Consider the following 576,716-nt stretch of genomic DNA (forward strand, 5'->3'; position numbering starts at 1 on the left):
AACACAAAAACTTCCAGTTGTCGAATGTATAGGAATTGGTATTCACGAATTGGGCGAAAAAGAAGCACTCTCAATTATCTCTTAATTAATTCTGTTTAGATGTTTGTTTTGAAATCTGGATTTTATTTCATCCGTCAAATCATAACAACTAGTTGAGCTTACGAAAATAATGAAATTAATTTAGTCTGAAAGATACCGATTTGGAGATACCCAGAAGTAAACTAACCTTGTCACTTCATGGGAGGTTACTATTTAGTTCAATATAGTTTAATTTTTTCTTTTACTTTCATTTATATTTTTTGTTTTAAATTATATAAAAACAGTAACTCGCTACTAATTTTAAGTTTATTAGACAAATTATACAGGTATTTTTGGTGCGTCAACGCAAGGCTATAGTTATCTGTGGCCATCTAGGCGAAGTTTTTATTACTATTTTTTTATATCCTACATTTTATTAAATCAATGATTAATATGTTCTTAATAACAAAAAAAAAAAAGTTTAAAATACAAAAATTAATTATTAGTGCTAAAAACAAATTTAAATAAGATGTACATACATTTAAAAAAAATAAGGACCTCATTGCCGAGCAGTTAAGGCCAAGACCGCATTAATAAGATGATTTGTAGTACCCATTTCCTGTCTAAGCTTTGGATTTTATTTCATCTGTCAAATGAAACAATGTTCGGTTAGCTCTCTGCTTCCATTACATATAGTCGGTATCGGTAGTGGACGTAAAGCCTGCTAAGAAAAAAGGCATTAATTTTTTTTTTATATTAATAAATAATATATAACAATTACAATAATAATCAATGCAAACATGATATTCATAATGCAATATGTTATGTTGCATGTCATACTATAATTAGAATAAACTTCAAGAGGTAAGAGATTAGCTCACTATTTACTGGTTAGTGTCTTGTTTCGAGTTCAGCTTGCCCTTAGACTTTAACTTAGTGAGGAGCCTCTTACATCCTTAGATGAAACAAGAGACCACCGTCCGGAGGCAGGCAACACGCTGTAAAAGGTTCCTGGCACCAATGACGTCCGGAATTATAAAAATATAGTGCACATACAAACTACTACTCTCAAACATTTATTTAAATGTTTCGGTCAAATTTAATTCTTATCAATTTAGAAAGATCCCTCCTCACATAACAACCCTTGATCTTATTTTTGGAAAAAATGTCAAGTAAAAGAAGATTCATGTGTTTGAAATCATTATTCAAAGTTGAAAAAAAATCACATGAACCATTTTTGAGAAAATCCTAAAAAACTTAAAAATCGATTCATTAAAAAGATACTTTCGGTTGACTAATATCGACCTAAACCGTGTTGAAATATCCTCTGTTGGCACCTAAGCTAAATACTAATTTTGAAGTTTCTGCTTTATGTCTGGTTACATGTACTCATCTATTATTAGTAAAGACACAATCTCAAGAGATCTCAAAACAGATATGAAAACAAAAAATCTAAAATCTGCTCGATCACAATACTCTTCACTTACTGTGGTAGGGAAATTGAAAATAAATAAATAACTCAATCCATGCATATTATTAAAGATAACAAGTGTTTCAAATACCTATTATTCATAAATATCACTAATTAAGCAGGTACTCCTTCGCGATGCACTCACGTGGACTATCTTCTCCAAAAGAAGCTACAAGCTTCAACAATGTGCAGCCTCAAATTAGTTGGTTTGTACACATCTGATTACAAGGACAGTAGGATGAGACTATAATATGCAACGTGTGCAGTTGCTGTTTGTAAGGACGTGTCCTGTTAGGATTGGGTTAGTCAGTAGATTTTGTTTCTGTCTTAAGCAGACCTTGCAATTATTTTTTTAAAAATAAGACTCTCTTTTTGGGAGCTTGGCAGTGAAAGTTTTCAGTTTTCATTGTTTCTCCTTTTTAGTTCTTGAAAGTCCCGTTGCTGAAAGTTGCTGCTCCTTCTGCATCAGCTACACATCCAAAGACCAATTTGTAAAAATATTTTCTTGAACTCAGATACCTCAAAACGGAAATTTCCAATGAAAATTCGAAGTATCCAATCTGCGCGTTCAGTACATCTTCTCTTTTTAGAGTATGCGGAAGTAAAATATACAATAAAATAAAAGATTAATAGATAATACAAAAATTATCAAAGGTGAAATGTGTAAAAATATGTGATGAAGATAAAAAAATTATACATATATAATAATATAAAACAAGTTATTAAATAAGTTACTAAAGTAGAATCATGAGAATTAAAAATTTATCAGGTGATAGAGAATGGAGTCAGGGAACAAATGTTGAACATGCATTCGAAATGAATACTCCTTAACAAAAACTTACAGTTTAAAATGTTAAGTATAAGGGTTGATTAAACGCCAAAATGTACACAAATCAGCAAGTACCCATCATTTCATTTATACTTCATTGATATGATTTAAGTAATTTTACTGCATTAACTTTTCCTTCACATTTTTAGAATTTATTAGATGTCACAGACCCTTATGCTGGCCATTTTCATCTACAAAATATTTGTTCTAGACTGTAGATTGTAATATCTATTTATCTATAATAATCAAACTATTAATTACAGGTTAAAAAGAAAAAAAAAATTAGGGTAAAGATTTCAAAAACTTTTTTAAAAAAAAGTTTACACCAACATACATTAAAGATTTCATTTTATTTATTTTTATTTTTAAATAAAAATCGTCGTTTTAAGTTCATTCTTCGATTAAAGTAATTGTTATTTTATGAAGTAGTCAAACGTTCATAATAATAGGTAATAATTATCTGGCTTTATCGCAAATAATATAGTTTTCTTCAATTACATTCTCAAGCTAGATATTCTTCCCACAATGTTGTATATATGTAATATAAAATAAATAAGATTTGCATATTTTTAGGACAGCTAATTATTCCAGTATTTTACTATAAGTAAAATTAGGGGGACTAAATTAAATTACAATTGAGAAATGAATAATTATTGTTGAATAATCTACTTGTTATTAAGTGTGTGTTATTTGTGCTCACGAATATTTCGGTAAGACGAATTCAAGACTGAAATATTGTTTTAAATCCTTCGTGATTCAAATTTAAACAGTGGCTGACTCTGACTTTGTCTTTTTCTACTTTAACATGCATGTATATGTGACTACTCAGAATAATTCAGAACTCATTTTATCATAATTATAACAAAAAAATATTATGAATGAACTGGCCAGCATAAGGGTCTGTGACATCTAATAAATTCTAAAAATGTGAAGGAAAAGTTAATGCAGTAAAATTACTTAAATCATATCAATGAAGTATAAATGAAATGATGGGTACTTGCTGATTTGTGTACATTTTGGCGTTTAATCAACCCTTATACTTAACATTTTAAACTGTAAGTTTTTGTTAAGGAGATTTTTGTACCTTTTGGATAGATTTTTCTTTTTGTCTATTTTGCAAAGTTACATATCTGCTTTACAGATTTTTTTAAAATTTGGTATAAGCAATTCTATCATTATAACCTGATAAGGCGTTAAGTCGGAACCGTAACTACTGTAGAGATCTTTTAAAGAACGATTATAATTGCGGTCCCCAAACCATCCTCAATAACAATTTTTTTGAGAAAGCGTTTTGAATAAAATAGGAAGGTATTTGTACGTAAATAGCAAAATTAAACTGCGATTTCAGTAATTCCTTTTAAGAGGAGCAAGAAAAATAAACTGCGATTACTGGACTTCTCCCTAAAAGGCAAAGATTTTGAATCGAACGACAATTCATTGATGTAAATCGGATCACTCATTGATAATTTTAACGATTGCAGTACTTCCTGTTGGTAGGCGTAAGAGCATGATGGCACTTCACAGCCACGTAGAGGAGCTTTAATCACTTCTTTGTGCTAAATTTTATCAAAATCGGACTAAGCTTTATAGAAATATTGGTAATAATAGTTTTAGAAAGGGCCTTATTTGGGTAGGGCAAACTCCCCTCCTTATGAGGCATGGCGTCGAGACTTTTAAAGTTCAAATCTGTACAAAATTTTGATTCGAATGACACTTTATTCAAGAAAATCGGTTCACGTCTCGATAATTTGAAAGATTGCTATACTTCCCCTTAACAAGTGTAAGAGCTGATCGCCGCTTTAATGTTACGTAGGGGAGCCCTAACCCTATCATCCTACCAAATTTTATCAAAATCGGGCCAAGATTTACAGAGAAATTAGAAATAATAATTTTGGAGGAGGCCTTACATAAAGGGGGCTAACTCCTCTCCCATTCGATGTACAGCGTCGAGACCCCCAAAAGGCACATCTACAAAAAATTCCGAATCGAATGACACCTCATTCATGAAAATCGGTTCACGCGTTTAGGCGGTACGCGGTTTACAAAAAAGGTAACAACAACAACAACAACAACAACAACAACAACAAGAAGAACAACAACAATTTTTGAAAAAGCCGTTTTTGCTCATTTTCGGCAACTTTTTTCTCGAAATCTATTAGATCTATGTTGTTGCAAAAAAATTTCAGTTATAAAGGAGGGTTTGTCCTATAATTTAAAGAAAATTTGGGAATTTTATCTTTTATAGAAAAAGAGAAAAAAATTGTCAAAGTTGGGTGTTTTTCAACGTTACGCTTTTTCCTGCAGTTTTTGATGATCAACCCTTATACAACTGTCCTACCGGACAGTTTTAATTAATTAAAATTATGCTAACAAACTTCTGATCCTGATTATAACCGGACCAAGTAAAACAACTTGCAAAAAACTTAGATCTAAATTTTTTTTTGCTACTTCGAATTACAATATAAACGACAACATGAATAATCTATTGCTGAAATTTGGTCATGATCAGTTAACGGATGATTTAAGTATAATTGTTACTTTTTAATTTACCTGCGCTTTCATGTGGAGATGGTTCAACTTTAATTGTTAGGTACCTCAGTCTATAGCCTGTCTGACAGCCTGCTCGATCTAGGGGATAACCTACGAACCATCCAGACTGGGCCAAATAAACAATATTCAATATATGTATTAAATGAAGCTCGTGAAACTTCAGATTATTAATTAAAAGCAATCCCTTAAAGTTCAAAGCACTTTGATAACTTGATTATGACTGAACCCTGATAATGAATGGAATCATGTTACGGGAAGGTTAGCAGAAGTTGCTCATTTACAATACAGTTTAAATTTGGTACCGGCGCTTTGTATCTCACAGCCTTTTGTAATAACTTCTCTAAGTAATGTTAATGTTAGGATAAACTAAACTAATAAATAGGAATCATGTCTAGCTTAAATTATTTTTTTCTAAGTAATTTTTAAATTTTAATACGATAAAATATTGATGAATTTTTTTTTTATATGTACTAAGTGAAACGTATAGTCATATATTGAATTCATGACTATGTAAAACATTTAAAGATTTTTCTTTATGTTTTAATATTTTGGTTTTTTATGAAAGACATTTTTTAAAGTTTTTCAGTAGCGAAACTGAATTTTATAACGAAACCTGAGATTGAAGCGGGTATTCGTTACCCACCTTACCAGTCGGTTGAGTGTAAGTGGCTAATGGAGTTCGATAGAAGTAAGTAAATGTGGACTCTACTTGTAAAACAGCGCGGAACGCAAGTCATGATTATGTTCATTTACATAAACATGCCATTCGGACAATTTTGATTACAAGTTTCTTGAGTTTAAATATCAAACATTATGAGGAATTCTAACGGATTTTCTAAAGGGCTGGTAACCGTAAGTTTGAATTTTTAAGAAGGATTCTATTGTAACCTGTTTCGTATTTATGTTTTTCAAAGGTGTTGTTTTCAAGATTCTTTATTTCTCTGATACACTTTAAAAAATTATGAACGTTTTGTTTGTACTTATAGGGCTTGATGAATATTAGCAGCTTCGATAGAATGTCGCCGGTTGACATGCACCAGACTACACCTGGTACACCACCTCAACACCAACAAAAGCCCATAGATTCTGTGTTTGATACGTCGGACAAAATGTTAGAAAAATTTATCCAGCAAGATGGAATGTTTCCTCAGCTAATTGATAAAATGCGCATTACTTGTGAAAGTTAGTATTTTGATTCTTACATTGATAAAATCGTAACTTTGTTGGTATTCTAAAATAAATTTTGCTCATTGAAGGTTCTTATTATGATCAGGTGGTGGAACTGCTAGTGGCTTGGATGACTCGGATTACCCATGTCCTACTGATCTACCATCTTTTATGAATATCATTCAGTTGAAGATTATGAACAAAATACCAATACCGCCAGAAATACTGGATCAATGTGGCAGTATCCTTTAAGTTGTCAGTATTTGGTTCTTAAATGAGTTGTGTGAAGTAATGGTGATCATTGCTTTAGAAAATATTGGTTACTGCTGTATCCGGACAATATTTTATTCAGGTGGCATAAATAAATATTGAATGGTGGAATTCTTTAAAACAGGGGTAATTTTACTTTACAGTTAAAGTGAAGTAGTTTTTGGATCGTTCTTAACCATTGTTTCAATTATAAATATCGGAGTGACCTACCGGCAGAACATCTCTGACGTTTTGGTAATCAAAAATAAGTATCTGCAGATGTGTATATGCTAAGTGTAATTTCTTATTTTTGAGATCTCTTATAGAAGTCATCTGTTATTTTTAGTTTAAAATGTTTATATTTTTTAGTTTATTTGGGGAGATTTGTCACTCTTGTTGAAGTGGTAGGTGCCACTAAAATTCTTCTGTGCGCACAACATTCAGTGCTTGATTTTCTTTCTTTTTTAAAGAAAGTTTTTAGGAATACCAGCATTCTAAATAGTGGTGAATTTGCCGTGAGAAGGTCCGATAAAGCCAATTATTTATCGTACGGTTAACTGTTAAATACCAATCTTGGAGTAAGAGTTGTTTCACAATGTATTGTACACAATGTGTCAATAAAAATTCGATTAGAAGTTTATTTAAATGATCAATTTTTTTCTGGTGATGATTTGTGAAGTTACAATTACAACTCATGGCGGTAGCAAAGGCTAACTAGCACCAACTGCTCGGAATTTATTGTGTAGTTTCCTCCAACATTTGGGTTTCTGAATTGTATTTGGGATGCCAAAAACAGTAGGGCCATGTTATACAAATGTAGGCGAGTTAAGCCTTTTCTTAGAACTTGCTTTTAGTTTCAGGAATCCTAAACATTACCATTACATGTTATTCAGAGTAATATTGGGGAAAATACTATTATATATATTTTCTTCTGATAGAGTTCTACCCCTAAACTACCTTAAGTGCGCTTCAGATTAAGAGTACACCCCTAGTAACTTATTTCCGATTTTACCCTCTTAACTTTAAATTTGTAGATATGATTGCTGAAGTGGAAATGGGATTATTTACAGCTATAAACAGAGCTTGGTTAGCGTTTAATAGTGACATCTACATGTGGAATTATGAAACTGGGTGAATAATATTTTTTTAAGTTCATGATGTAGTTTTTACACTTTCATTTCCTTTTGCTTTTCTAATTTAACTTATCATTCTTTCAGAGGTGACATTGCCTATTTTGACAGTCTAAACGATACGATATCTGCTGTTGGTATGGTCACACCGAAGCGCGATGTGTTTCAACCTTGTATACAACAGTTACTTGTGTTGGCCACAATTAAGGAAGTAGTAGTATTTGGAGTTTCCGTTGTAGAAACACCTGATTGTTAGTATTTTGTTATACTTTTTCCATATTCTAAAAAATACAAATGTTCCAATTGTTTGCTAACATTTCCACACTCAGAAACAAAAACATTATTTACTTGCATTTGTACAGTCCAGACTTGCTATTAATAAGTTGATGAATTTACAGTGAAGGTAGGAGGTGAGTTGCAGTTGACGAATGATATTATTTATTCTATCCCGTGTGAAAATGTCACGTTTACCACCATTAAAGGGACAGCCAGCGGTAGAATATTTTTAGGAGGAAGTGATGGAAATTTGTATGAACTCGTATATCAGGTATCTATTGTATATACATAATGATCATTTCTTTAATCGAGTTACATATTCCCATAGAATATTTTAAAGTTGTTGACGTAATATGTGCTCGACGTAATTTATGCACACCTAAAGCTTTGTATTGCAATATCCCGCGCTGCAAATGATGTGCCTTGTATCATTTTATTAGGAAACCACTAAATAACCGCTTAGAATCACATTCTGATTTCTAACGAACCAACGAGCATGTATCCACTGCTGATTTTATCAAACCACCAAACGCCCATTTGCAACTAGTAGTTACATGGCTTTAAATAAATGTACCAAGTCATGTCATACTTAAGCGGTATTTTACTTAATAGTGTAGTGTATGGGAATGATTACAGAAACAGGCAAGCTGGTGGGGCCGCAGATGTAAATTAATGGATCGATCTCGGGGAGTATTGTCGTATTTGATGATGCCGTTCTTCTTTTCTGATGATCCTGTGACTTCAATAGCCGTGGATCCTTCCAGACATATATTGTACGTTCTGCTGAATAGTGGGGGAATCGACGTATACGATCTCGGGGCTAAAGGAGACAGTGTGCACAGGATTGCTTCATTATCACACAATTTGATTTTGCACAGCTGTCTGAACATAGTCAGGTAATTGTTTCCCTTTTCCACTGTGCAATTTTTAAATAAATGATTTCTTATTACAATCTTTAAAATCTATTCCAGAACAGTTCAACACTCACGTATTTTCGACACGTCAGACTTTGCCAAAGTGGTGGCCTTGTGCCCTCTGGAGGAATGTGATTCTGCTCATTTCGGAGTTGTAGGTGTAACAGAAACTGGAGTTAGACTGTATTTCTCGACAGGAAGCCCGCCACCGCACAGACCTTCCTGTTTACAACTGTTACACGTTAGATTCCCGCCTGGTTATTCACCAACATCCTTGGTATTCAAACAGGATAAACTCACCAAAGTGATTCATAAATCTGGTAAATAAATATTTATTTATAATTGTGCTCGTTATAGTGTGTTTTATTATTTTAGTCCCGAAAAATAAGGTTTCATCATAATATATTTTTGAAAACACGCGAGTACTAAACGTATTAAATTTTTTATTTCCTTTTTTCTTTGTCTTTATTTATTTATTCTATTTTTTCTTCATTGGTCCATCTGGAGGCTTCAGTTTGGAGGTATCAGTAATTTTTGTTCGAGGTAGCATGTTCTGTTGTGATTGGTTTCAGTATTACCACATCACCAGGGACTAGAATTTATCAAGTTTTTAAAGCTATTTCACTCCTGCACTGATCAACAAAGTAGAAGTTTTTTTTTAATACATAAAAATATCGCTGTTCCATTTTTCATGGAAATTGCTTTATGTTTCCGAATTTTCTGCAGGCAAATTCTATTGACTATTCATAAAAACGATAACAATAAAAAAAATTTCTCCAAATTTTGTTTCAATATCAAGTTACATTTCAAAAAGTGCGTCTGTCGGACACAAATTGTGGGAACGCTACTTTCACATGACTTACAGCGTGGAAAGTACAATCTTTTATCTTTTATTCAATACAAGTAAAAAATAACATTTATTTTTTCTTACTATTGGGAAGAATGCATCTTTAACACTGATTATTTTTAGTTGCCGTCTGAATTTGAAATTTACAAATTGATGTCAGTAAATTGCTTTAATAATTAAATTTAATTGATTTTTTTTTTCTACTTGCGGTATAGACTTTGCTTAAACAAATAGGAGAAATCAATATTATCCCTGATTAAAATTGATGACTAAAAAATTAAAGACTTTGATTATAAAAAGAGTTTTGGGATTGCAAAATAGAGGTAATTTGTCCTTATTACTCTCCACAAACTTGACATACTTCACAAACGTTTTACAGGATCCTTTATTATGGCTACAACGAATCGTGAAAATTGTCAAGACAAAATTTGGTGTATATCAAGCGATGCATATCCTGTGAAACCTTGTGTATTCATGGAGGATGCCCAGTGTCATCTGATCACGTCTCCAGTTATCAGTATTGGTGAGTGTATTTCGTTATTGAAGGCATTTTATTATTATTATTTTAAAGATTAATGTTTTATAGGCGCTCTAGTTAGAGGCGAGTGCCGCAAAACTAAAATGTAGTGTGATACTGGGCTCGATTCCCGGACTAGGTCTTGTTTTTTATTTATAGGTAATAAAGAGAAATAATGTTTTAAAAGAAATTTATAGTAAAATATGTTTTCACGACCTAATTTAGTAGTAGGTCGAACAGTTCGCCTGAAAAATAAGCGTTATTACTTCTACTTTTTAATATTTTGTTTTTAGGCGAATTGAATACAAATTCTCGGATCTGTGATAATGCGCTTCTGACCGAAAATGGACTTGTGGGAGGTCAATTGCTGGTCTATCAACAAAACTATCCTCCTGATAAATTTGTCATATTGACTCACCAGGTCAGTCAGTATTCCACTATATCTCATCGTATGTGTATAAAATTTACATAGAGGGCGTTTACAAATTCAACGTCTCCGCTTTGTGTGTTCTTTATATATAAATATGTATATATACCTTTAAGATACGGGACGAGTAACTCGCCCAAATATATTTGCTGTTCAACCCTCGGGAAGGCAAACTATCATAACTGCACTACCATAACCGTGTTCTCATTCAATTGTTGGTCGTACTCTTTTTGCTACGGCTTTAAAAGAGAACTGCTAATTCCAAATTAAGAAAATAATAAAATAACCAATTATCAATAATTTAGACATTTATTACGTACAATTACTCAATAAATTGAAACAAATTTTTGTTCTGTTTTTCAAAACAATGCAATCAAAAAGGTTTGCTGTATTATTCCTCTGAAAGGTAGATCAAGTCGCTCTCTTTCTAAGATACAAAAAGTTCTTACTTTTTACCTTACCCACCCATTTTTTCCATATTAATAGTACTAAGATATAAAAAGACAGCAGGATTTGTGCCATTAAAATAAAACAAATCCTGTGATTACTTTCATCAAATGTATAAAATGCTCTATATAGAAAGGATACTATAGTGGGATTTTGGTTTTTGTGTTGTATTATACTTGTAATATACACTATAGTATATTAATATATTATAATTGATATATAAATGTACTATTACTAATCAGATTATTACGGAATTCTAGTCATTTAATGACAAAACTCTTTTCTCCATATAGAAGTAAAATAGAAACCAAAACGGACGAGTAGTTTACAAGATATTTGAAGTTTAAGTTTTCATAGTTTTAAACTAAACCAAACTTTAACGCTCAATATCTCTCTTCCTACCAATCAGATGATTACCATATTTTACTCAATTATACACAATACTAGTCTACATATACTAGTAAAATAGAAAACAAAACAGACGAGTAGTTTAGGAGATATTTGAAGTTTAAGTTTTCATAGTTTTAAACTACACGAAACTTTAACGCTCAATATCTCTCTTCCTACTAATCAGATGATTACCATTATTTGCTCAATTATTCACAATACTAGTCTACATATACGAGTAAAATAGAAACCAAAACGAACGAGTAGTTTACGAGATATTTGAAGTTTAAGTTTTCATAGTTTTAAACTAAACCAAAGTTTAAAGCTCAATATCCCTTTTCCTACTAATCAGATGACTACCATATTTTGCTCAATTATTCACAATACTAGTCTACATATACGAGTAAAATAGAAACCAAAATGGACGAGTAGTTTACGAGATATTTGAAGTTAAAGTTTTCATAGTTTTAAACTAATATCTCTTTTTCTACTAATCAGATGATTACCATATTTTACTCAATTATACACAATACAAGTCTACATTTACTAGTAAAATAGAAACGAAAACGGACGAGTAGTTTACAAGATATTTGAAGTTAAAGTTTTCATAGTTTGAAACTAAACCAAACTTTAACACTCAATATCTCTCTTCCTACTAAACAGATGATTACCATATTTTGCTCAATTATACACAATACTAGTCTACATATACTAGTAAAATAGAAACGAAAACAGACGATTAGTTTACGAGATATTTGAAGTTAAAGTTTTCATAGTTTTAAACTAAACCAAATTTTAACGCTCAATATCTCTCTTCCTACTAATCAGATGATTACCATATTTTACTCAATTATACACAATACTAGTCTACATATACTAGTAAAATAGAAACCAAAACGAACGAGTAGTTTACGAGATATTTGAAGATAAAGTTTTCATAGTTTTAAACTAAACCAATCTTTATCGCACAATATCTCTCTTCCTACCAATTAGATGATTACGATATTTTACTCAATTATACACAATACTAGTCTACATATACTAGTAAAATAGAAACGAAAACAGACGATTAGTTTACGAGATATTTGAAGTTAAAGTTTTCATAGTTTTAGACTAAACCAAATTTTAACGCTCAATATCTCTCTTCCTACCAATCAGATGATTACCATATTTTACTCAATTATACACAATACTAGTCTACATATACTAGTAAAATAGAAACCAAAACGAACGAGTAGTTTACGAGATATTTGAAGATAAAGTTTTCATAGTTTTAAACTAAACCAATCTTTATCGCACAATATCTCTCTTCCTACCAATCAGATGATTACGATATTTTACTCAATTATACACAATACTAGTCTACATATACTAGTAAAATAGAAACGAAAACGGGCGAGTAGTTTACGAGATATTTGAATTAAAAATTTTCATAGTTTTAAACTAAACCAAACATTTACGCTCAATATTTCTCTTCCTACTTATCAGATGATTACGATATTTTACTCAATTATACACAATACTAGTCTACATACACTAGTGAAATAGAAACCAAAATGGACGAGTAGTTTACGAGATATTTGAAGTTATTGTTTTCATAGTTTTAAACTAATATCTCTTTTTCTACTAATCAGATGATTACCATATTTTACTCAATTATACACAATACTAGTCTACATTTAATAGTAAAATAGAAACGAAAACGGACGAGTAGTTTACAAGATATTTGAAGTTAAAGTTTTCATAGTTTGAAACTAAACCAAACTTTAACACTCAATATCTCTCTTCCTACTAAACAGATGATTACCATATTTTGCTCAATTATACACAATACTAGTCTACATATACTAGTAAAATAGAAACGAAAACAGACGATTAGTTTACGAGATATTTGAAGTTAAAGTTTTCATAGTTTTAAACTAAACCAAATTTTAACGCTCAATATCTCTCTTCCTACGAATCAGATGATTACCATATTTTACTCAATTATACACAATACTAGTCTACATATACTAGTGAATTAGAAACAAAACGGACGATTAGTTTACGAGATAATTGAAGTTAAAGTTTTCATAGTTTTAAACTAAACCAAACTTTAACGCTCAATATCTCTCTACCTACCAATCAGATAATTACGATATTTTACTCAATTATACACAATACTAGTCTACATATACTAGTGAATTAGAAACAAAACGGACGATTAGTTTACGAGATAATTGAAGTTAAAGTTTTCATAGTTTTAAACTAAACCAAATTTTAACGCTCAATATCTCTCTTCCTACTAATCAGATGATTACCATATTTTACTCAATTATACACAATACTAGTCCACATATACTAGTAAAATAGAAACCAAAACGGACGAGTAGTTTACGAGATATTTGAAGTTTAAGTTTTCATAGTTCTAAACTAAACCAAAGTTTAAAGCTCAATATCTCTTTTCCTACTAATCAGATGATTACCATATTTTACTCAATTATACACAACAGTAGTCTACATATACGAGTAAAATAGAAACCAAAATGGACGAGTAGTTTACGAGATATTTGAAGTTAATGTTTTCATAGTTTTAAACTAATATCTCTTTTTCTACTAATCAGATGATTACCATATTATACTCAATTATACACAATACTAGTCTACATATACTAGTAAAATAGAAACGAAAACGAACGAGTAGTTTACGAGATATTTGAAGATAAAGTTTTCATAGTTTTAAACTAAACCAATCTTTATCGCACAATATCTCTCTTCCTACCAATCAGATGATTTCGATATTTTACTCAATTATACACAATACTATTCTGCATATACTAGTGAATTAAAAACAAAACGGACGATTAGTTTACGAGATAATTGAAGTTAAAGTTTTCATAGTTTTAAACTAAACCAAACTTTAACGCTCAATATCTCTCTTCCTATTAATCAGATAATTACCATATTTTACTCAATTATACACAATACTAGTCTACATATACTAGTGAATTAGAAACAAAACGGACGATTAGTTTACGAGATAATTGAAGTTAAAGTTTTCATAGTTTTAAACTAAACCAAATTTTAACGCTCAACATCTCTCTTTCTACTAATCAGATGATTACCATATTTTACTCAATTATACACAATACTAGTCTACATATACTAGTAAAATAGAAACCAAAACGAACGAGTAGTTTACGAGATATTTGAAGATAAAGTTTTCATAGTTTTAAACTAAACCAATCTTTATCGCACAATATCTCTCTTCCTACCAATCAGATGATTACGATATTTTACTCAATTATACACAATACTAGTCTACATATACTAGTAAAATAGAAACGAAAACGAACGAGTAGTTTACGAGATATTTGAAGTTAAAGTTTTCATAGTTTTAAACTAAACCAAACTTTAACGCTCAGTATCTCTCTTCCTACTAAGCAGATGATTACGATATTTTACTCAATTATACACAATACTAGTCTACTTATACTAGTAAAATAGAAACCAAAACGAACGAGTAGTTTTCGAGATATTTAAAGTTAAACTTTTAATAGTCTTAAACTAAACCAAACTTTAATGCTCAATATCTCACTTTCTACTAATCAGATAATTACCATATTTTACTCAATTATACACAATACTAGTCTACATATACTAGTAAAATAGAAACCAAAACTAACGAGTAGTTTACTAGATATTTGAAGATAAAGTTTTCATAGTTTTAAACTAAACGAATCTTTATCACACAATATCTCTCTTCCTACTAGTCAGATAATTACCATATTTTACTCAATTATACACAATACTAGTCTACATATACTAGTAAAATAGAAATCAAAACGGAGAGTAATTTACGAGATATTTGATGTTAAAGTTTTCATAGTATTAAACTAATATCACTTTTTCTACTAATCAGATGATTACCATATTTTACTCAATTATACACAATAGTAGTCTACATATACGAGTAAAATAGAAACCAAAATGGACGATTAGTTTACGAGATAATTGAAGTTAAAGTTTTCATAGTTTTAAACTAATATCTCTTTTTCTACTAATCAGATGATTACCATATTTTACTCAATTATACACAATACTAGTCTACATTTACTAGTAAAATAGAAACGAAAACGGACGAGTAGTTTACAAGATATTTGAAGTTAAAGTTTTCATAGTTTGAAACTAAACCAAACTTTAACAATCAATATCTCTCTTCCTACTAAACAGATCATTACCATATTTTGCTCAATTATACACAATACTAGTCTACATATACTAGTAAAATAGAAACGAAAACAGACGATTAGTTTACGAGATATTTGAAGTTAAAGTTTTCATAGTTTTAAACTAAACCAAATTTTAACGCTCAATATCTCTCTTCCTACTAATCAGATGATTACCATATTATACTCAATTATACACAATACTAGTCTGCATATACTAGTAAAATAGAAACGAAAACAGACGATTAGTTTACGAGATATTTGAAGTTAAAGTTTTCATAGTTTTAAACTAAACCAAATTTTAACGCTCAATATCTCTCTTCCTACGAATCAGATAATTACGATATTTTACTCAATTATACACAATACTAGTCCACATATACTAGTAAAATAGAAACCAAAACGGACGAGTAGTTTACGAGATATTTGAAGTTTAAGTTTTCATAGTTCTAAACTAAACCAAAGTTTAAAGCTCAATATCTCTTTTCCTACTAATCAGATGATTACCATATTTTACTCAATTTTACACAACAGTAGTATACATATACGAGTAAAATAGAAACCAAAATGGACGAGTAGTTTACGAGATATTTGAAGTTAATGTTTTCATAGTTTTAAACTAATATCTCTTTTTCTACTAATCAGATGATTACCATATTATACTCAATTATACACAATACTAGTCTACATATACTAGTAAAATAGAAACGAAAACGAACGAGTAGTTTACGAGATATTTGAAGATAAAGTTTTCATAGTTTTAAACTAAACCAATCTTTATCGCACAATATCTCTCTTCCTACCAATCAGATGATTTCGATATTTTACTCAATTATACACAATACTATTCTGCATATACTAGTGAATTAAAAACAAAACGGACGATTAGTTTACGAGATAATTGAAGTTAAAGTTTTCATAGTTTTAAACTAAACCAAACTTTAACGCTCAATATCTCTCTTCCTATTAATCAGATAATTACCATATTTTACTCAATTATACACAATACTAGTCTACATATACTAGTGAATTAGAAAGAAAACGGACGATTAGTTTACGAGATAATTGAAGTTAAAGTTTTCATAGTTTTAAACTAAACCAAATTTTAACACTCAATATCTCTCTTTCTACTAATCAGATGATTACCATATTTTACTCAATTATACACAATACTAGTCTACATATACTAGTAAAATAGAAACCAAAACGAACGAGTAGTTTACGAGATATTTGAAGATAAAGTTTTCATAGTTTTAAACTAAACCAATCTTTATCGCACAATATCTCTCTTCCTACCAATCAGATGATTACGATATTTTACTCAATTATACACAATACTAGTCTACATATACTAGTAAAATAGAAACGAAAACGAACGAGTAGTTTACGAGATATTTGAAGTTAAAGTTTTCATAGTTTTAAACTAAACCAAACTTTAACGCTCAGTATCTCTCTTCCTACTAAGCAGATGATTACGATATTTTACTCAATTATACACAATACTAGTCTTCTTATACTAGTAAAATAGAAACCAAAACGAACGAGTAGTTTTCGAGATATTTAAAGTTAAAGTTTTAATAGTCTTAAACTAAACCAAACTTTAATGCTCAATATCTCACTTTCTACTAATCAGATAATTACCATATTTTACTCAATTATACACAATACTAGTCTACATATACTAGTAAAATAGAAACCAAAACTAACGAGTAGTTTACTAGATATTTGAAGATAAAGTTTTCATAGTTTTAAACTAAACGAATCTTTATCACACAATATCTCTCTTCCTACTAGTCAGATAATTACCATATTTTACTCAATTATACACAATACTAGTCTACATATACTAGTAAAATAGAAATCAAAACGGAGAGTAATTTACGAGATATTTGATGTTAAAGTTTTCATAGTATTAAACTAATATCACTTTTTCTACTAATCAGATGATTACCATATTTTACTCAATTATACACAATAGTAGTCTACATATACGAGTAAAATAGAAACCAAAATGGACGATTAGTTTACGAGATAATTGAAGTTAAAGTTTTCATAGTTTTAAACTAATATCTCTTTTTCTACTAATCAGATGATTACCATATTTTACTCAATTATACACAATACTAGTCTACATTTACTAGTAAAATAGAAACGAAAACGGACGAGTAGTTTACAAGATATTTGAAGTTAAAGTTTTCATAGTTTTAAACTAAACCAATCTTTATCGCACAATATCTCTCTTCCTACCAATCAGATGATTTCGATATTTTACTCAATTATACACAATACTATTCTGCATATACTAGTGAATTAAAAACAAAACGGACGATTAGTTTACGAGATAATTGAAGTTAAAGTTTTCATAGTTTTAAACTAAACCAAACTTTAACGCTCAATATCTCTCTTCCTATTAATCAGATAATTACCATATTTTACTCAATTATACACAATACTAGTCTACATATACTAGTGAATTAGAAACAAAACGGACGATTAGTTTACGAGATAATTGAAGTTAAAGTTTTCATAGTTTTAAACTAAACCAAATTTTAACGCTCAATATCTCTCTTTCTACTAATCAGATGATTACCATATTTTACTCAATTATACACAATACTAGTCTACATATACTAGTAAAATAGAAACCAAAACGAACGAGTAGTTTACGAGATATTTGAAGATAAAGTTTTCATAGTTTTAAACTAAACCAATCTTTATCGCACAATATCTCTCTTCCTACCAATCAGATGATTACGATATTTTGCTCAATTATACACAATACTAGTCTACATATACTAGTAAAATAGAAACGAAAACGATCGAGTAGTTTACGAGATATTTGAAGTTAAAGTTTTCATAGTTTTAAACTAAACCAAACTTTAACGCTCAGTATCTCTCTTCCTACTAAGCAGATGATTACGATATTTTACTCAATTATACACAATACTAGTCTACTTATACTAGTAAAATAGAAACCAAAACGAACGAGTAGTTTTCGAGATATTTAAAGTTAAAGTTTTAATAGTCTTAAACTAAACCAAACTTTAATGCTCAATATCTCACTTTCTACTAATCAGATAATTACCATATTTTACTCAATTATACACAATACTAGTCTACATATACTAGTAAAATAGAAACCAAAACTAACGAGTAGTTTACTAGATATTTGAAGATAAAGTTTTCATAGTTTTAAACTAAACGAATCTTTATCACACAATATCTCTCTTCCTACTAGTCAGATAATTACCATATTTTACTCAATTATACACAATACTAGTCTACATATACTAGTAAAATAGAAATCAAAACGGAGAGTAATTTACGAGATATTTGATGTTAAAGTTTTCATAGTATTAAACTAATATCACTTTTTCTACTAATCAGATGATTACCATATTTTACTCAATTATACACAATAGTAGTCTACATATACGAGTAAAATAGAAACCAAAATGGACGATTAGTTTACGAGATAATTGAAGTTAAAGTTTTCATAGTTTTAAACTAATATCTCTTTTTCTACTAATCAGTTGATTACCATATTTTACTCAATTATACACAATACTAGTCTACATTTACTAGTAAAATAGAAACGAAAACGGACGAGTAGTTTACAAGATATTTGAAGTTAAAGTTTTCATAGTTTGAAACTAAACCAAACTTTAACACTCAATATCTCTCTTCCTACTAAACAGATGATTACCATATTTTGCTCAATTATACACAATACTAGTCTACATATACTAGTAAAATAGAAACGAATACAGACGATTAGTTTACAAGATATTTGAAGTTAAAGTTTTCATAGTTTGAAACTAAACCAAACATTTACGCTCAATATTTCTCTTCCTACTTATCAGATGATTACGATATTTTACTCAATTATACACAATACTAGTCTACATACACTAGTGAAATAGAAACCAAAATGGACGAGTAGTTTACGAGATATTTGAAGTTATTGTTTTCATAGTTTTAAACTAAACCAATCTTTATCGCACAATATCTCTCTTCCTACCAATCAGATGATTTCGATATTTTACTCAATTATACACAATACTATTCTGCATATACTAGTGAATTAAAAACAAAACGGACGATTAGTTTACGAGATAATTGAAGTTAAAGTTTTCATAGTTTTAAACTAAACCAAACTTTAACGCTCAATATCTCTCTACCTACCAATCAGATAATTACGATATTTTACTCAATTATACACAATACTAGTCCACATATACTAGTAAAATAGAAACCAAAACGGACGAGTAGTTTACGAGATATTTGAAGTTTAAGTTTTCATAGTTCTAAACTAAACCAAAGTTTAAAGCTCAATATCTCTTTTCCTACTAATCAGATGATTACCATATTTTACTCAATTATACACAACAGTAGTATACATATACGAGTAAAATAGAAACCAAAATGGACGAGTAGTTTACGAGATATTTGAAGTTAAGGTTTTCATAGTTTTAAACTAATATCTCTTTTTCTTTTAATCAGATGATTACCATATTATACTCAATTATACACAATACTAGTCTGCATATACTAGTAAAATAGAAACGAAAACGAACGAGTAGTTTACGAGATATTTGAAGATAAATTTTCATAGTTTTTAACTAAACCAATCTTTATCGCACAATATCTCTCTTCCTACCAATCAGATGATTTCGATATTTTACTCAATTATACACAATACTATTCTGCATATACTAGTGAATTAAAAACAAAACGGACGATTAGTTTACGAGATAATTGAAGTTAAAGTTTTCATAGTTTTAAACTAAACCAAACTTTAACGCTCAATATCTCTCTTCCTATTAATCAGATAATTACCATATTTTACTCAATTATACACAATACTAGTCTACATATACTAGTGAATTAGAAACAAAACGGACGATTAGTTTACGAGATAATTGAAGTTAAAGTTTTCATAGTTTTAAACTAAACCAAATTTTAACGCTCAATATCTCTCTTTCTACTAATCAGATGATTACCATATTTTACTCAATTATACACAATACTAGTCTACATATACTAGTAAAATAGAAACCAAAACGAACGAGTAGTTTACGAGATATTTGAAGATAAAGTTTTCATAGTTTTAAACTAAACCAATCTTTATCGCACAATATCTCTCTTCCTACCAATCAGATGATTACGATATTTTGCTCAATTATACACAATACTAGTCTACATATACTAGTAAAATAGAAACGAAAACGAACGAGTAGTTTACGAGATATTTGAAGTTAAAGTTTTCATAGTTTTAAACTAAACCAAACTTTAACGCTCAGTATCTCTCTTCCTACTAAGCAGATGATTACGATATTTTACTCAATTATACACAATACTAGTCTACTTATACTAGTAAAATAGAAACCAAAACGAACGAGTAGTTTTCGAGATATTTAAAGTTAAAGTTTTAATAGTCTTAAACTAAACCAAACTTTAATGCTCAATATCTCACTTTCTACTAATCAGATAATTACCATATTTTACTCAATTATACACAATACTAGTCTACATATACTAGTAAAATAGAAACCAAAACTAACGAGTAGTTTACTAGATATTTGAAGATAAAGTATTCATAGTTTTAAACTAAACGAATCTTTATCACACAATTTCTCTCTTCCTACTAGTCAGATAATTACCATATTTTACTCAATTATACACAATACTAGTCTACATATACTAGTAAAATAGAAATCAAAACGGAGAGTAATTTACGAGATATTTGATGTTAAAGTTTTCATAGTATTAAACTAATATCACTTTTTCTACTAATCAGATGATTACCATATTTTACTCAATTATACACAATAGTAGTCTACATATACGAGTAAAATAGAAACCAAAATGGACGATTAGTTTACGAGATAATTGAAGTTAAAGTTTTCATAGTTTTAAACTAATATCTCTTTTTCTACTAATCAGATGATTACCATATTTTACTCAATTATACACAATACTAGTCTACATTTACTAGTAAAATAGAAACGAAAACGGACGAGTAGTTTACAAGATATTTGAAGTTAAAGTTTTCATAGTTTGAAACTAAACCAAACTTTAACACTCAATATCTCTCTTCCTACTAAACAGATGATTACCATATTTTGCTCAATTATACACAATACTAGTCTACATATACTAGTAAAATAGAAACGAATACAGACGATTAGTTTACGAGATATTTGAAGTTAAAGTTTTCATAGTTTTAAACTAAACCAAATTTTAACGCTCAATATCTCTCTTCCTACTAATCAGATGATTACCATATTATACTCAATTATACACAATACTAGTCTACATATACTAGTAAAATAGAAACGAAAACGAACGAGTAGTTTACGAGATATTTGAAGATAAAGTTTTCATAGTTTTAAACTAAACCAATCTTTATCGCACAATATCTCTCTTCCTACCAATCAGATGATTACGATATTTTGCTCAATTATACACAATACTAGTCTACATATACTAGTAAAATAGAAACGAAAACGAACGAGTAGTTTACGAGATATTTGAAGTTAAAGTTTTCATAGTTTTAAACTAAACCAAACTTTAACGCTCAGTATCTCTCTTCCTACTAAGCAGATGATTACGATATTTTACTCAATTATACACAATACTAGTCTACTTATACTAGTAAAATAGAAACCAAAACGAACGAGTAGTTTTCGAGATATTTAAACTTAAAGTTTTAATAGTCTTAAACTAAACCAAACTTTAATGCTCAATATCTCACTTTCTACTAATCAGATAATTACCATATTTTACTCAATTATACACAATACTAGTCTACATATACTAGTAAAATAGAAACCAAAACTAACGAGTAGTTTACTAGATATTTGAAGATAAAGTTTTCATAGTTTTAAACTAAACGAATCTTTATCACACAATATCTCTCTTCCTACTAGTCAGATAATTACCATATTTTACTCAATTATACACAATACTAGTCTACATATACTAGTAAAATAGAAATCAAAACGGAGAGTAATTTACGAGATATTTGATGTTAAAGTTTTCATAGTATTAAACTAATATCACTTTTTCTACTAATCAGATGATTACCATATTTTACTCAATTATACACAATAGTAGTCTACATATACGAGTAAAATAGAAACCAAAATGGACGATTAGTTTACGAGATAATTGAAGTTAAAGTTTTCATAGTTTTAAACTAATATCTCTTTTTCTACTAATCAGATGATTACCATATTTTACTCAATTATACACAATACTAGTCTACATTTACTAGTAAAATAGAAACGAAAACGGACGAGTAGTTTACAAGATATTTGAAGTTAAAGTTTTCATAGTTTGAAACTAAACCAAACTTTAACACTCAATATCTCTCTTCCTACTAAACAGATGATTACCATATTTTGCTCAATTATACACAATACTAGTCTACATATACTAGTAAAATAGAAACGAATACAGACGATTAGTTTACGAGATATTTGAAGTTAAAGTTTTCATAGTTTTAAACTAAACCAATCTAAAATTGAGGTAATGCAAAGTGAAATTAAATCACTAAAGGAGGATAATTCTGAATTAAGAAAAACTAATAAACGGCTGATTGGTGAAATAAGAATGCTGGAGAGAGAGGTCAGTCGGAAGAATTTAGTACTTTTTGGTTTAGATGTAGACACTGATGACAAGAATATTGCCTTACAGGAAATTTTAAAAATATTTAATACTAAACTGGAAGTTACTTGTTCAGAAAATGATATAACATTTATACGTACGCTTGGTAACAAGCCTAACAAACCACCTTTTTTGATTCGGTTCGAATCAGAGAAAAAGAGAAATGAAATCTTTTATAAGAGATTGAATTTAAAAGGAGAACATTTGTTTATTTCTGAAGATTATTCAAAAATAATTAGGGAAGAGAGAAGCGTTCTTTATAAGTTTTATAAACAGGGAAGAGAAGAGGGAAAGAACATCAAAATGGGCTACAATTATATTGTTCTAAATGGGAAAAGATTATACTACGATGATATATTAAGTTCTAATCGCACACCTACTTCTTCAAAGAAGAAGCAGACTCCAAGAAGAAGGAAAATGGTGAGAAAAAGAAGCAGTGATAAAGAAGCAGGGGAAACATCCCAGACTGATGATTCCAACCGTCCTTCCACACCAATACTTTCCCAACTTGACCAGTGGTTGGGTACGGTGAAGACTCAGAAGAAACAAAAAACTTCCAATAGGCCTGCTGTCTCGGAATAGCAACTAGAGGAACTTCCGGCAAAAGAAGACTTTCGGCGACATCTGGCTCATCCTCAAAACTTCTCTTGTAGAAACTCTGATTCAGCTCAAACCAAGTCTAAAAGTAAAGGTATTAATTGTAATTGTGTGTTTTGGAATATTGGAGGGTTTAAGAAATTGTACGACTTAGATTCAGAAACTATAGATTTTCTTACTCGCAACGAGATTATTTGTTTCTCTGAAACCTTTATTAGTCATGATAGTTTAGTTGTACCAAATTGGCTTAATAATTACATATACTTTATGAGGAAAGCTGTTAAAATTAATATAAGGGGTAGAGCTAGTGGTGGCCTGATTACCTTTATAAAGAAAGATTACTTTCAACAGGTAACAATGTTATATGCTAATGATTTGGGTCTGTTTATTAGAGTTAGCACTGAAGTATTTTCTATTACAATAGGCAATATTTACTGGAAACCAGACTTGGAATCCGACGATTGTATAAAACATTTAGAGGAAGCTATAGCATGTATTAGAAGTTCTAAAAGTAGTGATTCTATAATTTTAGGAGGGGACTGGAATGCTAGAATAGGGCAACTTAATCAACATTCTGATGAATTATTTGAAGGTAGTAACCTTAAGGGATACAGAGATTCATTAGATACTGTGTGTAATGTTAGAGGCAGAAAATTGGTAGAATGCATGGAAAACGAAGGGCTATTTGTTTTGAATGGTAGAACTAGGAGTGATTGCCCGGCTCAGTATACCGATAATATTTATAGTGGCTCTAGTATTGTTGATACATTATGGGTCTCACCTTGTCTTATTAATCACATCAGTGATATGGAAATAGTTGCCCTGCCAGAATTATCTACCCACCTTCCTGTACTACTGCATTTAAAAAATATTGCTGGCTTGTCTGCGTCAAGTGATGAAAATATTGGTCCACTCTTAGGGGAGAAAATCTACCTAAATATGAATGAAGTAAATGTGACTAAATACTTATTCCTACTCTCACAATGTCGCCATATTTATTTTAACTCATCTGATACTAATAGTTTATACATGAATCTATTACAATGTTTTAAGTCATGCGCTTTGGAAGCAAATTTAATTAAAATCAGGAAAAATCCTGTAAAAAAAACTATTAAAGATAAAGTGTGGTACAATGGGGAGTGTAAGTCTGCAAAAAAGCTCGTTAGGAATTCACATCGACAATTAAAATTGAACAATTATTCTGAAGAATATTATTTAGAGTTTATTAAAAGTAGAAAACATTATAAAAAAACTATTGAAAAGGTTAAAGAGTCTTATTTTTCATGTTTACTAAATGTTCTTGCTAAAGTGAGGGATTCCAAACAATTTTGGTCTGCGGTAAAAAAAATTAAAAAGTTCAATTTTCAAGAGAGCTCACTTAGTATTGCAAGGTTTGTAGAGTACTATAATAATTTTTATACCCCAAAAGTTTTGATCTGTGAATTTAGCTTTAATATTATTAATTCATATCTAGATAGTGATATATCACTGGAGGAGCTGCAAACTGTTATCGGAAACTGCAAGCTAGGAAAAGCTCCTGGGTCAGATGGTTTATCGTATGAGTTTTATAAGTTGATGCCACCGGAGTGGGAACATTATCTTTTAAACCTCTTCAACTGTATTCTTCATTCAGAAATAATTCCTGAAAAATGGACAGAAATCTTGATGTTTCATCTATTCAAAAAAGGAGATAAAAAAGATCCGAGCTGTTACAGGGGTATAGCCTTAATAAATACCATCATGAAGTTATTCACTTCTATTTTGGCCACACGCATAATGAACTGGGCAAATCAAAATTGTATCATACCAGAAGAGCAAAATGGATTCAGGCCTGGTAGAGGGTGTGTGGATAATCTGTTTATTCTCACTTCTGCTATCGGTATAGGCTTGAGGCTCAAGAGACGCATAGTATACGCGGCCTTTATAGATTTTCAAAAGGCATTTGACTCTCTAGATTACGTGAAACTTTGGCCAAAATTAAATAATTTGGGGTTGAGCTCAAAAATAATAAAAATTTTAATGAATGTTTATGATAAAGCCCATATTATATTGAAAGATGAAACAACCAATTTCACTATTAACGTCACTCAAGGAGTGCTGCAGGGTGATTCATTGAGCCCGCTTTTATTCTCACTATTTGTAAGTGATCTGGTTTCTTTTTTTAAAGAGCACGGCAGTTTGGGTATCGGTCTGAGTGGAGATCTTGATCTGGTGGCTCTCCTCTATGCGGACGATTTAGTTCTTGTAGATGACAGTTGGACAGGCATGAATAATAAATTACAATTATTATCTGATTACTGCAATTCTAATTCTTTAGTTGTTAATATTGCCAAAACTAATATCGTCCCGTTCAGGAGAGGCGGTAGACTGAGGACCAATAGAGCATTCTATTTTAATAATTCTAAAATCAGTACTGTAAAAAGCGTGAATTACTTAGGCGTCAGGTTCTCATCTTCAGGTGTATTCTCCTTGGCCGCTGGGGAATTTGTAAGGAAAGCAAAACTAGCCTCGTTTAAAGTTAAAGAAATTCTTGTATCCTCTAAATCTGACGCTTGGGAGACTAAATGTGAGCTTTACAGAGCGATGGCCAGTTCAGTCTTACTATATTCTTCAGAGATATGGGCCCCTTTATATACCGATAAAATAGAATCCGTTCCGTTGCAATATTTTAAATCAATTTTCAATTGGCCTCTTCATACTCCTAACTATATTGTGCGCCTGGAAACAGGATGTTTTCATGTCGAGGTGGAGGTTCTTAAAAGAATGATTAGCTGGTGGGCGAAGATTTTAAATATGAGTAATGAGCGACTCCCTAGAATATGTTTGGAAAAGTTAAAGTACTTGGATAAACTCTGCAACAATGACATAAGATTCAACTGGTTTTCGCAATTAAAAAATAAACTATTTACAATTGGTGCTAACTATGTTCTTAATATTTCAGACCCTAATTTAGTCCATCGCGAAATTTCAAACATAGTTGAAAAAATTAGAAACCACAAGGTATCCATAGATATAAATTCTGTTATGAATTCAAATTTCAGTCCATCCTACAGAAAAATAAGCAATTTAGGATTTGGAGAGCCTTATCTAAAATTTAGAACTAATATTTCAAAACAAAAAGTAATTAGCCAGATAAGAGTCGCCAAATTTAATTTCTGCAGACTGCTCATTAAAGGAAAGCTCTATATATTTGATGGTGAACAACGTTGCAACCTTTGTGACGAACGCTCGCCGGATGATATTCGTCATTTCTTGCTCTCTTGTGCCCCACTCGCCATTATTAGAAATAGATTCCTCACTAGCTACATAGATAGTAATGTAAGTTTGGATGAAAATGTTTCTAATTTACTGTTTATTGATAATGCGGACAAAATGGATAATGTTTATTTTTTTGTAATGTCAGGCCTATCTATTAAATTCTAAATTTTTAATAAAAAAAATTTTTTGTATTATCATTTTATTTTTTATTTTTACATAAGCAGAATGTCAATTGAATTTTATTATTTTAATTGAAATTTGAAAAAGATAAATTTATTACTATTATTATTATTATTACTATTATTATTTTACTTTGTTTTAAAGAGCATATAATATATTTTATTATATTATAAATTTATATATATATATATATATTTTATTTTTATTTTGTATTTATTTTTCAAGAAATGTATTCTGTTTTGTCACTCAACTCCATTTGTATGAGGAATTCCTCAAAACAAAATAAATAAATTATTATATTATATTATTATTATATTATTTATTTTTAAGAAGAAAATTATAATATATGTTGGAGGAGCTAATGACCACTACAGTCAATGCGCTCAAAAAAAAATAAAATAAAAAGAAATAAAATTAATAAATAAATGTAACTAAACCAATCTTTATCGCACAATATCTCTCTTCCTACCAATCAGATGATTTCGATATTTTACTCAATTATACACAATACTATTCTGCATATACTAGTGAATTAAAAACAAAACGGACGATTAGTTTACGAGATAATTGAAGTTAAAGTTTTCATAGTTTTAAACTAAACCAAACTTTAACGCTCAATATCTCTCTTCCTATTAATCAGATAATTACCATATTTTACTCAATTATACACAATACTAGTCTACATATACTAGTGAATTAGAAACAAAACGGACGATTAGTTTACGAGATAATTGAAGTTAATGTTTTCATAGTTTTAAACTAAACCAAATTTTAACGCTCAATATCTCTCTTTCTACTAATCAGATGATTACCATATTTTACTCAATTATACACAATACTAGTCTACATATACTAGTAAAATAGAAACGAAAACGAACGAGTAGTTTACGAGATATTTGAAGTTAAAGTTTTCATAGTTTTAAACTAAACCAAACTTTAACGCTCAGTATCTCTCTTCCTACTAAGCAGATGATTACGATATTTTACTCAATTATACACAATACTAGTCTACTTGTACTAGTAAAATAGAAACCAAAACGAACGAGTAGTTTTCGAGATATTTAAAGTTAAAGTTTTAATAGTCTTAAACTAAACCAAACTTTAATGCTCAATATCTCACTTTCTACTAATCAGATAATTACCATATTTTACTCAATTATACACAATACTAGTCTACATATACTAGTAAAATAGAAACCAAAACTAACGAGTAGTTTACTAGATATTTGAAGATAAAGTTTTCATAGTTTTAAACTAAACGAATCTTTATCACACAATATCTCTCTTCCTACTAGTCAGATAATTACCATATTTTACTCAATTATACACAATACTAGTCTACATATACTAGTAAAATAGAAATCAAAACGGAGAGTAATTTACGAGATATTTGATGTTAAAGTTTTCATAGTATTAAACTAATATCACTTTTTCTACTAATCAGATGATTACCATATTTTACTCAATTATACACAATAGTAGTCTACATATACGAGTAAAATAGAAACCAAAATGGACGATTAGTTTACGAGATAATTGAAGTTAAAGTTTTCATAGTTTTAAACTAATATCTCTTTTTCTACTAATCAGATGATTACCATATTTTACTCAATTATACACAATACTAGTCTACATTTACTAGTAAAATAGAAACGAAAACGGACGAGTAGTTTACAAGATATTTGAAGTTAAAGTTTTCATAGTTTGAAACTAAACCAAACTTTAACACTCAATATCTCTCTTCCTACTAAACAGATGATTACCATATTTTACTCAATTATACACAATACTAGTCTACATATACTAGTAAAATAGAAACCAAAACGAACGAGTAGTTTACGAGATATTTGAAGATAAAGTTTTCATAGTATTAAACTAAACCAATCTTTATCGCACAATATCTCTCTTCCTACCAATCAGATGATTACGATATTTTACTCAATTATACACAATACTAGTCTACATATACTAGTAAAATAGAAACGAAAACGAACGAGTAGTTTACGAGATATTTGAAGTTAAAGTTTTCATAGTTTTAAACTAAACCAAACATTAACGCTCAGTATCTCTCTTCCTACTAAGCAGATGATTACGATATTTTACTCAATTATACACAATACTAGTCTACTTATGCTAGTAAAATAGAAACCAAAACGAACGAGTAGTTTTCGAGATATTTAATGTTAAAGTTTTCATAGTTTTAAACTAAACGAACCTTTATCACACAATATCTCTCTTCCTACTAGTCAGATAATTACCATATTTTACTCAATTATACACAATACTAGTCTACATATACTAGTAAAATAGAAATCAAAACGGAGAGTAATTTACGAGATATTTGAAGTTAAAGTTTTCATAGTATTAAACTAATATCACTTTTTCTACTAATCAGATGATTACCATATTTTACTCAATTATATACAATACTAGTCTACATATACTAGTAAAAAAGAAACCAAAACGGACGAGTAGTTTACAAGATATTTGAAGTTTAAGTTTTCATAGTTTTAAACTAAACCAAACTTTAACGCTCAATATCTCTCTTCCTACCTATCAGATGATTACCATATTTTACTCAATTATACACAATACTAGTCTACATATACTAGTAAAATAGAAAACAAAACAGACGAGTAGTTTAGGAGATATTTGAAGTTTAAGTTTTCATAGTTTTAAACTAAACCAAAGTTTAAAGCTCAATATCTCTTTTCCTACTAATCAGATGATTACCATATTTTACTTAATTATACACAATAGTAGTCTACATATACGAGTAAAATAGAAACCAAAATGGACGATTAGTTTACGAGATAATTGAAGTTAAAGTTTTCATAGTTTTAAACTAATATCTCTTTTTCTACTAATCAGATGATTACCATATTTTACTCAATTATACACAATACTAGTCTACATTTACTAGTAAAATAGAAACGAAAACGGACGAGTAGTTTACAAGATATTTGAAGTTAAAGTTTTCATAGTTTGAAACTAAACCAAACTTTAACACTCAATACTCTCTTCCTACTAAACAGATGATTACCATATTTTGCTCAATTATACACAACACTAGTCTACATATACTAGTAAAATAGAAACGAAAACAGACGATTAGTTTACGAGATATTTGAAGTTAAAGTTTTCATAGTTTTAAACTAAACCAAATTTTAACGCTCAATATCTCTCTTCCTACGAATCAGATGATTACCATATTTTACTCAATTATACACAATACTAGTCTACATATACTAGTAAAATAGAAACCAAAACGAACGAGTAGTTTATGAGATATTTGAAGATAAAGTTTTCATAGTTTTAAACTAAACCAATCTTTATCGCACAATATCTCTCTTCCTACCAATCAGATGATTACGATATTTTACTCAATTATACACAATACTAGTCTACATATACTAGTAAAATAGAAACGAAAACGGGCGAGTAGTTTACGAGATATTTGAATTAAAAATTTTCATAGTTTTAAACTAAACCAAACTTTTACGCTCAATATTTCTCTTCCTACTTATCAGATGATTACGATATTTTACTCAATTATACACAATACAAGTCTACATACACTAGTGAAAAAGAAACCAAAATGGACGAGTAGTTTACGAGATATTTGAAGTTAATGTTTTCATAGTTTTAATCTAAACCAAACTTTATAGCTCAATACCTATCTTCCTATTAATCAGATAATTACCATAGTATACTCAATTATACACAATACTAGTCTACATATACTAGTAAAATAGAAACGAAAACGGGCGAGTAGTTTACGAGATATTTGAATTAAAAATTTTTATAGTTTTAAACTAAACCAAACTTTTACGCTCAATATCTCTCTTCCTACCAATCAGATGATTATGATATTTTACTCAATTATACACAATACTAGTCTACATATACTAGTAAAATAGAAACGAAAACAGACGAGTAGTTTACGAGATATTTGAAGTTAATGTTTTCATAGTTTTAATCTAAACCAAACTTTATAGCTCAATACCTATCTTCCTATTAATCAGATAATTACCATATTATACTCAATTATACACAATACTAGTCTACATATACTAGTAAAATAGAAACGAAAACGAACGAGTAGTTTACGAGATATTTGAAGATAAAGTTTTCATAGTTTTCAACTAAACCAAACTTTATCGCACAATATCTCTCTTCCTACCAATTAGATGATTACGATATTTTACTCAATTATACACAATACTAGTCTACATATACTAGTAAAATAGAAACGAAAACGAACGAGTAGTTTACGAGATATTTGAAGTTAAAATTTTCATAGTTTTAAACTAAACCAAACTTTAACGCTCAGTATCTCTCTTCCTACTAAGCAGATGATTACCATATTTTACTCAATTATACACAATACTAGTCTACTTATACTAGTAAAATAGAAACCAAAACGAACGAGTAGTTTTCGAGATATTTAAAGTTAAAGTTTTCATAGTCTTAAACTAAACCAAACTTTAATGCTCAATATCTCACTTTCTACTAATCAGATAATTACCATATTTTACTCAATTATACACAATACTAGTCTACATATACTAGTAAAATAGAAACCAAAACTAACGAGTAGTTTACTAGATATTTGAAGATAAAGTTTTCATAGTTTTAAACTAAACGAATCTTTATCACACAATATCTCTCTTCCTACTAGTCAGATAATTACCATATTTTACTCAATTATACACAATAATAGTCTACATATACTAGTAAAATAGAAATCAAAACGGAGAGTAATTTACGAGATATTTGATGTTAAAGTTTTCATAGTATTAAACTAATATCACTTTTTCTACTAATCAGATGATTACCATATTTTACTCAATTATACACAATAGTAGTCTACATATACGAGTAAAATAGAAACCAAAATGGACGATTAGTTTACGAGATAATTGAAGTTAAAGTTTTCATAGTTTTAAACTAATATCTCTTTTTCTACTAATCAGATGATTACCATATTTTACTCAATTATACACAATACTAGTCTACATTTACTAGTAAAATAGAAACGAAAACGGACGAGTAGTTTACAAGATATTTGAAGTTAAAGTTTTCATAGTTTGAAACTAAACCAAACTTTAACACTCAATATCTCTCTTCCTACTAAACAGATGATTACCATATTTTACTCAATTATACACAATACTAGTCTACATATACTAGTAAAATAGAAACCAAAACGAACGAGTAGTTTACGAGATATTTGAAGATAAAGTTTTCATAGTATTAAACTAAACCAATCTTTATCGCACAATATCTCTCTTCCTACCAATCAGATGATTACGATATTTTACTCAATTATACACAATACTAGTCTACATATACTAGTAAAATAGAAACGAAAACGAACGAGTAGTTTACGAGATATTTGAAGTTAAAGTTTTCATAGTTTTAAACTAAACCAAACATTAACGCTCAGTATCTCTCTTCCTACTAAGCAGATGATTACGATATTTTACTCAATTATACACAATACTAGTCTACTTATGCTAGTAAAATAGAAACCAAAACGAACGAGTAGTTTTCGAGATATTTAATGTTAAAGTTTTCATAGTTTTAAACTAAACGAACCTTTATCACACAATATCTCTCTTCCTACTAGTCAGATAATTACCATATTTTACTCAATTATACACAATACTAGTCTACATATACTAGTAAAATAGAAATCAAAACGGAGAGTAATTTACGAGATATTTGAAGTTAAAGTTTTCATAGTATTAAACTAATATCACTTTTTCTACTAATCAGATGATTACCATATTTTACTCAATTATATACAATACTAGTCTACATATACTAGTAAAAAAGAAACCAAAACGGACGAGTAGTTTACAAGATATTTGAAGTTTAAGTTTTCATAGTTTTAAACTAAACCAAACTTTAACGCTCAATATCTCTCTTCCTACCTATCAGATGATTACCATATTTTACTCAATTATACACAATACTAGTCTACATATACTAGTAAAATAGAAAACAAAACAGACGAGTAGTTTAGGAGATATTTGAAGTTTAAGTTTTCATAGTTTTAAACTAAACCAAAGTTTAAAGCTCAATATCTCTTTTCCTACTAATCAGATGATTACCATATTTTACTTAATTATACACAATAGTAGTCTACATATACGAGTAAAATAGAAACCAAAATGGACGATTAGTTTACGAGATAATTGAAGTTAAAGTTTTCATAGTTTTAAACTAATATCTCTTTTTCTACTAATCAGATGATTACCATATTTTACTCAATTATACACAATACTAGTCTACATTTACTAGTAAAATAGAAACGAAAACGGACGAGTAGTTTACAAGATATTTGAAGTTAAAGTTTTCATAGTTTGAAACTAAACCAAACTTTAACACTCAATACTCTCTTCCTACTAAACAGATGATTACCATATTTTGCTCAATTATACACAACACTAGTCTACATATACTAGTAAAATAGAAACGAAAACAGACGATTAGTTTACGAGATATTTGAAGTTAAAGTTTTCATAGTTTTAAACTAAACCAAATTTTAACGCTCAATATCTCTCTTCCTACGAATCAGATGATTACCATATTTTACTCAATTATACACAATACTAGTCTACATATACTAGTAAAATAGAAACCAAAACGAACGAGTAGTTTATGAGATATTTGAAGATAAAGTTTTCATAGTTTTAAACTAAACCAATCTTTATCGCACAATATCTCTCTTCCTACCAATCAGATGATTACGATATTTTACTCAATTATACACAATACTAGTCTACATATACTAGTAAAATAGAAACGAAAACGGGCGAGTAGTTTACGAGATATTTGAATTAAAAATTTTCATAGTTTTAAACTAAACCAAACTTTTACGCTCAATATTTCTCTTCCTACTTATCAGATGATTACGATATTTTACTCAATTATACACAATACAAGTCTACATACACTAGTGAAAAAGAAACCAAAATGGACGAGTAGTTTACGAGATATTTGAAGTTAATGTTTTCATAGTTTTAATCTAAACCAAACTTTATAGCTCAATACCTATCTTCCTATTAATCAGATAATTACCATAGTATACTCAATTATACACAATACTAGTCTACATATACTAGTAAAATAGAAACGAAAACGGGCGAGTAGTTTACGAGATATTTGAATTAAAAATTTTTATAGTTTTAAACTAAACCAAACTTTTACGCTCAATATCTCTCTTCCTACCAATCAGATGATTATGATATTTTACTCAATTATACACAATACTAGTCTACATATACTAGTAAAATAGAAACGAAAACAGACGAGTAGTTTACGAGATATTTGAAGTTAATGTTTTCATAGTTTTAATCTAAACCAAACTTTATAGCTCAATACCTATCTTCCTATTAATCAGATAATTACCATATTATACTCAATTATACACAATACTAGTCTACATATACTAGTAAAATAGAAACGAAAACGAACGAGTAGTTTACGAGATATTTGAAGATAAAGTTTTCATAGTTTTCAACTAAACCAAACTTTATCGCACAATATCTCTCTTCCTACCAATTAGATGATTACGATATTTTACTCAATTATACACAATACTAGTCTACATATACTAGTAAAATAGAAACGAAAACGAACGAGTAGTTTACGAGATATTTGAAGTTAAAATTTTCATAGTTTTAAACTAAACCAAACTTTAACGCTCAGTATCTCTCTTCCTACTAAGCAGATGATTACCATATTTTACTCAATTATACACAATACTAGTCTACTTATACTAGTAAAATAGAAACCAAAACGAACGAGTAGTTTTCGAGATATTTAAAGTTAAAGTTTTCATAGTCTTAAACTAAACCAAACTTTAATGCTCAATATCTCACTTTCTACTAATCAGATAATTACCATATTTTACTCAATTATACACAATACTAGTCTACATATACTAGTAAAATAGAAACCAAAACTAACGAGTAGTTTACTAGATATTTGAAGATAAAGTTTTCATAGTTTTAAACTAAACGAACCTTTATCACACAATATCTCTCTTCCTACTAGTCAGATAATTACCATATTTTGCTCAATTATACACAGTGGTAGTCTACATATACTAGTAAAATATAAACCAAAACGGAGGAGTAGTTTGTTAGATATTTGAAGTTTAAGTTTTCATAGTTTTAAACTAAACCAAAGTTTAAAGCTCAATATCTCTTTTCCTACTAATCAGATGATTACCATATTTTACTTAATTATACACAATAGTAGTCTACATATACGAGTAAAATAGAAACCAAAATGGACGATTAGTTTACGAGATAATTGAAGTTAAAGTTTTCATAGTTTTAAACTAATATCTCTTTTTCTACTAATCAGATGATTACCATATTTTACTCAATTATACACAATACTAGTCTACATTTACTAGTAAAATAGAAACGAAAACGGACGAGTAGTTTACAAGATATTTGAAGTTAAAGTTTTCATAGTTTGAAACTAAACCAAACTTTAACACTCAATACTCTCTTCCTACTAAACAGATGATTACCATATTTTGCTCAATTATACACAACACTAGTCTACATATACTAGTAAAATAGAAACGAAAACAGACGATTAGTTTACGAGATATTTGAAGTTAAAGTTTTCATAGTTTTAAACTAAACCAAATTTTAACGCTCAATATCTCTCTTCCTACGAATCAGATGATTACCATATTTTACTCAATTATACACAATACTAGTCTACATATACTAGTAAAATAGAAACCAAAACGAACGAGTAGTTTATGAGATATTTGAAGATAAAGTTTTCATAGTTTTAAACTAAACCAATCTTTATCGCACAATATCTCTCTTCCTACCAATCAGATGATTACGATATTTTACTCAATTATACACAATACTAGTCTACATATACTAGTAAAATAGAAACGAAAACGGGCGAGTAGTTTACGAGATATTTGAATTAAAAATTTTCATAGTTTTAAACTAAACCAAACTTTTACGCTCAATATTTCTCTTCCTACTTATCAGATGATTACGATATTTTACTCAATTATACACAATACAAGTCTACATACACTAGTGAAAAAGAAACCAAAATGGACGAGTAGTTTACGAGATATTTGAAGTTAATGTTTTCATAGTTTTAATCTAAACCAAACTTTATAGCTCAATACCTATCTTCCTATTAATCAGATAATTACCATAGTATACTCAATTATACACAATACTAGTCTACATATACTAGTAAAATAGAAACGAAAACGGGCGAGTAGTTTACGAGATATTTGAAGTTAATGTTTTCATAGTTTTAATCTAAACCAAACTTTATAGCTCAATACCTATCTTCCTATTAATCAGATAATTACCATATTATACTCAATTATACACAATACTAGTCTACATATACTAGTAAAATAGAAACGAAAACGAACGAGTAGTTTACGAGATATTTGAAGATAAAGTTTTCATAGTTTTCAACTAAACCAAACTTTATCGCACAATATCTCTCTTCCTACCAATTAGATGATTACGATATTTTACTCAATTATACACAATACTAGTCTACATATACTAGTAAAATAGAAACGAAAACGAACGAGTAGTTTACGAGATATTTGAAGTTAAAATTTTCATAGTTTTAAACTAAACCAAACTTTAACGCTCAGTATCTCTCTTCCTACTAAGCAGATGATTACCATATTTTACTCAATTATACACAATACTAGTCTACTTATACTAGTAAAATAGAAACCAAAACGAACGAGTAGTTTTCGAGATATTTAAAGTTAAAGTTTTCATAGTCTTAAACTAAACCAAACTTTAATGCTCAATATCTCACTTTCTACTAATCAGATAATTACCATATTTTACTCAATTATACACAATACTAGTCTACATATACTAGTAAAATAGAAACCAAAACGGAGGAGTAGTTTGTTAGATATTTGAAGTTTAATTTTTCATAGTTTTAAACTAATCCAAACTTTAACGCTCAATATCTCTCTTCCTACTAATCAGAAGTTAACCATATTTTACTCAATTATACACAATACTAGTCTACATATACTAGTAAAATAAAAACCAAAACGGAGGAGTAGTTTACGAGATATTTGAAGTCACAATTTTCATAGTTTTAAACTAAAGCAAACATTAAAGCTCTATATCCCTTTTCCTACTAATCAGATAATTATCGTATTTTATTCAATTATACACAGTGGTAGTCTACATATACTAGTAAAATAGAAACGAAAACGAACGAGTAGTTTACGAGAAATTTGAAGATAAAGTTTTTATAGTTTTAAACTAAACCAATCTTTATCGCACAATATCTCTCTTTCTACCAATCAGATGATTACGATATTTTACTCAATTATACACAATACTAGTCTACATATACTAGTGAATTAGAAACAAAACGGACGATTAATTTACGAGATAATTGAAGTTAAAGTTTTCATAGTTTTAAACTAAACCAAACTTTATCGCACAATATCTCTCTTCCTACCAATCAGATGATTACGATATTTTACTCAATTTTACACAATACTAGTCTACATATACTAGTAAAATAGAAACGAAAACGAACGAGTAGTTTTCGAGAGATTTAAAGTTAAAGTTTTCATAGTCTTAAACTAAACCAAACTTTAATGCTCAATATCTCACTTTCTACTAATCAGATAATTACCATATTTTACTCAATTATACACAATACTAGTCTACATATACTAGTAAAATAGAAACCAAAACTAACGAGTAGTTTACTAGATATTTCAAGATAAAGTTTTCATAGTTTTAAACTAAACGAATCTTTATCACACAATATCTCCCTTCCTACTAGTCAGATAATTACCATATTTTACTCAATTATACACAGTGGTAGTCTACATATACTAGTATAAACCAAAACGGACGAGTAGTTTGTTAGATATTTGAAGTTTAATTTTTCATAGTTTTAAACTAATCCAAACTTTAACGCTCAATATCTCTCTTCCTACTAATCAGAAGATAACCATATTTTACTCAATTATACACAATACTAGTCTACATATACTAGTAAAATAGAAATCAAAACGGAGAGTAATTTACGAGATATTTGAAGTTAAAGTTTTCATAGTTTTAAACTAAACCAAACTTTATCGCTCAATATCTCTCTTCCTACTAATCAGATGATTACCATATTTTACTAAATTATACAAAATACTAGTCTACATATACTAGTAAAATAGAAACCAAAACGAACGAGTAGTTTACGAGATATTTGAAGTTAATGTTTTCATAGTTTTAAACTGAACCAAAGTTTATCGCTCAATATCTCTCTTCTTACTAATCAGATGATTACGATATTTTACTCAATTATACACAATACTAGTCTACATATACTAGTAAAATAGAAACCAAAACGAACCAGTAGTTTACGAGATATTTGAAGTTAAAGTTTTCATAGTTTTAAACTAAACCAAAGTTTATCACTCAATATCTCTCTTCTTACTAATCAGATGATTACGATATTTTACTCAATTATACACAATACTAGTCTACATATACTAGTAAAATAGAAACCAAAACGAACGAGTAGTTTACGAGATATTTGAAGTTAAAGTTTTCATAGTTTTAAACTAAACCAAACTTTATCGCTCAATATCTTTCTTCTTACTAATCAGATGATTACCATATTTTACTCATTTATACACAATACTAGTCTACATATATTAGTAAAATAGAAACCAAAACGAACGAGTAGTTTACGAGATATTTGAAGTTAAAGTTTTCATAGTTTCAAACTAAACTAAACTTTATCGCTCAATATCTCTCTTCTTACTAATCAAATGATTATCATATTTTACTCAATTATACACAATACTAGTCTACATATACTAGTAAAATAGAAACCAAAACGAACGAGTAGTTTACGAGATATTTGAAGTTAAAGTTTTCATAGTTTTAAACTAAAGCAAACTTTATTGCTCAATATCTCTCTTCTTACTAATCAGATGATTACCATATTTTACTCAATTATACACAATACTAGTCTACATATACTAGTAAAATAGAAACGAAAACGAACGAGTAGTTTACGAGATATTTGAAGATAAAGTTTTCATAGTTTTAAACTAAACCAATCTTTATCGCACAATATCTCTCTTCCTACCAATCAGATGATTACGATATTTTACTCAATTATACACAATACTAGTCTACATATACTAGTGAATTAGAAACAAAACGGACGATTAGTTTACGAGATAATTGATGTTAAAGTTTTCATAGTTTTAAACTAAACGAACCTTTATCACACAATATCTCTCTTCCTACTAGTCAGATAATTACCATATTTTGCTCAATTATACACAGTGGTAGTCTACATATACTAGTAAAATATAAACCAAAACGGAGGAGTAGTTTGTTAGATATTTGAAGTTTAATTTTTCATAGTTTTAAACTAATCCAAACTTTAACGCTCAATATCTCTCTTCCTACTAATCAGAAGTTAACCATATTTTACTCAATTATACACAATACTAGTCTACATATACTAGTAAAATAAAAACCAAAACGGAGGAGTAGTTTACGAGATATTTGAAGTCACAATTTTCATAGTTTTAAACTAAAGCAAACATTAAAGCTCAATATCCCTTTTCCTACTAATCAGATAATTACCATATTTTATTCAATTATACATAGTGGTAGTCTACATATACTAGTAAAATATAAACCAAAACGGACGAGTAGTTTGTGAGATATTTGATGTTTAAGTTTTCATAGCTTTAAACTAAACCAAACCTTAACGCTCAATATCTCTCTTCCTACTAATCAGATAATTACCATTTGTTACTCAATTATGCACAGTAGTAGTCTACATATACTAGTAAAATAGAAACGAAAACAGACGAGTAGTTTACGAGATATTTGAAGTTAATGTTTTCATAGTTTTAATCTAAACCAAACTTTATAGCTCAATACCTATCTTCCTACTAAGCAGATGATTACGATATTTTACTCAATTATACACAATACTAGTCTACTTATACTAGTAAAATAGAAACCAAAACGAACGAGTAGTTTTCGAGAGATTTAAAGTTAAAGTTTTCATAGTCTTAAACTAAACCAAACTTTAATGCTCAATATCTCACTTTCTACTAATCAGATAATTACCATATTTTACTCAATTATACACAATACTAGTCTACATATACTAGTAAAATAGAAACCAAAACTAACGAGTAGTTTACTAGATATTTGAAGATAAAGTTTTCATAGTTTTAAACTAAACGAATCTTTATCACACAATATCTCTCTTCCTACTAGTCAGATAATTACCATATTTTACTCAATTATACACAGTGGTAGTCTACATATACTAGTATAAACCAAAACGGACGAGTAGTTTGTTAGATATTTGAAGTTTAATTTTTCATAGTTTTAAACTAATCCAAACTTTAACGCTCAATATCTCTCTTCCTACTAATCAGAAGATAACCATGTTTTACTCAATTATACACAATACTAGTCTACATATACTAGTAAAATAGAAATCAAAACGGAGAGTAATTTACGAGATATTTGAAGTTAAAGTTTTCATAGTATTAAACTAATATCACTTTTTCTACTAATCAGATGATTACCATATTTTACTCAATTATACACAATACTAGTCTACATATATTAGTAAAATAGAAACCAAAACGAACGAGTAGTTTACGAGATATTTGAAGTTAAAGTTTTCATAGTTTTAAACTAAACCAAACTTTATCGCTCAATATCTCTCTTCTTACTAATCAGATGATTATCATATTTTACTCAATTATACACAATACTAGTCTACATATACTAGTAAAATAGAAACCAAAACGAACGAGTAGTTTACGAGATATTTGAAGTTAAAGTTTTCATAGTTTTAAACTAAAGCAAACTTTATTGCTCAATATCTCTCTTCTTACTAATCAGATGATTACCATATTTTACTCAATTATACACAATACTAGTCTACATATACTAGTAAAATAGAAATCAAAACGGAGAGTAATTTACGAGATATTTGAAGTTAAAGTTTTCATAGTTTTAAACTAAACCAAACTTTATCGCTCAATATCTCTCTTCCTACTAATCAGATGATTACCATATTTTACTAAATTATACAAAATACTAGTCTACATATACTAGTAAAATAGAAACCAAAACGAACGAGTAGTTTACGAGATATTTGAAGTTAAAATTTTCATAGTTTTAAACTGAACCAAAGTTTATCGCTCAATATCTCTCTTCTTACTAATCAGATGATTACGATATTTTACTCAATTATACACAATACTAGTCTACATATACTAGTAAAATAGAAACCAAAACGAACGAGTAGTTTACGAGATATTTGAAGTTAAAGTTTTCATAGTTTTAAACTAAACTAAAGTTTATCGCTCAATATCTCTCTTCTTACTAATCAGATGATTACGATATTTTACTCAATTATACACAATACTAGTCTACATATACTAGTAAAATAGAATCCAAAACGAACGAGTAGTTTACGAGATATTTGAAGTTAAAGTTTTCATAGTTTTAAACTAAACCAAACTTTATCGCTCAATATCTTTCTTCTTACTAATCAGATGATTACCATATTTTACTCATTTATACACAATACTAGTCTACATATATTAGTAAAATAGAAACCAAAACGAACGAGTAGTTTACGAGATATTTGAAGTTAAAGTTTTCATAGTTTTAAACTAAACCAAACTTTATCGCTCAATATCTCTCTTCTTACTAATCAGATGATTATCATATTTCACTCAATTATACACAATACTAGTCTACATATACTAGTAAAATAGAAACCAAAACGAACGAGTAGTTTACGAGATATTTGAAGTTAAAGTTTTCATAGTTTTAAACTAAAGCAAACTTTATTGCTCAATATCTCTCTTCTTACTAATCAGATGATTACCATATTTTACTCAATTATACACAATACTAGTCTACATATACTAGTAAAATAGAAACAAAAACGAACGAGTAGTTTACGAGATATTTGAAGATAAAGTTTTCATAGTTTTAAACTAAACCAATCTTTATCGCACAATATCTCTCTTCCTACCAATCAGATGATTACGATATTTTGCTCAATTATACACAATACTAGTCTACATATACTAGTGAATTAGAAACAAAACGGACGATTAGTTTACGAGATAATTGATGTTAAAGTTTTCATAGTTTTAAACTAACCCAAACTTTATCGCACAATATCTCTCTTCCTACCAATTAGATGATTACGATATTTTACTCAATTATACACAATACTAGTCTACATATACTAGTAAAATAGAAACGAAAACGAACGAGTAGTTTACGAGATATTTGAAGTTAAAATTTTCATAGTTTTAAACTAAACCAAACTTTAACGCTCAGTATCTCTCTTCCTACTAAGCAGATGATTACCATATTTTACTCAATTATACACAATACTAGTCTACTTATACTAGTAAAATAGAAACCAAAACGAACGAGTAGTTTTCGAGATATTTAAAGTTAAAGTTTTCATAGTCTTAAACTAAACCAAACTTTAATGCTCAATATCTCACTTTCTACTAATCAGATAATTACCATATTTTACTCAATTATACACAATACTAGTCTACATATACTAGTAAAATAGAAACCAAAACTAACGAGTAGTTTACTAGATATTTGAAGATAAAGTTTTCATAGTTTTAAACTAAACGAACCTTTATCACACAATATCTCTCTTCCTACTAGTCAGATAATTACCATATTTTGCTCAATTATACACAGTGGTAGTCTACATATACTAGTAAAATATAAACCAAAACAGAGGAGTAGTTTGTTAGATATTTGAAGTTTAATTTTTCATAGTTTTAAACTAATCCAAACTTTAACGCTCAATATCTCTCTTCCTACTAATCAGAAGTTAACCATATTTTACTCAATTATACACAATACTAGTCTACATATACTAGTAAAATAAAAACCAAAACGGAGGAGTAGTTTACGAGATATTTGAAGTCACAATTTTCATAGTTTTAAACTAAAGCAAACATTAAAGCTCAATATCCCTTTTCCTACTAATCAGATAATTACCATATTTTATTCAATTATACACAGTGGTAGTCTACATATACTAGTAAAATATAAACCAAAACGGACGAGTAGTTTGTGAGATATTTGATGTTTAAGTTTTCATAGCTTTAAACTAAACCAAACCTTAACGCTCAATATCTCTCTTCCTACTAATCAGATAATTACCATTTGTTACTCAATTATGCACAGTAGTAGTCTACATATACTAGTAAAATAGAAACGAAAACAGACGAGTAGTTTACGAGATATTTGAAGTTAATGTTTTCATAGTTTTAATCTAAACCAAACTTTATAGCTCAATACCTATCTTCCTATTAATCAGATAATTACCATACTATACTCAATTATACACAATGCTAGTCTACATATACTAGTAAAATAGAAACGAAAACGAACGAGTAGTTTACGAGAAATTTGAAGATAAAGTTTTTATAGTTTTAAACTAAACCAATCTTTATCGCACAATATCTCTCTTTCTACCAATCAGATGATTACGATATTTTACTCAATTATACACAATACTAGTCTACATATACTAGTGAATTAGAAACAAAACGGACGATTAATTTACGAGATAATTGAAGTTAAAGTTTTCATAGTTTTAAACTAAACCAAACTTTATCGCACAATATCTCTCTTCCTACCAATCAGATGATTACGATATTTTACTCAATTTTACACAATACTAGTCTACATATACTAGTAAAATAGAAACGAAAACGAACGAGTAGTTTACGAGAGATTTAAAGTTAAAGTTTTCATAGTCTTAAACTAAACCAAACTTTAATGCTCAATATCTCACTTTCTACTAATCAGATAATTACCATATTTTACTCAATTATACACAATACTAGTCTACATATACTAGTAAAATAGAAACCAAAACTAACGAGTAGTTTACTAGATATTTGAAGATAAAGTTTTCATAGTTTTAAACTAAACGAATCTTTATCACACAATATCTCTCTTCCTACTAGTCAGATAATTACCATATTTTACTCAATTATACACAATACTAGTCTACATATACTAGTAAAATAGAAACCAAAACGAACGAGTAGTTTACGAGATATTTGAAGTTAAAGTTTTCATAGTTTTAAACTAAAGCAAACTTTATTGCTCAATATCTCTCTTCTTACTAATCAGATGATTACCATATTTTACTCAATTATACACAATACTAGTCTACATATACTAGTGAATTAGCAACAAAACGGACGATTAGTTTACGAGATAATTGATGTTAAAGTTTTCATAGTTTTAAACTAACCCAAACTTTATCGCACAATATCTCTCTTCCTACCAATTAGATGATTACGATATTTTACTCAATTATACACAATACTAGTCTACATATACTAGTAAAATAGAAACGAAAAGGAACGAGTAGTTCACGAGATATTTGAAGTTAAAATTTTCATAGTTTTAAACTAAACCAAACTTTAACGCTCAGTATCTCTCTTCCTACTAAGCAGATGATTACCATATTTTACTCAATTATACACAATACTAGTCTACTTATACTAGTAAAATAGAAACCAAAACGAACGAGTAGTTTTCGAGATATTTAAAGTTAAAGTTTTCATAGTCTTAAACTAAACCAAACTTTAATGCTCAATATCTCACTTTCTACTAATCAGATAATTACCATATTTTACTCAATTATACACAATACTAGTCTACATATACTAGTAAAATATAAACCAATACGGAGGAGTAGTTTGTTAGATATTTGAAGTTTAATTTTTCATAGTTTTAAACTAATCCAAACTTTAACGCTCAATATCTCTCTTCCTACTAATCAGAAGTTAACCATATTTTACTCAATTATACTCATTACTAGTCTACATATACTAGTAAAATAAAAACCAAAACGGAGGAGTAGTTTACGAGTTATTTAAAGTCACAATTTTCATAGTTTTAAACTAAAGCAAACATTAAAGCTCAATATCCCTTTTCCTACTAATCAGATAATTACCATATTTTATTCAATTATACACAGTGGTAGTCTACATATACTAGTAAAATATAAACCAAAACGGACGAGTAGTTTGTGAGATATTTGATGTTTAAGTTTTCATAGCTTTAAACTAAACCAAACCTTAACGCTCAATATCTCTCTTCCTACTAATCAGATAATTACCATTTGTTACTCAATTATGCACAGTAGTAGTCTACATATACTAGTAAAATAGAAACGAAAACAGACGAGTAGTTTACGAGATATTTGAAGTTAATGTTTTCATAGTTTTAATCTAAACCAAACTTTATAGCTCAATACCTATCTTCCTATTAATCAGATAATTACCATATTATACTCAATTATACACAATGCTAGTCTACATATACTAGTAAAATAGAAACGAAAACGAACGAGTAGTTTACGAGAAATTTGAAGATAAAGTTTTTATAGTTTTAAACTAAACCAATCTTTATCGCACAATATCTCTCTTTCTACCAATCAGATGATTACGATATTTTACTGAATTATACACAATACTAGTCTACATATACTAGTGAATTAGAAACAAAACGGACGATTAATTTACGAGATAATTGAAGTTAAAGTTTTCATAGTTTTAAACTAAACCAAACTTTATCGCACAATATCTCTCTTCCTTCCAATCAGATGATTACGATATTTTACTCAATTTTACACAATACTAGTCTACATATACTAGTAAAATAGAAACGAAAACGAACGAGTAGTTTACGAGATATTTGAAGTTAAAGTTTTCATAGTTTTAAACTAAACCAAACTTTAACGCTCAGTATCTCTCTTCCTACTAAGCAGATGATTACGATATTTTACACAATTATACACAATACTAGTCTACTTATACTAGTAAAATAGAAACCAAAACGAACGAGTAGTTTTCGAGAGATTTAAAGTTAAAGTTTTCATAATCTTAAACTAAACCAAACTTTGATGCTCAATATCTCACTTTCTACTAATCAGATAATTACCATATTTTACTCAATTATACACAATACTAGTCTACATATACTAGTAAAATAGAAACCAAAACTAACGAGTAGTTTACTAGATATTTGAAGATAAAGTTTTCATAGTTTTAAACTAAACGAATCTTTATCACACAATATCTCTCTTCCTACTAGTCAGATAATTACCATATTTTACTCAATTATACACAGTGGTAGTCTACATATACTAGTATAAACCAAAACGGACGAGTAGTTTGTTAGATATTTGAAGTTTAATTTTTCATAGTTTTAAACTAATCCAAACTTTAACGCTCAATATCTCTCTTCCTACTAATCAGAAGATAACCATATTTTACTCAATTATACACAATACTAGTCTACATATACTAGTAAAATAGAAATCAAAACGGAGAGTAATTTACGAGATATTTGAAGTTAAAGTTTTCATAGTATTAAACTAATATCACTTTTTCTACTAATCAGATGATTACCATATTTTACTCAATTATATACAATACTAGTCTACATATACTAGTAAAATAAAAACCAAAACGGAGGAGTAGTTTACGAGATATTGGAAGTCACAATTTTCATAGTTTTAAACTAAAACAAACATTAAAGCTCAATATCCCTTTTCGTACTAATCAGATAATTACCATATTTTATTCAATTATACACAGTGGTAGTCTACATATACTAGTAAAATATAAACCAAAACGGACGAGTAGTTTGTGAGATATTTGAAGTTTAAGTTTTCATAGCTTTAAACTAAACCAAACCTTAACGCTCAATATCTCTCTTCCTGCTAATCAGATGAATACGATATTTTACTCCATTATACACAATACTAGTCTACTTATACGAGTAAAATAGGAACCAAAACGGACGAGTAATTTATGAGATATTTCAAGTTAAAATTTTCATAGTTTTAAACTAAACCAAACTTTATCGCTCAATATCTCTCTTCCTACTAATCAGATGATTACCATATTTTACTCAATTATACAAAATACTAGTCTACATATACTAGTAAAATAGAAACCAAAACGAACGAGTAGTTTACGAGATATTTGAAGTTAAAGTTTTCATAGTTTTAAACTGAACCAAAGTTTATCGCTCAATATCTCTCTTCTTACTAATCAGATGATTACGATATTTTACTCAATTATACACAATACTAGTCTACATATACTAGTAAAATAGAAACCAAAACGAACGAGTAGTTTACGAGATATTTGAAGTAAAAGTTTTCATAGTTTTAAACTAAACCAAACTTTATCGCTCAATATCTTTCTTCTTACTAATCAGATGATTACCATATTTTACTCATTTATACACAATACTAGTCTACATATATTAGTAAAATAGAAACCAAAACGAACGAGTAGTTTACGAGATATTTGAAGATAAAGTTTTCATAGTTTTAAACTAAACCAATCTTTATCGCACAATATCTCTCTTCCTACCAATCAGATGATTACGATATTTTACTCAATTATACACAATACTAGTCTACATATACTAGTGAATTAGAAACAAAACGGACTATTAGTTTACGAGATAATTGATGTTAAAGTTTTCATAGTTTTAAACTAACCCAAACTTTATCGCACAATATCTCTCTTCCTACCAATTAGATGATTACGATATTTTACTCAATTATACACAATACTAGTCTACATATACTAGTAAAATAGAAACGAAAACGAACGAGTAGTTTACGAGATATTTGAAGTTAAAATTTTCATAGTTTTAAACTAAACCAAACTTTAACGCTCAGTATCTCTCTTCCTACTAAGCAGATGATTACCATATTTTACTCAATTATACACAATACTAGTCTACTTATACTAGTAAAATAGAAACCAAAACGAACGAGTAGTTTTCGAGATATTTAAAGTTAAAGTTTTCATAGTCTTAAACTAAACCAAACTTTAATGCTCAATATCTCACTTTCTACTAATCAGATAATTACCATATTTTACTCAATTATACACAATACTAGTCTACATATACTAGTAAAATAGAAACCAAAACTAACGAGTAGTTTACTAGATATTTGAAGATAAAGTTTTCATAGTTTTAAACTAAACGAACCTTTATCACACAATATCTCTCTTCCTACTAGTCAGATAATTACCATATTTTGCTCAATTATACACAGTGGTAGTCTACATATACTAGTAAAATATAAACCAAAACGGAGGAGTAGTTTGTTAGATATTTGAAGTTTAATTTTTCATAGTTTTAAACTAATCCAAACTTTAACGCTCAATATCTCTCTTCCTACTAATCAGAAGTTAACCATATTTTTCTCAATTATACACAATACTAGTCTACATATACTAGTAAAATAAAAACCAAAACGGAGGAGTAGTTTACGAGATATTTGAAGTCACAATTTTCATAGTTTTAAACTAAAGTAAACATTAAAGCTCAATATCCCTTTTCCTACTAATCAGATAATTACCATATTTTATTCAATTATACACAGTGGTAGTCTACATATACTAGTAAAATATAAACCAAAACGGACGAGTAGTTTGTGAGATATTTGATGTTTAAGTTTTCATAGCTTTAAACTAAACCAAACCTTAACGCTCAATATCTCTCTTCCTACTAATCAGATAATTACCATTTGTTACTCAATTATGCACAGTAGTAGTCTACATATACTAGTAAAATAGAAACGAAAACAGACGAGTAGTTTACGAGATATTTGAAGTTAATGTTTTCATAGTTTTAATCTAAACCAAACTTTATAGCTCAATACCTATCTTCCTATTAATCAGATAATTACCATATTATACTCAATTATACACAATGCTAGTCTACATATACTAGTAAAATAGAAACGAAAACGAACGAGTAGTTTACGAGAAATTTGAAGATAAAGTTTTTATAGTTTTAAACTAAACCAATCTTTATCGCACAATATCTCTCTTTCTACCAATCAGATGATTACGATATTTTACTCAATTATACACAATACTAGTCTACATATACTAGTGAATTAGAAACAAAACGGACGATTAATTTACGAGATAATTGAAGTTAAAGTTTTCATAGTTTTAAACTAAACCAAACTTTATCGCACAATATCTCTCTTCCTACCAATCAGATGATTACGATATTTTACTCAATTTTACACAATACTAGTGTACATATACTAGTAAAATAGAAACGAAAACGAACGAGTAGTTTACGAGATATTTGAAGTTAAAGTTTTCATAGTTTTAAACTAAACCAAACTTTAACGCTCAGTATCTCTCTTCCTACTAAGCAGATGATTACGATATTTTACTCAATTATACACAATACTAGTCTACTTATACTAGTAAAATAGAAACCAAAACGAACGAGTAGTTTTCGAGAGATTTAAAGTTAAAGTTTTCATAGTCTTAAACTAAACCAAACTTTAATGCTCAATATCTCACTTTCTACTAATCAGATAATTACCATATTTTACTCAATTATACACAATACTAGTCTACATATACTAGTAAAATAGAAACTAAAACTAACGAGTAGTTTACTAGATATTTGAAGATAATGTTTTCATAGTTTTAAACTAAACGAATCTTTATCACACAATATCTCTCTTCCTACTAGTCAGATAATTACCATATTTTACTCAATTATACACAGTGGTAGTCTACATATACTAGTATAAACCAAAACGGACGAGTAGTTTGTTAGATATTTGAAGTTTAATTTTTCATAGTTTTAAACTAATCCAAACTTTAACGCTCAATATCTCTCTTCCTACTAATCAGAAGATAACCATATTTTTCTCAATTATACACAATACTAGTCTACATATACTAGTAAAATAGAAATCAAAACGGAGAGTAATTTACGAGATATTTGAAGTTAAAGTTTTCATAGTATTAAACTAATATCACTTTTTCTACTAATCAGTTGATTACCATATTTTACTCAATTATATACAATACTAGTCTACATATACTAGTAAAATAAAAACCAAAACGGAGGAGTAGTTTACGAGATATTGGAAGTCACAATTTTCATAGCTTTAAACTAAACCAAACCTTAACGCTCAATATCTCTCTTCCTGCTAATCAGATGAATACGATATTTTACTCCATTATACACAATACTAGTCTACTTATACGAGTAAAATAGGAACCAAAACGGACGAGTAATTTATGAGATATTTCAAGTTAAAATTTTCATAGTTTTAAACTAAACCAAACTTTATCGCTCAATATCTCTCTTCCTACTAATCAGATGATTACCATATTTTACTCAATTATACAAAATACTAGTCTACATATACTAGTAAAATAGAAACCAAAACGAACGAGTAGTTTACGAGATATTTGAAGTTAAAGTTTTCATAGTTTTAAACTGAACCAAAGTTTATCGCTCAATATCTCTCTTCTTACTAATCAGATGATTACGATATTTTACTCAATTATACAAAATACTAGTCTACATATACTAGTAAAATAGAAACCAAAACGAACGAGTAGTTTACGAGATATTTGAAGTTAAAGTTTTCATAGTTTTAAACTGAACCAAAGTTTATCGCTCAATATCTCTCTTCTTACTAATCAGATGATTACGATATTTTACTCAATTATACACAATACTAGTCTACATATACTAGTAAAATAGAAACCAAAACGAACGAGTAGTTAACAAGAGATATTTGAAGTTAAAGTTTTCATAGTTTTAAACTAAACCAAAGTTTATCGCTCAATATCTCTCTTCTTACTAATCAGATGATTACGATATTTTACTCAATTATACACAATACTAGTCTACATATACTAGTAAAATAGAAACCAAAACGAACGAGTAGTTTACGAGATATTTGAAGTTAAAGTTTTCATAGTTTTAAACTAAACCAAACTTTATCGCTCAATATCTCTCTTCTTACTAATCAGATGATTATCATATTTTACTCAATTATACACAATACTAGTCTACATATACTAGTAAAATAGAAACCAAAACGAACGAGTAGTTTACGAGATATTTGAAGTTAAAGTTTTCATAGTTTTAAACTAAAGCAAACTTTATTGCTCAATATCTCTCTTCTTACTAATCAGATGATTACCATATTTTACTCAATTATACACAATACTAGTCTACATATACTAGTAAAATAGAAACGAAAACGAACGAGTAGTTTACGAGATATTTGAAGATAAAGTTTTCATAGTTTTAAACTAAACCAATCTTTATCGCACAATATCTCCCTTCCTACCAATCAGATGATTACGATATTTTACTCAATTATACACAATACTAGTCTACATATACTAGTGAATTAGAAACAAAACGGACGATTAGTTTACGAGATAATTGATGTTAAAGTTTTCATAGTTTTAAACTAAACCAAAGTTGATCGCTCAATATCTCTCTTCTTAGTAATCAGATGATTACGATATTTTACTCAATTATACACAATACTAGTCTACATATACTAGTAAAATAGAAACCAAAACGAACGAGTAGTTTACGAGATATTTGAAGTAAAAGTTTTCATAGTTTTAAACTAAACCAAACTTTATCGCTCAATATCTTTCTTCTTACTAATCAGATGATTACCATATTTTACTCATTTATACACAATACTAGTCTACATATATTAGTAAAATAGAAACCAAAACGAACGAGTAGTTTACGAGATATTTGAAGTTAAAGTTTTCATAGTTTTAAACTAAACCAAACTTTATCGCTCAATATCTCTCTTCTTACTAATCAGATGATTATCATATTTTACTCAATTATACACAATACTAGTCTACATATACTAGTAAAATAGAAACCAAAACGAACGAGTAGTTTACGAGATATTTGAAGTTAAAGTTTTCATAGTTTTAAACTAAAGCAAACTTTATTGCTCAATATCTCTCTTCTTACTAATCAGATGATTACCATATTTTACTCAATTATACACAATACTAGTCTACATATACTAGTAAAATAGAAACGAAAACGAATGAGTAGTTTACGAGATATTTGAAGATAAAGTTTTCATAGTTTTAAACTAAACCAATCTTTATCGCACAATATCTCTCTTCCTACCAATCAGATGATTACGATATTTTACTCAATTATACACAATACTAGTCTACATATACTAGTGAATTAGAAACAAAACGGACGATTAGTTTACGAGATAATTGATGTTAAAGTTTTCATAGTTTTAAACTAACCCAAACTTTATCGCACAATATCTCTCTTCCTACCAATTAGATGATTACGATATTTTACTCAATTATACACAATACTAGTCTACATATACTAGTAAAATAGAAACGAAAACGAACGAGTAGTTTACGAGATATTTGAAGTTAAAATTTTCATAGTTTTAAACTAAACCAAACTTTAACGCTCAGTATCTCTCTTCCTACTAAGCAGATGATTACCATATTTTACTCAATTATACACAATACTAGTCTACTTATACTAGTAAAATAGAAACCAAAACGAACGAGTAGTTTTCGAGATATTTAAAGTTAAAGTTTTCATAGTCTTAAACTAAACCAAACTTTAATGCTCAATATCTCACTTTCTACTAATCAGATAATTACCATATTTTACTCAATTATACACAATACTAGTCTACATATACTAGTAAAATAGAAACCAAAACGAACGAGTAGTTTACGAGATATTTGAAGTTAAAGTTTTCATAGTTTTAAACTAAACCAAACTTTATCGCTCAATATCTTTCTTCTTACTAATCAGATGATTACCATATTTTACTCATTTATACACAATACTAGTCTACATATATTAGTAAAATAGAAACCAAAACGAACGAGTAGTTTACGAGATATTTGAAGTTAAAGTTTTCATAGTTTTAAACTAAACCAAACTTTATCGCTCAATATCTCTCTTCTTACTAATCAGATGATTATCATATTTTACTCAATTATACACAATACTAGTCTACATATACTAGTAAAATAGAAACCAAAACGAACGAGTAGTTTACGAGATATTTGAAGTTAAAGTTTTCATAGTTTTAAACTAAAGCAAACTTTATTGCTCAATATCTCTCTTCTTACTAATCAGATGATTACCATATTTTACTCAATTATACACAATACTAGTCTACATATACTAGTAAAATAGAAACGAAAACGAACGAGTAGTTTACGAGATATTTGAAGATAAAGTTTTCATAGTTTTAAACTAAACCAATCTTTATCGCACAATATCTCTCTTCCTACCAATCAGATGATTACGATATTTTACTCAATTATACACAATACTAGTCTACATATACTAGTGAATTAGAAACAAAACGGACGATTAGTTTACGAGATAATTGATGTTAAAGTTTTCATAGTTTTAAACTAACCCAAACTTTATCGCACAATATCTCTCTTCCTACCAATTAGATGATTACGATATTTTACTCAATTATACACAATACTAGTCTACATATACTAGTAAAATAGAAGCGAAAACGAACGAGTAGTTTACGAGATATTTGAAGTTAAAATTTTCATAGTTTTAAACTAAACCAAACTTTAACGCTCAGTATCTCTCTTCCTACTAAGCAGATGATTACCATATTTTACTCAATTATACACAATACTAGTCTACTTATACTAGTAAAATAGAAACCAAAACGAACGAGTAGTTTTCGAGATATTTAAAGTTAAAGTTTTCATAGTCTTAAACTAAACCAAACTTTAATGCTCAATATCTCACTTTCTACTAATCAGATAATTACCATATTTTACTCAATTATACACAATACTAGTCTACATATACTAGTAAAATAGAAACCAAAACTAACGAGTAGTTTACTAGATATTTGAAGATAAAGTTTTCATAGTTTTAAACTAAACGAACCTTTATCACACAATATCTCTCTTCCTACTAGTCAGATAATTACCATATTTTGCTCAATTATACACAGTGGTAGTCTACATATACTAGTAAAATATAAACCAAAACGGAGGAGTAGTTTGTTAGATATTTGAAGTTTAATTTTTCATAGTTTTAAACTAATCCAAACTTTAACGCTCAATATCTCTCTTCCTACTAATCAGAAGTTAACCATATTTTTCTCAATTATACACAATACTAGTCTACATATACTAGTAAAATAAAAACCAAAACGGAGGAGTAGTTTACGAGATATTTGAAGTCACAATTTTCATAGTTTTAAACTAAAGCAAACATTAAAGCTCAATATCCCTTTTCCTACTAATCAGATAATTACCATATTTTATTCAATTATACACAGTGGTAGTCTACATATACTAGTAAAATATAAACCAAAACGGACGAGTAGTTTGTGAGATATTTGATGTTTAAGTTTTCATAGCTTTAAACTAAACCAAACCTTAACGCTCAATATCTCTCTTCCTATTAATCAGATAATTACCATTTGTTACTCAATTATGCACAGTAGTAGTCTACATATACTAGTAAAATAGAAACGAAAACAGACGAGTAGTTTACGAGATATTTGAAGTTAATGTTTTCATAGTTTTAATCTAAACCAAACTTTATAGCTCAATACCTATCTTCCTATTAATCAGATAATTACCATATTATACTCAATTATACACAATGCTAGTCTACATATACTAGTAAAATAGAAACGAAACGAACGAGTAGTTTACGAGAAATTTGAAGATAAAGTTTTTATAGTTTTAAACTAAACCAATCTTTATCGCACAATATCTCTCTTTCTACCAATCAGATGATTACGATATTTTACTCAATTATACACAATACTAGTCTACATATACTAGTAAAATAGAAACCAAAACGAACGAGTAGTTTTCGAGAGATTTAAAGTTAAAGTTTTCATAGTCTTAAACTAAACCAAACTTTAATGCTCAATATCTCACTTTCTACTAATCAGATAATTACCATATTTTACTCAATTATACACAATACTAGTCTACATATACTAGTAAAATAGAAACCAAAACTAACGAGTAGTTTACTAGATATTTGAAGATAAAGTTTTCATAGTTTTAAACTAAACGAATCTTTATCACACAATATCTCTCTTCCTACTAGTCAGATAATTACCATATTTTACCCAATTATACACAGTGGTAGTCTACATATACTAGTATAAACCAAAACGGACGAGTAGTTTGTTAGATATTTGAAGTTTTATTTTTCATAGTTTTAAACTAATCCAAACTTTAACGCTCAATATCTCTCTTCCTACTAATCAGAAGATAACCATATTTTTCTCAATTATACACAATACTAGTCTACATATACTAGTAAAATAGAAATCAAAACGGAGAGTAATTTACGAGATATTTGAAGTTAAAGTTTTCATAGTAATGAACTAATATCACTTTTTCTACTAATCAGATGATTACCATATTTTACTCAATTATATACAATACTAGTCTACATATACTAGTAAAATAAAAACCAAAACGGAGGAGTAGTTTACGAGATATTGGAAGTCACAATTTTCATAGTTTTAAACTAAACCAAACATTAAAGCTCAATATCCCTTTTCGTTCTAATCAGATAATTACCATATTTTATTCAATTATACACAGTGGTAGTCTACATATACTAGTAAAATATAAACCAAAACGGACGAGTAGTTTGTGAGATATTTGAAGTTTAAGTTTTCATAGCTTTAAACTAAACCAAACCTTAACGCTCAATATCTCTCTTCCTGCTAATCAGATGAATACGATATTTTACTCCATTATACACAATACTAGTCTACTTATACGAGTAAAATAGGAACCAAAACGGACGAGTAATTTATGAGATATTTCAAGTTAAAATTTTCATAGTTTTAAACTAAACCAAACTTTATCGCTCAATATCTCTCTTCCTACTAATCAGATGATTACGATATTTTACTCAATTATACACAATACTAGTCTACATATACTAGTAAAATAGAAACCAAAACGAACGAGTAGTTTACGAGATATTTGAAGTTAAAGTTTTCATAGTTTTAAACTAAACCAAAGTTTATCGCTCAATATCTCTCTTCTTACTAATCAGATGATTACGATATTTTACTCAATTATACACAATACTAGTCTACATATACTAGTAAAATAGAAACCAAAACGAACGAGTAGTTTACGAGATATTTGAAGTTAAAGTTTTCATAGTTTTAAACTAAACCAAACTTTATCGCTCAATATCTTTCTTCTTACTAATCAGATGATTACCATATTTTACTCATTTATACACAATACTAGTCTACATATATTAGTAAAATAGAAACCAAAACGAACGAGTAGTTTACGAGATATTTGAAGTTAAAGTTTTCATAGTTTTAAACTAAACCAAACTTTATCGCTCAATATCTCTCTTCTTACTAATCAGATGATTATCATATTTTACTCAATTATACACAATACTAGTCTACATATACTAGTAAAATAGAAACCAAAACGAACGAGTAGTTTACGAGATATTTGAAGTTAAAGTTTTCATAGTTTTAAACTAAAGCAAACTTTATTGCTCAATATCTCTCTTCTTACTAATCAGATGATTACCATATTTTACTCAATTATACCCAATACTAGTCTACATATACTAGTAAAATAGAAACCAAAACGAACGAGTAGTTTACTAGATATTTGAAGTTTAATTTTTCATAGTTTTAAACTAATCCAAACTTTAACGCTCAATATCTCTCTTCCTACTAATCAGAAGATAACCATATTTTTCTCAATTATACACAATACTAGTCTACATATACTAGTAAAATAGAAATCAAAACGGAGAGTAATTTACGAGATATTTGAAGTTAAAGTTTTCATAGTATTAAACTAATATCACTTTTTCTACTAATCAGATGATTACCATATTTTACTCAATTATATACAATACTAGTCTACATATACTAGTAAAATAAAAACCAAAACGGAGGAGTAGTTTACGAGATATTGGAAGTCACAATTTTCATAGTTTTAAACTAAACCAAACATTAAAGCTCAATATCCCTTTTCGTACTAATCAGATAATTACCATATTTTATTCAATTATACACAGTGGTAGTCTACATATACTAGTAAAATATAAACCAATACGGACGAGTAGTTTGTGAGATATTTGAAGTTTAAGTTTTCATAGCTTTAAACTAAACCAAACCTTAACGCTCAATATCTCTCTTCCTGCTAATCAGATGAATACGATATTTTACTCCATTATACACAATACTAGTCTACTTATACGAGTAAAATAGGAACCAAAGCGGACGAGTAATTTATGAGATATTTCAAGTTAAAATTTTCATAGTTTTAAACTAAACCAAACTTTATCGCTCAATATCTCTCTTCCTACTAATCAGATGATTACCATATTTTACTCAATTATACAAAATACTAGTCTACATATACTAGTAAAATAGAAACCAAAACGAACGAGTAGTTTACGAGATATTTGAAGTTAAAGTTTTCATAGTTTTAAACTGAACCAAAGTTTATCGCTCAATATGTCTCTTCTTACTAATGAGATGATTACGATATTTTACCCAATTATACACAATACTAGTCTACATATACTAGTAAAATAGAAACCAAAACGAACGAGTAGTTTACGAGATATTTGAAGTTAAAGTTTTCATAGTTTTAAACTAAACCAAAGTTTCTCGCTCTATATCTCTCTTCTTACTAATCAGATGATTACGATATTTTACTCAATTATACACAATACTAGTCTACATATACTAGTAAAATAGAAACCAAAACGAACGAGTAGTTTACGAGATATTTGAAGTTAAAGTTTTCATAGTTTTAAACTAAAGCAAACTTTATTGCTCAATATCTTTCTTCTTACTAATCAGATGATTACCATATTTTACTCATTTATACAAAATACTAGTCTACATATATTAGTAAAATAGAAACCAAAACGAACGAGTAGTTTACGAGATATTTGAAGTTAAAGTTTTCATAGTTTTAAACTAAACCAAACTTTATCGCTCAATATCTCTCTTCTTACTAATCAGATGATTATCATATTTTACTCAATTATACACAATACTAGTCTACATATACTAGTAAAATAGAAACCAAAACGAACGAGTAGTTTACGAGATATTTGAAGTTAAAGTTTTCATAGTTTTAAACTAAAGCAAACTTTATTGCTCAATATCTCTCTTCTTACTAATCAGATGATTACCATATTTTACTCAATTATACACAATACTAGTCTACATATACTAGTAAAATAGAAACCAAAACGAACGAGTAGTTTACTAGATATTTGAAGTTAAAGTTTTCATAGTTTTAAACTAAACCAAACTTTAACGCTCAGTATCTCTCTTCCTACTAGAGGAGATATTTGAAGTTTAAAAATTTATATTATTCCATTTATTCTTGAATTAATACTATAATTTTTTTTTTTTAAATTACGTTTTAGGGAGTGGAAATATACGAAAAATTACGACCAGTGGATATTTTGTCAGAGATGATGAGAGACCGCATTGGTCCCGACTGTGAGGACATTAAGAAGTACTTTGCGGACCATGGGACGGATCAAGCTTGTGCAATGGCTTTAATACTTGCCTGTAACAGTGCAACCAATACTCAGGTATAATCAGTACTTTGTAATACTAGATTGATTACACAGATATTTAGCATTGTTATAATATAATAGCATGTAATAAACTCTTTTTTCTTCTTATCATAAGGGGTTTTCTGAACTCCAGAGAATTCTAAACTAAACATATTGAAAAAGTTAAAAATGAAAGGATATCGTATAAGAATACTATTTTGAATGCTCCTTTTCCCTAAATGTTTGTAAAATTTTTGAAGTTTGGCTGATTGCTTGGCACTTTTAAAGAAAAATATTAAAAACTGCGTATTAGTTTCTTTAGAATAGGGGACAGTTATCAAATTGTATTTTTTATGAAGAAGTTTGGATTTTTATTTCTTATTTTCTTTTGTTGAGAAATATGTTGGCGTAATTAAATCAATAATGTGATGAAGGTGGTTTTTTTCCTCGATCAGATGGTGGAATGGGCGACAAGAGCATTCTTTCTGTATGGAGGGGATCCACGACATACAATTCAACATTTGCCTCAACAAAGTTTGTTGCAATACTCATTACCTCAGGGTAAGCCGCCTTCTTTTTATTCTAACCAACGCAAAGTATAAATGGTGAAAAATTAATGAAAATGTAATATGTTGCATTGGTCACTAATAAGATATTTTGAAAGAAAAAGTTTATTTGTTTTTACTTATACATGAAATTGATTAGATTAGCGCAAGACTTTACTGTCGGGTGATGGACAGAGTTGTAGATCACTGTGGAGGCTGGCAGGGCATTGAAAAAAGCTCCGGGCGCCTACAACCTCAACTATTGATTCGATTTAAATCATATAAAAAAATTAAAAAAAAAAAGGATAAAATGCAGAAATTAGAGCAAGGGGCAAGCAAGGTTCATGTGCCCCAGGACTCTTACTATGTCCACTCCTTTAATATTCTCCCAGAAAACATTTTTGTTCATTATATTTTCTGATCCCCATGTGCCAGAGGTCTCAAATTAAAAACTAGCGCAAAGATGAAAGAGATCATTTCCTCTCTTCCTATGACAATCCGCACTGGCGCTGAAGTAGGAATATCTTGGCTTTAGGGCGTGAAAGTAATAGTTTCTCTTAAAGTAATCGATGTTCTTCTAAATTTAGGTTACACAAAACCTATCTATACTTGAATTTAAATTCAGGAGGATGGACATTAATGATTCTAGAATGGTATTCAAAATTTAACTCTTTTGTGAGTCATTTAAAATCAAACGCGGCAGATAATCTGATTAAGGAAAACTAGATCAGGCTACATTTCTTACTTGATTACTTACTTATATCAGCTTTTCCTTTCTCTTAAGGGTTACCGTTAAGATCAAGGCACTCCTCCTCTTCTCCTGTACGTACCAGTCCCCGTTAGCCCAACCGAAACCCACTATCTTCTCCACGATTTCATTCACACACGTATGTCATGGTCTTCCTCTCTTTCTTCTCTCCGGTGGCACCTAGTAGGCCAATCTTATTTGGCAACCTAGTAGGTGTCATCCTCTTTATGTGACCGTAACAACTCAATTTCTTGTTTACTTTATTTCCTGTAATGTCCTCTCTTACTTCCATCAATTCTTTTATTCTTTCATTTCTTATCTTATCCATCTTTCTCAGAGATTTTCAAAAATTCATCTTCATCCTCTCCTTATTTTTTGTGGAGACGATCCACGCAGCAGGAAGACCAGGATTCAGAAGGTAATGACGTATGGATTCTATTCCTAAGGTTCCGCGGTTAACAGAGGTTGATTGTGCCGAACGGAAAGTAAAATAGTAAATTATCTTTGAATTGATGATCTCTAGAATAAATCAATAACATTAGCTGCTACAGACTTTCATAATAAGCAGACTTACAAAACAATACATTTTTTTTTTTTGTATTTAGGTTTCAAACCAGGCACGATGAGCACACCACTTGGTGATAAAAACCTATTAAGTCCAATAACTCGCCAAGTGGAGGCGTTCACTATAGAAATGTCTTCCAAACATAACGGTTTATACCTCTATCTTGCTAGAATTGTTAGACAGATTTGGTTGAAGAAGTTAGTAATAAAAACTGTGCTAGAAGATGGCATTCAATATGTAAGTAAAGTTCTGTTCATATCAATTTTCTGTTGCTTTAATTTAAATTCAAGAGTGGCATAAAACAAAAAAGCGTAGATAGAGCGGAATGAGAAGTAACTGTTTTTGTTTGCAGTATGTAAGTTCTGTCAGTGTGAAGCAACTGACGGAGAAGACTGCTCAGCTGTACGGACTGAAGGCCTTCCTGGACAAGAACACTGCTCAGAGTGGCCCATCAGAGATCCAGAGGTAATCACTGACATGATTTTATTATTTAGCTTTATTTTAAATATCTCACGTTATTTCTCATTTATTGTCAGACTTGCTTTTATTAATAAGAAACCTTTTTTTTTTGTTTTTAAGAGTAATGAGTGAACGTGTCAATGTACTTTACATATTCTATTTAATTTATGTGCCAACGATAGGTATTGGATTAGATTAACTAACGTTAAAACAGAGAATTTAATAAATATGACATAATTGGGAAATTATTCAGACCGAATTCTTCATAATTCTTATCTTTACTAACTTAAATTTCTTATTTCGGTGTCTCACTCATTAGCCCTGATGATCGCATTTTTTAAATAATTATATTGCCAGAATACAATGATTGATGATCTCTAGAATTCTAATACTAATTCTAGAATACTAATTCTCTATCAGTATGAAAAGTCCACTAACCATGTGTCCTCCAAAACAAACAACAAATAAATTATGTGATTAATTTTTGTATCAAGTCTATAAGACTGTCGGACATTTTGATATCTGAAAAATAATAAAAAAAATCTTTCAATTTTACATTTACTTTTCAGTGTCTGCTTCGCGTTTCATTTCACAGTTGTTTTATTTAGGTAGTTTTAGGCCGCAGAAGAATATTCTTAATTTAGAAAGTTTAATTTATTTGTAATTTACTTTTTTCCTTTTTTTTTGTAATCGCGGCCCCATCTCTCTGCGAAAGGTGTGTGTAATATATTTGTAATCGCGGCCCCATCTCTCTGCGAAAGGTGTGTGTAATATATTTGTAATCGCGGCCCCATCTCTCTGCGAAAGGTGTGTGTAATATATTTGTAATCGCGGCCCCATCTCTCTGCGAAAGGTGTGTGTAATATATTTGTAATCGCGGCCCCATCTCTCTGCGAAATGTGTGTGTAATATATTTGTAATCGCGGCCCCATCTCTCTGCGAAAGGTGTGTGTAATATATTTGCTGGTGACAAAGAAGAGGTAAACCATTAATTGTGAAATATTGGAAATTTTTATGACAAACCCATTAAGAGTTAATAGTGTTTAAATTAATGAAATGGGCGTTCTGTTTTCTATTTAGCTGTGAAAGTCTAGAAGGCATTCTTTTTAAGGACCCTCTTAGCAATTTAGCTCCTATTGGTTTCTATATTGTAATTAATGTTCCTAACCAGTTATCAAGATAGGGAGATGACCCTCAGTTCTCCTACGGGAATGCGTGCTCGAATCCAGGAAGCACTCAGTCAGGAGAAGGCATCGCTGGACGGTCTGAAGTTATTAGTGGATCATACAGTACAAGTACTCGGTCTGTGGAAGATATTATCAGATCACCAATTGCATATACTGACAATCGATCTTAGCAAGGTAATCATTTAATGTGACGCCGCTAAATTTGATATTATTTATTTTTGTAAAAATGATGAGTTATTGTTTTGACAGGAACAAAAAGAACAGCTGGAGGTGTTTACGTTCAGAGAGCTGATTTTGATTGGTCGGGAGTTGTGCAGTGTTCTCATTTCTCGATTAATTAACCTGTTAGTAAGATTAAATCCATTCAGTTAATGTTCATGGGATCATTGGTTAAAACTTTGACCTCGTTTTCAGTTATTTGGATGACGAAGCGAGTGTGGATTCTATTAGCGCTCGACTGAGAGAGGTCTGTCCCTCCCTGTACAGATCGGAAGATGCTGCCTGCTCCAAAGTAAAGAAATGAACTTATCATTAGTTTTACCTAAGTCTGGCTTTTATTATTATTTTTAGTCTTTTACTAGCTGAAATTAATTTATTTTACTAGATGTATGATTTGGCTTTAATAATTTTAATGCATTCAAAGCAATTCTTTGTCTTTTTTTTTTTTTTTGCGTTTATTGTGCTACAATCAGCGCGTTAGCTCTATAAGTAACAATGATTCAATGGAGTAATAAATGATAAGTAACGAGTGGAGAAGTTACCCAGTGGTAACACTCCCTAATATTTGGATGGTTAGTCACTCTCTTCACTTGGGAGGAGATCACGAGGCCACTGTCTTTTAAGACGTCTTGTCGGGTTGTCAGGAAGAGTTCTAGAAGAAAGATTTTTAGCTAGAGGATTTATATGAGATTGCAGGTTGAAGTGGAGTTTTCTGTATCTTGTTTTAGCAACTTGTGTGACAAAAGGAATGTTAAGGTCAGTGTGTATAGTCAGGTTTGAAACATAAAAAGGAGCGTGAACAATAGTTCGAAGTATTTTAGATTGTAGAGATTGAATCCTTTGGAGATTGGAGCGTTTGGTTGAACCCCACAGCTCTATTCCATACGCCCAGATGGGTTTCAAAATAGAAGTATAAATCAGTCTTTTGTTGTCCAGAGAGAGTTTTGATCTGTCGTCTAAGAGTCTTTTAAGTAGTCGATAGCGTCTGTTCAGTTCTGTTCTTTTAAGTCTAGTGTGGGGGTTCCAAGAAAGTCGTCGGTCTAAGTAAAGCCCAAGGTAGCGGGCAACGTTTACTATTGGTAGAGGTGTTAGGTTATAGATGATTGGAGGAAGAGTAATGCGCCGAAGAGTGAAGGTAATGTTTTGCGACTTAGTTTCATTAAGCTTTATAGCCCATTTCTTGAACCATTGCTCTAAAGAGGAGAGATGAGATTGCAGATTTCTGTGAGCAAGAACAGGATCATGATTAGTGGACAGTAAGGCGGTGTCATCTGCGTATGTGAGAAGTGTAGTGTTAGGATCTGTTGGTATGTCTGAAGTGTAAATGGAGTAGAGAATAGGACCCAGAATGCTGCCCTGTGGAACTCCAGCGTCGATATGTTTTAGTGGGGAGAAAGAAGATCCTATTTGCACTCGGAAGTATCTGTCGGACAAGTAAGATTTTATGATTAAATAAAACGTGGCAGGTAAAATATTTTTAAGCTTCCACAAGAGGCCAGTGTGCCATACTCTATCGAAGGCCTGCTGTACATCAAGGAAAACCCCTGAACAACAACCTTTCTTTTCAAGAGAGGATGCAATTATGTCCACTACTCGATGACATTGCTGAATAGTAGAGTGGTTACGTCGAAATCCAAACTGATGATCTGGGATCACTTTAGAGTTTTCGAGGATAGGAAGGATTTGTTTAAGAAGAAGTTTTTCGAAAATTTTTCCTAGTACTGGTAATAAACTAATTGGACGGTAAGACGAAGGATGTTGATGAGGTTTTTTAGGTTTTGGGATAGGACGGATTATGGAGTACTTCCACAAGACAGGGAAGTAGGTTGTTCGGAGAATTGCGTTGTATATGGAAGTCAGAAATACCACGGCTTTTTTGGGAAGATTGCAGAGAATGGTTGGAGTAATGAGATCAAATCCAGGCGCTTTCTTACGTGAAAGATGATTTATGACGTACTGAACCTCAGAAGGTGAAAATGGTTTGGGTGGGAGAGAGAGAGGGAGAGGTGTGTCCAGATCTTGTAAGAGAGATTGTTGGAATTGAGAGTCGATTATGTCAGAATGTGGAGTGAATGCATTTAAAAAATGAGAAGAAAAGAGAGCAGCTTTATCACCATCGGAAGTAGCTCATGATCCATCGCTACGTCGAAGTGGGGAGGGTACTGGTTTGTATCGGAGGATTCTTTTTGAAGCGGTCCAGAGAGATTTGTCTTCGGTAGTCAGTGATAGTATATAGTTTTCAAAACGTTCATTTTTTAAGAGCTGTAGTTCAGTCCTGAGTAGATGGGTAAGTTTGTTAAAGATTTGTTTGTCTGAGGGATAGCGGGAGCGCTGCCATACGGCTCGTGCTCGTCTCTTATCTGTGATGAGTTGTCTTATGTATAGTGGTAAATTAGTAGTGTGATTATGTTGTTTTCTGGTATGTGATGCAGATTGATAAATGGAGTTTTGTATTGATGTTGTGAAGTGTTGTACAGAGTTGTCTATGTCTTCACTTGTTTTAAGTACAGTTTGTAGATTTAATGACTCCTGTAATATAGATTGAAATTTCTTCCAGTCGACCGGGCCACATATCAGAGATGGTTTAGGAGTACTAAGAAAAGGATTTATATTAAGAGTAATCAGTACGGGGCTGTGATCTGAGGAAGGTTCAGTTAGAGTGGAGATTTCATAGTATTGAGACATCCGATAAGTGACAAAAATATCCAGGATATCAGGGAGCTTAGATAGAGATGTAGGCCAGTACGTAGGATGATTCGGTGATATTACGCTGTAATTTTGGGCGTGAAGAACATTTAGTAGAGTATGGCCACGTGGATTTATAGTGCGGCATCCCCATTGTTGGTGCTTGGCGTTGTAGTCTCCACCGGACAGAAATCTGGGACCAAGAGTTTTGAAAAATGAAACAAACTGTTGTTGAGATATGGATTTGTTTGGAGGGCAATAGACAGCTGCGAGATTAAAGTTATGAGGATGTGCGGATATGGAGATACTGCATGATTGGAGATAGTCAGTAGATGTTGGAGGAAGGTTATGATGTGAGAGAGTATTGCGAATTAGGATTGCCGCACCACCGTGAGCTGTGTCATCGGGATGTCCTGTATGTTTTATAGTCAGTAATGTAAAAGTTTGATCTACTGGTAAAGTGGGTTTCAGTAAGTAAAGCTATGTCGATACGTTTGTCGTGTAAGAAAGCGTCAAGTTCGTCTCTGTGGGAGTTCAACCCATTGGCGTTCCAAAGTAGGATAGTTAAGGATTGTTGAGTAGGAGAGGTCAAGGGTTGAGACGAGGAAGTAGTTGACTAACTAAAGTGTTTAGAAGATTAACGAGTGGAGTGAGGAGGGATTCGAACCTTTGGAAAAATGAATTGAGAACTGTCGTTAGGTCGGGTTGTGTAGATGGAGGTTGAGGAGGAAGAGGTGAGTACGGAGAATAAGACCTCGTGATCTCCGAATAAGAGAGCCCTCTGGTAGCTGGTTGGTTGAAGGGCTACTGCAATGGTTGCGATTGCTGCTGTAGGTGTGACTGCTGTTGCGATTGAGGTCGATTCTGTTGTTGCTGAGGTCGTTGGCGCGCTGTTTGCGGGAGAGCCGGGAAATCCTTGAAAGCAGACGTTTGAGGAGGCTGAGGGTGATTGCCTCTAGAGGGTAGGTGACCTCGGGCAATTTCTCTTTCCCGACGAACTCTTTGAAGTTCTTTGTGAACTTCACAGCCTCGGAAGGCAGATGAGTGTGATCCTGAGCATAAGGCGCATGTGGGAGGTGTATCAGGAGATTTGCTGCAGTTTTCCCATAGATGAGGACCAGCGCATTTAACGCATCTCGGGGCTACGTGACAGTAAGCCCTCGTGTGTCCGTATTGTTGACATCTCTTGCACTGCGCTATTTCTTTGGTTTTGTAGGGTTCTTCTACCTTTATTATTGTGTTGAGTAGTCCAGTGACGTTGAATATATTTTTGTTGTGGGTATCTGGCTCTAAGTCAACGTAAAATAGGGGTAGCGGATTTTTGTGGACAGGGTGTCGAATGTTTATGACATTTCTCACGTTGAACCCTATTTGTTGCAATTCTTCTTTTATGTTCTCTGGAGGAACTGTGTAGTACAGATGTCTCAGAACTACTCTGAATGCCTTATCTTTCTTGAGCTGATAAGTGTGGTATTCAATGTTTTGATCGTTCAGATAGTGGACAACTTTCCTGTAGGCCTCAATAGTATGGGTAGTTACCAGTATATTGTCCAAACGAGACTTGCATGAATAATTATTGGCTCCTATTAAGTTTTTCAGATGGTCATTCAGCATCATAAAATTATTGATTTTGTACACGTGTATAGGGGGTGGCTTATTATCATTGGTGGATGGATCGCTAACCTCTTGCAAGACGCTAAATTTGTTGTGGGTGGCAAAATCGGATACATACTGTACATTTTGTAAGAGTTGTTGCTGCTGCTGTTGAGGAAATGAAATCTGTTGTTGGGAGGTTGACTGAGACAATACGCCTCTCTGACGAGTTAGTGGCGGCGAGGAGACCGGAACAGTCTTCTTGCTTTGTTTCTTTAGTTTTCCTTTCCCAGGTGAGAGCTTGGCCATCTCTGAAGAGCGTTTTGGTTTGTTCACTGAGGAGGTAGTAGATTCGTCCCCCGAGGTAAAAACTCCCCCCATATCGGTGTCACTTAGAGCCATTGTCTAAGCTGGCCGAATATGGGATTTCTACACTTTATTTTATTGTTTATTTTATTAAGAAAAAACTGTATAATTACCTAACCTTTTCTAAAGTCTCACTTCTCACTTCACTGAACTAATTGTTTGCAAATATCAAGACTTAAGTTAATTATAACGAAGAATAAAGTCTCTTTTTAAGTTTATTGAAAAGAAGGAAAGAGAAGAGAAGTCAGAGGAAAGAAAAGAAAAGTCAAGTAAAGTTAATGGAAGAAGTCAATTGGCAATAACACTAATAAACTAAATATATATACACCGAATTAATAAAATATAGTTAACAAATGTTTTAGAACACAAAATTTGCACTAAAAAGCAATCAAAATTACTTTAATTAAGTATTTAACGAGGAGCAAAAATATTCGCGTATATTCACTATTTTAGCACCCAGCTGATTTTTCCCTTTGTCTTTTAAAATTTAAATGCTACCTTGAAATAAATGTAAAAATAGGATTTGGATTAGAAGTAAATAATATGTCAAATATTTTAAGAGTTTTGATAGGTTATTGCTCAAAAACAAAATGGGCCAGTTTGATGTGATATTTAAATTTTGAAAATTGACATTTTGACTCTTTCTAATGTTGCCATCTCTTAAGATAATAGTCACAGATGTTAGCATCCTCTCTCTTTTGGTTGTTTAATATTCTTTCAGTTAGTGTTATTTGCTCCAGCCATTACTTACTTCTTGGAAGGTATGGTCATTTCCATGAGGTAAAAAGTCGTGAATCATAAAAAAAGTATAAAATGGCCGGAAACTGTTGAGAATCAGAATATGGCTTATTTGAATTTTATTTTAACGAGTTTCGCACATTCATTGATATTTATATCCTATATATAAATTGCTTCCTATAATTTATTTATTTTTCATCTTGGCATTTGATACCCACAGGTGAATGAGATTCTGTTGAAGGCTAAAGATGATAAGGATGAAGAGCAGAAGATGCTGCAGTTACGGCAAGCGGTTAAGGTATATTAGTAAAATATGTCTTTCAAACACTGTGCCCACTTCTTGCATTGTTCACTAGCGAATCTATCGCTATTTTTTATTTTGAAAAAACAAAAATTGATTTTGAAAGGAGAAATAGCAAAAAAAAGGAAAATGTAGAATTTAAAAATAAATTAAAAAAAAGTAATAACGCCCTTGAGGCATTTCAAAAGTAATAAAGCTGGACTCCTCCAAAGTTTCGCCATCTATTTTTTGCCTCCCAGAACAAGTTTAAGATGAGATTTGATAGTCTCCCATTATCAAAAAAACCTTTAAAAAAAGTTATGTGAAGTCGTATGAATCTGAAAAATTTGTCTTGTTTTAAGTGTAGTTTTTAAGTTGAAATATTTTGGAGTCTGTTCGAAATTAGTTATACAGTCGACTCTCGATAAATCGAAATCCAAGGGACTACAAGAAAAATTCGAATTATCAAGAAGGGGAAAAAAAATTCGAATTATTAAGAGTTTTTAGTATGTGTATGTACATACGAGTACGTATATTGAAAATACGTATGAGCTTACCTAAGTTTTAGACATATCAAGTAAAAAAGTAAAAATAATGAAAACGACAAAAAAGAACAAAAAAATTACATATGTATTAACATTTCAATAAATAATAATATACATATGTACCTAATTAAAAAAATGAAGAACAGTTTTTTGTTTCAATGTGGCTTGACTTAGTAAAGTGACTTAGAATTGTAGAAAGCGTTGATGGTGGAATATTGAAAGTTTTGGCGATATCTTCTTTTTTTCGAACCACTTTTCACGGCCGCGATAATTTTTTGTTTTTGTCGGACACTAAGAAAGAGAATTGGAAAGTTAAACTTGACAGGAAAGGAGGGAAACATTACGCAGGAAATGAACATTATGTGGAAAATGAGAAGTAAACATTACTAGGGAAAATTCGAGTTATAAAGAGGGGAAGAGGCCTCGTTCGAATTATAGAGCCTTCTCTCCCCCTGTTGTTAAGAAAAGGATTTCGAGTTATCGAGCGTATCTAAATACACTGAATTTTTTCGATTTACCGAAGTTAACAGCTGTAGAGTTCGAATTATCGAAAAATTCGAATTATCGAGAGTCGACTGTATCTTGTTATTTGACTACGCCAGGTCAGTTTCTATATGGCTTGAATAGACGCTGCTATCTGAGTACCACAGGAAAGAAGCTCTTTCTAACCGCTAAGAAGTGCATCCTGTCTAGCTTGCAGACTGTGGGTTCATTCTTGTGACATTATGAAACATTACTAGCAGCTTCAGCTACCATTTAAACATCGCTATAAATCATTTACTTTCAAACCCTAGTTTCTCTAATGGTCTTTTTGCACTAAACTGATTTGTGCGTTCTTGATTGCATCTTCATTTGTTTCGGTATGTGCTAATAGATGAGCTGCAAGAAGTGGGTACATTGAAGTTTTGAAACTAGTTCAATGCATTTATTGAACGCGGTCACATACCTAATCGACGATTATATACTATGTTTATATTAATGTAAAAATACAGAACCTTGCTCTTGTTGCAGATGTGCAAAGAAGTATCGCCAAATATAAATTTAAGTTCAGTATGTAAGCAGTTAACTTGTTGTAAATATTATGAAGGAGTATTAGAAATATGCCAAGATTTTGCCAACAAACTTGATCCCCAGAATCTCGCCCAGAATTTCCTTGACCATGGCCAGCCATTAGACGATACAGCTGGCAACACTGCCTATCACACTAGGTCAGTACTGTACCTCGCCTTCAACTCTCTTTCTTTGCCAGATAGACGAAACACTTCTAGGGACTGCACTTGACGAATATTACTTTTTCCCATAATATTCATAATTTAGTGGTTCATTGTGAAGAAAAAAAACTCGTAGAGGAGTTATGAATAATTTTTTAACTAATTAGTATACTGGTGCCCTCTTCAAATTGCCCAATCAATGTTCAGTTTTTACAGCTGAATTAGTAGCTATTTTGGAAGCGCTTAAATATGCACACTCAATGCTATATTCAGAGGTTATAATTGTCTCTGACTGCAAAAGCGCCTTATATAAACTAAAAGCAATCAAAATGCATAAAAAGTATAATCACATAATTATAAATATACTAAAGAAATTACTAGAACTAAAAAATGATAATAAAATAGTAAGGTTGGTGTGGAGTAGGGCCCATTGCGGAATAGAGGGCAATGAAAGGGTAGATATACTGGCGAAACAAGCTGCAGTGAACGGTACGTTGCTATCGGTGTCTTTGCCATATAGTGATTTTAAAGCCTGCATTAGAAAGAAGATAAATGAAAAGTGGCAGAGGATTTATTCAGAATCACCGAAAGGGAAATTCTATAAATCTTTGGTTCCAAAAGTAGGTCGTAAACCCTGGTTCAGTGATGGAGCGTGCTCCAAGCAGTATGTCACCATTATTAATAGACTGCGCAGCGATCATTGCGTATGTAAAAAATATCTCCATAGGATAGGTAAAGAGGCATCCCCTCTTTGTACAATCTGTGACAGCCTGGAAGACATGGAGCACATTGTTATGGCGTGCTCCAAATATACAAACCAAAGAGATCTGTTTTTTAAAAATTTAAAAAATCTATTGCCGGGTGATATAACTTACCCTGAAATTCTAAAAAACAGGAAAGCCTATGAGGAATTGGTTCACTTCATAAACGTAATTGAAGCCTCCCTAGATAAAGATTAAGAACTTTATTACAGAAGACTCTGGCTAATAGTGAAAACTGATGCCATGAAAAAAAAAAAAAAAAAAAAAAAAAAAAAAAAAAAAAAAAAAAAACTAATTAGTATTTGTCTGTTTTGTTAGTTCATCATTTGCTCTTTAGAAACGATAAGGCAAATTATCCATGTATTCTTCTTTGGTGACTGAATACAACTATACTACTTTTCTGTATATTTAATTTTGTTACATACTTGGGGCGAGGGAAGAAATACTTTTCATTACAAAAAATATTCTTTTATTTGTATGTTTTGAATTAAAAAAGAAAAGAAAAGGCTTCATTCAGTTAGATTTAATTCATTAATTAGACAGGTAAGATTAAAACCGTTAAAGCAGTAATTAGTTTTACAGAATAATCAAGTTACCCGCTGTTTGCTTAAAAATCACCTTATCACATTTCAAGTAGAGTTTATTAAACTACTTGTTATTGCAGTAAACTAACTGACCTCTAAACCTGGAGAAGGTAAAGTTGCAAATTAGTGCTGCTAGAGTAGTTATCTACCTGGTAAAGACTATAAAATCTGCAATACCATGTTCCTACGCATGCTGCTGTTTAGCTCTTGAATGTTATTATTGCTAGCGAATATACTAAAAACTCTTTATTGTTTACAATTTCAGATTAAGCGCCTACAGAGAAGTGAGTGGCATGCTGGATGAACTGTATCACCAGTGTGGAGGCTCCTTCGCCAACATGAATACTTCTTTTTCTTTTGTTGATACTTCTACCGTTAGCATCCAGCCTCCACAGCCCGCCTTGAGCAATATAGTAAGCATCCTTACCTCCCTACCTTCTCTTTTGTTTGCATCGTCTTATGACGCAGGTTTTGGCACATGTGTCCAACTGTCCGTGAGATAACATATTTTTCTTTACAAGTAAGAAGAATTTCATTTAACTTAGTACGAATTTTCCGTACCTAACGGCTCTCAAAGGGCTTATATCCGGTGAAAACTAGAAATCTATGTGAATTCAAAATCTCCTGTCCAAGGAATCTAATGTGAGACACTGAAATACGGAATTAATGAAAAATATGCTCCAGTTTTCTCAGTAATTTGATTTCTTAAGGAAAAATTATTATTATCAATGGTTATTATCAGTAAAATTTATATAACTTTATTTCAGCTGGAATCGGTATTGGTCAAGTGTTTGGCACTTGAAGACGAAACATGCCACATGGTTGTGTATGAGTGGCTTAGCGCACATAACTTGCACACCTGTCTGGTGACGCTGGGTCGCCCCTCTGTGGAGAAGTTCCTGTGCCGACCAGGGGCGGAGAGTCCTGCAAGTCTAGATCTGCTGTGGCAGTACCACCAGCGGGCTGGCCAGCACGCACACGCAGCCCAGATCCTCTACAAGCTGGCCACCACTCCCAGGTCGGCATGCACCCGCCCGCATTATCTTCTTTAATAAAAGACTTAATAAAGCTTCATTTCTGAACAATTTTTTAATTTTTTTGTTAATATAAGGGATTCAGTGAAACTTCATCAAAGAATATCATACCTTGGCAAGGCTGTGATGTGCATGCGTAGTAATGGAGTTGGCTGTGCACCGCACTTAGGAGTGTTTCTTCACGAACTGGAGGATTTGGTACAAGTTGCCAGAGTTCAAAAGAAGGTTAGGAGATTCACTCACTTTATTTTTTATTTTGTAAGAGTTAATTTACAAATTGTTTGGTGGGAATGTCACAAAAAAAAAAGAAAAAAGTTTCATCTTCTTTCTAGTATTCAGTTTAATTTGCCTGCGTCCTAGTTTTATTAAATATCCTAAGTTATTAAATTGAGAATTGTAGTAAAAGTAAATCGTATGAGAAATTCCCATAATTTTTTGGGACATTTTCTTCGGCTTCCAATTGTTTTTCAATTAGCAATAAATGGCTAGGAAGGAATATTACATATATTCTTGGGATGCAAGTATTGACTGCAGTTTTTTTTACTTCTTTCTTAGAATTCTACATCATACTCTTGCATCCCTATTATTTAGCCCAAGCTAAAGCTTATTTAGGAGTTCCTGAGAAAACTCCGTCATAATTTTAACCTACCACGCAATGAAAACTCTTTTCACCATTTTAAATTTCTATAATGATTACCTTATATGAAAACGTTACTTATTATTAACGATACTCCGGGAAAATTGGTTAAATGAACCTTATTTCTCTGGATTTAATCTACGATAGGATGTACTATTGTGATGTTTCTAGGTTTTGGATAAAATATCAGCAATACCTAACGAAAGGGCTGAAGAGATGTGCAGGAAATTGAATTCAAATCTTATATCTCTTACCGAGGTAAGTTATTTTTTCAAGTTGTGCTTTCGTATATGTAAATTTAAGAGACCTGAAATCGAATAAGTCTAATCTAAACTAGTTTTTTCGAAGTATTCTCTTTCAGCCTGCTCTAAAATGCTTAATTTTAAATCATTTAAAAGTAATAGAGAGATGCTAAATAATATAGATTAAAATATACCTCTTTGTTTATTGTTATTATAATTTCTTTCAATATAAATTAGACAGCTCAAGCATTTTTATAGATGACGTTTTCATTGTTTTCTATCAAAAAGTAGATTTTTCGTATTTCCTTGAAGAATTTCGCTTTATATACGTTAAAGAGAAAACGAAAAGAATTTTGGCATAGTAATTAAAACAAATCATGCATTTAGAGATTAAGTGGTATTTTTAACTTTAACCGCTAATAATTAAAATTTAAAAAATGTATCAATATCTGATGTACCTACTGGTTGCTGGTTAATTAAACTTATATTTTGTATGTTGGCGGTGAGGGTGTGTGTTTATTTAGAAAAAGAAAACTTAAATGAATAAAAGGGGGGCATAAAACAGTAATTAGAAGGGTTATGCAGTTTTCATCTTCAATTATTAAATTTAGTTAAATGATGAGCCCTTATTCAGATTATTTTTTTCATTTTGGGGGCGATTGCTCTTATGCATCCGCACCGTTGGGAAGTCGTTAGTAAAATTTATGGTCTAATGACTAACATTAGGTACCTAACTTGGTAGTAGGTCGTAAAGTACGCCAGATAAAATAGGCATTTCTGTACTTTACTTTAACAATAGGTAGCATCAAAGCCCTCTGAAGAGCTCCAACTCCAGGACGTGATGAAAATCTCAAGCTTGAAGCGCCTTATTAATTAACCAGATTTTCAATGCTTACAGGAAACATTTATATTAAACATTTAGACTTGAACACTTATTCAGTTGTGTATAATGATCTGGACTTCATTTTGTGTTCCAAAAAACAGCTGTACGAAGATTTTGCTGAGCCACTAAGATTGTCCGAATGTATTCTGGTCATATTGGATTGTGCAGGACATGATGACAAGATATTAATCAGCTCAGTATGGGACAATATCCTTGCAGAAGGTAACCGTTTTAAAACCTATCGCTAGCTATTATCCTTTATATCTTACAAATATATTTAAATGTTCATAACAGTCAACGATATACTTATTTTTTGTTTTCTAGAGCTGGCACAAAGCTCGCATAAGTCCAACGAAGATCAAATGGCTGTCATTATTTCTAAAGTAAGAGATCTAGGAAGACAGTTTACAATCAACTCACCTTGTTTTCCAGTTGGTATGTATTATGTACAAGTTTTCTGTTGGTGAAACGTTTGGCTCCTGAAAATAAATAATTTGTTTGTGTCCGTGACAGCCTATTTGGTGATGCAGTTGGAAGTATTGAGCTGTGAATTGGAGGTGGTCAAGTCTCATGTACACAAGTTGATGGTGGATCTAGGGGTCAGCGTTCTCACACTCTTAGATATTTACGATCAGTAAGCTTTTCTTTTCTTTTTTTTTCACTAAACTTTTTAAGTGCGTTGTTACTTTCAGTTGCTTATAGTGAATCAGAGCATCATTCTATTCCATCAGAGTAAAACTGAAAAACGCAATCAGATGCGAATGTTGATTAATTTTAAAACCAAATTCACTTGGAGCTTATTGATTTCCTCGTACTACCCACGAGTTAGACCACCAGCCAGATTAGACTTGTGGTTGTGGTGAAGCGCTCTGGGGCAGTCGAACTCTCTAGCAAGAATTGATTTCCTATTTGTAATCCTATATATAAAGTGAAGCGTAAAACCAAATTCACTTGGAGCTTATTGATTTCCTCGTACTACCCACGAGTTAGACCACCAGCCAGATTAGACTTGTGGTTGTGGTGAAGCGCTCTGGGGCAGTCGAACTCTCTAGCAAGAATTGATTTCCTATTTGTAATCCTATATATAAAGTGAAGCGTAAAACCGAATTCACTTGGAGCTTATTGATTTCCTCGTACTACCCACGAGTTAGACCACCAGCCAGATTAGACTTGTGGTTGTGGTGAAGCGCTCTGGGGCAGTCGAACTCTCTAGCAAGAATTGATTTCCTATTTGTAATCCTATATATAAAGTGAAGCGTAAAACCAAATTCACTTGGAGCTTATTGATTTCCTCGTACTACCCACGAGTTAGACCACCAGCCAGATTAGACTTGTGGTTGTGGTGAAGCGCTCTGGGGCAGTCGAACTCTCTAGCAAGAATTGATTTCCTATTTGTAATCCTATATATAAAGTGAAGCGTAAAACCAAATTCACTTGGAGCTTATTGATTTCCTCGTACTACCCACGAGTTAGACCACCAGCCAGATTAGACTTGTGGTTGTGGTGAAGCGCTCTGGGGCAGTCGAACTCTCTAGCAAGAATTGATTTCCTATTTGTAATCCTATATATAAAGTGAAGCGTAAAACAAACAAGTGTCAACGAACCAAAACTGATCACAATCAAGACTTTAGCCCTTCTACCTTTCTTCCGTTTGTTAGAGTGAATTAGTCATATTTTCTGGAATTTAGCGCCAACGCTAGACATGCTAAATCTAAGAAAACTTTAATGGAATGACTGAGACTTTAAGGCGTCTGCAACCTCTCCTTGCGGTGTCCCCTAAGGTACTAACGTTTTTTACTGACTTGGCAGGGCTTGTGAACTTCCTCAGAAATAGTTTTCTGACGTTGAGGAGGAAACATCTCTAAGAAGGGTAGGATAATTCAGACACTAGGGAGTGGTTATCCTAGTCTTCTGGCTCCCGTCTCTTCCTGGGGCTTACTAGTTGTAAGTATAGAATTGAATATTTTCCTTGAGAACCTCAGGGAGGATGTTTCCTAATCTCCTGGAGAACCTGTTTCTTTCATTCTTTTCTTAAATCATTTGGAGGGAGCGATGAGAAAATAGTGTGGGTACTAGGAGTGATTATCCCTTACTACTTATTTTTGGGCATACCTAGGCTTTTCTGGTTATCCTGTAATGTTTGAAGGCAGTATACCTTACCTAGAAACACCTTTGTCTTCAGATAATTTAGGGTGGTATTTAATTTAAAATACTAATTTGGAGGCAATGGAGGAGTAGAGATGAGTTTGCACAATTCATCCTCCGCTCATAGAAGTAACATAATATTCAACCTTCATCCTATCTACATACCAACAACTTGTTTGTTAACACTGCTGACCAACAGTTACTCGTCTAGAGGCCGCTTTAAAAGCATTATTTTTTTGGCGCAGCTTTTATTTGTTGGTTGGTTATCTGAGAGAAGTAAATTTTTCACAGGATGTTCACTGCCAACAATCGCTGTTGGATGGCAAAGGGAAATGAATTACATTTGATTCAAGTTGTAGCTAATTTTGCAGATTCCTTTACTGAAAATAAAGATTTAGTACCAGTTATTGAAAGGTAGGAACCATTTGCTATTTATTCAATGAAGTTACAGTCCTGCTTTTATTATTATTATTATTGTTATTATTATTTTACCACAATTGCAGGAGAGCGGTTGCTACACAAATGCAGGATTTAATTACAAACTGTTTGAGCACTCTGTACAGTAAACCTAACTGTGCCCAATTGATATCTTATTTAAAAACTTTACAAGCTAAACTAATGAATATATTATAGTACACATATGTATGTTTTTTGAATTTCAATTTTAATAAATAAAAGCTCGAAACATCAATAAGATTTAAAGGTGGATCCACCAGAAGTGTTCTCATCATATTGAGTAATTAATTCTGTAATTTAGATGTTTTTTAATAGATGTAATTGTTAATAAATTATGTTATTATAATATTTGTTTCTTTCATTGCCCTTTACATTAATTTTAATGGGATTCTCTCAGAGCTGGGCAGTAACGCATTATTTAACAGTTCATTTTATTACCATACACATAATGCTTTGAAGTCTACTACTTTCTGTTCAAATTCTAAGTTTTAAGAATATTAAATTACGTAAATTTTGATAAGAGAAGAAAGTCTTGAGTGAACCAGTTTTTTTCCCCCCCACCGGACAGTGAGCTTTAAGAAACCCCTAAGAAGAGAGATGTAATGGGACAGCAGCTGAATTCAATCCCCTGATCTCCGCGGCGGAATCCAGGATTTAAAGAATTATTAGTTATTTTGAAATGATTGCTACATTTCATTTATTTATTTTTTTAATAAATCCATTAAAATTGATTTGCAGCACTTATTTTGAATGCTACTTAAGACCATACAAACAAATAATTGGAAAATTATCATACGATTATTATAACTGTATCAGGAAGTCTAATCCAGGGTAAAAACGAAAAACTACTATCTTTTAATTCACAGAAAACAGCGTTAAAAAAAAAAAATGTACCTTAAGTATAATTATATAAGTTTATCTGGAATTATAAAAGTCCAGATCTGCTGAAATTATGTAGTTTTAACAGTTGAATTTAATTTCTCAGCAGTTTGGTTGTGAGGTATTTGAAATTAGGCAAGTTAAAATCGAATTGAATTTGCTGCTGTTTCTGTTTCCTTAGTTTATTGTAGGTAGCAGCACTTATCAAACTAATGTTTAATCCATTTACTTTATATATGGGTCTTGAGGTATTAGGACATTGAGGCTTATCGTTTTAAAAAATATTTTATTTTTCTTTCAAAAAAGGCAAGCTCAATTAATAAGTATATTTTTCGAATGTAAAATTCGACTTGGCAACATGGCCATAAGTTGGCCGATGATTAAACTAAGTTCTAGTTTAGTGAAAGGTGGAGGGGATGGGTCAGAGTAGCATGGCGTCTGGTGAGTTTTGTTGTTTTCGTGAATACCCTTTTGAAATTCCAATTTTCTGTTTTAAAAGCGCACTGCGATGCTTGTTTCAGACTTGTTCACAAAATTCAACTGCACATACTGTCTAGACGATATTGTGGGACTTCGAGTTAAATGCGTGGAGTGTACGGATTTTGACCTGTGTTTGCAGGTAAATTGCGCCTGTGCATTACACTTTTTAGCGGGACTTTTCAAATTTTTAAGAGTTTGATGTTTCGTGTACTAGCGATTAATAGTGTTTTTAGATTTGCTATAATTATTATTATTTTCTTAATAGAATGCACTAATATTTTCAGTTTTTAAAAATGCCCGTTCAGAAATAAAATTTCGCAATGAATTTTAAGATGTATCTAAATTCTAATAATTTTATCTTACTTTTATCTACTTATGTCTGATAGAAATTTTTTTAATGATTATTCAGTGCTTTTCTGCTGGAGCTGAAATAGGACCGCATAAAAATGACCATTCATACCAGTTTGTGGTAAGCTCAGAAACGTTCCATTTTTGTATCTGAATAATTTATTAAAGTATGAAGTTCATATTTCTTGGTTGCAAAGGACTCGGGAGCTGTTGATATTATCAGAAGCAAAAGTAAGTGGTCCGCGAAGGAAGAATTGCTCCTTCTTAATGGGATTGAACAGTACGGATTTGGCAACTGGGAAAATATCAGTCAGCACATTAAAACTAGAACTGCAGATGGTAGGTGCTTATTATTTGTACATTTATTTTTGCTAATAACCAAGTCTAAACGAACATCTTGGCTCCTCATGAGCGCTTGAGGCACTGAGTTTTATCATTAAATGTTATAAAAAGTTCAAAATCATTTCCTGCGATTGTAATATTAATGATCAAATTTGTTTTGCGTATTCTTAAGAGGCGCTTCGAATGAATTAAGCTGCATGAAAGTAAGTTCTGAGCTGTACCAATTTTTGTCTTCTAAAAGTTCCTTTTTGTAGCCTTGTATTAGGAAGAATTCTCGACCATTGTAATGGATTTCTTATCTCTCAGTTAGACCTTATCGAACAGGCTCTTTGTGTTTTACAGAAGCAAGAGATGAATATATGTCTAGATACGTGGACGGAAGTATAGGACGGGCAACATGGCCAGAGGCTTATGAAAAACGGGCTAAGCTGGCAGATCTAATTAAAGATGAACTTCCATCTTCAACAGCCATCACTCACACAGTGCCACCCATAGACATTCATCCTGGAGACTCCAGTCAGTTAGGGTACATGCCTCATAGAGATGATTTTGATTGTGTAAGTGGTATTTATATATTAATCGCATGTAATTAGCAAAGAGGAACTTTGACTTTAGTTTAAAATTGAATCAGTCGTTCCAGAAACCCGATTTTAAAAATAACAGTTTTTTAGAATACCAAAACCACATTCCAGTAACATTTTTCCAAATTTATTAATTTTTGTTCATGAGTGTATTCTATAGTAATTGGAAAAAAAAAAATAGCCTGTTTAATATTTTTGTCGTCACTTGTACATTGATGACAACGTCAAGGAATATTTGCTCACCGACCCCTGGTCATCTTGCTGAATTAATAATCGCCTATTTCATACAGATCATCTGGATCTGCCACTGGAGGGGATCTGGTGTTAGAGAATCTAGTTATTTGTAAGGATATAGTGTGCTGCCGTTAATGAGTGAGTACAGATTGCAGATTGCTAATTTAAGTAGCACATCCAACTTTTTGTGTAGTGGAAAAGTCGCCCGTTTGAAGGCAGGCATATCTTCAATATGGAAACTCGGTGCAAGAAAGTGCAGTTAACATTTAGAAAAAAAATTGACTGGTTCATACATGGGAAACTTTTCGTATTATTTCTGTTGTGTTTTTCAGCAGAGGAACTATTTAGTGCAAATACTATTTTGTTTAATTGGTTTTTATCTAGGAGTATGCCAACGAAGCAGAAACCTTGGTATCATCGCTGAACATCAGCAGTACGGATGATGACGAAATGGACACTGGTATGTATGAAAAAAATTGTCTTTCCTTAAAAATTTTGAACCTTGCGTCATTTCACAGATTTGTGTGGATGTAGGATAAAAAGTCAGTGTTTGTGTGTGTGGTTTGTTATAAACTATAACATTTTACTTTTCCTTACTGCTGTAGTACAGCTAAGATCACATGGCTTACAAATTGAAAAATTATGAACAGTCTAAACTGTTAAATACATCACTAATCATAACATCATAGTAAGTTGTGCAGAGTAAATGTTCTTATGAATAGTAGGGAGTACACTAATAGGAAATTTTTGTATTTTGTAACATTTCTCCGAAAATATATTTTCCGAGTTTAATCAATGCAGGATCTTGTAGAACGCATTCATTATCCCCAAAAGTGCTGAGCCTACAGCTATGGGGCTCTAATTATTATAAAGTTCACCTTTGAATTAATTTGGACAGTAGTAAGTAAAAGTCATGTGAATCGAAAATGTACCAAGTTATAAAAGTTGATGATGTTTGTATTGGCATGCTTGATGTAGCACTGAAGCTGGCCCAAGTGGATATGTACATAGAGAAACTTCGGGAGCGGGCTAGAAGAAAAAGGGTCTGTAGAGATTATCAACTGGTATCGCAGTTCTTTGCAGCACGTCGAGATCGTCCCCGGCATAGGCATTATAGCAATGGAGAACAGTAAGTGTTCTTTTGTTTATCTCCTTCAAACATAAAATGTAAATTTCTAATTTCTTGTTTTGTTCGCTTCAAAAGGACATTAATCTACAGATTAAGCACTGCTTAAAGCAAGTATATGTAATTTACATTAATTTATTTTAGAGACACTGAAGACAAGTTGCGTTGTCTGTGCCAATTTCAAACCGCCCAAGAACATGCATGCCTAGTTAAAAACGTTCAAAGGCAAAGAGATTTGGAGCGAAGATTAAGTGAACTGATGCGATATAGAAAGAACGGTCTGACCAGAATGGAAGAATTGCCACATTTTGAACAGGAAGCCAAGTCGTCTGTAAGATATCAGTATATGTGTTCATATTTTCTTTCCCATTAATATTGTACTTCAAATTTGTAGCTACGATGCAACATTGTATTAATGTTATAGAAAATTATTGTTATAGTTTAGGTTTATGGAAAATGTGATAGGATCAAGCAATGCTGGATAGTAAGGTTAACTTTTATCTTAAAAAGCACGCATTATTCATATACAACGGAAGTAAACGGAGGTGGCGATTGCCCTCACTTCTACCTTTCCGAAATCACCAACTAAAAGCGTCAAGATGCATAGCTTCACATCTTTTCATTTTCTTTTTATATTATTGCAGTTCTGGTAGTAGAATATAATTTGTTTTTCTTATCTGGTTGGTGGACGCTTGTACCTGGATCTGAGTCGTCCACTTCTCCAGTTCTCTGTAAGTAATTCATAATTACAGGTGATTTTCCGCCGAATTAGCAATCTGTAAAATATTTGCAGATCGTTACCGTTTTTGTTTCCGTTTGCAGATTTATATCTCCTCTATGAATTATCAGCTCTTTTCCCTCTTTCACCACATTTTTTATTCTCAAGCTCTCTTTTTCCCGTTCCATTTACCACCCGCTATAAACCATTTGGGTTATTGCAAGTGGATTCATCTTTACTCAAGCACTCTTTTTTTCCGTTTCCCAAGATTTGTATCAGTATACTGTATTTGTAGGAGCGTACATGTTGATGAGAGTGGCCAGCCCATGAAGGAACAGCACATCATATTTAATAATTCATGATGAGATAACTTCAAATTAATCAATTTTGCACGTTAGCTGACTTTTATAGTAGGTCCGACACTTTGTTCTTATATCCTGCAGATAGCTTTCTAGCCAACTTGTAGAATTTAATCTAATCTATACCTATTGATTCTTTTAATTCTCTCTAGTGTAAGTTCATGTAAGCCGCAATAGTGCTCTTTACTTCTTACTTCAGTAATTCCCGTAATACTTTACCGAGAAGACTGCAATTTCGAAGTCCTTGCTGTTTAGTGACCTTATACACCAAGTAGTTACTCGTGATTTTGAACGACTCGTCGTGACTTTAGAAAGCATTATTTGTCTGGAAGTTTTAATGCTCCATCAAGAACTTTAGACTCAGGTTTTTTGTGTTTCAAAAAATTATTCAAAGTTATATGAGACAAAAATTGTAGGTCGCTTATACTTCTTACGTTTATTGCTCAATTTATCGTTTATCGTTGCGCAGTCCTGAAAAGATTATTGTATAAGTAAATAAGTACGGGGTGCTATGCCACCTTAGTTACCTGGTCAAGTTGAAACGCCATTCGTATAGTAGGAATAAAACAATTCAGTGAGTGGAGCGAAATTGAGACAGAAAAATAAGAAGAATGTGAGTTAAAAGGTAGGTCATTAAGTGATTCAGAAATAAACCTCAGATCTGGCAATTGAAATTTTGTAAAATAAAGTTTTTTAAATTATTTTTTAGTTGGCACGGAGGGTGCAGCTCTGGGACATTAGGAGTCCCTAAAAATGGCTTAATTGGAAGAGGAGATAAAGCGTCAACGATTGCCACAATACTTTTCTTCCGAGTTTAAAGTTTCAGCTTTTTATTTTCATGTTTAGAATTTCCTAATTCGCTTGAAGGCTCGAATTGTGTCTTTTCTTTCTTGCTTTTTCTCTGTGCGGATCCCTCCAATACGTTTAGTTGGCTAAAGTCAATTTTTTTGCACATGCACAAAGTTTGTAACCAGTTCTTCATGCTGGTGTGCTTAGATTGATGCCTATTTCGATTAGATGCCTTGGAGGTTGGGTAATTATCCACTCTCCATTGTGGAACCTTCTTAATTCATCACTATTATTAACAAGAGTGGGAAAAGATTTCTTAAGCCTTTGACTCTGAGACCGTTTTGGTGTACCAGACACGGTCATATATGTTAGAACTAACATAAGAATTGTCCATCTTCCCTAATGCCAGCTCCTCCGGAATTCTTAAATTATACATAGCAATAATATAGATATTGGCAACTTGAACAAATTGTTTTAAATTTCAGGTTCTGTCTGCATGATTTGATTATCTTTGGTTTTCTTCCCGTTGTCTCCCTGCTGTTTATTTTAACAAAACATTACATTACAGTTGTATTATTTAATGGAGAAAAAGCGTGAACATATTATTGATATTTTCTGCATAATTTCTTCACATTTATAAGTTAGTTTACTTGTAATATTCGGTAGTATCAGTGTTGTTTTGTCTAGGGCAGTTCTACGCACAACTCTCAGAGCCAAACACTGAAAAGAAAAAGGTAAGCTGTCATGACTAACTTTCTACTCACTATTTATTCATAATTGTAAAATAAGGTTTTAGGCTGGGATTTTTAATTGGTACAATCAATACATACTTTTAGTATGTTGGAAAAGTGGGAAGGTAATTTATTTTTTGTTCAGATAGTGGCCCTCTTCCCAAAAAGGTTGGCCATCCCCGGAATTATTCTACAGTTATTATCATCCAAACCACTGAGGGCAGGGCTTTTATTTTGTGAGGGAGGGTTGCCGACTTCTTTATTATCGTAGAAAGAAGAATTATAGAAGCCCTGAGCAGGGATTTTTTTAGTCCAGCCTTTAATTTTCCAAATGGCTCTTAGTACATTCTATGCCTTTTTATTGGGATACTTTTGTAATTTTTGGGAATTTAAACTACGTCATTTAAATTATATGATCTCTATTGAAGTTGATCTACAAATTTCAGTAAATAATAATGTAGTATAAATGAATATTGCCATTATTTGTAATCACTGAGTATTGGTATAGCACGTTTTTGTATGTCATTTTTTGGTGGGTTAAATATTGCCATCTTGATTTAAACAAATGGGTTTTGGTGTTAAATCGTACCACTTTATGAGCCTTCACTTTGGTTTGAGTAACCAGTCTTAGTGTGAGGTATTATTATTCTCTAACTATAGTTCTCTGTTTGAAACTAATTTCAACTATATTGCTGTATGGTGTTGCGAGCAGAGAAGAAAGCGACGTGGACGAAGTCTGTTCCACCACAAGAAATTGCACGTCCCCCACCGACAGCCGTATCTCATCGCCAGAGCAAGGGCAATGGCAGCCGCCGCCGCCGCTGCGGCAGGTCGCAATCACTCACCCGCGTCTCTCTGAGCCGGCAGCACACCTGCTTTCGCATTCCGAAGCCAAGGTATTACATAGCTACACTTTTAAACCAATTTACCGCGAAATTACTTACTTTTGCTTGGACCTTAATAATTAGAAAAATGCAGTATAATTACATTTTAACACACATAATATTGCACATAATATTCTAATTGGTGCAAATAAACTATCAATAAATCTACGAACAAATTTCTTTAATCTACGTTTATCTACTGCATGTCTTAGTTTTCTTTCCCAAATAGAAAGAGCTACTTGGTCTTGCTTGATTTGGCAATCGTTATTCAGAAGGATGCGACGCAGCAAGTCGACAACTATTTCGTATTTTTTTAGTTAGGAACTGGATGACAGAGTTAGAACAGTTCACAATAAAGTTCTAGGAGTGCAAAATGAGCTGATTTCACATTCTCCTTAGAGAATATGAGTTTTCCATGCAGTCTTTTTTAGGTTTTTCTGAAAAACAGTTTTTACTAAAATTGTAAAAAAGTTTAAAGAAAATCGTTCGGCACTGTTTTCTAGAAATTCTAAAAGTGGAGTTGAAATGAAAAATCAGTTGGCAAAATATTTTGTAAACCTACTTCATTAAAACCACACGTTCAGGTTAAAAATAAATATTTCGTAAATGAAGATTATTATTTAAAAAAAAAAAAATCGAGTGTAAATTAATATACTATTGGTATATTAATATGCCAAGAGTGCCAATCCTATTATGGAGAGTGGGAGCGATGTCCAATACGCTGTAATGCTTCAAAAGAAATAAAGAGCAATTGAAATTTAGTGTAATAGTAGGAATTTCAATAGTTCGTGGTTTTAATTACATCTCACAGGCATTCCCCCCTTTAAGTCTTAAGTTATTTCTTTCCATGGTAACAATTATCCAGTAATCCAATTAAAAGAAGCTCTAACATTTTTAGGCGATCGCTGAGAATTCTAGCTACCGTTTTACCTGCTTGCAAGTATGTTACTTGAACTAAAAGAAACAATTGCATTTGTTACAGTTATGTTCTTCTCTAGAAATGAGCGCCGCAAGATTCATTTCGTTGAAAACACTGATGCTGACGGTAAGTGTATGCAATTTTGATAAAAGTAGTGTAGTATGTGTGAAAGAGTGTAGGCAGTGCCTAAGGATATCTTAGCTAAACAGTTTTCTACAATTGAAACCTTTAGATGTATTTGGTAAGATATTGGCCATCAATCACGTCTAACAGAAGTCAAATGGTTACCAGCATCTTGGCACACAGAATTGAGCGAAAAGTTGGCCTTCATTGAACTATTGTTCGTCGTAGTTTTTGTTAGAAAAATTATTCTGCCTCATTTTCAGCCTAGAAGTTTAAAGTAGCCCGAAAGTTTACGTACCATACCAAAGGCAACAGGCTTTTGCACCCGCCTATACGGGCACAATTTTTTTAATTTTTATCAATAGACAGTATCCGGAAAAGGTCGGAAATATAAGGCATGCAAAGATTTATCTCGCTGCGTTTTAAAAAAATTAATTTTTTTGTTATACTTCCCGAAAGAATATTCGTCCTTCAATTCCAGCCAAGCGCATCATGTTTTTTTCTGTTGAGTAAGGTATTCAATACTTGAGAAATGACACTAGTTATTTTTAAATTTTGTTTCCTTGTACACACTTGATTTCCCTCAGCAATTCAACAGATGATGCCAATCGGTTCTAAGATAGTCAGAGCTGATTTTACTTTTATGCAGTACATTTTAGCTCCTTCCACATTTCTTCACTTTTCTCTTCAATGCTCCCACCGACATGCTCCTCGTTAGTACCTTCTGAAAATGTTCCTTTAAATCCTTAGAGGTAACTTCCGTTCCAACTCCTTTTTTAATTCTTCTATCTTGGATAAGAAAGAGCTGTCGATAAAGAATCCATACTTGGCCCCTGTAGACAAGAAGATTAAAAATTACTGCTCTAGCTCAGGCCTGTATATCCTGGTACATGCGTATTCATTGAGTAGTCTCTGTATAACCCATTTTTGCCGGAAATACTATTTATTTATCAGTTAACAGTGTTGATAGAATGACAGGTTTTGGGCTAATTTTAACATTGGCAATCAGTAAATACTCTGATTATTCAATTAAATATAAACAAATATTACATGGTGATAACTGTCGGTTTATCAGTCAGTAACGAAGATGGAAGTGCTATCGTTGTTCTTGTCAACCTTGGAATAAAAGATATCAATACAGTTTTTATTTGATATATAATTTAATAATAGAACTGGGAGAGCTGCTGTTATTTCAATTCATATGTATTTTTTAAATCTGCCTTATTTTTCGTCTCAATATTCTTGTACTTACCACAATCTTGTACTAATCACAATCTCGTAATATTTTTTCCGCTTTGATTGAATATATTAAGCATTTTGAAGATTTAATCAATCGGATGATCAACTAAAAAAGCCAAATTTGATTAAAATAAATAAAAGATATTGCATTATATTTCCCAAAATATATTTAGTATTCCTAAACATTAGAAATATTAGTTTGCGCATTGTATATTCACTTGAATCGAATTTATCATGTTCATTTTATCAATATACACTAACTCCTCTTAGAATAAATGAGTTTGGTAAAACAAGGACATTGCATCCGGTTGTGTTCATAACAAATCTAGTTACTAATCTTGGTAGTTATACCATATACACGCCTTACTAGTTGTTTGGAGTACCGCCCTGAGAATATTTAGTTAATTTATTAATATGTTTCAACAAGTTTTTAATTTAAACACAAGTGTAATGAAGATACAGACAGACACTATCTGTCCTCCAGAACTGTCTTCAAAAGGATTGTCTTAGAAAAATTTCGAATAAAATTTATAGAGATCTCCACGTTTGCGTATTTATACCATGTTTAAGAAAACTCGGAACATATTCCAGAGAACGATTTAGCAGGAAAACAGCTCTTTTGGCTAATATTTTTTCTTAAACCTTATTGTAGCGTTTCTAGAGTACCTCTACCACATTTCTGGACTCAGAAGAGCTCAAAACTGATATTTCCAATAAGAACTCTGCACGATCACATCACTTTCTTTGTAAGAGAAGTCCAAGAAGTTAAATTTGGTTTCGAATTCATTTTACCCATTTATTAAAAGTAAAAATCCATTTTTATGCACCCATTTTCGACGTAGTTGAGTTATTTACATTCTTATTCTGCGCATTTAGCTCTCTGTGAACTCGATGTTTATTATTGGTATTATTGGTTAGAGCTGTCCCCTTCGTTAAAACAAAAAAAAAAATCAAATTTGCTTAGTGGCTGTTGTCTCTCTGTTGCAGAATCCTCACTGGAAGGCAGAAACTGCTGCTGAAGAACAGATAAGGGACTACATTAGATCTAACGGCTGGTCCATACTGCAAGTTTGAACTTTCATCCTTCAATATTAATTTTCATATATATATATATAACTCATGTACATATAATATATATTTATGTAAATAGACGCTAAAAGCCTGGTAGTGGCGCCAAACAAAACAAAACAAAAATGCGGTAAATGAATCTGAACAGATGCAAAGTTTCTAATTGGAGCGGTTGGTGGCTTAAATTGCTTGTTTCTCTTATTTTCATCAATTAAAATTCTGACTTCCCAAATTTTCTGGATGTTATTGTTTTATTTTATAACAATTGAGATTTAGATGCGATGTGCTCTCTAGATGTTATAATTAGAAAATGGAGGACGGTTAAATTATACTAGGCAGTGTGGGTTGATGTCCCTGAGAATTTGACTTGTGATTTCTATTGTTACCTTGAATGACGTATATGATGGCTGGTTTCTTTTTGCATTGTAAAGGATTAGTACTGTGGTCATCCGATTAGCTGCCCAGTTAACTTCGGATACCCTGTAAAAAATAAACTTTAAACCTGGAATAGTTTCCAGCTACCATTCCTACGAATTTTCTAGCACATGGAAAGTTTGACGCAAAGAGAGTTCCAGTCCAAAAAAGTTCGCTAAATCGAGAAAGAGTTTAGGCGAGGGCGCTGTAGGAACCATCCCGGAATAGTCAGTCTGCCGTCTCATTATACTTTTATGATCTGAATATCCGAGCACTTGGATGTTTTCTCTGTCGACTAATCCCCCGTGGCCGATAGTTTGGTCGTATTACAATTACATAGCGATAAGATAATGTACAGCCCACCATAATAGGATTGTAAGGCTTGAATAGACAGGTGGTCACTTTTTGACATAAAGGAGGCAGCACTGGTTAGATTCCATTGGGGGCTAGCCAGATAGGCCTGAGCTTTACTTAGAGGGCTTTTGAGAGGCTCCTCAAAATATGAAGTTGGGCAGAGTATGAAGACAATAATAGTATAAAGACGCTCAGACTGCTCCTATCAGCGAGCTCTTCGTCCAAAAGGACACCAGTAGTCGGATGTTAGAAATGAGGGAGTATCAATTAATCAGAGGAAGGAAAATCAACATCAGATTCTCTAAAAGTTGAAAGTATGTATATATGTAATAATGCATTAATGCAGAGATGGTGATTTTATTTTTGATACAATGCTACCTGGTAGCTACAGGTAGTTTTGTTTAGATATACATTTCCTGTTAATGTAAATGTACCAAATTAAATTAATTATTTCGTATTGACTACCTCAAGTTTAAAAACAATTCTAGATTTTCTTTGTAGGTTTTTAATAATTATTTTGCTGTTTTCATTCCATGTTCGTCTTTCTCGCTAACAGTTCTGACCATGTTCTAGCTAGAGGCTATAGAGTATGATGCCATTGTTGTAGTAATTTTTGTCAGAGGAGGTATTTTTATTTGATTTATTGATTTCTTAATCTCTGTTAGCACTATATTAATGGTTAAGTCGGATGAGGTACTATTCTGGGAGGTAATGTGGTGGGTGGAACAAGCAAAACGGGATTTCCCCAGTGCAGTGTTTATCTTCTACTATATCTTGCATTGAAATTGAGGTTTAATAGGAATTCAATTTTATGAACATAAGTGAGTGAAATTATGAAATTTATTCTTAAACCACAATTAATCGTTTACAAAAGAGGGTCAGTATATCGTATTTTGGGAGATTTCAGCAATTAAATATCGTGGATTTATACGTAGCAGTGAGGTGTCGGACAATATATCAAGTCCAATGTTTTGTTTGATTATTGATTTCTACAGAGCCTGTAGTTACTTTATTACTTCAATATTAATTCGAATAATTATTAAAAATAAACTTATAAATTGAATTCGAAGGAAGTATTAAAGTAATGATTTAAAAAATTACACTAATTTATTGTGTGCACAGTATTATAAAAGTTGATCTAGAATCTTAAAATTATTGTTGGTGAACTGACTGAATCCATGCTGATGTAAATCCACAATAATTGTTACCACCATTACGATAGTACGGTAAGGATGAAGTAGTAGAAAGTGATGGTTTGCGAATTTGAAAGTAAGTGAACTCAGTTGGAGGGTCGTGGAATGTGATCTTTGTGGAAGGGCTCACGGAAGTGTAGCGAGCTCACGGAATCCATAAACATCCAAAACTTCTTTTTTAATAAGCCGTGAATTTTTCACTTGGCCCTAGTATTTCCTGTGACATGCACTCTTTTATTAAAATACTATCGATTATTTTAACAAAATACCAATAATAGGAACGCAATCATCTCTGTGGAAGCAGGCAGGTACGCAGTTCGATCCGTCGCAATAACATTTACCTTCTGGAATAACGTGCTATCTGAGTTTATTGTTAAGGGACGAAAAATTAGAGTTTACTTAAAATAAGGAGTGAACTTGATAGGGTAATGTAAGATCATCAAATAAATAGAGTTATGTTCTTTATGATTATTAATTGATTGCTCATTTTATGTATATTTATTTTTTTTAATTGTATAGAAGACAAGTATTCTTAATATTCTTTGGAAACTTGACCGTTTTAGTTGATTTCTATGAAATGTCTCCCATGTTAGTGATATACCATGTATATTTTATTTAAACATCTATGTACTCATAGGAGCATTAATCAGATGAATATAGAAACTTTTGTACATGTTTTAAATGTATGCTAAAAAGAAATGTTCCAAGTGGGCGTGGACCTCCACTCGCTCTTCAGATAAAAATTGTCTAAATAAAAATTATATTTTAAAGCAAGAATTTATTTATTTAATTGTATTTTATCGCCTGAACATTTTCATCAGTTTGCATAAAAACATACCAATCTTGTTTTGTTTGATTTGGTTACGGCCTACAATACGTGTATTGACCTACGGTGTAGCACCACATCTGAAGCTGGTTCCTGGAGTAAAACTGGAGCAATGAGCACTAAAATGGAGGTTGCAAATAAGTTTTATGAAAGTGCAAAACCATTTTTTCAAGAGTCAAAATCGTGAATCTGCCTTCATTATAAAGGATCTAACGAACGTAGTTCCACCGCCCCCGCCCACCACCAATCGACTAAATTAAAAGCTATATGAATTCAACAGCGTAGATATTGTACTTAGGTCGCTTAATACTCATTACATGAGCACAGAATGAAACTATTTTTAGTCGAGTGTGAGTGAATAGATGATTGGAGTTGTTTTAAAAAATTATAAAATTAGTGAGCACATTCAAAAATCAGGGCGATATCGAAGTATGATTAAAAAAAGAAGCTTCACAGCAATAGCTGCAGTTGAAGAATTTATATTTAAGAATAAAAGGCAGTAATACTTGGTGGGTATATTTTCTATTAATGTCGAAGAGTTATCGCCTCTGGTTGAGTCCAATAGGAAATGCAAGTGTGCACAGGTGAAATGGAAAGTGTAGTGTGTATTTATTAGTTTAAGTAAGATTTAATATTAGGTTATTTATTTGGATTCAGAGTGTATTTAGATCGTATATGGGTCTGAGCATATTGTATGTAAAATTTTAAATTTAATTTAGGCGGTGAATATCGAGAATACATTTATTAATTAAATTTTACGTTTATATTCATAGACGCGTGAATGAGAGTTTTGGGAGAGTGCGTTGTACTATAGGAGAACTTGATTGACCCAGTAACAGTTTTTGTTGCCAGACTGATGTGGGCTGAAAGACTTCAGCCTTCATTCAGCCTCAAAGTGAATGACTACGCCAAAAAAACTAAACCGGAATTAACAATCTGACCAAAAAACGCTCTGGAAATCTGTAAAAATGGATATTTTGTAAATGAAAAAAATACATTAATCATATTAAATATATATTTTATAGCAACTACTGACGGAGGAAGACAGCAGCTGCCCTGTTCTTTTTGGCAATTGTCACAAAACATCACGTTTAAAAGATTGGGGCTCGAGATGGCTTGTTAATGTGCCACAGTCTGGTACGACATAGTCATCAACCAATTTCTATGTAGTTTTCCACTTTCAAATTGTCTAGGTTTGTGTTAAAAAAGAAAGCAGGCACGATGAGCATTAAACCTACCCAAATAGACTTCTGTGGATTACTTTCAATAATTTGCAGTGTTACTATCTACTTAATCTTTTAAGACAAAACATTTAAAGTTAGCGTCAAATAATTATTTGACTACAGCCAAATAACATCGGTGTCCTTCAAATAGCGATGGATCATCTATGTTTACAACTGCTGTTGCCGGATCGCTTTTTACAATTTAAACCAACTAACTGACTTGTCTTTCTAATCCGATTTCTAACCTAAGAAATTTTTCTCAACACAGAGGTTGTTAATTGGTGGACATTTAAAAAAGTTAACTGTTCAAAAAAAAGTTTGAGATAACTGAAGAAACAGAATTGGAACTGCTAATTGAAACCACTTTTATAAACACTGCTTTTACTGCAAGTTGAAGAGGTACCCTTGGATACTGCCAAAGAAAATTTCGTAAAATGGAAAATGTCGATAACAAGTATGTTGATAAGAAAAGTATTAAATGTAACATATTCTTTTGAACTATGTTATATATTAAGGCTGTAGAGATGGTATGTGTGTTGTCACGGTGCCCTTAAAGAGTCTACACTACAGATACTGTTAAGTGCCGCCGTCAAACATTAAATTTTGGAACTAATTTGTTTTTTGTTTTTTAGTCACACGAGTATGACTTCTCTTATTATTTATTCAATTTAATATTATGTTTCTTAATTGTAAACATTACAAATAAAAACAATATTTTTTTTACTAAATTACTTTAAAATATAGTAATTTATTCGCACGAGCCACAGTAGTATTATGGTAGGTCTAATTTAACATTTTAAATAATTTATTTGCTTGGTAAGCTGATTACAATTTTAAGTCATTTAAGGGGTCATAGGATTTAGGTTTTGCTATTTTATTATCTTGATGTGTTATTCGAGAACTTTACTCACCTGAAGGCTTTCTGGGAAACCAACAAAAGTAGCTCCCCCACTTATCCTGCATACCCAAAAAGTCTTCGACAAGATACAGAGAGTGAGTAACATTCTTGATATACATTTGGTCGGGAAGGAAGTGGCCATGTACAAGGCAAAAATTTTGTGTTGTTTACATTAATAAATTCGTACAAGGAAGGCGTATTTGTGTTATCGGCAGTGCCAGTTCGATAAAGAAGAAGTGTGAGGCCCAAAGGAAGTGGGCCCACGCCGCACAGATAGGCTTCATTCTGCCTCCAACTTTATCGCTCCCCTGTGCTGCTTCCTTCCGCTCTACTTGCAGCCATCTGAATCTATCAATCAAATGCTCAGGTTAATTCTGGCGTAGATCCAGAAGGGGATCCCTCATAGACAAAAATTCAAAGGAATCCTCACCTTTGCGCTTTATAGTTGAAAGCGGTAAATCATGATAAAAAAAAAACAGCTTAAGAAATAAATCATTTAGACAATTTTTTAATTTGTCTTCTCAAAATCTTTTCCAAACATTATATTTATGTTCAAATTTGTTGTCATTATATTTATCTTCAAAACATTTCATGTCTGATCCAGTCAGTTCTTAAATTCCAAGGAACTGTTTTTAATTTATCTATTTTTAAATACTCTTATACACGCTTGCTTCATTCATTATTTTCATTTTCAATTTTGTTCTCTTTATTCGTGGTCGACTGTTTAGGAAGTGAACATACTCGTACACTTCCTTGAGCTATACTAGCTCTACTACGACTTGTTCTCGACAAATTTTTTTATTTCCGAAAATTTTGCCCATTGTTGCACTTTTAATCCACTAGTTCTTTTGCAAATCAGTTTTAACTATGTAATTTATGATCTACTTCTAAAGGCTACCGTTAACTTCTTTGTTTCACTAACGTACACTTTTTTTTGACCAGACTTGTTTGCTTGGAATAAGTTTCGCCCTTTGCCAACTTTTGACGCACCGTTTATACTCGTACATGTTCTGCACAGAATAATAAAAGGCGTCTTTTATAAGTTTCATTCCTTCCATATCGCATCATCATTCAACAGAGAATTCACAAGATCGGCAAATGACTAGACAAATTTTTGTCCACTATACTTTATTGATGAAGATTTCATTCTTCCATGATCTAGCGCTTTACTAATTTCCAAGGCTCACATTTCCTTTTTAAGTTCTTAATCTGTAACTTTAAATCGCACAACTTGGTGGTCCAGTTTATCTTCACTCCAACACTCATCGCCATTCTCCTTATGTATCTCGTTACCATAGGTAATTTCTCTACTAGTTATACTAGCTATCCAGAGTTTCTAATTAACCCGTTTCCTCAGTTATTTCAGTGGTAGACCACTTTACCGTTTGTTCTTGAATTGAATCTCCAGAACTGAAAAGACTCGAGCCTGCAGAGAAACGTATCCTGTTGGCAGAAAGAGGTCTTTAGTGAATGGTATGGTGATGTGTTAAAAGAATGTGTCTAAGTTCGCGTTTTGGAACTATTTTCGCTTTATTACTTTACTGATGAAAGCAGACATCATAAAGTGCGTCTTTACTACGATAATGCGGTTTATCAATTTCTTCAGTTAATCTCGATAAAAATTCCAAACGCCATCGTTATTAAAGGTTATAAAATTCTATTCTTATGCTAGGACTTGATCAATCACATTAGGTCGGCTAGATTTTGAAGTGCATAGATGTTCATAAAAAAAAGGAAAACGTAAAATAATCCCTAGAGTATTCTTAAATACGTATCTAGATTATTCTTTAAATACATTTCATTTTTATTTGTAACGTGTAACTCTATTGGTCAAAGCTCTCTTCAAATCCCCTTTGAATATGAAGTTCAACGCTATGTTTAACGACTCTACAGGTTTTTACTTCAAGGGATGAGATGGTCTTTTCCTAAAAAAAGGTTCAACAATTACGTCATACAATGCTAAAGTTATTGCACATTTAGGAATAATTAGACTTAAAGAAATTTGTGCGAATGTTCACTCTAGATATTTATATTTAAATCAACTACGTAATTATTATTTCTGTTTGTTTCTTTAACAACTTTTAATTAATAATAATTTCATTTGTTTATGGTGTACCTATATGGGAATCGGTTTAAGCAATAAATAATTATTGTGAGTTATAAATGAAATTATTAAACATTAAAGATTTCTTTATTAAATTTCATTGGTTATTTACTGCATCAATAATTACAGGAAAATAAGATTATTAGGCGTTATTAATCACATTGGCCAAGAACCCATGATTATTATTAATATTAGTTGGTATTAGTAGTAGATATATATTTGGAGAGCGAGAGAAGCTAACCGCAACAGCTATTTATTAGATTATTTGAAGAACTCTGTGTCCTCAAGTAGGCAGAGGTCTCGTTGTGGATAGCTGGGTGAAATCTGTATATTAATGGCCCAGATGAGCGCATTCACACATAAATCACGACGCCGCCCCCCCTGCCTGACCTGTTTTTTGTTCTCCAGCAGAGTGTCCCGCTCAGACCTCAATCATAATTAATTTCACGGCCGACCGCCGCATCAGGCCTCATATCCACCATGGTATGTACGATACACTCAATGAGACCATCCTCCACTGCTATTAGGTATACACTGATACTTTAATGTCTTTACACTCTTTTATTTAGTCCTACTTAGTTTAAAAAGTTCATTTATAAACTTAGCCGACCTGTCTGAGACACATTTTGTTATTTATAGTGGCAGTCAGATTGAGGAAGTTTACATGCTGATTGCCGAGTGGACAGCTGATTTCTCGTCTTATAATTGGCAGTTGGTGTTGAAATTGAATCTCGTCAGACGGCCAGCCATTCAATGCCGTAACGAAGGCGAGCTCTATTACTGCGGTTGCCAAACTTTTTGTTACGGAGTCTCTAAAAGAAGTTTCAAAAATAGGAACGCTGACTCTACTACAAATTCAAAGTTCTTGTTTACATGACTTTCTCTAGCTTCAGATTTAATAATTAATTTTTTTTCACATTTGTCTCTACTACAAAATTGACGTGAATGTGGAGCATTATGAAGCGCTTCTATTGAAGATTGTATGAGCTTCCCAAAAGCATAATGGTATCAACGTTTTGTTAGAAAAATTGCAAACTAAAGGGAGCACTAATTTCCGATATAGATAGGAGTAGGTTTCCTGCGACAGCAAATTGTGTCCCTTAACTAAGAATCAGGTCTGGGACAGGATCTGAGTGCGGCAGACTTCACTGCCCGCCATATTACTGTAGAATTTGACTGAAAGTGGTAATTTTCTGGAAAATCGTTCCACAGATTATTTACAGACAATTCTCATTCTAGTTAAAATGGAAATGAAGAATTCTTCTTAGAAGTTGGAAGAATTCCCCCCACCCCTATAAGAGACTCCTTGTATGGCAATAAATACTGAGGGTTGATTAATCAGACTATATTCGCTAAATACTGATCGTGAAAGGGAATCACATGAGTTAGACTTGTCAACTGGGAGTTCGGCATAATTACAATTTTCTTTGAGTTTAAAACAGTTGGTGAAGTAACGGTGAGTGAGTCCGAATGCGGATCAACCTTAAGGCAGGGCTGTCAGAGGAAGGGACTTTGTTTGGAATTAATTACAATGGAGAACTGTTGATCTCACCGGTGAAAGATCCCATCTCACATTCTAATCAACCAATTCTTTTTTTTTTTGTCCTTCACTACAAACCTGTTCCCTTCAAAAGTTATTTTACTCCTTAACTTAAAGATGGAGCTGAGGTGTTGCATGTAGTGGTATAGCTACATCTCTACATCTACAGATACTCTTCAATTCAACAAAATTACGGTCATAAGTAGCACAGGACACTGTTACCAGATGAATGTTGAATTAAAGTTTTTTATTATTGTTCAAGCCGACATTAAACAATAATTTTATTATTATTATTATTGTATAAACATTATATCTCATTTATCCGATATTAATAATCTAAGGGTTTTTGTGGACTCAATCAGTTCAAATACTGATTAATTGTGCAAATTTGGATCCTTCTTTGCAGAAGCATTTAGACATTAGCTGAGTAACAAACAATTCACACAAAATGGGCTGCTTCTAAGTGCTTTAGGAGTTAAGCGATTGTTCGCGATTAACTTTGGAATCGTTCCGACGATTTTCATAAATTTGGCATTAAGGAATCACTTCTATTAGGAGTTTTAAAAAAAGAAAAAAGTTTACTCAAACCTGATGCCTTTCTTTGAGAGTAAATAAAAGTCCAAAATCGGCAAAAAAAATTAACATGCAGGACATTAAGAATAAAATCACTGGTAAGTGAACGCGTACAAATAAAAATTAAATATGGCTAAATCTCTTATTGAGAATGATGAAATTGCAAGATGAAAGTGTGGGGTGAGTGTATTAGCAGATGTATTTTGCAGGGATATAAGTGAATTGAAGGGAAGATTATCAGGTGCGCAGCAGACGATCTTGCAGAAGAGCGACTATTAAGGGCTGCCACATCTGTATTCATTAAAATCAGTAGTGAGGTGGCTCATAGTAATGACTAGGCGGGCCAGTCGTCCGCACGGTAGATGATGATGTTTTACAACAGATTTCCGCTCTTGGTCTTCGTCAGAATACTAAACTTGACTGTGTTCTGAGACAATTGGCAAATAGCCATGATTACGCGTGCTGCAGATTCCCGCCATCTCAATGTCTCTCGACAACTCGTCCACTCGGCAGCTACAAACCTTTAAGTCTGAATGCCGTTTTCTATCAGTTCCAGCTTGTTGATATGACTGCCATCTCCAGACGTTGCAACCTTACTCAAGTCAAATGGTCATATCCGAATTGATCTGGTGTAAAGAGCATTCCTCAGCCTCCCAGAGGTACTATTTACTGTAACCGGCAAAGGTGGTGCGGGATCTAAGAGTACTATGCATAAATAGTACGAAATTATATTAGAAAGTAATTATCTAAGTGCCAATGCTTGTCTAAGATTGCTGCACATTAACTCACATAGAGATTCAGTTTTTCTCTCTAGAGGACGCCCTTTTGGCGAGCTTATTTTTATAAACGCTCCTGCATTTTACAACTTGCTGCTGACGATAGGAAGTGCTCTCTCTGACTGGAGGCCGGCAGAGCGCTATAAAAAGTTTTGGGCTGCCTAAAACCTCAAATAATGGACGCGTTTTAAATTTACACAGATATACTTTTTAATATTTTATGTACTAAGTTTATAATATAAACTTGTACATAGTACTGTATGAGGAAATGAGAAGGCTGATGTATTCACCTCCGAGAAATGTATTATGTTGCAGCTTGATGGTCTTGATGGAGCGTAAGAACTGCAATAGGGCGGACGGCAAGCGTAGGGGTTGCTGAGATTGAGCCGCAATATTCCAAGCAATGCTTAATAACTCCGCTCCCTCGCAAAACAAATCTGTGTTTTAACGACTGCTACTCCTGATCTGTAGGGCATTACAGTAGGATATATCGTAAATATACTCGTATAATAGGCAAGATATAAAAGGCAAAGGGTGGATAAAAAATAAAAATAGAAAAGTATTGGTAAAATAAGAGAATAAAATTGATTAGTCGATCTATTAGAGGCTACAATTAGTAATTATTTAACAAATTAAATAAAATAATGAGACTGTTATCTCGAGATTTACGGTATCACAGAGAGAGCTGCTGGCACATGTGCTCCCTTACATGATTTCCCGCTTCCGCAGATATCTCGCAGAACTCCCTAGGTCTTATCTCGTGATGTCTTCATTCTTATTTCACCGTCATAACTGGTTGCCGCATTCTATCGAACTGCTATTTCAAGAAATGAGGAACGCCTTCTTATCATCGCCACTGTACAGCTGTTTATGCATTCTCAGCCACCACAATCTTCAACGTATAGACATTACTAATAAATAAATCGTAATTTATTTATACTTGTAATATTAAACTAATTTCTATTACACTTCTTCAACCTCTCGCTTAAATGTAGACCCAATTACATCATTCTTTATTTTTTTCTGCAGCCGGAAGTGTATGATATGGATTTTATTGTGTTCACTTCCTCACAGTGAAGGATCCAGAACGCTGGTTTGGTGGGGGATATTATTTATAATTCATATATAATATAATCTTTTTGATGTCATCATTGAAATTGCAATGAATATTTATGAACTGACGCTGCTTAATCATAACTAACAAGTGGCTACCAAACTGTTGTCAATATTATTGAGTAATAACATTGACAGTAGGTGAGTTGGTTTGCTTTATCAGACTTCTGATTTCGAATTTTGGCAAGAAATAACTGTTTCGAACTCTCCGGATTCCAAAGAAGTGGTTTTTACAAATATGTCAGTATGAATACTGTGATCGGCATAACATAAAGAAGTTAATGACAATGCCAAATTGATATTTAGTTTGCGGGCCAAAAATGGATCATATAACATGCTTTTTGGCAGAAGATGTGTCATTTTACGAAATTGATTTTTCACTTTTTTTACAGTTTTAGTAAACTTAGTGCTGCAATCAATACTCTCTAGTTGTTCTCTTACCACTTGTTTTGTTTTTGATTCTTTAAAAGCTAACAGCTCACACATTCCCAATATCCAAAAGCAACTGCTCTCTAGATCATCCAGTTCTCCTGTTCGCAAGCTACCTATCGTATTTTCCGAATGCAGCAGAGCCTAGGGTGTTTTTCAATACTATTATTGCAATTAGGTTTCTACTTGAAATATTCATCTAATCAGTAATATTTCGGACAAAAAAGTTGAATATGTCGATATTATGATATTGAAGGGTCTATTTACGTCCTACAAACCTTCCTCCTAAGTTATATAAATGAAACAGCCCTTCCCAAATGGAGTTCTGGACGCACCATAGGAATATTTCTTTGTGCATAGTTAGAGTGGACATTCTACACTGGTTCCACATTCTAGTTAGCTCAACGAGGAATGCAATGTTTATTTTTAGAGCCGCTGTCCACATACTCTGCTGGCCGCAAAGAGGTGGAGTAAAATTACTTTTTAATAACCGTAACGTTCGCTTGGTCACGGCCGGCAACCGTCTGACCTAACTTGCTTATGTCTTCATTTCACTTATTTTATATGGCAAGATGTAAGTGCGAGAAGAAGAAAATTGCTAGTAGGTGGCGAAGACACCAGGTTGTCCATCTGTTGTCCAATTAAGAAGTTAATGGTTTCAATATATTCCATAGATTTTCCCCCAAATAGATATACCTGAAAGTGGTGGAAACATCTAATAATGTTCACGAAGTTGCTCGATGTAAATCAATCATTTGGCTACATTCAGAGAGGTAGAGGTCTCAGTTAGCCAAAAACGTTGCAGATTACAACGCAAAGTGCACACTCGAGGAAGAAACTTTCCAAGAGTATAGGTCACATCAATTAGGTGTTTTGGAACTGGCTGCCTTAGAATATCAGCTATGAACAGATAAACAAGTCTCTAAATCCTCCGACCCAACTCTTTCTCATTTTCACTATTTCCAAATCCAAAAAAATTTGTGTATCGATAACGTTTAGCCAGGTGATCATGATCGTAGATGTAGATGGGCTTTTTGCACACCTTCCAGAATTCTGGATTCTGGATTCATTGGAAAATGTTGACCAAAGTGTTTTAAAAGGGGCAAAGTGGCATATGATATGTTGAGGGTCAGTTTGCCAGTGATATCATTTGTACGAATATGTTAAAAGCGATGCAAGCATGGAATTACTCGTACTTAGTTTGTATTTATTAATGGGGCTCATTTGAATATAATGCAGTGAAGTGGTTCTCTGTTAATTAAACTTTACAGCAGCCGCGCATTCAGAGTTAGCCGTGTTTAAGATGTTAACTTCAATTAGAAAATAAAACTAATTCAGCCAATTTGTCTCGTCAGTCTGATCAGTTTAAATATAGAAGGATTGTCACCCAGTATGAACACAATGTGCAGTTTATTAAATTATTTATCAAAGTGATAACGATAATAGTGGCAGTGGTTATTTTTAGGAAGACAGTATTAATTATTAGAACGCTCAGATTCTGTTTAAGAGAGAGAGAAGATTGTAGGACGTTTTGATAACAGAATTGATTGGGTAGGACAGTTGCTCTTTTTTTTTAATGAGTCATCGATATAACTACATCTTGTTGTATTCGGTTGTTGGGCAGGCAAGAAAGTGTTTGAGGAGTTGCCGAGATAATGAATGATCTGTACTAAAGAAGAGGAAGAGGGCTGCCATTGAGGGTGTGTGCTGGAATCAAGTTCACCACTTCAATTTCTTTCGCTGGAGGCAACTTGATGATGTGTGTGTGTGTCCCAAGTTACTATTGGGCCGCTGGTGGTCCGTTTTTGACCTGACCGTCTCATATCCCAGGTATATCAGAGCAGCCGTAGCTTGGTCATGGCTCACTCAGCCCTAGATGAGTCCTCTTCAACCGCAGGAAGAGTTAACAGAAGAGAGGCTTCAACTACACTAGAAGAAGATCCTCTCAGTTTAGTGGTGGGGCAAAAAGGGAACATGGTCTACACTCTCACATAGACGAGGACCCTGCAGACCAGTGTAGTGGTGGAGAGCAGACGACAGACCTGGCCCAGACATCAGTTCTGTAGTTAGAAGTGTGCGGTGAACAGCGGCCCAACATGCTTCTGCTCATCGCTTCAAGGTTCGTAACTCAAATATATCCAACTTTTATTTCTTTGCATTTATCTATTCAATTAATTTTTAGTTCGCGTAAAACTAACTGCCCGCTCTAGAAACAGAAAAGACGGAGACAATAAGCTTGTTTCCGATAGAACTAGCCATACATTGTATCTTCTACCCTCATCATATTCGGTATTCTAAACAATTTGTCGTATTTGTAGGAGTATTCTTGTTGTATACCCAGGTTGAGTATCCTAACTAAAACTTTAATGAAATAATGTGATAATTCTTCTACTACTTGTATCGTTTGTCCTAACAGCTGTCGGAATTTCAGAAGTAACAAAATCGAGCGAGCGTCTTTTCGATAATTCGCGGGGAAAAAAGTTTGTCGTTAAATTTGGAATATGGAGATAAGAGTTTAGTGGGATTCAGATTTTAAAGACAAATTCTTTGAATAAGAAGTAGCTTGCTTTACAAATATTTGTCAGCTAGGATTAAGCCGACCCAAAAATTTTCTTGAGAAATTATTTTTAAATCTGGAAGTACTGGAGTGAAGTTCAGTCTGGAAGTAAAGGCAGGATGTTCAATTTGGTTATAATGAAGGATGTACAGATTTAAACATCCACGAAGATAATAATCCCTCTACATCGCTTGCAATGAGGTTTCGCTGGGCAGTCTTCTGATTTTTTTGAAAAAATATTCCGGGAAAATTGAGAAGTTCTTAAAACATTGTGATTTCGAGCATCCCACTAAAGCCCCTCCTGCGTCGAGACTAGAATCTCCACATTATGGAACATATATTTCTAGTATGCGGAATGTGAGTGGTAAACCAGTGATTTTCAACGAGGAAAATATGGCCTATCAGTCGGTGATAGTAATCTGTTGCTACGATTCAAAGATACTCTGGGGCGATTACTATTGAATCTTGGCGAGAAGCACAGTAATGCCTTAAGATTCTAATATTCAAGAATAACGACACAAATTGACTCACACACACCATCTCTCGTCACCCTTGTTGTCAGTACCCAATCGGTGGCGCTAATTAATGTTCTTCACAATAATGTTCACATGAGCTGACTTATTTTCTCACTATGATAACAATCGCCGTTTACCATTTCTTTCAGTTTAGCTAACCCTCAGATATCGATTGTTTTTAACTAAATTTATAGGTACCCATAATAAAAAGCAGCATGCATGAACTAGAGGCAGTGCATGGAAAATAGAGTTACGCCTCTAACCGCTTCATCCTATCTCTATCCTTTCTAGAATTTTCTTTTAATTTTCACGTAGTTTTTATTCATTAATTTCCACCATTCCCTATTATAGCGCAGCACTTCTTGACGTTATAGTCTATTTCAATTTTAAAAACATTTTAAAATTCAGCAATCACTTTCCTGTAACATAATAAGCTTAACATATCCCATATTGAAAACGCCCAACCAGGGTATCATTTTATTCTGGATATTTAGAAAAAATCGAAAATTGGCAAATATACACGTTGGACGCAACAAGCAAAATATGGAAAATATAAAATCTGAATACATTTTCAAGCTACCAAGCACATCTACACCCGTTGAAGTAACATAATGTTCTTAATATTACGTTTTCTGAAGAATGAGGTAGATTGGCCAAATCAACAGCAGAAACTTTATTGTACTTTAAGAACCTAGTTATACTCAATTTTTCTGCGCAATTAATAAACAAGGATTTATTTTCTTTGGTTAATTAGAAGATACTGCTCTCTAGATTATCAGAGTAGCTGGAGTCCAGGTTGGATGTTGATCATGTGGTTAAGAAATACTAAATATTACTGTTACAATATTGTTGCTGTTCGGAAACTAGAGCGCTATTCAGCCGTTTTAATTACGGGCGTCTTACGGGTCGGAGGCGTTACTTTCTTCTGAAAAAACTCTCGAAATAGTCTCGATTTCATCTTCAGAACAGCAGTAGACAGTGGAAGTTAGATCACGTGAAAAGAGATTGCAGCCGAAGTATCAATGACTACGGAACTTGCTTACTCAGATTGACAGTTAGATCAAAATGACGAACTGAAACATTTAGGAAATTGTGGGCTAGATCAGCGTTACCTTTATTACCGCAAATTATAAGGTGAATTAATTTACTTAGACCACGTATTCGAATATCAGAACTTGTGGTCAGAGATTTGCCTGTATAATGTTACGCTGAGTTGGTGTAAATGACCGATTGTTGATTTCGCTGGACTCCACTTGCTCCTATTTATTTATTCAAATGCAAATTTAAATTTTGGCCGTAAATAAAATAATTTTAGAAAATAAGCCTGCCGTTGATGAATTCAAGCCTTGAAGTTCCTTGGCCCCAGCTGTATGTGACTTGCGAACAGCAAGTGGTGACCACATGTGACACTTTGTCTTGTGACAGCTCACTGAATGACTAACTCACATTCTAAAATTTCCAAAAAACAAATCGCATCTGACATACCACGATTGCTCGTACCGCTAGTTCTGACTAGCTACAGATTACCTGTCTTACTATCCGGCCAAATGCTCGGAAGTATGCCTTTGCACCGGAAGTTACTTTTTGCGTGGTTTGTGTTTACTTTCTCCCTTTTGGTGCCCCTGAAGACCTGAGTTTTGAGGAAATTGGTATTGGTTTCGTTCATTCAGAATTTCTCTTTTGAACCAACCCCATTATCTTTTCCAACTTTCGTTGCTTTTTTCCTCTAAAAACGTTTTAATGAAAGTGAGTACTTTGCTGTAAATATCAGAATCTTTTTTGCTAGTCGCTCATCTATCTTATTTCCTGGTATGAGCGACTGTGTCAAAGGACGATTCTGTGTGTTTCAAGAATATTTAATTTCGAAAATTCAGACAAAAGAAAGTAGCTCTCAGCTGATTTATTCAACATAATTATTCAACTTGGGATGCTGTAGGATGATATAATGATTGAATAGTCGAAGGCTCGCTGAAGCCTGGAGTGGGTTCAAGAGACAAGCAAGCAAATCTGTTTTGTTTAGAGGGCTTTTCAGTAGAGTTAATTCTTGTGTGAAACAAAATTGGAGAGCTATACAGGTTTTAGTGGCTGGGTTATTTAGAGAAAGGTAAAAATCGAAATATAGTTTGAGATTGGAGTTGAAGCAGGGCTGCAACTTTAACAGAACTCCAGCCACATGAATGGTACCCATTTCCATAAATTTTATAAATCACTTCTATTATCTAGCCGACCGGAGATATGATAGTGTTAATGCCTCGGTGTTGGTAATTCCAAGTGTGAGAGAAGCATGTTATGTGGCCAGTTCAGGCGGAGTCTAGAAGGGCCCAGACTGCCCAGCTGGAGGTCTCTTCCTGTAAATACTACCCAATCATTCCTCACATCGCTATTCCGACATTGTGTTGTCTTTTCTTATCCCTAGTATTATTACAATCCTTCAGACTTCCGATTTGAAGACTCCTGAACACAAAACAGTTATTCGAATTTGTGTTACTATTGATTCTTTTCTAGGGGGCAATGCTGTTACCATTTGAAAAAGAAAACGCTACAACAATATTTTTTTTATCAATCAATTTTTGCGGGAATATTCATTTGTGGAGAGTTCTGCCAGAGATAAGGTGTAATGGTGACGCAGTGTAATGGTTCTACAAGCTTACAATGTTGGTAACTGTTGTTTTTTGAGATTCGTGTTTAAATAAATGGATAACTTGGAACTGGAGAATTGTAGGAAGAGGAGAGATTATTAGGAAAAGTGTATGGGTGCGAGATGTACTAACGATTAACCGGCAGAACCTCCAACTTTATTTTATCAAGTCTTCTTATCCGGAGGAAGATTAGTGAGAGAAAGGTTGCCAAAGAGTGGATTGTCTCTCAAACTTGTGGAGTGAATAAACAGAATAAGGTGTGAAGTTTATACTTATGTTGGAATTAGAGTTTACAGTAGAATGTAATTCGGAAGACCAAATTGTTTTAATTAAAGCAAATTATACTAGATTAAGGCCCTGAACTTGACGCTTTACTAGTTCAATGTCAGCTGGCCGGTGATGGCAATATTTATGGGGTTCTCACAGTTCGCGACTATCGATCATACGATACATTGCCCATGAAATCGCTTAGAATATACTCGTCGTGTTGTGCGAGCAAAAATTGTTGATACAGTTTGGAAGAGGGCGGTACGATTTGTTGGGCTTTCTTTATTTGAAATTGGGCGGGTAGTGGGCGGATGTGGAACTGTTCGCCAGATGAGATAACAGCAGCAGACACAATGCAGGACCAGATCAGCAGTATCGAGTGAGCCTAATCAGTTCGGTGATTACCGCGGCCAGTCTTCACCAAACTCAACACAATATTCCAAACTTTCTCACTCTTGGAAATACTCGCTCTGCAAAAAAAAAAACATACCAGCCAAAAGCAATTAAAATCAAATACTGGTAAATTGGTGAAACTAGATTTCCGGTGTCATCTCGAAATAGAAAATTTGACATGATCGTAATCCTTTACTTCCCTGGTCAGAGGAAGTGAAAAACTTACACTTCTTTGACTTTTACACGGCTGTTCTTTCCTGTAAAGATGCATCCTTTTGTAAGAATTTGAAAAGAGTATATGGATTCGAACAGCATAAATTGACGATAACGATAGGAGCTTATTGCTAAAAATAAAATAGTGTGAGATGAAGTTTTTTTAAGTTATGAAAATTGTTTGATCTAAAGTACCAAACGATACCATTTCTTTCAGGCAAAATTACATAATATTTTTTGTAAAAATTAATATTTTTGTAGGAGCAATTAAATTTGCTATAAAACCGTAATCCATTTGACTATTTTTATGGTAAGCAGTCGGGGAGCAGTAAAAAAATTGCAATAATAGCTGTTTTGTGGCAAACTGAGGTCGGACCATGCTTTATATGACGAATTGGACAGCTTTTTCCTGCGAACCTACTCACACTCCATGCCGATTTCTTGAACCAGCTAGTTTTATCAAAGATTCTAACCTTATTTAACTAAGACAAACAATAGGTGGTGGTGGGGGGTTACTCTTTTAATATTTTCTTTTTTTAGGAATGAAATAAAAAGAAATGACAATTTTTAGGGTTAAAAATTAAATTTTGTGAACAGGTAAATGCATTCACTTCGATTGTCATATATTGGTAATGCAAATGGTTTCCACACTTTTGGGGGGACGTCTTGTGGGGGTTGCTCGACAGAAACAGTTTGGGAAGCCCAACTCCGAGTCCTGTTGCCTTCACCATTACCAGGTGACCAACTTTAAATTGTATTCAAAGAAAATTAAAAAAGCTGTTCTCTAAGGATTGGTTTTCCTTTTACAGTAAATATGAAAATAATATTGTAGGTAACAAGATTTGTTAAGCGCGCAATACAAGATAGTTATGTAAAGTAGCTTTAAGGAGTGAAGAAGATCCTCTTTAAAAGTTCTTTTGGCACGGTAAGAAGGAGGTAATAAGTTGTGTATTGTTGTGGTAGAATAGCGGCGATCTTAAGAAGGGGTCTTTAGAATGTCTCTGTGAATACAGCTAGGAAAAGGGTTCCTTCACCTTTTGGTAACTACCACAGGATATTGTAGGCACCTAAACCCGCTCTCTACCTGGACTTAGTGAGGAGGAATAGAGCTGGCTTGTTGTTAACATCTCGAGTTAGTGCATTGCTCAGCTACACTCCATGTCACTACCAAATCTGTCCTACATTTCTGTATCTAATCTATGGTATAATACTTTGGCGGATACCATTTAGAGTCTGGGTCCTGAATTCCTCGTCAAACTCAAAGTGGTCTCGGCCTCCAAACAAGCGCACTCTCCAGTTTTACTACCTGCACAATCACCTCCTAGGGTGGCACAATTCATTAATTTAAGCAACCGAAATGTTTTATGCATAATTATCTATTTCATTTCTGTATTTAAACTGTCCGGTAGGGCCGTTGTGTAAGGGTTGATCGTCAAAAAGTGCACGAAAAATCGTAACGCTGAAAAACACCCAACTTTGACAATTTTTTTTTCTCTTTTTATATAAAAGATAAAATTCTCCAATTTTCTTTAAATTATAGGGCAAATCCTCTTTTATAACTTTAATTTTTTTGCAACAATCCAGATCTAATAGGTTTCATACGTGATCAATTATAAATGTATAAATAGAAAAATAAAAAATAATTAATTATTTATTAATTTTCAGCCCTTTCTTTGTGTCACAGACAGTTCGCCGCCGTATGTGTCATCTCCCTTTTTACTCCCAAACGATCTCTTTATTTCTCAATGCGTTCTATGGCCAGAGAAGTATTTATATAAATAAAATAAATAAATAAAATGTTTATTTTTGAAAAGGAATTTTTTCCTGACGAGTGAGGAATATAACCACACTAGTGATTAGCATGTAGGACATACACACATTAAAAAAAAGCACAAGCTAAAAGTAATTTTGACAAATTGTGAAAGTTAGCCTTAACTTTCTCAACTTGTCCTTGCGGAGAGGGTGAAATTGTAGTTCAAAGGAGTACGCTTTCCAAATCCTTAACGCTATGGTAAAGAATGCTTTTCTTTATGGCTGTAGAACGTATTCTTCTGGGAGTATGAAGTGGCGGACAAACTGGCCAGAATGTCGTACCATCCAAATGTCTAGATTTAACTAAAGGCAAAAAATAAATAAATTGAAATGTGGAATTTTTGTAGACGTAGACTGATGATGGCTTGATTAGATGCCCTAATATCTGTGATCTTATAACTTATATGAAGTATGAAAATCTGAAGAGATTAAATTGAGGCTTGAGGCGGATGCATTACTGAAAGCTACCAGTGCTACCAAATTGGATGTAACCATTTTGCCATGATCTGGTGATATGCATTTCCGCTTAAATTTCGGCCATTGACGCGAACATATCAATTCCTTTTTGATGATGTGAGAGAATTATGACTATTTCTGGCAGTATTGGGACATTCGACCCGACGCTATTACGTTGTGTTAAAATGGGTTCAGCGAGACCATTGTAATGGTGCAAAAGTATGCACCAGTAAAGAAAGGAAGTAAAAAGTAAATAAAACTGCCGGAAGTAAGCAAGTGGAGCGTGCAGGGAGTGTCCTGAAAAGTTGCTCTGGCTCCTGTGACTGTTGAGGAAGTGAGAGATTAGAGCCCGTGACGAGCAAGGGAGCGAAGCCTAAGAGCCTCCAATATAGAAGGCCACTCCCTCAGTGATGTCTGCTACCAACAGTAATCAAAGCCGGCAATCTACTTGAATATTCTTCTCGAATTCCATTAATCTTGGAGAACTGGCGCTAGAAAGAGAGATCTCTTCGACATTGCTCATGTTCACTACGATATTAATGCGAAGTTACGACTCTCCAGTCTCTACCGTTCTCCTTATTCTAACACACACACAATTCTACATCCAATTCGATTTTAAAGCATGTTCTATTCTGGCCAACATTTCATTATTTGGAGTAGTTTTCACCAACATGATACGAGCTCAGAGTGAAGTGTCTCGCTCTCCAGCTACCGTCAAGGATAAATAGATAAATAATTAAAATAAAAGTTAGAGTTCTACTTGTACATAACATATACAAAGTTAAAAGTTTTTTTGTCCGAAAAAATGTTAGAAAAGTGATTAAATGAAAAGTGCAATTTGGAAACTTGAGCGTTCCCCAGAAAATGTGATAAAGCCATTCTCTACAGACAAACTTCCTGTTTTGAGGACATTGTTCCGAGGATTAAGGTAGACATTTCCTACTCGTAAATATATATTATACAAGCATAATCGTACAATACACCGTAAAAGCACTTAAGAGCAGAGCATAACTCCCAATCCTCTCATTTAAGAATTCCCGTTAAATGAAGTTTTCTCAAAAAATGATATAAAACAGCAACAGATCTACAATAAGCTAATGGTTTCGAAATACGGTCTATAAGTTGCAATCTGAGGTAGCAGCGCTATGAAGGCTGCTTCTTGATAGGTTTGTTGATATTCGAGCCAACTCCAGAACTAGGCGGTTTGGTAGACTTATTTATGGGGTAGGAGTAAACCAAAATTCCAATTGTTGCTGTTTTCATGTTTACTCAGTCAGCACTTAGTGATTGAAATGTATGATTTGAAGCTGTGAGCTTAGTGAATTGTCTCGCAGAGTATTCAATTAATTGCAAATCATCGACCACACTTACTGGAGACTCCATTCTCCGTAATGTGCAGGATGTTCCCTCTTCCTATCAAAATTAAATTCACTCATTCTCTAAAGTCATACATCTTGTGACTTCCTTTTGTGTTTCTGGAGTCAGTACGCTGGCTCTAATTTGTTCATTAATTTTTAAAACAAGAGTATTTTAGTAGAAGGAAGAAACCCGGCCAAAGCTAGGCCTTTCTACTCTCAAAATAAACATTTTCTTCGTCCCAAAATATTGTTTGTATTGTTAAATAAGGAATTTTCCAGATGTTGAAACTCTATCAGAAAAAAAGCTAATATAACGTTGTGTTTTGTTCATGTCTGTACATACAATTGGTAAATTATAATAATTGTTTTGAACTTAGTGTAAACGTTGTAGGTAATTAGTGAAACAATAGCAAATAATAAAATAGAAATGACTAGACTATTTGAAATGTAAAACGGGATTCGAATTTGCATTTCTAAAAGTTAAACCCTGGTGAGACAATAAACAGTCGAAATTAGGCTGTTTGTTTAGAGTTATTGCCCTGGACTTCACACTCTTCACTCTTCACTTCTTCTCTGACTAGTTTACTTTCTTTTACTCCAAGACTAAGGGAGTGTTGGTGTGGAGTTGCGAAGGATGTGTAGCTGTGAGCTGCAGTAGTTGCTCTTGTAGACTGCGCTACCGGTACGAACCTAGTCTTGTCTTCTTCCTGGCCACAATCAAACAAACCGAACTCTCACAACTTCCCGCAAATTAATTCTGAGAGAAAAGTTTCAAATTAAAATATAATACTTAATCTGAGCTAGGGTGCTAAGGAACTCAGGTTTCGAGCGCTACAATGCAACACTTTTCAACACGGGCAGTTCGTCTTTTTTCCGTTCAAAAGACAAGCCCTCTTTTTGTGGCTCGCTCTAAAACAAATCCATTGCCGCGAGTCTTATTGATTATCAGCCCTGTTCTATCTATTGACACCCTGAATCTCTTCTACCGCCACATTGAACAGCAAACTGGCAAGAATGTCATTCCAAGTTGATAAACTTTTTGATCAGGCGTTATGGATTTGTGTTAAAATTGGGATTGCTTATGTTCCATAGTTTTCATCACTTGCGGGAAATTAACTTGGTTATTGGTGCGTGACGCAGACATTTAATCAGGCAGAATGGCTGCATCTAGCCATAGTCTCTCCTGAACAGGAGCCAGTCACAAGTGCGGATGTTAAATATTTCCGGCGCATTGAAGTGTTTAATTAGCAAACACGACGACATATTTGTATCGCTGGAGTAACAATATCAGATATGGCTTATTCAGTGTATTAATTTCCTGTTTAGTTTGACGGAAGTGAGCTTCAACGTGTATCAAATAAGGCCAATCAAATCGATATTTTTTTTTACGTATCACTTTTTCTTTTTTTTTTTTTGTAATTAATGTTTTCTTTTTAAAAGCTGCACTTGGTTGGTGAATAGTTTAGCTGAAGTTTTTTGACCAGGTTAGGGTTGCTATGTTCATCCTAGGCCCCAGCCAACATAAGTTATAAGCATACAAACGCTTGAAATGTATCGGTTGAACTTAGGTTGATGACTGCCTAGAACATCAGGTTTAACGCCATTGTTCTAATTTATGAAAACGAATGAGTGAAAATGAAGGAAGGGTTTTTAAGTCGACCGCCACTTTCTAAAACTGTTTCTTCGGGCTCAGGGATCTCAAATCGACATTGTATTACATTGTTCCCAGCACAATTAGTAGAAAGCGCAATTAAATAGAAATATTGCGCTTACCCATGGTTCTACTAGTAAAGGGTTTACACAACACATCGCTGCTCGAACAAGCAGAGACCGATCTAAATGCATGAAGTGGTGCAGCTAGATGTTGCATAATGAAAGAGGATATTTATAATAAAGAACGTGTGATAGCTGAAGATGGATGAAGAGCTGTAGGGGGTTTAATTTGAGTTCGACCTTGGGAGTGATTGCCTGAATGCGTAGTTTTGGGTGCAACCTAATTGGGCGCCCACGAAGTCCCGCACTCGTGCCTTGTTTAGTGGCCGCCAGTGGATATTATCACCTGGTTCTGGGCGGCCCCTCCCACCTATTGGTACTGTCCGCACCAATTTCTTCATAAATCAAATACTCTCTTTCTTTTCATTGTCGGCTCCTATTATTACGATCTTGCCAAATTAACCAACTCGTCTTTTCACCGGAAATTCCCTCCCTTGAGATTTGCTCAGTCCAAAGAGCTTCCCAAATGAGTGGATTTTCGCTATTCTCAAGATTTTCTTTAACCCGGCTCTAAAGATTTTATTAAACTTGGTACAAACATTTCTATCTTCAACTTAACCACATTTCTCCAAGAAAAATTACACAAATCTAAGATTGTTTTAGTAATTAGTAAATAACTGTACAATGGATGCCCCTGAGGGATTTTTTTTAAAGACATAACAGCATATTTTCAAATTCTATAACATCTTTTAATACTCTCCCAGCTAAAATGGTGCCGAGGATCCATTCTTGGAGTTGCGAAACTTCTATTCTATTTTTAAATAAAGTAAAGTAATGTTCAGCCAGAGCAAGATTTTTAAATCAGAATTCAATAAGTAATTAAATTGTTAAATTAGAAGAAATGTATGCTGAATTTGATGGTTTTAGCGATCTTTTTCAAGACCTAGACCTAATATTTCTCAGAAGCAATAGCTTTTAGGCAGGTTCATGGGTGTCTAGTGACTTCTGAGGGAATGGCGCTGATTGAAGACAACTCCTTGCCGCCGAGACATGGATTGAGGGAGTTGGTAACCAAAAGGTCAGGGTTTAAGGGAAAAGCCCTTTCTCTTACACCTTGTACGGCACTAAGAGAAACTATTAATACTGAAATGAAAGCCAAAGAAAGAAATCTTTTGGATTATTGGTAAGGTACAATGGTTGGATTGCAGAAGGATGTCATGTGACAAAGTGGACAGCAGCTCCATGTGCGAGTACAAGGACTCGCCTTGGCTTAGGACAATAGGCGCCGAATGGCCACATGTGTGCACTAGACCACATGTGAGGGGCTGAGTGTGAAGAACACTCAACGAACAAAGGTATCACTCCTTCTGGGAAATACTAATTGTTATTTTTAGTGTGAAATTTTGCAGAAACCTAGTGGTATAAGTGTTCAGTGGTTGAGGGTGTTTCCGGTACTTGGACAACTTGGAACATTCCGTTCAGGGTTACTTAGGCGGTATAGGCAACATGCTGATGGAATTTCACACTTCTGACCCATGTGACAAGAGATAGTTACTCTAATGATTCTAGTTCCATCCTTAACGGAAGCTGTTTCATTTAATCTGCTCACTCCCAGCACGCTTTACCTTGGCTTATCAAGACGCTCCATGTTTACGCACCATTTACCTTTCTAACATAGATTCCAGATTCTCGTACTTGTAATATTTTATTTCAAGGACCAATATTTGAACAAACTCAGGTTTTATTATTTTCTTTCTCAACAATACGATAAACTACAAATTTAAAGTAATAATAAACTTACGTCTTATCTAGAAACGACTGAGGCGTCCCCGGACTCGCCACAGACTCGATCACCATTAGGTGATCATCACACTTCAAATTCAAATTTATCAAATTTGAGTTATCATATTTGCTTGTTTTGCATATTGACGCAAATATCAATTGAATACCAATAAACAGTTAATATAATTTATAAAAATAATAATATTGAACTTAATATTTAAAATAAAAGCATAACCTGAAATCAAGTAAACCCCACTTTTACCTCAATGGTTGGGCACACATTTTATAGCCTGATGAACAAATTTAACATCAAAAATCTCCTATTCCTAATTTCAGAAAGTAAACTCTTAATCTGGTCGCTAATGACTAGACGTTAAGAAATACAAAATAATTATTTTTTTCATTTATTGTGGCCACAAGAGTGGGAAGTAAGTTCATTTGCAAAGCCGTTACTATATCTTGAAAAGTGCCATTGCTATGCACGATCTTAGCAAAAGTTCTTTCTCTTCTCTAATCGCAGAGAAATATCAACTTCAGTTGAAAGAGAAAGCAATCTCTTAGCTCGTTCACCAAACCCAAATGTGAATAGTACAAAAGTGCAATTGCAACGTAAGAATAGAACCAATTTCTGTTTCAATAAAAAAAGAAAATAAGTAGGAAATTATTCATTAATAAGAAGATTTGCTTTGAATAAAACGTTTAATTATAAAAGGAAGTGTTTTGTAATAGGTCTGTCTTGAGAGTGTTATCTGCAGATTTGAAGCTCTCTGAGACATAAGTCGGTGATTGGAGGAGAGAAGGAGCACTCAGCCATCTCTTTTTCTCAGCTCACTTCTTTGTCAACCTGTCACTTTTCTATTCAAATATCTATGGAAGGTTCCTTTGTACTAGACATTAGCTGTGGTTGCTGGGCTTCACCCTAGGCATCGCCTCTTGTATTGTTAATACCCCCCCCCCCACACACTAAAGCCTCTGTCCACCAGACAGAGACCAGACTTTTCCTACACTTTGTTTTTATTTACCTCCACAATTCAGCTCATCATTTCCTACGTTACAAAGAGTGAGTCAGCCTCTAGCGACCTTCCCTAGTAAAAAGTCTTATCGCTAAAGATCATATTCTGAAAAAGAGTCATCGAGGCATTAACCAATGATCTTCTGGTAAATTTTCCCAAAGTAAACGTTTTTTTAGGTCCTCGAGTCCAAAAAAGTACATACCATAGCTTTTAGAAAATTATCAGTGCGTTTATTTGTATTAATGTAGCACTTTGAAAAACAAACATCTATTATTTAGAACTTAATGTTTCATCTTGAAACCTCCGAGAGTGTTAAAAATTCCTAAAGCGGAAGTTCGCTTAGCAAAGTTTTTATTTTTCTTCAATTTTGTGTTTTTTCTTTTTCTTTTAAATGCTTCATTGATTTTTGTCGTTGATCTCGGAGTCGTAAGAGAATAGATGACGTTGTGGCAATGACCCTATAGATTCTGCTCGGCCAAATGGTTATGTAAATCAGTTCGAAATACAATGTACGCTAAACCAACCATTCCATCGGCTGTCTTCATTATATCGAATGTAAACTGGTATGTGGTATAGCTTGATGTGTCAATAGAGCTGTTTGAAATAATTACATCTTACCTGCTCTTTGCTCTCATTGCCTGACGAATCAACCAGTTCCTTAACCTTACATTCCTGGGTCTCACTTTTGGGTGAGAGAACTGCTCACCAACAATATCTACACAAAATATTCACCAAACTTTATTATAGTGCAATTTTTTCATTTATAAAATCTACAAATTTTCCATTTGTTTAAAAGATCTACAGCGACTTTAAGTCTGCCATCGGTGCTACATTTCTCGACTTTCTTTACAGAACTCTCGCGCTATTACAAATCTTCCTTCTTTTATCGCTCATTCTGTGAAAGACAACAACTGGTCGTCAATTGCCCTGCAAACTATCTAGGCAGCAGAGGAATTTTTGGCAACATCAATCTCAGCCGTACTGAATCATATTGTAAATCGTAGGAAGGAAAGACGCTGTGAGGGATGCAGACTGGGCACAATGATCGAATCGCCTCATTTGGATGTGTAGACAAGTATGGCATGTATTCAAGGTATATTAATGTAAGGCACACTATATAATTTGTTGTGCCCGTTATGATAATCATCCTTGTTACCATAGTGACACTTTTAGTTGTCTACCTACAGTACAGACTCGGCTTCACCAACACACTCCATCACAATTATGATGCAACAACCTCCTTCCCTCAATAATTGATTCAAACCTGTTCTGTTTACTTAAAGCCCTAACTTATGCAAAGTGATCCATTAAGGGCCCCTTCAAACCGCTTGGGATTTTATCTTTTACGCTCACACCATCCACCTCTCTCCACACTTTCTCCTCCTCTTATTACAGTTATATTCCTCACACTCGAACATTATTCTACTAAATATCGAAACTACTCAATTGAATTTTATAAAACTTGAATGACTGTACTGTAACCAAACATAAATAAACTCACGAGATCATTTGCAGATAAATATTGCGGAGTTTGCACAAACAAAACTGTAATTAATTTCTGTACCGCAGTTCTGCAACTAACAGCGTTCTTTGGAAAATGCAGAAGAGTAGAATTAAGCTTGGAAACGTCCAATTTAACAATCTTAAAGAGATACAAGTAGGCTTTAAACTTGCCAGCCGTATTCGGTGGGTTGCATAACCCCAACTCAAGCACTCCCACCAAGATGAATCTCACGTCGTCATTCATGCACTTGCCGTATAATTCAAATCTCCAGCGAACAATGGTCTATCGGAGATGCGTCCTTTCTGCTGCCGATCAGCTCTCAATCTACCACCAATCAAACACCATGTGATTATCCTATTAATGTGAGATGAAGTAATCAAAGTAATGGTATTCACTACTGTTTGTTATGTGATAACCAGAAGAGGTAGGATTATTGGGCAGATTATTATGTTTACCAGACAGATAGATAGGCTTTTAAGGTAGTTGAAGTTACCCTGTGGCTGGATATTTCCTCACAGATCACTTTTGAGAGTGATGAAAGACTAGTCGCGGGTGTATGTGAAGAGCTGATGAAGGTTGTGCAACTCAGGTCTGATGCTGCTTCATCACATCCTGCCACAATATAATGGCACCGGCTGTGCCATACAAAGCTCACCACTTTCAGACGGAGCCAGACTTCACTTTGGCACCACATGAAATCTGCTTAATCGTTAATTTTAAAAATGTTTGCTTTGAACTTATATTAAAAAAAGAATTTATATTAAAAATAGTTGACTTATTATTATGGATGTGGACAGTGGGGAAGCTGTTTGGAAGCCCTCGAGCTCTGGAAGCTTTATTAAGTCGCTCGTGAGCTTAATTTACTTACCCAAAATCTTCTTCCTTCCAGAGTGTGTCTCTTCGGAACACTGGTAGAATTGTCGATCTGAAGAAAGAAGAGGTAGTCAGTGCGAGCAAACATTTCAGGATAGTAGATTTTTCTTTAGATTGTGCACCGGTCTTGCCGGTAATGTTAGGCGCAGAGGCCGTACTTTATGAGTACACTAACCTTTATGTGTATGTGTGCGAACAACAGCAGACAGAACCGCTCTAAGACGGCGGCGAGCTGCAGACGGTCAGGCGATGGAGGGCTGCCTGGGACGTCCCTTTAAACTTTTTGCCTCGTAAACCCTCAGTTAATAATCCGGCTGGCAGACCTTGGCTACCGCCTGCATGCACCTAGAATGCACCCATGCAATAACCTCTCCACTAACATCCCTCCGTACATGTCCATTATTAATGTTTCAAATGTTTAACTTCGGTCTTCATTGTCTGGAGGCAGCCTGGAGCGTTCCTACTATACTTAACTCAGATCAGCAATTACAACCATGTTTTGTAAATATTTGTTGAAAGAATAGCTTTTAAAGACCATGTTGGCTTCCATTACAAGATATTAATTTGTGTATTGTTGAAAAACGGAATTACACTGTGACAGAAATTTTCAAAGTGGGGTCAGTGATTTTTAAAGATTCTGAAGTACAGATCTCCGAAGATGGAAAAGAAATCATCTAGTTGAAAAACGAGACCACAAGCGCTGCAGCAGATAATATTCAACGAAATACGATTTCCCAGTTGGCAATGAAGTATTTGTTTCAGATGGTTTGTCGTGCATTAGTACAGCATTTTGAGGACAATGTTATCAGAATTGCCAATCCTATTGTGTTTGCCTAAGTAAGATCATAAAGATATTGCAAACGATGTTAACATAAATAATAAAACAATATTGAAAGAGATCGTGAGGTTGAAGTCTATCTGTTGGCTTCAGTTTTATTCTGCACATAACTACGAGTTTACTGTAATAGTGAGTAGTTTGTATTATAAACTAGAAAGGTTGTAAATCAGTACTATCTAGATCTGGACTGCAATGTACCCATACACTTGCATCTATTTATCAAAACAAAAAACAAAAATGCTCGACACGTGGCGGGCTGCACGTGTATGATCACACGTGTGTGCTTGTAGTTATGTGGTGAGCAGAGCCGCCAATCAGCTTATACATTATTGCCACCTTGTACAGCCATTACTGTTTTTCCTCCCTAACTGATATTAATATTAATATAAAAATTTATTTGCTATTTGAACTAATAGATTCAGAACTAGAATTGGAAAAGGGAGGGGCCCTACACCCCACGGCTCCGCAGCCTCACGAGACTTATTGAGCCATCCACATTATTTGAGCTTATCAAATGTCATGATTTTTTTTTTGTTTAAATAAATTTTACTGGTAGAGAATCCCAAAATGTATAGATAAACTAATGTTTGGCAAACACACTTTATTATTATATTATGCACCATCGTTTCTACCAAATTTCACTTCGAAAGTTTCAGCGAAACTTTCTGCTAATGATTCTCTCAGCCTTCTTTGTTCACAGTCCGCTGAGTTGTCTTGTTTTTAATTCATCTTTTCTGCAACTGAACTTATAATAATGTCTCCAAATGTTTTGAATTGGATTCAAATCCGGTGACTTTTCACTTAATCACTTCAATGAACAGCCGCAGTTTCCTTTCTGTGTGTTGATCATTGATCGTAAATAAGTAAAGAGCAAATTTGAATAGAACACATTCGGTGAGCACCCGTAGGAGCTGCAGATGATAGAGGAGATGATGCCGCTATCTCCGGAAGGATGTAGACTATATCCTGTGCTCTGCAGATAACCACCGCTCGCCCACATCTTCTCTGCTTTAAATTATTTCACCAGGCGATAAGATTCTCCCGATTATATAACCTGCAAACTAATAGTCAAACAGACATAACTCCAGTTGCCCTACAAGAATCCACAGAGATTAACATGTTCAACTGTTGAAGAGAGACATGAATCAGAAAGCTATTGTACTTCTTGGGAGGAGAGTATCAAAAAAGATAAGATTAAAGGGCCTCTGGCATGCTGAGACTAAAACAAAATCTATTGGCAGAGGAACCTTGAGTTTTACTGAAGAACTTTAGAATTGCGATTCCTTAAAACTCCATTTATCTTTCAAAAAAAGTGACAGGAAGTTACCTAAGAAGTTAATGGAACTAAATAAATAATGGAGGAACATTTCCTGCAGAGTTCTTCCCTGCTCTGAAGGTCTCAATTTGGTAAACATACAGACCTAGTCTAGCTCGACCAAGGTGACGTGCTAACCATGCCAGGGACTATTATGTCGAGAACGAAACCATCTAGTCATCAGTCGTCCGATCGGAGTAACTGGGTAACTTCCCCAGTTCACTTTGAATGTATTTAAAGTTTCAATTATAAAATCGGTGTTTGATCCGTGTATGTCAGGGATGATAGAATAACATCTAGTTATGATCGTTCATCACCCACACATCTGATGATCAGCTGGCCTAAGCTGCAATCTACGGTGCTGAGATGTGATGCCAGTATGGTATCAGACCCATAAAACCGACTTCATTACTTCTCTACTGTAACTCCACCGCCTCTGCAATAGATTATTACTCTTTGTCTTTTATAGTTTACGATGGAATGTACATTAAGATAATGCTAGGTCTCAGTTCTCTTGGCCACATACACACTTAAAGTGGGTTCATCACAGTCTAGTGGTGCAATTAAGTCTTGCAGTTCCAAGACGCAAAACTGACTTCCCATTACCTGTATTATATACTTACTAATACTACCTCAGCAAAATCAGCTGTCGCGATGAAGCACTGTGATTGGGTCAAATACTAAAATTAATTTTCCGCAACTACAATGTTTAGCTTTAGCTTGTTAATTAACCTCTCACGACTCTCCCTTTCCTGTTAGAAGTTTTTCTAAAAATAGAACCATTCTAGTGAACATCTATATTCTAGAACGGAACTAGTTTTTTGAATAAATCGTAAGTTCCAAAACATTGGAGTTACTAGCTGAAGAGAAAGTCTGTGGGGCTCTTCAACGTCTATAGATGGATACTGTGTTCTCGTGCAAACACACTTTAGTCGACCTCAAAGAGTTAAGTTTCTGTTAAAACTCAAAAACTAAATTTGACCCGGTTGTTATTGTGATCCGTGTGGGTCTCTCGTAATTTTTTTTTTGTGAAGACGGAAGGTTACAACATTTGTTTCCTATGAAAATTTGACTCATTGACTGTTTGATCGCTTAGACAGAGAGACAAAGTGGTGCAAATGGAAAAGCCCGAGGTTGGCAGGAGTCGGAGCAATTCATTCATTTTTTGGGAGAGACAAGATTGCCGTTTCCGTATAATAAACTTTCATGTAAACTTGTAAAATCAACTGTATTGTATTTTCCGCATATTCTGGCACGTCCTTTCCAGTGTTGGTGTGTTGCGGCGCGACCGCCGGCTAGTTTGGTCTGGCGGGAACAGGTCTGCGCTCAGGTTGCTGAAGAAGACGTTGGACCAACACGAGGACAGCTCCAGAGTCAGCCTGGTCAGCAGGGCGCTAAGGAAGAGCAACGCCGTCAGCAGCGGCCATATTGTGCAGTGCAGTGCTGCAAGCTTCAGGTTTCTCGCTGACATTGTCGCCATGTCTTAGAGATCTGTTGCTGTATATTCTCTGCAGTCTTCCGACAACCTGAAATCAACCAAGCACACACTATAAATGTGTCTTGACTTCAGATTGTGCCAAAACATCGTTCGAAATGTAATTTCTCCTAGTGAACATTAGCACCGTTATGGGAGAAGATCAGCGACAACTTCAAATTAAACACTGATCCAACACTAGTTGGAGGCTAGCGGAATTCGGATTTTGCTTAATAGCTTTGTTTAAGTTTTGGAATTTTCATGCAAACACTCTTAACGTTTTAAGAAAATGTTTTCATTCTCACAAAAGAAAAGAGAATTATGGAAGACTCTGCTACGCCTTCGCCCCACAGACAGACCCAACAGTCACAATTCACGAAGCCAATATTTGTTTTCATTAGTCTCGTCTATTTTGACAGACGGAATTTATCCATTGTCTATCTGCATTAAGTATATGTTAGATTATAGATTTGGGAAAAAAGGTGTGATTTTGTTTTTATTTTGTTTTAGTATTAGGTATTTTTATTTTTGTAAATTTTTTTGTTATTTAATATGCACAAAATAAACAAATAAAAATAATTAGTCTCGTCTAATTGTATCCTAATGTTATCTCTTTTCCTCATCTCTAACAACTCCATCAGTTAAATAGTTTTTATTTTCTTTTAGTTTACCCGCACAACCGACTGAAGCTAACAGACGCTATTGGCTTCTTCACTGACTACTCGACCAATGATCTCACTTAATAATAAATGACTCACACATATAGACTTCTATACTGGTGGAAATCTACCTGGTATTGAACTGCAGGGTTTAACTAGACCAGCTCCAGCTAGAATTCTCATTAACATCATCTTTACGTTCAAATCCATCCAGACTTGAAAATGTCGTTTGTAAGTTAGGTTGCTCGAACAAGTTATTAAACTTTTCAATCACAATTCCAATAGGATTGCACGCCATTTATCATGACATCACTTTCCAAAATATCCTCGAAGACAACTAAAATACCAGCCAGTGCCTTCCGAACTCTAGATCTAGTAGGTAATCCTAGAGATTATACCGTAACTTTCTTCAGTGTTATTGAGTGTATTTATAGTGTCATATTGTTGTCATGGTAACCATAGTGCAGCCAGTTAAGTGTAGCAAAAACAAAAAACCTTCCTTAGCTGAATTGTTTGAAGCTGATTCTTACGGATACATTTAGTACTGGTGTAATTGTAGAAGGCTGTGGCAGTAGGTATTGCCAATTCTTGTTTGTATTAGAGTGTAGCTACAGCATTCTTGAGAATGAAACATATTCATTCGCTTTAATGAACAAGTTCAATAGAAACTAATTCATTAGTAACAAATCGAACTAAGAACTCTAGTGTTCGCACTATAAGGGAGTTTACTGCATTTCCATTAGTAAGGAGTACTCCAATTAGAAAATGATCTACAAAGGTTAGGCGAGAACAAGTTACTGACTGTTACAGTCTACTGATACAAATAAATTCTTCCACTTCTTCCGATTTAGTTATGTTGAGGACGTCTAAGAAATAAATAACAGCCGCCAACCAAAAAAGTTAATTGGCGTTATTTTTTTTGTATTTCGCAAAAGCGAATATTGTGACTGTTTCAGTCAAGATTTGTCTCAAAATTTTGGTTAGATATGCTAATAATTACCTTGCTGATTGCCTGACAGATGTTGTTTTCCGATTGATTTTGGTGTGAGTGCCAACTCTACAACTAATTAGCACCCATTTCATTTAGATTGATTGTAATAGAGGGTATACATGCACTGGTTTTGAAAAAAAATGCTAATGGAAAAAAATTATGAAGTTAATTACTTTAAAAAAATAATAAATGCAAATACCACATACATTACCGAGGTATTTTTTGTTTACATCTGATTTAAGTGCAAGTTTAGTGCAGCATACACATGTACAAATCGTAAATTTATGTTCATTTTTCAATTAAATTAATTGTTACTTCATTCCATTTAGTAGTGAAGTGTTAAAGATAATATGTTTTTAATAGTTAATCTCATTTGTTAATTTTAAAATTTAATATAGTTTTCTTCAATTATATTCTTAATCTATGTAATCTCCCCACAATGTTATTAATTTGTAATATAGAATAGATGAAGATATGAATATTTTTAGAAAAAACAATTATTGTTAAAGTACTTCACTATTATTTGACTATATTTGATTATAAAACTTCTTGTCAAGTACTCAATTAAAGGGACTACATTTAATTATAAATTAGAAATAAATCGTTATCAAGAAGTTATTTATTTGTTACATACTGTGTGTAATTTTGTGCTCTCGTATTCTTCTGTAGTAAAAAACTGCTAATTAAAATAAAATTAGGTAATATTTTCTTTTGTCAAAAGTAGTAGAAAGTAGGAAAAAAGAAAAAAAGTCTTCCAATTTATTAATGGCCATAGAGGGCGTGGTGTGACATAAATGGGCGGCTTTTTTTGTTAAATTTCATGTTTTACCTACTAATTTAAACGTAAACTGAAAACAGGGAATAATTGATATTTCTCTTGTGAAGTAGATAAAAGTAAATTGAGGTCATGTTTCATGTTCGCCTTATACTTAACTTTTTAAACTGTAAGTTTTTGTTACGGGGATTGTGGTACCTTTTGGATAGATTTTCCTTTTTGTTTGTTGATTTGAAAAACTTTAAACGTATCGAATGGTAAATAAATATTAGGATATCTAGAAATCGCACAACGCTCAAATTTGATTTTACCGCGAGTTAACAACAAGCTTTGGGACCAAATCAGAAACCGGAAGACCTCTTTACAAAATCAGTTATTTTGATACCTTGTCGAAAACGACTTTCTTTAAACTTGGTATGCTACGTGTTTTTGATGTAGATCAACAACTTTTGTTTGAAATATTTCCCTTGCAAGATTCGACATGGGATGGTGGATAGACTTTTTTAAAACACCATTGTTGCGTTATGTTAGTCCATCCACTCAATATGAGGGGACGAATGGAGTGGCTAACTGCAGGAAGTGCCTCTTCAATCTCTAGACTTCCCAAATATTTCGGCTCCGGTTTTCTGATAATTCTTGCATGAATTTCACTCAGACATAATTTTCCTAAAAAAATTAGTTTCAGTACAGGGGGTAGGGGCAAACATGTCTCTAATCGGCCATTTCACTGCGTTCTTTCTGTGTTCTTACAAAGTGTGTTAGAATCAAATAAGTTTCTAAATTAGGAGTTGTAGCGTTCTAACCAATGAGATTGTAATAAAAGAAAACAGTGTGAATAAGCTCAGCTAATTGGTTCTTGGTCATTGGAGAGTCTGAGGAAAGTGAGATCCGTTGGAAGTGAATCTGCAGCATGCACTTTGTTGTGTAGATCTTGACATCTCACATGTGTGCTAGTGCCGCGGTTTGCTAGGTCTGCAGTTCGCTAATAATAGCATTCTCTACAATTCAAGTGCCTATCCTCCTCCGTCAAGTTTATTTCGAAATTATCTACATCCTCATAAGATAGAGGCTATAAATATCTTTAGGTTGTGCTTGTGTGTCTCCCTTTGTTGGTGCTTCTGCTTTATGGTTTGGTCATAAGGAAACGCATCCGCTAGCAAGCTCTTTTCTGGCCGCCCACAAAGCTTTGATCCTTTAGGACCATTAATTCTACTATTCAAGAAGAAATCATTTAAGTTTCTCACCTACAAGTTGGCCATTTCTGCAAACATGGTTCATACACATCAGCAGGAACACAAAGATTTAAGTAGGAATGGGCTAGGCGATTTTTCTGGCTGGTAATTCAAATTGAACATTTAATAAATCTTTCATTTATTACATCCCGCACCGCCTTTCTGAACACTTCCGGTGGCTACACACACACAGAGTGGTTCCATTAGCAGTAGAATGAAAACTATGGAACCTTAGCCTAAAAGTCGAAATCGTGATTGTTCTTGTTTTGGTTATTTAGTAGTAGGGAATGAAATTATTCAAAATGATCTTATGGACAGGTACAGTCTGAGCGGAAATGCATTCACACTTTCTTACCGCTGTTTACGTCATTAAATTCTCTTAAAAAGATAATTGTCCTCAATATTCACCAGTCTACAGTACTAAAATGGTTCCGTTCCGAGAGTAGATGACGCCACAGTTACCCAGAACTTCACAAGAATCAATATTCCCAGAGGAAACTACGCCGCCCAAATGAATTATTTTAGCACTGTGCAGAAAATTATACAATAATTATATTTATGTATAAAGCCGTTGTAAATAATTTGCACTGCCTTCTGTGTACTGATATACAACTCACAAATTTGTAAGCTTATAAATATTCTACCATTTATTGGACTTAATTCGAACTTTGATTTCATTAATCCCCTCGATGAACTTATTAGAAACCGAAATAAAATGATTGACCTTCAAATACCTGGTCAATTAGAAATAGAATCAAATAAAAAAAAAAATTACAAATGGAATATCTATTTGAGTAGAGTGGTACTTCCGCCCTGACGATTTCTTTTAAGTTTACAATTTTATTGAATGCTAGCGCTAAATATTAAGCCGGCTGTGGCTCTGAGTGATAGGCTACTCTTCCCCTCCCTTCCACTAAATTCTATTACATACACAGTCTTTATCGATGTAGCCCTTACTTATATCATACCTCACCTTGGTAAGAGTTTACTTGTTTGGTAGTTTGAGTAATGACGAATTCGATTTTACAAGGACATGTACGCAGTAATCGGTGTTCTTACGCACTACCCTTGGAACAGCCTACCCTTTACCGAGTGCGATGGAACGACATAGCGCCTTTATGCTTGTACCGCTTGTGGGATGTGAGATTGCATAATAGAGAGCTGTCACCTATTTCTCGGAGCAGTTCCTCGCGTACGTCTTGATTTATACTTTGATGAATTATGTATATAGATAGTACTCACAAACACAAGAGTAAACATTGCTAGAAGCGAGAATACATTTGGGGGTCTACAGATGTATCTAAACATAATGGTCTGTTTCTAGAGATATTGTCTGGTGCCTTCAATGAGAGGGCACTATCGTGTATGATAATGAAGGTGCCCGCTGGAACTGGAGGGTCGATAGACTCGTACCAAACAAGACATCACTTTCTTTAAATCTCCATCTCAAGACAAATCTTCCGCACATCATATTGGGCCTTGGAATATATTTACAATTAGACGGTTGTGTGAACGAATAAGAAATGGCTACAGGGCTAAAACGCTTATTGGCCAGCAACATCACTCTGCCAACGCTGTATAACTCAAATTATTCTTCTGATTTACAAATGTACGAGTACTCGGAGCACGCTGCTTTTTCTTCTCAGCTTGATGGAGTTCACATGCCTCGACATGATAAACTTGCTAATCTGGGCTCCAGCCAGCTTGCTTTCTCTACAAGAATTCTTTGGATATCTGATCAATAACTGATTTGAACGGTTAATTTCAATTATTAAACAGCTACCCAATAAACCGACTGATATCCGTATTAAATAAATGGTTATATTGAAATTATATGGTTATATTATATTATTAAACATTTTTTACTTCTAATGGTGAAGATTACTTTGCCAAATTAAAATTGAATTCTTTATCAATCAGTAACAGGTAGTTTATGGATCATCTTACTTACTAGTAAGTTGAGGGCAATGAGAAATTTTCAAATCTTAATAAAAGAATATACTTGGAATCTTAGAAAGTAACGCTCAAATATTTTAAAATCGTTTTTGCGATGGATAATTTGTAGAGAAGCGAAACACTTTGATAAACTCTCCAGTACCTAGTTAATGTAGTGGTTTACCTGTTGCAGATGTATGCTGTTCATGCTGCTGTTAGATTACTACGTGTCCTCTAAGCACAACAGCACCAGCAAAGTAAACCTGCGGGTAAGTCACTCTGCATCCTCATTTAGTACTTAACTTTAACATGAAGCAAATCGTCACTAACGTTCAGATCTTCGTCTGCTGAAGGAACAGCTGAATTATGCAATAGACTTGCTGTGGATAGTTTGAACCAGTTCTTCATAATGTTCCAGTGCTGTCATAGAACAAGTCCCCTCTTCCGTATTTTTCCACTCAACTTTTTAAAAAAGCGATTTTTTTAAAAGAAGCTACCGAAAAGTGTTTTCTGTAAAAAAATGTGTGTAAAAGTGCGAGTGTGTAAAGAAAAACTAGAAAAAGCTAAAAATTTATAGTCAGATGATATTCCAGCACACCTAAACTTAGAGGCCAAAATCTCTCTTCGGGAGGTAGCCCTTTACTCAAACATTTCTTGCTTTCCTAGAAATTGGTTCTAACTATTTTGCAAATATAATTTGTAAACTCATGCATATCTACTACTTTTGTTATATTTTTCGAGAAAAATTTGAGTTAATACACTTCTTTGAGGGGGTCAAACCATTGGGGTTTCGCTAAACGCCAATTACCATTTTGATTTACGTACATCCAAATTCGTATTACCTAGACAGAGTTACATCTACAACTTTTGTTGAAAATCTTTTTGCCAGCTAAAATCATTTCAAAAATACGTCCCCTCCTTTAAGTACAGTATGCACAGTGCGGCTGGATAACACTGCTACTATCTGAACTTTTCCTCGCCAGTTTGCAAATAATGAAAATCGCAAGTTCTTTCTCCGGATTTCTAATTTTTTCTTTCTTGTTCTTATTTTTTTACATTTTGATGCTTAATCTCCACATTACTGGTAGGTATAACTTTTATTGATCTGAGACCCACTGACTCTAAAATGCCAAAGGGTTTCATTTGTACATGGGCTTAGCATTGGGTAGGCTTATAACTTTAGTTTAAATCCTTTTCTTAGGAAAATTGTTTTTAATATTGGTGTGACCTGAAGGAACAGCTGTGACCTTCAAAGGTGTCAATTTAATAGTGAACATGTAAACTAGTGAGGTTATCTACAAAGGGTAATGAGTGAATGTTTTTATTGGAAGTTTATTTGAACTAATCAATATGTAATTTGCTGCACATGCTTCGAGTGAAAGGTCTGCTGTCCACATGTAAGCATCTTTCTTCTCTCGCTTCCTAAGCTGCAGTTTTTCAAGAAGACCCTCACGACCTTCCCGCCACATGTGTCTGCTTCTAACCACACATGTGCCTTGGCAGAAAAATAATTGCCTTCACTTTGTTTTGGTCCAGCCATTTTATTATTGTACAATTTGATAATACCGTAGATTGCCCAGAAATAGTACTTCATCTTTTTTTGTGACTGATTCGTTAATCCAAAAGTAAGAAAGATTATTACCAATTTCAGTAATTTTTTTTTGTTTTGTTTTTACGCCAAGCTTAGACTTGGGACTAAGGTCAAACCGCAGATATTTTAAATTGCCCACGCTGGCAATAAGAAGTTGTCTATAAAAAACTGTGACTATAAAAATGACTCCAATTCGAAAGTTTCCGGTCGTTATGCTATGTGCAAGTTCGCCCGCATTTACGTTTAGCAGTTCATAATTAATATTCGTATTTTATTTATTATACTCTTAAGCTTACCGATTTTGAAGATTATAGTTTGTTTATGTGATTCAAAGTTGGGTGTAATTTGCTACCTAATGTTATGCATTCTCCTTAACCCGCACAAAGCCATCTTGAGAGCTAATTAACAGATATGATTGGATTTACATTAACATCAAATGTTGGTGTGTCTTCTGACCTGATGATTTATGAACAATTAAATGAGATTATGTGATTCATATATATATAAATTAAGCTAAATAATTTCATAATTAAAATAATGATAATCACAAGAATTACTCCAATTCAACATTTACTCGCTAACTAGAAGTGTTTGTTTCAGATCTACAGACATGAAAGAAGTCGTTTACGGCGGCAAGGTGTGAATGAGCCTTCCGTTTATGTCATAGAACATGATGGCAGTCCAGAAAGTGGCGAGTGGGGACCCTGGAGTGCACCAAGTCCTTGTTCCAGGTCTTGTGGTGGAGGAGTTTCCGCACAGACCAGATCTTGCCAGTAAGTTAGTAAACACCTAATTAAATTAAAATTCTAATATGAATTTGCATGACACTGCTAACAACCACAGTGATAAATATCGCAGATTTACATAACCTAAAGTAAGACTAACACCTGAAAGTTCCTGATTTAGGCGTTTCCGCTGTAGCAGACTGACTAATGTGCCATCCGGCATGTAATTTTACGAATTGTTTATCTTGTGTTGCAGACCGTACTCTAGTTGTGTTGGCGGAACGAGGAGATTCTTCTCTTGTAACATCCAGGTTATTTATATCTTTATTTAATTTTTTTCATTAACTTTAAAAGACTTCATAAAAACTTTATGTTCATCGTACAGATGCAGGTTCCTTTTTGTTCAGTAATTCAGGATTCTTGTTAATTCTGTCGTTGTATTTACGAAGTCCGCATTCTTATGAGCGATTTAAACTTCTAGAACTCTTAATTATTTGACAGTTAAAGTTCGTTCCTGTAAAAATGAATTGATTTAGAAAGGTGCATCTCAAGTTGGAGAGCTATCGTTCTATTATCTGTTGCAAATTTTCGAAACGTTTTCCTGTAGAACTGTAGTGTAATAGTGCTTTATACATCAAAATTAGTCAGTCAATATTGACAAATTATTTACACGTTGCAAATGAGCCTGAGTCGGGTTGAAATGGCAAGATTTAAAATTTCTATTACATCATATTATGTTCCTTTTTTTATTATTCATATTTTGTGCTTTTATTAATAAACCAAACCAGCCTGAAACTTGATTTTATCCCTAAAATTATTTATTTTAATTCACTAAACAAAATAAGCCACAAATTTTGAGGTGCTCATTGTTATATTGCTTAAGACATATATTTATGCTTTATTACGATGTGTTTAGTTAGTAAAGCGATGATTGTAACTTGTAGATAACTGATTTATTCACTTGACTAGGAATGTCCGGAAGGAAGTGATTTCCGAGCTGAACAGTGTGCCGCCTACAACAACATACCTTTTGAGGGCATTACCTACGAGTACGTCTTGTTTGTGCTTTACAATTAAATTTTGGACTAATTCTGTTTGCTATATTGCGTTCACATACATAATTGCATTAATATAAAATTAATTTCTGTTATACATTTTTAAAAAAACAAAAAACAGTTGGTTACCCTACACCAAGGCTATCAATAAGTGCGCTTTGAACTGTATGCCACGAGGTGAAAGATTCTATTACCGGCATAAAGATCAAGTTCACGATGGTACGAGATGTTCGGAAGAAGGTTTAGATGTTTGCGTGGAAGGAAAATGTTTGGTAAGAGTACTTGATGTTTAAATTTAACAGATTGGTCACCTGGAGGATATTTAATATGAACTTATGGTTGATTTCAGCCGGTCGGGTGTGACATGTTGTTGGGATCGAGTGCTCGGGAAGACATGTGTCGCGTTTGCGGAGGCGACGGCAGTACTTGCAACATCTATTCTGGCATTCAGACTGGCTCAAACCTAGTTCCAGGTAATCTACAAATACGAACCTTCCATTCAGTGGTTTTATCCTCAAGCGCCATTGTGTCCATTGTACTCTGGAGTCTCGTCCTTGACATCATCTTTCAAATGAGTTGAAAGTTTTCCTTTTTTGCTTGTTTATTTATTTAATTATGCATATTCAAAGATGCATAATTATTATAAAAAATCGTAAGCTTCGGCCGAAATCGCTCCATACAAAAATTTTGCTACACTACATACTTTTTTAATAGTAATAATATTTAAATACATAATTGCTAGCTGATAAAACAATTAATTTGAATTGTTAATGGAGAAAGTAATACTTTTTATTGTGATGGTACTTTCAATTTATTTTTTATACATTATATCTTTAAATTTACTCTTGTAACTATTAGTTAATCACTGACATTCTAAAATTATGCGCATTGCTCAGAAAATAGTTCATACCTGACCAGGTGCAACCACTTGGTAGGTGTATACATCGTTAAGAGTTATTCAAAGGAAGCCAGATGTCACAATTTACATTCGTAAGAACAGCGCTTCCTGTCCAGCGGTAAGGTTCTCCAGACAAAGCACATTGCAGAGTGGGAAGTAGAGCCGGGCTCTCAGCCTCAGTGGAGAACTCAAGTTCTTTAAAGTTGTCACTGTGGAAGGTCGTATTTTTCTTCAAAAACTTCATAATCACTAAGAAATATTCCTAGGTTATATCAGCTCTAACTTTTGTAATAAACTTAGCTTCATAAAATGGTGAAATCACATAATGATCGGAGAGAGAAGTATAAAAATTGATAAAAAAGTAAAGAATTATGTTTAGCTTTTTTTAATAATCTAATATGATTCTTTTCAATAATAGTGGCATTAAATTAGTCAAACGCTGCCTCCATTACTCTGCTAGCCGCACATATCCGGTGAGCAGAATATATGCTACTAATGAATTCCTTCTATTACTTCCTTTAAGAATTGCTCGGAGTATGTATGTAGGTGTGATTCTGAAGTTTATTAAATTTGTAGCAGCATTTTTTTTTCTTTTTTCTTATTGTATTTAAGAAAAATGTCCTTTTCTTTTTGCAGGCTACAACGACATTTTGTTCATTCCTCGAGGAGCCACTAATATTAGAATTGCTGAGAAGCGACCTACCCGAAACTACCTCGGTGAGTACCCATTAAAATTATGGTATTTTGTTTTGGTTATTCGCCTTTTTTCATTATGCTCTATTGTAATAATAGTGTTCGATTTACATAAAAGTTACCATTAAATAAATATAAAAATTATTCAAACACTCAGGCATGGACCGAAGTCGGTCCGCCAAGTTGACCTTACTATTTTTAATATTTAGTGCAAAATAAAGTACAAAAATACAAATATAATTTTCTACAGTACTTCTATAGCACTCGAATAAAGAACCATGAACATAATCAGACAGTTCTTTAAAAGAGAAAATGTGAATGAAAACTAAACAGACTTTCTTACTAGTGTTGTTTATATCGTTAATGTAGTGTATACCAACTAAACTAGTTTTTAATTCTTTGTACACAATACACATGAAATCTAGACTGAGAAGCGCTGGACTTTACATCATCTTCAAATAGTTTATTCTTTTTTTTTTGCGCTGCGATTAATTTAATTAAGTCGGTTAAAATAAAGATATTGTCAATCGTTGAGTACCTTTTCCGGAAACTCGTTTGATTTTCAAAGAAGATATTATTTTCGTTCAGCCATCGTTCTAATTTTGCCAGTAATATAACCCGGCGAACAACTTGACAACGAATCCATGAAAGAAATACCTCTGTAATTAGCTACGCAGTTAACATCCCTTTTTTAATGTAGCGGGTAAGTTATACTTTTACTGAAACTACTGGGGATTTTTTACAAATTCGAAAATACAATTATATAATTTTAATTAATATTCTTTGAAGTTTAAAGTGCTGTTTTTAAAAAATTCAAAAGGGACTCCGTCAAAACCAGCTTTCTTTTTCTTTCCAACAAACACACAATTGCACAAATTCATAGAGGTGAGAGTCTGTATCTATAAAAACAGAAAACATTTGTGTTATTTAGCAATACGAAATGAAGCCAATGAATACTATTTGAATGGTGGCTGGAGAATCGACTTTCCGCGCAGCCTCAGAATTGCTGGGACAGTATTTCATTATCAGAGGAAAACATTTTCATTCAACACCCCGGAGAGTATAACAGCTTTGGGTCCTACAAATGAACCTTTGTTGATTGTGGTAAGTACAAGTGCAGTATTAATGTTACTAAATTTTATTTCAAAGCCAACTTTATATTGTGGTTATGGAGTAGGTCATAGAAAGATCTCTGTTTTCTTTTATTTTAATAATGTTGATAGAAGGCCAAATGGCCTTTATATGGTCATACAATCAAGCGATACAAATAAGAATAATTAATTGATAAGTGATATAAAATTCAATATATTCACCTCATATACGTGTAATGATGACGCAGTTCATACAAAACTATAAAACGGAGTACGACTGATTGGGACAGCGAATGACATTGTAGCTGGAACATTCAGAAATCACGGCAGCTTGTAAATGAAGATACAACTTTACCATTAAATAGTTTATTTTAAAAGACATGACTTTTCTTCATAAATCTTCCTCCATCAAGGATATGAAAATTGATCTGATATCCATGATACTTAACAAACATTAATGCAGGAATAGTGGACGTTTTAGGACGTAAGAGAAAACGAGTGTATCAGTAAGATCTCGAGAAAGTCTCCATAGAATTAAGCAGCCTGTTCAAAGATCTTATCTGAATTTGTTAGAAAAAGGTGTAGTATTCCAGATTACTCGCCAAATCCCTTACACTGTCAAAGTTCTACTCAGTAAAAAAAGGCGGGGCTTAACGTCTAACTACCAATTAGATGTCGTGGACGGGGGTGGAAGCTCATATTTTACTATAAACAATTTTTCTAAAAAATAAAAAGTAGTCACACGCGGGATTCAAACTAGGAATCTCCCACTTACAAAGCCACGCTTCTACAAACCACTAGATAAACATCCGCTCCCTGATATCAGAAAGAAATGTCATTACATTTTTTAACATTTCACTCAATGGCATTATCATTACACTATTTTTCAATTGAATTTGAAGTGTATTACAACTTCTAACAGTTAGACGTTGGGAAAACTTAAAGATTATTGTTGATGATGTTAAACGTTGTTGAGATTGATTCAATAATTGGGCATGGTATTACACTGATTCATTTTCAATGACAGTTTTTCTAAAGTTCGAATTATTATTCTGCCCCACCTGAATTTATCAGCTTGAGCCGTATTTTAGCTTCCACTGCATTTCTTCATCGTAGTATGAACATTTTCAAAACTTCCAATTCATCCAATTTTTCATAGATCCAAAATGCGTAACTTTTTTGATATGTGTCACTGAAAGAACTGTGAACTCGCGTCGATGAATGTTTATCAGAATGTGTCTAAATTAACAGAATGAATATATCATTTTATAGTTGCTGTTTCTGGAGCCTAATCCAGGCATAGAGTACGTTTATGCACTTCCCAAGACGATCCATGTTACTGGGACAGCCGGCTATGAATGGGCTTCCAGTGATTTCTCCGAATGCAGTGCAAGTTGCGGCGGAGGTTGGTATATTTTAAGACAGTACATTAAGTGTTTAGGGTTTAAGTATTTCTTAGGGATTAATATTCCTGGCTGAGTTCACTTCTGCTTGGATTCCCAGCTTTGGAATAATTTGGACATTTTGGAATAATGGATCTTCCACCATTCCTCTTTGTTTGGTAATCTTATTATATATTGGCGACGATTTCTTAAGGTCTAAAGCAGTGTTCACAAATAATGTAAGTACTTCAATATATCTGTTGTCAAGATAGTAACAGATTTAAAACAAAATTATTTTCCAATATGAAGATCACATTGAACAGACTTCTTCCGACTCTTGAATCATTAAATATAAAATATATCTAGGTCATTAAGGTTTTATGTGTTCATTCTTCATAACCTTCAGCCCGAACATAACTAAGTTTTGTGTTTCGCTCTAGGAATACAGAATCGGCAAATATGGTGTAAATCACTAGAAAATAATTTAGAGGTTACAGAAAATCTGTGTGACCTTACTCTAAAACCAAGTGCTTCAAGAAAATGCGGTGGAGAAGATTGCCCGGCGCAATGGATCGTTGGAGAGTTCGAACCTTGTTCATCACCTTGTGGTCCCAACAGTACTCAGACTAGACTGGTAACAATAAATCCAGATGAAGAATACATTATTAGTTTAAAATTATGTTTACATTGTTAATAAAATTTTATGTAGGTTTATTGTGAACAACTGATCGGCAGTGGACAGCTTGTGAAAACTAGCGACTGGAAATGTTCAGAAGTACAAGAAAAACCAGAAACTACAAGAACCTGTTTGGAGCCTGATCTATGTCCAACTTGGCATGCAGGGCCTTGGAAACCTGTAAGTATATTTTGTTTGTCTGTACATTCAGTCTACTGTCAATGATTATTTAACAAACAATGTTAAATGTTAGTGTGACAAATTGTGCGGAGAGGGCAAACAGCGCAGAGAACTGCACTGCTACCGGAAAGTGGATGGACGAATAGAACTGCTAGAGTACTCTGAATGTCACGACGAAGAACAGCCTGAATCGGAAAAGCCCTGCAACTTACGGCCATGTGAAGGTCTCGATTGGGTCACAAGCCAGTGGTCTGGGGTATATCCATTATTTTTATATAAAAACTCCTTTGCACAATTAATTTATTTACCGTTTTTGTTCCTCATCGATAATGTTTATTTCTTAAGATTTTATTTTATTAAGAAAATTCTTTAATTTCCTTATTTTATCCGTAGCACGCGTGTTTTTTGTTTTATTCGTAGACGGAACTACAGTTGAATTCGAATTCTTTACACCAAACTGATTGCTTAATTGTCGGTAATGGATAAAAGCTCAAAACCGTTCAGGGATGCAAAAAACATGCGTGTTGCAACGTATAAAATCAGCAAAATTATCTAGCACTGTGAAGCTAACCACATTTTCAGTCTTACATTTTTCCTATCTGAAGTAAGCTGCTAAACTTATCTATCAGCTCGGACGATGATAAAAAATGTTTACCAACAAATTAATTTCATTTGTTCCCTTATATTGTACTCTTAAGCAGTCTCTTATATTAAATAAGAAATCAAAGCATTAAGACTGATTCTGCTGTATTTTTATTGGTAAAAACTGTTTAAATGTGCCACACATAATTTTAGAGGTTGAACTATTGATTCTAAACTTTTTTAAAGTTCAGATCAATAAAGTCGTATTAATTGAAATAAAACAAATATTTTCAGCAAGAGATCCCATCAATTGCGCTAATATTCTAAATGAGAATAGAATAGAAAAGATATAATTTAGTTTATTCAAAACATTATAGAGGTATGCTTACCATAGTATACAAAATTAGACGTTTGTATAATATTGCAAAATAAAATTAAAATAATACTTGGCACAGTTTCTTCTTTTTTTTTAACTTTCTTTAACTAATAATTGCGCATAATATTTCAACAGAAACAATTACTTTATTTTGAACTTTATTATATTAAAAATGGAATAAGTGGGTAGAAACCAGTGCCAGACGAAAAAGTTCATTATTGCCCTAAATTAATGTGGAATTTTTCCAACCAGGCTGGGCTACCAATAGAATGTCCTTCCTGCCCTCACACTGAAGAAACCTCTGTAAGAGTGTCTTTGTAGGGTTTTACAAGCACAAAAAGAAATGGTTATATTGATTTTTGTAGTTTGGTTGAGAGAAGAAAAACTGATGCCTTCAAGTTTTTCTCGCCTCAATACTTCTACCGGAGTGGCCAGACCCCATAGTATCTAAACTAATCTTATGTCCAACCTTCGTGTAATTCTGCCATCATTACATTTATCATTTTTCTGAATTTTCCTGAAGAGAAGGAGTCATGTTACAATATTTTTGTGTTACAGTGTGACGACAAGTGTGGCATTTCTTCAGAAACCCGACATGTGTATTGTGCAAACCAAAAAGGAGTTGCTTTTCCTGATGACATGTGCCATGGGTATCGAAGGCCAGCCACAGTCAGGCAGTGTACGTATGTACCATGTGCTAGTCAGTGGTTCGCATCACAATGGAGTGCAGTATGTTTTGCCCATATAAGTAATATATATTAAATAAATACCTATATTTCTACATTTATTCATCTTATCTAATTAGTATATTTGTGTTTATGTTAGTGTTCAGCAAAGTGCGGCACCGGAATCATGACTAGAAGAGTTTTGTGTGTTACTTTTGAGAATGATGTAATGACCAAAGTAGATGACTCCAACTGTGACTCTGCACTCAAATACGAGACCGAAAAGGAATGCTCTATAGAAGAGGAATGCAAGGGCGAATGGTTCGCCGGCCCTTACTCCACGGTCTGTCCTTAATGCCTTTCTGCTCATTCACAATTTTTAAATCGTAAATAGGTAAATAGGTTGTGTGAAAAAGAATGTTTTTACAAGTAGAGGAAGTTAAATGGTAATAAAATTCTAACTTTGGCCACTACTTTTGTTGAATAATAATGTCAAGTAATTAATATCAAATGAACAAATGTAAAATCAACGAAACGTTTGTACAAACAGTTCATACAACTAATTAGAGAAAAACGGAAATATTATTGAAAACATTTAGGATTTTTGAATTAAATTAATTGTTGGATCGTTAATATCTGAATTGTCACCTCTGTACAATACTCTGCTATGAGCAATTTTATTCACTTTTTTTTTTACAGATAGAAAATTAACCTGGAAATGTCTGAAGCGCCTTTTTATGAATAAATTAGAGCTTTACACATGATGACTTAATATCATTAAACAGATCTCCTATTGGTGTAAAGTCGTATAATACAGACATTTTTCGGAAGGGATTAGCTTTGCGGTTAGCTTATTGCATTCCCACGCGGAGATCCCGGGTTCGAATCCAACTGCTGACCCTCGGATTTTTTCTTCCTAGGAACTTCTTACAGCTCACTGTCCGGTGATGTAACAAACGAACACTGTAAGGAGGCCCGGTAGTGCACTGAAAAAAAGTTCCGGGCGCCAATTACCTCAGATGTTGACGGACCTTATATTAATACAGACTTATTTAACAGTGTGACAAGCCATGTGGCGGTGGCATAAGGACGCGTAAGGTAGTATGCGTTAAGAACAATAAGACAGTGGACACGAGTAACTGCGATGAAGGCACTATTCTGTTCAGCTTGGACAACTGTAATAAGCAGCCTTGCGGAGAAGGTACCTGAAGCTCTATTAGTCCCGTACATCCTTTTAAATTGATTATTTCAAAATTTCATTAAAAAATTTAATTGCAACAGATGAATTGATGCCGGTTGAACCGTCACAAGTAATAACAGAAGAAAGCTCGGAGGAATGTGATTATGATGAAGATTATGATTATTCAGATGAAGTAACAGACTCTCCTGAAAAAATGTACTCTATTACTGAGGTAATTATATTCAAGATCCGTAAATGTGTTATGACATTTCAATTTTAGACTTAATAATACGAAAGTTATTTGTAGGGGATTATCAAATTAACAGATGAATTGGAAGGTTCAGGTGATTTCTCTGAAGACATAGATGCGGTTTCTCCATCTGTTCCTCCTTTATTTAAGGATACGATGACTGAAGAAGCTGTATCTAGTTCAGCCAAACAGAAAGGGTCCACTGATTTGAGTTCAAGCTCCGAACTGCCTTCTTCAAGTTCACACTTTTCTATTTCTACTGATTTCCCCAGCTTCTTTGATGCATATTCATCTGATTTACCACAAGATGAGCCTGTATCACTTCGTGCGGGCACACCAGGTTAGAGAAAATTCTAAAATACAACCTGCTGCTTGCTCTTTGTTACTTACTGATAATAGCAATAATTTTATTCCGTTTCCTACACTTTTTGTCCTATACAAAAATGGAGTTTGGCAATTATTATTGTATACGTTGCAATTATTAATTTCTATTTTAAATAAACAGGCTAAATATAAAAGAATGACAACAAAAAATTATTGATTATTACAAAATATCTGGTTGTATCCGCAACGATGGATTTCAATAACTTGCAAAATCATAATTCACATAGCAAACATGTTCAGTAAGTAAAATGCACGCCCTGACGATCGAAATCCAGAGTTGGGCAAAAATTTAATCAATTACAAAACAATTGAATTAAACCGAAATTTACCAATACGTGGTTCACAGTGGGAGATATAGAACGGCCATAATTTTACAGAATTTCATGACCCAAAAAATTTTCAACCCTTTACATCTTCTACATTTATAGATCAGTGCACAAAATACCTATAGTTTATATATGAGAAAAACAAAGTGTATAAGTGAAAAAATTCCATACCAATACGTGGTTCACAGTGGGAGATATAGAACGGCCATAATTTTACAGAATTTCATGACCCAAAAAATTTTCAACCCTTTATATCTTCTACATTTATAGATCTGTGCACAAAATACCTATAGTTTTTAATTGAGAAAAACAAAGTGTATAAGAGAACAAAATTCCATACCAATACGTGGTTCACAGTGGGAGATAAAGAACGGCCATAATTTTACAGAATTTCATGACCCAAAAAATTTTCAACCCTTTATATCTTCTACATTTATAGATCCGTGCACAAAATACCTATAGTTTATTATTGAGGAAAACAAAGTGTATAAGAGAACAAAATTCCATACCAATACGTGGTTCACAGTGGGAGATATAGAACGGCCATAATTTTATAGAATTTCATGACCCAAAAAATTTTCAACCCTTTATATCTTCTACATTTATAGATCTGTGCACAAAATACCTATAGTTTTTAATTGAGAAAAACAAAGTGTATAAGAGAAAAAAATTCCATACCAATACGTGGTTCACAGTGGGAGATAAAGAACGGCCATAATTTTACAGAATTTCATGACCCAAAAAATTTTCAACCCTTTATATCTTCTACATTTATAGATCTGTGCACAAAATACCTATAGTTTATTATTGAGGAAAACAAAGTGTATAAGAGAACAAAATTCCATACCAATACGTGGTTCACAGTGGAAGATATAGAACGGCCATAATTTTATAGAATTTCATGACCCAAAAAATTTTCAACCCTTTATATCTTCTACATTTATAGATCTGTGCACAAAATACCTATAGTTTTTAATTGAGAAAAACAAAGTGTATAAGAGAAAAAAATTCCATACCAATACGTGGTTCACAGTGGGAGATAAAGAACGGCCATAATTTTACAGAATTTCATGACCCAAAAAATTTTCAACCCTTTATATTTTCTACCTTTTTAGATCTGTGCACTAAATAACTATAGTTTATTATTCAGAAATTCAAAGTGTATAAGAGAAAAAAATTCCATACCAATACGTGGTTCACAGTGGGAGATATAGAACGGCCATAATTTTACAGAATTTCATGACCCAAAATTTTTTTAACCCTTTATATCTTCTACATTTATAGATCTGTGCACAAAATAACTATAGTTTTTAATTGAGAAAAACAAAGTGTATAAGAGTAAAAAATTCCATACCAATACGTGGTTCACAGTGGGAGATATAGAACGGCCATAATTTTACAGAATTTCATGACCCAAAATTTTTTTAACCCTTTATATCTTCTACATTTATAGATCTGTGCACAAAATAACTATAGTTTATTATTGAGGAAAACAAAGTGTATAAGGGAACAAAATTCCATACCTATACGTGGTTCACAGTGGGAGATATAGAACGGCCATAATTTTACAGAATTTCATGACCTAAAAAATTTTCAACCCTTTCTATCTTCTACATTTATAGATCTGTGCACAAAATAACTATAGTTTATTATTGAGGAAAACAAAGTGTATAAGAGAACAAAATTCCATACCTATACGTGGTTCACAGTGGGCGATATAGAACGGCCATAATTTTACAGAATTTCATGAACTAAAAAATTTTCAACCCTTTATATCTTCTACATTTATAGATCAGTGCACAAAATACCTATAGTTTATATATGAGAAAAACAAAGTGTATAAGTGAAAAAATTCCATACCAATACGTGGTTCACAGTGGGAGATATAGAACGGCCATAATTTTACAGAATTTCATGACCCAAAAAATTTTCAACCCTTTATATCTTCTACATTTATAGATCTGTGCACAAAATACCTATAGTTTTTAATTGAGAAAAACAAAGTGTATAAGAGAACAAAATTCCATACCAATACGTGGTTCACAGTGGGAGATAAAGAACGGCCATAATTTTACAGAATTTCATGACCCAAAAAATTTTCAACCCTTTATATCTTCTACATTTATAGATCTGTGCACAAAATACCTATAGTTTATTATTGAGGAAAACAAAGTGTATAAGAGAACAAAATTCCATACCAATACGTGGTTCACAGTGGGAGATATAGAACGGCCATAATTTTATAGAATTTCATGACCCAAAAAATTTTCAACCCTTTATATCTTCTACATTTATAGATCTGTGCACAAAATACCTATAGTTTTTAATTGAGAAAAACAAAGTGTATAAGGGAAAAAAATTCCATACCAATACGTGGTTCACAGTGGGAGATAAAGAACGGCCATAATTTTACAGAATTTCATGACCCAAAAAATTTTCAACCCTTTATATCTTCTACATTTATAGATCTGTGCACAAAATACCTATAGTTTATTATTGAGGAAAACAAAGTGTATAAGAGAACAAAATTCCATACCAATACGTGGTTCACAGTGGGAGATATAGAACGGCCATAATTTTATAGAATTTTATGACCCAAAAAATTTTCAACCCTTTATATCTTCTACATTTATAGATCTGTGCACAAAATACCTATAGTTTTTAATTGAGAAAAACAAAGTGTATAAGAGAAAAAAATTCCATACCAATACGTGGTTCACAGTGGGAGATAAAGAACGGCCATAATTTTACAGAATTTCCTGACCCAAAAAATTTTCAACCCTTTATATTTTCTACCTTTTTAGATCTGTGCACTAAATAACTATAGTTTATTATTCAGAAATTCCAAGTGTATAAGAGAACAAAATTCCATCCAATACGTGGTTCACAGTGGGAGATATAGAACGGCCATAATTTTACAGAATTTCATGACCTAAAAAATTTTCAACCCTTTATATCTTTTACATTTATAGATCTGTGCACAAAATAATTATAGTTTTTAATTGAGAAAAACAAAGTGTATAAGAGAAAAAAATTCCATACCAATACGTGGTTCACAGTGGGAGATATAGAACGGCCATAATTTTACAGAATTTCATGACCCAAAATTTTTTTAACCCTTTATATCTTCTACATTTATAGATCTGTGCACAAAATAACTATAGTTTTTAATTGAGAAAAACAAAGTGTATAAGAGTAAAAAATTCCATACCAATACGTGGTTCACAGTGGGAGATATAGAACGGCCATAATTTTACAGAATTTCATGACCCAAAATTTTTTTAACCCTTTATATCTTCTACATTTATAGATCTGTGCACAAAATAACTATAGTTTATTATTGAGGAAAACAAAGTGTATAAGGGAACAAAATTCCATACCTATACGTGGTTCACAGTGGGAGATATAGAACGGCCATAATTTTACAGAATTTCATGACCTAAAAAATTTTCAACCCTTTCTATCTTCTACATTTATAGATCTGTGCACAAAATACCTATAGTTTATTATTGAGGAAAACAAAGTGTATAAGAGAACAAAATTCCATACCAATACGTGGTTCACAGTGGGAGATATAGAACGGCCATAATTTTATAGAATTTCATGACCCAAAAAATTTTCAACCCATTATATCTTCTACATTTATAGATCTGTGCACAAAATAACTATAGTTTATTATTGAGGAAAACAAAGTGTATAAGAGAACAAAATTCCATACCTATACGTGGTTCACAGTGGGAGATATAGAACGGCTATAATTTTACAGAATTTCATGACCCAAAAAATTTTCAACCCTTTATATCTTCTACATTTATAGATCAGTGCGCAAAATACTTATAGTTTATATATGAGAAAAACAAAGTGTATAAGTGAAAAAATTCCATACCAATACGTGGTTCACTGTGGGAGATATAGAACGGCCATAATTTTACAGAATTTCATGACCCAAAAAATTTTCAACCCTTTATATCTTCTACATTTATAGATCTGTGCACAAAATACCTATAGTTTTTAATTGAGAAAAACAAAGTGTATAAGAGAAAAAATTTCCATACCAATACGTGGTTCACAGTGGGAGATAAAGAACGGCCATAATTTTACAGAATTTCATGACCCAAAAAATTTTCAACCCTTTATATCTTCTACATTTATAGATCTGTGCACAAAATACCTATAGTTTATTATTGAGGAAAACAAAGTGTATAAGAGAACAAAATTCCATACCAATACGTGGTTCACAGTGGGAGATATAGAACGGCCATAATTTTATAGAATTTCATGACCCAAAAAATTTTCAACCCTTTATATCTTCTACATTTATAGATCTGTGCACAAAATACCTATAGTTTTTAATTGAGAAAAACAAAGTGTATAAGAGAAAAAAATTCCATACCAATACGTGGTTCACAGTGGGAGATAAAGAACGGCCATAATTTTACAGAATTTCATGACCCAAAAAATTTTCAACCCTTTATATTTTCTACCTTTTTAGATCTGTGCACTAAATAACTATAGTTTATTATTCAGAAATTCAAAGTGTATAAGAAAACAAAATTCCATCCAATACGTGGTTCACAGTGGGAGATATAGAACGGCCATAATTTTACAGAATTTCATGACCTAAAAAATTTTCAACCCTTTCTATCTTCTACATTTATAGATCTGTGCACAAAATACCTATAGTTTATTATTGAGGAAAACAAAGTGTATAAGAGAACAAAATTCTATACCAATACGTGGTTCACAGTGGGAGATATAGAACGGCCATAATTTTATAGAATTTCATGACCCAAAAAAATTTCAACCCCTTATATCTTCTACATTTATAGATCTGTGCACAAAATAACTATAGTTTATTATTGAGGAAAACAAAGTGTATAAGAGAACAAAATTCCATACCTATACGTGGTTCACAGTGGGAGATATAGAACGGCCATAATTTTACAGAATTTCATGACCCAAAAAATTTTCAACCCTTTATATCTTCTACATTTATAGATCAGTGCACAAAATACCTATAGTTTATATATGAGAAAAACAAAGTGTATAAGTGAAAAAATTCCATACCAATACGTGGTTCACAGTGGGAGATATAGAACGGCCATAATTTTACAGAATTTCATGACCCAAAAAATTTTCAACCCTTTATATCTTCTACATTTATAGATCTGTGCACAAAATACCTATAGTTTTTAATTGAGAAAAACAAAGTGTATAAGAGAACAAAATTCCATACCAATACGTGGTTCACAGTGGGAGATAAAGAACGGCCATAATTTTACAGAATTTCATGACCCAAAAAATTTTCAACCCTTTATATCTTCTACATTTATAGATCTGTGCACAAAATACCTATAGTTTATTATTGAGGAAAACAAAGTGTATAAGAGAACAAAATTCCATACCAATACGTGGTTCACAGTGGGAGATATAGAACGGCCATAATTTTATAGAATTTCATGACCCAAAAAATTTTCAACCCTTTATATCTTCTACATTTATAGATCTGTGCACAAAATACCTATAGTTTTTAATTGAGAAAAACAAAGTGTATAAGAGAAAAAAATTCCATACCAATACGTGGTTCACAGTGGGAGATAAAGAACGGCCATAATTTTACAGAATTTCATAACCCAAAAAATTTTCAACCCTTTATATCTTCTACATTTATAGGTCTGTGCACAAAATACCTATAGTTTATTATTGAGGAAAACAAAGTGTATAAGAGAACAAAATTCCATACCAATACGTGGTTCACAGTGGGAGATATAGAACGGCCATGATTTTATAGAATTTCATGACCCAAAAAATTTTCAACCCTTTATATCTTCTACATTTATAGATCTGTGCACAAAATAACTATAGTTTTTAATTGAGAAAAACAAAGTGTATAAGAGAAAAAAATTCCATACCAATACGTGGTTCACAGTGGGAGATAAAGAACGGCCATAATTTTACAGAATTTCATGACCCAAAAAATTTTCAACCCTTTATATTTTCTACCTTTTTAGATCTGTGCACTAAATAACTATAGTTTATTATTCAGAAATTCAAAGTGTATAAGAGAACAAAATTCCATCCAATACGTGGTTCACAGTGGGAGATATAGAACGGCCATAATTTTACAGAATTTCATGACCTAAAAAATTTTCAACCCTTTCTATCTTTTACATTTATAGATCTGTGCACAAAATAATTATAGTTTTTAATTGAGAAAAACAAAGTGTATAAGAGAAAAAAATTCCATACCAATACGTGGTTCACAGTGGGAGATATAGAACGGCCATAATTTTACAGAATTTCATGACCCAAAATTTTTTTAACCCTTTATATCTTCTACACTTATAGATCTGTGCACAAAATAACTATAGTTTTTAATTGAGAAAAACAAAGTGTATAAGAGTAAAAAATTCCATACCAATACGTGGTTTACAGTGGGAGATATAGAACGGCCATAATTTTACAGAATTTCATGACCCAAAAAATTTTCAACTTTTTATATCTTCTACCTTTTTAGATCTGTGCACTAAATAACTATAGTTTATTATTCAGAAATTCAAAGTGTATAAGAGAACAAAATTCCATCCAATACGTGGTTCACAGTGGGAGATATAGAACGGCCATAATTTTACAGAATTTCATGACCTAAAAAATTTTCAACCCTTTCTATCTTTTACATTTATAGATCTGTGCACAAAATAACTATAGTTTTTAATTGAGAAAAACAAAGTGTATAACAGAAAAAAATTCCATACCAATACGTGGTTCACAGTGGGAGATATAGAACGGCCATAATTTTACAGAATTTCATGACCTAAAAAATTTTCAACCCTTTATATCTTCTACCTTTTTAGATCTGTGCACAAAATAACTATAGTTTTTAATTGAGAAAAACAAAGTGTATAAGAGAAAAAAATTCCATACCAATACGTGGTTCACAGTGGGAGATAAAGAACGGCCTTAATTTTACAGAATTTCATGACCCAAAAAATTTTCAACCCTTTATATCTTCTACATTTATAGATCTGTGCACAAAATAACTATAGTTTATTATTGAGGAAAACAAAGTGTGTAAGAGAACAAAATTTCATACCTATACGTGGTTCACAGTGGGAGATATAGAACGGCCATAATGTTACAGAATTTCATGAACCAAAAAATTTTCAACCCTTTATATCTTCTACATTTATAGATCTGTGCACAAAATAACTATAGTTTATTATTGAGAAAAACAAAGTGTATAAGAGAAAAAAATTCCATACCAATACGTGGTTCACAGTGGGAGATAAAGAACGGCCATAATTTTACAGAATTTCATGACCCAAAAAATTTTCAACCCTTTATATTTTCTACCTTTTTAGATCTGTGCACTAAATAACTATAGTTTATTATTCAGAAATTCAAAGTGTATAAGAGAACAAAATTCCATACCAATACGTGGTTCACAGTGGGAGATAAAGAACGGCCATAATTTTACAGAATTTCATGACCCAAAAAATTTTCAACCCTTTATATCTTCTACATTTATAGATCTGTGCACAAAATACCTATAGTTTATTATTGAGGAAAACAAAGTGTATAAGAGAACAAAATTCCATACCAATACGTGGTTCACAGTGGGAGATATAGAACGGCCATAATTTTATAGAATTTCATGACCCAAAAAATTTTCAACCCTTTATATCTTCTACATTTATAGATCTGTGCACAAAATACCTATAGTTTATTTTTGAGGAAAACAAAGTGTATAAGAGAACAAAATTCCATACCAATATGTGGTTCACAGTGGGAGATATAGAACGGCCATAATTTTATAGAATTTTATGACCCAAAAAATTTTCAACCCTTTATATCTTCTACATTTATAGATCTGTGCACAAAATACCTATAGTTTTTAATTGAGAAAAACAAAGTGTATAAGAGAAAAAAATTCCATACCAATACGTGGTTCACAGTGGGAGATATAGAACGGCCATAATTTTACAGAATTCCATGACCCAAAATTTTTTTAACCCTTTATATCTTCTACCTTTTTAGATCTGTGCACAAAATAACTATAGTTTATAATTGAGAAAAACAAAGTGTATAAGAGAACAAAATTCCATACCAATACGTGGTTCACAGTGGGAGATATAGAACGGCCATAATTTTATAGAATTTCATGACCCAAAAAATTTTCAACCCTTTATATCTTCTACATTTATAGATCTGTGCACAAAATAACTATAGTTTATTATTGAGGAAAACAAAGTGTATAAGAGAACAAAATTCCATACTTATACGTGGTTCACAGTGGGAGATATAGAACGGCCATAATTTTACAGAATTTCATGACCCAAAAAATTTTCAACCCTTTATATCTTCTACATTTATAGATCAGTGCACAAAATACCTATAGTTTATATATGAGAAAAACAAAGTGTATAAGTGAAAAAATTCCATACCAATACGTGGTTCACAGTGGGAGATATAGAACGGCCATAATTTTACAGAATTTCATGACCCAAAAAATTTTCAACCCTTTATATTTTCTACCTTTTTAGATGTGTGCACTAAATAACTATAGTTTATTATTCAGAAATTCAAAGTGTATAAGAAAACAAAATTCCATCCAATACGTGATTCACAGTGGGAGATATAGAACGGCCATAATTTTACAGAATTTCATGACCTAAAAAATTTTCAACCCTTTCTATCTTCTACATTTATAGATCTGTGCACAAAATACCTATAGTTTATTATTGAGGAAAACAAAGTGTATAAGAGAACAAAATTCCATACCAATACGTGGTTCACAGTGGGAGATATAGAACGGCCATAATTTTATAGAATTTCATGACCCAAAAAATTTTCAACCCCTTATATCTTCTACATTTATAGATCTGTGCACAAAATAACTATAGTTTATTATTGAGGAAAACAAAGTGTATAAGAGAACAAAATTCCATACCTATACGTGGTTCACAGTGGGAGATATAGAACGGCCATAATTTTACAGAATTTCATGACCCAAAAAATTTTCAACCCTTTATATCTTCTACATTTATAGATCAGTGCACAAAATACCTATAGTTTATAGATGAGAAAAACAAAGTGTATAAGTGAAAAAATTCCATACCAATACGTGGTTCACAGTGGGAGATATAGAACGGCCATAATTTTACAGAATTTCATGACCCAAAAAATTTTCAACCCTTTATATCTTCTACCTTTTTAGATCTGTGCACAAAATACCTATAGTTTTTAATTGAGAAAAACAAAGTGTATAAGAGAAAAAAATTCCATACCAATACGTGGTTCACAGTGGGAGATATAGAACGGCCATAATTTTACAGAATTTCATGACCCAAAATTTTTTTAACCCTTTATATCTTCTACATTTATAGATCTGTGCACAAAATAACTATAGTTTTTAATTGAGAAAAACAAAGTGTATAAGAGAAAAAAATTCCATACCAATACGTGGTTTACAGTGGGAGATATAGAACGGCCATAATTTTACAGAATTTCATGACCCAAAAAATTTTCAACTTTTTATATCTTCTACCTTTTTAGATCTGTGCACAAAATAACTATAGTTTTTAATTGAGAAAAACAAAGTGTATAAGAGAAAAAAATTCCATACCAATACGTGGTTCACAGTGGGAGATAAAGAACGGCCTTAATTTTACAGAATTTCATGACCCAAAAAATTTTCAACCCTTTATATCTTCTACATTTATAGATCTGTGCACAAAATAACTATAGTTTATTATTGAGGAAAACAAAGTGTGTAAGAGAACAAAATTTCATACCTATACGTGGTTCACAGTGGGAGATATAGAACGGCCATAATGTTACAGAATTTCATGACCCAAAAAATTTTCAACCCTTTATATCTTCTACATTTATAGATCTGTGCACAAAATAACTATAGTTTATTATTGAGAAAAACAAAGTGTATAAGAGAAAAAAATTCCATACCAATACGTGGTTCACAGTGGGAGATAAAGAACGGCCATAATTTTACAGAATTTCATGACCCAAAAAATTTTCAACCCTTTATATTTTCTACCTTTTTAGATCTGTGCACTAAATAACTATAGTTTATTATTCAGAAATTCAAAGTGTATAAGAGAACAAAATTCCATCCAATACGTGGTTCACAGTGGGAGATATAGAACGGCCATAATTTTACAGAATTTCATGACCCAAAAAATTTTCAACTTTTTATATCTTCTACCTTTTTAGATCTGTGCACTAAATAACTATAGTTTATTATTCAGAAATTCAAAGTGTATAAGAGAACAAAATTCCATCCAATACGTGGTTCACAGTGGGAGATATAGAACGGCCATAATTTTACAGAATTTCATGACCTAAAAAATTTTCAACCCTTTCTATCTTTTACATTTATAGATCTGTGCACAAAATAACTATAGTTTTTAATTGAGAAAAACAAAGTGTATAACAGAAAAAAATTCCATACCAATACGTGGTTCACAGAGGGAGATATAGAACGGCCATAGTTTTACAGAATTTGATGACCTAAAAAATTTTCAACCCTTTATATCTTCTACCTTTTTAGATCTGTGCACAAAATAACTATAGTTTTTAATTGAGAAAAACAAAGTGTATAAGAGAAAAAAATTCCATACCAATACGTGGTTCACAGTGGGAGATATAGAACGGCCATAATTTTACAGAATTTCATGACCCAAAATTTTTTTAACCCTTTATATCTTCTACATTTATAGATCTGTGCACAAAATAACTATAGTTTTTAATTGAGAAAAACAAAGTGTATAAGAGAAAAAAATTCCATACCAATACGTGGTTTACAGTGGGAGATATAGAACGGCCATAATTTTACAGAATTTCATGACCCAAAAAATATTCAACTTTTTATATCTTCTACCTTTTTAGATCTGTACACAAAATAACTATAATTTTTAATTGAGAAAAACAAAGTGTATAAGAGAAAAAAATTCCATACCAATACGTGGTTCACAGTGGGAGATAAAGAACGGCCTTAATTTTACAGAATTTCATGACCCAAAAAATTTTCAACCCTTTATATCTTCTACATTTATAGATCTGTGCACAAAATAACTATAGTTTATTATTGAGGAAAACAAAGTGTGTAAGAGAACAAAATTTCATACCTATACGTGGTTCACAGTGGGAGATATAGAACGGCCATAATGTTACAGAATTTCATGACCCAAAAAATTTTCAACCCTTTATATCTTCTACATTTATAGATCTGTGCACAAAATAACTATAGTTTATTATTGAGAAAAACAAAGTGTATAAGAGAAAAAAATTCCATACCAATACGTCGTTCACAGTGGGAGATAAAGAACGGCCATAATTTTACAGAATTTCATGACCCAAAAAATTTTCAACCCTTTATATTTTCTACCTTTTTAGATCTGTGCACTAAATAACTATAGTTTATTATTCAGAAATTCAAAGTGTATAAGAGAACAAAATTCCATCCAATACGTGGTTCACAGTGGGAGATATAGAACGGCCATAATTTTACAGAATTTCATGACCCAAAATTTTTTTAACCCTTTATATCTTCTACATTTATAGATCTGTGCACAAAATAACTATAGTTTTTAATTGAGAAAAACAAAGTGTATAAGAGTAAAAAATTCCATACCAATACGTGGTTTACAGTGGGAGATATAGAACGGCCATAATTTTACAGAATTTCATGACCTAAAAAATTTTCAACCCATTATATCTTCTACATTTATAGATCGGTGCACAAAATAACTATAGTTTATTATTGAGGAAAACAAAGTGTATAAGAGAACAAAATTCCATACCTATACGTGGTTCACAGTGGGAGATATAGAACGGCCATAATTTTACAGAATTTCATGACCCAAAATTTTTTTAAACCTTTATATCTTCTACATTTATAGATCTTTTTCACAAAATAACTATGGTTTTTAATTGAGAAAAACAAAGTGTATAAGAGTAAAAAATTCCATACCAATACGAGGTTCACAGTGGGAGATATAGAACGGCCATAATTTTACAGAATTTCATGACCCAAAATATTTTCAACCCATTATATCTTTTACATTTATAGATCTGTGCACAAAATAACTATAGTTTATCATTGAGAAAAACAAAGTGTATAAGAGAACAAAATTCCATACCAATACGTGGTTCACAGTGGGAGATATAGAACGGCCATAATTTTACAGAATTTCATGACCCAAAAAATTTTCAACCCTTTATATCTTTTACATTTATAGATCTGTGCACAAAATAACTATAGTTATTAATTGAGAAAAACAAAGTGTATAAGAGAAAAAAATTCCATTCCAATACGTGGTACATAGTGGGAGATATAGAACGGCCATAATTTTACAGAATTTCATGACCCAAAATTTTTTTACCCCTTTATATCTTCTACAATTATAGATCTGTGCACAAAATAACTATAGTTTATTATTGAGGAAAACAAAGTGTATAAGAGAACAAAATTCCATACCTATACGTGGTTCACAGTGGGAGATATAGAACGGCCATAATTTTACAGAATTTCATGACCCAAAAAATTTTCAACCCTTTGTATCTTCTACATTTATAGATTTGTGCACAAAATACCTATAGTTTTTAATTGAGAAAAACAAAGTGTATAAGAGAAAAAAATTCCATCCAATACGTGATTCACAGTGGGAGATATAGAACGGCCATAATTTTACAGAATTTCATGACCTAAAAAATTTTCAACCCTTTCTATCTTCTACATTTATAGATCTGTGCACAAAATACCTATAGTTTATTATTGAGGAAAACAAAGTGTATAAGAGAACAAAATTCCATACCAATACGTGGTTCACAGTGGGAGATATAGAACGGCCATAATTTTATAGAATTTCATGACCCAAAAAATTTTCAACCCCTTATATCTTCTACATTTATAGATCTGTGCACAAAATAACTATAGTTTATTATTGAGGAAAACAAAGTGTATAAGAGAACAAAATTCCATACCTATACGTGGTTCACAGTGGGAGATATAGAACGGCCATAATTTTACAGAATTTCATGACCCAAAAAATTTTCAACCCTTTATATCTTCTACATTTATAGATCAGTGCACAAAATACCTATAGTTTATAGATGAGAAAAACAAAGTGTATAAGTGAAAAAATTCCATACCAATACGTGGTTCACAGTGGGAGATATAGAACGGCCATAATTTTACAGAATTTCATGACCCAAAAAATTTTCAACCCTTTATATCTTCTACCTTTTTAGATCTGTGCACAAAATACCTATAGTTTTTAATTGAGAAAAACAAAGTGTATAAGAGAAAAAAATTCCATACCAATACGTGGTTCACAGTGGGAGATATAGAACGGCCATAATTTTACAGAATTTCATGACCCAAAATTTTTTTAACCCTTTATATCTTCTACATTTATAGATCTGTGCACTAAATAACTATAGTTTTTAATTGAGAAAAACAAAGTGTATAAGAGAAAAAAATTCCATACCAATACGTGGTTTACAGTGGGAGATATAGAACGGCCATAATTTTACAGAATTTCATGACCCAAAAAATTTTCAACTTTTTATATCTTCTACCTTTTTAGATCTGTGCACAAAATAACTATAGTTTTTAATTGAGAAAAACAAAGTGTATAAGAGAAAAAAATTCCATACCAATACGTGGTTCACAGTGGGAGATAAAGAACGGCCTTAATTTTACAGAATTTCATGACCCAAAAAATTTTCAACCCTTTATATCTTCTACATTTATAGATCTGTGCACAAAATAACTATAGTTTATTATTGAGGAAAACAAAGTGTGTAAGAGAACAAAATTTCATACCTATACGTGGTTCACAGTGGGAGATATAGAACGGCCATAATGTTACAGAATTTCATGACCCAAAAAATTTTCAACCCTTTATATCTTCTACATTTATAGATCTGTGCACAAAATAACTATAGTTTATTATTGAGAAAAACAAAGTGTATAAGAGAAAAAAATTCCATACCAATACGTGGTTCACAGTGGGAGATAAAGAACGGCCATAATTTTACAGAATTTCATGACCCAAAAAATTTTCAACCCTTTATATTTTCTACCTTTTTAGATCTGTGCACTAAATAACTATAGTTTATTATTCAGAAATTCAAAGTGTATAAGAGAACAAAATTCCATCCAATACGTGGTTCACAGTGGGAGATATAGAACGGCCATAATTTTACAGAATTTCATGACCCAAAAAATTTTCAACTTTTTATATCTTCTACCTTTTTAGATCTGTGCACTAAATAACTATAGTTTATTATTCAGAAATTCAAAGTGTATAAGAGAACAAAATTCCATCCAATACGTGGTTCACAGTGGGAGATATAGAACGGCCATAATTTTACAGAATTTCATGACCTAAAAAATTTTCAACCCTTTCTATCTTTTACATTTATAGATCTGTGCACAAAATAACTATAGTTTTTAATTGAGAAAAACAAAGTGTATAACAGAAAAAAATTCCATACCAATACGTGGTTCACAGAGGGAGATATAGAACGGCCATAGTTTTACAGAATTTGATGACCTAAAAAATTTTCAACCCTTTATATCTTCTACCTTTTTAGATCTGTGCACAAAATAACTATAGTTTTTAATTGAGAAAAACAAAGTGTATAAGAGAAAAAAATTCCATACCAATACGTGGTTCACAGTGGGAGATATAGAACGGCCATAATTTTACAGAATTTCATGACCCAAAATTTTTTTAACCCTTTATATCTTCTACATTTATAGATCTGTGCACAAAATAACTATAGTTTTTAATTGAGAAAAACAAAGTGTATAAGAGAAAAAAATTCCATACCAATACGTGGTTTACAGTGGGAGATATAGAACGGCCATAATTTTACAGAATTTCATGACCCAAAAAATATTCAACTTTTTATATCTTCTACCTTTTTAGATCTGTACACAAAATAACTATAATTTTTAATTGAGAAAAACAAAGTGTATAAGAGAAAAAAATTCCATACCAATACGTGGTTCACAGTGGGAGATAAAGAACGGCCTTAATTTTACAGAATTTCATGACCCAAAAAATTTTCAACCCTTTATATCTTCTACATTTATAGATCTGTGCACAAAATAACTATAGTTTATTATTGAGGAAAACAAAGTGTGTAAGAGAACAAAATTTCATACCTATACGTGGTTCACAGTGGGAGATATAGAACGGCCATAATGTTACAGAATTTCATGACCCAAAAAATTTTCAACCCTTTATATCTTCTACATTTATAGATCTGTGCACAAAATAACTATAGTTTATTATTGAGAAAAACAAAGTGTATAAGAGAAAAAAATTCCATACCAATACGTCGTTCACAGTGGGAGATAAAGAACGGCCATAATTTTACAGAATTTCATGACCCAAAAAATTTTCAACCCTTTATATTTTCTACCTTTTTAGATCTGTGCACTAAATAACTATAGTTTATTATTCAGAAATTCAAAGTGTATAAGAGAACAAAATTCCATCCAATACGTGGTTCACAGTGGGAGATATAGAACGGCCATAATTTTACAGAATTTCATGACCCAAAATTTTTTTAACCCTTTATATCTTCTACATTTATAGATCTGTGCACAAAATAACTATAGTTTTTAATTGAGAAAAACAAAGTGTATAAGAGTAAAAAATTCCATACCAATACGTGGTTTACAGTGGGAGATATAGAACGGCCATAATTTTACAGAATTTCATGACCTAAAAAATTTTCAACCCTTTATATCTTCTACCTTTTTAGATCTGTGCACAAAATAACTATAGTTTTTAATTGAAAAAAACAAAGTGTATAAGAGAAAAAAATTCCATACCAATACGTGGTTCACAGTGGGAGATATAGAACGGCCATAATTTTACAGAATTCCATGACCCAAAATTTTTTTAACCCTTTATATCTTCTACCTTTTTAGATCTGTGCACAAAATAACTATAGTTTATAATTGAGAAAAACAAAGTGTATAAGTGAAAAAAATTCCATACCAATACGTGGTTCACAGTAGGAGATATAGAACGGCCATAATTTTACAGAATTTCATGACCCAAAAAATTTTCAACCCATTATATCTTCTACATTTATAGATCGGTGCACAAAATAACTATAGTTTATTATTGAGGAAAACAAAGTGTATAAGAGAACAAAATTCCATACCTATACGTGGTTCACAGTGGGAGATATAGAACGGCCATAATTTTACAGAATTTCATGACCCAAAATTTTTTTAAACCTTTATATCTTCTACATTTATAGATCTGTGCACAAAATAACTATGGTTTTTAATTGAGAAAAACAAAGTGTATAAGAGTAAAAAATTCCATACCAATACGAGGTTCACAGTGGGAGATATAGAACGGCCATAATTTTACAGAATTTCATGACCCAAAATATTTTCAACCCATTATATCTTTTACATTTATAGATCTGTGCACAAAATAACTATAGTTTATCATTGAGAAAAACAAAGTGTATAAGAGAACAAAATTCCATACCAATACGTGGTTCACAGTGGGAGATATAGAACGGCCATAATTTTACAGAATTTCATGACCCAAAAAATTTTCAACCCTTTATATCTTTTACATTTATAGATCTGTGCACAAAATAACTATAGTTATTAATTGAGAAAAACAAAGTGTATAAGAGAAAAAAATTCCATTCCAATACGTGGTACATAGTGGGAGATATAGAACGGCCATAATTTTACAGAATTTCATGACCCAAAATTTTTTTACCCCTTTATATCTTCTACAATTATAGATCTGTGCACAAAATAACTATAGTTTATTATTGAGGAAAACAAAGTGTATAAGAGAACAAAATTCCATACCTATACGTGGTTCACAGTGGGAGATATAGAACGGCCATAATTTTACAGAATTTCATGACCCAAAAAATTTTCAACCCTTTGTATCTTCTACATTTATAGATTTGTGCACAAAATACCTATAGTTTTTAATTGAGAAAAACAAAGTGTATAAGAGAAAAAAATTCCATACCAATACGTGGTTCACAGTGGGAGATAAAGAACGGCCTTAATTTTACAGAATTTCATGACCCAAAAAATTTTCAACCCTTTATATCTTCTACATTTATAGATCTGTGCACAAAATAACTATAGTTTATCATTGAGGAAAACAAAGTGTGTAAGAGAACAAAATTCCATACCTATACGTGGTTCACAGTGGGAGATATAGAACGGCCATAATTTTACAGAATTTCATGACCCAAAAAATTTTCAACCCTTTATATCTTCTACATTTATAGATCTGTGCACAAAATAACTATAGTTTATTATTGAGAAAAACAAAGTGTATAAGAGAACAAAATTCCATACCTATACGTGGTTCACAGTGGGAGATATAGAACGGCCATAATTTTACAGAATTTCATGACCCAAAAAATTTTCAACCCTTTATATCTTCTACATTTATAGATCTGTGCACAAAATAACTATAGTTTACTATTGAGGAAAACAAAGTGTATAAGAGAACAAAATTCCATACCAATACGTGGTTCACAGTGGGAGATATAAATCGGCCATAATTTTACAGAATTTCATGACCCAAAAAATTTTCAACCCTTTATATCTTCTACATTTATAGATCTGTGCACAAAATAAGTATAGTTTATTATTGAGGAAAACAAAGTGTATAAGAGAAAAAAATTCCATACCTAAACGTGGTTCACAGTGGGAGATATAGAACGGCCATAATTTTACAGAATTTCATGACCCAAAAAATTTTCAACCCTTTATATCTTCTACATTTATAGATCTGTGCACAAACTTACTATAGTTTATTATTGAGAAAAACAAAGTTTATATGAGAAAAAAATTCCATACCAATACGTGGTTCACAGTGGGAGATAAAGAACGGCCATAATTTTACAGAATTTGATAACCCAAAATATTTTCAACCCTTTATATCTTCTACATTTATAGATCTGTGCACAAAATAACTATAGTTTATTATTGAGGAAAACAAAGTGTATAAGAGAACAAAATTCCATACCTATACGTGGTTCACAGTGGGAGATATAGAACGGCCATAATTTTACAGAATTTCATGACCCAAAAAATTTTCAACCCTTTATATCTTCTACCTTTTTAGATCTGTGCACAAAATAACTATAGTTTATAATTGAGAAAAACAAAGTGTATAAGTGAAAAAAATTCCATACCAATACGTGGTTCATAGTGTGAGATATAGAACGGCCTTAATTTTACAGAATTTCATGACCCAAAAAATTTTCAACCCTTTATATCTTCTACATTTATAGATCTGTGCACAAAATACCTATAGTTTTTAATTGAGAAAAACAAAGTGTATAAGAGAAAAAAATTCCATACCAATACGTGGTTCACAGTGGGAGATAAAGAACGGCCATAATTTTACAGAATTTCATGACCCAAAAAATTTTCAACTTTTTATATCTTCTACCTTTTTAGATCTGTGCACAAAATAACTATAGTTTTTAATTGAGAAAAACAAAGTGTATAAGAGTAAAAAATTCCATACCAATACGTGGTTCACAGTGGGAGATATAGAACGGCCATAATTTTACAGAATTTCATGACCTAAAAAATTTTCAACCCTTTATATCTTCTACCTTTTTAGATCTGTGCACAAAATAACTATAGTTTTTAATTGAGAAAAACAAAGTGTATAAGAGTAAAAAATTCCATACCAATACGTGGTTCACAGTGGGAGATATAGAACGGCCATAATTTTACAGAATTTCATGACCTAAAAAATTTTCAACCCTTTATATCTTCTACCTTTTTAGATCTGTGCACAAAATAACTATAGTTTTTAATTGAGAAAAACAAAGTGTATAAGAGTAAAAAATTCCATACCAATACGAGGTTCACAGTGGGAGATATAGAACGGCCATAATTTTACAGAATTTCATGACCCAAAATATTTTCAACCCATTATATCTTCTACCTTTTTAGATCTGTGCACAAAATAACTATAGTTTTTAATTGAGAAAAACAAAGTGTATAAGAGTAAAAAATTCCATACCAATACGAGGTTCACAGTGGGAGATATAGAACGGCCATAATTTTACAGAATTTCATGACCCAAAATATTTTCAACCCATTATATCTTTTACATTTATAGATCTGTGCACAAAATAACTATAGTTTATCATTGAGAAAAACAAAGTGTATAAGAGAAAAAAATTCCATTCCAATACGTGGTACATAGTGGGAGATATAGAACGGCCATAATTTTACAGAATTTCATGACCCAAAATTTTTTTAACCCTTTATATCTTCTACAATTATAGATCTGTGCACAAAATAACTATAGTTTATTATTGAGGAAAACAAAGTGTATTAGAGAACAAAATTCCATACCTATACGTGGTTCACAGTGGGAGATAAAGAACGGCCTTAATTTTACAGAATTTCATGACCCAAAAAATTTTCAACCCTTTATATCTTCTACATTTATAGATCTGTGCACAAAATAACTATAGTTTATTATTGAGGAAAACAAAGTGAGTAAGAGAACAAAATTCCATACCTATACGTGGTTCACAGTGGGAGATATAGAACGGCCATAATTTTACAGAATTTCATGACCTAAAAAATTTTCAACCCTTTATATCTTCTACATTTATAGATCTGTGCACAAAATAACTATAGTTTATTATTGAGAAAAACAAAGTGTATAAGAGAAAAAAATTCTATACCAATACGTGGTTCACAGTGGGAGATATAGAACGGCCATAATTTTACAGAATTTCATAACCTAAAAAATTTTCAACCCTTTATATCTTCTACATTCATAGATCTGTGCACAAAATAACTATAGTTTATTATTGAGGAAAACAAAGTGTATAAGAGAACAAAATTCCATACCTATACGTGGTTTACAGTGGGAGATATAGAACGGCCATAATTTTACAGAATTTCATGACCCAAAAAATTTTCAACCCTTTATATCTTCTACCTTTTTAGATCTGTGCACAAATTAACTATAGTTTATAATTGAGAAAAACAAAGTGTATAAGAGAACAAAATTCCATACCAATACGTGGTTCACAGTGGGAGATATAGAACGGCCATAATTTTACAGAATTTCATGACCCAAAAAATTTTCAACCCTTTATATCTTCTACATTTATAGATCTGTGCACAAAATAACTATAGTTTATTATTGAGGAAAACAAAGTGTATAAGAGAAAAAAATTCCATATCTAAACGTGGTTCACAGTGGGAGATATAGAACGGCCATAATTTTACAGAATTTCATGACCCAAAAAATTTTCAACCCTTTATATCTTCTACATTTATAGATCTGTGCACAAAATTACTATAGTTTATTATTGAGAAAAACAAAGTTTATAAGAGAAAAAAATTCCATACCAATACGTGGTTCACAGTGGGAGATAAAGAACGGCCATAATTTTACAGAATTTCATAACCCAAAAAATTTTCAACCCTTTATATCTTCTACATTTATAGATCTGTGCACAAAATAACTATAGTTTATTATTGAGGAAAACAAAGTGTATAAGAGAACAAAATTCCATACCTATACGTGGTTCACAGTGGGAGATATAGAACGGCCATAATTTTACAGAATTTCATGACTAAAAAAGTTTTCAACCCTTTATATCTTCTACATTCATAGATCTGTGCACAAAATAACTATAGTTTATAATTGAGAAAAACAAAGTGTATAAGTGAAAAAAATTCCATACCAATACGTGGTTCATAGTGGGAGATATAGAACGGCCATAATTTTACAGAATTTCATGACCCAAAAAATTTTCAACCCTTTATATCTTCTACATTTATAGATCTGTGCACAAAATACCTATAGTTTTTAATTGAGAAAAACAAAGTGTATAAGAGAAAAAAATTCCATACCAATACGTGGTTCACAGTGGGAGATAAAGAACGGCCATAATTTTACAGAATTTCATGACCCAAAAAATTTACAACCCTTTATATCTTCTACATTTATAGATCTGTGCACAAAATAACTATAGTTTATTATTGAGGAAAACAAAGTGTATAAGGGAACAAAATTCCATACCTATACGTGGTTCACAGTGGGAGATATAGAACGGCCATAATTTTACAGAATTTCATGACCCAAAAAATTTTCAACCCTTTATATCTTCTACATTTATAGATCTGTGCACAAAATAACTATAGTTTATTATTGAGAAAAACAAAGTGTATAAGAGAAAAAAATTCCATACCAATACGTGGTTCACAGTGGGAGATATAGAACGGCCATAATTTTACAGAATTTCATAACCCAAAAAATTTTCAACCCTTTATATCTTCTACATTCATAGATCTGTGCACAAAATAACTATAGTTAATTATTGAGGAAAACAAAGTGTATAAGAGAACAAAATTCCATACCTATACGTGGTTCACAGTGGGAGATATAGAACGGCCATAATTTTACAGAATTTCATGACCCAAAAAATTTTCAACCCTTTATATCTTCTACATTTATAGATCTGTGCACAAAATAACTATAGTTTACTATTGAGGAAAACAAAGTGTATAAGAGAACAAAATTCCATACCAATACGTGGTTCACAGTGGGAGATATAAATCGGCCATAATTTTACAGAATTTCATGACCCAAAAAATTTTCAACCCTTTATATCTTCTACATTTATAGATCTGTGCACAAAATAACTATAGTTTATTATTGAGGAAAACAAAGTGTATAAGGGAACAAAATTCCATACCTATACGTGGTTCACAGTGGGAGATATAGAACGGCCATAATTTTACAGAATTTCATGACCCAATAAATTTTCAACCCTTTATATCTTCTACATTTATAGATCTGTGCACAAAATAACTATAGTTTATTATTGAGGAAAACAAAGTGTATAAGAGAACAAAATTCCATACCTATACGTGGTTCACAGTGGGAGATATAGAACGGCCATAATTTTACAGAATTTCATGACCCAATAAATTTTCAACCCTTTATATCTTCTACCTTTTTAGATCTGTGCACAAAATAACTATGGTTTTTAATTGAGAAAAACAAAGTGTATAAGAGTAAAAAATTCCATACCAATACGAGTTTCACAGTGGGAGATATAGAACGGCCATAATTTTACAGAATTTCATGACCCAAAATATTTTCAACCCATTATATCTTTTACATTTATAGATCTGTGCACAAAATAACTATAGTTTATCATTGAGAAAAACAAAGTGTATAAGAGAACAAAATTCCATACCAATAATTGGTTCACAGTGGGAGATATAGAATGGCCATAATTTTACAGAATTTCATGACCCAAAAATTTTTCAACCCTTTATATCTTTTACATTTATAGATCTGTGCACAAAATAACTATAGTTTTTTAATTGAGAAAAACAAAGTGTATAAGTGAAAAAAATTCCATTCCAATACGTGGTACATAGTGGGAGATATAGAACGGCCATAATTTTACAGAATTTCATGACCCAAAATTTTTTTAACCCTTTATATCTTCTACATTTATAGATCTGTGCACAAAATAACTATAGTTTATTATTGAGGAAAACAAAGTGTGTAAGAGAACAAAATTCCATACCTATACGTGGTTCACAGTGGGAGATATAGAACGGCCATAATTTTACAGAATTTCATGACCCAAAAAATTTTCAACCCTTTATATCTTCTACATTTATAGATCTGTGCACAAAATAACTATAGTTTATTATTGAGAAAAACAAAGTGTATAAGAGAACAAAATTCCATACCAATACGTGGTTCACAGTGGGAGATATAGAACGGCCATAATTTTACAGAATTTCATAACCCAAAAAATTTTCAACCCTTTATATCTTCTACATTCATAGATCTGTGCACAAAATAACTATAGTTTATTATTGAGGAAAACAAAGTGTATAAGAGAACAAAATTCCATACCTATACGTGGTTCACAGTGGGAGATATAGAACGGCCATAATTTTACAGAATTTCATGACCCAAAAAATTTTCAACCCTTTATATCTTCTACATTTATAGATCTGTGCACAAAATAACTATAGTTTACTATTGAGGAAAACAAAGTATATAAGAGAACAAAATTCCATACCAATACGTGGTTCACAGTGGGAGATATAAATCGGCCATAATTTTACAGAATTTCATGACCCGAAAAATTTTCAACCCTTTATATCTTCTACATTTATAGATCTGTGCACAAAATAACTATAGTTTATTATTGAGGAAAACAAAGTGTATAAGAGAACAAAATTCCATACCTATACGTGGTTCACAGTGGGAGATATAGAACGGCCATAATTTTACAGAATTTCATGACCCAATAAATTTTCAACCCTTTATATCTTCTACCTTTTTAGATCTGTGCACAAAATAACTATGGTTTTTAATTGAGAAAAACAAAGTGTATAAGAGTAAAAAATTCCATACCAATACGAGTTTCACAGTGGGAGATATAGAACGGCCATAATTTTACAGAATTTCATGACCCAAAATATTTTCAACCCATTATATCTTTTACATTTATAGATCTGTGCACAAAATAACTATAGTTTATCATTGAGAAAAACAAAGTGTATAAGAGAACAAAATTCCATACCAATAATTGGTTCACAGTGGGAGATATAGAATGGCCATAATTTTACAGAATTTCATGACCCAAAAATTTTTCAACCCTTTATATCTTCTACATTTATAGATCTGTGCACAAAATAACTATAGTTTATTATTGAGGAAAACAAAGTGTGTAAGAGAACAAAATTCCATACCTATACGTGGTTCACAGTGGGAGATATAGAACGGCCATAATTTTACAGAATTTCATGACCCAAAAAATTTTCAACCCTTTATATCTTCTACATTTATAGATCTGTGCACAAAATAACTATAGTTTATTATTGAGAAAAACAAAGTGTATAAGAGAACAAAATTCCATACCAATACGTGGTTCACAGTGGGAGATATAGAACGGCCATAATTTTACAGAATTTCATAACCCAAAAAATTTTCAACCCTTTATATCTTCTACATTCATAGATCTGTGCACAAAATAACTATAGTTTATTATTGAGGAAAACAAAGTGTATAAGAGAACAAAATTCCATACCTATACGTGGTTCACAGTGGGAGATATAGAACGGCCATAATTTTACAGAATTTCATGACCCAAAAAATTTTCAACCCTTTATATCTTCTACATTTATAGATCTGTGCACAAAATAACTATAGTTTACTATTGAGGAAAACAAAGTGTATAAGAGAACAAAATTCCATACCTATACGTGGTTCACAGTGGGAGATATAGAACGGCCATAATTTTACAGAATTTCATGACCCAATAAATTTTCAACCCTTTATATCTTCTACCTTTTTAGATCTGTGCACAAAATAACTATAGTTTATAATTGAGAAAAACAAAGTGTATAAGTGAAAAAAATTCCATACCAATACGTGGTTCATAGTGGGAGATATAGAACGGCCATAATTTTACAGAATTTCATGACCCAAAATTTTTTTAACCCTTTATATCTTCTACATTTATAGATCTGTGCACAAAATAACTATGGTTTTTAATTGAGAAAAACAAAGTGTATAAGAGTAAAAAATTCCATACCAATACGTGGTTCACAGTGGGAGATATAGAACGGCCATAATTTTACAGAATTTCATGACCCAAAATTTTTTTAACCCTTTATATCTTCTACATTTATAGATCTGTGCACAAAATAACTATGGTTTTTAATTGAGAAAAACAAAGTGTATAAGAGTAAAAAATTCCATACCAATACGAGTTTCACAGTGGGAGATATAGAACGGCCATAATTTTACAGAATTTCATGACCCAAAATTTTTTTAACCCTTTATATCTTCTACATTTATAGATCTGTGCACAAAATAACTATGGTTTTTAATTGAGAAAAACAAAGTGTATAAGAGAACAAAATTCCATACCTATACGTGGTTCACAGTGGGAGATATAGAACGGCTATAATTTTACAGAATTTCATGACCCAAAAAATTTTCAACCCTTTTTATCTTTTACATTTATAGATCTGTGCATAAAATACCTATAGTTTTTAATTGAGAAAAACAAAGTGTATAAGAGAAAAAAATTCCATACCAATACGTGGTTCATAGTGGGAGATATAGAACGGCCATAATTTTACAGAATTTCATGACCCAAAAAATTTTCAACCCTTTATATCTTCTACATTTATAGATCTGTGCACAAAATACCTATAGTTTTTAATTGAGAAAAACAAAGTGTATAAGAGAAAAAAATTCCATACCAATACGTGGTTCACAGTGGGAGATAAAGAACGGCCATAATTTTACAGAATTTCATGACCCAAAAAATTTTCAACCCTTTATATCTTCTACATTTATAGATCTGTGCACAAAATAACTATAGTTTGTTATTGAGGAAAACAAAGTGTATAAGAGAACAAAATTCCATACCTATACGTGGTTCACAGTGGGAGATATAGAACAGCCATAATTTTACAGAATTTCATGACCCAAAAAATTTTCAACCCTTTATATCTTCTACATTTATAGATCTGTGCACAAAATAACTATAGTTTATTATTGAGGAATACAAAGTGTATAAGAGAACAAAATTCTATACCAATACGTGGTTCACAGTGGGAGATATAGAACGGCCATAATTTTACAGAATTTCATGACCCAAAAAATTTTCAACCCTTTATATCTTCTACATTTATAGATCTGTGCACAAAATAACTATAGTTTATTATTGAGGAAAACAAAGTGTATAAGAGAACAAAATTCCATACCTATACGTGGTTCACAGTGGGAGATATAGAACGGCCATAATTTTACAGAATTTTATGACCCAAAAAATTTTTAACCTTTTATATCAGTGGTTCTTAACCTTTTCATAGACGCGGAACACAATTATATCTATATATTTTTCTCGCGGAACATTAACATTAAATAATTTGAAATTCGGTATTTAGCAAGAACTTAAAATTAAATTCAAATTAAAAAAATGGAACAATTTTTTGTTTTCGTATTTTTCCTAAGTTTCTAAATGTCAATACATTTAAAATTGAAATTTCGCGGAACTCTTGGACCATATTCGCGGAATACCGGTTAAGAACCACTGGTCTAGAGACTCGTGAAGAAGTCCAAGTCTACAAAAATTAACCGAAAAGTATTTATTGAAGACGCTTAGAAAAACGGCCTCGCCAAAACGTGGTTCGAACCATTGGTTGAAAAGCCATAAAAGTGGATGATTAAATTAGTTTGATTAACGATTGAAATTGAACTAATTCGGTGATTAAAATTAAAGTTCAATTTAATTCTCAGATTTAATCATAATTTTTTTAGTTTGATTAAATTAGTTTGATTAACGATTAAATCTGAAATTTAATTGATTAAATAATTGTCATATGATTAAAATTACGATTAAATTCGCCGATTAAATTCTGATTAAAATTAAAAATAAATGTAATCAATTAAAAAATTTAATCAATTAAATTTAGAATTTAATTTTTTTTTTAATCAGTGCCCAACTCTGTCGAAATCACAGAAAAACTGGTTTCCAAATAGCAGTAAAAGTAAATAAATAGAAATATCGTTTTCAGTGTTCAAAAAAAAAGATTAAACAAAAAAGAATTAACATTAGTAGGTTCACTGCGATTCTGGGCATAATGTTTAGAAGCTGGCAATTCTGTTTTGCCTCGTTCATAATTCTAAAAAGTTTAAAAAGCAATTTATTTATTTATTTTTTAATCAGGAGGAAAGCAAAGAGATAGAAAATTCTGAGGGCATTTTACAACTTTTCTTTAGGATGTTCACCATGTACCACCTCTTTGTGGCCAACCATGACCAAATTTCTCACATTACTTCTTTAACAAATAGACGTTTTATTAGAAGCAACCTGGAAGATTTTAGGCCGAATCATTTATATATCCAACTTGGTAGATCTCAAAAAGAGATAACCTGGGTAGTTCGTTGTGGAAAAAGTGGTCCCAGTTGCTTTAATTTCTGATTTTTATTAAATATTGAACCAAATAAAGCCGTTCGTAAAATATCGCCGCCCTTTAAAATTTTCATAGAATTAGGAATAAACAGATTCGCAAATGGAATTTATGCCTAATACAAAACTAAAAACATATTTTCGCACCAATCATTCTCTTTGACCAAAGCATTTCCAATAAAAATTGGTACACCTTCTTTATAGTACGGATCTTATCTTGTGAAATGATGTAGCTGAATACATGTAAGAATCTATAAATATATTTTGTCACCGTTGTATAAAGACTTCATGTAAATATGAAAAGTGATATACGAGTATATCATCTTTAACTTAGGTTCACTACATAGATGACAGTTATTCATTTAATATAAAACTTCTCTTTGCGAAATTTAAGGATCGAGGAGATTTGCCTGAAACGAATGATTTTTGGGCTCAACCCCGGATGGTTTAGCTAAAGTAACCTTCCTAAAACGTACATTTGCTATTTTGATCAGAGTTTTATACGATTCAATAGGAAATACTGTTTGTTGTGGAGAATTGTTAATCTGTGGGGGAAACAGAAGGTGGTCTCTAAATATAAAACAATTGAAAGTGTCAAAAAAAACTATAATTAATTATTGAAATAAAAAAACAATGACTTATACCTTGGTTGCAACCTTGAGTATTTACACATTTACTTTTGGGCCCTTATCAATAAAAAAAAAACACATAATTAAAGATATCTCAATGACTGGCAGCACGCAGGTATATCCACATCATTTTCAGAAGAGGTAGGAAGAAGGTAATCTCTAAACAGGTGGTACCTTCTGGCGGACGCTTGTGCTGGTCAGTTATCGATACCTGCGCATCCCGTCGATTAAAATTTATTTCTAATGAGGCGACTCGACGTCGTTATTACATTTTCCTCAACATCACTCCCCCCAATAACGGCGTCGAGGAATCGTACGCTACGTTTGACCTGACGACCACTCCTAGTGTGATAGCTGCTCCCTTTGTTGGGAGCGGGTTCTTCTGTTGAGGCTGCCAACATAAAGGCGGGTTTGATGCGATCCAGTGACACAGTCAGTTCCTTGTCAGCCAGCTGGATAACGCATGTTTTCTCTCCCCGTTTGAGAACTTTATAAGGTCCCGAATATGGAGGCCGCAGCGGCTTCTTAACCTTATCCTCACGCAAGAACACATGTTCGCATGATTTCAACTCCTGGGGTTGGAATACTGCTCTGTTGCTCACGCGAAAGGCTGCAGGAGTAAGCTTGCGCATCGCTTCCTTTAACTCCTGTACTAATACGTTGGGGTCCTCTGTTGTTGAAGGAGACAGGAATTCTCCCGGGAGTCGTAATGTCTGTCCATAAACTGCTTCGGAAACACTTGCCTGCACGTCCTCTCGAATGGTCGTCCTGAGTCCTAGTAAAACAGTGGGAAACAACCTACTCCAATTAGCAGCATCCAAATGGGCTATCAGTGCGCTCTTCAAGGACCTATGCCATCTTTCCACGCAGCCATTGGCTTGAGGGTGGTATGCTGTTGTTCTCACCCGCTGAGTACCCAAGAAAACTGTGAGGCGGTGGAACAGATCAGGCTCGAACTGGCGTCCTTGGTCGGTAGTCACTTTCGCAGGCACTCCAAACCTGCTTACCCATCCTTCGTAAAAGGCAGTTGCGACAGTCTCCGCTGTAATGTCCTCTACAGGTATTGCTTCGGGCCAACGTGTAAACCGGTCAATGAAGGTTACACAGTACCTTTTGCCATTTGATGGAGGCAGAGGACCAATTATGTCCAAATGGACACGTTGAAAGCGTCCCACTTGACCGAATTCTCCGAGCGGGGTAACAGTATGCCTCGTAACCTTGGCCCTCTGGCAAGCTATACATGACAGCCCACATGGCTACGTCGCTATTCAAGCTCGGCCAAAAATATCTTTGCGCTATCAACCTTTTGGAGGCGCGGATGCCGGGGTGACTAAGTCCGTGCGTCAAATCGAAAGCTGACTTGCGAAAACTTTGTGGTAAATATATACGCGCGCGTTGGGTGGACGTTTCGCAGAGTACTGGCTCTTTGGTTCCGGGTAGGTGGATGTACTGCCACTGAAGGTTCTCCTGTTCCTTCAGAGGTTTCACTTCCGGATCATTCCTTTGCGCCTCAGCAAGTCCTTCTAGATCATTAGATAGGTCGATCTCCTCAACTCGCGATAATGCATCAGCCACTTGATTTTCCTCCCCTTCCACATATCTAAGGTCACTGGAGAACTGGCTAATGAAGTTCAACCAGCGAATCCTTAGTGGCGAAGCGGAGGTAGCTTTCTGCCTCATTGCATATATTAACGGCTTATGATCAGTAATTATTGAAAATTGACGACCTTCCAACACGGGTCTGAAATAACGGACTGCTGAGTAGACAGCCAATAGTTGTTACGGAAATCCTGCAAATTCGGTACACCGTATCTGTCAGGAACCGTTTGCTGATTCAACTGTCTATAGTCCCCGCATGGACGTAACGTGCCATCTTTTTTGTCAACAACATGTAGAGGGCTCGACCATTGGCTCCTCGATGGGCGGCACAAGCCTTCTTCCATCATCCGTTGAAATTCATCTTTTTCTGCTTGATATTTAGCTGGAGGTAGTCGACGTGCCTTAGCGGACACTGGATGTCCTGAAGTCTCTATTAGGTGCTTAACCTGGTGTTGAACGGTGTTCTTAACCGGTACAGGTCTAGTGATCCCTGGGAAATCGCGCAGGAGGTCCCCATACCTTTGGTTTTCTGGTAGAGCTGAAATTTCAGGTGACAAATATCTGGAGACTTTTCCAGTGGAGGTCAAACCGGTCTTCCTATCTATAAGTTGCCTGCCCTTAAGATAAACCAGCAGGTCGTAATGAAACATAAAGTCTGCTCCTATGATTGGCTTAGGAATATCAGCGATTACGAAGTCCCAAGTAAAGGTTCGCCTTAGTCCTAAATCTAATTTCCTGGCCTGATCACCATAAGTTTTAATTTTGCTGCCATTCGCCGCAAATAGATTGAAGTCCTTTGAGTTGCGCTTCTGTAAGCCGCTGGGCGGTGTAACAGAAATCGCTGCACCAGTATCAACCAGGAAATACTGTCCTGTCTTGATGTCTCTAATGAAGAGTCGGCGTCTGCCCTCTTCGATGCCAGACGACGCCATTCCTGACATCTCTTTTATTTTTCCGGCTGTTCGCCGCTTTTCTGCTTCCAGGAGCAGGGTTGTTCACACTTTCTCGCATTTTCTTTAAAACGGAAGTGGTAAAAACATAACCAATCCGAACTACTAGGACCGCGTCCTCTTGAGTTTGATCGGTGTCCTGACCTGCTGCGACTCCTACTCTGCCTACGGCTGCTTCTCTCCAGCTTTAGCTCGGCTACTTCTTCTGCTAGACGCCGAATTTCTTTCAGCAGACTACTTGATTCTTCCTTAGCAGTTACTGCGCAAACTTCAGTTGGGCGCTGTACCTCTTGTATTCTATCTGCCACCTCGGCTAATTTTTCTAGCTCAGTGTGACCTGTGGACAGTAGAATAGCCTGCATGCTTGCTGGAAGAGAACGCATCCATAACGTTTTCAGCATCTCGTTGGCCACAGTTTCACCCGCCAGCTGCCGCATTTGGCGTAATAAGTGTGACGGTTTCTCGTCCCCTAACTGTCTGCCTTCCAGGAGCTGCTGGATTCTCTTATTTTCAGATTCTGCGTACGCATTAACGAGACGTGCCTTTAAGTCTTCGTACGGTTGAGTGCTGGGATGTTTAACAATGTCACCCGCTTGTTGTAACACGTCAAAATCTAATGCTGGCACTATAGTGTGGAACTTAGTGGCGCTACTAGTTATCCTGTGTCTTTGGAACACCGATTCTACCTGGCAGAACCATAGCTCTGGATCTGGCTTCCAGAAAGGCGGAATCTTTGGTGCGGAAGCATATGCTGCTACCGCTGCCTGTTCCGCGCTTTTTACTGTAACCCCTGGTAAAATCTTCTCACTTGTCTTCATATTTTAAGATTAATTTTAAATCTAAATCTAGCAATACTAAGAACAAAAACACGAAAATCAACAAGAATAAACAAGAAACTAAGTCTAACACTAATTATAAAAATGAATGAATTAAAAAAATGAAGGAGTAGAACAATACCTTAAAAAATAATAACCTTATTAAAAATAACCTTACAATTAAAACTAATAATAAAAAACAATACAAAAAATACTTTTATAATTACAATATATACATAAATTTTTAAGATCGAAAAATAAATCACGTCGGGGTCACCACTGTTAATCTGTGGGGGAAACAGAAGGTGGTCTCCAAATATAAAACAATTGAAAGTGTCAAAAAAAAACTATAATTAATTATTGAAATAAAAGTTACATTCCTAAATAAAAAATCAATGACTTATACCTTGGTTGCAACCTTGAGTATTTACACATTTACTTTTGGGCCCTTATCAATAAAAAAAAACACATAATTAAAGATATCTCAATGACTGGCAGCACGCAGGTATATCCACATCATTTTCAGAAGAGGTAGGAAGAAGGTAATCTCTAAACAGGTTGGTACCTTCTGGCGGACGCTTGTGCTGGTCAGTTATCGATACCTGCGCATGCCGTCGATTAAAATTTATTTATAATGAGGCGACTCGACGTCGTTATTACATTTTCCTCTACAGAATAATCTTTGTTGGATGTTTCTTCGCAGATATTCTTAATAAATAAATAAATAAATTTATAAATATTTAATATAAATATATAAATATTCTTAAATAAATTAATTAACATTTACAATTATCTAGAAGAATCATCCTCCACTCAACAGGACGACAACATGACAGACAGTAGCACAGCGGTAAGCGGTGAAACTGGAATGTCATCAAGCGCTGTGACCGTGGCTGCAAGCGAGTATGATACAAGCACTTCCTCTGATGATGCAAGCAGCACGATGGCTACAGATGGATCTACCAGTAGCTCTTCGTTGGAATCAAGTACTATCACTGATAGCTCTACTACAACCCCAGACATGTTTTCAAGTGACCTTTCCAGCCAGTCATCAACTGAAGGTAGTAGTGGTGAACCTACGACATATTCATCTAGTGATGCGACCAGTACGTCTGCTGAAACGTCTACAGATTCGAGTAGTGTTTCCAGTTTACTTCCGTCATCAATATCAGTAACTACTTCTGAGATCTCTTCTGCTACGGATCTCACCTCTGAGAGCTTCACTGGTTCAGCAACTGAAAGTACTGCAGATTCTGTGCAAACTGAATCATTCAGTTCGACTGTTAATGTTCTTTCCACAGAACTCTCAGCATCAACATCTGGTGTTTCGGAAGTTACTACTAGTTCAACAGATGTGGGATCGTCTGTTTCCAGTGAATCTTCTGGTAAATAAATTTCTGTACGAAGTTAAAAAACGTAGATTGTAAAACGTGGCACCGAAACCTATAACCGATTTTTAGTAACACCTCACATTTGAGTGCAATTAGTTTTCCCCTGCTAAATACAATATAAAAGATCTATTGTGCCCTTATTGGCGCGTGGTGAGTCTCTACAGCACTTTTTCTAGGTTATGAGAGATATAAAGAGGGTTCATCATTCTCTAACAACCAGGCAAACTGCATCCAAATCTTTACTGCTGTAATTAAACTTTTGCCGTCAGAGGATGTATTGCAATTTTCTTCATCTCCCTTGTATCTGCAGGTACTATTAACGTTATAAGCCATATTTCTTTAGATGTCCACTGAGTCGTGCTCGCCATTGTTGAAAACCATCAGCATTTATTTCTGCTCAAACCATGGCAAGATATCTCTTCGAGATATCTATTCGTCTTACTGAACAAATAGTGGTTAGACAAGAGCAAGGTTTGCTGGCTTCCTCCTCTTTCTTGAGTTCCTCCTAGAATAGCCTGTCACCTACCTAACCGAAGGAATATCAGATTTTCAAATAATTGTTTGAATGAGAGTGTTAATATATAAAACTCCTTCATATTGAAAAGTAGTTCTTTCGTAGGAACCACTTTGGAATCTACCTCAGCATCAGAGGAAATGACATCAGCTGTCTCTGATATGAGCTCAGTCAGCACATTGTTGGAGTTGACTACTGAATTCTCAACTGATACTTCGTATTCCACAACTGTGATGACTGGAATTTCTGAACCAGAAGTGACAAGTGAAGAAGTTACTGCAGAAAGTGAAGCAAGTACTACAAGCGGTAGCACTGCTGTCACCCCAGAAGAAAGTACTGGATTTTCAACGGATGTCACGACTGAAGTATCCGCTAGTGGTGCCACAGAAGTGACTGAAACTGATGAAATTGAAGAGCAAGAGGGTTACAGCACAACTAGTTGGTCTGAAGGTAGTAAGGCTAATGTCATTACCCAATATTATCCTACAAATATTTCTTAAAATATCTTTAATATAATTTTATCCAGAGTTTCCCTATTGAACTTTATTTTCACTCACGTTAGCTTCCCATTGAATAACAATCGATTAATGTACCTTAGAATGTGTTTCTGGCCTTTCTCTCCAATAAATTAGACCAGTAGACGAATTTGGTTCATTCATCTCCCAGTTTAATGACAGAACTTCACACTTAGAAAATATCCAACAGTCGCACTCACATATTTGTCAGCATATTTGTTGAAGTGTATCAATATTTGGACAATTACTTATCTAGTAACTTTCAATTCGTAAAACTTGATCAAAGTTCCAAATTATAATTATAAAATTATTGTTTGCAATAATATTACTAATAATTTTGTTTGTGTTAGCTGTGTTTGGAGTAACTACTCCTAGTTCTATTGAAGTTGTCGTCACAAAAGAACAAACTCTGAAGAAATGTAAAAAGAAGAAGAAACGGAAATGCGTCAGATCTGAATTCGGATGTTGTCCTGATAAGAAGACCCCTGCTAAGGGACCATTTGGCGAAGGTATGCTACTTTTTTACTTCCTTTTTTTAGGTAAACGTTGCGAGTGTTGCGATTATGACAAACTTTTCGAAAGCGAATTTTAACGGAAATACACATTTTTATGAGTTAAAAAAAATGTTTTTAAAGGAAATGATTTGTTTTAAAGCATAGAGGACACATCAGTGGTTAAAAAACGAAAAGTCAGGAAGCTAACTTTAAGTTACGTTTGTGTGCCCCATGAAATGTGACGCATTTCCAAGGGCTTAGCGAGAAAAGAACCACCAGAAGTACCACTTTTCTGAGATTTTCTCGAAACTGGCCTAGATTATTTCCTTTAATTTTCCTGTTCAGTTTAAATATATATATAAGTCATACAAGCGCATAATTATACAGGATGTATCGTCGCCAAGACCTGTGAGGGATCTGAATTCGGCTGCTGTAGCGACAAAGTTTCGCCTGCTGCAGGCCCTGAAAACAAGGGATGTCCGCCCTCTTATTGTGAACAGACTTTATTCGGTTGTTGCCCGGATGGTGTGTCCGCCTCGCAAGGCAACGACTACGAAGGCTGCCCCGCACTGCCTACTGAACCACCTGTGGAATGCGTCCTATCTCAGTCAGTATTTTTTTTTAAACAATCAAATATTTTTAATAATATTTAAAAAAAAAAAATAGTTTCAATCTATCAAAACATTTTTTAGGAAAATTTGTAAACTATACTTGAAAGAAGAATACCCAATCTCTAAATCTGTCTTTAAATCTTTTTTTGAATTTCTATTTAAAAGTACCGTCTGTTTTAGGGCAGGTTGGCTTAATGACTGGCCTGCCACCATGTTAGGCATGATTTCTCCTCAGGTATACTAATTAGGCTAATTAAATATATATAAGAAACTAAACTTAATAGATTCTTTGTCTAGATTTGGATGCTGTCCAGATGGCATTACATCTGCTATTGGCTCTAATTTTGAAGGCTGTGATTGTGAAGAGAGTGGGTGCATGGTGGACTGCAGTAACAGCACGTTCGGCTGTTGTCCCGACGGATTCACTAGCGCCTCAGGACCTCAACTGCTAGGCTGTGACGGTGGGTATCAGTTTGGTGCAATAAGATCTCACTCCTCTGTTATTCTACTCATTTCTTTCAAGTAATTTTACCAGAATTTATTTAACTGAAAATGGTATTTCAGATTTTAAAAATATCTTATTTTTAAGGGACATTAAGTTCTTGAAAATACTTTCTTTAATCCTAAATTATAAAGTCTACAATTGTGAATCATATGAAATAAACGCATTATAGAAAAGAATTATTATTTTTTAAATATTTCAACTGTGGGTAATGGATATTTGATACTGTATAGGTGATAGGGGGCACATTTGAACAGGGGGCACCTTTGAACAGTTTCAATTTCTTGCCAGATATTTAAAACATTTATGATTGGTAATTTTCTCCATATTTTGTGGTAGGCCTGTTGTATAATTGACAGAATTTCCCTTCGTTTTCATTGTTTGGTAAAGTCCAGAATTGAGGAATGTTATATTTTGTAAGTTTGGAAGTAAAATAGTTTGTTGCAGCATTAAAAGTGTATTGTGAAGATTGTAGTGGACAAGGTTGTTAGTATTGTTAGTCCATATTACCATTTGGAATACGAATTTATAAACCTAGTAGAATAGACAAAAGTCTATTTGCTTGCAAAAATTGTTGGATATTATATTTTCTTTTATGGAAGGAGAGGGGGCACATTTCTACATCACAGTTAAAATGTGCCCTACCGACCTGCAAGTTTGTGACTTTTTTTTGTAGGAATACGATTCTGTACACTCTAAAAGAAATTGTAAATTCTGTTCAAATGTGCCCCCTCTCCCCTACTAACTAAATTACACACGTTCAGATTAAACTGGATTTCTAATAATGATGGCGAAAATGGTCTTCTTTTTTATTTTTTTTTTTTAGCTAAATTTTAATAACTTATTTTTAATTATTTAACGTTTTGCAAATAATTTTGCAGGCTTGGTTGGGGAGAACGAAACAGATTGTTCTAATTCAACTTACGGTTGCTGCCCAGACGGTATTTCCTCGGCCGAAGGTCCATCTAATGAGGGATGTAAACTGTGTTCTGAATCAGTATTTGGATGCTGTTTTGATGGTAGTTATTATGTCACTTTTTTTGCTGTTGAAGCTACAATCTGTCTATTGTAACACACATTTAAACTACATTCTGTTTTAACAAGACAAGCATCCGTTACAGGAGTCACATTTGCAAAAGGTCCCAAGAAGGATGGTTGTCCGCCAGAATGTTTGACAAGCCAGTTTGGTTGTTGCGACGACAATGTGACCATGGCTCATGGTCCTAATCTGGAAGGATGCTGCCTAAATTCGCCGTTCGGATGTTGTCCAGATAATATCCTGGCTGCACATGGTCCCAACAAAGAAGGTTAATACTTCGTGACTCGAATAATTATAATAGTTCCATTGCTACAACTTTTCATAATGCAGTTTTAACCAACAACCAAAATTTTGTTTTGATTTTCTACTCTGTTTTTTTACTGTGCCACGATAATAGTTTATTTTCAAATTTTTGTAGGTTGTGACTGCAATTATTCACCTTATGGTTGTTGTCCTGACAACGCTACCTCTGCACTCGGGTATGATTACGAAGGGTGCGGCTGCGAATACTCCGAGTTTGGCTGTTGCCCTGACCGAAGGACATCGGCCCTCGGACCCAATCACTTCGGATGCACTTGCCATACTTTCCAGTTTGGATGTTGTCCTGATGGTATTACTTCGGCAAAGGGCCCCAGAGAGCAAGGTTGGTAAGAAGTTGCTACTGTTGAAATTGTGCATTTGTATGCTTGTTTTTTTCAGAACTAACTAAAAAAGAGTGTGTGGCTGAACATTAAAAAATAGAATAATAAAAAGGATACTTTTCTTATTATCAGTGTTCGAGTAGCAGCTGATATCGTTTGATCATTTTATTTTTTTAGTCTAATATTATAATCCAGGTATTTTATATGCAATAATTTTATATTAAACTCAGGTTTTGCTATAATTAAAATATTAAAATACAAGAAAAGTTTTTTTTTTTTACATTCTCCCTTGATAGGTAAAGTATTAGTAACAAGGTAAACTAGAATTTCAATGCGACCATGATTTTTCATCGGGTAGCCATGATGTGATTATTATTCATTTAACTTTAATGACGACGTATAGATTGGCAAATGGTACAGGAAGGGAAATCGGAAAGAAGTGCCCGAAGAGTTAGCACCTCACACTGAACAACGATAAATTAACCATGAAAATGTTTAAAAAATCAAAAATGGCACCTTCGATAGAGTTCCTGATGAAAACCATTGGTACTCAAAACTCAATAAAAAAAATTTTCCTTCAAAAAAGTAGTTTCTAGCCATCGGTGAAGTAAAATCTTGTCAAGTTAATGATTTATAATTCTATAAATATAAGTATTCTTTAGTTTTTTATTTTATTTTGAAGGTAAGAGATATGTTGTTTGAAATATGCAGCTTTTTAAAATAGTTTAAATATAGATCCTATCGACAGTAGCCGCCTGTTTATTGTATCCCTGATTAGTTTCGGACTCCTATTTATGATCTATTATCCAGCTCTGCGGAACTAACTGTTTTTTCAATAGAGTTTTCTTTCCCCTCCTTTATTAGGTCAAACTCTATTTCCATTTTAATTAAACCCTTTAACCTTGCATTGATCTTTTCTTATTTAATGAAGTTTTTTGTTTTAGCAAAAGTAATTGTAGTTTAGTTTAAATTTTTTTTTTTAAATAAAAGACTGTCTATTTGTAGGCTGTGGTTGCCGCTACAGTGAGTTCGGCTGTTGTGGCGACCAGATAACTGCTGCAGGTGCTGATGGTAATTGTTCCTGTGCGGATACTAAATTTGGTTGCTGCCACGATGGTGTTACAGACGCTCAAGGCGAAGACTTTCTTGGTTGCGAAAATATTCCGGAAAAAAGAGCTGGTAATTAATTAATTAGTTTAAATAGCCATATTAGAAGTTATGATAGTAATTCATTAAAAGTTAATCAAAACTGCCTTATGACTAGGCAGCATGGGTCGCTTTTCTCTTTCGATTCCAGTCCATAGATTCAGCCCTCTTGACTCTCCATCTATTCTGATTAGGAAAAAAATTTCCTTCATTTTTATCTTAGCTAAATCCCGCTAATTCCATTCCATTCCAAATTATCCTTTCATTTAAATCAACTCATTAAGTCCTCTCAAAATATCGTGTGTAGCTTCTGGATGTCAGTGAGAATCTGTTCAGAAGACAGCTGTTTGGTTTAACACCATAATGCCCTATTACATTGATTGATTAATGCGATGGCTATTCAAATTCAAGCCAATTTGAATGCGCATTTCTCACATAAATTATGGTAGACTTCTATCGTATTTTATTTCAATGCATGTTAACCTATTAATGTATATACGATAACATATATATGTATATATATATATATATATACATATATATATATATATATATACATATATATATATATATATATATATATATATATAGATATATAAATGTGTAAAATATATGGTTATTAATCCTTTACATGCATAAAGGTTTACATCATTTGACCCGACTATTTTTTCTTCTTAGCCTGCCCTTGATGTTAAACTTACTTAACAACCAAGAGCAGTTTTACTTGTCTTCAAGTTTCATGTTTCTTGGATTGATTTTTCGAACGATAAAGAAAAACGACAATCTGGCCTGACCCTCTCTGAGAGACTACCAGCTGTTACTTTGCAGACCGCAGATATTTTTAATTAGCAAACAGAGGATAATCTTGAACTGTTACAGCGCAAGGACAGAACTGAGAAGCATTGATTTGAAGAAATATTGAATTTTTATTTTGATGTTTTAATTATCTTTAATGATTTCTTGAATTAGTTGGGTTTTTAAACCCTTTTGCGAATCATTCTTACGCTAGTTTTGATTATAACATTAAATTATTTAAAAAAAATTGTATACTAAATTGTGTAATGCTTGTTTTAAATTAGATGCTTTTGTTAAAGATTAAAATACAATGATTATTTTGTATAAGAACATATTATCCTTGATTTTCTCCCTCTTTTTAGATGCTTGCAGTTTGCCACGTGATGCGGGAAGCTGTCGGGACTATGTGATGAAATGGTTCTATGACACATCTTACGGTGGGTGTTCCAGATTCTGGTATGGTAACTGTGGAGGAAACGGCAATGTCTTCTCTTCCAGAGAGGAATGTAACTCTGTTTGTGTGGATGCCAAAGGCAAAGGTAACCAAATCTTCTGTCTTTATTAAAGTAAATATAAATTTCTAAATAATTACTGTAAATATATTTTGTTTGCCCAGAAAGTACATCTAGCAATTATTAAAGCAAAACTAGATTTAAAAGCAAAAATATACTTTTAATAATCTAGATGGAGGTATAATTACGTAGCTTGAACTTTTTCAATTTATCTTTAATTTCTCGTTTTTTTTGTTTTTTTGGTCATTTTCAATTTATAATTTCAATTAAAAAAATATATCTTATACGAGTTTCTAAAAAACAAATTTTGAGCTTTTTTTTTTAAAAAAAATGGAAAACCAAACTAAGCGTTTGTTAATGGGATCTCCACCAAATTTGACAACTACAAAAAATTACCCCAACATTTTTTTCCCCAAAATAATATTAATAAACAAAGTAAATAGCCAGAAGTAACATAATAGTAATAAAGTTCACTATCCGGTAATGGTTTGAACTCTGTCTTGAGGCCAGTCGTTAGTGTACACTGTTAGGGGCTCGGGGGCGACAAGATTTTTGCTTCTTCAATTATCCTAATAATAATGCTTCTGCACCTCAATTTGCTTGCACAAAATATAAAGGAAATCATGGATGATGTTTTCACAAAAGTGTAAAAAAAAAACCTAAAAATGGCGCACTTTCGCTTGAAGTGTTAAGTTTGAACGATCCATGAATTTCGTTTTTGAGTTATGATGACTAAACACATAACTAACAAATAACAACTCTTTATTGTCATCAACATTAGAATATCGGGCATTTTAAATAATATTAGAGTTGAATATTTGTTCATTTCGAATTCTGAGTTTTTAGGAAGTTTATAATGTGAACAGCTTTATGAGAAAATTGTGTTTCATATTTTTGCTTCAAACCTATATAAATAAAATACAAAATATATTTAATTTAAAAATCTTTTAATGTACCTATACATTTTAGATTCTTGCCACTTGCCTAAAGCACAAACATCATGCCAGGGCAATTACCCAATGTGGACTTATGACAAATTTACAAAATCATGCGAACCGTTTGTGTATGGAGGTTGTTTGGGTAACAATAACCGCTTTAATAACAGAGCAGAATGTGAAGAACTCTGCATTACCCAGGACCATCTTGGTATGTTTTCATGTTAAATTAGTGTTTCTTGAAAGCGTAGTACCGGTCTTCTGATTCATCTGTATGTATTATATGGTTTTATGTATAAGATCCTTGTGAGCAGTCGCTAGAACCAGGTCCCTGTGATGGCTCTTATCCTCGATGGTACTACAACAAACAAGCTGAAACTTGTTTACCGTTCAATTACGGAGGCTGTCAGGGCACTAAAAATAGATTTCACACGGAAGCTGCGTGTAGAATTAGATGTATGAAGCCTGGAACTGCTAAAGGTATTATATATTTTTTTTTCTTAATTGCTATTATTTTTTCTAAAAATCTTACTACTAAAAACTTGAACTTAAAAAAAGTAGAAGGTTTGGATAATATACTAAAAGATTAACTACTTGCCTAGAGTCATTTGAATACTGTTTGCAGTTAACGAAAAAATATCACGTCAATCAAACCTAACTCTAAATTACCAGAACGAAATGTAGGGATCGCGTATATATACGAGTATATATATATATACGTATATATATCTCGTATATCCATGAGTTTACACGAGTGTTATCGAGGCTAAATCCATTTATTTCCTCCTTTTACCTATGTATCTTAAGATTCATGGTAATATCATATCTTCTCATCACGCATGCGTAATAGTATCCCTGGCCGGTTTCGGATGTTCAGCCATCATCAGAGATTAGACTAATAAGTTTGGTGTAGAGATTTCGACTTCACTTATATATCCGGTCTCGCACTACAATGAGACTTGCTGTCTCAGTTTTGCTGATCTGTCAACTAGGGTACCCTGTGGAATTCCGCTTAGTGCATGTTTTGAATATTATGTATAGTTGATTACGGTTGTATAGAAGGAAGATGGTTGGGATGGATGTGTACTCTGAGGTTAAAACGAGGACACATAATATTCTAATTTACCTATAAATTATTATACATTGTGCTATTAGTTTAATCTGCTTTAGTTTAAGGATAAGCTAATTGTGCCACATGCTGTATTACTAACACTACTTACTCCATAATTAATGATCATGCATGCCACTAACAGAGGAATGTAGTTTACCAAGAGCTGAAGGTAACTGCGACAAGAAACTTGCTAAATGGTATTTCAGCGAGCAACAAAATAAATGTTTGCCTTTCTATTACACTGGCTGTGGAGGCAACAGTAACAAATATGACACTAGGGAGGAATGTCTAGCACAGTGTCCTGTTAAAATAGGTAAGTCCTTTTCTTGCAAGCGATTTTTAGTTTTGTTTTTTGCTAACCTCAGCTCCTTCTTCCTTGTAAGAGAAAGTGTCTGGCGATTTTGTAGATTTACCATCTTGAGTTTTCGCCAATAATACAGATTCTAAAGCTCCCTTCTGAGTGCCAGCAGCATAATATTAAACTTTTAAGCTTGTAAAGTGTATGTAAAGCGTATCGTAACTTCATTATTATTATTATTATTTTATTTTTTTTACAAAACTTGGGCATTTTCGGTATTTGAGGATTGGCATGGGTATGGTTAGTGGTATCATAGAATATTTTTCCTTCATCACTTTCCTTCATGGGAAACCATCCATTCTTTTAAAAATTTCATTTGAGGAATATTTTAAGAGTTTAGCATACTCATCAACACTTAATAAATAATCTCATACATGGATATTTTGTTATTTCAGAGCAAGATACCTGTTTCTTGGCGGCTGATACTGGCGATTGTTACAACTACACTCAGAGATATTACTTCGACACCCTGGAAAATAGGTGTAAACTATTTTATTATGGTGGTTGTGGTGGCAATGGTAATAACTTCTTTACGGATCTTGCCTGCCAGAAGCGGTGCCAGCCTCAAGCTCTTACCGAACAGCCACCTCTGACCTTCACCACAGGTTTATTCCTTATTATGTTTACTGTACAGCAAATTGTAAATAAGCATTTTGAGATGTAAATAAAATGTATAATAATTATAGATATGTGTTACTTGCCAAGTGAACGTGGAGGGTGTTCAGAATCATTAGTTAGATGGTTCTACGACAGGTCTGACGGCGTATGCAAACAGTTCCAATACAGCGGCTGTCAAGGCAACGGAAATCAGTTCAGAACTGAAGCAGAATGCGTATATTCTTGTTCCGATGTCCAGGGTAATAAATCATGATTCTAATAATTATGTGAAAACAAGTTAAGTTCTAGGCAACTAATAGCCTAGCCATTTATATTATTAAAAAGTACAAAAAAAAAAAAAATGATTTGTTTCATTGGGAAAAAAGGAACTCAATTTTGAATAATTTTTACGAGTTGGACCTAAAATTATGGCGCTCTCGCTCATGTTTGTAAAATGTTGCATATTTGTAAAATGTTGTCTTAAGTAAAGAAATGTACTTTTTATTTATTTCAAAATTATCTATTTAATAGTTTTTCAAATGTTTATTTTACAGATATCTGTAGGCTGCCTAAAGCTGAAGGGAATTGCAACGACTGGACAGAACAATGGTATTATGAAGACGAAACAGACACCTGTCGTAGGTTTCATTTTAGTGGTTGTTATGGCAACGGAAATAGGTATTTAATTTTTTATATACATGATTGTCATGTGTAATTCGCAAAATTATTATTGGCGTTAGAAAAACCACTTTGATTTCTTTGCAACAGATTTGAAAGCTTGGAAGCTTGCGAGACAAGATGTCGGCGCAGTAGACCGGCTCCTGTACCTGAGCCGGAACCTCAGCCAGAACCTCACCTTCAGCCAGAACCTCAACCTCAGCCTCAGCCAGAACCTCAAACTCACCCTCAGCCAGAACCAAAACAAACTTTTATAGACATCTGTGCTATGAATAAAGATCCGGGTCCATGTTTGAAGCAGGTATTCTCAGTCATTAATTGCACTTTTTCGATAAAATTAATCAGGCATCTATGATTACTTCCCTTATTCTTAAAATGTTTATGATTCTAATCTTTTTTGGATCTATCTTCAGCTTCTGTCTTTGTCACCATGCTCACTTAATGAATAATCACGCTGAAAGAAAGGTTTACGGTCCGAATGTGAATAATTTATGTATGTATGTAATAATTAAAAGATTTTTAATAAAGAAGTAAAGATAAATTCGGGTTACTTTCTACGCTTTACCTTTGCATTTTGCATTTTCAATCTGGAAGAGGCTGTAGTAAATGTTGCCCTTTCTTCTTTAGCTCTGTTAAGCATTTCTTCCATCTGGTGAGAGATATTCGAAAATTTGTATTCAAAAACTGCAACTGCTGACGTCTTCCAATGAGAACCCTACATTTAATTGGGTTTTCCAAATAAATAATTTACTTCGGCCTACCGGTTTTTCACATGTTGTGCTTTTACAACACAATTTAGCTCTTTAAAAATTGTTCCTGTAATACTTAAGTCAAGAGATTATTTGATTAAACAAGATCCAAATAAATTGTTTCTCGCTAAAAAATTAAGTGACCACTTTCCATACGTTTCAACTGGGCAGCGATTATTCACAAATAATTAAAATCACGAATTTTGTCTTATTATTATTGTTGTTGTTTTTAAACTTATTATTTAAACAAATATTGGTGCTCAATATTGAAAATAAAATTTCATTTTTCTGGATCAAGTTTTCTTAAGCATGAAGTCTCATTTTGTATGAGTGTGGTGATGACTCACTAGTACTTATGCTTGGATCATGAAGATGAATGAATGAACGACCGTATGTTACATTTCTTCTCATGCACATTAACTAGTAATCTGCTGGTTTACTTTTACAGATACCATCTTGGCATTATGATTCAGCAACTGGAAGGTGTAAACAGTTCTTTTATGGAGGGTGCGAAGGGAATGCAAACCGTTTTATGTCGGAGGAACAGTGCGAACGACAGTGTGGCCAATTCCTGGCTCAAGGTAAGTTCACTTTTTCAAGCGATCTTGGTAGCATACTGAGATCTCCGGAAACCGTGGGATTTGGCTGGTCAGTTTATTTAACAAATAAATAACCTTAATTAATTAAGGTTTTTGGGAATTGGCTGATTCTTTTGCTGAAACGCAAGCAGTTTCTTTCCTGTTTGGACAAATTTAACCCAAATAATGCCCAATTAACTTTGATCCCACTATGTTGTGTGCTATTAATTACAACGCTGGACCAATTTAAATTTACTTTAAATATTATTCGCTTAGAAAAAAACCCGCCAGTCAGATTCCTGTTAATTTTAAAAAATATTTATTTTTTATTTTATATGTGTTTCACAAGTTCCTATGTTATATAATTTTGACTTTCTTCGGTTATTTTCTGAATTTGCTTTTACTTTCTATCGTTTCTTCCTCGTTTCTGTATGGCTCCTAAGAAAAGAATATGTGGCCACCCCCCTGAAGTGTCAGTTGTAGGAATACAATGATTTAAATATCTATATATTGTTATTGTGAATTTAATGTGTTGCTAAAATTTTGTGTTTTCTGAAATTAAAAAAAAAAATTGTAACTTACAACTACGCAAGTGGAAGTAAAAGAAAGTTATGTAAGGTTGAAATGTTTTATTGATCAGTAATCAGTTGTGAATTTACTTCTAGACGCTTGTTCAAGTGAACCTGAAGAAGGAACTTGTAACAGACAAACAACGAAGTATTATTTTGATACATCCAGTAGACAGTGTCAGCAGTTCGTCTACACAGGATGCGGCGGTAATCCTAACAGATTCTCATCGAGTGAAGAGTGCGAGTCTATATGCCTACAGAATGAAGAGCCTCCTATACCTTACGGCGAAAACACGGAGCATGTAAATGAAGGTGGGTTCTCTGTTTACCAGTCCTCCGTTCAAGGAAGATCCGGTTCGTTGTCAAAGGTAGCACTAGCAATCCTTTTCCATTTTGAAGGCCTTTAAATTAAAAGATACGCAGTTGCATTTTTACAGTGTGCCATGGTCATCACTTGAACCAATTTTAAGCTCTTTTTGTGTGCAACTCCAAGTTTTTTTTAAACGATGCCATCATGTCTATTTCTTTTTCCAGACTAATAATAATCATAATAATGCTAATCCCTGTAGGAAGAAAGAATAATGAGCTTACGTCTTAGGGACCATGACATCTTCTTCAGGGCTTATTGACAGTATAATATTTTTACATTTTTATTTTAAAGTTGGCGTATCTTCTGTCCTGTCTGCTTATGAAAGTATATATACTCTGTTTATATTATTATTCTTTCTTCCTTCAGGATTAATGAATCAGTCACCAGAAATGCAACGCTAATCCCTATCTTAGCGAAGTACACAATATGGATGTGTGCATAAAAATGAAAGGATACTTTAGAGGAATGAAAACGGTCACTTGAAGGGGTACTAGGAAAGCTTCACGAGTGGTGTAATTCGAAATGTCAATCGTTATCAGAATCCAAATTAGTTGTTTAACAGTAAAATAAAAGTAAAGTAAAGTAATTGCCTATTTTTTCAGGCGAGGCTTAACGTCCAATACCAAGTATGGGCGGAAGCTCATACTTCATTATAAACAATTTTTTTCTACCAAGTAAAAAGTAGTCATACGCAGGATTCGAACTAGGGATCTCTTGACCACTAGACCAATAAGTTTGTAAACCTTGCGCAGTGGCAATATCGTAACCTCCTGAGGTGCGATTATGGCTAGATGAAATCTTTTACCAGTGTTTAATATAATTGATATAAATACATTTTTTTAAAAATAGTAACTATTATGTGATCAAAAACAATTAAATTCTGTATGAAATAGTTCAGTATGAAATTATGAACTACAAGGCATATTTTTTCAATTTTTAATTTAAGGCGCCACATGAAGGGTCAAGGGCACCAAAAGCTTTGTTCAGTGCACTACTAGCCTCCAAACGATGTAGTTATGTTATAGAAAACATTGCTCACCAGCATGCAGTGAGCTGTAAGAGGCGCCTAGAAAGGCAAAAGTAAGAGAGATCCCCTTCTGGACGTATATTCACTGAATAACCCCTTTTTGAAAAGAATGCTTCTTATTTTTCTAATCATTATTTCAACTGTAAAATGGAACAGAAAGGATGAAATACGATAATTTGAGTAAAACAAATTTAGCGATTGGATCACAAAAAATGGCACATAATAAGTTCAAGGGTTGTGAATGGCATATCGATTTAATACTCCCAAAGTGAAAGCGCTTCGGTAGGGACACCTTTGTCAAGGTGACCTTTCTTTATGAGGGGGGTGGGATGGAAACTTCTAAAAACTTAGTTGTTATTGTGTAATGTTACAGCGATCTGCAGCCAACCATTGGAGATTGGGCCGTGCGATGGTTACATTAAACGGTGGGTTTATGATGACAGAAGGCATCAGTGTCATACATTCATATATTCCGGATGTGCCGGCAATCTAAATAACTTCAAGACACAACAAGCTTGTATTGATTTTTGTGCCATCAAGAAACCTCAGGAACGTAAGTTTTCTTTAACATGAATCTCGTTTGGCCTGAGTTTATTGTAAAATTCCTTTATTCAAAGTGATCTTTAGAGCATTTTTTGTTAAATAAAATTGCTAGGAAGCTCTTCTATGTTGGAGAAACTACTAGCGCAACCACAGAGTCCGTTCACTTTGGCTTAGCAATTTCTGGGATGATAAAAAAGGCTAGAACTGAAACTACACTTCCACTAAAATAGTCTAGAAGATAACCTTCTACTTACTGGAGGAAAAAAAAGAAACTTTATTGAATGTTAGCTCAAGTTGAATGACGTGGTCAGATATACTGTTGTAACATTCCTGAAGTTGTTCCCCACAAAGAAACCATCTCATCATCATCTCACGAAGGATTAAAGCATTTCTAGTTTTGAAGTTAAATCTATCGCAATATATTATTATTATTTTGGCTTCCTTAATGGTTCATGTAATAAATATTGTAGTACTAATAATTATTTGATCCTTTGATCAACGTGATAAATAAGACTTTTAAATCACTTTGTCCGGGTAATTATTACAATAATAAACGGCGTTCAAAATAATATAATTATATTTATAATATTCTTTTTATTATAACTAATTATTTAGTGATTTTGCTTTATTTAAATCTTTATTATTAGATCAAATATAAGATTGTTTTCGCATAAATAAGTTCTGCAACACTTTCATTTAACAAACTAAACGCAAATTAACTAATGAAGAAATTATACAGCATAATGGTTTACATGTTTACGAGTACGGTTTACTCTGTAACTGTTAGTTTGAGTTAATGGTGGTCTTCAACTTGACATGCGCGGCGGATTAGTTAGAGGTTTGGAAGAAGTGGGTGGTTGAAAAAAAGTAACCTTGAAGCAGCTCCTGAATTGAGATTATCCTTGTCTTCTTTTGATACTGATATCAAAAAACAGCTTCGTGGAACAATTTCAAGAATTGGCGTTAAGGTGTTATTATCAAAAAATTGATATAAATTGAGAGATGTGAATGAAATTCTTTTAATCATGTCCGTAGGTGCAAGTGGATTTAGCCACTTCCTCAGGGATGTTAGTGGGCTTCCCAGCGTAGTATTACAAAAACATTCAATACCTCATACATCGTGTAGAAATGGTTGATGTGTACTATTAGGGTTAGATTAGGTTAAAAAGTGACCGAGTAGAGAGCTTCCCTCGAGGTAAATATTCTTTTCTGACTAATACGGGCCTTGAATGGCATTGTAAGGTTTCTTTCCCAGAAAGCTATCGTCGTGGCGTGTGTCAGTGTAGAATATACTCTATTTGGAGTAGGAGAGGAGTGATTAGGCATTTTCGTTTAGAGTACCATCTTTAAAATATCTGATTATACTCGACACACTTTATTACAAAAGAAGGTATAGGAACTGTCAACTCCATTTTCTTCTTCTTTGAGCTTTACTGGAGATCCTGGTTATCTTATTTTGGAAGAATGATCTAATGATCTGGAGTGTTCCCATATTATAAAAAGAATACAGTTCAGTTGGCTTTTTAATATTACAGCCAACGAGATAGACGTGCCGGTGGGCAATGAACTTGAACAGCCTCAGCAACCCGAACAATCAGAGCCAGAGACTATATGTGCGGACCCGGAAGAAAGGTGTAGACTACCTTATTGCCAGTACGGCATAGACCGTTGGGTGGACACTAACGGATGTCAAGACTGTCGCTGCCACGATCCGTGCGTCACGTCGCCTCCTTCCTGTGAACCAGGAACTGCCTGTGTGGTAGCTAAGGTGTTAAACACGGACACTGGTCTCATGGAGTTTACAGCTATCTGTAAATCTGGTAAGCGCTAGTTCTCATAATTATTCTCGAGCAAGTGCCTTCTCAAGACCCACAGTAATTTAGAATTTGGGCATAGAATCCCTGATCATTATTTAAAACATTGTAAGATCTGGCTGCTGCCAAGATGTACTGTTTAGGATAGTAAATATTCATAAGTTATGTTACGTTCAGTTTCTGTTGTATTTTGCTTGTGTTTCATCCAACAGATAAACCAGCCGTCTGCCCTGCACCCATTGTGCATGATTTGAACGAATGCGGCCATGAATGTACCTATGACAATGACTGTCCTACTAATCAGAAGTGTTGCCCTAACGGATGCGGAACGTCCTGTCTTTCACCCCTCATTGAAGAACATGTTACTCTTGCCCCAGATTATCATGTACTGGGTAATTGCCCTTCTTTTTGAATATCACAACTACTAGAATCTAAGAAAATTGCATAAATTTTATAATGACATTAAATAATTGATCCAGCTGAGCCGCCGATGATATCTGAAGATACAGACAGAGAAGTTGTTTCTGAAGAAGGTTACTTCGCGTCTCTTGACTGTGTAGTTATCAGAGGATCGCCAACACCTCTTGTTTCATGGTGGAGAGGAAATGAATTGGTCAGTGCCTTTCAAGATTTAAAAATGCATAAAATATTTTCAATAGTGACTCCAATTTAATGGAGCTTTTTTTTTTTTGTTTTTTTTACTCCATATTATAATGTTTATGTTCCTGACGAATAGAATGTTGCATAGATTAGCTGGGCAAGAGCAAGTCACTTTAACAATATAGTAAAATAGACCTGACAAGAAGAGCCAATCACCAACGGGGGATGGTCCAAGGCATTAAAGTTTGACAATAAAAATATTCAATTTTAACGTCTTACAAATTAAGTGTTAATACTCCTAATAACTAGATGTTAACAACAAGTAATGTCAGAATTTAATAAATTAGAAATCCGTTTTGGATGCCTTGACGTCGTCAACAAAGCAATGAGGCTAGAGTTGAAAGTACATAAGAAAGAAAATGCCATAAAAGAGCAGTATTTCTTCCTCGCCTACTTTCTCCCACTACTCTCTGGGAATGATTGAAATCATACAGTTTATCTAATTTGAGTTTTCTCGGGAATATTCGTTTGGCGTTCTCCTAAAGCTAAGAAAAGTATATTATTTAAATGTGATGATTGTGATATTGATCAGTGAACTTGAAATTCCAGATCAACAGTGCATTGAGTGGGAAATATAAAGTTTTGAATAACGGAACTTTGCAAGTTATTGGTTTGGACAAGGAAGACGCAGGTCAATACCGATGTACGGCTAGCAATGAAGTCGGAGATCCGGCGCACAGAGATATCCATCTCACAGTCACAGGTAGTACTGGTTTGCTTCAGACACATTAGATATTTAAACCTGTCGTTGGTGGCACTTCTAATGCATGCTCTTGTATCATCACTTAATTGGATAGAGTGCATGTTTCAGTTCTGAATATCTAGTGCATTTAAAGCCGCAGCGCCTGCCAGTTGTTCTCTTGATTATACATACTCGACATACTTTATTGTGTGCTGGCTGTCATTCTTTTCTTTTTTTTAAAAAAAAAATAACCACTTTTCGTCACGGCATCGAACCGTCTTCTAAAATTTCTACCAGCTTGTACTTTGAGATCCTAGCTGTGATACCTCTTTCTATCTCTTAACATGGCTCTGTTCATAAAATCGCCTTTAATAATGTCTTTCCATGCGTTCCGCGTATTCCCTTCTCACTAACCCAGCATTTTCGCGAGACTCCAAATCTAACCTAGTAATGTGAAGAGGGCTCAGATGATCAAACTAACTAAATCAGCTACCTCTGCTAACTCCACCAATGTCAAGGAAATGAAGGGGAGAAGCGTGGAAAGTCATCTCACCTACCTCTTCTGATGGGTGCATCTCCTAGCAGTCATCGACAATTACTTCCAGGTATGAGGTGTTCCCCTTCTCTCAACGCCTTTCCCATATGTCAAAGATGACATATCAAATTAAGGAAGTCTGTACACCCCCTACTCAATATTACGTATAACCATTTCCTAACCATTCGCGATTCTGTATAGAATAGTACAGAATGCTCCCCTCCGTTTTAATTCAATGTTCTTTCCAAATGTTTTGAGCATGCCAATCTCCTAACTCTTAGAAGAAGAGGTGTATCAAGATCCCGGTGTGTTCAATCTTCATTTCAACTTTGTTAGCCTTCTCTTAGAGGAAATATGGAGAGGCTCGAAGGACAATTAAAGAGATTTCCTCCAAGTCAAAAATAATGAACAGCACTCTACCTAAGTAAGAAAACTATGATCCAATGTAATTAGTTCTAGAATGAATTCCCATAACAAATTAATTTTAACATAGGTTTATGTAGTGATATTTGATACTAACACAAATTTACTAACAAAAATTTAAAGAGGGAAGCCGAAGAGGACCTTCAATAATGGGAGACGATCAGGATTCTGAGGTGGTAGCTACATTGGACGGACCCACAGTATTGCGATGTTATGTGACAGGCTGGCCTCGGCCTCATGTAGCCTGGTGGCGCGGCAAGCTGGCCATCCCACTGATTTCGGACACATATCAACAGAATCGCGACAATTCTTTGCACGTACGAGCGGTCACTTTGAACAATCTTGGATATTACACTTGTCAAGCTTTTAACGGTATTGGCAGTGCAGCTTCATTTATAATCGCGTTAAAAGTTTATGGACCGATACAAACATTCGATCCTAACGATATTACTTACAATCAGTTCTTGGTGCCTGCGCCTGATGGACCATCAGTCGGACATGCGCCTCCACTGCCCGCACCTGCCCCGGATGGTAAGATTACTTATTATTTCTATCTTAATTATCTTTTCTTTACTTGGTAATAATAGTTTAATCGATTTTTTTGCGCGCTCAGTTATTTAAGATTCCATGTTTTAATGAATCCCTCAAACTGTAATGTGTGACCTTGAGCATTGAGTGGACAATTGAAAATTTACTACTTTTCACTTCCTCATATTCCTCGTGAGGAGAAAGTGATGTCATCGAGCAGATTTTCTGTTTTTTATCGCAAACATCCTTTTGAGGTCCGATCAGTACGAAGAAGTATCTACTAATTGGTAAGAGAGTTTGTGTTTATCCACAACAAACTTAAAACCAAAAATCTACACGACTCACATTCATAGTCTTCAAATTCAGAATATTTGCTTCTTAATTCTTACCAACATTATAGTTTGAAAAAAACCGTGCATTACAGTTGAACTAAGTTCTAACATTAACCTTTCTAATTCAATGTTTACAGAATAGACGACTATTAGTCATTTTCGAGAGAGTGAACTACCGGTTGAATAAAAGGGTAGAGGAATTCTCTTCAAATTCGATTTTTACAAAGATTTAAATACCTACATTAATATCCAAGAAATGAGATCGGTACTAAGAGAAAAATGCACTTTAGAGGCAGCAGTCTACTCACCTTCGCTCAGAAGTACCCTTAATCGAATTTATCGAAAAAATGTTTCCCAGCGGTAACACTCCAATAACATGCTGTAGCATACTGTAGACTGTATTCTACTGACTTTCTTCATCAGAGAGGAGATCGCGAGGCCACTGCCCTTTAAGTCGTCTAGAAGTGTTGTCTGGAAATATTCTGGAAGATAGATGTTGGTACCAATGAGGGATTGTGATGAGATTGAGTGTTAAGATGGAATTTTCTGTATCCTGTTTTATAGCAACTTGAGTACTAGGATTCCATGTAAGTCTTCTGTCAAGATAGCGGATTACGTTGACTACTGGTAAAGTAATTAAATTGTAAAAGACAGGTGGAAAAGTGATGCGTCGAAGAGTGAAAGTATTGTTTTGAGATTTTGTTTCGTTCAGTTGGATAGCCCATTTTTTGAACCATTTTTCTAAGGAGGTGAGGCGAGACTGAAGGTATGAGCTATTAATGGATCTTGGTTAGTAGATAAGATGGCAGTATCATCAGCATAGGTGAGAAGAGTAGTTTGAGGATGAGTAGGTGTGTCTGAGGAGTAGATTGTGTACAGAATGGGCCTAGAATGCTGCCTTGCGGAACTCCAGCGTCAGCATGGCTGAATGGAGAAAGAATAGTTCCTGCCTTCACTCTAAAATGTCTGTCAGTCAAGTATGATTTCAAAATGAGGAAATAGGTGGCTGGAAGGATGTTCTTGAGTTGTGTGCCACAACCGATCGAAAGCCTGCTTCACATCAAGGAACACTCCAGAACAATACTCCTTCTTCTCAAGGGAGGTGGAGATTACATCTACAACTCGAAGGCACTTCTGTATGGTGGAGGGCTGTCGCCTGAATCCAAATTGGCGATCCGGGAGAATACCAGAAGATTCAATTATTGGAAGAATACGTTTTAGCAGGAGTTATTTAAGAATCTTTCCTAGCCCTGGCAATAAGCTAATGGGACGATGTGACGTCGGGAGTTGTGGAGGTTTATTTGGCTTAGGTATCGGAAATATAATGGAAAATTTCCAAAGTAGTGGAAAGTAGGTGGTGCGCAGGGTGGCGTCGTAGATTGAGTTGCAATTTTATAAAATTATAATGTAAGTGATTTTCATTAAAAATTCCATGTTCACAGCTGTTTGTGGCTTTATCGCTTTCGATGGAATCATTTTCGGCAAAACTTTAACGAAGCGGACATTTGGGAAAGGGTATATTTAAGCTTCTCTGAACAGTGTTGTTTGAATGTTGTATAAAAATTAAAGAGTATGATTTGCTGAGTGTTAGGAGAATGCATTTTATTGGCTATTTTTCGAAGTTTTTTTTATTCACTAGACCAAAAGTCACAAAAAGTTACTTTTGAAACAATTGAAATCGAGCGATCCGTATGAATTTAAAAGAAAAAAAAATTGAAACAATTTTTTTGGTTAGAAATGATGCTTTAATTTGCATTTCAATTGGTTAACTTCTCTTTTGAATATTTAACTAAATGGTTTTTTTTTTTATAGATTTATTTCCTTTGTCAATTAGCTCAAGTTCATTAGTTGCTTATTTTTTATTTTAATATGCTTACTGGATATTAAATTACGTTTTTTGTATTGCAGTGCCTGTCTCAGCGAGTATAGAAAGTGAAAAGCATGAGTTCCCGCCGCTTAGTAAAATAACCCTGGATTGTAGAGCTTCTGGCGATCCGGCGCCAATAGTCGCTTGGTACAAGGACGGACAGCCTTTGCAGCAGAATGATGCTGTTGAAGTTAAAGGTGATCATTTATGGGTTTAATATTAATAAATGTTAAGCCATTAAACAGATAATTTCTATTAATTATACGAGTAATTCTAAAGTTAACTGAAAAAAGAGTTCTGCATCAGGCTACAGTTATCCCAATTCCTTAGTTCCCTCCTGGGCGATAGTTGCACAGTTATCCCTAACTGTCGATTCCCACAATATATTGCGGCCTGGATATTTACCTGGTGTAGAGAGCGAATATACTCTACTCAGGATTATTAGGGGTGTGTTCAGAATATATGAAAAGAGGAATAATTGAGGGAAACGGTAAATTGGCATCAGAGAGTGGTTATGCCCCTTACAGCTAGCCAGTTACCACACCTGCCTCTAAAAGCATGATAGAGTTATTTCCTCTAGAAGTGCTGAAGGACGAGAGATCTCGCTTGAGATTTCTCCTCATTCGAGATGCTGGGCTCAATGTCTTACTCATTAACACAAGAGATTGTTCCCTAAAGAATTCCGACTCATTGTGGCATTAAAGGGTGATCGTTTAGCACGGAACTGATGTATCCTACACGTTGGCAAAAGAATAATCAACGCCTTCAGAACAAAGATTTAAAGGGAGCGAAAAAAATCCTGCAGGCCCAAGGGATTTGAATTCAGAGTTCTCATCCGTTAGACGTGGTACCTTGTCTACGGCTATGTGCCTCGTCCCGTTCCCCTGGATGCACCCCGCGGAGGCGACCTATATTTTACCACAATTTTTCTGTGTTTGGGCTAAGTTTTAAAATATGACTATAAATTGAGGCTCTTGTGGTAGAGTCTCTGAATCATGAACCCACTGTGGAAGTATTGTCGAGATTAGAGAGCAAAATGATTTTGTAAGAGAAAGATTTACGGAAAACTTATTGTTTTGTTTTCTTAATTTGCCTACTGACAGTGATGTGTTATACAGGTAACATTGTGATTATCAATTCTGCCAAAACTGAAGACTCTGGCGAGTACAAATGCATAGCCAGTAACGGCCTCACCACTCATGAAGATAAAATTAGTGTCCTAGTAACAGGTGATCACATGTTTACATACTAATAAGTCATCACTAAATTTATTTATAATTATTTGCTTCTCATTTATTATTGATTACAGGCGCCCGCATTCCGCCCAACTGTACTGATAGCGAGTACTTCGCCAACTGTGCACTCATTGTGCAAGCGGATTACTGTAATCACAAGTATTACGCAAAATTCTGCTGCAAGTCATGCGTAGAGGCTGGTAAATTGTCCATTGAAAACATTCATTCTGACAGACGCAAACGAAGGGCATTACTGCCATCTAGAATGGCTAAAATAGATTCTACGCGCGAAATTGCTCGCAAATTAAGGTACAGCATTTATATTTAAAGACTTTTGGAAGAGGTTAAATTTATAGAACTTAGCAGATTTTTTATGTTTGTTTTTGAACTCTAAGGCGCATCTGTTTTCTTTGGCGCTTGGAGTTTTTCCTGTGCACTGCTGGCCTCTGGACATTGTTCTCTAGTTACATACAACAGTGTCCGACTTCGTATAGCGTTCTTCAGGATGCTCTGAGAAAAAGAAAATCTAAGGGACAGCAGCTGGATTCGAACCCGGGATCTCCTCATTGAAATCCAGTATTCGCTGACCACAGAGTTAATCCCCTCCCCCTCCCACACCTGGTTGATGTTAATATTAATAGTGGTTTATTAAGGGTAAAGGTTGTTCTTTTGTTTTGATATTCGGGGTGTTCATAGTCGCCTGACTCTACTGATTAATTAAACAGAAGCTGATATTCGAACAAGCGCTAGAATCTTGAGGCGAGTTAGGAAAGTCCCCTTCTACCATAACTTGCTGGACAATGGAATGGTACCCAAACGCCGTGACACTATCCACGACGAACTGCCACCTCAGTACATTGTCCGTGGGGAGAAGTGTGTCACAGTCTCCTTTTAAATTAAGCGATTCTCAATAGTGAATAGTCACTTGCGCTTATAATTAGGTATACTTTAAGAAGCTGTATTTTGGTAATACTCTATCAGAGGGAATTTCTAAAACGTGTCGGACACCTACTTCTCACATAGCATTTGTTATGTTCTGCTTTGTCGAATACGAGTAGATATATATAGGTGTGGAGTGATGGTTACTCGTAATTCAAAAGTCCCTCATCGCACTTATCAAGCCTTTGACCACTACAAGTGCTCTGTCCTCCCTCATTTGAGAGATCTACGTCCGCCTCCAATGAACACGTTTAATCTAACCAATAATAATAGATGCACCATGTTATCTTGAGGCTTATTCCTCATCATTTCCCACACAGCGTTGTACACCTCCGTGGTGGTGATTTAATGTAGGTTTGTTCAAATACGGTAGCTAAGCATCTACAATAAAAGAGATTCTACTGTTCCCAAGTTGAAGAATTTGTATTTGCTAAAACTTCATATGGTATTCAATTTGGAGTTTTAAATGAAAGCATATAAAATTTAAGATTAAATGCTAATAATTGCGCTATAATCTAACAATTAAACAGTAAGTCATTTCTCTGAAGCACATTAGCAGTTTTACGTTTGTTGAATTTAAAAGTGTAGTTGAGGCGGGTAGATTTGGTGTACGGTTTAAAGTTCGGACTTGTAGGAGATCCCCAGTATGAGTCCAGCTACTTTTTATTTAATTAATAACATGTTTAATATTTAGTAGTAAAGTATGAGCTTCCGCTTCAATTTTCAACGAACCTAATTTGGAAAGCCCACCTGGAAAAATAGGCAATTTCTTTACTGGAGAAGTTGATAAACTAAAAAAAGACAATTTTTTCCAGGTACGATCGAGAACCCAGGATAATAAGAAAACGAAGACAAAAACGAAATAGAAAAATGAAAAAGTTTTAAGTTTGATGCTTTGATGCTCAACGTCGAAGTTGAGTTCAGTAGCCGGATTGTGGTGTGAATATGTAAATGTGTGAATACTGTTTGTATGAAGCAAGCGATCGCGTCTCTGTTGATTCCTTGCTCACCACCATTCAGACCTGATTCGACGCTCTTCAGTTTCACGACTTTCTTTACATTCGTATAACTTTTTAAAAAGTAAATAACATATGCAGTTTCTTGTAAATAGATAACAATACGGTTGTCGGTCGGCCCGAACAGTTGGCCAGTACACACACACATATATGTATAATTAATTATGTAGTTGCTCCGATGATCACCTTCATATTATATACTGCCCAAGTTTATATATTTATTTATTTATTCAGTATAGTTAAATATAACGGATAAGTTTTGTTTTCAATAAACTTCCAGAACATGTAACTATACTGCAGTGCAGCCCTATTAGAAGTTGTGTCCTTGGACGGTTGCCTTATGGTATGTTTTCACGCTAAAACTAGTGAATCTTTACTTAAACCCAAATTAGTATACAAGGTGCAGTTAGGCAGCCATTTGTTTGTATCAGTAGAATTTGCTTCAATTGTCTTGGAGCTGCAATTCACTAAAAATAATCAGTACCGCACTTGTTTTCTTGTGATCCGGAACAAAACTAAATAGGGGCTCGTACTTTTTTATTATTTTTCACTTTTTGTTTATTGGAGACATTTTATGAAAAATATTGTTCAGATTTAGATGGCCGTTAGTACGTTTTTATAACTAGTTAACAGAAGAGCGAGCTGTGATGGTAAACTGTTTCTAACGATGTGTTTAATACAGTCATTGTTTTCTAGAGTTTATAGAATAGTGAAGTTATTTAATAAAAATTGATTCTTTGAAGTATTATGAATTCCTAACTTACATGCAGAGTTAACAGTGTTGCTGTGTTTCTTTGTTCTCAAATCCAAATTGAGAGAGGGAGTTCCAGAAATCCATTCAAACAATTGTGTAAAAAAAAAAAAATTAACTAACATAAAAATTGTTCTGTTCTGTGAAACTTATTATAGGTCAAATAATAAATTAGCAAATATTTTCTAAAATATATTCTAAAATTAATAAAATGGATTAATAATTAAACGCCTGGATCCATGCAAGCTAGTTGCGTACTGAATACAATTGCTAGATGGCCCAAGTTGCCAAAACCGGCCAAAAGAGTACTGAACATTGTTATGTATAGACTAGACCAGATTTTCACAGTATACTCCCATAACAACAATACCTAGTGCTAATAATAGACAATCGTCCGAATGCCGCTAATATGTTATTCAGATTAAATTATTTATAAACACGTGCTAACCAAGTTTGTGCCTTACCAACATTTTATGTATCGTCAAATTCCGAATATACTTCGTACATATATATAATCAAACCTACTAAATAAAAACATCACATTCGCCACTTTGTAAAATGACTTGCTGTAGTTTTTTGTATTTCTTTTTTTAAAATTGTATTTAAGTCGAGTCTTGTAAATATATAAATAAAATAAAAATTGTATAACGTAGAAATTCCCACTATATATTTGAGTTAAGTTGATCATTTACTTTACCCAGTTTTCATGCTCTACTTTCTCATCAACATAAATCTTTGTGTAAGAGAACAGATACTGCTTAGAATCATTTCAGATTCAGAGATCATGCGACAATCTGGGACTGTGGAGGGGTACCAAAAAAGGGGAGCGCGATAGATCTTTGAGGTCCCAGGCACAGTCGTCTAATATTTTGGAGAACGTATTTTTGTTTGTATAATTTATGACAAGGTTTACACATTTAAAAATATTTATCAATTATACTACACTATAAATCGCAAAATTTTATTTTATTCAACTAAAAGTTGTTTCAAACCCAAATTTCAAGAAATTACAATTAATTGTTGAAGCACAATCTCTCCACCAACAGAAATGGAATAATTATTAGTTGGCTAATTCTAAAAAGTTTCCAGACTGAAGGCCTTCAGACAGTTTTCACTCATACAAAGTTTGTGTAGACTTCCAAATGTAAAAAATGTAAGGGCGGGGCGCCTCTCCCTGGGGTTCAAGTGCGCTATTCGCAGAGAACTCCTTCCGTTATTATTTTATTTAATACGTAAAATTTTATTTTTAGCTTATTCTTCAAATAAAGAAAGGTAATACAATGATAAAGTAACCCTGCAAAGTCCACATATATTTTCGGATCAAGTTTGCAATGATAACATTATAATTTAGTTTACTATACAATTTTTTGAAATGTTTATATAAATTTTACGAACATACTTTTATGTAAGCAAATTTGTTTACAAAGGAGATGCAGTTTGATAACTTGGTTAAAAAAAAAAAAAAGTAGTAACGCAGCAGTTCAGCTCAATTGTGCGATCAAGTTCTTTCTGATTTCTTGTTCCATCTGCTGTAGTAATGTCACCTGCAACACCATCTTGGTTCATAAATCAATATATGTGGCAAACATTTCCACTTATTTCATAACTCGAAAGTGAAACATATGATACATGATTCAAGACTAAAATATCAAGTGAGAAACACTCGCATACTTGAAACAGGAACTGAAAAAAGATGGTTGACTAAAAATTAAAGGACCAGATTTTATTTTTGGTAAGGCTAGATAAAATGGACAAGGTTTGTATATTTTTTTTTTACATAAATTTACGTACCTACACAAATGAAAATGGGGGGGGAAACACTAAAAGAAACAAGAATTGCAAAAATAAGTTTAACAAAAACATTCAAACTATAAGCCCTACACAATGTACATATTTAAGTGTTTTGAACGAAGCGACAAATATTTCAAATATAAAAACAAACTTTTAAACGATAAATCTGTTAAAAATATTTTTCCAAAAGCGAGATGTATTTATAACCTTAGTATAAACCTCCTCAAAAGGAGTATCCAGGAAAAGTGTTTCAAATAAAAGTAATTTACTTGTGTGCTAAGAATTTATTGTGACAATATTTTTTAAAACCACTTTTTCGTATTCAGGGAATCACAAAGCAGTATTTCCGGTAAATAAACAGGAAATTTTGTTTTTCGAAATTTATATCTAAAAAGAGTTAATATGAAATTAAAATCGTTTTTATTTTTATTATATCAAAAAAAAGAAGTATCAACTGAATAAAGTAAAAACTCTAGGGTTAACAAATATTTAAACAGATTACCTTATCAAGAGTAGAGTGGTGATTGGAAACTAAATGGTTCTGAATTTGGTTGAGCAGCAGCTGATACTGCTTCATGGCCTCACTCAGCTCGCAAAGTATTTCGCCATACAGCTTCTGCAACATCACATTAAAAGTGTCCGGTAGGGCAGTTGTATAAGAAGTGATCGTCAAAAACTGCACGAAAATAGTGTAACGTTCAAAAACACCCAATGATGACAATTTTTTTCTTTTTTACTGTAAAAGACAAAATTCCCAAATTTTCTTTAAAATATAGGACAAATCTTTTTCAATAAGAGTAATTTTTTTGCAACTAGTAGTTCAAATAGATTTTAAGAAAAAAAATTGCCAAAAATGAGCAAAAATGGTATTTTTAAAAAATGTTCTTGTTCTTCTTCTTGATTTGTAAACAACGTAGCGCCTAAACGCGCGAACCGATTTTCATGAATGAGGTGTCATTCGATTCGGGGTCTCGACGCTGTACAACGAATGGGAGAGGAGTTAGCCCTAATTATGTAAGGCACCTCAAAAATTAATAACTCTGTAAATCTTAGCCCGATTTTGATGAAATTTGGCAAGATGAAAGGGTTAGGGCACCCCTATGTAGCATTAAAGCGACGTTCTGCACTTACAACTACTAAGGGGAAGTTTTGCCATCATTTCAAATTGTCGTCGCGACAGCCTCAATTTTTAGGGAGAAGTACTATAAAGTAATTACTGGAATCGCAGTTTATTTTTGCCTTCCTGTTTTATTCGAAACATATTCCTAAAAAAATTGTTTTTGTGGATACTTTGGGGACTCCACCTCTAGGCATTCTTTTAAAAGATCTCTCCAGTGGTAGTTACGGTTCCGACTTAACACCGTATCAGGTTATAATGAAAGTATTGCTTATTCCAAATATTAAGAAAATCTATAAAGCAGATATGTAACTTTCCAGATTGGGCAGAAAGAAAAATCTATCCAAAAGGTACATATCGTAATAAACCCATTACCGAATTGTAGAGAAAAGATGCCACTACAGCTTGATATAAATAGCAATGTTTTACTCATAATACGAGTAGCTATTGAGATATAGAAAGTTAAAATTTGTACGAGTAGGTTTTCTAATCCATCAACTTTCCAACCTTTATATCTCCTTTCGTATTGTTTAGAGTTTAATAAATCCTCTACTGTATTGTTAAGGAATGCCTGGTTTATTTCTTGTATAAATAGCAATGTTTTAGTGATAATATTTATTGAGATATAGAAGGTTAAATTTTAAATAAAGGATATGTTTTCGGTCTCGACGCTAATAGGAGAGACGTTTGCCTCTCGTAAGTAAGGTTCTAACGAAAACTATTAATTTTAATTATTCTGAAAATCTTGACCCGATTTCGATAATGTTTGCCAGGAAGTTAATGTTTTTCTACTTGATATTAATGTGATATCCTGCTCTTACACCTACTAAGGGATGTACTTCAATCATTCATATTATTGACATTTGAACTGATTTACAAGAATGATCATTGAAATTTATGTGGATATAGCTCTTGAGGATCTTGATACCTACATCATTAGAAAGTGAATTCGCCACCACTTAAGTAAGGTCCCTTTTAAAATATCTATAATCTTTGCCCAAACTTTTTTTTTTTAACGTATTGTTTAAATTTTGTTTTTATAGGTTTTTTTGGGCCCGCAACTCTAACCTTTTTTTAAAAAAAAAACTCTCCAGTGGTAGTTTCGGTTCAAATTTAATACCACATCAAGATATAAATATATTGCTTATTCCAAAAGTTCAATACATCTTAGAAAAAATCTGTAAAGCAGAATGGACAGAAAGGAAAGTCTATCCAAAAGGTACAAAAATCTCTTTAACAAAAAGTTAAGTGCAAAAGTTGATTAAACGCTAAAAGGTACACAAATCTGGTGATACCCAACATTTCATTAATATCATTTGAGTAATTTTACTGTATTAACTTTTCATTAATTAGATGTCGCATTCCCTTATACTGGCCATTTCTTTTATAATAATTTTTAGTTATAACTCAAGGAAACAATCTGCAAAAAGAAAAAGTGTCTCTGTTAAGCCTAGAGAATTCAATTGGCTATCAAAAATAGTAAATTTGTATTAAAACTGTCCGGTAGGACAGTTGTATAAGGGTTGACCATCAAAAACTGCACGAAAAAGTGTAACGTTGAAAAACACCCAACTTTGACAATTTTTTTCTCTTTTTCTATAAAAGATAAAATTCCCAAATTTTCTTTAAATCTAACTCCAAACCATCCTTTATAACTGTAATTTTTTTGCAACCACCCAGATCTAATAGGTTTCGAGAAAAAAGTTGCTGAAAATGAGCAAAAACGGCTTTTTCAAAAATTGTTGTTGTTCTTGTTCTTGTTGTTCTTCTTCTTCTTCTTGTTGTTGTTACCTTTTTTGTAAACAACGTAGCGCCTAAACGCGCAAACCGATTTTCATGAATGAGGTGTCGTTCGATTCGGAATTTTATGTAGATGTGCCTTTTGGGGGTCTCGGCCCTGTACATCGAATGGGAGAGGAGTTAGCCCCCTTTATGTAAGGCCCCCTCCAAAATTATTATTACTAATTACTCTGTAAATCTTGGCCCGATTTTGATAAAATTTGGTAGGATGATAGGGTTAGGGCTCCCCTACCTAACAATAAAGCGACGATCTGCTCTTACACTTGTTAAGGGGAAGTATAGCAATCGTTTCAAATTATCGACACGTGAACCGATTTTCATGAATGAAGTGTCATTCGAATCGAAATTTTGTACAGATTTGTACTTTAAAAGTCTCGACGCTATGCCTCATAAGGAGGGGAGTTCGCCCCACCCAAATAAGGCCCTTTCTAAAACTATTATTACCAATATTTCTACAAAGCTTAGTCCGATTTTGATAAAATTTAGCACGAAGAAGTGATTAAAGCTCCTCTATGTGGCTGTGAAGTGCTATCATGCTCTTACACCTACTAAGAGGAAGTACTGCAATCGTTAAAATTATCAATGAGTGAACCGATTTACATCAATGAATTGTCGTTCGATTCAAAATCTTTGCCTTTTAGGGAGAAGTACTGTAATCGCAGTTTATTTTTCTTGCTCCTCTTAAAAGGAAGTACTGAAATCGCAGTTTAATTTTGCTATTTACGTACAAATACCTTCCTATTTTATTCAAAACGCTTTCTCAAAAAAATGGTTATTGAGGATGGTTTGGGGACCGCAACTATAATCATTCTTTAAAAAGATCTCTCCAGTGGTAGTTACGGTTCCGATTTAACACCTTATCAGGTTATAATGATAGAATAGCTTATTCCAAATTTTAAAAAATCTGTAAAGCAGACGTAACTTTGCAAATAGACAAAAAGGAAAATCTATCCAAAAGGTACAAAAATCTCCTTAACAAAAACTTACAGTTTTAAAAGTTAAGTATAAGGGTTGATTAAACGCCAAAAGGTACACAAATCAGCAGTTCCCAACATTTCATTAATACTTCATTGATATAATTTAAGTAATTTTACTGCATTAACTTTTCCTTCACATTTTTTAGAATTTATTAGATGTCACAGACCCTTATGCTGGCCAGTTCATTCATAATATTTTTTTATTATAATTATGATAAAATGAGTGATGAATTATTCTGAGTAGTCACATATACATGCATGTTAAAGTAGAAAAAAACAAAGTTAGAGTCGGCCACTTTTTAAATTTCAATCACGGAGGATTCAAAACAATATTTCAGTCTTAAATTCGTCTTACCGAAATATTCGTGAGCACAAATAACATACATTTAATAACAAGTAGATTATTCAACAATATTTACTCATTTCTCAATTGTAATTTAATTTAGTCCCCCTAATTTTACTTATGGTAAAATACTGGAATAATTAGCTGTCCTAAAAATATGCATATCTTTATTTTCTTTATTTTATATTACATATATATAACATTGTGGGAAGAACACCTAGATTGAGAATGTAATTGAAGAAAACTATATTATTTGCGATAAAGCCAGATTATTTATTACTTATTATTACAAACGTTTGACTACAACATAAAATAACAATTACTTTAATCAAAGAATGAACTTAAACCAATGATTTTTATTTAAAAATAAAAATAAATGCATAAAATCATTGATGTAAAAAAAGTTTATGAATTTTTTAGCCTCTTATTTTTTTTATATTTTTTATAACGTTTTCTTTTTCACCTGTGATTAATAGTTTGATTATTATAGATAAATAGATATTACAGTCAATCTAAGTTAAATGGTGTGCTACTTGAGTAAATATTTTGTAGACGAAAATGGCCAGCATAAGGGTCTGTGACATCTAATAAATTCTAAAAAATGTGAAGGAAAAGTTAATGCAGTAAAATTACTTAAATTATATCAATGAAGTATTAATGAAATGTTGGGAACTGCTGATTTGTGTACCTTTTGGCGTTTAATCAACCCTTATACTTAACTTTTAAAACTGTAAGTTTTTGTTAAGGAGATATAATTTTAAAAATAGCTGAAACCCTTAAGAAATAAGTAAGCGCAATCGAATAGTTTCAAACATAGATTGAAATAAATTTTGTAGTTGTTCATAAAATTACTAAGCCAGTAAATAGCAACTCGGAAGGAAAGGGCTTTTCAGAAGCAAGTTTGGACACTTTCCATAGGCATTCGTCAAGAAATAGTCAATAAACGACCTCTTACTCAATCAGGCAGGCACCAGGTAATCCAGAGAATCAGTTTTTTGTTAGAATTACTGCTTGAACTACTTTGAATAAAAAGAGGAACATACTAACTTCTGCTCCATCATAATTCAAAATGGCGATTACACTGGTTTTATTCTTCTTCAGTGTCCAGTACCCCAAATCAAACGCGGAGCCTGCGTAAATTACTGGCAACTGTGATTCTTCTGCCTTTTGTAAAATTTCTTCTAGAATGGGTGGTATACCTGTGAACATAATCATTTGGTTTTAATCACAAATACACGCACTTACTGCTAATTCTAAATGGGTTGATGCAAAAAAAATACAGTTATAAAGGAGGGTTTGCCCTATAATTTAAAGAAAATTTGGGAATTTTATCTTTTCTAGAAAAAGAGAAAAAAATTGTCAAAGTTGGGTGTTTTTCAACGTTACGCTTTTTCGTGCAGTTTTTGACGGTCAACCCTTATACAACTGTCCTACCGGACAGTTTTAATAATTCCAATCGACACCATTAGAGATAGTGTATATGTGGAGATGGATTAAAGCATCTATTCAAAATATATAGCTTCCATCATATTGGAAAGGAAAACAAGAAATTTCTGTCTGTACTGAGAAGTAGCGAAGAGTGTCCTCAAGTGCAGAGGATATCGTTGAACTGTTCTAGGAGCATCTTTAGACAATTATATTGTCTGAAAGGTTAATAAAATTAAGTAAGAAAATAAAGTTAATAAAGTAAGGTAATGCCTACTATATTTCAGACCACCTTTACATCCAACCACCAGGTATTAAGTGTATGAAGGCGGCAAGCTAATTTTTTTTTCTTAATTTTCTCATTTAAATCATTAAATAAAATCTAAGACTTAGACCGGATATTGAATCTAGGATCACAATGCATGATAGCTTTGCTAGCCTTGCTTCTAACCGCTTCGCAAGCGTGGTACATGCTTAGGAAAAAGATAGCATAAATGTATTGAAGTGCATCTCAACTCAATCTTCGCTTTGCTGACGACTGTACTTTTCGCACAATGTTCAGTTCGAAAAGAAAATACTGGTGGTCTCATAAGTGAATCTAAAAGAGTTTTGGACGAAGACCAAAACCGTCACAATTTGAAAAGGGAATGAAATCAAACAGATAACTGATTTACAATTTTATAGATACGTAATATTTAACATAGAGCGGTATAAAAGTTGAAAACATTTCAACTCCAATCAAGATAATTTGTGACGAACAACATCTTGACTGCTTGGATTCTCAGAAACTTTCTTGCCTCATGACAGCCCCAAACATAGCGAGACAATAGTTAAAATGTATAATAATTTTTTTAAGTCAGCGAAAAATAAATAATTTATAATAGTTAAAAATTATTTGCAATTAATTGAGAACAATATGTTCAGTATGTTAGTGTTTTGGTATATCATGTGTGGGGGGCGGTAGTCTGCAGTGACTTCAGAGCGTATTAATATTTGTTAGAAATTGTAGGCTGTTTTTGGTGGGTCAATCATATTGGATGTAGGTGGTCATTGATAACGCGAAATGTTTTGTGAAACGAAGGAATCAGGAATTGGTTTTTACTATTTGGAATTTAGAAATGTCTGTTCTGGAGATCAGCCTCCAAACAGAGCTTGTAGGCAGGATGGATGACTTAATTAATTTTTAGAGGAGATATCGGAGGTACCAGAAGGGGTTGAAGGTTGTAGAAAACACAAATTTGTAATTACCATTGTCCACAGCCAGATTATTTGCCATGAACAACATCTTGACTGCTTGGATTCTCAGAAACTTTCTCGCTTCATGACAGCCGCAAACATAGCGTCTCCTTGCTTTGCTGTTGACTGGATCTCTGTAGTACATTCTGTCTTGGTAGGTCCTCAAAGTGGATATAAATTCTTCAGCTTTAGTTTTCAAACTCGATTTCAATAAGTGATTGCAATACCTTAATAAAATAAAATCCACCAAAAAAAATATATACATATATATATAAAATCGATAAAATATAAATAATAAAAACATATTTAACAATAATTAAATATAATTATTATAGTTTTTATGGCAAGGGAATATCCATCAAGGATGTTCAAAAAGTCCACATTTACGGTCCTCATACATATATATGTACCTTGAAAATCCTCAAAACTTCAATTGGTCTTAATTTGTGCGCAGTATATACTGCACTTTAGTAGCGTTCCGGGGATAGTATTGGACGTCCATTGTACCTCACTCATCAAAATGATTCATGGCATGTTCCAAACTAGAAGCTCGGTTAGTTCAATATTTACAGTTTCTAAAAACATGGCTAGCAATTTTTCTTTGAAACAAGACCACTTGAATTTATTCGATGGGGAAACATTTCCCATGAACTGATAAATGAACTGAACCAAAATAAATTCATTTTTGAACTAGAAACACTGCCTCTCACTGTTAACTGACTAATTTTCATATTGGCCTCTATTCCATAAATAATGTAGACAATGATTATGTTTTAACTTTAGGAAGAATCTTTTAAAATGCCAAATCATCAATACAGCTGAATTCACATCAATATTATTATCAATATCAAATAATATTGAAAGTAGTATTGATCATGTAGGGTCTGCTTCCCAAAAGACCCTTTCCTAAACTTGCTTACCTCCTCTCACAGACAATCTGGATCTGACACTGGAGAGATAATGAGATCTTCGGTTATTGTTAATCGCAACCAGTTGCAAAAGGGAACTAAATTAAAAGAACAGCTTTAATGTACTAACGGTCTAAACTTCTTGGTGTGTATTATAGATTTGGCTATATCAAGACTGGTTAGCAAGGTCGGTTGAGTCTCAAATTGGCCATCCTGTGTTTCATTAATCTTCATCCGTCCGACATTTGACACCAAGCCATCTATATCTTGTTCAGCAGCCATTCCAGCCAAAATTACTTGTCTTAGACGACGCATTCGTTTCATGTAATAAGATCTGGCAGGCCGATTCCTCTTCAGCTTCTCTGCTGCCCATTGGAAACCACGTTTTATACTGGTCACTTTCCGTCGCCTATGGGGTCTCTTCTTCCCCTTGTGTTTAACTGGACAATCGGAGTCCAGCTTATTGCCGCAAGCAACATTCTTAACGTGTTCTTTTAATGAACGTTTACAAGCATATTTCAATCGTTTGCGCTGATGGCGACTTGCAGCAAGATTGAGAGATATCTATAAATAACAAGAAAATCATATTAATTAACAATGTAAAATAATCGAGCTAATTTTTGAAAATGTAGTTAAGTCAGAAATGCTAAGCAATATCGCTGATTTATTCGGTGTGGAAGAATTTTTTTGTTCTTTTCACTGGTTTCGGACTTTCTTGAAACATCAAAGGTTGATCAATCGGTTTGGAATAGAGAATGATTCCTGACTTTGAGAATCTGACTCAGAGACAAGTTAGCGAGAACAGTATGAGACCTAATCACAGGCAGATGAACTCAATTTTCTACACTAAACTAATTATTCTATTCTCTGATAACGGATGAAATTCCGAACCCGGTGAAGGAAACAAAAAACTTCTGCCATTCAACAGATTTTATCCGCCAGATAAAATAAATTAAATCAAGGTAATTATCTGCAGTTTACGTTATTATTTATTTAATGTTTAATATTAGGTACACGGAACATTAAACAAAGAGTTGGCCTGCGTTTACTTTAGTATTAAGAAATAGTATTTCGTAGTGTGATCATATATTTATGTTCATAAGTACCAGTATTTTTTGTTTTGTTTGTTTTTACACTAATCTTATCATAATGAAGCCAGTTACAATACATAAACAAATTGAAAAGTATTTATTAAAATCTAAAAAAAAAAAAAAATTAAACGCTATCGGTTGATGTTCACAATTGTATAATACCTACATGATCATAAAAAAAAAGACAAAAATATTACCTTTAACATCACGTTAATATCTACTGTTAGATTTGCTTTTGATGGGGTTTTCGGTTTTTTCATTTTTGACGGTGAGATTTTCTCTTTCTTCACTTGTGAACTAGTACTATCTGAGCTTTCATCACCACATGGAGACCGTAAATTACATGCTTTGTTTTTTGATCCTTGCTTTTTAAACGAATCGGTTAGTTTGGGAAAATTACAAGTGAAGTTGTTTGAGAATCCTACTTGTGAAGGAATCACAAAATTGTGGTATAGGGAATCATTAATATTTACTGAAGAATCCTTGACATCACCAGGTGAAGGAATGTCGTTTTCAGCTCTATTCGACAGATTTACTTGCTCAACTGATCCCAGTTCGGGCCACCGTGATTGTTCTCCATCAAGATTATGATCTCCCAGCAATACTTTTTTGAAGTTCAACATCTTCTTAACATGTTACTTTTATGAAATATTCTTGTATAAATAAGAATTAATAAATAAATTAATGTGTTGTTGCACTCCGAGATTGCTTACACCTTCAGTGCTGTTATAACCTTACTCATAACCTTGTTCCTATTCAACACAAGTAGAGAATGATTGTTAGCGCGCCTCGTGTTGGCTTTTGGAACTGCAGCAAGAGACTCAACACTGGAGAATTTACCATACGCGGAACTGATCATACAATTTAATTTAAAAAAAAAATCACTTGGTCGACTGGGCAAGAAAGAATGGCAAATGTTTGAAATTGAGTTTTACCAAGAATAATCCATTTTATTAAATATTGTCTTTATGAAATGATGCGGGTGTTGACAAATATCCCGAAAACGAAAAATATCAGGAAGCTGAAACTTGATATTTCGATTGGGACTCATCTGTTGATCTGAATATAACTGAGCAATTAAAATCCCTAAACCAGAAGATCCATTTTGCTGAATGGATGTATCACCTTTTTGATACTTTTTCGTGAAAATTCAAGTGAGGGCACAACCGGGCCGGAGCCGGTTCGGCTTCTCATAAAAAAGAAACAATTGCAGTATATTGTATGATATTATTCTTACACGATGAAGGTCTAATTCCCGAGTATAAAGGAATTTCCACCTCGAGATGGCCGACCTTAATGGAAGAATTATTCACTTTTTGAGATTTTGTAAAGGAATAACTCTTAATAATTTTTATATATTTTCTGCATTGAGTATCATTCATTGCATTCATGTTATTCAATAATGTTTATTTAAAAGATTTTTAAGGGACATTAGGTTAAGGTGGTTTTAGATTCCGTCCTGAGATGAAATATTATTAAAGATGGTTAAATACGTAGCTAAAATTCCGAGTTTAACCAAATCAACACACCCAAATCAACCTAAATGAAGTGATTTTTTCATTTTTCTGGGACTTTTTCGAAAAGGCTCCTAGTATGTCCCGATATTATGTGTGTGCATACCAGTTGATATATAACTTATATTTGTATAATTTTCTATAATAATTCATTTTAGGGCATTCTAAGAAGGAAAGAAATAATTGTTACTCAAAATGCAGAGTTTGAAAAAAGTATACGAGTTAGAAATTGTAGTCAGAAAAAGTCTTGTCAGTGTTCACATCAATTTTTGATAAAAATATTATTTGCTGATCCACCTAAACACACAATGGTTTCATATAAGTCAATTGTCTCCCAAGATATGAAACGTTTGAACCAAACATCAAATTTAAAATTTCGGCCATGAGTTATGATATATAAACTTCGAGGCATACAAACAGACCAATTTTTAAAAAACACTTTTAGAACTCATGGAGAAATCGAACTCATATTTCCGGTAAAAACTGAAAATTGAATATCTGCCCAATCACAATCTATCTCTATCACGGAAAAATAGAAAATGCAGAGCTCCTCGCAGACCGATTTTGATCAAAACCTTACTGCTTTGTCTCCTGATATTGGAGGTCATAAAATATTATTATATTACAATATTTTTATCGGATACAAAGGTCACTTACCGCCACCACGCTTTTAGAATAATGAAAACTTCAAAAAACATGAATTTTAGTTATGACATTAAAAAATGTATCAAGGAAAACGGGGGGGGCGGTCTTCTTAATTCAAAACCAATTTAATTCCAATTTTTAATGGGTAACCTTTATCGGCGGTAACAAAATAATTTAATTGATACTTACTGGTTGTTTTTCCTACAAGAAAAGCTTGTCCATCTCCATAAATCTAGGGGATAGATTATTTGCAGATGGCTGATCTAGTTAGCATCTGGAAGGTGTCAAGGCTTAAGAAAATTTAATAAGTAATTAATTTCGTTCCGAAATTTAGTTTCAGTCAAATCAAGAAAATTGTATTTTGCGTTCGCCTGGCAAGCACCAGGTGCGCCATATAAGTCGCGGAGGAAATGCAGACCAATTGGTAGAAACAACTTTTTGAAGAAAGGTCCTCAAAACGGATATTTCAGTGAAAAATGAAAAAGTAAATTCTGCACGATCCTTTCTAACGCTTTCTAGTAGATAAGGGGAAAGAATCCTAAACATTTTCAAGTATTAAGGAAATATATTAAATGGACCAATCTTTAAAAGCCTTTTCGGATCATATTCAGCAAATTTGTTGAAACGCAAGTGAAGCGCCGCCCACAGGGAATTATTCAAACAAACGTGACGCGGCTGGGGAGTGTGTGCAGAGAGGTAATTAGTGAAGTGCTGGTAACAGTAGTAGGTCAGGTTACACAGCGGATAGTGTCTGACGACTTCTCCCACTGACAACGTGCCAATTCGGGCAAAGACTCCGCCAAGCAAGAAGTCGTCATGTACATTGTTAGTTCGATCAGCAACGGAGGTGGCGCCTTGCGGCGGCCGGCCCCAAAAACAGCCTCAGGCTGCGAAGCACCGAAGGACTCAGTTGCCGTCCTGTTCGGTCGGTGCAAGTGCCAGTCCCTAATCGTAACCCTTCCTTCAGCATTCTCTGTTCAGCCTCCCTTACACCACTCCGTTGATTGTACATATAACTTCTTACCCCGTTTTGTTTACCACTGTGTGTCTAGTGGGCTTCACTCACCTTCCACGTCCCCACACCTATTTAGACATAAAATACTTTACCAGGTTGGACTTTTCTCTGGTTTTTGTAAAAACTTTTTTTTTTTTTTTAAAGTAATGTAGGATATGTGATTCACGCTTGGTTTGAACAGCATTAGAGCTAATCTCCAAAAAAATCTCTCATATACCGAAGTTATGAGATAGACAGCTCACCTCACCTTTACCATAGTCTTGAAGAGAGTGTTACGAACGGTGAAAGATTTAGTTTATTGGGATCAAGAGGAGACTGTCAGCTCAGAGGGAGGGATGGGGCAGTGATTGCCCAGGATCAGAAGGACCAAAGAGAGCTTCGAGTGATGTGCCGAGTGCTCACGTGACACCAGGGAAGTGGGCACGCTGGATCCCCTCGGTACCAAATCTCGGCTAGCGGCCGGCTCCAAGAGACACGTCAAGGTAGGTTCTGACTCTTTCACTTACCTCATCATTATCCCTCAGATTTCACTTACTCCTGCTGCTCGTAACAACCACATGTCCGTTTTAAAAATTCCGTACCGGAAATTCCAGCTATAAATTCCCTGAATAAAACGAAGTATAAAAACTCCTAATTCTTACATTCCATTCGAATTCCGAATTTCAGAGACATTTTATTCTTCCTTACATTACAAAATTATGTAAACGCGCAAATAACTGTGAAAGGACTTAGAGGGAAGCGTACACCATCCCATTCCTCTTAACTGCCCGAAAATGCATTTTCACAAGAGCAAGTTATTATAAAAGTTTTGTGTATTAAAAGAGGATGTTTAAAGAGAAGGGGGAAAGCCGCTCTTAAGAAAACCTCAAGTGAAATTTAGGAAAATAGTGGTACTTCCGGCCGAACTATTCTCTTTAAAGTTTGAACTTTAGTAACCTCCTCCTCCCACCACTCGCAGAATTGAGTGGCCGTTAATAGAATATCTCTGCAGAAATGTTTCAAATTAACAACCTGAGTTTAAATAACATAGTTCGCCCACTTTGCGCAAATCTGTTCAGAGAAGTAGCTCAACTGGTGGAGAGGATTTTGTCTGCGAAGTTTAAATCTGAAACGCAAAACCAAATGAATAATAAAGGTTTCTCGGAAATGGATCTTCTTCAATTTGTGCACTAATATACATTATAATACTTTCTTCTTTTTTTTAAACTTAGATTTGATTGAGTTTACGATGAAATAATTCATTTATTTGTATCTTTTTACATTTTAAATGGCACTTCGTGAGTTTGGAGGAATTGGGAAATTTCAAGTTTAAAATGTAGTTTTTTAATTTAAGGTGCGTAAAGTTGCAAGAGGTCATTCATTATCAGTTTAAAGTTAGTTCTGGCCTCCGGAGAGTGTACTCTATTTAGAGCAAACTCTGTCCATCACCGGATATTATGCTTAGAAGAGAAAATCGAAGGGCAGCCAACAGGAAGTCCTACAGTTTTGAAGAGATTTTTGAAATTTAGGAAATTTGGTGATTTGCGCAGGAAGTGTTTTGGCCAATTTAAACAGAATTAGAGAATTTATGAGTTATTTCTCAGAGGGTTCACCATCTTAACTTACCATAATACCACTTGCTATAAAAAAGAGTTATCACCACTATCTATAGATAGTTTGGATATTGCTAAGGTTGTGTACTTTAAAAAAACTAGTGGTTGTATAAGGAAGTGCTCACTTTTGGTCCACGAAGGTAGAATGAGAAAGGTCGAAACTGTGTAAGAAGGGTGGATTACAAGCCTGGCTTATGGCATGCAATAAACCTTAATCCAGTGAAGGGTTATGGAAGGTAAATCTGTTTTAGTTAGCAGCCTCTATATTACTATTACTATAACTTTAAACGCGTCATTTTACTCATAATACACTTCTATTTCCCGTGAATGCATGCCTTCAATCTTCAATGTATTTTATTAGATGTCGTTATGAGTGTCTTTGTTTTGGCTCACAATGCATTTCGCCACGTTCAAAATTTTTAGTATACTTAAATTAAAATTAATTTATTCTTAAACTAGTGCAGAGTTAATAAAAATGTCGCCTTTCAGAGCCTGCGGTGCTCAAAGACTGTGGGCAAGTATAAGAGGCTAATTTGCGCATTTTGATTTTGTAAGTATCAGAAGTTCCGTGGCCTAATCAACATTTATTGGAAGCTTGCTGGTGATGAAAGGCTTTTGTTTATATACACCAGACTCTGGCTTTGGCAAACATAATCTTTGGTATCACTGGACGAACCTTGGTTTACATTCTAAGTCATTCAATAAATTGTCTTGAAAAGAATGTTATATATTTAAAACAAACAGCCACTTATAAAACTATTATTTGTTCATTTTAATCATGAGCGAAAGATTCTCTTACTTACTTTATAATGGAATGAGAAAATCAATTTTTAATAGGAAAGTAGAGGAATGCATTATTTGAATACTGCACGCGGGGGCATGCAATAATTGTCCCGAAGATAGCAGCATAATGCGGCCGAATGAATCTGTTAACCTGAATTTAGTAAGGCATTTGATTTTTATTTATTTATTTATTCGTGGCGGAATCTGTGTGTCTTACGTTTTCGGATCTGAGAGCATTGTTTGTGAATTGAGATTGAGCGGTTTGTGCTTTATTTTGCAAATTGATGATTTACTTTTAATAGCCATTTTGTTCGAAATTAACGAATCTTAAAACAATAATCAAATCGTTAACTCAACCGAGGAGACAGCGTTATTCAGGAAGTTAAACCCTATTTGTGAGAACGGAGATCCATTCGCCTCAACATTTACTTCGAGAAAATTATAATCTTTTTGCCAAAGAAAAATGATTTACTACTTGGTAAACTAACTATGAATGTTGGCTTTGGTTTTAGATTTTTGCTTTAAGTAAAACGGGTAAATTGTCGTTAGAGAATATTTGCAGATATCATTTTTAACCAAAAAGTCCTGCAGCCCAGTCCTGTTGCGCCCTACAATTTTTTTTCCGTAAGTTCTCCATTTTCCTTATTTTTCCAGGCCAGGGCTCTAAAGAGAGATGGCACCTGCCCAAATCTTCACCTAATTGAACTAAATCCCCCCTCCCTACCTTGGAAGTTCGTAACCATTTTAGATTCAATACATCGTTAGTTCTAGGTGAAAATCGGCAAAGATGATCGATCTTCTTTAACATAATATACCAGCAATAATAATGATAAATATTACCAATTATTATTATAAATAGGATTATGTTAACAACGAACAGCAAAATTATAGAAACTATTAAGTAAGGACTTATCTCTCAATCAGAAGGGCCACTTTACAGATTGTTTTACTTTTGAGATCTTTTAAAATAAATTTTGGGATAAATTATTTCATAATTTTTGAGAAAATTTAGGAATTTGGTTGGATACAAGAGTTCTAAATCTTTTGTTTGACACAAATTGCAGGAAAATTGTATGAAGGGGTATAGATTTCCTGTGGAGCCATTTCCCTGTAATTAAGGGTCCTTTCTCTCGAGTAAGGTTAAGGAGTAGTAAAGGTACTTCTGAAATCGAGCTGTAAGCTAGAAGCACTTCAACCGAAAGTACCTCTTTACTCAATGGTGGCTGTCTTTCTCCAAAATGGCTCCTGCAGGTGTTCTCCATTAATTAGATCCTCATTTTTCTTCTATCATCTTCCTTGAAGAAATATTTAGAGGCAGTTTTCGGGAAGGGGCTGGGGTACGCATCTCTCTAAGGTTACGTGTACTGATTTAATAACTGATTTTTTATTGAGAGTTAAATTTAGCTCAGATATTCAGAGTTCCAAGAATATTTATGAATCAGAACTTTGAAAAAAAAGTATTAAAAGAGAATCGAGTGAATTTTATAAAACAAAAGTTGTTTTATTTATTTACTGAAATAAAGTAGTTGAAAAAGATTGGGAGTCTATTTCAAATAGTTGGCGCTTATTTGGTGCATAGCTTCCATACTTACAAGATGGTAACTATCCACTCTGATTGTAATATAGCTTCACCCTTGCTTGGTCATTCCGACCCTAACGTCTCATTTAATTTTATCCACTGGAGAACATCCTATTCAAATCATACTCCAACTGAATTAGGGCGATAGGAGGATTAATTACCATCTTTTTGAAAAGTACAATCTTGGCTTTACCTTCAGGTGCAAGGTTGGGGTATGGCAGAACAAGCAATAATCTTCTTTTAGATCAATTCTAGCCTCATTTTCAGATTTAATATATGCTAAATTGAAAGCAGTACGTAATAAATTGTATTGTGTGGAATGTCTTCAAAAATTTATCGATTTTGAGCAGAGCGTTCAGCACGACTCGATATAAAATATAATTGTTGCTTAAATTGCTAGTTCTCTTTTCTAATCGCTAAGTTCACGTAGTGAGGTAAGCTTGGATCGATATAACAAAGAAGAAATTAGGTAGAACGGAAATGAAATTTCAAATAACCGTTTACCCCCTCCACTAGGCAATATATATTTTAATCTAAAACAACTTGGCTTTATTTGTATCAAAATGGCGTTTGCGTGAGAGAGGTTTAGGAGAGAACTGTACGAGGGTGATAGAAGAAGGGGTGCCACGGCTAATTTCCTACCAATCAACTATAATCAGGGAGCAATGTGGAGCCGGATGCACACATTGTTGCCCGGCTCCCCATTAAGCAAATTGACCACACATTACGTCACTATTGACAGCCCGGCTGCATTTCGTCCTGCGCCACGCAACTCCCATTCAATTTCCTAAAATCTAAATTAATATCAGTTGGCGGCGGTCGAAATACTCGATGCGGTCGTCAGCACATCCAATATTTCTCTAGTATACGAGTACACTAGAGAATTGTATAGAGCAAATCCTGCTTCCAAAATCACTTCATTTTTCCAATTGGAAATTCTAGGTCACGCCAGAGCCTCCTCGCTAACTAGCCAAAAGCACTTCCGGTCCTAGTCTACCTTTGCTTGCAAACATTACTAATTCACACGCTTCTCGATTTTGTATTTTTGTAGATAAGACTCCGATAAAGCGTGTCCTAAAAAGTTTTGAGTAACAGATCCAACTTCATCCGATCAAAATAACAAATTAAGGTTTAAACAAAATTGTCCCAAGGGAGTTTCGTCAACTCCCTCCTCTATTTCCTCTAAACTTCCCGTTCATATTGGATATATGTAGATCGATAACTTTGATTGGAATATTTCTTCTAGTGTTTTGAATATTTCTTAATAATCATGATGGAGATTGGTTTGTTTGAGGGGTTATTAAGTGCAATGTGCAGTTTTACCATCGGGATAGTCTTAGTAAAACTCAAAACATGGAGTTTGAGAAAATGTACTTTAATCACTTGAAGTTATAACGACTGATTATCTTTCAGGCTAAATTTTGTTAGAATTTTTAAGTCAAACCGTCGGTAAAGTAAACAAGTAATTTGGTAAAGCGCAAAGTAAAGTAAAGCGCAGTATCATTGTGTATCAGTGATAGAATTGATAGTAAAAAACCTTCATTCCTGGGCTCGTTGTGCCGTTAGTAAGGTGGACAAACTTAGTGTCTTTGTCAGCGCATCAATAATATTTCTAACAATAATTATCCGCTCTGCAGTACATATTAATTGATCTGACATTTTGGATCCGCCCTACCTCTTGTCCTTCGACTCGTCCTCTGCATTACAATGCTCCTCTATACATACTGACTAAGTACTACACCACTAGTAATTTTGGCTGGAGTAGCAGTTTTCAAGAATGTGTAATTACTATAAATACAAAGTAGAAGAGGACAACTAGCGCGGAGGGAGTGATAATCGGACTGGAGCGACAAGATGGCGGCCTATCTGGTATGGTCGGTACGTAGTGTTTGATCCAGGTGAGATACGGGCAGATGTATGTGCAGACGCTGATTGTAGTGCGCTTGTCGCATGCAGGCGCTACCTTGGTCGAATGTTTCTTGCAGTTCCTGAGGTCGTACAGCGTGTGCAGAATGGCGACCAGTTTGTTGTCGCAAATTAGCGGACCTCCCAGGTCTTCTGCACAAAATGTTTCATCAGCTTCCTTCATGCACACCAATTGAGGTTTCAAGTTCCTGTTCTCAAAAAATTCAAATCAAAACAAAAATAAAATAAAATTTAAAAAACACAAAATATAACTTCTGGTGCAGAGGCTGTCACAGGCCCCAGATTGTTGGGGGAGTAGGATCCTTGCCTTCTCCCTTTTCTCATGAAACAAGCTGAACCAAACGACCCTTTTCGGCAATCGATGTCTCAACTCCTGCAGCAAATGCGACCCAGTTATAAACATTGTCCACCATTTTTAATAACTAATAAATAAAACAAAAATATGAAGGCCGGCGGCCTGAAGAATTTTGCAAAAAGGGAAAGTGCTGGGCGAAGTTGGGTACAGATTCGTCTCCAGAATCATCCCAATCCGCACACTTCCTACGAACACCAATGAATAAGCTGCAATTTTCCAAAATGAATCCCTGCCTATCGACTTGGGTGCATCGGGCTTCTTTGTACTCTTTGGACAGGACAACCCATAAATTTCTCGAGTATTTTTGCGAACTACAGAAGCTGAACACCATCGACTAGCATGGAAAACAGATCGACTAGACTTACTTCGGACCATCTTAATGCTTTTAAAAAATTGATGTGGACAATATTTTCAAATTTTGAACGCCTTAAAATGAATCGGATGTGAAAAATGTGTGCTTACTGATTTTATTGCAAATTAATAAAATACAAGCATATGAAGAAATGAGGGTTGGGATTGCCTTAGAGAATTGGTTTTATATTTGTTAAAAATTATAAAATAAATTTGTATAGAAAAATTACAGTGGTAAACATTCACAAGCTTGATCGCCATGTTCTGCTTTATATAATCTAGCGTGCACGTAGTTTTCTTTTGCAGATGTTGCCCGGTGCCTGCTTGTACCAAATGCCATGCAAGGCCTGTTATATTTCGTGTAATCTTGCGGCCATTCGCTTCCATCCAGTTCTATTTTGCTTACACATCTTGAAAAGTTTATGGTTTCTTTTATCTGTGAACATTGATCATGAGCGACACGCTTGATATTCGGCTAAATAGGAAGGAAAGAGAGAAACCACAAAGAATCTCTCTAGAGTCTAGAATATCTATACAGAAAAATACTGACAATTTAGTCCTCCACATCAAGAACGCAAAAAACTCCTAACGACGGTAGAACTTTCTTCTTTGGGAAAGAAACTTTCAATCAAAAGATTTATTATTTAAGAGAGTTGACCACCGAATCCCTGAGCCGTACGAGCGAGCGTATGACTCATTCGATCTTTTAAAAGGTAACTTGATCTGTAGAATTATGATTAGCCAGTAGGGTCTTCAAATGTTCGATCAATTGGGTACTAATACCCGCCCTTAGAAAGAAAGTTATTTCTACTGCAACGACAAGAGATGAACTCCTAAATTTAAAATGGTAGAGGCAGAATAGTATTAGCGAAATAGACGGCCATATTTTAATATTTTACCATGTTTAAATACCATATTAAAAATACCATATTTCAATTGAGACAATTTTTTAGACAATACGGGGACTTGAAGAAAGTGGGTGAGAGACTGAAAAGAAGCAAAAGAAGCGATTTAATGATATTAAGTAAAATTAAGATACAAAGTGATACAGAGCAATCCTGCAAAAACTATTAGGTTATGTGCTTTGATTCTCTAAATCGCAATGTACTTGTACAAAGGTTAAAATATAGTACGCTTGGGCAAGGAATCCTTTGGAAACCAGTATCTTAGAAAAGTGTCCGTGCTGACCCTCTTCCGTGCAATATTTCTCTGGGGTGGATTATGAGGGCAACCGTTTACGCCTAGGAGGTGCCATTTATAATTGGCTCTTACAGGAAGCGGCTAGAACTATAGTAGCCCAGGACAATTTAAATTTGCATCTGTGATAATATGAAGTAAAAGCGTACATCTGTGAGCTCTAAACTGTGAAGAAAACAGAACGCTTGATCGAGGAGGTCGCGAGAGCCTACTAAAAGGCATATGATGGGAATAGGCATTATGGTTTTAAACCACTTACCGATCGTATAAAACTTAAATAGCTAGGATTGGCTTAAAACTTCTGGGCGGATAGCTATTTGGTTGCAAAAATAAAAACTAAAATTTCTGGGCAACAAAGTGCTAGGGTCTTGTGGCTTCTCCAGAGTGTGAACCAGTGCTGATTGGGAGAAAGATATGGTCAACCTATCTTAGTACTGAGGCGCATAAGAGAGGTAGGTTGACATGGTTAGTCCATGTTCCTAATGGAATGGAGCCAACTTCAAATTCGAAAAATATGAAAAACGTTGCAAATCTGTTTGACGAGCATAAGTCCTGGGCGATGTTGGAAGGTGCGGGATGAAGGCAGAAGACTTATAACGTGAGATTGTTAGCACGTGGACCTTAAAGAACCTAAAGCTGAAAATAGAAGTATTGGTGGGGCAGTTCAAGAAGATAGATGGTTATTCCACAAAGAAATGACGCACAAGATGAAGCGCAAGATGCATGTACCTGTCTAGCAGTTTATTATTCATTACCGACTGTTCTGGTAGATGGATGTGTGGTACATGGATCACACGATCGCTAGAGCATTTGGAGTTTCACATTGGGAAAATAGGGGTGCCAAGAATGATGTGATTTTATATGACGAGCTTTGTAAGCCCGAATCACGAGATTCGCATTCCACGAACTGGGATTACTATCCAGACACATCAAATTACTAACTATATTTTGACATCAGTAAGTCCTAATTTCACGTAACTTAATCGCCTTTTGCCTGTTGCTATTTGACACTTGGTGGACAGTATGGATATTTACCTGGATTAGAGCAAGATCGTTATTGCCTAGGATTACAGTTCCTGGCTCCAAGACACTTATGTAGTCCGGATGTATGACGACTTTCGTGCTGTCCACAACTAAGTTGTTCCAGTGTATCTGCAACAGTACAGTATTTAGCGAATATCTACCGTTCATCTCTTATACAAACCATTTGCAAGTTAAGAATGGTTCCCTAGATGGAACAATTGTCTCCGAAGATGTGTGGATATTGAATGTGTGAACACTGAATATTTTATTTTGAATTCTCTTCACTACTGGGGCTTTTTAATTACTTAAAAATTTGATCAATGTTTTCTTTGTTACAGCATTTTAAAAATAGATAAAAATCGTTCGCACCTCAGGACTTTTAATAACAAATGGCGCCATTTACTGCATTTCATTTTCATGAATAGTTTGACGTTAGAAGAAAATTTGTTATTAAAAGAGGAAATATACGCCTTTTATTAAGCCCCTAATGAAGAAAAAGTGTGCGCCAAAATGGTGTGTGGATGGATGCCAGACGTTTACCTTTCACTAACCCCAACTCCCTAAGATTTAGAGTTCTCCGCCGAAATGAAGGTGCCATTCGCGAGGCTTAATTTCCATGTCTGTAACTTATATCTAGTGTACCTGAGCGGATTTGCTGGATCCAAAACATTGAGCTGCAGTCAAGATCCAGTGGGGGTGGATGATAACGCCGCTGCATACATACACACTGATCACCTTCACCACGTAAGGGATGTACTGGCTGGCGTTCTGCGGCACGCCAAAAGCCAGCGCGCTTAAACTCAGCAAAAGCACCATCACACCAGCAGCCATGTTCGCCTTGTCAGTCCTTGAGAACATTTAACACTCACCTGGGCGCGTAAATATGTTTTGATTATCTATAATCAGTCATATGATTTAATTGTGCCTTCTTGTATAGTTTTATTTTTTCCTATGCTGTAGTGGACAAAATGAGCGGCTTGTTTTTTTATTTAAATCATATAGTTTATATAAGTTGTTTATTACCATTTTTAAACATAATTACAAACAATTATGGTAAACCAACTTCAATACAACTAGCATGTACCTTAGTCTACATAAATAGTTCACTTTCAATAAAAAAAATACCAAAATGATTTAAAAAGTGCGGAAAATTTTAGACTAAAGAGATTGAATTCTTTGAAGACGAGCGTTCCGTTGAACCCCACAGTTCGATACCGTACGTCAAGATGAAGGCTGAAATGAAATAACAGTAAATTTAATTCATTTTCCCCATTCAATATTTAAATTAATTCAAATTTTGAGAAGTTTTCCCAAACATTTAAAATTACTCCCAGAATTAAGGAGTGGATCAGAATTTCCACTCGTTAGTTACATATTTGTTGATTCAAGTTAGTGCTACAATTCAATTGGATAAAATCTCATCTTAATAATAGTTATAAAAATTCAGGATTCCTTTCACTTAAATAATACCCTTAACTTAAATCCAGATCTTTAAAGTTCAAAATTGGGAAGTTAGATTTCCCACATTTCGTTTTATTTTTGAAAAAATCCTCCTTTTATTACCATAAAAGTTTATCTAAATAATTTCCATTACTTCTTTTAAAGCGAAGTGAACTGTTTCAATTCTGAACTTGCTATATAATTTCAAATTGTCTTTATGCTACGGTTGGTTTTCTAATTTCGTTTGCTAATTTTTCAATTGTTTGCTAGTTGTCCAAAATAGGTGAATCTAATTCACTAATTTATATGTTAAAGAATAATAATGAGTTCGAAGTTAGAGATCGGAATTAAGAATAGTCATTTGCGAGTGTTCACACCACAATTATTACTTCTTGTTACTCAACTACCAATCAAGAGAAAACATTGAAATCGTGCTGATTTTTAGAGCTAACCTACAAGCTAAGGTTTTTTGTTCATAATTTTTACTTTCTGTGTAAATACGTACATATGTTCTCTTTAAATCTGTACTAATAGCAGTTGAGTGTGTACATGGTGTATCCGCCAAGCTTGGAACCTAAATTTTTCTTTATTCATTTTTATGCAATTTGTATACGTAAACAAAGTATTGTAAATATATTTATTATTATGATAATTATTACTTTCTTTTTTTTAATGATTTAAGGCGTGTCAACATCTAAGGTTATTGGCGCCCGGAGCTTTTTTCAGTGCACTGCCAGCCTCCGGACAGTGTTCTCTCGTTAATGACAACACTGTCCATCACCGGACAGTGAGCTGTAAGAAGCTCCTATGAAGAGAAATTCTAAGGGTCAGCAGCTGGATTCGAACCTGTGACATCAGCGTGGGAGTCCAGTACGCTAACCGCATAGCTAATCCCCTTCCCTGTATTATTATTATTGTAAAGCTAAATAGATCAATTTCTGACACATTTTTCTTACTTCTCGTATGAGGATGGTATAAATTTCTTGAAAAATATTTGTACTGCAGGATTATTTCAATTTGGATGCTGCCCAATACCACTTCTTCCCACTCCTCTAATATATTAATATTCCAGACTTCTCCAAATCAAAGTACAATTTCACAATTTGCTATAATATGGCAATATGTGGACCATACTTTGCAATGTGCTCGGTTCAGTTGGCTGCATTAAAATGTCGTAAAGGTAATAATATTCCAAAGTGTTTTAGAAATTAAATTGTATTCCATTTTAATAAAAAAGGTTATCCAAATATTGTCATTAATTTCAAAAGAAATCATTTTGGCATTGTTAATCACCTAATTTTTGTACCTTCCAAGTTAATGGGCCGCCTAAGAAATATGGAAAGATGATTGGTGGTAAAAGCTAGCCGTCCAGTTTAGTCTGATTCTGCTTAGCCTTTGTTAGTCCCACCGGAACTCCAGTTTCCTTTCATAAACCTTTATTATTTGTCCACCGCCAAAATTAAAAGAAAACCATCCGAACCTTTTTCCAACAAATCTTAAAACAACAAGAAAATCTGTTTTCTAAAGTTTCATTTCCGTACTTTCAGTTTTCTTCAAATTGAAATATGATTGTACAATGCACTCCTTTCTCTCCCATTGAAATGTCGTTGTCGAAAACGTACATTAGGGTTCTTACATATTCAAGGAGTAAAAATATTCCATATTGAGATTTTATAATTTTCAAATTCCAAATATTAAAAAGAGTTTTGATAATTATTATAAATCGCTTTGCCATTTTGAACAAAAAGAAATATATTACTTATTGGATGGATCTCTTTTCTATTTTAGCTTATTTTCTTTGGCTCATTTTTTGGGGAATAAGACGCCACTTTGTTCAATTCACTTCAATAAGCAAGTGCAAACTATGAATGTGTAGTTTCATATTTAAAATTCTTCAACATAATGGTTTTTAAATCTTGGTGCTATTGGAGAACTCTGCTTGAGATCCTTCCGCAAAGGGCCTTCCTTCCTTCCTTTTTGTGGCGCGCTGGTTGAGAAGTGCTGGTCGGTGTCAACACAAGGGTCTTCTAATTTTTACCAGAACCTAATTTTTTTTTTTTGTATTTTTATGCTAAATACCCACAGAAATCTAAACCTTCAGACAAAACCCCAGGAGGGTTGCAGGTGGTATGGTCTCGCTACTGGGTCTGAGAACGTGTCTTTGCCCCACTGCTGGGTTGAGAACGTGTCGTTACCCCACTGCTGGGTCTGAGAAACTGTCGTTGCCCCACTGCTGGGTCTGAGAAACTGTCGTTGACCCACTGCTGGGTGTCCGAAGCTGAGCTCCCTTGAGCTCCTTGTCAGCCCTTCTTAGGAACTTAATTTCTTCAACACAATATGCCGATTGTAATAAAATAAGTAAGCAAATAAAGTATTTATTACACAACAAGTAAAAAAACTAGAATAAAATAGAAAACAGGAATTAGGACATCTGAAGATATAGGAGCTTTGCAACTGGAAGGTTTGCTTGGAGTTCTCAAGACATACTGCTTGATCCAGTCTAGGTGCGGGCAGATGTACAAATACACATGGATGGTGTCCTCGTCTGAGCAGAGTGAGATTATCTTCTTCCTAGTTCGGTAGCAACTCTTCAGGTTGAATAGTTTCAGCGCGATGGCGGTCAGTTTGTTGGCGCAGACTAGAGGGCTGCCAGGCAGGTCCTCGCACAGCGGGCTCTTCGCATCCAGCAAGCAGACCAATATCTGCTTGGCGGACCTGTTCCAGCAATACATCAACACAGAACCACACTTCTCCATAACTTACTAGATACAAATTTATGAGCTGTAAACCACTTACGCTTCATACTCACTCTTGTAAATGAATAATTTTCTACAAACTAAGAACACATGATAAAATGTTCTATACAATTATTGTAACCTCTGGGTTTTAAAGTTTATTTAGAAAAAAAAAAATAATAATTAGAATTGGAAACAGAACTGCTAAGAAGTGAAATGAAATTTGAAAAATGAGTTAATTGAAACTGTCAATTGCTATAAAGTGCTTTGGTGAGCACTCAAAGAAAAGTGGGAAAACGCTGTGAAAATGCTGAGGACGTCCAGCAAACTGAAAGAGAGAGAGAGAGTGCATCAAATTGTAGGAGAATAGCGCGTGCACGCACATAGTTCGCTTGATTTTTAGTTTTTGGCGAGAACTTATTTTAGGTTAAAGAGGGGAATATTTTCCAGCCAAAATTGAGGGTAGCTGAGTTAGTGATGGCCGGACGAATCGACAGAAAGTAGCGCAAAATAATAAGAGTTTTGTAGCTCTTCAGTCGAATGTTTTGTTTGTTCTGATGTCGAAATAAATTCACTGTAGCAAGTAACAATTCATTTTTTGACATTTTACGTCGGTGTATGGCTTGCTGGGTAAGAGAATGCTTGTTGCATCAGTTTGGAGTGCCGAACCAGGTCTAATCAATGCTTAAAAAGCAGAGACCTCCCTTCTACTTCACAAACTTCGGGAAAGCAATGTAGCTTTCTTTAAAAACTCCGCACTTTTTAAAATTTAAATTTCATCGATCACTTTATAAGCCGACCCAAAGTCAAAAAGAACTATTTCACTTTGAATATTCATTTCCATTGAATTTTGATATAAGGCAATCTAGAAATTATCGTAGCGCCGCACCAAACTATGTTTTTTTCACAGTTACTCTCAGGTGCTCTCTTATTTTGCCCATCCCTGTTTTCATCAGAAGTGGTGTGTAAAAATGGAATACACACAAACTTTTTCAATTATAATAACTGGAATGGGAGAAGGTAGAGTGGGGGTCACATCAGATTTGTAAACATTGGACCATTTCTAGCTTTCATATCAAAATGTTCTCATCTCAGTTATTATTTTTTAATGTTTTACAAAATAATTTCAAAATAAATCACTCGTGTACTTTCAAATTTTGTGTCCTATCTTTGGCCAAAAAGCAATAATCGATGTGGTGATGTAGAAGAGGGAGATAAAAACTATTTTTTGATAGATTTCAGATGAAAGGGCGAGATGCATCATGTGAGAGATGCTGTGCAGTTAGATGGCGGAAAGTGTTGAGAGGTGCAGCATTCCTAGCTTTGTCTCCATTAGAAACCAACTAACAGTTCACCAACTGACCAAGTTAATGTTTAATGTGCAATTTAGAAACCAACTAACAGTTCACCAACTGACCAAGTTAATGTTTAATGTGCAATAAAGTATTTGGAGACAATTTGAATCTTAAAAAAGGGAAAAATAACGGCGGTGCTAATTGCAGGTGTCGAGATCGGGAGGGGGGAAGCACAAACTAATTCATTAACATTTTTCCAAACAAAGGAAAAGCAGCTACCCACGCTTACAAATTCACGCTCATAACCACTATAACATGTCCATTTAACAAGAGTACAACTACTCAAATGCGGAGAGAGTGATTTGGAGAGAGACTGGTGCTCTTCTATTAAAACCTTACAGAACTGAAAATAGAAATGGGAAAAAGTGATGTTGACAGTGCATTGTGTGATACAGAGAGAGAAGTTTGGTGAAATGAACAGTGATATAATTACGCTCCGTAACAAGCGCAGCCAGCGTGCCCATGTTGTGCCGTGGTTACATAAGCGTGTAAGCTCAAGTTGTTGGACGTGCCCATCGTGTAGCCGACAGTGGTGCACGTTCTGTGGTACATCTCTGAAGACTGCTGCGGCCACGGTTCCGCCTCCAGTTGCAGTATTTTTGTATCGGAAGTCAGCAGGATAGGATCTCGCAGCTGTTTGCAACAATAATAATTGGTGATTACCAATAATCCCTTGGAAAGCAGCCAGAACGGAAATAGTTCTAGCATTCTGTTGGAAATCTAACAAACAAGGTAATTAGTTAGATGTTAGAAAATAGCGATTTCTGATTGAGAAGTAGCTAGCTAGCTGCTCCTGCCATAACTAAAACAGCAGATCCACCCAATTAGAAATGAAAACAAACCTTCTTCTTGGAATCTAAACTTAACAACTAATTGTCCAAAACATGCTGCTGAAGTCTAAATTGAGCGACACCATCTTTTGTTTTTAGTTAATAACTTTCATTAACTTAATTAACTTTAGTTAATAATTTTGATTAAAACGTTTGTTTTAAAATGTAATTTTTCTACAGTTATTAAAAAAGAAGCCTCGTCTTGAGAATTCCTACCTATTTTTTATTAATACTTTGGGGGCGCCAATGCTTTTAGTTCGTTTGGTCAGCCATCTATCGAATTATGTGGAGTATATCTGATGGGAAGTTGCAAGCTATCTGCTTTAAGAGATGGATGACCTTTAGATGGGTGAAGTAGAGTCTCGTCTGTAACAAGCTATCTGCTAAATGTGACTAGAGAATCTGCATTTCTTTTTTTATCCTACGCCTTGAACTCGGTCGGCAGTTCTATTTTCTCGGCGTTATAACTAGTAGGCCAGTGGTTACTCCTTAATTAATGTCAGGATTTTGGTGGAAGCATTTCTAAATTAATGTTACCTTCGGAGAAGAATTTCGGCTAAGCATGTGCTTATGTAATTATTTCAGGTTGGCATTAAATGAAAAAATGAAACTTAATGACACTGCATTCAAGATTATTCAAGACAGGTCTAAAGATTATTCTAACTTGACGAAGTATTATATCTAATCGTATCCTATTATAATGAAAGCGAAAGAAGCAGAAATAGATTTCAAAATAACGGTAAACAGATAATTTTTTGCAAATATCGAGTCCTACTTGAAACTTAATTAATTCCAAATTTGGCAGGTTTAATCACTACTCTACGTGGAAATCCTAGCAATGTAGGGAAGTCGACAGCACTTCATGGTGTCTAGGACGCTCGCGTCCTAACTGATTTAGGTATCTCCACCTTTAACAACTAATTATTACGCAGGAGATTTGTAATGCTTCCAAAACCCGTATCTTGAGATAAGGGATGCCTGGAATCTAAAGACTTCAATCTAAAGACCCAGTTACCTCTGGCTATCCATTCTTGTGCACAGACCGCATTAAATTTTGGATTGAGTTGAGCTAGAGATTTCTAAAACCCAAATAGTTGCAAGAGCTAACTTTCTCCACAGAATATGCCCTGAATGAATTGAGTGTGATGCTTGGGTTGGATGAAATATCAGACAGGGTGGTACCTAGATTCAGGAAGAATGACTAGTCTACTTTCGGCTCTGTTTGTCAGCCCATTACCTACTCGTTATCTAAATGAGTAAAGAATATCAAATCTAGCTTTACCGCTAAGGTACTATCAGTACAGAGCACCCAACAAGGAAACCATACTAATCAAGAATTGATTAAAAGTTTTTTTGTATGATAGTGTGTCCAATAGTAAAAAATAGGATGCTGGAAAAACGTACTCTGATCAAAGCGAGATCCGAAGATTCTTGGAAAATATTCTTAGTTTTTTTGTAGTCTGGATGTATGATCACCTCGTAGCTTTGAATTTTGTTATTAGATTTCTCCCAGTGGGTCGTGCCGGCCACCACCTAGAACAGGAGATACATTTTTATTTTGAGCCTTCTTCCAAGGAGATCCCTACTGCAGCTTCCTCTTTTGGGATACACTTATTTCTTTGAGCATTTTAAGTTTTGCATAATCTGTTAACGAGCTCTAGCACGGTATCTCAACTCTGAAGTAACAAGAAGTTAAAATAGATTTCTAAACTAAGGTAAACTCTTTGTAAAATATTTAGTTAAAAAAAATTGACTGTTTTTCTAAATTTTCTAAAAGATTTAAACCATTTACATCAAATCAAATGAGTGCGTACCTTTTTTGAATAAATTAATATTGTCGCAATGCTGAGATTTTCCTTCAGTTCGTCTGTGCACAGTAATTCGGAAAGTATAATTTCTGATTAGTGAGAGGTTATTATTAGGTTAGAATCTTGTAAATGATAAAAAGAGAAAGTTATGAGAGCATTCACCTGAGATTTGTTTAAATTTTAGGAGAAAATAGCTTCTGAATGACCTGCTTCAGAGTCCCAGTAGATTAGCTGATACTAAGTTTAAAAAGTTCAGAAATAAATTGGCCGATCAAGCTGAAGAGAGACATTTTATGGATATAGAATGCGAGAACTCACCATGGCAGTCCTGAGGGGGCCAAAGCAATGGGCCACCGTCAGCACCCACAGGGCGTCGATGAGTACTCCGAAGCAGATGCGCAAGCTGGTCTCCACCAACACCACATACGGCAGATCTGTGACGCTCGCGATCTCGACCAAGGAGTAGTTGGAGATGACGGTCTTCATCATGAACTGAAACACTCTCCTCATTACCCTCGCATTGCATGTCAGATGTTTTACATATGATTATTTAATTTCTATAGAAACTGTGGCCTCATATCTTATGATTTTCAAATTACCATTTGCGCGTAATTTTTACGTGCCTCATACGAGAGATTGTGCTGCAGTTAGATAGCTTGCTTGCAGATGGTGGAATGTGCATGGACTGCAGTTTGCAGTGCCACAGAACCTGCAGAGAGCGCTCTAACGATATACTTTGTTTCAGTTCACAGAGTGGGTGCAGGGCCAGGACGATGACCAGCTCGGTGAGTGCCACTTCTCATTTAATTTGAAAATATTTCTCAGTTCATGCCTCTTCAAGATTTCTATTGCTCCATCCATATCGATTAAACACTGATGAAGAGTGCAAATATAGAGCAACTCGGGACAAAAGAAACTGGACATGTAGTGACCTCTTCCGAGCACCGGCTCAATCAACAGCTGCAGATTCTCCCAACTAAATATGAAGAAAACAATTTATATAAAGCATGAAGTTGAAGCAAACCATTATTTCATAACTGAAAGTTAACACTAAAGAGGGCTACGTACATAGGTTTAAACTAATTGAGCTGAATTGAGTTCATATGTTGAGCTCGGCTATCGGTAACCAATCGAAATGCCACAGAGTTTAGAGTTTAGCCACAAATTAATGGAAAAACTCTGTTACATTCACTCACACTATTTCTTATCGCAGTTGACATAAACAAATTGAAACTTACAATTTGTACTAAAAATTAGTTCGCTCAATGAGAGTGTTATTAAAAAGGGCCAAGTTTTGGTCGAAATAATGGCGAGGTTTAGGCTTATTTGTACATAACATCCCTTAACTTCTAACGAATTGGGGATTGAACCAAAGTGTAATTGTTTTTGTTGGTTCTATATTTAATGTAACTGAAATATTATAGATTTCACATTTTTCAGTACTTCAGAATTATGTATTACCTTTATCAGCTGAAAATATTAAATCTCTAAATAATAAATCGATTTAATATTATATGTAACTACTTGACAAAAACTTACAGTTTTAAAAGTTAAGTATAAGGGTTGATTAAACGCCAAAAGGTACACAAATCAGCAAGTACCCAACATTTCATTAATACTTCGTTTAATCAACCCTTATACGAGTACTTAACTTTTTAAACTGTTAGTTTTTGTTAAGGAGATTTTGGTACCTTTTGGCTAGATTTTTCTTTTTGTCCAGGATTGGAACCAATTTGCATATCTAGCAAATATACGGATATCGGAAATAATTTGGCTGATTTACTCAGGTTAGAAAGTTTTTATTAACCTTGTGGGCCCAGTCATTTCTTATATAGTTCAGATCACTCTAATCTTACAAGCATTTGACATCAGTTTAATAGATATGATGTCCCTCCGACGGTCATAGACCAGTGAGGTATGTCTAAAATAAAGAATCTATTTTGCTTTTCTGTTATTTTGTGCAGGTTTACAGGTTTTCTCAACATTTGGAATAAGCTATACTTTTATACTTGTCAATGCTTTAATACTTGGTACCAAGATAGTGGAAGGTAGATGTGAATAACTTATTGGAGGGTGTAGTACCAAGTTGGTAGGAACTAAAAGTACTGAAATCGCAGTTTAATTTTGCTATTCACCTACAAATACCTTCCTATTTTATTTGAAACGTTTTCCAAAGAAAATTGTTTTTATAGATTTTTTCTATAAATTATTCTTTAAAAAGACCTCTCCAGTGGTAGTTACGGTTCAAACTGAATACCATATCAAGACAATGTCTTATTGAATGTATTGCTTATTCCAAACGTTAAGAAAATCTGTAAAGCAGATATAACTTTGCAGAATGGACAGAAAGGAAAATCTATCCAAAAGGTCTCTTTAACAAAATCTTACGGTTTAACAAGTTAGGTACAAAAGTTGATTAAACGACAAAAGGTACACAAATCAGCTGGTGCCAGCATTTCATTGATACTTTAGCAAACAATTTCAGCCACTAAAATTATGCAATAAAAAATTTTCTCAATAAAAACATAAAAAAAAGAAGATTTTTCTTGCTTTAAACAGAAAACTGGGAATAATGGTTATTTTCTTGGGAAGTAGGTAAAAGAAAATTGTGGGTCATGTTCCCCACCATTTTGTTTGCTCATTTGCTTAGAGGCTGTTATTTATAGATTTTTAATGATTTAATGATCATTAGTTTGATACCTCCTACTACAGCCAATCTGAGTTAAATACTACTCTTTATTGAACAAATATTTTTTTATTTGAAAATGGCCAGCATAACGGTCTGTGACATCTAATCATTCTTAAACAATATTAATGAAAATAAATAAAACAATGACCAACAATCTTTTAACAAAGTGAAGAATTTGGAAAGTTTTGGCGACTAAACTGGTGAATTGAAATATTGATATTCAGCGGTTTTGCAGAACTTGGTAATTTTGAAATAATACTGTTCATGGTAAATTGTGGTTGTTATTTTAGAGTGGCTCAGCAATCTGTCGCAACAATCAGAGCTATTTTTCTAAACATTGAGGGTCAATTTTCAGAAATCAAAACATTCTTTCTCCCGATTTCTAGCCAATACAGCAGAGATAACGTTACCAGTTAGGTTAGAACAAAATTAGTGTACATTTAGATGAAATTTGATAAAAAAGAAGGGTATAAAATGTCTGCAAATTTAATGTGTTGGATGTTTTCTTGGCATTTAATATGTTGGCAATCGCTGTTAGTCAGCTATCTGTGCCGACCAGACGGTTCACTTGACTTGAGCGAGACCATACTTTGGGCGACATCTCTTCACTCATCGACTCTTCCACTTCTTGGAGATTTATCTAGCAGAGGCAGAGTGGGCTTTTATCATCGCCGGGCACTCGTCCTAACACTTCATCAATCCGCCACTACCAGTTATTTACGCTAAGGATAACAGGTCGTCCAATAACTGAAGAATATCACTGCTCTACTCATAGTACTCTAACAGCAGATCTTTGCCAACAGCTCAACCATTCACCATCTAAACGTTATTATTTTCGCCTCATTTGTCTGATCAACGGTTATTTTCCAAATTCCGGCTAAATATTATATATATACTCGGATAATGCCATCATTCACGTATATTCTGAGAAAGCCTTCGCTGAAAATTGGAAGAAATGGATAATTATGTTTGGGGTGGATTCATTTCTATAGGGTGTCTAATGGAGTGAGATGATTGCCAAGAATGTGGTATAACGAGGTTCATACTTAAGTGAGGCGGGTTTGTCCCTTATATGTGGGACCCTCCTAAAACTATAGCAATAATAAAACGCTGTAAATGTTTGCTTTATTTAGATAAAATTTGCCAGGATAAAGAGGATATGAGTTCCCCACTCAAGTTCATTGTGACATCATCCTACTGTTCCTCCTATTAGGAGGAAGTATTGCAATCGTACTGTAAGCGCAGTAGAATTTCTTTTTCTCCTTTTAGGTAGAAGTACTTTAATTTGCAATAAAATTTCTTTTACTCTCCTTTGAAGCAACCAGATATCCAATTAAAAGTTGTTTTTGGCGATCTATTTGTTGAGGAACACATCATACGTGTTTATCATTATAAATCCCAATAAAGAGTCTTTGAATCTAAACTCCTTATTTATCTAGAACTTTTCAAAACACTGAAAATTAATACTCTGGTAATTTCGCAAAAAAAAAAACGAATTATTTAGTATTCCTGGGACACGAAGTTAATGGAATATCATTGGAGCCATTTTCGAGCAAATATAAACAAACTTGAAAATCCTTCAAAAAAGTGTTACTTCCGGTTTTATAGAACTCCGAATTTTAGCCGCGGCATTGTTCGACTGTGTCCAGGTGAAAGTGAAAGTACACTCTGCTGAAGTTATCATTTTGGAGCCAACATGGCCACCCACTATGTCAACAAGTAGATCTAGTAGTGATGGTGGGGGGTACCCAGTACTTCGCGTGAGATCTCTTGCAGAAAATTTCGAAATAACAAAATAATACTTTCAGTGGCCCGGTTTTAATGTTGTCAAATTTTGATTTGGTTTTTTGGCACCAATTCGAAATAACAAATACTGGCTTTCTATGATTTCCCTAATTTTTCTTCGCTTACTCATACGCAGAAATATGTGATACATGAATTCCACTTTATGACAATCAGAGGACCTCAAGACCTATATTTTTGGTAAAAACTAAAGATCTGCGGGGGTGGCAGCAGTTTCGGAAAATCCATCCTTGACGAACAGAGAGAAGAGAAATTCTGAGTGCGCATTTGCAACACCACTACTTACTTTCCATACATTTGGTACAGCACCGCTTTTCTGTAGGATGTTTGTGTTAGGGTGAAAGGAGTACGCCCGGCCAGGCGGTTCGGGGGAGGTTATTGATTGCCAGCGCTGTTACAACCAGGTCACGTGCCAAGTCGCTTGCTCTCACTAGCTTACATGCCACGCACCGACTATCTAGCCGATCTGCTGTTATTGCCCAGACACTACTAATGTCTCCACTGACTGCACTCAGTGCACCAATGTCCATTCCATCACTTCCATCTAATTAGCCTGTAAGAGCAACTCTTTGCTTCCCTCGCATATTCCACGACCGCCGTACAGTAGGTTATAGAAATTCCAAAGTTAAAATGAACGGGAGAGCTTGATTTTAGTGATTGGCACATTAAATTCTGTTCCAAGGGAACTTTTGTTGTGTAAATTGATGAACGAGGAAGTTTTGTGCGGAAACTTCAAATTTAAGTTTGATTTAGAGGCCGCCAACGAAATCTACCAAACAAAGTTAGCCAGCTGGAAGAGCCACTATTTCTAATAAATTTATTAATTTTGCCTAGATTTAGCTCCAAGGATTATTTTGAAATATAGCGCCCAGTCAGATCGATATCGTTCCCAGTGAGTAGTAGTAGTGGCTAGAGTCCGGTTCCATCTGCTGCAAACATAATTAGCTTCAAAGTCGATGGACCCAGGTTAGACGACTAACCGAAGTAGCGGTTCACTCATTAGTCTAAAACGTCTTTTCGAAAGTGCTTCGAACGATTTTCTTTCAACTACTCTATCAGAAATATTTTCGGGCAAATGTTGAGCTCCTTTGGGTAAGCAAGTTCAGTTCTCCACTTAATAGCCGTTTGGTTTGTTGTATTCTTCTTAAACATTATATTAAGATTTATGAGTGTAAAAAGCACAACCAAAATACAGCGCTAGTGCAACTGAAAATGCTTTTCTCGCAATTTTCTGTTACCATTACCCCATCACTTTGGTCCTTTTCTCTCGCCAAATATTGGTTTGGTTTAGCACTTGGATTCGTATTTTTAGCAGAGTATCCATTATTAAAATGAACATATTGACGTCACTCTCACACTTCCTCACAAATTCAAGAAAATTTAATGTCGATTTTCTCACAAGAGAAAGTTTTATGAGTAATCACTTGACCATTTCTCTTTAATTTCACTGCAGTTGAGGCCCAGAAAAGAGTGAATATATAGATTAGGCAAACTGTGTTCTAAAACTGCTTAGGGCCACTTCTACCTGGCGGTAGCAGATTCCAAGGTACCCTACCGTCCATTTTCTGCCACCAAACTCAGAAAAGGACATAAGGTGATAAGCGAGGAAAGGCAATAAGGTGATAATCGAGGTGATAACCTAGGCTTTCTATAAAATGATTATAAAAGTATAAAAGTAAGAGGAGAACTTGAGTTCACTCATGAAAGGGCACTTCAATAAAATCTTGGGAAATTTTATAATTTAATGGCCTAGGCCTACATGGTGTAGGTGTGTATCAAGTTAGCCGGAAATCACTAGAACTTAAAGAAAACTTGAAAATCCCCAAGTGACATTTCCGGGACACCGATTTTCTTTAAAAATTTGAAATTTTATTTGTTTTGCCCTTATCAGTATATTAGACGGAAATAACTTTGTATAGAGAAGTGCCCCTTCTTCATACCGCCAATAGTGCCCTTATCTTCCCTTGGGAAAATGTAAACGTGCATTCTTCACTGCAACCTTCAATAACATGTATAGAGCGGCCCCACTAATGTCAGGTGCAACTTGCATTACCCCTGAGGATAAAAACTCACCTAAATACTGTTGAGAAAGTTCGAGGAAGAGAAGTGGATACTGGGAAGAAAAGGTAGTTACCTCATCCTCCCACTGCCCTTTCTAAATATTCTGAGCAAGATCTGTCAAAAAAGAACATGTTATTGGAGTTAACGAAAGCACAAAACTAATAGTTTGATCTAGCGGCCAGGTTTTCGTTGCTCGCACCCATGTCATACCGTTATCAACTGACGCTGCTAACCTATTCATCCGGAGAACCAAGTTTGGAAATGTTAGAGCCACTCGCAGTTGTAGCTGTTCGGACTGGTACGAGCGGCATTGCACTCTAGCCTGCGAGATCAGTTGGCAACAGTGTGGGTTGGCACCCCCCTGTATTGCTAGAGCGTCGACTGACCTTTCCCATAGCATTACCTTCTCCCTAACTTTGACCTATGTCCTCATTACGACACTAGATCAGCACCGTGAACGGTGTAATGAATTAGTTACAAATAGCTGATCATCAGCGGTTGTCACTTCACACTCTTTAATATCATGTTTGGCTAACTGGCATATATACTATTCAGTAATCAGCTGGGTAGCTAGCAGAAAAAGATTCAAAACTAACTTATTTTATTATTCTTCGCCGAAGAGCATAATATCGCGCAATGCCTTACGTTTCTTGCATAAAAACCAATTTCGTGTCCATTATGACTGATTCAAAGACAGGTCAAGGTGGGCAGCAAACATTGTCTTCACCAATTCAGGTCAGCTGCTTTCAGAGTAGTCTTTTCCCGTTCTGCATTCCAGAAGTGAGTAACAGTTTGCTTATGAAACAGGTTCTTCGAGTTTTAACTAATTGTAGACTTCTAAATACCGAAAAAAAAAACTTTTTTTCACATTTCTCTTTGTAGAGATCATCGAAAGATGGTACTCTGATTGCATCATAATAGAGTTCTCGAGGATTAATAAAATCGGCCTTCTCGTTTCCTACAACTACAAAATGTCCAGAAATTACCTGAAAAAATATATCGATTTATCTCTGCAGTTTGTCGATGATTTTCCCGCCTACAACAAAATCCTGATTTCATCATGGAGATAAGGAAATTAGAAGTCACTATTTCTGGCGGAGACAGCACCCTCGAACTTGTGTATGAAATTTTGGAATAAGCTTGTGCTAACTACGAGTAGTTTGAACCAACTACAGCCCGTCACCTACCTTCCAACAACTGCTCTACTTTAAACCGCTAACTTTCCGTTAGATTAAAACCTAATTATAACATCCGTGATAACTATGCAGAGTGGCATTCAATTCAGGGAAATAGATTTTATAGAAAAGAGATATCCAAGTTTAGGCTTCTAGAACCTTTGGAAGCCTTCGATCACGAACTGGTGATTTAAAAACTCTTGAATGTGGGTAGAAGTTCAAGTTTGATGTTTAAATTTCTTGGTAATAATTATTTTATTACCAAGCGAGAGAGTCAACCTTTAAATTCTTTTTTTATTTAATTGCTTAAATTTATTGTTTTTGCACGTTTAGAGCCACTTTACAATAAACAATAGTTCGTAATTGTTATTTTTATAGAGTCAGTTTAATTTCTGTGATGGCCGCCGTTTACAAGTCAAAGTAATTGCGTGGGCGCTGGCCTTAAGCAATGCACATACGAGTACATTATGTACATATCTACCTGTATTGATGCTGCTTGTTGTACCTACTAAGTTCAACAGTTGTTAAATTGTTAAAATAAAATTAAACAATTTCAAATTTGTGTTAATAAAAATCTTTTTTACAATTATTTGTAGGAGTGTTGAGAAACTCTCACTTCTGGCAAATTGATTTCTTCAACATTACCTTCTGGCGACTTCTTTAGTTATAATATTATACAGGTGGCAATATAGAACAAATAACAGAAAATGGCATAATTTACGGTTGTCAATAGTGGTGCTTCACACAAAGAAGAAAAATTCAGTAACATTTTCTGAAATAATTGCTGAAAGCTGAAAAAGCTTTGTGGGCGTTCACACATTCAGAACCACGCACAGATCACCAATTCATTTTATTCAGATCATTTCTTTGACTCATTTATTCAATTTAATTCCAATAACTCATTTCATCTTTTCAATACTTAAAGGGTTATAAAGGAAGTCCAGAAATGCCCAAAATAAATTTTTCTAAGATAACGTGTTAATCGGAAGTTAGAAGAACTGGATTTAAAACATTTTCTTTCTATTTTTGAAAAGTTGATCCAGCTGGGAATCCAGCCCAGTACCATTCACCGTATATTACTGATGCTCATCTTTAACTACAAGTAGAGTTACAGGATTGTTAGGATTTATTTATTAAGCACTCAATGTCTTGCGGTCTCAGCACGAGTATTATGCGCCGTTCAGTATGAGATCTGACAGAAGAAAGAAGGAAATTATTGAAATCTGAGACGTGGCTGAATGCTGATTGGTGGAGAGGAGGTGTTAGCAGCGATTGTCAGTGATGACGCGCTGCCTGAATATAACAGAGGCTGCAAACCAGCACCTACACTCAGTTACACCATGAGTGCAGTCAAGCTGACAGTGTTGGCAACAGTGGCCCTACTTGGCGTCCACATGATCGGTGCTGTAAGTATTTAAGAGTTGCAGAAGACTCCATTTTGCTTGTTTCTTGCTAGAAATACTTTTATCACCAGATCTTGTCCTATTGTTATGTTTATAGTTTGTGCTTAGAACTAATATCCCCACTCTAATTACTAATGTAACATGTTAGTTAATAAACAGAGTTGATTGTGTGCACACCTTTGCCCGTCTCTGTGAATACCCCAATTCCTTAATAATAACATGGCGCAGTCGGATTCGAATCTGTTATGAAGAATTTATTAATAGTGCCGGTTAATTATAATATTAATAAATAATAATAATACTTAATAGTGCCGGTTAATTGTATTTAAAAAAATAAATAAATAAAATAAATAATAAAATAAAGATAATTTTGTTAAACAATAAGAAAGAAGAAGATGGCTATGAGCTGTTTTGTACCACCGGCTCCATTAAGTTTGGAGGGAAACTTATTGGAAAATTGGAAGAGGTTTCGAAGTGATTTAGAAATTTTTCTAAAAGCAGCGGGATTCACGGACACTAAAACAACAGTTGGACGTGCTACGGCCATATTACTCAACTTGATAGGTGAAAAGGGTAAAGAACTTTATAAAGGATAAAGAAGAGGGCAAGTCTGAAATCTTTGAAGAAGTTCTTAAGAAATTTGAAGAGTATGTAAGCTCTCAGAAGAACCTTATAGTCTCTAGTTTTCGATTTAATAGCAGAAAACAGAAGGAACAGGAAACCTTCGATGATTTTGTCACTGAACTGAAGAAGTTAGTAAAAGATTGTGACTATGGAGCGTTGGCAGACAGACTTCTATTGGACCGGATTGTGCAGGGTGTACAAGATAACCAACTGAGGGAGAAGTATCTGCAGGAAAAGGAGCTTACCTTGGACAGAGCCATTGAGTTGGGGAGGACTACGGCCTTGAGCAGAGAACAGGCAGCCGAAATGAAACCATCGGAAGTCGACAGAATTGTAAATAGGAAGCAACCGAAGAAGACGAAAGAGAAAGTGGGTAACTATAATAAAAAAGATAATTACAAATGTAATAATAATAAAATTAATAATTTTAATTATCGGAATAATTATAAATGTAAAAAGTGTGGATCTGTTCATTCACAATAAAACTGTCCGGCTTTCGGCAAAAAATGCATTTTATGTGGAAAATTTAATCATTTTAAAATCGGGTGTTTCAAAAATAAAAAAGTAGAGTTTGTAAATGAATTAGAAAATGATGAAATTAATGATTTAAATCTGGTTGTTGATGTAATAAATAAAGTAAACAAGGTTAGCAAAATTAGCAGAGGGAATGATGGTCAGTGGACTCAAAAAATCAAATTCTTAGATAATAATGTAATAAATTTTAAATTAGATACAGGTGCGGATGTTAGTATAATCCCCTTGAGCTTATTAAAAAAGGTTAACGTGGATAAAATAAATAAATTGAAAACATGTTGTTTACAAACATTTGATGGTAATAAACTAGAAACCGTAGGGTGTATAGAACTTACTTGTTTTATTGATAAACATAAACGAACGATCTGGGATTTATTTTCTCAACTATCTTCCCTTTCTTCCACTCCTTATGGCGCAGTCGGATTCGGAATTTTTATGAAAAAATTATTAATAGTGAATAAAATCGAAAGCTAGAGACTATAAGGTTCCTCTGAGGGCTTACATACTCTTCAAATTTCTTAAGAACTTCTTCAAAGATTTCAGACTTGCCCTCTTCAAATTGGAAAGTATTATAAAGTTCCTTACCCTTTTCTCCTATCAAAGCAGAGATCTTGCAGAAACCACTAAGGCCGAGATGGGTGTACAGATTTATAAGAAAATTCTTAAAAAATGTAAATCCCAAAATTATGACCTTGACGCTGCCCTTTTGCAATATAGGGTAACCCCTATTCTTGGTAGTGAGTGGGCACCTGCTCAACTATTACAATCTAGAATTCTTAGGTCTAAGATTCCTATAAAACAGTCATTATTAAGACCGGAAGTAGTGAAAGGGTTTACGGAATTTCTGTCTAAGTATCGGAATAAAGTGGGAGATTATTATAATAGATCAACGCGACGTAGAGAAGAATTCCAAGTGAATGAGGAAATCTATTATAGAGAAGGTAAGGAGTGGAAGAAAGGGAAGATAGTTGAGAAAATAAATCCCAGATCGTTCGTTTTAATAAACGAAAATAATAACAAAATTAGAAGGAATTCCTTTCATATAAGACCTTCATATGACAGTCATGACAGCACTAATAATCAGAACAATTGTAGCGTTAGGGATGATACTCGTACAGAGACGTTGCCCAGTACAGATCCTCAAGGGGAAGGCTGACCATGAAGCCCCAGAAATATCCAAAATAGAGGATAGTATTTTGTTAAGTAGTTATTTGTATTTTTTGTATTTGAATTATGTAAAAAAAAATAAATATATTATAAATAATTAAAATAAAATAATTGAATAATAAAAATATATTGATAATAGTTAAATTGTTAAATAGTATAGTTGATATTAGTTTTGTGTTTTTCACAATTGAATTAAAGTTTATGTTAATTAAATAAAAAGATATAATTAATTTTTATTTATGGGGAAGATGTTATGTTTATAGTTTGTACTTAGAACTAATATCCCCACCCTAATTACTAATGTAACATGTTAGTTAATAAACAGAGTTGATTGTGTGCCCACCTTGGCCCGTCTCGGTGAATACCCCAATTCCTTAATAATAATAACATAATATAACAGTCAAGCTGACAGTGTTGGCAACAGTGGCCCTTCTTGGCGTCCACATGATCGGTGCTGTAAGTATTTAAGAGTTGCAGAAGACTCCATTTTGTTTGTTTCTTGCTAGAAATACTTTTATCACCAGATCTTGTCCGTCAGATTATTCTCAAGATCATCTAATCATTATCTTTTTCAGAGTCGACATTGCTTCAATTTCCAGATTTCGGAATGTAAAAGGAAGTTTTTATTATTTCAAAAGTTGTTCTTCACCCCTTTCGAACTGGAACAAAATGATTAAACCATTCATTTTTCCGCTTTTCAAGTTCTTCGCAATTCTAAAATGTTTTGCATCAAACAGCAGGAGCATTCCTAGACATTGTGGTTTTAAAAGAGGACTCGATTTTACTTGAGAATAGAGCATCTTTGAGTGGTTTTTCCGTTCAGCACACCTTTTTTTTATAAATACCTTTAGGTGAGTTTTATTACCATGAAAGGAAACTGAAATTCTTTTAATTCTTGGAAATAAACGGAAACATTCTCTAAGATTGCTGAAATATTTTGAATTAAGTGAATTTAGAGAGGACGATACTATTTCATCTAGCAAACTGTTCACTTCAGGTGCAACTGTTTTTCTTTTTGGCATCGACAAAGCCATTCTCTACTCGTGCATGGATGGTGATATCCATTTCGGAAGTAGAATGGAGCCGATGGATATTGGGAAAAACTTGCAGTCGCATTCAATAGGCAGTGACATGCTGGAACTATCCTATCTTTCTGCTGCGATTGGATGTACTCTTGGATTGTATGTTACCTCCACCCTTGGGCCTGGCAGATGATAGCCTTTGTATGATAGCCTTTAGAAGGAGGAAACGGCACTGCACGTGTTATGTCAGTGTGAGGGGCTTGTCTGGCTAAGGATGTTACTTCTCGGGGAGGAAAAACAAGGCTTGAGAGCTTTACCCAAGAGCCGCTCTCCAGAATTGAGAGTCTGATTAAACGGACGGGTCTGGTGGGCGAGCTCTAGAGTGAGGGAGCCACAATAGATCCAAAGGGGTCGCAGTGGCAAAGGCCTTAAGAGCCACCCTATTAGAATCTTAATTTTACGCCCACCCTGCCTACACTTCAATTTTGCTTCTTTTCCTTATTTCTAATTAATAAAGAAATACTAGTACCCGCACTTAAAAGAACACTTTTTTAGTATCACTATTACGATGTAAATTTACTGAAGGGCTGTTGGTATTCAAAAAGTAGATTACACAAAGTAATTTTTACAATTTAATTTATTTTGTTAGCAAAATCAGCGAGCGAGTACGATTTACCACTCAATGGTGCCCTCGTTGCTAATCTTTTTGCCATTTAAGTATTGTGTTCGGTTATGTTAGCAAAATCAGCGAGCGAGTACGATTTACCACTCAATGGTGCCCTCGTTGCTAATCTTTTTGCCATTTAAGTATTGTGTTCGGTTATATTAGCAAAATCAGCGAGCGAGTACGATTTACCACTCAATGGTGCCCTCGTTGCTAATCTTTTTGCCATTTAAGTATTGTGTTCGGTTAAATTAGCAAAATCAGCGAGCGAGTACGATTTACCACTCAATGGTGCCCTCGTTGCTAATCTTTTTGCCATTTAAGTATTGTGTTCGGTTATGTTAGCAACATCAGCGAGCGAGTACGATTTACCACTCAATGGTGCCCTCGTTGCTAATCTTTTTGCCATTTAAGTATTGTGTTCGGTTATGTTAGCAAAAAAAATTATACTTTTCTAATAATTAAAATGAAAATCTTTGGTAATGACAATAACGTTATAACGATGTAGAGATACATATATTGCTGCATTTTACTGATAGCCAGGTTCTGTATTTTGGTGTTGATTGATTTTACTAGTTGGAATATGTCATTAAACTCCTTTATAATAGCTTCCAGTCAGTTGAAAATTTATTTCAGTGTAACATCTAAGTAACTTCAGTATTAATTATTTTCTTTTTAATCTGCCTTAATTTTTTTGGGCGGGGCGGAATCACTTTTTTTAAAAATAGGGATTTGAATCAACTCGTTCCACCATCGGATTCGTTCCAGTGACCGAGTCCCTCAAATAGCCCATCACTAGTTAGTACTGTTCCATTAGTTATGTGAGGGAATAGAATAATACGTGCGCGTCAATTTGAATACACATCTATCTACTTCATCGCCTCTACATTTTATTAACGCATCATTTTTCCACCTGAATAGTTGGTATCTGTGATTGAGTTTTACTGGAAATGCAGGTTAACTATTCATTAGTAGAACTTTGGTCCTGCCTTCCAGTCTGAAGAATGCTTATTGTAACCATGTTGACAGTCGGTATTCGACATATTGGGAGACACCACAAGAATTGAGAACCTTGAAGACAAAAATTTGAAAAGGACTGTCGCCAATGTTGTGTCCACACAAAAAAGCAACATGGAAATTATCAGAATAACCAGCGGTAAAATACAGGTACAGTTAATAGTTTACAATACTGCCGATTATCTGTGTTCTTAACAGAACGAACAATATTCTGTGACTGTGTTGATTGCAGGTAGGTCACGGCAAGAAGTACATTATAAAGTTCATAGGAAGAGTCCGCCCCTCGAATGAATGGCAATTCTACTACCTCTCCTACGTACTGCGGCCTTGGTTATCAGACAATCCACAAGATGTAGAATTTAAGCCTTTGCCATATGGAAAGTCCAGAAATTTTAAATAACTATAATGATTTCTCCAGAACCTCATTTCATCTTAAAGCAGCGTTGTAACAGTAGTCCTTACCGTTATACTCTCCTTTATTTCCTTATCTCTCCTGCAATATCTAGGTATTTCAAAATTTGTATAATATAATTATGTTATAACATCGGGGAGAAAAATATTTGCAAAATGTTGCAAGAATAACGTTTCAATCTGTAATTTATTATCTTTTATTGGTTTATTTATCTCTCATTTTATTTGGATTTTTATTTGTATTTCAAAAATTTCATTTATATTGTTTTTAATTTTAGTTTTAAAAAAAATTAGTAATTTATTTGATTGTGCCTCAATAATATGAACTGAAACATCTGTTTAATCATGAATTGGTAATTTCATTTCAAATTTCTATTTGAGTTGAAGAGAAAAATCAAGCTACAGTTTCAGTCTCAAGAGCGCTAAATTTAATGTTAACTAAAATAAAAGACGATGTTACCCAAAAATTAATTTTAGTTTGTGTTTGATTAATTCAAGTTTCAATTAGAGCAAGTCTCAATACAACCTTCTTAATTTTCTGGGACGGTCTGGCGTGAAGCATATGGTGGCAATATTATGCCGCAGAACTTTATTTCTGTTCAACTAAAGAGGGCTACGTACATAGGTTTAAACTAATTGAGCTGAATTGAGTTCATATGTTGAGCTCGGCTATCGGTAACCAATCGAAATGCACACATGTTCAGAGTTTAGCCACAAATTAATGGAAAAACTCTGTTACATTCACTCACACTATTTCTTATCGCAGTTGACATAAACAAATTGAAACTTACAATTTGTACTAAAAATTAGTTCGCTCAATGAGAGTGTTATTAAAAAGGGCCAAGTTTTGGTCGAAATAATGGCGAGGTTTAGGCTTATTTGTACATAACATTCCTTCACTTTTAACGAATTGGAGATTGAACCAGAGTGTAATTGTTTTTGTTGGTTCTATATTTAATGTAACTGAAAAAAATTATAGATTTGAATTGTTTAACATTTCATATTTTTCAGAAATTATGTATTATCAGCTAGTTCCCAACATTTCATTTATACTTCATTGATATCATTTAAGTAATTTTACTACATTAACCAGGTATCCAATTAAAAGTTGTTTTTGGCGATCTATTTGTTGAGGAACACATCATACGTGTTTACCATTATAAATCCCAATAAAGAGACTTTGAATCTAAACTCCTTATTACAACTAACTTGATGCCACTTCCTATCAAAAAATATTTACTCACATTTATTAGACAATTTTTCCCAAAAGAATGGTTTTCCAATTCGTTGTGGCATCATTTTAAAATATTTTCCCTCAAGTAGTCACAATTTCATTATTATTATTTATCTAGAACTTTTCAAATCACTGAAAATTAATACTCTGGTAATTTCGCAAAAAAAACTAATTATTTAGTATTCCTGGGACACGTAGTTAATGGAATATCATTGGAGCCATTTTTGGTGATAATCGAGGAAAAGTGAAGAGCGAGGAAAGATAATAAGGTGATGATCGAGGAATGTTGATAAGGTGATGAGTAAGAGAAAGGCGAAAACGTGATGATGAGCTTGGAAAGGCGATAATTGAATTAGTGAGAAAAGGTGATAAGCCTAAAAATATAGTGCGAACCCTCACAAAACTCGCTCGTAATACTCTATTTTCAAGATTCTAACTTACGAATTTTTTTGAAATTTCGAAAGCTTGAGTCATTATGTTTTAATTAAACAACTCGAAAATCTAACTAATGAATTATTACTTTTACGTTCTCAATTCTGTCGGCAAGAAAATTAATGACAATTTAAAAAAAAAAATAATGATTTTGATATGATAAGACATTCATAAAATAGAAGCTAAGTATTCAGAAAAACTATTTGAATTAGATTTTTCTGGAGATGAATGTGATACTGAGAGAGATACGTCGGAGGCGAGTAAAGAAGTACATTCTGACTGAAGAAAAACAAAGTTAAACTTATTTCATCGCTGCAGATGTCAATGCATTCTTTTTTAGCAAGTTAAAAGTTACAAAAATCTCTCAGCGTCTACACAACCATTCCAGATAATTACCGAGGTTTATCACTTCTAAATTCTATTACTCAGCAGAATAGCTAATTGGGTATTCATACTGTAATCCCCTCTCAGAAGTGCAAGGCGGTTTTAGAAGTGGTATAGTAGCCTATATTTTCAGTGTGGTAACAATAATTACATTAATGAATTTGTATAATTTAATGTAATTTACAAAGTGATTTACCTAATTGTCAATGTAATATTTTACATCTGCTCATGAACTGAGTGAGATCGGTTTTGTTTGGTTGTGAGGAGGGTTGTGATGCTAATTGTCAAAAGGATGTAGAAGTATTTTGTAGTAAGTTGGCGTATATGTATGTTGTTTAAATTGTTCGTTTCAGTTTTGAAATTTAGACTATTTTTTGGATTTTATATGTACATCATTTCTGTTACTTTCCTTTTCTGTGTGTTGGTTGCTCATTTAAGTATCTTTGTGTTTAGGAAATCGAAATTGGAATGATTTCCTGTGCTATGTAAGGAAAAGTGCTGTGGTGTTCTTTTTTAGTTTAGTGTTGTAAGAGTGTTGGTATAGTATTTTTTTTAAGCACTGTGATGTTTCACCTATATATTTTTGTGGCAGTCTTTACATTATATTAAAACTGTCCGGTAGGACAGTTGTATAAGGGTTGATCGTCAAAAAGTGCACGAAAAAGCGTAACGTTGAAAAACACCCAACTTTGACAATTTTTTTCTCTTTTTCTATAAAAGATAAAATTCCCAAATTTTCTTTAAAATGTAGGGCAAATCCTCCTTTATGACTGTAATTTTTTTTGCAACAACCCAGATATAATAGATTTTGAGAAAAAAGTTGCTGAAAACGGGCAAAAACGGCATTTTCAAAAATTCTTCTTCTTCTTCTTGTTGTTGTTGTTACCTTTTTTGTAAACCGCGTAGCGCCTAAACGCGTGAACCGATTTTCATGAATGAGGTGTCATTCGATTCGGAATTTTATGTAGATGTGCCTTTTGGGGGTCTCGACGCTGTACATCGAATGGGAGAGGAGTTAGCCCCCTTTATGTAAGGCCCCCTCCAAAATTATTATTACTAATTACTCTGTAAATCTTGGCCCGATTTTGATAAAATTTGGTAGGATGATAGGGTTAGAACTCCCCTACGTAACATTACAGCGACGATCTGCTCTTACACTTGTTAAGGGGAAGTATAGCAATCGTTTCAAATTAACAACACGTGAACCTATTTTCATAAATGAAGGGTCATTCGAATCGAAATTTTTTACAGATTTGCACTTTAAAAGTCTCGACGCTAAGCCTCATAAGGCTGGAAACATAGTGGAGCGGCGGGCAAAGCGGCGCTGATAGCGAAGAGCGAAGCGGCGAAATCAAACACAAGTAAACATATGGGACCGCGCATAGTGGCGAGCAAAGCGAAGATAGAGCAACTCTATCTATTTCTAGTTTTTGTTTTTGCCGCTTTGCTCTTCGCTATCATCGCCGCTTTGCCCGCCGCTCCACTATGTTTCCAGCCTAAGGAGGGGAGTTTGCCCCACACTTTCTAAAACTATTATTACCAATATTTCTATAACGCTTAGTCTGATTTTAATAAAATTTAGCACGAAGAAGTGATTAAAGCTCCTCTACGTTGCAGTGAAGTGCCATCATGCTCTTACACCGACTAAGAGGAAGTACTGCAATCGTTAAAATTTTCAACGGGTGAATCGATTTACATTAATGAATTGTCGTTCGATTCAAAATCTTTGCCTCTTTGCCTTTTAGGAAGAAGTACTGTAATCGCAGTTTATTTTTCTTACTCCTCTAAAAAGGAAGTACTGAAATCGCAGTTTAATTTTGCTATTTATGTACAAATACCTTCCTATTTTATTCAAAAACGCTTTCTCAAAAAAATTGTTATTAAGGGTGGTTTGGGGACCGTAACTATAATCATTCTTTAAAAAGATCACTCCAGTGGTAGTTACGGTTCCTACTTAACATCTTATCAGGTTATAACGATAGAATTGCTAATTCCAAATTTAAAAAAAATCTGTAAAGCAGATATGTAACTTTGCAGAATAGACAAAAAGAAAAATCTGTTCAAAAGGTACAAAAATCTCCTTAACAAAAACTTACAGTTTAAAAAGTTAAGTAAAAGGGTTGATTGAACGCCAAAAGGTACACAAATCAGCAAGTACCCAAAATTTCACTTATACTTCATTGATATTATTTAAGTAATTTTACTGCATTAATTTTCATTCATATTTTTTAAAATTTATTAGATGTCACAGACCCTTATGCTGGCCAGTTCATTCATTATATTTTTTTGTTATAATTTTGATAAAATGTATAATTTATCTTCGTTATTAAATAGGTACTTTATTTTAACTCTATTCCAAATTATTCTTCTGATTTATCTTTAATATGCCCTTTATTTTGAGTAGTCACATATACATGCATGTTAAAGTAGAAAAAGACAGTTAGAGTCGGCTACTGTTTAAATTTGAATCAATATTTTTGGATTAAAACAATATTTTAGTCTTGAATTCGTCTTACCGAAATATTCGTGAGCACAAATAACACACAGTTAATAACAAGTAGATTATTCAACAATAATTATTCATTTCTCAATTGTAATTTAATTTAGTCCCCCTAATTTTATTTATAGTAAAATACTGGAATAATTAGCTGTCCTAAAAATAAGCATATCTTATTTTTTTTATATTACACATATACAACATTGTGGGAAGAAAACTTAGATTGAGAATGTAATTGAAGAAAACCATATTATTTACGATAAAGCCAGATTAATAATAGACGTTTGACTACTACATAAAATGACAATTACTGTAATCGAAGAATGAACTTAAACCGACGATTTTTATTTAAAAATACAAATAAATAAATTAAATAAACAAAATCATTAATATAGGTTGGTGTGAGAATTTTTTAAAAAAAGTATTTGAATTTTTTAGCCTCATATTTTTTTTAATTTTTTTTATAACGTTTATCTTTCTAACCTGTAATTAATAGTTTGATTGTTATATATAAAATAGATATTATAGTCAATCTACAGTGCTACTTGAACAAATATTTTGTAGATGAAAATGGCCAGCATAAGGGTCTGTGACATCTAATAAATTTTAAAAAATATGAATGAAAATTGATGCAGTAAAATTACTTAAATAATATCAATGAAGTATAAATGAAATTTTGGGTACTTGCTGATTTGTGTACCTTTTGGCGTTCAATCAACCCTTATACTTAACTTTTTAAACTGTAAGTTTTCGTTAAGGAGATTTACTATATAAGGTTTGATTTTTTGTCTTTTTCAGTCCGGTTCTTTAGATTCGAGAAGAATTGTCTTATTATTACTATTTTTTTTTTTGTTTTTGGTAGTGATTATTGTGTTTGAGTTTTGTAGTAATGTTGTGAATTTGTTTGTGAGTGGTTGTACATATGGTAGTGAGGTATGTATATTTTGTTGGTTCTATGGATAGGTTGGTGTCGTGCGTTTGTTGGTTTCTTTTACTTGATGATGATGATGATGATGAGTTGAGAGAATTAATTAATTAATAGTTAATTAATAGGAGAGCGAACATTACTTTGAAATGAGAGTCTTAAGAGATGTCATACTTCCACTACTTTTCAAAAAGTTTTTTGGTTTTATTTGTCTAGAGTCTAGGACGAGGGGAAATATTAAACATGAAATTAAAGGCCTTCATTCGTGCAAGCTTTTCAAGAAAACCATTGTAATCGCTGTTTAGTGATACAGGCCTCGCACTCAGACCAACTTGAAAAAACCTCGTTTCTGAATACTGGAGCCACAAGATTGCTGAAAGTAGGAGATATCAAAAATTATTTAAAAATGAGAATTAATAATAAAATTATTAAGTTCTCTTTTAAAAGGTGAAGAATCTAAAGAAGACATTGTGGCTTAAAAAGAGGAAGGAGTAACAGTTGATGGATGAATAAGATGGCAAGGAACATCAAGAACCCAATCTATTATCCACATTTGAGTGTCTTATACTATCTCTTCTATTACATCTCTCTCACCTGATGTGGGCTAACCTTCACACTTAAACCAGCATCCCTTGCATGCAGTCAAACAGAAATATGATAAGAGCTCATGATTCCGCCACTCTTCTATAACAGTTCTATGTTCTCCACTTTTTTTCAGAGACAGAATTCTTACCAACATCTTCTTATGTTTTGCATAAATAGTTGGAGGAAGTAACCTGAATAGATTACAAGATGAGAACTCCAAACCTTATTTTAGGTAATTTCGCATTTAAAGTTTCCTTAAACTTAGTATTTTTAAAAAGTTTTTCTGCGAAAATCTGGTTATAACATTCACACGACTATCTTACCGCAAGTTATTTTATGAATTTCTTCAGAACGTTGAATTAAATCTAAGATAGTTGACTTCGGTGTTCTACTTGTTCGCCGTCTTATCAGAAAGTGACGTTAGTGCTCTCCTAGAAAACTCCTTCTATCAATACACGCCCCCCCAAGCCAAAATATCGGACGTTAGTCCAAATTGCAAGTGAAGCTCATAGGCGACTACAACTTCGAGAAAATCATTTTGGTGGACTGACAATCTACCTAATCGAAATTTTGGGAGGTTTTTAAAAAAATGATTATAAAAGTATAAAAGTAAGAGGAGAACTTAACTTCACTCATGAAAGGGCACTTCAATAAAATCTTGGGAAATTTTATAATTTAATGGCCTAGGCCTACATGGTGTAGGTGTATATCAAGTTAGCCGGAAATCTCTAGAAATTTAAGAAAACTTGAAAATCCCCAAGTGACATTTCCGGGACACCGATTTTCTTTAAAAATTTGAAATTTTATTTGTTTTGCCCTAATCAGTATATTAGACGGAAATGACTTTGTATAGAGAAGTGCCCCGACTGATTAATTCTTCTAATGAGAACCCGTATTCTGAACTCAACTTCTCCCATTCTCTGTAAAAAAATATTTTTTTCTCAATTATTTCATTTATTAGAATTTTTGGGTACCTATTAGGTGGTAATTGTTGGCATCGATAGATGTAATTTAGATGGTTTTTAACAGTATACAGAAAGGTGGGCATTAGATTTGTTTCTAAATATAAAATAAAATCCGGGGTATTTAATGGCAGATTGTAAGCTTTTTTAATAAAATATTTAAACAATATTTCAACTTTATCGTATCTACTGCAACCCCAAACTTGAGACCCATAACACAAAATAGCCCGCGAGACTGCATTATATATTTGCAATTTTGAAGAGAACGGTATCTTTTTACTATTTATAATATTATTGAAGGTATTGAGGGCAAATTTGGCCTTTGAACATCTTTCACTAAAATGCTCTTCTAAATTCAATGTCGATGTGAGGGTTAATCCCAAATACTTATATTGTCTCACTACGTCTATCTTCTGCTTGTTGAACCACCACACTTCACTTCCGGCCGGCCTACCCCCGTTTCTAAATACCACGATCTTCGATTTGGACAAATTAACTTTTAGGTTCCACATAAAGCAATACTTTTCAAACGAGTCTATCATATTCCGAAGCGATACTTTGTCAGTGGCTAACAATACGAGATCGTCAGCATAGGCCAAAATTTTAATAAGGGTATTTTTCACTTGAACCCCCCCGTCCATACAATTTTCAATGTCAGATAAGAAGAGAGAAAATAGAAGAGGGGACAACAAACAGCCCTGCTTAACTCCCATCTCCGTCCTAAAGCTCTCCGACAATCCATTACGGCACCAAACAGACGCGAATGTTCCTGTATAGAGATTCCTCAGAATATTTAAAAATTTACTGGAGACTCCAAGACAGGATAATTTATAAAATAATGCATGGCGGTCTATATGATCAAAGGCTGCCGAAAAATCAATAAAGAAAGCATAGACTTTTTGCCGTTTTCTATGTAACCTTAATTTAATTATACTCATTAAAGTCATTATGTGGTCAACCGTAGAATACGTTCTCCTAAAGCCTGCCTGAAATTCTCCTATTAAATTCTGTTCATCTACCCATTTGACCAATCTGTCCAATAGAAGGCCGGTGAACAATTTAGCGATTGTATTGCAAAAGGAAATACCCCTATAACTACTTACTTCGCTCGCACTACCTTTTTTATATAAAGGGAAGATGATCGAGTCTTTAAAACAGTCAGGTACTCGGCCCTTTTCATAAAATATATTAAATAAATGCAATATTTTATCTAAACAGTTGTCCGGACTATTTATGTAGAACTCGTAAGGAATCCTATCCCTACCGGGGGCCTTATTGTTTTTGGCCGTACCAAGTACGTACATCAGTTCAGATTTGAGAAAAGGCGCATCTAAAAAGACATTTGTTACGAATGGGGCAGCATAATTCATTTTATTTGAATCAATAGAGGGGTTCAATAAACACTTGAAATGATTAATCCATTCTGCTACTTTGATACTAGTATCTAACTGAAATTTTTTAACTTTAAAAGAACGGACCAATTTCCAAAAGTCTTTACTATCCCTAACTTCTTTGAATTTATTAACAGCCAGAAGTGTGTGATCTCTTTTTTTTGACCTACATATATTCTTAAAAAGACTACAGGTTTTCAAATAAATAAATTTAATAGTATCAGAATTAGTTTTTCTGTACAATTTGAGCAATCTAAAGGCACGAGAACGAGCCGACCAGCATTCCCTGTCAAACCAGGGTTGCTTATAAAATCTTTTATTATTTTTTGGGGAAGCTAACAAGTTGTGTGAGGAAGCATATTTTAGGATTAGATCTGTTATTTTGTTTAAATCTCTTTGTGGATCATCTAAGTTATATCCAATTTCATTAGTCATCCTTTCCAGTACGAAATTATAATCGTCTTTTAATTTTGAGTGCCAAATCAATTTTGGAAGAAGTGGTAAGATCTCTTTTTCTTTTATCCCCTCCATTTGTAAACTAATAGTTATTGGGCAATTAATCAGTCGGAAAGCCAAAATTCAAGACATTTTAGTAAAGATTAGAACAAAATTAATAAATGAATTTAAAATAAAAGCCCAGAATAGTCAACACTATCCAATATATAAAGAATTAAATTTAGAATGTAATCTTTTATACAAAACGCTAGATTGCCAAACCGTGAGCTGGATAATTAAATGTAGGGGGGAATTATTATATTTAAATAAATACTCTTTAGGTGCTAGAATTAAATTATGCTCATTGTGTAATCTTGATGAAAGAATTGAGGATGTTTTTCATTTCATAGCTATTTGCCCAATCCTTCGAGAATTTAGAGTTCAATACTTTAATAAAAAACTGTTTACGTATGATGAATTTATAACAATTTTAAATGGAAATAATTGGACGAATTTGGTTAAATATTGTAAACGGGCCTGGGCATATAGATACATGTTAGTGAGTGAATTCAACTATTAGAGGCCAAAGATTAGTTCTGTTTAAATCTCTGAAATATTATGTTTGCGTGTTTTTTCGTTAAATATTCTTTTCACTTTAATTTTAAAAAACTTCTGTTTCATGTCTACAATTGTTTTTTTTTTATTTTTCTTTTTTTTTTTCTTCTCTCCTTGTCATTTTGTTTTGCTTTTTCATTCCTCTGTTTTTCTTATTTATTTAGGTATTTATTTGTTTCCTTTGGTTTTTATTTAAATATTTATTTATTTAATTATTTATTTTGTTAGAAAATTGAATTTAAAAAAAATAGATCATATTAAAGAAGTTTATTTGCAAGACAACTCTCAGACGGTCGTCATGACCATGAGTATGTCCGTCGCCAGAAAATTTGTATTTCGTTTAATCTGTGTAATAATTTAATAAAGACTTTATTATTATTATTATTATTATTATTGTTATTATTATAGAGAAGTGTCCCTTCTTCCTACCGCCAATAGTGCCCTTATCTTCCCTTGGGAAAATGTTGTAAACGTGTATTCTTCACTGCAACCTTCAATAACATGTATAGAGCGGCCCCACTAATGTCAGGTGCAACTTGCATTACCCCTGAGGATAAACACTCACCTAAATACTGTTGAGAAAGTTCGAGGAAGAGAAGTGGATACTGGGAAGAAAAGGTAGTTACCTCATCCTCCCACTGCCCTTTCTAAATATTCTGAGCAAGATCTGTCAAAAAAGAACATGTTATTGGAGTTAACGAAAGCACAAAACTAATAGTTTGATCTAGCGGCCAGGTTTTCGTTGCTCGCACCCATGTCATACCGTTATCAACTGACGCTGCTAACCTATTCATCCGGAGAACCAAGTTTGGAAATGTTAGAGCCACTCGCAGTTGTAGCTGTTCGGACAGGTACGAGCGGCATTGCACTCTAGCCTGCGAGATCAGTTGGCAACAGTGTGGGTTGGCACCCCCCTGTATTGCTAGAGTGTCGACTGACCTTTCCCATAGCATTACCTTCTCCCTAACTTTGACTTACGTCCTCATTACGAAACTAGATCAGCACCGTGAACGGTGTAATGAATTAGTTTTAATTAGGTCTAATAAAATCGGCCTTCTCGTTTCCTACAACTACAAAATGTCCAGAAATTACCTGAAAAAATATATCGATTTATCTCTGCAGTTTGTCGATGATTTTCCCGCCTACAATAAAATCCTGATTTCATCATGGAGATAAGGAAATTAGAAGTCACTATTTCTGGCGGAGACAGCACCCTCGAACTTGTGTATGAAATTTTGGAATAAGCTTGTGCTAACTACGAGTAGTTTGAACTAACTACAGCACGTCACCTACCTTCCAACAACTGCTCTACTTTAAACCGCTAACTTTCCGTTAGATTAAAACCTAATTATAACATCTGTGATAACTATGCAGAGTGGCATTCAATTCAGGGAAATAGATTTTATAGAAAAGAGATATCCAAGTTTAGGCTTCTAGAACCTTTGGAAACCTTCGATCACGAACTGGTGATTTAAAAACTCTTGAATGTGGGTAGAAGTTCAAGTTTGATGTTTAAATTTCTTGGTAATAATTATTTTATTACCAAGCGAGAGAGTCAACCTTTAAATTCTTTTTTTATTTAATTGCTTAAATTTATTGTTTTTGCACGTTTAGAGCCACTTTACAATAAACAATAGTTCGTAATTGTTATTTTTATAGAGTCAGTTTAATTTCTGTTACGGCCGCCGTTCACAAGTCAAAGTAATTGCGTGGGCGCTGGCCTTAAGCAATGCACATACGAGTACATTATGTACATATCTACCTGTATTGATGCTGCTTGTTGTACCTACTAAGTTCAACAATTGTTAAATTGTTAAAATAAAGTAAAACAATTGTCAAATTTGCGTTAATAAAAATTTTTTTTTTAATTATTATTTTTAGGTGTGTTGAGAAACTCTCACTTCTGGCAAATTGATTTTCTTCAACACTACTATCTGGCGACTTCTTTAGTTCTAACATTATACAGGTGGCAATATAGAACAAATAACAGAAAATGGCACAATTTACGGTTGTCAATAGTGGTGCTTCACAAAAAGAAGAAAAATTAAAGAAAAATTCAGTAACATTTTCTGAAATAATTGCTGAAAGCTGAAATAGCTTTGTGGATGTTCACACATTCAGAACATTCATTTTTGAAAAGTTGATCCAGCTGGAAATCCAGCCCAGTACCATAATTCACCGTACATTTCTGATGCTCATCTTTAACTACAAGTAGAGTTTTACGATTGTCAGGATTTATTTATTAAGCACTCAATGTCTTCCGTCTGAAGTGTTCAAATCGATCTGCTTGAAACTGGACAAAGACGGTCAGCAACAGAAATTTGAGCACTTAATGCTTCGTAAACACTGATTATTGTTAGGTTGGGAAGCATTCCAACAAGTGCATAGCAGATGCTGTCAATAAATCTTTTCTGCCACTTTTATATAAATCTATGGGATAGAGAGAGATAAAGAAAACAAACTAACGCTTCATGAAGTCTCTTATATATTTAGTTGATATTTGTTTCGCCAGATATACCTAAACGTAAAACTAACCTAGACTCATTCCAATTTCCTCCTCTTTCTGGCTCATAAACCCAGTTGTGGGTCTGGACCTGCTCATGATGTTTCCACCAGGTCGTCCCTATCACCCATTCTCTTATTAACAATTCTTTGTTAACTCTACTCTCATAGGACATCCGTTAGTTCAATTTTCTTTGTCTGTACACTTGTCTTGTCTTAACACTTGGGCATCTTAACATTTTGACCTGCCTATGCCGGTATAACTTAACAGCTTGACCTGCACATTCATGCCGTCCTCCCCTCCGCACTTTCCTCCCATTCCTTACCTTCTGCCAACCCATTCTACATATGAATAATTTAAGGGCGAAGCACGACATCCGAGGTCTTCTCGCGTCCTCTCTTCTCCGGCCTTTATCAACAGTCAGCTTGTAAGTAGTTCCAAGAAGAGAAATCTTAGGGCCGGCAGCTAGATTTAAAGCGAGATGTCCGGAATGCAGTGTACATCCACTGTAAATAAATGAATTGATTGATGTCAGAATCGCAAATGGTATTTTTAAACTAAAGGTTAGGTGTGTCACCAGATTTATTTATCCATTAACTAAGAGCGAGAGTAGAAAGGCTTTTATATTGCGCCAGAACATCTGGGATCGCTGTGAAAGAAATGGCCTAAAACTGATAAGATAGAGGTTGACAATTCCAAGTTCGCTGTTTAAAGATAATGCAGGAAATACTGCCTACAGTAAATTAACTTATCAATATACTGTCTGGAAATTGATAAGCTGATAACGCCTAAGTGAACATGTTGCACGATCGCTTGTGCGGATGCTGCCACTGATAATAGATTAGTAATTTTTCCATTCACAAAGGACGGATCAGCCAGTGACTAAAAGGCAGAACAATTTCTTGAGTGAAGGCCTAGGACAGAAGTGAAGAGGCGCCGTCTTACCTCTGTTCTATTAGAGTCATGTGACATGTATGACGTCATGTCTAACTTTAATTATCTCACTGGAATGAGAAGTGTTTTTCCAGGATTTCCTAATTTGTTTGGAAAAGGGTTCTAATGATTTTCTTATTCCTTGTTTTGGCCCTAGAAACTCGTAAATCTGCAGACATCTAGGCCTATTCCACTTGAAATTCTCATTCAGAGAACTTTATTTAAGCTCTTCATTTTAAAACTTTGGGAAGGATTAAGCTCTTTTCCAGTTCTGAAATTGTTCTTTGACTGTTCTAAATTAATATTCAGTTTCCCAAATGCCGAACTAAATATACTTTGTTGGAAAAATATAGACCGACCCTCTATCCAGCTTACCAGGCTGTCATAAAAAGATTACATTTGAACTTCGACAAGAATTAAGTTAAGCCTATGGCAAATTTAGGTTTGTAACTGCTTATAAAAGAATATTGATTTCTTTGGGGTTCTGGGGAGATATGTCTTACCCCTTTATCACTAACACTTCTCACTGAACAAGAGTATCTTTTTCTTATTTACGTAGAAAATGATATAAATAAAAGTTCTAGATTAGATGTACAAGATCTGTGTACTAAGAAGAGAGAAAATTAATGTGATCAATTTCAAGAAATTCTCAAAAAAGTGAAAAAGTCGATAAGCGGATTTACCGATAAGAGGAGTTTTTTGTAAACTCGGAATTTCAGCAAAAGATTTCACTTATCGCAAGTGAGTTTATCTGGTGGTGGGGGAGGTGTGAATATAACGGCGAAATGGCACTTTTAAGGACAACGTCTCCATCCTTGTTGTAGAAGTGCCCTTATTCGATTATCCTAAAAAAAAGTTTCAAATAATAGTTTTAGATCACTAGATGCGCGCGTGCGCGATGAGAATGCCGATTTTAAAGGAAATTCCATTATAATAAATAAGGCCAAATCATTTAAAATGGCACTTCCGTCAAAGGGATCTTTTCGCAAAGCGAGGTCAAGTTCAAAACCAAGTATGAAGCTACCTGTGATTGTTGAATTTTGGGGTTGAGCCCACTAGCCTAAAGGACCATTCTCTAAATTCCTTTTCTTTTTACATTTTACTCACAAGACCAACATTCTTATATCCTATAAATAATCGATATGAAAATTTGGCTTGAACACAACTAACTAGTGCACCTAACTAGCATAAAAGGTTCCCAGATATCATCCTTAACAAGCATCATCTAAAATTCTTAAACAATTTAATGGAATAATCCAGGATATCCAGCGTAATCCCACAACATAATAGCAACTCGTAATGGTTATCAGTCTTTGTCAGTAGCTTTTTTTAAAAGTCCCCAAAAAATAGTTGTGAACAGGCCCAAAATAACAACCAACTTGTCTCAGCACAAGTATTATGCGCCGTTCAGTATGACAGAAGAAAGAAGGAAATTATTGAAATCTGAGACGTGGCTGAATGCTGATTGGTGGAGAGGAGGTGTTAGCAGCGATTGTCAGTGATGACGCGCTGCCTGAATATAACAGAGGCTGCAAACCAGCACCTACACTCAGTTACACCATGAGTGCAGTCAAGCTGACAGTGTTGGCAACAGTGGCCCTACTTGGCGTCCACATGATCGGTGCTGTAAGTATTTAAGAGTTGCAGAAGACTCCATTTTGCTTGTTTCTTGCTAGAAATACTTTTATCACCAGATCTTGTCCGTCAGATTATTCTCAAGATCATCTAATCATTATCTTTTTCAGAGTTGACATTGCTTCAATTTCCAGAAGTTTTTATTATTTCAAAAGTTGTTCTTTACCCCTTTCGAACTGGAACAAAATTATTAAACCATCCATTTTTCCGCTTTTCAAGTTCTTTGCATTTCTAAAAAGTTTTGCATCAACCAGCAGGAGCATTCCTTCATTTTGACTAGACATTATGGCTTTAAAAGAGGACTCGATTTTACTTGAGAATAGAGCATCTTTGAGTGGTTTTCCCGTTCAGTACACCTTTTTCTATAAATATTGTAGGTGAGTTTTATTACAATAAAAGGAAACTGAAATTTCCTTTGAAATTGAGCGAGTACGATTTACCACTCAATGGTGCCCTCGTTGCTAATCTTCTTGCGACCTTTGGGCATGATTGTTTTCACTAGTGACCACGCCTTGATTTCTTTGGACACCCTTATTAACCTTCACCTACGGGTCTTCTTTTTGGAAGTGAGGGAACAGAGTTTCTTATGCTTAACCGAGTATCTTAGACTTCGCACATTCTCCGCTGGTTGCGCATAATTAGTACTGATTAATAAATAATAATGATAATAATAAATAAAGCCTTTATTAAAAAAAAAATACCATTCTTTCTTTCTTTTTCTATTTTTATTCTTTATTATAGACACCTACTGAAATTAAATTAAATTCTGACTGTATAGAACAAAATAAAATTAAAATAAAAATAAATAGAGAACAATAAAATAAAACCAAAAAAATGAACACATTTTTGCTTTCGGAATTAGGCCCATTTCTGTGTAAAGGCCTCTTCCAATTCTCTCCATATCTCTTTATCTCTAGCCCTGGAACTCCAGTTAGATCCAACAAATTTCTGGATCTCGTCTCTCCATCTTAAGAACTGTCTACCTCTATTCCTCTTCTTATCCAATGGACACCATTCCGTAACACTGTTTGTCCAGGTGTTTCTAGCTCGAGATACATGTCCTGCCCATCTCCACTTGAACTTTTTTGCCGTTTGCACTGCTTGTAGAAAGCCAGCCCTGCTCTGAATCTCTTTGTTCCTTACTTTATCTTTCGTTTTAATACTCAAAACACTTCTTTCCATAGCTCTCTGCGTGCATCTCAGCTGCTGTTCATTTCTTCTGGTCATAGACCAAGTGGCGACCCGTAAAGAAGGCAGGGAATTTTACAGGCATTAAACACCTTCCTCTTGGTTACTATATTCAAATTAGATTTGAAAATGTGCTTCATGGACCAATACTTACTCCAACTGATAGAAATCCTCCTGTTAATTTCCTCTGTAGTTTTATTCCTAAAAGAGATCAGTTGTCCCAAGTACTCTGCATTTTCTACCCAATCTACTTTCTCTCCATTTATAGTAATACATTTTTCCGGCTTGTTTGATATCAACTTTGTTTCTTTGGCATTTATCTTCAAGCCCGCTTTACCTGTTTGGTCAAGAAGTTGCTTTATCATTCGTCCACTGAGGAAGCGAAAAGACAAACATCATCTGCGAACCTCAAATGGTTCAACTTGCCTCCATTAATATTAACACCACCTCTTCCCAGTTTAGACCTCTAAAAATATGCTCTAGGACGGCATTGAATATGTTGGGGGATAATGGATCTCCTTGTCTAACTCCTCTAGCCAATCTAAAAGTAGGACCAGATCTATCCATCACAATACGTGCTACTAAATCTTTATACATATTGTAGAGAATTCTAACCCATTTTGGATGTACACCTTGATCAAGCAAGGTTCGATAAAGAAAATCGTGCCGAACACTATCAAAGGCTTTTTCAAAGTCAATTAAAGCGATATACATGGTAATGTTATACTCCTTAGCTTTTTCAACTACTTGATTTATCACCTGTAGATGGTCTGTAGTTGAGTAGCCAGAGCGGAATCCCACTTGTTCAACCGGTTGGTTATCGTTTAGTACCATTATTATTCTCTCTTTTAGAGTCATACTAAAAAGTTTGCAAAAGTTCGAAATTAGGCCGATTGGGCGATAGTTGTTTAAATCTTGAGTACTTCCTTTTTAATGAACAAGTATAATATTAATTTCATTCCATGGCTGATTCGCTTGGCACGAGAGGCCAAAAAAAAAAAAAAATTCATTCCACTGCTCCGGTATTTTTCCAGAAGACAGAAACAACAAGGTTAACTATTTAAGAAGATAAGGTGCAGTTAACTTTATGATTTCATTAGTAATGCCATCGCTACCCGGCGTTTTCTCTTTTTTCAACTTCTTAATGTTAGCCATAATGTCCTCTTCCGAGAAATCGCCTATTTTTTCTTCTTTATTTCCTCTTGTCTCACCTACCCCTTCACATATTTGATTTTCGCACATAGAATATAACTTTTTGTAAAAAAAAGTTGCATTTTCAACGATCTGATTGCGATTTAAGATTAGCTTTCCCTCATCATTCTGAACTCCCGTCATCCATTTCTTATCCGGAAATAGAGCCTTCTTGACTTTCTTCGTTGAGTTAGCTTCTTCTATAATTTCTCGTGTAATCCTTTCATTATATTTCTCTATATCTCGCCTTATATAATTATAACTGATTGCTAACATACAAATCAACCTAAACCAAGAACTAATCAACTCTACGATTACGACTGTCGCGCTCTCTCTCAAAAGTTGGGACTCGGCTGAAGTCGGAACCTCTCGGCCCCCTTCGTCATTGTCCCTCACCTTGCGCCAGCCGCGCACTGTTAGTACAGATCCATCAGTTATGTGAATGGATGGTGAAATATGTGCACGTCAATTTGAACATCTATCTACTAAATTTTAATAACGCATCATTTTTCCATCAGAACTTCTGTTCTTTTTCTATGCATTCCTACCCCTTCACCCCTTGACTGCTCGTGAACAGTTACCCGACCACTTCTCTATGCAAACCAACGACCCAGTTCGCCAGGTAAGCCTCCTTGCAATTAACTAGTCATTAACACATAACACCTAATTTGAAGATTCTGATTTTATTATCCTTCGGATATTGACAAAGAGCTAACATTGTGGACTTTTGGGAGAATATAAAAAAAGAGAAAAGCAACTGTAAACAAAAGATTTTTTGGAACAGTTAGTAGTGCACCATAGATTTTGGAAAAGTTAGTACATTGTCGTGCACTGCGCTGAGTATCTTTCTTAGAGATTTCATGCAGTGGATTTCCACGGCAGCGAAAACCCGTCTGCCACGGAGGAGTTACCGTCAGGAGCTATTGCAGCACAGATTCTATCGAAAAAATAATGTCCGGGTGTCGATTGTGCACTAAAAGAATCCGAAATACACAAGACCTAGAGTTGGTGAAACGGGCAGCCTGCAATCAGTGGAAATCCCGAATACTACCTTGTTCTCCGAACTGACCAGACACCCAAGCGTTCCACCCAATATTGTAATTATTCTTAGGGAACGGCAATTGCAATATTTATAACCTGACTAATTAGTATGTTGTACCACCTTCAGAAAAATATGAAATAACAATGCTTAACAGAAACTATCGGACTATAGTCGAAACTAACTAGCGTAATTATAGTACAACGTTCTACTGAAAGTTGATCTCGTCAAATATGAGGCGGAAGTGGCCCAGCCTCTGCATAAAGGATTTCAAGAGTATAGAAGACATCTGTAGTTAATCTAAATCCCTCATCATTAAACAAATCGTCAACTTTTATACACACGACAGCTTCAGCAGAAACTGAGACCTGTCCAGCATCCGACCCAGGAATGCCAAATCCTGGGTTAAAGTTAATGTATATCTTGCTTTTGGATAGAGGCTATTTTAAAATATTGAGAGTACTAATAGCGAACATCGATATCTAGTTTAGGAACTTCCTGGATAATAAATTATTATTTCACTGTTTGCTGTTACTTACAGCACGCACTTGAAACTGTTTGACAGTTATAAATGGACGGTGATTAATATGATTGCGATAAGCTTGAAAACGGGATTAAGAGCAGTTTAGCTGTAACAGTACTCAGTACAGACTCAGACATTGATAAAAGTACAGTTTGGTAACCAGCATGGAACAAGTCAAGGTAAAAACTCGGCCTTTCTATTTTTCCTCTGAAAAGAAATATTTCGGTCGTGGACATTTTGTAAGTCGAGATCTCATCGAAATTGCAACAAGAATTTTGAAACACCTCATAACATCTTCACTGCCTGCAATAATAGCAACTAGATCGGAAAACTTTCTTTCTACAGTTAATTTTGCGAACATTAAGTTCCCTTTCTTATCCAGGTGGAGTAAGCTTGATTGCCAGGTAGGTTCGTTGATGTACCGAGAACCAGTGTTTCAACTTTTGAATTCCATATGTACACTGCTGGTTTGCAAGTTTACCAAGAACCAGGGTTTCAACTTAAGCGCTCAATATATAATTTCCTGCTGAACCGATTTCTCTGAAAAACGTTCAACGAGTGAACATAGCACTAACACACAGGAATCAAAACAAACGTACTACTTGACACTACTACTTACGCACTATGCAAGCCACTATACTGAGAGCAACAATTCGCTGGGGAAAATTGTAGGTACTGTACTACAATTGTAGATATTTGCTGTAAATAAACAAATGTGCCTCTTTTTTAGAAAACAATAACTGTTCAGATGAAGCAACGAAAAGTATTTATGACAGCCTTCCAGCATTATAGTCCCTCCAATTGGAATTGTTGAAACCCAAAATGGCATATCCCTCTTTTTTATCAGATTACTATTTGATTTGTATTTAGTTACGATGAATTTGCTGATGCAAGATACACATTATTCTAAGCAAATTTTTTTAAAAGTAAAATTACTAATTTTAGAGTAGTGTCACTTTCCTTGCTGGCCAGCGAAACACTTTTGTGTGCGTACTATTTAAATAAAGAGTGTATTTAAATAAAATCGTAGTTTTTTTTGTTTCAAATCTTAAGGCGCATTAAAACAAACGCTTCCGATAATAGTTGGTGTCTGTGATTGAGTTTTACTGGAAATCTAGGTTAACGGTTCATTAGTAGAATCTTGGTCCTGCCTTCCAGTCTGAAGAATGCTTATTGTAACCATGTTGACAGAAGAAACCCGTGATGCCGGGAGGCGTCTCAGAATTAGAGAACCTTGAAGACGCCGAATTCAGAAGCTCTCTCGCCGCAGCTGTGTCCAAACAGAATGCTGCCATTGAAATTATAAAAATAATCAGCGCTAAAACACAGGTGCAGTTAACAGTTTACAATATTGCCGATTATCTGCGTTCTTAACTGAACGAACAATATTCAGTGTCTGTGTTGATTGCAGGTAGTTGCCGGCCTCAAGTATATTGTCGAGTTCGAGGGAAGAGTCCGCCCCTCGGACCAAGTGCACAACTACATCCTCTCCTATGTAATGCAGCCTTGGATATCAAAGGAACCTCAATATGTAGAATTTAACACAAAATCATAACAGTTTATGTATATGTTTGGTAAAATTTTTTTTCGTATTATTGAGCTTAAATGGTTTTTTATTTTTGGAAATTTCAGCAAATAATAAATAAATAACTATAATTATTTCTCCAGAACCTCATTTCATCTTAAAGCAGCGTTGTAACAGTAGTCCTTACCGTTATACTCTCCTTTATTTCCTTATCTCTCCTGCAATATCTAGGTATTTCAAAATTTGTATAATATAATTATGTTATAACATCGGGGAGAAAAATATTTGCAAAATGTTGCAAGAAAAACGCTTCAATCCTGTAATTTATTATCTTTTATTGGTTTATTTATCTCTCATTTTATTCGGATTTTTATTTGTATTTCAAAAATCCCATTTATATTGTTTTTTTTTCGTTGAAAGGTTTTACTAATTACTTAATATTACCCTAAGAATGAGATTGGAAGAGCGATTCCAAGTATTTGAAGCCCTCGTTGATTTTCCGTTAAAGATGGAATTTCGACAGGTCATTGAAATTATTTTGTAGATAAATCTTCACCAATATCAAAATATTTACCTACCTCCATTTTTATATACTATAAGTTTTTATATTAAATATATACCTATATTTTTATATATTATAAGTTTTTTTTTTTTTTTTTACTCGTATGAAGAGACTTGATTTTAAAAATTAAAGTAATCAAAAGTCAATATCTTTGTTATTTTTATATATTTATTTTAAAGCTAAATAATATCTACAGTCAACTTTAAATTTTTAGAAGGCATACTGGCAGATCTAGTAGCTCACTTTCAAAATGCAAATCTCAATTTGATATGAAGAGAAAATTTAAGCTACAGTTTCAGTCTCAAGAGCGCCAAATTTAATGTTTAATTTTTGTGTAACATCGTCTTTTATTTTAATTATTTTAGTTTGTGTTTGATTAATACAAGTTTCAATTAGAGCAAGTCTCAATAAAGCCTTCTTAATTTTCTGGGACGGTCTGGCGTGAAGCATATGGTGGCAATATTATGCCACAGAACTTTATTTCTGTTCAACTAAAGAGAGCTACGTACATAGATTTAAACAAATTGAGCTGAATTGAGTTGACATGTTGAGCTCGGCCATCGGTAACCAATCGAAAGGCACACATCTTCAGAGTTTAGCCACAAATTAATGGAAAAACTCTGTTACATTCACTCACACTATTTCTTATCGCAGTTGACATAAACAAATTGTAACTTACAATTTGTACTAAAAATTAGTTCGCTCAATGAGAGTGTTATTAAAAAGGGCCAAGTATTGGTCGAAATAATGGTGAGGTTTAGGCTTATTTGTACATAACATTCCTTCACTTTTAACGAATTGGAGATTGAACCAGGGTGTAATTGTTTTTGTTGGTTCTATATTTAATGTAACTGAAATATTATAGATTTCGCATTTTTCAGTACTTCAGAATTATATTAGCTAACTAAATGCCTTCTTTAAGACTCTTTGGCTGAGGGAGAATACTTTACTCGGCCGGTAGTATTGGGATCACAAACACTCAGATTATTGAGAGATGTCCAGCAAAATTCTTCAATTCTTGGCACAGAACCGTAATACTCCTGAAGTTTTTGTTAAGTAAATGCACGTCTGCATCTTTGCATTGCAGAGTTTTCTCACTTCCTCATTTATTCTGTAAATATTCCACTAATTAAACGAGATTGGTTTTTACATTACTCCATAAGGTTTAGATCCGTTTTACCCTTAAGACTTAATGATATTCTGAGCTCGTTAGAATCAAATCGCTCTAGAAATAAACTTAGTAATGGGCGTTTGGTCAATTTGCTGTGAATACCAAGTTAGGTATAGATTTATTATTTAAATCGTTTGGGCTTTCTAGATCAGATAGGGAAGTGGAACATTGGGTCCGCCCCCTATCTGTAGCTGGAGATAATGATCAGGGCGGTGCACTGGCCTAACCAAACTATCAGAAACGTTGGAGCCACGTTGCGGAAGTGATTATTGCTGAGGACTTTGCCAGCGAATCAATAAGTTAGTTTGCGGGAGCAGGCCGGGAGCGCTGCCTTAACAAATCAACGTTCAGCTCTTGAGCTAGCGTGACTGGACCGGCCCTATCAACTGCCCGACCTCATCTCCTCCTACTTTCTCCTACAGCAATTCACAAACTTACTACTTGAATATTTTCTCTAAAGTTGGAATCTTTACTAAAATATAATGTACCATTACGGGAGAATGTATCATTACGGGAGAATGTACCATTACGGGAGAATGTATCATTACGGCAGAATGTACCATTACGGCAGAATGTACCATTACGGGAGAATGTACCATTACGGGAGAATGTACCATTACGGGAGAATGTACCATTACGGGAGAATGTATCATTACGGCAGAATGTACCATTACGGCAGAATGTACCATTACGGGAGAATGTACCATTACGAGAGAATGTACCATTACGGGAGAATGTACCATTACGGGAGAATGTATCATTACGGCAGAATGTACCATTACGGGAGAATGTACCATTACGGGAGAATGTACCATTACGGCAGAATGTACCATTACGGCAGAATGTACCATTACGGGAGAATGTATCATTACGGCAGAATGTACCATTACGGCAGAATGTACCATTACGGCAGAATGTACCATTACGGGAGAATGTACCATTACGGGAGAATGTACCATTACGGGAGAATGTATCATTACGGCAGAATGTACCATTACGGGAGAATGTATCATTACGGCAGAATGTACCATTACGGGAGAATGTACCATTACGGGAGAATGTACCATTACGGGAGAAAGATACTTTTGGAGAAAACATTTTTTTTCACTTTACTTCCGCCCACTCGAGAAATTTTTGCAGATTTTCGATAATGAGATTTCAAAGGAAATTTGCATTTTGAGGGCCGCTGAGTGGTTTTTAGTCTATTTGTCTGTGTATGTGTGTGTGAACACTTTACCTGTAATCACAGGACTCTCAATCTTCACACCTTGGCTGCGAACTCCGATGGTACCCGACTTAAGCTCTCTCAAACCCAAGATACACTTTATTTATTTAATTATTATTCACAAATTATTTTAACTACTTATTTCTAGGAAGTCAATAATGTAAAATAATTAACCAGTGAGGAAGCCGAAGAATCGGTGTGAAATATGGGCGGTTAGAGTAGCCAATCAAATCTAATATTTTAATGGCGTTCACGCCTACATTTAAACTCTTTCTTATCGGATTTCAATGGTGCCGATTGTAATTAATATCAAATTTATTCTGAGTTTCTTATGTTTCCAGTGGTAGCTGCTAAAAAAGAATTCATTTTATTTCTGACTATCGCTCGGGCAAAAAAGCCATCGTAAAGTTTTCTCTAGAAACATTATTTTTCGATTTCTGAGGTATGAGGGTCAGGTTTCAAAATGGAGTAAGAGTTCAAGTAGCATAGGAGAGCAAATGATCGACAACCTGACAGATCCATTCATAAATCTTAGTCACTAACATCCAAGTACAACTCGATTAAGTAAATTTAATAAGAAAATCCCTAAATTAGAATGACTGCGGCAAGAGGAAGTCATGAGCCAATGTAATCATGGAGTTTCTGCCATTTCCTATAACTTGGAGTTTTTATGGCGCCGCCTTATTTTAGTACTAAGTTACTACGTATTAAGAAAACAGTCATCAATTGGTTAAGGTATTAGTAGATTGTTGTACCATCAATGATTTTATTACAGTAGGATATGTTGTCATGAGAAGTAGGATAAAAGAGAACATTGGTGGACGAGGTTCCCTTATTATGAATAAATTCTTGACCCCAGATATTAAAAGGTTGGTATCACTATCAGTATCCATAATGGAAGATTTATATTTTATATTGTATTGGTTAGGATTGGCAGAAACACATGGTGACCAGAGTTATATGCTCCACCAACTTCTTTTTAAAAGGGTGGGAAATTTCGAAAAAATACGTATTTAATCATTTTTAGCCTAGTTTATTTTCAGTGATTGACCCATTTTTTTAAACTCCAATATCTCGTGATACAGCATCCAACTTTTTTTTCAAATGGAACGTTATATATTTTTTTTTTTGCATATTGTTATAACATTTGAGCTCCTAATTTTTTTCGACATCGTCCAGCCATCTTAAGCGAGGACGTGCTCTTTTTCTTCTGCCCCCTGGATTACCATATAACAATTTTTTGGGCATTCTTGTTTCGGGCATCCTTTCTACGTGCCCTAACCATCTTAATCTGGCGGCTTTAATGAAACAAACCAGATCTGGTTCGCCATATATGTCACGAAGCTCATTGTTAGACCTGATCTTCCAAATATTATTTACTTTTACGGGACCAAATATTCTTCTTAAAATCTTCCTTTCCCAAATATTTAGAAGACGCTCATTATCCTTGGTCAATACCCATGCTTCACAGCCATAGGTAACTACCGGTCGGATAATGGTCTTGTAAACTAGCAATTTAGCTCTTCGTGACATCATTTTGGACAAGATGGTTTTCCGTAGGGAGAAATAACACCTATTTCCTGCAGCAATTCTAGCCTTTATATCTTGTTCTATTTCATTTTTCTCAGTCAAAATGGTCCCCAAATATTTGAACTGAGTTGCTGCTCTAAAGGAATAATCTCCCAGTTGGATATTCTCCCTATTGAATGGGGATCTAGACGACTTCATATACAAAGTTTTTTCGAAATTAATTCGAAGTCCCAGTTTTTTGACTGCTTTTAATCATTTTTAGCCTAGTTTATTTTCAGTGATTGACCCATTTTTTTAAACTCCAATATCTCGTGATACAGCATCCAACTTTTTTTTCAAATGGAACGTTATATATTTTTTTTTTTTGCATATTGTTATAACATTTGAGCTCCTAATTTTTTTTTTTTTTTTTTTAATCGGTTAGGCTTTTCAAAAGTTATGGTAATTTAAAATATGAAAAACAAATTTCAGTTAAATGTCAAAGTTACCCTATTTTTTTTTTTAAAGAAGCTGTTTAAACTGGGCACCATCAACGGATAGGCAAGCCAAAACTCTGGACTCCCACGTTTTGCTTGCAGCAGCACTTATGGTGGCAAAGTCAAGATCTAGACAGGCTTTGAATAGAAACAAATGGAACTTAATAGTGAATCGTTCGACCTTTATTCAGTGCTATACGACCGGTGTGCCAAACCACATCAGTAAATGGTTATTCTTATAGACAATAACAATATAATAAAAATAATAAGACGAAGAAGAAAAAGGGAGGGGATTAGCCGAGTGGTTAGCGAATAGTGTGGATTCCAACGCGGAGATCACTGGTTCGAATCCAGTTGCTGGCCTTCTGATTTCTCTTCTTAAGAACTTCTTACAGCTCACTGTCCAGTGACGGGCAATGTTGTATGTACGAGAGAGCACTATTCGGGGTCCGGCAGTGTAGTATCTGGCTCACATATGAGAAATACAATTGGCCACTGTAAATCAACATTTTTATCGAAAACAATAAAGGTGTGGTGCCGCTTTTCGAGTATTTCGTTTAAATGCCGGCATTATAAAAAGGAAGTTTTTTCTTTTTTAATTGCTGCGTGCCATTAATGAAATTAAACTAATTTTCCAAACATAACACTTTCAGGCATCTCATTTGTTCGACTATCTGGAGTGTAGTTGCCAATGCGGTCGGATGTGTTGCTGAATGTGTAAGTAAAATTTATTATTCGATGACTTCGTGATTTATTTTTACAGCCTTCTAAAAACGGAAGTTTCTTTTGGGAAAGCACTAACATTTACGACTTGAACAAAACATTATTTACAAAAGTACTCATAATTCTGGTGTGAGGCGCTAATAACCCAGCAGTTGATGCGCCGAAAAAAAAAAAATTCTGGTGTGCCGCAACATTCGGGGAAGAAATTTGTGGGTAAGAAAAAGGTTGTGGAGCAATGGCTGTAACTAATGGCAAGATATCGGATGTGATCTCTTTTCTTTATCTTTTCATCCAGACACTAGAACCTTGCACGACAGAAACAAACTGCGCGGATTAATGTTTACCTGCTTGCAGTACGTATGTCAGCTGAGTTACACGCCTACTTGGATGGCGCGTAAGAGGACATAGGAAGGCAGGAGAAAAGTCTCAAGTTGGTAAAAATTATCTATAGGCGAGAGAGTGTGCTCGTGCAGGAGGTATTTGCTATGCAGATGTGTGTGGATGAGGAGGAGGTGGTGGTGATCTATATTTAGACACGGCGCCCGCCCACTGTCTTCCCGCTGACTTCCTCAGCGGTTGGCTGTGGTCCTCGGCTTCTGTGCACTAGTCTGTGGAGAGTGTCGCCATGTCCGCTAGCTCGCTCTTATGAACCACTCTTCAAGCTCATCTGGTCGTAGTCTACCCAGAAGAAACCGTTGCAAGTTGAAATCTGTGCTTACTGGATGTCTCTTTCCTCCAGGTCAGTCTTATCTCTTGTCTTGCCTCTTGTACAGCTCGTCACCTCCAGTTGTTATTTTAATTTACTCAAGTGAGCGCAAATATTGCGGTACTGTTAATATTTCGGAATTTACACCAGCAATACACGTTTTCAGCTCCTACTTTGTTATTTGGATGTAAAGCATGCCTCAAAAAATTGGCTTTACTTTTTGAGTTTAGATTTTTAGAGATCTTTGCACATTAAATGGTTTTTGCAAATAGTCTGCAAGATGATTTGTGAAACTAAAAGTTGAAGATGATTTGAACTGTTTGGCGAAAATACCACAGGGTTGACAGGAACCCTCTAATCGGAACAGCGACTTTACTCAAGAGATTATGTATTTTTACCGGAAAGGTAGCCATGATTTCCTTTAAATATTATTCACACTCCTCCCTGAATGAAAATATTATTATTTTACAAATCATCTGTCCAGGAAGATTTATTTGAAGGGTTTCTCGGGCAGGGATGTTCCGGTATCACAATTAGGGTCCTCTATAACTTGTCACTTGCTTCATGACTGGCCATTACCAAGATTGTCAGCCAATCAGAAATACCTCAGGCTACTTATAGATTTCCGCAAGATTCTCAGCTGTCACACACTAGGGTGGGTTTCTTACGTCACGTTTCTCTTACGAAAGTTTCTCTTTTGATATTTCCTTTAAACTCTGCTCATGCATCATTGTAGTGGTGTGCCTTTCGAAGGAAATCCATTTTAGATGGAGAGGTTAAAGGCTCCTTCTAAACTTCTTCAGATTAATGCTGTGACTAGCTGTTGATACCAAACAGCATTGCGACGAGAATGATTAATTAAATCTTCACAAGGATTCTCTTTTCCAAGATTTCATGGTTACACACCAGAAAGTCTTAACATTGATTTGTTTAGTTTTTTCGTGAATTCTTTTTTTAGGTTTCAAGGGAGGGGGTCCATTTTGACTCACCTCAAGGGTGCCAATTTAGTGCTAGATACAATTTTATCACCTTTTAATGCTATTTACAACTATTTATTCCGAAATTTCGGAGTATAAAGGAAGACGCTTATAATTTAAATCTCTTGATATTTGTTTTTATAGTTCCATTCTAAAGTAGAGCTTTGGCTTTTGTTTTATGAACACTGATTTGTAGTTGTGGTAAGCTGGGGAGGTGATGAAAGTACCATTTTATTGAAAAGAACGTTCGTGGGAACAAGTATGCGGCAATAAGTGATTGCCGCATATTTGAAAAGGCATTCAAGTGAATTGTCTGGCCCGCAGACAATCTGCTGCAACGCACTCTAGTTAGCAGGCTGCGCTAAGTCTAAATTAAGATACCTATCACAATTCGGCTGTTGTAGCCACGTGTTAATAGTAATTGCGCAGTAATGAATGAGTTTGCAAGCCCGAGAATGGAGTCTGGCCTACCACTTGCCTTCGTCATGAAACTCAGACTTAACTTGATTTTAATAATTTATATTAATATTTAATTAACTCCGTCCACACTCCCAGTCAGACAATCACTTGGGGAGAAAATCTTAATGTTAAGTAATTTGTTAACATATATGCGTGCACTTGTATTTGCGCCATTTCCTTACACTCATCTCTTTTGTATGTTGTATCTATTAAAGTTGAAAAATAAATAAACAAATTAAAAGTAATTAGTAAAACCTTACAACGAAAAAAAACAATATAAATGGGATTTTTGAAATACAAATAAAAATCCAAATAAAATGAGAGATAAATAAACCAATAAAAGATAATAAATTACAGATTGAAGCGTTTTTCTTGCAACATTTTGCAAATATTTTTCTCCCCGATGTTATAACATAATTATATTATACAAATTTTGAAATACCTAGATATTGCAGGATAGATAAGGAAATAAAGGAGAGTATAACGGTAAGGACTACTGTTACAACGCTGCTTTAAGATGAAATGAGGTTCTGGAGAAATAATTATAGTTATTTATTTATTATTTGCTGAAATTTCCAAAAATAAAAAACCATTTAAGCTCAATAATACGAAAAAAAATTTTACCAAACATATACATAAACTGTTATGATTTTGTGTTAAATTCTACATATTGAGGTTCCTTTGATATCCAAGGCTGCATTACATAGGAGACGGTATAGGTGTTCAGTTGGTCCGAGGGGCGGACTCTTCCCTCGAACTCGACAATATACTTGAGGCCGGCGACTACCTGCAATCAACACATACACTGAATATTGTTCGTTCAGTAAGAACGCAGATAATCGGCAATATTGTAAACTGTTAACTGCACCTGTGTTTTAGCGCTGATTATTTTTATAATTTCAATGTCAGCATTTTGTTTGGACACAACTGTGGCAAGAGAGCTTCTGAATTCGGCGTCTTCAAGATTCTCAAGTTCTGAAACGCCTCCCACCATCACGAGTTTCTCCTGTCAACATGGTTACAATAAGCATTCTTCAGACTGGAAGGCAGGACCAAGATTCTACTAATGAACCGTTAACCTACATTTCCAGTAAAACTCAATCACAGACACCAACTATTATCGGAAGCGTTTATTTTAATGCGCCTTAAGATTTGAAACAAAAAAAACTACGATTTTATTTAAATACACTCTTTATTTAAATAGTACGCACACAAAAGTGTTTCGCTGGCCAGCAAGGAAAGTGACACTACTCTAAAATTAGTAATTTTACTTTTAAAAAAATTTGCTTAGAATAATGTGTATCTTGCATCAGCAAAGCCATCGTAACTAAATACAAATCAAATAGTAATCTGATAAAAAAGAGGGATATGCCATTTTGGGTTTCAACAATTCCAATTGGAGGGACTATAATGCTGGAAGGCTGTCATAAATACCTTTCGTTGCTTCATCTGAACAGTTATTGTTTTCTAAAAAAGAGGCACATTTGTTTATTTACAGTAAATATCTACAATTGTAGTACAGTACCTACAATTTTCCCCAGCGAATTGTTGCTCTCAGTAAAGTGGCTTGCATAGTGCGTAAGTAGTAGTGTCAAGTAGTACGTTTGTTTTGATTCCTATGTGTTAGTGCTATGTTCACTCGTTGAACGTTTTTCAGAGAAATCGGTTCAGCAGGAAATTATATATTGAGCGCTTAAGTTGAAACCCTGGTTCTTGGTAAACTTGCAAACCAGCAGTGTACATATGGAATTCAAAAGTTGAAACACTGGTTCTCGGTACATCAACGAACCTACCTGGCAATCAAGCTTACTCCACCTGGATAAGAAAGGGAACTTAATGTTCGCAAAATTAACTGTAAAAAGAAAGTTTTCCGATCTAGTTGCTATTATTGCAGGCAGTGAAGATGTTATGAGGTGTTTCAAAATTCTTGTTGCAATTTCGATGAGACCTCGACTTACAAAATGTCCACGACCGAAATATTTCTTTTCAGAGGAAAAAATGTTAGTGAAAAATAGAAAGGCCGAGTTTTTACCTTGACTTGTTCCATGAGGAGATAATGATTTTACGATGACAACCAAACTGTACTCTTATCAATGTCTGAATCTGTACTGAGTACTGTTACAGCTAAACTGCTCTTAAACCTGTTTTCAAGCTTATCGCAATCATATTAATCACCGTCCATTTATAAATGTCCAACAGTTTCAAGTGCGTGCTGTAAGTTTTGGAAAATTTTAATGTTAAGTAATTAGTAAAACATTCCTTAAAACGAAAAACAAATCATTCGGTTCAAACATCAAATTAATAAGAAGGTGATAAATTAAGTTTGAAGCGACACACTACTAAGGGCACGGATAGATTGCTCTTTATCTGTTTCTTGCAATTAATTTGAATCTGAGATTGGTGAGCTGCTTGCGGAGAAAACATCCTAAAAACGAAAAATCTCTGGGCCTTAACCTTGACTTCCGAGTACTGGCGCTGAAAGGATGGACCGATATTGTGAGCTCGGTGTCTTCGGCCACTACCTAATTGGCAGAAATTCAGACAATTGAAATTTGTATTCAAAAATTCAATGACATCCTAGAATTCAGTAGTTAGTGTTTGGGGTCAGTGGATTTCTTTTTAGCAGCCAACTTAACTATTACGTGAAACCACCAATTCTATGTAGTTGGAGAATCACAAGTTTGTACTGAAAGGTTACTTGAGATAATCGATGTTCTCGTATGAATTGGTTTAATGTATTTTTTATTGGGGATAAATGTAATCCATCCAATTAAATAGTCAAACAGGAGCGAATTGGCGACTTATAAAGAATTTGGCCACTACATTTCGTAATATTTGTGATGGTGTGTAAAGGGTGTATGGCTTGAAGTTTACATCTTGCCAAGTTTACCCCGTTTGCCTGCGACTGCGCCACAGTAGGCTACAGAAATAGAATGTTTACGCCTGCCATTTATCTGTAACAATGATGTTTATAAAAACCAATAGAAGAATGCCGTGCACGCGATTAACTTGATTCCTTCCTCTTCGCTTCGCCACTCATGTGTGTGTGGGAGAGGGTGGTTCACTGTTAAGAAGCATTCTTGTACCCAAACAACCAGCTGTTTTGACTTAGTGGTAGTCAATAAGTATCGACCTTCGGATTCGAAACGAAGCCATAATCGCAACCGCTTACACAAATTTTATCAACGGTTTCTTGAATAATTTTAGATTTTTGGAGCTGAACACCTTTTCTAAAAGTTCGTATTAATTGTTGGATTTATTTTTTTAATTTTTTACAATTAATTTTAAAAAATAAATACTTCAAGTTACAATAGCTCTTTAAAATCTATTCCTTGGAAAATCTACTCCACATCAATTCTATCAACATTTAGAAAGAAAAAAGGCTAAAATCTGAGTATTATTGTCTCTAAATAATGGGCAACATAAACAAGTTTGGTACAGATCCCCCGAAACGCGGGTCCCGGGCCGATTACCCCGCTTAGGCAGCTCTGCAATCCCTTCTCTAGCAAATTTTAAAAGCATTATTCAAATCAATGTTTTAGATTTAAGTTGTGCAGTTAGCACCAACTTTAAAAGCAACCTTTTAGTCTTTTCACTGCAAATCTTAAAAAAGTAAAAAATCCATCAGCAAAAGAATAAAATTCGAATGAAGTTCGATTGGTCTTTTGGAGGCCCCCCGTGGAAATCTAAACTCACTGGAGTCATATCCGAGGAATTCTAAAAGTTGAAAAATTCCATTCAAAATCAGTTTTTTGTTACACTTGTTTTCATCAAAAATCAAGGTAGAAAATCACAGGACGAAACATCATTGAACACTAAATAAGCTTCTAGAGACAATCAACTGACTGCAAATGCCAATTTAACTTTTCCAATTCTAATGTTTTTTGGAATTAACTGGAAATTGGTTCAATTGATTTCTTGTAAATGACACCTTTTTAATCAATAACTTTCAAGCAAAATTTTTAGGAAAGTCATTCTGTGAGTGGGGAAATTAAGCTTCTACGTACGAACTTGTCTTCATAAACATATTCAGGAATTAAGTGTTTAAGTAGCATTCTGTATTGAATAAAATCGCTTAGTGGAAGCTTATTGAATAAGTTTGGTTTCTTTACGTAAATTAGGCCAAGTGGAAGTCCAATGATCCCGCTAGTCTTATTGTTAGAGTTGTTTTGCCTAAATAAAACTTACTGATAGGAGAACCAGGAACTAATCATCATTAGAAAATAGAAAAAGGTCAAGAACTTCTCTTGCAAGGAATTCTGGCCGCTCACTGGGTAGTGGTGCTCTGACGTCAAGAAACTTAATGCGTAACTCAAGACAATAATAACAATAATCGTACGAAAGCCATGATCTGTGGTTAGCGTGGTTAGGTTAGGTTAATGTGCAAATGAGAGCTGTGCAACACTTGTCATTTCCTCTTCTTATGACGTCGGTCACAAGTGTACGGTTAGCCTCAAACCCTGACCAGCCAAAGTGGCTTTCTAAGTTAGCAGTAATTTAGTAAAAGTGAAAGTAGCCTCAAGTAAATTGGCCAGAATGTATAAAATCAAAAGGACACCATCCCAGATTGTATTAAGCTCCTCTGTTTTAAACAGGTGACCAGTGGAACAAATAGACAATTATATTTTGTGATTTGATTTACAACATGTAAATATAACAGCCATTATATAGTTACATTTTATAATCAAAGATTATACGCTCAGACTCAGCGGTCAAGACACATGTTCATCTCAGTCCACCAAAATGACTTGTTGAGACAAGATTTTGTATACTGGTTGTATATATAAGAACTAAATGATTTTGTTCGTGAGGAATTGCTAAAATGGGACGCCCAAAGAATATGAAAGCTTTGAAATGAAGTTTAAAAGGTTAATAAAATAGACAATGTGCTGGAAAAGCATTTATTACTATATTTACTTGGGCACATACTTGATTTGGCCAATGCCAGTAATCTGCTTTCTCAGTTTTTCTTGCACAGTTGTTGGCAAAACCTGTTCCTGTGAGATTACTCGAAACTGCTCGAGTTCGCTTTAGAATCTTCCAGCTCTCTTTTAAATGGCGACGACGCCAGACTGAACAATAGGCTTATACAGAAATCTCTCTTAGTTCTTTACTTTCATGCTTGGGGCGAGAGCTGCAATTCTCTCATCTGGCTCGGGAGTTAATTTCACGTTGAATAGCTGATTCAATTTCTCGATCTGCAGCTGCAAAGACACCATCTTTGAAAAAATCGGTTACCTGGCCATTTCTTTCTGTTAAAGATAAAAGTGTTCTCTTAGTTGAGCGCTTGTAAAAGAATCCCAACTTCATAGTTGCACAAATAAACATTTTCAAAAACCATTCTCAGGTTTCCTAAATTAATCCCATTTTTTAAATTTCTATTTTTTATTACATTAAAGTTCCTTAGATCCAAAATTAATTAATTTTAAAGGTTTATTTTTAAAGGTTAATTATACGATACAATAATTAATCTAAATTAAATATAAATGATTAGGTTACATTTTATTTTGCTAGATTAAAGTGAGCAATCCAAGGAAGCAATATTAGAGATGAAATTGCTCTATACTCGTATTCCTTTTCAGAAATTAAGTTTAAAAGATGACATTTAATGTTGACAAGATCACACGTGTGATGTTTATTTCTACTAAGCATTATCATTGTTACACCTCACTCTTAAAGATATAAAGCAGGTACAAAGTAGCAGCAGTACCTGAAGTTCGCACCCAACTTCTTCAGTTTTTTAAATTTCATCTCGAAAAGGGGTTTAGCGACATCATGTTTCGAAATACTACCTTTTTTTTTAATATTGCAAGGTTTTTTTTTGTTTTCATTTCTATTTTAGCATGTTTTTAACCAAGAAAAAAAAAACATCTGAGTTCACGCTTTTAAGAGTTTTTATTTTACTTTGAAAATTTATTCCGATTTGCATGGTTTTCTATTTAAAAAAAAAACACAAATAAACAAAAAAGCTCCAATTGTGTTTAAGAAACTATTCTAAGGAGCTGAACTTTCTGAAAGTCAGGAATAATATGATAGGTATTTAAAATGTTTATTCATTCACTTTCAACAGTTTGGATCTAATTTATACTGAAACACTGGGGCATTATTCTCTATTTTCAGAAAAGTTACATAAAATGGTGGAAAAAATTGAACTGTTCGAAAGGATCATATTGATAGTTGTGGTCATCGATAATTAGATCGGCCGCTTTTTCCGCAATCATGATGGTAGGGGCGTTAGTGTTACCGCGGGTAATCTTCGGCATAATGCTCGCATCCACCACCCTCAGGTTTCGAATAGAGTGGACTCGCAACCGCGGATCCACTACCGTGCTTTGGTCGTGCACTGACCCCATCTTGGCAGTGCCGCTCGGATGGTAGATGGTCGCCGTTTGGTACGCTAAGTAACACATTAGAAATGACGTAGGTTCCTGATGAAAAGCGCAGGACTCGTTCGCTATCAGATTTAACGAATATTTAGCCATAGAAGAAGCTCTTAAATACCTAAATGCTTGCATCACTCCCCATCCAGTGATTTTCAAGTCTTCAATATTGCCATAATAATTGGGATCTATCAAGGGCGGAACTCTAGGATCCTTTGATCTTAACGTGACTCTGCCGCGAGATTTAGGACTTAAATTCGTAACATAAACTGATAAACAAGCATTTTCTACTTCTTTGAAAAGAAAGTTGCCGACAGCGAAATGGAACTGTATATCTGGCGGATGGTTAGGCTTCTGCAGCTTGTTCAGAAAAGCAACCAGCTCCATGAAATTGGAGGTCAGTTCTCCTTGCCTCTTTCTGGCGTACTTCCAAGCCGTGATGTGGTTGTAAATTCTGTAGCATTCATCAAATCTGCTATTGACGTAGAAATTCATTCGGACATTGTTGTGATCCATTAGATTCTCGCCGACAGGCAAGTCAGCAAGTACAGAAACGCCCAGTTGATGAAGATGTTGCTTGGGCCCCACCCCCGACAGCATAAGCAATTGAGGTGAGTTAATGGCGCCCGCTGACAAGATGACTTCTTTCCTGGCGTACACTCCATACTCCTCTGAGCCTGTTATACAGTGCACTCCTAATGCTGTCCTTCTCATCCTATCAAAGATTATTTTGGTAACTAACGTATTTTTGAATATGAACAGATTTGTTCTGTTTCTTATAGGATTCAAATAAGTTTTACTGGTACTGGCTCTCGTAGGACCGTCAATGGTCAATTGTGCGTAACTGACGCCAATCTGATTGTGCCCATTGTAGTCTACCGGTTTCAAACCATAATGAATACCCGCCTTGAACAGGTCCTCGTAGATGCCGGCTTTGTACCTGCTGGTACCCACATACTGCTCGCCCCAGGTAGAGTGGTAAGGTGAGTTTGCTAGGTACGGATCCGTCATGTTCTCCAGTCTGTGGTAGTATTTCAGCACTTCCTTAAATCCCCACCCAGGATTACCCATTTGTTCCCATTCTTCATAATCCTTCGGGTTACCTCTAGAATATATCATACCGTTGATGGTACTCGATCCGCCCATTACAAATCCTCGAGGATATTGACACAAGCCGCCGTTATCTGCAATAAAGTCAAATATACCAACTATGAAAAAGATTATACTAGATTTGTAGTTTGTGGCAATCTTCATCAACAACAATCTTAAACTGTAATCCCCACCAATATGGTGGTGGAACAAACAATTCGAAAAGTCACAATAGTGTCACAAATTTGCAATTAAATTGTGAGATTGTCTTTAATCTGCACGTTAGTCACCTAATGAGTGAGGAATTTGGCGTTGATGATGCCGAGAAATAACACTGAAAAGTCACCTGGATCGTGTTTAACATGCATGAGTGAGCGCAAACACAACCTGATAAACGCAAATGGGTAGGCAATGTTACCTAGACATGCACGACTCTGGCGAACTGTTGTGTAATTCCAGTCAACTTGCGACCCAAACAGAGTGTTGTGCATGGCGGGGATGTCTGTGATGAAGGTTTCGTCTCCGCCCGCCTCTAACAGCAGCACCTTCCATTTCCCACTTGACGATAGTCTGTTCGCTAATACGCAACCTGCCAAGAAAGTTATAGCCATTGCTTATATTATTAAAGTATGCAGTTGCTGAAAGTATGAGTTTATTTTGAAAATTTGCAGATAATATTGTTAACATAATAACTGGGGAAAAATTTTTCAATTTTGTCAGAGCCACTTAATTGTTACAAAGTTGGAAAAATTAGGTGAAAAAGTTAATCAAAAAGCTCACATGGACGCACAATTCTTTGAGCATGTACTCTATACAGGATTCCCATCAAAACAGTATTCTTCTTTTTCGGCCATACTTGATGGTCTTGAAACTCTAAATACTACCTCTAGTTGTTTACCAATAATGAAATAAATAAACTCCAGAATCGAGAGTGTTGAGGTCAATGAGGCCAATAAAAACACTATTGACATTGAAAAACACTAAAGTGAAAAAGAACACATACATATGTATGTATTTTAAGAAAACAGCTGATTTAAAATCCATGTTTCAACATTAATTTGTTTATCAGGGAAGGGATTAGCTATGAGGTTAGCATACTGGACTCCCACGCGGAGGTCCCGGGTTCGAATCCAGCAGCTGACCCTTAGATTTTCTCTTCCTAGGAGCTTCTTACAGCTCACTGTCCGGTGATGGACAGTGTTGTCTGTAACGAGAGAACACTGTCCGGAGGCCGGCAGTGCACTGGAAAAAGCTCCGGGCGCTAATGACCTCAGCTGTTGATGCGCCAAAAAAAAAAAAAAAAAAATTGTTTATCGAATTGTATTTGCAATAAACTCAGTCCTTTCTTTTGCTCCCGAAATAAGATTCTGTATTCTGATATTCAGCTAATTTCTGAGAGAACTGAAGTTAATACAGTTAGTCACTAATTTAGAAAACTAATTAGAATTTCTAGGAAAGATAAAACCAATAAAATGGCAATAAGGATTGAATTCTTAAAAACTGCAATGAAAATAGAATTTATTATACCTTGCTAGATTAAAAGAGATTGATTGATCGGAATGGCCAAAGAAAGAAAGCCTTAATTAAAAAAAAAAATTATTTGTGCTCTATGTTTTGGATACTTGGTGCCCTTGATCAGCAACTTCTTCTAATGGAAGGTTTTTGTAATGAAGATTTCAACAAGATTTTGAGGGGGCAGAAGAAGCGATGTAGTTGATGAGATGAGTGGGGGTAATGTTATCTAAACGGAACTGTGCCTTCCACCGTTTGAGTTGTGGCCTTGTTAACAGTTAAGGTGTGTGCCCGTAGGGTAGGAGGGGCAACACTGTCCGCTGACTCACAATCGAATGTAAATAATTGAAAGATAAGATAAATACTGATAAGAAGTTATTTTAGTTCATAAACACGTTTTAAGATCCTGTTTTTCTCTGAAGAGGGCCTTAAGTTGCGTTCTCAGTTTTGGTTTTATTTTATCAAAATAAGAATTAACGCTGTTCGATAAATTTTATTAAATTAATCTCCTCAGAATGGTTTCTTTGGTCTTTTTTTCTGCTCTTTTCTAAGAGGAATAATTGCAATCATTTTAATTTCCAATGTTTCGCTTTGGTTAAGAGATACATGATAAGAAATAATGGAGAGATGTAATAAAATTATGGGATTTAAGTTAAGTCTAATTAAGGTTAATGACTCTGAACTATATTAAAACTGTCCGGTAGGACAGTTGTATAAGGGTTGATGGTCAAAAACTGCACGAAAAAGCGTAACGTTGAAAAACACCCAACTTTGACAATTTTTTTCTCTTTTTCTATAAAAGATAAAATTCCCAAATTTTCTTTAAAATAAAGGGCAAATCCTCCTTTATGACTGTAATTTTTTGCAACAACCCAGATCTAATAGGTTTTGAGAAAAAAGTTGCTGAAAATGAGCAAAAACGGCTTTTTCAAAAATTGTTGTTGTTCTTGTTCTTGTTGTTCTTCTTCTTCTTCTTGTTGTTGTTACCTTTTTTGTAAACAACGTAGCGCCTAAACGCGTGAACCGATTTTCATGAATGAGGTGTCATTCGATTCGGAATTTTATGTAGATGTGCCTTTTGGGGGTCTCGGCCCTGTACATTGAATGGGAGAGGAGTTAGCCCCCTTTATGTAAGGCCCCCTCCAAAATTATTATTACTAATTACTCTGTAAATCTTGGCCCGATTTTGATAAAATTTGGTAGGATGATAGGGTTAGGGCTCCCCTACCTAACAATAAAGCGACGATCTGCTCTTACACTTGTTAAGGGGAAGTATAGCAATCGTTTCAAATTATCGACACGTGAACCGATTTTCATGAATGAAGTGTCATTCGAATCGAAATTTTGTACAGATTTGTACTTTAAAAGTCTCGACGCTATGCCTCATAAGGAGGGGAGTTCGCCCCACCCAAATAAGGCCCTTTCTGAAACTATTATTACCAATATTTCTACAAAGCTTAGTCCGATTTTGATAAAATTTAGCACGAAGAAGTGATTAAAGCTCCTCTATGTGGCTGTGAAGTGCCATCATGCTCTTACACCTACTAAGAGGAAGTACTGCAATCGTTAAAATTATCAATGAGTGAACCGATTTACATCAATGAATTGTCGTTCGATTCAAAATCTTTGCCTTTTAGGGAGAAGTACTGTAATCGCAGTTTATTTTTCTTGCTCCTCTTAAAAGGAAGTACTGAAATCGCAGTTTAATTTTGCTATTTACGTACAAATACCTTCCTATTTTATTCAAAACGCTTTCTCAAAAAAATGGTTATTGAGGATGGTTTGGGGACCGTAACTATAATCATTCTTTAAAAAGATCTCTCCAGTGGTAGTTACGGTTCCGATTTAACACCTTATCAGGTTATAATGATAGAATACCTTATTCCAAATTTTAAAAAATCTGTAAAGCAGACGTAACTTTGCAAATAGACAAAAAGGAAAATCTATCCAAAAGGTACAAAAATCTCCTTAACAAAAACTTACAGTTTTAAAAGTTAAGTATAAGGGTTGATTAAACGCCAAAAGGTACACAAATCAGCAGTTCCCAACATTTCATTAATACTTCATTGATATAATTTAAGTAATTTTACTGCATTAACTTTTCCTTCACATTTTTTAGAATTTATTAGATGTCACAGACCCTTATGCTGGCCAGTTCATTCATAATATTTTTTTATTATAATTATGATAAAATGAGTGATGAATTATTCTGAGTAGTCACATATACATGCATGTTAAAGTAGAAAAAAACAAAGTTAGAGTCGGCCACTTTTTAAATTTCAATCACGGAGGATTCAAAACAATATTTCAGTCTTAAATTCGTCTTACCGAAATATTCGTGAGCACAAATAACATACATTTAATAACAAGTAGATTATTCAACAATATTTACTCATTTCTCAATTGTAATTTAATTTAGTCCCCCTAATTTTACTTATGGTAAAATACTGGAATAATTAGCTGTCCTAAAAATATGCATATCTTTATTTTCTTTATTTTATATTACATATATATAACATTGTGGGAAGAACACCTAGATTGAGAATGTAATTGAAGAAAACTATATTATTTGCGATAAAGCCAGATTATTTATTACTTATTATTACAAACGTTTGACTACAACATAAAATAACAATTACTTTAATCGAAGAATGAACTTAAACCAATGATTTTTATTTAAAAATAAAAATAAATGCATAAAATTATTGATGTAAAAAAAGTTTATGAATTTTTTAGCCTCTTATTTTTTTTATATTTTTTATAACGTTTTCTTTTTCACCTGTGATTAATAGTTTGATTATTATAGATAAATAGATATTACAGTCAATCTAAGTTAAATGGTGTGCTACTTGAGTAAATATTTTGTAGACGAAAATGGCCAGCATAAGGGTCTGTGACATCTAATAAATTCTAAAAAATGTGAAGGAAAAGTTAATGCAGTAAAATTACTTAAATTATATCAATGAAGTATTAATGAAATGTTGGGAACTGCTGATTTGTGTACCTTTTGGCGTTTAATCAACCCTTATACTTAACTTTTAAAACTGTAAGTTTTTGTTAAGGAGATTCTAATAATAAATACAATAGCCGAACTAAAGTAATACAATATAGAAATTCATTCCGTTTGAGTATCTGCCAGAAACGGAAATCCCAACCAATAGTAGCACTCCACCGAGAATTTTCTCTTTTCAAAATTTCCCGGAAATAGCTTTTAAGATTTTTTCTTTTCTATCGTGTTACATAAACTGTACAACTTTTATTCCATATTTTTCTTTGAAAATCCTTTTCAGAGTTGTTCTTATGGAGGGGCAGCGCTTTCAGAGTAAAGTACGTTTTCCATATTGTATAACATTAGTTATAAACTGTAAAAGATGATATAAAAATTTGGAGTTTGAGAACAGTTCATAAATTAAAACATAGAATTTATTAGTAAGTGAATCAACTCTAGACTTTGTTATTTTTAATCTTATGTTAGGTTGTTGATCTAAAACGTCTACAGCTTGTCTACACATATCGGAGCCATCGAAATCAGAACGATGATTTAATTCAAATCTTGGATTCTAGCAATACTTCATGATGACTGTAAATACTCTTTCAGATTAAGATTTTTGCAGTTGAGCTTCCTGAGAGTTTCAGCTTAGGGGCAAGGAACCCAACGGCAGAACTAGCAGGCAGCCCAGCAGTCGGGAGAGGCTTAGCCAATTAGGTTAGCATAATATCCACGTGGTGGGTGACTTTCGAGTTTATCACTTATACGTAACAGACCGACTGATTGGACATGGTTAATCAGGTAGGTAGGTATATAATAGGTCATAATTACCAAATCGGTTGGACTACCTTGTCAGGCTTGAATGGTCAAACCACGCCACTCTCTCTCTGCCCCATCATTGAATATTACTGGAATTATGAGATGTTACTTACTTCCTCAGGTTGATCGTGAGTTGTAACTGCTGCAAAAAATATTCTGGGAGTTCTCTTTTGGCTAGATGCAGAGTTTCTATGGTGACAAATTTTCTAAATTGTACTCAGAAATACTATTGTTTAGGTTCCCTTTGACGGTCTAAGTGCTCTGCAACCCTTCTCTTACATGATATTTAACAAAAACAGTTAAAAAAGTTATGTATAAGGCTTGATTAAATGACAGAATGTATTCATCTGCTCGTACCTAACATTTCATTCAAACTTAAGCTCGTTATTTCCACCTGTAAGAAACGTTCCTTAAAACTTATTCAAAACTTCATTCAATTTTTTCCCTGTCTTTCTGAACGAACTTATTTCTCTTTTCCATCATTAGAGAAGATCTTTAGCACAAACAGTTGTTGTAACTTTGAAATTTTCTACGTAATTTGACTACAATAAATTTTCGACATGTTTTAAAATTTATTAGATGTCACAAACCCTTATGCTGGCCATTTCCATATTTAAAATATTTTTGTACAGTTGAGAACAGTGATTGCCACTTGGCATTTCATTTCATTTAATTTAATGATGATAGATATCCCAAGTTTAAGTACATCTTTCAATTAATCTAATTAAGAAGATGCAACATAAATTTTACTACTATTTTACCCCTAAATATACATGAAAATGGCCAGCAAAGGTTCTGTGCCATCTAATAAATTCTAAACGAGATTAATAAAAATTTAATACAGTAAAGTTAGTTAAATGATATAAATCTTATGTATTTTTAAAATATTATCTGTAAGGATTAATGAAAACATTCAGTTCAATTGCGGAATTTAAAGGAATTAAAAAATCTCAAGAAAAACCACTTCAGAGGGGTGGGGAAAAATTAGAAACAAATTTAAGTAGAAGAGCTTTCGAACGTTTCTAATGACTGAAATATCAGCTCTGCTGGATTTTGAATAAAATATTTGGTACTTGTTTTATGTACCTTTTGTCCTTTAATCAATCGTTATTTGGATTTTTAAACAGAAACTTATTGTTAAGGGGTGTGTCATTCAGAGGTACTAAGACATTATGATATTTTAGATTTGTCACTTTTTTTCAGTCTAGTGGGAACTGAAAATAAGTTAGAAACGATTCTCATATAAAAAATAAATTGTTTGTGTTTTCTTTTAACCAATCAATTATCCATAGAATACAATAATAACAATGTTTTATTATTATATAGGTATAGTATTAAATAAGAAGATGTTCAGAGTGGTCGAAACGTCCTCATATTAACTGGAATCTAAAAGAGCTTAATCAGGTGAAGGGTTAGTTTAGAAATAAAGGATAGAGATGTGAATTATGGAAATGTACCGCTAAATTATTGCGTTGCGAATTGGTTTGCTATGTTGGATCTCAAACCTCGCATCCTGAAGAACGTAATGACAATCAAGAAATCATAAAAGCATGTAAAAGCCGTTCTCTAAAAACGCGCGATCGATGGTCAAAGACGGAGTATACTCTTCATGTTTCTACAATATTATTCAAGAGTCAGAACCGCTGAATATTCTGCAGCGACACTATGTATACGTTATCTGAGGCCCATGGCGCCCTATTTTTTCAGTGCAAACCGGCCTCCAAAAGTTAACACTGACCATCACTGGATAGTGAGCTGTAAGAAGGAAATCTAAGAGCAAAAAGCTAGAACCGAACCCTGGATTTCCGGATGGTAATCCAGTATACGCTAACCACTCAGCTAATCCCTTGCCTAATTAATGTTATTATAGAAATATTTAGTATTTTCAGTTGGAAGAGTTCAGTTTGATTGATTTGGGGAAGGGAAAATGTTGTCAGCCAACCAGAGAGCAGAATTAAAAAAACATTACCTGCACTTCCGGCTCCAACGATAATAAAATCAAATTCCATATTCCTACATTCACGGCAGTTTGCTAAGTCTGCTGGTCTCTGTGATGGATCTATTTCTTCTGGGAAGAAGTAAGCAATTAAAGGGGCCAATATATTCAAGAAGAACTGCAGCAGCATCATTGTCAATCAGCGCAGTGCAAGTGATCTGGACAGACGTTGATGTGATACTAGACTGCCAGCGTCTTTTTTTTCGCCAGCGCAGTTACCTCTCACCGCGGCCCAGACCAACAATTCCTTGCTTAATAGACCATATTAGTATTTGTTAATCACATATTTATTTCTAATTATTACTGGTGGGCTTGCGCATTTATTTCACAACTCCTTCGGTAGTGCTTTCTCTGATATGGGAGAGCTCTGAAAAAAATTATTGTGACTTTTGTTAACGGCACTTGATATACTCTCCCCTTTACAAAGCATTCAGATTTAAAAGTTTACCGTAAAGGTTGATTAAACGTCAAAATGGCTAAAGAAACATAGCGTTTCATTTCCAGCTCACCCATTAATTGGGGTTCATCTGATTTTTACAATTTAAAAGATCGGCAAACGGCTGGCATGTTCCATTTTTCCTGATGAACCCAGTTCAGCCCACAAAACTAATTAATATTTATCCTTTTCGCCAAAATACAATAAGCTAACTCACTTTACTATTCAGTCTCTTGACTTTATTTAAATTAACATTTTTTTTTCAAATATACATTTATTACATATTTTTATAAAAAGCTACACTACAATAACAAATGTTATATACCAGCATGTATTATACATTGTATGGAGCATGCAGAAATAAAAGTTAAAAAAAAAAAATAACAAATATGTATTTATTAAATATTAACTTAGTTGTTGCGGCTTTCTATCTAGGAGCCATCCTAATCCTGCCGAAACAGCTGTCTAATTGAGAATACAAGTGTTAAGAGAGTAAATAAAGGCTCAGCAATTAGGACTGTTCTCATTTACACATATATACTAGACTTGAGGCCAGTTACTTGTTTAATACAGTAATGGCGGTTACCAAGAAAACAACAAGAGTGGAAAATATTTTTATAATTGAATAAAACCGAGTCGTCATTTATTTTTCCGTATCGATTAACCGCATCTCATCTTCTCAGACCATAGAATGCACCTTAAATACTCTTATAGATAAATTACTTTTAATTAATTTTTTTTTTTAGAAATCATTGTTTATGTCGAGGAATGGGTAGAGTCCCCTCTAAACTGCCATTTTAGTATGTGTTGAGAATTATTTCTATCAGGATGGTGATAAAGGTAGGAAGTAAAAAATTCCATAATTTCCGAGGCGGAGAAACAGTGCAGATTGGTCCCAGGGAGAGTTTGGGCGCTCAAATTGAACAGTTACTGCGGCTACTGCTGAAACAAAAAGATTTAAAGAAAGTAATTACACTTGGAGATATTGGAAACTGAAAGGAAAATTACTTGCCTAAGATGGCCGTCGCAGCAGTAGTTGAGACTAGTTCTGCATATAGCTAGCGAGGACCATGTCGGCAGCCTTCTCAGCGATCATGACAACAGGCGCCATGGTGTTGCCCCTGGGAATATCGGGCATAATGCTGGCGTCAGCCACTCTTAGTCCGCCTACGCCGATCACTCTCAGCTGGCTATCTACCACACTGCTCTTTTCGCTGGCGGAACCCATTCGGACTGTCCCTACTCCGTGATAACCGGCGATCGCATTGTACCTTATAAAACAGTTCAGGTAATCGTCAGATAATGCATGTGAAGGTTCACACACGGATGCTGCTCCGGTAATCCGCTGCAATGAATATTTAGCCATTGCAGGTGCTGCCATGAACTTGATTACTTGTCTTATGCCGTACCTTACTGCTGCCATATCTGACTGCAAGCCAAAATAATTTGGATCAACTAGAGGCTCGTCTAAATAATCATTACTGCTTAATTTGACTGAGCCTTTGGATTTTGGCTTTAAGTTGCCCACATAGACAAACACTAGAGGTCCTTGATCCTGGCCAGTGAACTGACCATTGATCACGCCCATAAATAAGACCACTTCCGGCGCCGACTTACCGGGTAGGTTTAAAAATGCCAAAGCTTGCTGCGGAGGTGAGGTCAGAGCACCTTGTCGATCTCTGGCATATTGCAAGATTGTGTCTACGGTATACTCAGCGCAGCAGTTTAAAGCAGTTTTATTTGCTCTAAAATGTAGTGTTACTCCACTATGATCTATAAAATTCTCTCCGACTGGTAAACTTGCTTTTACTGGTATCTTCATAAGCTGCAGATGTTGTTTTGGACCAATGCCAGATAACATGAGTAGTTTGGGCGAGTTCAAGACTCCTGCCGACAAAATCACCTCCTTCTTGGCGAACACGTTGTACTCTTCACCTTTCGTGTAGCATACCACACCTTTGGCCCTTCTTTGCAAGTTAATTAAAACTTTTCTGACCACAGTATTCTTGAATATGTGAAGATTTGGGCGGCTTCTGATCGGATCTAAATACGCTTTGGAAGTGCTACATCTTGTCCTACCGTCCATTGTAAATTGCAGCTGGGCAATTCCAGTTTGTGTAGCGCCGTTATAATCAACTTGCTGCATTCCACTTTCCACAGCAGCTCGTACGAAATCTTCACTAATTTGTGTTCGAAATCTGGTATGTGCCACTGTCTGCGCTCCCTTATTTGAATGGTAACGTAGGTCTTTAGTCAATTCGGGAATAGTTGTATTTTCTGCTTTAAGGAAGTATGGCAGGATAGCATCGTATCCCCAACCTTGATTTCCTAACGCGGCCCATTCATCATAATCCTGCCGGTTTCCCCTGACATAGTCCATTCCATTTATAGCACTAGAGCCGCCCATCACATGACCTGCTGGGTACTCACAAATTCCTCCACTATCTGCAAGCAATAATTGATTTCCACATAATCATTTGCAGTTTTTATTTTTTTATCTACTTAACAAATGAAATAAAATTGTATTTTTAGAATTTACTATAACAGGCGTGCTCTTGTCTCACTGTTGTATAGTTCCAATCATATTCAGATCGAGTGAGAATGCTGGACATTGCTGGTACATCAGTGATGTAGTCCTCATCGCCTCCAGCCTCAATAAGTAGTACATTCCACTTCTGGTTCGCTGACAATCTGTTAGCTAATACACAACCTATTCATTCAAAGCAGATTATCAAAATTAAAATAATTTGAAATTCGGATCGCCACTTTCTTAAGATATTCGCCCAGAATTAAGATTGTGCTGTAGAGCGTTAAATGCATGATAGAGCTATATTGGAAAGATAAGGATACAGTTGGTAGGAATGTGTCAGAAAGATTACCTGCAGTTCCAGCGCCCACCACGATGAAGTCGTAGACAGTTTTGCGGCAAGGTAAACACCCAGCTGAATTTTTTGGCTTGAGCGATGGGTCCATCTGCTGGGGATAGAATTGAGCAACCATGGCGGCCAAGGTGTTCAGAAGAGAGGTTATGTTCATCTCTATTCAAGAATAAATCTCTCTTAGCTTAAACAGTAATTACAGCAACGCCAAGAAACAGAACCCAACCTAAAAAACCTTGGGTTTCTGCAGAAGATGCTCTGTAGAATGTGTGAGAAAGACAATGTGAGCAGATATCCTTGGGTAAGCCGGGACGGACCTGTAACACGCCACATCAACAATTATCTAAGTTGGGCCACAATATACGTCAATATATATTAGTTATCTTTCTATTAGCTAGGAAAGTTAGGAATCTGGAATTCAAAAGTCCAATAGTATTTTATTTTGCATTCTTGTGCAACTATCTACATCACTTTCCATCGCAGAGGTTTCGAAAGACCTTCCTAAATTGTCAATGACATCAGTTGAGGATGTAAGATGCAAGATATCTCATCAGTGGTATATGGAGTCCTGACTTTCTACAGCGCACTCTTCTGCTACAGTAAAAAAAAAAAGGTATGAAGACTTGATTGTACAGAAGGCTGTACTGTTTGCAATCAAACTGGCATGGCACCTTTTGCCTAGGCGTTAGCCGCTAAAATGTATTTGTAGTGAATTGCCGCAGTTTAAGTGAGCTGAATAAAATATGTATGTAATAAAGTATAAAACAAGTCATGCCACTGAATAAATAGGTCGGTAAAAGGCTAAATACATACTTATGATTATCACAATATGTACTCGTATATGAATGTACAATATTAACACTTGGGCATCTAATTAAATTTAAATTCGGCTATATATATATAATTGGCATGTGGAATGGGGTGATAATGTTAATAAAGTTAAGGCAATAAGCCAAGCCAATCATTGTCAAGCAAGTCCTACAACAAGCAATATTCTAGTTTCTAGTCCTTCTCATTGGTTGTTCTTACAACTTCCTGTTGGTTGGATATGGCCATTGACTTCTCATTTGATTCAATTTAGCGTTTAAAATTTGGCTAGACAGGAAATTTATTAGGAAATATTAACAGTTGCTAGTAGATTGTTAACAGCTGAATAAATAAATATAACAGCGGTTAAAATTAACACTTAATAGAAAGGTAATAAAAGGGTTGATTGGCTGGGGTAAGATGCTTTTATGTCGGGACAATACCAAGATAACTCTACAGCTGATAGGTGTTGCTCTTACAAAATGAGGGTAGGAGAAGGCATGCACCAATTTTGGACAACCGTCCGACCCTGATTAAGAAGTTCATCAAATTGGAGAAACAGGAGTCGTTCAAGAATTTGCGACATTCCGAGGAAGTGAAAGTAAATGTACACAATTGGTAAAAGTAATAGTAAAACTGATGAAACTGTGGCTGTGGAAGAGTACAATAAATACTTGCGTTTACAAACTAGCAAAATTTACTTAAACTAATTTGGAAACTGCAAAGGCTTACAGACCTTTTCTCTAAGTGATATGACCTACATACAGATCAGAAGGCAAGCAGACCCTTTCTAACAGAAGGCAAATCATCTGCCAGATTGCTTGCAGACTATTTCAATCGGGTCAGTAGGCATTTCTATTAGTCAGCAAGCGCTTAGTAATTGGTCCTTACTTATTAATTATACTCGTATTTAATTCATACATCCTGATGAGAAACAATGTCGCGCCTGGATTAGATTAGCGCCGGCTCGCTTCCCCACTATCCTCTCTCCCCTCACTCTCGGTATTATACATTATATACTCGGCATTATACATTATATATTCTCGACTGGGTGACAGCATTTCTTTAGCTTCTAATCTCAATTAATTCTTACCAATTTCCCTCTGACGCCACTAAAATATTTGTGTAAATGCTCACCACTAATCTTTACCTCAACCTTCATAATTAAAGTTTTATGGAACTTAGATTTTAAATATCATACACGTTGTAGAACCACAACCAACTGACCACTGAAACAACTTGATTGCACTCTTCTTAAATGAAGTTCTTTAGAAAAAGATTTAGTTGTACAACTATTCGGGGTGGAAGTAGATATTTTTAACATTATTAAAACCTTTTTCGAAAGAAATGTTTTCTTTCAAAAATGGAATTTAAATTCTCATTAATATTTAATATTAGTAGGTGATAAGTTCTTTCATCACACTAAAATAACACTTTCGAAACATCCGCACCTATCTCCTCGACCGATCTGTCCTGACTTTTTCTGGGGAAAAGCTTTCAGTTTCATAAAAGTGCAAAGGTTAAATCATTGGAGCCACTTTCCTTAAAATTCCGGAAAACGTATAAGTCGAAACTTTACTTTACTGTTGTTATCCTACTAGCTAACCTTACTGTTGCCTTAAGTCATTCTTTTATTGGCAGTGTGCGAAACACTAGAATTCTTATTGATTTGTAATTTTCTTTATACGGTATTACTCTCTCTTCTTGCCTCTAATTGGCTTTCTCTGACTGACTGTTATTAGAGAAGAATGTATCCCTTCTGAGAAGGGGAGTGTTCCGGGAAGTCGTTATCCATGACTGCCAACTTCCTATACTTCTTAGGTCTTCTTGGAGAGGAAACTGGATGGAATTGGCATCCTTTTTTTCAATTTTGGGATTCTTCTTCAGAATATATCTTGGAGGGAAAGGATCAGTTAGCACTTTCTGCTCTTCTTACAACTTCCACAGGAACCTGGATGAGTAGTTTTTTACCGAGTATTAGACTTAATAGATTCACTTAGATAGTATCTAAGTAATGCTGTGACCCTCGATAACAAAAAACCGTCGATGGAGAAAATTCCAAAGTACGAATGTTAACTGAAATACCTGCATTAAAAAGTTTTGAAACGTTTTGTAAAAATATGAAAACTCTGTGATGTGTCCGTTGGGATGAAATTTTTAGGAATTTTCTATTTGGTTGTTCCAGCGGCATCTTAGTGAAATATTTTAAATTTCAGTGATTTTCGTTTTTTTTTGTAACACACACAACACAAACTATTTCCGACCAAACCCATTATCTAAAATGTCTGGCATACAATTTCGTACTCGGAGGAGCTTAAAACGAATAAATCAAAAACTGTGGTTTACCCAATTACATTTATTCAAATAAAGTAAATTCAGAATAACAGTAAATAATGTGGAGATTTACATTCTTCAGTATTTAGGCTTCCATTCTGATAATTTTTGGGATTTCAAAACGTGTATTTGGGTGAAAATGGAATTATCTGAAATTGAACAATATTATGGAAATTATTATCAAGCAAAATTAAGAAGTTAGAATATTGGTAGGCCAAGTTACAATACTTGATAAGTAGACGGAAATAAACACAGACTGACTGTATTACAAATGTTGACTTACGTGGCAAGCGAGATTGGTGAGGTTCACAGGTAGCAGGTTTGTCACACAATGCTGTCTTATCTATTCGTTCAAAACAAGCAGACAGCGCCGCTAACCCCGTTCCCGGCCATTCCTCTGAAATTCTCAAGTACAGCACCCACACACGAGAAAATTTTAAAATACGAAAAATTCTGTTGGGTAAAGTGGTATAACCTGTCCGCGGATCTTGTCGAAAACATTATTCTGGCATTGTAGCACTTAAGCTAAATATTAAATTTGAACTTTCTAAGGTTTTTGATTTTACAGTTAGGGTTGGGATACGCACAGATAGATTAGAAAAACACTTTTTCGTTCTCAGTGGACCTCAGAGCAGATATTTTTTCTTTGAATACTCAAAATAGAATGGCTGCACGATTACAATAGCTTTTCTTCCTGCAGGAGAATGAGAGAAGGTATTGGAGTAATTGGTGAAGGTATTACCTAGGATTATTCACCGTGGGGAAGATTCCCCCAAACTAGTGAAGAAAGCCTTCTGGTACTTAAATGATTTCAGCACTAAGTTCCACAGTTAATCAACATTCTAATTCACAATTTATTTTTTTTTAATCCAAATTTGAGTTAAATTAGAATATTTCTCAAGTTTTTGCGAACCGTGTGATCACATTAAGATTTTAACGAATCTATAAGATGAATTTATTGAGAGATTGAGAGGTTGGAGAAACTGTTGTACTTTTCTTTCCACCGGTTTTATTTTCATCTGTGAATTAGCAGTACAGAAGCAGAATTTATTATCTCCTTTTTTACGTAATGACGTCAAAACATTCATATATAAAAATATTATTTTAAAAATGAAAGATTAAAGAGACCAATGAAATCATAAAATAGTTGTTTATTAATGTAACATGACGATCAGCGGTAAATACTGTCTTCTAATGAGTCCAAAATTGGCGACATGACAGACCCACCACGTTGGTATGAAATTTGGTTGGGGAACAATAATTCCAGAGAGGTTTTGAATAGCGATATAATGAGGAGAAGGTTTCATCCTATTGAGGAGAAGGAGGTAAGAAAGATGAGGTCGAGTGGAGGTTCGCATTATATTTTGTTGTTTATATTAGTTTGTTGTTTCAGCATGTTAGTGGAAACTCAGCTGTAAAAAGGGTTGATGAGTTGTTTCTGTTGCAGAGGAGGAGGCCGCAGGTGGGGACGCGGACCTGGAGGGCGGCACTCTGCCCGCCGCCGTTCCGCCGCCGCCGAGACCCAAGCTACCTGCCAATATAAAGGTAACTAGCTCTCACAATTCAACAACATCACATTTTCCTTTAGAATTGGTCTAATTGGTAGATTGGCCATTATACTATTTTCTCGAACCAATTTTGTGAGTATGGCAAAACAGAAAGAAACGCCACATGTCTTGAAAAGACCCAATAGTGGACTAGATATTAAAAGACAACAATTTTATTGTCTGTTTCTGAAATAAAAATCCTTCCAACAAAATTTTTTTATTCAAATCTCTTCTTGGGTCCCACTTTGTTCTTAAGTAACACATTTTTATTGTTTTCCAAATCTTGATGGCTTTTCCAAACCGGACTATATCTCATTCATTTTTTTAAAACAACCATAAAATATTTTAACATTAGTAAGGTTTGGAAAAATCTTCAAGATAAACCATCATAATATAAAGTAATAATTATGTTCAATTGCACTTAAAATAAACACATGCTATTGTAAATTTATTGGTATCATATGTTTTCTTTAATTTTAACATAATTGCGTCGAAGATTCAGTACAATTACATACTTCAGTTGAGGTAGCAGCGCAATAAAGTTTGTAATATTAATATATTGGTTTCGTGACCGTAAATTGTTAAACTTAGGATGGAAGATTTGCGAGGAATCGGTCATATTTTTCGAAACGTTGGCAAAGAGACGAGTTGTTTTATTTGACCGATTCCTCGCAAATCTTCCATCCTAAGTTTTTAATATTGATTGAGCCGTTATACCTCTTTTTTCAGACTGCAGCATGTTATTTTTTATTGAATATGTATTATGCATAGCTGCAAGTTAGGGAATAGAACGGTACCTAGCCACGTCGCTGGGACCGTACTTTCAAAACTTGACAAATCTGGACGCATGGTAAACTAATTATTATAGTTAGCTCCATTGAAAACCACCAGGCGGCAGCAGCGCCCTGACTTCTTGTTTATTAGCCAGATTTCTCCCATGACTTTAGTTCTGCAATAATTTCTCTAAGCATCCAGCCAAGCGTCCAGGCCACGCCACTAAAATTAGAAATCGCAAGAATATTTCCACACTTTTTGTACTAGATTGATCATATTAAACTTAGTACTTCCTGGCAATGAGATAACTGGCCTTAACAGTAGATGCGGAATCGCTAAGAAAATATCTCATCGGCGGCATTTTTTATATTTTGCAATTAATGAAAATTTAATTATTTTTCCTTTAAACTAGTCAATTCTTGCTGAAGGAAAAGTCAAGAATTTACGAAAATATTGAATGAAGAAGAAGTAGTCAGCAGTGTCTGAAGCTTCAAAGCCATTTCAAAAAAGAAACGTTTATTGTAATTAGTTAAATTCAGTTAAAAGAATTCACGGCTAAGTTATTGCCAGGTTACATGGTGGGATTAATCAAGTACTAAGTCTGAGTTTCTTGAGATTTTTCATTTTTGAACTGGAGTGTTCACTTACAACATTCTAAAAACCACTTTACCCCTCTAAAGGCCATTCAAGATATCCAGGGTTGGACACGATCGCAATACCCCCCGTAACCTAGTGTTGTAAGGGAAAGCAAAAATAAAGTGGCGCGCTGTCCGGCTGGTCCGCTGGGAAGTTACCATTTTTGTTGGGTAAGAAGTAATTAGAAGACCACAGTACTTTATCATCGACGGCAAAATTATGATTAGGTCTTAGCATGAATTTGAAATGCGGACTCGTCCCTGTACAGCTCTTTCTCCACCCCCGCTTCTCCTCCTCCTCCTCCTCCTTCTCCTCCTCCTCTGTAGTAGTAGTAGTATAGTTTGTTGGCCCTGGACTCTAAATAGCAAGGCTTTCATTTGCTTTGGTAGTACAAGTACTATTTTTTATTATCTATACTCTAGATACAGTTGTTTGTTTTACAATTATTTAATGGTGACATGATAGTAGATGTTTATATGGAGCTGGAATTGTTGCTAAAAGACAGCCAGACTTGGAGGAGACCAATAGACCAGATTGGATGAGTATATCGGCAATTTCGTAAATGCAATAAGAAGGTTCCTGCAGCTCTCTGAATATTTTGTTATCACTGAATGTGAAAGAGTGTGTCTATAAAAGGAACTATTTACATATATATTAAAGGGAATGCGAGCAATACCAAAGGAATGCATAAGAATACAGTTTTCATTTGGAGAGGAGCAGCAGCCTTTCTTTGCCGGAATTTAATTTTGTGGAGTTAGTGGGGGCCCTCTATTTGAACCAAATTGCTCTACTTCACTCTCTCCTTATCTTCACTATTCCAATTACACTGGTTTTTCTAAGTAATCTACACTCACTCCACTATCTTTCTACTCGACTAGAGCTACACTTTTTCAAACTTCCAATTCCAAACATAAATATGTTTAAGTTTATTTATAAATATTAAATAATCTTGCTAATATTAACTAATTTTAGAATTTAAAACAAAAGTACACGGTATCAAGCGAGAATTTATTGTAGATAGTGAGTAATGGTGGCATAATGTTGGGTTGTAAAACTTAAGCTACATGTGAACAGTTTTCACAAAAATACACAATGTTCTACGTGTCATTCACTACATGGAAAATAGCCACAAGTTACATAACAAAGATCGCACTAATTATATAGCTGACGGACTTTTTGGCTCCCTTAGAGAGCTTAAAACTATCTCTAGTATCATAATCAGCTTATCTATATAATTATCGCAGTTAGTTTATTACCACAATAGGATTACAATAGGACAGTTCAGACTGGAAGATTGTCTGCGATTTGCCCCCAACTATCTTTCAAGCCAAAAGCGCCAATACGGGAAAACCGCATTATATTCGGATAAGCTGATTTATATTGGAGTTCGTGAGTGAAACACGCAAGCACAAATCTTATAGCAGATCGTAAACACAAATAAAGTGCCAAATTTACGTGTTTCCATAGCATTTGTAAAACTATCTACATAAGTATTACTTTATAATTAACAGGCAAAAAAGTCATTTGCAAGAGAACCATATGTAAGCGTTAGTAAGTAAAAAAAACAGAACAAGACAAAACAAACAAACAAACAAATATGTAAATAAAAAAGTGCAATGGGAATGCTGACGAGTATTCTGAAACACACATGTACACTATCAGGAATGCGTGATAATGAAACATGAAAAAAATGGATAACCACAAAAGTGCAACTCAAAGAATCGTAACGGCTTCCACGGTGAACTTAAAAACCGCTGATTCTCCAACAGACGACTGTAAATTATTCCAATACACTTTTCGTAAAATACATCCGTTGCTTAATTAGTAGATGTAATAAAAGTCTTTTAGAGTGTAGTGATGTTTTAATTTAAATTATTAAAAATAAGAGCGACCAGTTTTTCTTCCGAGGTATGATAATAATCACTTCAACCATGTCAGTCCTTTATCTTTACTTTTGGTTTCCGCAGTTGTTTAAAACAACGTGCCATTCTGGTCTCTTCCGAGTAAAGATTTTTATCTCCCAAACAGTGGGCCATGGAGTAAGTGGTAATATGAAGAAGCGAGGCGGTAACCAGAGAGAGAAAGAAAGAAGTTCAGACACATCTTAATTAGAGACGAACCTTGACACAAATTGTGTGATCTTGCACTACCAAGCGGTATGGCACAATCAAGCGGTATGGCACAATCAAGCGGTATGGCACTTCAAGCGGAGTGGCGCTACCATAGGTGTGACACTTTCAAGCCGTGTGACACTACCAAGCGGTATGGCACTATCAAGCAATATGGCACTACCACAGATGTGGCACTACTAAGCGGTATGGCACTATCAAGCGGTATGGCACTATCAAACGTTACGGCACTACTAAGCAGTGTTTCACTACTAAGTGGTATGGTACTACTAAGGGTATGGCACCACCAAGCGGTATGGCACTATCAAGCGGTATGACACTACCAAGCGGTATGGCACTATCAAGCAGAGTGGCGCTACCATGGGTGTGGCACTACCAAGCGGCCATTGTTTCTCATAATTAGAGAGATATTTGACAACCACGTACCATGAATCATAACAAATTGTTCAGAATAGAGTTCAGAACTGGCTCCTTAAGAATAAATTCGAATGAAGCACTTTTTAAATTTTCACCTCAAACAACTTTTTGCATCGAGACACAAAGTCTCTTCTCAATCTCATAAATTCTTGGTCATTAAAACTCGCACAAGAAACTGAATCACAACAACCAACTGATTTTAAAACTAAATTAAATTACACTACTAAACTACGATTTAAATTATATCTCCTTTTTAAAGAAAATAATAAAAATATTGGTTTGAATACTCACTCAACCTTCTCTTAGTGCAATTGACTAAATTATACTTTCTTGATTCCTAGTATTGTAAAAATAATGTTGGCATCAACACTGCACATGTTCACTACAACTGAAGCATTTTCGGAGCAGAAAATTGTAAAACTATAAAGGAAGCATTCAATTAATGTGGCCCACCAGCGAGCAAATTTTATATCACCAACTTTTTTTTTTTGGCCAATGGCAAATTAGCCATTGGTTCTGAGTGCTTGCGCCTAATTAAGGTTGAATAATTGGATTTACTACGTGTGTGAGGGGTCACAAGATGTTATAGAGGAACTATAATTAATTTATTTCTGTTATATGGCAATATTATTGGTTTGGATGTAGTTGTACAGTTCTAAGTAGATGTTGTCTGTATGGTGTGTCAGTATAGTGGTAAATCGGCCAGTAGAGGACAGTCTGTCTTCAGTACTGCCTTCCACAGCTGATACCTGCCGCTGGTATATTTGTCACAGGCTAAGATTAGATAATTGGCGTCAGCTATTGATTCGGAATCACGTGCACATGTAGAATTTATTTGAATTCCGATCCGCGCCAAATGATGTGGTGAATAATTATGATTGAATCTTAGCCTGCAGATCGTGCTGTAGACTCGTCTACCTTCTGTGTATTGATTGAACCACGGTTTTACTGGAATGGAAGGTTGAATGGATGAATAGAATTTACCCTTAAAATTTTTTGAAATGGAGTAACTTTCTTCCCAGCTGACGAGCTAAGAACATACTGACCACCGATTGCTGAAAATTGAATTAAACATCTCCATTAAGCTGAGACCTAAACCTGCCTGGAACAATAGAACTCTGTTAGATCCTGAATATGACTATTCCAACAAATTGGAGGAACTTAGGGAGATAGTATCCTATTTAATAGTAATTCCTGAAGAGAATGTACAAGACCAATACAATAAAATTGAAAATATAATTAAAAAAAACCCTCTGTAATAAAAATAAAAAGCAACAGGAACACAGAAAACTATCAGAAAAAACCCAAGACTTTATCAATAAAAGAGAACTTGAGAAACAAAAAACAAGAAAAACTGCAAGACAAAAAAATTGAATTTAACACTATTTGCAAATTAGTAAGGTTCCATATTAGAAAGGATTTAAAAACTTTTAACGATAAACTTATAGAAGATGCCATCTCAAACTCCAACTCTATAAGGAATCTGAGGAAACAACTTGGTAATAAAAGTAATTGGACGATAAGGCTAGCTGATAGAAAAGGACATTTACAAAAGGAAAGAAGAGAAATAGTAAACATTGCATCTAATTATTTTAGAGAACTGTACCAAGATTCAGATCAACCGTTACTTTTAAAATTCTTCAAAGAATCCTCAGATTTAACTGTTCCAGAGTTCACCAATTCAAAAATAGAAGTAATATTCAAAAGTCTGAAAAAAATAAGACCCCCGGCAGTGATGTTATCACAAATGAAATGCTAAAAATGTCTTACTTGCCGGTGAAAGAACTATGGAAAAAATTTGTTCAATCTTATATTGAAAACAGGAAATATTCCCAATCAGTGGAAGCTTTCAGATATTGTGTTGATCTAAAAAAAAGGAGACATTCAAAATATAGAAAATTACCGCCCTATAAGTCTCACATCAACAGTTTGTAAAGTTTTCATGAAACTACTTTATAACAGAATTGCAGAAGATCTCAATAAACATCAACCTCCAGAACAGGCAGGATTTCGACCAGGATTTTCAACCATAGACCATATTCATGTAGTAAATCAAATTATCGAAAAAAGCTTGGAATTTCCATTTCCAGTTTACATGGCTTTTGTCGAACAGAAGAAAGCTTTCGACTCCCTGAAGCATTCGTTTATGTTCCATGCATTAAAATCTCAAAATATATGCAATAAATATATAAACATTATTAAATCAGTATACAGAGACAGCAAAGCAAGCATAGTGACAGACAGGAAAGGACCTTATTTTAGCATTGAAAGGGGAGTTAAACAAGGAGACCCACTGTCACCTGTTCTGTTTAACTGTGCTCTTGAAGAACTGTTTAGATGTTTAAACTGGAAAGATTATGGCATCACTGAAGAAGGAAGGAAACTCAGTCACCTCAGATTCGCTGATGATTTAGTATTGTTTGCCAATACGTGCGAAGATTTAGGAAAAATGCTGGTAGAGCTAGAGGCAGCTAGCAGAGAGGCTGGACTAGTTATTAACCTTGACAAAACTGTTTTATTTACAAATCCCAATAATAAAACTAAAGATATTTCTCTAGACAATGTCAAACTAAAATGGGTTAAAGAAACAGTTTATTTGGGGCAGCTAATTAGTTTTGATGACAGGACCAGCAAAGAAGTAGAAAGACGAATTACGCTTGCCTGGAAAAAATACTGGTCATTGAAATACTTAGTAAAAAATAGAAATATTAATATAAAACAAAGAAGTCAAGTTTTAGAACGATGCATAATGCCCTGCCTTCTGTATGGTGCCGAAACCTGGTCTTGCACAAAACTAAATCTAAATAGGCTTCAGACTACACAAAGAGCTATGGAGAGGAGTATGCTAGGAGTTAGTCGGAAGGATAAAGTCAAGAGCACATTTATGAGAGAGCAAACTGGTTTGATGGATATTATAAGAAAGGTGAAGTTGGCAAAGTGGAAATGGGCAGGAAAGCTGATGAGAGTGAAAGATGGTCGTTGGACAAATCGAATTACTAACTGGTCTCTGGAATTCAGGAAAAGAAGGGTCGGCAGACAAAAGAAGAGATGGGCGGATGACATCTTAAAACATGCTGGACCATCATAGACTAGGAAGGCGAAAGATCAAGGATTGTGGAGTTCAATGGGAGAGGCCTATGCTCAGTTGTGGGCCTGGTTTCAAGAATTACTCAATATTATATTATTCTTTCTTTTTGAAAAGTTAGTATTTTATTTGTTTTATTAATAACATGTATTATGTATATAAAAATGTACTATTCTGAAATCAAATAAATGGCTTTATTATTATTTTTTTTTTTTTTTTTTTTTTTTTTTTTTTTTTTTTTTTTTTTTTGCGCATCAACAGCTGAGGTCATTAGCGCCCGGAGCTTTTTCCAGTGCACTGCCGGCCTCCGTACAGTGTTCTCTCGTTACAGACAACACTGTCCATCACCGGACAGTGAGCTGTAAGAAGCTCCTAGGAAGAGAAAATCTAAGGGCCAGCTGCAATTATTATTATTAAATTGGATTTACTACGTGTGTGAGGGGTCACAAGATGTTATAGAGGAACTATAATTAATTTATTTCTGTTATATGGTAATGTTATTGGTTTGGATGTAGTTGTACAGTTCTAAGTAGATGTTGTCTGTATGGTGTGTCAGTATAGTGGTAAATCGGCCAGTAGAGGACAGTCTGTCTTCAGGACTGCCTTCCACAGCTGATACCTGCCGCTGGTATATTTGTCACAGGCTAAGATTAGATAATTGGCGTCAGCTATTGATTCGGAATCACGTGCACATGTAGAATTTTTTTGAATTCCGATCCGCGCCAGATGATGTGGTGAATAATTATGATAGAATCTTAGCCTGCAGATAGTGCTGTAGAATCGTTTACCTTCTGTGTATTGATTGAACCACGGTTTTACTGGAATGGAAGATTGAATGGATGAATAGAATTTACCCTTAAAATTTTTTGAAATGGAATAACTTTCTTCCCAGCTGACGAGCTAAGATTAAGTAATAAATGTGTGATTTAATTGTTCTCAGCTGAAAACATAACTCACTGTAAGTAATGCCTACTTTACAGGAGGACTTTACGTGCCACTAGCTAAGTAGTTGTCGTGGACGGAAAATTTGCTTATAACTTTCATTAATTTAGGATTGTATTTCAAAACGATGGGCATTACTGACGCAGTCATGTTTATGATCGCTAAAATTTTGTTCGATTTCTTGTTATCAGGGCTGAAAATTGTTATCTCAGCTGTTTCCGCAATGTACATTAGGTTGCTATATCTTCAGTCATATCATAGAATGATGTCACAAAAAGAAAATAAATCTACGTATCTATGACAATGAGGATACAACATATTCTTTTCTATTTATTAGCAGATAGAAACTAGTTAGACTGGTACGTGGAATCCAAACTATGGAGAACCATGTGGAAACAGTATGGCTGGATGGTAAAATAAACGATATTTATTTGGAAAATCTTTTCAGAAACGAACTTTTTTTTTCTTTGAGTTTACTTTTTCGCCAACAGTTTTAGAAATTCCATTTAGTTGCCTTTTGAATTATAACTGTTCGGAAGGAAGCAGCACTGCCAAAAAGCAGTAGTTGGTTGTGACTAGAATTGCAGCAGAGAGATTATTGTAAAGTTTCAAATGTGCGCTTCTTTAAAGAGGTTGAAGTTGAGAAAGAGGTATGCTTCTTTTTAGCCTTTAGTCAAACAGGATATGCGCTGAGTGTCGTGGCTTGTAGCCGGCTCACGCCTAATAACCTTCTTTAATCAAGTTCAAAGAAGTAGTAGTGCACGTCTGTGTGTTGTAAGTTCTCGTGAGGCGGCCAGTCTGCGCGTGAGATTAACTTCTGGAGGAAGGGATTTGGTTTATTACGCAGGAGTCACGCGAACGGCCGCTTGGTCGGTCGGCCACGCTAGATATAATCTAAATTAGAGAAACAGCACTAGAGAGCGCGCTAGTGGTGCCTCACCCTCTGGACTGGGGCCCAGTAGTCCACAGGCAGTAGTTGCACTCGGACGCTGCCTCTGTGACCGAACAGTCAGGATCACTGGCTTACAAATTTTTCAACATTTGATTGCTGCGCAGAGGACTACAGTGAGAAAGATGCAGCGCTTTCGGCCTGGTGAGTGACATTGCACACTGCAACTGGATGGCTTGCCTCAAGGCCGAACACTTTCTGCAACTGACCGTAAACATGCGCAACACTCCTCCTCATTTCATTGGTCCTTCATAGTTTTGGCTCACTTTCTGCGCCATTCCCAACTAAATACTTTTTCTACTGCACAGAGCAAACATATTGGATTCAAACCTGAAGCTGCTTTACGTCCTCTTGCGTACCTTATGCCTTAACACCAAGAAGACAAGGAGTGCCGCCAGTGAACTCCTGGCTGTGTAGATGATGGTTTCTTGCTTGCAAGTTTGCACACATCCTAAAGAAAAATCTGATTTAATCAGCTAGCAATTTACATTATTGATTTTTTAATCTTCTTCCCCAATAGCCGAGAACCAATTGCAAGACCCTAGCGATGCATATGTTCATTCAATTTACATTGACTAGTAAAAAGTCTATGATCATCGCAATGGCTGTCCGGCCTGCTGGAGTAATGCAGCAGCTTAAACCGATTGCGGGGATTTCCTGCTGGAAGAAGCGCAACTTCCTCTTCCAACTTTCCTAATAAAACAAAAATTCCGAATAAAACATAGATCTTCGGAAACACATTTAGCTCACCAAGTTTAGAACTCTCACTTAATTCTGTTCTTTCTTGTCCAAATCATCATTTCAGATTTCTTCATGCTCAGCCTTTCTTCAGTTTGGCTTATCTTGATATCAACTTCCTCTTCCTCTTTTTCATTTGCAATTATTTACCTATTAGCACAAAAATAAAAATGTTTTCTTGCTTGACCTTCTTCCTTCATTTTCATTGTCTAATTCAAATCTACCCTTTCCCTTGTACTTGACTTTGTTGCAGTTTGAAATTATTTCTCCATCTTCCATATTCGATAATTAATATGTTATGTTATTCGTGGCAATTAGATGATTATCTCTAGTTGCAATCTATTGTCTCTTTTCCTTGGGATATAATCTTCGGTGTTATTGCGCTAACAATCCAAAAATATCGAGCGTCCAGTCTGAAAATAATTATCTTCCATTACTTCATCTCGTAATTAATTCTATAATCCAATAATATCTTTTCTCGTTTTAATATGGACGAAAGCACTTTTCTTTATTTAAAAATAATTAAGAAATGAGCCTCTAATACCCTAGATGTGTATGCGCGTAAAAAAAAAAAAGTATTAATAATAAAATAACTTCTTAATGGAGTGCTTAATTGACTTCAAATTGGCGCCTGCGCTATAACATTCTAAAAACAACGCTGTTTTGATATTAATCTTGTTTACTTGTTTGTACATAGAAAGGAAATGATGTGGGAGTTTGTAAGCGATTGCTTTGAGTGCAGATTGCTCTTGATGTTGAAAATGGTAATACGAGTAGTAGCATAAAAGTTAATAATAAAAAATTGCTGCGATATGTTGCAGAGGCACAGTATCCACGGCATGATGGAGGAGGAGAATGTCGTCCGGCCGCACCAAGAGATGGCGCAGTTGTCGCTCGATGAAAAGAAGTTCTTGCTGGCCGTGGAGCGAGGCGACGTGGCCACTACAAGAAGGTTAGTGCTTGCTCGCTTTCAACATTTTTGTTGTGAGAATGTTTTCTAGAGCAATTGGTAAGTCACCTGCCCCTTTCAATCATCTTACTTTACAAAACGCATTGATTTTGTTTTCCCACAAATCTGAAATACATATGCCTAATAAGGCTTCTTCATATTCTCTCAAGGGTTTTCGAAACCAAATACTCCAGATCCATCTGATAGTACCAAAATTATAACATCCCATTAATTTGGATTTTGAAAATCATGGTCTATGACATAAGAACTAGTCGTTAGTGTATTCGAACAGAAATAATATTCGATAATTGTGTCACAATGGTAACTTTAGCATGGCTTAGCGTCCTTTTCTACAAAACTAACTTATAGCAAACACCCTATTAAGCAGAACTCACTTCATTTCTACGTAACGGGAAATATGAAGTTGGAGTTAATTCTCCCTTCAGTATTCTTACTATTTATTAAGTTTGGGTTCTTTAGACCTCAGTTGATAATGCGGAACATTACATAAAAAAAAAATTAAATGAGAATGTGTTCGAGAATTGTACAATAATTGTAAGAAAATAGAACAAGTTGCATTGTTATCATTACAATTTTATTCATGATTCATTTAATACAAATAAAAGCTTAGTCTATATATTTTTTAAATTAATTTATTCATTTGCCATTCACAATCTACAGATTATAATCGGGGAATCTGATGTAATTTTTTTGCTGGATCAACTGGAGAAGAGAAAGAGCGCACTAGCGACAATCTCGTTTTGGAGGGGTCAGGAGACCTCGGCGTTTTAATCGATGTGTTGGGAAATCAGGCGGAGCCAAAAGTTTTTCCAGAGGGTTTGAGCCGTCAAGAAGAGAGGCGAAAAATTTTCCATTTCGGAATTTTTATTTTTAATTTATGAACAAAATTTTAAGATCCAGCGTCAGCAACCTAAAGTATTTTTTATTGAGAGGACTGGATTTGCTTGAAAATAGCAGTTTTTCCAGTATTTTTGTAAGGGTAACAAACGGAGAGGTCGGAAGGTTTTTTTTTTTTTCTTTTTTTTTTTTTTGACATTGGCTTCCGCCATACAGCCAGCATCGTCTAGGTGCTTATCACTAGAATATCACTCACTCTCCATTCTTACCTACAATACATTCGCTTCACACATTCATCATTCTACTATATACTGCTATTTACATAATACTGCTAATGGATGGAGCAGCACTCTGTGCTCCTGCCATCCTTATAGCTTAACCAAAATTAAAATCACGTAATCCTTCTCTAAGCATTTTCTTCCATTCATTCTAATTCGGCTATAGCTTTTAAATACATTCATATTTCATTGCAGGTCGGAAGGTTAATTTAATTTTAGTATCATTTTTTCTAGAGTACAAATAACTGATGCATTTTTAGAAAGGTTTAGGTGAATTCGCTGTTATCAAGTCACACCGCGCAGTTTTTCTTGGATTTTTTTTGTTAAATGGCGCATCGACTGCTGAGGTGATTAGCGCGCCTCTTTGGCCACTCCAGCTGGTCGGCACGCGGATCTTTCTGGCTTCCACTTAGAGCACCTTGCCGAGCATGGCAGGGTGCAACCTAGATCAGTTGAAGAGTCTCATCTCATCCCCACCTAACTCTCGGATCTTTCGACGAGGGGGAGATTGCAATATTTTTGTGTCTTCGCTTATCTACGAGTACCTAAACTTTTTTAAGATAATTAGAGACAAAACCAAAAGTGTTTTACTGTCGAAAATACAGATGTAGTGTTAACTTAGTTTAATACCTAATTAAAACTGTACGGTAGGACAGTTGTATAAGGGTCAATTATCTAAAACTGCACGAAAAAGCGTAGCGTCGAAAAACTCGTAACTTGGACTATTTTATTCTCTTTTTCAATAAAAGATAAAATACCCAAATTTTCTTTAAATTATCGGGACAATCCTCCTCTATATGTAACTGTATTTTTTTCAATAGCATAAAATAGATTAATCAGTTTTCGAACAAAACGATGCCAAAAATGAGCAAAAACGAAAGAATTTTTAAAAATTGTTCTTAATCTTGTTGTTGTTACCTTTTTGTAAACAACGTAGCGCCTAAACGCATGAACCGATTTTCATGAATAAAAGGTCATTCGATTCTGAATTTAATGAAGATGAGACTTTTGAAGGTCTCGATGCTGTATATTATATGGAAGCCCCATTAAGGTAAGGCCCCCTCTAAAACAATTATTTACTGATAACTCTGCAAACCTAGCCCGATTTTGACAAAATTTGACACGAAACAGGCGTTAGAGCTTACTTAAGTAATTTTTAAGCGCAATCCTGCTCTTACACGTACTAAAGGGAAGTATTACATGATAGAATTCCCATTGCATTCGAAATTCTATGTGGAAATAGCTTTTGTGGTTTTTGATGTCTACAACATTAGAAACGGAGTTTACTCCTCTTAAAAACCTCCTCCTCTCCCTACTCCTCTTAATAATTTTCGTCTGATTTTGATTAGATTAAGGAGATTGCTTGTGATTGCTCCTGCTTCATAATAGTAATGCATGTCTTAATAATAAAACTTTCAATAACTGGTTAGTTTCTAGTTAAATACTTAAATAGATTCCAGTAGAATACAATGTTAATAATACGAGTATGTTTTGTGGCGATAGCTGCCGAGGCCGCCGTCCCATGTGCATTATTATGAAGCAACTTGGTGTCAGAATTTGTCATCTGATATCAACTTTGCTGTACATCCACAGCAATATTTTAGGCACTCACAGTAATGAAAACAAATATCTGCAAAAACATGATTTTTAAAGCCTTAAAAAATTATATATATTAATAAAATAAAATTTTATATTAATATGAATATAAACAAATACACATTTTCACTGAGGAACCAATCCCTGCTAAGGCTGGTTCAGTCCAACTAAGTTAGCCCCCGATAATTTACTAAATTTTACATGTAAAATGCAAGAAGATGGCCGCTACATCAGGAGTTATCATCCCAATATGTACAGCCAACCCTAAACAGTACATATATTTACAATTTAATAGTTGTTGGTTACCCCCATGCTTGAATCTGTTTTAAAATCTCATTATTAATTTAAATAGATGATAATGGAATAACAGTCAAAATCGACTCTCCAGCAGACATTTCTTACTATCAGGCAGTTAAATATAATGATAGGTAATTTAATGATTACTTATAGTTGTTGGATAAATTGGATTTATCTAAAATATTTTTACAAGTAATAGTGGTGACAATTCAGTAGGGATCTTGTAAAAACCGTGTTGCTTACAGTTTCGTACTTAGGGGAAACACATAATGTGTGTTTGCTCATCCACAAATTAGATTTTTTTATTTCTTAGTGATTTTCACGAAAATGTTTGCTGGCTTTTCTTTATACAAATAGATCCAACAATTTTTTAAGTTGAAAAACACCTATGAAAATTAATTTCCACATTTTAATGATTTTAGTGTGCAGATCACCATCTAGTAAAAAAAATATATAGAAAAAGAAAATCAAAGATTTCGTTTTTCAAACGTTAAAAGCAAAGTTACAAAAAATAACAGTACACCAAAGTAAACTTGCTTCTGCAATTATTGCTTTCTTGTCAGTGTTTTGTTAATCAGTTACAGGTAATCGCTTTCAAAGAAGCAGTTAGTGGATGCACTATAATCTAAAATGTTTACAGGATGTTGCAGAAGGCCATGGAAACAAACTACATCAACATGAACTGCGTAGATCCGTTAGGACGAACTGCGCTGCTGATGGCTATTGATAATGAGAATCCAGAAATGGTTGAATTGCTAATTAAACACCGGGTAGAAACAAAAGACGCTCTGCTGCATGCAATCTCTGAAGAGTTTGTCGAGGCTGTGGAGGCTCTCCTAGAACATGAAGAGTCTATTGCCAAACCTGGACAACCAGCGGTCAGTTCTTTTATAACATACTTCTTGTGTGTGTGTGTGTGTGTTTTTTTCTTAATTTGGATATTAATCAATTCATTTGTCTTAATAAACCTCCAACAACAATTCAAAATTTCTGGGTTTAGTGCATACAAAGAATACTCATACAAAGAAAACAAACCTACAAAGAATGTTCACATAACTTGTATCACATTTGAACCTTTCACAATAATGGATTGGCGTGCCAACAATGTGTCACTTTGGACGTTTTAGACTGGTTAGGATTTTACATATCTGGCTTTACTACTCTTGTTCTTTCAAGAAAAAGCCCTGTTCGTTTAATAAAGATACAACCATACCACTTCTATAAGAAAGGCCTTTACACCATGCCAAAGCACAAAACATGGTTATCATGATCTTCACTTGAATTATTAGGAGCCTGGTAGCTCGTTGTCCACCAGTAAAGCATTGTCAAGGTTCCAGCAGTCACTGAAAAGGGACTGTAATGAACTAGAGTGACTTGTTTTATACATAATAAAATATTTATAATTATAAGAATTGCAACTGAGCTCGACGATTTTGATCACGCGATTACCCTCGATAAAAGGCATCAAGCCTTTCTGAAAAAAATGTTTTGAATAAAAGTGATAAGATTATTACTTACTTTTAAAATTTATAGTTATTTATATTCATATTATTGTTAGCAAAGACAATAATATTTCGGGTTTTTTGGTTTAAAACAAACCTTACAGTTGAATTGCAAAAAAGTAGGTTGGATTGTTGATCTTGGCATGCCTGATTTTGCACATGTTTATGCATTTACAAGGCATGTTTATTTAAGGCCTTCCGTATGGAAGAGGATTGTGCCGCTTTGCCGACACAATCTCCTACCCTTGCAAATTTCTGAAACTTTGGTCCCAGTTCCGGAGACGAGTTGCCGACTTTACACCCTGAAGAGATCACCTGAGAAGATCCTGGATTTGAAACCAGGTGCCTTACTTGTAGATTTTCTCTTTCTAGAAGCTTCTTACACCTCTTTATTTGGTAATGGACAGCGTTCTCTCGCTCCACACACTGCCAATAGGCAGTGATAACTCGAAAGAATAATAAAAAAGACTCGAATCTGAGGAGTTGATGCACCTGAAGTTAAGGTTTAAAAAAAAGTTACACATTGAACCAGGCAGCTGTTCACCACTTCTTTAAGCTTCTACCTAAATAGATTATTAAACTTAGCTAATGAAGCTGCTGGTATGTTGTGTTGCAGAGTTGGGAAGCGTTGCCCCCAGACACGGCCACGTTCACTCCGGACATCACTCCCTTGATACTAGCTGCTCACCGGGACAATTATGAAATAATCAAAATTCTGCTGGACCGAGGTGCCACGTTACCTATGCCGCACGCCGTCAGGTACCTCTATTCGTTGTTCTTATTTTCGCTCTTTCAGCAACATGATTTCATGATAATAATAATAATTCTAATAATTAATAATGATTCTTTCATCATTAGAAAACATTTACATACGTTTGAAAAAGTTTGTGTTTTATTAAAATTTTCTATCATTTAAGTAATTTTCCTGCATTACATTTTCATTAATAGTAGTAATTTAGAATTTATAAGATGTCACAAACCCAGGCCATTTTCATATACAAAATATTGGTTCTGTAAAGAATAGCACACCATTTAACTTTGATTGGTTATAATAGGAGGTATCATCATCAAATCTTTAAAAATCCTTAAATAACAGCCATATGCAAAAATGTTATTTAAATTTTTCGGCTGGAATAATATTTTGTCAAAATTTCCTCCACAGAGAGCCACCTACAAATATGTTCTCATCTATTAGGTTTTATCACTATGATATCAGATGTTGACTCTTTTCTACAGTAGGTAGTTGGTAAGTAAATCTAATTAAGTAAAACAAAAAACAAAACCCTTTTACTCACTACGGCCACAATTTACCCTGAGCGTAATGTAACCTCGCTATGCTACTGAATTTAGGTTAGGAATGTGGTTAGTTGTGAAGTTTGAAATGTAGCTGGTGGTTTTGCAGGTGTGGCTGCGATGAATGTGTTACCTCCAGGCACGAAGACTCTTTACGACATTCTCGTTCGAGGATACACGCTTACAGGGCCCTGGCCAGCCCTAGTCTGATTGCGCTCAGCTCTAAGGACCCCATTCTCACCGCTTTCGAGTTATCCTGGGAACTGAGAAGACTTTCATTTATGGAACATGAATTTAAGACTGAATACCAGGTACAAATGAAACTTCATTCGGAGTACGGCCAATGTAAAAACTGAAAATTGCTTTTACCGGCAACCATTCCATTATATTTAGAATAAATTCAATGAGCGTGACCTTTTCAGCTGTGCGCTTCCTAAGTCCACCGCTATATTTCTCGAATATAAAAGTAAATCAGATTTCAACCAATAACGTTGTAAAACGTTTCCATTTTTATGTATTTATCTCGTTAATAAACAAGCAAGTAATTGGTGCGGGGAAAATTTCATAAATTCGAATTTTCCAAGAGATTCCATGTTTTGAAGAGGATTTGAGTCTCTACTGAAAACGAAATAAGCCATTATTATAATTATTATTATTTCATCTACTAAAGTTTTCTTACTTTAATAAAGGAATTTTATTTTTAATTTTTATTTAATTGTAGGTCAGGTTTAGTGTTTATGTTTAGTAAATAGAAGGCTTTTTGCTATTATTTTATAATGAGGGTTATGTTTTTGTTTGGTTTAAAGTTTATTAGTTCGTGTTTTGCTTGTTTTGTTGTATTCTATTGTACCCAATGTAGGCTATAATTTACATATGTATGTAAATGGTTCCATTAATTTCTTCTAAAGTATGTTCAGGGTTAAAATATAGTTTGTTTTTAAGTTTCATCAGAGTATTCTTTTTTTGTTAAAACATCTCTGCAGATGGACCCAGTTCTATTATTTTATTTTTTTAATGATTTAAGGCACGTCAACATCTGAGGTTATTGGCGCCCGGAGCTTTCTTCAGTGCACTGCCGACCTCCGGACAGTGTTCTCTCGTTACAGACAACACTGTCCATCACCGGACAGTGAGCTATAAGAAGCTCCTAGGAAGAGAAAAAAATCTAAGGGTCAGCAGCTGGATTCGAACCCGGGACCAGTTCGCTAACCGCATAGCTAATCCCTTCCCTATTATTTTATTTGAATGTAAGAGTGAAAGGAAGGAATTTTGCCTTCGACTCACTAAGCTTCTGTCGCATGTGAGTAATAAAGCCAGGTGTGTCAGTAACCGGCATCAGTGACCAGGATTATGGAGGTAGTCAACTTCTTCACAGGAAGAGCTCTTAGTCCCTCTAGTAGACAGATTTTCTATGGAGATGCCAGGTCAGGTGGCTCAAGTCAAGATATTAGCGTTAAGAAGATATTGCATTGCAAAAAAGTGAGAGTGAATGAGCAATTAGTGAAGACCTTGCGGTCTTAAGTCCTAAACGCATTCTAATGAGGAGCAAGTTTTTATTGCTAAGAAAATCTATACAAGATATCGTTTATTGTTTGTTGCATTTCATTTCAGGCAATTTGTACAACACAAGTAATTTTTTGTTTTTGTTTATAGATTCTTATTTTTTTTTTTTTTTTGCGCATCAACAGCTGAGGTTATTAGCGCCCGGAACTTTTTCCAGTGCACTGCCGGCCTCCGGACAGTGTTCTCTCGTTACAGACAACACTGTCCATCACCAGACAGTGAGCTGTAAGAAGCTCCTAGGAAGAGAAAATCTAAGGGTCAGCTGCTGGATTCGAACCCGGGACCTCCGCGTGGGAGTCCAGTATGCTAACCGCATAGCTAATCCCTTCCCTTATAGATTCTTATTATTAACTATTTGGTTTTTAATTTAATTTTATATTTAGGAACTTCGCAAACAGTGTCAGGACTTTGCCACGGCACTTCTAGATCATACGAGAAGTTCCTACGAACTAGAAGTACTGCTTAATCACGATCCTACAGGACCAGCGTTTGAGCATGGCGAGAGGATGCATCTAAACAGACTGAAACTGGCCATCAAATTCCGCCAGAAGAAGGTATATATTTGTTTGTCCTGTCACTATGGAAACTGTGTCAAGATTTCATAACTCCGTTCTATTCAATCAATCTGATTACAGTTTGTCGCCCATCCAAACGTACAGCAGCTGTTGGCCTCTATTTGGTATGAAGGGCTGCCAGGCTTCAGGAGACAGAACATGGTCTTACAAGCTTTACAGATCATTAGAATAGGGACCATGTTCCCCATCTTCTCCCTCATGTACATTATTGCACCCCATTCCAAACCTGGACAAACTTTGAGGAAACCATTCATCAAATTTATTTGCCATTCCGCCTCCTACTTTACATTTCTATGTAAGTTTTTTTATTATTTTGCAGATGAAGTGTTACTAAATGCATACGTAATGATTGTGACCAATGTTTTAATCAGAGTGATCGATCTTAGAGCGTCTTTCGACTCAAACGAGTGGTTGGCGCTTGGCTCACACTTTTCCTAATTGAGTTCGTCTCGAAGGAATGTACAGGTCCTTTGATTGCTTACTAAATTTTAAGGATTTTTTTTTGTTTGTAGTGAAGTTTTTGTTTAGAAATTTAGAAACAAAGATAGAATACTCATTGGTTTCATTGGGAAGATTCTTGGGATTAACCTCCTTAAGTGAATGAGTGGCTTTAAAAGACTTTTTTTAACTTTTTAAACTCTCAGTCGTATTAAATTGAATAAACCAATTTCTACCCCCGTTGCCGTACGTATTACCTTTCCAAACTCTATATTCTTTACAGTGTTACAACCCTCTGCTTCATTGTTTTTATTAGTCTCTCTTTTCACGAATATTAAAGTCAAAATAGCAAGTATTTTATAAATGACTTCGTATCCTCTTCGAAGCCAAAAATGGCTCACTTGAGGCGTCATTCCAACTGGTTAGTCTCTGCTAGGCGTCTGGCACCTCTTCTTGGGTACCATCTTTACTTCCTTCTTTCTAAACCAAATTCCTTTCTTGATATTGAATTCTTTGGATAGAAAAACTTCAATTACTTATTTATCTTGCTGAATTAATTATTTTGCGGTAATAAAAAAAATAATTTCCAGTCTTATTAATTTTGGCGTCGCAGAGGATAGAAACGCTATTAGATTGGACCACAAACGGAGAGAGCGGAAATCTGACGGAAAGCGTAATTAAATCGGAACCAACAAAGAGAGGCTCAATGCCAACCATCATTGAATGGCTGATATTGGGCTGGGTGGCAGGTATCTACCAAGTACATGCATTGTGTATAGAAGAGCTTGCTGTAGGACTAAAAGTAATATTTTGTTTGCAAAGGGCTCATGTGGAGCGAGGTGAAACAGCTGTGGGATGTAGGGCTGGAGGATTACCTGGCCGACATGTGGAATGTGATCGACTTCATCACCAATTCCCTGTATGTGGCTACGGTCGCCCTGAGAATCGTCTCCTACTATCAGGTATCTTATCCACATTATCCCCAATCTTTTTATCTTGTGTATATTCCCTTTGTTTTCTTTCTTTGTTAGGAGCCACAACTGTAGGGTTAGGAACATTTTGCTTAAGAGTTGGTTGCAAAGTCATTTCAGCTTCCTCTCTAAGATTAAAGGGTGCATAACTACCCATATAACACACATGTATCCGCTAAATACCTAATTTCTAATTTACCATTGAATACGAGGTGTGGCTATTAAATAACGAGACTGATGCTGCTACAGAAGAACTATGCATGCGCCAAATCCTAACGCCCGACAGCTGTGCAGCGTAAAGCCTTCTCTTTCGATTGGAGCGTCTCACATGTTTGTAGAGAAATCTGTCTGACCGGAACCGTCGTTTGTGTAAGAGCTGTTAGTTTCGTTTTGCCGAAAACAGATACTACACTTGTAGTAGAGCAACGAGTTGTGAAATTTCACATCAAAACTTGGTAAAACCTTATCTTTTATTAAAAGAAGTTTATGGCGATGAATGGTAATCACATGCGTGAGTTTTTGAGAGGTTCAAGCGTTTCCAAGATGGCCGAGAAGACGTCGGAGATGATAACTGCCCGGGTTGCCCTTCTAGGTCCAAAACGGATGAAAATATCGATTATAATTAATCAATATTACTACCGCTATTACTATCAAGGTGCTTGCTCAACTCCGTGAAAGAGTAAGGAAAAAACGACCTGATTTGTGGAAGAACCAGTCATGGATTCTCCATCAAGACAACGCGCCGGCTCACGCTGCATTGTCTGTCAAGACGTTTCTAGCCAAGTACAACATCCCAGTTTTAGACCATCCGCTTTATTCGCCGGACCTGGCCCCATGTGACTTTAATTTGTTCCCCGAAGTCAAATCTGCATTAAAAGGAACACGATTTCAGTCCGTTGAAGCTGTGAAAGAAACAGTGGCAAGCGTCATGCAGGAGCTCACAAAAAAAGACTTCCAGCACTCCAGCACTGTTTCGAACAATGGTAAATTCGCATGGAGCGTTGAGGGATAGGGAAGGGGTGTATATTGAAGGTGATAGTAACTAAATATGTATAAATTTAAAATAAAATGTTTTACAGCAATAGTCTCGTTATTTAATAGTCACACCTCGAATGCCTACGTATCACCGATAAAACATCTTTATAACGTGTAGCAAATAACATTTAAATAGTTATTCTAACTTATTTAATTCAACATTTATTACTTTCAAAATGAGGAGCGAGGACCCTCAGTCGTTCAGTTCTCGAAGCGATGTTAGGGTGGGTAAGGTATGCAGTGACTTAACTTTGAAGTTGCAATGTTGAACACAGAAGGACTGCCAATAGAATATAAGCAAAAGTAGTGTGTACTTTAAAGAACAATGATGATTTATTGACGCTCAGTGAGGTGCAAATTCTCAAATAGCAGATGTATTGTATTATTAATACAACTATAGGAGAGTTCTATAAGGTTTGGTCGTCAAAAACTGCAAGTAAAAGCGTTATATTGAAAAACACCCAAATTTAACGATTTTTGTCCTGGTATACAAGAGAATTTTTTTTTTGTAAAAACGTAAATTTGATAGGTGTCGAGAGAAAAGTAGCCGAAAATTAGAAAAAACAGCATTTTCAAAACTGTTCTTGTTGTTACTTTTTTTGTAAACAATTTTCATGAATGAGGTACGATTCGATTTGGAATTTTATGTAGATTGTCTTCGGGAATCTGGATGCTTTACATCAAATGGGAGAGGAGTTAGCCCCTTGTATGTAAGGCACCCTCCCTCCAAAATTATTATTAATAATAACTCTGTAAATATTAGTCCGATAGGCAGGATGGTGGGGTTTCAGTACATCCCAACGTGACCTTAAACTGCTATCCTGTTGTACTGCAATCGTTCAAATTAATACGCATGAATGAATTGTCATTCAATTCGAACTTTTATGTAGATATCGTTTTTGGAGCCTCGATGCTATATACTTAAGGAACGGATTTGGCCCCCACGTAAAAAGGCCCAATCTTAAACTATTATTCAATAATAACTCTGAAAATCTTTTCCATATTTTAATAAAATGTTCGCAATTTGATTTTTCTTGGTCTTTTTAGGGAGAAGTACTGTAAACTGTAAACGCAATTCCATTTTTTTTTAAGAGGAAGTACTCTATTCGGGGTTTCAATTCTAATTTGGAATTTCCGTTTACAAAAAAATAAATACCTTCAACTTTTATTTCAAATGATTAACTTTAAAAATTTAGTTTTAGACAGCAAATCTAAGCATCATTTTAAATCATCTCTCCAGTTGTAGATTAAGTTCTGCTGGTGCAAAATATCAAGTTGTAATGAAAGTATTGCTTATTCTAAATGTTTAAATAAAAAGAACAAAACTAAACCGGATATGCAACTTAACTGAATAGAATTATAAAGGCACAAAATCGACAAAAGGTGCACAAATCAGCAAGTGCCTAGCATTTCATTTGTAATTTCATCCACTTAGAACCGTTTGAAAAGGCTTTTGTGTTTTATTAAAATTTTCTATCATTCTAGTAATTTTACTGCATTAAATTTTCATTAATATGTAGTAGTTTAGAATTTATTAGATGTAACAAACCCTTATGCAGGCCACTTTCACTTACAAAATATTGGTTCAGTAAAGAATAGCTAACCATTTAACTTAGATTGGTTATAATAGTACGTATCATCATCAGATCTTTAAAAATTGTTAAACAACAGCCTTATGCAAAAAAAAAAAAGAGAACATACAAAATGGCGGGGAACATTATATACAAATATAAATAAGTAAACTTAGCATTATATATTTTTATGAATTTTCCCGAAATAAATTATTTTTAATTATTAGAAAATATATGGGTTATATTTCTGCGATTTTTTTTTTTATCTAGGCGCATATTTATTTTTGTTTCTGTATGTAGGAAGAAAAAAAACATGTACGTTTGATGGAAGTGGTAATCGTGGAATGAATGTTTCGAGTTGATGATTGCTCTCGCGAAGTAAATAGAAGAAGTGGAGTCTAGGGCGTCCGATTCGTTATCTGTACCGCTGACAGAATAATAAATAATTATTACAATTGCATGTCATTAGAAGGAATGTATTGGCTAGATGGAGTAGAGAAACTGGAATCTGTGAACGAGTTTGTGCAACCCTGCTATTGATTCAAACCCAATGAATGCAAAGGGCGACTTCACTACTACTTGGTAATGAAGTTCTGCTTCTAACTCTCAGTTTCCCATCGAAGATGAAGCCACTTCTACTACTATACCGTAACCGTAACATTCTATTAAGTAAGAACACCTTACCAGTACCACTACATTAAATAATGATTCCTAACAGTTAGATTTAGTCTTTCTGGAATTCTCCCATTATTTTAAACTAATTATTACTGCATACGACGTACTTGAAGAATGCTTAAAAATCGTTCCATCCCGAGGGCCCCTGAGATAAGAAGACCCCAGACCAGAAAGCGAACTTTTTACGCATACCGTATTAAAGAGTTGTAAAGATATAGTCTCGAAACTCTTATGTCTTAATGAAACTTAAAGCACTTAATGAATTTATTTTATTTCTCCATTGGTTTTCTACCATTTATTTTCAACCATTGATTTACGAAAGAGATGAGGCATTCTACAAAAATGGAACGAATTAGAAACGAAAATAGAATACTCTGAGAATAATGCATAAAAAATAAAACACATATTTATAGCTAAGAAAATTGGGTTGTATATAAAAACCGAACGAACATTAAAAGTAAAACAAATTTGTTTGGGCTTTAAATTAGAGTGGGCGATATTTGTAATTCTCTTTATCTGCCCACTAAATTTAATTGTACATTAGTTCTAACAATTGTAAAAGTGTTGCAATTTTGTTTTATAATTTTTTGTTTGTGTAATTTTATTTTAACTTATACAAGCTATCCGCTACTTTGGAAGGCACAAAGCACAAATGTAGGGCTTGCTGTTTTTATTTAATTCTAAGAAATCAGAATGTTTATTTTAGTGTTGGCTGACCATTCATTAGCACTTAGCTGTCAATCCCTTAATTACCTTCAAGGGCATTCTTTGAAGTACACATAATTGCTGAAAGCTTTAAATTTCTTGTCATTTTTAAAGAAAGGTTTTAGAATTATATTTTTAAATCATTTTCTAAAGCTCGTTCTCATACCTTACTTGAGTTTTCTTTACTTTAATTTCATCATATTCACTTTACCGGAAGTAATTTGATTGCAGGTTCAGAAGCATAGCGACCCCAGAGCTATGGACATCCCCAGGGAGGAATGGGATACGTGGGACCCCATGCTTATATCTGAAGGACTCTTTTCTGCTGCAAATATATTTAGGTAAAAGTAATAGATTTTAAGACGTTTCTTCCGGTTTCGGCGTTCATATTACAAGCCATGCGTTCTTCCAGTTCTTTACGCTAAATTTAACGAATGATGTAAATTCATTCAGTTCTTAACCCAAAGTTTTCTATTCAGAAAGTTTGTTTATTTTTAATATACATGCACTTTAGGATGCAACCCTTATACAACGGTCCTATCGGACAGTTTTAATTAGATAGCTAGATAGACAAAGCTTAAAACAAGAATAGAAATTCATAGTAATTGGGAAAACATCAACTGGAATCTAATGGACAAATTGCCAATGCCTAGGGAAAAAGCCGCTCTCAACTCGTTCACTAGATTTAGTTTTATACGCACATACTATACAGGGTGTCCCAAGGTATATGGATAACGACTTTTTCACGGAATCTAAGATAGCTAGAAAGTGTCTCCTGGGTTTTTAATCTCCTACAAAAAACTACACGTGTCCCCTGAGTTTTTTGTTAGAAATCCAAATTTAATTTGTAAATTTTTTTCGTTGCTTCCAGAAGCGAGATATAAGCCCTAACTTCATTTTTTCAAATGGGGAGGTGTGGTTATTATTTAAGAAATAGATTCCTCTATTTATTTAAAGAAAAATTTACTTGAACGGTTTTTTTCTGTGAGCAATATTTTACAAGTTATGAATGAAAATATGATTCTTACAAGAAATTTCAAAATTTTATGATTGAATAAGAAGAAAAGTACTACATATTTTATTATAAATTTTACCCCTCATTAATATTACAGATCATGCTCGAAATGGCCTCCACCATTAGAGATGCATAGACATGCTCTTTCCTGCCAACTGTCCCTTACTGCCAAAGAAATAGATTCGGCCTTAACCGAGTAACACGCATCTATTATTCTCTGCTTTAGTTCATCAACAGATGCAATCCCGGCATGATTCTGATACACCTAGATTTAGAAACCCTTTTAGATAAGCAGAAATAAGGAAATAAAGAAAAAGTTATGAATAATCACCTTGTTTTTCAGGTAACCTCAAAAGAAATAGCCCATAGGTGTCAAATCCCATGAACGAGGTGGCCACTGAATCGCCTCCCGCGTCGATATAACACGCCCATCAAATTGCATATCGAGAAATCTCTTTACATGCCTGATGGTGTTATATCGACACGAGGGGCGATTCAGCTATACTGAAAAATACTATTTACAATTTTTTTTTACTAATTTTTCCCCATAGGTATTTTATAAATTATCGAATAATGCAATAAAAATTTATATCGTAAAAATATCCAAAATAAACATGTTTTGAACATTATCTTTCCGGTATCATACTTCTAATGTAATGCAGAATCAAAAAAATTAACGAAATATTTTCCAAAAATAAAAGAAAGTAAAATCTAGAGCATTGAATGAAAGTGAAAAAGCACCATTTTATGTATTGGATAGCTGTGCTTTTATTGGTGAGGGAGTGGCTTACGGTGTCCTACTTCATCAGCTACAGCCCGCCTACTTTACACATCTGTTCGCCAATCAGATTAGCCAATCGTTTTTGGTAATTATTTCTAGAAAAAATACTATTTAAATTTTTTTTACTAATTTTTCCCCCATAGGTATTTGATTTTCTATCAAATGATGCAATAAAAATTGATATCGTAAAAATATCCAAAATAAACATGTTTTGAACATTATCTTTCTGGTTTCGTACTTCTAATGTAATGCAGAATCAAAAAAGTTAACGAAATATTTTCCAAAAATAAAAGAAAGTAAAATCTAGAGCATTGAATGAAAGTGAAAAAGCACCATTTTATGTATTGGATAGCTGTGCTTTTATTGGTGAGGGAGTGGCTTACGGTGTCACTACGTCATCAGCTATAGCCCGCCTACCTCACACATCCCGTTTCGCCAATGAGATTAGCCAATCGTTTTTGGTAATTATTTCTAGAAAAAATACTATTTAAATTTTTTTTACTAATTTTTCCCCCATAGGTATTTGATTTTCTATCAAATGATGCAATAAAAATTGATATCGTAAAAATATCCAAAATAAACATGTTTTGAACATTATCTTTCTGGTTTCGTACTTCTAATGTAATGCAGAATCAAAAAAGTTAACGAAATATTTTCCAAAAATAAAAGAAAGTAAAATCTAGAGCATTGAATGAAAGTGAAAAAGCACCATTTTATGTATTGGATAGCTGTGCTTTTATTGGTGAGGGAGTGGCTTACGGTGTCCTACTTCATCAGCTACAGCCCGCCTACTTTACACATCTGTTCGCCAATCAGATTAGCCAATCGTTTTTGGTAATTATTTCTAGAAAAAATACTATTTAAATTTTTTTTACTAATTTTTCCCCCATAGGTATTTGATTTTCTATCAAATGATGCAATAAAAATTGATATCGTAAAAATATCCAAAATAAACATGTTTTGAACATTATCTTTCTGGTTTCGTACTTCTAATGTAATGCAGAATCAAAAAAGTTAACGAAATATTTTCCAAAAATAAAAGAAAGTAAAATCTAGAGCATTGAATGAAAGTGAAAAAGCACCATTTTATGTATTGGATAGCTGTGCTTTTATTGGTGAGGGAGTGGCTTACGGTGTCCTACTTCATCAGCTACAGCCCGCCTACTTTACACATCTGTTCGCCAATCAGATTAGCCAATCGTTTTTGGTAATTATTTCTAGAAAAAATACTATTTAAATTTTTTTTACTAATTTTTCTCCCATAGGTATTTTATAAATTATCCAATAATGCAATAAAAATTGATATCGTGAAAACGTCCAAAATAAACAGGTTTTCAAAATTATATTTCTGGTTTCATAATTCTAATATAAAGCAGAACCAAAAAAGTTAACGAAATATTTTCCTGAAGTAAAAGAAAGTAAAATCTAGATCATTGAATGAAAGTGAAAGAGCACCATTTTATGTTCTGGATAACTGTGCTTTTATTGGTGAGGGAGTGGCTTACGGTGTCACTACGTCATCAGCTATAGCCCGCCTACCTCACACATCCCGTTTCGCCAATGAGATTAGCCAATCGTTTTAGGTAATTATTTCTAGAAAAAATACTATTTAAATTTTTTTTACTAATTTTTCTCCCATAGGTATTTTATAAATTATCCAATAATGCAATAAAAATTGATATCGTGAAAACGTCCAAAATAAACAGGTTTTCAAAATTATATTTCTGGTTTCATAATTCTAATATAAAGCAGAACCAAAAAAGTTAACGAAATATTTTCCAAAAGTAAAAGAAAGTAAAATCTTGAGCATTGAATGAAAGTGAAAAAGCACCATTTTATGTACTGGATAGCTATGCTTTTATTGGTGAGGGAGTGGCTTACGGTGTCACTACGTCATCAGCTATAGCCCGCCTACTTCACACATCCGTTCGCCAATGAGATTAGCCAATCGTTTTAGGTAATTATTTCTAGGAAAAATACTATTTAAATTTTTTTTACTAATTTTTCTCCCATAGGTATTTTATAAATTATCCAATAATGCAATAAAAATTGATATCGTAAAAATATCCAAAATAAACATGTTTTGAACATTATCATTCCGGTTTCATACTTCTAATGTAATGCAGAATCAAAAAAGTTAACGAAATATTTTCCTGAAGTAAAAGAAAGTAAAATCTAGATCATTGAATGAAAGTGAAAGAGCACCATTTTATGTACTGGATAACTGAGCTTTTATTGGTGAGGGAGTGACTTACGGTGTCACTACGTCATCAGCTATAGCCCGCCTACTTCACACATCCGTTCGCCAATGAGATTAGCCAATCGTTTTAGGTAATTATTTCTAGGAAAAATACTATTTAATTTTTTTTTACGAATTTTTCTCCCATAGGTATTTTATAAATTATCCAATAATGCAATAAAAATTGATATCGTAAAAATATCCAAAATAAACATGTTTTGAACATTATCTTTCCGGTTTCATACTTCTAATGTAATGCAGAATCAAAAAAATTAACGAAATATTTTCCTGAAGTAAAAGAAAGTAAAATCTAGATCATTGAATGAAAGTGAAAGAGCACCATTTTATGTACTGGATAGCTGTGCTTTTATTGGTGAGGGAGTGGCTTACGGTGTCACTACGTCATCAGCTATAGCCCGCCTACTTCGCACATCCCGTTCGCCAATGAGATTAGCCAATCGTTTTAGGTAATTATTTCTAGGAAAAATACTGTTTAAATTTTTTTTACTAATTTTTCTCCCGTAGGTATTTTATAAATTATCGAATAATGCAATAAAAATTGATATCGTGAAAACGTCCAAAATAAACAGGTTTTCAAAATTATATTTCCGGTTTCATAATTCTAATATAATGCAGAACCAAAAATGTTAACGAAATATTTTCCTGAAGTAAAAGAAAGTAAAATCTAGATCATTGAATGAAAGTGAAAGAGCACCATTTTATGTACTGGATAGCCATGCTTTTATTGGTGAGGGAGTGACTTACGGTGTCACTACGTCATCAGCTACAGTCCACCTATTTCACCCATCCGTTCGCCAATGGATTAGCCAATCGTTTTAGGTAATTATTTCTAGGAAAAATACGATTTAAATTTGGTTTACTAATTTTTCCCTCAAAGGCAGGGAAGAGCATGTCTATGCATCTCTAATGGTGGAGGCCATTTCGAGCATGATCTGTAATATTAATGAGGAGTAAAATTTATAATAAAATATGTAGTACTTTTCTTCTTATTCAATCATAAAATTTTGAAATTTCTTGTAAGAATCATATTTTCATTCATAACTTGTAAAACATTGCTCACAGAAAAAAAACCGTTCAAGTAAATTTTTCTTTAAATAAATAGAGGAATCTATTTCTTAAATAAAAACCACACCTCCCCGTTTGAAAAATGAAGTTGGTGCCTGTATCTCGCTTCTGGAAGCACTGAATAAAATTTACAACTTAAATTTGTATCTCTAACAAAAAACTAGGGACACGTATTTTTTAGTTTTTTTTTCTAGCTACATGTCTTAGTTTCCGAGAAAAAGTCGTTATGGTACCCAATACCTTGGGCCACCCTGTATGTGTGTGTGTGTGTGTGTGTGTGTGTGTGTGTGAAGCATGTTTCTCACTTACAGAAAGTGGTACAGATTACTCAGACATCTGAGTTGAGTGAGGTCCCGCTATCTCCTCTCATAACTGTTATCTCTCATAATGGTTATAGATACTAAATAAAGATTGATATTCCCAGCAAGGAAATAACGGCACAACCCCGTTCCGAAAATTATATGTAAAAATTGAAGTTTTCCAATAATATGCTATAAAAAAATGTAATGTAAGGTAGAGTATAAATGTTATTTAATAAATTCCGATTTTAAGATTAATGGTTATCTCTCCTACAACTGTATACAAAAAGAAATCTATCTCTTTTTCGTATTCTGAACATATTGTATTTCTTTAATCTGAAAAAGCTTGATTGCAAATAACAGTGAGTGAAGCCTCTCCTAATTGATAGAATAGAGGGAGTCACCGATTCAACTGCAATAGAATAGCAGAAGAAGAGTGATTGAACACAAATAATTACAATTATCTATTACAGGACATACAATTGATCTGGCGAGTTCAGTCACTACTTGAGAAAAGTCACCCAATTCTTTATTGTGACTGTCTTCTTGAAACTAAGTCTGAGAATCTTAATTCCGCCCTAAGACACTAGCGACTATTCCTCTACTGGAAATTACATATTAAGTCTTGCTTTAAATTACAATATATTATTATCTATATGATACATTATTTAAAAAAACCTATAAAGAATACGATGTGGGTTATTGCTTTAAATTTGTTGGATTCTTACTCGTTTTTAGTCCCCCCTTTACTATTACCATCGTTATCACCGTTACTATCATTTCCACCGTTATTATTATAACCTCTATGTCCATTAGTTATTTTTGTAGTAGAATAGCTATAAATAGAATTCAGTAAATGCTGTAACAATATTGACATTGTTATTGTTATTTCAGTTCGTTAAAACTGGTGTACATATTCTCGGTAAACCCATATCTTGGACCGCTGCAAGTATCTCTTTCTAGAATGGTGCTGGACATCATGAAGTTCTTTTTCCTCTATGTACTCGTACTTTTTGCATTTTCCTGCGGTTAGTCACAATATTATCTAATTAGCATGTTTATTAATTTCATTTCAGATGAAAATATCTTTGTATACATTCCTTGTATATTTGTTGAAGGTATGAACCAATTATTGTGGTATTATGCGGATATGGAGAAGAAAAGGTGCCCGAATGCGACAACAACGTTCGATCCACGGCATCCGAATGATCCGGATGCTTGTTTAGTTTGGAGAAGATTTGCCAAGTAGGTGATTTCTTTCCAATATTATAGCTGGCCGCTTGTAATAATCATATTCATGCAAATTCCAAATTACCAAACTTTCTCTAGCCTCTTCGGTGAACGACATTCAATTTTTTTTCTTCGGTTTTGCCACCAATGGTTCCACTAAAGTAATAAGTGGTCAAATGAAAAATAGGCTTTTATATGATATTAGTGGATGGGACAAGTTGGCCCTTCTTCTACGGGTTCAAGGATTTTAAAAGGTTGTGTACCTCCGGGTAAACGAACTGGCTGCATTTCATTACTCTATCGAACTGAGGTTTAAAATTTGCCTTGAACCTAGCTCCTTTTTTTTTACTTTAACAATTATTATCAATTATTTTCATGTCGATACAGAGTTTCTATCTGCTAGCTTCCTTGTAGCTGGCGATGCTCATTCTCATGATGTTAGATGTACTTTAAAAGAGAGCCTCTAATATAATTTAAGTAGAGGTTTCCCTAATGTGTTTTGGCTGTAGCTATTTTGGAAGGCCGGATTTGGGGAACAGTTGGGTAAGGCTTCGCTTGTCTTACATTTCTGTGTAAAGCAGTATAATGAAGATAAGAATTTAAAGTGCTTCAAATATTCGATGATTGAATTTGTGGATTAGTGAAAATTTGCGGTTGAGCGTTGAGAATAACAGTCTGAGAAAGGCATTCGAGAGTTTTATCCGGCACAACGCTAATCTAGTGCCCTGCTGCTGCAGTCTAGATGATTGGCGTTGTGCTTCCTCACAACATCATTTATTTTTCATACACAATTTTATTCGGTAATCATAAGAAATAATTCAATTAATACAACAGCTGCTGCAAAACTATCAAGCACTTATAAGTGATTACGCAATAATACGCAATAATTTAGTGTCTAACAGCTGCTGTCTATCAAACAGGATAATTTATAATTTAATTTATCTCATTTGCTAGCGTTGGAAATTTAAGTTTTATGTAATAAACAACTTTAATTTTAATTATTTTCATTTAATTTTACTAATGTGGGACTTAGATTCTCCTATAGGTTGCCACGCAGTATTCATGTTATGTAAATAATAATTGATTACCTATCTGATAACAAATTTTTTTTTTTTAGTTTATTTGAAACTTCGCAGACACTGTTTTGGGCAGTGTTCGGCCTCATTGACCTAGACAATTTTGAATTGGCAGGCATCAAAACTTTTACAAGATTCTGGGGCATGCTCATGTTTGGAACTTACTCAGTCATCAATATAGTTGTGCTGCTGAACCTATTGATTGCCATGATGAATCATTCCTATCAGCTAATATCGGTTAGTAAAACTATTTATTTATTGCTATTTCCAGTATTGTTAGTTGGTAAACAGAATGGAGCATACAGTAATACTTGTGACGTCAGATTGTATGCGATTATGAATAAATTTGATTCTAAAAGCTGTAGTCAAATTTGTAATAAAAGCTGTTAATAGTAGTTGGATATCTCAAAATATGAACTTCAAACTGTAGGTAAAATTGACTTCTATCAAGAATAATAATCAAATGCATTTTAAAAATAAACAAAACAATAGCAGAAATTTGTAATAACTATGTTACCAAAGGCGCTAATGGCCATAGACGTCGATGCGCCGGCAAAAAAAACAAAAAACAAACTATGTTACCTGAGTAATGGCAAAGAATTATATCTCTTTAATTACCATTGTATTTATAAAAAAAGTTGCTTAGATTTGAAAGAAGATTACCTAAGCATTAATTGTAATATGTCTATCTAAATTAAGAGTTATAATTCAGTGCATTTGAAAAAGTTGTTTAAATTTATTTTAGAGTATTGTTCCTCATTTTCGGGGACTGATTCGTTAATCCAAAAGGAAGAAAGAATATTGCCGGTTTCAGTCATGTTTTGTTTAAATTTATTTTATTTAATAATAATGAGAGATATTAATTTGAGTATTAAGCAGGTCTATTCCTTCAGTACTTCTGTCTGGTTTGAAGTACGGAGTTTGCGCAGTGAGTTTGGTATTCCGAAATCAGGTCAGAAATCAAACCGATTTCAAACCTTGTACTAAATTTAAACATTTTCTGACCAAAATCCAAATAATGGTTATGTTTAGTAACATTTATGCTTACACACAATTGGTTTTAGAAAGAGGAAACTAGTGAAAGTTTTGCACAAATTAATATTTATCAACAATCATAGACTATTTTCGGTTTTGAATTGGGCAATTTTTCATGTCAGCCTATGACAAAATTTGATGGAATGAATTTTTTTTTAAATTGTGCTAAAAGTCGTTAAAAACGGCTTAAAACACTATTTTAAACTGTGATTTCCTTAACTGTTAGTCAGTACACTCTTTGGTTCTCTGTAAGTCCCAAATATTTAACTTTGATGTTGGTTTTGAGATTTGAGAAACAGTTGACGAAAAATTGGAAAAAATTTGTTTGAATACTGATGGAATCCAAACTCTCAGTCCGCACAATTGCAGTCAGACCTTTTAGGACACACCTTTTGTTACATTTTCTGCTTGAAAGCCCCACATTAAGTTAGTTCGGAATTAATTTTCCAATTGATACTGAATCGGGAATTATGTAACTAAAATTTTATAACAGGCAGTTAGATGCAAAAATTTAATTTTAAATTCTTGTAGTGGTAATAATACCTTTTATTTTTTGAAATAATATAAAATATAATAGTTTATGTTGTGGTTGATGGCATGAAAAAAACCAATCAAACCAATTTAACAGTAATTTACCAATTTAATTTTTATTAGCCAAATGCTCTTATGTTTATTGCAGTTATTATTTATTATTGTTTAGCTTAGTTTAGTATTATTTACTGTCTACATTGCTATGTTCATTTAATTTTTAAAACCAGGCTAGCTCCTGGTTTAAAGTATGATATATGATGAAACGATGGAATACTTTTATATAGGAGAGGGCAGATATCGAATGGAAGTTTGCCAGGTCTAGGTTGTGGATCAGCTACTTCGAGGAAGGAGGCACTGTCCCGCCCCCGTTCAACGTGCTTCCATCGCCTAAGAGTGTCTGGTACTTTTTAATGTGGCTGCACAGAAGGTTCTGTGGCCAAAGTCGAGCTGCTAAAAAAGAACATATGCGCACTATTAAGGTAGCAACTTGTAATTGAAACCTCCAAATTACAATTAATTTTTTTTTTAAATATAAATTGGGCGCCGGCTTAGGCTTAATAAACAGCCCTCCCAAAAAATCCGATAAAATTATCAGTTTTTATTTAACATTTATCTGATTTCTACTGTCATCCCGTCTGAATTATTATTTTCAATTATTTCAGTTTATCGGAAAATTTGAAAATGAATCAACAAAACCGAAAACAAATCTAACTGTGTTCAAATAGCATACATTTGCAGACAAGTAATTAAGGACGCTCTAAGAATAAACGAACACTACATTAACTAAATTATACTAATCTAATAGTAACCAATTTAACAGTAACGTTCATAACTAATAATAGTGTAATAGGACGTGTAAGTAGTTACCGATGTATCTAAGAATGGCCGGATTGGTAGTTTCATTTGGAAACAACTTGCAAAACAAGTATCCATTTTGTTTGGCCATTGATTTCTGTTGCGTGTTAAAATTCAATCTATTTCCAGGATTGCTGACTTCCTTAAGTTAAACATTCCTTATGGTCGTCATTCCTAATGGCAGATCAAGTTCATTCCTTCTACTGTGCCTAGATGTGCGCTATTACCTACCTCTGCTCATGGTAGGTTATGTGTCCAAATCATAGTCATTAAGATATTTTGAGCAATTTAAAAATGTATTTCATTTCAATAAGTTTATACCACTGCGAATCCGAACTAATATAATAATATTAGGTATGATGGACCTCGACCTGAGTTTAGTTTTTACGCATAGAATTTAAGGTCAATATGTAGAGTGGGTTGTAACTTTTGTAATATAGTAGGGAAATGGTATAATTTTGTTCTGTATGGCTTGATTCCGTTTTCTATATAAAGGTTTGGCATTTCCCAAATTGAAGTTCGATGGTGACCAGAATGATTATCTGTGGCCTTGAATACATCTTTTAGTTTTCATTTCTAGTTGAGATTGTCTATCGAGAAAAAGATTAACTAGAGAGTATCTAGTTTTCCAGGAGAGGCAAGGTTTCGTTACTGGGTGGATATTACGCAGTAGCTAGCCACTACGAATGTCATTTGCGGTAGCTGGGTCCATATTGATGTGTAAGTCCGAGTAAACTTCTCTGGTACATTCATGCCTTGAAGGGCTTTAGTCACTTCGTCTGGGAAGTATACGTAGACATCAGATAATAACCATCAGACAGACTTCAGTTTGAAGAGGAATTTCCGGCAGTCTCCTACCATGCGCTCTTCTTCAAGTGCTTCGCTGGCTGCTGCTTAGCAAGCCCTACATTCTTATCGCTTTGAATCGGGTTGAAACATATTTAAAAAGTTTGTTGCTTTGTTCGTTACTTGTTTTACAAGAGACTCATTAATTTCACTTACTTCTGTGGTATGGTGCACATTGCGAACAATTATTCCAAATGGTTATCTATAGGTGAGTGATACGTATAGAATGGCCACTTCAGTACATTCCTGAAGCTAGCTGTTTTTAGGTTGATAGTAACGGCATTAAAAATGGTTTTACATTTGAACTGGCCTTCAGTTATTTGATCCAAGAATTTTCACTAACTTACTCATGCTTTTAAATAAATAAGTGGTAGACTGAACTCAAATTCTCCTATCACGTGTTTTTGGAATTTACGTGAGAGGTGAAAGAATAACTTTTAGGAGAGGGGTTGTTACCTCTTTCATTCGAAATAATCTTTGCACGATCTTTATTCTTAGATTTGTGTTTTATTAAATTTTTATTCTTAGATCTTGTACTTCGAGAAACGATTAACCTGGAATTTCATACTCGGCTAATGAACTGAATTAACATAACAGAGATAAACTTTGGAAAAACTACTAGACAAACATTCGACACTGGCTTTACGTAACAAAAGACAGCTATACTACTCACTACTAGCCCCGGAATAGAACTATACGGAACAGCCACATATTCGAACCTTTATCGCATCCAATCCCTACAATCCAAAATCTTACTCACCCTACTTAAAGATAGATCCTTTCTTCGTCTCTAACCATACTACTATAATTGACCTCAAAATTCCCCTCGACTCGGCCATATCCGGTTTCCTAAAATCCATTCCCAACTACTCTCTCTCAGAATCCTTTATTTCAAGCTTTCTCAACCTCCACCCTCCCAATTAATCCTCCACGACGTTTAAAACGTCGGTGGCCTCACGACCAACTATGTTTGTAGCGTCAACCGTCTAGTGTGAGAGCTGTGAACTTCCCGCCATGATGGCATATTACGACTGCCATCGCTGGATGGCTGCCGTTCACGCCAGTAATGTCGGTGTGTTGTGCTTGTAGGCCTTAAGCCTATCAGCGCATTCATTTATGGACTATTACGAGTCATTTTTTTTACTTGTTGCATTTATTTCTGTACAGTTGTAAAAATTTCAATAAAGATAAAAAGATTTGTGCTATTATTTATGAGGCAGTAAATTAGATACTGGAAGATGTAAGCAAAATAAATGTAAACTGTATATGAAGAGTAGAATAACTAGTTGGATGATATCTAATATTAAGCTTGATGTGTCCCTCCTACTTGGCTGCCCTCACCCGTCCTTAATTCCCACCCGTTCCTTCAATTTGTTTTAGCGCAAGGCCAAGCAGGCCAGCGAGCGAGACTTCCGCTACCAAGTGAGTACTTCTACCCTCAGTTTTTCTTTTCTTTTTTTTAACTTTTATGTGATTTTTCTAACCACTTACTTTGTCACTTGGGGACACCGTTAATATCAATAGCTTACATTTAACTAGTAATATCCATAGTTTAAGCTGCGACTACTATTTATTGTTCATGAGCAAAATCTAGTTTGCAGTTAGCTAGCCCCTTGCCATCTTTAGTGCATAGTGGATGCTAAATTTTGTGGTTGTACGAGTGAAAGCTGATGCCAAAAAAAAAAATTGGATTTTTTAGGAGATCTTTAATGTAAAGTAAAATCTTTTCATTAAATTGGTTCCTTTAGTAAAAAATAATAATAATCAAAAAGGGTAGTTGGATGAAGATGAAATTAGCTTCCTTCTAATATCTGAAAGAAATTATTCAAAATGCAAGCTTAGATAGAACTATTACATAAGTATGGAACCAGTCGTAGTTTCACTAAGGTTTGATTGATTTTTCTTAATTTTGTTCGTAAATTCGAAGAAAACTGTTACTCGTTCGCTGAATATTCATTTACGTGGACATCGGCGGACAAACTATGTAAAACGACCTTTTTTCAAAAAGATTCGATTAAAAGACCTATTTGAAATTGGTAGACTAATTAGTAGACAATTTTGGATTAATAACGAAAACGAATCAAGCTGGTACTTTTGTTCCTAATTCTGCTTATCCTCCATCATCAGAGGAAAATTGGACTTCCACTTACAATTTCTATCTCACATTTTACGCTGGATGTCTTTCTAACATGTGATATGTCGCGTACAATCAACTTTTGGAACCCAATCACATTTTTAAATAATTGGTCACTTGTACTTAAATTGCCTCCATAATGCAGATTAGCATTAGAAAACTAAAATCTTAAATAGCCAAACCTATGGGAGTCAATTACTTAGTAGCAATTAGTGACTTTATTGGTCACTTTGTTTCATTGCCCGTAAAACTCTCTATAATAAGTAAAGTAATCGCCTATTTTTTCAGGCGGGGCTTAACGTCTAACTACCAATTAGATGTCGTGGACGGGGGTGGAAGCTCATACTTTACTATAAACAATTTTTTCTAACAAATAAAAAGTAGTCAAACGCGGGATCCGAACTAGGTGTCCGCTCCAACTTTCTGTAATATAAAAGTGATTAAAAATTTCTCACAAATGTCTGAAGGAAGGATGGGTTGAGAATATAGGGGCTAGCAGGTGGCTCTGGTTGATAGTAACTACTTGTCTGATTCTTCTGCTAGTGTTCTGAGTTCCTTAGCAAGGTGTTTCTCCGTGAATAATTAGAAAATGTACATATGGTTCACTTAAAAAGGTATTAAAACATACATATGTACGATATTCTGTTCTCAAATATCGTGTTTCATGTTTCAAATCAATGTAATAAAAGTGTAGATAATAGCCTGTGGGGTAGAAAAGCTGACTATTTGGAAGCGTTTTAATGAATAGTTTTCATGTTACAATAATAGACGCCACTAAATCATCTGTTTCATCTGTTATCCTTTCAAATACTTCTAATTCCAATTATTGAAAATATATCTAAAAGAAGGGATGTTTTGTGAACTATTGGCTGGTTATCTCATGAATGGGCTTACTATCGATGGCATGATTTAGCCAATAGTGCCTCACTTAATAAGTGAGGTCTCCTAAGCATCAGACCAATGATAATTGATGATGTTCTGCGGTGTCCCCCTCCCCCGCCACTGCGCTTCTCGCTAATGTCTGAATACCTCGCCAGATATTGTTGAAGCAAGAGCAGGCATGTTCGATTATGACAGGTTGTTCTCTTTTTCCACAAATGTACCTCGCTTCATAGTCTACCTCACATAATGCACAGTATGGTCAGCAGACTTCTTTTCTTCTTTTTCATTAATCTATACTCTTGTTCCTTATTTGAAACTTTGGTTGCATCCACATGGCTGGACTTATCCAAAATTTTCTATTTTTCTTCTTTATTCGTCACTGGATTTAATAAAAATATTTGCGTTTTTGACTAAATTGTTTGAGAGAGCATAACAGAGTAAGAGTTACTAGTTTATTGTCCAGAGTTTAGTTTATTGTTATTAATCACTTCACTCCTTCATCTGGTCCTCTCTACAGACTGAAATAGGCTTAGGAAATGAGGATTCCTCACCTAATTTGCCCAGGATGAAAGAGTTGATATAAGTGATTTGAATGAATGCCTTCGAGAAGTTACCTCCTTATTTTTTGTTTAATTATTCACAAATCTCTCCTTTTATATATATATATATATATATGTATGTATATATCTGTATCTCCTTACTTAATTATTTTTAAGGCAAAGCTCTGTACGAAGAGGAAGTCCTTCCAGTACAATATGATGCATAAACAATAAAGGCGCCACGGTAGCCGAGCGGTTATTGGAGAGGCTCGCAAAGCTAATATGTATTGCGTGATCCTGGGTTTGATTCCCAGTCTAGGCCTTGGATTTTATTTAATGGTTAATGCAAGGAATTCGAAGTAAAGTACGCTTGCTAATTGCCCCCGTCCACCCCTAATTTGGTAAGTGGACGTAAAGCCCGCTTGAAAAAATATAGGCATTGTTTTACATATGCCACAACTTCTACGTAAATAATTATAAAGCGAGAAATAGTTTTAATAAATAAAATAAACCTCTTATCAACTTAATAAAAATAGCGTCCTAAACTTTTGAGTCATTTGAATTAAAAAAGTATGAATAAAAAGGTTTCACAGGCAAAAGGTTGAGACAAGTGAGCCATTGTTAATATTAACTTGTTTGCCACAATTCAACTGTAGAATCACTTGCTTTCCTGAGACTATATCAATCTGGAACATCCTGTATAAGTTTGTAACTTGTTGGCGAGTTAATTAATGGCAAGTTGTCATTATGCGTGCGGTGTGAAAGCCTTGATCTGTAGTTAGTTGTCTAACTTATCATAATTTGTGAAGCCATGATCCTGAACAAGGCGTCCCTTGGCAAACAGCAAACTGCAATAGTTGCGCAATGCAAACGTGACTTCACTGTCAAATAAATCAATGTTGCTTTTCAGAATACCATTACGAATCGCTTATTAAACATTTATGTTCTTTACAACAATTTTGTAATAATTTTCTATTTTCATCACTTGTTTAGAATGTTTTCAGACTGGCTCTAACTGGATTATTGCAAAGAGTGTTAATTTTATTTTTAGAGTGTAAGCTTTCACAATAATTAAAGAAATATCAATTAATTGCAGAAATTCTCGCTTAAATTTTTGTATATTATACCAATTTGGAGTATTCCAAATACAATTTGGTTTATTATATTTTCTTTTTGCTTTTTTCAAAAAGTGTGAAAATAAAGATATGTTGTTTGTGCATGCTGCATAAATATTTGTTTCTCTATTCTGAAGTAGCGCCACCATTCAGAATGCACTGTTACACGCTTTTATTGTTTTATGCATTAACAACAATTTTGAAAGAAGTTATTTTTGTTTAAAATATTTCTTTACAAATTTCTTCGAGGGCACTCCAATTTTAAGGAGCACAATCTTTGACTGAAACCACGACTTTATGACTTAACAATGAGTACAGTGTGTGGACGATTATTTATAGAGTATCATGAGGAACTTAGTGAGGCGATACGTGACAGTGGAACAGCGAAAGGCGGAGAATGAAGGTGTCACTGAGGATGACGTAAACGAAATCAAGCAGGACATCTCCGCCTTCAGGTGCGAGCTGATCGAGATCCTCAAGGAGTCTGGCATGAACACCACCACAGCCAGCGGCTCTGCCACTGGTATCTATACTCATACTTTTTTCTATTCTTCGCCCTTTTATTCTTCTTTCTTCTGTGCATTCCATATCCCGCTAAACTAAATCTTCTCTCAATTTTTCCCTCTTTCGCTAAATGAAATAATATTCCAAACTTTTCTTTAAAATAAATAGCACATCCTCATTTTTCTAAAGTTTTTTTATGCAGCAACGCAAATCAAATAGATTTCGAGAAAATGGTGCAATAAAAGTGAATCCAGAAATTGTTCTTGTAGTTAGTTATTTTGAATACGTTTAACAGCCTGAACCGGTTTTAATGAAAGAAGTATCATTTAATTCAAAATTTTATGTAGTTTTACTATTTGTAAATCTCGATACCGTAAACACATTAGAAGCAGAGAAAGGTAATGCTTCTAACAATTGTAAATCTTTGCCCGATCCTTAAAAAATGGCAGGAAAAGAGGATTAGAGTTCTGCTACAAGTGCCACAAACAAGTGCCATCTTGCTGTTGCATCTTAATAAGGGAAAGTATGGCAATCGTAAGTAATGTTAGATTTCTTATCGTAAACAATATAGTTCTTAAACTATTGAACCTATTTTCATAAATAAAATTTTAATTTAATTAAAAAATGAATATTGATGTCAGATTAAATTTGGCGATATAAAGTGATCAGTTTAGAGCGAGGATGAGTTGCACCTTTGAATTTAAAAGTTTCAGTTTCAATTTAACGTTTCTCTATAAATAGTTGTGAAATAATGTAGAATCTGAAGGATACCTTTTAGACCTTAAAGTAATATTGAAAATTTTAAGAATAGGGGTGAGTATTTGGGAAATTTCAGTTTTGTATAAAAAAATAAAGTAAAGTAATTGCCTATTTTTTCAGGCGGGCTTTACGTCCAACTACCCAATTAGGTGTCCTGGACGGAGGCGACTAGCAAACATACTTTACTGTAATTTTCTTTTATTAACCATTAAATAAAATCCAAGGCCTAGGACCGGGAATCGAACCCAGTTCCACAATACATATTAGCTTTACAGGTCAATAGTGAAAATAACATCAGCTGTAATCTCGACGAATGGTTCACTAACCATATTCACAGATATGTATTCATTAAAAATGTATCAAGCTGTGTAGAATTCTGCACAGGACTCAGCAGTCTTTTAAGATCAGATTCTACGAATGCAAATCTAGTTTAGCTAGCTTGAAGGTATCCACAAAATCAATAAAACGATGCGCAATCGCAATACACTATCAACAAACAAGTAAGGCAGAGTTTCATACTATCCGAATGAATACTAAAAAAACATTTTGAGTTGTAATTAGACACCATCATATCACACTGCACCTACCGAAATAATAAAAGATGACCTTGAAAGACACAATTTTTAAGTTCTTAAGGTTTTACCTTCTTTAAAGTACCTTCTTTAATGAAGTGTAACAAACGTTCGATATCCAAAATCAAGGTGCCAGCAATAAGGCATTTCAGGTGGTATTTAACACTGTCCAAGATTCAAGGCTACACGAGCTTTGAGAAATATCCAGGTTTGCAACCACCATTAGAGTGTAAGACATTCCTGCCACATGTGCTCTATGTCTCAAGGCACAATTATAAGAAACGTACAATTCATTAAGAATTACTACTATTGTATTTTAAGGAGTAGAAATTATTCGAAGAAAGAAAGAATCCGACCATGTTACCAAGTACGAGTAACACCACCTCGTAGTAACGCCTCTAAAAAAAAAAACAATTCATTTACCATTACTTGCTGTTAAAGAACTGACACTCCAAGATATTTAACCATCTACCAGCAACAGGCATACTGATGTGGAGCTTTTGAAAACGGCTCATGTTACCATCTCATTGTTCATTTCTCGCTAGAGTTACACGACTCAATTCTAAACTCTTATCATCATCTGAACACTCTCTATCACCTTTAGCATGGTTTGAACTTCTACTTAGAAAAATTGGGCATTTATCCAAGTGACAAGCGGATTAACATTGCACTTATTACCGAGATTCTTTTCACTGGACCATCTAACTTTTACACAGCAGGATAAAAAAAATCGATCACTGATTATCATCAATTACCTTCTTGCTCGACTGAATCTATTCAATCTGCAATGCTGCTATTGCTTTACATTGCCAACCATTTGGGTTCAATCTAGCAGCAGACAATAGCCTTCCTAATAAACCATTTCAGCTTCGAAGTTACCGTTTAGCTACGAGCTGCTTCTATCCGCTCATTATCCAAAGACCAAGTCATAAGGGAAAAAGCATTTTCAATTGAGCAGTTTCTCAGCAAAAGTTTCAGAATCTTCAGTCCTAAAAACAGCTGCTACTAGAATTTAAAAATACTACCATACTTTGTTAACATGGATCGCCAGTTCTGAGAATCCAATATACCTAACCAGTCTGAAAAGTTTTATCTCTGCCATTCCTGTCTAACTAAATTTTATCAAAAATCGAAAAACAAACAGATAAAAAAAATATATAAAATACCTAAAAAATAAATTATCAAAATAAAAATTTGACGAGGCGGCTGTTGTTGGTTAAGCGTGAATCTGTAGTAGGAGATCCCCAGTTCAAATCTCGCGTGTAGCTACTTTTTATTTATAGTAAAGTATGTGCTTCAGTTGGACTTCAGACTATAGTGAGTACGCCCAACAAAGCTTATTCTAAAATGTAACAAAACAAAGAAGGAAAAGAAATAGTCAAAAGTCAGCAAACACGTGTGTCAGCAAAGACTTGCTGAATATGGGCCAACTCCAGACATTTTAGAACTAATTACATTGCTATGGGAAGATTCATTAATGAATACTCTGGGTAAAGTTCATAAATTTCCAAGAATTAACCAAATTTATCTATTCAAGTCGATAGGGTTGAATGCTTCTTCGTTTTTATTATTATTATAATTCTTGCTTAACCTGCTAGAAAAAGAGTGTAATTTAATTGACATTTTTTAGAAATATAAAGCAAAGTATATTTAATTTACACATAATATAATCAGCGGTCGAATTGGTCTGATATGCAGCAATATGGCATCCCAAAAGTAGAACAGAAACTCATTAAGCATACCTAAGTATGTGCTGAAATTATCCCCATACAAATTTAATGTTCTTTCAACTATATTATGTCCGCGATCATTTCAGACCTTAAGATTACGATTTTTGAATATTCATTCTACGAATTAATGTCGCATAAATTCTTGAAATTTTAGCCTTCACAGGACCACCGTTCGATGTAAGTTTTCGGTGCCTGGCTAACAAAGATCTGATAAGCCAGTGCTAGCCATAGTCTTTCATCCAATTAGTTGGAGCTAGATATCATTTTTTGGATGCTAAGTTCATAATGTGATCTCAAGTTAACCAGGATGTTTTGTAGGTTATCAGAGCCCGCAAATTTGACAGTGGTGAGAATCTGAAAGGACATCATGTTATGACAATGATCTGGGCCGGCAGCATTAAAATTGGTGTCCATAGCAATCTTGGCCAATTTGATGCTCAAATTGGATTCTTCTCATTATCACTTCCTAATTAACTGCAACTAACAGATAATAAAACTGATACAAAGTGTGTTTGATGGACCAATCAGCTACTAGAGAATTCGAGCCAATGGGCCGGACGAGAACTTCATACTTTCTCGCAAGCTATTGTGATCGTGTCATCTAATCGTGATATCCAGTTTTCACCGGAAATACGGAACGTTTTGGAGTTCCTTTAGAACTTATAGTGTAGAACTTAACAATGTATAGTGTAACAGTGAGCTTAAGAGTGACTGGTAGCTCAAATTGTACATTTCTTTTCCCTACCCATCAAGAGAATGACAATTAATCAATGATGAAATTCTTTCAACCGCATTAAACATAAAGATTACTTTATGTTTAATATTTTGTGGTGGCCAACGTGAACCCCGCTGAGTGATAAGAGCAGAGGGGTAGTGGTAGTAGTTAGTATCCAATTCGACTTCTGAATATACTAAAATGTTGCCAAAAATACAACTTGCTCAGATATTTCTATTACTCGTATATTTTCTAGCCGTCCAATGACTCATATTGTCCTTGAATGCTTGTTGTTTTAGTAAACAATAAGAAATTTTTGTGTAAGTTGGTGCCGGTGTTGAAGGTGCCGGCGGAAAAAAGAACAGGCAGAAGGAGCGTCGGCTGATGAAGGGCTTCAACATCGCTCCGCCTCCCAGCTCGCCCAACTCTGGCGCCGGACTACCGCCTCCCGTCGCTGAATTCATTGCATCTCTGCAGAAGAGCTCCTCCAACGATAACCTCGTCAACTCGGCACGGTTAGGTAACTGTCTGTCCAGCTTCCAACCTCTCTCCAGCTCTTCTCCAAAGCAAACTAGTGAAAGAAAGCAAGCTTCTGTCTGTAGCAATATGCGAAATGCTTTAACCTCCATTGCAGACGCTCCTTTACTTAGATCTCCATCTTCATTTTATTATTGAACCTCTTGTAGTTCAGCTATAATTAATCTCATACTTTTCATTCTTGTAATTATAGCAGCCACAGTGGTGCAACTAAAAATTCTCTTTAATTTTAATAACATTGTGTCATGCAAAATGATCAACTTCTAGAGAGTTTGTTTTCTTTAATCTATGAATGGTCTGGAAACAGATAAATCAGGTAATCTTCAGCATGTTTGGCAGTTCTTGTCACTTACATTACTGCACCACTTCATGAAGTTCCATCCAACAAAGCTAGTGGAATGCTTCTATCCCTCTGTTGTCTGGTCTTGGAACTTGGTGAGGCTTGTTGGAAAAACTATTTAATCTGATAACTTTTGACAGATTTTATAAGATATAGTGAATATCAACATTTGTTTAATGGGTTGATCTTATGCAAACAAAGATTCCCTGCCAACCATCGTAAGAGAAACACAAAGTTTATTTGGAATTAAATAACTTTTTGGCATTTAAAAGAAACAGGATAAATAGAATAAATTTTAAAACCCAAATTATAATTTTAACTAAGCACTAACTTTATATTCTAATTTTTTTTTTGTTTTTTACATTCAATACCAGTGTTTGTTTCTTCTAGAGATCTGAACATCGGCGCCGACTGCGGGCTCAGGAATACACACTTCCGGTCTAGCCACTCAGACGGCTCTAAAGGCTGAGTATTTCTGTCCAAGTTATTAAGTAATATAACTATGTTTCTTTGATAAAAAGAGAAATCATAACTCCAGTAGTCTTTTCTGCGCAGGATACAGGCGCAGGATATTCAACAGATTGGTATACCAATGGCATGGTTTTTTTCTCTTCTTCTTATTGGTTAATATGGACAATTTTTTATCTTCTGCAGGCTTCTGTCGGCGCCGGCTATCTACTTTTTTGCTTTTGTTAAAACATAAAAGATTCTCAGTACCTACTGTTGATAAAGTAAAAATTATTTAATGACGGAAGAAAACTACATCATCCTGAGTGAACATTAAATGTTGTATGAAGAGTATACCAACTCTATACCCAATACCACCTAAGGCCAATGTGGAGGTCCTCCGCCATTGCACTCTTTATTCTAGAGCTGTACCATTAAGCCTACTTTTTCCAGCTGATCTAGTTAAATTATTTAGTAAATAGTCCTTACTGACAGGTCATCAACGTAAACAGGATAATATTTTCTATATCATTGATAAATCCATTTTTTAGTTCCTTTGATTTAGTGTTTAGACACTTTTAATAATATATTTTTAAATAAAATGCATAGAAGTGAAATCATTTAGAATGAAATGGCTAATGAATTGGGCAAATCTATATTTAGTTGTTGGAAGAATAGAATTGTAAATTTAATTACATATTTGGCATGGTAGTTTTTACTAACGTTGAAATCATTATTATTCCGTCTCTTTCTCATCACTATCTCCATCACTCGTCTTGTGGTCTAGTTCTATGCATGCTCGAAATAAATAATAGTTCACTATTTCTATTTATTATTATTATTTACTATTATGACAAATGGTAGGTTCTGGGCCCCTAGGCATCGCAGCCAGAGAAGTTTATTGTACCATCACCTATGTTAGGAGTTACGCAAGTCCCTTCTTACTAGATCCAGGATCTAACTAGTTATAATTGTGATATGAACTCTCCTGGCAGCAGGGTCAAAAATCTCATCAATCAAACAGGATATGAGAAGCTATTTCTTCTTGGCAGAGCCTGCTCAGAGATTTCGGGTCACATAATCCTACCCTGTGAAGGTGTTTTTTAAACTTACTGCACCCTGCAGTCACCAAAATAATGTGATCCCTACTTAATTCTATGGTCCCCTCGGTTCTGAATTTGCACAGTTCGGACATAACACTTTTACCATGGTTACTACCTGGAACATCATTCTAAGATTTTTCGAGTTTTCTCGAAAAAGCATTGTTTTATAGCTGTTCGCATGGTGACCACGGAAATTTTCAACCAATAAACGGGTAGATGCTTCATTTTGGCCAGCCAGGGAGAATTACGTACATTACGTAAATTAGTCAAACCGGAGTTAATTTGAAGAAATAGGTGAAGCTGCAGACGTTATTTTCTGGCCTATCAGTGATGCCTGCATTTTTGTGCAGAGTGTCTGAAGACCATTACTGTTTTTTACGTCCAGGGTACTGCTGGACACCCTTCCTCAGGAGCTCTAAAACATTTTTAGATCACAGTAGAATAGGGCATGCGACTTGTAATTAAAACTTTCATAGTAAGCTTGGCTTTGTTAGACACTAGACTGTGTAAGGAGTTACTAGGATTTCAGATTAGAAAACTCATTCCAAGTAAATGCTAAAATTCTTATATCATTCTTATCAACATACAATTTAAGTAGAAGTTTTTTCATTGTGTGTGAAAAACTGCTCGCTTTGGGCTGAGTCTGCCAAGGGTCTGCTTGATGTCCAGTTGAAAATCTCTAATATATTCGTAATATTTTAATAGAAAGATAGTGATAAAGGACTGCGAGCCAAAAAAAGTGCACCACCCAGAAGGGATAAAGTTAAACGTTTAAAAATTCTCAGTTTATGTGCATAAACCAATAAGTAATGAGTAAATCACCTTTAATAGGGGTTGGGGAATCAACAATTAATGATGTTTATCAAACAGATAGCGTATTGGTGAGTTTATTATTCAAAACGGGTGCCTCAAGTCGAAGAACGTTAGAACCATAAGCCATGAGTGGGCCCTTTCCTATACGATAGAAAACTCTACGCCTCATCGATTTTTATCCTGATAGCTACTAAATCTTCTACGTAGTCTCGTTACAAATTTATTGCTGAATTTACTGAATCTCTTCACTCTAAAGACATTCAATCCTATTGCACGAAGATTCGACAAGATAGTGTGCCGTCAACTCTGTAGGCACTGCGTTTCTTCTACACTTTTGTCATAGTGCCTAGCCACTGGTGCATGTCAGGTAATAAATAAGCGCCACAAGATTTCTTAGATCTATCCTGCTCCAGTTAAAGATCTCAAAAGAATCCTTAGGCTATACATAAATTTCTGCGATTGGGCGTAAGAATTAAGTTGGCGCCATTTCATTTCTATTTTTCTTAATTGCCACTCTTTGATTTTAGCAGTCCAATCTATCTATTGATCTATCCATGGCACAACAGTCTAAAAGACCCGGGCCTCGCCCACAAGCTTCTGCCAGACATCAGTAGCTAACCTTAAAAGTCCATTTTTTCGGCTATTTTGCAACCTTAAATCCGTCCGGCTATTTGCTGGTTTTCGATTCGTAACGGGAGGTGTTAACCCCACGCCCAACTTCCAAAGCGCTGGAGTACCACGACTTTTTAAAGAGATGTACTCCTCTTGGCTGAAAAGCCAGTGATCTACGGAAGGGAGCCCTTGAGTGTGTTCTATAATTTCCTTTTTAGAATATGTGTGGTTTTGTGCTGTTTTGGTGAGTGCTCAAGGTGTGTGAGCTGGTACTCGTGGGTTTGCAAACCCCAAGATGATTGCTTGCCAGTAGCTTACAGAGACTGTCCACTCAGGCTCTGTCTGGGCCTTCAAAGGCTTGAGAAGAAACCACTTTCCTAAACTTATCTGCCTTTTCATTATACTAGATTCCCAGTTGCTCTGGAACCCAGAAAAGCCTCACTTCTTTCTTTTATCCAAAACATTGCGTCCTTTTCTACATTCCTTTACCAGCTTTAATGAAGTTTACCCGTGGTTTTCAAAGCAGCCTGATTTTTAGAGATCTTCGCCCAGGTTAACAAGACTTAACTGATATTTATTCCAAATAAATGCTAAGCCATCATGTCCATAAAGATTGTTATACTATACAAATTTAACATATATTTGACGTGGAAGTTTTTTTCATTGTGTGTACGAAAAATTGCTTTTTGAAGAAGAATTTTTCTTCCTTTTTCTTTCACTGCTTCTTCTAAAAGAAAATAATCTTTTGTTGTCGTCTTTGTAATTTCTGAACGAGTTCTTCTAAAATTTTACCCATTCACACTTGCCATGCATCCTCAAGTCTTCACTTAATTTGTTTATATTCCATGTACCCTATCGTTTCAGGATTCAAAAAATTACATTTACGCAAACTTCTTGCAAGTCTTTCTATATTAGTACATCCCCGACCGATGAAGTTTGCCCGATATAGAGGTTTTTAATATTACATTTGAGAGTAATAAATTTGTATTTATATTTTTAAATTTAAATTTTCTATTATTTTTTGCACAAGTTTATTCGTACAATTTTAATTTCATGTTTTGTTTTGTTTTCTCCTGTCACTAATTAAATACATTTTCAAGTTTGAGCTCTGCCAGTAATAAAACTTATTTGACTTTGTTAATGCGTTCTGAGGAAAGAATTCAAACTCTAGCAGTACTCCTTCTGGCTAGTGCAGTTTTTTGAACTCAAAATGTTGGCTTAATCTAAATAAAATTAAATTCTAGCACGAGAGATCTTTTTAAAAAAAAAAACTCACCCAAAAAACATAGTCAATCTGAAGTAAGCACCATTATAATGGAGTTAACCAGTTGTAATATGCATTTGAAAAACACATTAATGGTTTCTCACAGGTCAATTTAGTTTTTAAAATTATTAGAAGGAAAAATTTCTAGAGCAAATATAAATATAATGACTGTTGTAGGTGCAGGCGCTGGAGGCATGAGCATCCGCAGGAAATACAAGGATAATCTTAGTAGGCTTATGTTTAAAGGAAGTTCTGCCAGGAAACGCCGATGGGATAGCCTAATAGAAGTGGCAAGAAGTGGTAAAGTAGGTCGATTTATATCGCAGAGCCGATCGGAGGATTCTGTTTGCGGAGAAGGCGGGCCGCCGCCGCATGGAATTCACAATCACCAACAACGTAGTCCCAACTCGGAGGATACTACGGACAGCGCAGCCAGTGGAGCCACTTCAGCGGCCGAAAGAGCATTATCCGCTTTGAGGCGTAAACGTGAGAAGTTCCACAAGTCACGCTACACGCCCAACCAATCGTCTAGTGTGGATGTTGATGTGGTGGAGGAGCGATGTGAAAAAAAAGTGCTGAAACGTGCTTCCAGCGTACCTGTCCAAGGTAGGAGCGAACGGGATAGATCGGCCGATCTTCGGCCTTCATTAGGGAGCAGCGGGCCTGTTGGCATGGGTGATAGCGAGCCAGCGCTCTCTCACACCCGCACACAACTAGCAGAGTTTAAGGATAGAAACGGCATGGTGATGCCAACTTTACCTCCCGGCATACTACCAGTCTCTGGCCACAATGTACCTTCTGGCTGGCTTTGAAACCTCTCCTATTTTTTCTTTACCATTAATTAGCAAAATTTATTAATTTTTATTGTTTTTCAATTTATATACAGCTTAAGATTTAAAAAACAAACAAATTTGAGTTGCCTTCTAATCTAGCTATTAGTCTATCCGGTCGTATCCGTTTATATTCTACTGTAATGAAACAGTGGGTTTTTCAATAAATATGATTCAATTTCATTGATTGTCAAAGTCCAATAGTCTTTTGCTGATTTGCAGAGAGGAATTACCATAAAACCAAATACAAGTTGTCCTGCAGCTCGCTCGTAAGGGTTCAGAATATTATGGCCATACGGTGGTATAAACGTTGGGAAGCCCACTAGTTGCGCCCACTTTTTTGCGGATCTAGATGTATGGCACATATTCCTCAATATTATATGCCATTATCTATAAAAAGGAGCTGCTGGGAAGGGCTCTTACACACGATGAAGGTTGACTGACGCCCTAGCCAACTTTTATGTAAGTAAGGTGATAAGGTATCTCTAGAAGGCGAACATTTACACGCCGCAAGCTTTAGGCAGCTTTGTCTAACACCAAGTAAACTCAAAGAGGTCACCCACCGTCAGTGGACGGTTGGTATGGTTTGAAATACTTATAGAAGGAGTTGAGTGATCTGATGAAAGAAGTGGGATGAACATATACGCTTCATGAGACATTGAATTTTGAATAGAAGGTGCTTTTATATCAGTGCGAATTGTTTTGTTTGAATCATAGCTTTCAGAATTGGACGTAAGCAATTTTAATTTTTAGAAGAAAGACTTTCAGTTTGTAGAGTTTGTTGTACACTGTTGTTACTTGAGGGGTCACAGTTTGAATCCTTAATAGTAGAAGTACGATCTGCCTGTAAGGTGGCTCCCTCCCAGCAACAGTCAATTTTTCTCCTGGTAAACATTTTAGTGAGAGTTCATGTTTTCGATTTCATAGAAGGGTGGTAAAAGAATGTGGAGTTGTATGAATTATGGGTCGAACCTAGGCAAGAGTAATTTGGAAGTAAGGAGATAAGAGTAATTACAGGATTTAATTTATCTAACTGACTTAAATTCATTAAAAGAGGTAAGAACTGAAGTGATATCAGAGGAGTAGGTGGAGAAAGAATTTTTGTATTTGGTGGGGCGGTAACCTCGCGACCTGGACGAGAGAGCATTATTATGCTGGTGCGGTTGGTTGTTTCAGTTATTTTTGTGATGAAGGCAGATTTCTTAGAAGAACGATATGACTGTCGCAGATTTAGGTCGACGTTAGTGGCACTTATTGGTTCTTGGAGTATAACCTCTGCAGTTGTTTGTCAACGAAAAACCTCCACTTGTTTTCAGCTATTTTTCCTTCATATAAGGGGCGTCAACATTTAAGGTCATTGGCGTCTAGGTTTTTTCAGTGCTCAGCCGGCCTCTGGACTGTGTTCTAACGTTACAAACAACACTGTCCATCACCTGAAAGCTGTAAGAAGCTCCTAGGAAGAGAAAATCTAAGGGCCAGTAGCTGGATTCGAGTCCATGACTTTCACGTTGGAATATAATATTCGCTAACCACTCAGCTATCCCTTCCGTTTCAGCTTTATTGTTTACCAAAATATGAGACGGTTTTTGGGTTGTTTGAAAGGGTTCAGAATAAACTTGATGGTCTTCAATTAAGCGAAAGATGCTGGCGTATGAGAGATTGAAATTAAATTACTGGCCTAATTTCCCTCTATTTCTGGAGAATTTGGTTTTCAGCAGGGATTCATGTTTTGACAGGTGAAGTGGTTGCTCTTGTAAATTCCATTATCTGCCAACTTTCATCAACGTCTGTGGCAGAAACATTTAGTGGGGCCTATATGACCCCATAATTATTTCTAATTTCTTTTTTGTGGTTTACTTGTTTTGATATTTCTATAGGACTGACTACTAGGGCAGATAGATAGATATAAATTTCATGTGAGCATTACTTTTTCAAATGGCTAAAATGCATGTACTAAGAACGATTAGGTTATACCAGAAATAAAATTCCAGTTCTCAGCATTATGTTTTTGAGATATACTCAAAGGCTGATTAGGACGATTGAGGCCCTTACAAATTATACAACACTTAAGTTGCAGTAATTTTCTAATTTTTTCTCTGAAATCAATTCTAATCTATTATCTATTTAAAACATTTATTTTTTTTATAAGGGTTTTCCCCGCAGTGAAATGAACTGGAAGTTTTCTTCATTTCTCTCCTCATTAAGTACATCTGAAAAGAAAGGAACTGTAATTGTAATTTTACTTGATGCGCGAGATGGTTGGTAATTTGTACACTTGTTTCAGATTATCATTGACTGGTGCCAACTGACAGTTCAGTCGGAGTAAGTGTTCTGAATATACTATACCTACCAACACCCATAACACCCTGTTAGAAATATGTATTGTTGTTCACCAGGTGTTAGATGTTCATTTTATTTTATTATTATTTCATTACAATGTTTTGATTATTTATTATTTGCAGGCGCACCATATTATAGGGAGAATAAAATCAATTGGCGCAATCTTGGAGGTTATTGTAAACAAAGTTCCTGCGATCGGCTCTGATCTCAATAAATGTGTGCTTAATATTTCTCTTCAGATTAAGCTGCCGATCAGATAGAAATATCCCTAATATGTAATTGCACTCAGTAAAATGCTAATGCACTATCCCAAAGGCCAGTGTTCGATCATGGGTTACATTATCTGATTAAGCAGTAACCTCGCGAATAATAAATTTTTATGTAAAACGCACTTCTCTCAATGGCAGATATTTATTTTTTTAACTTTTCTGTTTCATTTATTTAAACTACTAGAGAAAAGGAGTATTAACTCTTTTCTGGTCAAAAATGCAGGTCTTGAGCACATGTCCAGGGAGAGGTTGATGCCTTATTGTAGAAAGTAGAGCAGAGAATTCCTGCAAAATTTTAATCTAGTGGATAAAATCTATTTATTCATTTTTTAGTTTTTTGGAGAGGAATGCAAAAAGGGAAACGGTTTTAGTGAATGATGGGAGAAATTGCTATCCTAAAATCTCTATTTTATTTATATAGTTCAGCTCTTCCGAGGTTTCTGGAAGGAAGAATGTGATTTGCTTGCAGCAGAATAATTGCTGAAATGAAATCTTCCCGTAACGCTGCTCGCGAATTTCGCCATAAACGGCTCGACTCGTCTGTAAAAGTTTGAAAGACTTTTAATTTATCTACCTGAATCAATAAAGCAATATCGATTTTATTAATCTCAAAAGTTGTCCACTATTTGTCAGCTTCTTCCTCTTAGTAAGGAATGAAATGAGTAATGGCTGAAATGGCGGCGAAATTTGACATCCTCATTTTTTATCTTGACTGGTGAACAAAATCGAGCTGAAAGATCAGCAAGTTATAGAGAGGCCCTGGCAAATTTCTTGCCTGTTTCTCATCAGAGCTGAGAAAAATGGCCTTGACAAAAACAATTCTTTTACCCCACCCTTGCATCCTTCACAATATGGAAGTAGAATTGGTTCATTTTTTTGTTTTCCTAGTGATTCTTCATTGGTTCGAGCAAAGCTCAATCCTATTACAGCTGCCATCAGTTGTAGACTGGGAATAGATGATTTCCGCCTTCCGCCAGTTGGGGCAATGCGCGCCTGCGAATGATTGCTTGGTATGCTTGAAACACCTACAAGCTGCATTACCCTAAACAACTAGAAGAATTCTTTGAACCATCAGAAATCAGGGAACTTGACAGAAAACCACCACATCATATATTTAGTGATGAGGGACTTGTTTAATGTGGCTGAGCGGAGCTCATCACCTTCTCGGGCAATTTCCTGTGAAATGTGACATGATAACAATACTTTCTCCTCCCATGGAAATCTGGTCTTTTTGTTGGTGCATTGAACTTACTAGAGTGTCGCGTGTTTGTGTTCTCGGGGAGCAAGCAATCGAGTAAACTAGCTAATTTGTTGTCAACGAAGTGGCGGAGCAAAATAAAGTAGGTACTTAGTTGGCAACTCAATTAAAGAGTGGGCGAAGAAGGTACTTAGTTGACAACTTAATGGAGGGAAGCCGAAGTAGGCTCTGTTGCCTGCTCAGCGAGAGAGGCTGAGTTGGTATTTCGTGGGAGTGGGAGCGGACGAGAGTGGGTACTTCGTTAGCTACTGAGTGGCCGAGCGAAATGACTTTGCCACTGCCTCTATGGGAGGACGGACAGAAGTAGGTACTTTGTTGATGATTCAGGGGACGGAGCCTAGAAATGAAGGACTTAGTTCAGAATGTGGTGGGGAGACGGATAGGTTAGCTAGATGTTTATTGAAAATTCGATGGGAGGAACGGACAGAATAAGTACTTTGTTGAGATCTCAATGGGAAAGGGCGAACGGAAATTGGTACTTGGTAGCTGATCATGAATCCACTGCAAAATGACACACTTGTATATAGCCATTGGCATTACTCACACGAAATCACCTCCAGCATCCTCCACTTTGTGAGTAAGCTATGCATTGCGAGTGGCGACTAGTTGGTCATTTCCCCTCACTCCTCTCAATCCTTACTAATTCTGGCGCACTCTTTTTATAGCTTATCTAGCCGGCTTAATTTAAACTGGCAATTAATTGTTTATGTGTTATATTTGGCTAGTTGGTTGGTCTGTAATGTTATTTTTTGTACAACAATTTCCTAAATGTTTGTTAGGAAACTCACGGCTTATATTTGCCACCCGCAAATCGTTCAAATCTCCACCACCATCACTGCCTCCTCTCCCCCTCCCAATTATCATCACCACTTCTCACATCTCACCAGCCAAATTTCGCCATTTGGTTGTGCTTCCTCACATCACTTTATTTCATCTTTATATAAAATTTTATTAATTGTTATTTTTGTTTTGAATATCTATTATTGCAACCATTATTTCTGTCTAATGTACATTTGTTTATATATACACATATATTTCTTTTATATATATATATATATATATATTGCATCTCGTATATTTACTTGAGGGTGTGTTTGTGTTTAGCGTGCAGGGGACCATATTAATGGACATGATGTGTTGTTGCTAGTTTGTTGTGACGCGTTGTGACGTGTTGTTGTTGTTGTTGAGGCGCCGCAAAACAATACTCCCGCGTTCGCGAACACCAGCTACTACTATAAATTTCTACTTTACATTACATATTACATAAATAAAATCTAATGTCAGTTTTAACTTATTCAAATATAGTAGTAATTTATGTGCGATAGAGTTCTATATTTGATAAGTAAATAGTGTCTTATTAAGAAATCAATAAACAAATTTTATAAATTACTATTTTAAAAATTCGATAAACATCTAGCCAAGTATAGTACCAGTTTGTCGAATAACTTTTACTGATTTTACTTAAATAATTTATGACTTTCTTAAGTAGAAGAATCGTTCTAGAATTGATAGCTAGATTGTAATTAAGTTTATGTACATTCATAGTGTACATATCCAATTTACTCTCCTGTATACTTATTTTTTCTTTCACATAATTCAAGTCACAAACTCGAGGATTGGATCGGAGTGTTAAACCACCAGCTGGAAGAGTTCTCTTTCCACCAGCAAGAGTGCCTTAAGCATTCTAGTAAGTGATACAAGGTTCGCAATAAAACGCAATTTGGCTGGACGTAATTTGGAGGTTAAAAAAAAAAAAAAGACCACTCCCAAGACCCCGGTTTGGTCTGATGCTTTTTACCAATTGGGCTCAGTATAAAAAATAGCTTCCCTTCCACATTACAGTGAGATGTCATGTCCTTCCGTTAAGTTACCTTTTTTTACCAAATCATCCTTTCGTGAAACATTTTCAATGTTAAATCTCTACCCACAGCTAAATATCACCATATCACATATTATGTTATTAATAGTAAGAGAAAGAAGTAAATAAGTTGAACAATTATTTGAAATAATTAAAAGTTCACAACAATTGCACCATAGCCAACATGATAGCAACAGAAAAATGCAGAATTTCAATTTTTTTCGTACTAAATTCGTATCCGCGGTCGGTTTTCCCTTACATGCAGCGATCTTTTGTTGTAATTAAAAGTTATCTTTCTATTTTATATCAGCTGCTTCATATAAATAGTACGCAATGCAAGCCACAATAGAAGTCTGTTTTCAGTATTTCAATGCTGAACAATGTTCAAAATACCTCTTTTGCCTCATACATTGATTGATTTTTGAGAGAAATGGCCTATGTATTGCCTGCCATCTGTTTCACACGAAATTTGGGTACATGTGATTTAGAAAATTTGAGATAATGATTCATTCGATCAATTAAATAGCAACAAGATTCATTGGAATCCTTACAAATGTAAGGCATGATGTACAATAAACATAGTCAACTCTAAGTTTTTCTTTTATGTGTAACGCGACTTTCGTTTGAGTTTATCACTGGCCGAACATGAAAGAGTCCATTCTTCTAAGCTATCGTTTTTTACGAATTGTCCAACTGAATTCAGTTATATATCTAGGATAAATACCTAATGTCTAGACAAATATGGTAAAAACGTAGCCGCCACTTTTCAATACACGATTCATAATTCCTGCTTGGAGGGAAAACAAACTTCTGAGGAGAATCCAGCGTGAAAAATTCTTTCATGTGTCCAATAATAGCTTTTCTATCGCATAAAATTTTTATGTCGTCTAGTGAGACGAATAAATGCTAATTGGTAGGTGGACGTTAAGCTCCGCCCGAAAAAATCGGCGATTTTTGTCCTTTATCTAACTTAACTAACTAAATAAAAGCAATTATGGCTCAGAATGGAGGCAATTGTCCATTCTAATCGACCTAGCTTTCGGCCTTAAAAAAAAAAAATGTTTTAAATAACGTAGAACCACATTTGAGTGTTCAAAACTAAAAAGAAATAAAAAATTTGTGAAAAAAAAAATCTGTAAAGGTGTATTTCCGGTTAAATTTTATCGCTAAATATTGAATCAGTGCTTGTTGAGAGTTTCGGTTTTGGGAGCTGAAAGTTTTCACAGTTTATTTCCGTTTAAGAAACCTGAGAAAATGGTTTTCCCAGTGAACACTGTCTATTTGACATGATCTTTGGCCACTTTCCTAGCCCAGTGAGAGAGAATGTAAGGGCACTTATTGGCTGTCAGTAGAAGGGCAGCAGGACCTCTCAAAACTGTTCCAATCTGACCACCAGACGACCGGATAGAATTGCTTCCTGCCATTAATTTCTTCTTGCCTTCTTTTGCAAACTTTTACGCGCGCCACACTATTCAAACTTCATTTTAATCCATTTCCCCCTGGTGATAAGTCCGGCCCGATTCCATTTCAGTTTCTGATTTATTTTAAACATATCCTGTCCCTTTGCTTTTTCTCTCATTCCTCTTGCCAGCCTTGCGCTTTATTTCTGAACACTTTTCTACTCATACAAGTCTACATAAATTGAAACTTTTTTGGAACACTCTTAACTTCAATGCACATATTTCCACTCCTTACGTAGGTTACAGCCGGAAAGATACATACAGGTTTGCTGCACATTTACTTATTTTTCGCTTTAAGGAGATATTAATACTTTTTGGGACGTAATTTATTATCCAAAACCTTTATTACTTATGGTTGTAATTCTTTGCTCTTTTGACCTCTTTATCTTACTATTTACTATTAGCCTATTGATAATATATGTACATCTATCCTTAATTAGAACATGATTATGAGTTTTTATAATTCGCTGACTAATACGACGAAATTGCTAATTTATTTCGCTTTTTGTGTCATGCTAACTGGGATCAAGGCCCTTCGAGAACAGCCTGCTCAGGCTTTCGTACTTAATTGAGTAAAGTAAGGAATGGGTAAAGTGCAGCCAAATTGCAATAGTAACTTCACTTTCCTAAATAGGGAACTTGTTCAATTTTTTTACGATTCAAAAAAAAAAGAAGAAAAGATGTCCTAATTTTTGAAAAGTATTTAAAGGGAGGAGTCTAGAACTACGATAATTGAACTGGTACCAAACATACATATGTAGGTTATTGTTTATAAAATATTTACATATTTTGTGAAAGTTTTGACAAGAAGGTTACAAAAAAATACATATATTTCGTCAAATTTAGAATAACTGTAGAACGTAATTAAAAACTTGAAAGTGAAGTGACTTCAAAATACAATAATTAAAAGAAATATAATAGTTAACGAATTATTTTAAATAAATAATTTCTGAAAGTTCTAAATTTTGCTTTGTCGAAAAAAATATTAGAAATAACAATTATTATTATTTATTATTAAGAGGCGTCAACATTTGTGATGATTGGCGCCTCATACCATATATTAATAATATATTGTAATATATGCTAGATGAATAAATTCGAGTGTAATTTATATTCATAATCACAGAATAACCGTTCACCGAACACATATTTATGAAGAGGCCTTAACTAGCTGCAGATGTCTACGGATTCTGCATCTTCAATACTCTCATCTTTATTACTACTTTATAGAGAAACTAAGAGAAAAAAAAAAAAAAGCCTAAATTTTGTAAATTAACCTGAGGAATTGTACATTAATTTTAATAAAAATAAAAATTCGACTAATATTATAATATATATAGATATAAATAACAGGGATTTACTACTGAATTATACACATTATAATTCTAATATAATAATTATTTTTTAATGTGACTGTTAACGAAACAATTGTTAAAATTAACCTTGGAACGAAGATAAAGTATTAAGTAAAATGAATTTAATTTTTAATCAGTAAATAAGAAATCAAGTGTATACATTATTGAAGGCATTTGTTATTTTATCCATAACTAATAGTGTGAAGTGGACTAAGGTCAGCATCTATTCCTAGCTGAATACTAACAGCAGCCTACCAACAGAGCAGCCCAAAGAATAGTTAAACCCGATTGAATCAGACTTAACGCTGATAAGCTCTTCAAATATCAGTTAATTGCAATCCATAAGCACCGCATCTAGACCAGCGTCTCAATTAGAATTAGCAGTGCCTGCGACAGATTTCGTCTACTCGGCTCAAGATGGAGTACAAGTTTTAACTAAGTTCAAATGGCTCTGCCCTTTGTTGGCCACCTTCCTTCCAATATTATCTTTTAATTATTAAATCTTTTATTTTATTCTACTTTGATTAGAGGAAAAAATAAGTTGTAACCGAATAATAATTGGGTTAATTCTAATTTTGTCGCTCTTACAAATTAAATGATTGTAAAATCGAGCTTAACCGTGAATTGAAACATAAAAGCACCAAGAATATTGTATAGTTATTATGTAATTTTTGATATTTAATAAAAAATTGAACCAATTATACTTTTGTTTTAAATAATTTGAAAAGGATTAAGTTGTTACAGTGAACTGGCAGTTAATAAATATCGAATCGATGCTATTGGCACGTTGGGTTTTATTCATACCCATAAATGTTTCTTATTGCTTCTCGAATGTATCTTTGGCTCCCCCCCCTAATACAGTTATTTTTGGCTCCCGAATAATTTCAGCACACTACAAAGTAACACATTACCTTTCTCACCATTTGAGAAAATTATCCCCAAGACTTTTTTTGAAAATTGTATCTGCGTTGCAGTACTTCAGTCTTAATTGTACAGCAAGTGTCGCATCAGACTAAAATGTTTTATCTCAGTAATTTTCAGGTTTGTAACTCGCATGAGTGGGGGGCTTGTCAATCAGTGTGAGCTTCATATGAACGTAATAATTCCGGCAACTCTGTCTTGTCAATCAAGAAGCTCCAATGAAGAGAAAATCTAAGCGCATGGATTTGATTCCCACCTCCGGATTAATATGTTATTATGACTCAAACAGGGAATGATTAAGTTTTTTTTAACAATTTCATGATACTTTTGGAAAAACATGATAAGATTTTGGGGAATATTGATGTGCGGTTAGTTAATAAATTCAAACACAAATTTTGTTTCTCCATACCAACGTTTCGATTTTTCAGGAACTGTACGAAAGGAATATTACACTAACTACAAATTGAGAAACAAAAATTCACAAAACTTTTAAGTTTCCCAGCCCTATTGTTGTCACCCTTCCCTTACCTCTATATAAACCCGCTTTTCCATGAATCCTCAACAGTGATGATGATGTAGCTTAACATTAAACTCCACAAATTTTACAATGTGATTCATTTTAAATATTTTTTATTTTTTTCTAGAAATTTCAAAAAAACTTAAAATTTTTGTATATTTTTATGTTTCTCAATATAATCTCTCTTGTAATATTTCTTTTGTACAGACCCTGAAGAAGGTAATATACTATATTTACCGAAACGTTGGTATGGAGAAATAAAATTTGTGTTTGAATTTATTGATTGGCCGCACCTCAATATTCCCAAAATCATCAATTAACTACGGCCAAAAACCAAAACTATCATTAAAAACATGATTTGTTACAAATACTAACGTCTGGCAGTTCATCCAAAGGCCAGCAAAATACTTAGCAGATAATTCGTAACAATATGTGACTGGTAAGTACTTTGATAAAAAAGAAGCAAAAAATTACTTTGCCTCATCCTAACGTAACACATAGTAAGTTACTCTAACAATACCATATTGACCAAACCAAGAATTAAGGTAATTTGTTAAGGAGGATGAAAGCTAATTGCTAATTTGGGTCATTATTTGTTTTTGTATTGATGACAAACGTTAGACCCAGGGACTAGGCCATCTTCAGGGCTGAGGAACATAAGTACCAAACAAATAACAATTCAATGAGTTTTTTAGTGTTACGCTTGCAGCGTTAAATCACAAGCTAGTCTGAAATCCAGTTGGAATTAACCACACCGCATCGTCCAAAAATTACACCAAAAAAAACTTTCATCTGCCAGATAATTCTTAATAAATAGTTGAATTACAGTTTTGGCAAATAGAGAATGATGCAGCAGTTGGTTTACGTATACACTTACGAGCATATACATAAACTTGTAAACAAAAAATAATAAGTTCAGTTTCCAATTACTTAATTGGATCGAATTAAGATAATTCTTCAAAATAATTTTAAAAACCGTCTTATGGAAAACAAAAAGTAAACCGAGGCTCATGTAGGCCAAATTATAAAAAACTTAATTTTGTGTTTTAAGATATCGAATTTGAGTTTTGAGTCAAAAAAGATTTTTTTACAAATTTGTATATAGGTGAGAGGGGGCACATTTGAACAGAATTTACATTTTCTGCCACAGAGAGCACAGAATCGTATTATTGAACCTTTTTATTTTGTTTTCTACAACTTTCAAGTCTTCTTAAGAGATCTATATCAATAAACAGTTGGTACTTTACATACATATCTACATTTTTTTTCATTTAAAAATTTTGGGTCAATATCTGCTCCACTGGTGGGGTACCTTTGAACCCAAAATAAAATAGAAAGAAATGATATTACTTAACTCTGAATCTACCTTCTATCAGTTATTTCTCTCTCGACTACTACATTACTTTCTCTTTTAAACCACTGAAATCTAGTTCAAAGGTTCTGAGAATGACTCAGTTCAGGATGTTGTACCCGAAGTGTGATGGGTTTAGGAAGTTTGAACAAAATATTCGGTTTGTTGCCTTCTTAATGTAGGTTCGGACCATTTTCCCCTTCTCTGCGAAAAAAACAAAAAAAGTCACAAACTTACAGGTCGATAGGGCAAATTTCAACATCACAGTTAAAATGTGTGTGTGTAGGGCACATTTTAACTGAATGTTGAAATGTGTCCCCTCTCCTTCCATAAAAGAAAATATAATATCCAACACTTTTTGCAAGCAAATAGACTTTTGTAAATACTAGATTTAAAAATACGAATTCCAAATGTTAATATGGACTAATAATACTTACACCTTGTCCACTACAATCTTCACAATACACTTCCAAAGCAACAAAAATTTTACTTCCAAAATATAACATTCCTCAATTCTGACTTTACAAACAATGAAAACGAAGGGAAACTCTGTCAGTTACACAACAGGTCTACCACCAAAATATGGAGAAAATTACCAACCATAAATGTTTTAAATATTTGGCGAGAAATTAAAACTGTTCAAAGGTGCCCCTGTTCAAATGTACCCCCTCTCCACTATGTGGTCAGAAAAATTGCAGCAAGTTCAAATTGGATGTCAGGTTTAGGTACCATCGAGAGACCTGACAGTAAGGTTTATGTACCATTGAGGGACCTGACATTAAGGTTTTGGACAAACGGAAATACTTTACAGAATCGATTTTGCTATTTATGTATTCTGGAAACAAGCTGGAAAAGATTCTCTTTAAATTGGCGTAATTTTTGCTCTTACCTAGTTAAACTACTTATATCTACAATATTTTTACAGGGAAATTCGACAAGGACACTTTTGGGCAGGTCAAACGGTCGGTTTTTTCCTGAAAGTGTCATTTCAGAGACACTCTGGGCTCATAAATATTTGTCTGGCTTCCGAATTAGATGCAAATCGGCTAATTCACTAAATAGATTTTGGACGATTTAATATTTTTTTTTTAGAAAATAGTACCTTTCAAGTGACATCTGCAGAGGTTTTGGTGTAAATTGTAAATTTTTAGGAATGTATAAGTAAACTACACTAAAAAGAATTCAACCTGCTGCTCATAACTAGTTTAAAACGAATTCTTCCAGAAGAATTATAGAAATAAAAGTTGTTGGTCTTGGTGAAATAAGGTTTGCTTGCAGGGGGAATGAGTGAAAGGGGAAGTGAACGCCAAAAGTAAGCTCTCAACTGTGAGACGTGGTAATGATGCAGCACGTCACAGATGGATGAGATGTAATATTATTTCTCCGTAGTTGGCCTCTTTACAAATATGAGGAAAGACGAGATTAAATTAAGGAGCAGAGTTGTGGGAACTGGCTGGTAATCTGGAGAGGGAACTACGTCACACACCGTGGAAAGAACAGTCAGGCAGTTCGGTTCGTTCAGTTTGACCTTCTTCCGTCTTGCCGTTCTCTACTGTTTGGTAATATAAATTGTTTTCTGTCTTGGCTAGAATATAATATTTGGTAAACTTGATGGGGGCCGTGAAAGGATACAACCTTGGAGCCATGACGGCGGCCGTGCTCCAGCTGGGGATCGCCTTGATGATCTTGTTCTGCTACGCCACAGCTCAGTTCCGCAGAACTCTCTATGAAAGTGAGTAGCATCCAAACTACTTGTTACCTACCAACTACCAAGTTTAATAATTTACAAACACATCATTCTCATCCACTTTAACTTACAAAAAAACTAAATCATTTTTCTGTACTCAGTTTCGTCAAAGTTGCAAATTTCCTTCATTCTTGTTGGCGAGTTTTAAAGCAGCACCTTGCACTGAAGTACTTCAGTATGTACTTCTTCATGACCCTACCGACTTACGGTGTGTCAAAATAGAAAGTTATGTTTTAAGAGTCGCAGAACAGATGCACAAAAACTATGCTAGTAGTGTTAATTGAACTTTTCCAAACTTATTTAAAAGCTTTATTTTATTAAACTTGTTCCAAGCAAGTATGCCTAATTTAATTCAGTTTAACAAGAAAATAAGTAAAGTTTTTACCTAATTTGACTTTTGCTTATTTCCGACATAACACCTTCATTAGGTACTAAAGGAGTTAAAGTTACTTACAGAATATGTTTAAGTGTGCCTTAAATATGATTTTAATTCTAGTGTTGCATCGGAAAGCATTTAACGAAATTCTTTCAAGAATAAGATATTTAAGCGAGAATCCCTTCAAAGGAAATTATCAGTGTATTTTGTATGAAAAAAAGCAAAACATTTTTATGAATTTGAGAATTATATAATGCCAAAGTGGAGTGAACACTGTAATTAAGACTGAAAGTTCTTAGATTGTGTATGTGTATTATAATTAGTTTCTTGCCATTAACTGTGTAATAATGGCAAATGTTTTTGTTGCTGACAAGGCTTTTAGTTATTGAAATTTCATTGGAAAATAAGTAATGTCGCATGCTTTATCTATATATTTATACGTACATACGGGTACATATTTAGATCTATTGGTTTATTTAATACAATTTAATGATTCTGAATCTGGAAAAAGAAAAAATAGTCACCAACGTTATAAGCTACATATATTTGTTTTTAAAAAAACTTGTATTTACTACATGTACGAGTATATTTATGCAGTCAGATGGTTGGTATCTATAGCTTTCCTTTTAAATGAAGTAGGAAAGTTTTCTTAGAATGCCACTACTTACAAAGTTCCGCCATGTGTGTTTGCAACAGAGCGATTTGGACGTTTTTACTTTCTCTAAATGTAATCGTGTAGATTTTTAGAAAATATCCGTTTTGAGACCCCGGAAGCCGAAAAAGTGGTTTCTTTACGAACTGGTATCTCTCTCTATCAGAATATATTTACAACTTTTAAATAAAACATTGCAGCAAGTTCAAAGTTGATATCTGGTCAAGGTGTGAATAACGGACCCGGGAATTAGATTTTTGACAAAACAAGCTACCCAGAAGTACAACTTAACCAAGTAGTAAATAAGTACTGCTTAAAAGAATCAGTTTTTCATTTATTTAGGTTTTACTCAAAACTGGCTCCAAAAATTTTCTCTAAAATTGGTATACTGTTGCATCTAAGTGCAGCACACCTATAACTTTTCTTTAATTAGTTTTCTCAGAATTATTTAATGAAAGCCACAATGTGTGTTAGGGGCGGTAAGATTCCTTCTAAAGAAGTAAGAATTTCGCAAGACTCGAATTTTCGGAGTGGAGTAAAAAAAGTATCTGTGGTTAGTGGGAAGAAGTGGTCTAGCCCAAAATCATAACTTTTCCTAGGGAATATTTTTGTTTTTGAGGCAACTCTCTAATTGTGTAAATGCCGTATCTATGGCTGATTACCATCATTATAATTAGATTTCGCCATGCATGAAGGTTTATTGTTTATGCTTTCATCCAATTAAAGACACAAATCTTAAACAAATACCGTCGTATAATATTACAAAATTACAGTTTCGACTCAGATAATGAGAAACATTTCAAATAATATCAAATGCATTAATAGATAATTTTATTTTTCTTCAAATTAATTAGAATAAACAGCACTGTAATAAATGAAATAACATATTGTACAATAATTCATAATGTTAAAAAAAATATGAAACTTAGCCATGAAGAAGTATCTTTTTTTTCTTTTTACATCTTAAATTTTCTTTTCTACTTTTGGAGCAATAAACTTCGTTTAAATGTTTAGAAATTGCATTCTAGAATGTTCCGTTTTAATATAGAAAAAAATAATAGCGAAATGTGAAAAGTAGAATAAAAATGAGAATTAATCTTACATTATCTTACTGATCTTAATTTCTTCACCGTGTAAACTTCAATATTTCTTTTTCTGCGGCTTCTTTTCGTTAAAACTATTTAAATGAATTCTCACACTTTCAATTTGTTCCTTTACGAGTCATCTCAATACTTTCTTATTAAAGCGGGCGGCGAAAGGTAAATAAATAGGTAAGAAAAGTTTGCTTGAAAACAGATGAAATTTCTAACGTGCATATAAGGAATGCAGAACTAATACCCAGATAAGAGAAGCTTAGAGTTTATCGTGGTTTCTAGCAGCTTAGAGTTTATCGTGGTTTTGTAGCAGACTTATCTACATTCGTAAGTACTTCTTTAATTGACCCAAATCTACACACACATTCACTCACGGGAAATTTTTTAGTTGTTTTTGAGGAACAGTACCTCATTTTGGCCAAATTTGCACTTGTTCCCTTTTTATCGTATATTAATTAGATTATGAATTAGTTTTAATTGATTATGATTTTAATAAACCTGATATAACTTTAAACAATAAACTGCTATGGAATAAATAATGCCATGAACATATGTATGGTCAGGTCTGCAGAGCTGCTTAATACCATTGGTGTAGTAGTGGGCATTTTTTGATTCTGACTAGTTTTGTTAGAAGCGAGTTATCAGTTTGATACATAGAATTGAGCTTTAATTATGAATCTGCGATATTCTTCACTTTGGAGGAAGTTTATTAAAAATTCTTAGTTAAGCAACACCACATAGATATTTCTTTAACTTTGCCGCAATTAGATCAATATTTTCTTGCTTTTTAAATGCACTTACTGGAGTTGATTCCCTTCAATTTTACTTCCTTTTTGCCGTGGAGTCAGTTTGTATAAGTACAATGAAGGCAGAGTCATGTTTTCTACCGCAAAAGAAGTAGTTTTGTGAAACAGAAATTTTTTGTGACATCGTTTATACTGCTCTTTTTTCCTCTTTGAAAACTGTATTGCATCACACCTGAACTCCATACGTCTTTCTGTAGCTCATTAAAGTGGGGTCAAACTGTACTCGGCACTTGAAAAAGAACCTTCACCTCACTGTTTCCTTAACAGTTATTTTATCTGAGATAGTCTATTGAGTCTATTGCTCAGATAGCCGATAGGGTTTTGAAAATCGTATTGCATCTCATAACTTTTCACACCAGATTTTTCTCAATCATATCAGAGCCTCCGAAGACTTTACTCTGTTATCTTTTGAACTATTCTGACAGAATAGTTAGACTAACTGTGGAAGCTGAGCTATTCTGTATAACTTTTAAAACTGGATTTTATTCCTGAAAACTTAAATTTGCCGTGGGCCTGCTTTTGTATCCTAGTTAAGCTAGTAGCACTGTAGAAGCCTGTTCATTACTAACCTCTGATCTTTAACAACTTCTACTTCATGCCTGCTTGAAGAGGCATTTCTATTCTGGTTTATCTTCTATCAGACTTTATTACTTAATTAACGGCAATTGAACACATACACATTCAGAACAAGCTGCTGTCATTTATGTTCAGTAATTATATTGTTAGCAAATCTGAGAATTAGTTTGCATTTGTTGGAGTGACATTGATAGTTTGTTATGTGTAATGTTAGTGATGAGCGCATATATAGATAACATTTAGATAACTTGGTCAATTGCGCATTAATTTATTGATATGAAATCAGCCAAGGATTATGCGATCAAGCTTACTTATTAATCACACAATCATTAAACAGTTCAAATCAGAGTTAAAGTGCATGGAATTTCCCGTTCTACACATACACTTTTGGCGATATGAGTATCATGGCAAAAGAGAACATTCAGTAGTTATCACTCAACAAGGAAATCCTCATGCATTTAGAGAGGCCAGTAAAATATATGAATGATATTCATTGGAGGAAGTTAATTATTTAACAGAGAATAAAGTTGTTTTTCCCTTTACATATTAATGAGTAGGCCTTGAAACCAGCAGCATATAGCTTCGTAAAATAAAATAAACTTACGAAAGTGCTTCCCTCTGTCTTGCTCAGTGACACGTGCTTCTTGTGATCCACAAAAGATTTTAAAGAACATCTGATGTTCTAAAATTCATTTGTTGCTAAGTGAATGCTATCAATAAAATAAGGAGTACGCCATGAAACTCTAGCGCGTTTCTACTCATCTTGCACCAGCTAGTTCTGCAAAAATTCAAACTAGCACTGAGAAACTGAGATTTTAAATATTCTTGCACTAGCTTTTTACGAGCAATTGTACAATCCAGAGAGGTGGTGGTGCCAATGAAACGGACCAGTAATTTCCCAGCGGAAGGGCGATACTGAAGAATCCTCTTTAAATAATGTTGATTTTATCCATCGTAGCGCTGACGTTGATTGGTATCCCTGACCTGCTTCCACTTTCAGCCATCATCAATTACAGTTTGATGTAAAGAATTTAACTTCGCTTCCGCTTCCGTCTCACACTAACCTTTCTAACTCAAATAAGAGGCCGAAAAAACATTCGTGCTGGCTGGATAAAATCAACTAAGGATCTAACCGCAGTTTAAATAATGCTCTCTCTAAATTCTTTGTTTCTCAGTGTTTTTTTTTTTTTCTAGCCTAGCTAAGAAATCTGGTGTGAACGCAGGACAAATTTCGTAATTTGGGCGAGTAAATTTTATTGAAACTTAAATTTATTTTAAAATTACTGTCGACTCTAATGTCATTAACATTCTCTATGATAAAATGTAAGTTTTAAGGAAACAGGACGTCACATACCCTGTCTAAAATCTATATTTGAATAATAGCCAAAGTTTCAGTGAAAATTAAAATCTTCAATGGCCAAATTTAAAGGCAACTCTTTACGGACTGTTTCAAGATCACAAAATTGGAAGTGCATGTGGGAGAAATAAGTGACGTAGACCACCAGAGAAGGATTTGGTGATGTGGTGGAGCCAATCGCCAGATCTCAGTATTGCAAGATCATTTATTAACTACTTACACCTAGATCTGTACTATTTATTTGAATATTTATTAGAATCTGTTTTATAGAAAATTCATTTTAGGGCAGTTATGATATGAAGTTTTAGAGTAGCTGAAAGCCTGAATAGCCGATCGCCTGGTTACGAACATGTAGTTGTATGCTATTACAATAGCATACATAAAAGTTGAATACATAATTTAGTACAATATCAATATATAATAATACCCTACCAACATACAAAATGCTGAAGAAGGCCATATTAGGCAAAAACATTCAATGAACCATATGCAAACCAAAAGAAGTTTTGTTTCCAAATGCACTAACAAGAATTTTCCCACAATCCTCTTGAGTGCTGCAAAATTATTATTTTTGTTTTTCTAAATTCGTAATTAGTAGTATTTATTTGTGTGCACATATAGATGACCTATGCAAGGCTGACGACAACAGGTGGGTGTGCGTGCGGCTGTCTAATTGTGCGACCGCCCAACAGGCTATCCGGGCGGGACGCTGGCCTGAGACCTGTGCCTTCCTAGGCACTGAGCCTATCGTCTGCTGCCTGTCTGACCAAGGTTAGTTCTCCTCAGGGCTAACTCTACCCTTCAACTTATCTACTTTTCCTCTCAAGCTTTTATTTGATTTGTTTATTAATTTTTTAAAATCATTTAATAATTATACTTCAACTGTTATTGATGGTGATATTATTTCATTGAGGTAAGCTTAAGCTAGGGTGAATACAAATTTATTAGCGCGCTTAGATAATGAAGATGGTGAAGTTTAAAACAGGCTTGAAAAGGATTTAACTCTAAGAATGAACTCTTTATTGGGATTTATTGTTAGAAACACTAATGATTTCAGAAGCTTTGACTGACTGAAGGCTTTTTCCTGTACCCTGGTTTGAAACATGGTTGGAGCATTTGGTCTCTCTACGATTCAGTCGGCGAGTTGGATTGTTAGGGATGTCAGAGGAGGTGAGAGACTGTACAAGAGCAGTATGGAATTTTTGACATTTAGTCTTGGCGAGTTGGTGTACGAATAGAATGTTGAGGTCGTTGTGAAGAGTGAGGTTAGTCACCGTAGAAAGGAGCCTCAGCTATCTGTCGGAGTAGTTTTGATTAAAATATCAGTACAGTCCGTATGTTTGTAGGTTTGGCTGAACCCCACAGCTCTAATCCGTAAGCCCACAAAAGTTTGAGAAGAGTGTTGTATATCAAACGTTTTAGTTCTAAGGGCAATTTGGAGCGTCGCCCAAGTAGTCTGTAAAGCAGTTGCGCACGTTTTGTCATTGCTTGTCTTTTAAGTCTAGTGTGTGGGTAATCATGATTAAAATTCCAAAATTTAATCGACCAAAATTGGTTAATTGAATTTAATTCACTTTTAATTTAATTGGAATTTAATCAATTAAAAATTTTTATCATAAATAATTAAAATTAAATAATCAGAATTTTAATTGATTGAATAAATTCCAAATTTAGTTTTAATCACTTTGACGTGCGAAACTTCCTTTACAGACTTCTTGGACGACGCTCCAAATTACCCATTAAACTCAAACGCTTAGTGTACAACACTATTCTCAAACCTATGTGGACTTACGGACTAGAGCTGTGAGGTTCAACCAAACCTACAAACACACAGACTGTTCAGACATTTCAGTCAAAACTCCTCCGACAGATAGTTGACGCTCCTTTCTACGTGACTAACCTCACTCTTCACACCGACCTCAACATTCCCTTTCATTTCATTCCCTAAATCATTATTCTCCTATCTCTCCTTTCTCCTCCTCACATTCTCCTCTCTCCTATAGAGAGTGCTACCGCTGGGTAGTTTCTCTCCTCGTGCTCTCCTCCCGCACCAGTTCATCATACTCTTCATATTTACTTATTGTAAATTACAAAATAAATTAAAAAAAAAAAAATCACTTTGGACGATTACATTTTTTAATTGATTCAAAATTTTAGTGATTAAATTTTTATAACCACAACTTTGCCGCAGGTTGAAACAGCACCTTCATTGTGTCTAGCTGGTACCTCATCTATATCAATATTATTACTGTTCTCAAACTCGGCACCTTCATTCTAACAATCTAATGCCTCATCTATATCAATAATATCACTTATCTTAAACTCGGCACCTTCATTCTGCCAATAGAATGCCATGGATTGTAGAAAGTGCTTGGAGAATTAAAAAAAAAATTGATCTTCTCTCTCTAACTATTGTTCCCTTTCTATTCCCAAAGACCCTCTCCAAAAATTGTGAGTTTAACTCCCTTCGAACACATCTAAATATATTGTTGAGGAGATTGCTTAAGGATATCGCAATCCAGTCTTTGGAATAAGATCTGATGACGTCTCTATTGACGTATCGCTGGAGAAATTGTTTGGGGGCACCATGATCAATAGGATTTTTGTCATTGAAATCTGTAAAACAAATAACCATAATAGATAGATTGCGGGAGGAGTACCAAGTCGGTACAAAAAGGTGACAAAGAAGATAACATAAAAGTAGTATTCATCATATATGTATAAGTGGCAAGTCAATTCAAGGTTGGTCCAATGTAACATAAATTGAGAATTACTGTAATATGTACATAAGACTAAAACAACTACTCACTAATTAACTGAGAAATGTAGCCTTACGTGAGACCTTTCTAATCCAGGAACGTTCTACAAAACGAGGTTCTACTAGAGTGGAAAAGCAAAGGTGAAAAAGAAGTAGCTAAAATTACTTACTTCACTATCTTGGAGATGTGGAGTAGATAGATTGACAAAATAATAGACTAATACAAAAATAGTTACATGTAATGCGGTAAAAAATAAGTTAAATATGAGTGTAGCATGGTTCTGTATCCTAGTCAGTGATTAAAGTGATTAAATGTAAGTATGAATATACAGGTTTCGTGACCGTAAATTATTCAATTAAGGATTCAAAATTGGCGAGGAATCGGTCAAATAAAAACAACAACTCGTCTTTTTGCCAACGTTTCGACAAATATATTGTCTTCTTCAGGGCCTGGACATTACAAAGACAAAAATACAAACAATTTAGAGAATCAGTAACATAGAAAATCAGTAATATAAAAGTTGTAAATGGGTTCTTTCCTATATAAAGTTGCAAATAAATAACACATAGTTCCATCTGTGTTATGTATTTAATCTGATATTTGTTGCAGGTTCTGTCAACAACCCTACTTCTGCCCAGCCAGTCGCGTCAACTTCTCAAAGTGGTAATCGCGTTTCAAAAGCAAAACAAAGTAAGTTTATTCGTTAAAATGTACACGTATTCGCATTAGATAAAATATTCTTACTTTTCTTGTGGATACTGCGTTAGCCTACTGGCTCTAATTACTGCCAGAATGGCATTCACCAAGTCACTTTCTTTAAGGAATGCCTTTTCTCTATGAGGATTTTATTTAATTTTGCACTATGTTGGCCTACATCTTTTATTTGAAAAATTTTTCAAAGTAAATTCTATCCTTGGAGTTGGTGGTAGGTAGGCCCTAAAGTACCATTTAGATTTGAAGTTAGGTTTAATATGTCCATAAAATTCTCAGACTAAAAAAAATTCTGCAATCGAAAGTATCACTTGACTGATTGGATATTCATTTTTCTCAGACTTTGTGGAAATCAGCTGTTAAGCTTTTTACTTATCGCGAATGTACTAATATTTAGATAGATATTTGGCTTAGTTTAAATTATGTTGGTAAGGAAATTAGTTTTAGGTTATTCTGAGGATTGTTAGATGAATAGATCGATTCGTCAATTATAGTTACAACGTGATCGATGTTAGTAATGATTATGATTTTAAAAAATGTACAAGTTGAAAGGTGGAGAATAGCAGTTAGGGAGTGTTATAATTATTTTTCATGTTTCCGGTGGGCTGCTGTTAGTCCCAATCTTAGTGTGATTTTTTACATGTTCGCTGCCGTGAAATTCGATGTTGAATGCGGTGGTTTTTAAGATAACGTTCCGTAATTCGGAATGAATTATTGGTGGTGGATGTTGTGAAGCTATGACAAATTTCAATTGCTAACACAACTGTACATAGACTATTCGTAAAGGAGGATGTGTCATTTAATTAAATTTATTTGGTATCAAATTAAGATTTCGAAACTGGCGTAATAGCTGTGCTGCCACAAAAATGCCTTGTAAGGTTATTCGTGCCATTCTAGATTATGTCTTGTTTACAGATCAAAATTTTGGTGTCTTAATTACTGCTAATTCATTTGAGAGCGGAATATTTTTGTCTTGATTGAAAAGTATGTAGGCAATTAGTTACTTACCCCCACCCCATCCACAATGGCGTTCAAGAGTTTCGCCCTCAATACTTAATACTTGTTACCGAAAGACCTGAAGCGCAAGTTCTCAGAGAACGTGAAAACTTTGATTGAATGACGAGGGTCCGAATGCTTTAGAAAAACCATATTGCGAAAGATACTGTAACAATTTACTGTTTTTAGACACTTTAGTTACAAGATACTTTTAGTATATTAAGTATTCTAATCTAGAGCAACATTTGATTTGTTATTTAAATGCTAACAAACTCGGCTTTTTTAACAACCGTGAACTGATAAACACACCGTTCCTTCATCAATTCCAGACCTTTCGACTGAAAGGTGTTTAAGTCATCTTCTTTCGTGGAACAGTTGCTCCAACAGAAAACGTTCTCCTAAAAATTAATCTTTGATATTTTTCTTAACTAAGAAGTACATACATTTCACCATCAATTAAATCATGTTTCATTTCGATTAGGCTTGCCAACCTGTGCAGTGACTTTTTGTAACCGTTCTTTCCGTTCGTCCCCTGCCAATAAAGCGATGTCACTGAATTTTAATTATTGCTACTGCTACTGCATTCACTACACCTTAGAATGAGTGCTAAGCTCTAGTCAGTGGCCGTTTACCGTATAGTAGCATATCAGAAGTATGGTTTTCTGTCTTTTTAAAAGTAGTGTAAAACTGAAATTTACGTATTTTTATAGAATTCCTGATAATTTAAAAAAATGAACATGTTTTATTATATCTATTGAATTTTTGCCAAAGTCATATGTTCGGCTTGTGCAAAGCACATCTTGTTCAGAGTAAATATGTATCCATAATAATCGGTTTAAGCATAACTAGGGAGTTAGTCCTGTCAATTTGCTAAAGTAAGTTTTCTGACCTAGAGAGCTAGAGTTTATTTTGAATCTAGTGAAACTAGTGCTACTGAGACAAAGTGAAGGATTGGTTTGTTAAAAAACAAGGGGAACAGCCATCTATCTAGAAGCACAATATCTCAGTATGTACTTGGGTCAGTTCCAGGCAAGGTAACGCTTTCAATAAAGGTTGTTAAATTACAGTGTGCGCCAAGTATTCCGACTACGTATTCAGAGAAGAGGAGCCGCCTATTCTGTTGGCAGCCAATGTGGAAGAAATAAAACCAGTAAAATTTGATGAATGTGTTCGAAGCGGAGAGCCTTTAGTGGTGGGCGGGACAGATGCCATGCCAAAAGAGTTTCCACACATGGTGAGTTGAAGCTAAGCGCATGTTTAACCGTCAAAGATTACTTTAAGATTCATTCCAGAGTGAAGAAGGTTTGGTGCAGTGGTTACCAGTTCAGATCAATAAGTGGGAGGAGATAATCAGTTCGACAGGAGCGTGTTAATACTCGTACATACTCGTATAGTTAGCAAAGTATATGGTTCCGTTAAAACAAAAATAGGCGATTGCCTGACCTTTTTTCTTCATTCTTAGTTTTCATAATTTACTATTTTGCAAATTAATGTGCTTGCAGGCACAGATCGGCTACGGAGAGTCTCCGAGAATTTCCTGGCTGTGCGGCGGAAGTCTTATCAGCGAAAGATTTGTATTGAGCGCTGCACATTGCACCAAACCAAGCAACAGGTATTTTATTTTAGTTATCTTTTTATAATTTGCCATTTGGATGAATTATATTTGTCCGAAATTTATTTTTTCTTCAAATAGAACTAAACTACCAATTAGAACATTGAACGAGAATGGAATAACTTCTATATGTTTGAGGAATGTAATTGGCGGTGCATTCTTTTTAATAAATGGCAAAATATTATATGTAATAGATGTAATATTGGACAGTTATTGCTTTAATTCATGAATACTTTAATATTACTTTATGGGGAAAGGGAGTGGTCAAGAGCGTGGCTTTCTTATTGGGAGATCCCCAGTACGAATCCAGCGTATCACTACTTTTTATTTGTTAGAAAAAATTGTTTATAGTAAAATAAGAGCTTCCGCCCCCGTCCACGACATCTAATTTGTAGTTGGACGTTAAGGCCCGTCTGAAAAAAAATAGGCGATTACTTTACTTGTTTTTATTACTTGTGGCATGATACTGTTGCAGGTAGTAGAAAGTTGAATTGTTTTTGTTTTGGTTTGAAGTAGAAAGTAGTATAATAGGAGTTGTGTATGATTAAAACTGTCCGGCAGGACAGTTGTATAAGGGTTGATAGGATGAAAAACACCCAACTTTGACAATTTTTTTCACTTTTTCTATAAAAGATAAAATTCTCAAATTTCCTTTAAAATATAGGGCAAATCCTCCTTTATAACTAATTTTTTTGTCAAATCCCAGATTTAACAAATTACTAGAAAAAAGTTGCTAAAAATGAGCAAAACCGGCATTTTCAAAAATTGGTCTTGTTCTTGTTCTTCTTCTTGTTGTTGTTACCTTTTTTGTAAACTGCGTAGCGCCTAAACGCGCGAACCGATTTCCATGAATGAGGTGTCATTCGATTCGTAATTTTATGTAGATGTGCCTTTCAGGGGTCTCGATGCTGTACATCGAATGGAAGAGAGGTTAGGCACCCTCCAAAATTATAAGTTACTAATAACTTTGTAAATCTCAGCCCGATTTGGATAAAATTTGGCAGGATGGAAGGGTCAGGGCTCCCTAAGTAACAATAAGGCGACGTTCTGCTCTTACACCTATTAAGGGGAAGTATGGAAATCGTTTCAAATTATAGACGCGTGAACCGATTTTCATTCAATTAAGTGTCATTCGAATCGAAATTTTGTACAGATTTTCATTTTAGAAGTCTCGACGCCGTGCCTCATAAGGAGGGGAGTTTGCCCTACGCAACTAAGTCCTTCTCTAAAACTATTATTACTAATATTTCTACTCCTTAACAAAAACTTACAGTTTCAAATGTTAAGTATAAGGGTTGATTAAACGCAAAAAGGTACACAAATCAGCGAGTACCCAACATTTCATTAATACTTCATTAATAGTCAAGTAATTCTACTGCAAGGGAAGGGATTAGCTATGAGGTTAGCATACTGGACTCCCACGCGGAGGTCCCGGGTTCGAATCCAGCAGCTGGCCCTTAGATTTTCTCTTCCTAGGAGCTTCTTACAGCTCACTGTCCGGTGATGGACAGTGTTGTCTGTAACGAGAGAACACTGTCCGGAGGCCGGCAGTGCACTGGAAAAAGCTCCGGGCGCTAATGACCTCAGCTGTTGATGTGCCAAAAAAAAAAAAAAATTCTACTGCATTAATTTTCATTAATAAGTTATTTTTTAGAATTTATTAGATGTCACAGACCCTTATGCTGGCCATTTTCGTCTACAAAATATATTTTCAAGTAGCACTGTAGATTGACTGTAATATCTAGTTATTTATAATAATCAAACTGTTAATTACAGGTTAAAAAGAAAAACGTTATAAAAAATAAAAAAAAATTATGAGGCTAAAAAATTCAAAACTTTCTTTTATAAAAAACTTACACCTACATACATCAATGATTTTGTTTATTTCATTTATTTATTTTTATTTTTAAATAAAAATCGTCGGTTTAAGTTCATTCTTCGATTAAAGCAAGTGTTATTTTATGTAGTAGTCAAACGTTTATAATAATAGGTAATAATTATCTGGCTTTATCGCAAATAATATAGTTTTCTTCAATTACATTCTCAATCTAGGTATTCATCCCACAATGTTGTATATTAAAACTGTCCGGTAGGACAGTTGTATAAGGGTTGATCATCAAAAACTGCAGGAAAAAGCGTAACGTTGAAAAACACCCAACTTTGACAATTTTTTTCTCTTTTTCTATAAAAGATAAAATTCCCAAATTTTCTTTATAATGTAGGGCAAATCCTCCTTTATAACTGTAATTTTTTTGCAACAATCTAGATCTGATAGATTTTGAGAAAAAAGTTGCCGAAAATGTGCAAAAACGGCATTTTCAAAAATTGTTGTTGTTCTTGTTCTTCTTCTTGTTGTTGTTGTTGTTGTTGTTGTTGTTGTTGTTACCTTTTTTGTAAACTGCGTAGCGCCTAAACGCGTGAACCGATTTTCATGAATGAGGTGTCATTCGATTCGGAATTTTATGTAGATGTGCCTTTTGGGGGTCTCGACTCTGTACATCGAATGGGAGAGGAGCTAGCCCCCTTTATGTAAGGCCCCCTCCAAAATTATTATTACTAATTACTCTGTAAATCTTGGCCCGATTTTGATAAAATTTAGTAGGATGATAGGGTTAGGGCTCCCCTACATAACATTAAAGCGACGATCTAATCTTACACTTGTTAAGGGGAAGTATAGCAGTCGTTTCAAATTATCGACACGTGAACTGATTTTCATGAATAAAGTGTCATTCGAATCGAAATTTTGTACAGATTTGCATTTTAAAAGTCTCGACGCTACGCCTCATAAGGAGGGGAGTTTGCCCCACCCAAGTAAAGCCCTTTCTAAAACTATTATTACCAATATTTCCATAACGCTTAGTCCGATTTTGATAAAATTTAGCACGAAGAAGTGATTAAAGGTCCTCTACGTGGCAGTGAAGTGCCATCATGCTCTTACACCTACTAAGAGGAAGTCTTGCAACTGTTAAAATTATCAATGGGTGAACCGATTTACATCAATGAATTGTCGTTCGATTCAAAATCTTTGCCTCTTTGCCTTTTTGGGAGAAGTACTGTATTCGCAGTTTGTTTTTCTTACTCCTCTTAAAAGGAAGTACTGAAATCGCAGTTTAATTTTGCTAGTTACGTACAAATACCTTCCTATTTTATTCAAAACGCTTTCTCAAAAAAATTGTTATTGAGGATGGCAACTATAATCATTCTTTATAAAGATCTCTCCAGTGGTAGTTACGGTTCCGACTTAACAACTTTTCAGGTTATAATGATAGAATTGCTTATTCCAAATTTTAAACAAATCTGTAAAGCAGATATGTAACTTCGCAAAATAGACAAAAATGAAAATCTATCCAAAAGGTACAAAAATCTCCTTAACAAAAACTTACATTTTTAAAAGTTAAGTATAAGGGTTGATTAAACGCCAAAAGGTACACAAATCAGCTAGTACCCAACATTTCATTCATGCTTAGTTCATATAATTTAAGTAATTTTGCTGCATTAACTTTTCCTTCACATTTTTTAGAATTTATTAGATGTCACAGACCCTTATGCTGGCCAGTTCATTCATAATATTATTTTGTTATAATTATGATAAAATGTATATTATATCCGTTTTTAAATAGGTACTTTATTTTAACTCTATTCCGAATTATTCTTCGGATTTAGCTTTAATTTGCCCTTTATTCTGAGATGTCACATATATACGATATATGCAAAAGTAGAAAAAGACAAAGTTAGAGTCGGCTACTGTTTAAATTTGAATCACGGATTTAAAAGAATATTTCAGTGTTGAATTCGTTTTACCGAAATATTCGTGAGCACAAATAACACACAGTTAATAACAAGTAGATTATTCAACAATAATGATTCATTTCTCAATTGTAATTTAATTTAGACCCCCTAATTTTACTTATAGTAAAATACTGGAACAATTAGATGTCCTAAACGTATGCATATCTCATTTATTTTATATTACATGTATACAACATTGTGAGAAGAACAGCTCCATTTAGAATGTAATTGAAGAAAACCATATTATTTGCGATAAAGCCAGATAATTATTACCTTTAATTATAAACATTTGGCTACTACATAAAATAACAATTACTTTAATCGAAGAATGAACTTAAACAGACGATTTAAAAAAATAAATAAAATAAAATAAATAAATAAAATAAACAAAATCATTGATGTATGTTGATGTAAGCATTTTTTCAAAAAGTTTTTGAATTTTTTAACCTGTAATTAATAGTTTGATTATTATAGATTAATAGATATTAAAGTCAATCTACAGTGCTACTTGAACAAATATTTTGTAGATAAATATGGCCAGCATAAGGGTCTGTGACATCTAATAAATTCTAAAAAATGTGAAGGAAAAGTTAATGCAGCAAAATTACTTAAATTATATGAACTAAGCATGAATGAAATGTTGGGTACTAGCTGATTTGTGTACCTTTTGGCGTTTAATCAACCCTTATACTTAACTTTTAAAACTGTAAGTTTTTGTTAAGGAGATATGTAATATAAAGTAAATAAGATATGCATATTTTTAGGACAGCTAATTATTCCAGCATTTTACTATAAGTAAAATTAGGGGGACTAAATTAAATTACAATTGAGAAATGAATAATTGTTGTTGAATAATCTACTTGCTATTAACTGTGTGTTATTTGTGCTCACGAATATTTCGGTAAGACGAATTCAAGACAGTAGCCGACTCTAACTTTGTCTTTTTCTACTTTAACATGCATGTACATATTATATGTGATTTATCATAATTATAACAAAAAATATTATAAATGAAGTGGCCAGCATAAGGGTCTGTGACATCTAATAAATTCTAAAAAAATAACTTATTAATGAAAATTAATGCAGTAGAATTACTTGACTATTAATGAAGTATTAATGAAATGTTGGGTACTCGCTGATTTTTGTACCTTTTGGCGTTTAATCAACCCTTATACTTAACATTTGAAACTGTAAGTTTTCGTTAAGGAGATTTTTGTACCTTTTGGATAGATTTTCCTTTTTGTCTATTTTACAAAGTTACATATCTGCTTTACAGATTTTTTTAAAATTTGGAATAAGCAATTCTACCATTATAATCTGATAAGGTGTTAAGTCGGAACCCACTCCAGTCGTAACTACCACTGGAGAGATCTTTTTAAAGAATGATTATAGTTGCGTTCCCCCAAACCATCCTCAATAACAAATTTCTTGAAAAAGCGTTTTGAATAACATAGGAAGGTATTTGTACGTAAATAGCAAAATTAAACTGCGATTTCAGTACTTCCTTTTAAGAGGAGTAAGAAAAATAAACTACGATTGCAGTACTTCTCCCTAAAAGGCAAAGAGGCAAAGATTTTTTAATCGAACGACAATTCATTGATTTAAATCGGTTCACTCTTTGATAATTTTAACGATTGCAGTACTTCTTCTTAGTAGGTGCAAGAGCATCAGCAACGTAGAGGAGCTTTAACCACTTATTCGAGCTGAATTTTATCAAAATCGGACTAAGCGTTATAGAAATATTGGTAATAATAGTTTTAGAAAGGGCCTTATTTGGGTGGCGCAAACTCCCCTCCTTATGAGACACGGCGTCGAGACTTTTAAAGTGCAAATCTGTACAAAAATTTCGATTCGAATGACACTTCTTTCATGAAAATCGGTTCACGTGCCGATAATTTGCAACGATTGCTATACTTCCCCTTAACAAGTGTAAGAGCTGATCGCCGCTTTAATGTTACGTAGGGGAGCCCTAACCCTATCATCCTACCAAATTTTAACAAAATCGGGCCAAGATTTATAGAGTAATTAGTAATAATAATTTTGGAGGGGGCCTTACATTAAGGAGGCTAACTCCTCGCCCATTCGATGTACAGCGTTGAGACCCCCAAAAGGCACATCTACATAAAATTCCGAATCGAATGACACCTCATTCATGAAAATCGGTTCGCGCGTTTAGGCGCTACGTTGTTTTTTCAAAAAAGGTAACAACAAGAACAACAACAACAACAACAAGAACATTTTTGGCAACTTTTTTCTCGAAACCTATTAGATCTGGGTTGTTGCAAAAAAATTACAGTTATAAAGGAGGGTTTGCCCTTTATTTTAAAGAAAATTTGGGAATTTTATCTTTTATAGAAAAAGAGAAAACAATTCCAAAGTTGGGTGTTTTTCAACGTTACGCTTTTTCGTGCAGTTTTTGACGATCAACCCTTATACAACTGTCCTACCGGACAGTTTTAATAACGCTTTGTCCGATATTGAAAAAACTTAGCTCGAAGAAATGGTTAAAGCTTCCCTATGTGATTTTAAAGTGCCATCTGCTCTTATACGTACTAAGAGGAAGTACTGCAGTCGTTCAAATTATCGACTCGTGAACCGATTTACGCCCATGAATTGTCATTCGATTCGAAATTTAATGTGGATACAGCTTTCGTGGATCTCGACATCTACATTAGAAACGGAGTTTGACCCACTACGTAAGGCCCCTCTTAATAATCAATAACCTTCGACCAATTTTGATAAATTCAAAAGGTTCAAGTTTTAAAAGTTTTACTGCGTCAAATTAAAGTTACCATCCTACTCTTACAGCTATTAAAGGGAAGTATTGCAATCGTGCGTATTTGAAGTTGAATTTCTCTTTGTCTTTTAGGGGAGAGGTACTGCAAACACAGATTAATTTTTCTCACTCCTCTTAAAAGGATGTACTGAAATCGCAGTTTAATTTTATTATTTACGTACAAATACCTTATTTTATTCGAAACATTTTCCTGAAAAAATTTATTTACGAATTCTTTGGGGACCGTAACTCTAAGCATTCTCTTAAAAGATCTCCCCAGTGGTAGTTATGGGTCTGACTTAACACCATATCATGATATAATGAAAATATTGCTTATTCCAAATGTTAAGAAAATCTGTAAAGAAGATATATAACTTTGCATAATAGGCAAAAAGAAAAATCTATCCAAAAGGTACAAAAATCTCCTTAACAAAAACTTACAGCTTAAAAAGTTAAGTATAAGGGTTGATTAAACGCTAAAAGGTACTCAAATCAGCAAGTACCCAACATTTCATTCATACTTCATTGATATCATTTAAGTAATTTTACTGTATTTACTTTTCATTAATATTTTTTAGAATTTATTAGATGTCACAGACCCTTATGCTGGCCATTTTCATCATCAAAATATATGTTCAAGTAGCACTAGATTGACTGTAATATCTAGTTATTTATAATAATCAAACTATTAATCACAGTTAAAAAAAAGTTATAAAAAATAAAAGGGATGTACATCGACAAAAGACTAACGTGGAATCCGCACACTAAACTAAAAAGACTTGAACTCAACCGACGAAACAAATTACTGTTACGACTAATTGGCAGACAATCCAAACTACCACTGGAACATAAACGAATAATATACAACTGCGTACTCAAACCGATCTGGACTTTTATGTGTCTAACTCTACCCTCCATAACGATCTCAAAATCTCATACATAAGTGACGAATCTAAATCTAAGTACAGAAAATTCTTTGACTCTCTTCCATTCTGTACCAATCCTCTTGTTCTAAATCTCGCCTCCACAACGATTCCAGATCGTCCTCCACGACGATTGAAACGCTGTTGGCCTCGTGACAATCTCCAGTAATGTAAGAAACTCCAGCTAGAGTGTTGCCGGTGGGCAGCTTCTCTCCTCAAGTTGATCCAGTCATGAAGACTTCTTTTATCGTATTCACTTATTACGAATTTTATTATTTGTAGATTGTGAATAGCAAATAAATTTAAAAAAAATCAAATTTAAGTTAAAATAAAGTGCCTATTTATTTATGAAGATGTAGGTAATATACATCTTATCATTATTAAAAAATAAGAAATTATTATGAATGAATTGGCCAGCATAAGGGTATGTTACATCTAATAAATTCTAAAAAATATTAATACAAAGTTAATGCAGTAAAATTACTTAAATGATATCAATGAAGTATTAATGAAATGTTGGGTACTTGCTGATTTGAGTATCTTTTGGCGTTTAATCAACCCTTATACTTAACATTTTAAACTGTAAGTTTTTGTTAAGGAGATATACATTACATTTGTTATAATTAATGCATGTTCACTTGTAGAGGCCCCGCTAAGTGGGCTAGACTGGGCGATCTAAACACAGCTACGGATTCCGATGACGCACAAACAATGATAGCTAGGATTGCTCAACGATATGATCATCCAGGATACGATGCTGTTCAGTTATACAACGATATTGCTTTGTACAAATTGGAAAGAGAAATTAAACTCAGCCCTTATTTAAGACCGATCTGTTTGGATAGTGGAGATAAGGATGTCAAATCTGCCGTCGCTACGGGTTGGGGACATACTGAATGGGGTAAGCCAATGAGAAACTTATTTTTAACGTTTAATTTGGATAGGCTGGGCGAAATCTATTCAGTGTAGAGTGGTGATTGAAATTCTCCGATAATAAACTAATCGGCGCTAATATTGGATGGAAGGCCGAACATAAAGCGGCTGTGCAGATAGTAATATCAAAGACCACAATTTTATTAATATCTAAGAACTTAAGTTGTTCTCAAATTAGCCATGGATGTAACTAATTAGCCAAACCGCGAGCACAGTTGGTGTAGGCCTCTGTAATGATACTGATTTAGGTGGCCGGGGAAGTGCTACTCTGAAAAAAGTCACTTTGAACATTGTGGATACAAGCAGATGCAATAACTCTTATGCAAGCAGTATAGGCAGACAATTGCCTGACGGAATTTTAGGATCAAGCATGCTGTGTGCTGGAGACCAGCAAGGCAAGGATACCTGTCAGGTCAGATTTATTAGTCATTTGTCTCAAATATATTTGTTTTTAAAAATCTTTGCAGAGTATCGGAAGTATGAGTAGATAATTATTGAGAAAATAAGTAAAATGCAGTTGTTTCAAAACATTTTAGGAGTTGAAAGTTTTTAAAAAATAATTTAGATTAATTTTGGGTTTCTAATAGCATCGGTCATAGTGGTTCCGATTTGCGTGTGGGACTGGATTGAACTTCCGCACAAAAGTTTGGGATTTAAAATTTTAAATTCTGGAGATCAAAGCTAGAGTTTATTTTGAACAAAGTTTGAACAAGAAAAAAATTCGGGAAAGTTTTTGAAATAAAAATGCTGTTAGATTTTTTTCTATCTTTTCTGACAAACAGATGCCCTGAGATTTCCTTCGGGTCTAAACATTGTCACTGAAAGAGGATTCACGTAGGACGTTTCCATTTATTTTCATTCCTCCTATTCTTATTTTCTCATTGCAATTTTTTATACAAATTGTGATTGTATAAATAGTAATAAGGGGAAGGGTTAGCCAGTGGTTAGCACTTGGGATTCTTATGCAGCAATCCCGGGTTCGAAGCCCTTAAATGTTCTCTTCCTAGGAACTTGTAACAATTAGAGGATGAACAATTCTATACGTCATTCAAATTGGCCGTTCATTGTTAGCACGCTGTGCCCGGTTGATTTTCCTGATTGGACGGTACGTGCTGCAGAATGCAAAACCTGGAAGTGGCGCCCAACTCCTCCATTACTTAAAGAATGTCAGCCAGCGGGAAGAGAGTTCAATATAATGCCCAGTTAGTAGAAATTTAATCAAAGAATTCATTCCATGCCCTTTTTCTAAAATGTTTTCTAAAATTACGTCATTTAAAGAATAATTAAAATAATATGTAATAATAAAAGTTGCTGTCAAACATATTGTACATGACTTTCGTAACAATTACATGGTAAATTTCGAATTTCAGGGTGACTCAGGAGGACCACTACAGATAGCTCTCAGCGAGCCATACTGCATGTACTCTCAGATTGGAGTAACATCTTTCGGCAGAGCCTGCGGCTCCAATATACCAGGAGTATATACCAGAGTTTCAAATTATGTTTCTTGGATTGAGACAATTGTTTGGCCTTAACCCATTTTGCGAAAGGAAGTTAAAAATGTTGGTCTTGAGATGTTAGCCTAGGGGGGTTGGCTGAGAATTTGTAAAATTCTAAATGTTGGATTTGTAATCAGATTCTTCATCAACAGTTAATAACCAGTGAGCCCCGCTTGTCCCAAAATTTCATTTTACAAATTAATCTGATGATCACATTAATTAACAAAAGATCAAGAAATCTGTGCTGCGCCGTGGGTGGAAAGAGTAAATTTCCTTGTATTACAAATTGAAAATTCATGGAAATGAAACTTCTAATTCAAAAGTATATATGTACTACGTAAAAACAAGATAATTTAAATAAATTTTGTAGTTTCACGTAAAAAATATATAGTTTAGCTCAACTAAATACTATTCTGAGACAAAATAAAACTAAACTTACATTTTATATTTATCAATATTTATTCCATCATGCTTTTCCCGGCCAAAAAATATTGGTTTATACGTTTGGATTTTCAATATTCTAATAAATTTCTGAATGCTCAACAGAAATCATTGGTAAGTCTTCTGAACCAGACTTCAACTCCTCATAACGCAAATAAATAATTGATAAGTAGCGTTATCTTTGAAAACGTTTTTTCTCTAGCTAGTTTGGTTTTGTAATGGCTAATTTGTTTTTTGAGTATTTTCAAAACGTGTGCTGAAAACTCTTTTTTTACAAAACTTTGCAAGTTTTTCAATCCCAGAAATGAAGTGTTGCGTTCATTAAAATCAGTTTTAGCGCTCAGTGTTATCTGGAAATTAAAAATGTATAATAAAAAAAACTTAATTGGATGACTAATTGTTAGGCCGAAAAAAAAAATTTATCATGTTGCCTCTGTACATCTTTCCTAAATTTCTTATAATCCCTTCCCCAAGGAACTTTCAATTATTAAAAAAAAGAAGAAGTAATTAGTCAGGTGAAGGAGAAAGTAGTGGGATTAGGAGAGATACTAAGTCCGAAATGGAGATAGAAAGTAGATATGAAGTTTGTTACATTTGTGATATTTGAAATTTTAAGTGTTATATTATATATTCAAATGTAGAATGCAGTGCAGTCTGTCTAGTAGGTTACTTAGTGATTCTAAAATTAGTTTTAATAAGTGGTTTCAATGCAGAATTTGTGGTTGAAAATTCGAAAAACTATCATTATCTACCTCCCCGCTCGCTTGTAACAATAATAATAATAATAATAATAATAATACTTTATTATTTTTTTTTTTCAAATGTACAAACAATAAATTAACTAAGAAGTAAAACTTAAGTAAAGAAAAAACAAAACTGAAAAAGGCGAACAAGTATTAAAAGCATGGCAAAATGCCGTCTGCCAGAGTTTACTTCGTTGATTACATATCAAAATAACAAAATACGAGTATAATATCACTTGACATAAAATCAAATAAACTAAAAATAGAAGAATAAGAAAAAGGAAAAATACTGAATAAATAAATAAAAAACCACTTGAGTTAAATTAAAATAATATCACTATACCTAAATATTACACACCAAGACAAATTACCACATATGCGAAAATCCATTAAATAAAATTTATAGAACAAAACATAAAAACAAATCAAAATTAAATAAGAGAATAAAAAATACTAGGAGATGTCTGAAATCCATTCAAACCTAATTTTCCAGGCATGGCGGGCGTAAGAAATCAGGACGCGGCATGAGACCTTATCATTTAAATAATTCAAAATTTCCTCTCTACTAAGGAAACCCTTGCCAAAATACAGTAGCCTGAGTTCCGACAGAAGAGAACACTCGCCCAAAAAGTGGTATAAGTCCTCTCGCACATTTGAGTTACATAGAGAGCACCTCTCGACATCTGGATCTCTTTGTAACCAAGGTCTGTAATTCAGGAAAAGTAACTCACCCCTCAGTTTGAAAAACCAACGCAGATCACGGAATTCCAGATGATTAAAAAAAGACATTGTAGTCAAATCTCTATGCTCAGAAATCAATACTCTGTAGAGAAGAAAACGGTCAGTACTCAATGCGCGATCTACAGCCTCCCCACGGCGAGCGGCCTCGATTTGAGACACAAGCCCAGAGAGAGTGGCGTTCCAACTAGGCAAACTTTCTAAGGATCCAGAAAAGTTCAAATTGTAAAGACGAGATAGGGAGCGCCAGTGTTTAAACCAGAATGCATTTCTTTTTATTATTTGAAGAGCGGTGATCTTAGGAAGATCTTAGGAACAGAGGGCAATCAAGTTTTCCCTTCTGGCCCAAAGGAGAAACGTATATAGCATCGGAAGGCACATCTACCTTTAATAACTCCTTATTGAATTTCACAATGGTCTCAGACAACACATCAGCGGAAGATCTCTTAATACCCTTAAATATTAAATTATTTCGTCTCTCTGAGATTTCTAATTCCTCTAGACGTGCTTCAACTTTTACATTCAAAGTTTTCAAAGATGATAGCTCCGACTTCAGTTGCAAATTCTCCTCCCTCAGTAAACTAATTTCATTCGCCAGCAAATCAATGTCAGTTTTCCTACTGAGAGGGGCCAGTTTATCCTCTAACAAACCTTCCACCACCTCCTTAATAGTGTCTTTCATTAGAGAGAGAAATTCAGGCGATGAAATTTTGGCCATGGTTATGGTTTCTGTTAAAGAAATCTTTTTTACACCAGGTTGCGAATCACCAGGAGAACTTCTAAGCCTTTTTAGGGTAGAAGACGGTGAATCAGACATACATTAAATTAAAGCAATGTACAGTAATTACAAGTATTTTTCTGCAATTATAAGTAATTTCCTCTATATGTAGTTAGTGAAATCAATTGGCAATGAAATCAGCAGTAATAAATCGGTTGAAAATGAAATTGATAGGTTGTGTTGTAATTATTTACGGCTATACAGATTTATACTTTTAAAGGGGCCTTTGAGACTTAGAACTCTGTGACGTAGTATAACGGAGCGTGACGCGTGCCGCCTATCGCTGCCAGCTGACAGATAACTTATCGGCTTATGACGTCAAATCCCTCTCCTAGTAGTACGTCAAGCAAACATAAACAGACATACCTGAACATGTAGCTCCAATACGAAATTTCTAGAAATTATTTTAATACTTTTCACAAAAACGGCTCGATAGATTTTCTTGAAAAATCACACAATTGTTCAAATCACATTAATGTCAGTATTTGCAAATTTTGAACACTGAAAAACGCCTACAACCATACAAACTCAAAAAAAAGTGAGGACAAGAAGTACACAGTATCACAAACACGAGCAAACTTCCCCCGCTCGCTTGTAAGGAACAAATGAAGAAAAATGAAGATATCTCGCTTATCAAAAGGAACAAAATGGAGAAGGATGAAAGAATTAAAACTAATCTAAAGCGATTCTCATTTAGAACACATTTGCAATCTAGTACTCGAGAGGAAGAGGAAGCTGCATCACATGGAGATACAACACAAACACAAACAGAAATTGACATGGGCCAGCAGAATGCAACTGGTTATAACATAGGGTCTCGATATTGTAAACCGTTTAAAATATTTATGTGTAACTTAACGGATATTAAAAATGTATTAAATTTGGATTCCGCCATTCAGCAAAAATTACCTGATTAACTGACATTTTATGTTTTATTGAGTCAATCTGTTCGCTGCATTTGTTGCCTCCATTTTTAAATAATTAATTATAATTAGTCCATGTGAATGGGGCTTCTCGTGAGAAATGAAAAGGCAGGGCTATCGGGGGACCAGCTGTTCTGGTCAGAAATTATTTAAACTTTCAAACCGCATTGATTTCTAAACAAAATAATGGCTGCTATAAAAATTAAAAATGAAATAAGATGCTATTTCAATAATTCAGTTCACACTGTTAAGTGTACAGATTTATCTACCACGTGTACCTTCAACGAATTAGAGACACTAGAACAACATAGAACATAGAACAGTCAAGGACAATAAAGATTTACGTTCTGCCCATTTATAGAAATGCGTAAATGATTTGGAATCGATATTATGTGTTAAAGATATGTGACGATTAAATCATTAAACATGTTTAAAGTATATTATCAATAATAATTATAAAAAAAAGAAAAAGAAAATGTTTAACTTACAATTGCTACACAATTATTTTTGGTTTAGTTTAAACTTTTGCTTGTGTTTTATTTCATTTAATTTATTGAGAAGTTTTTTTATCATTTATTAGTTGTTTGAAGAAGAAACGTTTATTATTTATTTAATTGAAAAGTTTTTTCTCTTAATTGTATCTTTCTTTAATATTTTGTAACAATCTGCTGTGGACCCATTTTATATGGTCTAAAGGCTTCACAAATTATTAAATAAATAAAAGTATTCTCATATGTATTCGCCTTAATTCAACCAAAAAATCATAAGTAGAAATTTTATGTTCTTTGCGCACCACAATAAGATTTTCATAAATTTTAAAAAAAATTGTTTACTCAAGTTTTGTTTATAGTAATTTCTTTTTTATTTTTTCCCAACCTTTCGCTCTGTCGGAAAAGAAATTCTAAATTGCAACAAAAAAATCAAATTCTTAATTTCTAAATTAAAAATCCTAATTCTTTGTTTACTCTCAAAATCATTATAAGTAAAAAATTATTTAGTTTGAACTATAATTTAGCTGTGAATAAAGGAGAAGAGCAACTCTATCTTCTCTAACCTTCCACTTGAAACTCACTTACATAAATATGTTTTCCCAGGCCACAACTACATATTTGAATAACCTATTATGGGGGGGGGTCACTATATGGACTCAATGGTGCTACCTTGAAGCTCTCAGTTGTTCCTCGACTGTCCTATAGGAGTCTGGTCGCAAGTAAGTATGCTTAATTGTCCTGATGATAGATATGTCACTTATTAGTGACCATTACCGACTGCGTGCGGGCTAACGCTAGTGATGTTTCATAAATGGCTATTAATTGCTTCCAGAACTTCTGATAATATCTCAGAATTTAAAGAAATTTACCCACAATTTAAGAAATTTCTTATTAAATGCGATTATGCATTTCGAAATTATGGAACACGGGTAGTAAGCAGATTCGGAAGGTTTTCTTGCAAAGCTAAAATTGTTATTTTGGTCAGTTTTTTCGGATGGACTGAATAAAATTTCCTTTTATGTTTTTATAATACACAAGAAACATACTTCAAAAAAAGATCTTTCAAATGGATCCTATAGTAGTTAGTTTATAGAATTAATTTCCTAACAAACAAATGCAGCTTACTTAGAATTGAAAAAATATGTTGGTCCGCAATTTCCGCAGCAAGTAACTGAAAGAACTTCCTCTCATCAGTTAGTAAAACTTCATAGTTGAAGAGATGAGCCATGAAGTAGGGGATTAGATTGTATTAAAGGGGGATCCCACCAAAAAGGGGAAGAAACGCAGGAAATCCAAAATGCTCATTGTTAACCGGCTAAAAATTGCCGGATAGCAGAATAATAAACTAATAAAGTAGTGACAGTACAATGGCGACTCAATCGCCAAGTGTACTGAATAAACCTAGAAAGTTCTTAAAGATTTCCAGGTGCCACAATCTCCGGTCGGGAAACATTTAACATGCCAAAGGCGAGGAATTTAGTTTTATTGTAGAATAAACGGGATACACCCCTACATCCAGCTGGGGTGAGGTGACTGGGTAAGGTCGCATTTGAGAAGATGGTCTGCTAAATTCGCATGCCCATATAAATAAAGGTGAGTCTTTCGAAACACTGTTTATAATGAAGAATGAAAATTTTGTTTAGCTTCCTGCTTTCAAAGAGTACTATTTTGGTGAATAAGTGCAAATGCAGTTTATTTTTTAATAAACTTTAAACTTTGATTTTTGAATAAAAGGAGGAAACTGCTAGACCGATTCAGGCCACCACTCACATCTACTGCTTACGGGGAACTTAAGATTTATAAGGTGTACCAGTTGGAATTTTGTACGTTAGGCATCTCGGGTAAAGGCGTTGAGAGTGTAGATGTGTAACTTTTTGTCAAACAGAACTCTCTAGAGTCCCGAGCAAACAGTTTGACTGGCAACTTAACTGTATTTTATTGAAAGTGCTTCAAGTACGAAGGTAGATTTAAAAGTAATGAGTGATGCAAACGCATTTAGATAACGAGCTGCTATCTGCACTAGCCATTATCTACGAATGACCAGCCCCCCCCCCACCCGCCACGCCTCACATTATCTAAAGCTAAAACATTTCTTTTACTCCATTATCACGCAAGAACAGTTTGTTTGCAAGTGACTATATGATGCCACTTACTGAACCCAACTAGAATTTGTCCAATATTTTCTTGCCTTAAACATCATTAAGGAATGATGTGCATTAAAGTTCTCAGCTCTCCAGTCAAAGTTTAATAAAAGTGATTGGTATTATTTTGTGATTGGTTAGTTTAAATATTCCAAATCAACAACTCATTTACGGAAAGACGCCTCAGCTTAAACCATAAAATCTCACACTAATTTCTTTTAAGATCAAGTTTTTTAAAATTTAGATTTTTGCACAAAAAAAAGGTGTTGAATCCAAAGTTATGTTAAACAATAAATGAGTAAAATAGAAATATTAAACATTCCAAGTACGTACAATATAATAAAACTTGGAGAAGAGTTTAACTCGACACCATATTAAAGTGCTGACTACGTAAATTGCTGTTCTTGCGACTAGATCTTTCTCTTTAGTGCGAAGTTCTGTCAACGCGATTTTTGTTCTCCTTGGATTATTCATGCCTTTATCCAAGTTTCGTCCAAAGAATAGTCCTTAGTGGTCGCCCCTCCCTACAATTCTGATGGAGCTCTGAAGTAGTGGTCAGAGTGTCCTATACAGGGCTGCATTGTTTTATAAATTGGTATTTGCGGATGTTGCCTAAAAGCTTAATATATGATTGCATCTTTACCCCATAAAAAATTACTTTGTTCAACGATTTTACATATTTGAGTGGTGATGAATGTATACTTCTAAACAGATAAGCAAACAAATTTCTAATAACCACTTTTTCCTACTTGAAGGAATTTTTCCAGTAAAAATTTTTCTACTAAAAACCAAAAATCAAAAGATTGCAATAATTTCAAAAATCTAGTGGGAAAAACTCTCACTACTTCCTTATAATCATTACTTCACTTCAATGAAAGTTAAGAACTTAGGAATTTCTGGAGAAAATGATTTACGGCTTGTTTTACTGACGTAGAAGATGTTTAATAGGGAGGAGAAGGCATGGAAGAGGAGAGCATGCTACCTCTCAGATGTATCGACCCTATCTAAATCTTGGCCTCTTATTTCCTAACACCCCACACCACCTATTGTGCATTTGTGGACTTTGTAAGCTCAGAATATTGAGAGGTGAGTGTAAAAGAAAGGAGAGAGCGAACACTAACATCTCTCTTTCGAGAGATCATTCTCAATGCAGCAAGCAATCTTCTAGTAGCAGTGAGCATGTCTCCTAGAATTTGGTTGGTTATTGAAGGTAAGGGCAATTATATTTTCGGGGACATGACTAAACTCAATAACAACTTTGCTCCCAGTATTTTCAAAGTTCAATTAGTTGGGAAAGAGACACGCTTCATTAAACAGTCTCTACAATAATCATAATTTTCCACAACAATCGCCTAATGATGTAATTATTTAGAATTGAAAGCAACCAAACAAAAAAATTAGCTTATCATGTTCCCAACCACGTCACACTAGCAACAAACCAGCGCCCACGTCCTCCTAAACTCTTAATTTTTTTTTTTTTTTTTTTTTTATTAATTTTTGTCAATCTTTAATTTCCCAACAAATATTATATTCTACCTAAATAGACTAATAAATTAATAAATTTTAAAAATATATTCTATTAATTATAAGACAAAATATTTATTTTAAATTAAAGTTTTAAAAAAGGAAATTATTCTATATACTATATATACCAATAATTGTTTCCCATGGCTCAGACTTCAATTCGTTCAAACCCCTCCGTATCATGTATCTTTGACAGATCTTAATCTTCTCACAAATAAGAAATCTGATTTGCTGATTTTCTAGGATCCAGAATATATGTTTGTGTGCATACTATGGGAAACAAAACAAGAAAAAACAGATTTTAAAGCAGATCCATTGCTCAATCAGGGTATCTCCTTGCAAGCAGTTATAACAATTTATCTCCAAAATTACAATTTCATTGCTGCATCAGGTGCCTCCTTCCAAAGTAACTATAACTAACTTTTTAAAGCACTGCATTTTTTCTTTTAATTGATATCACGTTTAAGGAAGATTTTTCCAAATTTCCAGTATCTATAGTAATTTAATTTTCAGTTAAAGATAACCAGTTCTACCTACATATAAAACTTCCTATAAATGTTTTAAGAAGATACATTTTCCCAAAGAAAGCCAAACGAAACGAGTCCAGCAAACACCTCTGGTTGGTTCAGCAGGTTTTTAATTCAAAAAGAGCGAAGCGATCATTGGTGGTGAAGCTGATGGACCTAACTCCTTAAATTCCGGCTAGTTTCTCCAGATATTGATTTCAATTCTGTTTAGTAATAATGAAGAACCAAAACACTCTTACTACGCTCTCGATTTCCTCCGATTCACACACGGATACACCCTAACAAAGAATGTGTGCTAATGACCTTAGCCTCGATAAGCCAAAAACAAAAATAATCAAAATAAATAATCTAATTATATGTAAAACAAATACTACAACATAAAGATGCATAATTATCACAGGATTGTTCCTCACTATATTCAGTGCGTGTTTAGAAAAACGCACTTTTAAAAATGATGATATAATGGTATCTGAGGAGATAATCTCAACTACATCTTTACACCTCCCAGGATCGGTAAAACCATCTTTTATTTGACTCAGGCGGCTGGCATTTCGGAAAATTATGTATTTGGATGTTTCCTCTATATTAATTAGTTTTGATGGAAACTTCTAAATCGTATTAATGTAACAAAATAACATAGGATTCCAAGACATTAATTGGCTTTGAACTTCTTATTTTGTCTGCGCACAAAGCCAGATTGATGTGTAAGTCACGCACTGTTCGCTAAAAACCTTTGTTTTTGAAATTGAATTGTTACATTGAGGGGAGATAAAAGGGAGTTGTGACTGTTACAGGTGTGATGCAATATGTCTCTAGAGCGATTGAGTGAAGGGCTAGAGGAAGCTGTATTGGCTAGCGTGGGCTATAACCGCAACCAACTGCACTCTGACCTGCAGCACCTCAAGCAATGGCTACAGCACCAACATCATCTCCCGCCATCCAAAATAAAAGGTACCTATTTATTTTTTTTAAGAAGAAAGCATGAAGCAATCAATGCTTGCGGCATTGGTATGGCTGCGGACGCAAATTAATTTAAATTTTTACTCTTGAGTAATGAAACAAAATTCCCTAATAATGCAACCGAAAATTATTCTGCAATAATCAAGAATAGAAAAAGTTTTGATGCCCATTCGGGAATCTACGTAACTAAAACAATATTGCCTTCTAAAAATTAAATATCATTTTCGTATTTAGGTAGAATGAGCAGCCTACTGCTAGTGACTAGTGACTCCCCGATTGTTGTGTGGTAAAATTTCTAAAAGTCAAAACAGCAGTCATACCAAAATTTGATTCAAATTTCAAAACAAAAAAAGTTGTCAAACATGGGCAAAACTGCTTATTCATAATTTTTTTTTTTTTTTTTAACAATGTAACACCAGAACCTTGAACCGATTTTTATGAATGACACGTCAGTGATTCGAAATTTTATTTACATAGAAAAATGGGAGTCTCGATGCTGTTTGAGAGAGGAGATATATGAGGCCCCTTTAAAGTTATTAATAAACTCCTTAACAAAAACTTACAGTTTAAAATGTTAAGTATAAGGGTTGATTAAACGCCAAAAGGTACACAAATCAGCAAGTACCCAACATTTCATTAATATTTAAGTAATTCTACTGCATTAATTTTCATTAATAAGTTATTTTTTAGAATTTATTAGATGTCACAGACCCTTATGCTGGCCATTTTCGTCTACAAAATATATGTTCAAGTAGCACTGTAGATTGACTGTAATATCTAGTTATTTATAATAATCAAACTGTTAATTACTGGTTAAAAAGAAAAACGTTATAAAAAATTAAAAATAACTGTATGTTATTTGTGCTCACGAATATTTCGGTAAGACGAATTCAAGACAGTAGCCGACTCTAACTTTGTATTTTTCTACTTTAACATGCATGTACGTATATATGATTTATCATAATTATAAGAAAAAAATATTATAAATGATTAATAAATAACTGTTATCTTGGATGTTTTCGATGAAAGCTGTACCCTTATCCCCCTATTTCCGTTTTATTTTCATTTTTTTCTTTGTTTTCTAAATGAGTAGATCAACCTTTGCCCTTTTTATTTCAGTGGTAACTTGACTTTACTGTCCGCTTATATTCTATGTACTATAAGGTAATATCCGTTTTGCTATTCGGGTCTGATCCAAATTCTTTCGTAAACTTGTGATTAGTTAACTTTAGACTTACAAAGGACCGGTTTGTATGCTCTAGCCCAGAGGACGACAACCTATGACCTGCGGGTCACCTAGTGAACCACTGGGAAATTTTAGTGGCTCAGTTAACAAATCTTAATTAAGATGATCGGTAGGTATTTTTGCCAACGAAATAAAGTGTGCTTGTATGAAGATTTGTTGCAAAATGATGGAATACATGTTTCACCATGTACTTTTCTGCTAACATTTTATGATTTCTTTTAAAGTATAATTAAGGATTTGATGATAATAAATTTATAGTTGTTTGTCTTGTATATTGGATTATCCCATCTGATTTTTTTTTTTATTTTCTGTACTCTGAGATGACATGCAATATATTATAAAATAGAAGTGATTGACCCACCAGCAAAACGTTTTGTGAAAAAAATTTAAAAATGACTCACTTGTAAGAAATGTTGCCGACCATTGCGTCTAGTCTACTGCAATCGCAGAAAAGTTGGGATACTTCCCTAAGGCTTCTGTCTTAAGGATGATTAAACTCATGATTATCTCCTTTTATTACCCTAAAAGCTGCGAGAGGCATTAAAGAATCTGTAAATCCATGTATGTACTGAAAGTTGCCAACATCTGTGTTATATAGGTGGAGGTGTAAATTTTGTGTAGTTTTTTCTAGATTGTTACAAAAAAGAAAAGAAAAGCGTGCTTTATTACACGCGACTCAATTTGCGCTTGAGCTGAGGATACTAAAATTAAATTCTAATATTCAATTAATAAATGTATTATACAATTACAGAGATTAACTCATAACTCATGCTGGTCTTTCAAAATTTATAAAACTGGTAGACAGTAAGAGCATGTGTTTATATCAAAATTTTAATATTATGTTTTATTATTTTGGTCTTTTTCGGTTATAGAAAAAGATTGCTTTCTGGAGATGTTTCTGGTCGGATGTAAAGGAAGCCTGGAATGTGCCAAAAGGAAGCTAGATGCTTACTATAGGAACAGGAGTGAATCTAACCATCTCTATGGCAACAGAGATCCTCTAGCATCTGTTTACCACCAAGCCAAACATTCTTGGTAAAAAAGTTTCAGCTCATTCTCAATTTTGCATTTACCTCAACTAATCATCTAAGCTGGGCACTGTTAGCCCTAACTAGAGTTGATTTCTTCATTTAAAAATCAAACCTACTCCAAATCCTTCTATTTTGTGATCCCGATTTGAGAGGACCGCTCTATTACAGTCTCAATTGAAGAGTGGGAAGGCCGAGCACAGGCTGAACGACCGCGCTCAACCTAACATTTTACTATTTACTGTAAAACTAAGCCCGGAACACTAAAATTAATTAAGCAATCAGTCTTTAAAAAAATTATTTTCTTTATTTAATAGCTACATGGCTATCCTACCAAAACCTACAAAGGAAGGAATTCGGATAACACTATCTGCACTTGCCAATCAAGACCCTGAAAGATTTGATTATGCCAACTGTACAAAGAGAGTAGTCAACTTGTTGGAAATGAGAATGAGGATGGAGGGGATCTACGGGGGTGATTACATCATCTGGGATGCCAACAATTTCTCGGCTGGTCATGTTTTAAAAATAGTACCGTCTGTTGTTAGCGATATAATCCACTTGGCGCAGGTAATAATCTCTAAAATGTCGGTAAATTAATTAATACGAATTGAGCTTTAAGTAGACTAGACTTGTTAAGTTTATTGCTTAAAAAAGCCATGATGTTCTTCTTTTCTATCTACTTTGGGATGACTTCGGCTAGACTTGTTTGCCCCTAACTTGTTTAAGCCGGTTTTGTTTTTTATATATTAAGGCTTTAACCCAGAATTAGCCAACAGGAATGGTTCCTTCGCTTATTGCTAATTCCCAGTTTTTCTCGAAACTCTAACGATTTTCTTTTCGCCTGGTCTGCTGTTGCTTATATGAAGTTCCCTAACTTTTATTTTTAGCGCTATCCCATAAAAATTAATGAAAGGGCACTTCTTTGGGGCTGGAACTGCCATATCAGTGTCATGTCGACTGATCTTGATAATATTATGTATGTAAGTGAAATTACAAATAATCTGAGGATTGAAATTGCCACTTTTCTGAATGGCTGTTGTAGCTTTAGACATAAAATTCTCTAAAACCGTTCTTAGCGAGCAACCGTGTTTTAGGGACACGATGAGTGAAATTTAAATTGTCGAACTTGTAGTTTTGGACAGTTTGTGTTTGATACAAATATCATTTGAGTTTTATATGTATAGATTAAATTATTTATTAATTAGATAAATTACTTAATTTTTTTTATGTACGCGAACTATATAGTTTTTTGTTTTATTCTCTCTCTGTCACTCTATTTCTACTTCAGGAATTAACTGTTTTCTGATATAAAATTTGATCAGTCAATCAAGAGCATAATTTCTAACATAAAAATTGATTTGTAGGTGTTAATATTGTTATTAAAGCATGCCATGCATTTTCATTACTTTTTTTTTTATCTTCATTGCCAAAGTAGTATCTAGTGCAATTAGACACATAAGAAATTAATTTTTTTTTTTTTTTTTTCTTACAGGAGATTGCCCCGTTGCGGATAAGAAAGATTTTTTTCATAAATACTGCACCATTTCTGGATGTAGCCATCAACAATTTGGCCAAACCATTCATGACTAAAAAAATTAAAGAAAGGGTAAATTTAAAGAAAAGAAATTTAAAGCTGGGAGACTTTAACGAATAAGAACATTGTGTGTGTGTGTGTGTGTGTGTGTGTGTGTGTGTGTGAGGATAGTGATTTTACTTGGCTAATATGCATGTGTATTGCCCAGGTGATTGTGACTTCTGCTGGACATGAAGAATTACTGAAGTACCTAGACAAGAACATACTGCCCAGAGATTACGGGGGCGAGGAGCCCTACACACTCCAACAGCTCAGTGGTAACGTTTATTTTCTTCAAATATTTGTCGCAGTACCGATATTCGTTTGGAGCATTCACTTATTTTCACTTCGAATGTTCTGAAAGTTAAATTCCTCTTGGATACGAAAGATCCTGCTTTGTGGATTTTTAAAAGCCTTATTTCTACCTTACAATATATTTATAATAATGTCCATTTTAATTATAAATATAAAAAAAAAAAAACATTGAAATTATAATTCACATTGACTTAAAGTTTGAGGAAGCCCTAAACATTATTTGTGCGAGTTTATTACTCTTGAAACAGCCTCTGTAACTTTATTGCCAATTTCAGTGCTACTTTTTAATTTGAGGTGCGTAGGCATTTATATAGATTATATTAATTTAAAATTAGGGCTGGATTTTTATTTTACTCTTTTATGAAGATAAAAGTATTAGGTGATATTTGACTAGTCAATGAATACGCTTTAGAAATAATGTTTAGATAATAGGTATTCATTGTTATACTTTTACTAAAATCATTTAAGATTTGATGTTGTATAATGTTGTTGCGCAGATCGTTGGCTGCAGAAGGAAAGCGCGTTGCAAAAGTGGTTCTCTAGCGAACTGTCAGAATACACGGACGAGTCTAAAAGATTAAAAACAGACAACGAATTCTCTAATAATTCATACTTTGGTTTACAAGGTTCCTTAAAGAAATTAATTATTGACTGACAAAGACAACTGTTTTTTGCTAAAACTGTATTATTATGCATAACATTGCAGCTATCTAATGCATATATATATTGCACCTAGTTTTATAAGCATGGTGTGTGTAAAATAACCATATGTGTTTGGTTTGTTTAGTGTTAATCTATTTCGAAAAATGGTTGTATCTGTAGTGCTAAATACAATGATATAGCTGATTTTATTTATCACGCATGCTTTAAAATCAGACATAAATTTATTTTTGTATAGTTAGTGTAAACTGTAAAGCAACCAAAATGTACTCTCTTTGGTAAGTGTAAATTAATTTTATGCGCATTGTATTTAAAGTAACAGCTGGTTAGCTGAACTAGTGATTGTAACTTCTTTATAGAAATATAATTTTTGTTTTACAAAGACATTAGTTTCGAATTTCACACTCTTTGGATTTTGAAAACTACTTTTTAAACCAAGTTTTCAAATGAGGTTACACCATTAATTTATTTCTTATGCCTTCATATTTATATGGTCACAACTCTGTTTAAATACGCATTATATTTTCATTAATATTTTTTAGAATTTATCACCGACCTCTATGCAGGCCATTTTTATATTTAAACTATCTGTGTTCAGTGACGAATAACACTTGCATTTACTTACAATACATCAGTAGGATGTATCCAACTAAAAATGCGTTTTTAATGAAACGCACTTAAAACTAAAAAAATATGAAGTGAATAATTCAAAACACAGTTTTAAAAAATTCTTTAAATGATAATACAATTTTCTTAACAAAGAAAGTTTAACAAGTTAGGTACATATGTATAAGAGTTGATTTAAAGAAAAAAGGTACAAAAATCAGCAAGTACAGTTCATGCATACTTCATCAATATCGTTTAAGTAATTATACTCAGTAACTTTTCATTATTTTTAATCATTAGAGGTTACAGACCCTTATACTGGCCAAATTCATTCACAACGATCCATCGAGTAGTTTAGGAGATATTTGAAGTTAAAGTTTTCACTTTATATAACGGAAACAAACTTCAACATTAAAAATCTCGTTTTCTCCTCGATAGATTTTTACAAAATTTTACACGATTATAGAGAATAGTAGTCGCCATATACAAGTAAAATATAAACAAAATCTATCGAGAAGTTTCCAAGATATTTGAAGTTAAAATTATCAATTTATAGAACGGAAACCAAATTAAACACTAAATATCTCGTTTTCTGCTCGATAGATTATTACTAAAATATAAACGATTATAGACAATAGAAGTCTCCATATACAAGTAAAATATAAAACAAATCTATCGAGTAGTTTAGGAGATATTTGATGTTAAAGTTGTCACTTTATAGAACGGAAACAATCTTTAACACTAAATATCTCGTTTTCTACTCGATAGATTTATACTACAATTTTAACGATTATAGACAATAGTGGTCTCCATATACAAGTAAAATATAAAACAAATCTATCGAGTAGTTTAGGAGATATTTGATGTTAAAGTTTTCACTTTATAGAACGGAAACAATCTTTAACACTAAATATCTCGTTTTCTGCTTGATGGATTTTTACTAAAATTTACACGATTATAGACAATAGTGGTCTCCATATACAAGTAAAACATAAACAAAATCTATCGAGTAGTTTAGGAGATATTTGAAGTTAAAGATTTCACTTTATAGAACGGAAACAAATTTCAACCCTAAATATCTCGTTTTCTCCTCGATAGATTTTTACTAAATTTTACACGATTATAGACAATAGTGGTCTCCATATACAAGTAAAATAAAAACAAATCTATCGAGTAATTTGGGAGATATTTGAAGTTAAAGTTTTCACTTTATATAACAGAAACAATTTTTAACACTAAATATCTCGTTTTTTGCTCGATGGATTTTTACTAAAATTTGCACGATTATAGACAATATTGGTCTCCATATACAAGTAAAATATAAACAAAATCTATCGAGTAGTTTAGGAGATATTTGAAGATAAAGTTTTCACTTTATAGAACGGAAACAATATTTATCTCTAAATATCTCGTTGTCTCCTCGATAGATTTTTACTAAATTTTACACGATTATAGACAATAGTAGTCTCCATATACAAGTAAAATATAAAACAAATTTATCGTGTAGTTTAGGAGATATTTGAAGTTAAAGTTTTCACTTTATATAACGGAAACAAATTTCAACTCTAAATATCTCGTTTTCTCCTCGATAGATTTTTACTAACTTTTACACGATTATAGACAATAGTAGTCTCCATATACAAGTAAAATAAAAACAAATCTATCAAGTAATTTAGGAGATATTTGAAGTTAAAGTTTTCACTTTATATAACAAAAACAATATTTAACACTAAATATCTCGTTTTCTGCTTGATGGATTTTTACTAAAATTTACACGATTATAGACTATAGCGGTCTCCATATACAAGTAAAATATAAACAAAATCAATCCAGTAGTTTAGGAGATATTTGAAGTTAAAATTTTCACTTTATAAAATGGAAACAAACTTCAACACTAAATAACTCGTTTTCTCCTCGATAGATTTTTACTAAATTTTACACGATTATAGAGAATAGTGGTCTCCATATACAAGTAAAATATAAACAAAATCTATCGAGTAGTTTAGGAGATATTTGATAATAAAGTTTTCACTTTATATAACGGAAACAAATTTCAACTCTAAATATCTCGTTTTCTCCTTAATAGATTTTTACTAAATTTCACACGATTATAAACAATGGTAGTCTCCATATACAAGTAAAATATAAAACAAATCTATCGAGTAGTTTAGGAGATATTTGATGTTAAAGTTTTCACTTTATATAACGGAAACAAATTTCAAATCTAAATATCTTGTGTTCTCCTTGATAGATTTTTACTAAATTTTACACGATTATAGACAATAGTAGTCTCTATATACAAGTAAAATATAAAACAAATTTATCGAGTAGTTTAGGAGATATTTGAAGTTAAATTTTTCACTTTATAGAACGGAAACCAAATTAAACACTAAATTTCTCGTTTTCTGCTCGATGGATTTTTACTAAACTTTACACGATTATAGAGAATAGTGGTCTCCATATACAAGTAAAATAAAAACAAATCTATCGAGTAATTTGGGAGATATTTGAAGTTAAAGTTTTCACTTTATATAACAGAAACAATTTTTAACACTAAATATCTCGTTTTTTGCTCGATGGATTTTTACTAAAATTTGCACGATTATAGACAATATTGGTCTCCATATACAAGTAAAATATAAACAAAATCTATCGAGTAGTTTAGGAGATATTTGAAGATAAAGTTTTCACTTTATAGAACGGAAACAATATTTATCTCTAAATATCTCGTTGTCTCCTCGATAGATTTTTACTAAATTTTACACGATTATAGACAATAGTAGTCTCCATATACAAGTAAAATATAAAACAAATTTATCGTGTAGTTTAGGAGATATTTGAAGTTAAAGTTTTCACTTTATATAACGGAAACAAATTTCAACTCTAAATATCTCGTTTTCTCCTCGATAGATTTTTACTAACTTTTACACGATTATAGACAATAGTAGTCTCCATATACAAGTAAAATAAAAACAAATCTATCAAGTAATTTAGGAGATATTTGAAGTTAAAGTTTTCACTTTATATAACAAAAACAATCTTTAACACTAAATATCTCGTTTTCTGCTTGATGGATTTTTACTAAAATTTACACGATTATAGACTATAGCGGTCTCCATATACAAGTAAAATATAAACAAAATCAATCCAGTAGTTTAGGAGATATTTGAAGTTAAAATTTTCACTTTATAAAATGGAAACAAACTTCAACACTAAATAACTCGTTTTCTCCTCGATAGATTTTTACTAAATTTTACACGATTATAGAGAATAGTGGTCTCCATATACAAGTAAAATATAAACAAAATCTATCGAGTAGTTTAGGAGATATTTGATAATAAAGTTTTCACTTTATATAACGGAAACAAATTTCAACTCTAAATATCTCGTTTTCTCCTTAATAGATTTTTACTAAATTTCACACGATTATAAACAATGGTAGTCTCCATATACAAGTAAAATATAAAACAAATCTATCGAGTAGTTTAGGAGATATTTGATGTTAAAGTTTTCACTTTATATAACGGAAACAAATTTCAAATCTAAATATCTTGTGTTCTCCTTGATAGATTTTTACTAAATTTTACACGATTATAGACAATAGTAGTCTCTATATACAAGTAAAATATAAAACAAATTTATCGAGTAGTTTAGGAGATATTTGAAGTTAAATTTTTCACTTTATAGAACGGAAACCAAATTAAACACTAAATTTCTCGTTTTCTGCTCGATGGATTTTTACTAAACTTTACACGATTATAGACAATAGTAGTCTCCATATACAAGTAAAATATAAACAATATCTATCGTATAGTTTTCGAGATATTTGAAGTTAAAATTTTCACTTTATATAATGGAAGCAAATTTCAACACTAAATATCTCGTTTTCTACTCAATAGATTTTTACTAAAATTTACCCGATTATAGACAATAGTGGTCTCCATATAAAAGTAAAATATAAACAAAATCTATCGAGTAGTTTAGGAGATATTTGAAGTTAAAGTTTTCATTTTATAGAACGGAAACAAATTTTAACACTAATTATCTCGTTTTCTGCTCGATAGATTTTTCCTAAAATTCACACGATTATAGACAATAGTAGTCTCCATATACAAGTAAAATATAAACAAAATCAATCGAGTAGTTTTCGAAATATTTAAAGTTAAAATTTTCACTTTATAGAACAGAAACAAATTTTAACACTAATTAGCTCGTTTTCTGCTCGATAGATTTTTCCTAAAATTTACACGATTATAGAGAACAGTAGTCTCCATATACAAGTAAAATATAAACAAAATCTATCGAGTAGTTTAGGAGATATTTAATGTTAAAATTTTTCACTTTATATAACGGAAACAAACTTCAACAATAAATATCTCGTTTTCTCCTCGATAGATTTTTACTAAATTTTACACGATTATAGAGAATACTAGTGTCCGTATACAAGTAAAATATAAACAATATCAATCGTATAGTTTTCGAGATATTTGAAGTTTAAATTATCACTTTATAGAACGGAAACCAAATTAAACACTAAATATCTCGTTTTCTGCTCGATAGATTTTTACTAAATTTTACACGATTATAGAGAATAGTAGTCTCCATATACAAGTAAAATATAAACAAAATCTATCGAGTAGTTTAGGAGATATTTGAAGTTAAAATTTTCACTTTATATAACGGAAACGAACTTCAACTCTAAATATCTCGTTTTCTCCTCGATAGATTTTTACTAAATTTTACACGATTATAGAGAATAGTAGTCTCCATATACAAGTAAAATATAAACAATATCTATCGAGTAGTTTTTGAGATATTTAAAGTTAAAATTTTCACTTTATAGAACGAAAACCAAATTAAACACTAAATATCTCGTTTTCTCCTCGATAGATTTTTACTAAATTTTGCACAATTATAGAGAATACTAGTATCCATATACAAGTAAAATATCCTTAACAAAAACTTACAGTTTAAAATGTTAAGTATAAGGGTTGATTAAACGCCAAAAGGTACACAAATCAGCGAGTACCCAACATTTCATTAATACTTCATTAATAGTCAAGTAATTCTACTGCATTAATTTTCATTAATAAGTTATTTTTTAGAATTTATTAGATGTCACAGACCCTTATGCTGGCCATTTTCGTCTACAAAATATATGTTCAAGTAGCACTGTAGATTGACTGTAATATCTAGTTATTTATAATAATCAAACTATTAATTACAGGTTAAAAACAAAAAAAAATATGAGGCTAAAAAATTCAAAACTTTTTTTTATAAAAAACTTACATTAATGATTTTATTTTATTTATTTATTTTTATTTTTAAATAAAAATCGTCGGTTTAAGTTCATTCTTCGATTAAAGTAATTGTTATTGTATGAAGTAGTCAAACGTTTATAATAATAGGTAATAATTATCTGGCTTTATCGCAAATAATATAGTTTTCTTCAATTACATTCTCAATCTAGGTATTCATACCTCAATGTTGTATATGTGTAATATAAAGTAAATAAGATATGCATATTTTTAGGACAGCTAATTATTCCAGGATTTTACTTTAAGTAAAATTAGGGGGACTAAATTAAATTACAATTGAGAAATGAATAATTATTGTTGAATAATCTACTTGTTATTATCTGTGTATTATTTGTGCTCACGAATATTTCGGTAAGACGAATTCAAGACAGTAGCCTACTCTAACTTTGTCTTTTTCTACTTTAACATGCATGTACGTATATATGTGATTTATCAAAATTATAACAAAAAAATATTATAAATGAAGTGGCCAGCATAAGGGTCTGTGACATCTAATAAATTCTAAAAAATAACTTATTAATGAAAATTAATGCAGTAGAATTACTTGACTATTAATGAAGTATTAATGAAATGTTGGGTACTCGCTGATTTGTGTACCTTTTGGCGTTTAATCAACCCTTATACTTAACATTTTAAACTGTAAGTTTTTGTTAAGGAGATTTTTGTACCTTTTGGATAGATTTTCCTTTTTGTCTATTTTACAGTTACATATCTTCTTTACAGATTTTTTTAAAATTTGGAATAAGCAATTCTATCATTATAATCTGATAAGGTGTTAAGTCGGAACCGTAACTACCACTGGAGAGATCTTTTTATAGAATGATTATAGTTGCGTTCCCCCAAACCATCCTCAATAACAATTTTTTTGAAAAAGCGTTTTGAATAACATAGGAAGGTATTTGTACGTAAATAGCAAAATTAAACTGCGATTTCAGTACTTCCTTTTAAGAGGAGTAAGAAAAATAAACTACGATTGCAGTACTTCTCCCTAAAAGGCAAAGAGGAAAGATTTTTTAATCGAACGACAATTCATTGATTTAAATCGGTTCACTCATTGATAATTTAAACGATTGCAGTACTTCCTCTTAGTAGGTGTAAGAGCAAGATGGCACTTCACAGCCACGTAGAGGAGCTTTAACCACTTATTCGGGCTGAATTTTATCAAAATCGGACTAAGCGTTATAGAAATATTCGTAATAATAGTTTTAGAGAGGGTCTTATTTGGGTGGGGCAAACTCCCCTCCTTATGAGGCACGCCGTCGAGACTTTTAAAGTGCAAATCTGTACAAAATTTCGATTCGAATGACACTTCATTCATGAAAATCGGTTCACGTGTCGATAATTTGCAACGATTGCTATACTTCCCCTTAAAAAGTGTTAGAGCTGATCGTCGCTTTAATGTTACGTAGGGGAGCCCTAACCCTATCACCCTACCAAATTTTATCAAAATCGGGCCAACATTTACAGAGTAATTAGTAATAATAATTTTGAGGGGGCCTTACATAAAGGGGGCTAACTCCTCTCCCATTCGATGTTCAGCATCGAGACCCCCAAAAGGCACATCTACATAAAATTCCGAATCGAATGACACCTCATTCATGAAAATCGGTTCACGCGTTTAGGCGCTACGTTGTTTACAAAAAAGGTAACAACAACAAGAACAACAACAAGAACAAGAACATTTTTTGAAAAAGCCGTTTTTGCTCATTTTCGGCAACTTTTTTCTCGAAACCTATTAGATCTGGGTGGTTGCGAAAAAATTACAGTTATAAAGGAGGGTTTGGAGTAAGATTTAAAGAAAATTTGGGAATTTTATCTTTTATAGAAAAAGAGAAAAAAATTGTCAAAGTTGGGTGTTTTTCAACGTTACGCTTTTTCGTGCAGTTTTTGATGGTCAACCCTTATTGCATATCTCCTTAACAAAAACTTACAGTTTAAAAAGTTAAGTATAAGGGTTGATTAAACGCCAAAAGGTACTTTGTGTACCTTTTGGCGTTTAATCAACCCTTATACTTAACTTTTTAAACTGTAAGTTTTTGTTAAGGAGATTTTTGTACCTTTTGGATAGATTTTCATTTTTGTCTATTTTGCTAAGTTACATATCTGCTTTACTGTTTTTTTTAAATTTGGAATAAGCAATTCTAACATTATAACCTGATAAGGTGTTAAGTAGGAACCGTAACTACCACTGGAGAGATCTTTTTAAAGAATGATTATAGTTGCGGTCCCCAAACCATCCTCAATAACAATTTTTTTGAGAAAGCCTTTTTATATAAAATAGGAAGGTATTTGTACGTAAAAAGCAAATTTAAACTGCGATTTCAGACCTTCCTTTTAAGAGGAGTAAGAAAAATAAACGGGCGATTACAGTACTTCTCCCTAAAAGGCAAAGAGGCAAAGATTTTGAATCGAACGACAATTCATTAATGTAAATAGGTTCACCCATTGATAATTTTAACGATTTCAGTACTTCCTCTTAGTAGGTGTAAGAGCATGATGGCACTTCACAGCCATGTAGAGGAGCTTTAATCACTTCTTCGTGCTAAATTTTATCAAAATCGGACAAAGCGTTATAGAAATATTGGTAATAATAGTTTTAGAAACGGCCTTACTTGGGTGGGGCAAACTCCCCTCCATATGAGGCGTAGCGACGAGACTTTTAAAGTGCAAATCTGTACAAAATTTCGATTCGAATGACACTTCATTCATGAAAATCAGTTCACTTGTCGATAATTTGAAACGATTGCTATACTTCCCCTTAACTAGTGTAAGAGCAGATCGCCGCTTTAATGTTACGTAGGGGAGCCCTAACTCTATCATCCTACCAAATTTTATCAAAATCGGGCTAAGATTTACAGAGTAATTAGTAATAATAATTTTGAAGGGGGCCTTACATAAATGGGGCTAACTCCTCTCTAATTCGGTGTACAGCGTCGAGACCCCCAAAAGGCACATCTACATAAAATTCCGAATCGAATGTCACCTCATTCATGAAAATCGGTTCTCGCGTTTAGGCGCTACGTAGTTTACAAAAAAGGTAACAACAACAACAACAACAACAAGAAGAAGAAGAAGAAGAAGAAGAACAACAACAATTTCTGAAAATGCCGTTTTTGCTCATTTTCGGCAACTTTTTTCTCAAAAACTATTAGGTCTGGGGGGTTGCAAAAAAATTACAGTTATAAAGGAGGGTTTGCCCTATATTTTAAAGAAAATTTGGGAATTTTATCTTTTATAGAAAAAGAGAAAAAAATTGTCAAAGTTGGGTGTTTTTTAACGTTACGCTTTTTCGTGCACTTTTTGACGATCAATCCTTATACAACTGTCCTACCGGACAGTTTTAATAAACAATATCTACTGTATAGTTTTCGAGATATTTGAAGTTGAACTTTTCACTTTATAGAACGGAAACCAAATTAAACACTAAATATCTCGTTTTCTCCTCGATAGATTTTTACTAAATTTTACACGATTATAGAGAATAGTGGTGTCCTTATACAAGTAAAATATAAACAAAATCTATCGAGTAGTTTAGGAGATATTTGAAGTTAAAATTTTCACTTTATATAACGGAAACGAACTTCAACACTAAATATCTCGTTTTCTCCTCGATAGATTTTTACTAAATTTTACACGATTATAGAGAATAGTAGTCTCCATATACAAGTAAAATATAAACAATATCTATCGAGTAGTTTTTGAGATATTTAAAGTTAAAATTTTCACTTTATAGAACGAAAACCAAATTAAACACTAAATATCTCGTTTTCTGCTCGATAGATTTTTACTAAATTTTACACGATTATAGAGAATAGTGGTCTCCATATACAAGTAAAATATAAACAAAATCTATCGAGTAGTTTAGGAGATATTTGAAGTTAAAATTTTCACTTTATATAACGGAAACGAACTTCAACACTAAATATCTCGTTTTCTCCTCGATAGATTTTTACTAAATTTTGCACAATTATAGAGAATAGTAGTCTCCTTATACAAGTAAAATATAAACAAAATCTATCGAGTAGTTTAGGAGATATTTGATGTTAAAATTTTCACTTTATATAGCGGAAACGAACTTCAACACTAAATATCTCGTTTTCTCCTCGATAGATTTTTACTAAATTTTGCACAATTATAGAGAATAGTAGTCTCCTTATACAAGTAAAATATAAACAAAATCTATCGAGTAGTTCAGGAGATATTTAATGTTAAAATTTTCACTTTATATAACGGAAACAAACTTCAACAATAAATATCTCGTTTTCTCCTCGATAGATTTTTACTAAATTTTACACGATTATAGAGAATACTAGTGTCCGTATACAAGTAAGATATAAACAATATCAATCGTATAGTTTTCGAGATATTTGAAGTTTAAATTTTCACTTTATAGAACGGAAACCAAATTAAACACTAAATATCTCGTTTTCTGCTCGATAGATTTTTACTAAATTTTACACGATTATAGAGAATAGTGGTCTCCATATACAAGTAAAATATAAACAAAATCTATCGAGTAGTTTAGGAGATATTTGAAGTTAAAATTTTCACTTTATATAACGGAAACGAACTTCAACACTAAATATCTCGTTTTCTCCTCGATAGATTTTTACTAAATTTTGCACAATTATAGAGAATACTAGTATCCATATACAAGTAAAATATAAACAATATCTACCGTATAGTTTTCGAGATATTTAAAGTTAAACTTTTCACTTTATAGAACGGAAATCAAATTAAACACTAAATATCTCGTTTTCACCTCGATAGATTTTTACTAAATTTTACACGATTATAGAGAATAGTGGTCTCCTTATACAAGTAAAATATAAACAAAATCTATCGAGTAGTTTAGGAGATATTTGAAGTTAAAATTTTCACTTTATATAACGGAAACGAACTTCAACACTAAATATCTCGTTTTCTCCTCGATAGATTTTTACTAAATTTTACACGATTATAGAGAATAGTAGTCTCCATATACAAGTAAAATATAAACAATATCTATCATACAAATTTCAACAATAAATATCTCGTTTTCTCCTCGATTGATTTTTACTAAATTTAACACGATTATAGAGAATAGTACTCTCCATATACAAGTAAAATATAAACAAAATCAATCGAGTAGTTTTCGAAATATTTAAAGTTAAAATTTTCACTTTATAGAACAGAAACAAATTTTAACACTAATTATCTCGTTTTCTGCTTGATAGATTTTTCCTAAAATTTACACGATTATAGAGAATAGTAGTCTCCATATACAAGTAAAATATAAACAAAATCTATCGAGTAGTTTAGGAGATATTTAATGTTAAAGTTTTCACTTTATATAACGGAAACAAACTTCAACAATAAATATCTCGTTTTCTCCTCGATAGATTTTTACTAAATTTTACACGATTATAGAGAATACTAGTGTCCGTATACAAGTAAAATATAAACAATATCAATCGTATAGTTTTCGAGATATTTGAAGTTTAATTTTTCACTTTATAGAACGGAAACAAAATTAAACACTAAATATCTCGTTTTCTGCTCGATAGATTTTTACTAAATTTTACACGATTATAGAGAATAGTGGTCTCCATATACAAGTAAAATATAAACAATATCTATCGTATAGTTTTCGAGATATTTGAAGTTTAAATTTTCACTTTATAGAACGGAAACCAAATTAAACACTAAATATCTCGTTTTCTGCTCGATAGATTTTTACTAAATTTTACACGACTATAGAGAATAGTGGTCTCCATATACAAGTAAAATATAAACAAAATCTATCGAGTAGTTTAGGAGATATTTGAAGTTAAAATTTTCACTTTATATAACGGAAACGAACTTCAACACTAAATATCTCGTTTTCTCCTCGATAGATTTTTACTAAATTTTGCACAATTATAGAGAATAGTGGTCTCCATATACAAGTAAAATATAAACAAAATCTATCGAGTAGTTTAGGAGATATTTGATGTTAAAATTTTCACTTTAGATAGCGGAAACGAACTTCAACACTAAATATCTCGTTTTCTCCTCGATAGATTTTTACTAAATTTTGCACAATTATAGAGAATAGTAGTCTCCTTATACAAGTAAAATATAAAGAAAATCTATCGAGTAGTTCAGGAGATATTTAATGTTAAAGTTTTCACTTTATATAACGGAAACAAACTTCAACAATAAATATCTCGTTTTCTCCTAGATAGATTTTTACTAAATTTTACACGATTATAGAGAATACTAGTGTCCGTATACAAGTAAAATATAAACAATATCAATCGTATAGTTTTCGAGATATTTGAAGTTTAAATTTTCACTTTATAGAACGGAAACCAAATTAAACACTAAATATCTCGTTTTCTGCTCGATAGATTTTTACTAAATTTTACACGATTATAGAGAATAGTGGTCTCCATATACAAGTAAAATATAAACAAAATCTATCGAGTAGTTTAGGAGATATTTGAAGTTAAAATTTTCACTTCATATAACGGAAACGAACTTCAACACTAAATATCTCGTTTTCTCCTCGATAGATTTTTACTAAATTTTGCACAATTATAGAGAATACTAGTATCCATATACAAGTAAAATATAAACAATATCTACCGTATAGTTTTCGAGATATTTGAAGTTAAACTTTTCACTTTATAGAACGGAAACCAAATTAAACACTAAATATCTCGTTTTCTGCTCGATGGATTTTTACTAAACTTTACACGATTATAGACAATAGTAGTCTCCATATACAAGTAAAATATAAACAAAATCTATCGAGTAGTTTTGGAGATATTTGAAGTTAAAGTTTTCACTTTATATAACGGAAACAAACTTCAACAATAAATATCTCGTTTTCTCCTCGATAGATTTTTACTAAATTTTGCACAATTATAGAGAATACTAGTATCCATATACAAGTAAAATATAAACAATATCTACCGTATAGTTTTCGAGATATTTGAAGTTAAACTTTTCACTTTATAGAACGGAAACCAAATTAAACACTAAATATCTCGTTTTCTGCTCGATGGATTTTTACTAAACTTTACACGATTATAGACAATAGTAGTCTCCATATACAAGTAAAATATAAACAAAATCTATCGAGTAGTTTTGGAGATATTTGAAGTTAAAGTTTTCACTTTATATAACGGAAACAAACTTCAACAATAAATATCTCGTTTTCTGCTCGATAGATTTTTACTAAATTTTACACGATTATAGACAATAGTAGTCTCCATATACAAGTAAAATATAAACAATATCTATCGTATAGTTTTCGAGATATTTGAAGTTAAAATTTTCACTTTAAATAATGGAGGCAAATTTCAACACTAAATATCTCGTTTTCTACTCAATAGATTTTTACTAAAATTTACCCGATTATAGACAATAGTGGTCTCCATATACAAGTAAAATATAAACAAAATCTATCGAGTAGTTTAGGAGATATTTGAAGTTAAAGTTTTCATTTTATAGAACGGAAACAAACTTTAACACTAATTATCTCGATTTCTGCTCGATAGATTTTTCCTAAAATTTACACGATTATAGACAATAGTAGTCTCCATATACAAGTAAAATATAAACAAAATCTATCGAGTAGTTTAGGAGATATTTGAAGTTAAAGTTTTCACTTTATATAATGGAAACAAACTTCAACACTGAATAACTCGTTTTCTCCTCGATAGATTTTTACTAAATTTTACACGATTATAGACAATAGTAGTCTCCATATACAAGTAAAATATAAACAAAATCTATCGAGTAGTTTAGGAGATATTTGAAGTTAAAATTATCACTTTATATAACGGAAACGAACTTCAACACTAAATATCTCGTTTTCTCCTCGATAGATTTTTACTAAATTTTGCACAATTATAGAGAATAGTAGTCTCCTTATACAAGTAAAATATAAACAAAATCTATCGAGTAGTTCAGGAGATATTTAATGTTAAAGTTTTCACTTTATATAACGGAAACGAACTTCAACACTAAATATCTCGTTTTCTCCTAGATAGATTTTTACTAAATTTTGCACAATTATAGAGAATAGTAGTCTCCATATACAAGTAAAATATAAACAAAATCTATCGAGTAGTTCAGGAGATATTTAATGTTAAAGTTTTCACTTTATATAACGGAAACGAACTTCAACACTAAATATCTCGTTTTCTCCTAGATAGAATTTTACTAAATTTTACACGATTATAGAGAATAGTAGTCTCCATATACAAGTAAAATATAAACAAAATCTATCGAGTAGTTTAGGAGATATTTGAAGTTAAAGTTTTCACTTTATATAATGGAAACAAACTTCAACACTGAATAACTCGTTTTCTCCTCGATAGATTTTTACTAAATTTTACACGATTATAGACAATAGTAGTCTCCATATACAAGTAAAATATAAACAAAATCTATCGAGTAGTTTAGGAGATATTTGAAGTTAAAATTATCACTTTATATAACGGAAACGAACTTCAACACTAAATATCTCGTTTTCTCCTCGATAGATTTTTACTAAATTTTGCACAATTATAGAGAATAGTAGTCTCCTTATACAAGTAAAATATAAACAAAATCTATCGAGTAGTTCAGGAGATATTTAATGTTAAAGTTTTCACTTTATATAACGGAAACGAACTTCAACACTAAATATCTCGTTTTCTCCTCTATAGATTTTTACTAAATTTTGCACAATTATAGAGAATACTAGTATCCATATACAAGTAAAATATAAACAATATCTACCGTATAGTTTTCGAGATATTTGAAGTTAAACTTTTCACTTTATAGAACGGAAACCAAATTAAACACTAAATATCTCGTTTTCTCCTCGATAGATTTTTACTAAATTTTACACGATTATAGAGAATAGTGGTCTCCTTATACAAGTAAAATATAAACAAAATCTATCGAGTAGTTTAGGAGATATTTGAAGTTAAAATTTTCACTTTATATAACGGAAACGAAATTCAACACTAAATATCTCGTTTTCTCCTCGATAGATTTTTACTAAATTTTACACGATTATAGAGAATAGTAGTCTCCATATACAAGTAAAATATAAACAACATCTATCGAGTAGTTTAGGAGATATTTGAAGTTAATGTTTTCACTTTATATAATGGAAACAAACTTTAACACGGAATAACTCGTTTTCTCCTCGATAGATTTTTACTAAATTTTACACGATTATAGACAATAGTGGTCTCCATATACAAGTAAAATATAAACAAAATCTATCGAGTAGTTTAGGAGATATTTGAAGTTAACGTTTTCACTTTATATAACGGAAACAAATTTCAACAATAAATATCTCGTTTTCTCCTCGATAGATTTTTACTAACTTTAACACGATTATAGAGAATAGTACTCTCCATATACAAGTAAAATATAAACAAAATCAATCGAGTAGTTTTCGAAATATTTAAAGTTAAAATTTTCACTTTATATAGCGGAAACGAACTTCAACACTAAATATCTCGTTTTCTCCTCGATAGATTTTTACTAAATTTGGCACAATTATAGAGAATAGTAGTCTCCTTATACACGTAAAATATAAACAACATCTATCGAGTAGTTTAGGAGATATTTGAAGTTAATGTTTTCACTTTATATAACGGAAACAAACTTCAACAATAAATATCTCGTTTTCTCCTCGATAGATTTTTACTAAATTTTACACGATTATAGAGAATACTAGTGTCCGTATACAAGTAAAATATAAACAATATCAATCGTATAGTTTTCGAGATATTTTAAGTTTAAATTTTCACTTTATAGAACGGAAACCAAATTAAACACTAAATATCTCGTTTTCTGCTCAATAGATTTTTACTAAATTTTACACGATTATAGAGAATAGTGGTCTCCATATACAAGTAAAATATAAACAAAATCTATCGAGTAGTTTAGGAGATATTTGAAGTTAAAATTTTCACTTTATATAACGGAAACGAACTTCAACACTAAATATCTCGTTTTATCCACGATAGATTTTTACTAAATTTTGCACAATTATAGAGAATACTAGTATCCATATACAAGTAAAATATAAACAATATCTACCGTATAGTTTTCGAGATATTTGAAGTTAAACTTTTCACTTTATAGAACGGAAACCAAATTAAACACTAAATATCTCGTTTTCTGCTCGATGGATTTTTACTAAACGTTACACGATTATAGACAATAGTAGTCTCCATATACAAGTAAAATATAAACAAAATCTATCGAGTAGTTTTGGAGATATTTGAAGTTAAAGTTTTCACTTTATATAACGGAAACAAACTTCAACAATAAATATCTCGTTTTATGCTCGATAGATTTTTACTATATTTTACACGATTATAGACAATAGTAGTCTCCATATACAAGTAAAATATAAACAATATCTATCGTATAGTTTTCGAGATATTTGAAGTTAAAATTTTCACTTTATATAATGGAGGCAAATTTCAACACTAAATATCTCGTTTTCTACTCAATAGATTTTTACTAAAATTTACCCGATTATAGACAATAGTGGTCTCCATATACAAGTAAAATATAAACAAAATCTATCGAGTAGTTTAGGAGATATTTGAAGTTAAAGTTTTCATTTTATAGAACGGAAACGAACTTCAACACTAAATATCTCGTTTTCTCCTCGATAGATTTTTACTAAATTTTACACGATTATAGAGAATAGTAGTCTCCATATACAAGTAAAATATAAACAAAATCTATCAAGTAGTTTAGGAGATATTTGAAGTTAAAGTTTTCACTTTATATAATGGAAACAAACTTCAACACTGAATAACTCGTTTTCTCCTCGATAGAATTTTACTAAATTTTACACGATTATAGAGAATAGTAGTCTCCATATACAAGTAAAATATAAACAAAATCTATCAAGTAGTTTAGGAGATATTTGAAGTTAAAGTTTTCACTTTATATAATGGAAACAAACTTCAACACTGAATAACTCGTTTTCTCCTTGATAGATTTTTACTAAATTTTACACGATTATAGAGAATAGTAGTCTCCATATACAAGTAAAATATAAACAAAATCTATCGAGTAGTTTAGGAGATATTTGAAGTTAAAGTTTTCACTTTATATAATGGAAACAAACTTCAACACTGAATAACTCGTTTTCTCCTCGATAGATTTTTACTAAATTTTACACGATTATAGACAATAGTAGTCTCCATATACAAGTAAAATATAAACAAAATCTATCGAGCAGTTTAGGAGATATTTGAAGTTAAAATTTTCACTTTATATAACGGAAACGAACTTCAACACTAAATATCTCGTTTTCTCCTCGATAGATTTTTACTAAATTTTGCACAATTATAGAGAATAGTAGTCTCCTTATACAAGTAAAATATAAACAAAATCAATCGTATAGTTTTCGAGATATTTGAAGTTTAAATTTTCACTTTATAGAACGGAAACCAAATTAAACACTAAATATCTCGTTTTCTGCTCGATAGATTTTTCCTAAAATTTACACGATTATTTTTACTAAATTTTGCACAATTATAGAGAATACTAGTATCCATATACAAGTAAAATATAAACAATATCTACCGTATAGTTTTCGAGATATTTGAAGTTAAACTTTTCACTTTATAGAACGGAAACCAAATTAAACACTAAATATCTCGTTTTCTCCTCGATAGATTTTTACTAAATTTTACACGATTATAGAGAATAGTGGTCTCCTTATACAAGTAAAATATAAACAAAATCTATCGAGTAGTTTAGGAGATATTTGAAGTTAACGTTTTCACTTTATATAACGGAAACGAACTTCAACACTAAATATCTCGTTTTCTCCTCGATAGATTTTTACTAAATTTTACACGATTATAGAGAATAGTAGTCTCCATATACAAGTAAAATATAAACAAAATCTATCGAGTAGTTTAGGAGATATTTGAAGTTAACGTTTTCACTTTATATAACGGAAACAAATTTCAACAATAAATATCTCGTTTTCTCCTCGATAGATTTTTACTAAATTTTACACGATTATAGACAATAGTAGTCTCCATATACAAGTAAAATATAAACAAAATCTATCGAGTAGTTTAGGAGATATTTGAAGTTAAAGTTTTCACTATTTTAAGTTTTCATATAATGGAAAGAAACTTCAACACTGAATAACTCGTTTTCTCCACGATAGATTTTTACTAAATTTTACACGATTATAGACAATAGTAGTCTCCATATACAAGTAAAATATAAACAAAATCTATTGAGTAGTTTAGGAGATATTTGAAGTTAAAGTTTTCACTTTATATAATGGAAACAAACTTCAACACTGAATAACTCGTTTTCTCCTCGATAGATTTTTACTAAATATTACACGATTATAGACAATAGTAGTCTCCATATACAAGTAAAATATAAACAAAATCTATCGAGTAGTTTAGGAGATATTTGAAGTTAAAGTTTTCACTTTATATAACGGAAACAAATTTCAACAATAAATATCTCGTTTTCTCCTCGATAGATTTTTACTAAATTTAACACGATTATAGAGAATAGTACTCTCCATATACAAGTAAAATATAAACAAAATCAATCGAGTAGTTTTCGAAATATTTAAAGTTACTATTTTCACTTTATAGAACAGAAACAAATTTTAACACTAATTATCTCGTTTTCTGCTCGATAGATTTTTCCTAAAATTTACACGATTATAGAGAATAGTAGTCTCCATATACAAGTAAAATATAAACAAAATCTATCGAGTAGTTTAGGAGATATTTAATGTTAAAGTTTTCACTTTATATAACGGAAACAAACTTCAACAATAAATATCTCGTTTTCTCCTCGATAGATTTTTACTAAATTTTACACGATTATAGAGAATACTAGTGTCCGTATACAAGTAAAATATAAACAATATCAATCGTATAGTTTTCGAGATATTTGATGTTTAAATTTTCACTTTATAGAACGGAAACCAAATTAAACACTAAATATCTCGTTTTCTCCTCGATAGATTTTTACTAAATTTTACACGATTATAGAGAATAGTGGTCTCCATATACAAGTAAAATATAAACAAAATCTATCGAGTAGTTTAGGAGATATTTGAAGTTAAAATTTTCACTTTATATAACGGAAACGAACATCAACACTAAATATCTCGTTTTCTCCTCGATAGATTTTTACTAAATTTTACACGATTATAGAGAATAGTGGTCTCCTTATACAAGTAAAATATAAACAAAATCTATCGAGTAGTTTAGGAGATATTTGAAGTTAAAATTTTCACTTTATATAACGGAAACGAACTTCAACAATAAATATCTCGTTTTCTCCTCGATAGATTTTTACTAAATTTTACACGATTATAGAGAATACTAGTGTCCGTATACAAGTAAAATATAAACAATATCAATCGTATAGTTTTCGAGATATTTGAAGTTAAAGTTTTCACTTTATATAACGGAAACAAATTTCAACAATAAATATCTCGTTTTCTCCTCGATAGATTTTTACTAAATTTAACACGATTATAGAGAATAGTACTCTCCATATACAAGTAAAATATAAACAAAATCAAACGAGTAGTTTTCGAAATATTTAAAGTTAAAATTTTCACTTTATAGAACAGAAACAAATTTTAACACTAATTATCTCGTTTTCTGCTCGATAGATTTTTCCTAAAATTTACACGATTATAGAGAATAGTAGTCTCCATATACAAGTAAAATATAAACAAAATCTATCGAGTAGTTTAGGAGATATTTGAAGTTAAAATTTTCACTTTATATAACGGAAACGAACTTCAACACTAAATATCTCGTTTTCTCCTCGATAGATTTTTACTAAATTTTACACGATTATAGAGAATAGTAGTCTCCATATACAAGTAAAATATAAACAATACCTATCATACAAATTTCAACAATAAATATCTCGTTTTCTCCTCGATAGATTTTTACTAAATTTAACACGATTATAGAGAATAGTACTCTCCATATACAAGTAAAATATAAACAAAATCAATCGAGTAGTTTTCGAAATATTTAAAGTTAAAATTTTCACTTTATAGAACAGAAACAAATTTTAACACTAATTATCTCGTTTTCTGCTCGATAGATTTTTCCTAAAATTTACACGATTATAGAGAATAGTAGTCTCCATATACAAGTAAAATATAAACAAAATCTATCGAGTAGTTTAGGAGATATTTAATGTTAAAGTTTTCACTTTATATAACGGAAACAAACTTCAACAATAAATATCTCGTTTTCTCCTCGATAGATTTTTACTAAATTTTACACGATTATAGAGAATACTAGTGTCCGTATACAAGTAAAATATAAACAATATCAATCGTATAGTTTTCGAGATATTTGAAGTTTAATTTTTCACTTTATAGAACGGAAACAAAATTAAACACTAAATATCTCGTTTTCTGCTCGATAGATTTTTACTAAATTTTACACGATTATAGAGAATAGTGGTCTCCATATACAAGTAAAATATAAACAATATCTATCGTATAGTTTTCGAGATATTTGAAGTTTAAATTTTCACTTTATAGAACGGAAACCAAATTAAACACTAAATATCTCGTTTTCTGCTCGATAGATTTTTACTAAATTTTACACGACTATAGAGAATAGTGGTCTCCATATACAAGTAAAATATAAACAAAATCTATCGAGTAGTTTAGGAGATATTTGAAGTTAAAATTTTCACTTTATATAACGGAAACGAACTTCAACACTAAATATCTCGTTTTCTCCTCGATAGATTTTTACTAAATTTTGCACAATTATAGAGAATAGTGGTCTCCATATACAAGTAAAATATAAACAAAATCTATCGAGTAGTTTAGGAGATATTTGATGTTAAAATTTTCACTTTAGATAGCGGAAACGAACTTCAACACTAAATATCTCGTTTTCTCCTCGATAGATTTTTACTAAATTTTGCACAATTATAGAGAATAGTAGTCTCCTTATACAAGTAAAATATAAACAAAATCTATCGAGTAGTTCAGGAGATATTTAATGTTAAAGTTTTCACTTTATATAACGGAAACAAACTTCAACAATAAATATCTCGTTTTCTCCTCGATAGATTTTTACTAAATTTTACACGATTATAGAGAATACTAGTGTCCGTATACAAGTAAAATATAAACAAAATCAATCGTATAGTTTTCGAGATATTTGAAGTTTAAATTTTCACTTTATAGAACGGAAACCAAATTAAACACTAAATATCTCGTTTTCTGCTCGATAGATTTTTACTAAATTTTACACGATTATAGAGAATAGTGGTCTCCATATACAAGTAAAATATAAACAAAATCTATCGAGTAGTTTAGGAGATATTTGAAGTTAAAATTTTCACTTCATATAACGGAAACGAACTTCAACACTAAATATCTCGTTTTCTCCTCGATAGATTTTTACTAAATTTTGCACAATTATAGAGAATACTAGTATCCATATACAAGTAAAATATAAACAATATCTACCGTATAGTTTTCGAGATATTTGAAGTTAAACTTTTCACTTTATAGAACGGAAACCAAATTAAACACTAAATATCTCTTTTTCTGCTCGATGGATTTTTACTAAACTTTACACGATTATAGACAATAGTAGTCTCCATATACAAGTAAAATATAAACAAAATCTATCGAGTAGTTTTGGAGATATTTGAAGTTAAAGTTTTCACTTTATATAACGGAAACAAACTTCAACAATAAATATCTCGTTTTCTCCTCGATAGATTTTTACTAAATTTTGCACAATTATAGAGAATACTAGTATCCATATACAAGTAAAATATAAACAATATCTACCGTATAGTTTTCGAGATATTTGAAGTTAAACTTTTCACTTTATAGAACGGAAACCAAATTAAACACTAAATATCTCGTTTTCTGCTCGATGGATTTTTACTAAACTTTACACGATTATAGACAATAGTAGTCTCCATATACAAGTAAAATATAAACAAAATCTATCGAGTAGTTTTGGAGATATTTGAAGTTAAAGTTTTCACTTTATATAACGGAAACAAACTTCAACAATAAATATCTCGTTTTCTGCTCGATAGATTTTTACTAAATTTTACACGATTGTAGACAATAGTAGTCTCCATATACAAGTAAAATATAAACAATATCTATCGTATAGTTTTCGAGATATTTGAAGTTAAAATTTTCACTTTATATAATGGAGGCAAATTTCAACACTAAATATCTCGTTTTCTACTCAATAGATTATTACTAAAATTTACCCGATTATAGACAATAGTGGTCTCCATATACAAGTAAAATATAAACAAAATCTATCGAGTAGTTTAGGAGATATTTGAAGTTAAAGTTTTCATTTTATAGAACGGAAACAAACTTTAACACTAATTATCTCGATTTCTGCTCGATAGATTTTTCCTAAAATTTACACGATTATAGACAATAGTAGTCTCCATATACAAGTAAAATATAAACAAAATCTATCGAGTAGTTTAGGAGATATTTGAAGTTAAAGTTTTCACTTTATATAATGGAAACAAACTTCAACACTGAATAACTCGTTTTCTCCTCGATAGATTTTTACTAGATTTTACACGATTATAGACAATAGTAGTCTCCATATACAAGTAAAATATAAACAAAATCTATCGAGTAGTTTAGGAGATATTTGAAGTTAAAATTATCACTTTATATAACGGAAACGAACTTCAACACTAAATATCTCGTTTTCTCCTCGATAGATTTTTACTAAATTTTGCACAATTATAGAGAATAGTAGTCTCCTTATACAAGTAAAATATAAACAAAATCTATCGAGTAGTTCAGGAGATATTTAATGTTAAAGTTTTCACTTTATATAACGGAAACGAACTTCAACACTAAATATCTCGTTTTCTCCTAGATAGATTTTTACTAAATTTTGCACAATTATAGAGAATAGTAGTCTCCATATACAAGTAAAATATAAACAAAATCTATCGAGTAGTTCAGGAGATATTTAATGTTAAAGTTTTCACTTTATATAACGGAAACGAACTTCAACACTAAATATCTCGTTTTCTCCTAGATAGATTTTTACTAAATATTGCACAATTATAGAGAATACTAGTATCCATATACAAGTAAAATATAAACAATATCTACCGTATAGTTTTCGAGATATTTGAAGTTAAACTTTTCACTTTATAGAACGGAAACCAAATTAAACACTAAATATCTCGTTTTCTCCTCGATAGATTTTTACTAAATTTTACACGATTATAGAGAATAGTGGTCTCCTTATACAAGTAAAATATAAACAAAATCTATCGAGTAGTTTAGGAGATATTTGAAGTTAAAATTTTCACTTTATATAACGGAAACGAAATTCAACACTAAATATCTCGTTTTCTCCTCGATAGATTTTTACTAAATTTTACACAATTATAGAGAATAGTGGTCTCCTTATACAAGTAAAATATAAACAAAATCTATCGAGTAGTTTAGGAGATATTTGAAGTTAAAATTTTCACTCTATATAACGGAAACAAACTTCAACAATAAATATCTCGTTTTCTCCTTGATAGAATTTTACTAAATTTTACACGATTATAGAGAATAGTAGTCTCCATATACAAGTAAAATATAAACAAAATCTATCGAGTAGTTTAGGAGATATTTGAAGTTAAAATTTTCACTTTATAGAACGGAAACCAAATTAAACACTAAATATCTCGTTTTCTCCTCGATAGATTTTTACTAAATTTTACACGATTATAGAGAATAGTGGTCTCCTTATACAAGTAAAATATAAACATAATCTATCGAGTAGTTTAGGAGATATTTGAAGTTAAAATTTTCACTTTATATAACGGAAACAAACTTCAACAATAAATATCTCGTTTTCTCCTTGATAGAATTTTACTAAATTTTACACGATTATAGAGAATAGTGGTCTCCTTATACAAGTAAAATATAAACAAAATCTGTCGAGTAGTTTAGGAGATATTTGAAGTTAAAATTTTCACTTTATAGAACGGAAACCAAATTAAACACTAAATATCTCGTTTTCTCCTCGATAGATTTTTACTAAATTTTACACGATTATAGAGAATAGTGGTCTCCTTATACAAGTAAAATATAAACAAAATCTATCGAGTAGTTTAGGAGATATTTGAAGTTAAAATTTTCACTTTATATAACGGAAACAAAATTCAACAATAAATATCTCGTTTTCTCCTTGATAGAATTTTACTAAATTTTACACGATTATAGAGAATAGTAGTCTCCATATACAAGTAAAATATAAACAAAATCTATCGAGTAGTTTAGGAGATATTTGAAGTTAAAGTTTTCACTTTATATAATGGAAACAAACTTCAACACTGAATAACTCGTTTTCTCCTCGATAGATTTTTACTAAATTTTACACGATTATAGACAATAGTAGTCTCCATATACAAGTAAAATATAAACAAAATCTATCGAGTAGTTTAGGAGATATTTGAAGTTAAAATTATCACTTTATATAACGGAAACGAACTTCAACACTAAATATCTCGTTTTCTCCTCGATAGATTTTTACTAAATTTTGCACAATTATAGAGAATAGTAGTCTCCTTATACAAGTAAAATGTAAACAAAATCTATCGAGTAGTTCAGGAGATATTTAATGTTAAAGTTTTCACTTTATATAACGGAAACGAACTTCAACACTAAATATCTCGTTTTCTCCTCGATAGATTTTTACTAAATTTTGCACAATTATAGAGAATACTAGTATCCATATACAAGTAAAATATAAACAATATCTACCGTATAGTTTTCGAGATATTTGAAGTTAAACTTTTCACTTTATAGAACGGAAACCAAATTAAACACTAAATATCTCGTTTTCTCCTCGATAGATTTTTACTAAATTTTACACGATTATAGAGAATAGTGGTCTCCTTATACAAGTAAAATATAAACAAAATCTATCGAGTAGTTTAGGAGATATTTGAAGTTAAAATTTTCACTTTATATAACGGAAACGAAATTCAACACTAAATATCTCGTTTTCTCCTCGATAGATTTTTACTAAATTTTACACGATTATAGAGAATAGTAGTCTCCATATACAAGTAAAATATAAACAACATCTATCGAGTAGTTTAGGAGATATTTGAAGTTAATGTTTTCACTTTATATAATGGAAACAAACTTTAACAATAAATATCTCGTTTTCTCCTCGATAGATTTTTACTAAATTTTACACGATTATAGAGAATACTAGTGTCCGTATACAAGTAAAATATAAACAAAATCAATCGAGTAGTTTTCGAAATATTTAAAGTTAAAATTTTCACTTTATATAGCGGAAACGAACTTCAACACTAAATATCTCGTTTTCTCCTCGATAGATTTTTACTAAATTTGGCACAATTATAGAGAATAGTAGTCTCCTTATACACGTAAAATATAAACAACATCTATCGAGTAGTTTAGGAGATATTTGAAGTTAATGTTTTCACTTTATATAACGGAAACAAACTTCAACAATAAATATCTCGTTTTCTCCTCGATAGATTTTTACTAAATTTTACACGATTATAGAGAATACTAGTGTCCGTATACAAGTAAAATATAAACAATATCAATCGTATAGTTTTCGAGATATTTGAAGTTTAAATTTTCACTTTATAGAACGGAAACCAAATTAAACACTAAATATCTCGTTTTCTGCGCAATAGATTTTTACTAAATTTTACACGATTATAGAGAATAGTGGTCTCCATATACAAGTAAAATATAAACAAAATCTATCGAGTAGTTTAGGAGATATTTGAAGTTAAAATTTTCACTTTATATAACGGAAACAAATTTCAACAATAAATATCTCGTTTTCTCCTCGATAGATTTTTACTAAATTTAACACGATTATAGAGAATAGTACTCTCCATATACAAGTAAAATATAAACAAAATCAATCGAGTAGTTTTCGAAATATTTAAAGTTAAAATTTTCACTTTATATAGCGGAAACGAACTTCAACACTAAATATCTCGTTTTCTCCTCGATAGATTTTTACTAAATTTGGCACAATTATAGAGAATAGTAGTCTCCTTATACACGTAAAATATAAACAACATCTATCGAGTAGTTTAGGAGATATTTGAAGTTAATGTTTTCACTTTATATAACGGAAACAAACTTCAACAATAAATATCTCGTTTTCTCCTCGATAGATTTTTACTAAATTTTACACGATTATAGAGAATACTAGTGTCCGTATACAAGTAAAATATAAACAATATCAATCGTATAGTTTTCGAGATATTTGAAGTTTAAATTTTCACTTTATAGAACGGAAACCAAATTAAACACTAAATATCTCGTTTTCTGCGCAATAGATTTTTACTAAATTTTACACGATTATAGAGAATAGTGGTCTCCATATACAAGTAAAATATAAACAAAATCTATCGAGTAGTTTAGGAGATATTTGAAGTTAAAATTTTCACTTTATATAACGGAAACGAACTTCAACAATAAATATCTCGTTTTCTCCACGATAGATTTTTACTAAATTTTGCACAATTATAGAGAATACTAGTATCCATATACAAGTAAAATATAAACAATATCTACCGTATAGTTTTCGAGATATTTGAAGTTAAACTTTTCACTTTATAGAACGGAAACCAAATTAAACACTAAATATCTCGTTTTCTGCTCGATGGATTTTTACTAAACTTTACACGATTATAGACAATAGTAGTCTCCATATACAAGTAAAATATAAACAAAATCTATCGAGTAGTTTTGGAGATATTTGAAGTTAAAGTTTTCATTTTATAGAACGGAAACAAACTTTAACACTAATTATCTCGTTTTCTGCTCGATAGATTTTTCCTAAAATTTACACGATTATAGAGAATAGTACTCTCCATATACAAGTAAAATATAAACAAAATCTATCGAGTAGTTTAGGAGATATTTGAAGTTAAAATTTTCACTTTATATAACGGAAACAAACTTCAACAATAAATATCTCGTTTTCTCCTCGATAGATTTTTACTAAATTTTACACGATTATAGAGAATAGTGGTCTCCTTATACAAGTAAAATATAAACAAAATCTATCGAGTAGTTTAGGAGATATTTGAAGTTAAAATTTTCACTTTATATAACGGAAACGAACTTCAACACTAAATATCTCGTTTTCTCCTCGATAGATTTTTACTAAATTTGGCACAATTATAGAGAATAGTAGTCTCCTTATACACGTAAAATATAAACAACATCTATCGAGTAGTTTAGGAGATATTTGAAGTTAATGTTTTCACTTTATATAACGGAAACAAACTTCAACAATAAATATCTCGTTTTCTCCTCGATAGATTTTTACTAAATTTTACACGATTATAGAGAATACTAGTGTCCGTATACAAGTAAAATATAAACAATATCAATCGTATAGTTTTCGAGATATTTGAAGTTTAAATTTTCACTTTATAGAACGGAAACCAAATTAAACACTAAATATCTCGTTTTCTGCTCAATAGATTTTTACTAAATTTTACACGATTATAGAGAATAGTGGTCTCCATATACAAGTAAAATATAAACAAAATCTATCGAGTAGTTTAGGAGATATTTGAAGTTAAAATTTTCACTTTATATAACGGAAACGAACTTCAACAATAAATATCTCGTTTTCTCCACGATAGATTTTTACTAAATTTTGCACAATTATAGAGAATACTAGTATCCATATACAAGTAAAATATAAACAATATCTACCGTATAGTTTTCGAGATATTTGAAGTTAAACTTTTCACTTTATAGAACGGAAACCAAATTAAACACTAAATATCTCGTTTTCTGCTCGATGGATTTTTACTAAACTTTACACGATTATAGACAATAGTAGTCTCCATATACAAGTAAAATATAAACAAAATCTATCGAGTAGTTTTGGAGATATTTGAAGTTAAAGTTTTCATTTTATAGAACGGAAACAAACTTTAACACTAAATATCTCGTTTTCTGCTCGATGGATTTTTACTAAACTTTACACGATTATAGACAATAGTAGTCTCCATATACAAGTAAAATATAAACAAAATCTATCGAGTAGTTTTGGAGATATTTGAAGTTAAAGTTTTCATTTTATAGAACGGAAACAAACTTTAACACTAATTATCTCGTTTTCTGCTCGATAGATTTTTCCTAAAATTTACACGATTATAGAGAATAGTACTCTCCATATACAAGTAAAATATAAACAAAATCTATCGAGTAGTTTAGGAGATATTTGAAGTTAAAATTTTCACTTTATATAACGGAAACAAACTTCAACAATAAATATCTCGTTTTCTCCTCGATAGAATTTTACTAAAATTTACACGATTATAGAGAATAGTAGTCTCCATATACAAGTAAAATATAAACAAAATCTATCGAGTAGTTTAGGAGATATTTAAAGTTAAAGTTTTCACTTTATATAATGGAAACAAACTTCAACACTGAATAACTCGTTTTCTCCTCGATAGATTTTTACTAAATTTTACACGATTATAGAGAATAGTAGTCTCCATATACAAGTAAAATATAAACAAAATCTATCGAGTAGTTTAGGAGATATTTGAAGTTAAAGTTTTCACTTTATATAATGGAAACAAACTTCAACACTGAATAACTCGTTTTCTCCTCGATAGAATTTTACTAAATTTTACACGATTATAGAGAATAGTAGTCTCCATATACAAGTAAAATATAAACAAAATCTATCAAGTAGTTTAGGAGATATTTGAAGTTAAAGTTTTCACTTTATATAATGGAAACAAACTTCAACACTGAATAACTCGTTTTCTCCTCGATAGAATTTTACTAAATTTTACACGATTATAGAGAATAGTAGTCTCCATATACAAGTAAAATATAAACAAAATCTATCGAGTAGTTTAGGAGATATTTGAAGTTAAAGTTTTCACTTTATATAATGGAAACAAACTTCAACACTGAATAACTCGTTTTCTCCTCGATAGATTTTTACTAAATTTTACACGATTATAGAGAATAGTAGTCTCCATATACAAGTAAAATATAAACAAAATCTATCGAGTAGTTTAGGAGATATTTGAAGTTAAAGTTTTCACTTTATATAATGGAAACAAACTTCAACACTGAATAACTCGTTTTCTCCTCGATAGATTTTTACTAAATTTTACACGATTATAGACAATAGTAGTCTCCATATACAAGTAAAATATAAACAAAATCTATCGAGCAGTTTAGGAGATATTTGAAGTTAAAATTTTCACTTTATATAACGGAAACGAACTTCAACACTAAATATCTCGTTTTCTCCTCGATAGATTTTTACTAAATTTTGCACAATTATAGAGAATAGTAGTCTCCTTATACAAGTAAAATATAAACAAAATCAATCGTATAGTTTTCGAGATATTTGAAGTTTAAATTTTCACTTTATAGAACGGAAACCAAATTAAACACTAAATATCTCGTTTTCTGCTGGATAGATTTTTCCTAAAATTTACACGATTATTTTTACTAAATTTTGCACAATTATAGAGAATACTAGTATCCATATACAAGTAAAATATAAACAATATCTACCGTATAGTTTTCGAGATATTTGAAGTTAAACTTTTCACTTTATAGAACGGAAACCAAATTAAACACTAAATATCTCGTTTTCTCCTCGATAGATTTTTACTAAATTTTACACGATTATAGAGAATAGTGGTCTCCTTATACAAGTAAAATATAAACAAAATCTATCGAGTAGTTTAGGAGATATTTGAAGTTAACGTTTTCACTTTATATAACGGAAACGAACTTCAACACTAAATATCTCGTTTTCTCCTCGATAGATTTTTACTAAATTTTACACGATTATAGAGAATAGTAGTCTCCATATACAAGTAAAATATAAACAACATCTATCGAGTAGTTTAGGAGATATTTGAAGTTAATGTTTTCACTTTATATAATGGAAACAAACTTTAACACTGAATAACTCGTTTTCTCCTCGATAGATTTTTACTAAATTTTACACGATTATAGACAATAGTGGTCTCCATATACAAGTAAAATATAAACAAAATCTATCGAGTAGTTTAGGAGATATTTGAAGTTAACGTTTTCACTTTATATAACGGAAACAAATTTCAACAATAAATATCTCGTTTTCTCCTCGATAGATTTTTACTAACTTTAACACGATTATAGAGAATAGTACTCTCCATATACAAGTAAAATATAAACAAAATCAATCGAGTAGTTTTCGAAATATTTAAAGTTAAAATTTTCACTTTATATAGCGGAAACGAACTTCAACACTAAATATCTCGTTTTCTCCTCGATAGATTTTTACTAAATTTGGCACAATTATAGAGAATAGTAGTCTCCTTATACACGTAAAATATAAACAACATCTATCGAGTAGTTTAGGAGATATTTGAAGTTAATGTTTTCACTTTATATAACGGAAACAAACTTCAACAATAAATATCTCGTTTTCTCCTCGATAGATTTTTACTAAATTTTACACGATTATAGAGAATACTAGTGTCCGTATACAAGTAAAATATAAACAATATCAATCGTATAGTTTTCGAGATATTTGAAGTTTAAATTTTCACTTTATAGAACGGAAACCAAATTAAACACTAAATATCTCGTTTTCTGCTCAATAGATTTTTACTAAATTTTACACGATTATAGAGAATAGTGGTCTCCATATACAAGTAAAATATAAACAAAATCTATCGAGTAGTTTAGGAGATATTTGAAGTTAAAATTTTCACTTTATATAACGGAAACGAACTTCAACACTAAATATCTCGTTTTCTCCACGATAGATTTTTACTAAATTTTGCACAATTATAGAGAATACTAGTATCCATATACAAGTAAAATATAAACAATATCTACCGTATAGTTTTCGAGATATTTGAAGTTAAACTTTTCACTTTATAGAACGGAAACCAAATTAAACACTAAATATCTCGTTTTCTGCTCGATGGATTTTTACTAAACTTTACACGATTATAGACAATAGTAGTCTCCATATACAAGTAAAATATAAACAAAATCTATCGAGTAGTTTTGGAGATATTTGAAGTTAAAGTTTTCATTTTATAGAACGGAAACAAACTTTAACACTAATTATCTCGTTTTCTGCTCGATAGATTTTTCCTAAAATTTACACGATTATAGAGAATAGTACTCTCCATATACAAGTAAAATATAAACAAAATCTATCGAGTAGTTTAGGAGATATTTGAAGTTAAAATTTTCACTTTATATAACGGAAACAAACTTCAACAATAAATATCTCGTTTTCTCCTCGATAGAATTTTACTAAAATTTATACGATTATAGAGAATAGTAGTCTCCATATACAAGTAAAATATAAACAAAATCTATCGAGTAGTTTAGGAGATATTTAAAGTTAAAGTTTTCACTTTATATAATGGAAACAAACTTCAACACTGAATAACTCGTTTTCTCCTCGATAGATTTTTACTAAATTTTACACGATTATAGAGAATAGTAGTCTCCATATACAAGTAAAATATAAACAAAATCTATCGAGTAGTTTAGGAGATATTTGAAGTTAAAGTTTTCACTTTATATAATGGAAACAAACTTCAACACTGAATAACTCGTTTTCTCCTCGATAGAATTTTACTAAATTTTACACGATTATAGAGAATAGTAGTCTCCATATACAAGTAAAATATAAACAAAATCTATCAAGTAGTTTAGGAGATATTTGAAGTTAAAGTTTTCACTTTATATAATGGAAACAAACTTCAACACTGAATAACTCGTTTTCTCCTCGATAGAATTTTACTAAATTTTACACGATTATAGAGAATAGTAGTCTCCATATACAAGTAAAATATAAACAAAATCTATCGAGTAGTTTAGGAGATATTTGAAGTTAAAGTTTTCACTTTATATAATGGAAACAAACTTCAACACTGAATAACTCGTTTTCTCCTCGATAGATTTTTACTAAATTTTACACGATTATAGAGAATAGTAGTCTCCATATACAAGTAAAATATAAACAAAATCTATCGAGTAGTTTAGGAGATATTTGAAGTTAAAGTTTTCACTTTATATAATGGAAACAAACTTCAACACTGAATAACTCGTTTTCTCCTCGATAGATTTTTACTAAATTTTACACGATTATAGAGAATAGTAGTCTCCATATACAAGTAAAATATAAACAAAATCTATCGAGTAGTTTAGGAGATATTTGAAGTTAAAGTTTTCACTTTATATAATGGAAACAAACTTCAACACTGAATAACTCGTTTTCTCCTCGATAGAATTTTACTAAATTTTACACGATTATAGAGAATAGTAGTCTCCATATACAAGTAAAATATAAACAAAATCTATCAAGTAGTTTAGGAGATATTTGAAGTTAAAGTTTTCACTTTATATAATGGAAACAAACTTCAACACTGAATAACTCGTTTTCTCCTCGATAGAATTTTACTAAATTTTACACGATTATAGAGAATAGTAGTCTCCATATACAAGTAAAATATAAACAAAATCTATCGAGTAGTTTAGGAGATATTTGAAGTTAAAGTTTTCACTTTATATAATGGAAACAAACTTCAACACTGAATAACTCGTTTTCTCCTCGATAGATTTTTACTAAATTTTACACGATTATAGAGAATAGTAGTCTCCATATACAAGTAAAATATAAACAAAATCTATCGAGTAGTTTAGGAGATATTTAAAGTTAAAGTTTTCACTTTATATAATGGAAACAAACTTCAACACTGAATAACTCGTTTTCTCCTCGATAGATTTTTACTAAATTTTACACGATTATAGAGAATAGTAGTCTCCATATACAAGTAAAATATAAACAAAATCTATCGAGTAGTTTAGGAGATATTTGAAGTTAAACTTTTCACTTTATATAATGGAAACAAACTTCAACACTGAATAACTCGTTTTCTCCTCGATAGAATTTTACTAAATTTTACACGATTATAGAGAATAGTAGTCTCCATATACAAGTAAAATATAAACAAAATCTATCAAGTAGTTTAGGAGATATTTGAAGTTAAAGTTTTCACTTTATATAATGGAAACAAACTTCAACACTGAATAACTCGTTTTCTCCTCGATAGAATTTTACTAAATTTTACACGATTATAGAGAATAGTAGTCTCCATATACAAGTAAAATATAAACAAAATCTATCGAGTAGTTTAGGAGATATTTGAAGTTAAAGTTTTCACTTTATATAATGGAAACAAACTTCAACACTGAATAACTCGTTTTCTCCTCGATAGATTTTTACTAAATTTTACACGATTATAGAGAATAGTAGTCTCCATATACAAGTAAAATATAAACAAAATCTATCGAGTAGTTTAGGAGATATTTGAAGTTAAAGTTTTCACTTTATATAATGGAAACAAACTTCAACACTGAATAACTCGTTTTCTCCTCGATAGATTTTTACTAAATTTTACACGATTATAGACAATAGTAGTCTCCATATACAAGTAAAATATAAACAAAATCTATCGAGCAGTTTAGGAGATATTTGAAGTTAAAATTTTCACTTTATATAACGGAAACGAACTTCAACACTAAATATCTCGTTTTCTCCTCGATAGATTTTTACTAAATTTTGCACAATTATAGAGAATAGTAGTCTCCTTATACAAGTAAAATATAAACAAAATCAATCGTATAGTTTTCGAGATATTTGAAGTTTAAATTTTCACTTTATAGAACGGAAACCAAATTAAACACTAAATATCTCGTTTTCTGCTCGATAGATTTTTCCTAAAATTTACACGATTATTTTTACTAAATTTTGCACAATTATAGAGAATACTAGTATCCATATACAAGTAAAATATAAACAATATCTACCGTATAGTTTTCGAGATATTTGAAGTTAAACTTTTCACTTTATAGAACGGAAACCAAATTAAACACTAAATATCTCGTTTTCTCCTCGATAGATTTTTACTAAATTTTACACGATTATAGAGAATAGTGGTCTCCTTATACAAGTAAAATATAAACAAAATCTATCGAGTAGTTTAGGAGATATTTGAAGTTAACGTTTTCACTTTATATAACGGAAACGAACTTCAACACTAAATATCTCGTTTTCTCCTCGATAGATTTTTACTAAATTTTACACGATTATAGAGAATAGTAGTCTCCATATACAAGTAAAATATAAACAAAATCTATCGAGTAGTTTAGGAGATATTTGAAGTTAACGTTTTCACTTTATATAACGGAAACAAATTTCAACAATAAATATCTCGTTTTCTCCTCGATAGATTTTTACTAAATTTTACACGATTATAGACAATAGTAGTCTCCATATACAAGTAAAATATAAACAAAATCTATCGAGTAGTTTAGGAGATATTTGAAGTTAAAGTTTTCACTATTTTAAGTTTTCATATAATGGAAAGAAACTTCAACACTGAATAACTCGTTTTCTCCACGATAGATTTTTACTAAATTTTACACGATTATAGACAATAGTAGTCTCCATATACAAGTAAAATATAAACAAAATCTATCAAGTAGTTTAGGAGATATTTGAAGTTAAAGTTTTCACTTTATATAATGGAAACAAACTTCAACACTGAATAACTCGTTTTCTCCTCGATAGAATTTTACTAAATTTTACACGATTATAGAGAATAGTAGTCTCCATATACAAGTAAAATATAAACAAAATCTATCGAGTAGTTTAGGAGATATTTGAAGTTAAAGTTTTCACTTTATATAATGGAAACAAACTTCAACACTGAATAACTCGTTTTCTCCTCGATAGATTTTTACTAAATTTTACACGATTATAGAGAATAGTAGTCTCCATATACAAGTAAAATATAAACAAAATCTATCGAGTAGTTTAGGAGATATTTAAAGTTAAAGTTTTCACTTTATATAATGGAAACAAACTTCAACACTGAATAACTCGTTTTCTCCTCGATAGATTTTTACTAAATTTTACACGATTATAGAGAATAGTAGTCTCCATATACAAGTAAAATATAAACAAAATCTATCGAGTAGTTTAGGAGATATTTGAAGTTAAAGTTTTCACTTTATATAATGGAAACAAACTTCAACACTGAATAACTCGTTTTCTCCTCGATAGAATTTTACTAAATTTTACACGATTATAGAGAATAGTAGTCTCCATATACAAGTAAAATATAAACAAAATCTATCAAGTAGTTTAGGAGATATTTGAAGTTAAAGTTTTCACTTTATATAATGGAAACAAACTTCAACACTGAATAACTCGTTTTCTCCTCGATAGAATTTTACTAAATTTTACACGATTATAGAGAATAGTAGTCTCCATATACAAGTAAAATATAAACAAAATCTATCGAGTAGTTTAGGAGATATTTGAAGTTAAAGTTTTCACTTTATATAATGGAAACAAACTTCAACACTGAATAACTCGTTTTCTCCTCGATAGATTTTTACTAAATTTTACACGATTATAGAGAATAGTAGTCTCCATATACAAGTAAAATATAAACAAAATCTATCGAGTAGTTTAGGAGATATTTGAAGTTAAAGTTTTCACTTTATATAATGGAAACAAACTTCAACACTGAATAACTCGTTTTCTCCTCGATAGATTTTTACTAAATTTTACACGATTATAGACAATAGTAGTCTCCATATACAAGTAAAATATAAACAAAATCTATCGAGCAGTTTAGGAGATATTTGAAGTTAAAATTTTCACTTTATATAACGGAAACGAACTTCAACACTAAATATCTCGTTTTCTCCTCGATAGATTTTTACTAAATTTTGCACAATTATAGAGAATAGTAGTCTCCTTATACAAGTAAAATATAAACAAAATCAATCGTATAGTTTTCGAGATATTTGAAGTTTAAATTTTCACTTTATAGAACGGAAACCAAATTAAACACTAAATATCTCGTTTTCTGCTCGATAGATTTTTCCTAAAATTTACACGATTATTTTTACTAAATTTTGCACAATTATAGAGAATACTAGTATCCATATACAAGTAAAATATAAACAATATCTACCGTATAGTTTTCGAGATATTTGAAGTTAAACTTTTCACTTTATAGAACGGAAACCAAATTAAACACTAAATATCTCGTTTTCTCCTCGATAGATTTTTACTAAATTTTACACGATTATAGAGAATAGTGGTCTCCTTATACAAGTAAAATATAAACAAAATCTATCGAGTAGTTTAGGAGATATTTGAAGTTAACGTTTTCACTTTATATAACGGAAACGAACTTCAACACTAAATATCTCGTTTTCTCCTCGATAGATTTTTACTAAATTTTACACGATTATAGAGAATAGTAGTCTCCATATACAAGTAAAATATAAACAAAATCTATCGAGTAGTTTAGGAGATATTTGAAGTTAACGTTTTCACTTTATATAACGGAAACAAATTTCAACAATAAATATCTCGTTTTCTCCTCGATAGATTTTTACTAAATTTTACACGATTATAGACAATAGTAGTCTCCATATACAAGTAAAATATAAACAAAATCTATCGAGTAGTTTAGGAGATATTTGAAGTTAAAGTTTTCACTATTTTAAGTTTTCATATAATGGAAAGAAACTTCAACACTGAATAACTCGTTTTCTCCACGATAGATTTTTACTAAATTTTACACGATTATAGACAATAGTAGTCTCCATATACAAGTAAAATATAAACAAAATCTATTGAGTAGTTTAGGAGATATTTGAAGTTAAAGTTTTCACTTTATATAATGGAAACAAACTTCAACACTGAATAACTCGTTTTCTCCTCGATAGATTTTTACTAAATATTACACGATTATAGACAATAGTAGTCTCCATATACAAGTAAAATATAAACAAAATCTATCGAGTAGTTTAGGAGATATTTGAAGTTAAAGTTTTCACTTTATATAACGGAAACAAATTTCAACAATAAATATCTCGTTTTCTCCTCGATAGATTTTTACTAAATTTAACACGATTATAGAGAGTAGTACTCTCCATATACAAGTAAAATATAAACAAAATCAATCGAGTAGTTTTCGAAATATTTAAAGTTAAAATTTTCACTTTATAGAACAGAAACAAATTTTAACACTAATTATCTCGTTTTCTGCTCGATAGATTTTTCCTAAAATTTACACGATTATAGAGAATAGTAGTCCCCATATACAAGTAAAATATAAACAAAATCTATCGAGTAGTTTAGGAGATATTTAATGTTAAAGTTTTCACTTTATATAACGGAAACAAACTTCAACAATAAATATCTCGTTTTCTCCTCGATAGATTTTTACTAAATTTTACACGATTATAGAGAATACTAGTGTCCGTATACAAGTAAAATATAAACAATATCAATCGTATAGTTTTCGAGATATTTGATGTTTAAATTTTCACTTTATAGAACGGAAACGAAATTAAACACTAAATATCTCGTTTTCTCCTCGATAGATTTTTACTAAATTTTACACGATTATAGAGAATAGTGGTCTCCATATACAAGTAAAATATAAACAAAATCTATCGAGTAGTTTAGGAGATATTTGAAGTTAAAATTTTCACTTTATATAACGGAAACGAACATCAACACTAAATATCTCGTTTTCTCCTCGATAGATTTTTACTAAATTTTACACGATTATAGAGAATAGTACTCTCCATATACAAGTAAAATATAAACAAAATCAAACGAGCAGTTTTCGAAATATTTAAAGTTAAAATTTTCACTTTATAGAACAGAAACTAATTTTAACACTAATTATCTCGTTTTCTGCTCGATAGATTTTTCCTAAAATTTACACGATTATAGAGAATAGTAGTCTCCATATACAAGTAAAATATAAACAAAATCTATCGAGTAGTTTAGGAGATATTTAATGTTAAAGTTTTCACTTTATATAACGGAAACAAACTTCAACAATAAATATCTCGTTTTCTCCTCGATAGATTTTTACTAAATTTTACACGATTATAGAGAATACTAGTGTCCGTATACAAGTAAAATATAAACAATATCAATCGTATAGTTTTCGAGATATTTGATGTTTAAATTTTCACTTTATAGAACGGAAACCAAATTAAACACTAAATATCTCGTTTTCTGCTCGATAGATTTTTACTAAATTTTACACGATTATAGAGAATAGTGGTCTCCATATACAAGTAAAATATAAACAAAATCTATCGAGTAGTTTAGGAGATATTTGAAGTTAAAATTTTCACTTTATATAACGGAAACGAACTTCAACACTAAATATCTCGTTTTCTCCTCGATAGATTTTTACTAAATTTTGCACAATTATAGAGAATACTAGTATCCATATACAAGTAAAATATAAACAATATCTACCGTATAGATTTCGAGATATTTGAAGTTAAACTTTTCACTTTATAGAACGGAAACCAAATTAAACACTAAATATCTCGTTTTCTCCTCGATAGATTTTTACTAAATTTTACACGATTATAGAGAATAGTGGTCTCCTTATACAAGTAAAATATAAACAAAATCTATCGAGTAGTTTAGGAGATATTTGAAGTTAAAGTTTTCACTTTATATAACGGAAACAAATTTCAACAATAAATATCTCGTTTTCTCCTCGATAGATTTTTACTAAATTTAACACGATTATAGAGAATAGTACTCTCCATATACAAGTAAAATATAAACAAAATCAAACGAGTAGTTTTCGAAATATTTAAAGTTAAAATTTTCACTTTATAGAACAGAAACAAATTTTAACACTAATTATCTCGTTTTCTGCTCGATAGATTTTTCCTAAAATTTACACGATTATAGAGAATAGTAGTCTCCATATACAAGTAAAATATAAACAAAATCTATCGAGTAGTTTAGGAGATATTTAATGTTAAAGTTTTCACTTTATATAACGGAAACAAACTTCAACAATAAATATCTCGTTTTCTCCTCGATAGATTTTTACTAAATTTTACACGATTATAGAGAATACTAGTATCCATATACAAGTAAAATATAAACAATATCTACCGTATAGTTTTCGAGATATTTGAAGTTAAACTTTTCACTTTATAGAACGGAAACCAAATTAAACACTAAATATCTCGTTTTCTGCTTGATGGATTTTTACTAAACTTTACACGATTATAGACAATAGTAGTCTCCTTATACAAGTAAAATATAAACAAATTCTATCGAGTAGTTTAGGAGATATTTGAAGTTAAAGTTTTCACTTTATATAACGGGAACAAAATTCAACAATAAATATCTCGTTTTCTGCTCGATAGATTTTTACTAAATTTTACACGATTATAGAGAATACTAGTATCCATATACAAGTAAAATATAAACAATATCTACCGTATAGTTTTCGAGATATTTGAAGTTTAATTTTCACTTTATAGAACGGAAACCAAATTAAACACTAAATATCTCGTTTTCTGCTCGATAGATCTTTACTAAATTTTACACGATTATAGAGAATAGTGGTCTCCATATACAAGTAAAATATAAACAAAATCTATCGAGTAGTTTAGGAGATATTTGAAGTTAAAATTTTCACTTTATATAACGGAAACGAACTTCAACACTAAATATCTCGTTTTCTCCTCGATAGATTTTTACTAAATTTTGCACAATTATAGAGAATAGTGGTCTCCATATACAAGTAAAATATAAACAAAATCTATCGAGTAGTTCAGGAGATATTTAATGTTAAAGTTTTCACTTTATATAACGGAAACAAACTTCAACAATAAATATCTCGTTTTCTCCTCGATAGATTTTTACTAAATTTTACACGATTATAGAGAATACTAGTGTCCGTATACAAGTAAAATATAAACAATATCAATCGTATAGTTTTCGAGATATTTGAAGTTTAAATTTTCACTTTATAGAACGGAAACCAAATTAAACACTAAATATCTCGTTTTCTGCTCGATAGATTTTTACTAAATTTTACACGATTATAGAGAATAGTGGTCTCCATATACAAGTAAAATATAAACAAAATCTATCGAGTAGTTTAGGAGATATTTGAAGTTAAAATTTTCACTTTATATAACGGAAACAAACTTCAACAATAAATATCTCGTTTTCTCTTCGATAGAATTTTACTAAATTTTACTCGATTATAGAGAATAGTAGTCTCCATATACAAGTAAAATATAAACAAAATCTATCGAGTAGTTTAGGAGATATTTGAAGTTAAAGTTTTCACTTTATATAATGGAAACAAACTTCAACACTGAATAACTCGTTTTCTCCTCGATAGATTTTTACTAAATTTTACACGATTATAGACAATAGTAGTCTCCATATACAAGTAAAATATAAACAAAATCTATCGAGTAGTTTAGGAGATATTTGAAGTTAAAGTTTTCACTTTATATAACGGAAACAAATTTCAACAATAAATATCTCGTTTTCTCCTCGATAGATTTTTACTAAATTTAACACGATTATAGAGAATAGTACTCTCCATATACAAGTAAAATATAAACAAAATCAATCGAGTAGTTTTCGATATATTTAAAGTTAAAATTTTCACTTTATAGAACAGAAACAAATTTTAACACTAATTATCTCGTTTTCTGCTCGATAGATTTTTCCTAAAATTTACACGATTATAGAGAATAGTAGTCTCCATATACAAGTAAAATATAAACAAAATCTATCGAGTAGTTTAGGAGATATTTAATGTTAAAATTTTCACTTTATATAACGGAAACAAACTTCAACAATAAATATCTCGTTTTCTCCTCGATAGATTTTTACTAAATTTTACACGATTATAGAGAATACTAGTGTCCGTATACAAGTAAAATATAAACAATATCAATCGTATAGTTTTCGAGATATTTGATGTTTAAATTTTCACTTTATAGAACGGAAACCAAATTAAACACTAAATATCTCGTTTTCTGCTCGATAGATTTTTACTAAATTTTACACGATTATAGAGAATAGTGGTCTCCATATACAAGTAAAATATAAACAAAATCTATCGAGTAGTTTAGGAGATATTTGAAGTTAAAATTTTCACTTTATATAACGGAAACGAACTTCAACACTAAATATCTCGTTTTCTCCTCGATAGATTTTTACTAAATTTTGCACAATTATAGAGAATACTAGTATCCATATACAAGTAAAATATAAACAATATCTACCGTATAGATTTCGAGATATTTGAAGTTAAACTTTTCACTTTATAGAACGGAAACCAAATTAAACACTAAATATCTCGTTTTCTCCTCGATAGATTTTTACTAAATTTTACACGATTATAGAGAATAGTGGTCTCCTTATACAAGTAAAATATAAACAAAATCTATCGAGTAGTTTAGGAGATATTTGAAGTTAAAGTTTTCACTTTATATAACGGAAACAAATTTCAACAATAAATATCTCGTTTTCTCCTCGATAGATTTTTACTAAATTTAACACGATTATAGAGAATAGTACTCTCCATATACAAGTAAAATATAAACAAAATCAAACGAGTAGTTTTCGAAATATTTAAAGTTAAAATTTTCACTTTATAGAACAGAAACAAATTTTAACACTAATTATCTCGTTTTCTGCTCGATAGATTTTTCCTAAAATTTACACGATTATAGAGAATAGTAGTCTCCATATACAAGTAAAATATAAACAAAATCTATCGAGTAGTTTAGGAGATATTTAATGTTAAAGTTTTCACTTTATATAACGGAAACAAACTTCAACAATAAATATCTCGTTTTCTCCTCGATAGATTTTTACTAAATTTTACACGATTATAGAGAATACTAGTATCCATATACAAGTAAAATATAAACAATATCTACCGTATAGTTTTCGAGATATTTGAAGTTAAACTTTTCACTTTATAGAACGGAAACCAAATTAAACACTAAATATCTCGTTTTCTGCTTGATGGATTTTTACTAAACTTTACACGATTATAGACAATAGTAGTCTCCTTATACAAGTAAAATATAAACAAATTCTATCGAGTAGTTTAGGAGATATTTGAAGTTAAAGTTTTCACTTTATATAACGGGAACAAAATTCAACAATAAATATCTCGTTTTCTGCTCGATAGATTTTTACTAAATTTTACACGATTATAGAGAATACTAGTATCCATATACAAGTAAAATATAAACAATATCTACCGTATAGTTTTCGAGATATTTGAAGTTTAATTTTCACTTTATAGAACGGAAACCAAATTAAACACTAAATATCTCGTTTTCTGCTCGATAGATCTTTACTAAATTTTACACGATTATAGAGAATAGTGGTCTCCATATACAAGTAAAATATAAACAAAATCTATCGAGTAGTTTAGGAGATATTTGAAGTTAAAATTTTCACTTTATATAACGGAAACGAACTTCAACACTAAATATCTCGTTTTCTCCTCGATAGATTTTTACTAAATTTTGCACAATTATAGAGAATAGTGGTCTCCATATACAAGTAAAATATAAACAAAATCTATCGAGTAGTTCAGGAGATATTTAATGTTAAAGTTTTCACTTTATATAACGGAAACAAACTTCAACAATAAATATCTCGTTTTCTCCTCGATAGATTTTTACTAAATTTTACACGATTATAGAGAATACTAGTGTCCGTATACAAGTAAAATATAAACAATATCAATCGTATAGTTTTCGAGATATTTGAAGTTTAAATTTTCACTTTATAGAACGGAAACCAAATTAAACACTAAATATCTCGTTTTCTGCTCGATAGATTTTTACTAAATTTTACACGATTATAGAGAATAGTGGTCTCCATATACAAGTAAAATATAAACAAAATCTATCGAGTAGTTTAGGAGATATTTGAAGTTAAAATTTTCACTTTATATAACGGAAACAAACTTCAACAATAAATATCTCGTTTTCTCTTCGATAGAATTTTACTAAATTTTACTCGATTATAGAGAATAGTAGTCTCCATATACAAGTAAAATATAAACAAAATCTATCGAGTAGTTTAGGAGATATTTGAAGTTAAAGTTTTCACTTTATATAATGGAAACAAACTTCAACACTGAATAACTCGTTTTCTCCTCGATAGATTTTTACTAAATTTTACACGATTATAGACAATAGTAGTCTCCATATACAAGTAAAATATAAACAAAATCTATCGAGTAGTTTAGGAGATATTTGAAGTTAAAGTTTTCACTTTATATAACGGAAACAAATTTCAACAATAAATATCTCGTTTTCTCCTCGATAGATTTTTACTAAATTTAACACGATTATAGAGAATAGTACTCTCCATATACAAGTAAAATATAAACAAAATCAATCGAGTAGTTTTCGATATATTTAAAGTTAAAATTTTCACTTTATAGAACAGAAACAAATTTTAACACTAATTATCTCGTTTTCTGCTCGATAGATTTTTCCTAAAATTTACACGATTATAGAGAATAGTAGTCTCCATATACAAGTAAAATATAAACAAAATCTATCGAGTAGTTTAGGAGATATTTAATGTTAAAATTTTCACTTTATATAACGGAAACAAACTTCAACAATAAATATCTCGTTTTCTCCTCGATAGATTTTTACTAAATTTTACACGATTATAGAGAATACTAGTGTCCGTATACAAGTAAAATATAAACAATATCAATCGTATAGTTTTCGAGATATTTGATGTTTAAATTTTCACTTTATAGAACGGAAACCAAATTAAACACTAAATATCTCGTTTTCTGCTCGATAGATTTTTACTAAATTTTACACGATTATAGAGAATAGTGGTCTCCATATACAAGTAAAATATAAACAAAATCTATCGAGTAGTTTAGGAGATATTTGAAGTTAAAATTTTCACTTTATATAACGGAAACGAACTACAACACTAAATATCTCGTTTTCTCCTCGATAGATTTTTACTAAATTTTGCACAATTATAGAGAATACTAGTATCCATATACAAGTAAAATATGAACAATATCTACCGTATAGTTTTCGAGATATTTGAAGTTAAACTTTTCACTTTATAGAACGGAAACCAAATTAAACACTAAATATCTCGTTTTCTCCTCGATAGATTTTTACTAAATTTTACACGATTATAGAGAATAGTGGTCTCCTTATACAAGTAAAATATAAACAAAATCTATCGAGCAGTTTAGGAGATATTTGAAGTTAAACTTTTCACTTTATATAACGGAAACAAATTTCAACAATAAATATCTCGTTTTCTCCTCGATAGATTTTTACTAAATTTAACACGATTATAGAGAATAGTGGTCTCCTTATACAAGTAAAATATAAACAAAATCAAACGAGTAGTTTTCGAAATATTTAAAGTTAAAATTTTCACTTTATAGAACAGAAACAAATTTTAACACTAATTATCTCGTTTTCTGCTCGATAGATTTTTCCTAAAATTTACACGACTATAGAGAATAGTAGTCTCCATATACAAGTAAAATATAAACAAAATCTATCATGTAGTTTAGGAGATATTTAATGTTAAAGTTTTCACTTTATATAACGGAAACAAACTTCAACAATAAATATCACGTTTTCTCCTCGATAGATTTTTACTAAATTTTACACGATTATAGAGAATACTAGTGTCCGTATACAAGTAAAATATAAACAATATCAATCGTATAGTTTTCGAGATATTTGAAGTTTAAATTTTCACTTTATAGAACGGAAACCAAATTAAACACTAAATATCTCGTTTTCTGCTCGATAGATTTTTACTAAATTTTACACGATTATAGAGAATAGTGGTCTCCATATACAAGTAAAATATAAACAAAATCTATCGAGTAGTTTAGGAGATATTTGAAGTTAAAATTTTCACTTTATATAACGGAAACGAACTTCAACACTAAATATCTCGTTTTCTCCTCGATAGATTTTTACTAAATTTTGCACAATTATAAAGAATACTAGTATCCATATACAAGTAAAATATAAACAATATCTACCGTATAGTTTTCGAGATATTTGAAGTTAAACTTTTCACTTTATAGAACGGAAACCAAATTAAACACTAAATATCTCGTTTTCTGCTCGATGGATTTTTACTAAATTTTACACGACTATAGAGAATAGTGGTCTCCATATACAAGTAAAATATAAACAAAATCTATCGAGTAGTTTAGGAGATATTTGAAGTTAAAATTTTCACTTTATATAACGGAAACGAACTTCAACACTAAATATCTCGTTTTCTCCTCGATAGATTTTTACTAAATTTTGCACACCTATAGAGAATACTAGTATCCATATACAAGTAAAATATAAACAATATCTACCGTATAGTTTTCGAGATATTTGAAGTTAAAATTTTCACTTTATATAACGGAAACGAAATTCAACACTAAATATCTCGTTTTCTCCTCGATAGATTTTTACTAAATTTTACACGATTATAGAGAATAGTGGTCTCCATATACAAGTAAAATATAAACAAAATCTATCGAGTAGTTTAGGAGATATTTGATGTTAAAATTTTCACTTTATATAGCGGAAACGAACTTCAACACTAAATATCTCGTTTTCTCCTCGATAGATTTTTACTAAATTTTGCACAATTATAGAGAATAGTAGTCTCCTTATACAAGTAAAATATAAACAAAATCTATCGAGTAGTTCAGGAGATATTTAATGTTAAAGTTTTCACTTAATATAACGGAAACAAACTTCAACAATAAATATCTCGTTTTCTCCTCGATAGATTTTTACTAAATTTTACACGATTATAGAGAATACTAGTGTCCGTATACAAGTAAAATATAAACAATATCAATCGTATAGTTTTCGAGATATTTGAAGTTTAAATTTTCACTTTATAGAACGGAAACCAAATTAAACACTAAATATCTCGTTTTCTCCTCGATAGATTTTTACTAAATTTTGCACAATTATAGAGAATACTAGTATCCATATACAAGTAAAATATAAACAATATCTACCGTATAGTTTTCGAGATATTTGAAGTTAAACTTTTCACTTTATAGAACGGAAACCAAATTAAACACTAAATATCTCGTTTTCTGCTTGATGGATTTTTACTAAACTTTACACGATTATAGACAATAGTAGTCTCCATATACAAGTAAAATATAAACAAAATCTATCGAGTAGTTTTGGAGATATTTGAAGTTAAAGTTTTCACTTTATATAACGGAAACAAACTTCAACAATAAATATCTCGTTTTCTGCTCGTTAGATTTTTACTATATTTTACACGATTATAGACAATAGTAGTCTCCATATACAAGTAAAATATAAACAATATCTATCGTACAGTTTTCGAGATATTTGAAGTTAAAATTTTCACTTTATATAATGGAGGCAAATTTCAACACTAAATATCTCGTTTTCTACTCAATAGATTTTTACTAAAATTTACCCGATTATAGACAATAGTAGTCTCCATATACAAGTAAAATATAAACAAAATCTATCGAGTAGTTTAGGAGATATTTGAAGTTAAAGTTTTCATTTTATAGAACGGAAACAAACTTTAACACTAATTATCTCGTTTTCTGCTCGATAGATTTTTCCTAAAATTTACACGATTATAGACAATAGTAGTCTCCATATACAAGTAAAATATAAACAAAATCTATCGAGTAGTTTAGGAGATATTTAATGTTAAAGTTTTCACTTTATATAACGGAAACAAACTTCAACAATAAATATCACGTTTTCTCCTCGATAGATTTTTACTAAATTTTACACGATTATAGAGAATACTAGTGTCCGTATACAAGTAAAATATAAACAATATCAATCGTATAGTTTTCGAGATATTTGAAGTTTAAATTTTCACTTTATAGAACGGAAACCAAATTAAACACTAAATATCTCGTTTTCTGCTCGATAGATTTTTACTAAATTTTACACGATTATAGAGAATAGTGGTCTCCATATACAAGTAAAATATAAACAAAATCTATCGAGTAGTTTAGGAGATATTTGAAGTTAAAATTTTCACTTTATATAACGGAAACGAACTTCAACACTAAATATCTCGTTTTCTCCTCGATAGATTTTTACTAAATTTTGCACAATTATAAAGAATACTAGTATCCATATACAAGTAAAATATAAACAATATCTACCGTATAGTTTTCCAGATATTTGAAGTTAAACTTTTCACTTTATAGAACGGAAACCAAATTAAACACTAAATATCTCGTTTTCTGCTCGATGGATTTTTACTAAATTTTACACGACTATAGAGAATAGTGGTCTCCATATACAAGTAAAATATAAACAAAATCTATCGAGTAGTTTAGGAGATATTTGAAGTTAAAATTTTCACTTTATATAACGGAAACGAACTTCAACACTAAATATCTCGTTTTCTCCTCGATAGATTTTTACTAAATTTTGCACACCTATAGAGAATACTAGTATCCATATACAAGTAAAATATAAACAATATCTACCGTATAGTTTTCGAGATATTTGAAGTTAAAATTTTCACTTTATATAACGGAAACGAAATTCAACACTAAATATCTCGTTTTCTCCTCGATAGATTTTTACTAAATTTTACACGATTATAGAGAATAGTGGTCTCCATATACAAGTAAAATATAAACAAAATCTATCGAGTAGTTTAGGAGATATTTGATGTTAAAATTTTCACTTTATATAGCGGAAACGAACTTCAACACTAAATATCTCGTTTTCTCCTCGATAGATTTTTACTAAATTTTGCACAATTATAGAGAATAGTAGTCTCCTTATACAAGTAAAATATAAACAAAATCTATCGAGTAGTTCAGGAGATATTTAATGTTAAAGTTTTCACTTAATATAACGGAAACAAACTTCAACAATAAATATCTCGTTTTCTCCTCGATAGATTTTTACTAAATTTTACACGATTATAGAGAATACTAGTGTCCGTATACAAGTAAAATATAAACAATATCAATCGTATAGTTTTCGAGATATTTGAAGTTTAAATTTTCACTTTATAGAACGGAAACCAAATTAAACACTAAATATCTCGTTTTCTCCTCGATAGATTTTTACTAAATTTTGCACAATTATAGAGAATACTAGTATCCATATACAAGTAAAATATAAACAATATCTACCGTATAGTTTTCGAGATATTTGAAGTTAAACTTTTCACTTTATAGAACGGAAACCAAATTAAACACTAAATATCTCGTTTTCTGCTTGATGGATTTTTACTAAACTTTACACGATTATAGACAATAGTAGTCTCCATATACAAGTAAAATATAAACAAAATCTATCGAGTAGTTTTGGAGATATTTGAAGTTAAAGTTTTCACTTTATATAACGGAAACAAACTTCAACAATAAATATCTCGTTTTCTGCTCGTTAGATTTTTACTATATTTTACACGATTATAGACAATAGTAGTCTCCATATACAAGTAAAATATAAACAATATCTATCGTACAGTTTTCGAGATATTTGAAGTTAAAATTTTCACTTTATATAATGGAGGCAAATTTCAACACTAAATATCTCGTTTTCTACTCAATAGATTTTTACTAAAATTTACCCGATTATAGACAATAGTAGTCTCCATATACAAGTAAAATATAAACAAAATCTATCGAGTAGTTTAGGAGATATTTGAAGTTAAAGTTTTCATTTTATAGAACGGAAACAAACTTTAACACTAATTATCTCGTTTTCTGCTCGATAGATTTTTCCTAAAATTTACACGATTATAGACAATAGTAGTCTCCATATACAAGTAAAATATAAACAAAATCTATCGAGTAGTTTAGGAGATATTTGAAGTTAAAATTTTCACTTTATATAACGGAAACAAACTTCAACAATAAATATCTCGTTTTCTCCTCGATAGAATTTTACTAAATTTTACACGATTATAGAGAATAGTAGTCTCCATATACAAGTAAAATATAAACAAAATCTATCGAGTAGTTTAGGAGATATTTGAAGTTAAAGTTTTCACTTTATATAATGGAAACAAACTTCAACAATAAATATCTCGTTTTCTCCTCGATAGAATTTTACTAAATTTTACACGATTATAGAGAATAGTAGTCTCCATATACAAGTAAAATATAAACAAAATCTATCGAGTAGTTTAGGAGATATTTGAAGTTAAAGTTTTCACTTTATATAATGGAAACAAACTTCAACACTGAATAACTCGTTTTCTCCTCGATAGATCTTTACTAAATTTTACACGATTATAGACAATAGTGGTCTCCATATACAAGTAAAATATAAACAAAATCTATCGAGTAGTTTAGGAGATATTTGAAGTTAAAATTTTCACTTTATATAACGGAAACGAACTTCAACACTAAATATCTCGTTTTCCCCTCGATAGATTTTTACTAAATTTTGCACAATTATAGAGAATAGTAGTCTCCTTATACAAATAAAATATAAACAAAATCTATCGAGTAGTTCAGGAGATATTTAATGTTAAAGTTTTCACTTTATATAACGGAAACAAACTTCAACAATAAATATCTCGTTTTCTCCTCGATAGATTTTTACTAAATTTTACACGATTATAGAGAATACTAGTGTCCGTATACAAGTAAAATATAAACAATATCAATCGTATAGTTTTCGAGATATTTGAAGTTTAAATTTTCACTTTATAGAACGGAAACCAAATTAAACACTAAATATCTCGTTTTCTGCTCGATAGATTTTTAATAAATTTTACACGATTATAGAGAATAGTGGTCTCCATATACAAGTAAAATATAAACAAAATCTATCGAGTAGTTTAGGAGATATTTGAAGTTAAAATTTTCACTTTATATAACGGAAACGAACTTCAACACTAAATATCTCGTTTTCTCCTCGATAGATTTTTACTAAATTTTGCACAATTATAGAGAATACTAGTATCCATATACAAGTAAAATATAAACAATATCTACCGTATAGTTTTCGAGATATTTGAAGTTAAACTTTTCACTTTATAGAACGGAAACCAAATTAAACACTAAATATCTCGTTTTCTCCACGATAGATTTTTACTAAATTTTACACGATTATAGAGAATAGTGGTCTCCTTATACAAGTAAAATATAAACAAAATCTATCGAGTAGTTTAGGAGATATTTGAAGTTAAAATTTTCACTTTATATAACGGAAACGAACTTCAACACTAAATATCTCGTTTTCTCCTCGATAGATTTTTACTAAATTTCACACGATTATAGAGAATAGTAGTCTCCATATACAAGTAAAATATAAACAATATCTATCGAGTAGTTTTTGAGATATTTAAAGTTAAAATTTTCACTTTATAGAACGAAAACCAAATTAAACACTAAATATCTCGTTTTCTCCTCGATAGATTTTTACTAAATTTTACACGATTATAGACAATAGTAGTCTCCATATACAAGTAAAATATAAACAAAATCTATCGAGTAGTTTAGGAGATATTTGAAGTTAAAGTTTTCACTTTATATAATAGAAACAAACTTCAACACTGAATAACTCGTTTTCTCCTCGATAGATTTTTACTAAATTTCACACGATTATAGACAATAGTAGTCTCCATATACAAGTAAAATATAAACAAAATCTATCGAGTAGTTTAGGAGATATTTGAAGTTAAACTTTTCACTTTATATAATGGAAACAAACTTCAACACTGAATAACTCGTTTTCCCCTCGATAGATTTTTACTAAATTTTACACGATTATAGAAAATAGTAGTCTCCATATACAAGTAAAATATAAACAAAATCTATCGAGTAGTTTAGGAGATATTTAATGTTAAAGTTTTCACTTTATATAACGGAAACAAACTTCAACAATAAATATCTCGTTTTCTCCTCGATAGATTTTTACTAAATTTTACACGATTATAGAGAATACTAGTGTCCGTATACAAGTAAAATATAAACAATATCAATCGTATAGTTTTCGAGATATTTGAAGTTTAAATTTTCACTTTATAGAACGGAAACCAAATTAAACACTAAATATCTCGTTTTCTGCTCGATAGATTTTTACTAAATTTTACACGATTATAGAGAATAGTGGTCTCCATATACAAGTAAAATATAAACAAAATCTATCGAGTAGTTTAGGAGATATTTGAAGTTAAAGTTTTCACTTTATATAACGGAAACGAACTTCAACACTAAATATCCCGTTTTCTCCTCGATAGATTTTTACTAAATTTTGCACAATTATAGAGAATACTAGTATCCATATACAAGTAAAATATAAACAATATCTACCGTATAGTTTTCGAGATATTTGAAGTTAAACTTTTCACTTTATAGAACGGAAACCAAATTAAACACTAAATATCTCGTTTTCTGCTCGATGGATTTTTACTAAACTTTACACGATTATAGACAATAGTAGTCTCCATATACAAGTAAAATATAAACAAAATCTATCGAGTAGTTTTGGAGATATTTGAAGTTAACGTTTTCACTTTATATAACGGAAACAAACTTCAACAATAAATATCTCGTTTTCTGCTCGATAGATTTTTACTATATTTCACACGATTATAGACAATAGTAGTCTCCATATACAAGTAAAATATAAACAATATCTATCGTATAGTTTTCGAGATATTTGAAGTTAAAATTTTCACTTTATATAATGGAGGCAAATTTCAACACTAAATATCTCGTTTTCTACTCAATAGATTTTTACTAAAATTTACCCGATTATAGACAATAGTGGTCTCCATATACAAGTAAAATATAAACAAAATCTATCGAGTAGTTTAGGAGATATTTGAAGTTAAAGTTTTCATTTTATAGAACGGAAACAAACTTTAACACTAATTATCTTGTTTTCTGCTCGATAGATTTTTCCTAAAATTTACACGATTATAGACAATAGTAGTCTCCATATACAAGTAAAATATAAACAAAATCTATCGAGTAGTTTAGGAGATATTTGAAGTTAAAATTTTCACTTTATATAACGGAAACAAACTTCAACAATAAATATCTCGTTTTCTCCTCGATAGAATTTTACTAAATTTTACACGATTATAGAGAATAGTAGTCTCCATATACAAGTAAAATATAAACAAAATCTATCGAGTAGTTTAGGAGATATTTGAAGTTAAAGTTTTCACTTTATATAGTGGAAACAAACTTCAACACTGAATAACTCGTTTTCTCCTCGATAGATTTTTACTAAATTTTACACGATTATAGACAATAGTAGTCTCCATATACAAGTAAAATATAAACAAAATCTATCGAGTAGTTTAGGAGATATTTGAAGTTAAAATTTTCACTTTATATAACGGAAACGAACTTCAACACTAAATATCTCGTTTTCTCCTCGATAGATTTTTACTAAATTTTGCACAATTATAGAGAATAGTAGTCTCCTTATACAAGTAAAATATAAACAAAATCTATCGAGTAGTTCAGGAGATATTTAATGTTAAAGTTTTCACTTTATATAACGGAAACAAAATTCAACAATAAATATCTCGTTTTCTCCTCGATAGATTTTTACTAAATTTTACACGATTATAGAGAATACTAGTGTCCGTATACAAGTAAAATATAAACAATATCAATCGTATAGTTTTCGAGATATTTGAAGTTTAAATTTTCACTTTATAGAACGGAAACCAAATTAAACACTAAATATCTCGTTTTCTGCTCGATAGATTTTTAATAAATTTTACACGATTATAGAGAATAGTGGTCTCCATATACAAGTAAAATATAAACAAAATCTATCGAGTAGTTTAGGAGATATTTGAAGTTAAAATTTTCACTTTATATAACGGAAACGAACTTCAACACTAAATATCTCGTTTTCTCCTCGATAGATTTTTACTATATTTTACACGATTATAGACAATAGTAGTCTCCATATACAAGTAAAATATAAACAATATCTATCGTATAGTTTTCGAGATATTTGAAGTTAAGATTTTCACTTTATATAATGGAGGCAAATTTCAACACTAAATATCTCGTTTTCTACTCAATAGATTTTTACTAAAATTTACCCGATTATAGACAATAGTGGTCTCCATATACAAGTAAAATATAAACAAAATCTATCGAGTAGTTTAGGAGATATTTGAAGTTAAAGTTTTCATTTTATAGAACGGAAACAAACTTTAACACTAATTATCTTGTTTTCTGCTCGATAGATTTTTCCTAAAATTTACACGATTATAGACAATAGTAGTCTCCATATACAAGAAAAATATAAACAAAATCTATCGAGTAGTTTAGGAGATATTTGAAGTTAAAATTTTCACTTTATATAACGGAAACAAACTTCAACAATAAATATCTCGTTTTCTCCTCGATAGAATTTTACTAAATTTTACACGATTATAGAGAATAGTAGTCTCCATATACAAGTAAAATATAAACAAAATCTATCGAGTAGTTTAGGAGATATTTGAAGTTAAAGTTTTCACTTTATATAATGGAAACAAACTTCAACACTGAATAACTCGTTTTCTCCTCGATAGATTTTTACTAAATTTTACACGATTATAGACAATAGTAGTCTCCATATACAAGTAAAATATAAACAAAATCTATCGAGTAGTTTAAGAGATATTTGAAGTTAAAATTTTCACTTTATATAACGGAAACGAACTTCAACACTAAATATCTCGTTTTCTCCTCGATAGATTTTTACTAAATTTTGCACAATTATAGAGAATAGTAGTCTCCTTATACAAGTAAAATATAAACAAAATCTATCGAGTAGTTTAGGAGATATTTGAAGTTAAAATTTTCACTTTATATAACGGAAACGAACTTCAACACTAAATATCTCGTTTTCTCCTCGATAGATTTTTACTAAATTTTGCACAATTATAGAGAATACTAGTATCCATATACAAGTAAAATATAAACAATATCTACCGTATAGTTTTCGAGATATTTGAAGTTAAACTTTTCACTTTATAGAACGGAAACCAAATTAAAAACTAAATATCTCGTTTTCTGCTCGATGGATTTTTACTAAACTTTACACGATTATAGACAATAGTAGTCTCCATATACAAGTAAAATATAAACAAAATCTATCGAGTAGTTTTGGAGATATTTGAAGTTAACGTTTTCACTTTATATAACGGAAACAAACTTCAACAATAAATATCTCGTTTTCTGCTCGATAGATTTTTACTATATTTTACACGATTATAGACAATAGTAGTCTCCATATACAAGTAAAATATAAACAATATCTATCGTATAGTTTTCGAGATATTTGAAGTTAAAATTTTCACTTTATATAATGGAGGCAAATTTCAACACTAAATATCTCGTTTTCTACTCAATAGATTTTTACTAAAATTTACCCGATTATAGACAATAGTGGTCTCCATATACAAGTAAAATATAAACAAAATCTATCGAGTAGTTTAGGAGATATTTGAAGTTAAAGTTTTCATTTTATAGAACGGAAACAAACTTTAACACTAATTATCTTGTTTTCTGCTCGATAGATTTTTCCTAAATTTTGCACAATTATAGAGAATAGTAGTCTCCTTATACAAGTAAAATATAAACAAAATCTATCGAGTAGTTCAGGAGATATTTAATGTTAGAGTTTTCACTTTATATAACGGAAACAAACTTCAACAATAAATATCTCGTTTTCTCCTCGATAGATTTTTACTAAATTTTACACGATTATAGAGAATACTAGTGTCCGTATACAAGTAAAATATAAACAATATCAATCGTATTGTTTTCGAGATATTTGAAGTTAAACTTTTCACTTTATAGAACGGAAACCAAATTAAACACTAAATATCTCGTTTTCTCCTCGATAGATTTTTACTAAATTTTACACGATTATAGAGAATAGTGGTCTCCTTATACAAGTAAAATATAAACAAAATCTATCGAGTAGTTTAGGAGATATTTGAAGTTAAAATTTTCACTTTATATAACGGAAACGAACTTCAACACTAAATATCTCGTTTTCTCCTCGATAGATTTTTACTAAATTTTACACGATTATAGAGAATAGTAGTCTCCATATACAAGTAAAATATAAACAATATCTATCGAGTAGTTTTTGAGATATTTAAAGTTAAAATTTTCACTTTATAGAACGAAAACCAAATTAAACACTAAATATCTCGTTTTCTGCTCGATAGATTTTTACTAAATTTTACACGATTATAGAGAATAGTGGTCTCCATATACAAGTAAAATATAAACAAAATCTATCGAGTAGTTTAGGAGATATTTGAAGTTAAAATTTTCACTTTATATAACGGAAACGAACTTCAACACTAAATATCTCGTTTTCTCCTCGATAGATTTTTACTAAATTTTGCACAATTATAGAGAATACTAGTATCCATATACAAGTAAAATATAAACAATATCTACCGTATAGTTTTCGAGATATTTGAAGTTAAACTTTTCACTTTATAGAACGGAAACCAAATTAAACACTAAATATCTCGTTTTCTGCTCGATGGATTTTTACTAAACTTTACACGATTATAGACAATAGTAGTCTCCATATACAAGTAAAATATAAACAAAATCTATCGAGTAGTTTTGGAGATATTTGAAGTTAACGTTTTCACTTTATATAACGGAAACAAACTTCAACAATAAATATCTCGTTTTCTGCTCGATAGATTTTTACTATATTTTACACGATTATAGACAATAGTAGTCTCCATATACAAGTAAAATATAAACAATATCTATCGTATAGTTTTCGAGATATTTGAAGTTAAAATTTTCACTTTATATAATGGAGGCAAATTTCAACACTAAATATCTCGTTTTCTACTCAATAGATTTTTACTAAAATTTACCCGATTATAGACAATAGTGGTCTCCATATACAAGTAAAATATAAACAAAATCTATCGAGTAGTTTAGGAGATATTTGAAGTTAAAGTTTTCATTTTATAGAACGGAAACAAACTTTAACACTAATTATCTTGTTTTCTGCTCGATAGATTTTTCCTAAAATTTACACGATTATAGACAATAGTAGTCTCCATATACAAGTAATATATAAACAAAATCTATCGAGTAGTTTAGGAGATATTTGAAGTTAAAATTTTCACTTTATATAACTGAAACAAACTTCAACAATAAATATCTCGTTTTCTCCTCGATAGAATTTTACTAAATTTTACACGATTATAGAGAATAGTAGTCTCCATATACAAGTAAAATATAAACAAAATCTATCGAGTAGTTTAGGAGATATTTGAAGTTAAAGTTTTCACTTTATATAATGGAAACAAACTTCAACACTGAATAACTCGTTTTCTCCTCGATAGATTTTTACTAAATTTTACACGATTATAGACAATAGTAGTCTCCATATACAAGTAAAATATAAACAAAATCTATCGAGTAGTTTAGGAGATATTTGAAGTTAAAATTTTCACTTTATATAACGGAAACGAACTTCAACACTAAATATCTCGTTTTCTCCTCGATAGATTTTTACTAAATTTTGCACAATTATAGAGAATAGTAGTCTCCTTATACAAGTAATATATAAACAAAATCTATCGAGTAGTTCAGGAGATATTTAATGTTAAAGTTTTCACTTTATATAACGGAAACAAAATTCAACAATAAATATCTCGTTTTCTCCTCGATAGATTTTTACTAAATTTTACACGATTATAGAGAATACTAGTGTCCGTATACAAGTAAAATATAAACAATATCAATCGTATAGTTTTCGAGATATTTGAAGTTTAAATTTTCACTTTATAGAACGGAAACCAAATTAAACACTAAATATCTCGTTTTCTGCTCGATAGATTTTTAATAAATTTTACACGATTATAGAGAATAGTGGTCTCCATATACAAGTAAAATATAAACAAAATCTATCGAGTAGTTTAGGAGATATTTGAAGTTAAAATCTTCACTTTATATAACGGAAACGAACTTCAACACTAAATATCTCGTTTTCTCCTCGATAGATTTTTACTAAAATTTACCCGATTATAGACAATAGTGGTCTCCATATACAAGTAAAATATAAACAAAATCTATCGAGTAGTTTAGGAGATATTTGAAGTTAAAGTTTTCATTTTATAGAACGGAAACAAACTTTAACACTAATTATCTTGTTTTCTGCTCGATAGATTTTTCCTAAATATTACACGATTATAGACAATAGTAGTCTCCATATACAAGTAAAATATAAACAAAATCTATCGAGTAGTTTAGGAGATATTTGAAGTTAAAATTTTCACTTTATATAACGGAAACAAACTTCAACAATAAATATCTCGTTTTCTCCTCGATAGAATTTTACTAAATTTTACACGATTATAGAGAATAGTAGTCTCCATATACAAGTAAAATATAAACAAAATCTATCGAGTAGTTTAGGAGATATTTGAAGTTAAAGTTTTCACTTTATATAATGGAAACAAACTTCAACACTGAATAACTCGTTTTCTCCTCGATAGATTTTTACTAAATTTTACACGATTATAGACAATAGTAGTCTCCATATACAAGTAAAATATAAACAAAATCTATCGAGTAGTTTAGGAGATATTTGAAGTTAAAATTTTCACTTTATATAACGGAAACGAACTTCAACACTAAATATCTCGTTTTCTCCTCGATAGATTTTTACTAAATTTTGCACAATTATAGAGAATAGTAGTCTCCTTATACAAGTAAAATATAAACAAAATCTATTGAGTAGTTCAGGAGATATTTAATGTTAGAGTTTTCACTTTATATAACGGAAACAAACTTCAACAATAAATATCTCGTTTTCTCCTCGATAGATTTTTACTAAATTTTACACGATTATAGAGAATACTAGTGTCCGTATACAAGTAAAATATAAACAATATCAATCGTATAGTTTTCGAGATATTTGAAGTTAAACTTTTCACTTTATAGAACGGAAACCAAATTAAACACTAAATATCTCGTTTTCTCCTCGATAGATTTTTACTAAATTTTACACGATTATAGAGAATAGTGGTCTCCTTATACAAGTAAAATATAAACAAAATCTATCGAGTAGTTTAGGAGATATTTGAAGTTAAAATTTTCACTTTATATAACGGAAACGAACTTCAACACTAAATATCTCGTATTCTCCTCGATAGATTTTTACTAAATTTTACACGATTATAGAGAATAGTAGTCTCCATATACAAGTAAAATATAAACAATATCTATCGAGTAGTTTTTGAGATATTTAAAGTTAAAATTTTCACTTTATAGAACGAAAACCAAATTAAACACTAAATATCTCGTTTTCTCCTCGATAGATTTTTACTAAATTTTACACGATTATAGACAATAGTAGTCTCCATATACAAGTAAAATATAAACAAAATCTATCGAGTAGTTTAGGAGATATTTGAAGTTAAAGTTTTCACTTTATATAATGGAAACAAACTTCAACACTGAATAACTCGTTTTCTCCTCGATAGATTTTTACTAAATTTTACACGATTATAGACAATAGTAGTCTCCATATACAAGTAAAATATAAACAAAATCTATTGAGTAGTTTAGGAGATATTTGAAGTTAAAGTTTTCACTTTATATAATGGAAACAAACTTCAACACTGAATAACTCGTTTTCTCCTCGATAGATTTTTACTAAATTTTACACGATTATAGACAATAGTAGTCTCCATATACAAGTAAAATATAAACAAAATCTATCGAGTAGTTTAGGAGATATTTGAAGGTAAAGTTTTCACTTTATATAACGGAAACAAATTTCAACAATAAATATCTCGTTTTCTCCTCGATAGATTTTTACTAAATTTTACACGATTATAGAGAATAGTACTCTCCATATACAAGTAAAATATAAACAAAATCAATCGAGTAGTTTTCGAAATATTTAAAGTTAAAATTTTCACTTTATAGAACAGAAGCAAATTTTAACACTAATTATCTCGTTTTCTGCTCAATAGATTTTTCCTAAAATTTACACGATTATAGAGAATAGTAGTCTCCATATACAAGTAAAATATAAACAAAATCTATCGAGTAGTTTAGGAGATATTTAATGTTAAACTTTTCACTTTATATAACGGAAACAAACTTCAACAATAAATATCTCGTTTTCTCCTCGATAGATTTTTACTAAATTTTACACGATTATAGAGAATAGTGGTCTCCATATACAAGTAAAATATAAACAATATCTATCGAGTAGTTTAGGAGATATTTGAAGTTAAAATTTTCACTTTATATAACGGAAACGATCTTGAACACTAAATATCTCGTTTTCTCCTCGATAGATTTTTACTAAATTTTGCACAATTATAGAGAATACTAGTATCCATATACAAGTAAAATATAAACAATATCTACCGTATAGTTTTCGAGATATTTGAAGTTAAACTTTTCACTTTATAGAACGGAAACCAAATTAAACACTAAATATCTCGTTTTCTGCTCGATGGATTTTTACTAAACTTTACACGATTATAGACAAAAGTAGTCTCCATATACAAGTAAAATATAAACAATATCTATCGTATAGTTTTCGAGATATTTGAAGTTAAATGTTTCACTTTATATAATGGAGGCAAATTTCAACACTAAATATCTCGTTTTTACTCAATAGATTTTTACTAAAATTTACCCGATTATAGACAATAGTGGTCTCCATATACAAGTAAAATATAAACAAAATCTATCGAGTAGTTTAGGAGATATTTGAAGTTAAAGTTTTCATTTTATAGAACGGAAACAAATTTAACACTAATTATCTCGTTTTCTGCTCGATAGATTTTTCCTAAAATTTACACGATTATAGACAATAGTAGTCTCCATATACAAGTAAAATATAAACAAAATCAATCGAGTAGTTTTTGAGATATTTAAAGTTAAAATTTTCACTTTATAGAACGAAAACCAAATTAAACACTAAATATCTCGTTTTCTCCTCGATAGATTTTTACTAAATTTTACACGATTATAGACAATAGTAGTCTCCATATACAAGTAAAATATAAACAAAATCTATCGAGTAGTTTAGGAGATATTTGAAGTTAAAGTTTTCACTTTATATAATGGAAACAAACTTCAACACTGAATAACTCGTTTTCTCCTCGATAGATTTTTACTAAATTTTACACGATTATAGACAATAGTAGTCTCCATATACAAGTAAAATATAAACAAAATCTATTGAGTAGTTTAGGAGATATTTGAAGTTAAAGTTTTCACTTTATATAATGGAAACAAACTTCAACACTGAATAACTCGTTTTCTCCTCGATAGATTTTTACTAAATTTTACACGATTATAGACAATAGTAGTCTCCATATACAAGTAAAATATAAACAAAATCTATCGAGTAGTTTAGGAGATATTTGAAGGTAAAGTTTTCACTTTATATAACGGAAACAAATTTCAACAATAAATATCTCGTTTTCTCCTCGATAGATTTTTACTAAATTTTACACGATTATAGAGAATAGTACTCTCCATATACAAGTAAAATATAAACAAAATCAATCGAGTAGTTTTCGAAATATTTAAAGTTAAAATTTTCACTTTATAGAACAGAAGCAAATTTTAACACTAATTATCTCGTTTTCTGCTCAATAGATTTTTCCTAAAATTTACACGATTATAGAGAATAGTAGTCTCCATATACAAGTAAAATATAAACAAAATCTATCGAGTAGTTTAGGAGATATTTAATGTTAAACTTTTCACTTTATATAACGGAAACAAACTTCAACAATAAATATCTCGTTTTCTCCTCGATAGATTTTTACTAAATTTTACACGATTATAGAGAATAGTGGTCTCCATATACAAGTAAAATATAAACAATATCTATCGAGTAGTTTAGGAGATATTTGAAGTTAAAATTTTCACTTTATATAACGGAAACGATCTTGAACACTAAATATCTCGTTTTCTCCTCGATAGATTTTTACTAAATTTTGCACAATTATAGAGAATACTAGTATCCATATACAAGTAAAATATAAACAATATCTACCGTATAGTTTTCGAGATATTTGAAGTTAAACTTTTCACTTTATAGAACGGAAACCAAATTAAACACTAAATATCTCGTTTTCTGCTCGATGGATTTTTACTAAACTTTACACGATTATAGACAAAAGTAGTCTCCATATACAAGTAAAATATAAACAATATCTATCGTATAGTTTTCGAGATATTTGAAGTTAAATGTTTCACTTTATATAATGGAGGCAAATTTCAACACTAAATATCTCGTTTTTACTCAATAGATTTTTACTAAAATTTACCCGATTATAGACAATAGTGGTCTCCATATACAAGTAAAATATAAACAAAATCTATCGAGTAGTTTAGGAGATATTTGAAGTTAAAGTTTTCATTTTATAGAACGGAAACAAATTTAACACTAATTATCTCGTTTTCTGCTCGATAGATTTTTCCTAAAATTTACACGATTATAGACAATAGTAGTCTCCATATACAAGTAAAATATAAACAAAATCAATCGAGTAGTTTTCGAAATATTTAAAGTTAAAATTTTCACTTTATAGAACAGAAACAAATTTTAACACTAATTATCTCGTTTTCTGCTCAATAGATTTTTCCTAAAATTTACACGATTATAGAGAATAGTAGTCTCCATATACAAGTAAAATATAAACAAAATCTATCGAGTAGTTTAGGAGATATTTAATGTTAAAGTTTTCACTTTATATAACGGACAAACTTCAACAATACATATCTCGTTTTCTCCTCGATAGATTTTTACTAAATTTTACACGGTTATAGAGAATACTAGTGTCCGTATACAAGTAAAATATAAACAATATCAATCGTATACTTTTCGAGATATTTGAAGTTTAAATTTTCACATTATAGAACGGAAACCAAATTAAACACTAAATATCTCGTTTTCTGCTCAATAGATTTTTACTAAATTTTACACGATTATAGAGAATAGTGGTCTCCTTATACAAGTAAAATATAAACAAAATCTATTGAGCAGAAAACGAGATATTTAATGTTAAAGTTTTCACTTTATATAACGGAAACAAACTTCAACACTAAATATCTCGTTTTCTGCTCAATAGATTTTTACTAAATTTTGCACAATTATAGAGAATAGTAGTCTCCTTATACAAGTAAAATATAAACAAAATCTATCGAGTAGTTCAGGAGATATTTAATGTTAAAGTTTTCACTTTATATAACGGAAACAAACTTCAACAATAAATATCTCGTTTTCTCCTCGATAGATTTTTACTAAATTTTACACGATTATAGAGAATACTAGTGTCCGTATACAAGTAAAATATAAACAATATCAATCGTATAGTTTTCGAGATATTTGAAGTTTAAATTTTCACTTTATAGAACGGAAACCAAATTAAACACTAAATATCTCGTTTTCTGCTCGATAGATTTTTACTAAATTTTACACGATTATAGAGAATAGTGGTCTCCATATACAAGTAAAATATAAACAAAATCTATCGAGTAGTTTAGGAGATATTTGAAGTTAAAATTTTCTCTTTATATAACGGAAACGAACTTCAACACTAAATATCTCGTTTTCTCCTCGATAGATTTTTACTAAATTTTGCACAATTATAGAGAATAGTGGTCTCCATATACAAGTAAAATATAAACAAAATCTTTCGAGTAGTTTAGGAGATATTTGAAGTTAAAATTTTCACTTTATATAGCGGAAACGAAATTCAACACTAAATATCTCGTTTTCTCCTCGATAGATTTTTACTAAATTTTGCACAATTATAGAGAATAGTAGTCTCCTTATACAAGTAAAATATAAACAAAATCTATCGAGTAGTTCAGGAGATATTTAATGTTAAAATTTTCACTTTATATAACGGAAACAAACTTCAACAATAAATATCTCGTTTTCTGCTCGATAGATTTTTACTACAATTTACACGATTATAGACAATAGTAGTCTCCATATACAAGTAAAATATAAACAATATCTATCGTATAGTTTTCGAGATATTTGAAGTTAAAATTTTCACTTTATATAATGGAGGCAAATTTCAACACTAAATATCTCGTTTTCTACTCAATAGATTTTTACTAAAATTTACCCGATTATAGACAATCGTGGTCTCCATATACAAGTAAAATATAAACAAAATCTATCGAGTAGTTTAGGAGATATTTGAAGTTAAAGTTTTCATTTTATAGAACGGAAACAAATTTTAACACTAATTATCTCGTTTTCTCCTCGATAGATTTTTACTAAATTTTACACGATTATAGACAATAGTAGTCTCCATATACAAGTAAAATATAAACAAAATCTATGGAGTAGTTTAGGAGATATTTGAAGTTAAAATTTTCACTTTATATAACGGAAACGAACTTCAACACTAAATATCTCGTTTTCTCCTCGATAGATTTTTACTAAATTTTACACGATTATAGAGAATAGTAGTCTCCATATACAAGAAAAATATAAACAATATCTATCGAGTAGTTTTTGAGATATTTAAAGATAAAATTTTCACTTTATAGAACGAAAACCAAATTAAACACTAAATATCTCGTTTTCTCCTCGATAGATTTTTACTAAATTTTACACGATTATAGACAATAGTAGTCTCCATATACAAGTAAAATATAAACAAAATCTATCGAGTAGTTTAGGAGATATTTGAAGTTAAAGTTTTCATTTTATAGAACGGAAACAAATTTTAACACTAATTATCTCGTTTTCTGCTCGATAGATTTTTCCTAAATTTTACACGATTATAGACAATAGTAGTCTCCATATACAAGTAAAATATAAACAAAATCAATCAAGTAGTTTTCGAAATATTTAAAGTTAAAATTTTCACTTTATAGAACAGAAACAAATTTTAACACTAATTATCTCGTTTTCTGTTCGATAGATTTTTCCTAAAATTTACACGATTATAGAGAATAGTAGTCTCCATATACAAGAAAAATATAAACAAAATCTATCGAGTAGTTTAGGAGATATTTGAAGTTAAAATTTTCACTTTATATAACGGAAACAAAATTCAACAATAAATATCTCGTTTTCTCCTCAATAGATTTTTACTAAATTTTACACGATTATAGAGAATAGTAGTCTCCATATACAAGTAAAATATAAACAAATTCTATCGAGTAGTTTAGGAGATATTTGAAGTTAAAGTTTTCACTTTATATAATGGAAACAAACTTCAACACTGAATAACTCGTTTTCTCCTCGATAGATTTTTACTAAATTTTACACGATTATAGACAATAGTAGTCTCCATATACAAGTAAAATATAAACAAAATCTATGGAGTAGTTTAGGAGATATTTGAAGTTAAAATTTTCACTTTATATAACGGTAACGAACTTCAACACTAAATATCTCGTTTTCTCCTCGATAGATTTTTACTAAATTTTACACGATTATAGAGAATAGTAGTCTCCATATACAAGTAAAATATAAACAATATCTATAGAGTAGTTTTTGAGATATTTAAAGATAAAATTTTCACTTTATAGAACGAAAACCAAATTAAACACTAAATATCTCGTTTTCTCCTCGATAGATTTTTACTAAATTTTACACGATTATAGACAATAGTAGTCTCCATATACAAGTAAAATATAAACAAAATCTATCGAGTAGTTTAGGAGATATTTGAAGTTAAAGTTTTCACTTTATATAATGGAAACAAAATTCAACACTGAATAACTCGTTTTCTCCTCGATAGATTTTTACTAAATTTTACACGATTATAGACAATAGTAGTCTCCATATACAAGTAAAATATAAACAAAATCTATCTAGTAGTTTAGGAGATATTTGAAGTTAAAGTTTTCACTTTATATAATGGAAACAAACTTCAACACTGAATAACTCGTTTTCCCCTCGATAGATTTTTACTAAATTTTACACGATTATAGACAATAGTAGTCTCCATATACAAGTAAAATATAAACAAAATCTATCGAGTAGTTTAGGAGATATTTGAAGTTAAAGTTTTCACTTTATATAATGGAAACAAACTTCAACACTGAATAACTCGTTTTCCCCTCGATAGATTTTTACTAAATTTTACACGATTATAGACAATAGTAGTCTCCATATACAAGTAAAATATAAACAAAATCTATCGAGTAGTTTAGGAGATATTTGAAGTTAAAGTTTTCACTTTATATAATGGAAACAAACTTCAACACTGAATAACTCGTTTTCCCCTCGATAGATTTTTACTAAATTTTACACGATTATAGAGAATAGTGGTCTCCTTATACAAGTAAAATATAAACAAAATCTATCGAGTAGTTTAGGAGATATTTGAAGTTAAAGTTTTCACTTTATATAACGGAAACAAACTTCAACAATAAATATCTCGTTTTCTCCTTAATAGATTTTTACAAAATTTCACACGATTATAAACAATGGTAGTCTCCATATACAAGTAAAATATAAAACAAATCTATCGAGTAGTTTAGGAGATATTTGATGTTAAAGTTTTCACTTTATATAACGGAAACAAATTTCAAATCTAAATATCTTGTGTTCTCCTTGATAGATTTTTACTAAATTTTGCACGATTATAGACAATAGTAGTCTCTATATACAAGTAAAATATAAAACAAATTTATCGAGTAGTTTAGGAGATATTTGAAGTTAAATTTTTCACTTTATAGAACGGAAACCAAATTAAACACTAAATTTCTCGTTTTTTGCTCGATGGATTTTTACTAAACTTTACACGATTATAGACAATAGTAGTCTCCATATACAAGTAAAATATAAACAATATCTATCGTATAGTTTTCGAGATATTTGAAGTTAAAATTTTCACTTTATATAATGGAAGCAAATTTCAACACTAAATATCTCGTTTTCTGCTCGATAGATTTTTCCTAAAATTTACACGATTATAGACAATAGTAGTCTCCATATACAAGTAAAATATAAACAAAATCTATCGAGTAGTTTAGGAGATATTTGAAGTTAAAATTTTCACTTTATATAACGGAAACGAATTTCAACACTAAATATCTCGTTTTCTCCTCTATAGATTTTTACTAAATTTTACACGATTATAGAGAATACTAGTGTCCGTATACAAGTAAAATATAAACAATATCAATCGTATAGTTTTCGAGATATTTGAAGTTTAAATTTTCACTTTATAGAACGGAAACCAAATTAAACACTAAATATCTCGTTTTCTGCTCGATAGATTTTTACTAAATTTTACACGATTATAGAGAATAGTGGTCTCCATATACAAGTAAAATATAAACAAAATCTATCGAGTAGTTTAGGAGATATTTGAAGTTAAAATTTTCACTTTATATAACGGAAACGAATTTCAACACTAAATATCTCGTTTTCTCCTCGATAAATTTTTACTAAATTTTGCAGAATTATAGAGAATACTAGTATCCATATACAAGTAAAATATAAACAATATCTACCGTGTAGTTTTCAAGATATTTGAAGTTAAACTTTTCACTTTATAGAACGGAAACCAAATTAAACACTAAATATCTCGTTTTCTCCTCGATAGATTTTTACTAAATTTTACACGATTATAGAGAATAGTGGTCTCCTTATACAAGTAAAATATAAACAAAATCTATCGAGTAGTTTAGGAGATATTTGAAGTTAAAATTTTCACTTTATATAACGGAAACGAACTTCAACACTAAATATCTCGTTTTCTCCTCGATAGATTTTTACTAAATTTTACACGATTATAGAGAATAGTAGTCTCCATATACAAGTAAAATATAAACAATATCTATCGAGTAGTTTTTGAGATATTTAAAGTTAAAATTTTCACTTTATAGAACGAAAACCAAATTAAACACTAAATATCTCGTTTTCTCCTCGATAGATTTTTACTAAATTTTACACGATTATAGACAATAGTAGTCTCCATATACAAGTAAAATATAAACAAAATCTATCGAGTAGTTTAGGAGATATTTGAAGTTAAAGTTTTCACTTTATATAATGGAAACAAACTTCAACACTGAATAACTCGTTTTCTCCTCGATAGATTTTTACTAAATTTTAAACGATTATAGAGAATAGTAGTCCCCATATACAAGTAAAAACAAAATCTCTCGAGTAGTTTTCGAAATATTTAAAGTTAAAATTTTCACTTTATAGAACGGAAACAAATTTTAACACTAAATATCTCGTTTTCTGCTCGATGGATTTTTCCTAAAATTTACACGTTTATAGACACTGGTGATCTCCATATACAAGTAAAATATAAACAAAATCTATCGACTAGTATAAGAGATATTTGAAGTTAAAATTTTCACTTTATAGAACGGAAACCAAATTAAACACTTAATATTTCGTTTTCTCCTCGATAGATTTTTACTAAAATTTACACGAATATAGACAATAGTAGTCTCCATATACAAGTAAAATATAAACAATATCTATCGTATAGTTTTCGAGATATTTGAAGTTAAAATTTTCACTTTATAGAACGGAAACAAATTTTAACACTAAATATCTCGTTTTCTGCTCGATGGATTTTTCCTAATATTTACATGTTTATAGACACTGGTGATCTCCATATACAAGTAAAATATAAACAAAATCAATCCAGTAGTTTAGGAGATATTTGTAGTTAAAATTTTCACTTTATAAAATGGAAACAAACTTCAACACTAAATAACTCGTTTTCTCCTCGATAGATTTTTACTAAATTTTACACGATTATAGAGAATAGTAGTCTCCATATACAAGTAAAATATAAACAAAATCAATCGAGTAGTTTTCGAAATATTTAATGTTAAAGTTTTCACTTTATATAACGGAAACAAACTTCAACAATAAATATCTCGTTTTCTCCTCTATAGATTTTTACTAAATTTTACACGATTATAGAGAATACTAGTGTCCGTATACAAGTAAAATATAAACAATATCAATCGTATAGTTTTCGAGATATTTGAAGTTTAAATTTTCACTTTATAGAACGGAAACCAAATTAAACACTAAATTTCTCGTTTTTTGCTCGATGGATTTTTACTAAACTTTACACGATTATAGACAATAGTAGTCTCCATATACAAGTAAAATATAAACAATATCTATCGTATAGTTTTCGAGATATTTGAAGTTAAAATTTTCACTTTATATAATGGAAGCAAATTTCAACACTAAATATCTCGTTTTCTGCTCGATAGATTTTTCCTAAAATTTACACGATTATAGACAATAGTAGTCTCCATATACAAGTAAAATATAAACAAAATCAATCGAGTAGTTTTCGAAATATTTAATGTTAAAGTTTTCACTTTATATAACGGAAACAAATTTCAACAATAAATATCTCGTTTTCTCCTCTATAGATTTTTACTAAATTTTACACGATTATAGAGAATACTAGTGTCCGTATACAAGTAAAATATAAACAATATCAATCGTATAGTTTTCGAGATATTTGAAGTTTAAATTTTCACTTTATAGAACGGAAACCAAATTAAACACTAAATATCTCGTTTTCTGCTCGATAGATTTTTACTAAATTTTACACGATTATAGAGAATAGTGGTCTCCATATACAAGTAAAATATAAACAAAATCTATCGAGTAGTTTAGGAGATATTTGAAGTTAAAATTTTCACTTTATATAACGGAAACGAATTTCAACACTAAATATCTCGTTTTCTCCTCGATAAATTTTTACTAAATTTTGCAGAATTATAGAGAATACTAGTATCCATATACAAGTAAAATATAAACAATATCTACCGTGTAGTTTTCAAGATATTTGAAGTTAAACTTTTCACTTTATAGAACGGAAACCAAATTAAACACTAAATATCTCGTTTTCTCCTCGATAGATTTTTACTAAATTTTACACGATTATAGAGAATAGTGGTCTCCTTATACAAGTAAAATATAAACAAAATCTATCGAGTAGTTTAGGAGATATTTGAAGTTAAATTTTTCACTTTATATAACGGAAACGAACTTCAACACTAAATATCTCGTTTTCTCCTCGATAGATTTTTACTAAATTTTACACGATTATAGAGAATAGTAGTCTCCATATACAAGTAAAATATAAACAATATCTATCGAGTAGTTTTTGAGATATTTAAAGTTAAAATTTTCACTTTATAGAACGAAAACCAAATTAAACACTAAATATCTCGTTTTCTCCTCGATAGATTTTTACTAAATTTTACACGATTATAGACAATAGTAGTCTCCATATACAAGTAAAATATAAACAAAATCTATCGAGTAGTTTAGGAGATATTTGAAGTTAAAGTTTTCACTTTATATAATGGAAACAAACTTCAACACTGAATAACTCGTTTTCTCCTCGATAGATTTTTACTAAATTTTAAACGATTATAGAGAATAGTAGTCCCCATATACAAGTAAAAACAAAATCTCTCGAGTAGTTTTCGAAATATTTAAAGTTAAAATTTTCACTTTATAGAACGGAAACAAATTTTAACACTAAATATCTCGTTTTCTGCTCGATGGATTTTTCCTAAAATTTACACGTTTATAGACACTGGTGATCTCCATATACAAGTAAAATATAAACAAAATCTATCGACTAGTATAAGAGATATTTGAAGTTAAAATTTTCACTTTATAGAACGGAAACCAAATTAAACACTTAATATTTCGTTTTCTCCTCGATAGATTTTTACTAAAATTTACACGAATATAGACAATAGTAGTCTCCATATACAAGTAAAATATAAACAATATCTATCGTATAGTTTTCGAGATATTTGAAGTTAAAATTTTCACTTTATAGAACGGAAACAAATTTTAACACTAAATATCTCGTTTTCTGCTCGATGGATTTTTCCTAATATTTACATGTTTATAGACACTGGTGATCTCCATATACAAGTAAAATATAAACAAAATCAATCCAGTAGTTTAGGAGATATTTGTAGTTAAAATTTTCACTTTATAAAATGGAAACAAACTTCAACACTAAATAACTCGTTTTCTCCTCGATAGATTTTTACTAAATTTTACACGATTATAGAGAATAGTGGTCTCCATATACAAGTAAAATATAAACAATATCTATCGAGTAGTTTAGGAGATTATTGATAATAAAGTTTTCACTTTATATAACGGAAACAAATTTCAACTCTAAATATCTCGTTTTCTCCTTAATAGACTTTTACTAAATTTCACACGATTATAAACAATGGTAGTCTCCATATACAAGTAAAATATAAAACAAATCTATCGAGTAGTTTAGGAGATATTTGATGTTAAAGTTTTCACTTTATATAACGGAAACAAATTTCAAATCTAAATATCTTGTGTTCTCCTTGATAGATTTTTACTAAATTTTACACGATTATAGACAATAGTAGTCTCTATATACAAGTAAAATATAAAACAAATTTATCGAGTAGTTTAGGAGATATTTGAAGTTAAATTTTTCACTTTATAGAACGGAAACCAAATTAAACACTAAATTTCTCGTTTTCTGCTAGATGGATTTTTACTAAACTTTACTCGATTATAGACAATAGTGGTCTCCATATACAAGTAAAATATAAACAATATCTATCGTATAGTTTTCGAGATATTTGAGGTTAAAATTTTCACTTTATATAATGGAAGCAAATTTCAACACTAAAAATCTCGTTTTCTACTCAATAGATTTTTACTAAAATTTCCCCGATTATAGACAATAGTGGTCTCCATATAGAAGTAAAATATAAACAAAATCTATCGAGTAGTTTAGGAGATATTTGAAGTTAAAGATTTCATTTTATAGAACGGAAACAAATTTTTACACTAATTATCTCGTTTTCTGCTCGATAGATTTTTCCTAAAATTTACACGATTATAGACAATAGTAGTCTCCATATACAAGTAAAATATATACAAAATCTATCGAGTAGTTTAGGAGATATTTGAAGTTAAACTTTTCACTTTATAGAACGGAAACCAAATTAAACACTAAATATCTCGTTTTCTCCTCGATAGATTTTTACTAAATTTTACACTATTATAGAGAATAGTGGTCTCCTTATACAAGTAAAATATAAACAAAATCTATCAAGTAGTTTAGGAGATATTTGAAGTTAAAATTTTCACTTTATATAACAGAAACGAACTTCAACACTAAATATCTCGTTTTCTCCTCGATAGATTTTTACTAAATTTTACACGATTATAGAGAATAGTAGTCTCCATATACAAGTAAAATATAAACAAAATCTATCGAGTAGTTTAGGAGATATTTGAAGTTAAAGTTTTCACTTTATATAATGGAAACAAACTTCAACACTGAATAACTCGTTTTCTCCTCGATAGATTTTTACTAAATTTTACACGATTATAGACAATAGTAGTCTCCATATACAAGTAAAATATAAACAAAATCTATCGAGTAGTTTAGGAGATATTTGAAGTTAAAGTTTTCACTTTATATAACGGAAACAAACTTCAACAATAAATATCTCGTTTTCTCCTTAATAGATTTTTACAAAATTCCACACGATTATAAACAATGGTAGTGTCCATATACAAGTAAAATATAAACAAAATCTATCGAGTAGTTTAGGAGATATTTGAAGTTAAAGTTTTCACTTTATATAATGGAAACAAACTTCAACACTGAATAACTCGTTTTCTCCTCGATAGATTTTTACTAAATTTTACACGATTATAGACAATAGTAGTCTCTATATACAAGTAAAATATAAAACAAATTTATCGAGTAGTTTAGGAGATATTTGAAGTTAAATTTTTCACTTTATAGAACGGAAACCAAATTAAACACTAAATTTCTCGTTTTCTGCTCGATGGATTTTTACTAAACTTTACACGATTATAGACAATAGTAGTCTCCATATACAAGTAAAATATAAACAATATCTATCGTATAGTTTTCGAGATATTTGAAGTTAAAATTTTCTCTTTATATAATGGAAGCAAAGTTCAACACTAAATATCTCGTTTTCTACTCAATAGATTTTTACTAAAATTTCCCCGATTATAGACAATAGTGGTCTCCATATACAAATAAAATATAAACAAAATCTATCGAGTAGTTTAGGAGATATTTGAAGTTAAACTTTTCATTTTATAGAACGGAAACAAATTTTTACACTAATTATCTCGTTTTCTGCTCGATAGATTTTTCCTAAAATTTACACGATTATAGACAATAGTAGTCTACATATACAAGTAAAATATAAACAAAATCAATCGAGTAGTTTTCGAAATATTTAATGTTAAAGTTTTCACTTTATATAACGGAAACAAACTTCAACAATAAATATCTCGTTTTCTCCTCTATAGATTTTTACTAAATTTTACACGATTATAGAGAATACTAGTGTCCGTATACAAGTAAAATATAAACAATATCAATCGTATAGTTTTCGAGATATTTGAAGTTTAAATTTTCACTTTATAGAACGGAAACCAAATTAAACACTAAATATCTCGTTTTCTGCTCGATAGATTTTTACTAAATATTACACGATTATAGAGAATAGTGGTCTCCATATACAAGTAAAATATAAACAAAATCTATCGAGTAGTTTAGGAGATATTTGAAGTTAAAATTTTCACTTTATATAACGGAAACCAAATTAAACACTAAATATCTCGTTTTCTCCTCGATAGATTTTTACTAAATTTTACACGATTATAGAGAATAGTAGTCTCCATATACAAGTAAAATATAAACAATATCTATCGAGTAGTTTTTGAGATATTTAAAGTTAAAATTTTCACTTTATAGAACGAAAACAAAATTAAACAGTAAATATCTCGTTTTCTGCTCGATAGATTTTTACTAAATTTTACACGATTATAGAGAATAGTGGTCTCCATATACAAGTAAAATATAAACAAAATCTATCGAGTAGTTTAGGAGATATTTGAAGTTAAAATTTTCACTTTATATAACGGAAACGAATTTCAACACTAAATATCTCGTTTTCTCCTCGATAGATTTTTACTAAATTTTGCAGAATTATAGAGAATACTAGTATCCATATACAAGTAATATATAAACAATATCTACCGTATAGTTTTCGAGATATTTGAAGTTAAACTTTTCACTTTATAGAACGGAAACCAAATTAAACACTAAATATCTCGTTTTCTCCTCGATAGATTTTTACTAAATTTTACACGATTATAGAGAATAGTGGTCTCCTTATACAAGCAAAATATAAACAATATCTATCGTATAGTTTTCGAGATATTTGAAGTTAAATGTTTCACTTTATATAATGGAGGCAAATTTCAACACTAAATATCTCGTTTTTACTCAATAGATTTTTACTAAAATTTACCCGATTATAGACAATAGTGGTCTCCATATACAAGTAAAATATAAACAAAATCTATCGAGTAGTTTCCGAAATATTTAAAGTTAAAATTTTCACTTTATAGAACAGAAACAAATTTTAACACTAATTATCTCGTTTTCTGCTCAATAGATTTTTCCTAAAATTTACACGATTATAGAGAATAGTAGTCTCCATATACAAGTAAAATATAAACAAAATCTATCGAGTAGTTTAGGAGATATTTAATGTTAAAGTTTTCACTTTATATAACGGACAAACTTCAACAATAAATATCTCGTTTTCTCCTCGATAGATTTTTACTAAATTTTACACGGTTATAGAGAATACTAGTGTCCGTATACAAGTAAAATATAAACAATATCAATCGTATACTTTTCGAGATATTTGAAGTTTAAATTTTCACATTATAGAACGGAAACCAAATTAAACACTAAATATCTCGTTTTCTGCTCAATAGATTTTTACTAAATTTTACACGATTATAGAGAATAGTGGTCTACTTATACAAGTAAAATATAAACAAAATCTATTGAGCAGAAAACGAGATATTTAATGTTAAAGTTTTCACTTTATATAACGGAAACAAACTTCAACACTAAATATCTCGTTTTCTGCTCAATAGATTTTTACTAAATTTTGCACAATTATAGAGAATAGTAGTCTCCTTATACAAGTAAAATATAAACAAAATCTATCGAGTAGTTCAGGAGATATTTAATGTTAAAGTTTTCACTTTATATAACGGAAACAAACTTCAACAATAAATATCTCGTTTTCTCCTCGATAGATTTTTACTAAATTTTACACGATTATAGAGAATACTAGTGTCCGTATACAAGTAAAATATAAACAATATCAATCGTATAGTTTTCGAGATATTTGAAGTTTAAATTTTCACTTTATAGAACGGAAACCAAATTAAACACTAAATATCTCGTTTTCTGCTCGATAGATTTTTACTAAAGTTTACACGATTATAGAGAATAGTGGTCTCCATATACAAGTAAAATATAAACAAAATCTATCGAGTAGTTTAGGAGATATTTGAAGTTAAAATTTTCTCTTTATATAACGGAAACGAACTTCAACACTAAATATCTCGTTTTCTCCTCGATAGATTTTTACTAAATTTTGCACAATTATAGAGAATAGTGGTCTCCATATACAAGTAAAATATAAACAATATCTATCGTATAGTTTTCGAGATATTTGAAGTTAAAATTTTCACTTTATATAATGGAGGCAAATTTCAACACTAAATATCTCGTTTTCTACTCAATTGATTTTTACTAAAATTTACCCGATTATAGACAATAGTGGTCTCCATATACAAGTAAAATATAAACAAAATCTATCGAGTAGTTTAGGAGATATTTGAAGTTAAAGTTTTCATTTTATAGAACGGAAACTTTAACACTAATTATCTCGTTTTCTGCTCGATAGATTTTTCCTAAGTTTTACACGATTATAGACAATAGTAGTCTCCATATACAAGTAAAATATAAACAAAATCAATCAAGTAGTTTTCGAAATATTTAAAGTTAAAATTTTCACTTTATAGAACAGAAACAAATTTTAACACTAATTATCTCGTTTTCTGTTCGATAGATTTTTCCTAAAATTTACACGATTATAGAGAATAGTAGTCTCCATATACAAGTAAAATATAAACAAAATCTATCGAGTAGTTTAGGAGATATTTGAAGTTAAAATTTTCACTTTATATAACGGAAACAAAATTCAACAATAAATATCTCGTTTTCTCCTCAATAGATTTTTACTAAATTTTACACGATTATAGAGAATAGTAGTCTCCATATACAAGTAAAATATAAACAAATTCTATCGAGTAGTTTAGGAGATATTTGAAGTTAAAGTTTTCACTTTATATAATGGAAACAAACTTCAACACTGAATAACTCGTTTTCTCCTCGATAGATTTTTACTAAATTTTACACGATTATAGACAATAGTAGTCTCCATATACAAGTAAAATATAAACAAAATCTATGGAGTAGATTAGGAGATATTTGAAGTTAAAATTTTCACTTTATATAACGGAAACGAACTTCAACACTAAATATCTCGTTTTCTCCTCGATAGATTTTTACTAAATTTTACACGATTATAGAGAATAGTAGTCTCCATATACAAGTAAAATATAAACAATATCAATCGTATACTTTTCGAGATATTTGAGGTTTAAATTTTCACATTATAGAACGGAAACCAAATTAAACACTAAATATCTCGTTTTCTGCTCAATAGATTTTTACTAAATTTTACACGATTATAGAGAATAGTGGTCTCCTTATACAAGTAAAATATAAACAAAATCTATTGAGCAGAAAACGAGATATTTAATGTTAAAATTTTCACTTTATATAACGGAAACAAACTTCAACACTAAATATCTCGTTTTCTGCTCAATAGATTTTTACTAAATTTTGCACAATTATAGAGAATAGTAGTCTCCTTATACAAGTAAAATATAAACAAAATCTATTGAGTAGTTCAGGAGATATTTAATGTTAAAGTTTTCACTTTATATAACGGAAACAAACTTCAACAATAAATATCTCGTTTTCTCCTCGATAGATTTTTACTAAATTTTACACGATTATAGAGAATACTAGTGTCCGTATACAAGTAAAATATAAACAATATCAATCGTATAGTTTTCGAGATATTTGAAGTTTAAATTTTCACTTTATAGAACAGAAACCAAATTAAACACTAAATATCTCGTTTTCTGCTCGATAGATTTTTACTAAATTTTACACGATTATAGAGAATAGTGGTCTCCATATACAAGTAAAATATAAACAAAATCTATCGAGTAGTTTAGGAGATATTTGAAGTTAAAATTTTCTCTTTATATAACGGAAACGAACTTCAACACTAAATATCTCGTTTTCTCCTCGATAGATTTTTACTAAATTTTGCACAATTATAGAGAATAGTGGTCTCCATATACAAGTAAAATATAAACAAAATCTTTCGAGTAGTTTAGGAGATATTTGAAGTTAAAATTTTCACTTTATATAGCGGAAACGAACTTCAACACTAAATATCTCGTTTTCTCCTCGATAGATTTTTACTAAATTTTGCACAATTATAGAGAATAGTAGTCTCCTTATACAAGTAAAATATAAACAAAATCTATCGAGTAGTTCAGGAGATATTTAATGTTAAAATTTTCACTTTATATAACGGAAACAAACTTCAACAATAAATATCTCGTTTTCTGCTCGATAGATTTTTACTATATTTTACACGATTATAGACAATAGTAGTCTCCATATACAAGTAAAATATAAACAATATCTATCGTATAGTTTTCGAGATATTTGAAGTTAAAATTTTCACTTTATATAATGGAGGCAAATTTCAACACTAAATATCTCGTTTTCTCCTCGATAGATTTTTACTAAATTTTACACGATTATAGAGAATAGTGGTCTCCTTATACAAGTAAAATATAAACAAAATCTATCGAGTAGTTTAGGAGATATTTGAATTTAAAATTTTCACTTTATATAACGGAAACGAACTTCAACACTAAATATCTCGTTTTCTCCTCGATAGATTTTTACTAAATTTTACACGATTATAGAGAATAGTAGTCTCCATATACAAGTAAAATATAAACAATATCTATCGAGTAGTTTTTGAGATATTTAAAGTTAAAATTTTCACTTTATAGAACGAAAACCAAATTAAACACTAAATATCTCGTTTTCTCCTCGATAGATTTTTACTAAATTTTACACGTTTATAGACAATAGTAGTCTCCATATACAAGTAAAATATAAACAAAATCTATCGAGTAGTTTAGGAGATATTTGAAGTTAAAGTTTTCACTTTATATAATGGAAACAAACTTCAACACTGAATAACTCGTTTTCTCCTCGATAGATTTTTACTAAATTTTAAACGATTATAGAGAATAGTAGTCCCCATATACAAGTAAAAACAAAATCTCTCGAGTAGTTTTCGAAATATTTAAAGTTAAAATTTTCACTTTATAGAACGGAAACAAATTTTAACACTAAATATCTCGTTTTCTGCTCGATGGATTTTTCCTAAAATTTACACGTTTATAGACACTGGTGATCTCCATATACAAGTAAAATATAAACAAAATCTATCGACTAGTATAAGAGATATTTGAAGTTAAAATTTTCACTTTATAGAACGGAAACCAAATTAAACACTTAATATTTCGTTTTCTCCTCGATAGATTTTTACTAAAATTTACACGAATATAGACAATAGTAGTCTCCATATACAAGTAAAATATAAACAATATCTATCGTATAGTTTTCGAGATATTTGAAGTTAAAATTTTCACTTTATAGAACGGAAACAAATTTTAACACTAAATATCTCGTTTTCTGCTCGATGGATTTTTCCTAATATTTACATGTTTATAGACACTGGTGATCTCCATATACAAGTAAAATATAAACAAAATCAATCCAGTAGTTTAGGAGATATTTGTAGTTAAAATTTTCACTTTATAAAATGGAAACAAACTTCAACACTAAATAACTCGTTTTCTCCTCGATAGATTTTTACTAAATTTTACACGATTATAGAGAATAGTGGTCTCCATATACAAGTAAAATATAAACAATATCTATCGAGTAGTTTAGGAGATTATTGATAATAAAGTTTTCACTTTATATAACGGAAACAAATTTCAACTCTAAATATCTCGTTTTCTCCTTAATAGACTTTTACTAAATTTCACACGATTATAAACAATGGTAGTCTCCATATACAAGTAAAATATAAAACAAATCTATCGAGTAGTTTAGGAGATATTTGATGTTAAAGTTTTCACTTTATATAACGGAAACAAATTTCAAATCTAAATATCTTGTGTTCTCCTTGATAGATTTTTACTAAATTTTACACGATTATAGACAATAGTAGTCTCTATATACAAGTAAAATATAAAACAAATTTATCGAGTAGTTTAGGAGATATTTGAAGTTAAATTTTTCACTTTATAGAACGGAAACCAAATTAAACACTAAATTTCTCGTTTTCTGCTAGATGGATTTTTACTAAACTTTACACGATTATAGACAATAGTGGTCTCCATATACAAGTAAAATATAAACAATATCTATCGTATAGTTTTCGAGATATTTGAGGTTAAAATTTTCACTTTATATAATGGAAGCAAATTTCAACACTAAAAATCTCGTTTTCTACTCAATAGATTTTTATTAAAATTTCCCCGATTATAGACAATAGTGGTCTCCATATAGAAGTAAAATATAAACAAAATCTATCGAGTAGTTTAGGAGATATTTGAAGTTAAAGATTTCATTTTATAGAACGGAAACAAATTTTTACACTAATTATCTCGTTTTCTGCTCGATAGATTTTTCCTAAAATTTACACGATTATAGACAATAGTAGTCTCCATATACAAGTAAAATATATACAAAATCTATCGAGTAGTTTAGGAGATATTTGAAGTTAAACTTTTCACTTTATAGAACGGAAACCAAATTAAACACTAAATATCTCGTTTTCTCCTCGATAGATTTTTACTAAATTTTACACGATTATAGAGAATAGTGGTCTCCTTATACAAGTAAAATATAAACAAAATCTATCAAGTAGTTTAGGAGATATTTGAAGTTAAAATTTTCACTTTATATAGCGGAAACGAACTTCAACACTAAATATCTCGTTTTCTCCTCGATAGATTTTTACTAAATTTTGCACAATTATAGAGAATAGTAGTCTCCTTATACAAGTAAAATATAAACAAAATCTATCGAGTAGTTCAGGAGATATTTAATGTTAAAATTTTCACTTTATATAACGGAAACAAACTTCAACAATAAATATCTCGTTTTCTGCTCGATAGATTTTTACTATATTTTACACGATTATAGACAATAGTAGTCTCCATATACAAGTAAAATATAAACAATATCTATCGTATAGTTTTCGAGATATTTGAAGTTAAAATTTTCACTTTATATAATGGAGGCAAATTTCAACACTAAATATCTCGTTTTCTCCTCGATAGATTTTTACTAAATTTTACACGATTATAGAGAATAGTGGTCTCCTTATACAAGTAAAATATAAACAAAATCTATCGAGTAGTTTAGGAGATATTTGAATTTAAAATTTTCACTTTATATAACGGAAACGAACTTCAACACTAAATATCTCGTTTTCTCCTCGATAGATTTTTACTAAATTTTACACGATTATAGAGAATAGTAGTCTCCATATACAAGTAAAATATAAACAATATCTATCGAGTAGTTTTTGAGATATTTAAAGTTAAAATTTTCACTTTATAGAACGAAAACCAAATTAAACACTAAATATCTCGTTTTCTCCTCGATAGATTTTTACTAAATTTTACACGATTATAGACAATAGTAGTCTCCATATACAAGTAAAATATAAACAAAATCTATCGAGTAGTTTAGGAGATATTTGAAGTTAAAGTTTTCACTTTATATAATGGAAACAAACTTCAACACTGAATAACTCGTTTTCTCCTCGATAGATTTTTACTAAATTTTAAACGATTATAGAGAATAGTAGTCCCCATATACAAGTAAAAACAAAATCTCTCGAGTAGTTTTCGAAATATTTAAAGTTAAAATTTTCACTTTATAGAACGGAAACAAATTTTAACACTAAATATCTCGTTTTCTGCTCGATGGATTTTTCCTAAAATTTACACGTTTATAGACACTGGTGATCTCCATATACAAGTAAAATATAAACAAAATCTATCGACTAGTATAAGAGATATTTGAAGTTAAAATTTTCACTTTATAGAACGGAAACCAAATTAAACACTTAATATTTCGTTTTCTCCTCGATAGATTTTTACTAAAATTTACACGAATATAGACAATAGTAGTCTCCATATACAAGTAAAATATAAACAATATCTATCGTATAGTTTTCGAGATATTTGAAGTTAAAATTTTCACTTTATAGAACGGAAACAAATTTTAACACTAAATATCTCGTTTTCTGCTCGATGGATTTTTCCTAATATTTACATGTTTATAGACACTGGTGATCTCCATATACAAGTAAAATATAAACAAAATCAATCCAGTAGTTTAGGAGATATTTGTAGTTAAAATTTTCACTTTATAAAATGGAAACAAACTTCAACACTAAATAACTCGTTTTCTCCTCGATAGATTTTTACTAAATTTTACACGATTATAGAGAATAGTGGTCTCCATATACAAGTAAAATATAAACAATATCTATCGAGTAGTTTAGGAGATTATTGATAATAAAGTTTTCACTTTATATAACGGAAACAAATTTCAACTCTAAATATCTCGTTTTCTCCTTGATAGATTTTTACTAAATTTTACACGATTATAGACAATAGTAGTCTCTATATACAAGTAAAATATAAAACAAATTTATCGAGTAGTTTAGGAGATATTTGAAGTTAAATTTTTCACTTTATAGAACGGAAACCAAATTAAACACTAAATTTCTCGTTTTCTGCTAGATGGATTTTTACTAAACTTTACACGATTATAGACAATAGTGGTCTCCATATACAAGTAAAATATAAACAATATCTATCGTATAGTTTTCGAGATATTTGAGGTTAAAATTTTCACTTTATATAATGGAAGCAAATTTCAACACTAAAAATCTCGTTTTCTACTCAATAGATTTTTATTAAAATTTCCCCGATTATAGACAATAGTGGTCTCCATATAGAAGTAAAATATAAACAAAATCTATCGAGTAGTTTAGGAGATATTTGAAGTTAAAGATTTCATTTTATAGAACGGAAACAAATTTTTACACTAATTATCTCGTTTTCTGCTCGATAGATTTTTCCTAAAATTTACACGATTATAGACAATAGTAGTCTCCATATACAAGTAAAATATATACAAAATCTATCGAGTAGTTTAGGAGATATTTGAAGTTAAACTTTTCACTTTATAGAACGGAAACCAAATTAAACACTAAATATCTCGTTTTCTCCTCGATAGATTTTTACTAAATTTTACACGATTATAGAGAATAGTGGTCTCCTTATACAAGTAAAATATAAACAAAATCTATCAAGTAGTTTAGGAGATATTTGAAGTTAAAATTTTCACTTTATATAGCGGAAACGAACTTCAACACTAAATATCTCGTTTTCTCCTCGATAGATTTTTACTAAATTTTACACGATTATAGAGAATAGTAGTCTCCATATACAAGTAAAATATAAACAAAATCTATCGAGTAGTTTAGGAGATATTTGAAGTTAAAGTTTTCACTTTATATAATGGAAACAAACTTCAACACTGAATAACTCGTTTTCTCCTCGATAGATTTTTACTAAATTTTACACGATTATAGACAATAGTAGTCTCCATATACAAGTAAAATATAAACAAAATCTATCGAGTAGTTTAGGAGATATTTGAAGTTAAAGTTTTCACTTTATATAACGGAAACAAACTTCAACAATAAATATCTCGTTTTCTCCTTAATAGATTTTTACAAAATTTCACACGATTATAAACAATGGTAGTGTCCATATACAAGTAAAATATAAACAAAATCTATCGAGTAGTTTAGGAGATATTTGAAGTTAAAGTTTTAACTTTATATAATGGAAACAAACTTCAACACTGAATAACTCGTTTTCTCCTCGATAGATTTTTACTAAATTTTACACGATTATAGACAATAGTAGTCTCTATATACAAGTAAAATATAAAACAAATTTATCGAGTAGTTTAGGAGATATTTGAAGTTAAATTTTTCACTTTATAGAACGGAAACCAAATTAAACACTAAATTTCTCGTTTTCTGCTCGATGGATTTTTACTAAACTTTACACGATTATAGACAATAGTAGTCTCCATATACAAGTAAAATATAAACAATATCTATCGTATAGTTTTCGAGATATTTGAAGTTAAAATTTTCTCTTTATATAATGGAAGCAAAGTTCAACACTAAATATCTCGTTTTCTACTCAATAGATTTTTACTAAAATTTCCCCGATTATAGACAATAGTGGTCTCCATATACAAATAAAATATAAACAAAATCTATCGAGTAGTTTAGGAGATATTTGAAGTTAAACTTTTCATTTTATAGAACGGAAACAAATTTTTACACTAATTATCTCGTTTTCTGCTCGATAGATTTTTCCTAAAATTTACACGATTATAGACAATAGTAGTCTCCATATACAAGTAAAATATAAACAAAATCAATCGAGTAGTTTTCGAAATATTTAATGTTAAAGTTTTCACTTTATATAACGGAAACAAACTTCAACAATAAATATCTCGTTTTCTCCTCTATAGATTTTTACTAAATTTTACACGATTATAGAGAATACTAGTGTCCGTATACAAGTGTAAGGGAGCGGGAAAGGAGGAATAAAACGGGTGAACACAAAATGTTAATTTAAGGAAAACTAATTCTATTTATTTACAATAAGAAAAGAACACATACAAATAAAATAAAACTGTACAAAAGTGATAAGTAAACATAAAATAAACTCATAAAATAAATCCTCAATCATAAAATAAATTAAACGTAAATCAACTCTTTTAATTGCAACACAACTCAAAAATAATACTTTTCTCTTACAAAAAATAATACTTTTCTTTTACCAAAAATTAATACTTTTCTCTTACACGTAATCAGCTGACTCGGTAGAGTAGTGGGATTAGGAGCTACGCAAGCGACGAGATCACTCTCACACACACAACGGCACGGGCCCTACTGCTGGCCCTACTCGTTCTCCTCATACCCCACTCCTCTACCTGAGCCGGCCGTCCCCACTCCGCTCTCTGACACTATCCCCCCTTTAAAAAAAGTGGAGCCTCCTTTGGAGCTCCACTTTAAGCTCCAGCTTCCTGCAGGTTTGTCCTGTTAATAAATTCATATCCTCTCTCTCCTTGAACCCTTTGCCAGTTCCGGTTGCAGCTTAGTAAAGCTTGGTGGTATGGTCCTTGTTGCCGCCCTCTCCGCCCCTTTGAGTGGTTTCCTTCTCCTGACCGTTGTTGACTGCGGGGTATCAGTACTACAGGAGCAGTACCACCTCCCGTCCGCTGTTGGTGTATCGTCTGCGACGCTCCTCATCATCATGACGGTACCGCGATGTCATTGAAGGAGATGCTGGTCTTGTAGTCGGGTGGTCTCCGCTGAACCGCCTAGCGTCTCGCTCTCCACCTTATAGTTGGATCTTCTCTCGCCTGGGGCCCACACTTATCTGATGGCCGAAGTTGTGAAGTTCCGAACTATGTGACTCATTACCATGGTTCCGCCGGGAATTGGAACTCTGATCCCTGTTGGAGGCGTTAGATCAGAACCGATGCACCCTCCAAAAGAGGTGTTAAGAGTTGGTGGGATTCCCTAAATTCCTGGTCTGGCTGACTTCTGATGAGGAGATTTTACATTCCCCTCTTAGCGCCATACTTTAGGATCCCATGGACCCATGCAAGATGTTGTGAACCGAGAGAAGTCCCTCACCCGTGCAGCTCCCTTCCACTGTCTATACTCGTGTAGATAAATCACAGCCCGAGAGGAATAACCCCTTAATTTCTCATTCTTTCTCTCACTCACACGAAGGTTAGTTAGTACATGTAATGGACTCTAGGAATTGAGGACTAGTCCTCACTTATCCTATCTTCCTCCTCAGTATCGATCCGCTGGTGACGTCGCGGTCGCAAGTTCACCCTGACGTAGGATGGGTCATCTAGCCATGTTCGGCCAGCATCCGTTTGCTCTAAATCTATCGTTTGTGGGGTCCACGAAGGGTCATCTGCACATTCTCCCCCACTTGATTCTTCGGGAATTTCGTCTCCACTCGACTCCGTTTCTACTAAATGGGACTCCAGACTTCCCTCGGACCCAGACTCATTTGAGCTGTACTCGCCTCCGCCGTTTCCTATCGGCTCAGAGAGTACATCCATTTCGTCTTCTGCATACTGTTCCAAACTGCTTTCTTGGTCTACCCTTCCTTGAGTGGTTTCCTGCGCCCTAACAGACTGGCTCGGGGACTGGCTATGTGCTGCTTTTAACCTGTTAATATGCACAATGCATTTACCGCCCTTAGAGAGGCGCAACTCATAGTTAACTGGAGAAGTTCGCGCCACCACGGTATGCGGGCCCGTCCAGGGTCGTCTAAACTTTCGTGCATGACCCATGGGGACGGCGGGTTCATAGAGATAAACCCGGTCCCCGATTTCAAACACGCGCATTTTCTTCCTCGCATTGAAGATTTTAGAACGTGCCTCTCTGGTTCGGGCATCCGTTTCTCGAGTGCTGCGAAATGCCTTATCGAGACGTTCCTTTAGTCTCCCCACAAAGTCCTGTACCGATTCTTGAGGGCTTTCCGCTTCAATGTTGCAATCAAATGGTAGCTCTACCTCCCTCCCATGGACCAGAAAATACGGGGTGTACCCGGTAGAGGAATGCGGTGTGGATCGATAAGGGTCTTATGCAACCTCTCAACCATTCCATTTCCTTGAGGGTGATAAGCGGTCGTCTGCAATTTTTTTATTCCTAACATTTTGCAGGCACTACGGAATAATTCGGATGTAAAATTACGACCCTGATCAGTGAGCACTCTCTGGGGAATACCATGACGCAATACTAATCCTTCAACGAAAGCCCGTGCAGTCTGATCCGCCGATTGTTCTCTTAACGGAATCGCCTCAGCATATCGCGAGAAGCAGTCTATACACGTTAGCAGATATCGATTTCCCGCGGAGGTTAAAGGGAGAGGCCCCACGATATCGAGCGCTACTAGTTCAAAAGGGCGAGACACCTGATAACCCGGCGCGAGAGGGACTTGGAGACCTGCAGGCGACTTTCTTTCCTGACATATCCGGCACGCCTTAACAAACGCGGTTATTTGTTTCTCCATTTGAGGCCAATAGAACTTATTTTTGATCCGATTAACAGTTCTCGTCGTTCCTGGATGCCCGGACCAGGCCGTACTATGGAATTGTCTCAATATCTTCTGCCGCATCCCTGCGGGAACTAACACTCTCCAGTTCGTTCGGCTGCCTTTCCCATCTACTCGGTACCATAGGCCACTTTTCCCTTTTTCTGCGCGCCTCTCTTCAATCATCATTCGACACCAATCGTCACGCTCCTGAGCAATGGCTAACTCCCTCCCATCCGAGGAGCCGTCTACCGCACACACTGCTCGGCTCAGCGCATCCGCATTCGTATGCTTCAAGCCAGGTCGGTGCACCACATCATACACAAATTCGGACAGCCGTAAAGCCCATCGCGTCAGCCTGGCTGAGGGATCTTTGACTCGGAGCATCCACTTTAAGGCGGAATGGTCCGTAACCAGAGTAAACCTACGCCCCAGGAGGTAGCAGCGGAACTGGGCCGTAGCCCAGACTACAGCCAACAACTCTCTCTCCGTCGTGGAATAGTTGCGTTCGGCTGCATTCAATTGACGGCTCGCATAAGCTACCGGTCTCTCAAATCCGTCCCTCATTTGAGAGAGTACTGCGCCGATGGCAACTCCCGATGCGTCTGTGGCTAAAATGAATGGATCCGCAAAGTCCGGATAAATCAACACGGAATCGGAACAGAGCGCGTTGCGGAGCGCATCGAACGCAGCTTGCTGGGCTTCTTCCCATTTAAATGATGCGTTCTTTCGTAACAATGACGTGAGGGGCTTGGCAAGTGTCGAAAATCCTTTGATGAACCGGCGATAGTATCCGGCTAACCCCAAAAAACTCTTCACTGAACGTATCGAGTCTGGTACCGGGTAATTACGAATCGCTCGAACTTTCTCTGGGTCTGGACACAGCCCTTCCGACGCCACTATATGTCCCAAATATTTCACCTTGGGTTGTGCGAAATGGCACTTATCTAGGTTAATCTTTAAATTTGCTTTTCCTAGACGCGCGAGGACATGCTCTAGCCGCCGACAGTGTTCCACAATGGTGGAGCTATAGATGATCACATCATCAAGATATATAAAACATTCCTCGCCTTTCAGCTCAGCCAAGAGTTGATCCATTAGGCGTTGGAACGTTGCTGGCGCATTCACCAAGCCGAACGCCATACGTTTATATTCATAATGGCCTCCCATCGTTGAGAAGGCGGTCTTTTCGCAGTCCCCGGGCCATATAGGTATCTGGTGGTATCCGCTGCACAAATCCAAAGTAGAAAAATATCTACTTTTCCCCAGTGCTTCCAGCGTTTCCACAATAAGGGGCAACGGATAGGCATCCGTCTTAGTGACTTGATTCAACCCCCGGAAATCAGTGCAAAAACGGTATTTAGTTTCACCAGCCTCAGTTTTTTTCGGAACCAGTACAACAGGAGCGGCCCAAGGACTAGAAGAAGAGGTGATCACGCCCTTCTCCAGCATTTGTTTTAAATGCTCTTCGATCACTGGCTTCTGGTAATGCGGTACTCTGTATGGTCTCTTGGTTATGGGTGTCTCCTCGTTAGTATGGATATGGTGAAATACCGGTAACTTGCAGCCCTCTGCATTTGGCTCTTCGAAGACCGACTCATACCGCCTTAATACTTCCAGAATCTGCTCTTGGTCAGAGCCAGTCAGATGTCTCACCTTCGAACGCCATTCGGTTTCGAGCTGGCTTGCCCATCCGGCCTGCTTGGTTATCTGCCTCACTGCTTTCTCAGCGGGGCAGTCTACCGGACCTAGGTGAACCTTCTCGGCTATTCCTAACCGCTGCCCCTTCTCAACCTGAACGGGGCCGCTAGTCAGATTGATTGCTCGAACCCAAATCTGCCGCCTTTCGGGTACATTTAGACTGCGAGCTAGCCGCATTCCCTGCTGAGGTTGGATTACCGGCTCGAACATTAATTCGCCCTCCAGCAGCTCTTTCATCCTACCTTCTAACAACGTTTCACTAAAAGAAGGGATTGTCACTTTTCTAGCTGCTTTCACGAAGGCTGAACTGACCCGGGGAACAGTCCCTCGGCTTTTTTCCCTCTTCTGCTGTGAGCTCTCCGAAATATGGTCAAGAGCAATGGTCATATTCCGAGCGTCCACCACCATACCCATCTTACTCATGAGGTCTAGACCGATTAAACCGTCACCTACTGTGGTAACCGGAGCCACTATAAATCTGTACTGGACCGCTAAGTTCCCCAATCTACATTCTACTTCTTGTTCGCCCTCAATAGGGATGGCCGAACCCGTCACACCTGTCGCTTTCAGCTGGGGTTCCCTTAAGGGGACAGTCCCAATCGCCTCCTTCAAAATTGAAATCTCCGACCCACTATCTACCAATAGCGTTCGCGCTATTCCCGCTATAGTAAGTACGACGGTAATCCCCTTGGAGCGCTCCGCAGAGACGGTTGGAACCAATCGCGCGTGGTCAGCCCCTAAATCCTTGATGGACCCGCCGGTGGGGCACCCGTGGGTCCGTTTCCTTTTGGGGGCGCAGCTTCTTCTCGAAAGTTAGTGCAGTGGCATGCCTGAACACCAGCCTGTGTCGCCCGCCGGGCACAGTCTCGGGCAAAATGCCCTTGTTGGCCACACACAAAGCAAGTAAGCTGTGTAACTCGGTTACCACTTCTGACGGGTCTCTGGATACCTCTCCTAGTAGCAGATTCTTGCGACTTTCTTTGGGGACAATTTCGAGCAAAGTGCCCGCTTTGACTGCACTGAAAACAATTCCCAACCTTTTTTACAGCTAGTGTGCTCGCAGAGCTTGCTTCTTCCTGGCATTGCACACCCTTTACAGATCCCACAGCGCAACTAAAGGGACTTTGACGTTGAGCGTTTTCAACTCTAGCGGCCATTTCAATAGCCTCGCTAAACGATTGGGGAGGAAAGTATTGAAGCTGCTGGCTTATCTCAGGTCTCAGACCTTTCACAAATGCCGCCAGGGTGACCCTCATCGCTTCTTCCCGCGCCCATTTATTCTCTTGTGCAGATGTTATTCCCCTGGGGATAGTTTCCTCCCCTAATCTCCGACAGCGGACCGCAAATTCTTTTGCGCCTTCACCCGGTTGTTGTCCTAGAGAATTCAACTGTAACAACTTTTGCGCAGGGGACAACACGGTGTCAAAACGTTCCTTGAGAAGGCGTTTGTAATCTCCAAAGGAAGACGAAGGCTCCAACAACTCCGGGAAACCCGCTATACAGTTGGCGGCCGCCCCCGTTAACTTTAATCTGCATATAAGTTTCTTATCTTGTTCTGTCCACCCACCACATTCTGCCACCAATTCTAAATTCCGCAAGAAATTATCAACAGATTCCTCCTCTTCTCGCCCTCCCCAAGGACGTATCAACCCCTGCAACCCCATATCTCGCTTCACCTTACCATCCCCGGATGATCCCTGACCACCCGAACTCAGTGCAGATGCCTTTCGCAATGCTTCATTCTCCACTTTTAGTTTTGCCACTTCCGCCTTTAATTTCTCTAGATCCGCCATTATCAACAGGTTTCAAAATGAAGCCCAGTCAAAAGAGGCCGATGAACTGAAGTGAATGAGCCGTCACACGACCCTCTTACTAGTATTAGTTCGCGAGTTTTGATGAATAACAAAAAAAAATATTTTTTTTTTCTTTTTGGAGTAATTAATAATAAAAATATTTATTATGCTCTCACACCACTGTCTCGATGTCAGAAAAGGAGAAAAAAATCATTAAAACGCTGAGCGATTACTCTGAAGCCCAGAATTGAGCGAGCGCTTTTCAAGGTCAAACTAGTAGGCCGCACTGACCAGCGGTTCTGAGTTATTACAATTACGTATTAGCGACGATAATCACATTAACTTCAACTCTGTGTTAGTTCACAAATAGTACACGTATTTTACTGCTCTCTTTTCAGTATTTCTTAAATAAACACAAATTTTTTCTTTTGTTAGATAATTGTAATAAAATTTAGTGAGAACCCCAACACCTGTCACCATTTGTAAGGGAGCGGGAAAGGAGGAATAAAACGGGTGAACACAAAATGTTAATTTAAGGAAAACTAATTCTATTTATTTACAATAAGAAAAGAACACATACAAATAAAATAAAACTGTACAAAAGTGATAAGTAAACATAAAATAAACTCACAAAATAAATCCTCAATCATAAAATCAAAAATAATACTTTTCTCTTACAAAAAATAATACTTTTCTTTTACCAAAAATTAATACTTTTCTCTTACACGTAATCAGCTGACTCGGTAGAGTAGTGGGATTAGGAGCTACGCAAGCGACGAGATCACTCTCACACACACAACGGCACGGGCCCTACTGCTGGCCCTACTCGTTCTCCTCATACCCCACTCCTCTACCTGAGCCGGCCGTCCCCACTCCGCTCTCTGACACAAGTAAAATATAAACAATATCAATCGTATAGTTTTCGAGATATTTGAAGTTTAAATTTTCACTTTATAGAACGGAAACCAAATTAAACACTAAATATCTCGTTTTCTGCTCGATAGATTTTTACTAAATATTACACGATTATAGAGAATAGTGGTCTCCATATACAAGTAAAATATAAACAAAATCTATCGAGTAGTTTAGGAGATATTTGAAGTTAAAATTTTCACTTTATATAACGGAAACCAAATTAAACACTAAATATCTCGTTTTCTCCTCGATAGATTTTTACTAAATTTTACACGATTATAGAGAATAGTGGTCTCCTTATACAAGTAAAATATAAACAAAATCTATCGAGTAGTTTAGGAGATATTTGAAGTTAAAATTTTCACTTTATATAACGGAAACGAACTTCAACACTAAATATCTCGTTTTCTCCTCGATAGATTTTTACTAAATTTTACACGATTATAGAGAATAGTAGTCTCCATATACAAGTAAAATATAAACAATATCTATCGAGTAGTTTTTGAGATATTTAAAGTTAAAATTTTCACTTTATAGAACGAAAACCAAATTAAACAGTAAATATCTCGTTTTCTGCTCGATAGATTTTTACTAAATTTTACACGATTATAGAGAATAGTGGTCTCCATATACAAGTAAAATATAAACAAAATCTATCAAGTAGTTTAGGAGATATTTGAAGTTAAAATTTTCACTTTATATAACGGAAACGAATTTCAACACTAAATATCTCGTTTTCTCCTCGATAGATTTTTACTAAATTTTGCAGAATTATAGAGAATACTAGTATCCATATACAAGTAATATATAAACAATATCTACCGTATAGTTTTCGAGATATTTGAAGTTAAACTTTTCACTTTATAGAACGGAAACCAAATTAAACACTAAATATCTCGTTTTCTCCTCGATAGATTTTTACTAAATTTTACACGATTATAGAGAATAGTGGTCTCCTTATACAAGTAAAATATAAACAATATCTATCGTATAGTTTTCGAGATATTTGAAGTTAAATGTTTCACTTTATATAATGGAGGCAAATTTCAACACTAAATATCTCGTTTTTACTCAATAGATTTTTACTAAAATTTACCCGATTATAGACAATAGTGGTCTCCATATACAAGTAAAATATAAACAAAATCTATCGAGTAGTTTTCGAAATATTTAAAGTTAAAATTTTCACTTTATAGAACAGAAACAAATTTTAACACTAATTATCTCGTTTTCTGCTCAATAGATTTTTCCTAAAATTTACACGATTATAGAGAATAGTAGTCTCCATATACAAGTAAAATATAAACAAAATCTATCGAGTAGTTTAGGAGATATTTAATGTTAAAGTTTTCACTTTATATAACGGACAAACTTCAACAATAAATATCTCGTTTTCTCCTCGATAGATTTTTACTAAATTTTACACGGTTATAGAGAATACTAGTGTCCGTATACAAGTAAAATATAAACAATATCAATCGTATACTTTTCGAGATATTTGAAGTTTAAATTTTCACATTATAGAACGGAAACCAAATTAAACACTAAATATCTCGTTTTCTGCTCAATAGATTTTTACTAAATTTTACACGATTATAGAGAATAGTGGTCTACTTATACAAGTAAAATATAAACAAAATCTATTGAGCAGAAAACGAGATATTTAATGTTAAAGTTTTCACTTTATATAACGGAAACAAACTTCAACACTAAATATCTCGTTTTCTGCTCAATAGATTTTTACTAAATTTTGCACAATTATAGAGAATAGTAGTCTCCTTATACAAGTAAAATATAAACAAAATCTATCGAGTAGTTCAGGAGATATTTAATGTTAAAGTTTTCACTTTATATAACGGAAACAAACTTCAACAATAAATATCTCGTTTTCTCCTCGATAGATTTTTACTAAATTTTACACGATTATAGAGAATACTAGTGTCCGTATACAAGTAAAATATAAACAATATCAATCGTATAGTTTTCGAGATATTTGAAGTTTAAATTTTCACTTTATAGAACGGAAACCAAATTAAACACTAAATATCTCGTTTTCTCCTCGATAGATTTTTACTAAATTTTACACGATTATAGAGAATAGTGGTCTCCTTATACAAGTAAAATATAAACAAAATCTATCGAGTAGTTTAGGAGATATTTGAAGTTAAAATTTTCACTTTATATAACGGAAACGAACTTCAACACTAAATATCTCGTTTTCTCCTCGATAGATTTTTACTAAATTTTACACGATTATAGAGAATAGTAGTCTCCATATACAAGTAAAATATAAACAATATCTATCGAGTAGTTTTTGAGATATTTAAAGTTAAAATTTTCACTTTATAGAACGAAAACCAAATTAAACACTAAATATCTCGTTTTCTGCTCGATAGATTTTTACTAAATTTTACACGATTATAGAGAATAGTGGTCTCCATATACAAGTAAAATATAAACAAAATCTATCGAGTAGTTTAGGAGATATTTGAAGTTAAAATTTTCACTTTATATAACGGAAACGAATTTCAACACTAAATATCTCGTTTTCTCCTCGATAGATTTTTACTAAATTTTGCAGAATTATAGAGAATACTAGTATCCATATACAAGTAATATATAAACAATATCTACCGTATAGTTTTCGAGATATTTGAAGTTAAACTTTTCACTTTATAGAACGGAAACCAAATTAAACACTAAATATCTCGTTTTCTCCTCGATAGATTTTTACTAAATTTTACACGATTATAGAGAATAGTGGTCTCCTTATACAAGTAAAATATAAACAAAATCTATCGAGTAGTTTAGGAGATATTTGAAGTTAAAATTTTCACTTTATATAACGGAAACGAACTTCAACACTAAATATCTCGTTTTCTCCTCGATAGATTTTTACTAAATTTTACACGATTATAGAGAATAGTAGTCTCCATATACAAGTAAAATATAAACAATATCTATCGAGTAGTTTTTGAGATATTTAAAGTTAAAATTTTCACTTTATAGAACGAAAACAAATTTTAACACTAAATATCTCGTTTTCTGCTCGATGGATTTTTCCTAAAATTTACACGTTTATAGACACTGGTGATCTCCATATACAAGTAAAATATAAACAAAATCTATCGACTAGTATAAGAGATATTTGAAGTTAAAATTTTCACTTTATAGAACGGAAACCAAATTAAACACTTAATATTTCGTTTTCTCCTCGATAGATTTTTACTAAAATTTACACGAATATAGACAATAGTAGTCTCCATATACAAGTAAAATATAAACAATATCTATCGTATAGTTTTCGAGATATTTGAAGTTAAAATTTTCACTTTATACAACGGAAACAAATTTTAACACTAAATATCTCGTTTTCTGCTCGATGGATTTTTCCTAATATTTACATGTTTATAGACACTGGTGATCTCCATATACAAGTAAAATATAAACAAAATCAATCGAGTAGTTTTCGAAATATTTAAAGTTAAAATTTTCACTTTATAGAACAGAAACAAATTTTAACACTAATTATCTCGTTTTCTGCTCGATAGATTTTTCCTAAAATTTACACGATTATAGAGAATAGTGGTCTCCATATACAAGTAAAATATAAACAATATCTATCGAGTAGTTTAGGAGATATTTGAAGTTAAAATTTTCACTTTATATAACGGAAACGAACTTGAACACTAAATATCTCGTTTTCTCCTCGATAGATTTTTACTAAATTTTGCACAATTATAGAGAATACTAGTATCCATATACAAGTAAAATATAAACAATATCTACCGTATAGTTTTCGAGATATTTGAAGTTAAACTTTTCACTTTATAGAACGGAAACCAAATTAAACACTAAATATCTCGTTTTCTGCTCGATGGATTTTTACTAAACTTTACACGATTATAGACAAAAGTAGTCTCCATATACAAGTAAAATATAAACAATATCTATCGTATAGTTTTCGAGATATTTGAAGTTAAAAGTTTCACTTTATATAATGGAGGCAAATTTCAACACTAAATATCTCGTTTTCTACTCAATAGATTTTTACTAAAATTTACCCGATTATAGACAATAGTGGTCTCCATATACAAGTAAAATATAAACAAAATCTATCGAGTAGTTTAGGAGATATTTGAAGTTAAAGTTTTCATTTTATAGAACGGAAACAAATTTAACACTAATTATCTCGTTTTCTGCTCGATAGATTTTTCCTAAAATTTACACGATTATAGACAATAGTAGTCTCCATATACAAGTAAAATATAAACAAAATCAATCGAGTAGTTTTCGAAATATTTAAAGTTAAAATTTTCACTTTATAGAACAGAAACAAATTTTAACACTAATTATCTCGTTTTCTGCTCAATAGATTTTTCCTAAAATTTACACGATTATAGAGAATAGTAGTCTCCATATACAAGTAAAATATAAACAAAATCTATCGAGTAGTTTAGGAGATATTTAATGTTAAAGTTTTCACTTTATATAACGGACAAACTTCAACAATAAATATCTCGTTTTCTCCTCGATAGATTTTTACTAAATTTTACACGGTTATAGAGAATACTAGTGTCCGTATACAAGTAAAATATAAACAATATCAATCGTATACTTTTCGAGATATTTGAAGTTTAAATTTTCACATTATAGAACGGAAACCAAATTAAACACTAAATATCTCGTTTTCTGCTCAATAGATTTTTACTAAATTTTACACGATTATAGAGAATAGTGGTCTCCTTATACAATTAAAATATAAACAAAATCTATTGAGCAGAAAACGAGATTTTTAATGTTAAAGTTTTCACTTTATATAACGGAAACAAACTTCAACACTAAATATCTCGTTTTCTGCTCAATAGATTTTTACTAAATTTTGCACAATTATAGAGAATAGTAGTCTCCTTATACAAGTAAAATATAAACAAAATCTATCGAGTAGTTCAGGAGATATTTAATGTTAAAGTTTTCACTTTATATAACGGAAACAAACTTCAACAATAAATATCTCGTTTTCTCCTCGATAGATTTTTACTAAATTTTACACGATTATAGAGAATACTAGTGTCCGTATACAAGTAAAATATAAACAATATCAATCGTATAGTTTTCGAGATATTTGAAGTTTAAATTTTCACTTTATAGAACGGAAACCAAATTAAACACTAAATATCTCGTTTTCTGCTCGATAGATTTTTACTAAATTTTACACGATTATAGAGAATAGTGGTCTCCATATACAAGTAAAATATAAACAAAATCTATCGAGTACTTTAGGAGATATTTGAAGTTAAAATTTTCTCTTTATATAACGGAAACGAACTTCAACACTAAATATCTCGTTTTCTCCTCGATAGATTTTTACTAAATTTTGCACAATTATAGAGAATAGTGGTCTCCATATACAAGTAAAATATAAACAATATCTATCGTATAGTTTTCGAGATATTTGAAGTTAAAATTTTCACTTTATATAATGGAGGCAAATTTCAACACTAAATATCTCGTTTTCTACTCAATTGATTTTTACTAAAATTTACCCGATTATAGACAATAGTGGTCTCCATATACAAGTAAAATATAAACAAAATCTATCGAGTAGTTTAGGAGATATTTGAAGTTAAAGTTTTCATTTTATAGAACGGAAACAAACTTTAACACTAATTATCTCGTTTTCTGCTCGATAGATTTTTCCTAAATTTTACACGATTATAGACAATAGTAGTCTCCATATACAAGTAAAATATAAACAAAATCAATCAAGTAGTTTTCGAAATATTTAAAGTTAAAATTTTCACTTTATAGAACAGAAACAAATTTTAACACTAATTAACTCGTTTTCTGTTCGATAGATTTTTCCTAAAATTTACACGATTATAGAGAATAGTAGTCTCCATATACAAGTAAATTATAAACAAAATCTATCGAGTAGTTTAGGAGATATTTGAAGTTAAAATTTTCACTTTATATAACGGAAACAAAATTCAACAATAAATATCTCGTTTTCTCCTCAATAGATTTTTACTAAATTTTACACGATTATAGAGAATAGTAGTCTCCATATACAAGTAAAATATAAACAAATTCTATCGAGTAGTTTAGGAGATATTTGAAGTTAAAGTTTTCACTTTATATAATGGAAACAAACTTCAACACTGAATAACTCGTTTTCTCCTCGATAGATTTTTACTAAATTTTACACGATTATAGACAATAGTAGTCTCCATATACAAGTAAAATATAAACAAAATCTATGGAGTAGTTTAGGAGATATTTGAAGTTAAAATTTTCACTTTATATAACGGAAACGAACTTCAACACTAAATATCTCGTTTTCTCCTCGATAGATTTTTACTAAATTTTACACGATTATAGAGAATAGTAGTCTCCATATACAAGTAAAATATAAACAATATCAATCGTATACTTTTCGAGATATTTGAAGTTTAAATTTTCACATTATAGAACGGAAACCAAATTAAACACTAAATATCTCGTTTTCTGCTCAATAGATTTTTACTAAATTTTACACGATTATAGAGAATAGTGGTCTCCTTATACAAGTAAAATATAAACAAAATCTATTGAGCAGAAAACGAGATATTTAATGTTAAAATTTTCACTTTATATAACGGAAACAAACTTCAACACTATATATCTCGTTTTCTGCTCAATAGATTTTTACTAAATTTTGCACAATTATAGAGAATAGTAGTCTCCTTATACAAGTAAAATATAAACAAAATCTATCGAGTAGTTCAGGAGATATTTAATGTTAAAGTTTTCACTTTATATAACGGAAACAAACTTCAACAATAAATATCTCGTTTTCTCCTCGATAGATTTTTACTAAATTTTACACGATTATAGAGAATACTAGTGTCCGTATACAAGTAAAATATAAACAATATCAATCGTATAGTTTTCGAGATATTTGAAGTTTAAATTTTCACTTTATAGAACGGAAACCAAATTAAACACTAAATATCTCGTTTTCTGCTCGATAGATTTTTACTAAATTTTACACGATTATAGAGAATAGTGGTCTCCATATACAAGTAAAATATAAACAAAATCTATCGAGTAGTTTAGGAGATATTTGAAGTTAAAATTTTCTCTTTATATAACGGAAACGAACTTCAACACTAAATATCTCGTTTTCTCCTCGATAGATTTTTACTAAATTTTGCACAATTATAGAGAATAGTGGTCTCCATATACAAGTAAAATATAAACAAAATCTTTCGAGTAGTTTAGGAGATATTTGAACTTAAAATTTTCACTTTATATAGCGGAAACGAACTTCAACACTAAATATCTCGTTTTCTCCTCGATAGATTTTTACTAAATTTTGCACAATTATAGAGAATAGTAGTCTCCTTATACAAGTAAAATATAAACAAAATCTATCGAGTAGTTCAGGAGATATTTAATGTTAAAATTTTCACTTTATATAACGGAAACAAACTTCAACAATAAATATCTCGTTTTCTGCTCGATAGATTTTTACTATATTTTACACGATTATAGACAATAGTAGTCTCCATATACAAGTAAAATATAAACAATATCTATCGTATAGTTTTCGAGATATTTGAAGTTAAAATTTTCACTTTATATAATGGAGGCAAATTTCAACACTAAATATCTCGTTTTCTACTCAATTGATTTTTACTAAAATTTACCCGATTATAGACAATAGTGGTCTCCATATACAAGTAAAATATAAACAAAATCTATCGAGTAGTTTAGGAGATATTTGAAGTTAAAGTTTTCATTTTATAGAACGGAAACAAACTTTAACACTAATTATCTCGTTTTCTGCTCGATAGATTTTTCCTAAATTTTACACGATTATAGACAATAGTAGTCTCCATATACAAGTAAAATATAAACAAAATCAATCAAGTAGTTTTCGAAATATTTAAAGTTAAAATTTTCACTTTATAGAACAGAAACAAATTTTAACACTAATTATCTCGTTTTCTGTTCGATAGATTTTTCCTAAAATTTACACGATTATAGAGAATAGTAGTCTCCATATACAAGTAAAATATAAACAAAATCTATCGAGTAGTTTAGGAGATATTTGAAGTTAAAATTTTCACTTTATATAACGGAAACAAAATTCAACAATAAATATCTCGTTTTCTCCTCAATAGATTTTTACTAAATTTTACACGATTATAGAGAATAGTAGTCTCCATATACAAGTAAAATATAAACAAATTCTATCGAGTAGTTTAGGAGATATTTGAAGTTAAAGTTTTCACTTTATATAATGGAAACAAACTTCAACACTGAATAACTCGTTTTCTCCTCGATAGATTTTTACTAAATTTTACACGATTATAGACAATAGTAGTCTCCATATACAAGTAAAATATAAACAAAATCTATGGAGTAGTTTAGGAGATATTTGAAGTTAAAATTTTCACTTTATATAACGGAAACGAACTTCAACACTAAATATCTCGTTTTCTCCTCGATAGATTTTTACTAAATTTTACACGATTATAGAGAATAGTAGTCTCCATATACAAGTAAAATATAAACAATATCTATCGAGTAGTTTTTGAGATATTTAAAGATAAAATTTTCACTTTATAGAACGAAAACCAAATTAAACACTAAATATCTCGTTTTCTCCTCGATAGATTTTTACTAAATTTTACACGATTATAGACAATAGTAGTCTCCATATACAAGTAAAATATAAACAAAATCTATCGAGTAGTATAGGAGATATTTGAAGTTAAAATTTTCACTTTATATAATGGAGGCAAATTTCAACACTAAATATCTCGTTTTCTACTCAATTGATTTTTACTAAAATTTACCCGATTATAGACAATAGTGGTCTCCATATACAAGTAAAATATAAACAAAATCTATCGAGTAGTTTAGGAGATATTTGAAGTTAAAGTTTTCATTTTATAGAACGGAAACAAACTTTAACACTAATTATCTCGTTTTCTGCTCGATAGATTTTTCCTAAATTTTACACGATTATAGACAATAGTAGTCTCCATATACAAGTAAAATATAAACAAAATCAATCAAGTAGTTTTCGAAATATTTAAAGTTAAAATTTTCACTTTATAGAACAGAAACAAATTTTAACACTAATTATCTCGTTTTCTGTTCGATAGATTTTTCCTAAAATTTACACGATTATAGAGAATAGTAGTCTCCATATACAAGTAAAATATAAACAAAATCTATCGAGTAGTTTAGGAGATATTTGAAGTTAAAATTTTCACTTTATATAATGGAAACAAACTTCAACACTGAATAACTCGTTTTCTCCTCGATAGATTTTTACTAAATTTTACACGATTATAGACAATAGTAGTCTCCATATACAAGTAAAATATAAACAAAATCTATGGAGTAGTTTAGGAGATATTTGAAGTTAAAATTTTCACTTTATATAACGGAAACGAACTTCAACACTAAATATCTCGTTTTCTCCTCGATAGATTTTTACTAAATTTTACACGATTATAGAGAATAGTAGTCTCCATATACAAGTAAAATATAAACAATATCTATCGAGTAGTTTTTGAGATATTTAAAGATAAAATTTTCACTTTATAGAACGAAAACCAAATTAAACACTAAATATCTCGTTTTCTCCTCGATAGATTTTTACTAAATTTTACACGATTATAGACAATAGTAGTCTCCATATACAAGTAAAATATAAACAAAATCTATCGAGTAGTATAGGAGATATTTGAAGTTAAAGTTTTCACTTTATATAATGGAAACAAAATTCAACACTGAATAACTCGTTTTCTCCTCGATAGATTTTTACTAAATTTTACACGATTATAGACAATAGTAGTCTCCATATACAAGTAAGATATAAACAAAATCTATCGAGTAGTTTAGGAGATATTTGAAGTTAAAGTTTTCACTTTATATAATGGAAACAAACTTCAACACTGAATAACTCGTTTTCCCCTCGATAGATTTTTACTAAATTTTACACGATTACAGACAATAGTAGTCTCCATATACAAGTAAAATATAAACAAAATCTATCGAGTAGTTTAGGAGATATTTGAAGTTAAAGTTTTCACTTTATATAATGGAAACAAAGTTCAACACTGAATAACTCGTTTTCCCCTCGATAGATTTTTACTAAATTTTACACGATTATAGACAATAGTAGTCTCCATATACAAGTAAAATATAAACAATATCTATCGAGTAGTTTAGGAGATATTTGAAGTTAAAGTTTTCACTTTATATAATGGAAACAAACTTCAACACTGAATAACTCGTTTTCCCCTCGATAGATTTTTACTAAATTTTACACGATTATAGAGAATAGTGGTCTCCTTATACAAGTAAAATATAAACAAAATCTATCGAGTAGTTTAGGAGATATTTGAAGTTAAAGTTTTCACTTTATATAACGGAAACAAACTTCAACAATAAATATCTCGTTTTCTCCTTAATAGATTTTTACAAAATTTCACACGATTATAAACAATGGTAGTCTCCATATACAAGTAAAATATAAAACAAATCTATCGAGTAGTTTAGGAGATATTTGATGTTAAAGTTTTCACTTTATATAACGGAAACAAATTTCAAATCTAAATATCTTGTGTTCTCCTTGATAGATTTTTACTAAATTTTACACGATTATAGACAATAGTAGTCTCTATATACAAGTAAAATATAAAACAAATTTATCGAGTAGTTTAGGAGATATTTGAAGTTAAATTTTTCACTTTATAGAACGGAAACCAAATTAAACACTAAATTTCTCGTTTTCTGCTAGATGGATTTTTACTAAACTTTACACGATTATAGACAATAGTGGACTCCATATACAAGTAAAATATAAACAATATCTATCGTATAGTTTTCGAGATATTTGAAGTTAAAATTTTCACTTTATATAATGGAAGCAAATTTCAACACTAAATATCTCGTTCTCTACTCAATAGATTTTTACTAAAATTTCCCCGATTATAGACAATAGTGGTCTCCATATACAAGTAAAATATAAACAATATCTATCGAGTAGTTTTTGAGATATTTAAAGATAAAATTTTCACTTTATAGAACGAAAACCAAATTAAACACTAAATATCTCGTTTTCTCCTCGATAGATTTTTACTAAATTTTACACGATTATAGACAATAGTAGTCTCCATATACAAGTAAAATATAAACAAAATCTATCGAGTAGTATAGGAGATATTTGAAGTTAAAGTTTTCACTTTATATAATGGAAACAAAATTCAACACTGAATAACTCGTTTTCTCCTCGATAGATTTTTACTAAATTTTACACGATTATAGACAATAGTAGTCTCCATATACAAGTAAAATATAAACAAAATCTATCGAGTAGTATAGGAGATATTTGAAGTTAAAATTTTCACTTTATATAATGGAGGCAAATTTCAACACTAAATATCTCGTTTTCTACTCAATTGATTTTTACTAAAATTTACCCGATTATAGACAATAGTGGTCTCCATATACAAGTAAAATATAAACAAAATCTATCGAGTAGTTTAGGAGATATTTGAAGTTAAAGTTTTCATTTTATAGAACGGAAACAAACTTTAACACTAATTATCTCGTTTTCTGCTCGATAGATTTTTCCTAAATTTTACACGATTATAGACAATAGTAGTCTCCATATACAAGTAAAATATAAACAAAATCAATCAAGTAGTTTTCGAAATATTTAAAGTTAAAATTTTCACTTTATAGAACAGAAACAAATTTTAACACTAATTATCTCGTTTTCTGTTCGATAGATTTTTCCTAAAATTTACACGATTATAGAGAATAGTAGTCTCCATATACAAGTAAAATATAAACAAAATCTATCGAGTAGTTTAGGAGATATTTGAAGTTAAAATTTTCACTTTATATAATGGAAACAAACTTCAACACTGAATAACTCGTTTTCTCCTCGATAGATTTTTACTAAATTTTACACGATTATAGACAATAGTAGTCTCCATATACAAGTAAAATATAAACAAAATCTATGGAGTAGTTTAGGAGATATTTGAAGTTAAAATTTTCACTTTATATAACGGAAACGAACTTCAACACTAAATATCTCGTTTTCTCCTCGATAGATTTTTACTAAATTTTACACGATTATAGAGAATAGTAGTCTCCATATACAAGTAAAATATAAACAATATCTATCGAGTAGTTTTTGAGATATTTAAAGATAAAATTTTCACTTTATAGAACGAAAACCAAATTAAACACTAAATATCTCGTTTTCTCCTCGATAGATTTTTACTAAATTTTACACGATTATAGACAATAGTAGTCTCCATATACAAGTAAAATATAAACAAAATCTATCGAGTAGTATAGGAGATATTTGAAGTTAAAGTTTTCACTTTATATAATGGAAACAAAATTCAACACTGAATAACTCGTTTTCTCCTCGATAGATTTTTACTAAATTTTACACGATTATAGACAATAGTAGTCTCCATATACAAGTAAGATATAAACAAAATCTATCGAGTAGTTTAGGAGATATTTGAAGTTAAAGTTTTCACTTTATATAATGGAAACAAACTTCAACACTGAATAACTCGTTTTCCCCTCGATAGATTTTTACTAAATTTTACACGATTACAGACAATAGTAGTCTCCATATACAAGTAAAATATAAACAAAATCTATCGAGTAGTTTAGGAGATATTTGAAGTTAAAGTTTTCACTTTATATAATGGAAACAAAGTTCAACACTGAATAACTCGTTTTCCCCTCGATAGATTTTTACTAAATTTTACACGATTATAGACAATAGTAGTCTCCATATACAAGTAAAATATAAACAATATCTATCGAGTAGTTTAGGAGATATTTGAAGTTAAAGTTTTCACTTTATATAATGGAAACAAACTTCAACACTGAATAACTCGTTTTCCCCTCGATAGATTTTTACTAAATTTTACACGATTATAGAGAATAGTGGTCTCCTTATACAAGTAAAATATAAACAAAATCTATCGAGTAGTTTAGGAGATATTTGAAGTTAAAGTTTTCACTTTATATAACGGAAACAAACTTCAACAATAAATATCTCGTTTTCTCCTTAATAGATTTTTACAAAATTTCACACGATTATAAACAATGGTAGTCTCCATATACAAGTAAAATATAAAACAAATCTATCGAGTAGTTTAGGAGATATTTGATGTTAAAGTTTTCACTTTATATAACGGAAACAAATTTCAAATCTAAATATCTTGTGTTCTCCTTGATAGATTTTTACTAAATTTTACACGATTATAGACAATAGTAGTCTCTATATACAAGTAAAATATAAAACAAATTTATCGAGTAGTTTAGGAGATATTTGAAGTTAAATTTTTCACTTTATAGAACGGAAACCAAATTAAACACTAAATTTCTCGTTTTCTGCTAGATGGATTTTTACTAAACTTTACACGATTATAGACAATAGTGGACTCCATATACAAGTAAAATATAAACAATATCTATCGTATAGTTTTCGAGATATTTGAAGTTAAAATTTTCACTTTATATAATGGAAGCAAATTTCAACACTAAATATCTCGTTCTCTACTCAATAGATTTTTACTAAAATTTCCCCGATTATAGACAATAGTGGTCTCCATATACAAGTAAAATATAAACAATATCTATCGAGTAGTTTTTGAGATATTTAAAGATAAAATTTTCACTTTATAGAACGAAAACCAAATTAAACACTAAATATCTCGTTTTCTCCTCGATAGATTTTTACTAAATTTTACACGATTATAGACAATAGTAGTCTCCATATACAAGTAAAATATAAACAAAATCTATCGAGTAGTATAGGAGATATTTGAAGTTAAAGTTTTCACTTTATATAATGGAAACAAAATTCAACACTGAATAACTCGTTTTCTCCTCGATAGATTTTTACTAAATTTTACACGATTATAGACAATAGTAGTCTCCATATACAAGTAAAATATAAACAAAATCTATCGAGTAGTTTAGGAGATATTTGAAGTTAAAGTTTTCACTTTATATAATGGAAACAAACTTCAACACTGAATAACTCGTTTTCCCCTCGATAGATTTTTACTAAATTTTACACGATTACAGACAATAGTAGTCTCCATATACAAGTAAAATATAAACAAAATCTATCGAGTAGTTTAGGAGATATTTGAAGTTAAAGTTTTCACTTTATATAATGGAAACAAACTTCAACACTGAATAACTCGTTTTCCCCTCGATAGATTTTTACTAAATTTTACACGATTATAGACAATAGTAGTCTCCATATACAAGTAAAATATAAACAATATCTATCGAGTAGTTTAGGAGATATTTGAAGTTAAAGTTTTCACTTTATATAATGGAAACAAACTTCAACACTGAATAACTCGTTTTCCCCTCGATAGATTTTTACTAAATTTTACACGATTATAGAGAATAGTGGTCTCCTTATACAAGTAAAATATAAACAAAATCTATCGAGTAGTTTAGGAGATATTTGAAGTTAAAGTTTTCACTTTATATAACGGAAACAAACTTCAACAATAAATATCTCGTTTTCTCCTTAATAGATTTTTACTAAATTTTACACGATTATAGACAATAGTAGTCTCTATATACAAGTAAAATATAAAACAAATTTATCGAGTAGTTTAGGAGATATTTGAAGTTAAATTTTTCACTTTATAGAACGGAAACCAAATTAAACACTAAATTTCTCGTTTTCTGCTAGATGGATTTTTACTAAACTTTACACGATTATAGACAATAGTGGTCTCCATATACAAGTAAAATATAAACAATATCTATCGTATAGTTTTCGAGATATTTGAAGTTAAAATTTTCACTTTATATAATGGAAGCAAATTTCAACACTAAATATCTCGTTCTCTACTCAATAGATTTTTACTAAAATTTCCCCGATTATAGACAATAGTGGTCTCCATATACAAATAAAATATAAACAAAATCTATCGAGTAGTTTAGGAGATATTTGAAGTTAAAGATTTCATTTTATAGAACGGAAACAAATTTTTACACTAATTATCTCGTTTTCTGCTCGATAGATTTTTCCTAAAATTTACACGATTATAGACAATAGTAGTCTCCATATACAAGTAAAATATAAACAAAATCAATCGAGTAGTTTTCGAAATATTTAATGTTAAAGTTTTCACTTTATATAACGGAAACAAATTTCAACAATAAATATCTCGTTTTCTCCTCTATAGATTTTTACTAAATTTTACACGATTATAGAGAATACTAGTGTCCGTATACAAGTAAAATATAAACAATATCAATCGTATAGTTTTCGAGATATTTGAAGTTTAAATTTTCACTTTATAGAACGGAAACCAAATTAAACACTAAATATCTCGTTTTCTGCTCGATAGATTTTTACTAAATTTTACACGATTATAGAGAATAGTGGTCTCCATATACAAGTAAAATATAAACAAAATCTATCGAGTAGTTTAGGAGATATTTGAAGTTAAAGTTTTCACTTTATATAATGGAAACAAACTTCAACACTGAATAACTCGTTTTCTCCTCGATAGATTTTTACTAAATTTTACACGATTATAGACAATAGTAGTCTCCATATACAAGTAAAATATAAACAAAATCTATCGAGTAGTTTAGGAGATATTTGAAGTTAAAGTTTTCACTTTATATAACGGAAACAAACTTCAACAATAAATATCTCGTTTTCTCCTTAATAGATTTTTACAAAATTTCACACGATTATAAACAATGGTAGTCTCCATATACAAGTAAAATATAAACAAAATCTATCTAGTAGTTTTTGAGATATTTAAAGTTAAAATTTTCACTTTATATAATGGAAACAAACTTCAACACTGAATAACTCGTTTTCTCCTCGATAGATTTTTACTAAATTTTACACGATTATAGAGAATAGTGGTCTCCATATACAAGTAAAATATAAAACAAAATCTATCGAGTAGTTTAGGAGATATTTGAAGTTAAAATTTTCACTTTATATAACGGAAACGAATTTCAACACTAAATATCTCGTTTTCTCCTCGATAGATTTTTACTAAATTTTGCAGAATTATAGAGAATACTAGTATCCATATACAAGTAATATATAAACAATATCTACCGTATAGTTTTCGAGATATTTGAAGTTAAACTTTTCACTTTATAGAACGGAAACCAAATTAAACACTAAATATCTCGTTTTCTCCTCGATAGATTTTTACTAAATTTTACACGATTATAGAGAATAGTGGTCTCCTTATACAAGTAAAATATAAACAAAATCTATCGAGTAGTTTAGGAGATATTTGAAGTTAAAATTTTCACTTTATATAACGGAAACGAACTTCAACACTAAATATCTCGTTTTCTCCTCGATAGATTTTTACTAAATTTTACACGATTATAGAGAATAGTAGTCTCCATATACAAGTAAAATATAAACAATATCTATCGAGTAGTTTTTGAGATATTTAAAGTTAAAATTTTCACTTTATAGAACGAAAACAAATTTTAACACTAAATATCTCGTTTTCTGCTCGATGGATTTTTCCTAAAATTTACACGTTTATAGACACTGGTGATCTCCATATACAAGTAAAATATAAACAAAATCTATCGACTAGTATAAGAGATATTTGAAGTTAAAATTTTCACTTTATAGAACGGAAACCAAATTAAACACTTAATATTTCGTTTTCTCCTCGATAGATTTTTACTAAAATTTACACGAATATAGACAATAGTAGTCTCCATATACAAGTAAAATATAAACAATATCTATCGTATAGTTTTCGAGATATTTGAAGTTAAAATTTTCACTTTATACAACGGAAACAAATTTTAACACTAAATATCTCGTTTTCTGCTCGATGGATTTTTCCTAATATTTACATGTTTATAGACACTGGTGATCTCCATATACAAGTAAAATATAAACAAAATCAATCGAGTAGTTTTCGAAATATTTAAAGTTAAAATTTTCACTTTATAGAACAGAAACAAATTTTAACACTAATTATCTCGTTTTCTGCTCGATAAATTTTTACTAAATTTTGCAGAATTATAGAGAATACTAGTATCCATATACAAGTAAAATATAAACAATATCTACCGTGTAGTTTTCAAGATATTTGAAGTTAAACTTTTCACTTTATAGAACGGAAACCAAATTAAACACTAAATATCTCGTTTTCTCCTCGATAGATTTTTACTAAATTTTACACGATTATAGAGAATAGTGGTCTCCTTATACAAGTAAAATATAAACAAAATCTATCGAGTAGTTTAGGAGATATTTGAAGTTAAAATTTTCACTTTATATAACGGAAACGAACTTCAACACTAAATATCTCGTTTTCTCCTCGATAGATTTTTACTAAATTTTACACGATTATAGACAATAGTAGTCTCCATATACAAGTAAAATATAAACAAAATCTATCGAGTAGTTTAGGAGATATTTGAAGTTAAAGTTTTCACTTTATATAATGGAAACAAACTTCAACACTGAATAACTCGTTTTCTCCTCGATAGATTTTTACTAAATTTTAAACGATTATAGAGAATAGTAGTCCCCATATACAAGTAAAATATAAACAAAATCTCTCGAGTAGTTTTCGAAATATTTAAAGTTAAAATTTTCACTTTATAGAACGGAAACAAATTTTAACACTAAATATCTCGTTTTCTGCTCGATGGATTTTTCCTAAAATTTACACGTTTATAGACACTGGTGATCTCCATATACAAGTAAAATATAAACAAAATCTATCGACTAGTATAAGAGATATTTGAAGTTAAAATTTTCACTTTATAGAACGGAAACCAAATTAAACACTTAATATTTCGTTTTCTCCTCGATAGATTTTTACTAAAATTTACACGAATATAGACAATAGTAGTCTCCATATACAAGTAAAATATAAACAATATCTATCGTATAGTTTTCGAGATATTTGAAGTTAAAATTTTCACTTTATAGAACGGAAACAAATTTTAACACTAAATATCTCGTTTTCTGCTCGATGGATTTTTCCTAATATTTACATGTTTATAGACACTGGTGATCTCCATATACAAGTAAAATATAAACAAAATCAATCCAGTAGTTTAGGAGATATTTGTAGTTAAAATTTTCACTTTATAAAATGGAAACAAACTTCAACACTAAATAACTCGTTTTCTCCTCGATAGATTTTTACTAAATTTTACACGATTATAGAGAATAGTGGTCTCCATATACAAGTAAAATATAAACAATATCTATCGAGTAGTTTAGGAGATTATTGATAATAAAGTTTTCACTTTATATAACGGAAACAAATTTCAACTCTAAATATCTCGTTTTCTCCTTAATAGACTTTTACTAAATTTCACACGATTATAAACAATGGTAGTCTCCATATACAAGTAAAATATAAAACAAATCTATCGAGTAGTTTAGGAGATATTTGATGTTAAAGTTTTCACTTTATATAACGGAAACAAATTTCAAATCTAAATATCTTGTGTTCTCCTTGATAGATTTTTACTAAATTTTACACGATTATAGACAATAGTAGTCTCTATATACAAGTAAAATATAAAACAAATTTATCGAGTAGTTTAGGAGATATTTGAAGTTAAATTTTTCACTTTATAGAACGGAAACCAAATTAAACACTAAATTTCTCGTTTTCTGCTAGATGGATTTTTACTAAACTTTACACGATTATAGACAATAGTGGTCTCCATATACAAGTAAAATATAAACAATATCTATCGTATAGTTTTCGAGATATTTGAAGTTAAAATTTTCACTTTATATAATGGAAGCAAATTTCAACACTAAATATCTCGTTTTCTACTCAATAGATTTTTACTAAAATTTCCCCGATTATAGACAATAGTGGTCTCCATATAGAAGTAAAATATAAACAAAATCTATCGAGTAGTTTAGGAGATATTTGAAGTTAAAGATTTCATTTTATAGAACGGAAACAAATTTTTACACTAATTATCTCGTTTTCTGCTCGATAGATTTTTCCTAAAATTTACACGATTATAGACAATAGTAGTCTCCATATACAAGTAAAATATATACAAAATCTATCGAGTAGTTTAGGAGATATTTGAAGTTAAACTTTTCACTTTATAGAACGGAAACCAAATTAAACACTAAATATCTCGTTTTCTCCTCGATAGATTTTTACTAAATTTTACACGATTATAGAGAATAGTGGTCTCCTTATACAAGTAAAATATAAACAAAATCTATCAAGTAGTTTAGGAGATATTTGAAGTTAAAATTTTCACTTTATATAACGGAAACGAACTTCAACACTAAATATCTCGTTTTCTCCTCGATAGATTTTTACTAAATTTTACACGATTATAGAGAATAGTAGTCTCCATATACAAGTAAAATATAAACAAAATCTATCGAGTAGTTTAGGAGATATTTGAAGTTAAAGTTTTCACTTTATATAGTGGAAACAAACTTCAACACTGAATAACTCGTTTTCTCCTCGACAGATTTTTACTAAATTTTACACGATTATAGACAATAGTAGTCTCCATATACAAGTAAAATATAAACAAAATCTATCGAGTAGTTTAGGAGATATTTGAAGTTAAAGTTTTCACTTTATATAACGGAAACAAACTTCAACAATAAATATCTCGTTTTCTCCTTAATAGATTTTTACAAAATTTCACACGATTATAAACAATGGTAGTCTCCATATACAAGTAAAATATAAACAAAATCTATCGAGTAGTTTAGGAGATATTTGAAGTTAAAGTTTTCACTTTATATAATGGAAACAAACTTCAACACTGAATAACTCGTTTTCTCCTCGATAGATTTTTACTAAATTTTACACGATTATAGACAATAGTAGTCTCTATATACAAGTAAAATATAAAACAAATTTATCGAGTAGTTTAGGAGATATTTGAAGTTAAATTTTTCACTTTATAGAACGGAAACCAAATTAAACACTAAATTTCTCGTTTTCTGCTCGATGGATTTTTACTAAACTTTACACGATTATAGACAATAGTAGTCTCCATATACAAGTAAAATATAAACAATATCTATCGTATAGTTTTCGAGATATTTGAAGTTAAAGTTTTCTCTTTATATAATGGAAGCAAAGTTCAACACTAAATATCTCGTTTTCTACTCAATAGATTTTTACTAAAATTTCCCCGATTATAGACAATAGTGGTCTCCATATACAAATAAAATATAAACAAAATCTATGGAGTAGTTTAGGAGATATTTGAAGTTAAACTTTTCATTTTATAGAACGGAAACAAATTTTTACACTAATTATCTCGTTTTCTGCTCGATAGATTTTTCCTAAAATTTACACGATTATAGACAATAGTAGTCTCCATATACAAGTAAAATATAAACAAAATCAATCGAGTAGTTTTCGAAATATTTAATGTTAAAGTTTTCACTTTATATAACGGAAACAAACTTCAACAATAAATATCTCGTTTTCTCCTCTATAGATTTTTACTAAATTTTACACGATTATAGAGAATACTAGGGTCCGTATACAAGTAAAATATAAACAATATCAATCGTATAGTTTTCGAGATATTTGAAGTTTAAATTTTCACTTTATAGAACGGAAACCAAATTAAACACTAAATATCTCGTTTTCTGCTCGATAGATTTTTACTAAATTTTACACGATTATAGAGAATAGTGGTCTCCATATACGAGTAAAATATAAACAAAATCTATCGAGTAGTTTAGGAGATATTTGAAGTTAAAATTTTCACTTTATATAACGGAAACCAAATTAAACACTAAATATCTCGTTTTCTCCTCGATAGATTTTTACTAAATTTTACACGATTATAGAGAATAGTGGTCTCCTTATTCAAGTAAAATATAAACAAAATCTATCGAGTAGTTTAGGAGATATTTGAAGTTAAAATTTTCACTTTATATAACGGAAACGAACTTCAACACTAAATATCTCGTTTTCTCCTCGATAGATTTTTACTAAATTTTACACGATTATAGAGAATAGTAGTCTCCATATACAAGTAAAATATAAACAATATCTATCGAGTAGTTTTTGAGATATTTAAAGTTAAAATTTTCACTTTATAGAACGAAAACCAAATTAAACACTAAATATCTCGTTTTCTGCTCGATAGATTTTTACTAAATTTTACACGATTATAGAGAATAGTGGTCTCCATATACAAGTAAAATATAAACAAAATCTATCGAGTAGTTTAGGAGATATTTGAAGTTAAAATTTTCACTTTATATAACGGAAACGAATTTCAACACTAAATATCTCGTTTTCTCCTCGATAGATTTTTACTAAATTTTGCAGAATTATAGAGAATACTATTATCCATATACAAGTAATATATAAACAATATCTACCGTATAGTTTTCGAGATATTTGAAGTTAAACTTTTCACTTTATAGAACGGAAACCAAATTAAACACTAAATATCTCGTTTTCTCCTCGATAGATTTTTACTAAATTTTACACGATTATAGAGAATAGTGGTCTCCTTATACAAGTAAAATATAAACAAAATCTATCGAGTAGTTTAGGAGATATTTGAAGTTAAAATTTTCACTTTATATAACGGAAACGAACTTCAACACTAAATATCTCGTTTTCTCCTCGATAGATTTTTACTAAATTTTACACGATTATAGAGAATAGTAGTCTCCATATACAAGTAAAATATAAACAATATCTATCGAGTAGTTTTTGAGATATTTAAAGTTAAAATTTTCACTTTATAGAACGAAAACAAATTTTAACACTAAATATCTCGTTTTCTGCTCGATGGATTTTTCCTAAAATTTACACGTTTATAGACACTGGTGATCTCCATATACAAGTAAAATATAAACAAAATCTATCGACTAGTATAAGAGATATTTGAAGTTAAAATTTTCACTTTATAGAACGGAAACCAAATTTAACACTTAATATTTCGTTTTCTCCTCGATAGATTTTTACTAAAATTTACACGAATATAGACAATAGTAGTCTCCATATACAAGTAAAATATAAACAATATCTATCGTATAGTTTTCGAGATATTTGAAGTTAAAATTTTCACTTTATACAACGGAAACAAATTTTAACACTAAATATCTCGTTTTCTGCTCGATGGATTTTTCCTAATATTTACATGTTTATAGACACTGGTGATCTCCATATACAAGTAAAATATAAACAAAATCAATCCAGTAGTTTAGGAGATATTTGTAGTTAAAATTTTCACTTTATAAAATGGAAACAAACTTCAACACTAAATAACTCGTTTTCTCCTCGATAGATTTTTACTAAATTTTACACGATTATAGAGAATAGTGGTCTCCATATACAAGTAAAATATAAACAATATCTATCGAGTAGTTTAGGAGATTATTAATAATAAAGTTTTCACTTTATATAACGGAAACAAATTTCAACTCTAAATATCTCGTTTTCTCCTTAATAGACTTTTACTAAATTTCACACGATTATAAACAATGGTAGTCTCCATATACAAGTAAAATATAAAACAAATCTATCGAGTAGTTTAGGAGATATTTGATGTTAAAGTTTTCACTTTATATAACGGAAACAAATTTCAAATCTAAATATCTTGTGTTCTCCTTGATAGATTTTTACTAAATTTTACACGATTATAGACAATAGTAGTCTCCATATACAAGTAAAATATAAAACAAATTTGAGTTGACGTCTAGCAGTGCTCGAATACACTTGTCAGATTTATTGCTCTTGTTTTAATTGTCATTTTGTGCGGTTTTTTGTTGTTTTATTAATTGATTTTTATACTCTCGTGTTCATTAAGTTTTTGTTTATATATACGATTTTTTTTGTCTATTTCTATCGAAGAAATTTTGAATAAGAAGTGATTTAAATTAGTTCAAGGTCAAATTTTTTAGGGCAGTTAAAGTCTGGTGAAGTGGTGATTTGTTTATAAGTTCAAACTTCAACGGTTGTTTTGTTGATTGTGCTGCAGTGGGGGCAGGTAGCACTATCTCTTTCGCACTATTCCTAATAGACTCTACTTGTTCATGTTCTGAACGTAATTATAAATCTCATATTGCAAAAACTTTTTATTAATTCAATTTAATTATTTTAACTGCAACTTTAAATCATTGTTGTTCGTCTCAGTTAAGATTAATTGTTTTGACTTAAATTTTACATAATTTTTTTGCAAAGAGGAGAATTAAGTTTTCTATGTCATCGAGGAAGCAATCAAATTCTACGCCTCAATCAGTTATTCCTGCCGGAGTTAAAAGAGTAAGAAGTTCTCCTGAACTGTTGTCTGAGGAGAAGAGAAGAGTTATGTCTAGCGATCAAGAAAAGTTGAAAATGGGGGAAGTGGGGCTAATGAGCAAATCTCAGCTTGTGGAGACGATGATGGCCGCAATGAATCAGTTACTTGACCAGAAATTAGCGGCAGTTGCTTCGAAAGATGATGTTAAAGCTCTTCGTGACGATTATGTCAAACTGCAGGATGAAAACCGGAAGTTACGTGAGGAAATGGATTCCTGGAATGTCAAGTTTGTGGAGCAAGAAAAACGTCTCGATGAATTTGACATGAGGACTCGTCGCTCGAACTGTATCATTAAGGGGCTTATTTATAAGTCTCAGGATAATCTTTCAGAGCTTATTAGCAGATTCTGTATTGAAGTTCTCAACGTTGAAGTTAATCCTAGTTTTATTTATGCTTTCCCTTTGGGACGCAATGTTCAATATAACAGACCGCTAAAGGTGATTTTTTTGCGTTATCAAGATAAACTGTCTGTCATGGCCAATGTAAAAAAGCTAAAATATTCCGGCATTACAATCCACCATGATTTACCATTCAATATTAGAAAAAGAAGAGTCAAACTCTTACTTTTGAGGAAGGAAATTATCCGCAGAAATGTGTCTTTGAGAGTGTCTGTTTCCGCTGACCGTCTCTTTATACAAGATAATATGTTTGAATGGAATATGCAGACTGGTTTGACTTATGGTATCGAGAACGGAACTAAGAAGATAGGTGAAATTGTCGGTGTTGATCTTTCTGATTTTCTTGCTGCTCTGGCTTCCAGCTCACTTCCGAAGGACTATTTTTCAAGAAGGCAATCTCCGTCTATTATTCCAGAGACATCAGTGACCTTACATGAGTCTTCTACTTCCTGAGGCGAACCCGTCTGCAGGCAGGTCCGGACTAATAACGTAAACATTCTTTCATCTGTTTCTATTATTGCTTATAATATTAATGGGCTTAAATCAAAAGTTTCTGATCCGTTATTTTTAAATTTCATTAAACAATATGATGTATTTATTTTGACAGAGACATTCATAACGAATGATAATTTTTGTTTGTACAACCATTATTTTCCTGAATATAAATTATGTTGGGTTTCAGCTAATAAAGTTTCCAAATTTGGGCGAGCGTCAGCTGGTAATTTATACGGTATTAAATCTAGTGTTTACAAGTTTTGTTATTTTTATAATTTAGGCGGAGTCGATTTAATTTCTATTAAAACATTAAAGGAAGTGCTATTTATATTACCTGTTTATTTAAATTCCAGTAGGTGGGATGATGATTTCTTTAAATTAAGTAATTTTTTGAAGGCTTTTGATGATTACAACATAGTAATAGTTGGTGATTGTAATGTAAGAGTGGGCTCTCTTCAAGTAATTCCAAAAGATTTGTTGGTTGATAATTATAAATGTAGATGGTTTAGACAATCTAATGATTTAGTTGTTAATGATTCAGGCAAATTGTTTCTTGAAATGTGCGATGAGCATGAGTTGATTATTTTAAATGGCAGATTTCCCTCTGACTACGTTGGTAATTTCACGTTCATTGGAAGTATGGGATCATCGGTTAATGATCTTTGTTGTGTTCCACTGAGTTGTATGGCTGCTATTGATGACTTTGAGGTGCTCTCTGAACCTTTCTCGGACCATCTTCCTCTCTACTTCTCTATTTTTGTCGCAGGTACGCCGAAAGTCAGCGAACTGCCTCTTCTTCCTCAATTAGTTTGGTTGGGTACTAGCGCAAAGTCCTATGCAACAAATGTGGAACACTTACTTTATAACATAAAAGAAATTCCTTTAGAGCCTCAAAATTACGCGGATATGTTAGTAGGGATTGTTAAATGTGCAAGTCCTGTCTCTCAGACTAACCCTTCGTTCATCAGGAAAGAAAGAAAGCAACCATGGTTTGATTACAAGTGTCTTCAAGCAAGAAATCGTTCTTTTAGTCTTTTAAATTTGTTCCGCCGAACTAAGTCCAGTTGTATTAAGTTATTGTACAAGAACTCCATTGTGGAGTATAAAAGGATCTGTGCGGAAAAAAAGAGTGAATTCCTTATTTCTGCAGCTGGTCAGTTTGAACGTGTTAAAGACTCGAAAACTTTCTGGAAGTTAGTCAATAATTTTAAAAGGAAAAACTTTGTTTGTGGAAATAGCATCACCATGGACTCTTGGGTCTCCCACTTCCATAATTTGCTGAACCCTCAGTGTAATAAAGTGGTCCATCTATATGCAGAACCGTGTAAGTATGATGAATATTTGGATGCACCCTTTACTTTTGAGGAGTTGGAAGTAGTCATTTCCAAGTTAAAAAACAATAAAGCGCCGGGTTATGATAGGGTTGGGTATGAATTTTATAAGTATGCACCCAAAGCTTTACATGAAGGCCTATTGCAATTTTTTAACTATATTTATGATTTAGGTGTTACCCCCGCTTCTTTTAGCCGTTCGATTATATTCCCTCTCTTCAAGAGCGGAGATATAAATGATGTAGTCAATTATAGAGGCATTTCGTGTATTGATACTATCGCAAAAATTTTTTCTAGTCTTTTGTTAATACGTCTTGAAACCTACATATCTTCTTGCAATTTATTGTCCGAATTTCAAGCTGGCTTTAGGCGCTCCTACTCCACAGTCGATAATATCTTTACACTGATAAACATAATCAGACTCCGCTTTCTTCAAAGCAAGAAACTTTTTTGTTTTTTTGTTGACTTCCGGGCTGCCTTCGATCGGGTTGATAGGGATGCTTTGATGCTTAAGCTTTTTAATCTGGGCATTTCCCACAAATTTATAAAAATTTTACGTTCACTTTACTTAAATTCGCAGTCAGCTGTTCGTGGTGGAGATGGTGTTTCAGATTGGTTTAGCGTACAGAGCGGGGTTAGGCAAGGCTGTGTGTTATCTCCGCTTCTGTTTGCCTTGTTTTTGGACGATTTACCAGCGGCTCTGGAGTCAGGTGTGAGGTTGGGGAATACTTTAATCAAAGTACTTATGTATGCTGACGATGTTGTCCTGGTTGCCGAGAATGCCGTCAGTTTGCAGAGGAACATTAAGTTCCTAGAGTCGTATTGTACTGAATGGAATTTATCGGTTAATTTAGATAAGTCAAAAATTATTGTATTTAGGAAGGGTGGCAGGCTGGCAGCTAAAGAGAAGTGGTACTTCAACAATACTAGGGTTGATATTGTAAAAGATTATAAATATTTGGGAGTAAATCTAACACCTCGCCTCTCCTTTAATAGCTACATCTCCACTAAAGTGTCCAAAACAAAATTGGCCTTGAATAGTATTTGGCATGACTTCATCTCTCAGGATCCAGTTTCTCTTCCCGTAAAATACAAACTATTTAACTCTATCTGCCGTTCTATTCTGTGTTATGCCTGTCAAGTCTGGGGTTATGAGAGATTTGAGCAATTAGAAATGGCACAGCGTTTTTTTATTAGAAAACTTTTTTCTCTACCCAAGACGACCCCTAATTTCATGCTCTATTTAGAGACTAAGGTGAATCAACTGTTTCTATTCACGTTTAGGCTACATTTTAATTACATATTCAAATTACTCAAACTCCCGGATTCCCGTCTTTCTAAAATGGTCGCCCTTAGAGTCATTAATAGTAATGCACTGTGGTTCAAGTTGTGGAACACTTTGTGTACAGAATTCTCTTGCGATTCGCTATTTTCTTTGAACAATGTAAGTGAATGGCCAAAGATGTTCAATGATTTGTTGAACAGACTAACAATTAAGTTTCAGAATGAGCAGTACGAGCAAGTTGCCTCTTCCTCTCGTTTCGTATTTTACAAACAATTGGAACATAACGTTGATATGTTTAGCTTAATCTCTGATCAGACTCAGGGTCTGTCATTGACTGAGCTAAGGTGGCTTTTTAAGATCAGAGGGGATTTATTGTATCTCAATGGTGCTCCAATATGGACGAGGGAGGTAGTAATTTGCTCGTTATGTAATGCGCGTGTTAAAGAGGATATTGTGCACTTCATGGCCGAGTGCACCATACTTGCAGAGATTCGTCGGTTGCACTTGAACTCAGCCTCCTTTACGAAAAGCCAATTTATTGATCAGCTAAGTAATAATTTTAAAAATTTAATTAAATTTGCCCGACACGCTTGGCACTATCGTTATCAGCTGGTTTTGGAGTTCAACTATTGATTTATATTTGATATTAACCTTTTATTATTTTATTTTACTCATTTACTCATTAAATTTTATTTATTATTATTTATTTATTTTTTATTTATTTATTTTATTTGTATTTTCTTTTCGCCACTTCATATTGCAAGATATTTATATTTCTTTTACTGTTTATAGTCAGTCCGAGGTAGTAATTTTATTTTTGTTTTAATCTCAGATTTCTTTTTCTGTTCAGTTATTATAATTTATTAGACATTTAATTTTATTTTTGTCTTCGTTGAGTATTTATTAATCTATTCGTATTATTTCCCAACTTGTATTATATTCTAATTATATTGTATATTGCTTTATTATAATAATAAGAATCAATATTTTGTTGTTACGTCGACCTCCAGCAGACGGACTAGTTCCATGCTGTACATTACTTGTTTGATTTTGTTCAAGAGTATAGTTTTGTTCTGTTTTTTTAAATAAAGTAATATTATTATTATTATTATTATTATTATTATTATTATAAAACAAATTTATCGAGTAGTTGATGTAGGGGTAGTGAACCCCCCACAACTCATCCACTCTAGCGTAGGGGTAGTGAAACTCCACCACTCATCCACTCTAGCCAGAGGGAGAGGTTCAGCCCCCTTGGCACACAGAGAAGGGAGGCTCGGCGAAGGTATATAAGAAGAAGACGGCGAAGGTATATAGGAAGAAGAGGAAAGTCAAAGAGGATATTCGAGATTCAATTCGAGATTCAACTGGGATTCAATTCAGTGATAGATCATATTGATATTGCGTTACATATTCAGTTCGAAGTTTCTGCTCAAAGTCTTACACTTCAGTTGTACACATCGTTTAGCCACGTCAGTCAGTCTGTTCGGTTCTTGTGTAAAGTATGCAGTCCTTGGCAGTCAGTCACATACAAATATAATATCTTATACCGATACTAAAAGTGTTATTTATCAAGCAACATCCACAACCAACAACCCTCTCCTCAACAACCATTACATTGGTGGCAGCGCTATCGAAACCCAGCCGTTTCTCATTAAAAGGTAAGATAAATTTTTCATTCATTTTTCTATTATTCATTCTAATTTTATCTTTTAATTTACACTATTTTAAATTTATTTGCACGTTTCATATTTTTATTAATTTCGACTTACTTCTTATGAAAAGAGCCGAAATTATTCAGACATTAAAACATCATAAACTTCCTACTAGTGGCAATTTATTAATATTAAAAGAAAGACTATCAACAATCATGTACACAATCGATGGGCAACAAAAATCTGCTGATCAAGCAATCGAGTATTTATTAAATAAAATTAATTCATCCAACACAGTTAACATCCGCAACTTACAGTTAATAAATAACCTACCGGTATTTGATGGAGCACATAATAGCGACATCAATTCGTTCATAGAACAAATTAATAATTATAGTACGATTTCGGGATGGTCAGAAGCCGACAAACTGGAAATCCTAATTCTAAAATTAACGGGTGCAGCAAAAATTTTCTTTGACATTTTTAAAACGCAGTGTACAAAGGATAACGTCATTTTATCATACCGACTAGCAACGGACAGTCTAATTGCCAGATTTAAAAAAGAAAAAACGCCCGTGGTATTGTTGCAGCAAATAACGAGCTTGCAACAAAATCCATCAGAAACTCTGGAAGCTTTTGCTGACAGAATAAAGCACATTTCTACATCGCTCTTATTTAAAGCTCAACAAAATCCCTTACAAACGCTACAAAATCTAGTAGAGAAATTAACAACAGACGCCTTCATAAAATCACTTCCAAGTTCCATGAAGGCCCAAGTCCAAATTAAACTCCCCAAAAACCTTGATGAGGCTCAAACTTATGCAACAGCCCTCAGGGACATACAAAGTGCAGAACCTCAAGGTTCGATATTTGCCATTAAAAAGGCAGATTCGCCGATACAGTCTTCTGACAAACCGCCATCGCCATGCAAACATTGTTCCGGCGTCCATTGGAACTCGGAATGCACACAAAAATTTCAAGTTGTGAAAAATAAGAGAAGGCGAGTTTCTATTTCTAAACCACCTTCGCCTTGTAAATTTTGTCAAGGCAACCACTGGAACCGCGACTGCAACAACGGAAATAATACTTTTAATAATAATAAACAAGCGCGTACTAATTTTGGCAAAAAGCCACAATTTCAGCCAGACCATCGTACCTTCAGGCAAAGTAGGCCCTATTTCAAACAACAAATGCCCAACAAGAATAATAATAGTACTAATAACAGCAATAATAATAACAAATTTAATACTGGCAATACGTCGAATAGATGGGTTCCACCAACATGCCAGATATGTGAAAAACGGGGCCATACTGCAAAGGCATGCTGGTTTAATAATTCAACAAACGATTAGGCGCTCAACCGTTTTCACGAACGGCTACCACGGTCTTGATCCCGGCACTCAACGATTCAAATAATTTAATAACATTTTCGGAAAATTTAAACAAATTTTCCTGGTGTTGGGAGGAGACAATACTCTAGTCCAAGGAAAAATTTCAAAATTTAAATTCAAAAACAAAAAATAAACATTTTAATTTAAAAAAATTTTTAAATAAATTCAACATGATATCTCAGTAAATACACCCGGGCCAGGCATTAACAATTTTAGGTTAAACACTTTATTTATTTAAACATCGAATTTTATGAAATTTTATACAAAGCATTACTAAAACATTTCCTATTTTAGATACCAGCAAAAGGAGTCATAAAGAGAATTGTTACTAATAGATTTCTTATTTTAGAAAAACAAACAATACGGGAATTTAACAAACTGTACAATGCTAGAATTTATTGCAGGATTAAAATACTAGAGAAATTATAAAAATTGAATACAACTTCCACAGCATTGTCTCAACGCCGACAAAACAGGTAAAAACCCTTAATTCTTAGACATATTTCATTGACTTGCTTCTTGTTAATAGAATAAAAACGCCGACAAAAGGGTGAAATAACAATAAGCATAGCCCCTTACAAACATTAGGAAGGAATTCCAGCCACATTCAATAGGAAAGGATTTTCCCAGGTCAATTGGGAAATTGTAATCTTCAAGGAATTGCCGATCAATGGAAGTACTAATAAAAGGAGATATCTTTCTGCACCTGGTAAAAACCCAGTTTGTTATACTTACTACTTTCACTTTTAATTGTTCTTTGTCGCATGTACCTTGAAGGGTGATTAAAATCAACACCCCAACTAAATAATTTTCTTTCAAATGGCCATATACATTTATATATATATAATGCTATTATAATACTTGTTTACCACTAACAAAATATTCGCTTAATCTATCTAGCTTTAGCACTTCGAATTCTGTCGACATAATCTGCAGACATTCATCGAACTTCGAATTATTAATTAATTATGCAGACATTCATCGAACTTCGAATTATTAATTAATTATGCAAACATTCATCGAACTTCGAATTATTAATTAATTATGCAAACATTCATCGAACTTCGAATAATTAATTAATTGTTTATGAGCTCACACCCACTTCTCCTTACGGCCATATCCTAGCTACGCATTCCCCTAGCTGCGCATTCCTACATTCCTGCTCGCAAGAAATCGATTTCGCCCACTAGTTATAGATTAATATTAAGTTTACATAAATTAAGTAACGTTTCTATCAAGGCCTTCTTCGTATACTACCATCGATCAAAGTTATAACAATTTAAATTGAAAACGACGTCAACGAAAATATACATCATACGATTTTAAACTAATCGACGGAAAATAAGTTTAATCGACGAATATATTAATCACAAAAATTTTATCAAAAAAAAAAAAAAAATTATATATTTTATTATATCATGTTATATATAAATCATATTATATCATCAAATCAATTATATCATTTTCTATCAATTATTTTAAGTATGTATTAATTTTTAAATTTTACTCTGCATCTTTTTACATCACATTTGTTTATTAATTATCTAGTTCTATAATTGTCATATTTATCACAAATCTTTCTAATAATTATTGTACCTTCGATTTAGTCAAATTTTATTCAAATTTTAAATTTCTAATTTTATATCGAAAATGAATCATTAATTTTTTTCAATTGTTTAATATTCATACTCAAGCGAAAATACTTATTTAATCAAAAACAGATTAAAAAAAAAAAAAAAAAAAAAAAAATTTATTTAATCATTATTTTGCTTAAATTTATAATTGTTAGTGTATAAATTCAATATATGTAAATGAAGAATTATTAATCAATTCTTATCCATACTTGCAAAAAGAGATCAATCTCAGCAATCTGTCAATTATATGATAAAGATGCTAATCTTGCTAAACTAAACACATGCTGTATAACAAACAATGTTCATTCTCTTTCTTAATAATATGTTTAACAATAAACGTCAAAACAGCATGAATCGAATTGTCATCTAAATCCAAATGAATCCATGATGCACATAATCAAAAATTATTTGTATTCTCAACGAAATTGTAATATCATTTTCAGCAAAACTCTTGTATATATAATTTTTATCCTTACATGATACTTAGTAATGGATTTACCAAGTATTTCAATACCAACAAAATGTAAATAAATCTGGATTACGAATGTAAATAATTAATGGATCTCTTAATATTTCTAAGACAAGTGCAGATCCAATGTTATGTATTTAAATCATTTCTTTTTTATGTCATTAACCAACCGTGTAAATATTGTTCTTTCAATGTACATATTTTAAATTACTGCCAAAGACTGCTCCAAATTTTAAATTCTCTATAACAGACATGACAATTCTGGCTCTCATAAAAACAGCATGCTAGTCGCATATCACTAGCCAAATATGCTATAAATTTAGCAGCATCAACAACATCATTTCAGCCAAGCTACCAACGCTAATTTTTCGCCAACGAAAAATTACTTCAGGAGGGGGGATGATGTAGGGGTAGTGAACCCCCCACAACTCATCCACTCTAGCGTAGGGGTAGTGAAACCCCACGACTCATCCACTCTAGCCAGAGGGAGAGGTTCAGCCCCCTTGGCACACAGAGAAGGGAGGCTCGGCGAAGGTATATAAGAAGAAGAGGAAAGTCAAAGAGGATATTCGAGATTCAACTGGGATTCAATTCAGTGATAGATCATATTGATATTGCGTTACATATTCAGTTCGAAGTTTCTGCTCAAAGTCTTACACTTCAGTTGTACACATCGTTTAGCCACGTCAGTCAGTCTGTTCGGTTCTTGTGTAAAGTATGCAGTCCTTGGCAGTCAGTCACATACAAATATAATATCTTATACCGATACTAAAAGTGTTATTTATCAAGCAACATCCACAACCAACAACCCTCTCCTCAACAACCATTACATTTGAAGTTAAATTTTTCACTTTATAGAACGGAAACCAAATTAAACACTAAATTTCTCGTTTTCTGCTCGATGGATTTTTACTAAACTTTACACGATTATAGACAATAGTAGTCTCCATATACAAGTAAAATATAAACAATATCTACCGTATAGTTTTCGAGATATTTGAAGTTAAAATTTTCACTTTATATAATGGAAGCAAATTTCAACACTAAATATCTCGTTTTCTACTCAATAGATTTTTACTAAAATTTCCCCGATTATAGACAATAGTGGTCTCCATATACAAGTAAAATATAAACAAAATCTATCGAGTAGTTTAGGAGATATTTGAAGTTAAAGTTTTCACTTTATATAACGGAAACAAACTTCAACAATAAATATCTCGTTTTCTCCTTAATAGATTTTTACAAAATTTCACACGATTATAAACAATGGTAGTCTCCTTATACAAGTAAAATATAAAACAAATCTATCGAGTAGTTTAGGAGATATTTGATGTTAAAGTTTTCACTTTATATAACGGAAACCAAATTAAACACTAAATTTCTCGTTTTCTCCTCGATAGATTTTTACTAAATTTTACACGATTATAGAGAATAGTAGTCTCCATATACAAGTAAAATATAAACAAAATCTATCGAGTAGTTTAGGAGATATTTGAAGTTAAAGTTTTCACTTTATATAATGGAAACAAACTTCAACACTGAATAACTCGTTTTCTCCTCAATAGATTTTTACTAAATTTTACACGATTATAGACAATAGTAGCCTCCATATACAAGTAAAATATAAACAAAATCTATCGAGTAGTTTAGGAGATATTTGAAGTTAAAATTTTCACTTTATATAACGGAAACAAACTTCAACAATAAATATCTCGTTTTCTCCTTAATAGATTTTTACAAAATTTTACACGATTATAGACAATAGTAGTCTCCATATACAAGTAAAATATAAAACAAATCTATCGAGTAGTTTAGGAGATATTTGATGTTAAAGTTTTCACTTTATATAACGGAAACAAATTTCAAATCTAAATATCTTGTGTTCTCCTTGATAGATTTTTACTAAATTTTACACGATTATAGACAATAGTAGTCTCTATATACAAGTAAAATATAAAACAAATTTATCGAGTAGTTTAGGTGATATTTGAAGTTAAATTTTTCACTTTATAGAACGGAAACCAAATTAAACACTAAATTTCTCGTTTTCTGCTCGATGGATTTTTACTAAACTTTACACGATTATAGACAATAGTAGTCTCCATATACAAGTAAAATATAAACAATATCTACCGTATAGTTTTCGAGATATTTGAAGTTAAAATTTTCACTTTATATAATAGAAGCAAATTTCAACACTAAATATCTCGTTTTCTACTCAATAGATTTTTACTAAAATTTCCCCGATTATAGACAATAGTGGTCTCCATATAGAAGTAAAATATAAACAAAATCTATCGAGTAGTTTAGGAGATATTTGAAGTTAAAGATTTCATTTTATATAATGGAAGCAAATTTCAACACTAAATATCTCGTTTTCTACTCAATAGATTTTTACTAAAATTTCCCCGATTATAGACAATAGTGGTCTCCATATAGAAGTAAAATATAAACAAAATCTATCGAGTAGTTTAGGAGATATTTGAAGTTAAAGATTTCATTTTATAGAACGGAAACCAATTTTTACACTAATTATCTCAATTTCTGCTCGATAGATTTTTCCTAAAATTTACACGATTATAGAGAATAGTAGTCTCCATATACAAGTAAAATATAAACAAAATCTATCGAGTAGTATAGGAGATATTTGAAGTTAAACTTTTCACTTTATAGAACGGAAACCAAATTAAACACTAAATATCTCGTTTTCTCCTCGATAGATTTTTACTAAATTTTACACGATTATAGAGAATAGTGGTCTCCTTATACAAGTAAAATATAAACAAAATCTATCAAGTAGTTTAGGAGATATTTGAAGTTAAAATTTTCACTTTATATAACGGAAACGAACTTCAACACTAAATATCTCGTTTTCTCCTCGATAGATTTTTACTAAATTTTACACGATTATAGAGAATAGTAGTCTCCATATACAAGTAAAATATAAACAATATCTATCGAGTAGTTTTTGAGATATTTAAAGTTAAAATTTTCACTTTATAGAACGAAAACCAAATTAAACACTAAATATCTCGTTTTCTCCTAGATAGATTTTTACTAAAATTTACACGAATATAGACAATAGTAGTCTCCATATACAAGTAAAATATAAACAATATCTATCGTATGGTTTTCGAGATATTTGAAGTTAAAATTTTCACTTTATAGAACGGAAACAAATTTTAACACTAAATATCTCGTTTTCTGCTCGATGGATTTTTCCTAATATTTACATGTTTATAGACACTGGTGATCTCCATATACAAGTAAAATATAAACAATATCTATCGAGTAGTTTAGGAGATTATTGATAATAAAGTTTTCACTCTATATAACGGAAACAAATTTCAACAATAAATATCTCGTTTTCTCCTTAATAGATTTTTACAAAATTTTACACGATTATAGACAATAGTAGTCTCCATATACAAGTAAAATATAAAACAAATCTATCGAGTAGTTTAGGAGATATTTGATGTTAAAGTTTTCACTTTATATAACGGAAACAAATTTCAAATCTAAATATCTTGTGTTCTCCTTGATAGATTTTTACTAAATTTTACACGATTATAGACAATAGTAGTCTCTATATACAAGTAAAATATAAAACAAATTTATCGAGTAGTTTAGGTGATATTTGAAGTTAAATTTTTCACTTTATAGAACGGAAACCAAATTAAACACTAAATTTCTCGTTTTCTGCTCGATGGATTTTTACTAAACTTTACACGATTATAGACAATAGTAGTCTCCATATACAAGTAAAATATAAACAATATCTACCGTATAGTTTTCGAGATATTTGAAGTTAAAATTTTCACTTTATATAATAGAAGCAAATTTCAACACTAAATATCTCGTTTTCTACTCAATAGATTTTTACTAAAATTTCCCCGATTATAGACAATAGTGGTCTCCATATAGAAGTAAAATATAAACAAAATCTATCGAGTAGTTTAGGAGATATTTGAAGTTAAAGATTTCATTTTATATAATGGAAGCAAATTTCAACACTAAATATCTCGTTTTCTACTCAATAGATTTTTACTAAAATTTCCCCGATTATAGACAATAGTGGTCTCCATATAGAAGTAAAATATAAACAAAATCTATCGAGTAGTTTAGGAGATATTTGAAGTTAAAGATTTCATTTTATAGAACGGAAACCAATTTTTACACTAATTATCTCAATTTCTGCTCGATAGATTTTTCCTAAAATTTACACGATTATAGAGAATAGTAGTCTCCATATACAAGTAAAATATAAACAAAATCTATCGAGTAGTATAGGAGATATTTGAAGTTAAACTTTTCACTTTATAGAACGGAAACCAAATTAAACACTAAATATCTCGTTTTCTCCTCGATAGATTTTTACTAAATTTTACACGATTATAGAGAATAGTGGTCTCCTTATACAAGTAAAATATAAACAAAATCTATCAAGTAGTTTAGGAGATATTTGAAGTTAAAATTTTCACTTTATATAACGGAAACGAACTTCAACACTAAATATCTCGTTTTCTCCTCGATAGATTTTTACTAAATTTTACACGATTATAGAGAATAGTAGTCTCCATATACAAGTAAAATATAAACAATATCTATCGAGTAGTTTTTGAGATATTTAAAGTTAAAATTTTCACTTTATAGAACGAAAACCAAATTAAACACTAAATATCTCGTTTTCTCCTAGATAGATTTTTACTAAAATTTACACGAATATAGACAATAGTAGTCTCCATATACAAGTAAAATATAAACAATATCTATCGTATGGTTTTCGAGATATTTGAAGTTAAAATTTTCACTTTATAGAACGGAAACAAATTTTAACACTAAATATCTCGTTTTCTGCTCGATGGATTTTTCCTAATATTTACATGTTTATAGACACTGGTGATCTCCATATACAAGTAAAATATAAACAATATCTATCGAGTAGTTTAGGAGATTATTGATAATAAAGTTTTCACTCTATATAACGGAAACAAATTTCAACTCTAAATATCTCGTTTTCTCCTTAATAGACTTTTACTAAATTTCACACGATTATAAACAATGGTAGTCTCCATATACAAGTAAAATATGAAACAAATCTATCGAGTAGTTTAGGAGATATTTGATGTTAAAGTTTTCACTTTATATAACGGAAACAAATTTCAAATCTAAATATCTTGTGTTCTCCTTGATAGATTTTTACTAAATTTTACACGATTATAGACAATAGTAGTCTCTATATACAAGTAAAATATAAAACAAATTTATCGAGTAGTTTAGGAGATATTTGAAGTTAAATTTTTCACTTTATAGAACGGAAACCAAATTAAACACTAAATTTCTCGTTTTCTGCTCGATGGATTTTTACTAAACTTTACACGATTATAGACAATAGTAGTCTCCATATACAAGTAAAATATAAACAATATCTACCGTATAGTTTTCGAGATATTTGAAGTTAAAATTTTCACTTTATATAATGGAAGCAAATTTCAACACTAAATATCTCGTTTTCTACTCAATAGATTTTTACTAAAATTTCCCCGATTATAGACAATAGTGGTCTCCATATAGAAGTAAAATATAAACAAAATCTATCGAGTAGTTTAGGAGATATTTGAAGTTAAAGATTTCATTTTATAGAACGAAAACAAATTTTAACACTAATTATCTCGTTTTCTGCTCGATAGATTTTCCCTAAAATTTACACGATTATAGAGAATAGTAGTCTCCATATACAAGTAAAATATAAACAAAATCTATCGAGTAGTTTAGGAGATATTTGAAGTTAAACTTTTCACTTTATAGAACGGAAACCAAATTAAACACAAAATATCTCGTTTTCTCCTCGATAGATTTTTACTAAATTTTACACGATTATAGAGAATAGTGGTCTCCTTATACAAGTAAAATATAAACAAAATCTATCAAGTAGTTTAGGAGATATTTGAAGTTAAAATTTTCACTTTATATAACGGAAACGAACTTCAACACTAAATATCTCGTTTTCTCCTCGATAGATTTTTACTAAATTTTACACGATTATAGAGAATAGTAGTCTCCATATACAAGTAAAATATAAACAATATCTATTGAGTAGTTTTTGAGATATTTGAAGTTAAAATTTTCACTTTATAGAACGGAAACAAATTTTAACACTAAATATCTCGTTTTCTGCTCGATGGATTTTTCCTAATATTTACATGTTTATAGACACTGGTGATCTCCATATACAAGTAAAATATAAACAATATCTATCGAGTAGTTTAGGAGATTATTGATAATAAAGTTTTCACTCTATATAACGGAAACAAATTTCAACTCTAAATATCTCGTTTTCTCCTTAATAGACTTTTACTAAATTTCACACGATTATAAACAATGGTAGTCTCCATATACAAGTAAAATATGAAACAAATCTATCGAGTAGTTTAGGAGATATTTGATGTTAAAGTTTTCACTTTATATAACGGAAACAAATTTCAAATCTAAATATCTTGTGTTCTCCTTGATAGATTTTTACTAAATTTTACACGATTATAGACAATAGTAGTCTCTATATACAAGTAAAATATAAAACAAATTTATCGAGTAGTTTAGGAGATATTTGAAGTTAAATTTTTCACTTTATAGAACGGAAACCAAATTAAACACTAAATTTCTCGTTTTCTGCTCGATGGATTTTTACTAAACTTTACACGATTATAGACAATAGTAGTCTCCATATACAAGTAAAATATAAACAATATCTACCGTATAGTTTTCGAGATATTTGAAGTTAAAATTTTCACTTTATATAATGGAAGCAAATTTCAACACTAAATATCTCGTTTTCTACTCAATAGATTTTTACTAAAATTTCCCCGATTATAGACAATAGTGGTCTCCATATAGAAGTAAAATATAAACAAAATCTATCGAGTAGTTTAGGAGATATTTGAAGTTAAAGATTTCATTTTATAGAACGAAAACAAATTTTAACACTAATTATCTCGTTTTCTGCTCGATAGATTTTCCCTAAAATTTACACGATTATAGAGAATAGTAGTCTCCATATACAAGTAAAATATAAACAAAATCTATCGAGTAGTTTAGGAGATATTTGAAGTTAAACTTTTCACTTTATAGAACGGAAACCAAATTAAACACAAAATATCTCGTTTTCTCCTCGATAGATTTTTACTAAATTTTACACGATTATAGAGAATAGTGGTCTCCTTATACAAGTAAAATATAAACAAAATCTATCAAGTAGTTTAGGAGATATTTGAAGTTAAAATTTTCACTTTATATAACGGAAACGAACTTCAACACTAAATATCTCGTTTTCTCCTCGATAGATTTTTACTAAATTTTACACGATTATAGAGAATAGTAGTCTCCATATACAAGTAAAATATAAACAATATCTATTGAGTAGTTTTTGAGATATTTAAAGTTAAAATTTTCACTTTATAGAACGAAAACCAAATTAAACACTAAATATCTCGTTTTCTGCTCGATAGATTTTTATTAAAATTTACACGAATATAGACAATAGTAGTCTCCATATACAAGTAAAATATAAACAATATCTGTCGTATAGTTTTCGAGATATTTGAAGTTAAAATTTTCACTTTATAGAACGGAAACAAATTTTAACACTAAATATCTCGTTTTCTGCTCGATGGATTTTTCCTAATATTTACACGTTTATAGACACTGGTGATCTCCATATACAAGTAAAATATAAACAAAATCTATCGAGTAGTTTAGGAGATATTTAATGTTAAAGTTTTCACTTTATATGACGGAAACAAACTTCAACAATAAATATCTCGTTTTCTCCTCGATGGATTTTTACTAAATTTTACACGATTATAGAGAATACTAGTGTCCATATACAAGTAAAATATAAACAATATCAATCGTATAGTTTTCGAGATATTTGAAGTTTATATTTTCACTTTATAGAACGGAAACCAAATTAAACACTAAATATCTCGTTTTCTGCTCGATAGATTTTTACTAAATTTTACACGATTATAGAGAATAGTGGTCTCCATATACAAGTAAAATATAAACAAAATCTATCGAGTAGTTTAGGAGATATTTGAAGTTAAATTTTTCACTTTATAGAACGGAAACAATATTTAACACTAAATATCTCGTTTTCTGCTCGATGGATTTTTACTAAACTTTACACGATTATAGACAATAGTAGTCTCCATATACCAGTAAAATATAAACAATATCTATCGTATAGTTTTCGAGATATTTGAAGTTAAAATTTTCACTTTATATAATGGAAGCAAATTTCAACACTAAATATCTCGTTTTCTACTCAATAGATTTTTACTAAAATTTACCCGATTATAGACAATAGTGGTCTCCATAAACAAGTAAAATATAAACAATATCTATCGAGTAGTTTAGGAGATTATTGATAATAAAGTTTTCACTCTATATAACGGAAACAAATTTCAACTCTAAATATCTCGTTTTCTCCTTAATAGACTTTTACTAAATTTCACACGATTATAAACAATGGTAGTCTCCATATACAAGTAAAATATAAAACAAATCTATCGAGTAGTTTAGGAGATATTTGATGTTAAAGTTTTCACTTTATATAACGGAAACAAATTTCAAATCTAAATATCTTGTGTTCTCCTTGATAGATTTTTACTAAATTTTACACGATTATAGACAATAGTAGTCTCTATATACAAGTAAAATATAAAACAAATTTATCGAGTAGTTTAGGAGATATTTGAAGTTAAATTTTTCACTTTATAGAACGGAAATCAAATTAAACACTAAATTTCTCGTTTTCTGCTCGATGGATTTTTACTAAACATTACACGATTATAGACAATAGTAGTCTCCATATACAAGTAAAATATAAACAATATCTACCGTATAGTTTTCGAGATATTTGAAGTTAAAATTTTCACTTTATATAATGGAAGCAAATTTCAACACTAAATATCTCGTTTTCTACTCAATAGATTTTTACTAAAATTTCCCCGATTATAGACAATAGTGGTCTCCATATAGAAGTAAAATATAAACAAAATCTATCGAGTAGTTTAGGAGATATTTGAAGTTAAAGATTTCATTTTATAGAACGGAAACAAATTTTTACACTAATTATCTCGTTTTCTGCTCGATAGATTTTTCCAAAAATTTACACGATTATAGAGAATAGTAGTCTCCATATACAAGTAAAATATAAACAAAATCTATCGAGTAGTTTAGGAGATATTTGAAGTTAAACTTTTCACTTTATAGAACGGAAACCAAAAGAAACACTAAATATCTCGTTTTCTCCTCGATAGATTTTTACTAAATTTTACACGATTATAGAGAATAGTGGTCTCCTTATACAAGTAAAATATAAACAAAATCTATCAAGTAGTTTAGGAGATATTTGAAGTTAAAATTTACACTTTATATAACGGAAACGAACTTCAACACTAAATATCTCGTTTTCTCCTCGATAGATTTTTACTAAATTTTACACGATTATAGAGAATAGTAGTCTCCATATACAAGTAAAATATAAACAATATCTATCGAGTAGTTTTTGAGATATTTAAAGTTAAAATTTTCACTTTATAGAACGAAAACCAAATTAAACACTAAATATCTCGTTTTCTCCTAGATAGATTTTTACTAAAATTTACACGAATATAGACAATAGTAGTCTCCATATACAAGTAAAATATAAACAATATCTATCGTATGGTTTTCGAGATATTTGAAGTTAAAATTTTCACTTTATAGAACGGAAACAAATTTTAACACTAAATATCTCGTTTTCTGCTCGATGGATTTTTCCTAATATTTACATGTTTATAGACACTGGTGATCTCCATATACAAGTAAAATATAAACAATATCTATCGAGTAGTTTAGGAGATTATTGATAATAAAGTTTTCACTCTATATAACGGAAACAAATTTCAACTCTAAAAATCTCGTTTTCTCCTTAATAGACTTTTACTAAATTTCACACGATTATAAACAATGGTAGTCTCCATATACAAGTAAAATATAAAACAAATCTATCGAGTAGTTTAGGAGATATTTGATGTTAAAGTTTTCACTTTATATAACGGAAACAAATTTCAAATCTAAATATCTTGTGTTCTCCTTGATAGATTTTTACTAAATTTTACACGATTATAGACAATAGTAGTCTCTATATACAAGTAAAATATAAAACAAATTTATCGAGTAGTTTAGGAGATATTTGAAGTTAAATTTTTCACTTTATAGAACGGAAACCAAATTAAACACTAAATTTCTCGTTTTCTGCTCGATGGATTTTTACTAAACTTTACACGATTATAGACAATAGTAGTCTCCATATACAAGTAAAATATAAACAATATCTACCGTATAGTTTTCGAGATATTTGAAGTTAAAATTTTCACTTTATATAATGGAAGCAAATTTCAACACTAAATATCTCGTTTTCTACTCAATAGATTTTTACTAAAATTTCCCCGATTATAGACAATAGTGGTCTCCATATAGAAGTAAAATATAAACAAAATCTATCGAGTAGTTTAGGAGATATTTGAAGTTAAAGATTTCATTTTATAGAACGAAAACAAATTTTAACACTAATTATCTCGTTTTCTGCTCGATAGATTTTCCCTAAAATTTACACGATTATAGAGAATAGTAGTCTCCATATACAAGTAAAATATAAACAAAATCTATCGAGTAGTTTAGGAGATATTTGAAGTTAAACTTTTCACTTTATAGAACGGAAACCAAATTAAACACAAAATATCTCGTTTTCTCCTCGATAGATTTTTACTAAATTTTACACGATTATAGAGAATAGTGGTCTCCTTATACAAGTAAAATATAAACAAAATCTATCAAGTAGTTTAGGAGATATTTGAAGTTAAAATTTTCACTTTATATAACGGAAACGAACTTCAACACTAAATATCTCGTTTTCTCCTCGATAGATTTTTACTAAATTTTACACGATTATAGAGAATAGTAGTCTCCATATACAAGTAAAATATAAACAATATCTATTGAGTAGTTTTTGAGATATTTAAAGTTAAAATTTTCACTTTATAGAACGGAAACCAAATTAAACACTAAATATCTCGTTTTCTGCTCGATAGATTTTTACTAAATTTTACACGATTATAGAGAATAGTGGTCTCCATATACAAGTAAAATATAAACAAAATCTATCGAGTAGTTTAGGAGATATTTGAAGTTAAATTTTTCACTTTATAGAACGGAAACAATATTTAACACTAAATATCTCGTTTTCTGCTCGATGGATTTTTACTAAACTTTACACGATTATAGACAATAGTAGTCTCCATATACCAGTAAAATATAAACAATATCTATCGTATAGTTTTCGAGATATTTGAAGTTAAAATTTTCACTTTATATAATGGAAGCAAATTTCAACACTAAATATCTCGTTTTCTACTCAATAGATTTTTACTAAAATTTACCCGATTATAGACAATAGTGGTCTCCATAAACAAGAAAAATATAAACAATATCTATCGAGTAGTTTAGGAGATTATTGATAATAAAGTTTTCACTCTATATAACGGAAACAAATTTCAACTCTAAATATCTCGTTTTCTCCTTAATAGACTTTTACTAAATTTCACACGATTATAAACAATGGTAGTCTCCATATACAAGTAAAATATAAAACAAATCTATCGAGTAGTTTAGGAGATATTTGATGTTAAAGTTTTCACTTTATATAACGGAAACAAATTTCAAATCTAAATATCTTGTGTTCTCCTTGATAGATTTTTACTAAATTTTACACGATTATAGACAATAGTAGTCTCTATATACAAGTAAAATATAAAACAAATTTATCGAGTAGTTTAGGAGATATTTGAAGTTAAATTTTTCACTTTATAGAACGGAAACCAAATTAAACACTAAATTTCTCGTTTTCTGCTCGATGGATTTTTACTAAACATTACACGATTATAGACAATAGTAGTCTCCATATACAAGTAAAATATAAACAATATCTACCGTATAGTTTTCGAGATATTTGAAGTTAAAATTTTCACTTTATATAATGGAAGCAAATTTCAACACTAAATATCTCGTTTTCTACTCAATAGATTTTTACTAAAATTTCCCCGATTATAGACAATAGTGGTCTCCATATAGAAGTAAAATATAAACAAAATCTATCGAGTAGTTTAGGAGATATTTGAAGTTAAAGATTTCATTTTATAGAACGGAAACAAATTTTTACACTAATTATCTCGTTTTCTGCTCGATAGATTTTTCCAAAAATTTACACGATTATAGAGAATAGTAGTCTCCATATACAAGTAAAATATAAACAAAATCTATCGAGTAGTTTAGGAGATATTTGAAGTTAAACTTTTCACTTTATAGAACGGAAACCAAAAGAAACACTAAATATCTCGTTTTCTCCTCGATAGATTTTTACTAAATTTTACACGATTATAGAGAATAGTGGTCTCCTTATACAAGTAAAATATAAACAAAATCTATCAAGTAGTTTAGGAGATATTTGAAGTTAAAATTTACACTTTATATAACGGAAACGAACTTCAACACTAAATATCTCGTTTTCTCCTCGATAGATTTTTACTAAATTTTACACGATTATAGAGAATAGTAGTCTCCATATACAAGTAAAATATAAACAATATCTATCGAGTAGTTTTTGAGATATTTAAAGTTAAAATTTTCACTTTATAGAACGAAAACCAAATTAAACACTAAATATCTCGTTTTCTCCTAGATAGATTTTTACTAAAATTTACACGAATATAGACAATAGTAGTCTCCATATACCAGTAAAATATAAACAATATCTATCGTATAGTTTTCGAGATATTTGAAGTTAAAATTTTCACTTTATAGAACGGAAACAAATTTTAACACTAAATATCTCGTTTTCTGCTCGATGGATTTTTCCTAATATTTACACGTTTATAGACACTGGTGATCTCCATATACAAGTAAAATATAAACAAAATCTATGGAGTAGTTTAGGAGATATTTAATGTTAAAGTTTTCACTTTATATAACGGAAACAAACTTCAACAATAAATATCTCGTTTTCTCCTCGATGGATTTTTACTAAATTTTACACGATTATAGAGAATACTAGTGTCCATATACAAGTAAAATATAAACAATATCAATCGTATAGTTTTCGAGATATTTGAAGTTAAAATTTTCACTTTATAGAACGGAAACAAATTTTAACACTAAATATCTCGTTTTCTGCTCGATGGATTTTTCCTAATATTTACACGTTTATAGACACTGGTGATCTCCATATACAAGTAAAATATAAACAAAATCTAACGAGTAGTTTAGGAGATATTTAATGTTAAAGTTTTCACTTTATATAACGGAAACAAACTTCAACAATAAATATCTCGTTTTCTCCTCGATGGATTTTTACTAAATTTTACACGATTATAGAGAATACTAGTGTCCATATACAAGTAAAATATAAACAATATCAATCGTATAGTTTTCGAGATATTTGAAGTTTAAATTTTCACTTTATAGAACGGAAACCAAATTAAACACTAAATATATCGTTTTCTGCTCGATAGATTTTTACTAAATTTTACACGATTATAGAGAATAGTGGTCTCCATATACAAGTAAAATATAAACAAAATCTATCGAGTAGTTTAGGAGATATTTGAAGTTAAATTTTTCACTTTATAGAACGGAAACAATATTAAACACTAAATATCTCGTTTTCTGCTCGATGGATTTTTACTAAACTTTACACGATTATAGACAATAGTAGTCTCCATATACCAGTAAAATATAAACAATATCTATCGTATAGTTTTCGAGATATTTGAAGTTAAAATTTTCACTTTATATAATGGAAGCAAATTTCAACACTAAATATCTCGTTTTCTACTCAATAGATTTTTACTAAAATTTACCCGATTATAGACAATAGTAGTCTCCATATACAAGTAAAATATAAACAAAATCTATCGAGTAGTTTAGGAGATATTTGAAGTTAAAGTTTTCGTTTTATAGAACGGAAACAAACTTTAACACTAATTATCTCGTTTTCTGCTCGATAGATTTTTCCTAAAATTTACACGATTATAGACAATAGTAGTCTCCATATACAAGTAAAATATAAACAATATCTATCGTATAGTTTTCAAGATATTTGAAGTTAAAATTTTCACTTTATATAATGGAAGCAAATTTCAACACTAAATATCTCGTTTTCTACTCAATAGATTTTTACTAAACTTTACACGATTATAGACAATAGTAGTCTCCATATACAAATAAAATATAAACAATATCTATCGTATAGTTTTCGAGATATTTGAAGTTAAACTTTTCACTTTATAGAACGGAAACCAAAAGAAACACTAAATATCTCGTTTTCTCCTCGATAGATTTTTACTAAATTTTACACGATTATAGAGAATAGTGGTCTCCTTATACAAGTAAAATATAAACAAAATCTATCAAGTAGTTTAGGAGATATTTGAAGTTAAAATTTACACTTTATATAACGGAAACGAACTTCAACACTAAATATCTCGTTTTCTCCTCGATAGATTTTTACTAAATTTTACACGATTATAGAGAATAGTAGTCTCCATATACAAGTAAAATATAAACAATATCTATCGAGTAGTTTTTGAGATATTTAAAGTTAAAATTTTCACTTTATAGAACGAAAACCAAATTAAACACTAAATATCTCGTTTTCTCCTAGATAGATTTTTACTAAAATTTACACGAATATAGACAATAGTAGTCTCCATATACCAGTAAAATATAAACAATATCTATCGTATAGTTTTCGAGATATTTGAAGTTAAAGTTTTCATTTTATAGAACGGAAACAAACTTTAACACTAATTATCTCGTTTTCTGCTCGATAGATTTTTCCTAAAATTTACACGATTATAGACAATAGTAGTCTCCATATACAAGTAAAATATAAATAATATCTATCGTATAGTTTTCGAGATATTTGAAGTTAAAATTTTCACTGTATATAATGGAAGCAAATTTCAACACTAAATATCTCGTTTTCTACTCGATGTATTTTTACTAAATTTTACACGATTATAGAGAATACTAGTGTCCATATACTAGTAGAATATAAACAATATCAATCGTATAGTTTTCGAGATATTTGAAGTTTAAATTTTCACTTTATAGAACGGAAACCAAATTAAACACTAAATATCTCGTTATCTCCTCGATAGATTTTTACTAAATTTTACACGATTATAGAGAATAGTGGTCTCCATATACAAGTAAAATATACACAAAATCTATCGAGTAGTTTAGGAGATATTTGAAGTTAAATTATTCACTTTATAGAACGGAAACAATATTTAACACTAAATATCTCGTTTTCTGCTCGATGGATTTTTACTAAACTTTACACGATTATAGACAATAGTAGTCTCCATATACCAGTAAAATATAAACAATATCTATCGTATAGTTTTCGAGATATTTGAAGTTAAAATTTTCACTTTATATAATGGAAGCAAATTTCAACACTAAATATCTCGTTTTCTACTCAATAGATTTTTACTAAAATTTACCCGATTATAGACAATAGTAGTCTCCATATACAAGTAAAATATAAACAAAATCTATCGAGTAGTTTAGGAGATATTTGAAGTTAAAGTTTTCGTTTTATAGAACGGAAACAAACTTTAACACTAATTATCTCGTTTTCTGCTCGATAGATTTTTCCTAAAATTTACACGATTATAGACAATAGTAGTCTCCATATACAAGTAAAATATAAACAATATCTATCGTATAGTTTTCGAGATATTTGAATTTGAAATTTTCACTTTATATAATGGAAGCAAATTTCAACACTAAATATCTCGTTTTCTACTCAATAGATTTTTACTAAACTTTACACGATTATAGACAATAGTAGTCTCCATATACAAGTAAAATATAAACAATATCTATCGTATAGTTTTCGAGATATTTGAAGTTAAAATTTTCACTTTATATAATGGAAGCAAATTTCAACACTAAATATCTCGTTTTCTACTCAATAGATTTTTACTAAAATTTACCCGATTATAGACAATAGTAGTCTCCATATACAAGTAAAATATAAACAATATCTATCGTATAGTTTTCGAGATATTTGAAGTTAAAATTTACACTTTATATAATGGAAGCAAATTTCAACACTAAATATCTCGATTTCTACTCAATAGATTTTTACTAAACTTTACACGATTATAGACAATAGTAGTCTCCATATACAAGTAAAATATAAACAATATCTATCGTATAGTTTTCGAGATATTTGAAGTTAAAATTTTCACTTTATAGAACGGAAACCAAATTAAACACTAAATATCTCGTTTTCTGCTCGATAGATTTTTACTAAATTTTACACGATTATAGAGAATAGTGGTCTCCTTATACATGTAAAATATAAACAAAATCTATTGAGTAGTTTAGGAGATATTTGAAGTTAAAATTTTCACTTTATAAAATGGAAGCAAATTTCAACACTAAATATCTCGATTTCTACTCAATAGATTTTTACTAAACTTTACACGATTATAGACAATAGTAGTCTCCATATACAAGTAAAATATAAACAATATCTATCGTATAGTTTTCGAGATATTTGAAGTTAAAATTTTCACTTTATATATTGGAAGCAAATTTCAACACTAAATATCTCGTTTTCTACTCAATAGATTTTTACTAAACTTTACAAGATTATAGACAATAGTAGTCTCCATATACAAGTAAAATATAAACAATATCTATCGTATAGTTTTCGAGATATTTGAAGTTAAAATTTTCACTTTATATAATGGAAGCAAATTTCAACACTAAATATCTCGTTTTCTACTCAATAGATTTTTACTAAAATTTACCCGATTATAGACAATAGTAGTCTCCATATACAAGTAAAATATAAACAATATCTATCGTATAGTTTTCGAGATATTTGAAGTTAAAATTTTCACTTTATATAATGGAAGCAAATTTCAACACTAAATATCTCGTTTTCTACTCAATAGATTTTTACTAAAATTTACCCGATTATAGACAATAGTAGTCTCCATATACAAGTAAAATATAAACAATATCTATCGTATAGTTTTCGAGATATTTGAAATTAAAATTTTCACTTTATATAATAGAAGCAAATTTCAACACTAAATATCTCGTCTTCTACTCAATAGATTTTTACTAAACTTTACAAGATTATAGACAATAGTAGTCTCCATATACAAGTAAAATATAAACAATATCTATCGTATAGTTTTCGAGATATTTGAAGTTAAAATTTTCACTTTATATAATGGAAGCAAATTTCAACACTAAATATCTCGTTTTCTACTCAATAGATTTTTACTAAACTTTACAAGATTATAGACAATAGTAGTCTCCATATACAGTAAAATATAAACAATATCTATCGTATAGTTTTCGAGATATTTGAAGTTAAAATTTTCACTTTATAGAACGGAAACAAATTTTAACACCAAATATCTCGTTTTCTGCTCGATGGATTTTTCCTAATATTTACACGTTTATAGACACTGGTGATCTCCATATACAAGTAAAATATAAACAAAATCTATCGAGTAGTTTAGGAGATATTTAATGTTAAAGTTTTCACTTTATATGACGGAAACAAACTTCAACAATAAATATCTCGTTTTCTCCTCGATGGATTTTTACTAAATTTTACACGATTATAGAGAATACTAGTGTCCATATACAAGTAAAATATAAACAATATCAATCGTATAGTTTTCGAGATATTGGAAGTTTATATTTTCACTTTATAGAACGGAAACCAAATTAAACACTAAATATCTCGTTTTCTGCTCGATAGATTTTTACTAAATTTTACACGATTATAGAGAATAGTGGTCTCCATATACAAGTAAAATATAAACAAAATCTATCGAGTAGTTTAGGAGATATTTGAAGTTAAATTTTTCACTTTATAGAACGGAAACAATATTTAACACTAAATATCTCGTTTTCTGCTCGATGGATTTTTACTAAACTTTACACGATTATAGACAATAGTAGTCTCCATATACCAGTAAAATATAAACAATATCTATCGTATAGTTTTCGAGATATTTGAAGTTAAAATTTTCACTTTATATAATGGAAGCAAATTTCAACACTAAATATCTCGTTTTCTACTCAATAGATTTTTACTAAAATTTACCCGATTATAGACAATAGTGGTCTCCATAAACAAGTAAAATATAAACAATATCTATCGAGTAGTTTAGGAGATTATTGATAATAAAGTTTTCACTCTATATAACGGAAACAAATTTCAACTCTAAATATCTCGTTTTCTCCTTAATAGACTTTTACTAAATTTCACACGATTATAAACAATGGTAGTCTCCATATACAAGTAAAATATAAAACAAATCTATCGAGTAGTTTAGGAGATATTTGATGTTAAAGTTTTCACTTTATATAACGGAAACAAATTTCAAATCTAAATATCTTGTGTTCTCCTTGATAGATTTTTACTAAATTTTACACGATTATAGACAATAGTAGTCTCTATATACAAGTAAAATATAAAACAAATTTATCGAGTAGTTTAGGAGATATTTGAAGTTAAATTTTTCACTTTATAGAACGGAAACCAAATTAAACACTAAATTTCTCGTTTTCTGCTCGATGAATTTTTACTAAACTTTACACGATTATAGACAATAGTAGTCTCCATATACAAGTAAAATATAAACAATATCTACCGTATAGTTTTCGAGATATTTGAAGTTAAAATTTTCACTTTATATAATGGAAGCAAATTTCAACACTAAATATCTCGTTTTCTACTCAATAGATTTTTACTAAAATTTCCCCGATTATAGACAATAGTGGTCTCCATATAGAAGTAAAATATAAACAAAATCTATCGAGTAGTTTAGGAGATATTTGAAGTTAAAGATTTCATTTTATAGAACGGAAATAAATTTTTACACTAATTATCTCGTTTTCTGCTCGATAGATTTTTCCAAAAATTTACACGATTATAGACAATAGTAGTCTCCATATACAAGTAAAATATAAACAAAATCTATCGAGTAGTATAGGAGATATTTGAAGTTAAACTTTTCACTTTATAGAACGGAAACCAAATTAAACACTAAATATCTCGTTTTCTCCTCGATAGATTTTTACTAAATTTTACACGATTATAGAGAATAGTAGTCTCCATATACAAGTAAAATATAAACAATATCTATCGAGTAGTTTTCGAAATATTTAAAGTTAAAACTTTCACTTTATAGAACAGAAACAAATTTTAACACTAATTATCTCGTTTTCTCCTCGATAGATTTTTCCTAAAATTTACACGATTATAGAGAATAGTAGTCTCCATATACAAGTAAAATATAAACAATATCTATCGAGTAGTTTTCGAAATATTTAAAGTTAAAACTTTCACTTTATAGAACAGAAATAAATTTTTACACTAATTATCTCGTTTTCTGCTCGATAGATTTTTCCAAAAATTTACACGATTATAGACAATAGTAGTCTCCATATACAAGTAAAATATAAACAAAATCTATCGAGTAGTATAGGAGATATTTGAAGTTAAACTTTTCACTTTATAGAACGGAAACCAAATTAAACACTAAATATCTCGTTTTCTCCTCGATAGATTTTTACTAAATTTTACACGATTATAGAGAATAGTAGTCTCCATATACAAGTAAAATATAAACAAAATCAATCGAGTAGTTTTCGAAATATTTAAAGTTAAAACTTTCACTTTATAGAACAGAAACAAATTTTAACACTAATTATCTCGTTTTCTCCTCGATAGATTTTTCCTAAAATTTACACGATTATAGAGAATAGTAGTCTCCATATACAAGTAAAATATAAACAAAATCTATCGAGTAGTTTAGGAGATATTTGAAGTTAAACTTTTCACTTTATAGAACGGAAACCAAATTAAACACTAAATATCTCGTTTTCTCCTCGATAGATTTTTACTAAATTTTACACGATTATAGAGAATAGTAGTCTCCATATACAAGTAAAATATAAACAATATCTATCGAGTAGTTTTTGAGATATTTAAAGTTAAAATTTTCACTTAATAGAACGAAAACCAAATAAAACACTAAATATCTCGTTTTCTCCTAGATAGATTTTTACTAAAATTTACACGAATATAGACAATAGTAGTCTCCATATACAAGTAAAATATAAACAATATCTATTGTATAGTTTTCGAGATATTTGAAGTTAAAATTTTCACTTTATAGAACGGAAACAAATTTTAACACTAAATATCTCGTTTTCTGCTCGATGGATTTTTCCTAATATTTACACGTTTATAGACACTGGTGATCTCCATATACAAGTAAAATATAAACAAAATCTATCGAGTAGTTTAGGAGATATTTAATGTTAAAGTTTTCACTTTATATAACGGAAACAAACTTCAACAATAAATATCTCGTTTTCTCCTCGATGGATTTTTACTAAATTTTACACGATTATAGAGAATACTAGTGTCCATATACAAGTAAAATATAAACAATATCAATCGTATAGTTTTCGAGATATTTGAAGTTAAAATTTTCACTTTATAGAACGGAAACAAATTTTAACACTAAATATCTCGTTTTCTGCTCGATGGATTTTTCCTAATATTTACACGTTTATAGACACTGGTGATCTCCATATACAAGTAAAATATAAACAATATCTATCGAGTAGTTTAGGAGATCTTTAATGTTAAAATTTTCACTTTATATAACGGAAACAAACTTCAACAATAAATATCTCGTTTTCTCCTCGATGGATTTTTACTAAATTTTACACGATTATAGAGAATACTAGTGTCCATATACAAGTAAAATATAAACAATATCAATCGTATAGTTTTCGAGATATTTGAAGTTTAAATTTTCACTTTATAGAACGGAAACCAAATTAAACACTAAATATATCGTTTTCTGCTCGATAGATTTTTCCTAAAATTTACACGATTATAGACAATAGTAGTCTCCATATACAAGTAAAATATAAACAATATCTATCGTATAGTTTTCGAGATATTTGCAGTTAAAATTTTCACTTTATATAATGGAAGCAAATTTCAACACTAAATATCTCGTTTTCTACTCAATAGATTTTTACTAAACTTTACACGATTATAGACAATAGTAGTCTCCATATACAAGTAAAATATAAACAATATCTATCGTATAGTTTTCGAGATATTTGAAGTTAAAATTTTCACTTTATATAATGGAAGCAAATTTCAACACTAAATATCTCGTTTTCTACTCAATAGATTTTTACTAAAATTTACCCGATTATAGACAATAGTAGTCTCCATATACAAGTAAAATATAAACAATATCTATCGTATAGTTTTCGAGATATTTGAAGTTAAAATTTACACTTTATATAATGGAAGCAAATTTCAACACTAAATATCTCGATTTCTACTCAATAGATTTTTACTAAACTTTACACGATTATAGACAATAGTAGTCTCCATATACAAGTAAAATATAAACAATATCTATCGTATAGTTTTCGAGATATTTGAAGTTAAAATTTTCACTTTATATAATGGAAGCAAATTTCAACACTAAATATCTCGTTTTCTACTCAATAGATTTTTACTAAAATTTACCCGATTATAGACAATAGTAGTCTCCATATACAAGTAAAATATAAACAAAATCTATCGAGTAGTTTAGGAGATATTTGAAGTTAAAGTTTTCATTTTATAGAACGGAAACAAATTTTAACACTAATTATCTCGTTTTCTGCTCGATAGATTTTTCTAAAATTTACACGATTATAGACAATAGTAGTCTCCATATACAAGTAAAATATAAACAATATCTATCGTATAGTTTTCGAGATATTTGAAGTTAAAATTTTCACTTTATATAATGGAAGCAAATTTCAACACTAAATATCTCGTTTTCTACTCAATAGATTGTTACTAAAATTTACCCGATTATAGACAATAGTAGTCTCCATATACAAGTAAAATATAAACAATATCTATCGTATAGTTTTCGAGATATTTGAAGTTAAAATTTTCACTTTATATAATGGAAGCAAATTTCAACACTAAATATCTCGTTTTCTACTCAATAGATTTTTACTAAACTTTACACGATTATAGACAATAGTAGTCTCCATATACAAGTAAAATATAAACAATATCTATCTTATAGTTTTCGAGATATTTGAAGTTAAAATTTTCACTTTATATAATGGAAGCAAATTTCAACACTAAATATCTCGTTTTCTACTCAATAGATTTTTACTAAAATTTACACGACTATAGAGAATAGTGGTCTCCATATACAAGTAAAATATAAACAAAATCTATCGAGTAGTTTAGGAGATATTTGAAGTTAAAATTTTCACTTTATATAACGGAAACGAACTTCAACACTAAATATCTCGTTTTCTCCTCGATAGATTTTTTCTAAATTTTGCACAATTATAGAGAATACTAGTATCCATATACAAGTAAAATATAAACAATATCTACCGTATAGTTTTCGAGATATTTGAAGTTAACCTTTTCACTTTATAGAACGGAAACCAAATTAAACACTAAATATCTCGTTTTCTGCTCGATAGATTTTTACTAAATTTTACACGATTATAGAGAATAGTGGTCTCCTTATACATGTAAAATATAAACAAAATCTATCGAGTAGTTTAGGAGATATTTGAAGTTAAAATTTTCACTTTATAAAATGGAAGCAAATTTCAACACTAAATATCTCGATTTCTACTCAATAGATTTTTACTAAACTTTACACGATTATAGACAATAGTAGTCTCCATATACAAGTAAAATATAAACAATATCTATCGTATAGTTTTCGAGATATTTGAAGTTAAAATTTTCACTTTATATAATGGAAGCAAATTTCAACACTAAATATCTCGTTTTCTACTCAATAGATTTTTACTAAAATTTACCCGATTATAGACAATAGTAGTCTCCATATACAAGTAAAATATAAACAAAATCTATCGAGTAGTTTAGGAGATATTTGAAGTTAAAGTTTTCATTTTATAGAACGGAAACAAACTTTAACACTAATTATCTCGTTTTCTGCTCGACAGATTTTTCCTAAAATTTACACGATTATAGACAATAGTAGTCTCCATATACAAGTAAAATATAAACAATATCTATCGTATAGTTTTCGAGATATTTGAAGTTAAAATTTTCACTTTATATAATGGAAGCAAATTTCAACACTAAATATCTCGTTTTCTACTCAATAGATTTTTACTAAAATTTACCCGATTATAGACAATAGTAGTCTCCATATACAAGTAAAATATAAACAATATCTATCGTATAGTTTTCGAGATATTTGAAGTTAAAATTTTCACTTTATATAATGGAAGCAAATTTCAACACTAAATATCTCGTTTTCTACTCAATAGATTTTTACTAAACTTTACAAGATTATAGACAATAGTAGTCTCCATATACAAGTAAAATATAAACAATATCTATCGTATAGTTTTCGAGATATTTGAAGTTAAAATTTTCACTTTATATAATGGAAGCAAATTTCAACACTAAATATCTCGTTTTCTACTCAATAGATTTTTACTAAACTTTACAAGATTATAGACAATAGTAGTCTCCATATACAAGTAAAATATAAACAATATCTATCGTATAGTTTTCGAGATATTTGAAGTTAAAATTTTCACTTTATATAATGGAAGCAAATTTCAACACTAAATATCTCGTTTTCTACTCAATAGATTTTTACTAAAATTTACACGACTATAGAGAATAGTGGTCTCCATATACAAGTAAAATATAAACAAAATCTATCGAGTAGTTTAGGAGATATTTGAAGTTAAAATTTTCACTTTATATAACGGAAACGAAATTCAACACTAAATATCTCGTTTTCTCCTCGATAGATTTTTACTAAATTTTGCACAATTATAGAGAATACTAGTATCCATATACAAGTAAAATATAAACAATATCTACCGTATAGTTTTCGAGATATTTGAAGTTAAACTTTTCACTTTATAGAACGGAAACCAAATTAAACACTAAATATCTCGTTTTCTGCTCGATAGATTTTTACTAAATTTTACACGATTATAGAGAATAGTGGTCTCCTTATACATGTAAAATATAAACAAAATCTATCGAGTAGTTTAGGAGATATTTGAAGTTAAAATTTTCACTTTATATAACGGAAACGAACTTCAACACTAAATATCTCGTTTTCTCCTCGATAGATTTTTACTAAATTTTACACGATTATAGAGAATAGTAGTCTCCATATACAAGTAAAATAAAAACAAATCTATCAAGTAATTTAGGAGATATTTGAAGTTAAAATTTTCACTTTATATAACGGAAACAAATTTCAACTCTAATAATTATTTTTGTTATAACAAAAACAATTTTTAACACTAAATATCTCGTTTTCTGCTTGATGGATTTTTACTAAAATTTAAACGATTATAGACTATAGTGGTCTCCATATACAAGTAAAATATAAACAAAATCAATCGAGTAGTTTAAGAGATATTTGAAGTTAAAATTTTCACTTTATAAAATGGAAAAAAATTCAACACTAAATAACTCGTTTTCTGCTCGATAGATTTTTCCTAAAATTTACACGATTATAGACAATAGTAGTCTCCATATACAAGTAAAATATAAACAATATCTATCGTATAGTTTTCGAGATATTTGAAGTTAAAATTTTCACATTATATAATGGAAGCAAATTTCAACACTAAATATCTCGTTTTCTACTCAATAGATTTTTACTAAACTTTACACGATTATAGACAATAGTAGTCTCCATATACAAGTAAAATATAAACAATATCTATCGTATAGTTTTCGAGATATTTGAAGTTAAAATTTTCACTTTATATAATGGAAGCAAATTTCAACACTAAATATCTCGTTTTCTACTCAATAGATTTTTACTAAAATTTACCCGATTATGGACATTAGTAGTCTCCATATACAAGTAAAATATAAACAATATATATCGTATAGTTTTCGAGATATTTGAAGTTAAAATTTTCACTTTATATAATGGAAGCAAATTTCAACACTAAATATCTCGTTTTCTACTCAATAGATTTTTACTAAAATTTACCCGATTATAGACAATATTAGTCTCCATATACAAGTAAAATATAAACAATATCTATCGTATAGTTTTCGAGATATTTGAAGTTAAAATTTTCACTTTATATAATGGAAGCAAATTTCAACACTAAATATCTCGTTTTCTACTCAATAGATTTTTACTAAAATTTACCCGATTATAGACAATAGTAGTCTCCATATACTAGTAAAATATAAACAAAATCTATCGAGTAGTTTAGGAGATATTTGAAGTTAAAGTTTTCATTTTATAGAACGGAAACAAACTTTAACACTAATTATCTCGTTTTCTGCTCGATAGATTTTTCCTAAAATTTAAACGATTATAGACAATAGTAGTCTCCATATACAAGTAAAATATAAACAATATCTATCGTATAGTTTTCGAGATATTTGAAGTTAAAATTTTCACTTTATATAATGGAAGCAAATTTCAACACTAAATATCTCGTTTTCTACTCAATAGATTTTTACTAAAATTTACCCGATTATAGACAATAGTAGTCTCCATATACAAGTAAAATATAAACAATATCTATCGTATAGTTTTCGAGATATTTGAAGTTAAAATTTTCACTTTATATAATGGAAGCAAATTTCAACACTAAATATCTCGTTTTCTACTCAATAGATTTTTACTAAAATTTACTTGATTATAGACAATAGTAGTCTCCATATACAAGTAAAATATAAACAATATCTATCGTATAGTTTTCGAGATATTTGAAGTTAAAATTTTCACTTTATATAATGGAAGCAAATTTCAACACTAAATATCTCGTTTTCTAATCAATAGATTTTTACTAAACTTTACACGATTATAGACAATAGTAGTCTCCATATACAAGTAAAATATAAACAATATCTATCGTATAGTTTTCGAGATATTTGAAGTTAAAATTTTCACTTTATATAATGGAAGCAAATTTCAACACTAAATATCTCGTTTTCTACTCAATAGATTTTTACTAAACTTTACACGATTATAGACAATAGTAGTCTCCCTATACAAGTAAAATATAAACAATATCTATCGTATAGTTTTCGAGATATTTGAAGTTAAAATTTTCACTTTATATAATGGAAGCAAATTTCAACACTAAATATCTCGTTTTCTACTCAATAGATTTTTACTAAAATTTACCCGATTATAGACAATAGTAGTCTCCATATACTAGTAAAATATAAACAAAATCTATCGAGTAGTTTAGGAGATATTTGAAGTTAAAGTTTTCATTTTATAGAACGGAAACAAACTTTAACACTAATTATCTCGTTTTCTGCTCGATAGATTTTTCCTAAAATTTAAACGATTATAGACAATAGTAGTCTCCATATACAAGTAAAATATAAACAATATCTATCGTATAGTTTTCGAGATATTTGAAGTTAAAATTTTCACTTTATATAATGGAAGCAAATTTCAACACTAAATATCTCGTTTTCTACTCAATAGATTTTTACTAAAATTTACCCGATTATAGACAATAGTAGTCTCCATATACAAGTAAAATATAAACAATATCTATCGTATAGTTTTCGAGATATTTGAAGTTAAAATTTTCACTTTATATAATGGAAGCAAATTTCAACACTAAATATCTCGTTTTCTACTCAATAGATTTTTACTAAAATTTACTTGATTATAGACAATAGTAGTCTCCATATACAAGTAAAATATAAACAATATCTATCGTATAGTTTTCGAGATATTTGAAGTTAAAATTTTCACTTTATATAATGGAAGCAAATTTCAACACTAAATATCTCGTTTTCTAATCAATAGATTTTTACTAAACTTTACACGATTATAGACAATAGTAGTCTCCATATACAAGTAAAATATAAACAATATCTATCGTATAGTTTTCGAGATATTTGAAGTTAAAATTTTCACTTTATATAATGGAAGCAAATTTCAACACTAAATATCTCGTTTTCTACTCAATAGATTTTTACTAAAATTTACACGACTATAGAGAATAGTGGTCTCCATATACAAGTAAAATATAAACAAAATCTATCGAGTAGTTTAGGAGATATTTGAAGTTAAAATTTTCACTTTATATAACGGAAACGAACTTCAACACTAAATATCTCGTTTTCTCCTCGATAGATTTTTACTAAATTTTGCACAATTATAGAGAATACTAGTATCCATATACAAGTAAAATATAAACAATATCTACCGTATAGTTTTCGAGATATTTGAAGTTAAACTTTTCACTTTATAGAACGGAAACCAAATTAAACACTAAATATCTCGTTTTCTGCTCGATAGATTTTTACTAAATTTTACACGATTATAGAGAATAGTGGTCTCCTTATACATGTAAAATATAAACAAAATCTATCGAGTAGTTTAGGAGATATTTGAATTTAAAGTTTTCATTTTATAGAACGGAAAAAAACTTCAACACTAAATAACTCGTTTTCTCCTCGATAGATTTTTACTAAATTTTACACGATTATAGAGAATAGTGGTCTCCATATACAAGTAAAATATAAACAAAATCTATCGAGTAATTTAGGAGATATTTGATAATAAAGTTTTCACTTTATATAACGGAAACAAATTTCAACTCTAAATATCTCGATTTCTCCTTAATAGATTTTTACTAAATTTCACACGATTATAGACAATGGTAGTCTCCATATACAAGTAAAATATAAAACAAATTTATCGAGTAGTTTAGGAGATATTTGAAGTTAAATTTTTCACTTTATAGAACGGAAACAATATTTAACACTAAATATCTCGTTTTCTGCTCGATGGATTTTTACTAAACTTTACACGATTATAGACAATAGTAGTCTCCATATACAAGTAAAATATAAACAATATCTATCGTATAGTTTTCGAGATATTTGAAGTTAAAATTTCCACTTTATTGAACGGAAACCAAATTAAACACTAAATATCTCGTTTACTGCTCGATAGATTTTTACTAAATTTTACACGATTATAGAGAATAGTGGTCTCCTTATACAAGTAAAATATAAACAAAATCTATCGAGTAGTTTAGGAGATATTTGAAGTTAAAATTTTCACTTTATATAACGGAAACGTACTTCAACACTAAATATCTCGTTTTCTCCTCGATAGATTTTTACTAAATTTTACACGATTATAGAGAATAGTAGTCTCCATATACAAGTAAAATATAAACAATATCTATCGAGTAGTTTTTGAGATATTTAAAGTTAAAATTTTCACTTTATAGAACGAAAACCAAATTAAACACTAAATATCTCGTTTTCTCCTCGATAGATTTTTACTAAATTTTACACGATTATAGACAATAGTAGTCTCCATGTACAAGTAAAATATAAACAAAATCTACCGAGTAGTTTAGGAGATATTTGAAGTTAAAGTTTTCACTTTATATAATGGAAACAAACTTCAACACTGAATAACTCGTTTTCTCCTCGATGGATTTTAACTAAATTTTAAACGATTATAGAGAATAGTAGTCTCCATATACAAGTAAAATATAAACAAAATCTCTCGAGTAGTTTTCGAAATATTTAAAGTTAAAATTTTCACTTTATAGAACGGAAACAAATTTTAACACTAAATATCTCGTTTTCTGCTCGATGGATTTTTCCTAAAATTTACACGTTTATAGACACTGGTGATCTCCATATACAAGTAAAATATAAACAAAATCTATCGACTAGTATAAGAGATATTTGAAGTTAAAATTTTCACTTTATAGAACAGAAACCAAATTAAACACTAAATATCTCGTTTTCTCCTCGATAGATTTTTACTAAAATTTACCCGATTATAGACAATAGTAGTCTCTATATACAAGTAAAATATAAACAAAATCTATCGAGTAGTTTAGGAGATATTTGAAGTTAAAATTTTCATTTTATAGAACGGAAACAAACTTTAACACTAATTATCTCGTTTTCTGCTCGATAGATTTTTCCTAAAATTTACACGACTATAGACAATAGTAGTCTCCATATACAAGTAAAATATAAACAAAATCTATCGAGTAGTTTAGGAGATATTTGAAGTTAAAGTTTTCATTTTATAGAACGGAAACAAACTTTAACACTAATTATCTCGTTTTCTGCTCGATAGATTTTTCCTAAAATTTACACGATTATAGACAATAGTAGTCTCCATATACAAGTAAAATATAAACAATATCTATCGTATAGTTTTCGAGATATTTGAAGTTAAAATTTTCACTTTATATAATGGAAGCAAATTTCAACACTAAATATCTTGTTTTCTACTCAATAGATTTTTACTAAACTTTACACGATTATAGACAATAGTAGTCTCCATATACAAGTAAAATATAAACAATATCTATCGTATAGTTTTCGAGATATTTGAAGTTAAAATTTTCACTTTATATAATGGTAGCAAATTTCAACACTAAATATCTCGTTTTCTACTCAATAGATTTTTACTAAAATTTACCCGATTATAGACAATAGTAGTCTCCATATACAAGTAAAATATAAACAATATATATCGTATAGTTTTCGAGATATTTGAAGTTAAAATTTTCACTTTATATAATGGAAGCAAATTTCAACACTAAATATCTCGTTTTCTACTCAATAGATTTTTACTAAAATTTACCCGATTATAGACAATAGTAGTCTCCATATACAAGTAAAATATAAACAATATCTATCGTATAGTTTTCGAGATATTTGAAGTTAAAATTTTCACTTTATATAATGGAAGCAAATTTCAACACTAAATATCTCGTTTTCTACTCAATAGATTTTTACTAAACTTTACACGATTATAGACAATAGTAGTCTCCATATACAAGTAAAATATAAACAATATCTATCGTATAGTTTTCGAGATATTTGAAGTTAAAATTTTCACTTTATATAATGGAAGCAAATTTCAACACTAAATATCTCGTTTTCTACTCAATAGATTTTTACTAAAATTTACCCGATTATAGACAATAGTAGTCTCCATATACAAGTAAAATATAAACAAAATCTATCGAGTAGTTTAGGAGATATCTGAAGTTAAAGTTTTCATTTTATAGAACGGAAACAAACTTTAACACTAATTATCTCGTTTTCTGCTCGATAGATTTTTCCTAAAATTTACACGATTATGGACAATAGTAGTCTTTATATACAAGTAAAATATAAAGAAAATCTATCAAGTAGTTTTCGAGATATTTGAAGTTAAAGTTTTCACTTTATAGAACAGAAACAAAATTTAACACTAAATATCTCGTTTTCTGCTCGATAGATTTTTACAAGAGTTCACAAGATTATAGACAATAGTAGTCTCCATATCCAAGTAAAATATAAAGAAAATCTATCGAGTAGTTTTCGAGATATTTGATGTTTAAGTTTTCACTTTTTAGAACAGAAACAAAATTTAACACTAAATATTTCATTTTCTGCTCGATAGATGTTTACTAAATTTTACACGATTATAGACAATAGTAGTCTCCTTACACAAGTAAAATTTAAACAAGTACTATCGAGTAGTTTTCCAGATATTTGAAGTTAAAGATTTCAATTTTTCAAACGAAACCAAATTTTAACTATAAATATTTTGTTTCCTACTCGACTAATTTCGTAAAACGCCAAAAGGTAGTTTAATCAACCCTTATACTTATCTTCTTGAACTGTATGTTTTTGTTTGGGAGATTTTTGTTCATTTTGATAGATTTTCTTTTTGTCTATTTCCAAAGTTACATATCTGCTTTACAGATTTTTTTAAAATTTGGAATAAGCAATTATACCATTTAAGAATAAGTTGTTAAGTCATGACCGTAACTACTATTGGAAAGATCTTTTTATAGAGTGATTATAGTGGCGGTCCTCATTTTCAATTTTTTTGAGAAAGGGTTTTGAATAAAATAAGAAGGTATTTGTACGAAAATATAAAAATTGAACTGCGATTTCAGTACTTCCTTTTAAGAGGAGTAAGAAAAATAAACTGCGAATGCAGTACTTCTCCCTGAAAGGCAAAGAGGCATAGATTTTGAATCGAACGACACAATAGATTGATTTAAATGGGTTCACTCATTGTTAAATTTAAAGATTGCAGTACTTCCTGATAGTAGGAGGAAGAGCATGTTGGCAGTTCACAGCCACGTAGAGGAGCTTTAACCGTTTCTTCGTGCTAAATATTATCAAAATGGGACTTCGGGTTTAGAAATATTGGTAATAATAGTTTTAAGGGAAGGGATTAGCTATGAGGTTAGCATACTGGACTCCCACGCGGAGGTCCCGGGTTCGAATCCAGCAGCTGACCCTTAGATTTTCTCTTCCTAGGAGCTTCTTACAGCTCACTGTCCGGTGATGGACAGTGTTGTCTGTAACGAGAGAACACTGTCCGGAGGCCGGCAGTGCACTGAAAAAAGCTCCGGGCGCTAATAACCTCAGCTGTTGATGCAAAATAAAAAAAAAATAGTTTTAGAAAGGGCTTTATTTGGGTGGGGCGAACTCCCCTCCTTTTACAGCGTTGAGACTTTAAAAGTGCAAATCTGTACAAAATTTCGATTCGAATGACACTTCATTCATGAAAATCGGTTCACGTTTCGATAATTTGAAACGATTGCTTTACTTCCCTTTAACAAGTGTAAGAGCAGATCGTCGCTTTAATGTTACGTAGGGGAGCCCTAACCCTGTGATCCTACCAAATTTTATCAAAATCGGGCTAAGATTTACAGAGTAATTAATGATAATAATTTTGGAGGGGGCCTTACATAAAGGGGGCTAACTCCTCTCCCATTCGGTGTACAGCGTCGAGACCCCCAAAAGGCACATCTACATAAAATTCCGAATCGAATGACACCTCATTAATGAAAATCGGTTCCCGCGTTTAGGCGCTACGTAGTTTACAAAAAAGGTAACAACAACAAGAAGAAGAAGAAGAAGATTTTCTGAGAATTCCTTTTTTGCTCATTTTCAGCAACTTTTGTCTCGGTAGTGTGTTAAATGTGGGTTTTGACAAAAAAATTAGAGTTATAAAGGAGGACTTGGCCTATATTTGAAAGGAAATTTGAGAATTGAATTTTTTATAGAAGAAGAGAGAAAAAAATGTTGAAAGTTGTGTGTTTTTGAAGGTTAGACTATTTCGGTGGACTTTTTGACGATTAAGCCTTATAGAAGTGTGCTAGCGGACAGTTTTAATGATGGTTGGTATTTGGTGTATAAAGGAAGAAATGTTTGTTAGTGTATGATTGTAAAAAGGTTTGTTGACGGTTGGGGGGGGGGGGGAGAAAGAAAGAAGCGTTTGACCTTTAAGCTATAGGTTAATACGTAGGATAAAATGTTTAGATAAGGAAAAGTGAGGGAATGAGTATGGTTAAATTGAGGCGGACTGAGGTAGATGAGTAATAATAGATGAGAAGAAGTAAATTAGTTAAATTTTGATTGAGTGAATTGAATGATGAAGGTTAATGAAAGATGAATGTTGTTTTATAAGAGAGTGGTAAGAAAATAAAGAGCGGTGGGCGGCGTGTAATATTTGTAATGTAATAGTAAAAATAGTAAATAAGAAATAAAATAGAATGAAGTAGATATTGAAGAATGAACAAGTAATTTTTGAAGTGTGATATAAAGTGTAAAGTTTGGTGTGTTTAGGGTAGACAGGAAGAAAGATGACGTGCTAGATAGGTGGATGGATGTACGTGACATCCTGTGAGGGATTAGAGGTTAGTTGGTGCTGGTAGTATAGTTTATTAAAACTGTCCGGTAGGACAGTTGTATAAGGGTTGATCGTCAAAAAGTGCACGAAAAAGCGTAACGTTAAAAAACACCCAACTTTGACAATTTTTTTCTCTTTTTCTATAAAAGATAAAATTCCCAAATTTTCTTTAAAATATAGAGCAAACCCTCCTTTATAACTGAAATTTTTTTGCAACCACCCAGACCTAATAGATTTCGAGAAAAAAGTTGCCGAAAATGAGCAAAAACGGCATTTTCAGAAATTGTTGTTCTTCTTGTTCTTCTTCTTCTTCTTCTTCTTCTTCTTCTTCTTCTTCTTCTTCTTCTTCTTGTTGTTGTTACCTTTTTTATAAACTACGTAGCGCCTAAACGCGTGAACCGATTTTCATGAATGAGGTGTCATTCGATTCGGAATTTTATGTAGATGTGCCTTTTGGGGGTCTCGACGCTGTACACCGAATGGGAGAGGAGTTAGCCCCCTTTATGTAAGGCCCCCTTCAAAATTATTATTACTAATTACTCTGTAAATCTTAGCCCGATTTTGATAAAATTTGGTAGGATGATGGGGTTAGGGCTCCCTATGTAACATTAAAGCGACGATCTGCTCTTACACTAGTTAAGGGGAAGTATAGCAATCGTTTCAAATTATCGACACGTGAACTGATTTTCATGAATGAAGTGTCATTCGAATCGAAATTTTGTACAGATTTGCACTTTAAAAGTCTCGTCGCTATGCCTCATATGGAGGGGAGTTTGCCCCACCCAAGTAAGGCCGTTTCTAAAACTATTATTACCAATATTTCTATAACGCTTTGTCCGATTTTGATAAAATTTAGCACGAAGAAGTGATTAAAGCTCCTCTACATGGCTGTGAAGTGCCATCATGCTCTTACACCTACTAAAAGGAAGTACTGCAATCGTTAAAATTATCAATGGGTGAACCTATTTACATTAATGAATTGTCGTTCGATTCAAAATCTTTGCCTCTTTGCCTTTTAGGGAGAAGTACTGTAATCGCCCGTTTATTTTTCTTACTCCTCTTAAAAGGAAGGTCTGAAATCGCAGTTTAAATTTGCTTTTTACGTACAAATACCTTCCTATTTTATATAAAAAGGCTTTCTCAAAAAAATTGTTGTTGAGGATGGTTTGGGGACCGCAACTATAATCATTCTTTAAAAAGATCTCTCCAGTGGTAGTTACGGTTCCTACTTAACACCTTATCAGGTTATAATGATAGAATTGCTTATTCCAAATTTAAAAAAAACAGTAAAGCAGATATGTAACTTAGCAAAATAGACAAAAATGAAAATCTATCCAAAAGGTACAAAAATCTCCTTAACAAAAACTTACAGTTTAAAAAGTTAAGTATAAGGGTTGATTAAACGCCAAAAGGTACACAAATCAGCATGTACCCAACATTTCATTCAAGCTTAGTTGATATAATTTAAGTAATTTTGCTGCATTAACTTTTCCTTCACATTTTTTAGAATTTATTAGATGTCACAGACCCTTATGCTGGCCATTTTCATCTACAAAATATTTGTTCAAGTAGCACTGTAGATTGACTTTAATATCTATTAATCTATAATAATCAAACTATTAATTACAGGTTAAAAAGAAAACGTTATAAAAAATAAAAAAAATTACGAGGCTACAAAATTTAAAAACTTTTTTAAAAAAATGCTTACACCAACATACATCAATGATTTCGATTATTTTATTTTTAATAAAAATCGTCGGTTTAAGTTCATTCTTCGATTAAAGTAATTGTTATTTTATGTAGTAGTCAAACGTTTATAATAATAGGTAATAATTATCTGGCTCTATCGCAAATAATATAGTTTTCTTCAATCACACTCTCAATGTAGCTGTTCTTCTCACAATGTTATATATATGTTATGTAATATAAAATAAATAAGTATTGCATACTTTTAGGACAGCTAATTATTCCAGTATTTTACTATAAGTAAAATTAAATTACAATTGAGAAATGAATAATTGTTGTTGAATAATCTACTTGTTATTAACTGTGTGTTATTTGTGCTCACGAATATTTCGGTAAGACGAATTCAAGTCTGAAATATTGTTTTAAATCCTCCGTGATTCAAATTTAAACAGTAGCCGACTCTAACTTTGTCTTTTTCTACTTTAACATGCACGTATAAGATGTGACAACTTCAGAATAAAGGGCATATTAAAGATAAATCAGAAGAATAATTTGGAATAGAGTTAAAATAAAGTACCTATTTAAAAACGAAGATATAATATACACTTTATCATAATTATAACCAAATAATATTATGAACGAACTGGCCAGCATAAGGGTCTGTGACATCTAATAAATTCTAAAAAATGTGAAGGAAAAGTTAATGCAGCAAAATTACTTAAATTATATCAACTAAGCTTGAATGAAATGTTGGGTACATGCTGATTTGTGTACCTTTTGGCGTTTAATCAACCCTTATACTTAACTTTTTAAACTGTAAGTTTTTGTTAAGGAGATTTGGATATTTATTATTTGTAGAATGTTTAGTTTGAATGAGTGTAGAGAAGCGGGTGTGTGTGTGTGTGTGTGTGTGTATATAATAACTAGCTGAGGCGCTAATGACCGACCGAGATGTCGACGCGCCGAAAAAAAAAAACTAGCTGAGCTGGTTGACGGCTTACTTACTTAAGTATAGAAATTAGAAAAGAAGTAGGCGATTAATTTGTAGATTTTAAGTGAGAGGAAGAGTTGAGTTTGGGTGAGAGTTTAGTAAGGGTGGCCCCTGTTGATGTGTTTAGAATAATTTTTGGGCGATTGTTGTTGATAAAGTTTGGCAGGAAGAATTGTTTGTTTGTTTATAGTAATTGAAATAAAAGTTGTATGCTAGTGTTGAAATGTAGTTGAATTTGAATTAGTTTTAGTTTGTAGTGTAATGGGAGTTGTGTATAATTTGATTGTAGTGAATGAAAATTTGTATGTATGTAAATGAATATTGTTGATAATTCGTTAAATGGTTATTTTAGGTATTTTTTTGAAGTGAAAAAAGTATGTATGAATGAATGTAATAATTTAGAAGAAAGTGGAAGAGAAGAAGTGATGATGGAAGGTGAAAATTGGGAAAAGTAGGAAAAAAGAAATGTTAATGAGTTTGTTTATTGAAATTTTATGTTTTTCTCGTTAAGTAAAGTTGGAGGTTAAATTGGTTGTTGGTTGACTCTTTTATGTGTTAGTGAAGCATTAAAAATATGTAATAATAAAAAGAAGAAGGATATGATTGTAGAATCAGTAGATTGTTGTTGTAATATGTATATGTTATATGAAATAGATGAAATATTTAGAATAGATGAATATTTGTAATAAGTTTTATGGAAGGAAGTAGTTTTGTTGAAGTAGTAGTGAATTAATCAACCCTTATACTTAACATTTTAAACTGTAAGTTTTTGTTAAGGAGATTATAGAGAGGGAGTGAGTAGATGAAATTAGAATTGAGAAATGAATCATGTATGGCGAAGAATATTTTTTTTTAGAGGAATTGAATATTGGAAAGTTTGTTTAGAGTGGGTAATGTAAAAATTTGTTTAGTAAAGAAGTTTGTGTTTTGTTGTGTTAAAACTGTCCGGTAGGACAGTTGTATAAGGGTTGATCGTCAAAAACTGCAGGAAAAAGCGTAACGTTGAAAAACGCGCAACTTTGACAATTTTGTTCTCCTTTTCTATAAAAGATAAAATTCGCAAATTTTCATTAAATTATAGGGCAAAGCCTCCTTTATAACTGTAATTTTTCTGCAACAACCCAGATCCAATAGGTTTGTAGAAAAAAGTTGCGGAAAATGAGCAAAAACGGCTTTTTCAAAAAATGTTCTTGTTGTAACCTTTTTTGTAAAGAACGTAGGGCCTAAACGCGCGAACCGATTTTCATGAATGAGGGGTCATTCGATTGGGAATTTTATGTAGATGTGCCTTTTGGGGGTCTGGACGCTGTACATTGAATGGGAGAGGAGTTAGCCCCCTTTATGCAAGGCCCCCTACAAAATGATTATTACTAATTATTGTGTAAATGTTGGCCCGATTTTGATAAAATTTGGTAGGATGATAGGGTTAGGGCTCCCCTACGTAACTATAAGGCGACGATCTGCTGTTACACTTGTTAAGGGGAAGTCTAAGAATCTTTTCAAATTATCGACAAGTGAACTGATTTTCATGAATGAAGTATCTTTCGAATGGAAATTTTGTAGAGATTTGCCGTTTAAAAGTCTGGACGCTATGCCTCATCAGGAGGGGTGTTTGCCCCACCCAAATAAGGCCCATTCTAAAACTAATATTACCAATATTTCTATAATGGTTCGTCCGATTTTGATAAAATTTAGCAGGAAGAAGTGATTAAAGCTCCTGTACGTGGCTGTGAAGTGCCAACATGCTGTTACACCTGCTAAGAGGAAGTGCTGCAATCGGTAAAATTATGAATGAGTTAACCGATTTACATTAATGAATTGTGGTTCGATTGAAAATCTTAGCCTGTTTGCCTTTTAGGGAGAAGTACTGTAATTTATACTGCAGTAATATACTGCAGTTTATTTTTCTTGCTCCTCTTGAAAGGAAGTAGTGAAATGGCAGTTTAATTTTGCTATTTACGTACAAATACCTTGCTATTTTATTCAAGACGCTTTCTCAAAAAATTGTTATTGAGGATGTTTTAGGGACCGCAAGTATAACCATTGTTTAAAAAGATCTCTCCAGTGGTAGTTACGGTTGCGACTTAACACCTTATCAGGTTATAATGATAGAATTGCTTGTTCCAAAGTTTAAAAAAGTGTGTAAGGCAGATATGTAACTTTGGAAAATAGACAAAAAGGAAAATCTATGCAAAAGGTAGAAAAATCTCCTTAAGAAAAACTTACAGTTCAAAATGTTAAGTATAAGGGTTGATTAAACGCCAAAAGGTACACAAATCAGCTAGTACCTAATATTTCATGAATACTTGATTGATATTATTTAAGTAATTTTACTGCATTAATTTTCATTAATATTTTTTAGAATTTATTAGGTGCCACAGACCCTTATGCTGGCCAGTTGATTCATAATATTTTTTTGTTATAATTGTGATAAAATGTATATTATATCTTCGTTATTAAACAGGTACTTTATTTTAACTCTATTCCAAATTTTTTTTTTTTTTGGGGCGCATCGACTGCTGAGGTCATTAGCGCCCCTAGAGCTATGTTCTTTTCTCTTCTTTTTCCAAATTATTCTTCTGATTTCTCTTTAATGTGCTCTTTATTCTGAAGTTGTCACATATACATGCATGTTAAATTAGAAAAAGACAAAGTTAGAGTCGGCTACTGTTAAATTTGAATCACGGAGGATTTAAAAAAATATTTCAGTCTTGAATTCGTCTTACCAAAATATTCGTGAGCACAAATAACACACAGTTATAACAAGTAGATTATTCAACAATATTTATTGATTTCTCAATAGTAATTTAATTTAGACCCCTAATTTTACTTATAGTAAAATACTGGAATAATTAGTTGTCCTAAAATTATGCATATCTTATTAATTTTATATTACATATAACACAAACACCTAGATTGAGAATGTAATTGAAGAAAACTATATTATTTGCGATAAAGCCAGATTAATTATTACCTATTATTAGAAACGTTTTGACTAATACATAAAATAAGAATTACTTTAATCGAAGAATGAACTTAAAGGGACGATTTTTATTTAAAAAATAATAAATAAATAAAATAAAATGATTGATGTATGTTGGTGTAAGCATTTTTTAAAAAACGTTTATGAATTTTTTAGCCTCATATTTTTTTTATTTATTTTTTTTATAACGTTTTCTTTTTCACCTGTAATTAATAGTTTGATTATTATAGATAAATAGATACTACAGTTAATCTAAGTTAAATGGTGTGCTACTTGAACAAATATTTTGTAGTTGAAATTGGCCAGCATAAGGGTCTGTGACATCTAATAAATTCTTAAAAAATATGAATGAAAATTAATGTAGTAAAATTACTTAAATAATATGAATGAAGTATTAATGAAATGTTGGGTATTTGATGATTTGTGTAGCTTTTGGCGTTTAATCAACCCTTATACTTGAGTTTTTGAAGTGTAAGTTTTTGTTAAGGATTGGTTATGTTGGTATGTTTGTGATGATTTTTTGGGAGAATAAAAGATAAATGAGTTGATGTAGTTAACGAAGAAGAGGAGAAAGAAAGTAGATATTCTATTTATGCAGATTAAATATAATGGAAATGTTGTTATTATTATTGTAAGAGAAATAGTTGTTATGAAAGAAGTGTTAACACTTAAGTAGGAGATGCATGTGTGATTTTTGAAGAAAGTATATGAGAATAAATGATTAAGTGAGTATTTGAAGAAATAAATAATGATGAACATGTTGAATTGTTTTTGGAAAGAAGGGTGGTGAAGTGAGAAGGAGGGAGTATAAATCCCGACCCCAGCCCGGTGAAGAGGCATTTGACTAGTAAGGGAGAATACAAGCGGATCGTACGGGAAGCAATGTACATTTAATTGTAATTTTTGAATGGAATGAAATTTGGGATTATTTTTTTTCTAATTAATATTTTAGTTGAAGTTGATGCGATTGTTTGATGAAGGTTTTTATTAGGAAAAAAGTAAATAAATGAAGAAGAAGATGTGTTGAATGAATTGAATTTTGACAGTGCCTAACAAAAGTTTGCATACACCCTGAAAATTTGTCTTTTATCTCGGTGGGAAAGGATATCTTGTGTGGCTTCTTTGATTAATGTTTGCAATGTTAGGATATGAAAATCCTTGATTATTTAATGTAACTATTAATGTGCGTTCTGATACTCAGGAATTTCCTTTCTTTGGTGAAGCATTTAAAATAATAATAAATTCTTAACTAACTCAGATCCTCCTATATTCACGTTTCAACTATAACTAATAAATTTGTAAATATTAAGATTTACCCACCCTAACTAGTAAGTATTATTATAATATTGAATTTATGAATTGTGTATGTGGACTTTTGTTGAGGCATGAACTGCGATCTTTTTATTTATATGCAATGGGAGATGGCAGAGGTATTTTCATCTCTCATATATGTAATTAGTAACAATAGTTAGAAATGTTTAAATAACATTTTTACTGTAATAATTTTTTATTTTGAAAATTCCGAAAATATTGTGGGGTAAGAAGACTTTTGTTGGACACTGTATAGAAATTGGTGATTTATAGTTAAGAATTTGTATGAATGAATAAAATTGATTGTACATTGATGAAATATGATGAAGAAAGAAAGAAGGAATAAAGAATTAAAGTAGAATGTACGAGGTATGTTAAAAAAATAAGGTGAATTTTCAAATTTCGCGGGCTACGTACATTCGAATTTCGATTGTCTTTTTTTTTTATGTTGGTACACTTGTCTCGAACATATTTTTAAAGTTGTAGCTATATAGCATGTTTAGTTTGTATGTTAGAGGCATAAATAAGACAAGTGTTTTGCGAGTTCGGCGATTTTCTTCTGACGAAAAAAATGGATCAACGAATTTGCATCAAATTTTGTGTAAAAAATGGAATTAAGTGTTAAAAAACACTTGAAATGTTGAGAGTGGCGTACGGTGAGAGTACTCTGTGTCAAAAAAATGTTTACAAGTGGTACAAGCTTTTCACAGAAGGTCGAGAAGATGTGAATGACGACGCTCGCCCTGGACGCCCCAGCACATCAACAACCGATGAAAATGTTGAGAAGAATCGTCGAATCACAATTAGAGAAGTTGCTGAGGTTGTCGGCATATCGGTTGGCACATGTCCTGCAATTTTTTTTCGGAAATTTTGGGCATGAAGCGTGTAGTAGCGAAGTTCGTTCCAAAATTGCTGAATTTTGATCAAAAAAACCGTCGCATGAGCATCGCTCAGCAATTGTTGAATGACATTATCATGTCTCAGCCACCGTATTCACCAGATTTGGCGCCCTGCGACTTTTTCCTGTTCCCATGATTGAAGAGACCCATGAAAGGACGGAGATTTGCGACGATTGAGGAGATAAAAACCGAATCGCTGAGAGAGCTCAAGGACATACCAAAAAGTGCATATCAGAACTGTTCCGAGGATTGGAAAAAATGCTGGCACATACACTGGGCCAAAAAAGTCTGTGAACACTAACCTAAATTTTATTACTTTTATTATTATCTTATTAGAAACTTCTTTTATTTTCAAATGAAATATACTATTCGATAGAGAGAAACCAGAGTTTTTCATTTTATATTCAATCTTTTATTTTTGTTCAGCGGGAATATCACAATTAAATGTTTAACCAAACAACACCCCAAACGAATGCAAAAAAAGTCTGTGAACAGCTGTATAAATATGTAAAAACATTAAGATAACAAACAGAAAAACGATTGAATAAAGTTTCAAAGTTCTCTATTGTATTGTAGAAACCACTACAGTCAGTTTTGTGAATAAATAATCTAATTAGTACATATTTAACCACTAATATGGAAGTTCCCAGACCAATTCGAGAACTTATTGTGACGTTGCGAAATGAAAGAAAAAGTATTCGAGAAATAGGGAAGATAGTTCAAAAAAACCCTTCAACGGTGCATAATATAATTAAAAAGTACGGAAATGTGATTAGTAGGCCACGCAGTGGACGGCCACCAAAACTTAATTCCTTTCATAAACGGCAAATTCTGAAGTCTGTTCGAGAAGAACCCAGGACAAGCGCTCAAAAAATCAGTCAAGAATTATCAAGTGGTTATGTGTAAGCGTAACACCACATACAATTAGAAATAAATTACATGAATACGATTATTGCGGTCGAGTCCCGAGGAAAAAACCTTTAATCAATAAAATAAATCGTAAGCGTCGATTGGATTTCGCGAAAGAATATGTTTCTAAGCCTTCTAGTTTCTGGGAAGCCGTAATCTTTTCAGATGAGTCGAAATTCAATGTATGTGGGTCTGATTGACGACAAAAAGTGTGGCGAAAAAGAAATGAAGCTATGAAAATGAAAAATATGAAGCCTACTTTTAAGCATGGGGGAGGCAACATTCTGGTGTGGGGTGCATGAGTGCTAAAGGAGTGGGCAAGTTAGATCTAATTAATGGTATGATGGACCAATATGTGTATGTGGATATATTAAGACGCAATTTAAAAGAAAATTCAAAAAAATTAGGGTTGGAGGGAACGTTTGTCTTCCAACAAGACAATGACCCGAAACATACCGCACTAAAAACTCGGGAATGGCTTTTAAATAATACACTCTGGCGCCTAAACACCCCTCCACAATTGCCAGACCTTAACCCAATAGAACATTTGTGGGATGAAATCAGCCGCGAAATAAATAAACGAGGAATAAGAAACCGTGAACAACTAAAAAACGCTATTTTAGAAGAGTGGGATAAAATTCCAACATTGACGACCACAAAATTATTAGGATCGATGAAAGCTCGCTTGTTGGAAGTGATTAGGAACATAGGAGGTCCTACAAGTTTTTAAAATTTATAATTCACGTACAATGTGTAAGAATGATTTATTTCTGCAAAGTGTTCACAGACTTTTTTTGCATTCGTTTGGGGTGTTGTTTTGTTAAACATTTAATTGTGATATTCCTGTTGAACAAAAATAAAAGATTGAATATAAAATGAAAAATTCTGGTTTCTCTCTATCGAATAGTATATTTCATTTGAAAATAAAAGAAGTTTCTAATAAGATAATAATAAAAGTAATAAAATTTAGGTTAGTGTTCACAGACTTTTTTGGCCCAGTGTATGTACATATACATATGTTTGTTATTTGATTGATATAAAAAAAAGAAATGTATAGTTTTATGGATGATAGTATGTAAATTTTTGAAGAATTAAATGAATATATTAAAGGAAAATTGTAATTTTTTGATTGTGTAAAAATAATGACATTGTTTATAAGAAAGTTTAGGTATAGAGAAAGAAATAAGAGGAAGTGTGGCTGTGTGTGGTTGGGAAATGAAGGAAGTAATAAAAGGTTTTGGAATGTCGGTAGGTGGGAAATAATGTTTAAAAATTTTATTTGGGTTAGTTAAGAGAGATAAGAGTTTTATATTTTGAAAGCTTTATTTTGTGGAAGGAATAGGGTTAATTTATTTAGAAGACTGTAGCATTTACATGGGTATTGTTAGTGATGGGTCTCTTGGTAGAAGGGAGGCAGGCGTAGAGAGAAAGACGGACAGAAATATGGGAATGTGTGAGGTAGTGAGAGCAGTGAAGGAGGCAGAACAGGCAGTTAGCCGGCGCGGCAGGCATATAGCTAGCTAGTTGTAAAGCGAGGCACACCAGCCAGCCAGTACATTGAGAGTGAGGTAGGGAGACTAGCTGTGTGGTTGGCTAGGAGGATTGCCTGGAAGCTTGAGATAAATGAAATAATGGTTTTTATGTAAGAGCAGTATAAGTTTGAAAATTGATTGATTGAAATAAAGTAATGCATAGGTAAAGGTTATGTGTTAATTAATGGGGATGAATAATGAAATTTTGGGAAAATGGAAATAAAAAAAATATAATAGATTTAGATAAATAAAGACAATAGGAAGAGAAATGGAGAATAAGGGAGACAGAGCAGCATATGTAAATATTAAAGGTAGGTTTGTTGGTAAGAATTGTTGGAGTTTGATTTTGTTGAATTTTATGATTAACATTTATTTAATGGGGAAAAGAAGTGTTTTTTGTATTAAGGAGATAGGTAAGTATTGGAATAGTAGTGATTTTGGCTTAGCGGAAATGGTAGCTAGCTACGTAGGTAGCGACACTTGAAAAGAGATGTTTTCTTTGGAAATAACATGAAGAGCGCTAGTGTGGATTATCACTTGATTTATTCTTAAGAATGAAAATACATACAATTTAATAGAATTTGATATATGTACACAATTTATGTGTTAAGTTTATTTGATAGAGGAGGAAAAGAGATGTAAATGAAAGTTGAAATGACTTTTGATTGATTTATTTATTGCTATTAAAGTTACATACGCTTTTGAGCAAGTGAGTGAAGCATAAAAGTACATAAGTAAAATAAAACAAGAGTAATAAAAGTTGTTAAAAAAATAAAAAATAATAATTATTATTGTTAGGGTTAAAGGGGGAAATAAGAAAGTATATTCAGCAAACAACAACACAATAAATAATAACAGTTATATTATAATAATAATTAAACACATTTTAAGAATCAAACTTAATCACAAAGACATGTACATACTAAACAGAGTTCAACACAAGAACATAATGGATTAGATATAGGAAGCGCGCAGCTTCTCCCTTTGCTCCACTCTTCTAATAGTACAACCAAGACTTGCTAATTCTAAATACTTTATTTCCTTAACAATTATTATAACTTCAAATAGGATAAGTAAAAAGGACATGGTTGGAAATAAAATATAAAGTTGAAAATAAGATAAAAAGTTATGAGGAGAGAAATGAAGATAAACTAAAAGAAAGTATTCTCCCAAAACAAAACTTGTAATTCTAAGAGACTGTTTACAATAATTGTATATGGCATTTACCTGATGTTTAGATTTTATAGTTTTTAATTTTTCAAAGAGAATTAGAAATAAAGGAGGAAGTAAGATCTAAGGTGATGGAGAGTTTTAGATTGGAAAAGAAAAAACATGATTGAATGTTGACAAGAAGAGGAGGAAATTAAGGAAATATCATTACAGTCAAATGTATATGTGGATCGGTTAAAATAAAGTTTTGTGCATTTTATTGTGCAAAGACGTATTTGAGTAATGAAGGTGAGTTTTATAAGATTGCAACCTAAATGGAAATACATTTGATTGATAGCTAAATTAGAGACATGTGTGTAAAATAGATTATATCTGCTATTAAAAACCTCTGATAGGAAGTTATTTATGAGTTTGCTGATGATGTTTTTCTTTTCTTTTGTTAAAATGAAAGGATGGTGGGTAAGTAAAAGATGGAATGCACCAATAGACGACATTGTGCTCTGAATGAAAGATATGCAAGTTTTATTATTATTTCTTTTGTGAGGATTTATTGAATATAAAATATTATAAGAAACATAAGGCAGACGTGTACTATTCATTGTGAGTATTTTAATGAAGAAATTATAAATTGACTTTTAAAGGGAAATTATAATGGGCGAAAATGGAAATTGTAATGGATCAAACGAATTGGGAGTAGTTTTTGGAAGGTAGTAGAGTCTGTTTAGATTGCAATTGTACAGTTTGAAGCAAGTGGAGATAACTGTGAGCCCAGGTTTGTGAGTAATAGAGTAAAGTGACCACACGTCCTGATTTTGGCGGGACAGTCCCGCTTCCCGCCGATTTTTAAACATGTCCCGCTTTTTAGAAAATATCTGGATTTCTTATTTTAAATGTACTGTAGAAATTTATTAAGTATTATGGTGAATATAAAGAAATAAAAAATACATAAAAAAAAGCACATAAAATGCATACAGAGTAAACTAAATTAGGCAATGTAGCGAGTAAGATTTACTCGGTGGTGTTCGATCATTGTCGTTACGTCTCGTACATTGGGATCGTCTAATTGGGTGACATTAAAAAAGGAGATTTTATGGGAATACGTGTAAAAATGTTTTGAATATATTAGTAACCATTTTGCGAAAAATAATATTTGCGAAAATGATGTTTATGGTGAGGTGTGATTGGTAAAAAGATATGCTACAGATGAAAAAATGAAATGTTGCTGTCTGCAAATGTGGAAAGAGACAAAAAATGGACGGAGTTATTCCTTGATTTTAAACAGAATAATATTGCTTATGAAAATATTTTGAAAATTGTGGAATTGGCGCTCTCCCTTCCAGGAACAAATGCAGCAAGAGAAGGTGTTTTTCTAGTATCAATAAAATATGGACAAGTGAAAAAACCCAGTTGAAGAGTGCAAGTTTAAAATGTATATTAAGTGTAAAATATAATTTGACCAATTCATGTGAAATACTCTTTAACAAAAACTTACAGTTTAAAATGTTAAGTATAAGGGTTGATTAAACGCCAAAAGGTACACAAATCAGCGAGTACCCAACATTTCATTAATACTTCATTGATATTATTTTAAGTAATTTTACTACATTAATTTTCATTAATATTTTTTTGAATTTATTAGATGTTTCACAGACCCTTATCTGGCCATTTTAATCTACAAAATATTTGTTCAAGTAGAACACCATTTAACTTAGATTGACTGTAATAAGATAAATAAGATATGCATATTTTTATGACAGCTAACATAATTATTCCAGTATTTTACTATAAGTAAAATTAGAGGGACTAAATTAAATTACAATTGAGAAATGAATAATTATTGCTGAATAATTTACTTGATATTACATACGCGTTATTTGTGACGAATTCTAGACTGAAATATTGTTTTAAATCCGTGATTCAAATTTAAATAGTAGCCGACTCTGCCTTTGTCTTTTTTTACTTTAACGTGCATGTACATACATACGATATATGTGACTATTCAGAATAAAGAGCATAATAAAGATAAATCAGAAGAATAATTTGGAATAAAGCTAAAATAAAGTACCTATTTAATTTCGAAAATATAATATACAATTTATCATAATTATAACAAAAAAATAAAATATTATGAATGAACAAAGGGAAGGGATTAGTTATGCGGTTAGCATATTGGATTCCCACGTGGAGGTTCCGGGTTCGAATCCAGCTGCTGACCCTTAGATTTTCTCTTTCTAAGAGCTTCTTACAGCTCACTGTCCGGGTGATGGACAGAATTGTCTGTAACGAGAGAACACTGTCCGGAGGCCGGCAGTGCACTGAAAAAAGCTGCGAGCGCCAATAACCGCAGATTGTTGAAGTTGTTGAAGCGACTTAAATCATAAAAAAAAAGAAAAAGAAAATGAATGAACTGGCCAGCATAAGGGTCTGTGAAACATCTAATAAATTCAAAAAAATATTAATGAAAATTAATGTAGTAAAATTACTTAAAATAATATCAATGAAGTATTAATGAAATGTTGGGTACTCGCTGATTTGTGTACCTTTTGGCGTTTAATCAACCCTTATACTTAACATTTTAAACTGTAAGTTTTTGTTAAAGAGATTTTTGTACCTTTTGGACAGATTTTCTTTTTTGTATGTTTGCAAAGTTACATATCTGCTTTACAGATTTTATTAAAATTGGGAATAATAAATTTAATTTTATCATTATAACCTGAAAAGGTGTTAAGTCGGAGTTACTACCACTGGACAGATCTTTTTAAAGAATGATTATAGTTGCGGTCCCCAAGCCATCCTCAATAACAATTTTTTTGAGAAAGCGTTTTGAATAAAATAGGAAGGTAATTTGTACGTAAATAGCAAAATTAAACTGCGATTTCAGTACTTCCCTTTAAGAGGAGTAAGAAAAATAAACTGTGATTACAGTACTTCTCCCTAAAAGGCAAAGAGGCAAAGATTTTGAATCGAACTACAATTCATTGATGAAAATCGGTTCACTCATTGAAAATTTTAACGATTGCAATACTTCCTCTTAGTAGGTGTAAGAGCATGATGGCACTTCACAGCCACGTAGAGGAGCTTTAACCACTTCTTCTTACTAAATTTTATCAAAATCGGACTAACCGTTATAGAAATATTGGTAATAATAGTTTTAGAAAGGGCCTTACTTGGGTGGGGCACACTCCCCTCCTTATGAGGCACAGCGTCGAGACTTTTAAAGTGCAAATCTGTACAAAATTTCGATTCGAATGACACTTTATTCATGAAAATCGGTTCACGTTTCGATAATTTGAAACGATTGCTATACTTCCCCTTAACAAGTGTAAGAGCAGATCGTCGCTTTAATGTTACATAGGGGAGCCCTAACCCTGTCATCCTACCAAATTTTATCAAAATCGGGCTAAGATTTACAGAGTAATTAATGATAATAATTTTGGAGGGGGCCTTACATAAAGGGGGCTAACTCCTCTCCCATTCGATGTGCAGCATCGAGACCCCCAAAAGGCACATCTACATAACATTCCGACTCGAATGACACCTCATTCATGAAAATCGGTTCACGCGTTTAGGCGCTACGTTGTTTACAAAAAAGGTAACAACAACAAGAAGAAGAAGAAGAAGAAGAAGAAGAAGAAGAAGAACAAGAACAATTTTTGAAAATGCCGTTTTTGCTCATTTTCAGCATCTTTTTTCTCAATATCTATCAAATCTAGGCTGTTGCAAAAAAATTACAGTTATAAAGGAGGGTTTGGAGTAAGATTTAAAGAAAATTTGGGAATTTTATCTTTTATAGAAAAAGAGAAAAAAATTGTCAAAGTTGGGTGTTTTTCAACGTTACGCTTTTTCGTGCAGTTTTTGATGATCAACCCTTATACAACTGTCCTACCGGACAGTTTTAATTTGACGACATTAAAACTGTCCGGTAGGACAGTTGTATAAGGGTTGATCATCAAAAACTGCACGAAAAAGCGTTAGGTTTAAAAACACCCAACTTTGACAATTTTTTTCTCTTTTTCTATAAAAGATAAAATTCCCAAATTTTCTTTAAAATATAGGGCAAATCCTCCTTTATGACTGTAATTTTTTTGCAACAACCTAGATTTGATAGATATTGAGAAAAAAGATGCTCAAAATGAGCAAAAACGGCATTTTCAAAAAATGTTCTTGTTCTTGTTCTTCTTGTTCTTCTTGTTGTTGTTACCTTTTTTGTAAACAACGTAGCGCCTAAACGCGTGAACCGATTTTCATGAATGAGATGTCATTCGATTCGGAATTTTATGTAGATGTGCCTTTTGGGGGTCGCGACGCTGTACATGGAATGGGAGAGGAGTTAGCCCCTTTTATGTGAGGCCCCCTCCAAAATTATTATCATTAATTACTCTGTAAATCTTAGCCCGATTTTGATAAAATTTGGTAGGATGACAGGGTTAGGGCTCCCCTACGTAACATTAAAGCGACGATCTGCTCTTACACTTGTTAAGGGGAAGTATAGCAATCGTTTCAAATTATCGAAACGTAAACCGATTTTCATGAATAAAGTGTCATTCGAATCGAAATTTTGTACAGATTTGCACTTTAAAAGTCTCGACGCTGTGCCTCAAAAGGAGGGGAGTTTGCCCCACCCAAGTAAGGCCCTTTCTAAAACTATTATTACCAATATTTCTATAACGCTTAGTCCGATTTTGATAAAATTTAGTAAGAAGAAGTGGTTAAAGCTCCTCTACGTGGCTGTGAAGTGCCATCATGCTCTTACACCTACTAAGAGGAAGTATTGCAATCGTTAAAATTTTCAATGAGTGAACCGATTTTCATCAATGAATTGTAGTTCGATTCAAAATCTTTGCCTCTTTGCCTTTTAGGGAGAAGTACTGTAATCGCAGTTTATTTTTCTTACTCCTCTTAAAGGGAAGTACTGAAATCGCAGTTTAATTTTGCTATTTACGTACAAATTACCTTCCTATTTTATTCAAAACGCTTTCTCAAAAAAATTGTTATTGAGGATGGTTTGGGGACCGCAACTATAATCATTCTTTAAAAAGATCTGTCCAGTGGTAGTAACTCCGACTTAACACCTTTTCAGGTTATAATGATAAAATTAAATTTATTATTCCCAATTTTAATAAAATCTGAAAAGCAGATATGTAACTTTGCAAGATAGACAAAAAAGAAAATCTATCCAAAAGGTACAAAAATCTCCTTAACAAAAACTTACAGTTTAAAATGTTAAGTATAAGGGTTGATTAAACGCCAAAAGGTACACAAATCAGCTAGTACCCAACATTTCATTGATATTATTTTAAGTAATTTTACTACATTAATTTTCATTAATATTTTTTTGAATTTATTAGATGTTTCACAGACCCTTATGCTGGCCAGTTCATTCATTTTCTTTTATGATTTAAGTCGCGTCAACATCAAGGTTATTGGCGCCCGGAGCTTTTTTCAGTGCACTGCCGGCCTCCGGACAGTGTTCTCTCGTTACAGACAACTCTGTCCATCACCCGGACAGTGAGCTGTAAGAAGCTCTTAGAAAGAGAAAATCTAAGGGTCAGCAGCTGGATTCGAACCCGGAACCTCCACGTGAGAATCCAATATGCTAACCGCATAGCTAATCCCTTCCCTTTGTTCATTCATAATATTTTATTTTTTTGTTATAATTATGATAAAATGTATATTATATTTTCGTAATTAAATAGGTACTTTATTTTAGCTTTATTCCAAATTATTCTTCTGATTTATGCTCTTTATTCTGAATAGTCACATATATCGTATGTATGTACATGCACGTTAAAGTAAAAAAAGACAAAGGCAGAGTCGGCTACTATTTAAATTTGAATCACGGATTTAAAACAATATTTCAGTCTAGAATTCGTCTTTCCGAAGTATTTGTGAGCACAAATAACGCGTAGGTAATATCAAGTAAATTATTCAACAATAATTATTCATTTCTCAATTGTAATTTAATGTAGTCCCTCTAATTTTACTTATAGTAAAATACTGGAATAATTATGTTAGCTGTCATAAAAATATGCATATCTTATTTATCTTATTACAGTCAATCTAAGTTAAATGGTGTTCTACTTGAACAAATATTTTGTAGATTAAAATGGCCAGCATAAGGGTCTGTGAAACATCTAATAAATTCAAAAAAATATTAATGAAAATTAATGTAGTAAAATTACTTAAAATAATATCAATGAAATGTTGGGTACTAGCTGATTTGTGTACCTTTTGGCGTTTAATCAACCCTTATACTTAACATTTTAAACTGTAAGTTTTTGTTAAGGAGATTTTAATAAATGATGCGAATCTATTGGAAAATATTCACACGGATGAAAAATATGACGGTGAAAGAAAATGCTAATTTTTTTTAAATAAAAAATTTAATTTGATTAAAAATCATGATGTTGAAATTAATATTTTTTACAAATATTTTTATAGTTACCACCAGAGTTGGGCACTGATTAAAAAAAAAATTAAATTCTAAATTTAATTGATTAAATTTTTTAATTGATTGAATTTATTTTTAATTTTAATCAGAATTTAATCGTAATTTTAATCATATGACAATTATTTAACCAATTAAATTTCAGATTTAATCGTTAATCAAACTAAAAAAATTATGATTAAATCTGAGAATTAAATTGAACTTTAATTTTAATCACCGAATTAGTTCAATTTCAATCGTTAATCAAACTAATTTAATCATCCACTTTTATGGCTTTTCAACCAATGGTTCGAACCACGTTTTGGCGAGGCCCTTTTTCTAAGCGTCTTCAATAAAAACTTTTCGGTTAATTTTTGTAGAATTGGACTTCTTCACGAGTCTCTAGACCAGTGGTTCTTAACCTTTTCATAGACGCGGAACACAATTATATGTATATATTTTTCTCGCGGAATCCTAACATTAAATAATTTGAAATTCGGTATATAGCAAAAACTTAAAATTAAAAAAAAAAGAACAATTTTTTGTTTTCGTATCTTTCCTAAGTTTCTAAATTTCAATACATTTAAAATTGAAATTTCGCGGAACACTTGGACCATATTCGCGGAACACCGGTTAAGAACCACTGCTTTATATCTTCTACCTTTTTAGATCTGTGCACAAAATAACAATAGTTTATAAATGAGAAAAACAAAGTGTATAAGAGAACAAAATTCCATACCAATACGTAGTTCACAATAGGAGATATAGAACGGCAACAATTTACAGAATTTCATGACCCAAAAAATTTTCAACCCTTTATATCTTCTACCTTTTTAGATCTGTGCATAAAAAAACTATAGTTTATAATTGAGAAAAACAAAGTGTACAAAAGAGAAAAATTCCATATCAATACGTGGTTCAGAGTGGGAGATGTAAAGCGGCCATAATTTTACAGAATTTCATGACCCAAAAAATTTTCAACCCTTTATATCTTCTACCTTTTTAGATCTGTGCACAAAATAACTATAGTTTATAATTGAGAAAAACAAAGTGTACAAGGGAACAAAATTTCATACGAATACGTGGTTCACAGTGGGAGATATAGAACGGCCACATAATTACAGAATTTCATGACCCAAAAAATTTTCAACTCTTTATATCTTCTACCTTTTTAGATCTGTGCACAAAATAACTATAGTTTATAATTGAGAAAAACAAAGTGTAGAAGAGAACAAAATTTCATACGAATACGTGGTTCACAGTGGGAGATATAAAACGGCCACATCATTACAGAATTTCATGACCCAAAAAATTTTCAACCCTTTATATCTGCTACCTTTTTAGATCTGTGCACAAAATAACCATTGTTTATAATTGAGAAAAACAAAGTGTACAAGAGAACAAAATTTCATACGAATACGTGGTTCACAGTGGGAGATATAAAACGGCCACATAATTACAGAATTTCATGACCTAAATAATTTAAATGCGGTAAACATGGTTAAATGTGAGTGTAAGGTGGTCATATCTAAGTATAGTTTGTGGTCAATATGGTTAAATGTGTGTAAGGTGGTCCTATCTAAGTCTAGTGAGTGGTAAAGATGGTTAAATGTGAGTGTAAGGTGGTCCTATCTAAGTCTAGTGAGTGGTAAAGATGGTTAAATGTGAGTGTAAGGTGGTCCTATGTAAGTCTTGAGAGTCACCAACATGGTATAGATGAGACACCAGACTGGTAGAATGAAGGTGCCAAGTTTGGGAAAGGTAATAATATTGATAGAGAAGAGGCACCAGCTAGGCGGAATAAAGATGCATTGGTCCGATTGTGGTTTAACCATTGGCAATGTTTGGTTTTAAAAATTTAATCTGTCATATTTTGATTAAATTAAAAAATTTAATCGTTCAAAGTGATTAAAACTAAATTTGGAATTTAATTTAATCAATTAAAATTCTGATTATTTAATTTTAATTTTTAGTTATGATTAAAAATTTTAATTGATTAAATTCCTATTAAATTAAAAGTGAATTTAATTTTAATCAACTAATTTTGGCCGATTAAATTTTTTACTTTTAATCGTGATTAAAATTAAATTTCGGTTTAATTGAATTGTTTTTTAATTGATTAAATTTTTGCCTAACTCTGGTTATGAATAATTAATAATAAATAGATTTTTGTTAAAATATATGAATGTAATAACTAAATTGTAATTGTCATTTCATTCTATTTGTGTGGCTTTTTCTCAATGAAAATGTGGTCACTTTACAATAGAGCATTGTTGGTTTGAGGATAGAATTGAGTATGTAGTTTCTTTCTAGTTTGGTGAAGTGTTGCCGCAGAATTGAAGAAAATAGAGTTTACTTTATTGAATGCCAGTTTCTCTGCGTTGGCGAAGTACGAGTACTTTTAGGCGTGTAAATATTTACCATTAGAAGTAATAGGTAATGAAAGAGATGAAGAATTTGAATAGGCTTTGGTGAAAAGGTTATATTAGGGAATTTCTTTTTACGAGTACTGTTTGAAAAATGTATGATTTTAGTTTTACTTGCATTAAGAGTGAGGTCTTTTAAACAAGAGTACTGTTGGAGTATGAGCAAGTGAATAAGAGAATTTGGAAAAAGAAGTATGTGATGTGCGTAAGGTATTAAGATGATGTGATTGTTGCGGTATATTGAAGAGAGGTAGCGCGTTTAGACTTGTAAAATTGTATTATATCGGAAGTAAATAGATTAAAGGGAAGAGGAGATAGAAATAAGTTTTGATTTAGAGTTTGTATTAGATAAATTAAAGGATTATTTGAAAGAATTGGGAAGAGTATTAATATTAATGAAATGATTTGTGAGGAGTTTGGGTGTTGGCCAGTAGTGACGGGCTATTTGAGCGGACTCGTTGCAGTGGTACGAGTTGATTGAAATGCCTATTTAAAAAAAAAAGTGATTCCGCCCCGCTGCAAAAAATTGAGGTAAATTAAAATGAAAATGAGGCAGGAAGGATTAAAGATAAGAAGAAATGTGGGGGAATTTAGTAAAATATATGATTAAAAGTTAGGTTTGCTATTTAATAAGAAAAGTATATTTGTTGAAGACACATTAAGTACTATCCCTAATTTGCAATTGCTGTGATAAATATAAAATGAAGAAGGTAAGAGAAAAATAGGCTACTGAAATATAAATTAAAGCAATGCAGTTTTGTGATTATCTAGCTTGACTGGAGTTAACTTGCTTGAATTGAAGAGGATTGAAGATAGAGAAAGGGAAATGGGTAGGAAATTATTGCATAGAAATTGTAACTGTTGATAAAATAACGAGGTAACGAGGACTGACTCCTCCTGCATACTAGATCTTTGTGTGTTTATATTTTATTTGAAATTGTTGGTATTTTATAAGAGTAATGGAGAAAAAGTAAGAAATTTGAAAAATTAAAATGATGTTAAGAAAGCGTTATAATGTTTTTTGTATTGAAATGAAAGGAATATTTAAGTAAAAAATATTTCCAATCGATGAATGTTTGTGAAATAGATGAAGTGTGGGAAGGATGGTGAAAAGGAGTGTAATAGGGGGGGGGGGGGGTCAATTAATATAAAACAAAGTGTTGGACCATTCCAATTTTAATTTAGTTGAAGAAGGATCAGGGGTGGGAGACACCACCAACACTTGAAATACCCTTAGAAAAAATATAATTAATGTTTATTTTACAATTAAGGTATAAATGACAACGTTTACAATGCACTTAACAAAAGGAATAAAGTCTATATTACAATTAAAGAATAAATGACAACTTACAATGCACTTGGCAAAATGAATAAATTCTATATTTAATTCTTTTTTTAATTACTAGACACGGTATTGGGGATAATTATTGAAGGAACAATTGATATAACGACAGAGTTCTGACTCTCTTTTAGCGCTAATACCAGGCACGGTATTGGAAAGGATACAGTTTTGACAATGTATTAAATGTACAGGGAATTCTCTAGTTACAAATACCATACAGGTATCCTGGCATAAATTATTATTGGAATCATCAGAACCCCAGACGGGGGTGGTAAGTAATTTTCTTTTAATAATGAATGTACAAGACTTACATACATGACAGATACAGAAGGTACAATAAATAATAACAATATGGCCATTAAAGTCCAATTCTTAACAGACAAACTCTCCTCATTAGCACTGGCACATGTTCCTCCGGCGGAAGGACGCCATCAATTTGGCGGAGCGACGCACAGCACACAAGGTCAGCCAGCAATTCCGTCTCTGTTGAGGTGCCCAAGGGCAACTGCAACTGAACTTCTGCCTTGCACTGGTCACCATCCCCACCACGTCCAAACAACCAATGCTGTCAACGGACAATTGTCGCTCAAAGAAAATTCTGGTCAAGGGGGGCCGCAACTCCTTGCGAGGATCCAACAGATGGGATACTGCAGTAAATAAAGCAATTAGGTAATTCTACATTTTGGCTGAGTGTTACTTTGACCGTCTCACAGACAGACATTGAACAGGTTTAAAGTTAGGCCAATGAAGATAAGAATAAGAGTGTCCAGCGTTTTCTTTTTGTAAAATAATAAGAGAATATTTTTAAAGCTTGATATTGAATTGTTGGTAAATTTATTTATGAGTAATTATCATTTTACTTGAAGAATTTAGAATTTTTTTATGGGAATAATTTGCTACTCATTTGCGTTTCTCTATTAACTGTAGTGTTGCAGTGGTGAAGCTAGATAATGACTAAACTGCATTACTTTAATTTTTATAATTGATTAGTGTATTTTTGTGTTACGTCGTTAATTTTATATTTATCAGAGCAATTAGAAATTAGGGATAGTTTTTTTATACACTGGGAAAGGTAACAAACTTTTAATGATATATTTTAATAAATTGCGTGACATTTTTACTAATGAGTGAACGAGTTGTTGGAATTGATTCGAACCCTGGAACTGATTCAAATCCAACGATTCCAAAGGCGGATTCGTTCTGGCCAGCTGTCTAATTTGTCAACTCAGAGCCGCACTTAGCGAAAAGATATTAGTTCTTTATAATTGGGTTTAGTTCTTTTTAGAGACCGCGAAAAAAAGTTGAACTTGAAAAAGCGCGGGAAATAGTGTTGGAAAAGTAGCAAAACATTTTGTACTTGTAATACTTCTCCAAATTTGTCAACTCAGAGTCGCACTTGGTAACAAATGAAAATATTTCTTTAAGTTGGGTTTTGTTGTTTTTCAAAAAAAAAGCGCCAAAAAGAAATAATTTGAAAAAGCGCGGGAAACTTGTGTTTGAAATAAGAAGCAAAAAAAAATTTTCTTGGCCAACAAATTATCATATAAATAAATAAAAAAATGTGCGCAACGCGCCCTGTAAAGGCGCATTCTGCTGCGCGGGCAAGGGAAAAATAATTACAGATAGGAAAACACCAAATGGCTGTGGATCAACAGTCCAGGGCAGCTAATGTTACTAGCACGTTAGCTAGCCTGAACTCCTGACCACTTAGCACACGAGTCTTGGGCCCGAAGACAAGTGTGCTACTGGCCTGCCAAGAGTTTACCCCACCTTTCAGGCAAAGTTCCAAACTGCCTGTAGTTGACTTGGTCTACCACAGCCTCTAGAAACTGTGCCACACCAAACAACACAAGTCTCTGTTCATAAAGAACGGAAGACGTGTTTACAGGCCGGCAGAGAACTGCTCTCTGCTATTCTCACTTGTCTGGTCAGCAACAAGCAACATATCTGTATAAAACAGACAGAAGCCCAGATGCAAAACCACACAAGTGGGCTAGCCCCTAACTCGAAGGCGTGCTGTGTCACCACAGCTTTGTTGAGGGAGGTCCGCCCAGTCCGAAGACCCAGCGAACATTTCAAAAATATCACCAGTAACTAGTACTGGGGTGTTACAGATGAGATGGTATTCCCACGCTGCGCCTTCGTCCAGGCGAATTTTATAGTCCCACGCTGCGCCTTCGTCCAGGCGAATTTTATAGTCCCACGCTGCGCCTTCGTCCAGGCGAATTTTATAGTCCCACGCTGCGCCTTCGTCCAGGCGAATTTTTTAGACCCACGTTGCGCCTTCATCCAGGCGAATCATGGCCAGCTAGCCTCTTCTCACTTGATACTGCTGGCTTAGCTGTATAATCCCACGTTGGCAGATGCTCTGCACGAGATGTTGTTGGTTTAAAAATTCTTGAGTGACTGACCAGAGCGGTCAACTGGCCGTGTTATATAGAGCTCTATCTCAATTCCTATTGGCTACGTTCGTACAATACTTGTACTGCAGTAAAGTTCCCCCCCTTGACGCAGACGACTCCATCGGCCACAACTGCAATCTCTATTTATTGAAAATTCCATATTTTAAATATTATTCAATAATTTCTTATTCCTTTTGTAATAAATGTTTTTTCTCTTTACTATTTCACAGTGTAACAACATTTGACAACATTTCAAGCCATAAATTTACTTATTTCAATATTTGCAAAATTGACAAGCCATGAGTTACGAACTCAGCCAATAGAAAGTTTGTCTACGTTATGGTCCGGCTGTTTTCTAATATACATTGGAAAATCTGCCTAAATTTGAAGTTTTCTTTTATTACGTGCGCTACTTGTTACTTCATTTACCGCGTACAGTGTTTCTAGCTTCCCTAGTTTAATGAACAAGTGGCCTTTTCAGGGCCACCTTCGTTTTGTTGGTATTGTGCAGTGATAGTGTAGAATCATCAACACAGGTGTATCTTTTAGCCAGACAGGAAGCGCGCTAAATTTCCACTTTTATTGCGCAGCGTGTGATGAAATTGGCGTCTAATGCAAGTGAGTTTATTTTAATTATTACGCTGTTTTGACTTGATTTTAGTAGTTTCACATTATTTGAAATATCAATTTTCATGTCTTTAATGATTTTAGACGACATAATCATTGAAATATTTCTTTTTTTTTTTTTTGCCATTTACGTGAAATTAGTAATTATTACAATCAATAAAGATGAATATTACGTTATTTTCTATTTATTTCATTTTTGCTGTTAATATGAAGAAGTTTACATGAACAGCTAATGGAAACCCCACCTCCTGCCCACATATCTCGCATTGTTAAGTAAGCTATTCTTACACCGGATCATACGAGAATCAAACGTATTTAATTATTGTATTTTATGGATTTTATACTTTTTAATTGTTCATTTTTATGTCTATTCATTCTTTTTAACTTAATACCATCCACTGATAATGAATTTAAGTGTTGTTTCGAATTGTATAAATTATTCAACTATTTCACTTTTTACTTTATCTCTTTTATTGAAATTGTCAATATTTAATACTTTTTTGCATTATTTATTTATTCTTTATTTTAAAAAAAGTATTAATAATTGAAAGAAAAAGTGAAAATGATGAATTATAACTTCACTTGTTGTACATGTATGGGCATAGGGCCAGGTCATGCTTTCTATCGGATTTTGCTGGTACTGCACAGTTGCAATTGTGAGATGTGAATGGAGCAATGAATAGATTTTTTATTATAAATTAAGGTCATTAATGTATTTCTATTACTTCTTTCATTTCTCAATAATAAATTATAATTTAGAAAAGCATTTATTTCAACAATTGTACTTTTGTTAATTGTTAATTGTATGTATTTCCATAAAAATTAAGATGCATACTCTTTAAACAAGTTTTACATTTAATTATTTATTTTGATACTTATTTCTTCTTTCTTTTTTTAATAAGAATGGTTTTGGTATAGATTATATTGCCAATTGTGCTTCTTAGTATTTATTTAAAATATCAGTTTTTTTAAATTATTGCAGCACTTGACTGACTTTGATTGATATTGAGGCTTTTTTAATGTTGCATTTTATTCATTTTAATACTTTCTGCAAGTTTTATTTATAATTAATTTCTTTTATTTCTCTTTAAAATTATTGCTTTGATTGATTTTTGTGCTAATTCAATAGTATTACTTGATCAATTTAACTGTTTTACGTTTTCCTTATTTCAATTGGTAATTGCGACTTGGTAATATTTATTAGTTATTTTGTATACAATAATTGGTTGACTTGTATAAGGAAAAAAGGGAAAAATTAATAATTACATTTCTTTTACTAGCAATGGAGCATGCGAATGCATTCTAGCGGAGTTTATTGGCACTACACTTTCCATGTTAACATCTCACCATTTACTGAATATTCAATACATTTTCATTAAAATTATGGTCAGTAGAGTATTTCTAGATTGTTATAGTTGGACTTGAATTTTCTATTATTATTACTTTCACTATTTATTTTTATTACAGTGAAATGAAGAAGAAAAATGAGAGGAATTCATTACATAAATTGTGCATTTCAATGTGCTTTCTTGTGGCTTTAGTTTGCACTAGTGCTACAGGATCTGTAGTTGGCAACCTCTTTAGAAATTCCGTTTAACTGTATTATTATTGAGGAATGTTGCTTTGTATTTGTCAATGTACACTTGTTTTAGCTTTTCTTCTTTGTTATTTCTCTTTTACGCTTTTTAACAGTTACCAACGGTATACATTATGACACTTGGTGCTTTGTACTTCAACGATCATGGGGGTGTGGGGGCTTCGCCCAAGAAGAAGTGAAAGGGGGCGTGGGGGCGAGCCCCCACATGAAATAAAAATAATTAAGAATGATTTGTTAAATGTAACTAAGTTTTCGTCGATATGCTTGTTATGAAAAGGTGTAGTTTTCTTTAAATACGATTATTTTAGAGTATAATTTTGATTCTTACTCCCTTTCATTCATTCAATGAATCTCTCTCTTTCTCTCTCGAATTTAATTCATAATTCTACATGTTAATTCTAATCCACAAATCTGCAGTTCCAATCTAATTATCCTAATGTTGTAATCTTAAGTCATTAGTCCACAATTCTAACCCAAATATTAATAATACGCCTTTATTTACATATTTTACAGAAAAATAACACAAATAAATATCCATCGCTCAGATTAAATAATTCTGCTGTAAATATGTAGGCCTTGCCATAGGCGAGTTTTGGTCCTTTGACCGTACCTAAGAATAAGAGTTCCCTACTTTCTTATTCCAGTAGGCTCTGTCTTCCACTTTACTCATCCAGCTGACTCCCTCTTCTTTTTTCACTTCGTCGCACCATCTTTTGCGCTGTCTACCTTTTTTACTTTTTCCTTTATCCTTCTAAAGGTAAGAACTCCGTAACCATTCTTGTCCATCTATAGGTATCCTTCTGGCCAAATGTCCATCTTTCAGCACCGAGCGTCTCTCCCTTATAATTTGGCTTCTGATCTTCTCTTCTTTTTATGCTTAGCATACTCCATACTCAACGCTTCTTTGTCAAATTTCTATTCTCTTCTCTACTGCTTTGTGGTCGACCAAGTTTGGCATCCATACGTCAGCACAGGAAGTATGTTGCAGTTGACATATATAGCTCTTCCATTTAATGTCTTTGTTTGCCTTCATTATGCATTTCAAGGACCAATATTTTCTCCAAGACAAAGCAATGCGCCTCTGAATTTCTTTTGGGAGCCCGTTTTGAAAAAAAACTGTTTGACCCAGATAAACAACATTTTCAACTTCTATACTGGGATGATATATTCTTATCCGACTAACCCCACGGTATTTGTGATGACTTTAGTTTTTTGGTAATTCACATTAAGACCAACGTCACGACCCGCTCTTTCTAAATCTTCAAAGATTTTGCTCAAGTTGTCTACAGATCTGGCAATTAATTAAAACTGTCCGGTAGGACAGTTGTATAAGGGTTGATCATCAAAAACTGCACGAAAAAGCGTAACGTTGTAAAACACCCAACTTTGACAATTTTTTTCTCTTTTTCTATAAAAGATAAAATTCCCAAATTTTCTTTATAATAAAGGGCAAATCCTCCTTTATGACTGTAATTTTTTTGCAACCACCCAGATCTAATAGGTTTCGAGAAAAAAGTTGCCGAAAATGAGCAAAAACGGCTTTTTCATTCAAAAAATGTTCTTGTTCTTCTTCTTCTTGTTGTTGTTACCTTTTTTGTAAACAACGTAGCGCCTAAACGCGTGAACCGATTTTCATGAATGAGGTGTCATTCGAGTCGGAATGTTATGTAGATGTGCCTTTTGGGGGTCTCGACGCTGTACATGGAAAGGGAGAGGAGTTAGCCCCCTTTATGTAAGGCCCCCTCCAAAATTATTATCATTAATTACTCTGTAAATCTTAGCTCGATTTTGATAAAATTTGGTAGGATCACAGGGTTAGGGCTCCCCTACGTAACATTAAAGCGACGATCTGCTCTTACACTCGTTAAGGGGAAGTATAGCAATCGTTTCAAATTATCGAAACGTGAACCGATTTTCATGAATGAAGTGTCATTCGAATCGAAATTTTGTACAGATTTGCACTTTTAAAGTCTCGACGCTGTGCCTCATAAGGAGGGGAGTGTGCCCCACCCAAGTTAGGCCCTTTCTAAAACTATGTTTACCAATATTTCTATAACGCTTAGTCCGATTTTGATAAAATTTAGCAAGAAGAAGTGGTTAAAGCTCCTCTACGTGGCTGTGAAGTGCCATCATGCTCTTACACCTACTAAGAGGAAGTACTGCAATCGTTAAAATTATGAATGAGTGAACCGATTTACATCAATGAATTGTCGTTCGATTCAAAATCTTTGCCTCTTCGCCTTTTAGGGAGAAGTACTGTAATCGCAGTTTATTTTTCTTACTCCTCTTAAAGGGAAGTACTGAAATCGCAGTTTAATTTTGCTATTTACGTACAAATTACCTTCCTATTTTATTCAAAACGCTTTCTCAAAAAAATTGTTATTGAGGATGGTTTGGGGGACCGCAACTATAACCATTCTTTAAAAAGATCTCTCCAGTGGTAGTTACGGTTCCGATTTAACACCTTATCAGGTTATAATGATAGAATAGCTTATTCCAAATTTTAAAAAAATCTGTAAAGCAGACGTAACTTTGCTAATAGACAAAAAGGAAAATCTATCCAAAAGGTACAAAAATCTCCTTAACAAAAACTTACAGTTTAAAAAGTTAAGTATAAGGGTTGATTAAACGCCAAAAGGTACACAAATCAGCAAGTACCCAACATTTCATTAATACTTCATTGATATTATTTAAGTAATTTTACCGCATTAATTTTCATTAATATTTTTTAAGAATTTATTAGATGTCACATACCCTTATGCTGGCCAGTTCATTCATAATAGTTATAATTGTGATAAAATGTATATTATATCTTCGTATAAATAGGTACTTTATTTTAACTCTATTCCAAATTATTCTTCTGATTTCTCTTTAATGTGCCCTTTATTCTGAAGTTGTCACATATACATGCATGTTAAATTAGAAAAAGACAAATTTAGAGTCGGCTACTGTTTAAATTTGAATCACGGAGGATTTAAAACAATATTTCAGTCTTGAATTCGTCTTACCGAAATATTCGTGAGGACAAATAACACACAGTTAATAACAAGTAGATTATTCAACATTATTTATTCATTTCTCAATTGTAATTTAATTTAGTTCCCCTAATTTTACTTATAGTAAAATACTGGAATAATTAGCTGTCCTAAAAATATGCATATCTTATTTATTTTATATTACATATACACAACATTGTGGGATGAATACCTAGATTGAGAATGTAATTGAAGAAAACTATATTATTTGCGATAAAGCCAGATAATTATTATCTATTATTATAAACGTTTGACTACTACATGTAATAACAATTACTTTAATCGAAGAATGAACTTGAACCGACGATTTTTATTTAAAAATAAAAATAAATAAATAAAATCATTGATGTATGTTGGTGTAAGCAATTTTTAAAAAACGTTTATGAATTTTTTAGCCTCATATTTTTTTATTTTTATAACGTTTTTTTTTCACCTGTAATCAATAGTTTGATTATTATAGATAAATAGATATTACAGTCAATCTAAGTTAAATGGTGTGCTACTTGAACAAATATTTTGTAGATGAAAATGGCCAGCATAAGGGTATGTGACATCTAATAAATTCTTAAAAAATATTAATGAAAATTAATGCGGTAAAATTACTTAAATAATATCAATGAAGTATTAATGAAATGTTGGGTACTTGCTGATTTGTGTACCTTTTGGCGTTTAATCAACCCTTATACTTAACTTTTTAAACTGTAAGTTTTTGTTAAGGAGATATATATGTGATTTATCATAATTATAACAAAAAAATATAAATGAAGTGGCCAGCATAAGGGTCTGCGACATCTAATAAATTCTAAAAAATAACTTATTAATGAAAATTAATGCAGTAGAATTACTTAACTATTAATGAAGTATTAATGAAATGTTGGGTACTCGCTGATTTGTGTACCTTTTGGCGTTTAATCAACCCTTATACTTAACATTTTAAACTGTAAGTTTTTGTTAAGGAGTAAATGAAGTGGTAAGTAGGAGATGCATGTATGATTTTTGAAGAAAGTAAATGAGAATAAATGATTAAGTGAGTATTTGAAGAAATAATAATGATGAACATGTTGAATTGTTTTAGGAAAGAAGAAGGGCGGTGAAGTGAGAAGGAGCGAGTATAAAGCCCGACCCCAGTTCGGTGAAGAGGCATTTGACTAGTAAGGGAGAATACAAGCGGATCGTACGGGAAGCAATGTACATTTAATTGTAATTTTTGAATAGAAATAAATTTGTGATTATTTTTTTTTTCTGTTTAATAATTTAGTTGAAGTTGATGGGATTGTTTGATGAAGGTTTTTATTAGGAAAAAAGTAAATAAATGAAGAAGAAGATGTGTTGAATGAATTGAATTTTGATACATGTACATACAGTGGCGATCAAAAGTTTGCACACACCCTGAAAATCTGTCTTTTATCTCGGTGGGAAAGGATATTGATTAATCGACGTAGAGGGAGGAAGGACAATTAGACATAATATTTTAAATTAACAGTTAAATAGGGGATGGAACTAGGTGGGGGACACCACCACTCAAAATACCTTTTATAAAGAAACAAATATTTATTAATTTTGACAATCGGGAAATCTTAAAGCTAGAATTCAAAATAATAAAAACCTTTCTTGACAAACGGGAAATCTTAAAGCTAGAATTCAAAATAATAAAAACATTTCTTGACAAACGGGAAATCTTAAAGCTAGAATTCAAAATAATAAAAACATTTCTTGACGAAATAGGAACACATTAGTCTATGGCGTATTATAAAGTTTGAGACTTACATGAGTAGGCATTACATTATTTTCTAGAATGGTCATGACCAATTATAAAAACTAAAACATCCAATGGATCCAATAGATTACTATAGTGATCTGATCACGGCACAAAAATTCACACCTAACCAGAAGAAGCCCGAAAATCTTTTCTGATGCTAAGCACAGAGACACCGGCAAAACACACATTGAAAAACGACCCAACAACTTTTTTTATGAAGTCCAAGGACAACTGCCTGAGCCAGGTCACGTACGCAGTTCCTTTCTCCCTACAGACCTCCAATGCAGCCAACCCTCCACTGCATCATTCTAAATTTCCCACAAGGGGGGCCGCATCTCCTTGCGAGGATCCAACATCCTCCCCCGCAGTGGACTCGCCAGAGTTCCACTTACTGATTTGGGAGAGGGCACAGCTTCCTGACAGGGCGGCTGATAACTCCGGACGCCGTCTTCACCTCGGCCACCCTGGCCACGTCATCTCGGCCATAATGCAATTTGGTGATCCGGCCTAAGGACCATTGCAGTGGAGGGAGGTTGTCGTCCATAATCGTGACTATTTGTCCTTCTGCCGCTGGGAAAGAGGGCGAATGCCATTTGATCATTGCCTGCTGATCAAGGAGGTACTCCCGATGCCATCGTTTCCAAAACTGGCTAACAGTGAATTGGGCCATTGCCCACTTAGACTTGAGGGCGGTGCGTTGGTTCAGGGAGTCACTAGTCGGAAGAGCAGTCATTGGACGCATAATTAGGAAATGTCCTGGCGTTAAGACTTGTAGATCGTCTGGCGACGACGAAAGGGCTGTCAGAGGTCGTGAATTTAAAATAGCCTCGACCTGGCAGATAATGGTGAGAAGACACTCCATTGTGGGCTCTTGCAGGCCCAAGGTAACTTTCAGCAAACGTTTCGTGGACTTGACCGCTGCCTCCCATAGACCACCGAAGTGGGGTGCTCTTGGTGGGATGAAGTGCCACTCGACTCCTCTTCTTCCGGACTCTCGTAGGATCGACTCTTGACATTGGGAATCATTCAACAAGGCAGATACTTCCTTAAGTCTCCTGGTAGCGCCGACAAAATTAGTACCATTGTCAGACCATATGTGACTAGGCATGCCTCGCCTGGCTATGAATCGGTTTAAGGCGGCTAGAAAGGCCTGAGTCGTGAGGTCAGTGACCAATTCTAAGTGAATGGCCTTTGTCGAAAAGCAGATGAAGATAGCGAGGTAGCATTGGAGGACCTTGGCGGACCGAAGTGACGCAATTTTTACGTTGAAGGGGCCTGCGTAGTCAATACCAGTAGTCGTGAAGGGTGGTGAGGCGCTGGCTCTTCCCTCTGGCAGTTGACCCATAATGGGGTTGAAAGGGGATGGTTTAATGCTGAAACATTTATTACATGATGACAATTGACGTCGAACTACATTTTTTCCATTAGTGATCCAATATCTGTTTCGGAGAAAGGCATGAGTGGCGGTAGGGCCTACATGGAGATTGGATACGTGAGCGTCTTGAATTACCAGGGCCGTAAGGGGATGTTGCTGAGGCAACAGGGCCGGGTGTTTATTGGACTCAGGGATATTGGCTTGTCTTAATCTTCCTCCAACTCGCAATACTCCGTCGGTATGTATGAATAAGCCTAAAATTCTGACCAGGCGTAATTTAGGTCTGGAGGACTGGGCATCTTCAATTTCTTCTAAAAATGAATGTCGCTGAGCTCGAACAATCAGGGCACGCAGGGCTTCACCGCGTTCTTTGACCTTTAATGGGCCTGAGATGTGGTGGGCTGAATTTCTGGCATTGTGGGCGAATCTTAGACACCAGGCAACCACGTTGATAAGCGTATGCAAATTGGAGAACTTGGATTCCAAATCCTCAGGGGAGGAGACTGCGATCGATACATTAAGAGCCTGGGAGCGAATTTCTGCCCCCACCATTGGGTCCGACAAATCTGCATTTACTTGTCTTAGGGGCCATGACTCAGGGTTCAATTTTAGCCAAGGAGGGCCTTCCCACCACAAGGGGTGGTTTACCAACTCCTGTGGCTTTAGCCCACGTGAGGCACAGTCCGCAGGGTTCTGCGATGAAGGGACATGAAACCATTGGGAAGCGGGTACCTTTTCTAAAATGGCAGCCACTCTATTGCCTACAAACACCTTCCAATGTGGAGGTGGGGTAGCGGTTATCCAGGCAAGAGCTATGGTAGAATCGGAAAAGGCGAAAATGTTTGGAGAGGGTATCTGAGGGAAGAGAAGACTGACTTTATGGAGTGTGAGAGCCAGGAGATGAGCGGCACAAAGCTCGAGGCGTGGGAGCGTAACAGGTTTCATTGGAGCCATTCTGGCTTTAGACATGATCAGGCTGATGACTGTTTCCTCAGAAAGTGACACAAGGTACACTACGGCTGCATATGCCCGTTCCGATGCATCAGCAAAACCGGTTAA

At 32.3% G+C, this 576,716-nt stretch overlaps 16 protein-coding genes, 4 long non-coding RNA genes and 2 pseudogenes across 54 annotated transcripts in view; 11 read left to right on the plus strand and 11 right to left on the minus strand.

The window, feature by feature from the left end:
• Positions 1–332: 332 nt before the first annotated feature.
• Positions 333–5,403, minus strand: LOC141461183 (uncharacterized). Of its 2 annotated transcripts, none has more exons than XR_012462641.1 (3): positions 4,869–5,403; positions 900–1,958; positions 333–739 (listed from the first exon to the last, which is right to left on the minus strand). It is a non-coding gene; the product is annotated as an uncharacterized lncRNA (long non-coding RNA). The 2 variants fall into 2 exon arrangements; XR_012462642.1 differs by lacking the exon at positions 4,869–5,403 and having other exon boundaries at positions 900–1,029; positions 1,581–3,312.
• Positions 5,404–5,497: 94 nt separating this feature from the next.
• Nup154 (nuclear pore complex protein Nup154) lies at positions 5,498–76,936 on the plus strand. The gene is made up of 28 exons (XM_074141977.1): positions 5,498–5,720; positions 5,855–6,050; positions 6,142–6,276; positions 7,319–7,415; positions 7,502–7,665; positions 7,813–7,961; positions 8,327–8,586; positions 8,662–8,924; positions 9,831–9,974; positions 10,262–10,389; positions 58,571–58,741; positions 59,161–59,266; positions 60,604–60,800; positions 60,916–61,028; positions 62,194–62,383; positions 62,459–62,553; positions 62,624–62,720; positions 68,031–68,108; positions 69,647–69,843; positions 71,457–71,604; positions 71,959–72,209; positions 72,303–72,450; positions 73,034–73,120; positions 74,089–74,209; positions 74,312–74,422; positions 74,501–74,621; positions 76,424–76,546; positions 76,636–76,936. Exons 1-28 carry the CDS (start codon positions 5,682–5,684, stop codon positions 76,763–76,765), a joined length of 4,059 nt encoding a protein of 1,352 aa, XP_073998078.1. The 5' UTR covers positions 5,498–5,681; the 3' UTR covers positions 76,766–76,936.
• An 815-nt stretch (positions 76,937–77,751) lies between these two features.
• Positions 77,752–87,500, plus strand: Ada2b (Transcriptional adapter 2B). 2 transcript variants are annotated; one of them, XR_012462905.1, is made up of 12 exons: positions 77,752–77,908; positions 77,989–78,086; positions 78,357–78,416; positions 78,493–78,634; positions 78,980–79,194; positions 79,837–79,912; positions 80,431–80,581; positions 80,723–80,909; positions 83,137–83,178; positions 83,888–84,071; positions 85,042–85,104; positions 87,328–87,500. XR_012462905.1 is itself a non-coding variant. In XM_074142608.1 (12 exons), the coding sequence occupies exons 1-12, from the start codon at positions 77,884–77,886 to the stop codon at positions 87,412–87,414; spliced, it is 1,335 nt and encodes a 444-aa protein (XP_073998709.1). In that variant the 5' UTR covers positions 77,752–77,883; the 3' UTR covers positions 87,415–87,500. The 2 variants fall into 2 exon arrangements, 1 of the variants encoding a protein (XP_073998709.1); XM_074142608.1 differs by having other exon boundaries at positions 83,132–83,178.
• A 4,683-nt stretch (positions 87,501–92,183) lies between these two features.
• On the minus strand, positions 92,184–98,180 carry LOC141460198 (uncharacterized). 2 transcript variants are annotated; one of them, XR_012461782.1, is made up of 3 exons: positions 98,019–98,180; positions 97,600–97,774; positions 92,184–93,759 (listed from the first exon to the last, which is right to left on the minus strand). It is a non-coding gene; the product is annotated as an uncharacterized lncRNA (long non-coding RNA). The 2 variants fall into 2 exon arrangements; XR_012461781.1 differs by having other exon boundaries at positions 97,979–98,180.
• Positions 98,181–100,496: 2,316 nt separating this feature from the next.
• Ppn (proteoglycan-like sulfated glycoprotein papilin) lies at positions 100,497–195,387 on the plus strand. 4 transcript variants are annotated; one of them, XM_074139914.1, is made up of 47 exons: positions 100,506–100,970; positions 125,359–125,434; positions 127,357–127,529; positions 127,738–127,792; positions 128,451–128,530; positions 128,658–128,808; positions 128,886–129,009; positions 130,071–130,151; positions 131,059–131,231; positions 132,491–132,623; positions 133,041–133,234; positions 133,310–133,456; positions 133,530–133,712; positions 134,973–135,143; positions 135,240–135,422; positions 136,139–136,280; positions 136,361–136,491; positions 136,567–136,849; positions 169,061–169,648; positions 170,274–170,618; positions 171,034–171,192; positions 171,565–171,784; positions 172,086–172,249; positions 173,172–173,309; positions 173,412–173,597; positions 173,748–173,972; positions 174,976–175,149; positions 176,274–176,450; positions 177,393–177,569; positions 177,659–177,838; positions 178,612–178,782; positions 179,223–179,432; positions 179,514–179,684; positions 179,979–180,102; positions 180,193–180,403; positions 181,300–181,432; positions 182,095–182,310; positions 183,769–183,948; positions 185,474–185,758; positions 185,965–186,144; positions 186,232–186,365; positions 186,962–187,115; positions 188,176–188,583; positions 190,821–190,976; positions 191,898–192,008; positions 192,089–192,323; positions 193,769–195,387. In XM_074139914.1, exons 1-47 carry the CDS (start codon positions 100,948–100,950, stop codon positions 193,836–193,838), a joined length of 8,385 nt encoding a protein of 2,794 aa, XP_073996015.1. In that variant the 5' UTR covers positions 100,506–100,947; the 3' UTR covers positions 193,839–195,387. The 4 variants fall into 4 exon arrangements, with proteins under 4 accessions (XP_073996019.1, XP_073996018.1, XP_073996017.1 ...); XM_074139917.1 differs by lacking the exon at positions 188,176–188,583 and having other exon boundaries at positions 100,498–100,970; XM_074139916.1 differs by lacking the exon at positions 178,612–178,782 and having other exon boundaries at positions 100,504–100,970.
• On the minus strand, positions 119,302–121,576 carry LOC141460197 (uncharacterized). Its single transcript, XR_012461780.1, has 2 exons — positions 121,233–121,576; positions 119,302–119,625 (listed from the first exon to the last, which is right to left on the minus strand). It is a non-coding gene; the product is annotated as an uncharacterized lncRNA (long non-coding RNA).
• Positions 167,445–168,900, minus strand: LOC141460191 (uncharacterized). The gene has a single exon (XM_074139950.1). The coding sequence runs from the start codon at positions 168,264–168,266 to the stop codon at positions 167,445–167,447; it is 822 nt and encodes a 273-aa protein (XP_073996051.1). The 5' UTR covers positions 168,267–168,900.
• Positions 183,109–183,224, plus strand: LOC141461535 (U4 spliceosomal RNA; annotated as a pseudogene).
• A 609-nt stretch (positions 195,388–195,996) lies between the features above and the next one.
• Sbp2 (SECIS-binding protein 2) lies at positions 195,997–206,170 on the minus strand. The gene is made up of 6 exons (XM_074139942.1): positions 205,606–206,170; positions 204,448–204,881; positions 203,422–203,636; positions 201,796–201,947; positions 197,014–197,127; positions 195,997–196,264 (listed from the first exon to the last, which is right to left on the minus strand). The coding sequence occupies exons 1-6, from the start codon at positions 206,029–206,031 to the stop codon at positions 196,202–196,204; spliced, it is 1,404 nt and encodes a 467-aa protein (XP_073996043.1). The 5' UTR covers positions 206,032–206,170; the 3' UTR covers positions 195,997–196,201.
• A 2,218-nt stretch (positions 206,171–208,388) lies between these two features.
• Positions 208,389–349,924, plus strand: Trpgamma (Transient receptor potential cation channel gamma). Of its 16 annotated transcripts, XM_074139927.1 has the most exons (22): positions 266,317–266,549; positions 290,641–290,738; positions 301,232–301,362; positions 305,029–305,266; positions 306,507–306,649; positions 307,293–307,494; positions 309,130–309,300; positions 309,382–309,616; positions 310,350–310,508; positions 310,582–310,721; positions 314,948–315,057; positions 321,031–321,164; positions 321,255–321,381; positions 322,484–322,679; positions 324,293–324,487; positions 327,090–327,131; positions 330,719–330,902; positions 334,985–335,179; positions 339,953–340,381; positions 342,890–342,927; positions 346,074–346,159; positions 348,917–349,924. In XM_074139927.1, the coding sequence occupies exons 1-20, from the start codon at positions 266,456–266,458 to the stop codon at positions 342,898–342,900; spliced, it is 3,234 nt and encodes a 1,077-aa protein (XP_073996028.1). In that variant the 5' UTR covers positions 266,317–266,455; the 3' UTR covers positions 342,901–342,927; positions 346,074–346,159; positions 348,917–349,924. The 16 variants fall into 16 exon arrangements, with proteins under 16 accessions (XP_073996031.1, XP_073996029.1, XP_073996028.1 ...); XM_074139930.1 differs by lacking the exon at positions 266,317–266,549 and adding exons at positions 208,389–209,064; positions 226,302–226,341 and having other exon boundaries at positions 339,953–342,927; positions 343,068–349,924; XM_074139921.1 differs by having other exon boundaries at positions 339,953–342,927; positions 343,068–346,159.
• LOC141460189 (tonin-like) lies at positions 214,138–218,303 on the minus strand. 2 transcript variants are annotated; one of them, XM_074139946.1, is made up of 4 exons: positions 218,031–218,303; positions 217,401–217,517; positions 215,399–215,604; positions 214,138–214,650 (listed from the first exon to the last, which is right to left on the minus strand). In XM_074139946.1, exons 1-4 carry the CDS (start codon positions 218,244–218,246, stop codon positions 214,308–214,310), a joined length of 882 nt encoding a protein of 293 aa, XP_073996047.1. In that variant the 5' UTR covers positions 218,247–218,303; the 3' UTR covers positions 214,138–214,307. The 2 variants fall into 2 exon arrangements, with proteins under 2 accessions (XP_073996047.1, XP_073996048.1); XM_074139947.1 differs by having other exon boundaries at positions 214,281–214,594; positions 218,031–218,298.
• Positions 218,417–226,216, minus strand: LOC141460190 (anionic trypsin-2-like). 2 transcript variants are annotated; one of them, XM_074139948.1, is made up of 4 exons: positions 225,875–226,173; positions 225,153–225,281; positions 223,352–223,551; positions 218,417–221,543 (listed from the first exon to the last, which is right to left on the minus strand). In XM_074139948.1, exons 1-4 carry the CDS (start codon positions 226,064–226,066, stop codon positions 221,207–221,209), a joined length of 858 nt encoding a protein of 285 aa, XP_073996049.1. In that variant the 5' UTR covers positions 226,067–226,173; the 3' UTR covers positions 218,417–221,206. The 2 variants fall into 2 exon arrangements, with proteins under 2 accessions (XP_073996049.1, XP_073996050.1); XM_074139949.1 differs by lacking the exon at positions 223,352–223,551 and having other exon boundaries at positions 221,251–221,543; positions 225,875–226,216.
• Positions 234,095–240,597, plus strand: LOC141460192 (cystatin Pr17a-like). 2 transcript variants are annotated; one of them, XM_074139951.1, is made up of 3 exons: positions 234,095–234,690; positions 239,728–239,865; positions 239,948–240,597. In XM_074139951.1, exons 1-3 carry the CDS (start codon positions 234,523–234,525, stop codon positions 240,113–240,115), a joined length of 474 nt encoding a protein of 157 aa, XP_073996052.1. In that variant the 5' UTR covers positions 234,095–234,522; the 3' UTR covers positions 240,116–240,597. The 2 variants fall into 2 exon arrangements, with proteins under 2 accessions (XP_073996052.1, XP_073996053.1); XM_074139952.1 differs by lacking the exon at positions 234,095–234,690 and adding an exon at positions 237,442–237,468.
• Positions 234,697–236,045, plus strand: LOC141460196 (uncharacterized; annotated as a pseudogene).
• LOC141460194 (cystatin Pr17a-like) lies at positions 254,466–260,268 on the plus strand. 4 transcript variants are annotated; one of them, XM_074139953.1, is made up of 3 exons: positions 254,466–254,648; positions 259,790–259,927; positions 260,010–260,268. In XM_074139953.1, exons 1-3 carry the CDS (start codon positions 254,481–254,483, stop codon positions 260,151–260,153), a joined length of 450 nt encoding a protein of 149 aa, XP_073996054.1. In that variant the 5' UTR covers positions 254,466–254,480; the 3' UTR covers positions 260,154–260,268. The 4 variants fall into 4 exon arrangements, with proteins under 4 accessions (XP_073996054.1, XP_073996055.1, XP_073996056.1 ...); XM_074139954.1 differs by having other exon boundaries at positions 259,793–259,927; XM_074139955.1 differs by lacking the exon at positions 254,466–254,648 and adding an exon at positions 257,459–257,658.
• LOC141460195 (cystatin Pr17a-like) lies at positions 268,481–270,124 on the minus strand. Its single transcript, XM_074139958.1, has 3 exons — positions 269,985–270,124; positions 268,821–268,958; positions 268,481–268,739 (listed from the first exon to the last, which is right to left on the minus strand). Exons 1-3 carry the CDS (start codon positions 269,997–269,999, stop codon positions 268,596–268,598), a joined length of 297 nt encoding a protein of 98 aa, XP_073996059.1. The 5' UTR covers positions 270,000–270,124; the 3' UTR covers positions 268,481–268,595.
• Positions 272,847–276,828, minus strand: LOC141460184 (glucose dehydrogenase [FAD, quinone]-like). Of its 4 annotated transcripts, none has more exons than XR_012461777.1 (3): positions 275,840–276,828; positions 273,663–275,516; positions 272,847–273,156 (listed from the first exon to the last, which is right to left on the minus strand). XR_012461777.1 is itself a non-coding variant. In XM_074139940.1 (2 exons), exons 1-2 carry the CDS (start codon positions 276,030–276,032, stop codon positions 274,078–274,080), a joined length of 1,632 nt encoding a protein of 543 aa, XP_073996041.1. In that variant the 5' UTR covers positions 276,033–276,828; the 3' UTR covers positions 272,847–274,077. The 4 variants fall into 4 exon arrangements, 2 of the variants coding, with proteins under 2 accessions (XP_073996041.1, XP_073996042.1); XR_012461776.1 differs by having other exon boundaries at positions 272,847–273,204; XM_074139940.1 differs by having other exon boundaries at positions 272,847–275,516.
• On the minus strand, positions 283,375–290,612 carry LOC141460182 (4-pyridoxate dehydrogenase-like). 4 transcript variants are annotated; one of them, XM_074139939.1, is made up of 6 exons: positions 289,477–290,612; positions 286,288–286,369; positions 286,053–286,211; positions 285,713–285,883; positions 284,186–285,618; positions 283,375–284,112 (listed from the first exon to the last, which is right to left on the minus strand). In XM_074139939.1, exons 3-5 carry the CDS (start codon positions 286,207–286,209, stop codon positions 284,216–284,218), a joined length of 1,731 nt encoding a protein of 576 aa, XP_073996040.1. In that variant the 5' UTR covers positions 286,210–286,211; positions 286,288–286,369; positions 289,477–290,612; the 3' UTR covers positions 283,375–284,112; positions 284,186–284,215. The 4 variants fall into 4 exon arrangements, with proteins under 4 accessions (XP_073996040.1, XP_073996038.1, XP_073996037.1 ...); XM_074139937.1 differs by adding an exon at positions 289,267–289,342 and having other exon boundaries at positions 286,053–286,369; XM_074139936.1 differs by having other exon boundaries at positions 286,053–286,369.
• A 3,607-nt stretch (positions 349,925–353,531) lies between the features above and the next one.
• LOC141460186 (venom protease-like) lies at positions 353,532–375,874 on the plus strand. Its single transcript, XM_074139943.1, has 8 exons — positions 353,532–353,666; positions 359,164–359,313; positions 361,911–361,991; positions 364,076–364,242; positions 364,511–364,620; positions 372,753–373,009; positions 373,290–373,453; positions 374,412–375,874. The coding sequence occupies exons 1-8, from the start codon at positions 353,546–353,548 to the stop codon at positions 374,574–374,576; spliced, it is 1,215 nt and encodes a 404-aa protein (XP_073996044.1). The 5' UTR covers positions 353,532–353,545; the 3' UTR covers positions 374,577–375,874.
• Positions 375,875–379,259: 3,385 nt separating this feature from the next.
• LOC141460187 (alpha-tocopherol transfer protein-like) lies at positions 379,260–388,764 on the plus strand. 2 transcript variants are annotated; one of them, XM_074139944.1, is made up of 8 exons: positions 379,265–379,373; positions 382,563–382,725; positions 383,641–383,797; positions 385,925–386,087; positions 386,398–386,650; positions 387,576–387,689; positions 387,826–387,934; positions 388,469–388,764. In XM_074139944.1, the coding sequence occupies exons 3-8, from the start codon at positions 383,653–383,655 to the stop codon at positions 388,624–388,626; spliced, it is 942 nt and encodes a 313-aa protein (XP_073996045.1). In that variant the 5' UTR covers positions 379,265–379,373; positions 382,563–382,725; positions 383,641–383,652; the 3' UTR covers positions 388,627–388,764. The 2 variants fall into 2 exon arrangements, with proteins under 2 accessions (XP_073996046.1, XP_073996045.1); XM_074139945.1 differs by lacking the exon at positions 382,563–382,725 and having other exon boundaries at positions 379,260–379,373.
• Positions 388,765–567,121: 178,357 nt separating this feature from the next.
• Positions 567,122–571,247, plus strand: LOC141460318 (uncharacterized). The gene is made up of 3 exons (XR_012461857.1): positions 567,122–567,882; positions 569,172–569,277; positions 569,359–571,247. It is a non-coding gene; the product is annotated as an uncharacterized lncRNA (long non-coding RNA).
• A 3,423-nt stretch (positions 571,248–574,670) lies between these two features.
• Positions 574,671–576,716, minus strand: part of LOC141460477 (uncharacterized) — a 4,401-nt gene continuing 2,355 nt past the window's right edge. Inside the window, exon 1 of the mRNA XM_074140498.1 lies at positions 574,671–576,716. This exon is cut by the window's right edge and continues 2,355 nt beyond it. Coding sequence (XP_073996599.1) covers positions 574,671–576,716 — 2,046 coding nt within the window.

Source organism: Rhodnius prolixus, unplaced genomic scaffold, assembly GCF_049639745.1.
Source record: "Rhodnius prolixus isolate KJV_2025 unplaced genomic scaffold, Rpr scaffold_6, whole genome shotgun sequence".
Taxonomy (NCBI): Eukaryota; Metazoa; Arthropoda; class Insecta; order Hemiptera; family Reduviidae; genus Rhodnius; species Rhodnius prolixus.

Excerpts from the sequence above, each read along its gene's own strand:
- LOC141460195 (XM_074139958.1), bottom strand. Across the intron at positions 268,740-268,820 it reads TAATCAGCGCTAAAACACAG|GTAGTCGCCGGCCTCAAGTA; the intron begins GTGCAGTTAACA and ends TGTTGATTGCAG.
- Nup154 (XM_074141977.1), top strand. The coding sequence starts at position 5,682 with ATGAGGAATTCTAACGGATTTTCTAAAGGGCTGGTAACC. Across the intron at positions 6,051-6,141 it reads AATGCGCATTACTTGTGAAA|GTGGTGGAACTGCTAGTGGC; the intron begins GTTAGTATTTTG and ends TATTATGATCAG. Across the intron at positions 68,109-69,646 it reads AGTTACGGCAAGCGGTTAAG|ATGTGCAAAGAAGTATCGCC; the intron begins GTATATTAGTAA and ends CTCTTGTTGCAG.
- LOC141460191 (XM_074139950.1), bottom strand. The coding sequence starts at position 168,266 with ATGAAGACAAGTGAGAAGATTTTACCAGGGGTTACAGTAAAAAGCGCG.
- LOC141460189 (XM_074139946.1), bottom strand. The coding sequence starts at position 218,246 with ATGTTCTCAAGGACTGACAAGGCGAACATGGCTGCTGGTGTGATGGTG. Across the intron at positions 215,605-217,400 it reads ACGATCTTGCTCTAATCCAG|ATAAAAGAAACCATAAACTT; the intron begins GTAAATATCCAT and ends CAATGTTCACAG. Across the intron at positions 214,651-215,398 it reads GCTTGTGAATGTTTACCACT|GAACTTGAAACCTCAATTGG; the intron begins GTAATTTTTCTA and ends TTTTGAGAACAG.
- LOC141460186 (XM_074139943.1), top strand. The coding sequence starts at position 353,546 with ATGGGGGCCGTGAAAGGATACAACCTTGGAGCCATGACGGCGGCCGTG. Across the intron at positions 353,667-359,163 it reads CCGCAGAACTCTCTATGAAA|ATGACCTATGCAAGGCTGAC; the intron begins GTGAGTAGCATC and ends GTGCACATATAG. Across the intron at positions 359,314-361,910 it reads CTGCTGCCTGTCTGACCAAG|GTTCTGTCAACAACCCTACT; the intron begins GTTAGTTCTCCT and ends TATTTGTTGCAG.
- Sbp2 (XM_074139942.1), bottom strand. The coding sequence starts at position 206,031 with ATGTTGAACTTCAAAAAAGTATTGCTGGGAGATCATAATCTTGATGGA. Across the intron at positions 204,882-205,605 it reads ATATTAACGTGATGTTAAAG|ATATCTCTCAATCTTGCTGC; the intron begins GTAATATTTTTG and ends TGTTATTTATAG. Across the intron at positions 197,128-201,795 it reads TGAATTATGATGGAGCAGAA|AAGCTGTATGGCGAAATACT; the intron begins GTTAGTATGTTC and ends GTGATGTTGCAG.
- LOC141460190 (XM_074139948.1), bottom strand. The coding sequence starts at position 226,066 with ATGAGGAGAGTGTTTCAGTTCATGATGAAGACCGTCATCTCCAACTAC. Across the intron at positions 225,282-225,874 it reads GCCCCCTCAGGACTGCCATG|GTGGTGGCCGGCACGACCCA; the intron begins GTGAGTTCTCGC and ends CTCCTGTTCTAG. Across the intron at positions 223,552-225,152 it reads CGGATCTCGCTTTGATCAGA|CTGCGAGATCCTATCCTGCT; the intron begins GTACGTTTTTCC and ends TGTTGCAAACAG.
- LOC141460192 (XM_074139951.1), top strand. The coding sequence starts at position 234,523 with ATGCTGATTGGTGGAGAGGAGGTGTTAGCAGCGATTGTCAGTGATGAC. Across the intron at positions 234,691-239,727 it reads GCGTCCACATGATCGGTGCT|TCGGTATTCGACATATTGGG; the intron begins GTAAGTATTTAA and ends CCATGTTGACAG. Across the intron at positions 239,866-239,947 it reads TAACCAGCGGTAAAATACAG|GTAGGTCACGGCAAGAAGTA; the intron begins GTACAGTTAATA and ends TGTTGATTGCAG.
- LOC141460182 (XM_074139939.1), bottom strand. The coding sequence starts at position 286,209 with ATGAACATAACCTCTCTTCTGAACACCTTGGCCGCCATGGTTGCTCAA. Across the intron at positions 285,884-286,052 it reads GGTGGGCGCTGGAACTGCAG|GTTGTGTATTAGCTAACAGA; the intron begins GTAATCTTTCTG and ends TTGAATGAATAG. Across the intron at positions 285,619-285,712 it reads ACAAGAGCACGCCTGTTATA|ATAGTGGAGGAATTTGTGAG; the intron begins GTAAATTCTAAA and ends TATTGCTTGCAG.
- LOC141460187 (XM_074139945.1), top strand. The coding sequence starts at position 383,653 with ATGTCTCTAGAGCGATTGAGTGAAGGGCTAGAGGAAGCTGTATTGGCT. Across the intron at positions 386,651-387,575 it reads ATATAATCCACTTGGCGCAG|GAGATTGCCCCGTTGCGGAT; the intron begins GTAATAATCTCT and ends TTTTTCTTACAG. Across the intron at positions 387,690-387,825 it reads CTAAAAAAATTAAAGAAAGG|GTGATTGTGACTTCTGCTGG; the intron begins GTAAATTTAAAG and ends TGTATTGCCCAG.
- Ada2b (XM_074142608.1), top strand. The coding sequence starts at position 77,884 with ATGGGTCAGAGTAGCATGGCGTCTG. Across the intron at positions 78,635-78,979 it reads TAAAACTAGAACTGCAGATG|AAGCAAGAGATGAATATATG; the intron begins GTAGGTGCTTAT and ends TGTGTTTTACAG. Across the intron at positions 85,105-87,327 it reads TGAAAACACTGATGCTGACG|AATCCTCACTGGAAGGCAGA; the intron begins GTAAGTGTATGC and ends TCTCTGTTGCAG.
- LOC141460194 (XM_074139953.1), top strand. The coding sequence starts at position 254,481 with ATGCTGATTGGTGGAGAGGAGGTGTTAGCAGCGATTGTCAGTGATGAC. Across the intron at positions 254,649-259,789 it reads GCGTCCACATGATCGGTGCT|AAGAAACCCGTGATGCCGGG; the intron begins GTAAGTATTTAA and ends CCATGTTGACAG. Across the intron at positions 259,928-260,009 it reads TAATCAGCGCTAAAACACAG|GTAGTTGCCGGCCTCAAGTA; the intron begins GTGCAGTTAACA and ends TGTTGATTGCAG.
- Ppn (XM_074139914.1), top strand. The coding sequence starts at position 100,948 with ATGCTTCTGCTCATCGCTTCAAG. Across the intron at positions 100,971-125,358 it reads CTTCTGCTCATCGCTTCAAG|ATGTATGCTGTTCATGCTGC; the intron begins GTTCGTAACTCA and ends TACCTGTTGCAG. Across the intron at positions 128,531-128,657 it reads TTTGAGGGCATTACCTACGA|TTGGTTACCCTACACCAAGG; the intron begins GTACGTCTTGTT and ends AACAAAAAACAG.
- Trpgamma (XM_074139921.1), top strand. The coding sequence starts at position 266,456 with ATGAACCACTCTTCAAGCTCATCTGGTCGTAGTCTACCCAGAAGAAAC. Across the intron at positions 306,650-307,292 it reads CCTATGCCGCACGCCGTCAG|GTGTGGCTGCGATGAATGTG; the intron begins GTACCTCTATTC and ends GTGGTTTTGCAG. Across the intron at positions 307,495-309,129 it reads AATTTAAGACTGAATACCAG|GAACTTCGCAAACAGTGTCA; the intron begins GTACAAATGAAA and ends TTTTATATTTAG.
- LOC141460184 (XM_074139940.1), bottom strand. The coding sequence starts at position 276,032 with ATGGCTATAACTTTCTTGGCAGGTTGCGTATTAGCGAACAGACTATCG. Across the intron at positions 275,517-275,839 it reads CCAGAGTCGTGCATGTCTAG|ATAACGGCGGCTTGTGTCAA; the intron begins GTAACATTGCCT and ends ACTTTATTGCAG.